The sequence below is a fragment of the Dermacentor andersoni genome, chromosome 5 (assembly GCF_023375885.2).
Source record: "Dermacentor andersoni chromosome 5, qqDerAnde1_hic_scaffold, whole genome shotgun sequence".
Classification (NCBI taxonomy): domain Eukaryota; kingdom Metazoa; phylum Arthropoda; class Arachnida; order Ixodida; family Ixodidae; genus Dermacentor; species Dermacentor andersoni.
This window is the reverse complement of record NC_092818.1, coordinates 552165-1066133: the sequence shown is the minus strand read 5'-3', so window position 1 is coordinate 1066133 and position 513969 is coordinate 552165. Positions and strand designations below refer to the sequence as shown.

Below are 513969 nucleotides of genomic sequence, written 5' to 3'. Positions count from 1 at the left end.
AGGGGTGAGTGGGTGGAGAATTGAGTGTGCGCAGATTCAGTGTGCGCAGAGGGGGGGGGGGGATAAGAGAGACGCAAGCGAGCGTGCCTCTGCTCACCTGGTGAGGCTGTGGCTGCCTTTGCGGGACTGAACCCATATACTGTCTGGGGCCTTACTTTGGAGTTGTGGTTGGAGCGTATTGCAACAATACTGCGAGGGTGTGCAGGTTGGGCGAGCCGACACGGCTGGTGACTTAATGTGTGCTCTTGGATCGCGGCTGCCAGTGTTGGAAATCGCGTTTTCTCAAGCGGGTTTAAAAGCGGTCATGAATTACCGCTTTCTTCCTAAGAGAAAGTACATCGACGAGCTCACCCACACAACGAACACCATCACTATCCAGTGCGGCACTGCCAACCGGTCGGGCAAATGAGAGCAGCTAACTTCCTTAGTTTGGTGGCGACCTCGGGCCCAAGGCTCGGCCCTTTCCCGACGAAGGCAGCAAGGCGAACCTCGCACGACGTCCTGACGGCTTGCCGCGACGATTGCTGTGTGGCGGGCACGGCGGCTCGCAGTATTGAAAGCATGCTATACCACATAAATTCTCTTGCCGTTCTCCAAGAAACAAAAAAATTCCCGGACAGCATTATTGGCCTCCGTTTTCCATTGTGTGGACAGATGCATGCGTCGGTACATGAGGCTCCTGTAGCTCTGTATCGAGCGTTGCCACTCCGATTTTAGGATCTTGCAAATCGTTATGCCATGGCCAAAAGAAGCAATAAAGCCGCGTGGTGATAACCGCGAGCGCAGCCACGAAAGGAGAAAGAAAGGGTTGTACCGTACATGCATGGAATATCACGTGCTTTAGAGAAGCTGGCCCAAAAAGTTTATGTGGACGTCGTACCTTCAGCTACCCAAAAGCTATCAAGCAAATGTCAGGCCACCGATCCGGTGAGAAAGACTCGCCGAGGCTGCGCGAAGAAGCATCGGCCGCCGTTTGTGCACAGGCTAAGAAAAAAAAAATCGTATATAGCTTCCCTTTCTCGTACGGCTAAGTGTACTTGTGTACTTAGGGCGGACAGACAGGTGCCTCAATCACAGGCTAAGGAAACAAAAGGAAAAATTGACCTGCAACGTGTTGTATATCGCTTCGTTTTCGCCTGCGGCAAAAGGTACATAGGGCAGAGGCAGACGCTTCAATGACAGGTTAAGGGAACACCAGGAAAAATTGAACTTCATGGTGATGTATATCGCTGCCCTTTCTCTTACGGAAAAGTGTACATAGGGCAGACAGGCAAATGCCTCAATTGCATGCTATGTATCAAAAGCAAAAATTGAACTTCAAGGTGTCATATAAGGCTTCCCTTTCTCGTGCGGCAAAGTGTACATAGGACACCCAGGCTGATGCCTGAATGACAGGCTGAGGGTACACAAAAAAAATTTAACGGCAAGGTGTCGTATATCGGTTCCCTTTCTTTATTGCGATGTGTACATAGGGCAGACAGGCAAGTGCCTCAATCACAGGCTAAGGAAATAAGGAAAAATTGATTTGCAACGTTTCGTACATCGCTTCCCTTTCACCTGCGGCAAAGTGTACATAGGGCAGAGAGGCAGATGCCTGAATGACAGGCTAAGGGAACACAAGGAAAAATTGAACTGCAAGATATATACATAGACCAGACAGGCAGATGCCTGAATGCCAGGCTAACGAAACAAGGAAAAATTGAACTGGATGGTGTCGTATATCTCCTTTCTCGTGCGGCGAAGTGTAAACAGTGCCGGCATCTGGAATGTGCCTTATATCGCTTCCCTTTCTCCCGTGGCAAAATGTACATAGGGCTGACAGGCAAATGCGTCAATGACAGGCTAAGGGAACACAAGGAAAAATTCAACTGCAAGATCGCATATACCAGCTTTTCTTTCTCTTGCGGGAAAGTGTACATGGGGCAGACAAGCAGTTGCCTCAATGAAGCTTAGAACGACAGAGAGCTGAGCTAGTTGGTAAGGATTCAGGAGCTCAGCTCTATGTCGTTCTGCTCTTGGCAGCACGCGCACGTATTTTTCTGGCAAACCACAATATAAGCACGCCCATGCAGCTTTTGGCTGCGCACGTGGTTTTCCACCAAGCCCAAGTGCTAAGCACGCGCATGCAGCTTTTCGCAGCGCACTCACGTGGTTTTCTGCCAAACCACTTTTTAAGCATGCACATGCAGCTTTCGGTAGAGCGCGAATGTTGTTTTCTGCCAAACCACGTGCTAAGCATGCACATGCAGCGTTTCGCAGCGCGTGCACGTTGCCTTTCTTCTAAAAGCGTGTGCTAAGTACGCCCCTGCTGCTTTTGGCTGCGCACGTGGTTTTCTACCAAGCCCAAGTGCTCAGCGCGTGCATGCTGCTTTTGGCAGCGCGCGCTCGTGCATTTCTGCCAAACCACGTGCTAAGCACGCCCATGTTGCTCTTCTCAGCATGAGCGCGTGGTTTTCTGCCAAACCAGTTGGTAAGCATGCACAAACAGCTAAGCGCGCGCACGTTGTTTTTTGCCAAACCACGTGCTAAGCAAGCACATGCAGCTTTGGCAGAACGCACACGCAAACTTTAAAAAAAAAACCATGTGCTAAGCAGGCGCATGCTGATTTTGGCGGTGCACGCGCGAAGTTTTCTGCCAAACCAGTTGGTAAGCATGCACAAACAGCTAAGCGCGCGCACGTTGTTTTTTGCCAAACCACGTGCTAAGCAAGCACATGCAGCTTTGGCAGAACGCACACGCAAACTTTAAAAAAAAAACCATGTGCTAAGCAGGCGCATGCTGATTTTGGCGGTGCACGCGCGTGGTTTTCTGCCAAACCACTTGGTAAGCATGCACAAACAGCTAAGCGCGCGCACGTTGTTTTTTGCCAAACCACGTGCTAAGCAAGCACATGCAGCTTTGGCAGAACGCACACGCAAACTTTAAAAAAAAACCATGTGCTAAGCAGGCGCATGCTGATTTTGGCGGTGCACGCGCGTGGTTTTCTGCCAAACCACTTGGTAAGCATGCACAAACAGCTAAGCGCGCGCACGTTGTTTTTTGCCAAACCACGTGCTAAGCAAGCACATGCAGCTTTGGCAGAACGCACACGCAAACTTTAAAAAAAAAACCATGTGCTAAGCAGGCGCATGCTGATTTTGGCGGTGCACGCGCGTGGTTTTCTGCCAAACCAGTTGGTAAGCATGCACAAACAGCTAAGCGCGCGCACGTTGTTTTTTGCCAAACCACGTGCTAAGCAAGCACATGCAGCTTTGGCAGAACGCACACGCAAACTTTAAAAAAAAAAACCATGTGCTAAGCAGGCGCATGCTGATTTTGGCGGTGCACGCGCGAAGTTTTCTGCCAAACCAGTTGGTAAGCATGCGCAAGCAGCTAAGCGCGCGCACGTTGTTTTTTGCCAAACCACGTGCTAAGCAAGCACATGCAGCTTTGGCAGAACGCACACGCAAACTTTAAAAAAAAACAATGTGCTAAGCAGGCGCATGCTGATTTTGGCGGTGCACGCGCGTGGTTTTCTGCCAAACCAGATGGTAAGCATGCACAAACAGCTAAGCGCGCGCACGTTGTTTTTTGCCAAACCACGTGCTAAGCAAGCACATGCAGCTTTGGCAGAACGCACACGCAAACTTTAAAGAAAAGACCATGTGCTAAGCAGGCGCATGCTGATTTTGGCGTTGCACGCGCGTGGTTTTCTGCCAAACCAGTTGGTAAGCATGCACAAACAGCTAAGCGCGCGCACGTTGTTTTTTGCCAAACCACGTGCTAAGCAAGCACATGCAGCTTTGGCAGAACGCACACGCAAACTTTAAAAAAAAACCATGTGCTAAGCAGGCGCATGCTGATTTTGGCGGTGCACGCGCGTGGTTTTCTGCCAAACCAGTTGGTAAGCATGCGCAAGCAGCTAAGCGCGCGCACGTTGTTTTTTGCCAAACCACGTGCTAAGCAAGCACATGCAGCTTTGGCAGAACGCACACGCAAACTTTAAAAAAAAGACCATGTGCTAAGCAGGCGCATGCTGATTTTGGCGGTGCACGCGCGTGGTTTTCTGCCAAACCAGTTGGTAAGCATGCACAAACAGCTAAGCGCGCGCACGTTGTTTTTTGCCAAACCACGTGCTAAGCAAGCACATGCAGCTTTGGCAGAACGCACACGCAAACTTTAAAAAAAAACCATGTGCTAAGCAGGCGCATGCTGATTTTGGCGGTGCACGCGCGTGGTTTTCTGCCAAACCAGTTGGTAAGCATGCGCAAGCAGCTAAGCGCGCGCACGTTGTTTTTTGCCAAACCACGTGCTAAGCAAGCACATGCAGCTTTGGCAGAACGCACACGCAAACTTTAAAAAAAAACCATGTGCTAAGCAGGCGCATGCTGATTTTGGCGGTGCACGCGCGTGGTTTTCTGCCAAACCAGTTGGTAAGCATGCACAAACAGCTAAGCGCGCGCACGTTTTTTGCCAAACCACGTGCTAAGCAAGCACATGCAGCTTTGGCAGAACGCACACGCAAACTTTAAAAAAAAAACCATGTGCTAAGCAGGCGCATGCTGATTTTGGCGGTGCACGCGCGAAGTTTTCTGCCAAACCAGTTGGTAAGCATGCGCAAGCAGCTAAGCGCGCGCACGTTGTTTTTTGCTAAACCACGTGCTAAGCAAGCACATGCAGCTTTGGCAGAACGCACACGCAAACTTAAAAAAAACGACCATGTGCTAAGCAGGCGCATGCTGATTTTGGCGGTGCACGCGCGTGGTTTTCTGCCAAACCAGTTGGTAAGCATGCACAAACAGCTAAGCGCGCGCACGTTGTTTTTTGCCAAACCACGTGCTAAGCAAGCACATGCAGCTTTGGCAGAACGCACACGCAAACTTAAAAAAAAAAACATGTGCTAAGCAGGCGCATGCTGATTTTGGCGGTGCACGCGCGTGGTTTTCTGCCAAACCAGTTGGTAAGCATGCGCAAGCAGCTAAGCGCGCGCACGTTGTTTTTTGCCAAACCACGTGCTAAGCAAGCACATGCAGCTTTGGCAGAACGCACACGCAAACTTTAAAAAAAAACAATGTGCTAAGCAGGCGCATGCTGATTTTGGCGGTGCACGCGCGTGGTTTTCTACCAAACCAGTTGGTAAGCATGCACAAACAGCTAAGCGCGCGCACGTTGTTTTTTGCCAAACCACGTGCTAAGCAAGCACATGCAGCTTTGGCAGAACGCACACGCAAACTTTAAAAAAAGACCATGTGCTAAGCAGGCGCATGCTGATTTTGGCGGTGCACGCGCGTGGTTTTCTGCCAAACCAGTTGATAAGCATGCGCAAGCAGCTAAGCGCGCGCACGTTGTTTTTTGCCAAACCACGTGCTAAGCAAGCACATGCAGCTTTGGCAGAACGCACACGCAAACTTTAAAAAAAAGACCATGTGCTAAGCAGGCGCATGCTGATTTTGGCGGTGCACGCGCGTGGTTTTCTGCCAAACCAGTTGGTAAGCATGCACAAACAGCTAAGCGCGCGCACGTTTTTTGCCAAACCACGTGCTAAGCAAGCACATGCAGCTTTGGCAGAATGCACACGCAAACTTTAAAAAAAAAAAAAAAAAACATGTGCTAAGCAGGCGCATGCTGATTTTGGCGGTGCACGCGCGAAGTTTTCTGCCAAACCACTTGGTAAGCATGCGCAAGCAGCTTAGCGCGCGCATGTTGTTTTCTGCCAAACCACGTGAAAAGTATGCAGATGCCGGTTGCGGCAGCGCGCTCACGTGGATTTATGCCACACCACGTGCTAAGCACGCCAATGCTGCTTTTTTCAGCTCGCGCACCTGGTTTTCTCCCAAACCACTTGCAGCTTTTTGTTGCGCGCACAAGTTGTTATCTGCCATACCACGTGCTAAGCATGCACATGCTGCTCATGGCAGCGCGCAGACGTGGGTTTTCGCCAAACCACGCTTTAAGCAAGCGCATGCTGTTTTGGTTGCGCACGTAGTTTTCTACCAAGCCCAAGTACTAAGCGCGCGCATGCTGCTTTTGGTTGCGCGCGCACGTGGTTTTCTGCCAAACCACGTGCTAAGCATCCAGATGCTGGTCTTGGCAGCATGCGCGCGTATCGTTTTGCCCAACCACGCTATAAGCACGCGCATGCTGTTTTTGGCTGCGCACGTGGTTTTCTACCAAGCCCAAGTGCTAAGCTCGCGCATGCTGCTCTTGGCAGCGCGCACGCGTAGTTTTCTGCCAGATTACTTGGAAAGCATGCGCATGCAGCTTTCGGTAGTACGCGCACGTTTTTTCCCAAACCACGTGCTAAACACACCCATGCTGCTCTTCTCAACGTGCGCGCATGGTTTTCTGCCAAACCAATTGGTAAGCATGCACATGTAGCTTTTGGTAGTACAAGCGCGCCTCACGACTTGGTAAGCAAGTAAAAGCAGCTTTTGTTAGCGCGTGCACGTTGTTTTCTGCCAAACCACGTGCTAAGCATGCCCGTGCTGCTCTTCTGAACGTGCGCGCGTGGTTTTCTGCCAAAAGCTTGGTAAGCACGCGCATGCTGCTTTTCGCAACGCGCGCACGTGGATTTCTGCCAAATCACGTGCTAAGCATGCACATGCTGCGCTTTTCAGCGCGCGCTCGTGCTTTTCTGCCTAACGAAGTGCAAGATGTCGTATATCGGCCTCCCTTTCACTTGCGGCAAAGTGTACATAGGGCAGGCAGGCAGATACATCAATGACAGGCAAAGGGAACACAAGGAATAATTGACCTGCAACGTGTCATAGATCGCTTCGCTTTCTGTAATGGCAAAATGTACATAGGGCTGACAGGCAGATGTCTCAGTGACAGGCTAAGCGTCCACATGCAAAAATTTAACTGCAGGATGTCGTATATCGGCCCCCCTTTCACTTGCGGCAAAGTACATAGGGCAGGCAGGCAGATACATCAATGACAGGCAAAGGAAGGAATAATTGACCTGCAACGTGTCGTATATCGTTTCCCATTTTCTTGCGTCAAAGAGTACATAGGAAGATAGGCAGATGCCTCAATGACAGGGAAAGAGAACACAAGGAAAGCTTGAGCTGCAAGATGTCGTATATCGGCTTCCCTTACTCCTGCGGTACAGTGTACATAGGTCTCACAGTTAAGGGAACACAAGTAAAAAGTGAATTGCAAGGGTTCGTATATACCTTTCTTTCTCTTGTGGCAGAATGTACATAGGGCTGATAGGCAGCTTCAATTTTTGCTTGTGTTCATTAGCCTGTCATTGAGGCATCTTCGTGCCTGCCCTATGTAACACTTTGCCGCAAGAGAAATGGACGCGACATACGACACCTTGCAGTTCAATTTTAACGCGACAGCGTTAAGGAGCTCGTGTCGCAGAAAAGCCGGCGTCGTCGGCGTCGGTGTTGGCGTCGGCGGCGTTGGCCGTGAGCGATAAATCCCGGCAGGCACTTCATGAATAAAAAACAACTTGCAAGATGGCCTGGGTTGGCATCGAACCAGGGTCTCCAGAGTGTGAGACGGAGACGTTACCACTCAGCCACGAGTTTTTTTTTTCTTTATTGCCGGCTTTGACATACACAAACAATACAGAAAAAAGAAAAACATGTCAACAAGGATTTTATTGGCACGACATATCAAAATTTTTTCAATGCTGCAAGTTTATCTAGCATGTCAATCCATGTTGGTTGCTCAGGGAGTTCCCGATGGACATCCCTGAACCGTACTACAGATTCAATGAAGTGATCACGTGTAGGTCGCGAATTGACATCAGCATTGTTGAACTGCGTTCTAGCTTTCCACAAACTGTGGAGGCCCAGGAGCATTACAGCGTCATACGCAAAAGCCTCCGTTTCTACTGGTAAGAATCTTATTCCATGTGGATCTAAAGGTAACACTTTCTTTAAAGTCCTTTGTAGCACATCCCAGAAAAAGATGGGATCCCAGCAATCTAGAAACGCATGCTCTATCGTTTCAGGTTTCTTGCATAAGAAGCAGTTAATGGACCACGGGATAAAAATACCCCTGTTATGCATCCATGTTTTAACTGATAATGTGTTAGTGTGTAGTTTAAAGAAAAAAGTTTTTACCGAAGGGTGTACTGGCATTCTTTTAACCCTTTTGAGGACATCTCCTGGGCCTCCACGGTTTGACATACGGTAAATCGGTACAGGGAGCGTAGTGTCAATTAGATCCTTATACAGTTTTTTCCTAGCAATATTGGCGAGATACTGCACAGAAAACCGCACATGCAACATTCTGTACGCAAGCACGACTTCTCGCAGGTAACCTTTAACGGAACCATGCATTGCTTCATACGAACATACAACAAATCCTGGAAGGTGACGACATAAAAGCACTTGCATGACTGTGCGAAGGAACACATCATTCTGATCGCGAAGGTACATAAAGCGCGACACAACTTGTCGCACAAATAAATGTGCCAACCCAAGGCCCCCTTTCTTTACTGGCAAGAACAAGTTTGTGCGGCTGGTCCTTTCCCAAGTCGACGTCCATATGAAAACGGCGAAGATACGGTGGATTTTTTAGATGTTGATCCGCGAAGCACACAGCACATTCATGACATACCATATCTTGGACGTAAGAAATAGGTTACAGACCGTGTCGCGCGAGAACATTGACAGCTGTCGCCCCTGCCACGCGTTAGTCTTTTCCTTTGCTCTCGCCACTTGTTCATTCCAGTACGGCTCAGGGTCGCGATAAGAGTCGAGAGGCACGCCTAGGTAGGTTGTTGCAGTGGTTGACCACCGAAGTCGAGCGAAGCAGTCTGGCGTTTCTTCCCATTCACCATGCCAAAACCCATAACTCTTCTCCCAGTTTATTTGCGCCCCGGTGCACTTGCAGAAGGATTCAACTACCGCCACGGCCTCACAAATACTATTTCTATTTGAACAGAATATGGCGATGTCATCGGCATACGCCAATATTTTCACCTGTGTGGACTGTAACCTGAAGCCAGTTATCCGTTCATTGTTTTGGATGGCCTTGCACAAAGGCTCAAGGTAAGCCGCGAATAGCAGGGGTGACAGCGGACATCCCTGCCTCACAGAAGACAGCACTTGCACGCTGTCTGTCAGGTCCCCGTTTACAATGACCCGAGTCGAGCAGTTAGCATACGGCATCCTGACACCGTCTGTTATTACGCTTCCCACGTTGGAATGCTCTAATATGGCGAAGAACCCGCCGTGGTTGCTCAGTGGCTATGGTGTTGGGCTGCTGAGCACGAGGTCGCGGGATCGAATCCCGGCCACGGCGGCCGCATTTCGATGTGGGCGAAATGCGAAAACACCCGTGTGCTTAGATTTAGGTGCACGTTAAAGAACCCCAGGTGGTCAAAATTTCCGGAGTCCTCCACTACGGCGTGCCTCATAATCAGAAAGTGGTTTTGGCACGTAAAACCCCAAATATTATTAATATGGCGAAGAGAACATCGTGGGAAACACGGTCGAAGGCTTTAGCGAGATCTAGTTGCATCTTAGCCACTCGATCGCCAAATACATCGCAACATTCTAGCACACTTCGAGCTACGTGTATGTTCGTGGCGATGCTTCTACCCTTCATACCACAGGTCTGATGCGTGCCAACCAGCCTCGTTATCACAGCCTGCAATCGTTTGGCCAATACCTTCATAAATATCTTGTAGTCGACGTTCGTAAGGCTTATCGGGCGATAAGACCCCACCAACTGACGTTTTTCAGGTGTCTCAGTTTTTGGGATGAGAACGATGTGCGAAGTTGTGAAGGACAGTGGTATATGTTGTTGCTGATACGATTCGGCGATAACTTTGAGTAGAATCTGGGCTATAATTGTTTTGAATGTTTTATAAAATGCTACTCCTAGGCCATCATGGCCGGGTGCCTTGTCGACAGGTAGTGTATCTATTGCATCCTCTATTTCTTTCATGGAAATTGGCTGTTGCAAACGCGTTCTTTCTTCTTCTTCCAGCTTTGGCAGTAACGACAGAAATTCCGCTTTAAAGCCCCCTATAATGGTGCGCGGTTGACCGAGCAATTCTTTGAAATGATCAGCGACGACGCGTTTGATTACATTCATCATCATCATCAGCCTAGTTACGCCCACTGCAGGGCAAAGGCCTCTCCCATACTTCTCCAACTACCCCGGTCATGTACTAATTGTGGCCATGTTGTCCCTGCAAACGTCTTAATGTCATCCGCCCACCTAACTTTCTGCCGCCCCCTGCTACGCTTCCCTTCCCTTGGAATCCAGTCCGTAACTCTTAGTGACCATCGGTTATCTTCCCTCCTCATTACATGTCCGGCCCATGCCCATTTCTTTTTCTTGATTTCAACTAAGATGTCGTTTACCCGCGTTTGTTGCCGAATCCAATCTGCTCTTTTCTTATCCCTTAACGTTACACCCATCATTCTTCTTTCCATAGCTCGTTGCGTCGTCCTCAATTTCAGCAGAACCCTTTTCGTAAGCCTCCAGGTTTCTGCCCCATATGTGAGTACTGGTAACACACAGCTGTTGTACACTTTCCTTTTGAGGGATAGTGGCAACCTGCTGTTCATGATTTGAGAATGCCTGCCAAACGCACCCCAACCCATTCTTATTCTTCTAGTTATTTCAGTCTCATGATCCGGATCCGTGGTCACTACCTGCCCTAAGTAGATGTATTCCCTTACCACTTCCAGTGCTTCGCTACCTATCGTAAACTGCTGTTCTCTTCCGAGACTGTTAAACAATACTTTAGTTTTCTGCAGGTTAATTTTCAGACCCACCCTTCTGCTTTGCCTCTCCAGGTCAGTGAGCATGCATTGCAATTGGTCTCCTGAGTTACTAAGCAAGGCAATATCATCAGCGAATCGCAAGTTGCTAAGGTATTCTCCATCAACTTTTATCCCCAATTCTTCCCACTCCAGGCCTCTGAATACCTCCTGTAAACATGCTGTGAATAGCATTGGAGATATCGTATCTCCCTGTCTGACGCGTTTCTTTATAGGGATTTTGTTGCTTTCTTTGTGGAGGACTACGGTGGCTGTGGAGCCGCTATAGATATGTTCCAGTATTTTTACATATGGCTCATCTACACCCTGATTCCGTAATGCCTCCATGACTGCTGAGGTTTCGACTGAATCAAACGCTTTCTCGTAATCAATGAAAGCTATATATAAGGGTTGGTTATATTCTGCACATTTCTCTATCACTTGATTGATAGTGTGAATATGGTCTATTGTTGAGTAGCCTTTACGGAATCCTGCCTGGTCCTTTGGTTGACAGAAGTCTAAGGTGTTCCTGATTCTATTTGCGATTACCTTAGTAAATACTTTGTAGGCAACGGACAGTAAGCTGATCGGTCTATAATTTTTCAAGTCTTTGGCGTCCCCTTTCTTATGGATTAGGATTATGTTAGCGTTCTTCCAAGATTCTGGTACGCTCGATGTTATGAGGCATCGCGTATACAGGGTGGCCAGTTTCTCTAGAACAATCTGACCACCATCCTTCAACAAATCTGCTGTTACCTGATCCTCCCCAGCTGCCTTTCCCCTTTGCATAGCTACTAAGGCTTTCTTTACTTCTTCTGGCGTTACCTGTGAGATTTCGAATTCCTCTAGGCTATTCTCTCTTCCACTATCGTCGTGGGTGCCACTGGTACTGTATAAATCTCTATAGAACTCCTCAGCCACTTGAACTATCTCATCCATATTAGTAACGATATTGCCGGCTTTGTCTCTTAACGCACACATCTGATTCTTGCCTGTTCCTAGTTTCTTCTTCACTGTTTTTAGGCTTCCTCCGTTCCTGAGAGCCTGTTCAATTCTATCCATATTATAGTTCCTGATGTCCGCTGTCTTACGCTTGTTGATTAACTTAGAAAGTTCTGCCAGTTCTATTCTAGCTGTAGGATTAGAGGCTTTCATACATTGGCGTTTCTTGATCAGATCTTTCGTCTCCTGCGATAGCTTACTGGTTTCCTGTCTAACGGCGTTACCACCGACTTCTATTGCGCACTCCTTAATGATGCCCATGAGACTGCCGTTCATTGCTTCAACGCTAAGGTCCTCTTCCTGAGTTAAAGCCGAATACCTGTTCTGTAGCTTGATTCGGAATTCCTCTAGTTTCCCTCTTACCGCTAACTCATTGATTGGCTTCTTGTGTATCAGTTTCTTTCGTTCCCTCCTCAAGTCTAGGCTAATTCGAGTTCTTACCATCCTGTGGTCACTGCAGCGTACCTTGCCGAGCACGTCTACATCTTGAATGATGCCAGGGTTCGCGCAGAGTATGAAGTGGATTTCATTTCTAGTCTCACCATTCGGGCTCCTCCACGTCCACTTTCGACTAACCCGCTTGCGGAAAAAGGTATTCATTATCCGCATATTATTCTGTTCTGCAAACTCTACTAATAATTCTCCTCTGCTATTCCTAGAGCCTATGCCATATTCCCCCACTGACTTGTCTCCAGCCTGCTTCTTGCCTACCCTGGCATTGAAGTCGCCCATCAGTATGGTGTATTTTGTTTTGACTTTACCCACCGCCGATTCTACGTCTTCATAAAAGCTTTCGACTTCCTGGTCATCATGACTAGATGTAGGAGCGTAGACCTGTACAACCTTCATTTTGTACCTCTTATTAAGTTTCACAACAAGACATGCCACCCTCTCGTTAATGCTATAGAATTCCTGTATGTTACCAGCTATTTCCTTATTAATCAGGAATCCGACTCCTAGTTCTCGTCTCTCCGCTAAGCCCCGGTAACACAGTACATGCCCGTTTTTTAGCACTGTATATGCTTCTTTTGTCCTCCTAAGCTCACTGAGCCCTATTACATCCCATTTACTACCCTCTAATTCCTCCAATAACACTGCTAGACTCGCCTCACTAGATAGCGTTCTAACGTTAAACGTTGCCAGGTTCAGATTCCAATGGCGGCCTGTCCGGAGCCAGGTATTCTTAGCACCCTCTGCAGCGTCACAGATCTGACCGCCGCCGTGGTCAGTTGCTTCGCGGCTGCTGGGGACTGAGGGCCGGGGTTCGATTGTTGTATTCATATAGGAGGTTGTGGCCAAGTACTGCACCAGGGTGGCCAATCCTGCTCTGGTGAGAGAGTGCGTTACCGGTTCTGGACACGGGGATCAGGCCGCACTCCAGGCCTGTCTGTGCAATTTTCTCAACACACGGTTTTTTTTTCTGGTATTTTCCGGTGGAGAATTGTGCGGCCCGGGATTTGAATCACGTTCCTCTTGCACGGGAGGCGGATACTGTACCGTCCCCGCAGGAGTTAAATTAAAAATTAATTTATGGGGTTGTACGTGACAAAACCACTTTCTGATTATGCACGCCGTAGTGGAGGACTCCGAAAATTTCGACCACCTGGGGTTCTTTAACGTGCACCTAATTCTAAGTACACGGGTGTTTTCGCATTTCGCCCCCATCGAAATGCGGCCGCCGTGGTCGGGGTCCGATCCCGCGACCTCGTGCTCAGCAGTCTAACACCACAACCACTGAGCAACCACGGCGGGTCCCGCAGGAGTTGTACGCCTCATTTAACCTACAGTGGTGCCCTACTTGGTCAGTCAAGGTGGACCAATCTGAGCTCGGTTATACCGCATGGATGGCACTCGGCTAGAGAACCTGGTATTTATGACCTGCACATGTGAGGCCATACATATTTGAAGATATATATCTTTCTTTTTTTTTTTTTAGGAGGGTTCCCGTACAGTGATAAAATAAAGGAAAAGACATTAAAAGAAAGAAAAAAAAAGAAAGAAAAAGGGGCGGAAAAATAAAGGAACATAACAGGTGATTTGAACTCGTGACCCTTCGATGTTGCCCGGAAAGATAGCTCAGTCGGTTGGTTCGTCAGGCCCCAGGCTACTTTCAAGCGCCACAGCTCCTGCTCCGAGCCTCACACTTACGTGGAAAGAGACTCATGTTGTCCGCGATAGTCGGTTGGAAGGCATACTTTCTTGGAAAAATGGCTGCCCGAGGAGAAGAGCGAACTCGAGCGGCTTTAGAGACAAGGAAAACTGCCTTAAAATATTTAGACTTGAGGGAAGGCTTCGTAAACAAACTATAACACGGCAATCAGCACTCGAATACGACGAGAGAAATTACTGAGACGTGGAAAATTCCCTTGAAAAAAAATCTGGTTTGCGAGACAAATGCTTGTATGTATTGAACCTCTTAAAAGATGAGGGGGGAAATATGCGCTCACCGAGAGGGCATCTTCAGCACGGGACCACCCCAAGGCACCTTACAGAGATGTGGAGAGCTTCGCGGCCGGAACGAAGCATCCCCTCTCCGCCGGCCAAGAGGGGAAAACGCGCTTTCCGATCGCTCAAGGTTGCGCGGACAAAGCATAACTCTAGCGTCTAGGAAAAGCTTAACCAGGTGCGATGGCGGCACGCATAGCGTGGGAAGCTAGCCGCCAGAATAACTATACCAAGGACTGCTGCTGACGACGGCGAAATACCTTCGTGTAATTATAATAACCCTAATAGGACTACTTTCGAAAGAAAAAAAAAGGAAACGGCCCAGAGGGCTATACTACGAGAGCTATGACTGATAGTTTTCTATATATATATATATATATATATATATATATATATATATATATATATATATATATATATATGGGATCGCATGCGCGCGCTGTTGCTTTGTCTCTGCGTGTAGTAGTTAAGAGAGCCAGTTTAAGGGCGGAGAAGAAGAAAGGAAAGAAAATCAAAAACTGCAGCGCCGTGGTTTTAAAGCGCACCCGTGGTAGAGAAACGGATTTCGATATAAGCGTGCGTAGCCATGATACGCACACGACAAACTGCCTTAAAATATTTAGACTTGAGGGAAAGCTTCGGTAACAAACGATAGCACAGCAATCAGCACTCGAATATAATTATAACCCTAATACTAATTGTAAATATGCATCTCATCTATGGGATCTAATGCGCGCGCTGTTGCTTTGTTCTTTGTGTGTGTACATTGCGGTCCTCCAAAACGTCATTACCGTTTCTTATTTGCCGTATTTCCTTATTGCAAGCGTATTGTTTTTCGTCCGATAACGGACGTTTTGTGGGCGTTTCACCGGCCCACAGCTTCTCGGCGCGTGCACGGATAACCGCCGCTCTGTACTTTTCTGCATCAATTCTCTCTAACTGAATTTTTATCTTTCTTAATTCGTTGGTGTAAGTACCTGGTTGGGAGCATTTTATACCCGTAAGAAATTCAAGTTGCTCACGAAGCAGTGTTTCGTTTCGTTTGTCTTCATAATGCAATGTGCTACTTCTTTCGATGGCTTTCATTTTTACTAATTGCTTAAACTCCTCCCACTCTACACCAATACTTAAAGATTGCACCGCGAGTAGCTTCTTTAGCTTCTCATCTACATCCTTAACGAAACCCTGATCCTCCATCAGTTTCGCATTAAGTTTCCAAAGTTCCCACTTGAAGTACTTTTTGTTTTCTTTTTTACCAAAGGTTGCAATAAATAGACAATGGTCACTGAAAGACACTGGCTTAACCTCGTGCGATGTGCATAGTGGCACAAGTTCAAGCGACACATGCAGCCTGTCCAATCGTGCAGGGCTATCGCCTTGAAAATGTGAGAATTGCGGACGCGCACCATTTGTGACAACACTTCCGATATCTTCTAAGAGTTTGTCGTGAACTACAACATTCAAGACCTCCGCACTCTTATCTCGCACTGGCAAACCTTTTACACGGTCTACCGAACGACAAACAGAATTGAAGTCACCCAACAAAACTAGCACTTTTTTACAATCGAGATACGTCTGAAAACGCTCAAAAAACTCTGTTCTCTCCGCCTCTACATTTGGAGCGTAAGCACAAATGACACGGAAATTCAGACCACATTGGAAAAAATCGACAACCAGGAGGCGTCCACTTTGGCACGAAAAGAGCGATTGCACAGTTATACCGACACTATTGCGGATGAAAAGGGCACAACCACCAGAGGCAACGACAGAATGGCACACACAAACATCGTAATGCTGACGGAAAGTGGACACCATTCGATCAGTCGCTTCCTGGCTATCAATTTTGGTTTCTTGGATTGCCACCACGTGTAGATTGTTTTCCAAGAGAAGGCGACTAAGTTGACACTGTCACCTTCTTGCTCCAAGACCTCGTACATTCAGAGTCGCTACACGTAGTGCTTCAGGAAGGTGGATCGCCATATCGAAAGAAAAGAAACCCTATCTTATGGTGTCTACCCTCACGACAACATCGCATGCCCCCATACCCCATTTCGGGATCTACAGCGCGAAACTACGGAGGCGGTTTCCCCGCCTGCCGTGATTCGGCCGGAATGTTTGGCCGCAGTTTCCAGGACGCTCGCCTCATACCTGCTGCTTTAAAAGGAGGCTCATCACCGCCTATTTCATCCGGTTGCGACGCCTTGCTCACGGCCTCCTCGTGCGACCGCTTTCCGGCCATGTGGCTGGACCCTTCAGGGGAAAAGCCCATGGGCTGCGCCACCGGTTGGGTGGCGTTCTCCGAAGACGCGTCAGGCGTTTCCGCTGCGTTCTTTGACGCCGCCACGGCGTCCTGTGCCGGAGGTAGAGGCGTCTGTCCAGGAGATGCGCGAGCCGTGGGTTGCGCATCCAACTGATGCGCCCTAGGAGCAGCCGTGTGTGTGTGAAGTGATTTTAGGAAAGGAAACGGAAGAGATGAGTGCAGCGCCGTAACTGTCTCTCACAGGAGGACACCTCAACAGCACTGCACGGGGAAGGGGGAATGGGAAGAAAAAGATGAAGGAGAGAAAGACAGGTCGAACGTGGCAAGGGAAAAAAAAAAAATGTGAGTGCGGGGCTCAGAGCCGCGCTCTCAAGTGCGTCGCATTGCAGTAGTCTAGCAGTGCCGAAAGAGCGTGCTTCACGATGGACGAGTGGGCTGCAGGGAATAGCAGCGCGGTCGCCGTATCGTAAGTCAGTCCTAGTCGCCGATAGACTGTACACAAGTCCGTGCGCTCCACATCGAAGGCAGGGCAGCGAAGTAGCAGGTGGTCGAGCGTCTCCAAATCGGCGCAGTTGCTGCAGGCGGGGTCGCCAATTCCCTGCAGCCTGTGCGTTCTAGCAGCCGTCCTGTAGCAGCCGACGCGCAGGCGAAGCAGGAAAGAGCGGTCCGCCCGGGAGAAGCCCACGCGGGGGAGGAGTCGAAGTGACGCACCCGCGGCGACGCGCTGGTCCGGATGCTGCGCACGGAGCGTTCGCAGAATGGTTGCTTTGGCCACGTCGAAGCCGCTGACCGAGGTAGCGAGGGGGAAGCGCAGGGAGTGAGCCTGCTTTGCGAGAGCGTCCGCGGCTTCGTTCCCTAGCAGGCCGATGTGCGCTGGAACCCATTGCAACGCCAAATCGCAGCCCTGGCTGACGAGATGGCGGAGCTTTGAGCCGACGCGCTGCACCAACGGAGGTCCAAGGTAATCCTTCGCCAGCATACACAGTGCCGCGCGCGAGTCCGAAAGGATCGCGGCAGAAACAACACTGCGCTGTTGAAGCAGGAGATCAGCGGCTAGGTCGATCGCCGCAAGCTCGGCCACCGTCGACGACCACACAACACGAAGGCGGCACTGCCGTGTAGCGCAAATATCCGGCGCCGTGCACGCTGCAGCACCAGAACCATCACTCGCCACGGAGCCGTCGGTGTAAACGAGCAGCCGGCCCCCTAGGCGCTCGTGTAGCAGTGCGGCCGTTTCCTGCTGCATAGCACAAACAGCTGTTAGACGCTTGGACTTGACGCCTGGCACCGTGGTGTTTACATCGAGTAGCGCGGAGGCGTGCGGCGATACCGGCAGAGGTAGGAGTTGCGGCGTCGACGCGACGAGTGCGCTGAACTCGGTGGCACGCTGGCCCATGCCCGAGCCCTCGAGGGTGTGGAGGCGACAAACGAGGCGTTGTCCCTGTGGCGAACGTTGAAGGCGCTCGATGTGGTTCATCGCTTGCTTCCGTGCGCGAAGTGAGGGCGGCCAGTCTCCCGCTTCGGCGAGAGTTGCTCCTACTTGCGAGTTGCGAGGAAGCCCGTAAAGTTGACGAATTACGGTGCGGTGCTCCATGTCGATGGCGTTCCAGTTGGTGGCTCTGGCGTTCGTGAGGGGAAGCGCATAGAGTGCTCGCGTTGTTGCGACGGAGTTGTAAACTCGAAGCGCAAGTTGCGGTGTACAACCACGACCACGGGCGAGCAGGGAGCGTGCGGCGCCAGCCACCTTCTTAGAATTCTTGCAGAGCTGGGAGACGGCGGCGTTAAAGTTGACCCGGCAGTCGATGTCAAGTCCGAGATAGCGCACTTTTCTCTGCCACGGGAGGGGGCTTCCGCGCAGCGTGAGACAAGGCAGTTCGAAGCGCGCACGAGCACGGGGGTGTACTAACAACGCCTCAGTTTTTGACGCCGAGAGCTGGAGCCCTATGCTGGCGAGATATTCATCGACGGCGTTGATCGCCGACTGCAGGGATTCTCGCACTTGGAAGCCGAGGGCCGTGGGCCCGCACGCGAACAGTGCAATGTCATAGGCGTAGATCGCCACGCGGACTTCGTGGGCTGTCATCTTGGGGATGTAGTCAGGTAGTCTTGCCAGAGCCAAGTTAAAAAGAAATGGGCTGATCACGCTGCCCTGGGGAACCCCGGAGGTCACGCTGCGAGGGGCACTGAGCGTGTCGCGAACTCGCACTCTGAGCGTGCGGTCACTGAGAAAGGCCGCGATGTAGTCAAAGAGGCGGCCGGTGACACGTAGCTCACGGAGGGCTTGAATGATGGTGGTGTGAGGGAGACCATCAAATGCGCGTTGGACATCGAGCAGCACGAGATATCCGGCTTCTTGGCGACTTGCTGCGTGCTCTAGCGTAGCCACGACGTCCGCGAGCGAGTCAGCTGCTGAGCGCAGTCGCCGGAAACCACTCTGTTCAGGGGCGAAAGCGTCGAGGGCGGAGGCAATCCACTCAAGGCGGCGCAAAGCCATGGCCTCCAGAGTTTTGCCGGCTACCGAAGTAAGCGACACTGGGCGATAGGAGCTGATGCTCGTGGCAGCTTTGCCGCGCTTGAGAATAGGGACGACGATCGCCTCTTTCCAGTCAGCAGGAATAATGCCACTGCGCCAGACGCCATTGAAGGCCTCGAGTAGGGAAGGGAGCTGCGCTGCATCGACGTTCCTGAGGACCTGATGAGTTAGTCCGTCGGCACCAGGCGCTGAGCGTCGTTTACGCGTGTTCAAAACAATACGCAACTCACTGAGGGTAAACTCGGCCGAGCAAAGCACCTCTACGTGCTCCAAGATTGCCCTCGTAGGAAAGTAGCGCAGGGGAGCGAGGAGTTCAGCCTTGTTGTGCGGCGGTAGTTCGCAGGGTGCACTGACGGGGCGCACAGACGGTGGCGGTGGAGCGAAGGCATCGGCGAAGAGTTCGGCCAGTTGCTCTGTGCTCAAGCCCGTAGCCACCGCGATGGAGAGTGCAGGATGGCGAGGGACCTTGGGACGGAGGAGGGAAGCGAGAATGCGCCAAGGGCGCGACTTGTCGCGAGTATCCTCCAATGACACGCAGAGACTTTGCCAGCTCTGATTGCGGCGCTGCCTGGCGTGACGGCGACACGCAGCGTCCAGGCGGTTGTATAAAGTCCAATGCTCCACCTTGTCGCTCTTGATGGCACGGCGTTCGGCGCGACGACGGACAGCGCGCAGATTGAGAAGCTTGATATCGGGGACCGGCGTTCCAGCAGGCACCGCGCACGATTTTGTAGCGGCATCCAAACACCTCGTAAGGTGCGTAAAAAAGTTTGTATTCGCCGTAGGGGGTATGGCACAGAGGGACCGAAAATGGGACCAGTCCGTGACGCGGTACGTACATGTCCGCGTGCGGTTCAGGCCGAGCGGGTCGAGAGAGATCGGATTGTGATCCGACCCCTGCGTGTCAGGGCTGCGAACCCACTCGTAGTGGCATCGCTCACTCGCGAGCGACAAGTCTATCGCACTCCCGTGTACCCTCCGACGCACAAAAGTGGGACTTCCGGTGTTGATGATTAGCAGGCCCGAAGCATGGATGGAACTCAGCAGGTCCCTGCCGTTCGGATCACTGTGGGCGCTGCCCCACGCCGTGTGGTGGGAGTTGAAGTCACCGCACACGACACAGTCACCACCGATGCGCGCGGTGAGGCTCTCGATGAAGGTCGTATCCCACCGTCGTACGGGTTGCACGTACACGCTGGCGACACAAGTGTCGGCCCCCCCAACGCGCACAGTCACAGCCACACACTCTACGGAGGTGGGTACAATGTCGGCCACACGAACGACGGCTTGGGCAAGACGCGCACGGACGTAAATAGACGCGCGGGAGCGACCGGGTGGATGGATCGGATCACAGCACTGCACGTTGGCGCAAGTCCGTAACTCGCAGGTGGTCGCACTGTGGTATCCCACAAATCCCGGAAAGTTGCACTCCCCGTCGCGCGTGTATGTCTCTTGCAACGCCAGCACGTCGTACTCGTGCAGAAGTAGGTGTTCGGAAAGTTCGGCGTGTCGTCGGCGCAGCGAGCGCACGTTCCACTGCAGGATGCGCGGCCGACGCTTTGCTGTGCGACTAGCCATGGTGATTGTGTTGCTGTTGATATGCCACTGCCTGCAGGCAGATGGCCCGGAGCGGATGGTCAGCTGGCAGCAAGGTGCTGACTGCTTGCATGGTGAGCAGCAGGTTTTCTACCAGCTGATCCATAGTAGTTTGGGCGGGTGGAGCAGCAGTATCCTGTGTCTGCTGGCGTTGAGAGGCACGAGGGGCTGGTACCGGATGCCTAGGTGCAGGACTGGGGCCCTTCAGCACGCTCGCATAGGACCGCGCCGAAGATGAGGACTTCTGTGGCTGCTTCTCCTCCCGGACTGCTGCCCTGACAGCACGCCTCGACAATGCCGAGGTGGAGGAAGCCATGATGGTGGCCACCTCCCGTTCTTCCTGCCATTTGGGGCAGGCGGGAGTGTCGGCCCTATGGGGGCCCCCGCAGTTCCTGCAGCGGACTTTCTCGCAGGAGGCGCCCTCCGCGTGGCTTTTGCCGCAGGAGATGCAGTCGGCCGGCCATCTGCAGGACTCCAGCACGTGCCCGAAGCGGCCGCACTGCCGACATTGCACTGGACGGGGCCTGGCAGGTCTCACCCTGAACCCGAGCTTGAAAAGGCGCACGTGTTCAGGGGGGACCGGTCCCGCGAACCGGATGGTGATGGTGCTCTCCTCCCTCGTTGCCGACAGCACGGGAACGCTCGACTCGATGGCTCCCAGCAGGTCTGTGTCCGCGGGTAACCCGACCACCCCGTGCAGGAAGCCGGTGCTCTTGCCGCGCTCGGCTGGCAGTCGGGCAGTCACTGGAATTCCGTGCAGCTCAGTGACTGCCAGCAGCTCCTCCAGGCACTCCCGGGTGGTAGTATCGGCGGCCACGATGTTGCGCTTATGGTTAACGCGAACCACTGCAACACCGGGCCGCGAAGAGAGGGTTGCAGCGAGTGAGAGGCGCGGTGCTCCTCGGAAGGTTCCGCCGGGCGCCGAGGGACGGAAGAGCACCGTACCGACGACCGCGGGGTCAACCGGGAGTGCAGCAGTCTCCAGGGCTCGTGCACGGCGCCGGTCCCTCTTTGATTGCACCAGCGTGAAGTCGTACGAGGTGGACTCGCGGGCGGATGGTGTCACTCTCTGTACTGCGGCTGTAGGCACACTGGGGGTGACCAGGGTAGCGGGTGGGCGCCGCGAGTCGTCCGTTGCCCCGGGAGACGAGCGGGAAACATGGGCAGCCTCCATCCTCTTCTGCTTCTTCTTCTGCCCCTTTGGCTTCGGCCGCGAAGCAGGCTGGCATGGTGGGTCCTTCAGGAACCGCGCCGCGGGGTGATCAGGGCCCTGATGTGACGAAACAGTGGGTGTTGCGTCCGTCAGCTCCATCTCGTCGGCAGCGCTTTCGTTTGTAGCTGGTTCGCTAGCAGACGCTGCAGTGGACGCGCCGCCATCAGGAGCAGACGGCGCGTTGAGGATGGTTCCGGGCGCGCCCTTGCTCTGAGGGGCCGCGGAGGCGGCGGCTGTAGACTCGGCGGGATGTCGAGAGGTGGTGCTCGCCCTTCCTGGAGGGCCTCCGTCTTGGGCGGCAGGCGGAGAGGAGGTGGCGGCTGTTTCGCCCGATTGTGGGGAAATGGAGCTGCCGTGGTCCAGTTGCTGCACGTGGCAGCTGGCTGCCGTGTGCTGCTCCGGGCTGGGGGGAGAGCTCGACGGCTGCTTACGTCGCCCGGTTAGCTCCTCGTCCTCGCTCTCCGTCTCGCGGGCGCGTTTCCGGGAGCTGGACATATCCATGTCCTCGTCATCGGAGGGGGGGAGCGGGACCGAAGCATGGGGCTCTTGTACTGGGTGCCCGTCCTGGAGAGGCTTCGAAGCGGTAGTAGGCAGGGCGGGATCCACAGGGAGATCGAGCGTGGCGGCCCGTTGACTGAGCCACTGGCCCAGCATACGAGTGGCACGAAGTTCCAGGTCCTCCCTTGCCCGGAGTTCGTCGAGGGATGCAGGACCGAGTGTCACCAGGCTCAAACTGGCATGGCGACGGTGGCGAACGCGTGGCGGACGCTCTCCGGGCGAAGCGAAAACCATCTTTGCCCGAGACTTCAGAGCGACACGCAGCCTATCATATCTTCCGCGAAACGACCCTCGGGTGTCGGATGCGTCGGCTTCAGCTCACAGTGCACGAGCAACGCTTGTTGCTCGTGCGGCATCGAGCGCTGTCGGACTCCTTCCACGCGCCGTGTGCCTGCTGCACGTGCGACAGGTGTTCTCCCCGACGGACCGCCGTCGTCTCGAGGGGCGTTAGGCGTAGCAAGGCGCGGGGCGGTCGGCGAAGATGAAGCTCGAAATCTTGACCAAAACGCACTCACATTTAATGTAGGTGGTATCCGCTGGTTCCTTGAATCTTGCCGATTCTAACGGTGCAAAATGAAAGGGGTGAGCGGCCTTTCTGTAGAGATGAGCGCAGGACGCAGGAGCCCATGTGAGGCACGTCAGTACTCCACGGCCCCCTGGCGGCGAATTAGGAGCAGCCGACGTGGTCTCCTGCACCGCTGATCCGCTAGCTTCTTTCGATGTCTCCTCCGCGTCGGCCTCATCCATGAGAAGTGCTGACGTCTCATCACTGCTCACTGGCCCGGCGACGCTGGCGTACGTCCGTGCGCAGTGGCCCTCGTCGTGTCCAAAGCGACGGCATGAACCACACCGTGGAATTTGACAGTCACGCCGAATATGACCTGTGCCACGGCAGCGAAGGCACAGGGGTGGCCTGCCCGATACGAAAACAAGCGCCAGCACTCCAGCGACGTTCACCTGGTGCGGCAGGTCGTCGAGCTTCACGCCAGCGTTCAACTTCAAGGTCACCATCCTCGTAGTTGACCCCTTATCAGACACGCCGTGAGCGCGCCACAGCTCTCTTGAGACGTCCGTCACCTTTCCAAATGGCGAGAAGGCAAGACGCACGTCCTCGTCTGGTACGCTGTGAAGGAGCCAGTGCAGCTTCATTTCAACATCCCGGTTTGCAGGGTCGATCACGAGACATCTCGCATTCTTCACTTTCAACTCGCCGATGTTGAGAATCTCCTTCGCGGCGTCGGCATCCTTGAATGTAACCGCCCACACATGACTCATGCGGTACGCGCCTAAGGCGATGACTTCCGGCAGGAGCGAAAGTGGAGCGAGCGCGTCACGAAAATCTTCCACCCGGTATGGGCGGGCACTGATGTCCCCATGCAGGAAAACGGTGTTTAAGACAAGACGACCTGTAGGCAAAGTAGGCAGTACGACCTGGTATTCGTTGTCCGATGCAATAGCCCTGTTTCCGCGACCAGGCATGGCCGCTGTAGCCGCTCCGACGGAGCCCGTCATCGCACGTCCGTCACGCTCGGTGGCCGGAAGATGCTTCAAAGCGGTGCAAAAGCGCCTCTAGTGAATGTGGTGTTGCCTTAGAAACGAGCCGTAGAAAGTTATACTGCGGTGTATATCGGTAATTATGAACATGTAACTTACAGAAGTCGCAGTTACACGAGTAGCGAAGTGCGTTTCCGCTACATTTCTTCAGCGCTTTCCGCACACGCAGAGCCATCTTGCGGCAAACACAGAAGACCCCCTCCTCTCAATGTACGGCGCTGCCCCGACAGGTGGCGCGCCACGCGCGCATTGGGGTTGTGCGGGGACAGGTGCGAGGCGCGTCGCGTCCCGGACTCCCTCTCCCCTGACGACGTTTTTCCTTGCTCCCTCACGGGTTGCAGAATCAAGCGTCCTTCCATTCTTTAGATCACTATCTGTCTATCTCTCTGCCCGTGCCGATCACGACGTTTGGCTGGCGTGCATCGTTTCCCCGGGGCTCCGAGACACCGAGTTCTTTGGTTCGTTCCGCTTGCTCAGGCGCACGTTTCGTTGCCGCGCCGAACGCTCCGTTGCTCGACGCTCACCGCGTCCGATGCGGGGCGCCTCGTAAGTGATCGCTGCGCCGTAGGCCATTGTCTTACACCCCTTGGCGGGTCGACGGGAACGCTGTCGCGTTCCACTCTTGAAGGCGAAGCTTAAGGATGGATGGATGGATAAAACTTTATTGGTTCTATTTGAATGTGGTTGGGCTCCTAGACGTCCGGGAGCCCCCTGGCCGACATCTCTAGGCAAGCACGGTCCACCAGCCAAAGCTGGTCATCCGAGCAAGTGGCCCGAAGAGCGGCCTCCCACGAGGAAAAGGAAGGGTTGGGAATAGGCTCTACCGCCATGGGCGTGGGGCAGCTCCACAGACAGTGAAAAAGATCTGCCCGGGGCGCTCGGCAGGTGGTACATTGTGGATTATGGAGACCAGGGTGAAATAAATGTGCCAGATATGGAGAAATAAATGCTTTTGTCTGGATCTGGCGCCAGATTGAACTCTGATTGGCGGTAAGGGAATGGTGAGGGGGAGGTAAATCTCGTCTGCCATCCCTGTAATACGTGATAATCTGGTGGTAGGTGCAGATCCCCTCTCCTGGCTTTTCCATGGGGTTGGGTGAGTGGTCGTCCAGGGTCCGGAGGGAAAGACCTCGGACATGCGCATTAACGCGCACGTTCCCGGGGACACACTCATGCCCAGGTACCCACGTGATAGTCACCTGGTCAGGAAGCGAAGGAATGTTTTGCAAAATGTGTGTGACCGTCTTAGGTGCTACGCCTTGAAGGAAGTAACGGTATGCAGTTTGGGAATCGGTGCAGATTTCTGTAATGGTAGAATCCGCAGCCGCATGCGCCACTGCTAGGGCTAATGCGACCCCCTCAGCCACATCGGTGCGCGCTGTTTTAATCGACGCAGAGATGTTAATGCGTCCGTCCTCCGTCATGGCAGCGGCCGTGACCGTTCCTTTGAGTGGACCGACCGCGGCGTCGACATAAAGGACGTCTTCGGGATATTGGTAACGTCGGGTGTAGTAATCAGCCCGCGCCTTACGTCGACCCGGATAGCGGTGCGAATTCATGTTTCGTGGCAACGGCTTGAGTTGCATGTTAGCTGCGAGTCTTACAGGAATGGGGAACCACGGCTCTTCCATCGGCATCGTGCCGCTTGGCTCACATCCTAGAGTTCGGAGTAGGTTTCGCCCAGTGGGTGTTCGGGTGAGGCGTAGAAGCTGATTACTCCTCTGTGCCTCTATGATTTCCTGGACGGTATTATAGAGACCAGTCTGTAGGAGGCGGGTAGTGCTAGCGCGCTTCGGCAGCCTCAGTGCGGTCTTAACCGCCCGCCTGATTAGACGATTATCCTGATCCATTTGTTTTTGAGTGAGGTGGTAGGCAAGGCGACTGACCACTAAAGCTTCAATCATTTGCATGGTGTCCTTTTCAGACAGGCCGTGATTGCGTGACGCAATCCGGCGAACCAGTCCTGATATTTGTTTTAATTGTTTATCGAGGAGGTTCAGTGTAAAACCCGCATCTAGGTTAGATTGCATGTGCAGACCAAGGATCCTGATTCTATGTACCTTAGGCACTTGTTGACCGTGTATGAACAGGTGTATGCCTGGGTCGCCTTTGTGGGGTTTAATAGTGAGCAATTCGGACTTTTCTGACGAGCAGAAGAGCCCCATTATGCGAACATGCCGTTCGATAACGTTGATAGCTGTTTGTAGGATATCTTGGGCCTCCCCAATAGAGCCTTGTGACACCCATAGAGTCATATCATCAGCATAGAAAGCGTGGTGCAATTTAGTGATACCTGCGAGCTCTCTGGCGAGTGGAGCCATGGCTACGTTAATAATACGTTAAATAATAGTGGTGATAGGACTGCTCCCTGGGGGGTGCCCCTGTTTGGGAGGGCAAAGGCGGCAGATGTGAGTGGACCTAATCTAATCTCAGCGGTACGATTTTCCAAAAAAGCTTTGACATAATGCCAGATCCTACGGCCGCAACTTGTGGTGGCAAAGGTACTGAGGATATGGTCGTGTCCTACATTATCAAAGGCCTTTTGTATGTCTAATGCTAGGATGGCTCTGGTGTGGGCTGTCCGTCGTTTGGGATTTAGTAAGGTCTCTTTAATATGCAAGAGGAGATCCTGCGCCGATAGGTTGGGGCGGAAGCCAAACTGAGTGTTGGGGAAGAAATGCTTAGCTTATAAGTGCGGTTGTAGTCGCCAGACAATCACGTGCTCAAAAAGTTTGCCTACACAACTCGTGAGCGAGATAGGTCGTAAATTCTGAAGCAGTAAGGATTTATTCTGTTTCGGAATAAGATTAATCTGGGCGTGTTTCCAATCGCCAGGCAGCGTGCCCTTTAGCCAGTGTTCGTTAAAGAGATCCGTGAGCTCCTGCAAAGATATGTCATCTAAATTTCGGAGGACCTTGTACGTTATCCGGTCGGGCCTGTGTTCCTGGTAATATAGCCAAGGGCCTGTTTCACCTCCGGCAGTGTGACATCTGCATCCAGGTTTTCGTCTGGATCAGGGGGTGTTAAAGGGGCTGCGTTCGGATGTGTAGGTATGGGCTGTGGAATATACAGATTTTTGATGTGTGCCATAATATCCGTGCCCTTTTGCTCCTCTAAGTAAATCAGCTTTTGTGTAGTAGTGTCCGCGTGGGTTTTGGTGGAAGTGGGATCGAGAAGAGCCCTCGGGAGGTTCCAAGTGCGTTTTGTGCCCAGCGTTCCTTTCAGTGTGCCGCAAAAGTTGGCCCAGTTTGTTTGAGCAAGCTGGGTGGCATATTGTGCAGCCTCCTCCGTGACTGCAGCGATAGGAAGGCGAAGTTTGCGGTTTAATCTCTGGCGCTTCCATCGTTTGGAGAGGCTTCGACGAGCCTCCCACAGATGGAGGAGGTGGGGGTCTACTTGGGGGCATTCTTGGTGTTCTTAATCTTTCTTCCAGCTCTGTCGAGGGCATGTTGTATCTTTTGAGTCCAAGACTCCAAGGTCTGCGGTGTGGTATCCTCCACGGTGCACGACGAGCGGAGTTTATCCCAGTCAACAAGGGTCTGAATTTTGGGCCGAAAAATTTTGGAATTTTGCGTTAGGATTGTTTGCATCACGTGGTGATCGCTGCCTAATGTGTCCGGCAGGACCTCGTGTGCTTTCCCTATCACATGTGTGCTTGTCATCGTGAGGTCTGGCGTGGTGTCTCTTGCCGTACTGGTGCGAAGCTTAAGCGTCCTACAATTTTTTGCTTGTGTTCCCTGAGCCGGTGATTAGGCATCTGCCTGCCTGCCCTATTTAATATTTCCGGCACGAGAAGGGGAAGCGATATACGACAGCTTGCAGTTCAATTATTCCTTGAGTTCGCTTAGCCTGTCATTCAGGCATCTGCCTGTCTGCCCTATGTACACTTTCCCGCAAGAGAAATGGAAGCGATATACGACACCATGAAGTTCAATTTTTCCTGGTGTTCCCATAACCTGTCACTGAAACATATGCCTATCGGCCCTATGTAAACTTTGCCGTAGGAGAAAGGGAAGCGATATACGACACGTTGCAGATCAATCTTTCCTTGTGTTTTCTGAGCCTGTGATTTAGGCACCTGCCTGTCTGCCCTATGTACACTTTGCCGTAAAAGAAAGGGAACCGATAAACGACACCTTGCCGTTTAAATTTTTTTTTGTGTTCCCTTAGCCTGTCATTGAGGCATCTGCCTGTGTGTCCTATGTACAATTGGCCGCAAGAGAAAGGGAAGAGATATACGACACCAAGAAGTTATATTTTTCCTTGTGTTCCCTTAGGCTGTCATTGAGGCATCTGCCTGTCTGCACTATGTGAACTTTGCCGCAAGAGAAAGGGAAGCGATATACAACACCTTGCCGGGAAATTTTAGATTTCGTTTCCTTAAGTTGTCAGTGAGGCACCTGCCTGTCTGTGCTATGTAAACTTTTCCGAACTAGAAAGGGAAGCCATATATGACACCTTGCAGTTCATTTTTTGCTTTTCTTATTTAGCCTATAATTGTGGCATCTGCCTGTTTTCCCTATGTACACTTAGCCACACGAGAAAGGGAAACCGATATGACACCTTGCAGTTCCATTTTTGCTGGTGTTCCTTAGCCTGTCACTGAGCCATCTGCCTATCAGAGGGTTGGAATGTGGGCTTGTTGCTAATGCATCTTCAAGGGGAGTACGGTAGCGCGATTCGAAGACGGGACAAAAGAAGACACAAAGGGACACACACAGCGCTTACTTCCAACACTGTTTATTATGGAAAACCAGGTCGTACTTATACACTCAGACAACATGAGTCACAGCCACGTGAACAGATTAACAATCAGAGCGGTACATTTTGTGATATGTTAAGCCATGCGCAAAAATTTCAGTTCTTTTTCAGAGAGAGCCAATGATGGTTTGCTGATACATGACTCCCCTAGGGAATCAATCTGCTCGTCTTCTATTATAAGTCTAGTGAGTTCGCACTTATTTCTACCGGTAATGATTGTTGATTCGAAGAGAGGGGAGCACCTTTGTTGCTTACAATGGAGGGAGAGAAACCCATCTGATACAAGTTTGTCGACTTTATTTTTGTGTTCGCGCAGTCTATCATTAATGCATCTGCCCGAGTGTCCGATGTAATACTTCCCACAGGATAAGGGTATACGATATATAATTGAAGTCTTACATTCTCTAAACTTCTTCCTGTGTTTAACTTGGCAGCTAGGGGCACTTTCTTTCTTTTCTGGTCTTGTTTTCCTGCACAGGCTGATTAGTTTGTTGGGTGCTGAAAAAACCAAATCAGTGTTACCTCGGCGGGCAATTTTCTTTAGGTTGTGCGACAACCGGTGGATATAAGGTATGACTGTTGGCCTTTTTTTCTCTCGGTTACTATTTCCTTCCGCTCGTTCAGCAGTCCCTGATTGCTGCACTTGCCTAAGTATTCCCTCTGCTACTGATGCCAGTACATGATTTGGATAACCTGCTTGATGTAGCCGCATGACCTGTTGTGTGAATGCTTCGTCAGTGCAATGATGGCATGGTTTAGTAAGTGCGTTAGTAAAACACATTTTCGCAATTCCTCTTTTTACCAGTTTAGAATGGGCTGAATGATATGACAAGTGCGCTGCGCTTACGAGCCTAGTGTGACGAATAACCAAATTCACAAGTACTCTGCTCTGACACAACAGGTCACGGAATACCTTTGGCAACATCAACTGAGGCAGCTCCGGGCAGAAGCTTCCAAGGAGCGGCACGTCCCATCGAACAACACAAGTAGCAAGGTCCACATTCCCGAATGCCTTGCCCTGCCAGAAAAGGTGCGTCAAGTCCTAGAACGAGGTCCTAAGTTCGCCATGGAAGCTAAGAGCACGAAACCGGAGCTACTTTCTCTCGTGCGGCAGAGCTCCAGACGTGCACCAGAAGACGCAGGCATGAGAATAAACTCTGAAGGCGTGGACGTCCTGAACAAATTTAAGCTTCAAAGTTCCAAGTTACCAGTGAAACACGTTGTTACGTATTTATTTATTTACAATGACCTTACAGGCCCCCCCCCCCCCCCCCCCCCCGTAGGAGCATGATGTAAGGGGGGGTATAAACAGAAACAGTACTATATGAGCTAGTGAACATATTATGTAGCAAGTGGCACTTATACATTTCTGCTATAAAGCATTCAAACACAAGAGATACAGCACTTTAAAAAATGTAACTGATGCGCAGTACAAACCACGATGCAGGTGAGAAATAGCAATGAAAAGCAATAAGTTGGTGAACAGATTAAAAGGGTGTTATTGAAAGATGACTGCTGACTTGGCTGCGGAAGGAATCATGGTTTATTAAGGAAGCGATAGTGTCGGGCAAATCGTTCCACAGAGAAATGGCACGTGGAAGCGCAGAGCTGTTGAAGGTGCGCGAGTAACTGAAATTGTTATGGAGGCGTTTTGACATGCGCAAAGGCCTTTCGAGAGGTAGCGGAGACAGCCTATTACCATGGACGTACTTGTGGAACAAACAGAGAAGTGCGATGCAACGGCGAGTTTCAAGTGAAATGATGTCATCATCATCATCATCATCAGCCTGGTTACGCCCACTGCAGGGCAAAGGCCTCTCCCATACTTCTCCAACAACCCCGGTCATGTACTAATTGCGGCCATGCCATCCTTGCAAACTTCTTAATCTCATCCGCCCACCTAACTTTCTGCGGCCCCCTGCTACGCTTCCCTTCCCTTGGGATCCAGTCCGTAACCCTTAATGACCATCGGTTATCTTCCCTCCTCATTACATGTCCTGCCCATGCCCATTTCTTTTTCTTGATTTCAACTAAGATGTCATTAACTCGCGTTTGTTCCCTCACCCAATCTGCTCTTTTCTTATCCCTTAACGTTACACCTATCATTCTTCTTTCCATAGCTCGTTGCGTCGTCCTCAATTTGAGTAGAACCCTTTTCGTAAGCCTCCAGGTTTCTGCCCCGTAGGTGAGTACTGGTAAGACACAGCTATTATACACTTTTCTCTTGAGGGATAATGGCAACCTGCTGTTCATGATCTGAGAATGCCTGCCAAACGCACCCCAGCCCATTCTTATTCTTCTGATTATTTCCGTCTCATGATCCGGATCCGCCGTCACTACCTGCCTTAAGTAGATGTATTCCCTTACGACTTCCAGTGCCTCGCTGCCTATTGTAAATTGCTGTTCTCTTCCGAGACTGTTAAACATTACTTTAGTTTTCTGCAGATTAATTTTTTAGACCCACTCTTCTGCTTTGCCTCTCCAGGTCAGTGAGCATGCATTGCAATTGGTCCCCTGAGTTACTAAGCAAGGCAATGTCATCAGCGAATCGCAAGTTACTAAGGTATTCTCCATTAATTTTTATCCCCAATTCTTCCCAATCCAGGTCTCTGAATACCTCCTGTAAACACGCTGTGAATAGCATTGGAGAGATCGTTTCTCCCTGCCTGACGCCTTTCTTTATTGGGATTTTGTTGCTTTCTTTATGGAGGACTACGGTGGCTGTGGAGCCGCTATAGATATTTTTCAGTATTTTTACATACGGCTCGTCTACACCCTGATTCCGTAATGCCTCCATGACTGCTGAGGTTTCGACAGAATCAAACGCTTTCTCATAATCAATGAAAGCTATATATAAGGGTTGGTTATATTCCACACATTTCTCTATCACCTGATTGATAGTGTGAATATGATCTATTGTTGAGTAGCCTTTACGGAATCCTGCCTGGTCCTTTGCTTGACAGAAGTGTAAGGTGTTCCTGATTCTATTTGCGATTACCTTAGTAAATATTTTGTAGGCAACGGACAGTAAGCTGATCGGTCTATAATTTTTCAAGTCTTTGGCGTCCCCTTTCTTGTGGATTAGGATTATGTTAGCGTTCTTCCAAGATTCCGGTACGCTCGACGTCATGAGGCATTGCGTATACAGGGTGGCCAGTTTCTCTAGAACAATCTGCCCACCATCCTTCAACAAATGTGCCGTTACCTGATCCTCCCCAGCTGCCTTCCCCCTTTGCATATCTCCCAAGGCTTTCTTTACTTCTTCCGGCGTTACCTTTGGGACTTCGAATTCCTCTAGACTATTTTCTCTTCCATTATCGTCGTGGGTGCCACTGGTACTGTATAAATCTCTATAGAACTCCTCAGCAACTTGAACTATCTCATCCATATTAGTAATGATATTGCCGGCTTTGTCTCTTAACGCATACATCTGATTCTTGCCAATTCCTAGTTTCTTCTTCACTGTTTTTAGGCTTCCGCCGTTCCTGAGAGCATGTTCAATTCTATCCATATTATTCTTCCGTATGTCAGCTGTCTTACGCTTGTTGATTAACTTCGAAAGTTCTGCCAGTTCTATTCTAGCTGTAGGGTTAGAGGCTTTCATATGTTGGCGTTTCTTGATCAGATCTTTCGTCTCCTGCGATAGTTTACTGGTATCCTGCCTAACCGAGTTACCACCGACTTCCATTGCACACTTCTTAATGATGCCCACAAGATTGTCGTTCATTGCTTCAACACTAAGGTCCTCTTCCTGAGTTAAAGCCGAATACCTGTTCTGTAGCTTGATCTGGAATTCCTCTATTTTCCCTCTTACCGCTAACTCATTGGTCGGCTTCTTATGTACCAGTTTCTTCCGTTCCCTCCTCAGGTCTAGGTTAATTCGAGTTCTTACCATCCTGTGGTCACTGCAGCGCACCTTGCCGAGCACGTCCACATCTTGTATGATGCCAGGGTTAGCGCAGAGTATGAAGTCTATTTCATTTCTAGTCTCGCCGTTCGGGCTCCTCCACGTCCACTTTCGGCTATCCCGCTTGCGGAAGAAAGTATTCATTATCCTCATATTATTCTGTTCCGCAAACTCGACTAATAACTCCTCCCTGCTATTCCTAGAGCCTATGCCATATTCCCCCACTGCCTTGTCTCCAGCCTGCTTCTTGCCTACCTTGGCATTAAAGTCGCCCATTAGTATAGTGTATTTAGTTTTCACTCTACCCATCGCCGATTCCACGTCTTCATAGAAGCTTTCGACTTCCTGGTCACCATGACTGGATGTAGGGGCGTAGACCTGTACAATCTTCATTTTGTACCTCTTATTAAGTTTAACAACAAGACCTGCCACCCTCTCGTTAATGCTATAGAATTCCTGTATGTTACCAGCTATATTCTTATTAATCAGGAATCCGACTCCTAGTTCTCTTCTTTCCGCTAGGCCCCGGTAGCACAGGACGTGCCCGCTCCTTAACACTGTATATGCTTCTTTTGGCCTCCTAAGTTCACTGAGCCCTATTATATCCCATTTACTGCCCTCTAATTCCTCCAATAGCACTGCTAGACTCGCCTCACTAGATAACGTTCTAGCGTTAAACGTTGCCAGGTTCATATTCCAATGGCGGCCTGTCCGGAGCCAGTGATTCTTAGCACCCTCTGCAATCATGATGTCATGATTCTGTTTAATTTCACTTACGCTATGAGAATAGTTATAATCGCAAGAAATAAAACGTGCTGCTCTGTTCTGTACGGCTTCTGGCATATTGATTAGATATTTTTGATGAGGCGACCACACAGGGCTTGCAAATTCTAGTTGAGGCCGGACAAATGTTGCATATGCAAGCTTCCGGATGCTGGTTGGGGCTTTTTTTAAGTTTCTTCGTAAATACCCCAAAGTTCGTGAGGCTTTGGCGCAAATGGTGGTGACGCGGGATGCCCAGGACAGGTTAGGAGTGAGGTGAACTCCGAGATATTTATATGAAGATGCTTCCGAGACCTGAGAGTAGTTAAGAAAGTAGGTGAACTGAGAATTGACATGCTTACGGCTAAAAGTGATAACGTTACATTTAGATTCGTTAAGAGGCATTTGCCAGGTACTACACCAATCAGAAACATTCTTGAGGTCATTTTGAAGTGCGATGTGTTCGTCGATAGAATTAATGGTTCGGTAAATTATGCAATCGTCAGCAAAAAGACGGATGGAAGAAGATATGTTAGTAGGCAGGTCGTTGATGTATATTAGAAATAGTAAGGGTCCTAAAGCACTGCCTTGTGGAACACCGGAAGTCACATAGCAAGGGGGTGAATACGAACTGTTAACAACAGTGAACTGCTGGCGAAGTGACAAAAAATTCCGTAGCCAAGAAAGAGTTACCGAATCTAGCCGGAGTGAAGATAATTTCGAGATTAGACGACAATGAGCGACACGGTCAAAGGCTTTTGAGTAATCAAGGAAAATGCAATCGGTTTGTTTGTTGTTATTCATGCTAAAATGTAGGTCGGTTGTAAGTTCAAATAGCTGTGAGTCGCATGAAAACCCTTTCCTGAAGCCATGTTGGTTGGTAAAAAGAAATTATTTGACTCAAGGTGGCTGTAGACATGAGAAGCGATGATATGCTCAAGTAATTTACAAGAAATGCAAGTTAAGGAGATAGGACGGTAGTTACCAGGCGAGTTTCTATCTCCCGCCTTAAATACAGGCACTACCTTAGCAATTTTCCAGTCAGAAGGGAGGCAACCGGATGATAATGATTGTCGGAATATGTGAAGTAATATTTGGCTGGAAACGGAGACAGTGTTTTTCAGTATTTTGGAGCTAATGTTATCAATACCGGCAGATGTAGAAAACTTGAGGTTTGTAATTAGACGCGATATACCTTCGACGGTGATGTTAATAGGTTCCATGTAAGGGTAGTCGGGTTCAGGGATAAGGGGTACAGTGGACTGATCCTCCGTCGTAAATACTGATGAAAAAAAATTGTTAAAAGCGATAGGGCACTCGTGGTCAGCTAGAGGTATGTCGTTGGCTCCGTGCAGGGAAATGCGAGTTGAGCCATTGTCCGGTGCAATTGTTTTCCAAAACCTTTTTGGGTCCGATTTGAGGAGTGAGGGTAGATCACGGTTGAACTATTTATCTTTGGCAGCAGATATAGCAGAGCAGTAAGTTTCTAAAAAGTTCTTGTACTGAACCTAAGCTGTCGGGTTTTGCTTGGCTTTCTGGTATAAGCGTTTTTTCCTATTTTTTAACCTACGAAGGTACTTGTTGAACCATTGTTTAGTCCTGTTATTAGATATGGTAATCAATGGGACATACTTGTCAATTAGCGAAGATATTTTATCTTTGAAAAGAGTCCAGTTTTCATCAACGGGACGTACAGAGAAAGAGGGCATAAATTCTTGACGAAAGAACATTTCAAGACCGGAATTCATATCTTTATAGTTACCTTTATTGTAGTTTCTTATTTTCTTGGATGTAAAGCTGACATCTTCAAGTGGTATGTAAAGAGGTATTTGTAGTAATTTATGATCACTGAATCCATCGAAGGTGAGTATTTGTCCGACTGTATCAGGAGCAGAGGTAAGCAATAAGTCTAACAAATTTTGACCACGAGTGGGTTCGTGAATGACCTGAAATAAATTAAAATCTAAAGCTAAGTTAATGAAGTCCACAGATTTACGGCAGGGAGAAAACAAGGAAGACCAATCAATTAGGGGATAATTAAAATCTCCAAAAATGTACAAGTAATCAGAAGGAAATAGCTCCACAGCTGTGGCTATACTATTGCGAAATTCATCCACAAAGGAATGGCGAAAGTCAGGTGGTCGATAACACACACCAATAAGTACCTTAGTCGATGATGATGAGCATGCGCACCAAACAATTTCAAGATCAGATTTCGAATCAATTAGAAAGGAAGAAAACTTTTTCTTTATGCCTAGCAGGACACCTCCTCCCCTTTTAGTTCCACGATCATGGCGGTAAACATTGTAAGAGTTGCTATCAGGAAATATTTCCGTATCATTAATTTCAGGGGTAAGCCAAGTTTCTGTTAGGACAACGATATCAGAGTTACTATTGTCAAGGAAAGAACAAAGTTGGTCACGTTTCGGAAGCAAGAAACAGATAAAGTAAGAGGTAACTGAGACTGCTTGGTGTAAGTTTGACAGGAGTTGTGAGTAGTGCGTGAAGTCGGCCTACGGTTTAGCTATCTTGGTGATTTCATGACCGTGTCTGACACAGGGTCATACACATAATATATGCCGCCCACGCGCAGTCTATCAACATTAAGCTTGAAAGGAACATTTAAAGCCTTGCCGTACTCACGCAACTTTTTCCTGGCGATACGCGTCTGGAACGAAAAGTCCTCCCGAACAGCATAATCAGTGCCCTTAATTTTTTTACCTAATCCTATAACGTTATCTTTGTCTTTAAAGTGCATGAACTTTACAATGATAGGCCTAATTTTATCTGGCTGATGTCGTCCAAGGCGGTGGGCACGTTCAATCTGGGATGACACAATGGTAACACCCAGAATTTCCGAACACAAGTGGATAACATTTTTCTCGGAAGTCGACCATGTCTCTGCAGGGTCATCAGGGATGCCGAAAAAAAGTAAATTGGATCGGCGTTGCCTGTTTTCAGCGTCGACGTACTACACTACGTACTTAGTTAAATATGCACTGTCTGTCCTACCTGCTGACAAAGAAGGAGGCTTTGTATTATTTTCACATGGTAGCTACAACGAAAAAGCTAGTGAAGCAATAGCAGCCGTGTTCAATGAACACAAGGAAATTTCACTGGCGAAAGTTAAAAGCAGAGCTGCAGTGTTGCGATGTGCCGGGACATGAACCTAGATAAGGTGTTGAAATCAAGAGGAAAAAGCGAGAATGACAGTCTGGATGCATTGCTTAGCGCGAAAACTCACAAAGAAGGTGTCCCGTCCAGGGTATCGGAGAAAGCTGCGCATGGCACAAATCTATTGCAGTCTATTTATTAGACAAACTTAACCTACTCGAGATCAAAGATCCATTCATCACGAAAAATTCCGAGGAAGTTTTAGCCTTTGTAGAGGCCAACTGTAACGCGCGACAAAAGGCCATCTCAGCAGATGTTAAGGACCTCTATTATTCTTTGCCGCAGAATGAATTGTAAGTTGTGTTCAATCATGTATAGATGAATTTGGGGCAGTAAGATTTAGTACGAAGGCGGGCAGAACCGTTGAATATATTTTAGAACTTTTAGACTTGTACATGAAGTCAACATTTGTGCTAAAAAATCACATTGCGTAGCTTCAAAAACAAGGGGTCTGTATAGGATCCCGCTTAGCGCTTGTTTTAAGCAACCTGTACTTAGCCAAGCTGGACAGAGACCTGTGCTCACGCATCAATGACACAAAAGTTGTTAAAATATTTTATTTGTTGATGATGTTTTTGTCAATGTTAAGCTTGACAACATTGACATAGAGTGTTCAGCTATTAGTAATATTATACGCGAGTGCCTTTGTCCACTAGAAGTTACGTTCGAAGTGCCTGTAGAACAAAAGATCAAATTTCTGGATGTTAAATTTACCTTTGGTGATGATCTAACTTGCTGGTGTTATAGTCCAAGGACAAATAAACTGTTGTCATATCATTCAACCCATTCTAAACTGGTAAAAAGAGGAATTCTGAAAATGTGCTTTACATACGCACTTACTAAATCATGACTCACAAGGGTTTGGGTGCGAGCTAGTTGGTACGGATCATTCATATTTAAAACAGCGCCAAAAAACACGGACAAGGGAGGACACAGGACGAGCGCTGACTACCAACAAGACCTTTATTGGAGCCTGCGCGAATATATACAGTTTGCAACAGGCATGAAGAGAGTGAAAGAAGGGGAGGGGAAGGCGAGTCATCGTCGGTCAACTACTGCTGCGCATGCGTCAATGACATTAAACAAAATAAAAGGCACCATAACATGGAGGACACAGGCCAAACTGCTTAACTTCTAAGGAACTTAAGTTCTTTATCGCAAAGTGCAATAGAAGGGGAACTAACACAGGTGGCTCCTAACTGACACATTGAAAATGCCTCAAAGATTTCTCTGGCCATCTGATTGCTGTACCTTTTCAACACACGTGTGTGGTCAAGGAGTGGCGTACAGCCACACTTGGCACAATGAACAGCCAGATTGCTGCCAGTCTTAATCTTGACACAGTGAGCATGCTCACGCAAACGTTCATTGATACAGCGTCCTGTTTGCCCTATGTAAGTGCAGCCGCAAGAGGTGGAAATGGAATACACTACATTGGTACTGCAATGTACAGGCTTGGCGACATGTTGCTTATTGCACGGTCCAGGTGTTCTCCGGCTTTCGTTTATTTTTTTGCACATCCTTCCCAACTTGTTAGGCGCAGTGAACACGACCTCTACATCAGCCCGGCCTGCGGCTTTCTTGATGCGATGGGACACACCATGTATATACGGGATCGCAACAATCTTGGTTAAGGCATCACCCACCTCGCGCAGTTTCTTGGAGGAACGAGCCTCTCGCAATAAAACTTCCGCCAAGGATGACAGCATTTGTTCAGGATAGCCACTTGTTTTAAGCCGCTGGACTTGATTGGAGAGGCTGGTGGACATCGAGTGGTGGCAAGAGCGAACGACCGCATTTCTAAGGGCCCCTAGGGCGATGGAGCGCTTCACCACTTTAGAATGGTTGGATGTGTATGGGAGAAGGTGTCTTTTGGAACGCGGGGCATACATCCAACACGTGTGCCCTTCTTGGAGGTGTAGTGCAAGGTCTAGGAAGCGGATTTGGCCTTTTTCCGGCAATTCTCTTGTGAACGTCAAACCTCGATAGATGCTCTTGAATTTTTCAAACACTTGGTCGACCAGGGTTGTGGCTTCATTAGGGTGGGCAGAAAGGGTCACCAGAAAATCGTCGACGTAGCGAAACACCTTCTTAACAGGAATTGTGCTGAGTTGCTCCTGGAGGAGACTATCATAGTGCGCCAACAATAGATCACTCATTATGGGCGCAATACGAGAGCCTATGCAAATCCCGTTCTTTTGCACATAGAACTCTTCATTATGCTGGATGACGGTAGATCTTAGGTAGACCTGCAGCAGGTCCAAGAAATTCGCGACGCTGGTGCCAACCGCATTCTGGAACCGGACTTCACCTATCGTTTCTATGCCTTCCTGCACGACGGCGAAGAGGTCATCTTGAGGTAGGGAATAATACAGGTCCTTGATGTCTACCGAGAATGCCTCTGCTCTTTTGATGCTTGATTCCTTTAGGAACTGGTCTACCTCTGTCGAGTTGTGTACTAAAAACGGGTCATTTATTGGAAGCTGCCTGAGACCTTCCAGAAGGTAGGACCCTAGGCACTTTTGCCAAGTACCCACTTCCGAAACAATGACTCTGAAAGGGTGGCCCATCTTGTGAGTTTTAACAGTAAAAAAGGCGGAAAGGCACATTCCCTTGGAGCACTTCATCGCCTTAGACAACTTTTCTAGACCGGCTTCCTCACATCTGGCTACGGCAAACTTCTTGGTCTTGGAAGGGTTGAACCCGTCGGCAACTTTTAAATTTTCTTTGAGTGCGCATTCTGCGGAAAGGTTAAATTGCAGGGAGTGGCATACAACAAAGCCGCCTTGCTTATCTGACACTAACAACCTTAAGTCACTACTCCGCAGCGATTCGATGATGCTTGATACCTCTTCGGTCGACTAGGAACGAAGGAACCCAAAGAAAGGGCATCAACACACTCCAGAATCACCCTTTCGAAGTCGGGGGAGGCGGCTCTACTCGCAGTCTCTACTCCAATAAAGGTCTTGTTGGCAGTCAGCGCTCGTCCTGTGTCCTCCCTTGTCCGTGTTTTTTGGCGCTGTTTTAAATATGAATGATCCGTACCAACTAGCTCGCACCCAAACCTTTCTGAGTCATGATTTATCGTCTGCGAGCAGTGTTCCTTTCTGTGTTCTATCTGAGCCATCCGTTTGTTCAGCTCTTCTTGTGCGCGCCTTCTGCAACGCCCACCTTTTTACGTTCGCCATCAAACGCTCATTCGTGCCTCCGCAAGTAGCCTTGTTGGCAGGCCCTTTCCTGCCTGCTGAGGACCGAGCGCTCAGGTTGTGCCGCCTCCTGAGGTCGGAGACCTGGAGGCAGATTCGTATCCTGAAGGAGCTACTTCTACTGGGGTGTTCAAGGAATTCGTCCCCGAGCAGGCTCGCTCAAGACTTCCGCCTACAGCTGAAGGTGGTGTCTCTTCTCACAGAAGCTCTTTGGCGTGCCATTCGTCCCAGAGTTACTGGTAAGCCTCCTGGGCCTCCGCCAGGCCAGCCAGTTGCCAAACTGGGAGAGGTAGTTATTCCGCACCAAGTGGAGAAAGTTTTGAGCTTGGGACCTAAGTTCTGCGTTCTGCCTAAGGTCGACAAAGTCGAAGCATTGTCACTTGTTAGAACGACTGCGAGTAGAGCCGCCTCCCCCGACGGCGAAAGGGTGATTCTGGAGTGTGTTGATGCCCTTTCTTTGGGTTCCTCCGGTCCCAGTCGACCGAAGGTATCAAGCATCATCGAATCGCTGCGGAGTAGTGACTTAAGGTTGTTAGTGTCAGATAACGAAGGCGGCTTTGTTGTATGCCACTCCCTGCAATTTAACCTTTCCGCAGAATGCGCACTCAAAGAAAATTTCAAAGTTGCCGATGGGTTCAACCCTTCCAAGACCAAGAAGTTCGCCGTAGGCAGATGTGAGGAAGCTGGTCTAGAAAAGTTGTCTAAGACGATGAAGTGCTCCAAGGGAATGTGCCTTTCCGCCTTTTTTACTGTTAAAACTCACAAGATGGGCCACCCCTTCAGAGTCATTGTTTCGGAAGTGGGTACTTGGCAAAAGTGCCTAGGGTCCTACCTTCTGGAAGGTCTCAGGCAGCTTCCAATGAATGACCCGTTTTTAGTACACAACTCGACAGAGGTAGACCAGTTCCTAAAGGAATCAAGCATCAAAAGAGCACAGGCATTCTCGGTAGACATCAAGGACCTGTATTATTCCCTACCTCAAGATGACCTCTTCGCCGTCGTGCAGGAAGGCATAGACACGATAGGTGAAGTCCGGTTCCAGAATGCGGTTGGCACCAGCGTCGCGAATTTCTTGGACCTGCTGCAGGTCTACCTAAGATCTACCGTCATCCAGCATAATGAAGAGTTCTATGTGCAAAAGAACGGGATTTGCATAGGCTCTCGTATTGCGCCCATAATGAGTGATCTATTGTTGGCGCACTATGATAGTCTCCTCCAGGAGCAACTCAGCACAATTCCTGTTAAGAAGGTGTTTCGCTACGTCGACGATTTTCTGGTGACCCTTTCTGCCCACCCTAATGAAGCCACAACCCTGGTCGACCAAGTGTTTGAAAAATTCAAGAGCATCTATCGAGGTTTGACGTTCACAAGAGAATTGCCGGAAAAAGGCCAAATCCGCTTCCTAGACCTTGCACTACACCTCCAAGAAGGGCACACGTGTTGGATGTATGCCCCGCGTTCCAAAAAACACCTTCTCCCATACACATCCAACCACTCTAAAGTGGTGAAGCGCTCCATCGCCCTAGGGGCCCTTAGAAATGCGGTCGTTCGCTCTTGCCACCACTCGATGTCCACCAGCCTCTCCAATCAAGTCCAGCGGCTTAAAACAAGTGGCTATCCTGAACAACTGCTGTCATCCTTGGCGGAAGTTTTATTGCAAGAGGCTCGTTCCCCCAAGAAACTGCGCGAGGCGGGTGATGTCTTAACCAAGATTGTTGCGATCCCGTATATACATGGTGTGTCCCATCGCATCAAGAAAGCCGCAGGCCGGGCTGGTATAAAGGTCGTGTTCACTGCGCCTAACAAGTTGGGAAGGATGTGCAAAAAAATAAACGAAAGCCGGAGAACACCTGCACCGTGCAATAAGCAACATGTCGCCAAGCCTGTACATTGCAGTACCAATGTAGTGTATTCCATTCCCACCTCTTCCAGCTGCACTTACATAGGGCAAACAGGACGCGGTATCAATGAACGTTTGCGTGAGCGTGCTCACTGTGTCAAGATTAAGACTGGCAGCAATCTGGCTGTTCATTGTGCCAAGTGTGGCTGTACGCCACTCCTTGACCACACACGTGTGTTGAAAAGGTACAGCAATCAGATGGCCAGAGAAATCTTTGAGGCATTTTCAATGTGTCAGTTAGGAGCCACCTGTGTTAGTTCCCCTTCTATTGCACTTTGCGATGAAGAACTTAAGTTCCTTAGAAGTTAAGCAGTTTGACCTGTGTCCTCCATGTTATGGTGCCTTTTATTTTGTTTAATGTCTTTGACGCATGCGCAGCAGTAGTTGACCGACGATGACTCGCCTTCCCCTCCCCTTCTTTCACTCTCTTCATGCCTGTTGCAAACTGTATATATTCGCGCAGGCTCCAATAAAGGTCTTGTTGGTAGTCAGCGCTCGTCCTGTGTCCTCCCTTGTCCGTGTTTTTTGGCGCTGTTTTAAATATGAATTACTAAATCATGCCATCATTGCACTGACGAAGCATTCACACAACAGGCCATGCGGCTATATGAATCAGGTTATCCCAATCATGTACTGGCATCAGTTGCAGAGGGAATACTTAGGCAAGTGCAGCAATCAGGGACTGCTGAACGAGCGGAAGGAAATAGTAACCGAGAGAAAAAAAGGCCAGCAGTGATACCTTATATCCACTGGTTGTCGCCGGGGGTCATATATCTACCGGGTGTCATATATGGCTTCCCTTTCTCGTGCTGCAAAGTGTACATAGGACAGACAGGCAGGTTCCTCACAGACAGGCTAAGAAAACAAAAGGAAAAATTTACCTGGAAGATGTTGTAAATCGGCTTCCCTTTCTCTTGCGGCAAAGTGTAAATAGGTGAGACAGGTAGATGCCTCAATGATGGGTTAAAGGAACACAAGCAAAAATCGTACTGCAAGGTGTCCTATATCGTGTCCATTTCTCTTGCGGCAAAGTGCACACGTACAAAGTGTACAAAGCTTACAGGGCAGGCAGGAAGATGCCTCAATGACAGGCTAAGGAACACCAGCAAAAATGGAACTGCAAGGTGTCATATCGGTTTCCCTTTCTCGTGTGGCTATGTTTACATAGGGCAGACAGGCAGATGCCACAATCACAGGCTAAATAAGAAAAGGAAAAGATGAACTGCAAGGTGTCATATATGGCTTCCCTTTCTCGTTCGGCAAAGTGTACATAGGACAGACAGGCAGGTGCCTCACTGACAACTTAAGGAAACGAAATAAAAAATTTACCGGCATGGTGTTGTATATCGCTTCCCTTTCTCTTGCGGCAAAGTTCACATAGTGCAGAGAGGCAGATGCCTCAATGACAGCCTAAGGGAACACAAGGAAAAATATAACTGCTTGGTGTCGTATATCTCTGCCCTTTCTCTTGCGGCAAATTGTACATAGAACACACAGGCAGATGCCTCAATGACAGGTTAAGGGAACACAAAAAAAAAATTTTAACGGCAAGGTGTCGTTTTTCGGTTCCCTTTCTTTTACGGCAAAGTGTACATAGGGCAGATAGGCAGGTGCCTGAATCACAGGCTCAGAAAACACAAGGAAAGATTGACCTGCAACGTGTCGTATATCGTTTCCCTTTCTCCTACGGCAAAGTGCACATAGGGCAGACAGACATATGCTTCAGTGACAGGTTATGGGAGCACAAGCAAAAATTGAACTGCAAGGTGTCGTATGTCGCGTCCATTTCTCTTGCTGCAACGTGTACATAGGGCAGGCACGAAGTTGTCTCAATGACAGGCTAATGAACACAAGAAAAAATTGAACTGCAAGGTGTGGTATATTGGTTTCCCTTTCTCGTTTGGCTAAGTGTATATAGGGCAGACAGGCAGATGCCACAATTACAGGCTAAATAGCAAAAGCAAGAAAAATGAACTGCAAGGTATCATATATGGCTTCTCTTTCTCGTGCGGCAAGGTGTAAATAGGACAGACAGGCAGGTGCCTCACTGACAGCCTAAGGAAACAAAAGAAAAGAATTGTCGAACAAGGTGTTGTATATCGCTTCCTTTTCTCTTGCGGCAAAGTTGACATAGTGCAGACAGGCAGATGCCTCAGTGATAGCCTACGGGAACGCAAGGAAAAAATATAACTGCTTGGTGTCGTATATCTCTTCCCTTTCTCTTGCGGCCAATTGTACATAGGACACACAGGCGGATGCCTCAATGACAGGCTAAGGGAACACAAAAAAAAAACAAAAAAACGGCAAGGTGTCGTTTATCGGTTCCCTTTCTTTTACGGCAAAGTGTACATAGGGCAGACAGGCAGGTGCCTGAATCACTGGCTCAGGAAACACAAGGAAATATTGACCTGCAACGTGTCATATATCGCTTCCCTTTCTCCTACGGCAAAGTGTACATAGGGCAGACAGGCATATGTTTCAGTGACAGGTTATGGGAACACCAGGAAAAATTGAACTTCATGGTGTCGCATATCGCTTCCATTTCTCTTGTGGCAAAGTGTACATAGGGCAGAAAGGCAGATGCCTAAATGACAGGCTAAGGGAACACAAGGAAAAATGGAACTGCAAGATGTCGTATATCGCATCCATGTCACTTGCGGCAGTGTATATAAGACAGACAGGTAGATGCCTACACGACAAGGTAAGAGAACATCAGGAAAAATTGAACTGCATGGTGTCGTATTTCTCTTCCCTTTCTGCTGCGGCAAAGTGTACATAGGGCAACCTAAGGAAGGTGGCAGGCAGGTTTGGAGTCCCCCCTTGTCTTTTCAGCCACTTTTAAGCTGGCCCGGCTCTACTCCCGTACCTCCACCTCCCGTGATCCTAAAGGAAGCCAAGGCTGTGGCAAGAACCACACCAAGCGGTATGCAAACTGCAATGCAGGAGTTATGTATGACATCCCCCTGGCGTGTGGCAAGTCCTACATAGGGCAGATAGGACGGTGCCTGAATGATCGAGCCAGGGAATATGAATAAAAGTTAACGAATGATGAATTAGCGCACTTGCCAGCGCACTGCAATGCCTGTCACTGTGCACGTCTTTTTAAGGAGATAAAGATTCTGGGGAGAAGTCAAGACCAGACTGCACGCGAACTGATGGAGGCTCATCACATAAAAAAGAAAGACGAAGACTGTGTTAGTAACACCTCCATCAGGTTGTTTCAATCGCAAATAGCTTTCTTTAAACTGGTTGCCACGCTAGGCTGATGAGTGTTCTTGTTTTCTGCGTTCTGCGCATGTTCAAGATGTCTATATATGCTCACGGGCTGCCGTGAATAACACACTTGAAAGTTGCCGCCCGTGTTGTTTATTTGTTTTATCCCGCTGTTCTCTTCTTTATTTGCGGTCAATATAATATGCAGTAAACACCAACTGGGCCAAACTGAAGTTCTTCTGAAATAAGACTGGTGACAAGCTCCAGATGAACCGCTCTGACGACTGCACATGTCAAGATGGGTATATAACATTTCTTCGTTGGTCCCCCGTTCTCTTTGTGTAGAAGCGGTCCGGCAAAATCGATAGCACTGACTTCGAAAGGTGGAGAGGGCTGAACTCGTTCAGCTGTCACAGGCGCGAAGGACTCCTAGTATTCCTTGCAGGAATATTGCCGGCAGACTCTGCATTCGTGAATGACTTTCTTTACAACCTTCCTGGCTCTCAGTATCCAAATGTTTTCTCTCAGTTCAGTAGAAAAAAAAACAGTGTCCACTGTGTAAAAGTCGTTTGTGTTCCTTCTTGACCAACAACTTTGTGAATGTGTCTGACGCAGAAAGCAGAATGGGGTGCTTCGAAATTTCCCGGAGGTTGCTGAAATGAAGCGGACCTCCCAAGCGAAGAAGTTCTAATTCGTCGGGATATGGTTTGAACCGCTGGAGTGTAATGTCCATTCTGTTGACATCCGCTCCGAATACTTTATCTTGTGTTTGACGTATTTAATAAATTTCAGCCTCTTTTCAGTTGCGTCTAAAGGTCCCTTCTTTCTGTTTTCTGTGTACCTGCTATTTCTAGCAAATCGTTGTATCCACGCAGTTATACGCATCCGTCGGTTATAAGAGCTGTAGTCGTTGATGTTTACAATTGTAAGGACTGGTCGAGCAGCTGCTTTCAAAAAAGTTGTTTCCTCTTCCAGGCCGACTGTATCCTGAATTGCTGCTGCTGTACAGGTAGTTTCTTCTATTTCGACTGTACCCTCGGTGTAGCAGGGCTCGTCCATTGTCGTCTCAGTGTAGAGAAAGTTTGGTCCGTTCCACCAAATTGAACTTTGTAAGAGTCGCTCCGCAGTGGATCCTCTTGACAGTAAATGGGCTGGATTTTGATCACTCGGGCAGTGTCTCCACGTGTTCACATCAGTTAGGGCGAGTATCTCTGTAACTCGGTTTGCTACGAACTGTTCCCAGCGTTTCGCTGAACTGCGTATCCAAGGAATCACGATCATGGAATCTGTCCACAAAACTGTTTCAATGCCCTCTAGATTTAAGGCACGTTTCACTGTTGCAGTTAGTCGAGCTGCAACGAGGGCTCCCATCAGTTCTAATCGTGGCACAGTTATCTTTTGCATAGGTGCGACTCTCGACTTGGCTAGCAGTAGCTGAACTGTTGCGGCTCCCTTGAAGTCTCGTATCTGAAGGTAAAGCACGGCGCCGTACGCAACTGGGCTAGTGTCACTAAAAGCGTGGATTGTAGCCTGCACATTCTTTCCCAGCAGGGTTTGACCAAATGTGTCTTAACTTTTAGCTGATTAACAGTTCTGAGGCCTTTAGTCCACGCTGTCCACTCTATAAGAAGAGACTCAGAAAGTGGCGCATCCCAGGCGTATTTCTCTAACCACAGCCTTCGTATAAATAACTTGACTACCAGCACGAACGGCGCTAAAAATCCAAAGAGATCGCACATGAGTGAGGCGAAGCTTAAGATCTATCTCTTCGTAACCCTTTGTTCCCTCAATGATTCAAGCATCTTCGTTAGTGATGGCGTTAAGGTGTCTTTGTCGGTATCACAAACGAGACAAAGAATATTCTTTTCTTTTTCTACATCGAACTGTACCTTTAAGTTTCTACTATTATAAAAGTTTCGTAAGTGTCCATCATTTGTCGTCCACTTCGTTAGATGCGTTCCTGCCTCTTTCAAGATGCTGAAACAATCGCTAACGACTTGCTGCGCTTCTTCTTTGTTCTGTGCCCCGATAACCAAGTCATGTACGTAGAAATAATATTTCAGTAGTTTGGTCGTAGACGGGTATTTGTCTTCTTCCAGTTGGAAGTGGTGTCGCAGAGTTACAGCAAGGAGAAAGAGAGTGCCGCTGGCGCCAAAAGGAACCCTTGTTGCTGTAGCATGCATACATACTCTACTCAGATAGCAGGAATAGGAATGACCTTATTCCCAAAACGCTCCCTGTTTATCTAGGTACGAACAGGGGGTGTGGCCTTGACGTCATTCTGTCACAACACTTCTGCCAGCTTTAATTGTCTCTTTAATTGTATCCCCATCTATCTAGTAGCTTGCGTGTTCGTGTACTACGCCTTAAGGTCTCAGGAGTAGACTGCACTGGAACCTGCTCCGAGTTCTCGGGGCCGGATATCGCCTGGTGATCTTCAAGGCACCCCGATGCTGGGGGCTCATGTGAACATTGCTCTTGCAGTGTCTGATCGTCGCCCTGTTGACGGTCTGGAAGGGCTGCCATTTCTCGGGCCGCCGTCGGGTCTTCTTGATCGAGCCGTCCTGGAAGTTGTAGGACTGAATGCGAACTTCTGGCTGGCTGGTAATCCAGGCGCTTAGCTGAAACGATATGGCCGGCATGCACAAAACGGTCTTCGGTATTCACCCGCACAGTAGACATGACAGCACTAATACGGTGCGTCATGGTGCCTGCTAACCAAAGAGGGTAGCCCGGACGAGTTCATTTTAACTCTGTTCAATGACAGTGGCAAAGGTTTAACTTTCACACATGAGCTATCTAGGGACCGTAAACTGCAGTTTTTAGATTTGCAGCTATCTTTACAAACAGACCACGCTTGTTGAATGTACTCGCCACGTGCACGTAAGGAACTTTTACCTTACGCGTCTGCGCACTCAAAGACTGAAACGCGTCATTGCATTGATGTGTCTAGAATCTTCGGTAATGAACTCTTGTCATGACTCTGCGAACCTGAGTTTCATTGCACAGTTAAATAGGCTGCAGGCTGCTGGTTACTCAAGTGTGGTGGTGGCGTCAGTCTCGGAGGTATTGCTTCAGAAACTGAAAGGGAAGCGCCACAAAAGTAACTTTATTACACAAAAGAAGAGGCCTGAAGTTGTGCCGTATTGCCACAGAGTGACTCACAATCTAAAGAATGTCGCCACTAGATACCAAATTCCGGTAGTCTTTTCCGGCCCTCAGAAACTGCCAATGTTGTGCAGCCATATTTCTAAAACAAGTAAAAAACCAGATTGTGAAACAAAAACACGCGAAATTTGTAGATTGCAGCGTCGGTGTGGTATATAAGATTCCCTTGTCATATGGCAAAGGGTATGTAGGGCAGTCAGGCCGCTGTGTTAATGAGCGCCTTAGAGAACATGAGCGATCCATACCAACAAGCACATGTTCCCATTTGGCTCAGCATTGTAAAATATGCAAGTGCAAACCCATATTTCCTGATACCACGATATTGAAAAAGAGCCGTGACACCACCGCCCGAGAGTTATCGGAAGCATTCTTCATTCAGTCGTTGGGATCACCGTGCATTAGCGTGCCTTCCTTAACCTTTTACACCGCTGAATATGGTTTTTTGGATTTTGTCGCATGAGTGCGCTCTTGTGATCTGATGTTGGTGGCTCCACCACATAGTGCTCACTGCGCATGTTCCTCTAGTATCAGTTGTCTATAAAGGAGTGATGCAATAAAATGATGTCAGTTGAGAGTAGCGCCTTGTCCTGGTCGTCTTTCTTGTGTCTGTTGCTTTTCGCTAAACAAAGTATTCATGAGTTCCATTCACTCGCACATCGTCACCTGCTGCTTGCTTGCTTGCTGGCTTGCTCGCTCGCTTGCTTGCTCGCTTGCTTGCTTGCTTGCTTTGCTTTGCTTTGCTTTGCTTTGCTTTGTTTTGTTTTCTTGCTTGCTTGCTTGCTTGCTTGCTTGCTCGCTTGCTCGCTTGCTTGTGACGATGATGGGATCGAGGCCGCCCGAATTTGACGAGACACCAAGCAGTTGGGATGCCTACTTTATTCGCCTCGAGACTTACTTCGAAGGAAACGTTATTAAGGACTCATCGAAGCGCCGGAAGCTTTTGGTAGCATCGCTCGTGACAGTGTAGTTCGAGTTCAGGTACGATACGCCCGTGGACAGCTTAGAGTACGGCGAAGTTGTGAAGGTGTTAGAAGGGCGGCACTACAGCCAGCAAGTGAACGAGACAGCAGCAAGCCACGCATTTTTCATACGGACGCAAGAAGATGGCGAGACAGTTAAAGACTTTGTGGCCTACTTATGACGTCTTGCGAAAGACTGCAACTTCGGCAGTTTTCTGGACAGAATGTTAAGAGACAGGATAGTCTGTTGTATCCGGGACGACGACGCCAGGCGGTTCCTGCTGACGCAAAGGAAGCTGACTCTGCAGGAATCTGAGGAATTCGCAGTGTCTTCAGAAATGGCTGACCGTAACGTCCGTTCCATGAGGAATGCAGATGGCGAGAAAGACACTAGCAATGTGCTCATGGCGTCATGGCGTTGAATGGCGTCATGGCAGCGGACGAAATACTCGCAGCGGGCACGATAGACGAGACCCACGCCCTTCGTGCTGGAGATACGGCTCAAGTCACTGGGCACAGGAATGCCAACACGTCGGGAAGGTGTGCCGGAAATGCGGCACTAGAGGACACTTTATTTGCCAGCGCCGGTGCACCAAGCAACAGGGATCATGCGCGCTAAATGATCTGTCCGATAGGGAAAACAGCGGGGAAGAAATGATTTTCGCCCTATTCAGCCAGAACAATGCTGACCAGGCGAGGACGCGACCAATGGAACGAAACTTTGTCTGCGGCGGCAGAACACTACAGATGCTGATCGACACAGGGTCATCCGTCAGTGTTATACCAAAAAACATATTTAAGAGGCACCGTAAGTGGTGGCCTGGGCTAGAAAAAATGCCACTTCGATTGGCCTGCTTCTTGGGGCTTCTTCCAGTGGTCGGCCGAGTCGCCGTGAGAACGAAGCACGCCAAGACACAAGTGTACAGTTCGCTCGTGGTAGTCGACTGTGACGGACCATTACTGTGCGGTAGAAACACAATTCAAGCTTTTCGTGAAGCCGGTTTGTCACTCTTCGAAGAACAGGCTCTACCAGGCATTCATGCGCTGCAGTCTGAAGATGGCATAGTAGAGCTGCTTGATGAGTTCGACTTGTTTGAAGACCGGCTAGGCTGAATAAACCATGCAGTTGTTAGTCTGCGCTCGTATGGTGTACTTCCTCTCGTCCTTCGTCCGGGTTGCGCTGCCTACCCATAGGAACCTGCTGCAAAAGTCCGCCCGTGAAGATGTACAAGAAAGAAGGTGCGGCGCTACGGTTTTTGAGGGCTCGTTCGGTGCCGTTCGCGCTTCGCAAAGCCGTGTCCGTTGAAATTGACCACCTCGTTCAGCAATACGTTCTGTCACCGCTGAGTCTTTCCAAGTGGGCCGTGCCTGTTGTACCAGTGGTGAACAACGGGGACATCAGGCTGTGCGGCAATCTTAAACTCGCCGTGAATGCCACCACTCACCTGGAGCAGTAGCCTTTGGCGAAGTGGATGACAGTTCTGCTGCGCTCTACGGTGGAGAAATATTCACTACACTGCATTTGGGGAATGGTTATAAGCAGCTCCCCCTTGACAATGAGGCTAAGAAGATAACCGTCATGAATACGCACCAGCGCTTATACTCGTACAACCGATTAGGCTTCGGCATCTCGTCTGCTCCCGCACTGTTCCAGCGGCGCATTGAGTCGTTATTGCGGGGCTTACGAAGGGTGTGCGTATGCTTGGACGACATCTGCACGTGGACGCTTCGACAACTGTTGCAGAGACTGCGAGACAGTGGCCTCCAGCTGAACAAAGCCAAATGTCGGTTCCGAGAGAAAGAAGTGCAGTTTCTGGGTCACAAGATTGGTGCAAACGGCCTTCACCGGCTGCGTGACAACCTCGAAGCCGTAAAAGCTGCACCAAAACCAGAGTCGGTAAGCCAACTCAGCTCGTTTCTGGGCCTAATAACGTATTACTCAAAGTTATTGCATTATTTGGCTATGATCCTGGCGCCGCTCTATCGGTTGCTGGCGAAAGGCCAACGCTGGAACTGGAAAGAAGAGCAGGAAATAGCTTTTGAGGAAGCAAGGCGTGGCTTGTTAAAGACAAAATTTCTGCTTCACTACGATCTGCAGAAGGATTTGCGACTTGAGTGTGACGCTTCATCAGACGGTTTAGGCGCTGTATTATCTCGCCGCATTGAGGGCGTGAACCGTCCGATAGCATTTCGTTCAAGAACGCTGACGTCAGCAGAACGCAATTATTCGCAAATAGAGAAAGAAGCGCTGGCCTTGATGGTTGGTATTCCTCAGTATCGCGATTTCCTGTTCTGCAACCGTTTCACGTTAGTAACAGATCACAAACCACTCACCGGGCTCTTCCACCCAGAAAAACCAATTCCGCAGATGGCGGCCGCTCGAATACAGCATTGGGCCCACCTTCTATCAGCATACCAATACAATCTGGAATACCACAAGGGACAGCACAATGGTAACGTGGACGCTCTTAGTCGCATGCCTATGCCAGGGGATCGTGCACACAGAAGTCAGGTTGTAATGGAATGTGTGCTCTACGCACAGGGTTTTGATGCAAGTGCCCTTCCATCTGAACAAATAATTACTCTGACGCAGGAGGACGGCACACTTCGGCAAGTTCGGGAAATGATCGAGCGTGGCTGGCCATCACATCTTGCCAAGTAGCAGCAGCATCTGCTTTCGTACTTCACCCGCCGACGCGAGCTCATCGTGAGCTATTGCCTCATTTACTGTGGTCGCCGTGGCGGAGACAGCCCGACAGTTTTCATTGAATGAGCTGCACGATATGCACACAGGAACTGGGGTCATGAAGAGGCTTGGGCGTACGTTATTTCGGTACCAAGGATCGGACAATGACATTGGAAGGTTGGTGAAATGCTGCTACCAGTGCGTGCAGTGTTGGTCGATGCCTGCAGCGCAATTTCCTTCCCCGTGGCCCAAGACACGAAAGCGGTGGTAACGATAGCATATGGATTTTGCAAGTCCTGTTGATGGTTGCCTAATGTTCATCCTAGTTGACGCGGAAATCAAGTGGCTAGAAGCAAGGCCTGTGAAAGCAGCAACGAAAGACAACTGTTCACCTGCTCAGAGAAAGTTTCGCCCATTTTGGTATACCGCAGTGTGCGGTGTCGGACAACGCCCTCCATTTCTCGAGCGCGGCAATGACTAAGTTCATGCAGAAAATTGCATACGCCACGTCAGGACGGCACCGTACCATCCACAATCAAATGGATTAGCGGAGCGGGCTGTGCGAACAATAAAAGAGGGCCTAGAAAAAGACAAACGCGGCACATTACAGGAAAAGTTGTTCCGTTTTCTGTTCCCTTATAGATCGAGGCCACTAGAGAGTGGTAAACCACCTGCATAACTGCTCATTGGATTCCAGCCCCAGAGAAGGCTGTCTGCCCACTTCCCAGAAGGCGAGGTACCTGCAGATGCTGACGCGATCCAGGAACAGTTTCCGTCGGCCAATACACAACCACTGTTCCCACCTGGAAAGCGCATCTCCTCCCGCCAATTTTAACGAGGGCGAATATGGCTACCAGGGACTGGATATATCCATGGGAATACAGCGCCGTCATGTAGAACACTTGCGGACACGGCTATCGGAAGCGACAACGCAGCTCAGTGCAAACACAGCCGGCCGCGGAGACTCGAGAAACAAGTGCAACGGCGCACTACAGTCCAGTGACTACAAACGAGTGCATCGAAAGTGGGCCCAATGCAACTTCGCCACCCAACACGACCAAGACGCCGCCCGGAGCGACTGGGCTTTTGAAGGGGGAAGAGATGCAGCGTCGTCGATGAAGCACACTCGTGCGCCGAGTTCCTTATGAGCTACCAGCAAGAAACTATATGCTCGGCCGCAGCGGTGTCGCTACTCATGTGGTTTTCAGTAACTTAAAGCGCAAGTGCAGAGCAATAAACAGTTCAGTATTCTGCTGCTGCTGTGTTGCGCGACTTCACTAACTGTGTGTAGATGTAATGTGTGTTAAATGTGCGCTATTAAATGTATGTTAGCACCTGTCCAAGGAGGAGCTGTTGCTTTTTATAGTGAACACAGGCGCCGTGCTCATTGCAAGTATCTATCATGTCATGAAGCAAAAATGCCATTTCATTGTACCGCTTTTTATCTCTTGAAAGGCAAGACAAAAAGCAGTCACTTCTCACAAAACTAATCAGCTTCTTTAAAACACATTTTTAACTTTTCAATGACACTTGCTCCTATTTATTTGTCTCCAGAGAGCATTATGACTTTTCCCATCAGAGACATTACATAAATATAACATGCTAAGATGACTGCCTAGAGCACGTGAGAGTTTTCATCGTGGTGTGGCATACTCTATTTTGAAAGTTTTGTTGACATTTATTCAAATGGTACACCCAATATACCCACATTCTGGGTTTCTTGTCCAAATTGCATGGCAATGTATTTTGATTCTTTGGCGTGCGCTCCTCCACACTACGTGGAGTCGCACTGGGCTGGATCTTTGACATCCTTGTGCTTGCAGCTGCCTGCTTACGTTATATGAAGCGGGTGCGTGAAAAATATCGTGTGCAAAAGCCAACACGAGGACATGGTGTAAAACAACATCAAAACAGTCAAGAAGTAAGGTCACGGCACTAAAAGAAAGTCTTAGCTCCTAGTCTTCCTACTGAAATGCATGCGAAACACCTAAATGACTGCAACACTCAACTGCTAAACTAACTTCAATGTTTAGATTGAAACAAAAAAGAAATAACCGATAGTTCATCCTCGTTCAGGACCAATGTTAAGATACCCCTACTAATAATCAGAATATTGGTCATTGTCACATGTCATAAGTCTGTCATTAGTCTGGTGTGTCGCAAACGCCACTCGCGGCACATCCTAAGCACGTGCCCAATGTGGCCTCCGAACCTTCTCTGGTTGTGACACTGCTCAAGCCAACTTTGAGTATCATATCTGCAAGCATGATGCTGAGTAGGGATGAAAATATGGTCCTCCAGTTCAATGGATATGACTGGATGTGCCTATAAGAACTGGCAACAAGGCTTGTTATGGCAAGCATACCCACATTTCAATACTAACAAGGAAGTTCGCTGCGCCCGGCATCTAAGCTTACTAAAAGGCATGTAGTTATTTTCATTTATGAAGTGCGCAATGGAGTTTATTTCTGACAGACTCGACTACTGCTGCAGTCTGAAATCTAGCATTTTACATTCTTGAAGGCATGTGAAAGTTGCAGTTAAACCGCAGTTATTAGTTTTTTAGACCAAGTTTTTTGTTTTGTGCACGACAGACGACTGGTAACACGGAATTAAAGCAACGTTTTATTTTGGAACTTTATTTCTCCACCAAAAATATTAAAGCAATAAACACATTTTGATCTGCCATGCACTAGCTAGATTTTTTTTATTTATTTATTATTTTTATTTAGAAATACTGCAGGCCTTAGAAGGCCCAGGCAGGAGGGGCACGGTACATAGAAAAAAAGAAAACACAATAGATTGACGAAGGAGTAGGAAAAGCTCCGAAAAATATGTAATAGAAAGTACAAATGCATGATGAGTAAAGCACCGAAATAATGCATAGAGACTGCCAAATACAAATTGAAACACTGTTTCACAAGCACAATTTCGAAGCACTGGAAATATAGTAGAAATAAAGAGGAGTGCATAACTCAATATTATTACAACGCGTAAATCAATAAATATTGCACAGCGGTACAAATTGAAACAAAATTTCGTAACAACAAGCGCTAATTTTAGATAGTGATAGACGCCATTGAGTCAGTGCTGAGAAGCTTGTTATAAGGTAAGCAGTTCCATTCCAATACTGTGCGAGGGAAAAAGGAATACATAAAGACGTTGGTTCTACCATTAAAAGGCGTTAATGAGGCAGCGTGGTGATGTATTCTTCGGTGTGCAGTAAGGGGTGTTACATAAGGTTAGGGAGAAAGAGATAGTTTATTGCTACTGTGTAAAAAGAGAAATTTAGGCCTGTGATTTTTTTCGTCTTAGTTGCAAAGACTGAATACTGTGTTAAGCCATTAACTGACTTGGGGAATCATTTGAGTGACATTTAGAGAAGGTGAACGTTACTACTTTACGTTGTATCATTTCTAGCGCATAGATGTTAGTTTTAGCATAGGGATACAATAGCGGCATATCCGAGTTTAGGACGGACAAAAGAGGTGTAGGTGATAAGACGGGTTTCAGAAGGAGCGTGTTTTAGTTTATGCCTGAGGTAGAAAAGCTTTTAAAAAGCCGAGTCGCAATGATGAAAGGTGTACGAGTTCCACCTAAGGTTACTGGCTATTGTAACACCGAGATACTTATATTCATTCATCTCCGTATGAGGTTTGGATGCTAGGCTATAGGTAAACGACAATTTATTAATTTTTCTAGTGATCTTCGTAAATACTGTTTTATCAATGTTAAGCTGCATATCCCAGCGTGCGCACCAGGCTAGTATGTCTTGAAGATTAGAGTATAGAGTAACTTGATCTTGTAGGCAGGTGATCTCATTAAAAAAGAGACAGTCATCAGCAAATAGTTTTATTTGTACTGGCTGAGTAAGTGTGTCTACAATGTCATTAATATATATGTTGAATAATAATGGTCCAAGAACACTACCCTGGGGAACACCAGGGTAGTGTTCAGAAAGGATACTGGAAGGACAATTATCAACTACTACGAATTGCGTATGGTTAGCAAGATAAGCGCGAATCCAAATGACGACATGTGAAGTAACGTTAAGATGGTGAAGTTTTTCTATTAGCTTTGCGTGCGATACAAGATCAAATGCTTTCCTGAAGTCCAAAAAAATATGATGTCTCTTTGCCCTCATTTGTCGACAGGGCTAGCGAGACTGAATTACTGTGGTTAATTGGGTCACAGTGGAGAGGCCCTTTCGAAAAACATGCTGCATACGAGATAGAATGGCTCTATCATAGAGAAATTTATTGATTTCAGAAGCAATAATGTGTTCTAAAAGCTTGCAACAAGATGAGGTTAGTGAAATGGGACGGTAGTTTCCCTCTAGTGATGGATCACCTGTCTTTAGTATCGGAACAATACGAGCAGAAAGCCAGTCGTTAGGAAGCACCACCGATGAAAGGGATGCACGAGAGATAATTACTAGAAAGCGAGATAGCTTTTCAGCGTACCTATAAAGAAACACGTTTGGTAGGTTATCAGGCCCCGCAGATACCCTTTCAGGTTAGCACCGTGATCGAAAACCGCAACAGGAGAGAATAATCAAACATATAATTACACCATTTCAATACATGAGCAAAGACCGTTCACGCTTAAGGCTAAACCCCATAAGAGCAATTTAGTGCGCGACGACGACCAGCGATGACTTCGACCGACAAAACGGGCCGTCGCTTGAAGAGATCGCTCGATTCTGGAAATCTAGAATTCGTCGATCGTCGCCCGGAAGTGCTATGAGCGACTTGCCAATAGCGCGAAGCCGGAACTGGATGTACTATCGCGCTCAGCTGCAACCTCCGAGCACCGGCCGGAGCTCGCTCCTAGGCTTGCATTGCTACAACACTCGCTAGGAATTGTGGGAGAAAGTGTCGTTCCGGGAAGCGAAAGAAACAAGAAAAAAAAGCTTGAAATCTGTAACTCCAGGATTTATATACGGCAATGACACTCTACGGCACCGATTTTACAAAGTGGATTTCACCCCGGCTTTTACAGGAGGCCTCTTTCAGTAGCTTAAAAATTTTCTGCTCAAGCTCTAATTCTTCTGCTTCACTTTATTGCAAAATTGAACTCAATCTGATGCAAACGGATTAAATATGCAGTGAAACGCAATTCAAGCATCATGCACGTATAGGAAACGGTTTTTGAAGCCCAGTTTCGTTAAGACTATTATGATCTCACATGGACCCACTGGTGATTCCTGTCACGAGACCACATTCACGTAGTGTATTTTTTTTCTCCCAAGGCATGACACATATTAAACGATTGGAGTCGCAAAGCCCTGCTTGGCTCTGAGCATGACGACTTGACGTGACCTAGTTGCGAGAGATTCTGGTGAGGTGACACTCACATGCTGCCCTATTTTCTACCCTGGCTTGATGCATATCAAACGAAATGGTTTTCGTAGCCTAGTCTGGCTATCACTAAATGAGTTCACATGGGATGATCACTAGTGGTTATGGTCCCGTGACCAAAGTTCACTAGAGTGCACTACTCTTCTAGCCAGGGATGATGCATATCAAATGAAATGGTTTTTCAAGCCCGGCTCTGCTATCACCACGATTAGGTCACACGACCACGACACTAGTGAATAGTGACGCACGACCATCGTAAAGAGCACTGGAAAATTTATTTATATGGACGAGACTCATATTGACACATGTACTTACCTTTATCTGGCAACCACGTTTCGCCGCCTAAACAAATCTTATCGCACAGCGCGGGACGCACCTGCATGTATCCGAAGTTTCTGGAAAGTTATCGATGCTTCTGTCCACTGTCTGTTGTCGCCGAACCTTGTGTTATCTCATTTCATCGCGTGACGGGAATGGTGTAGGACTTTGTGGAAGGCACGCGGGTCTGAACGATTAGTCTGGAACATTCGACGACTGCTCTATAAAAGCCGACGCGCTTGACCCGCTGATCAGATTTTCGACGATCGCCGAGCGTGTTCGCCGCTATCGTTTTGCTATAAGTGTAGCCTGTTTTGTGTGCACAGGTTCGCCCAATAAAAGTTAGTTTTGTCGTTCACAGTATTGCTACTGTGTTATTCAACGTCACCACCACGTGACATCTGGTGGAGGTGCTTTACGTTCATGTACCGGACGCCCCCGACAAGCCGTAATTCAAGCCCGGACCGCAAAGACAACACCAGCGCCGTCCCGGAACATCGAGCAAGCCGCCGGCTACAGCAGCTGCCCCCGGAGCACGGACTTCTACTTGAGACCAAGAAGATTGTGTCCAAGGCAACTCCAATGGCAGCCCCAGCGTCCCCCATCGTGCTGCAGCAGCCCAGGGAACCACCGACGTTCCGCGGTTCCACATTTGAGGACCCGGAAAGCTGGCTGGAAACGTATGAGAGGGTCGCTACGTTTAACAGCTGGGCAAGCGACGACAAGCTGCGACATGTTTATTTCGCATTGGAGGACGCCGCCAGGACGTGGTTCGAGAATCGAGAAGCCACCTTGACGACGTGGGACCTGTTCTGAAGCGGCTTTCTGCAAACATTTACAACCGTCGTGCGAAAAGAGCTAGCCCAAGCTCTACTGGAGACCAGAGCACAGCTGCCAAATTAGACGATCGCGATCTTCACTGAGGAAATGAACCGTCTGTTCCGCCACGCCGACCCGGAAATGTCCGAGGAGAAGAAAGTCCGCCTCCTGATGCGTGGTGTAAAGGAGGAACTTTTCGGCGCAATGATACGAAGCCCACCGACGACCGTACAAGAGTTCCTTCGCGAGGCCACCAGCATTGAGAAGAGACTCGAAATTCGGAACCGGCAATTCATCCGCCGCACGAGCTCGACAAACTACGCCGGAGTTCAGTCACTGGCCACCGACGACCTGCGCGAGACCATCAGGGCAGTCGTACGAGAGGAGCTTCAAAGGATCTTCCCTTCATCGCAACCTCAAGTGGCCACAGTCGCCGAAATTGTCAAAGAAGTTCAGCGATCGCTCGGAGTTCCCGAGTTACAACCACAATCATCGCAGCCCCAGCCAGAAGCGATGACCTAGGCCGCCGTCGCCCGCCGTCAAGGTCCCCCTCCACGACCGCGCCCGACGAGAGAAGTCGACGAGAGAGATCGCGAAAAGACCGCCTTCATCACGCCAGACGGCCTCTACGAGTTCAAGGTCATGCCATTCGTACTCTGCTCGGCGCCTGCAACATTCCAACCCGTCATGGACACGGTGTTAGCAGCATTGAAGTGGCAGACCTGTCTTGTTTACTTGGAAAACGTCGTCGTCTTCGCCGAAAATTTAGACGATCACCTTAGGCGGCTTGCGACGGTACTAGAGGCCATCAAGTCATCAGGGCTCACTCTGAAGCCAGAAAAGTTCCGCTTCGCTTACGATGAGCTTCTGATCCTAGGCCACGTCATCAGCAAGTCTGGAGTCCGCCCCGACCCGCAGAAGACAGCTGCCATTGCAAAGTTCCCGCAGCCCATCGACAAGAAGGCAGTGCGTAGATTTCTTGGAATGTGTGCCTACTACAGGCGATTTGTCAAGGACTTTTCACGTATCGCTGAGCCGCTGACACAGCTAACTAAATGTGACGTCGAGTTCAAGTTGGAAACGCCGCAGGCCGACGCATTTCAAGAACTCAAACGATGCATGCAGTCGCCGCCCGTACTTGCGCACTTCGACGAGCAAGCCGATACCGAAATCCACACTGACGCCAGTAGCCTAGGCCTCGGTGCCGTGCTAGTCCAGAGAAAAGATGGTCATGAACACGTGATAGCTTACGCTAGCCGGTCGTTGTCAAAAGCGGAAGGCAATTATTCTACAACCGAAAAGGAATGCCTCGCTATCGTTTGGGCTACAGCGAAATTTCGCCCGTACCTATATGGCAGACCATTCAAAGTCGTCAGCGACCATCACGCTTTGTGTTGGCTAGCGAATTTAAAGGATCCTTCAGGACGGCTGGCGCGGTGGAGCTTAAGACTGCAAGAATATGATATCGCTGTAACCTATAAGTCCGGACGAAAACACTCTGATGCCGATTGCCTATCACGCGCCCCCATTGACTCGCCGCCGCAAGATGACGAAGATGACGACGCCTTCCTCGGCATTTTAAGCGCAGAAGACTTCGCTGAACAGCAGCGAGCAGACCCGGAGCTGAAAAACCTCATCGAGTATTTGGAAGGGCACACCGACGTTGTCCCTAGGGCATTTAAGCGAGGGTTATCTTCGTTCTCGCTTCAAGACAAGCTACTCGTAAAGAAGAACTTCTCACCAGTGCGCGCCAACTACCTTCTTGTTGTCCCGTCAGGACTGCGTCCAGAAGTATTGCACGCCCTACACGACGATCCAACCGCTGTGCACCTTGGATTCTCCCGGACCCTGTCGAGGGTACAGGAAAGGTATTATTGGCCGCGCCTGACCGCCGACGTCGCCCGTTATGTCAGAACATGTCGAGACTGTCAGCGACGCAAGACACCACCGACAAGACCAGCCGGATTACTACAGCCAATCGAGCCTCCTTGCCAACCATTCCAGCAGATCGGGATGGACTTGTTGGGACCCTTGCCGACGTCAACAACCAGAAATAAGTGGATCGTCGTGGCGACGGACTACCTCACCCGCTTCGCTGAAACTAAAGCACTGCCGAAAGGTAGTGCCGCCGAAGTAGCGAAATTCTTTGTCGAAAACATCCTGCTGCGACATGGCGCCCCAGAAGTCCTCTTCACCGACAGAGGAACGGCCTTTACAGCGGAGCTCACCCAGGCCATTCTGCAATACAGTCAGACAAGGCACAGGAGGACAACTGCCTACCACACACAGGCGAATGGTCTTACGGAGCGGCTGAATAAGACCCTCGCCGACATGCTAGCAATGTACGTCGGTGTCGAACACAAGACCTGGGATGCCGTCCTGCCGTACGTAACATTCGCTTACAACACGGCGGTGCAAGAAACAACACAGATCACGCAGTTCAAGTTGGTTTACGGGAGGAAACCGACGACGACGCTCGACGCCATGCTGCCGCACGCAACTGACGAAGGGAATCTTGACGTCGCTACCTATCTCCAGCGCGCCGATGAAGCCCGACATCTCGCCCGCCTACGGATCAAAAACCAGCAGCGTACCGACAGCCGACACTACAACCTCCGACGACGCTTCGTCGAGTACCAGACCGGCGACCGTGTTTGGGTATGGACCCCGATACTCCGACGAGGACTGAGTGAGAAACTATTGCGTCGCTATTTCGGACCGTACAAGTTCATGCGACGTATTGGCGCACTCGAGTATGAGGTCGTGCCAGACGGCATTTCGCTATCACAGCGGCGCCGCTCACGACCTGAAATAGTCCACGTTGTGCGACTCAAGCCGTACTACCAGCGTTAATGAACTTTGGGGCTTCGCGTAACTGACCTTTGGACTTTGTTTCTTTTCGTAGTTTTGTTACTTATGTTTAATAAGTGTCCTTTTGTGTTATCTCTCTTATATTTGTAGCATCGGGACGATGCTTTTTGAGAGCGGGGTATTGACACGTGTACTTATCTTTATCGGGCAACCACGTTTCGCCGCCTAAACAAATCTTATCGCACAGCGCGGGACGCACCTGCATGTATCAGAAGTTTCTGGAAAGTTATCGATGCTTCTATCCGCTGTCTGTTGTCGCCGAACCTTGTGTTATCTGATTTCATCACGTCACGCGAATGGTGTAGAACTTTGTGGGAGGTACGCGGGTCCGGACAATTAGTCCGGAACATTCGACGACTGCTCTATAAAAGCCGACACGCTTGACCCGCTGATCGGATTTTCGACGATCGCCGAGCGTGTTCGCCGCTATCGTTGTGCTATAAGTGTAGCCTGTTTTGTGGGCACAGGTTCGCCCAATAAAAGTTAGTTTTGTCGTTCACAGTATTGCTACTGTGTTATTCAACGTCACCACCACGTGACAATATCAAGCGAGGCGGATTTAGAAGCTCTGTTCGAATACGAAAGTGACAAGTTGACGCAGCCAAATCAGTTGTGATTCAGATTACGTGACTACTTTGGGGCATGCTGCCCTATTTTGTACCCAGGCTTGATGGATATCAAACGAAATGGTTTTCGTAGCCTAGTCTGGCTATCACTAAATGAGTTCCCATGGGATAATCACAAGTGATATGGTCACGTCAGAAACGATCATTAGAGTGGATTGCTGTTCTACCCAGGGTTGATGCATATCAAACGAAATCATTTTTGAAGCCAGGCTCTGCTACGAACATGTTGAGGTCACATTACCAAGTCACTAGTGAATAGTGACGCACGACCGTAACACAGAGCGCTGGAAACTTTGTCTACATAGGCATGACACATATCAAACGAGACCGATTTAGAAGCTCCGTTCTAATATCAGCGTAAAGAGTTCACACGGCGTAGCCACTAGTGGTTCAGGGACCCTCATTATGTAATAAACGAGCAGAAAAAGGGTTAACCAAGGGGCCCGATTACTACGTAACGAGGGTCTCGAATCCGGCAACATTGATGCCTTAAGGTATCATGTGTGGGTTTATATACAAGTTGTCCTCACCGAAAAAGATCACGTTCTTGTGATGCCTGCTGCAGAAAGGACGTTCCACGTCCGCCGCCAAGGCCTTTGAGTGGTGCCACTGGCTCACACTCCCAGAGTTCTGCTAGGAAACATATATACCCAAGAGAGTGGATGGGGAAATGGCACCGCGGTAGCTGAATTCGTAGAGCATCGCATGCGAAATGCGAAGGTTGTGGGATCGTTTCCCACCTGCGGCAGGTTGCCAGTCACCCACTTTCGTTTCCATCAATTTATCGTTTCTTTACTTCATTTATTAAGCACAAGTAATTTCCCCTATGATGTCCATGGTGTCAGTGTTTGTTGGCTTCTTATGATATGACTAATAAAAATAAGGCCCCTTGGTTAACACCCTTTCTGCTCGTTTATTACGTAACGAGGGTCTTGAACCCGGCTACATCGATGCCTTCAGGTAGCATGTGTGGGTTTATTGACCAGCTGCCTGCACCCAAGGAGATCACGTTCTCGTGACGCTTGCGGCAGAAAGGACGCTCCACGTCCACCGCGAAGGTCTATGAGTGTTGCTGCTCCCAGGGTTCTGCTAGGAAACATAAATACCCAAGAAAATGGATGGGGAAACGGCACCGCGGTAGTTTAATTGGTAGAGCATCGCATGCGTAATTCGAAGGTTGTCGGATCGTTCCCCACCTGCGGCAAGTTCTTTTTTCATCCACTTTCACTTCCATTAATTTATCGTTTCTTTATTTGATTCATTAACCACAATTTCTCTTTCTTATCTGGTCCTTGGTGTCAGTGTTTGTTGTCTTCTTATGATATGACTAATGAAAATGGGGCCCCTCGGTTAAGCCCGAGGGGCCCCATTTCGTGTATATTAATGATATAACCACTAGCATTGACTGTAAAATAAAGTTATTCGCGGATGACTGTATCATTTACAGAGAAAAAATAAAAATGATCAAGGTCACTACTCTTTTAACAAATCACTTAGTACTATTACAGAATGGTGCTCACACTGGCAGATGATAATCAATGTAAGAAAATCGTAATATATGACTATAACGAGGAAAAAAGAACCTTCAGACTTTTGCTGCACCATATATGGTACAGCTTTGACTAAAGTACAGAAATATAAATATCTAGGCTTTACAATAACGTCAAACCTAAGGTGGGACGAGCATAATCAAAACATTACTACATCTTGAATTAGGAAAGAACAGCGCCAACTAAGACAATCACAACTGTGGAGAACGACGCAGGACAAGCGCCAACTTCATCTATCTTTATTCACCGAAAAATCAGCAAATATAAGGAAAAACACAGACATGCGCACAATGACCATCATGCGTCATCTGCCAAACCGTTCCAGATAGGACATTTCGCTTTTGAAGAGGGTCACGGAAGTATCACTAACACAGTTTTTTCCTCTTTTTTACATGGAATGCTTCCAAAACATCACGTGCCTTTGTTTCCCTGCTTCTGCCAAGAATCTTTATCTCTCTGAACCGTGGTTCACACTTCATGCAGTACTGGCATTGTTTTTTATGGCGAATGTTTTGCCGCTTGGTCACACGCAGTGCAAGTTGCGCAATGTTGCGAAAGATGCGCACCTCCTTCTTTCAGCGACCTCACATGTTCAGCTGCACCGTCGTTCACGCATCTGCCCGTTTGGCCCACATAGGTTTTCCCGCAGGTCAAAGGTATTTCATATACCACACCGGTGCAGGACTTTACGAACTGCTTTCCATGTTTTTTGGTGCAGTTGCTCCTCGTACCCTGGCTCGCGACGCCGGCGCAGAGCTGAGCTTGTTTTCGAGGAGCCGAAAACACGACTAGGACGCTTTGTCTGTTTGCCACCTTTTTCATATTGTGGGCTATCCTATTTACATACGGAACTCCTTCCGGCTTCGCAGCTAGTTTGTCTTGTGCGCATGGTTTCTTGACCATGGCACCCTTGATTTTTTGCAAGATCGCTTCAGCCACTGCTGTGATAACCGTGCTTGGGAACCCCGCCGTAACCAACCTATCAACTTGCTTGTCAAAGCTCGCACGCATTGCATGGTGACACGACTTCACGAGAGCAGACTCAAGACAACGTTTAGCAATCGAACGTTTTACGGTTTTTGAATGAGCCGACGCATAACGAAGAAGCTCCTTTTGTGCTCGAGGTGCGTACTGCCAACATACATGATCTTCACCCAAGGTAATGTTAATGTCTAAAAACGGTAATCGCCCCTCCAAGGGTAGCTCATGCGTGAAAACCAACCCCCGTCCCTCCTCTTTAAAGCTGTCTAGGACAGTGCTTACACCATCTGTGTAAGTCAACACGTTCAGCTTGTTAAAAACTATTAAAAAATCATCAACATACCTGACCACTTTTAGTACACCCTTTCCTGTTAAAATTGGCTCCAAGGCGCTGCCAATACAGGTTAAGAAAATGTTAGTAAGCACCGGGGCTACGCAGGATCCAATACAAATTCCTTGTCTTTGTCGATAAAACTTGTTCTCGAAAGAGAGAAACGTCACATCAAGGTACAAGGTACATCATGCGCCATCTAGCCCAAATCAATGTTGTCCTGAATTACTACATCTGCTATGCAAAAGTTATTTTTTCTTCGCAGATCACTTCAACTCGCACCCTTCTCAATAAAACTCCTAGCATACAAAACATTCATTAGGCCGATCCTCCAATACGCAAACACTGTATGGTTTCCTCATACCCAGACTATCATAAAAAAATAGAACCAGTACAAAGGAAGGCGATTCGGTTTATCCATAACAAATTTAGGCGGGAAGACTCTACCTCTAACCTTCAAGCAATTTCTGGGCTCCTTACGCTCGAAGCACGAGTGAAACAGGCCCGTTTGAAATTTCCTTATCAACTCCTGCATAATTATTTCAAAATTGACATTTCAAATTGCATTTCTTATTCACAAACATGACCTACCAGGCACAAACACACAAGAACCTTAGTAGATTATAAATGTAACAATGATGTGTTTAAATATTCCTTTTTTCCGGTTGCCATCCGTGAATGGAATATGTTAACGCCTCTCTCCACTAACACCGAGTCAGTCTCAGTTTGAATTAAAAATTGAAAAAATTTCCTAGCAGGGTAAAATTGCTAGCGCTATTATTAGATGATACAAACAACCATGTACTTGTACCCTATCTACAAGTATATGGTGACGTGTATGTCGTGCACAAGTACAAGTAGAAGTCGTGTATGCAGCATAGAATACCTAAATTGCCATTGTAACGTATCTTGAAAATTAGCATGTACTTGTGTTTGGTGCATACATTATGTAGTGTAAATTGTTTATATGTAAAGGGCAAAACTGACGTTATACATTTATTGATCCTTAACATGATGAGTGTTCTTTGTATATGTACATATATATAGTGCTCACCTGCTATGGTCTCAGTAGAGACTGGCAGTATTGTAAATAAATAAATACCCCAAGAAGTGGATGGGGAAACGGCGCCGCGGTAGCTCAATTGGTAGAGCATCGCTTGCGAAATGCGAAGGTTGTGGGATCGTTCCTCACCTGCAGCAAGTTGTTTTTTTCATCCACTTTCATTTCCATTATTTATCGTTTCTTTATTTGATTCATTAGGCACAAGTAATCTCCCCTATGTTGTCCTTTGCGCCAGTGATTGTTGGCTTCATATGATATGACTAATGAAAATCGGGCCCCCTGGTTAACCCCTTCTCCGCTCGTTCATTACATAACGAGGGTCTTTAATCCGGCAACATTGATGCCTTCAGGTAGCATGTGTGGGTTTATTGTCCAGCTGCCGTCACCCAAAAAGATGACGTTCTCGTGACGCCTGCGGCAGAAAGGAGGTTCCACGTTCGCCGCCAAGATCTGTGAGTGGTGCGGCTGGCTAACACTCCCAGGGTTCTACTAAGAAACATAAATACAAAAAAAGTGGATGGGGAAACGCCGCCGCGGTAGCTCAGTTGTTAGAGCATCGCATGCGAAATGCGAAGGTTGTGGGATCGTTCCCCACTTGCGGCAAGTTGTTTTTTGATCCACTTTCATTTCCATTATTTATTGTTTCTTTATTTGATTCAGTAAGCACAAGTAATCTCCGCTGTGTTGTCCTTGGTGTCAGTGTTTGTTGACTTCTTATGATATTTATTTTATATATTTATTTATCAATACTGCAATCGCCACTGGGGATTTTAGCAGGGTTAGAAACAGTACATATTTAAAGAACACTATAGCATAGGCAATGAACACAATACAAATCAGGTCAACATAGCTTGAGTAGCAGTGGCACAGCAAGACAACAAATGTTTACTCAATACTTGAAACAAATGATGAAAGTGATGGCTTTAAAACTTGGTCGTTGGTTAGATGATTCCATTCAAGCACTGTTTGTGGAAAGAAGGAATACTTAAAACAATTATTACGCGTACTAAATGGGGTTGTTGCTCGGCTAAGTCGTTGCCTAGTAGCATAACCAGATCAAAAAGTAATTATTCCCGTGAGATCTGTCTTATAATGACCATTAATAAATTGGGAAAGAAATTTTAGTCGGGATGCACGGCTTCTTTGCATTAATGGTGGCAGTTTTGCTTTTGTTAAGAGGCAAGGTTTGGGTACGGGCTAGTTGGTATTCCATGGTATCAATCGTCACTTACAGCGCATACATAGACGAGGGACAAAAAACGACGACGAAGACGAGCGCTAACGTCCAACTGATTTTTATTACGAGAAACACACACACACACACACAGATATATATATATATATATATATATATATATATATATATATATATATATATATACTGGGACACCAAGGCCACAAAGCAACAACCCGACATGAGTATGCATTCAAAATTCATGACCTAAGATGAACGAGAGCGCATGCGCGACCTCAGAAAAAACAGTTCTTTGTCTGTTAATGCAATTGATGGCTTGCTAACTGAGTCACCATCGGCAATCGCTGCTGCTTCGATGATAAGTCTGGTGCATTCATAGAATGCACCAGACTCTATGCACTAGCGTCATAGAATGCATTCATAGAATGCACCAGCAAGCCATCAATTGCATTAACGAAGAACTGGTTCTTGTGATCCAGAGTCCGAGATACTTATACTGTGTTACTTCGGAAATAGTTATGTCATGAATACCGTACGGAAATGTTAGTTTATGGTACTTATATGAAATAGACATAAAAACAGTTTTCTCCAAATTAATCGACATTTGCCAGGCATCGCACCAGTCGACAATTTGTCGAAAAGCATCGTTCAGCAACTCCTGGTCAGTAATATTGTCTATTTGTGAGTACAATGCACAGTCATCAGCATAAAGCTTAATCATAACTGGAATAGCATGCAACGTATCATTAATGAATACAAGGAACAAGCGAGGTCCTAGGACCGAGCCCTGGGGAACACCAGTGTCTACCGGAAGGCGTTGAGAAGAATGATTATTAAAAACAACAAATTGTTCTCTGCCATCAAGGTATGCTCTGAGCCAATAAATTAGTGTGGAGTTTTTCAGAATCTTGCTCAATTTGTAAAGTAGTCTCTTATGACAGACCCTGTCGAAAGCCGTTGAAAAGTCCGTAAAAATATCATCTATTTGTTTCCTATTGTTGATTGCTTTCGCAAAGTCGTGCAGTGTTAAAGCTTATTGGGTAATTGTAGAGTAGCCTTTCCTGAATCCGTGTTGATGCTTTGTTAGTATATCATTGTTTTCCAAAAATTCTGAGATATGATTATGGATTATGTGTTCCAAAAGTTTACATACCGTAGATGTTAAAGAAATTGAACGGTAGTTTTGAATGCAGTGCTTTTTTCTTGTTTTATGTAGTGGCGCCAGTCACTCGGTACTCGTTCCTCCCACAATGACCTTGTGAACAGAACGTGCAAGTACTTTAATGTCCATTCTGCATACCTCTTCAAAAATGTGTTTGGAATGTTCTCCGGGCCAGAATATTTTTTAGTGTTCAGTTGTAAAAGCATGTTTAGTATACCTGGTTCGCTTATTTGAACATCGGGTATAGGCGGCACAGACATTTCGAAAGGTGGCATTACATCATTATCATTTGTTAGACGGCCTTAAAGTGTTTGTTAAATGCATTTGCTATTTCTTTGCTTTCGCGAACTGCCTTACCATCAACATGAAATACATCACATTCCTTGGATGTCGGAGAAATAGAACGCGCAAATTTCTCTGGAGCCGTGGTTATGAATCTTGGTAACGATTCACCATAGTAGCGTTGTTTATCGGCATGTACATGATTTATAAGCTGAGAGGAAATGTCGTCGATCGTTTGTTTTACCGACTGCACGTTTTCGATTTTAAAATTTTCTGTACACGTTTCAGTCTCCTTTGGAGCCGCAATGTCTCGCGGGAGATCCAGGAATTATTGCGATTTTTCTTTTTAATCGACAACGGGACAAAGCGATCAATGCACTTGAGCACGGAGGCAGAGTGCTGAAGGTTTTTAAGTATGTTGATGGTTTTTTAATTTTACTGACGGAACGATCTCCCATGACTTACTCGCACACTGTGCAGCGCATTTTATCTGCTTTTAAACAGCAAGGCAAAGGCTTAGATTTTACTTTTGAACTAGCCACGTTTAACAGCTTACAGTTTTTAGATCTTGACATAACGCTTACTGACGAAGGTGCCTGCTGGATGTACCGACCCCGTGCCCGCAAGGAATTGTTGCCATATGAGTCTACGCACTCCAAGACTGTAAAACATGCGATTGCCACTATGTGCCTCGAATCCGCCCTTAAAAAATTGTGCTGTCATAAGGCGCAAGCAAGCTTTGAAGAACAGATCTTGCAGTTGAGGAAGGCTGGCTTTCCTTGTTTGGTTCTAAGCGCAGTTTCGGAGGCGCTCTTGAAAAAGGTGAAAAAAGAAAGACACAGAAGCAGTGATGAAAGAAAACTAAACCAGTGGTGATACCGTATTCTCTTAAAGTGGCGCATAATCTAAAACACGTTGCCGTGAAATACAAAGTCCCTGTGGTTTTTTCCGCGCCCCGAAAGCTTGCTACTTTGTGTCGCCTGATTGGTTCTGATGAGTCGAAGAAAGTAGGATGTTCTATTAAACATAAGAAACCTTTTGTTAAGTGTGAAGAAGGGGTCGTATACCGCATACCACTTAAGTGTGGGAAGAGTATATCGGCCAAACTGGCCGATGTATCAATGAACGCCTGCGGGAGCAAAGGCTGTCATTAAAGAACGCAGGCCTTGCCCCTTCATTGCAAGGCCTGCGGGAATGAGAAAAAACAAGTATGTGAAGCAAGGCTTCATGACACAACAATCATGTTCACAAGTAAAGATTCCGTTGCGCGCGAATTGTTGGAGGCCAACCAGATTAAGAAAAGAGGGGACACCTGTGTGAGCACCCCGTCTCTGAACATTTATAACAATGAAAGCATGTTTTTAGATAAGCTTTAGATTTTGATTAATCGCGATTCCCTTCGAATATATCTTCAGTGTTCTCGCACGTGCGCATTGACGTAAACAGTGTCCCTCTTTTTTCGTCGCCCTCTCCCCATGGCTATATAATCAGCCACCTTTGACTTCAATAAACAGTTGCAAGTAGCGCCTTGTCCTGTCTTTTGTTCCTTGTTTGTGTGCCGTTACTGCTGGCGCTTCATTTTTTTGAAAGCTGTGGCATCTTTCGACGCCTTCCACCGCTAAACAAATTTTTTTTCTGGAAAACATCATCGGTTAATTTAATTTCAAGTTCCTGACCAGACTCCACGCTATCTTCTTCTATACCATAAATGATCAGGTTATTTCTCCTGCCTCTGTTTTCTAAGTCGTCCATCCTGTTCCTAACTGAAATAAGCTGCCCCTGAAGTTCTGATATTGCGGCTTTCATATTGTCACGTGGGGGTGACGTTAAAGAGCACAGTAGCAATACTGTGAAAGGCAAAACTAACTTTTGTTGGGCGAACCTGTGCCCACAAAAACAGGCTACACTTATAGCGCAACGATAGCGGCGAATACAGTCGGCAATCGTCGAAAATCTGATCTACTGGTCAAGCGCGTCGGCTTTTATACATCAATCTTCGAAAGTTCCAGACTAATCGCTGGTACCCGTGCGTCTACCACAAAGTTCTACACTATTCGCGTCGCGCATACATGCAATGATTACACAAGGTTCGGTGACAGACAGCGGATGGAATCATCGATAGCATTCTAGAAACTTCCTATACATGCAGGCGCGTCCTGCGCTGCGTTATAACATATGTTAAGCGGTGAAACGTGGTCACCCGAGAAAGATAAACATGTACACGTGTCAATACCCCCTTCTTAAAGAGCATCGACCCGATGCTGCAAACAAACGAAAGTAATAAACAAAAGCACCCGTTGCAAAGAAACAACAATCTAAGGAAGTTTGTGAGCATGCGTAAAAGGGCTTAAGACGCACCACGTGTATCACTTCCGATCGTGCGCGGCGCCGCTGTGAATGCGGAATGCCGTCTGGCATGACCTCATAGTCTAGAGCGCCAATACGTTGGATGACCTTGTGGGGTCCGAAATAGCGTCACAATAGTTTCTCACTGAGTCCTCGTCGGCGTATCGGGGTCCAAACCCAAACACGGTCACCGGGCTGGTACTCGACGTAGCGTCCTCGGAGGCTGTAGTGTCGGCTGTCGGTAAGCTGCTGGTTCTTGATCCGTAGGCGGGCGAGCTGCCGGGTTGCTTCGGCGTGCTGGAGATACGTAGCGACGTCAGCATTCTCTTCGTCATTGACGTGCGGCAGCGTGGCGTCGAGCGTCGTCGTCGGGTTCCTGCCGTCAACCAACTTGAACGGCGTGATCTGTGTTGTTTCTTGCACCGCCGTGTTGTAAGCGAAGGTTACAAATGGCAGGACCACATCCCGCGTATTGTGCTCGACGTCGCCGTATATTGTTAGCATGTCGGCGAGGGTCTTGTTCAGGCACTCCCTGAGACCATTCGTTTGCGGATGATTGGCAATTGTCCTCCTGTGGCTTGTCTGGCTGTATTGCAGAATGGCTTCCGTGAGCTCTCCTGTAAAAGCCGTTCCTCTGTAGGTGATGAGGACTTCTGGAGCACCATGTCGCAGCAGGATGTTCTCGACTAAAAAATCGACTAAGTTTGCGTTTGGTGTGTCGTCTTCTCTCAGGTCCATGTCGTTTTTTTTTGTCGCGCAATATCATTTAAGCAATGGATTACCAACTTGTCCGGAATGCTGCTTCCATCCCAATCTGCTGGAATGGTCGGCGAGGAGGTTCGATCGGCTATAGTAATCCTGCGGGCCTTGTCGGTGCTGTCTTGCGTCGCTGACAATCTCGGCATGTCTTGACGTAACGGGCGACGTCGGCGGTCAGACGTGGTCAGTAATACATTTCCTGTATCCTGGACAGCGTCCGGGAGAATCCGAGGAGAAACAGCACCGCGGTAGCTCAATTGGTAGAGCATCGCATGCGAAATGCGCAGGCTGTGGGATCGTTCTCCACCTGCGGCAAGTTGTTTTTTCATCCACTTTCATTTCCATTATTTATCGTTTCTTAATTTCATTTATTAAGCACAAGTAATTTCTCATATGTTGTCCATGGTGTCAGTGTTTGTTGGCTACTTATGATATTGTCACAGACAAAGCCACAAGAGACTTCGGTCGACCCTATAGATCTTTTATAAAGCTGTCCTGGCACCTTCGTCGTTGTCTTCTTGAAGCAACCGAGAATGCCTAGCATGTTGCACCGAATTGCACCGAATGGCTGTCAGTTGTGTCGAGGTCGTGGCATTACTCCCCCACCCTAAAGGCATGGTCTCGATACGGAACATTGATGCACTGGAGATTGCCACGGTGATACTGTTAAGGAACACGTAGATGGTGAGAGAGGCGTAGAGCTTTGCTGTTAGCGGGAGCACTATAGCTTCAACCTACAGACATGAATGACATCTGACAGACGTGGTCGTGGTGACGGCGAGTTGCACCTTCTCCTTGAGGAACCACTTCGTATGTGACGTCTCTGAGTCGTTGAATGATCCTATAAGGTTCAACGTAGCGGCGCAAAAGTTTCTACTACCGACCACGCTGTCGGATTGGTGCCCACACCCATACTTTGTCACCTGCTTGATAAGTGACGCCTCGGGGACGAAGATTGTATCGGTCGGCGTCGTTGTGTTGTTGGTAGCGGATACGCATTCGTGCAAGCTAGCGCGCCTCTTCGGCGCATCGAGCGAATTCGGCAGCATCAGTGACAACGTTAGAACAGAGGGGGGGTAAAGCCATTGCGTCCAGCGTTCTGACAACTTCTCGGCCATGCACCAAGCGAAAAGGGGTGAAGTCGGTAGTTCCTTGAACGGCAGTATTATAAGCAAACGTAAGATATGGGAGAACGTCGTCCCAGGTTTTGTGAGCGACGTTAACATACATGGAAATGATATCAGCGATAGTTTTGTTCAGCCTTTCTGTGAGCCCATTCGTCCGGGGGCTCGGTGAACTGTAGCACTGAGAAACATGATATCTTCTTTGAGCGGCGCTGTAAATGCTGTGCCCCGGTCGGTTAGAAACTATTGGCCTCAAATCTTCGTTCAGAATGTTCGCGGATGACTGTGTAGTTTACAGGATTATAGAGAATGAACGTGATTCCGAATACCTGCAGCATGATTTGAATGTAATATCATTCTGGTGTGCCCATTCAGAAATGTCGTTGAATGTTAAAAAGTGTGTTCACGTCACCTTTACGAGGAAACGTTCATGCCAGTTGATTACGTATACCATAAATAGCGTTACTTTAGGCACGGCCAGGGAATATAAATATCTAGGAGTTTATTTAACGAGTGATTTGAGGTGGTCTAAGCACGTTCACCACATCAAAGTCAAGGCTGCACGTGTTTTGGGTTTCTTAAGGCGAAATTTCAGCGAACTTCCATTTAATTTAAAAGAACAACTGTATTTCACTCACGTGCGCTCATTGCTGGAGTACGCATGCGTTTGCTGGGATCCGTATACCAAAGAGCTGATCGATACGCTCGAAAAAATGCAGAATAGGGCAGTGCGATTCGTTCTAGGTAATTGGGGTCGTCAACTTAGCATGAGAGAATGCAAACGTAAACTTAAATGGGAAGAATTGAAAGATCGTAAACGAAACCTCAGGTTGAAATTTTTCCTTAATATCTACCATTCTAAAACTGGAATCAATAAGGAGAAGTACATTCAAGAGCCATCCTATATATCCCAAAGAAGAGACCACAGTCTCAAAGTGAATGAATTTTCCTTTAAAGGTGACGTCTTCCGCTATTCATTTTTTGTTAGATGTATAAGAGAGTGGAATGATCTTCCGCCTATGATTGTATCCAATGTGTCGAATGATGCTTTTTACCGCGCTCTGTGTAATTAGTTTCTTTATTGGTGTCAAATATGATGCTTATTTTTATGTACCCCCCTGCTGTAATGCCTGCAAAGGCGAAGCAGGTATCAAATAAATAAATAAATAAATAAATAAATAAATAAATAAATAAATAAATAATTGAAGTAGTAACTTGCTTTAACTCAGGAAGAGGGCCCTAGTGTTGAAACAATGAACGACAATGTTATGGGCATCGTTAAGGAGTGTGCAATAGACGTCGGTGGTAACTGCGTTAGACAGGATACCAGTAAGCTATCGCAGGATACGAAAGATCTCATCAAGAAACGCCAATGTATGAAAGCCTCTAACCCTACAGCTAGAATAGAACTGGCAGAACTTCCAAGTTAATCAACAAGCGTGAGGCAGCTGACATAAGGAAGTATAATATGGATAGAATTGAACATGCTCCCAGGAACGGAGGAAAGCTAAAAGCAGTGAAGAAGAAAGTAGGAATTGGCGAGAATCAGATGTATGCGTTAAGAGACAAAACCGGCGATATCATTACTAATATGGATGAGATAGTTCAAGTGGGAGGAGTTCTGTAGAGATTTATACAGTACCAGTGGCACCCACGACGATAATGGAAGAGAGAATAGTCTAGAGGAACTTGAAATCCCACAAGTAACGTCGGAAGAAGTAAAGAAAGCCTTGGGAGCTATCCAAAGGGGGAAGGCAGCTGGGGAGGATCAGGTAACAGCAGATTTTTGGTAACAGGTAACAGGTTTGAGGTAACAGCAGATTTGTTGTAAAGAATAAAAGTCATACCTAAATAAAACTCAAGAAATGTTAAGTCGACCACGTCGTTGCACTCAATACATTCCCTTTAGGAAACAGGAAGCTTATCCTGAGGAATTGAGCAGAATAGATCTACGTCAACAGAAAAACCATACTTAATGCATAGAGTGGGCATGGAAGTGCAAGGACAATGCAGACCATGCCAACACCTTCCCGTTTTTTGATGCTGATGCTGATTGTTGGATTCATTTGGGATCTATCGTCCGGCTTCGTCAGTGCGCAGCTGTGCCAGCCGCAATGCGCAATCCAGGGCGCTGAAAACTGCCACCGGCTACCGACGGTGAACTCGCCTCGCTGTCAAGCGCCAGCACCGTTTTTCTTCGCGGTACATCAGCTGGAACTCGACGCCTTGCTGTCCGCCGCATCGAAAGCTACATCAGCAACGCGCTTTTCAAGCGACCGCTTTCACGTGGATTTCTTCAGTGGGCATGGAAGTGCAAGGACAATGCAGAACATGCCAACACCTTTCCGTTTTTTGATGCAGATGCTGATTGTTGGATCCATTTGGGATCTATCGCCCGGCTTCGTCAGTGCGCAGCTGTGCCAGCCGCAATGCGCAATCCAGGGCGCTGAAAACTGCCACCGGCTACCGACGGTGAACTCGCCTCGCTGTCAAGCGCCAGCAACGTTTTTCTTTGCGGTACATCAGCCGGAACTCGATGCCTTGTTGTCCGCCGCATCGAAAGCTACATCAGCAACGCGCTTTTTAAGCGACCGCTTTCCCGTGGATTTCTTCAATGGGCATGGAAGGGCGAGGACAATGCAGACCATGCCAACACCTTCCCGTTTTTTGATGCAGATGCTGATTGTTGGATCCATTTGGGATCTATCGTCCGGCTCCGTCAGTTCGCAGCTGTGCCAGCCGCAATGCTCAATCCAGGGCGCTGAAAACTGCCACCGGCTACCGACGGTGAACTCGCCTCGCTGTGAAGCGCCAGCACCGTTTTTCTTTGCGGTACATCAGCCGGAACTCGATGCCTTGTTGTCCGCCGCATCGAAAGCTACATCAGCAACGCGCTTTTTAAGCGACCGCTTTCCCGTGGATTTCTTCAATGGGCATGGAAGGGCGAGGACAATGCAGACCATGCCAACACCTTCCCGTTTTTTGATGCAGATGCTGATTGTTGGATCCATTTGGGATCTATCGTCCGGCTCCGTCAGTTCGCAGCTGTGCCAGCCGCAATGCTCAATCCAGGGCGCTGAAAACTGCCACCGGCTACCGACGGTGAACTCGCCTCGCTGTGAAGCGCCAGCACCGTTTTTCTTTGCGGTACATCAGCCGGAACTCGATGCCTTGTTGTCCGCCGCATCGAAAGCTACATCAGCAACGCGCTTTTTAAGCGACCGCTTTCCCGTGGATTTCTTCAATGGGCATGGAAGTGCAAGGACAATGCAGACCATGCCAACACCTTTCCGTTTTTTGATGCAGGTTGGTCGCCCCCTTTCACTGTACTGTAGAAAGTCAAACGACCTTTGCTTACTTGTACTTCCATTCCCAAATGTTTTGTTCGCTTTATTCTGCGAGTGCGTTCACGTTGCTAAGCTGTTGTTTATGTCTGGTGATATTGAGTTAAATCCAGGGCCACCTAAGGAAGATCCCTCTGGTCAGCAATACAGCCAGCTTGTTGCTCTGATGAAATCGCTGCATGAAAAAATGTATAAAAAAACATGAACTTATGAGTACCCTTAACGAGCTAAAAGAGGCTCAGCAATCACTTGAGGGGCGTGTTTCCAACATAGACAGCAGGCTTCTCGCAGTTGAAACTAGATTATCATCGGCCGAAACCACAGTCGGACAAAGCTCAGCAGCCGAAATAGTCGCTGTTAACCAACGACTTGATGATTTTGAGGACCGTTTCCGCAGGGTTAACCTTATATTTCACGGCATTACTGACACCGGCGTGGAAACACGAGCTCAGTCAGAGGGCAAGATTGTTTCCCTTCTCAATTCCACAATGAATCTAAACCTAAATTGCAGTGACGACCGCCTGTCTTCTGCGCACCGACTCGGCAAATACGTCCCTGGGAAATGCCGACCTATTATTGTTAAATTTATTTCACTGAAACTTCGGGACAGTATCCTGGCGGCAAAGCGTAATCTCAAGAAATCAGGAGTGGATGTGACCGAAGACTTTTGCAGAGCGACAAGAGCTATGAGGAAAAAATTGTTTGATTATGGCAAATCTTCTGGAAAGCAATTTTCAATCCGGCATAATAAGCTCTATATCGGCATAAAGTGCTATGTTTACTGTTCAGCTACCGACCGTGTTTGCGTCCTTGAATCTCGTAATGGTGCTTTCGTTTTGACAGATGCATCACCTGCATTGACGTCGGCTTCTGACAATCAGTTGTTATCCTAACTAAAAGCCCCGCTACTCACCGTGATGTATCTTTTTTATTCACGAATATTAGAAGCATTGTCAATAAACGTAAGGCGCTGTCATCAGTCTTGGACGCATGCTCCGCCGATGTAGTTCTACTTACTGAAGCCTGGTTATAGTCAAAAATTGACAGCTCTGAGCTATTTGAGTATGAAAAAAAGTACGCGATTTATCGCTGTGATCGCTCCGACAAGCACGGTGGTGGCGTGCTCATTGCTGTGGCCGATAATCTTGTATCGCATATGATTCTAATTAACTCAGACTTTGAGTTTATTTGTGTTTGCGTTTCCTTAAAACACAAATTTTTTTTTGCGCATGCTACCGCCCGCAAAATGCTGCTTCAAATTTCTGTGAAAAATTACATGATGTGCTTAATTACCTGGTTCTACAATTCCCACGCTCTCCATTTTTTCTCTTGGGTGACTTCAATATGCCTAAAATTAACTGGTCTGGACCTGTCCCGGTTGTATCTGAAACATTACCTGGTGTTTCATCTTTTGCTACCTTGTGCTTCACTCAGATCGTTTCCCAGCCTACTAGAATTGGTCCTACATCGGCTAACATTCTTGATATCATCTTAACAACAGCATCCGGACTTGTACACTCGATTTCATACATGCCTGGCATAAGTGACCACAGCCTTATTCATTTCGTTATAACAACTTGCAACACGCGCCAGACTTCGACAACAGAAACGTTTAGAAATTACAAAAAGGGAGATTATGTCTCAATTAATAAGGAGCTTGAACTATTCTTGGATGGCTGCATTCCAACATTTTTCGATTGTACACTGGACGAAAACTGGAGTTCCTTTAAAAATAATGTTACAAGTCTCATTAACAAATACATACCGGTACAAAAAATTTCAGGTAAACAACGGGCACCTTGGTTTAACACAACCTTGTAGAGGCTACTGTAGAAAAAAAAGCGTCTTTTTCGTTTACCGAGGTCTACAAACAGTCTTGCTCGCTGGCGTGTATATCGTGATAGTCTGTGCTCCTATCGCATTGCTATCAAACAGGCAAAATATTTTTTTCTGGAGTACACACTTCCTTCTCTTCTTTCCACCAACCCTTCCAAGTTCTGGAGCTTTGTTAAATCTGCACAAAGCCGTGCCATTTCTCTTGTTGACTCTGCTGGGCACGTGCTGCGCAATGAGGAATGTTGTACTGTCCTGAATAATGTCTTCGCGGGTGTGTTTACAAAGTCACCTGCCGTTGTCACGCCGCAGCTGCATAATCTCGATTTCTTTCCCATAGATGCTATTGTAGTGAACTTTGAGGGAATAGCTAAATTAATTGAGAAACTAAAGCTTTCGTCTTCATGTGGTGACGATGAAATTAATGCAAAGTTTCTGAAGAACACGAAAGTTTACTCTTCAGTTTTCCTGTAAAACTTCTTCACACAGTCCATTGAATCTAGTATGCTGCCATCAGATTGGAACCTCGGGAAAGTGGTGACACTTTTTAAACCCGGGAACACGCGTTCTCCTCTCAATTATCGACCAATTTCTTTAACTAGTATCCCGTGCAAACTTTTAGAACATGTAATTTACTCTAATCTAGTCTCATATATTGAATCTAATGACTTCTTTAGCTCCTGCCAACATGCATTCCGGAAAAACTATTCCTGTGAAACACAGCTTCTCTTATTTACTAATCACACCGCAGCAGCTCTAGACCGAGGCTCGTTCCTTCATAGTGTTTTTTTTTTACTTTTCTAAGGCTTTCGACAAAGTACCTCATCAACTACTTCTACTAAAGACCAGCACTTTGAAAATTGACCCAAACATCCTCAAATGGATCGAATGCTTTCTATTTAACCGAACCCAATATGTTATCGCTAACAATCACGCTTCCTCTCCTTGTCCTATTGAATCTGGCGGCCCTCAAGGTTCCGTTTTAGGTCCACTACTATTCCTCATCTACATAAATGATCTTCCAGATAACATTAACTCTAGTATAAAACTATTTGCTGACGACTGCGTTATCTATCGCGAAATAAAAAACCCTAATGATACACTTGTCCTTCAATCTGACCGAAATAAAGTATCTGAATGGTGCAATAAATGGTTAATGACCCTTAACATCAGTAAATGCAAGCACATGACATTTTCGCGAAGCACTAATGCCTCAATGTCTTCAGAATACAGAATTAATTACATCGGACTAGAGCGCGTGTCTGCCTACAAGTATCTCGGTGTCTACATATCTGATTACTTGTCATGGCCTGCTCACATTGACTACATCATAGGTAATGCAAATCGCACTCGGTTATTTCCGACGCAATTTTTTCCAAGCTCCACAGCGCCTAAAATTAATGCTTTATCAAACTTTCGTTTGTCCGAAACTCGAATACGCGTGTGCAGTTTGGGATCCGGCACACCGCACTCTTTCAATCCATAGAATCCCTTCAAAATCGATCAGCTGGTTTTATTATGTCGAACTCTTCACGTACCGCTAGTCTATCGCAGATTAAATCGTCACTTACCCTTCCTGGCCTTCAAACTCGGCGCAACATCTCGCGCCTTTGTTTATTCCACAAAGTGGTCCATCACCATTCATTGAATCAGCAACTCATTTCGCAGCCAGTGTACTGATCCTCTCGTATCGATCACAGCTATAAGGTAGCTGTTCCTCTTTGTCGCACTGACATGTTCCTGCATTCTTTTATGCCGAAAACCTTTGCCGATCTGCGTGAGAGCATGACCACCAGCTGTACGGAGCTTAGGTCCTGGCCATGGTGTCGTCCCCTTGCGAAGTGAAGGCTGTTGTCCGCTCATGACAGAATAATCGGAACCAGTATCGACTATAGCGGTTCATCATCATCATCATCAGCCTGGTTACGCCTACTGCAGGGCAAAGGCCTCTCCCATACTTCTTCAACTACCCCGGTCATTTGTGGACTAATTGTGGCCATGTTGTCCCTGCAAACTTCTTAATCTCATCCACCCACCTAACTTTCTGCCGTCCCCTGCTACGCTTCCCTTTCCTTGGAATTCAGTTCGTAACCCTTAATGACCATCGGTTATCTTCACTCCTCAATACATGTCCTGCCCATGCCCTTTCTTTTTCTTGATTTCAACTAAGATGTCATTAACTCGCGTTTGTTCCCTCACCAAATCTGCTCTTTTCTTATCCCTTAACTTTACATCTACCATTCTTTCCATAGCTCGTTGCGTCGTCCTCAATTTGAGTAGAACCCTTTTCGTATGCCTCCAGGTTTCTGCCCCGTACGTGAGTACAGGTAAGACACAGCTGTTATACATTTTTCTCTTGAGGGATAATGGCAACCTGCTGTTCATGATCTGAGAACGCCTGCCAAACGCATTCCAGTTCATTCTTATTCTTCCGATTACTACAGTCTCATGATCCGGATCTGCGGTCACTACCTGTCCTAAGTAGATGCATTCACTTCCCACTTCCAGTGCCTCGCTACCTATCGTAAACTGCTGTTCTCTTCCGAGACTGTCGTCGGTGGTTCAGTGGTAGAATACTCGCCTGCAAAGAGCGGTTACCGGGTGCTAATCTACAGAAACGAGTATGTCGGCTGAAACAGGTTCACGGTTTTCGAAGGAAGGTGCCGAAGGTACGCAGTCGTCGTCGTCGTCGTCTACGTCGTGTCGGGGTGTCGCAGCGGAGGATCTTTCGAAGTGCGTTGCACAGCGGCCCCACTCCCGGAAGTCGCTGTTCTTAGTTTCTCCGGCTTGGGATTGTGGGCCGGTTACCCACGGAAGCGGAGTACGTAATGTAGCGGTTAGGTAACGCCGATCGTTGAGGAGGTCGTGATCGCGACTGGCGCCTCTGCGGAGATGGAGATCGGGTCGTTGGCAGGGACTGCTCAACCGGTGGGAACTGCGCGTACGGCGAAGAATATTGACTGGCCAGATATTGCTGGATTTCTCTCGGGCGTTCTTCTTCTTGTGGGCGACGAGTGCCGGGGTGATAACGCTGGAGTCCTATTCTTCGTAGAGCAGGCACGGTACAAGTGGCCCGCTTCGCCACAGTGGAAGCAGATTGGCTGATAGGTGTGCGCCACACGTCTGAGTTTCACGTATTGATTCGGGGATTCGTGGACTCATACACATTTGTATGTGAAGCTTGGCCCTGGAAGTGGCACGGTGGTTCTTCAGAAGAAGGCGGGTTCGGGTGGTTCACGGGCTGCGCAGTTAGCCTCACTGCTTGCGCATAAGTCAGTACGGGGGCGGCTTCAGGTCTGGTTTGCACGAACGGCTGTGCCACCTGGCAGACTTCTTCGCGGACGATATCTGTTAAGGATGTTACGGTCGGTTGAAATCGCACTCCCTGTAGTCGATCGAGCTCCTCACGCACGACACTACGCACAAGCTCTCGTAGCGCATCGGTGTCACAGGGCAATGAGAGAGCAGATGCTGATCCCAGGCTGATTTGGCGATCGTAGACCGAAGAGCGTTGCTGAAGGGCTTGCTCCAATCTTGTCGCCTCACTGACGGACTCAGCTACTGCAGCTGGAGGCCTTCGCATCTGTCCAGCAAACAGCTACTGTTTCACTGCGTGCATCAGCAGGCGGACATATTCGCTTTTGTCATGCCAGGGTCAGCACGCTTGAAATACCGCGACATGTCCTCTACGGACATGGCTACGCTTTCATTCGGCTTTTGAACCCGACTCTGAGGGGCTTGCTCTGCTCGCTCTTGCAGGACTGCTGTACGTATCCCGTATCTGCCGTTGAAATTCTCTCCAGATGGTGATGGATGGCTCGTGGTTACCGAACAATGTTCGGGCGGAAACCTCTAGGGCGAAGTACACGTTCCTTAACTTTTTCTGTTCATCCCAATAATTGACGTCAGCCACACCATCGAAGTCATCGAGCCAGCCTTCCACGTCCTCAAAAGGCTCACCATGGAATTGACGCGGCCAGCGTGGCGTGTGGAGAACGAGCGACGCAGGAGGCTGTCCCGTACCATATGTCTCATGTGTCTGGCTTGGGGTTGTGGTGGACATCGTCGGCAGATCTTGCAGGCCGTATTCCGGAGGCAGTCTTTTGAGTCGTCGGCTTTTGCGTAGGTTGTCCGCTTACAGTTCCTGGGGGTCAGAGTACGTAGACGCGTACCCAGCAACTCCACCAGCTTGTCACAAATCCACAAAAGACTTCCGTCAAAGCTATACATCTTTCGTAAAGCTGTTGTTGTTGTTGTAGCCTGTGGCACGTGTGGCTCCTACCTACGATGGGGGATTGGCCAAGAAATGGGTGGATTATTCCAAAATTATATAGAGCATAAATTTCCTAATATCTATGGGAATAGCATTGAATAGGGTTGAATTACCGGCTAAAATAAAATCAGGAAGGTGCTGTTGAATGAGTAATAATTAATTTAAAAGTAATAAAAAAATTGAATTTAGCAGGGCATTCGTTTAGATTCTGTAAGGAATGTTTGGACAGCGAAGCATGCATCCCTGTGGCTGAATCCCAAAGTGGACGCCCCGAACGAAAGAATTGCAGGTTCTGTCAAGTCCAGGCCAATTCTCCGAAAAGGTATCTCCAACAATCTTTTTCTTAACGCAGCAAAGCGGCGACAAGATAGAAGAAAGTGCTGTATCGTCTCCTCCTCTTCACAAAAAGAACAGAGGGGAGAGGGAACCAAACCCGACCTGTGTAAATAGAAATTTAGGGAGGGAATGCGGCAGCGTAATTTGGTGAGGCAGACCTCAAGCAGCTTTGTGTAACAAGATTCGCTATGCCAGGGAAATGCCAGGTGTTTATACTCTGGAGAAGCTGTCAAATGTGGGTTTGATAAGGCTAATCCTGGCCCCTTCGTCGTTGTCTTCTGGGAACAACCCAACATGCCTAGCATGTTGCACCGAATTGCACCGAGTGGCTGTCAGTTGTGTTGAGATCGTGGCAATATGACTAATAAAAATATGGCCCCTCGATTAACCCCCTTTCTGCTTGTTTATTAGGGAAAATATACTAGCACGTTGCAGAATTTCCATGCGTGTATATTGTCGTACAACTTCGACGCTTTCGAGAATGTACAATCATACAATCTTGCGGTACGTACGTCCACGTCCTGTCCTTGACTTAAAGTCGTCAGTGCAATATAAGCGCAATATAATCGCAATATAGTCATGAACGTCCACCAACTAGCCCCCTTCATTGCTCTGCTATATACATTCTCAGATGTATTTAAATGGTACGTTTCTGTATGCAAATCGTTTTCAAGTTTCAATAAAGTTGTATCGCAACCTACGCGATGCTCTCTAACCTTATTAAATCCTGGTATTGTAGCCCTTGCTTTGATCGCCCCCCAATGAAAAATAAGTCTCAGTGCACTTGTATATTTCCATAGCAGACAAACAGAGTATGAATGCAGACAAATTATTTGCGATGCCGTTCGTTATTAATGTTAGCGACCATCGGAAAGCAAAACAGTTGATGTCACCTCCGGACACATAGCACGGTAATAATCATTTTTGTGTGTGGGGGGGGGGGGGGGGGGCTATTGCAGCTGAGATTACTGGAAAGAAGAGGAAGGAAAAAGCTCGGAAGGGCCGAGGTCGGCAGTTTCCGCTTTTTCATATGAAACGCGCTTTGACTCATAGTCATGACTCAAGTCATCACTCAAAGTCAAGGGTGAGTTCGTTTTATGCGTCTACATTGGCAACTAAGCAGTGATAAAAATATGTGCTAGTTATGTGATACTGCCACAGGAAACAGCACAACTGTGTGTTCGGCCCTTTGCCGCTGCTGGGAACATGGGATCGGTGTTATCACGGCTCCTATTCAGCACAGCTATGATGTGCCTGCCAAGCCCGAGTAACACGTGTTATATGCAGACACATTGCAATCTGCATCACCGAGAGAAGCCTTAGGGAAGTGAAGAACCGCCTTCAGCGGGCCGCTTCCATAGCCGAGGTGTAGGCTATTGACTGCGGGCTGAAATGTGCTCCGCCAAGTCAGAGCTTTGATGGTCAGAGTGAACACAAGGGACAAGTCAGCAATACACATCTCTCAGGAGGTCCTACCAGAGAGGTGGAGGAACTCCAGATTTTTGGCGTGTTTAGTCACCACATACTCAGACCAGACTCCATATTGCGAAACCCAGAAGATTAGGCGAACAGCTAGGGCAAATGATCCACCACATTTCCAACAAGCGGGGTGATCTGTGGGGCAGGGACGCGCTTCGGCTCGCCCATGCCTTCGTGACTAACCTGATCCTCTACGCCGTGCCGTACCTTCGCACTACAAAGCACGAAGACGAGCGAATAGACGCCATCAACCGCAAAGAAACTAAGCGAGCCCTGTATCTCCTGCTGGCTACCTTCAACGCCAAACTCAAGGCTTCGGGGGTGCTCGACACCTACCAGGAGTTGCGGGGGCCCTTATCATGAACCAATACACGCGGTTCGTGCTGGCGGTCCCCGGGCACCTCCTGCTCAACCGCTTATACATCCAATATGCTTCAACTCCAGAGAAGGCGAAGCGTATTCGGGAACTGTGGCGCCATACGCTCTAAGTCTCTCCGCTCCCCCCTAACATGGACACGGACGCGCACGAAAGCAGACAAATACAGGCTTGGGCGCCTGAAAGATAAGATGGCTGCCGACCCGATGTATATTATACAAATGTAGCAGAGCTTTTACACGACCGCGGTCGTTCACATGGAAAAGCACGTTGATGGGCTCTCCTTCCGAACCCAAAATTCAGCGTGACCATAGGAACTCGCGATAGGGATTGCTACTGGGGGCCCCAATTTGTGAATCATCATAATGGCCTCGACTCCCGTAACGCATGTAATCATTGCCTGGGAGGGAAGATCTCCCCTTTAGCCAGTCAAATTTTACAACGGGCTGCCACTGATCCAACACCGAAACGTATCACTCGGGCCTCTGGTCACCAGAGCTTACAAGGTTATGAGGCCATTGACGCGGCTGCCCTAGCACTTACACACCAGGCTCCTCCGCACTCCGGCTCTTCTGGCTCAGAGGCAAACCAACCGCTGCTGCAGTTCAGGGAAATCATAACGCATTATAGACACAACCATCACTTTTTCCCGGCTCCTACAAACGGGCTGATTAAGGCAGATTAGCGAAAGTGATGGCGCCTGGAGACAGGTACTCTACTCTTTTTTTGCAAACAACAAACATTTCCATCCTAACACGCAAAGGTGGTGCGCACCTGTTGGCAGACTTGTGATATCTTGCACATGGTGTGGGCATGTACTCAAAATCCCCACTTCTCCCCTTCTCCTAATCTTTCCCGAGAAGCATGAGCGATTGCCCTCCTCAGCTGGTTCTCGCTGGAGTCCCAAATGACTGTGTTGAAAGGGAGCGAGACGGGGCCTCGTTATGCGGTGTCCCGGAGTAGGTACGCCGACCATGTAGCGGGCCACTCCATGTTCTCCGAACTCTCTCGATTAACCGATAAAAGTTTTCGCGACCACCACCGCACCTGCGCTGATTTCTGCTCCAGGAGACTACGCCGGCGCCACACCGCGAAGACCACTTTCTGAGCCTCACGGGGAGAGCGCCACTTTGGCCAATACCGAGGGTTCTGCAATACTTTAAAGGAGCCCCGCGTCACCGCAACTTCACTCACGGCCTGCGAGCGAGAGATGGCGGGACGAGCGGCAGCCGAGGCGGCCAAGGAACACTGTAGCCAGGGTATGTTGCGCATTGATACCACCCTTAGGGATCTATCCCTAGCATTGGCGTAGCTAGGTAGTCTGGCACCCGGGGCCCATAGATCTTGTGTAAACCCCCCCCCCCCCGTTCCCGTCGTAGTCAGGAAGAGCAGGATATCGAAAATTTCCTGGGAGGGGGACTGGGTCTGGGTGATGTTTCAGCACCAGCACAGCCGCCTTGGTTACGCCCCCCCCCCTCGCTTTCGTTCCTTGAGATCGCCAATGAAGCAGGTATACATGCTGTTTTATTTTCTGCACCAAATAACGCAGGGCACTGAGCTGACAACTTGAAATAAGCGCATTTGCTCATGAGCTGTCAGAATCTAAGGCATTGTGGAAAATATGGATTATAAGTCACAAAAATATTTTAATAAAGTTTTCATTGGCAATTTTAGAGGCAATATCGCATTTGCAAAATTGAGGCCCAGCAGTCATATGCTGCCCAACAACTCCCCAAAAATCATCGTAGGCACTACGGCATGCAGTATTTTGGCCGTGGGCAGCCGTTCACCCAAACGAAAATCAAATAACATGTCAGCGACGCTCATCTCCTCACCCTATTAGAAAATGGCTCCTGCTTCTCTGTTGCACGGGCGACGATGCTACGACACTGCCGAATTCTGTCATTCTGATCCATAAAACGTTTCGTTATTTGCTGCTATTAGCAAACGTCATTATCCTAGCTGCGGTAGCGCCACAATGTTGGGAACGAAATAGAGCCCGCTCAGCGTCGATTCCTGGCGTCACCAAGCAATAAACGAGAAGGGCACAATTAAGCCCGCGTCAGCGAAGGCATCAGCTACTGTTGGGCTGCAGTCGCAATCTAGAGGATCGAGACATCGATGTCACTGGTGCATTATTTCATATTAATTTCGGCACTGTCATACGGGCCGCCCGCAGTGCCAAAGTACTGCACTCTAACACCCTAGACGATATTGTTTACAGAAGTTTTTTGAGTTAATAATATGGCTTTAGGGCCTCAATTCCCGAAATGCAATGTTTCCTTTATAATTGCTAATTAAGCAGTTATTTAATATATACTATTTTAACGCACTGAATCGAAGAGGGACCCAAAAGCCACATCGCCATACTGTGCGTTTGGCGATGCCTGCTCCGTGCATGGGTACACCGCACGAACGCACCGCACATGATGCGTTCTGCTAAGGCGAGTAGCTTGGCTACCACATAGCAAAATAATTATTTCATCCCGCCCATTCGTGCAATTATTACGTAGGATGTTGATGAAGCTGTAACCGACAATTGTGCGGCACTACACATCCGGTACATCGGCTACATGAGCTCGCGCTGCTGGTTACCGGAGCATTCTTTACCATTAACGTCCAGTCAAGCTGGCGGAAAGAGGGGAGTCTTCAGGCATGTATGACACTCCCCCAACTGGCAACCGTAGCCCACCTCCACCCCCACCCCCGTTACGACGCCACTGATCCCTAGATCTAGGCATTTTCATCTCGTTCAGGGAGTCACAGTTTTTCTTTTTTCTTTTTTGTAGAGTCTAGAGATTTTTGAGAGGCTCGACAATTGTTACGTTAAGTGGGTTAATGGCAGGTGTAACTGATTATTCTCACGTTTCCAAAAAAAGACAGTAAAGTACTCAAATTGCTGCATCTTTCTGTTTCTTTTTATTTAAAGCAGCGTTAGTGTTGTGGCATGCCGACAAAGTACCAGAGGAGTTCTGGAACACTATATTACCGGCTGCTGCCCACCGAGAGCAAACCGAAACATTATTTTTATTATTGTTCAATTGCGACGCACTTTCATTTTTAGCGCCGCGAGTGACTGCTGCTCTGCGAAACAAACACTGCAATTTCGACTTGTAGTGCCCGGGAAAACAAGCTAGGTTAGTGCTCACCGCGTACCTTCATATTACAAAAATGTTGCAAGTCTAGAACGGAAAGTTCAGGAACAGAACACTTTGAGCAATATCAGGCAAGCAGAAAGAAAGCGAAAGTATATTGTTACGTGTAGCTGAAGCTGAATGCTATTTACAATTTATTTACAGGGAAGCTAACGGAGGCGAAAACGGCGACGCTATATCAGGCTGGCACACACGTCGTCTTCTTCCTCCTCAGTGCAGCCACACTGTGGCGGCTGTTCCGTAGCAATATGACGAGAAATATCTGCTCAAATAGGAGGCTGATTCCAAGCACAAAGAATGGCTACGAGACAGTAAAAAAGGCTCATTTTATTTCTACTAAATGCAGAAAAAAGCTACAGTTGCGGCTAATAATCTTTTTGCCTCTAACAGACGCAGAGCCAACGAACGAAAGAGCTAACTGCGTTGAGACTTTGTTAAAGGTTAAGGGGTCACAATAACTACATAATATATTTATCCTGGGGATATTAGTTATTTATTTATTTATTTATTTCATACTGCAGACCTAGATCGGCTCCAAACTGGGTGGTTGAACACAACAATAATACAATGCATTATTCAATGAAGTAGTGTGGTAAGACACAACAGTAGTACAATGAATCAATCAATTGAAACAGGCAACAACGAGTTATTCCAGTCTGTTATAGTTCGGGGAAAAAAAGAATACTTGAATACATCCGTCCGTGCAAAATAAGGTGTCAGTGAATTCGGATGATGGTGTCGAGTAAGCCTAGACGTTGTACAGGACAGATACAATGCAGGATTAATTGATCAGTCTCCATTAAAAAGCCTGGAAAGAAATCAAATTCTTAAGTGTTGCCTTCGCTGCTCAAGGACTTCGATGCCATTATCACGCATTATTTGTGAGCGGGAATCATATAGAGAGAATTTTGAATATATGAATTGCAGGGATTTTTTCTGTACCCTTTCGAGACATTTAATATTTTGTTTAGTAAACGGGTCCCAAAAAACACATGCATATTCAAGTTTCGGTATAATTAATGAATAATAAGCAAGCAGTTTTACGTTAGGTGGGGAATTTCTAAGATTATGTCGCAAACAATATCATTTGCGCGAGGCTGAAGAACAGATATTATCAATGTGTAAATTCCATGATAAATTCTCAGTAATTGTGACGCCCAAAGACTTATATTTTGTTTCTTCCTGCAAAGGCAACGAACCTAACGTGTAACTAAAGGTTAGTGGAGCTTTCTGACGAGTTAACGCTGAAAAGACGGTCTTTATTCGCTTAAGCCGCATTCCCCACGTTTGGCACCAATCAATAATGCCAGCTAGAGAAGCATTTAAATCAGTTTGATCATTGGTTTAAGTGATTTCTCTAAGAAGCATACAGCCGTCCGCAAACAACCTAATTTGCACGCTGGGATGGATTGAAGTATTACTATCATTTATATGGAGTAAAAAGAGCAGTGGGCCCTAGGGCACTTCCTTGAGGAAATCCCGAGGTGACCGGAAGACAGCCAGACTGTTGCTTATTAATGTCCACGAACTGGCGGCGATTTGTTAGATAGCTTGTTATCCATGCGATTAATATTTCAGGGAGCTCAAGATGTCTAAGTTTTAGTATTAATTTGTCATGCGGAACTGTATCAGAGGTTTTGCTAAAATAAAAAAATAACGTATCCATTTGACCATTTTTATCGAGGCATGAGGCGAGTGAATGAATTACGGTGACAAGCTGTGTAACTGTTGATTTTTCCTTAATCTAGACATTTTTGGAGGGCGAATCTAGAGATAAAACATTCACTTCAGCTGGCATCCCTGCGGTACAGTATGCGACGGTGCCGATGTGCGGGAAGGCACTACCGGCCTCGAGGGGAGTGGGTACTCTTTGCGCGCACTCTTGAGATCAGCTGTGGGACAGGGAGGAAACTGCCACGCGCATTCATCAGGTGGTGCGATATTCTCTCTGGGTAATGTCACAGCAAAGTATAGCGGTGGTAAGCAATGTTAAAACGCCTACTTCGCATTTGACTGACTACGCAAATCAGCTGTATATTTTTTAGCAAGGCATAATACACATTTGAAGCCAAGCACTCTGCAAGGCATCCCCACTATCACTACAAAAGTTGGGAAGGCCAGTTCAGTAGAGCCATTCGTTACATCCCAGTGTTCTAACATAACGCGCTCTTTCTTGATAGCACTGATAGCCTCAACCTCCCGCTCCCCAGCGCCTCCACCCCTTCGCCGAGAGGCCTGGTAACTAGATTACATGACTTGCACACGAGCGTGCGCCGCAGGCCATAATGGATGTATGGTGCTGCCTACAAGCGACGCGCGTGAGAATAGTGTGGAATGGATTCGGCTGTCCAAGCAGCCAGCTGCATGCCCGTGTAGTCTGCTCAAAGCAACATGAGATCGACACTGCTCGCCGGTGACGGTACGTTTAGTTTTCCATAGACATAGGGTATGCCGATGACATAACTACGAGTTACCAAAGTGCATCACGGGAGCAAGCAGATAACAGGAAAAATTCCAATTCATTTAGCAACACAAAACACCATCGCATCGGCATTTTTATTTGCCCTGAGGAAAACATAAGCAAGACAGGCTTAACGAAGGCCCTCATTTTGCAGAAATCAACCTACAGGGGTGACACTGGAGTCGTCCAGTAGCGTGTCATCCCTCCACGAGCCCTGATCACCTCACGTATCTTCGAAGGAAGGGACTCGTACCATGCCTCAACGTAGCTCGTGTCCGCTCGAATGGCATTCCAAGCTTCTTGGACGGCGATTCACAAGTCGTCATGGCATCCACTATGGAGGCATTGCTTGGACAGGGTGCTCTTCATTTGGCCGCAGACTTGTTCAATAATATTCTTGTCCGCACCCTTTGGGATCTATTGAAGTTGGGGACACCACGATCTTCTAACAATGCCTTGACCCGGTTTACTGTGTGGATAGGGGATCGGTCTTGCTGAAAATAAATGTTTCTATCGGGAAACGGTACACTCAAGACATATATAATCATTGTGAAGTCCAAGATGTCGCAGTACTTCTCACATGTCAGGGCACTGTTGCGACGCCCGTTTCTCGAAGCTCGACCGGCGTTACTCTTGGGTAGCGCGGCGTTGTCGTCGGGCTGCAGGCGTCCGGTAGACCATGGCGATCAGGCAGAGATGAGACGATTTCTACTGCGAAACTTGCACTGTTTATTAAATTGTAGGTGAAGGATAAGAAGAAGAGAATGAAGTGAAAAAGTACATTGGGGGCCTTTAAATAGGCCCACAAAATCGTAGGCGGGAACTTGCTCACATCAGCATCACGTGACAGGCACCGAGTCTGGTTGTGGATGGGCGGCGGATCCCTTATACCCGGTGAAGTTGCATGGGCCCGCCTCTGCAGGTGGCAACCTGCAGGTCCGGGGTCGTAGGTGGTTGACTCCTTCTCCATGGTGATCTTTCACGATCCCACCCCCGCAGGTGGCAGGCCACGGAGTCCTGATCGGGGATAGGCGGCGGAGCCCTTCTCTTTCGCGAGTCATTGGTTCGCGGTAAGAGCGTCTGGTTGTACATGGGTGACTGATTCTCTCTCCCAGGGGACTTTTCACAAGCTTGCCTCCGCTGGTGGCAACCAGCGGGTCCTGGGGATCGTAAGCGCTTATACTTTTTTCCAGAAGAGGGTTGTAGCGCCGAAAAACACAACACACAGCAAGTGAGACAGGACAGGCGCAACTTCCAACTGTTTATTCACTGCATATGCGAATGAATATAAGGACAAATCAAGATGGGTAGCAAGAACCACACATGCGTGCGAGGGTTTTTACAAAAAAGTGGATAAAGATACGTGAGGCACACACGTATCTCACGCCCGTGTATCTAAAAAAGCAGTTTCATTCTTATAAATGGAGATAGATGGGGCGCTAACACAATCGCTACAGTTTCTTTCAATCTAGAAGGCCTCCAACAGTTCACGGGCTGTCTGGTCCTTACTTCTGTTTAAAACCTTTGCTTCTTTCAGCCTTGCCACACACTTAATCTTCCTTTCTTCTCCGCATGCTTTACAATGATGCGGCAGATGTGGACCAGTGCCATTTTGTAAATCCCGATTATGTTCCGCTAATACAACGGCCGGTTTGTCCGATGTACTTCTTTCCGCATGTGAGAGGTATCTCTTGTACGACTCCCACGGCACATTTGACAAGCGGAGCTGCATGTCTCTTTTTACAATCAGTTTTGTTTACCTTGTTGGGATCAGTTTTAGCGCACAAGCCAGCCAGTTTCTTTGGGGCGGAAAAAATCACAGGAACCTTATATTTTGTCGCTACATGCTTCAAATTGTGCGCTAGCTTATGGGTGTACCGGGGCATGACCGGCATTTCATGACCGGGGCAGTTGGAGGAGTATGGGAGAGGCCTTTGCCCTGCAGTGGGCGTAACGAGGCTGATGATGATGATGATGAATCGGGATTTACAAAATGGCACTGGTTCACATCTGCCGCATCATTGTAAAGCCTGCGGAGAAGAAAGCAAGATTAAGTGTGTGGCAAGGCTGAAAGAAGCAAAGGTTTTAAACAGAAGTAAGGACCAGACAGCCCGTGAACTGTTGGAGGCCTTCTAGATTGAAAGAAACTGTAGCGATTGTGTTAGCGCCCCATCTATCTCCATTTATAAGAATGAAACGGCTTTTTTAGATACACGGGCGTGAGATACGTGTGTGCCTCACCTATCTTAATCCGCTTTTTTGTAAAAACCCTCGCGCGCATGTGTGGTTCATGCTATCCATCTTGATTTGTCCTTATACTCATTCGCATTCGCTTCTTTCTTTTCTTTTTTGTACCTATTACAACCAATGTGCACATTATTATGCAACTTTCTTACGAAGCTGTTCGACTTTGCTGCATGCCCCCCCCTTATGTAATGCCTTCGGGCCCTTAAGGTTGAATAAATGAAATGAAATACACAGTGAATAAACAGTTGGAAGTTGCGCCTGTCTTGTTGCTGTGTGTTGTGTTTTTCGGCGCTACAACCATCTTCTGGAAGCATGCACCAACTATCCCCCCAACAAGTATTACTCGCTTATCCTTTCTTCTAGGCGACGTTAGTTCGCGGAAAGCGTTCTACCCTATAATTTGGAGAGTTCGTTGAAAGGGTTCTTCTAAAGTCGCACACACAAAGGGGCCTGTAAGCACTGCGGGACGCCAGTCAGACCGGCAATCCCTTGAGACAACCACAGCGAATTAGGAATTCATTCTTCGTTTCGCTTAGGCCTGCACACACACGAAGGGGCCTGGAAGTACTGCGGAGCACCTGTCAGGCCATTAACCACTCGAGACAACCACATCAAATTAGGAATCCACCCTTTGTTTTGATGAGGCATGGTGGTTGAGCATCCTTTTTGCCCGGGGTGTTAAACGCCGACCGTAACAGCACCCTCGATTCGGGGCAGTGGACCTCATACAATTATAGCAGTCCTGCCACTTGTAGCCACATCCTTAATCTATTCAGGGTTGCAGCGAGCGTTGTCCAGACGCCAAACACGCCGTGTCTGGTCCCAGACAGTGGTGAATGTCGACTCATCCGAAAACAGGGCAGTTTTCCTCTGGTCAACGCTCCATCCACTGTAATCAATTGCGAACTGGGGATGGGCCGCTTTGTTTCCCCGAGTCAATCTTGGCTTCTGCGCGGCAACCCGACTCTTTAGACCGGCTGCTGCTAGTCATCTTCTCACTGTTGCAAATGATGCAGAAAAACCTGCAGTATCGGCAAACTCTTTAGCATTACCGAAAGGGTTAGCGCTCGCTGCAGCGATCAAGACTTCGTCTTCTGCCAGGGTGGTTGCCCGTGGGCGTGGGCCGTGTGTAGCATCTGAAATGCGGCCTTCTTCGCGGTGTGCTTGTACAATGCGGTTGACCCTGTGTGTAGACCGCCCCGTCATCTTTGTGATCTTTCGCTGAGAATAAGGTCTCAAAGAAAGGTCTACAATCCTCACGCGTTCCCTTTCTGGAACCCTAGAGATATTCGCAGGAGCACTGCACTCGGACTATCTGACACCGGCACAAATCGTTAGGACCACTAGTTATGCAGTGATCGAAGTGCGATTTTAGCGCCACTGGCGCCAGTGCGCCGCTTCACCGCGTAGTTCAGTTCAGTATCGCCTGCTTGCGACGCGGTAGCAGACGACATTCTGTGCAGTAAGCCTAGGAGACAGTCCGTGTGCGTCGTCATTAGATACTGCGCGTTTGAAATATTGCATATTTTTAAAGCGAAAGCTTTACTGGCCTAGTGGAACGAGTAATACAGTGAGCCTTTGAAGTGAAGTATTGATACCACGTGACTCGCTGCCACTGCACCGACCACCGCCTCGCCAGATGTGTCCAAGTGTTCCAACCCGATCCCAACCACGCGACTCGCCGATCGCTTGAAAGGCCGACGGCGCCGCAGGCTCTATCGCCTCGCAGTTTCTCGCTTTAGCCGGGTCAGTGCTTCAGTTCAGCCGTTGTGCGATGGAAGAAAGGAGCGAGGACGCTGGTCCATCTTGGCGAAGTTGTCTGCGCGGTCCCAGTGGCCAAAGTGGAAAGCTGCGTCGGACCATCCTGCAGATGTCACTCGACTTGCTAATGAGTTAAAGCGGACACTTCAGTACGAGCGCGCAAAGCGGCAGGTTGAAACGAGGGAAGAACGGGAACTTCGGCGAGTTAAGCGCAGGGTGAAGGCGGCAGAAGGACGACAGCGACGAGCTTTACAGGTGGCTATGGACGCCTCGCCTTCGACTTCGATGAAGGCTTAGAAAACTGAGGAAATGACGGTAATGAGTGCTCCCAGTACGGCACGTTCGACTAGCCATATCATTCAGTTGGCAAACTGTGCTTGGGCTACAAGTATCCAACTCCTATTAGAGAGTTAACTCACCTTCAGGGGGCGCTGTGAGGGTCTGGCCACATTCTGTCAAATGGAGGTCCACCTGCAGCTCTTTGCAGGCGAATATAATGTGGAATATAATGCTTGTGGAGATATTCGCGGTGTTTTGTGGAGAACGATCGTGTTCTTGACGTCAAGCAGTTAGTTTAGACGTGTTTAGAGTCACCGTAAGCAATCACACCGAAGTTTCGGCAGTTTCGGCGTGTCAGATCCGCTCGAAATCGCGGTCTGACTGACGAACATTTTTACGGAGTCTACATAGAGGAATTGAAGGGCTTCTGTGCCACAGGTGGCGCCGAAGGAACAGAGCACGTTAGCACCGTGTTCATCCATTATCCTAAGTAAGGGACTCGGCGATTTTTCCATCAGTTAGTTTGAAACCAATGGAGCCACGCTCACCGTGGGTGCCTCCGGTTGTCAACTTTTCTAATAATGCGCCGCGTTTGTTTCACTAACTTTATCGTAGCAATAGCAATATATTAGGTCTTCGAGTCGGCGGCTACTTTTCTTCTCAGTAGGGAATGTATAGTTGTCTGTAGCGAGAAGGGGAAGCAAAATAAATATGCATTCGAATATATGCAACGTGCTCACGTAAAAATGGATGTGCTTTCGCTGAGATTCGTCCCTGTGCATGGACAGAGCGTTTTAATTCACAGTGAATTTTCGCCAAACAAGCATGACAAAATTTTTTGCGTGGTCGGCAGCCTCTCTTGGCATCGAAAGTTTGCACGTGCTACCGCTATTGCCGATGGGCCAGAGGGAAACCTAGAAAACGACCAGTTGTCTCGGCCCGTCAAGACGATATTTACCTTCCGACGACGTGCGTCCATATACATGTTAAAAAAGTTGCATAAGGAGAAGCCGATCGTCGTCATGGGAGGCTTGCGCGGGTACCGTCCATTGTTTACACACACTTTCCAGCTTGCGTCTGCTTACCCGCCGCTATGTGTGTGTGGACTTCCCTCCCAGGCGCGCGCCTTTCGCGGACCTTATCCGGAATAAAGGCACGTCTGTTACAGTTGCAATGTTCGCCGGTCGTTCCTTCCTCGCCTTCTATGCGAGATAGATACGGGATTCATGCCTGGAGTACATGAAGTTACTGCCCGACGATCTTTTTTGTAGGCAAGCCATCGCGCAACAGTCCCTTGTTGCAGTAACGCGCGCTGTCCGAGATTGAGACCGGTGCTGCTGACCCGTTAAGACAAGATGTGGCGAAAAAAAAAACATAGTCATAGATTGCTGCTTTAGTCATCAGCAAGTGTGTGTAGTTAAGTAGCACGTTTGAAATGCGTTATGATCACAGTTGGGACAGTTGTTTGTGCGAGTCAACGTTGTGATGACAAAAGCGAATACGAGCTTAGAACGACAGACAGCTGAGCTAGTTGGTAAGGATTCATTACGCAAAAAAGAAGTGGGGCGTGCAGACAGGAAACAAGAGTAGAAAAGTGGACAACACGAACGCCGACTATCAACTGAAGGGAGCACTGAGGCGAAAAAAGAAAGGAAGACACAAACTCATCTGCCAAACCTCAGGAATGGTAACACCACGTGTCAGTCGGATACACGTGCCGGTCTACGTGAAAGATAACTGTTAAGGAGCCTAATCTCTTCCTTATGTAAAGTAATCGAAGGCTGATTCACGCACGCACTTCCACCATTATAGATATGCCATGCCTCTACCATAAGACGCGTATCTTCATTCGTATGCCTGTACAATATCGTGCATTCATCCAACTCTGGCGTGCAGTTACAATGTTGGCAATGTATGGAAAGATTAGAAGGCGATCCACCGGTTAACGACCTTTAATGTTCCATTAGCCTCTGATTGATACACCGTCCCGTTTGCCCTACGTAGAACTGGCCACAGCTAAGGGGAATCTTATAAACCACACCCATACGACAGTCAGTAAAACTGTTGTTCTTATTGTGCTTCAATGGACAAATATCTGTTCGTTTTTTGCCTTTTACCTGCTCCTTCTTCCTCTGTACGGCGGCGCATATCTTACCTACCTTATTGGGAGCAGTGAAAGAAACGTTAGCAACATATCTACTTGCAACGTTTTTAAGCCTGTGCGACACTGAATGAATATACGGAATAGCCACTACTCCATTTTTGCTATTACTGCTTTCTGTAATCACGTCGGTCCCTCTCGAAACCGACTACTTTAGGCGCGCAGCCACAGTGGTCACTGCTACACCAGGATAACCTGCTTCTAATAGGCAGCACAATGCGTTGGCGGGCTAGTTGGTGCGAATCCATGAATACTTTGTTTAGCGCAAAACGACAGAGACAAGAAAGACGACAGGACAAGGCGCCGGTCCTGCGCATTGAAACTGGCGCTCATTTTGTACATGCAGGATCTGGTGAGAGAGTACTTAGGGCACGACATGTCAATTCCGTTCTTTACTACTTTGGAATGCTTGAATTAAGAGTTTAGCAACGGCTTCGAAGATCTTGGGGAGTACTGCCAACAAACATGATTTTGTTCGAATACCAAGGAAATGTGAAGAAACTGAATTACGCGCCGCTGAGGAAATTCCTTGGTAAACTTTAATCCTCCTCCATATAATTTAGATTGCTCACCTACTGAGGTAGCAGCGGAATCGAATTCTTCCCGATTGCAGAAAATCAGGTAATCATCAACGTAACGAAATATCTTGATAACGCTATCACCTAAGGCTTTCTCTAAGCAGTTGTCAACCTTACTGAGGTAAATATTGCTAAGAATAGGGGCAACCTTTGAGCCAATACAAATGCCTGATTTCAGCAGAAAAACGCCATCTCTCCACCCAATCAGCGTCGACTTCAAGTACATTGAAATAATTTCTAGAACAGCTCCCGTCGAAACACCGCATCTGTCAATAAAAGCCGACTCTTGCACTTGTTCTTTAATGCACTCATTTACGGAATTTAGCAACCCGTCATGCGGCAAGGAATAATACAGGTCTTCGATATCCATACTAAAAGCTGTACAATCACCAGGATTTTCCTCTCTCAAATACTGAACTAGTGCCTGAGAATTACGCGAGCAAAAGGGGTCTGAAAAAACTAGTGAAACTAAGCAGTTCTGTAGGTAACTAGCGACACAGACGTGCTGCGTCCCTTTCTCTGGCACTATAGCTCGAAAATAAATTTATTGCTTATGGGTCTTGGGCGAAAAAAACAGTTCTAAGGTGAGAAATTTTGCTTTCTTGGCATTACAGACAAACTTATCAAGATTATGTCTTGACAAGAGGTCAACCACACGTTGCTTTACTGCCGATGGCTTGAGTTTTACTGGCTGTAAATTCTTTTCTATGGCTGAAATCGCTTTTTCTGAAAACATGTCATCTGGCATAATTACGAAATAACCTTCCTTGTCAGATAATACCGGTCTAAGTTTATGCTCTACAAGGTAATTAGCTAACGGTCGCACAGTTTCAGACGTTTTAACATGGGAATTTGATTGTTTATTGCTAGCAATGCAATCTGAAATACAGCGCGAGCGTTCTTCTTCCGGGACGAACCTGGTTATGCAGCGCGTATGCTTAAAACAAAGGATGTCATTGACCTCCCATGAGGCATAACCCGATACCCGGCCTCAGTTCACGTGCAAAGACATACGAATTAATTCACTGAAATTTGAGGTCACCTACAGCTCGATTCTTACTTTTTGAGTTGCTTTTGTTTATGCCTTCTTTTTAATTGTTAGGATTACGACTACATAGGATCACTTCTCTATTAAATTTCTACAATTTGGTGACTCGCGGTATCAAAAAGGGCATAGCGTCTTATAATATAATGGCAGGAAACTGCTTTCAATGTAAAAATAGCGCTAAGCCTACTAGAGCATGATCACGCAATGCAGATCCCTTCTGAACTAGTCTTGCCAGTTCATTGGAGTGATAGCTTAGCAGGGGTTCATATGTTCATTCCTTTAATATGTGTCATTCCTAGATGCAAAAAGGGCGCACTGTGATCGAACGTGATCATGCTACACAAACGATTAGCGAATTTCAAAAGTGAGCTTTACCTATTGATAGCCCAAGAGAGACTGATGCCACATTGTTAGCTATCTATAAGGGGTAAATAGAAGCGTGCACTATGCTAAGATGCCCAGTCATGTAACACCAGTCATTAAGTTTCCGTATGTTAGCTCATTCAGTGATAGCTGAACAGGGCTTTAAAAACCATTGAGATAAGTCTGCATCAAGACTGAGCAGAAAAGAGTGCATCATGTCTGGACGTGGTCATGTAACTAATCACTTGTGATTGCATCAAGTGAGCTTATCATAGTGATAGCTGACCAGCGCTTTAAAGGCCATTTCGTTTTATATACATCATGCCTGGGTAGCAAACTATTGCATTAGACCCGAAGCGGTCATGTGACAAAAAAAAAACACTAGTCACTCGGTCATTACCATTGATCGATTTGATAGTGGAATAGGGTTTCAAAAACGATTTTGCTTGACATGCATCATGCCCTGGTATAGAAGAACGGTGCACCCTGGTGATATCTGGCACTTTTATCACAGGCACTAGTTTTTACCTAGTGTGAGCTCAATCATAGCCGAACCAGGCTCCCAACACAATTTCGTTGGTTATGCATCAGGCCAAGATAGAAACGAATGCAATGCTTCCAAAGACGGCCACGTGATAAGAGTCACTAGTGACAAGATGAAGCCACATTGTAGCGACAGCCAGACTGAGGTACAAAAACCATTTCGTTTGATATGCATCAAGCCAGGGTACAAAATAGGGCAGCGTGTCAGAAGACGGTCACGTGACCAGAATCACTAGAGACTTGGTCAAGTGAAGTCATGCTGATGGTTAAGCCGCGCTTGAAGACCCCAGTCGTTTGATATGCATCATGCTTATATAGAGAACGTTTGCAGCCTTCTTTATGACGGTCGTGCGTCACTATTCACTAGCGACTTGGTAATGTGACCTCAGTGTGGTGGTAGCAAAGCGGGGCTTCAAAAACCATTTCGTTTGATTTGCATCATCCCTGGGTAGAAGATCAGTACACTCGACACTCGAACAAAGTTCTGTCTACTGTCATGATGATGATGATGACCCTCGACAGAACTTTGTTCACGTGACTGTAATCACTAGTGATCATCCCATGTGAGCTCATTTAGTGATAGCCAGACTGAGCTACGAAAACCATTTCGTTTGATATGCATCAAGCGAGTGTGCAAAATAAGACAGCATGTCAGAAAGCGGCCACGGCAGCTGAATCACTAGTGATTTGGTAATGTGAACTCGTCATGCTCACAGTGAAGCAGGGCTTTGAAACCTCAGTCGTTTGATTTGCATCAAGCCTGTATCGAGAAAGTTTCCAGGGCTCTTTATGATGGGGGTTCGCCAGAACTCCCTAGTGACTTGGTCATGTGACCTCATCATGGTGGTAGAAGAACCGGGCTTCAAAAACCATTTCGTTTGATACGCATCATCCCTTGGTAGAAGAGCTGTGCACACGAGTGACCTTTGGTCACGTGACCATATCACTAGTGTTTATTCCATGAGAACTCATTTCGTGATAGCCAGACTAGGCTACGAAGACCAGTTTATTTGATAGGCATGAAGCCAAGGTACAAAATAGGGCAGCACGCCCGAAAGCAGTCACGTGACTTGAACCGCTAGTGACTTGGCCGTGTCATCTTGCCAATATCGGATTCGAAGAGAGCTTCTACATCCGGATCGTTTATTAGCCTCATGCCTGTATAGAGAAAGCTTCCAGTGCCATTTACGATAGCCATGCGTCATTATTCACTAGTGACTTGCTCATGTGACCTGGTCTTGGTGGTAGCAGAGCCGAGCTTCAAAAACCATTTAGTTTCATATGCATCATCCCTGGGTAGAAGAGCAGTGCACTCGACTGAACTTTGGTCACGTGACCGTAATCACTAGTGATCATCCCTTGTTAATTCATTTAGTGACAGCCCGACTGAGCTACGAAAACTATTTTCTTGGATATGCCTCAAGCCAGGGTAATAATTCGGGCAGCATGTCACAAGGTGGTCACATCACCTGAATCACTAGTGGCTGTGCCGTGTGAACTCGTCACTTTCATATTCGAAGAGAGCTTCTCCACCCGTGTCGTTTGATATGCGTCATGCGTATATAGAGAAAGGTTCCAGCGCCCTTTACGATGGGCACGTGTCACTATTCATTAGTGACTTATTTATGTGACCTCATCATGGTGGTAGCAGAGCCAATCTTCAAAAACTTCACAAACCATTTCGTTTGATATACATCATCCATGGGTACATGAGTAGTGCACTCGACTGAACTTTCCCCGCAGGGGCATCTGCGTCAGCAGGCGTTTGGTGTGTTGCGACATCACGTACCCGAGCACACGAGGGTTGGACCCTCCCGCTTGTAGCCGTGCGCGGCTTAGCCGTGTCTGGGGAAAGGGGGACCCTGGGGGTTGAGCTGATGCTGGGTGTTTGTACCTTTAAGGCCCCCCGTGGAGGCAACACACCCCTTTGGCCTCTGCTTCACATAAACGGCACCCCCGGACTGACCCACCCGGGGGAAATCGGTAGTTGCCTTTTCCTGCCTCTCTCTTCCTCCAGCCTTCGTCTTTCTCTGACTTTTCATAGTTCCTGTCTTCTCCTAGCTTCCGCTTACTTCCAATTTTTCCAGGCAGCAAGGGTTAACCTTGTGTGAATAGCCAACCTAGGTTATTTCATATTCGGTTGTAGTAATTACGTACTACCCCTTGTAGGGCTCCACGGTGTGCGGCTGGCGTTACTGCCGAAAACTACACATTCCTCTATGGATAATTCCTTCCCTCAACTGCCTGATCGCCCTCAGAAAAGAGGGCGCACGGATGAAAATTTACAGTTTTTTGGCCGGCAAAAAGAATGCTTCCCGCGTTTCCATGTCATTCATTCTGCAAAACCAGATAAACCAGTACGAACAATCTCACCCTTCCTTGTTTCCAAGTCATTGACTGAAGTCTTTGGTCCAGGTTACAAGGCGTCGAAGATGGCAAGCGGTGATCTCCTCTTGGAGCCCCGCGATCAGAAACAATATGAAAAATTGTCAAAACTAGTGTCATTTGGGGAAACCCAAATAATTATAACCCCGCACCGCACGACGAACACCACCCGCGGTGTTGTCTCCGACAATGGGTTGATAGAACTCACTGAGGCTGAACTTTGGAGGGCTTCAGTGACGAGAATGTTATCAATGTTAAACGAATTAAGATGAGGCGAGATGGCAAAGAGATCAAGACGAAACACCTGATACTCACCTTCAGTTCAAGTGTCCTTCCCGTGTCCATCGAGGCCGGTTATATCAAACTTCGTGTTCGGCCATACGTGCCCAATCCTCTCAGGTGCTTTAAGTGCCAACGTTACGGCCACAGTTCACAGAACTGTCGAGGCAGGCTGACTTGTACCAAGTGCAGTGGCAATGAACATTCCTCCGAAACGTGCCAGAACACTCCACATTGTGCCAACTGTGATGGCGAGCATGCCGCATACTCGCGGTCGTGCCCGTCTTGGAAAAGACAAAAAGAAATTGTGACAATCAAAGTGAAGCAAAAGATAAGTTTCAAGGAGGCACGCAGGTGGAGCGTGCCCAAGAAAAGTTTTGCCGATGTGACGCGTCAGGGGACAGCGACACAACGGCCTCCGGCGGCTGTCCGACCCACAAGCAGTGAGTCGACAGCTACGCCATCTGCCCCGCGGTGGTTGCAGCTAGCGCTGCTCCATCAACCCAGAATGAGGGACCATCGACCCCGAAGGTGGCCGCAGCCGAGGCTGCCCCAACCTCCCCGGCCCCTTCCAGCGCTGGCAACAGCCGGCGCAGCCAAATCCTCAGGGAGCCCCATCGACCGACGGGCTGGTGGGCGCAGGGGTCTTGCCCTCCGAGGCGGGACCCTCTCTGGTAACTTCTCGCTCGCAAGAGCACGTGTCCGGCGCCTCACAAGAGGCAATGGACACTACACCTATCCTCAATGCGCACCAAGCGCCTAAGGGGCGGTGAGGTTCTCTCGAACGCTCCAAAAAGGGTCACATCCCCGTTACAGGACCTGGAAAGAGCTCTGTAAACTAACGCATCACTTCCGTTTCCGTACACACAGGACCAGCTTACTTTAAATATGGATACACAACTTATTCAATGGAACGTCAGAGGTCTGCTTAGAAACCTTGATGACGTACAAGAACTCATCCACAAACACAATCCAAAAATGCTGTGTTTACAGGAAACATATCTAAAATCAAAACACACAAACTTTCTCGACAGTATATAACTTTTCGCAAAGATCGCGATGATGCTGTCACATCATCGGGCGGTGTAGCCATTGTTATCCACAAAAGCATTGCGTGTCAACTTTTACAGCTACAAACGCCTCTTGAAGCAATGGCAGTTTGAGCTGTTCTCCTAAACAAACTCATCACCATTAGCTCGATTTACATACCTCCACATTACAAATTAAACAAACATGATTTTCAGTCCTATATAGATCAATTGCCAGAACCTTATGTTGTTCTTGGCGATTTAAATGCGCACAGCTCCCTGTGGGGCGACTCTCGTACAGATGCGCGAGTTCGTCTTGTTCAACATTTTTTTTCTTCTGGTGCGTGCCTTATGAATAAGAAGAAACCCACATATTACTGTCTTGCAAACAAAACCTTTTCTTCAATTGATCTCAGCATAGTTTCCCCGTCTATAGGGGAAGAAGAAGAGGCTGCGCACGGTTGCACCGCACATGGATTCCGCCTTTACATCGCTAAACCCTGGATAATTGACGTCAGCGCCGCCACAACCAGCCTCACTCGACTCCTTACGTCGAGCGGAACACGTGGACACCCAAAGCTATACTGTGAGTCGCTTGCTCCAGGAATTACCGGACTCTGAACTTCGCAAGAGGCGCCCGCCCAGCTAAGCCTAACGACGAGTATGGTCTAGCCGAAGACCTTGGCCCAGTTCAGTGCTCCAATGGCCACCAATGATGGCACCGAGATGAATCTCGAGCACGCACAAATCCCACTTCCTGATGAACCTGCCGGCGGAGACTGGCTCACTGTTAAGTACGGTCGGAAGAAAACATCGACTCCCAGCAATCCACCCTTCCAACCCCGACACCCATCGGTTCCCCGACAAGCCCGACTCCCACCGCTACCCCGAAATGACCTCAAGGTAATCATCCGCCCCCGAGAAGGACTCAACCTTGCCATCTGGACCACGCCACAGGTTGCTGAAGGCATCAAGCTGGCATGTCAGCACCCCACTACTGAACACGTACGGACCCTTACTGTAAGAATTGACCCAGTTCAAAACATCGCTATTGCTAGCACACCAAACGAAGAGCTAGGTATGAGCATCCGTCGCATCACTACAATTCACCTGGGCGCTCGAGAATTTGCAGTCACGGCATACGTGGCGGCACCCGACAGCTCCGTCAAAGGGGTCATTCACGGCATTCCCGCAGGAACTCCCACAGAAATCCTTCTTAACGGACTCTATGCACCTGGCCGAGAAATCTTACATGCCCGTATGCTCGGACAAACCGCTGCGGCAGTGATAACATTCACTGGCAAGGCTGTACCTTGCTACGTGCGATACTACAGCGGTGAAGTGCGATGCAAATATTACCGACCAACCACGCATTTCTGCCGCATCTGCCACCAAGTCGGCCACCGGACCGATGTATGCCCAACTCCAGAAGCAAACGTATGCCCCCAGAGTGGTACACGAAACCCCGCTCAGGACCACCCCTGTCACCCCCGGTGCGCCTTATGCCAGGGGCCTCATCCTACGGCTTTCAAGGAGTGCCCTGATCGATTGAAGAAGGCATCTTCAGCGTCCCAAAGGACCAGCCGCCGGGACTACTCACGGTCGAAGTTTCGGTCACTTACAGACCAGCAACGGAGGCGTTCCCGCTCCAGGTCTAGCTCCTGCTCGCGGAACCAACAAGGAGGGACCCGGAACCTCAGCGGACCTGCTGTACCGGGATCACAAGCGGTGAGCTGGTCAGCACGGCTTTTCCCCTCTCACACAGCCCACCAAGACAACACCCTGTCATCGCGTCTACACACAGCACCCACCCCACACAATTCTTCACCCATAAACAATACTGATGTTCAACTGCAAATTCTAGCTGAGCTAAAGGCCATCAGAGAAGAAAACAAACGCCTTCATGAAGAAAACAACAAACTTCGCACGCAGATTGCAGAACTATACGCCACTCGTACTGCCGCTCAGCATCCCACACCAATAACCCCACCCTCAATGCCATCATCTTCGGAACGTTCTGAACCGATGATTCTCGCGGAATCAGCAAAACCAACAGAAATCGCACAAGTCGAGGAGAAAGTTGATGTACTGCAACGGCAGCTCCTAGCAATGCAACAAAGCATCCAGAAACTGGCAAGTGTTATCGAAGAAACACGGCTCGCAAAAGATCAGCGACGCAAGAAAGTTAGAACACTAGTACAACAGGAAGTAGAGCAGGGACACCCTGCCGATGCGCCCGTCAGCCAGGACGAATAGCAAAAACAACCACAGGAACGAAAACCCACTCATAATCTGTCAATGGAATTGTCGGAGCTACAAACGCAAGCAAGGGTCACTGAGACAGTACATAAGTAACGCCAAAACGACACCAAGCGTAATCGCACTACAGGAAACAGGTACACACCCAACTCAATCTGGCGACAACACACATACCACCACGCCTGAAAGCCGCGTGGCCACACTTACATTTAAAACGCTCACAACCACACAACACACAATAGACGGCAGTGATGTCGATCATAACCTAATTGAGATCCTGCCACTCCAACGAGGCCGAAAGAGCCTTTTCATACTGAATGTATACAGTCCACCCAAGCAGAAGCAGGCCAAGTTCGACTACTTGATGACTAAAGCGATTGGCATAGCCAAAAATAATAGTCTGCTGATTGTAGGCGACTTCAACGCGGCTCACCAGGCATGGGGCTACACGACAGCCACATCAAAAGGCACTGCACTCCAGTACACGATACAGCAGCACCATCTCACCATCCTCACAGACCCCGCATACCCCACACGTCTAGGAAACAGCGTCTCCCGAGATACATGCTATGACCTCACCCTCATTAAAGGGATACAGCAAGCTGCCTGGCACAACACGGAGGAAACTCTGGGCAGTGACCACTGCATACTTGCCACCACATTGAACGTTACGCATGCACGCCACCCGATAAAAAAGACAACACTCACAGATTGGACAGCTTTTCGCAAAGAGCGAGCGGATGACTCCTCAACCGGTATTACGGATCTTGAGCAGTGGGTACGAGAGCTCCAACAAGACGTAGCCAGACATTCAAAGGAGATCACACTCACCACAGACATACCGGCCGTAGACCCGCACCTTCTTCACCTCTGGGAAGCACGTCGAGGCCTTGTTAGGAGATGGAAGCGCCAAAAACATAATCGTAAATTGAAACTACGTATGGCGAAACTCACGGCAACCGCGGAATGTTATGCTGGAGAGCTCACCCGTCACAACTGGCGACAACTATGCAACAAGTTGAAGGTTAACCTTAGCACGGCCAAAACATGGTCGCTGCTACGCCATCTTCTTGACCCCACACAAAGCAAGGCAATTAGCCAGCAAACACTTCAACGTATCCTCCACAACCATCCGGGTTCTGATGACGAAATGCTGGAGGAGTTGCGGGCGCGGTACATAGGCGATTTCGAACCCACACAAGGACAACCTCCAACCTACAGCGGGAGTGACAATTACGACCTCGACAAGCCGATCACTATCACTGAGGCGCAACAAGCACTCCATGCACTCACACGAAACACCACTCCAGGCAAGGACAAAATAAATAACAAGCTCCTGCGCAATCTGGATGATGGCACCATTCAAGCTCTTACTGACCTCTTTAATCATCACTGGGAAGCGGGTACGCTACCAGCAGACTGGAAGCACGCGGACATAATACTCATTCCGAAGCCAGGCAAACTCTCCAGCTTGGAAAATATGAGACCAATCTCACTGACTTCATGCCTAGGCAAGCTTCTGGAACATGTCATTCTGAACCGGCTTCAACCTTACCTAGAATCCAGCGACCTCTTTCCCGAAACAATGTTCGGATTCCGGCCCCACCTTTCTACCCACGACATCCTTCTTCAGCTGAAGGAACAAGTCCTTGAACACATCTCACCACACAACACCGGAGCGATTTTAGCACTCGATCTCAAAGGCGCTTTCGACAATGTGGCTCACCATACCACCCTTACAAACCTAAGCCTCACGAACTGTGGTCGTAATACTTACAATTATATACGCGCCTTTCTAAGCAACCGCACGGCCACAATAGGCATTGGCTCACTCAGAACCCCGACGTTACCTACTCGCAACAAAGGAACCCCACAAGGTGCTGTTCTATCACCCACCCTTTTCAATATTGCTATGATGAAATTACCTGACAAACTCAACGCAATACCAGGAATCAGGCATGCAATATACGCCGATGACATCACTATCTGGACCACCACTGGTTCCGAAGGAGAGAAACAAGACGCCCTTCAACAAGCGACCGACGTCGTCCAGCAATATGCAAAAGCAAGTGGTCTCCGGTGCTCCCCCGAGAAGTCAGTACTATTAGTCGTTCGACAGAAATCACGAAGAAAACTCAATGAACTACCCCACATCACAGTCACCCTCGACGACAAAGAAATACCCACAGTAAACCGTGTCCGCATTCTCGGACTCTACATACAACAGGACGGCGGAGGCGCATACACCATCCAACGTCTCAAGCAGACCACCTTCCAAATCATGCGAATTGTCAGCCGTATCACCACCAAACAATACGGACTGAAAGAAGACGACATAATACAGCTCGTCCAGGCCCTGATAATCAGCCGCATTGCCTACGCTACCCCGTACTTGCCCCTCACTCCCAAGGAGCTAGATCAATTAGACGTACTTCTTCGGAAAGCCTACAAGCAAGCGCTCGGCCTACCACCGGGGAACAGCGACAGTCAAGCTTGAAGCCCTAGGAGTCCATAATACTATAAGAGAAATTATAGACGCCCACCTCACAAGCCAACGAGAACGAGTAGCCCTCACACCAACAGGAATAACAGTCCTAGCGCACCTAGGCTACCCCACACACGGCAAAGGCCACGAACAAACAATCTATCTGGCCCCCAACTTCCGGGAACACATCAAGGTAGCCCCTATCCCCAGAAGCATGCACCCGGAACATCATGCCGATCGTCGCCAAGCTCGCGCAAAAACTCTACAGACAAAATATGGCAGTCTCCCCACCACACTGTTCACAGATGCCGCGCAGTACCCCCAAAAAGCAGCCATGACGGCCAGCGTTGTCGACTATAACCTACAAGAGGTGGTCTCGATGACGGTCCGCACTGCCAGCGCCCTCGTAGCGGAGGAGACAGCTATCGCCTTGGCCATCACCTCTAGTCTGACCAACGAGTACGTCACATTATTACTGACTCCCAGGCAGCTTGCCGTAGCTACGCGAGAGGCAGAATATCTTCAATCGCCCACCGACTCCTCAAACAAGCCTCCCAATTCCCGGACGTTGAAATAGTGTGGACTCCAGGACACGAGTCCCTCCGTGGAAATCAGCGTGCGCACGCTGTAGCCCGAGCTCATGCCTCCCGGGCGCCACAAGAGAGGGATACGGCCGCATCCATGGAGCCCGTACCTTTACAATACAACGCCATACTACAACACCACAGATTGAACAGACGACAATACCCGCCTCCACACAAGACCCTCTCACGTGAAGACGCCGTAACATGGCGACAACTACAAACCAACACATACCCCCATTTAAGCAGACTAGACGCAATACACCTTACACTATATTCATACAAATGTCCCCTTTGTAATGATTACGCCTCCCTATATCACACCACATGGGCGTGCCCCAAGGTGAAGGCGGCCCCGCAAATACCCAACCCCACACCCGAACAGTGGGAGGCCGTACTGACTAGTTCGGACCCTCGTAACCAGCAGCAACTGGTGCGGCGGGCCCGGGAGACAGCAAGAGCCGCAGCAGCCCTGGACTAAGGGCACCTCCCGCACAAGCAGAAAGACACCTGCTTGTCCTTTCTTTTTAATAAATGTTTCTCCTCCTCCTCCTCCTCCTCCTCCGTCTATACTGCCTGAACTCGAATGGGAAGTTACGAACAATCCTTACGGACGCGACCACTTCCACCATACTATTAAGAACACTTAAAGAAAACGAATATCCACCACGGGCGCCTAGGTGGAAGATTGAAACACCTGACTGGGAGAAATTCCGAACCCTAACTAGTATATCATGGGATGACATGGCCTTGTTAGGAATTGATGCTGCTGTGGAGTATTTTACAGCCTTCATAATAGATGCCGCATATAAATGCATACGTGAAGTAAGTGGCTCGGCATGCAAACGGCGTGTCCCGTGGTGGAACGATAAATGTAGAATCGCACGTGGGCATCAGAACAAAGCGTGGGGGTTGCTACGCCCTTCGCCCACTGCAGAGAATCTTGTCAACGTTAAAAAAGTAAAGTCCCAAGGCAGGAGAACCCGGAGACAGGCCAGAAGAGAAAGTTGGCAGAAGTTTTTCTCGACTATTAACTCGTTTACAGATGAGGCGAAATTCTGGAACAGGGTAAATAGAATTAGAGGGCGACAAACATATTCACTCCCTATGGTAAATACACAGGGCGATACACTGCAAGACCAGGCAAACTCACTTGGGGAGCACTTTGAGAGCGTGTCAAGTCCCAGCCATTACTCGGAATCCTTTATATAATATAAACAAGTAGAAGAATGTAAGCCACTCAAGAAAATGTCAACAGAATGAACCATACAACTCTCCCTCTAGTATTGCCGAGATGAGAGCTGCCTTGAGCGCATGCAAGAGCTCTGCACCGGGATCTGACAGAATCATGTATGAAATGATGAAAAACTTACACATAGACACCGAAATTACACTACTCACAATTTTCAACACCATTTGGGCTGCAGGATACCTTCCAACTGCATGGAAAGAAGCCATTGTGGTCCCTGTTTTGAAACAAGGCAAAGATCCTTCCTCAGTGGCTAGTTACCGCCCCATAGCCCTGACAAGTTGCCGTTGTAAGGTATTTGAAAAAATGATTATTCGGCGACTCATTCATTTCCTTGAACTGAGCAAAATGCTTGATCCCTATCAGTGCGGCTTCAGAGAAGGGCGCTCCACAACTGACCATCTTGTATGTATAGAAGCAAATATCCGGGACGCATTTGTACACAAACAGTTTTTCTTATCCATATTCCTCGATATGGGGAAGGCGTACGATACAACGTGGCGTTACGGAATTTTAAGACACTTGTCAGAAATGGGCATCCATGGTAATATGCTGAACCTAATAGAAAGCTATCTGCCCAATCGTACCTTCCGGGTAAAAGTCGGCAGTGTACTTTCACGTCCTTTTACGCAAGAAACGGGTGTACCCCAAGGAGACGTGCTCAGCTGCACGCTCTTTATCGTGAAGATGAACACGCTTCGCGCTTCATTACCACCGGAAATCTTTTATCCTCTTTACGTGGACGACATTCAAATAGCTTTCGAATCCTGTAACCTCGCAGTGTGCAAGAGACAGGTACAGCATGGCCTGAACAAAGTGTCAAGGTGGGCAGAGAAGAATGGATTTAAGATCAATCCTAACAAAACCTCTTGTGTTCTTTTTACAAGAAAGAGAGGCCTGATCCCAGATCCTTCCTTAGAACTGTGTGGACAACAGATACCTGTAAACAAAGAGCCCAAATTTCTAGGTGTTATACTTGACTATAGACTCACTTTCGTCCCCCACAGTAAACATTTTAAAGAAAAATCTCTAAAGACTATGAACATAATGAAACTTCTATCCCAGACTTTATGGGGCAGCGACAGGAAGTGTTTAATGAACCACTACAAGAGCCTAATTCGGTCAAGATTGGATTATGGTGCCGTAGTGTATAACTTTGCCGCCCCGAGCGCGCTAAGAATGCTGGATCCTGTCCACCATCTAGGTAACCGATTAGCCACTGGCGCTTTCAGAACAAGCCGAATTGAAAGCTTGGCAGCAGCGAGGGCAGCGAAAGTTCGTTCCTCACACGCCTGTTTTCGTTTATTGCAGTTGACGGCGCGCTGGCAAAATCGACGCATCTACACGTGGTCTACTGACTGTATTGCCACGCACTGCTGACTGCACCACACGTATCGAGAGGCAAATCGACGCATCGACACGTGCCGAGGCACGAACACTGCCTGACGAAGCAGGGACACTACCGACGCAGGGCACCGCCAGGGGAACCTTCCTATAAAACCTGCTGCATTGGAGCCCTGCACCTCACTTGGCAGCAGCGAGGGCAGCGAAAGTTCGTTCCTCACACGCCTGTTTTCGTTTATTGCAGGTTAGCAATCATTTTCTTACTACACAAGTATCATTCAAATTGCTGCCTCTCTGCTGCCAAAGTGATAATTTGGTGTTGTGAATATGAGCGAATTAGCAAAGTTTCGAGAAGAGATGAGAAAAGAAATGCTTGAATTCAAATCTGCAATTGAGAGAGAACTACGGAAGGAAATAAGAGACCTAAAATACGGTGTGAGCTTTTTGAATGAGGATGTCGAAAAATTAAAGCGAGGAAACGTTGATCTTGAGAGGGACAAGAAGTCTCTAAGGAGCATCAATGAAAAGCTAACAACTGAGTGCGAAGCTTTAAGGAAACAAATGTCTCAACAGGATCAGTGGATCACTGCCTCAGAACAATATTTTCGCAAATGTAACCTTGAAATTAAGGGAATACCCAAACTTGCTGATGAGGATCTTCATAGTACCCTTCATGAGATTGGCACAGTGTTAAATGTTCCCATCTCGAAAGATGATGTTGAAAAGTGTCACCGTGTACCTGCAAAAAATTTCACTTCAAACCCGAACATAGTAGTCCAATTCAAGAGCCGCTCCAAACGCGATTCGGTGCTTCAAAAAGCAAAGAAAACGCGCATTTCGACAAAGGATCTTGGCCACTCCTCTAACACGCCTGTGTTCATCAATGAACACTTATGCCCAGTTTTAAAGCAACTTCTTGGCATGGCAATAGCTAAAAAGAAAACGGCAAACTGGAAGTTTGTGTGGATGAATGATGGGCGTATTCTTGCACAGAAAGATGAAAACTCGCGTGTTCTGCACATTCGTGAAGCATGTGACATTGAAAAGATTGCTTAGAATCGCTGTGCGCTGTTGTGGTGCATCTTTTCTTTCGCCATGGCGATATCATCTCGTGACGTCAATAACCTTGTAGCGAGTCGCTTTCGCGACAAACTGTGCTGCTTTCATCTAAACATTCGTTCAGCACGACACAAGGAAGATAAACTATCTGCTTTTCTTAACACCTTTTCTTTTACTTTTGACATCATAATGATTACGGAAACTTGGTATACTCTAGAAGACCAGGTTTACAGGCAAGATAGCTATAACACTTACTTCCTCAACCGTACGAATAAAAAAGGGGGTGGGCTTGCTGTTTCAGCAAAGAACGACATAGACTCTCGGATAGTATCAGAATTTTCTTTTATTAAATCCGACATATAATGCTTAACTCTAACGTCACGAAATTACGTTTATTCTGTCATATACAGACCACCTAATTCATCTGTAAATACTTTCACCAGTGTTCTTGAAAAATTATTCAATTACGTAAACGACAACAATTTAAGACTAATTCTTGGTGGCGACATCAACATCAACATATTAGAGTCTTCTCCCCTCGTAATTGAGTTTGTGGCTATGGTTGTGTCAAATGGTTACGAAATAGTAACAGAGACCCCCACACGTATCACACCAAATTCAGCAAATTTAATTGATGTTTTTATTACCAACATAAACAAAGATAACGTGGAGTCAGGTGTATTGTATTGAGATATGAGCGACCACCTAGCACTTTATTTTATTACAGACAGCACTACCACAAAGCCGACGGAGTTACCGACTAGAACAGTTCAAGACATCACGCCTCTTACCTTGGCTGCTTTTAGCACGAGTCTTTTCCAAACAGATTGGAGTACAGTCTAACTTTCATTAACTGCAGATTCTGCCTACGAGACATTCATAGCTCTTCTTAAACAAATTTATTTGAAGCATTTTAAAGAAAAGGTTGTAAAAGAATGCCGTAAAAATCGAAAACCATGGATAAATTATGAATGTTTAAAAATGAACAAAAAGAAAACGAAACTCCTTAGTAGGTTTTTAAGAACTAGAGACATATCAGACCTTAAAACATTTAAAGAATTCTGAAATAAAGTAAATGCGTTTATTAGAAAAGAAAAAAGAAATTATTTAAGTCAACAATTCGATCGAGACTTCTGCAATGGGAGTGCAAACATCTGGAGGAAGCTTAATACGTTACTTCACAGGACCCCTATTTGCCCAGGAATTACGGAAATAGAAATAGATGGCGGCATTGTTAAAGATCTAGAGCTTGCTGAAAAATTTAACCACTTTCTCATAAACGTTGTACAGCCAACGCAACAATTACAGCCAACGGTAACTCATGCACAGACTACAGAAACGAACAGCATCTATTTCGCACCAACCGACGATCAAGAAACAGTCTTAACGTTCTCTACGCTAAAGAACACCAGCGCACGTGACATAGACGGTTTTCAGATATCTCCGATCAAGCCTGTAATCCATATTAAAGCTCCTGCGCTCACTCACATTTATAACCTGTCTTTATCGACAGGCTGTTTTCCAAAACTAATGCAAACGTCTGTTGTCACTGTGCTACATAAAAAAGGAGACAAAAATGACCGTATGAACTACCGACCCATCTCTATATTACCGATATTTTCAAAAGGCTTTGAAAAAATTATTTTAAAAAGAATTATAAAATTTTGCACCAAATTTCACATAATAACAAAATCGCAATACGGTTTCATGAAGGGCAGGTCGACTGAGACTGCTTTACTAGCCCAAAAAGAAATAATTCTAAAATATTTTGAAGATAGGAAGCTCTGCATTGGAATCTTTATAGATTTTTCCAGGGCCTTTGATCGTCTCTATGGTATTCGTGGCATCCCACTTTCACTCTGGAAATCATACCTTAAGTGCCGATCGCAATGTGTAAAAATTAACAATTACTGCTCTTCTCTTCAGCCGATAATCACTGGGGTACCACAAGGTAGCATTTTACGGCCGCTGCTTTTAAACTTATACATCAACGACATTGTAAAGATTAATGATAAACTTAAATACATAATCTATGCCGATGACACTAGCATTTTCTTCACTGGTAACGATATGGGTGCATTGACTACACTTATCAACACTACATTAGAGAACCTATATGCATGGAGTGAGCAAAATTCATTAGTCATTAACGCATCAAAAACAAAAGCTGTTATTTTTCACTCGCGGATGCAGCTTACTTCTCCACGCGATGTCTTACGCTTAGGTAGCGCGACGATTGAAATTGTAGAGACGGTTAAAACTTTAGGAGTGTTTTTTAATTGTATAATGTCATGGGAACCACAACTTAATAAGCTAATAACTAATATTTCCAAATGCGTAGGTATACTTGCACGACTGCGTTCCCTGCTTCCAGTTTCCGTTAAGATAACACTTTATAACAGCTTGTTTTTATCGCATGTCAATTATTGTTTTTTTGGTATGGGGAAGTACAACAACAACGAACATTGATAGACTATACAAACTACAGAAAAAAGCGATTAGGCACATTGCTAATGTTGACTACTACGCACACATGGGTGAATTATTTAAGCGGTTTAACATTATCCCAATTCATCAGCTTTACGAGTATTACCTAGTAATAAGATATAAAAAGTCCCTGCTCAATAGCAATCTAACTTTTTTGGATATTTTTCAACTTGAACCATACACTATCCCATACCCTACTCGTCACCAACAACACCGGATCATTCCATTGTGCAGAACACACTTTGGCCGACAAATGCTTCGCTTCACTGTTCCTGTGTTATTAAACAAATTAATTAAAAAAAGATAATGATTGACGAATGTGGCATACCTGTTATTAGGGAAGCCCTTTTATCATGAAATCAACGCAATATTATTTATCACTAACTAAACTTTCAGTGTATATTGGAATTTGTCTTCATGTATTATACTGTATAATTTCGCCGTAAAGGAATCTGTATATCTATATTTTCAGTTCATGATGAATCTATGTGTATTACGACTTGTAAAATATTAACCCCTTCTTGCTATGGACGAATTTTGTTCGTCTGTCCTCAATGCATTCCATGTATCAGGGAGGCTCTGGTTCCCCTCAAGTGACTGATGTCCCTTTTATCCCGAGCCTGCCCTCATCGTTGAGATGAAAATAAACTGACTTGATTTGATTTGATTGTATGCCGAATCGAATGAGTGGTCGCTCCACCTGCAGATATCATACATCTGCGTTATCTATTTTCTTAAAGTGACCTCTAATCGCGAACATCCATGTTTTAATACCGTAACCGCTATGACGTCTGCTACACTTTTCCGCAATCGTCCCTCTAAAGACAGCCTTTCTTGCTGCGTGTGAAGAAGCTTAGCGATGAAATGCATGTCCCACTCCTGGAGCATCGCTTAATGCGCCCAACCAATCTATTACCTCCTTGGGACTGGCAGGTCACAGAATGTGACGTATCCTTTCGAAAAGTTTCAAAGCATGCTCCCGAGGTAGAAATTTGAATGCATTTCCTAGAACTTCAGTACAAGCACTCATGCACAGAGTTCTACACAGACGTTTCCAAGTTACATGCCGGAGTATCCTATGCAGCCGTCGGTCCATCTTTTTCGGAATCCGATGTACTACATCCAGAAACAAGTATCTTTACGGCAGAGGCCTACGCTATATGGTCGGCTGTAAAAAATGTAAAGAACTCCAAAAAGCCGTTATATATACAGACTCCCGAAGTGTGGTGAAGGCCTTAATGTCACCCTACAAACATAAAAATGCTGTACTTTTCAGGTCTATTCCGACCTGTGCAAAGCTTATCTATCTAACCAGCACATCATCATATGCGGCGTACCTGGCCACAGGGAAATCGAAGGTAACGTTCTGGCAGACCAGACGGCTACGTCAATTGTACCCCCTGCTCTTAATAATACTGCTTTGGTGCCTCTCACAGATCTGAAACCTTACATACGAAAGAAACTGCGAAACCACAGGCAACGCATGTGGGACGCAGAAAGAAATAATAAACTGCACGTTATAAAGCCACAGTTAGGTTTTTGGCTCTCCCCAACAAAATCTCGGCGAACAGATGTCCTATTCTGTCGCTTCAGGATAGGACACACATTTGGGACCCATCACTTTCTACTTACCGGAAGTGAACCTCCAACCTGTGGTAGATGCGGTGAGAGGCTGACCGTCCTCCATGGGCTCCTGGAGTGTCGGGAAGCCGAAACGGAGATAAACATTTTCCGCATGCATACCGTTATTACATCCCTCTACACCCGGCTATGTTTCTTGGTAAGGAACCGCTTTTTAACACCAAGGCAGTCCTAAACTTCTTAAATGATGTCGTTCTACATGTTATAAGCCCAATAAATTCGTAGCACATCATCTTTCTAGAGGATGCCGCTGCGATAATTGTTTTGCATAGCACATGCATTCAGGCGCTAGTGTTTCAAGGGCTCTAAGGAGGCAGTAGTGCTCTAGCATATCTTGTAACCTGATATATTTTTACAGATCGTGTCATTCTTTTTAAATGCATCTTAATGTTCATAGTACACGTCATACGTCATCGCCATTACACAGATTTTACGCACCTTAGCGCGACTATTTTTAAGGCCCCTTTACAGCCACGTCACACGAATTTACCAATTTCATAGAACTCATAATTACACTGCAAACTCATCACCAAGGACATGGCGCTCTTTGGCCATACATGGCCCTTGCGCCATTAAACATCAAACATTCATTCATTCATTCGACTGAACTTTGGTCACGCGACCGTAATCATTGCATGTGATCATCGCATGTGAACTCATTTAGTGACAGCCAGAATAGGCTACGAAAACCATTTCGTTGGATATGCATGAAGCCAGGGTATAAAATCGGGCAGCATGTCAGAAGGTGGTCGCGTGACCAGAATCTCTATTGACTTGGTCATGTGAACTCTTCTTGCTCAGAGCCAAGCAGGGCTTTGAGACACTAGTCGTTTGATATGTGTCATATCTTGGGAGAAAAAAAAACACTGCGTGAATGTGGTCCCGTGACAAGAATCACTAGTGACCCCATGTGAGAAAATTATAGTCATAGTGAAAGTGGGCTTCAAAAACCGTTTCCTGTTATGTGCATGATGCTTGAATTGCGTTTCACTGCATATTTAATTCGTTTGCATGAAATTCAGTTAAATTTTGCAATGCAGTAAGGCAGAAAAATTTGGGCTCTGAGCAGAAAATTTTTAAGCTGCTGAAAGAGGCCGCCTGTAAAAGCCGGGGTGAAATGCACTTTGTAAAATCGGTGCGGTAGAGTGTCATTGCCATATATAATACCCTGGAGTTACATATTGCAAGCTTTCTTTCCTGGTAGGGAGTACGGCCGCTTCCCGGAACAGCATTTTCTTCCAGAGGGGTGTACGGTAGCGCGATTAAAAGAAGGGACAAAAGACGACACACGGGGACACACACAGCGCTTTCCTAGTGGGTGTTGTCGCAATACAAGCTCCGGTCTTGCTCGAACGTTGCAACTCATATTGAGCGCGATGGTACATCGCTCAAATACTACCGATCGTCGCACGGAACAAGCAAATGATTGAATTTATACGTGCAAGGATATCAATCTGCTGAAACACTTTCAAAATTTCATGCTACTTTTCACAGTAAAATACATCAACTTAAATTACTAAAGCACGCGTCACGCAAGGTTTGACGCCTATTTGCAGCCCTCATACCAGCAACACTGGGGAGCCGTCGCTCAAAATCGTCGCTCGCACGGAATACGACTTGTAGGCGACGAGCGAACGCGACAGCCATCTCCATTGCTTCGCTTTTAGCTGTCGCGCGCAAGATCACTTATGTGGGGTATATACTTTATTTAGCAAAACACATGAATTCCTCGTGCGTTTTCAGTAAGTACGACATAAAGCGCCCAACTTACCTCTGGCAGCATGCAGCAGAATCCCTGCAGCACAGTGTCTACTAACACTGGCGCTGCACGTAACTTGAGTGGTCGCAGATTGCCCATGGGCGAGACACCGTCAAGCGCGGCTTATTTGTAACAAAAGCATGCCGCCAGCAAAATGACGCCTTCTGTTATGCGGCTTTTTAATTCAACAGCGTTCCGTAGATAGTAGACTGCCAAAGTGAATAAATTGAAACACACAAAACGAACGCTAAGCACGCTCCGCGTAGGCTCGGAATCATGGGCCGGTGAACAAACCATTTTAAGCGTCCTCTCGCCTCACGTCTTATGGTTCTCGCAGCCTTTGCAATTTTCAAAGCTCTTACGGATAGCGGCAAGTGATAAAATCGCATGCAGTTAGCGCGACGACTGGCTTTTTCGATTGATATCAAGAGATACTGCGCGCTTGCCTAGTCTGTTGCCAATCGCGTCGGCTAAGCACCGCGACGACTTCCTGGCGATAGCATGTAATATACGGAGAATGTGCACCTAAGTTATAATTCACTTACCGTGCAGGATTTGTTACTGTATCCAACGAATGACGAACCACTCTCGTGTTTTCACAGCTACGCGAGAGGGCTGACACACGATCTCCCTTGAATGGCTTCGTTGATGCTCGCTGCACGGATTACCAGTATTGCCAGGTCGGACAAGGTGGCATAGCCCAAAGACAGAGAAATTGTAGCCCAGATGTAGCTAAACAGAAAAATGAGTGAAACAAACTGATAGCCAAATGTAGCCATCTTTATTTTCACTTTTATTTGTATATATATATTCACCTTCAACTACGGTAATACCTTTTTGTACAGCCCGTCGCAAAAAAAAAAAAAAAAAAAAAAGATGTCTGTGACGCCGTGGCAGTCAACCCTTGAGATGCACAACAGCGACATCATGCTTGCACACACAACACTTTTTGGTCGCCCCTGGAAACTAAAGCTCAAGAATCGCTGCAGAGGGAAACCTATCTCGAATGGAAGCACGAACAAAAACCTTATATGACGCTTAAAGGGACTGACAACTGGCCAGAATGTGTTGCGAGACGTTGATGGAAATCAAATCATCACGATTTATAGTGGTAGAATCAAGCACGCTGCTCGCGATTGAAGCAAGGATTATAATTTTAAATTAGGAAAGAAAGTCTCAAAAGCTAGTAAGTGGCGAGACCTGGCAGTGAACTCTTGGTACTTGGGGCGTAATCTATGAGATTACTATACCTAGGTCGGCTGTTATGATGTACAACATAATTATTCCTTGAACTTGCAGTTGCTGTTTTATTAGACACTTGCGCTTTATATTATGCTTCGGAAATCCGAAGTGCACGCACGGCTACGGTAACACGGTGAGCTGCGTATCGCGTGTAAAATCGTTGTTTCGTTTACGATCCGATTGTTTTCGTTTTGACTGGTGTAATTTCAAAGCAGTTGGACAGGAAACAATGGAAACAGGCAAATATTATCGCAGAAATACTTTAACACTCCGGAAAACCTTAATGGCAGGAACGTCGACTTAATAGACAGAAAAGTATGTTCTCGCAGTTGCGGCTGCACTTGTCGCCTGCCTCCCGCTAATACCTGCATATAATCGCTATCGCGCTCACCTATCACCTAGCATGCTTCCAGTGAACGACTAAATCATCACAAAAACCACCCGTGTCAGGATTCACAAGCAGCAGGAACTGATAAAAAGGGCACGACTTTTTATCACACAATAGGACACATAAAAAAGTGCTCTACGCCTAGCCTGTGAAGTCCCGTATCGCTACCACAGTGCAGAATTGTTTAAGAAGCACCACATCATTCAGGTTCCATCAATATATGAATACAAGCTATGCCATTTATATAAACTCGGTTTGCTGAAAAATAATGATGCCATGACAAACCTAGCAAGGCTAGAGAAAAACTTCCTCGCTTATAATGTGCGCCATCCTGAAGTGTGGTACGTCGCCAAATGTAGAACCAATTACGGAAATCAAATGTTAAAATTTCAATTGCTTACACTTCTAAACCACATATTAAAAGAAAATAAGATTGACATATCTAGTACATCGCCAAAACAACTGCGTTTAATGTTTCTATATTGATGTGATACGATGATTTTCTATTTCTTTGAGTACTGTGTAATTCACTTTTCAAGTGACGTTTTATAACTCCTGTAAGTGTTTTCCTTTTAGTAGGTTGTACTCCCTTAGGCGCACGCTTTTATGCTTCCCCGTGTGATAGGGGGTCAGGGCTCCTCAAGCTGTTTTTACAGCTTTTACCTGTTCTCCTCGTAACTCTTTCTTGTTGTGGAATAAAATTCAATTCAATTAAATTCAATTGCAGGCATACTGAAAACGATCGCGCAGGGACCTCTTTTTCTTCCGCAATGCGCGAGAGCTTCGTCCTCCTCTACGTGCCGCTTACTGGATGTGGCAATATGCATGTTGCTTGCTTTCGAAAAATAAACAGTTGGCAGTGTTCGATCATGGTATGGTGTGAGTTTCTCTCTTGTTTCCTTGTTTCTTTCGCGCAGTTAAAAGAGACGTCTAAAGCTATAAACCAACTAGCCCGCAACAACGTCCTACTAAAGGTTTGCGCTAGAACGCTTGTCGCCGTCACCCATTTATCGGCGCATTGATTCAAGTGTGCTGCCGTTGACTTGTACGCGAAACATTGGCGGTAGAGTGGACGAAAGTTTGCGCGTGAGTTGGGGTGGATGTGGATTGATAATGTACGAGAAATTCGCTATATGCCAAGAAGCGACGCCACTCCCTTTGTCAATGTGTAACGAGCAGTACTCACTCGTGGAGACGTTGAAGTGCTTTCCTTGGAGGTTAGCGCTATACAACGCTGGTAGATGAGAATTCTTTTTTATCCTCGATGGAAGCCGTGCACCGCGAAGAGCCGGAAACACGGGCAGTCTTTGTGTAGCAGCGGTCCATGAACCCACTGATTCCATTCCTTAATATGCCATCTACAATTTTTGCAGCCAACTGCTGCACCCGTCTTCGCTGCACCGCTCTATATTTTGCAGCTCGACTGCAGCACACGTGTTAGCGAAAACACACTTGCATTTCTGTTGGCTGATCGCACAGAAGCAGGGAAGGTGATGGTTTCGTATTCGTGCGCTTTCGCTGATGCAACGTATGGCGCGCTGCCGAAAGCGCAATCTCGTTTCTCTAGAGCAAATGGCTTCGCGACAAGGGTCAATAGCTGTCGTGTGATGGCGCATTTACGCTCTCTCCGTGCGAGCCGGAGTAAAACGAGCCGGCGCGCGCACATCCAGTGAAGTGCCGCTTATCTCGCAGTGAAGAGGCCCACACTTCGGATACGCCACCTGTGGTGTGGTGCAGTGCGGCGAGTGGTGAAAGCTTCGCGTGCTGTGTGTTCTCGCCGCGTAGCTCACGTTGAAGGCAGCACGAAGGTGAATTCGCTCGCCGGTGCGGCCGCCATCTTGAAAGCGGTCGTCTTACAGGACGGACGGACAGTTTTCTCCTTGGGTATGTGTAGAAATCCTTATGCATTTCTCAAATACAGAAAATTTATTGGTCGCCAGGCTACTTGGGTGAGATTGTTTGCTTCCACCAAATGTTATGCTTAACACGCCGGTTGAGTCCATGTAAACGCGATGCCTTGGCTTGGGAATAAAGTAGTCTGACAAGGAAATATCTATCTGTAGTTCAGCTTCAGCCTCTGTGTTCTCAACTAAACCATTTTTTTTGTGTATGTCTGCAGAAACCACATAAGAAGCTTTAAGCGCCGATATGACGCGTCGAAAGTGTAGTATATACGATGTCACCGAAGGCTGCCAGCCGCACTCACCGATGCTTCTCTGACAGTGAGATGTGATTGAACATACGTGTAGATAGTAAAGCATTGCTGAACTAAGATGTTGCTGCATTTCCCTGGCGCGAATGACTAGACATGGCTATCATAATCGAAAATAATAGCCCGTACAGCGTCCCGTGTTGGCGTTTGATCAAATATTTTTTTTTCCATGTTAACATACCTATCGTAAAGGAAATTCAGTGTTTTTCAAAATTAACGGCACACTGTTATATACAAACAAGACCATTTTTCTGTCTGCTAGAGGCCTAGATGCTCGTTGCGGGGAGGAAGCACCTCTACAATGCCTGTGGGCGACATGTGAGCACCAATTGAAACTGCATCTGGATGTTCACATGGTGAATTACTCGGTTACAAATGTGTGTCGGCGTGGCGTAGCTTAGTCGTAGCTTAGTCGTAGCTTAGTGGCGTAGAAAGACTCGTTTTAGTAAGGATTATATTTTCACTGCCTCCCGCAAAGGAATATTGCTGCACTAATAGACACATTGTTTTCTGTTCCCTTATCGCGTGTCTTATTCGTAATGCGATTACCTAGTTCTACTTAAGCGTGCCCGCCGAATATTAATTCTTCCAGGGATCAATAATTTTTTTCTTTGAGTTACCTTGTGCAACACTTCCTGTCGAAACCTTGTTAGAGAAAAGGGTCTTGCCGTGGCCGAGAAAGTGGCGTTTGTGTCCACATGCTGAAACGATCGATCACTGTTGTTTTGCAAACTGTAGGGACGCCATGTTCTTCTTAGACATTCTCCAACGAAGACATAAAAAGATTTAGTAATCACATCATGTAAAACTCTTTCCGCGAATTTTTAAATTATATGCGCGCTCACTGCGATATCCAGTACCGGACTGTGAAACAAAGGATGTCCTTGCAACGGGCTTATTCTTGCTTTTAACATTTCCGGAGGAGCAGTCAGGGAACAGTGCATTGTGTAGCGTGGGAAAGTGAACACGGGGTAACTAGAAGCATAGAGAGACAACACTGAAGCGAATGGGCTTTATTTCAACATGCTACTTTAGTGAAATATTGACAACAATTTCAGGGCACATGAGTGTAAGTCACACTTCAGGGCACATTGAAGTGAGATATGATTGTCTAATGCACCTTGCATGGCAAAAATGCATGCTGCGTCTTCCCATCCGCACCACATGAAATGCTGAGAGATTGTACGCCGCAAGAAAAACTTGTACGATGCGGGAGTTTTATTGTGGCACTAGGAAGTGTGGCCGAGACGAAGCGCTTTGCCTCCAGATCGTGATTGCCTCTTGAAAGCACTACAGGAATATGGAGGGACCTACAGCAATGATTTCAATGTAAATCAAAAAGTGATATTTGGCCTTTTAAGGCGAAAAGTGCTAAGCGTAAGCGGAAATTGCTTTCTATAGTGTTAAGTGACTACGACGTGACAAAATTTAGCCACGAATTCTTTCGTTACTTAGAGGATAACCATGATGACAACTATTTGCAATACTTATCTTGACGCATTACTGTTCATTTTGCTATCCACTAGAAGTTGACATCAGAACGAAAATAAATGCCAAAGTCTAACCGATTGCACAATTTTCAACAGGTTCCTTAAAGATTGCTCTCAATAAAAAAGGCATTCGAACAGCCATAAAATTAAGCGATATCTATATGAAGCAAAGGTGCTGCATGAAGAGCCAAATAATTGTAGTAGCTGGCTAAAGCGCCTCATCGTATGCGCTAATACGAGCTGCAACAACGAGGCTACTTTTGCCGCTTCTCAAGGTTTTCGTCAGCCAGGCGTGCGCGGCCACTCTCATAGCTGTTCTTCTGCCAGATTTAGTCCTAGATGAAGCACAACTCGCTGTACTAAGAATGAAAGCAGGCGCACATGTATTTATAGAGCACGCGAGGAGAGCCAATGTTTAGCCGAAACACAACCATTGTCCTTGAGTGCTTCAGCACAACAAAGGCAATGCTTTAGTTACTCTATTTAGGCCTGACTTATGAGAGTTAACATCGTTCAAAAGGACCGTTTCCAAATACTGACAACAGCAATCAAGCGCTTATAGCACTAATGGCGGGCCCAGCCTCTGCTCGCCTTAGCGATGCGAGTTTGCCACGCAGCGGCTGTATTAAATATGATTGTTCACTTCTTCACAGAGAGACATCGAGAAGCACTAATATTTGTTGATTACTACTCAACAACCTAACTGCTGCCCAGTGATAGCACTAACATTGCGCACTGTGTCGCTTGTTAGCTCTCAAACGTAGTCGATTTCATGTAAGCGGATCATTAATCTACGCATGCTCGGCTGACGCGCAAGGTTGGCTCATCATTCTGTTATTAACACCACACATATTACCGACATATTTCTACCCGGTATTCCTTATTCGCACAACGTAGAATGTTTCTGACATTATTTAGGAACTATAATAGCGACTCGTGCGTTACTCCCGCCTTCCCTACTCTTGTTAGCTGTTTGCAATGAAGAAAACAAGCCCAAATGCGAGAAACCATATTTGTAGGCACCTTAGGCCTGCTCGTATTAGTTATTGCTCATAAGCTATGACGAGCTCACTCATCATTGTATGCAATTTCCTTTACTGAGAAACGAACCTATTAAATAGTTACTTTCTGTGCTGGAAACCACCGGCCACAAATATCTTTGCAAGGGGAACAAAAATATGTTTACCGCCGCATCAACGTCATTCTTAGTAAAGAAAGATACGTGCGAGTAGATTTCTCTCACGAAACATAATTTGTTCAATGACGTAGGAAGCTGATGATATCCTTAGTAGGCGGAAATCAAAACAAACACTGGCATAAGTAAATGAAGGGCCTACTGTGAGCGTCGCTTATGCCAAAATGATCGTAGCAGCCCCATGGCTTTCGGCAGTCCGGACACGGACTGAGTGGGTGGGTTGCCTACGCTAGGGTTACGGCTGCGAGAAGACATCGGCACCAGCCTGGTCTAGCCCATCCGAGCCTTGAACAACGGGTTGTGGAAGAAACTCATGGACTTGTAAGGCCTGTAGCTCGGTGAGTAGAAGTCCATCATAGGCGCTGCGGCTACACTGCCAATGCAGCTCTTGGGGTCCGTGAAGTAATAGCACACCTGAGGAAAAGAAGATGCAAGTTGCAAAGAAACTATCATAGAGTCTATAAGCGCGACTGAACGAGGACGTAGAAAGAAACAGACACACAGAGACAGCGCTTCACTTTCAACTATAAATTTTATTTTCGCCCGCATCGATGTGTATATACCGTGCGAGCAAAAACAAGCGTACCAGAAAAAAAAGAACATTCAGTGTTGCATATCGATGAACCATACACGTGTGCAAGGCATGGTGAAAACACATACTGCAATTGTTACAAAAATAAACCGAAGAACTGTATCTCCTTTTCAGACAGCGACACTGAAGACTTGCTCACGGACCTTTCCTGTAATTTTGGAATTTCGCAGGCTTCCACAATCTCCCTTGTCATCCTGCTTTGAGCCCTATACAGAATGGTAGTACTTTCAAACATGGGTTAGCAGGAACAATCTCGGCAATGAGTACCCAAATGACCCGAGATTACTCTAGTGATGTTATATCAATGCTCTTTTAATCTCTCAATGATGCAGCTGCCGGTTTGATCAACATACGTTCTTTAGCACGAAAGTGGAATGGCATCGACAACGTTATGAGTGCAGGTTACAAATTGTTTGCGATGTTGAGTAGAACATGCGTGCCTTTTGTCAGCCTCTGTGTTAACCTGTTTGCATAGCTTCTGTAGACACTCAGGTGCAGAGAAAACCATGTCCACCCCCGATTTTGTCGCTATTCTTCTCAGATTATGTGAAATGCAATGAATGTATGGTACCACAGCAACTTTCCTAGCTCCAGCAGTGGCACTGCTTCCATTCGATGAGTTTTTTACACTTCCTGCTTAAGCCTTCCGCGACTGAGGTGAGCATACGCATCGGGTAACCAGAATCTGCCAGGCGCTTGGCCCGATCTCTGAAACTGGCTTCCACTTTGTGGTCACGTGACTCCGTCACAGAATTATTGAAGCACAATGCGCGTTTTACAAGTTTGAATGAGCGGAATGAAATGGTAGGACTGGAGCCTACGGTTGCCGCCATCGCTTCAGTGAAGGAAAGAAAAAGCTTTTTACGCTGAAGGCAATGAATTGTTTTCTCAATGCACACGAAAAAACCTGTCACCACGCTATTAAAAGTAGCTTCGAAATACAATTCCAATCTTCGCAAGCCACAGGGTTCAGACAGCCCCTCTTGAAAATGGTGGCTGAATCGTTGCTTCAGAAGCTTAAGAAAGAACGTGCGAAGCCGGCACCTGGCAACGGAACGTAGGAAACTCGAAGTCATGCCGTATGTGCATAAAGTGAGCCACAACACCAAAAATGTTGCAGCCAAGCAGGGAGTAAGTTTAGTGTTTTCTGCTCCTTGCAAGCTTTCGGGTCGCGCATTTATCGAGGCAGGGCAGGGAACCACGCTTGCACAATGCAGCGCGAAAACCGTTTCACGGCATGTGTCACACGGGTGATGTTCCCTCTCACATGCGAGAAAGTTTCATCATCATCATCATCAGCCTGGTTACGCCCACTGCAGGGCAAAGGCCTCTCCCATACTTCTTAAACTACCCCAGTCATGTACTAACTGTGGCCGTGTTGTCCCTGCAAACTTCTTAATCTCATCCGCCCACCTAACTTTCTGCCGCCCCCTGCTACGCTTCACTTCCCTTGGAATCCAGTCCGTAACCCTTAATGACCATCGGTTACCTTCCCTCTTCATTATATGCCCTGCCCATGCCCATTTCTTTTTCTTGATTTCAACTAAGATGTCACTAACTCGCGTTTGTTCCCTCCCCCATTCTGTTATTCTCTTATCCCTTACCGTTACACCCATCATTCTTTTTTCCATAGCTCGTTGCGTCGTCCTCAATTTAAGTAAAACCCTTTTCGTAAGCCTCCAGGTGTCTTCCCCGTACGGGAGTACTGGTAAGACACAGCTGTTATACACTTTTCTCTTGAGGGATAATGGCAACCTGCTGTTCATCATCTGAGAATGCCTGCCAAACGCGCCCCAGCCTATTCTTATTCTTCTGATCATTTCAGCCTCATGATCCGGATCCGCAGTCACTACCTGTCCTAAGTAGATGTATTCCCTTACCACTTCCAGTGCCTCGCTACCAATCGTAAACTGCTGTTCTCTTCCGAGACTGTTAAACATTGTTTTAGTTTTCTGCAGATTAATTTTTAGCCCCACCCTCCGGATTTGCCTCTCCAGGTCAGTGAGCATGCATTGCAATTGGTCGCCTGAGTTACTAAGCAAGGCAATATCATCAGCGAATTGCAAGTTACTAAGGTATACTCCATTAACTCTTATCCCCAATTCCTCCCAATCCAGGTCTCTGAATACCTCCCGTAAACACGCTGTGAATAGCATTGGAGAGATCGTATGTCCCTGCCTGTTGCCTTTCTTTATTGTAATTGTTGTATTCATATAGGGTGTTGTGGCCAAGTCATGCACCAGGATGGCCAATCCTGCTCTGGTGAGGGAGTACGTTACCGGTTCTGGTCACCGGGATCAGGCCACACTCCAGGCCTGTTTATGCAATTTTACCAACATGCGAATTTTCTTTTCATTCGGTGGAAAATTGCGCGGCATCGGGATCCGAACCACGGTCCTCTTGCACGCGAGGCGAATGCTCTACCTCTACGCCACCGCTGCACCTCACGCGTTTTAACAACCACTAATTGAAGCTCTTGGTGCTGACCTTTGTGTTCCACTAGAACGATGAGCTTTCTCGTAAATGCGAGCTGAGGACTGCTCTACTTTGACGACTTCAAATGGCAGGGCTCTAAAGGTAAGCTGGGCGAGTGACTCTTTTGCAGCCTTTCTGGCATAATTGAAACAGACACTCTTGTGTCTACCTGCATGAGAACGTCCCTCTGTACCATTCGAAGACATATTTCGTAATGTCCTGAGCGTTCAGCGCACAAACATTGGTAACACCAGTTAATTACCACTGTCTTCATTCACTGCATTCATAGTGCCCTTAGACCTAGCCTTCCACATTTTCGCTAAGTGTCGGTAGCTTGCAAAGAGGGCAGGGGTACTTGCCGAACTTGCAGACTTACTGGTCATGGGCAAGCCCAAACCAGACGCATCCTGACAAGTGTCGCGCCTTCACTACTTGTCGTGGCGTACAAGCATGTCGGTTTTTCGCTTCTGCACATTTCCCACTATGCGGTTTTCGGCCAACTTCGTTGACTGATTGACCATAGCTGGCTTCAAACTCTGGGCTTCTTTTGCGTGCCATGCTTTTTGCAATGTCGCATTCACTTGTGAACGTTAAAGTTCCCTTCCTTAGCAACTCCGCTCACTTTGCTCTGTCACGCAGCCCGGCTGCGAAACCGTCCCGAAGTGCGTCGTCAAGGTAAGTTTCAAAGTCGCATGAAGCCGCTTAATGCCTCAGCTCTATGGAAAATGCTGGAAACTGGTATTAAACTTAAATTTATCGATAACTCATTGGTTTGGAGCGCAATGCGCCCTCAGTACTTTAGCTCGTCTTGCTTTTGAGGCTTTTCTGACCCCCCGAGCCTTTTCAATGTCCGATAGGTTTTCACCGCTATTGCCGTGATAAACATAGTGTAACACAAGGTGTAGGCGGCCAACCTCTTCTTTATTCTCCCGAGTGAGAGCCCCACCACCAGGCCCCGAAACGGTGATGATGAGTATGTACAGATGAAAATATGAATGAATGAATAAAGTCTTTATTTTAAGGAAGGGGACGGCTCTAGGCCGCCGATGGGGATAAGGAGGGAAGGAAATGTGGGTTCCCAGACTGTTGGCTGAAGCACATCTTCATCTCAGTCTTGGATCTTCCGCTTTATGCAGGCTCAGGTGCAGGTTCAGTTCCGCCGCTCTCACATGGGCTGATCGACCCCTTCTACACTACTCGAAACAGGCCACTTTGTCTGCCATATGTCGCAATAGCTTTCTGAGTTTCAGGGTTAGCTTGTATTGCAATTCCTAGTGTTCTAATGTCTCCGTGTAGTAAATGCTGAATGTTGGATCTCCCTTGTGAAAAAGCTGCACAGCTCCAAATGAGGTGTTGCAAGTCTGCTCTGCATGACTCCTGGCAATGTGTGCATCGGGTATGTCTTCGCAATATGTAGAGCATGAATAATGCTCACACTAATCTTGCCGCGCGCGCAAGCGGCCGGCCAGGTCGCGCGTTAGCGATGAGGGAAACGCCGAACGAATCGTTTGAGCCGCGAAACGTGCACGATCTCCAAACCACAACAACGATGTTCCGAAGAAATGTCTACGGGAGTAACGCGATAGTTCACCGGGCATGTTTGTTCATTAATAATGTAGGGCCTAAGGAAGCGGGATTGCTTAAATGATATTGCGCGACAAAAAAAAAAAAACGACACGGACGTGAGAGAAGACGACACACCAAGCGCATTTAAGTAATGGATTACCAACTTGCCCGGAATGCTGCTCTCATTAAGCGGGATTGAAACTTGTCACACAAATCGGGTGTACGAGTGGGCGTCCAAAGGAGCACTTCCTCTCCAGGACGAAAAGAGACGTCACGATGAGAACGATGTCATAACGTCGCTTGCGATCTAGCTGATTGACTTCTGTGTTGAAGGGAGCACGTTGACGGCATTCCTCAAGTCTCGAGACGAACTGTTCGGGTATACTGGCAGACGTGTTAGCTGGGGCATTGAAGAAAACGGCGTCGATGGTGAATGTCGGTGAACGGCCGTAAATTAGGTAGAAAGGTGAGTACCCGGCAGTTCATTGGATAGAGGTGTTGTGAGCAAACGTCACAAATGTAAAAGTTTGTCCCAGTTGCCCTGGTTTGGCCCGATATACATTGATAACATACCTGTTAGTGTGCGATGAAATCGATCTGTTAAGCCATTCGTTTGAGGGTGATATGCGGATGTCGTCTTATGAACTGTGCCATAAGCTCCGAGTACTTCTTCAATCATTGTTGACATGAAAGTCTTGTCGCGGTCAGTTAACAGCACACGAGGTGCACTATGAGGCAGCACAATGGCATCCAGAAAGAAGGTGGCAACGTCTGAGGCCGAGCTAGAGTGCAGAGGAGCGGTATCTGCGTAACGTGTAAGCTGGTCAACAGCTGTCAGGATCCATCGGTGACATGCCGGCGTTATGTGAGGGCCAACTAGGTCTATCCCAACGATGGCAAAGGGTATCTCGGGACATGGGATGGGCTTAAAAGCCCAGCAGAAGGGGAAGTCGGTCGTTTCCGCCGTTGACACTGGACTCAAGAAGCGACGTACTTGGCCACAAAGGTAGACACGCCTGGCCAAACGAAACTGCTCCTAACGCGTTGGTATGTTTTGTGGAAACCCAAATGGCCAGCAGATGGGTCCTTGTGAAATAGTTGAAGTACTAAGCTTCTGTGGGCAGCGAATGTGGAAGAACAGGTACCCAGCAGTGTCCGTCAGAATTGTAAATGTGGCGGTGCAGCACATCGTTTTCGAGCTTAAATAGTCGCAGCTGGCGACGCAATCTTGCTTGGTGCAGAAGTAGTTCCGCACAGGCGTTGGATAAAGCTCTTGTAGTAGGGATCAAAACGTTGACGCGAGGCGAGCTGAGGGACGCGATTGGAAGATAATGTGCCAGTAACCACTAGAGGTAATAACGGGAGTGGCGACTTAGTATCATTATCAAGTGTCGAGCAATGAGGAGATGTACTCGAAGATAGTAGTGGCAGGGGGCTGCGAGGGAGAGCGTCAGCATCATGATGCTTTTTCCCCTGACTTGTAGACAACGTCGAAATCGTACTCTTCTAAGCAGACCACCAAGCGACCAAGGCGTCCAGACAAATTTTTGATTGACGACAACCAGCATAAGGCGTGGTGGTCGGTTATGACCGTGAAGTGGCGTCCATAAAGATATGGTCGAGCTTTTTGTATGGCCCAAACTACTGCGAGGCATTCCTGCTCTGTGATCGAGTAGTTTTCCACAGCCGGTAATGCGCGACTGGCATAGGCAACAGCTCTCTCTCGTGAGGTGGTATCACGCTGTAGAAGGACAGCACCGATCCCATGGCCACGAGCGTCGGTGTGCAAACAAGTTGGTACGTTCTCATTGAAGTGACAGAGGACAGGGTCGGTGGTTAATGCTTAACTGACGGTTGGAAAGAAAGTTCACAGTCGTCTGTCCAAGGGAAAGCAGTGCCCGATGTGAGCAACTTGTGCAGCGGCGACGCCATGGCAGCAGTGACGGATGAACCGGCGAAAGTAGGATGCCAGGCCCAATAAACTTAGTTGTTTTTGATTTTCAGGGCGAGGGAAGCGAAGCATGGCAGCAACCTTGTCGGGATGTGGTCGAACGCCATCTTTACTGATGGTGACCCAATACTATCATGTTCTTTGTCAAAATGGCATTTCTTTGTGTTGAGTTGGAGTCTAGCGTTGGAAATGCATGTGAAAACTTCGTCCAAACGCTCAAGGTGCTGACAAAAAGTCGTAGAAAAAATAATCCAAATAACAGAGACAGGTCATGTAAAAACTCATCTAAATACGACAGACAGGTCTTCCACTTAAAGCCGCGTCAAACTGGGTCGATCATGCGCTCAAATGTTTTAGGAGCATTACATGAACTCAAGGGCTTGACGTTTAACTCGTAAAGTCCGTCTGGTGTTGCAAAGGCTGTCTTGTCCTTGTCCGCTTCGTGCATGGCGATTTTCGAGTACCCGGATCTGAGGTCTAGACTAGAGAAATATTCTGCACCCTGGAGGGAGTCAATGGCATCGTCGATTCTTGGCATCGGATGTACGTCTTTGCGCGTGATCTTATTCAGAGCTCGATAATCAACGCAAAATCGTACAAGGGCGTCTTTCTTGCGAACCAACACAACAGGAGACGACCAAGGGCTGGCTGATGGCCAAATGATGTCTCTTTTGAGCATGTCATCAATGCTATCCGCAATGATTTTCCATTCTGCAGAAGACACGCGATACGGGCGGCGTAAAATCGAACTGCCTTCTGTTTCGACGTGATGTACTGCGATGTAAGTGCGGCCCAGAAGCTTGGAGTGAACGTCAAATAAGGCGCTGTGTTAGTGGAGTAGTGCATGAATAATGCTCACAATAGGCACATTTAGGTTGTCGCTCACCTCGGAGGCCTTTAGGAAGTGCTCGAACTTTTCCACGTAGGATACAAAGTCCTCGTCGCCGTCCTCGGCAAACTGGCCGAACGTTCCAAGCGCTGCCATTTCCAGGCAACCCGCGACGCACGCTGGATTCTGCATTTAACCGTGTTCTGAAAACTGACACGATCATTCAAACTGTTTATTTGGCAAGCTAGGCCGTAACGAGAAGAATGAACCACGAGCACAGCAGTGCTGGGGGCAGGAGGGGCGGGGGTCATATATAAGCACGCAAGCATGCGTACCGCCAGCAGACACGAGCGCACACAAGTGCGCAGAACGCGTCTGTCATAAGAACTCGCCTGTCATAACACAACAGTGCATTCTTGTGTGTCTCGGCATTGTCCTTGTCAGTGCACTGCTTGATCTACACAGCATGGCGTTTAGGATTCTTCGTCATGCTGTGTAGCACGCACTGGCGTGCCACGCTTCTCGTCTCGGAAACCACGTGCGAATTTTTTGGTAGCGCTACTAGATGGCGCAGCCTGTTCGGGAAGAATCGCAAAAAGGAAGCCCGGCTGCGGCACGACGCGTTTCGAAGCGTTCGCGCGCACCGGCGCGCCATGCATTTCGGACGTCATGCTCAGGCTTCTCGTCGGCGTCTTCAGGGATGCGCAAAACATGAGGCCCGATGCAGCACATGCCTCATACATGACATTTCGACAGTAGCAATACGTTGTGTCGCCATATTGATAAAATGCTAAACACAGTACCGTCGACAGTCATGGTGAGATGGGTTCTGCTTATATTTCTTTTGTAGTGCATTAGCATTCTTATGCTATTCTGGCCCTTTCCAGCGGCCAACTATGTTTCTATGTTTGTTCGGTGTACCTACGTACGTTTATCTAGGTCAGTTATTTGTAGGGGACTCTAATCATGTGAAGATAATTAACAGAATAAAAATGCGTTCGACTGCATAAGGCAGGTATTACGAAATTTTGACTAGGAGCTTATCACTGTCGTTGAAAAGTCTGCAATCATTGCATTCTGCCGGTCCTAACATACGGGCCAGGAACTTGTAGGTTGACAAAGAAGCTTGAGAACAAGGACCGCGCAGCGAGCGATGCAACAAAAAATGTTAGTTGCAACGTTGAGAGACAGGAAGAGATCGGGACACCCGCCGTGGTTGCTCAGTGGCTATGGTGTTAGGCTGCTGAGCACGAGGTCGCGGGATCGAATCCCGGCCACGGCGGCCGCATTTCAATGGGGGCGAAATGCGAAAACACCCGTGTACTTAGATTTAGGTGCACGTTAAAGATCCCCAGGTGGTCCAAATTTCCGGAGTCCCCCACTACGGCGTGCCTCATAATCAGAAAGTGGTTTTGGCACGTAAAAACCCATAACTTTTTTTAAGGAAGAGATCGCTGTGGATCAGAGAGCAAACGGATATAGCCGATATTCTAGTTGACATTAGGAGAAAAAATTTAGCTGGGTAGGCCATGTATTCAGTAGGCAAAATAGCCGATGGACGATTAGAGTTACAGAATGGGCGCCCAGGGAAGTGAAGTGCAGTCGAGGAGGGCATAAAACTATGTAACGTGGTGAAATTTGAAAAGTTGTAGGCACTGCTCGCGCAAGACGGGGGTAATTGGAGATTGCAAGGAGACGCTTTGCCCTGCAAGAAATACCCTGAAGGTGTACGTATGTGTGTATATATGTATGCTTGTATCTAACCATCTTTGGGTTTACCTGGGTGACTGGGTAGCACCTAGTAGAAGGGTCAAGTCTGCTGTACTGAGGTAACAGGGCTCGAAACCAACCATCACAAAGTATGTACCAATTTCTACATGCCGCTCGTCAACAAACTTCTTTCACGCCGACATGGGTTATGCGGGACTGAGTGCCATGCTCGAAGAAACTGTTTGACGCCGACTTATAGTATTAGGTATGTGCGACTCGCTACTCGCTTGTCTCCAATAAAGCTCTCTGATGCCAATTTGGGTCACTGGTTGAGTACCAGTAGGTGTCTGCCGCTCTTCAATGAAGGCCGCTGACGCCAACTTAGGCAACTAAGTTTCTGCTGCAGGGAAAGTGCCGCTCTGCAATGATGAAAAATATCGCTTAACTTTCTCCGAAGCTGAGCGGAACCAAAGCCACGGCACAAAGATTCCTCAAGGACAGCAACCCTGTGCCACAAATCAACCGAGTATCGAAGTTGAAAAACACAACAGGAAATTTCAATCTGTCGTATTTTGGGACATTCTGTTGCCCGTAGTCTGACGTTCAGTAGTTCGTGATCAATATTAATTTCAAAATTGACACACACCTCTTTAGGGCTATGTAAATTTGTTAGTGCAAAAAAGTAAAAGGTTAGCAACAATAAATAGTTTGCAGCCGGGGATAAGAACTCCCGACCTGACATCGAGAACCCAGTATCTTACCACTGCACCACGCCGAACGGGGTGGTTCTTGTACGTGTTGGCCATGTCAACGGTAAGAATCTCGACCTGTGCTGATGTTTACATTTGTATGTTGAGAGGCTTTTACTTTGCCACCTTAAGGGGCACCTTTCTAGAAGAGCAAAAGTGTTGTTACCATCGACAAGTGCTCCGTGATGTGCTAGTACATCGATTTTGTTTTACAATATCTATATCAGTTAAGAAATTGAGAAATGACAACAGTGACTGGGGGCACTGTTAAAGTTGTTACTGCTAATTTCGGCAGCTGCGTCTCGCTCTTTACACTTTTGAGCACGCCTATAATTCGTGTTCAGCGCTAAATAGCTAGCTGCATAAATATTCGTGAAGAGATGCTTTTTTTTAGGCAGCGTACTGGTTTATCATGGCAGAGCTTGTGCCAGAATACTAACTCCCGAGTGATATAGGTGCCCACGCAACTTTGTGGAACAATCCAAAACTTCTTTGCCACTTGGCAAAAGCTTATGCAATATTTCTGGAAAATTAACTAATGTACCAGCTTAACAGTACGTGCAGGTCCACAGGCCTTTGTGTCACATCTTACAAAATAAAACAGAATGGATACGCAGTGGTTGTTGCAAATGCCATAATTTCGAAAAGCGGCCGATCTTTAGGAAGACTATAAGGCGTTTGACTGTGCCTCGCCGTGACGAAAAAATACGGAAATTGGCCGCATCGACATTAATACCGGTGTTAGTGCTATCAACATTGCCGGACTCAGAGAACGCACCTTTGAATATCGCCCAAAAGAAAATTACAGTGCACACCACAGATGTGGAACTCACATACAATTTTACAGCGTCGTGACGGAAAGTGATTCTATTGCGACGTCAGAGCTTATGTCGTTGCGATAGAAAGTGGCGTACTTCTAACGCCACGACAGAAAGTGTCTGTTGTCGCGACAGACAATTCCTTTTTTAACGCCAGAAGCGCTATCGCGATAAAAGTTGTTGTTGTGACTTTATATCTTTGTTGTCCCGACAGAACGTTTGTGTTGCGACTTCCGAACTCTTGGTCGTCGCGACAGAATATGTTGCGACGTCAGAATTTCTGTCGTAACGTCAGAATCGCTGTCGCGATAGGAAGTTGTTGCGACTACAGAACTCCTGTTGCTGCGACAGAACGTTTCTGTTGAGACTTCCGAACTCTTGGTCGTCAAGAGAGAATGTTTAGAATAAAAAGAGAAACCGCGTGACACAGGACGAGCGAGTAAACAGCACAGGACAGAGCGCTTACTAGCAACCAAATGCTTTACTAGTAGAATCTGCATATAAAGACATCATTGAAGGCATCATAAGCACAGAAAAAGAGGCGTAAGCATTAGCCGCGGAGATAATCCACTGCTTTTGTTAATAGCGTGAGGAACGCAGAACTGACGCATGCGTCGCCACTCGTCAATGTGCAAAAGGCCTCAAAGATTTCTCGAGCGCACTTTTCACTATATCTGCCGATTATTTCGCACTTCTTAAAGATCGGGTTGCAATTGACCACACGTGTTGCAGTGGGTAGCCAGATGTCTGTACGGGTTTCCTTTTACTGAAGCGTCATGCTCACGCAGGCGATCATTATAGCACCTCCCCGTTTGCCCCATATAACAACGTTTACAATCAAGCGGGATATTATAGACGAGCTGCGTTGTATAATCAATGAAGCCGCGAACATGACTCTTATAGCAACTTTTACGTGCGACAGTATCCGCCCTGTTGACTATTTTGCACAACCCGCTCAGTCTTATTAAGACATTGCGCACACCCTCACTCCTGCCTGAGAAGCAATTTTCATAATGTTGGCGTCATAATACGGCGTCCACGGTTCGCGTGCCGATGCCGTAGTAGACGCCACGGTTGTCTCCACATAGTACGGAGCGGCGGGCGAGAGGACATCGAGGCGCCGTACGCGCATTTACATTCGCTCGCCTGTGCAGCCGGTCGACTGCAGCGCCGCCCCCGCGGCACCAATGGGAACTATATATATAGGTAACTTTTCGCCCTAGGGGAGCATAGGTCCCTAGGTGTAGTGTAAAAAACACACCTAGCTCCTGAAACGCCCTAGTCCCCATGCGCGCGCGCGCGGGGCCCATAGAAATATACCATAGCGCAGATAGTATGTGGTAGTATTGTTTGTGCCAACTCGCCGGAGTAGCAGGGTAGGCAGTTCATTGTGCGTGCACGCAAGCAGCACGACCACGAACGAAGCGATACAAGGTGGAACAGCGCGTTTTACGGCAGTTGAAGTTGTGTTTGTGTGACGCGCTTGGTGTGTGCAAAGAGCAATTTAGTTGCGCGTGTGACGAATGTGTATGCGCAAATAGCACGACCACGAACGAAGGTGGAACATCACGTTTTGGCGTGCCCAAGCAGCACGACCACGAACGAAGCGATGCAAGGTGGAACAGCGCGTTTTGCGCAATCTAGTTGTGTGTGTGTGCGTGGCGCGTTTGTGGTGTGCAAAGAGCACGACGACGATCGTCTTCTAACTGCGCCAGAGCAAACCGATTGTTGGATTCTACATAGGTATTGAACGGGCGTTAAACCTAGAGAAACACGCGATTGCGACGCGACTAGCCGCGGTGTATAGCACTGTACGTACGTAAGTTTACAGCACCGACTTTTAATTCGGAGTGAATAAGGGACACGCCACGAGTGATTTGTATGTGGAGGTTAACTCATACGTGCATTAATTAGCGGCGGAATAGAAAACAAAAAGGGGGGGGGGGGGGCGGAGGGCGGCGGGGATTGCTGAGACAGGTGCTCAAAAGCGTTTCCACGCATGTTTTGTCGGTGTACTCGATGAACTAAATGCCGCTTTGAAGAAATTGTGACGAAATGTTGGCATGTGCGTAGTGGCACAGTTTGAAATGTGTCGCAGAGTAAATCCGAAAAGAACCGAAGCGTACCATGTGTAAAAAATGTGTGAAAACTACAGCTGCAAGCTTATGCTATGCAGCATTGACCGATGTCGAGATATTGTTCTCATGAATGTAGCATCCATCGCCTTTGTACGCATGTGCTGGCTTCGGCGCACTATCATCGAGGCATTGATCAACGTTATTAAAATTGTACCCGCAACGAGCGCGTCGCCCTGGTTTCGGTTTCGGTTCTCGCTGCTATTCGTGATAATAAACAGTTTGTAAATTGTGATTTTTGTTGGCGATTTTCTGGACAAGGGACGAAAACGAAAACTGGCAATGAAAATAAGCATCACGTAGAATATTTTAAACGAAAAACTGTTTCAACATTCTTTAATGCAACTCTAATTCTAAGGCTCTAAGCGCCACCTATTTCCGGTAGTCAATATGTGCCTTGGCGGCTTCCTGTCAATTGGATGTGTGCGTAGCATGGGAGCTTCAATGGTACATCTCAGCTTTTTTGGTTATCCCCAGCTGTTCCTTATATTTCCGCGTAATAACTCTTTCTTGTACCCAATACAATACCGAATAGGGATCGTATAGAAGCTCAGAGGCTGCACCTGTCATTCACATAGACAGGTAAGGTTGCTGTTCGCGACCACATTCAACTCATCTGGGACGTACATAATTTTTTTGTGTAATTTATGCATGCTTAGGCATCATTTTTTCACGCCGCCTGAAGTTCTCGCTGAAAGTACGCTTTAAATGCACTGCACGCTTTAAATTAACACCCATCTGTAACGTGTTTGAGCCGTTATTTATAGCCCATATTTTGCGGACTACGATTTTAAACTCATGCGCACTACATCACATTTGTTCTGTTGCGCTCGCGATATCAATGTTTTTAGATCCAGAAGGCTGCTTCCGCATGAAAAAAGAGACTCGCCGTGTTAGATTGTACACATGGAAAGCGAACGCTGCGACACGTTCTTTAAATTGGCCGACTGTTGCAAGCGGTGGCATCATTGCCGTCGTCGAAGTGTATATACAGGCACACTATAATAGAGATATACGTATTTACAGTGCCAAATGAACAATTTGGTGTTTCGTCCCTTGGCGCTCTCCTGCTCGGCCTGACAGGCAGGTGTCACGCAGTGCGTTGCACTGAAAGCGCATGAGCATACCGCGAAATCTACGCGAGCGTTTTTATAGACAAATGCTCGAAGATTTCTATCACCAGCTGCCACTTGAAAGTGCGTTTAGCTAGCAAGCCAGCAGTAGTGTCTGCGCTTTCAAGCATACACTTGATCATACGAAGATAATGAGACAAAGTGTAAACACATGAATGACAGATTCAATATTTCTTGACACTCGTAAATCTGCAAACCTGCCAGTTGTTCGTTAGTGCGTGAAAAAGCGGAATTTTGTGATGTTTAAAAGCAGACATTGGTTCATCCAAACGTGACTTTGCCTAGGCCGTCGCATTGTATGAATGAATTATCAAATGCATGGGCATTGGAGCAATGAGGTGATGTAGCTGAAAAATGCACCTTTGTTCTCTTTTCACTTTGCCTCATGGTATTCTGTCTCAAGTTTAGCTATTGTCAAAGCAGCAATTTCGACTGACACGCCAACGCTCATCTGAATGGCATCTGTCAATGTCGTAAGTTGTCATTGCTCCTTTCAGCGCATATGTTACATGGTCTTTGACATCTTCAGTACGACCTAAATGTGTTTCACAGCTGTGATTGCCTCAGTGCATATAGAAGCAACGAAGTGATCCCAAATACTTTTGCAGAATAACTGAAATGTGGGCAAGTTCATTCGGATTCATGATTATGGCAGATTTGAACCCAACACTGTGTAACACTACTACACAGACTGGCGTTTCAGGTAGTCGAGACAAGATTCTTATTAAAACCTCGTTGAGATTTGACAAACTGTTAGCTAGGTGGGATAAAGTAATTGTGATTCAGAATGGTAGCCTCAACATTGAGCACAAGGCAAGAGGTGACTTTTTTATTGTGATCATTTTCTACAAGCATGCACATTAGCGTTACAGTAGTACGAGCATCTTTGTAGCACCTCCTTCCCTGTATAAAAAGGGTCATGTTGCTTACTGCTTAGCTGATGTTATGCATTGTCCACTTCTATGGTGTTGATGCCCAGGATCTCTACAAAACGGAACCTCTTTGCTACAGTCGTGTGGCTGCTTGTGTTCTTCTCCCCTAGCCAGAGGTATGAAGGGGGGTTCACGGTCACTGACCAAGTGTCATGTATAACCCGACGTTTCGGAACTACACACGGGTTCCTCGTTCACTGAGTTGGACAGGAAATCGTCGTGACCTATGTAGCCAGCATGTGACGTAATGAACATGCGTAAATGGCAGGCATAATCCCTGGTGTCTGGTTCATCGTAGCTGACGTCAATTGAACGATTAGCGATTCTAGCAGCCGCCGGGATGACATGGTCTTTTCTTTGGCAACAACAGTGGCATTGTCCCAGTCAATCTTGTGACTATGTTCCTGCGCATGCTCGGCAAATAATAGTCGTGTGACTATTATTTCTTAGATCACGTTTTTTTTTTCGTTTCCATGCCTAACCAGCCGAACTTTCATCGAATCCTTGATTATGCAGCCAGAGGCAGTGGCACTCGTTGTGTCCTGTTTGAGATGACTGGTCTTTTTGTCCGTGTCTATCCACTATCACCTGGGCTTATCTCCTGGCTGCTGAAGTGTGCCTGCATTTTCCAGGTCAACTACTCGGACATTAATGTCTGGATACAAATTGGGTAGATCTTGTATGCCATGCCCAACATCAGAGTAAGTTTTCTGTTTCTGCCAGCACTTTTGCTCATGCACTTTCATTTTCCTCCGGTCCGGGAGTTGTGGAAAGAAGCTGTCTGCAGTAGCTGGAAGTGTAGTCCTAAGCCTTTGGCTCGTAAGCATTTGCACTACCGAGGAGCAATTTTTCAGAAGGCTCAGTCTATAATCGTGTGTCTTGTACGCATCACCTGACGTCTCAAGGGAGTTCTTGGATAAGTTTACGGTGGCTTCTGTGAGATCATTGCGCTGTTGATAGCGTGGACTGCACGCCATTTGTTGGAATTCTTATGAATTCTGCAAACAGCGAGCTGCGCCCTTTTGCAAGCTACAGTTTGTTGCGGTTCACGACCACTACACTATTGCACGCCTTGTGAAAACAAAGAGGCATTGAGTCGCAACCACAGGTCCTGTCAAACTAGCCAGTACTAGCTCAGGTTACCCTTACTAGTATTTTGTGACGATGAGCCACCACACCCCTCCAATAGAAAATATGTCCATAGTGAACTTCTGTAACAGCTTTTCTCAGAATCCCAATTGCAGGAGTGTCACCCTTCTTTAGCCCTGTGGTGCTAGCATGTACGACATGACTTGAAGACATTTGCTGTTTGTATGTATTGATGATGCAGTACTTTGTCGTCTTGCTAGGCATTTATTGATTCCAAAGTGGCCTTCAAGTGAGAAGTGCTGGGTAGGTAAGCTCCTGTAGCTTCTTGGGCGCGATGGTTTTATTGCCAAAATATCAACATGTCTTGGACTACATTGTCCTTGTAAAGCCAGAATTCTTTCGGAGTTTGCAACACCTTGTTCAGCTCTTTCGAGTGAACATGCAAAGTTGGCAGCAGCATTAATCTAGCACTTGTTCTTTCTTCAGTTCTTGTAAAGAAAGTGGGGAGAGGCAGCATGCATAGCCTTCAATCTTGGTAGGCCCTTGTGGTGCCTGTTATTCTCCTTCACATGAGAACTTCACAGTGTATCAGCTGCGGGAAAGTCTTTGCCTAAGATGTACATTATGCCTCATAATGCATCAATCATGTGCACACTTTATAAATTGGGAAACAGATTGTTGCCCCATTTATAGAATTTATCTCGAGCTTGCAAGAAAGAAAGCACTTCTTTCTATATCTGGGCATAGCCAGGCATTCTGCCTCTGCTAAATATCTTGAGGCGTATCTAGTAACATGTTGCCCATCGTCTTGCTTTTGGCTGAGCACTGCAACTAGACCACAGTACAAAGCATCAGCTGTGATTAGCAGCTGGTCTCTCATTTTGAGGAGCACCAGCCAAGCACTGGATCTGAAGAAAGTATTTCTTTCCATTTTGAGAATTCTGGAACCTGTGTGGGTTCCTGACAAACCATGCTTTGAAAACAGCATGCTGGACAATGGGTGTAGTGTTTGTCATGTTAGGAGCGAATAAACCTAGATAGGTGGCCATGCCCATTAGCAGCAGTAGTTCTGGAGGATGGTCTTGGCATGTCTGTGACAGCTTTGAGCTTGTTTTCGTTCATGTGCCCCAAGTAGGATATTATTGCGATGCCAAACTTACATTTCTCTTTGTGGATGGCAGCTCTTGCACAGTGGGTGCCCTCAAATGTACTGCAGAGTTCGTTGTGTTGCTGTTTAGTTGAGCACCAACTGATAACCTCGACCATATGGCAAGCAACACATATAAGTTCTGGATGAATATCATTCATATACCATTGTGTTTGATCTGGGGCACACCAGATACCAAATCGCTTGAGCAGTTAAAGCGAAACCAACGGAACGGTGCTGTAAAGGTGGTCAAGAACTTTCTGTAATTTCTCAGGGATTTGCCAAAACCTGAATTTGGGCATCAATTTTTCATACACCAAGCTGTGACTCATAGTGTCTGAAGGGTATGCTCTACTGCAGGAATTGGATATGATGCTCATAGGGCTTGCTTGTTCAGTTTTTGTGTAATCCATAAAAGTGTGGAGTGCTCCTGATGGCTTCGTCACCACTACCATAAGCGTGCACCAAGGAGTTGGCTCTGCCATAGCTGTCGTAAAACCAGTCTTAAACCTGGAGAAGTTTGGCTTTCGTCTTCTATAAAGGTAGCCATACAAAACAGTGAAATATTAGTGCACAGGACACAGGCTCCAGTTTCAACATTGTCATGCAAGCTGCGCAAAGTATTTGAGGATGCGGCTTTGAATCTGCACCACCATTAACATTCTCAATCTGTCTAAGCACTCGACTTCAGCTTCACAATCACTTCTGTGACCTATTTAGCAAATTTATTGGGAAATAGCAGCATTCTGCCTGATGCACGAGATGGAACTTTATGTTGTGCTAGTCGCCTTACACACTGACCACAGTAACTTGGAGGTCACCACCTTCTCGAAATGTCACGAACCACATTGTTTTCAGGGTGAGACAAGAAATCGTGTCTAATTATCATCTGTGACAAAAAGAAATAACTGATGCCTGTGGCAAGGTCCCATTCAAGTGGTTGAGTTCCTCGAGGAGGTAGGGGATGATACGAGTGAGAACCCTCAAAAGCCAATTATGGCCTTAGCCAAGCAGCCCCAGGTGACATAGTAAAGCTTCTTGGGCACAATGTCATTAGGCACCACCCTATATAATTTATTTGCTTCCACAACATCTGCATGGCTCACGAGTGTCCGGTGGTAAATTTCTGAAGCCACATCAACCTCGATGTAGCATCCCTAATTCCAAATACTTCAATCTGCATGCCACTATGTATGGTGGGGGTTACTGGGAAGGAGACTAACGAACAGCTACACATAGATAAAAACTCCCTAAAGGCTGTTATTGTGGAAGCACTGCCCAACATCAACACACGCTATATGATACAAGAATGTTGCTGCTATCAAAGATGAATTCAGTCAGTAAATGAGGATGAAGATGGTTTTACTCAATAGCCTTATAAAAAATGGTAAATGAAAGCTAATAAATTTGGAGCTCATGTTTCGAATCATGTCTGAAAAAAATCGTTAGTATGTCTTCAAATATCTCACGCAGCCGGTAATCCTGTTCTACTTCTTCATGACCTTCAGGTATGCTAGAGAAGTCTTTCTCATCATTGGGCTAAAAAATGTAGTTGAGCAAAAGGAGTAGACCTAGGTGGCTGACAGGATGGCTCTTCTTTAAGTGCTTTGCGTAGAAGAAAAAAGCATGCAAACATGTTCAACACTGTAATGGGCACTAACTGTTAGGGATGAAACATGAAAAACCCTAAGGAAAACATTTAGGTTTGGTGGATATGTAGAAAATACACAGAGACTAAAGACAGTGATTGTTGTGTTCATATAGGAGGTTGTGGGCATCATTAAGAAGTGTGCAATGGAAGTCGGTGGTAACTCGATTAGGCAGGATACCAGTAAACTATCGCAGGCGACGAAAGATCTGATCAAGAAACGCCAATGTATGAAAGCCTCTAACCCTACAGCTAGAATAGAACTGGCAGAACTTTCGAAGTTAATCAACAAGCGTAAGACAGCTGACATAAGGAAGTATAATATGGATAGAATTGAACATGCTCTCAGGAATGGCGGAAGCCTAAAAACAGTGAAGAAACTAGGAATTGGCAAGAATCAGATGTATGCGTTAAGAGACAAAGCCGGCAATATCATTACTAATATGGATGAGATAGTTCAAGTGGCTGAGGAGTTCTATAGAGATTTATACAGTACCAGTGGCACCCACGACGATAATGGAAGAGAAAATAGTGTAGAGGAATTCGAAGTCCCAAAGGTAACGCCGGAAGAAGTAAAGAAAGCCTTGGGAGAAATGCAAAGGGGGAAGGCAGCTGGGGAGGATCAGGTAACAGCAGATTTGTTGAAGGATGGTGGGCAGATTGTTCTAGAGAAACTGGCCACCCTGTATACGCAATGCCTCATGACGTCGAGCGTACCGGAATCTTGGAAGAACGCTAACATAATCCTAATCCATAAGAAAGGGGACGCCAAAGACTTGAAAAATTATAGACCGATCAGCTTACTGTCCGTTGCCTACAAAATATTTACTAAGGTAATCGCAAATAGAATCAGGAACACCTTAGACTTCTGTCAAGCAAAGGACCAGGCAGGATTCCGTAAAGGCTACTCAACAATAGATCATATTCACACTATCAATCAGGTGATAGAGAAATGTGCGGAATATAACGAACCCTTATATATAGCTTTCATTGATTATGAGAAAGCGTTTGATTCTGTCGAAACCTCAGCAGTCATGGAGGCATTAAGGAATCAGGGTGTAGACGAGCCGTATGTAAAAATACTGAAAAATATCTATAGCGGCTCCACAGCCACCGTAGTCCTCCATAAAGAAAGCAACAAAATCCCAATAAAGAAAGGCGTCAGGCAGGGAGATACGATCTCTCCAATGCTATTCACAGCGTGTTTACAGGAGGTATTCAGAGACCTGGATTGGGAAGAATTGGGGATAAAAATTAATGGAGAATACCTTAGTAACTTGCGATTCGCTGATGATATTGCCTTGCTTAGTAACTCAGGGGACCAATTGCAATGCATGCTCACTGACCTGGAGAGGCAAAGCAGAAGAGTGGGTCTAAAAATTAATCTGCAGAAAACTAAAGTAATGTTTAACAGTCTCGGAAGAGAACAGCAATTTACAATAGGCAGCGAGGCACTGGAAGTCGTAAGGGAATACATCTACTTAGGGTAGGTAGTGACGGCGGATCCGGATCATGAGACGGAAATAATCAGAAGAATAAGAATGGGCTGGGGTGCGTTTGGCAGGCATTCGCAGATCATGAACAGCAGGTTGCCATTATCCCTCAAGAGAAAAGTGTATAATAGCTGTGTCTTACCAGTACTCACGTACGGGGCAGAAACCTGGAGGCTTACGAAAAGGGTTCTACTCAAATTGAGGACGACGCAACGAGCTATGGAAAGAAGAATGATAGGTGTAACGTTAAGGGATAAGAAAAGAGCAGATTGGGTGAGGGAACAAACGCGAGTTAATGACATCTTAGTTGAAATCAAGAAAAAGAAATGGGCATGGGCAGGACATGTAATGAGGAGGGAAGATAACCGATGGTCATTAAGGGTTACGGACTGGATCCCAAGGGAAGGGAAGCGTAGCAGGGGGCGGCAGAAAGTTAGGTGGGCGGATGAGATTAAGAAGTTTGCAGGGACGGCATGGCCGCAATTAGTACATGACCGGGGTTGTTGGAGAAGTATGGGAGAGGCCTTTGCCCTGCAGTGGGCGTAACCAAGCTGATGATGATGATGATGATGAAAGACAGTGAAGGACAACGAAAAATGTTTGTGTAAGCTTCTTCACCAATGCGTTTGTTGCCTGTAGACAACACCAGGCAGAACTCGGAAAGCGACCTTCACCCCAAGTCGACGTCAATACTGCGTGCAATTTGTGCATATTGACACAAAGGTGTGGGGCTCCTGCATTGCAGAACAGCGCGCGCAAAGGTTGGCGCCACGAAAGATGATGAAGTGTGTAAGCTGCACGCTCTTGTTTTGCCCCGCCATTAAAGAGAAGCATACATTTTGCAAGACTCCGTCTCCAATCTACGTTACATTTTTCTGGCGGAGGTGTGGGGTACGTGCTACCACTCCCAGATCGAACACCGTCTACAAGCCCAGTACGAAGTCCGGTAGAGCTGACTCCTGTGCAGGTACGGAAAGCTGCCAACTTCAAGGACTGCCGCCTGAGCACGAGCCTCTACGCAATCAAGTCAGATGCATGAATACGTTGGTTCCACCTTCTTTGTCGACTGCCCCGACTGAGGTCGTCCTGAACCAGCCGCGAATCCCCACGTCCTTCCATGGAGACACCTTTGAGGATGTAGAGGACTGGCTCGATCACTTTGAGCGTGTCGCAGAATTCAACGGCTGGACTACAGAGCGCAAGCTACGCAACGCCTACTTTGCCCTCAAGGACTAAGCACGGACCTAGTTTGAGAACCGTGAGGCAGGGCCCTATCGACATGGGACGAATTCCGACGGCAGCTAATCGGCACATACGCCAGCCTCGATCGCAAGGAGCGAGCTCAATCTGCAATTCAGGCGAGAGTACAGAGGCCGAACGAAAGCGTCGCAATGTTTCTCAAAGATATGTGCCGACTTTTCCGACGCGCGGATCCGTCCATGCCGGAAGAAAAGAAGCTAAGGAATTTGATGCGCAGTGTCGAGCAAGAGTTATTCGGTGCCCTAATACGCAACCCACCAAATATTGTTGCACAGTTTCTCGCGGAAGCCGTATCGATGGAAAAGGCACTGCAGCAGCGAACAAGGCAGAACCGCGACGTGTCGACCCTATCGCGTGACTCTCTCGCTATATCCCTGGACAATATCAATGCCTTGTGGGAGCTCATTAGGCTTATCGTTCGGGAAGAGCTTCAAAAGCTTCAGGTGGCTCCAGCATCAGTACAGCGACCTGCTCTGGCTGAGGTCGTCCGGGAGGAAATCAGGCAGGCAGTCCAAGTCCCAGAGCGAAGTGAGACACCACAGCACAAGGTACGGAAGCCACAACCTCGCATGTCGTATACGGAAGCTGCACGAAGTTCCTTGTCCCCGATTTTTCGCGATGTGAGCGACGTCCTGGACCTTCTTGGTGTGCGCGCCGTTGAACAAGCCACTCGCCTCGTTGCACGCCATTCATGGCTGAAACACACCCACCTCGCAAGAGCGACGTATGGCGCTCCGCACACCGGAGGCCCTTCTCTTTTCATTGCGGTGAAGCCGATCACCTCTACAGGGCGTGTCCCTACCAACGAGCTGGGCTCCGTGAATTTTCACTGAATGCGCCGTGCCCGCGCAATGGTGAATGCGCCCTGGAGATTGAAGCATACCTCGCGGATGCCTGGACCTCGTTTGCCCCACGATTCCGTGAACCCCGGTCACCGTCACCCGCCCGAAACAGGTCTTCCAGCCCCTATTCAAGCTGAGAGCAACAAGACGTCGCTGACTCAGCCCAGCCTCCCGGGAAAACTGAGTCCAGCGACCTGCGGAGGTGAGGTCGCTGACGTTGCGAACGCTGAAGACCCTTCACTGCAACGACCGCTATATGACGTAACTTAGACGCAGAGAAAGCAGTGTAGTTCCGTGTCAGTATCCTGCGACGTACGAGTTACCACAGATGACCGCGAGGTCATGGCGTTAATCGACACGGGTGCGGACACGTCTGTTATGAGCCAGAATCTCGCGCGTATACTGAACAAAGTTTCAACGCAATGGACCGAAACTCAGATTCGTACTGCAGGAGGGCATCTCATAACTCCAATGGGCCGGTGCACGGCACGAGTCAACATTCGGGGCTTCACGTACATCGGCGACTTTGTCAATCTTCCTGAATGTTCAAAGGACCTTATACTCGGCATGGATTTCCTTCAGGCAGACGGTGCCATTATCGACCTGCAAGAGTCTAGAGGCAGCTTCACTACTACGCAAGCCATAGTGAACAGTAATGACAACGACCGTGACATCGCGCTTCGCGTAACTGACGATCACATCATGTTGCCACCCAAGAGCAGCATGCTTACCCTTGTCCAATGCGACATGGAGGACGCCGCCGAAGGAATTGCTGAGGCAAACATGCCCCTGCTTCTTGAGCACCACATTTGTATAGCCGGAGGGCTTCTTCAGGTGCAAAACAAATGTTCAGTTGTTTTGCTAACAAACTTTAGCAACGAGTATCGGCATGTACCGCGAAGAACGACATGGCTGAACTGAGCTCATTTCTTCACGAAATCACTAACGTTACTGACATTGCCACATTGGAAACCGCATCCTCTCAGCAATCTGGGTTCCCCAGCCTAAAAGAACGGATTCACGTTAACGCCGCTTTGCCAGACCATCAGAGAGACCGTCTACTGAGTCTCGCGAATGAATTTGTGGAGTGTTTTTCAACGTCATCCAAAGTGCGGCGCAAGTCCATCAGAAAGCACCGCATTATTACGGACGAGTCTGCACGTCCTGTCCGTCAGCATCCTTACAAAAGGTCTCCAGTGGAAAGGGAAGCGATCAAGCATCAGGTGAAAGAGGTGCTCCAAGACGACGTGATCCAGCCATCCACCAGCCCGTGGGCCTCCCCTGTAGTGTTAGAAAGAAAGACAACACACTATGCTTCTGTGGAGATTACAGAAAGTTGAACCGTGTCACCAAGCGTGATGTTTATTCATTGCCACGCATCGACGACGCATTGGATCGTCTCCAACATGCCAAGTTTTTTTCTTCGTTGGATCTTAAATCAGGATATTGGCAAATCGAAGTTGATGAACAGGGTCGTGAAAAAACAGCATTTGTGACACCTGATGAGCTTTATGAGTTCAAAGTTCTCCCTTTCGGTCTCTGTTCCGCACCTGCCACCTTTCAGCGGACGATGGATACCGTGCTTGCTGAACTCAAATGGCAAACCTGCCTCGTATACTTGGACGATGTCATTGTGTTCTCGAGCACGTTTGACGAACATTTCGCATTACTCGAGGGTGTCCTCACTGCGATCCATACTGCCGGCCTCACCATCAAGCCTGAAAAATGCTACTTCGGGTTCCAAGAGCTCAAATTTTTTGGCCGTGTCGTTGGTCCTCAAGGCGTCCGACCAGACCCCAACAAGTTAGCTGCCGTCGCTGAGTTTTCACTACCCACAGACAAGAAGGCTGTCCAACGCTTCCTTAGTTTGTGCGCATATTATGGGCGCTTCGTCAAGGGCTTCTCGAGAATTGCTGAGCCTCTGACAGGACTTACATGCGATGATGCGCCTTTCATTTGGGCGGACGAGCAGCAGCAGTCGTTCAATGAATTGCGCAAGCGTTTGCAAGAGGCCCCGATACTTGCTCATTTCAACGAAGACGCTGACACTGAAATCCATACTGATGCCAGCAATGCGAGTCTCGGCGCTTGTGCAGTGGCAAGCTGGTGCGGAACGCCCCGTTGCTTATGCAAACCGCAGTTTCACCAAGGCTGAGAAAAACTACTCAACCACATGAAAAAGAATGCTTAGCGGTTGTGTGGGCAATTGGTAAATTCCGACCCTACTTGTACGGTAGACCCTTTAACGCTGTCAGCGATCAACCACGCCCTCTGCTGGCTTGCCAACCTCAAAGATCCTTCAGGGAAACTAGCCCATTGGAGCCTTCGCTTACAAGAGTATGATATTACAGTTGTCTACCGATCTGGCAGGAAGCTCAGTGACGCTGACTGTTTGTCCTGTGCACCACTCCCTACGACCTCATTGGACCCTGACCATGACTTGCCATTTGTCGCCGCATTAGTTATCGATGCCATAAAGATGGCTGAGCACCAGCGCACTGACGCTGAGCTGCTGCCGCGGATCGAACACCTCCAAGGAGTTGAACGTGTTTTACCCTGCTTGCTCATGCGCGGCTTATCATCATACTACTTGCACAACAACGTCCTTTACAGGAAAAATGGCGGAAGCGGCCCCAATACGTACTTCCTTGTCGTGCCATCGGCGCTACGCCACGACAATTTTCGAGCCTGCCATCATGAGCCATGCGCGGGACACCTGGGATTCGCCAAGACTTTAGTCAAGGATACGACAGAAGTATTACTGGCCCCGGCTTTATTCTTCTGTGCAACGGTACATGAAGACCTGCCATGATTGTCAGCGCCGCAAGAAAGCACCAGTTAAACCGACTGGCTTTCTCCATCCTGTGGACTTTCCTCAAGCGCCGTTCCAACAAATAGGAATGGATCTATTTGGGCCATCCCCAGTGACCTCTTCGCGCAACACATGAATAGTCGTCGCTACCGACCACTTAACCTGGTACGCCGAAACCGAAGCTATTTCGCAAGTAAATTTATATGAAGTGGCCAAGTTCTTTGCACGCCACATCGTCCTACAACATGGTGCACCGTCTGTTCTCATCACTGACCGCGGTACAGCATTTACAGTGGAACTTATGCAGGATGTTCTCCAGCTGATGCATAGCTCTCACCGCAAGAACACTGCATATCACCCTCAAACCAATGGATTAATGGAACGTCTGAACAGAACACTGGCTGATATGCTCTCCACGTATGTCGACGTAGAGCACAAGACGTGGGACGCGATCTTACCCTATGTGAATTTCGGGTATAACGCTGCTGTACAGGAGACTACACAGTTTACGCTGTTCGAACTTGTATATGGGCGCCACGTCAGGTCAACACTTGACGCCATGCTACCTATGGCTGATAATAGCCCGACCAGCGAACACGTAGAAGAGTTCGTACAAAGAGCCGAAGAGGCACGCCAGCTTGCTTGGCATCGTATCCGGAGCCAACAGCATACCGCCACCCTTCGATACAACCAGGGTCGACGCGACATCCATTACAATGGATGTCGGTCTCGACGCCCGTCCGCCACTGTGGACTCTCAGAAAAGTTGATCCGCCGGTATTTTGGTCCCTACAAGGTTACACGCCGCCTCAGTGACGTGACCTACGAAGTGGTCCCCTGCAGTTCTGACCCCAGTTCACTCCATCGTCGTCCTCCCGCTGAAGCTGTTCGTGTAGTGCGCATGAAACCATACTATGCGCATGCCTGAATGCTGAGATGCACCTGAGGAGCTCCATTTCTTATGTAGCTGAAAGAACTTTTTGACGTCACCGAGATGGTCGCTCTTCTCATGGGAGGCAATTGACACAAAGATGTGGGGCTCCCGCACCGCAGGACGGCGCGCGCAAAGGGCGGTGCCACTAAAGACGACGAAGTGCGTAAGCTGCACGGTCTTGTTCTGGCCCGCCATTAAAGAGAAGCGTGTATTTTGCAAGACTCTGTCTCCAACCTACGTTACAATGTAGTCGTTGTCGGGCGTACAATTAAGCTTTATATTGCATGTTTTACACATTACTCATCTGATGCCTTAGCAGCGAAGGTTTTTCCTCTGCCTTTATTGTAAAAAAATGTTTGGGAAGTGCCCACGTGCATCTGCTTTTTTTTGTGCATGGCACATGTGCTGTTGGCCTGGAACTGATTCACAATAGTATTACCAGCCATAGCTTTCAGGGTCCCGTGTCGCTGAAAATCCAGCAGTGGTGTTGGCGACCTTTTCCATATGAGAAAATTAATCCCGAACCATGCATCCCGATTCATGCAGGCCCTCCACGTGGCATATAGGCGTTACTGAACTAATTAAAATTCTCAAAGTAGGATGTGTAAAAAATTCATAAAGTGTGACTTGCACACAACTTTGAGACATGATAGCGTTGGATTGTAATTTGAATATGCGAGAAAACATAATTCTGTTGCGCGGAAACTCAAACACAAACCCCTTTACCAGCTGCCATTTCAGGTCTGTCTTAGGAGTGGCACGCCCCAGAAAGCTCGCCTTCGTGCATAGCGTTTGCCACCAGCATTTCCAGGGAAACATTACAGAAGCATAAGCTGCAGCTGCCCGGAAGCGTGAGAAGCAGCCAGGGCTGTTTTAATGCTATCGTGTTCCACTCTTAAAGGCGCAGCTTAAGTGTCCTCCAACCTTTTTTTTTTTCGCTGTTTGGGGACTGCCTTCTTGAAGGTGTTGCTTCGTTTCCTTTCTACTGTAGGGCGAATGCAATATCTGCTTTGAACAACAGCAAAGCCACGTTTTGATTGCACTTGATGCTGGCCGCACTGGCGCGGCATCTCTCCTGAACACTATCCAACAGTTCACTATGATGTTATCACTGAAATAGAATACACAGGACACCTTCGTGTACCACTTCATCTACCTCGAAGTAATATGCCATAGCTCTATGATCATATCCTTAACATCCACTACTTTCTTGGATTAATTTCAGATAGCTGGAATGTCATCATCATCATCATCAGCCTGGTTACGCCCACTGCAGGGCAAAGGCCTCTCCCATACTTCTCCAACAACCCCGGTCATGTACTAATTGCGGCCATGCCGTCCCAGCAAACTTCTTAATCTCATCCGCCCACCTAACTTTCTGCCGCCCCCTGCTACGCTTCCCTTCCCTTGGGATCCAGTCCGTAACCCTTAATGACCATCGGTTATCTTCCCTCCTCATTACATGTCCTGCCCATGCCCATTTCTTTTTCTTGATTTCAACTAAGATGTCATTAACTCGCGTTTGTTCCCTCACCCAATCTGCTCTTTTCTTATCCCTTAACGTTACACCTATCATTCTTTCCATAGCTCGTTGCGTCGTCCTCAATTTGAGTAGAACCCTTTTCGTAAGCCTCCGGGTTTCTGCCTCGTAGGTGAGTACTGGTAAGACACGTACAGACTAAAAAAGCTCGGAAGCGCTTGCACTCTTTGGAGAATTTCGTATGAGCATTTTCAGGCTGTTCTGGTGACACTAAAAATACTGGCTCTCCTGCAATCGAGAGTAGATGTAAGCATGAAATGGCTGCCGACAAAGCAGATTGATTGTAGATGGTACTAGCCACAATCTTAAAATGGGTGTAGCGCACATTCGCAACGGCACACCCCACCCCACTGCATCACGCAACTGTACACTGGTCCATATGAAAGCAAGTTTCCTGTCAAAGACAGAACCCCATTGCAAGTCTCGTCTCGGTCCACCATATGTGCCGTGGACCTCGCGGACTGCTGGCATTGAAAAGAGCACAAGCAACTGTGTCTCAGTGCCGAAAAATGACAATCAAGTGTACAGTGCCTTGTATCTGCCTCTGAACGTCGCTATTAGAAGTGACAAATAAAACTTCAGCGTACTAGAAGTTACAGCTTGAGTGATATTGTGAGCAAATATTTAGAACTCAGAAGCAATATTTTTTGTAGCATGTTTGGGAAGTAACTAGCATATGTATTGCAGTCTTGACTGTGTCCAGATGAGCTGGTTTGAGTGCCAGGATAATGGTTCTGGCTTTTGGTTCATTGAAGGTGGCTGACAACAGGAGCTAAAAGCATTTCATGCTTAATATGTCTGCAGCAGCGGCACTGTTCGGTTAGTCAAGGACCTCATTTCATGGCCCTCATTCCGACACCTTCGAACACTGTTTCTGCCTTTGTAACGCTTCCTAGAATTTATCCTTCAAATTCTTATGTGAAAGAACCATGCATCAATTTTGGCGTATTTCTCAAACTGTACGAGCAGAATTGCTGCTGATTTCATAAATACAACCTGCAAATCAATACAGCAGAATTGTTAGTCGAAATATGTAATCCAAATCAAGGAGCCATTCTCAAGACGATGTTTCCGCTGGCACTGATGCGTGGCATTCCTGGCGTTGGTGAAATCTTTATTCTACATTATAAAGCATGAAACATTCACAGGTGCTCTTCTTTCCTTCTTTTTTGAGCTTTGCTGTTTCAAGGAGCTTTGCCCTTTGAGTGGCAGCAGCCTGATTGACATAACTTCTGACTCACGTATTTAACATTTTTGCACAGATTGGTCAAGGAGTAGCCAGATTTTGAGAAGTACATCTTTAGCAGAGTCTATAGGTGCTGGCTTTTGGTGTGGAGAGACAAGCAGCTTCATAGCTTCCCTCCTGTCTCTTGTTATTGTGTCAGCAAACTGAAATGAAAACTCTTGAAACAGTATATTTGTTAATAAGGAATCTTTGCAAGGCACATGGCGAAGCACGTGCCGATGAATTGCGTCAACCTTTTACATTAAACAAATTATGCCATGTGCTGTCGAGAGACAAATAAAGCTGTTCGCATTAAAAATTAACAATAATCTCCACAGTTTGTGAAGCGATTGAGATATTGTTACCCAATACCTTCAACAAAGATGTTATGGGAAACAGTGCAAGGAACTAGCATACTTACACTAATTGCAGGTATTTGGCAGAGTTGTATGGGAGACAAGATAGCCAACCAATTTTCCTTTAATGCATGTGAGCTTTGTCATCTTCATGGTGTAATGTAATCTTTTCAGGTAGCGGATAAAGAATGTGTGGCAACATGAAATGGCCTTTGACGACACAGGCGAGTGGTGGATGCCACACTTCAGTTCTAATTAAAGTTACATCAGCACAGAGCATGTATGCTACGACCAAGTTGGGTCCATACTTTGGATTACCATGTACAGTGTCACTCTCTTCTGCATTCCAGAAGATGGAAGCCAGTGTTTCTTTGCTGTTGCCATTTCAATTTAGTATATTTTCATGTTTTCATGCTCTGCAAAATACAGCCAGAGGTTGCACGGTCTTGAAATGAAGACTACTTTCTGTGTTCTCAAGAAAAAACTTTAGCTATAATAAACGGAATTTCCAAAAAACAAATTTTATGTTTGGCCTGCCTTCTTTTGGGTGATCAGACATGGGAGCCATTGAGGCATCATGGCTCATACGTGCTGCCTTTATGCTTGAGAGGTGTGTGCACAATGCTCCTTGCATGTTGAAAAAAAAAAGGAGACCATCCATAATTGGTCTTGGTTTGCTTTCTTAGCCACAGGTGTTATCTGAAAATATAGCTGCTTTTTGTTACTCTTTCTGGCGGTGCGTTTTAGATACATAAAAATTATGATGGACGTGCATGTTCAGTGTGATTGCAGGAACGAGAAACTTTACTGGAAGATCCTTTGCAAGAGAGGCAAGTGCTTGCCCATTTCATGAAAAAAAGGCTTTGTTTTCATTGTATACAGTAATCTAAGGGTCAGGCGGACTTGATCATAAAAGCAAAGAGAGAAATTGGTTGACAGAGAAATCCAAAGCCTGCTGACCACATCGTAACTGTCTAGCGCATAGATGACACCTGCACGTTGGCCAACAGCATGGGAAAGGAGAAGGGATGGAAAGATGAAAGAGATTGCCATGAAGCACATGTGGTGAAAAGGAGAATGAAGCAAAAATTGGTAGCATTCAGAAAAAGCTAGATATTCTTGATGCGAAAACTGAAACATTGGACAAATAATTAATAGCAACCTTTATCAAGTCTTATCGCCGTATTCAGCAATACATCTTGAAGCTTATGCTTGACTTGATATAAATGACGCATGGTGTGAACGCGCCCAAGATGCTCATTGCGTTTCTTTTGGTGTGTTCACGACAGGCGTCATTTAAATCGAGTGAAGCATGGGCTTCAAGTTAAGATGCATTTATGAATACGGGGGTTCGTGTTACGGCATGGTGAGGCTCTCTCGAATGAAGACTTCATGAACTAGAGAATAGATGGGCCCGTGAGATCCTACTTTTACGTCTTATCGCAGACATCTGAATCACAGGAGCAGTCTGAAGCATGCGGTAGGTTTGTGAAGACTTTCCGAGAAACCTGCATGGGTTTTCTCTGTAACAGTTTGCTACAGTCGGGTGTATGACTCATTTTACATTTCCTGATCACCTTGCATATTTCCGCACAATGCTTTCGTCATTACTGTTCAGATTCATTAATGTACAGTGGCCAGTATTGCCTTTTTAGTGGCACTGAAAAGGCAATACAGGCATGAATGTCAAAAGAGGCACTTGTAGGCAGGATAAATGCAAGATTACCTTGTTGACATGTCCATAGTTAGTGCTTACAAAGAAGGCAGAAGAAGGATGCCAGGAAAAAATAAGCACTTCGTCTGAGGTTCCTCTCATTATGAAGCTGTTTACAATGATGAGAGCTAAATACAAAAAGTGTGGTCCTAATGAATGGACACGTTCTCCCAGTTGCAATTCATAGTTTAAGATATTGAGGGACTTCAATCGCACCTCAAATAGAAGTCCATGATCAATAAACAGTGCAGGAAGCCAGTATCACAGTTTTCATTGACAGTGAGTTGGCCCTAGGAAATGATCCAGTTTGCATCTTCAATAAAATGGCTATTGATTGGCTACTATTGATCTGTAGCACGCATACAGAACAGCACGCAGTCCCATTTATGCCTTGGGCCTCACTTAGACCATGTTAAAATTGTGGAAATACAACAGATTCATAAAACCAGCTCTCTTTATCACCTTATCTTAGGGCGGGACTTGTCAATGTTACAGTGCAGAGCACGAACATTTCCTTAGGAGAAGCCTTCCAGTTATTTATGAATTATATGGTAGAGGTTCATTACCTCTTGAAAACTGTTCTGCATAGCACTCGTGCTTCATCATACATCTATCATGATCGGTCAAATACGGGATAAGTTGGGTGCTGCAGATAAATGGTTCCTGCAGAGCCTAAAGCTACAGCATCAATAGGTAGCTAAATTTTCATTCTTGATGTTTGGTCCAGTTCTCTGAAACATACACATAGAACTGAAACTGTTCAATCTGAGTACCAATATTAAATGTGTTGTTTTGGGGCTTCAATGATTTGCTGAACTTGATGGAAAGTGAAGGACTGTATAGAAAAAAATGGCTGTGAGGTCAACTATCATCTTCTGCGCATAACCTTTCAGATACTGCACTAAATATAATCTAAAACACATGAAAAGTTTTTACGGAACAAAGTACAGCCACACTGGATCACACTAGCATCATTATCATATGTCACTGGTGTGGCACTTCAACACAATGTGGGAACTACCATGGCTTGTACAATGTTCCGAAGGATACATTGCAATAGCGCAACTATGCTCAATGGCATTTGAACTGTTTCTTGCAATTTACAACTTCTAGCCATGCACTTATTCATTTATGACTTGGATGGTCGTGAAGCCTAAGTGCTTTTCTACCTAGCAATACTGCAAGCTTGTCTGCTGACACTAGCTGCAGAAAAGAGCAACAGTAGCTTGTGGTCCAGCAGAACTTGAGGGCGGATTACAAGTTCTTGCCACGCTATAGATGAGAAATATGAACATACTCCCAAGCTTCAATATCTTAGCCGGTGTAAAGCTGCAATACAGGTACCGCACTTCCTTAATTGCACTGCTTACAGCTGTCAAACTATACCTCTGGTGCTATGCACATTTTCGGGGTGGCAGGAAGTTCCACTAGACAAGGTATCAACCACACAGGCATTTAAAACATTGAGTTAAGGGTGTTTAAGACTGGCTAAACACAATTTGCCCCGTGGCTTGGATCTCGATTCCTTTCCCCTCTAGTGTCATTGACTGAAAAGCCACAACAGGAGTAGAGTAGCAATGCTTTGTTGTCTTGCCTGTTTACTAATAGCAAGAAACTACGCTCTAGCACTGTAGCATATTCAAAGAACAAAAGGTCATGTTTATTTAGCAAGCTTGATCAACCAGCTCTCCAGTAGTCTGGGCCCCACGTCAGAGGGTATCGCCGTATGGTGTCATGATTACAATAGTGCATGAAGACTACTAGAGGCTGCAGTTTCAGTAGAAGGTAGGGGATAACCTTTAATTAAGGGTAAGCCTTTGCTTTTGATAATGATCGGCCAATTTTAATCACGATTTCCCACTTCTCCGCCGGTGCAGAAATGCCATCGTCCTTTTAAGATTGACCACATTACAAAAACGTACGTACGTGCGTACAGTCCTATACACTGCGGCTGGTCGCGTCGCAATCCCGTGTTTCTCTAGTTTTAACGCCTGCGCAATACGTATGTAGTACTCAACAATCGGTTTGCTCTGGCGCAGTTTTAGAAGACGATCGTCGTCGTGCTGTTCGCGCATCACAAACGCGTCACACACACGCACACACACAACTCGATTGTGCAACACGCGCTGTTCCACCTTGCATCGCTTCGTTCGTGGTCGTGCTGTTTGCGCGAACAAACGCGTCACACACGCAACTCGATTGCTCTGCGCACACCAAACGCCAAAACGTGATGTTCCACCTTCGTTCGTGGTCGTGCTATTTTGCGCATACACATTCGTGACACACGCAACTTAATTGCTCTTTGCACACACCAAGCGCGTCACACACACACACACAGCTTTGATTGCCGTAAAACCCGCTGTTCCACCTTGTATTGCTTCGTTCGTGGTCGTGCTGCTTGCGTGCACGCGCAATGAACCTCCCACCCTGTTGATTGTCTGCTCCGGCGAGTTGGCACAAACCCTGCGCTAGCGCATATTTCTATGGGCCCCACGCGCGCGCGCATGGGGACTAGCGCATTTAAGGAGCTAGGCGCGTTTTTTACACGACGACTAGGGACCTACGCTCCCCTAGGGCGAAAAGTTACCTAGATATATAGTTCCCGTTGGTGCCGCGGGGGCGGCGCTGCAGTCGACCGGCTGCTAAAGCCCCTCAATTTTTCAAAAGTAGCGCCATTCTTAGATCTTTCCGCCACCCCGCTCACCCTGGCGTGTCCTCCTCCACGCCTCCTGTCGCCCCAGCCACCTCCGCTTCCCCATTGGCCAACCTGTGTCACGTGGAAGCAGGCGCCGCGCTTTTGTATATTTTTTCTTTCCAGCGCGGAGCTTGCGCCGCGCTTTTGTATATTTTTTTCTTTCTAGCGCGCGCCGACCTCCATTGTTGGGCCTGCGCGACGAAAGTACGGCAGGCGGACTGACGGAGTGCGTTAGCGTAATAGAATGTGTAGGGCCGAGAACTTAATTGCGACGCCATGCTGCTGCACCTTCGGTTGCCGCAACAGACACAGCGAGGGCAAAAAGCTTTTTGCTTTGCCGTCCGGCGGGCGCAACGCAAAAAGAAGTGTGGATTCGCAGGATCGGCGGGCTGACTTCGAGGAAGTGGCAAAGAACGCACGGCTTAGTGAAGTAAGGGCCAAGGTTACACACAACCTCTTATTTCGAGCCTAGTTCACGCCTTCCGCTTCGAAAAAGTGTTTGTTCATGCTCTGCATGGTTTTTAGCGCGTTGTTTGACTTTCTTTTCGAATGTGCTCTCTTTATTTCATGTAGTTCCGTCTTGCGGTGAAATGCACGCATCTGCAGCTGGCCTGTGACATAAAAGCGACTTTATTCAGGGTGTGTTTTGAGCTCCACCAGAAGTTAGCACATTCTCGACGCTTTTGCAAGGCTCAATATGACTTACGATGCAGTCTTTTAGCTTCGAATGTACGCCCGCATGTATTGATTTGGTTTGTGGTGATTAACGTTTTTAACATTCCGAAGCGACTAAAGCTAGGATGCAGGTCGTAGTGGATGGCTCCGGATAACTTTATCTAGCTCGCCTGGGGATGTTTAACGTGAACTTTGATCGTAGAGTCGTACGTGGGCCGGTAAATTCCTCGTTGGCGTTTTATAATACTCGCGCGGGCGCGCTAGCGCTGCTTTAGAAGGTGGCGCCTCGGCGCGATTGTATTTCTTCAATAAATTTTATTTACTAGTTGTAACACCTTGTCATTATTTCGTATTACTGACGGCGCCTCCAGGGCACCAAAGCGGCAACGGGAACACCAAAGCTAGAACCAGGGCTGGATGGGGCTCGACGAAGCCTGCGCATGGCAAGGGGGTATAAGATCGTGGACAGCCAATTTTGTATGCGAACACTCCCTGCGACGCCTGCATTATTGTAATGTCACGTGCTCTTCAGAGGCCTCCGTTGGCCATTACATGTGCCCTCCTGGAGCAGTACTTGTGAAAAAAAAAACAATATATCGTCACGATTACCAAAGCACCGCGCAATGAAAAAAACGGCCCTGTTGCCAGGCATTGCTGACCGCACACAGCCATTCCAGCTGTGTGCGGTCAGCAATCTCTCACGCGCCGACCGAACAAAAGTATCCTGCAGGTACGTAAATGAACATACGAAACCACGTACACATACTTTCACGCTGTCAACACCTGAAACTTTGGTAATTACGCGCGTGTTTGAGTACACCGCGTGCTTGCGTCGTGTTTCAGCAACATACGCCTTGAATAATGGTCCTTTTCTCTATTTCTTCCGCAATTCCAACACGAAATTCTAAAGGCCAGTTACCGACTGACGAAGAAAGATCTCCATTGAAAACACTGCTCCGCAGGGCTCGAACGAACTTTTCTGCGGATTTCCTCCCGTAGCGTGTTAGCCGTCGTCTGCTACGGCAGGCCCACCACCGGCGGCGCCAAAGTCGAGGCCGCGCCGAGCGGAGAAGGAGGGAAGTGAATGGCGCTACTTTGGGAGATTGAGGGGCTTTCCCGGCTGCACCGGCGAGCGAATGTAAATGCGCGTACCCGCCGCCGGAGAAGCACGCCCCTCCTCCTCGCCTCACCCCCTTGCCTCGCGCGCCACATGAATGGCATGCATCCGGGCCGCGTGCAGGGGCGCCCACTGCGCCAACTCCCGCAGACCGGATTCACTAGGCGCGAGCGCGCCTTCCTCCTCGCCCTTCGGACCGGTTCTGTGTGGCCCGCCGAGCGGCGGCATCGACTGCCTGGAGCCCCCTCTCCCCTTTGCGGCGACTGCGGCGCGATCGAGACACTCCAGCATCTGCTATGTGAGTGCCCCAACGTATCGCTCGCGCGCGCGTCTCTTGCCCGTGTTTACCGTGGGCATGGCCTGCCGTGTGACACCGTGACTGAACTCCTGCACCCCTCGGGCTGCCCTACAGGACACTACTACGTGCGCTCCTGACATTCGCCGAGGCTGTCGGCCTCGCCGACCGCCTTTAGCTCCATGGCATTTCCGCGGCGTGCTGCTGTTTCTGGTGCACTTTCTCTCCCTCTACTTTCATTCCCTACCCCCTGTGCAGCGCGGTTTAGGTGTCCTCTGCTGAGAGACAGTTACTGCGCTGCACTTTACCCCAACCCTTCCTTCCAATCAACAAGAATCTCCTTCTCTCTCTCTCTCCGGGCCGCGTTCTTCTTTCGCGCACGCGAGATTGAAACGCGTTCGCCGGCTCACCCTCACAAGCTTTCACTCGTACGGAGCGGCGACAGCGACGGCATAAATGCTCCTGGAGTGTCCACATAATTGCTATCGCAGTAAAAGGCCCCTCTACCACCACCCGACAACCTTAACTAATGATGAAAAGGGCCCGCGTCGAACGCTACCGTGAGAACGTCTTCGACCTCGGATTCACAAATTGCTACGCGCTTGCTACTTATGCGGGGGCATACTTCGCAACATTGCAGGCGGAGTTCGGCCGAACAGTACGATATCATGGGCCGGACATTTCGACCGATTCGACGACTGTGATTGGTCGCGATACACTCATCAGATTCCCTAGTTATATAGTCACCTCGTCGTCGTGTCGTCTTTTCATCGTGTGTCCGTCCTTATTAGCGCTACCATCAGTTTTAAAGGATATAGTCACCTAGGAAAGACGAAGATATTAAAGGCGGGGACCTTTGGCGCAGAGAGAGAGAGAGAGCTGCTAACGTGTCCTGATCTGAACTCTGACGTTTAATATGCTTCTGCATGGAGCGGGCTTCCGCATCTGGAGGTAGCGTACGTAAAGCAAAAGGCCCCTTTTTCCTTTATTCCTACTACCGGACGTACTCGCTGATGGGCTTGGTGGATTCCTGTCCCAAAGGCCGCCTCAAGCAGCAACAAAACCAAGAGTGGCACGACCTATGCGTTCACTAATATTACTGGCTCAAGTATATCATAATGAGCTCCCCTGATTTTGTTTGCTACAGTGAACCGCCAACGCGTTTGGCATGCAAGCATACCTTTCTCGGTGCCATGCGGTGCCTTCGTTGCATCTGGCAGCAGAGACCCCTGGACGCGTCACACTCGTCCGAAGACTGGCATTCGTCATCTGCGGGCACATTATTGGCACGTCAATTCAACGTGACGCGTCGGGACACAGCATAAAATATGCGAAGCAAGTAAGGGAAAGCACTCTGTCGCATTAATAAATTCATCCAGGGGTAAAAAGCGCCACGTAATCTCTTCAAATGTCCTAGGGAGAAAGACTTGGTTTGTATATGTCGGTGGAAGAATAAAAGAGAGTACATTAAACCATGAAAGCTTGTTGCAGATGGTGATTTTGGGCTTGACAAGACGTTATTGTGTTGGATTAGGGACTGATTGAAACGTCACGCGGAAGCTATAAAGACAACAGAGCGTTTTAAGACACTACCATGTTACAAACCAACGCAAACGTTGAAAGGAGCCAAAATTAAAAATTTCTAAATTTAGAATAAACGTAAAATGAGAAGCGTCTTTGCGACATGGCTGACTAGGGAAATTGTGCAACGGCTTTAAAGTTTGTATTCCACAGCAGATATTTCCAAGTGTTTTATAAGTTAGCTTTCTAGCTATGAATGTACTGCAGTTTTATTTAAAACTTAGCCATGGGACTGGTAGAGCCAGCGGAGCCATGGCGGTGCAGCAAACCACACAGCAAGGTGGGCGAAAAGTTGCTGAATTGGCAGAGCCACCGCGCGATTTGTGGATGGCCACTAACATCCATTGCACAAGTTTTTCGTTACGGTGTATGCTACGAAGCCGATGAGAATGGCGCAGCTGTCACAGAGCAATATGGCCAGGTCTATATCGGCCACGTTTTCCTCACTAATCTTAATCTATTGTTACGGAGATGTTGCGAGTATAGAAAGAATATATTTACAATATATATACAGGCTCAGTCAGAGTAGTTGAAATGGCTGACCACCATCAACAAGAAGCAGCCAGAGTCTCGGATCTTCTTACTCTCTCTTCTTTCATCCTTCCGTAACAGGACCCCCGGGTGGCGAAGCGCCGTCTCGGCGCATAGTAGGCGAAGAATTGCGAGCGAAGTATGGCTTCCGCCGCAAAACGTGCACGACGTCAACAGGCGCCTGACTTGAGGATGCATCAAAGTGTAGCGGCGAAATGTCGTAATTTACGTCGTTATAGCTTGGCGTAGGGATTCATAAGGCCCTGTGTAGCGAGAGAGAAACTTCTGGGAGAGGCCAACCCGACGACATGGTGACCAGAGGAGCACCCAAGCACCTGGCGCGAACTTAACATCGGGATGGCAGCGGTTGTAACGCTCTTTTTGTATATGCTGCGAGGCTAATAAATGAGATCGGGCAACTTGACGTGCCATGTGAGTGCAATCGATGACTTCACGAGCGCATTCAGTTGCAACACGCGGCACAGAAGGGATGATAGTGTCAAAGGGCAATGTAGAGTCGCGAGAATATCCGGCGATGTCTTGTCGGGATGACTTGTACGCGAACGTCACGTAAGCTAGCGTGGTATCCCTGTCGCGGTGATCGTTGGAGACGTATACATCAACAGCATCTCTGTGATTGTTCGGTTGAGACGTTCCGTAAGACCATTCGTTTGTGGGTGGTAGGCGGTGGACAGCTTGTGCTCAGTAGCACAAGAGCGGAGGAGGTCGTCGACAACTCGAGATAAGAACGAGCGGCCGCCGTCTGTAAGTAACTGTCGAGGTGCACTGCGGTTGAGGAGAAAATCGGCGACGTATGTTGCGCAACCAGTCGGCATCGTCTTTGTTATCGCGTAGTGTGTCGTGTAATCAGTAGCGACGGGCATCCACTTATTCCCTCTAGTCGTCGTAGGAAAAGTGCCAAGCAGGTCAAGGCCTACGCGAAAGAACGGTTCAGAGGGAACATCAATTGGATGGAGTCGTCCGACAGGATCCAGGGGAGTGTGAGTGATTGAGTGAAAAACTTTATCAGCTCTAGATTCGCTGGTCTTCTGCGGTCTTCAGATGGAATCGTCCATCTTCTAGCACAACGGTCGGTTGCCCTTAGTCCAGGGCTCCACTGGATGCTGCTGCCAGTTGTGCTCGCCGAATCATACCTTCTTGGTCGACCTGGCGATCGCTGGAGAGCACTCCCACCCATTGCTCCGCACTCGGGTTTGGTATAACGGGCACCACGTCTATCTTCTGGCATGCCCACGTTATGTGATACAGCGTGGGTGTTTCGTGGCATAAGGGGCATTTGTCATTGTATTGTGTGGGATAAATTTTGCTGAGTACGTTTAGGTTCGGCTACGAGCCCGTTTGTAGCTGCCTCCACGCGACAGAGTCCTCTCTGCTAAGGGAGTAGGATCCAGGGGAACATCTTTCCGGCGCTGTCACAATTCGCAAGTTGCGACATCACGACGTACAGAGCGGTAGAGACCCGGCCAGAAGAACCGGCGTCGTACGCGGTACGCAAAACACCCAGGTGTCCTGCCGTCGGTGCATCGTGAAATTATTCGAGAATGACGGATTGCAGGTAACGAGGAAGGACAAGGATTAACTCAGGGCCGTCAGGGTTGATATTACGGCGGTAGAGAATGCCGCCATGTAGCACGAGCATGCGGCACGTGCCGTCGGTGTGGCCAGATTGCACTGCGGCGATGATGGACTGTAAGGATGCGTCGCGTTGTTGTTCAGCGCGCATGTCGGTCCATGTCAGTCAAATGCATCACTCAGGTCACCGGATTATGCGCAACAGGATCGGGAGGATCCACGGGGTGACGCGAGAGGCAGTCAGTGTTCGTGTGAAGGCGTGCAGTCTTGTAATGGACGCTAAATGAAAATTCCTGGAGTCGCAAAGCCCAGCGACCAAGCCATCCAGTCGGATCTCGAAGGGAAGACAGCCAGCAGAGTGCGTGAGAGTCTGTGACGACCGAAAATGTGCGGCCGTACAAATATGGCTGGAACTTGGTCACAGCCCAAACTAAAGCCAAGCAATCCCGCTCGGTGATGGAGTAATTTATCTCGGCAAGTGACAGCAGGCGGCTGGCGTAAGCTACTACGCACTCGGTACTATTCTGTTGTTGGGCGAGAACAGCGCCGATGCCATGAGCGCTTGCGTCAGTGTGGACTTCAGTCGGTGCAGAGGGATCAATCAAAGTGGGCAAGGATGTGAGGGGTGGTCAGAAACCTGACGAGAGCGGCGAACGCGTGAGCCTGCTCTGGGCCCCATGAGAATGGCGTGTTCTTCTTTAGAAGATCTGTCAAAGACCGAGGAACGTCGGCGAAGTGTGACGAAACGGCGAAAGTAGAAACATAGGCCGACGAAGCAGCGCACGTCAGAAGTAGAACGTGGCACAGGGAAACTGCGTACGGCACGAGCTTTTTCCAGATCTAGTTGGACACCGGATGCGTCAACGGGGTGTCCCAACACGGGAATCTTGAATATTTCACGGCAATCCACAATACAATTATCTGCAATTTACAATGCATATACAGGCTGAGTCAGAGTAGTTAAGATGGCTGACCACCAACAACACGCAGCAGCTAGCGTCTCCGATCCTCTTCTTCCTCTCTCTTCTTTCATCCTTCCGTAACACTATTTAAACGCTGTTTATACAATATCCCCCTCGTTCAGCTTGTTTTATTATCTCATTCTGTTCGATGTCCACCGCATCCTTCAGCGTCAGCAAAGAGCAAGAAAGAGAGCCGGGTGCACGAAGCGCAATGAAAACACCAGCTGGCCCTTCGCCGGAAAAGCTCTGTGGGTGCTGTCGACCAGCTGGTTGCGGTCTCGCGCAGCGTGTCTCTCCTGTGTTGTCTGCTCGCGGAGACCGCATTGAACACCACCAACTTGCACAGCGACAAATGCTTTTAGAACACTCATCGCTGTTTGTTTAATCAACCACTAGTGTCGCGGTCCTTCGTTTCTTCTCAATTTTTCTGAATCTTCACGTTTATGCTCGAAACATTTAGCGTTACTATGCAAGAACGATATATATATATATATATATATATATATATATATATATATATATATATATATATGCACACGAGCCCATAGGTATCGCGCCCGACTCGAAGTTATAACATTCAAAAATGAAAAAGACTAACGTTATGGTATCTGTTTTTTCTGACTTTTCGGCCGAAGGACCGACCTTCATCGGAGTCACGAAGGCCGGTCGTCCGTCAGTCCTCCTACCGAAGCATCAGTGAACACATGTGCGATAATGTTCGTCTTCGTTCTTTTTTCAGTAATATATATATATATATATATATATTGCAGCGGTGGCGTAAAGGTAGAACACCCGCCTCGCGTGCAAGCGGTCCGTGGTTCGAATCCCGGTGCCGCGCAATCTTCCACCGGATTAAAAAAAAAAAATCCGCGTGTTCATAAAATTGCATAAACAGGCCTGGAGTGTGGCCTGATCCCGGTGACCAGAACCGGTAACGCACTTCCTCACCAGAGCAGGATTGGCCACCCTGGTGCAGTACTTGGCCACAACCTCCTATATGAACACAACAATCAAACCCCGGCCCTCAGTCCCCAGCAGCTGCGAAGCAACTGACCACGGCGGCGGTCAGACCTGCGACGCTGCAGAGGGTGCTAAGAATGTCTGGCTCCGGACAGGCCGCCATTGGAATATGAACCTGGCAACGTTTAACGCTAGAACGTTATCTAGTGAGGCGAGTCTAGCAGTGCTATTGGAGGAATTAGAGGGCAGCAAATGGGATATAATAGGGCTCAGTGAAGTTAGGAGGCCAAAAGAAGCATATACAGTGCTAAACTTTCATTTCATTTATTTCAGCATTCTTGTTTTATTACACCAGAAAAAGAACACTAGGGCAAGAACAAAAAGCTGCAAAGCAGCAGCTTGACTGCGTACAGCGTACAGTCAAGTTGGCGCTGAGTACAGCGCCAAGACCGATGTTGCTTGCGTCGGTATGTACCTCGATGTCAGCGTCCTCGTCAAAGTGAGCGAGGACGGGTGATTTCTGCGGGCGCTGCCGTAACTTGGTGAAAGCTGCATTCTGCTCATCCGTCCAAACGAAGGGTGTATCGTCTCGCGTGAGACGTATGAGTGGTTCGGCGATTCGGGAGAAGTTAGCGATGAAGCGACGGTAGTACGCACACAGACCGAGAAAGCGGCGTACTGCTTTCTTGTCACGAGGAGTCGGAAAAGCAGCAACAGCAGGTGTTTTGTCTGGGTCAGGCTGGATGCCGTCGGCGTTGACCACATGTCCGAGAAACTTCAACTATTCGTAACCGAAGTGACACTTTTCTGGCCTTAGTGTGAGATTAGCGGAGTGGAGCGCCTCAAGTACCGCCTCTAAACGCTTCAGATGTTCTCCGAAGGTCGCCGCAAACACGACGACGTCATCTAAGTATACTAAACAACTGTGCCACTTCAGACCCGTCAGAACAGTGTCCATCATTCTCTGGAATGTGGCCGGTGCAGAACACAGGCCGAATGGAAGTACTTTAAATTCATACAGTCCATCCGGGGTAACAAAGGCACTTTTTTCGCGATCTCGCTCGTCAACTTCGATTTGCCAATATCCGCTCTTCAAATCTATGGATGAAAAATACCTAGTTCGCCGCAGTCGATCTAACGAATCATCGATCCACGGAAGCGCATAAACGTATTTTTTGTGACGTTATTCAACTTTCTATAGTAAACACAGACCCGAAGCGTTCCGTCTTTCTTTTTGACAAGGACCACCGGCGACGACCAAGGGCTTTAGGATGGTTGCATGACGTCATCGCCAAGCATTTATTTCATCATCATCATCATCATCAGCCTGGTTACGCCCACTGCAGGGCAAAGGCCTCTCCCATACTTCTCCAACAACCCCGGTCATGTACTAATTGTGGCCATGTTGTCCCTGCAAACTTCTTAATCTCATCCGCCCACCTAACTTTCTGCCGCCCTCTGCTACGCTTTCCTTCCCTTGGAATCCATTCCGTAACTCTTAATGACCATCGGTTATCTTCCCGCCTCATTACGTGTCCTGCCCATGCCCATTTCTTTTTCTTGATTTCAACTAAGATATCATTAACTCGCGTTTGTTCCCTCACCCAATCTGCTCTTTTCTTATCCCTTAACGTTACACCTATCATTTTTCTCTCCATAGCTCGTTGCGTCGTCCTCAATTTAAGTAGAACCCTTTTCGTAAGCCTCCAGGTTTCTGCCCCGTACGTGAGTGCTGCTAAGACACAGCTGTTATAAACTTTCCTCTTGAGGGATAATGGCAACCTGCTGTTCATGATCTGAGAATGCCTGCCAAACGCACCCCAGCTCATTCTTATTCTTCTGATTACTTCAGTCTCATGATCCGGATCCGCAGTCACTACCTGTCCTAAGTAGATGTACTCCCTTACCACTTCCAGTGCCTCACTACCTATTGGAAACTGCTGTTCCCTTCCGAGACTGTTAAACATTACTTTAGTTTTCTGCAGATTAATTTTTAGACCCACCCTTCGGCTTTGCTTCTCCAGGTCAGTGAGCATGCATTGCAGTTGGTCCCCTGAGTTACTAAGCAAGACAATATCATCAGCGAATCGCAAGTTACTAAGGTATTCTCCATTAACTCTTATCCCCAATTCTTCCCAATCCAGGTCTCTGAATACCTCCTGTAAACACGCTGTGAATAGCATGGGAGAGATCGTATCTCCCTGCCTGACGCCTTTCTTTATTGGGATTTTGTTGCTTTCTTTCTGGAGGACTACGGTGGCTGTGGAGCCGCTATAGATATCTTTCAGTATTTTTACATACGGCTCGTCTACACCATGATTCCGCAATGCCTCCATGACTGCTGAGGTTTCGACTGAATCAAACGCTTTCTCGTAATCAATGAAAGCTATATATAAAGGTTTGTTATATTCCGCACATTTTTCTATCACCTGATTGATAGTGTGAATATGGTCTATTGTTGAGTAGCCTTTACCGAATCCTGCCTGGTCCTTTGGTTGACGGAAGTCTATGGTGTTCCTGATTCTATTTGCAATTACCTTAGTAAATACTTTGTAGGCAACGGACAGTAAACTGATCGGTCTATCATTTTTCAAGTCTTTGGCGTCCCCTTTCTTATGGATTAGGATTATGTTAGCGTTTTTCCAAGATTCCGGTACGCTCGAAGTCCTGAGGCATTGCGTATACAGGGTGGCCAGTTTCTCTAGAACAATCTGCCCACCATCCTTCAACAAATCTGCTGTTACCTGATCCTCCCCAGCTGCCTTCCCCCTTTACATAGCCCCGAAGGCTTTCTTTACTTCTTCCGGTGTTACCTGTGGGATTTCGAATTCCTCTAGACTATTCTCTCTTCCATTATCGTCGTGGTTGCCACTGGCACTGTATAAATCTCTATAGAACTCCCCAGTCACTTGAACTATCTCATCCATATTAGTAATGATATTGCCGGCTTTGTCTCTTAACGCATACATCTGATTCTTGCCAATTCCTAGTTTCTTCTTCACTGCTTTTAGGCTTCCTCCGTTCCTGAGAGCATGTTCAATTCTATCCATATTATACTTCCTTAAGTCAGCTGTCTTACGCTTGTTGATTAACTTCGAAAGTTCTGCCAGTTCTATTCTAGCAGTAGGGTTAGAGGCTTTCATACATTGGCGTTTCTTGATCAGATCTTTCGTCTCCTGCGATAGCTTAATGGTATCCTGTCTAACGGAGTTACCACCCACTTCTATTGCACACTCCTTAATGATGCCCACAAGATTGTCGTTCATTGCTTGAACACTAAGGTCCTCTTCCTGAGTTAAAGCCGAATACCTGTTCTGTAACTTGATCTGGAATTCCTCTATTTTTCCTTTTACCGCTAACTCATTGACCGCCTTCTTATGCACCAGTTTCTTCCGTTCCCTCCTCAGGTCTAGGCTAATTCGAGTTCTTACCATCCTATGGTCACTGCAGCGCACCTTGCTGAGCGCGTCCACATCTTGGATGACGCCAGGGTTAGCGCAGAGTATGAAGTCTATTTCATTTCTAGTCTCGCCGTTCGGGCTCCTCCACGTCCACTTCCGGCTATCTCGCTTGCGGAAGAAGGTATTCATTATCCGCATATTATTCTCTTCTGCAAAGTCCACTAATAACTCTCCCCTGCTATTCCTAGTGCCTATGCCATATTCCCCCATGCCTTGTCTCCAGGCTGCTTCTTGCCTACCTTGGCATTGAAGTCGCCCATCAGTATACTGTATTTTGTTTTGACTTTACCCATCGCCGATTCCACGTCTTCATAGAAGCTTTCGACTTCCTGGCCATCATGACTGGATGTAGGGGCGTAGACCTGTATAACCTTCATTTTGTACCTCTTATTAAGTTTCACAACACGACCTGCCACCCTCTCGTTAATGCTATAGAATTCGTGTATGTTACCAGCTATGTTCTTATTAATCAGGAATCCGACTCCTAGTTCTCGTCTCTCCGGTAAGCCCCGGTAGCACAGGACGTGCCCGCTTTTTAGCACTCTATATGCTTCTTTTGGCCTCCTAGCTTCACTGAGCCCTATTATATCCCATTTACTGCCCTCTATGTCAGCTGTCTTACAGCTGACATAAGGACAGCTGACATAAGGAAGTATAATATGGATAGAATTGAACATGCTCTCAGGAACGGCGGAAGCCTAAAAACAGTGAAGAAGAAACTAGGAATTGGCAAGAATCAGATGTATGCGTTAAGAGACAAAGCCGGCAATATCATTACTAATATGGATCAGATAGTTCAAGTGGCTGAGGAGTTCTATAGAGATTTATACAGTACCAGTGGCACCCACGACGATAATGGAAGAGAAAATAGTCTAGAGGAATTCGAAGTCCCAAAGGTAACGCCGGAAGAAGTAAAGAAAGCCTTGGGAGAAATGCAAAGGGGGAAGGCAGCTGGGGAGGATCAGGTAACAGCAGATTTGTTGAAGGATGGTGGGCAGATTGTTCTAGAGAAACTGGCCACCCTGCATACGCAATGCCTCATGACGTCGAGCGTACCTACCGGAATCTTGGAAGAACGCTAACATAATCCTAATCCATAAGAAAGGGGACGCCAAAGACTTGAAAAATTATAGACCGATCAGCTTACTGTCCGTTGCCTACAAAATATTTACTAAGGTAATCGCAAATAGAATCAGGAACACCTTAGACTTCTGTCAAGCAAAGGACCAGGCAGGATTCCGTAAAGGCTACTCAACAATAGATCATATTCACACTATCAATCAGGTGATAGAGAAATGTGCGGAATATAACCAACCCTTATATATAGCTTTCATTGATTATGAGAAAGCGTTTGATTCTGTCGAAACCTCAGCAGTCATGGAGGCATTAAGGAATCAGGGTGTAGACGAGCCGTATGTAAAAATACTGAAAAATATCTATAGCGGCTCCACAGCCACCGTAGTCCTCCATAAAGAAAGCAACAAAATCCCAATAAAGAAAGGCGTCAGGCAGGGAGATACGATCTCTCCAATGCTATTCACAGCGTGTTTACAGGAGGTATTCAGAGACCTGGATTGGGAAGAATTGGGGATAAAAATTAATGGAGAATACCTTAGTAACTTGCGATTCGCTGATGATATTGCCTTGCTTAGTAACTCAGGGGACCAATTGCAATGCATGCTCACTGACCTGGAGAGGCAAAGCAGAAGAGTGGGTCTAAAAATTAATCTGCAGAAAACTAAAGTAATGTTTAACAGTCTCGGAAGAGAACAGCAATTTACAATAGGCAGCGAGGCACTGGAAGTCGTAAGGGAATACATCTACTTAGGGCAGGTAGTGACGGCGGATCCGGATCATGAGACGGAAATAATCAGAAGAATAAGAATGGGCTGGGGTGCGTTTGGCAGGCATTCTCAGATCATGAACAGCAGGTTGCCATTATCCCTCAAGAGAAAAGTGTATAATAGCTGTGTCTTACCAGTACTCACCTACGGGGCAGAAACCTGGAGGCTTACGAAAAGGGTTCTACTCAAATTGAGGACGACGCAACGAGCTATGGAAAGAAGAATGATAGGTGTAACGTTAAGGGATAAGAAAAGAGCAGATTGGGTGAGGGAACAAACGCGAGTTAATGACATCTTAGTTGAAATCAAGAAAAAGAAATGGGCATGGGCAGGACATGTAATGAGGAGGGAAGATAACCGATGGTCATTAAGGGTTACGGACTGGATCCCAAGGGAAGGGAAGCGTAGCAGAGGGCGGCAGAAAGTTAGGTGGGCGGATGAGATTAAGAAGTTTGCAGGGACGGCATGGCCGCAATTAGTACATGACCGGGGTTGTTGGAGAAGTATGGGAGAGGCCTTTGCCCTGCAGTGGGCGTAACCAGGCTGATGATGATGATGATGACTGCCCTCTAATTCCTCCAATAGCACTGCTAGACTCGCCTCACTAGATAACGTTCTAGCGTTAAACGTTACCAGGTTCATATTCCAATGGCGGCCTGTCCGGAGCCAGGGATTCTTAGCACCCTCTGCAGCGTCGCAGGTCTGACCGCCGCCGTGGTCAGTTGCTTCGCAGCTGCTGGGGACTGAAGGCCGGGGTTTGATTGTTGCGTTCATATAGGAGGTTGTGGCCAAGTACTGCACCAGGGTGGCCAATCGTGCTCTGGTGAGGGAGTGTGTTACCGGTTCTGGTCACCAGGATCAGGCCACACTCCAGGCCTGTTTATGCAATTTTATCAACACGCGGATTTTTTTTTAATCCGGTGGAAAATTGCGCGGCACCGGGATTCGAACCACGGACCTCTTGCACGCGAGGCGGGTGTTCTACCTCTACGCACCGCTGCACCTGTTTCACTTGTGCATTAATCACGTTGCGCTTTTTCGCCGATACGCGATAAGGCAGTTGTCGTATGGGACGAGAATCGTCATACGTGATTATTCGGTGTCTCGTGATGGGCGTCTGGCGTACCTTAGAAGAAGATGCGAAGCACTCCTTGAACCGAAGTAGCAACTCGCGCAGCGCTTTCTGCTCTTCATCCGAAAGGTCTGAATTGATGTCGATATTGCTGAGTGTCTGAGCTGGGTTGTCTTTTGTCATAGACGGAAAGCATTCAGCAACGTCTGCTATGGGATCAGCAAAAGCGATAGTAGTACGACGAAACAGGTGCCGACGTTCCTGGCTGAAGTCCGTCAAGAGGAGCGCAGAATGTCCACCTCGAAGCCTAATGAGACTGCGGCTGGCCATACACCATGAGTTAGCATAAGGGAGGAATTGCCTTCTGCAACAGCTTCGTCGTCGCGCAGATCGTCGCATACGACCGCTACCAGGACACTTGCGCGTGGTGGTAAAGTTACACTGTCAGCGTAAAACCGAAGCGCGTTACGTCGGCAGTTGTCGCGGATGTTTGCTTCTCTCTCTGTCGAAAAAGTCACTGTGCGCTCCTGGAGGTCTATAATGGCACCATACTCTCCCAGAAAGCCGACGCCCAAGATGAGGTCCCGAGAACAATCGCGGAGTATAAGGCAGCTAGCTGGAAACGTACACCCACGAATTTGTACTCTGAGCGTGCACATGCCCAACGCTCTTACGATACGCCCGCCAGCAGTACGAACTTGCGTTCCAGACTAAGGCGTGATAACTTTTCTAAGTTCCGTCGCTAGTTTTCCGCACAAGATTGAGTAGTCGGCACCCGTGTCCAATAACGCACTAACGTGGCGGCCATCGAGCACAACAGGTATGTCTAGCGAGTGTCTGTCACTGAGTTCTGCTGCTGTCATCGTTGAATCGTTCTGAATAGACCGTGCTCGCGTCGATGGGAGGTCTTCGGAAGGCGATTATCAGCGGTCTCGCCCCCGAAGGTCGCTGTTATTAGTTTTCCCGGTGAGGGTTTGGCGATCGTCCCTGCGCAGCCATTGGAGGGCTTCTAGGAGCTGGGGAAGATCGCCTGGGGGACGGCGAGCGCGACTGCCGCCGCGGGAACAGTGACATACCCTGCTGGTTCACGTAGCCTTCAATCGCCTTAGGCCTTTCGCCATATCTGGGCCTTGGTGAATCCACGGCAAAACCTTGCAGTCCGAGGCGGCGGTATGGGCAGTCGCGGTATACGTGACTGGCTTCTCCACAGTGATAACACAGAGGCCTTCTGTCCGCGGTACGCCAGACGTCAGATTTCCTTTCGAGCGGGCGCCGATCCTCCATACGTGTGATCGGTTGCGCTGATGGGAGCGGCGGGACATATGACGCGGCGTAGGACGTGGCGGGGATAAAATGGGTCGGAGCGCGGACAAGGACTCGCCCCAATACTTCCGCATACGACGGCCGCTGCAACTGTGTTGTCACAGGCGGCACATTGCTGCTTGAAACGGGACATTGGATCGCTTGCTGCACTTCACTTCTTACGAGGGCAGAAATGGAACCCAGCGTGGGCTGAGGTGGGCAGCTGAGGTGTTGAAGCTCATCACGCACCACCGAGCGGATAACGTCTCGGAGAACGTCCAGGTTCGCAAAGGCAACCGCGTCTGTCAGTGAAGCAGCATTCGCGTACCTGTCATACGTAGCGGAGCGCTGGTCTGAAGGTGAAGTAGCATTCATTTGCCTGTCATAGAAAGCTGAGCGCTGATGCAGCATCTTTCCCATCTGGTGGCTTCGGTTAAGAATTGAGCCAGGGTCTTCGGCGGGCTTCGAACCAGGCCAGCAAATAGCTATTCTTTAACTCCCCGCATTAGATGGCGCAGCTTCTTTTCCTCTGACATGGTAGGGTCCACCCGACGGAAGAGGCGCGTCATATCCTCTACGTACGACGTCACGCTTTCATTCGGAAAACGTGAAGCTATAAGAGAACAAGTCGACGAGATGCTGCGCGACGACATCATTCAGCCGTCGAAATGCCCGTGGGCATCCCCTGTTGTCCTGGTGAAGAAAAAGGACGGAACCCTACGTTTCTGCGTCGATTATCGTCGTCCGAACAAGATCACGAAGAAAGACGTATGCCCCCTCCCACGGATAGACGACGTATTAGATCGGCTCTGCAACGCTAAATACTTCTAGTCGATGGACCTTAAGTCTGGCTATTGGCAAATAGAAGTCTACGAAAGAGATCGCGAAAAGACCGCCTTCATCACCCCAGACGGCCTCTACGAGTTCAAGGTTATGCCAGTGGGACTGTGCTCGGCGCCTGCAACGTTCCAGCGCGTGATGGACACGGTTTTAGCAGGATTGAAGTGGCAGACCTGTCTCGTTTACTTGAATGACGCCGTTGTCTTCGCTGGAAATTTCGACGATCACCTTAGGCGGCTTGCAACAGTACTAGAGGCTATCGAGTCATCAGGGCTCACCCTGAAGCCAGAAAAATGCCGCTTCGCTTACTATACGCTTCTGTTCCTAGGCCACGTCATCAGCAAGTTTGGAGTCCGCCCCGACCCGCAGAAGACAGCTGCCATCGCAAAGTTCCCGCAGCCCATCGACAAGGAGGCAGTGCATACATTTCTTGGCATGTGTGCCTACTACAGGCGATTTGTCAAGGACTTTTCACGCATCACTGAGCCTCTGACACAGCTAACTAAATGTGGCGTCGAGTTCAAGTGGGAAACGCCGCAGGCCGACGTATTTCAAGAACTCAAACGACGCATGCAGTCGCCGCCCGTACTTGCGCACTTCGACGAGCACGCCGATACCAAAATCCACACTGACGCCAGTAGCCTAGGCCTGGGTACCGTCCTAGTCCAGAGAAAAGATGGACATGAACACGTGATAGCTTAAGCTAGCCGGTCGTTGTCAAAAGCGGAAAGCAATTATTTTACAACCGAAAAGGAATGCTTCGCCATCGTTTGGGCTACAGCGAAAATTAGCCCTTACCTATATGGCAGGCCATTCAAAGTGGTCAGCGACCATCACGTGTTGTGTTGGCTAGCTAACTTAAGGGACCCTTCAGGACGGCTAGCACGGTGGAGCCTCAGACTACAAGAATACGACATCACTGTAACATACAAGTCCGGACGAAAACAGTCAGATGCCGGTTGCCTATCACGCTGCCCTATTGACCCACCGCCGCAAAATGACGAGGATGACGACGCCTTCCTTGGAATAATAAGCGCCGAAGACTTCGCCGAACAGGAACGAGGATACCTGGAGCTGAAAGCCCTAGTCGAGTATTTGGAAGGGCACACCGACGTTGTCCCTAGGGCATTTAAGCGTGGATTGTCTTTGTCCACGCTTCAAAACAACCTACTCGTGAAGAAGAACTTCTCACCAGTCCGCGCCCACTACCTTCTTGTTGTTCCGTCGGCGCTGCGTCCAGAAGTACTGCATGCCCTACATGACGATCCGACCGCTGGGCACCTCGGTTTCTCCCGGACGCTATCGAGGGTACAAGAAAGGTATTACTGGCCGCACCTAACCGCCGATGTCGCCTGTTACGTCAAGACATGCCGAGACTGTCAGCGACGTAAGACACCACCGACAAGGCCAGCGGGATTACTACAGCCGATCAAGCCTCCTTACCGACCTTTTCAGCAGATCGGGATGGACTTGTTGGGACCGTTTCCGACATCAACTTCCGGAAATAAGTGGGTCGTCGTGGCGACGGACTATCTCACGCGCTTCGCTGAAACTAAAGCTCTACCGAAAGGCAGCGCAGCCGAAGTGGCGAAATTTTTCGTCGAGAACATCCTGCTGCGACATGGTGCTCCAGAAGTCCTCATCACATACAGAGGAACGGCGTTTACCGCAGAGCTCACGGAAGCCATTCTGCAATACAGCCAGACAAGTCACAGGAGGACAACTGCCTACCATCCGCAGACGAATGGTCTCACGGAGCGCCTGAATAAGACCCTCGCCGACATGCTAGCAATGTACGTCGACGTCGAGCACAAGACGTGGGATGCGGTCCTGCCGTACGTAACATTCGCTTACAACACGGCGGTGCAAGCAACAACACAGATCACGCCATTTAAGCTGGTTTACGTCAGGAACCCCACGACGACGCTCGACGCCATGCTGCCGCACGTCACTGACGAAGTCTTGACGTCGCCACCTATCTCTAGCGCGCCTAAGAAGCCCGCCAGCTCGCCCGCCTACGGTTGAAGAACCAGCAGCGTACCGACAGCCGACACTACAACCTGCGACGACGCTTCGTCGAGTACCAGCCCGGCGACCGTGTTTGGGTATGGACCCCGATACGCCGACGAGGACTGAGTGAGAAGCTATTGCGGCGCTATTTCGGACCCTACAAGGTAATCCGACGTATTGGTGCGCTGGGCTATGAGGTCGTGCCAGACGGCATTTCGCATTCAAAGCGGCGCCGCGCACGATTTGAAGTGGTCCACGTGGTGCGCCTTAAACCCTTTTACGGACGCTGACGAACTTCATTATTTTGTTGTTTTCTTTGCTACGAGTGCTTTTCCCTTAGTTTGTTTGCGGCATCGGGTCGATGCTTTTTTAAGAGGGGGTAATGAGACGTGTACTTATCTTTCTCGGGCGACCACGTTTCACCGCCTAACAAATGTTATCGCACAGCGCGGGACGCGCCTGCATGTATCCGAAGTTTCTGGAAAGTTATCGATGCGTCTATCCGCTGTCTGTTGTCGCGGAACCTTACGTTAACTGATTTCATCGCCTGACGCGAATGGTGTAGAACTTTGTGGAAGGCACGCGGGTCCCAACGATTAGTCTGGAACATTCGACGACTGCTGTATAAAAGCCGACGCGCTTGATCCGCTGATCAGATTTTCGACGATCGCCGACCGTGTTCGCCGCTATCGTTGAGCTATAAGTGTAGCCTGTTTTGTGGGCACAGGTTCGCCCAATAAAAGTTATTTTTGTCGTTCACAGTATTGCTACTGTGTTCTTCAACGTCACCACCACGTGACACTATAGTCACTGCAGCGCACCTTGCTGAGCATGTCCACATATTGTATGTTGCCAGGGTTAGCGCAGAGTATGAAGTCTATTTCATTTCTAGGCTCGCCGTTCGGGCTCCTCCACGTCCACCTTCGGCTATCCCGCTTGCGGAAGAAGGTGTTCATTATCCGCATATTATTCTGTTCCTCAAACTTTACTGATAACTCTCCCCTGCTATTTCTAGTGCCTATGCCATATTTCCCCACTGCCTTGTCTCCAGCCTGCTTCTTGCCTACCTTGGCATTGAAGTCGTCCATCAGTATAGTGTATTTTTTTTCACTCTACCCATCGCCGATGCGACGTCTTCATAGAAGCTTTCGACTTCCTGGTCATCATGACCGGATGTAGGGGCGTAGACCTGTACAACCTTCATTTTGTACCTCTTATTAAGTTTCACAACAAGACCTGCCACCCCCTCGTTAAAGCTATAGAATTCCTGTGTGTTACCAGCTATATTCTTATTAATAAGGAATCCGACTCCTAGTTCTCGTCTCTCCGCTAAGCCCTGGTAGCACAGGACGCGCCCGCTTGTTAGCACTGTATATGCTTCTTTTGGCCTCCTAACTTCACTCAGCCCTATTATATCCCATTTACTGCGCTCTAATTCCTCCAATAGCACTGAATATACAATATGCTTCAAAGATTTCCCGCGCACACTTTTCACTATATCTGCGGATTATTTCGCACTTGTTAAAGATCGGGGTGCAACCACAAGTCTTACAGTGCGCAGCTAGATGACTGTACGGGTTTGCTTTTAGTGAAGTTGCATGCCCGCGCAGGCGATTATTAATGTACCTCCCCGTTTGCCAGATATGGCAACGTTTACAATCAAGCGGGATTTTATAGACGACCTGCGTGATACAGTTAACAAAGCCCTGAACATGATTCTTATAGCAGCTTTTGCGCGCGACAGTATCCTCCCTATTGACTATTTTGCACAACCCGCTCAGTTTATTAGGGGAATTGCACACCACCCTCACTCCTACCTTGGCCGCAATTTTCATAATGTTATGGGAAACACGGTGTACATAAGGAATGACGGCAAGCCTAGATCTGGAAGGCGGTGGCTGCAAAGTTTGTTTTCCGGCGTTTTTTAACTCTTTTACAAGGTCACCAGCAACACTACACAAAACGCTGGTCGGGTTGCCTGCTGATGTTAGTCTGTTGATTTGCACTGAAAAGCTCTGTTCAACAGAGTGCTCGCACGAGCGCTTCAAAGCAGCTGGCAAACATGCCTTAGCGATGCCTCATTTTACGAGTTTGGAGGGAGGAGACGAAAACGGGAGAAGCCCTTTCTTTGAGCGAGGTGAGTAGCTCCAGCACACGTGATGCGGTTTAAAAACAATCTCAATGTCTAAAAACATTAAACGGTCATTAGTGGGCTCTTACGTTGTTAATGTAGAATCCTTCATAATCGCACTGAAGGCGTCACTAATTGTCTTGGAGGTTAACTCCGTGTCACAAGGGTCAACTGGATAAAATACTAAAAAGTCGCCTACAAAGCGAAATATTCTTAAGGTTGTCAGCTGTAGGCGAGCGAGCAAGCTCCTGTCATAGCGTGCCAACAAAAGGTTGCTAAGTATGGGTGCCAAACACTAACTTATACACACTCCCTGCTTTTGAATGAAAACCTTATTGTCATGACAAATGAGTCTGGATTTTAGGTAGTAAGTGAGCATTTCCATGAAGCTGTCGACACTCGTTCCACAGGCATTTTGAGACTTAACTACGCCGTACTTATCGATGCAATCACCGACTTCCTCTAAGATCAGGTTACTTGGTAACAAATAGTACAAGTCTTTGACATCAACGGAAAAGGCGTGGCAGTCTGGTGGGCACTCACTATGCAAGAAAGTAGAGACTTTATGCGGCTTCCGGATGAGGAAAGGGTCGTCCACTTCCAGATTTCCCAGGGATTTTTGCAGGAAAGCATCTAGGAGTCGCTGCCAGGATCCCCGCTCCAACAAAATCACACGAAAAGGGGCTTCCACCTTATGTGTTTTTGCCGAGAAGAACACAGTCAAAGTTACGCCCTTTGAAGTCCTCACAGAGGATGCTAGCTTGGTCGGACCCGACGATTCGCACAGTTTGGCTGCTTCGGCCTTTACATTTGCTGGCTTGACTTCACTTGCGTCCTTGAAGTGGCTGCTCAGGGCTTGCTCAGCCCTGACATGGTAGGTCGCTGCAGAGGCGACAACAAAGCCACCTTTCTTGTCCCAAAGGAGCAGTTTCAGGCCCTCGTCCCGAAGTGAAGAAACAACAGAGGCTGCCTTATCGCGTTCCTTGCGTACACTGGGTCGCCCTCGAGGAAGGCAATCAACACAGTCCTTGATAACACGATCCGCTTCCTCATCCTTAGCCCTAGAAGCTGCGTTTCTAACCAGGCAGAGCGTTTCAAACTTGTCTATTTTCGGGTGTGGGCAGTACTTCGGCCTCAATTTGATGTACTGCTGTACGTCTTCAGGGACGCAGGCGTCGTCCAAAAGTACGACATCTTGCCCGCGTGCCTTGGTGGTGGGTTCTTTCTTGGGTAACCCGAGCAGCTGCTGACGCCATACGAATTCGGCTGCCTGGGAGGCGAGGCCCAGATCTTGGTGAAAACCATTCTTCGCAGTCTCGCTAGAGCTGCGCTGTGCATGGGAAACTTGCAGGCATTAAGTGAAAAAGCGTATCTGGTGCCAGGTCTCTGATCTGATGATCCGACAAACCCTCTGAGCAGGTCTATCAGAAGGCGCAAACCCTCCGAAACGGGCAGCAAGACCCGGTAGTGGCATACGGTTCTTGAGCTAGTACGCATAGATGCGAGCCATGCAGGATGCGTGGGCGAGGAGGGACACGTACGATGCGGTTCGGAGTAAAGCACATAAATTACAGCCCGATGTATGAGAAATAAACGTTAGCAGTGTGTTCAGTGGGGGCTGGTTTATTTATTTATTTATTTATTATTTATTATACAGTCCCACATTCGGTCAGAGAGCATTACAGTGGGGGGGGGGGAAGTAATACATATGTTAGACAGTTGTAATTATGGTTACATAACAAAAAGAAACACGGTGACGAATAATGCAGTGCAGGCAGCATAACTATCCCAAAACAAGAAGGAGAAAAGAAAGAAGAAATGGGCTATATGTACATATATACACACATACATGGGCATACATAAGCATATGAACACATATACACTGAGAAATACGTATAGTAGGCAAGCAAACGCGAAAAATAAAAAAAAAAATAAAAAAAAGAAAGAAAAACATCGAAACACGCAAAATGATCACTTGTCAAGCAGTTCATTGAAAAAGGCTGAATTTGATGTTTTAGAAACGGTATCCTGAGGCAGATCATTCCATTCATTGATGGTTTTAGGAAAAAAAGAATACTTTAACAAGTTCGTTCTTGACTTCATTGGCCTTACCTTTAATGGGTGTTCACGGCGATGGGATATGTAATGGGGGTTAAGCATGTATTTTGATTTATTAATGCCAGTATTGTTGTAAAAGATCTTATGAAAAAATTTGAGACGCAAGCAGCGCCGGCGTTCGGCTAACGTCGTAAGCGCTAAGCGTATTTTCATTTGTGTGACGCTACTAGATCTGCGATAGTTCCCAGTGATGAAGCGTACCGCTCGGTTTTGCACGCGCTCTAAGATGTACTTAAGGCTGTCCTGATAAGGGTCCCATATCATGCACACGTTTTCAAGAATAGGCCTTACGTATGTCGTGTATAATAACTTTTTGGTTGCCAGAGGACAGGGATGAAAATTTCGAGCCAAGAACATTAGTATGTTATTCCCTTTCGCGGCAATCTCTGCAATGTGATCCTGCCAAGTAAGGTCGCTTGAGAAGTGAACGCCGAGGTACTTGGCCCCTGTTACGTTCGAAATGGTCGAATTATTTAGCCTGTAAGATTGGGAAACGTCAGTTTTCTTTCTAGAAAAGCACACGTAGTTGCATTTTGATTCATTTAGTGACATGCACCAAGTGGTACACCAGTTCGAAATTTTATTAAGGTCCTCTTGAAGGATTTTGCTGTCATTTGAATTGTTTATCGAGCGGTAAACAACGCAGTCATCTGCGTACAATCGTAGGTTCGACTGGATGTTCTTAGCTATATCGTTAATAAAAAGAAGAAATAATAAAGGCCCCAGAACAGACCCCTGCGGTACTCCGGACGTGACTGAAACAGCTGATGAGCAACATCCATTTACCACTGTTATCTGTCTGCGATTTATGAAGTAGGTAATTAACCAGTTCATTAGGTCAGCGGGAATTTTTAAATGCTGAAGCTTGTGAATTATACAATCATGCCGTACCCAATCGAATGGTTTCTTGAAATCTAAAAACAAACAGTCAACGCTAGTACCTTGGTCTAATGCAGTTGTTATGTCAAAAGAAAATTCCGTTAACTGTGTGTCACAAGAAAATTCGGCGCGAAAGCCATGTTGTTCTGTGAAAAAAAAGTTTTGCGAATTCAAGTGCCTTATTAGGTTGCTGTATACGACGTGTTCCATAATTTTCGAAGCGCCGCATAGGAGAGAAATCGGGCGATATTGTTCTAAATTATTTTTCGGTCCTTTCTTATGGACAGGAACCACATGAGCAAACTTCCATTCGTCCGGCACGATTCCTTCGGATAATGACGTCATATACATTGTATGAAGAAGATTGCTAAGAGAACTAGCACATTCTTTCAGCACGCGATTGGGTATGCCATCAGGACCTGTCGCTTTATTTGTGTCTAGGCTGGTAAGGATTTGAAACATACCATGAATTGATAAAGTGATATCGGGCATTTCCTGGAGAACTGAGGCGCAAGACGGTAAAGGGATATTGCTCATCGCTGAATTAGCGGGAAAGGCGGACCTGAAATAATCGCTGGAAGCAGTGGCTTTCAATTCATCGTTTGTTATCGTGCCATTGTCAGACGTGATACATTGTATACCAATTTTCTCTTTCCTGGTTTTTTTTTGGCAAGCTTCCATATAATGTTGGCATTGTTTCGAATCTTTGCGTCTAAAGTACTGAAGAAATGACGCTTCGCTTCACTAATTTTCGATTTACAAATTTGCTGGACAGAAAATAATTTTTCAGAAGTAACTGGCATTTTGCTTTTTCTGAGGTTTTGAAAAAGACGGCGTGTTCTTCTAAGGAGTTGACGGATTTCGGGGGTGATCCATGGTTTATCTTTCCGACGTTTGGCAGTTAGAAATTTTGATGGTATGTGCTTCGAAATTAGTGCAACTATTTTATCTTTCAGTACGCTCCAAGCAATGTTAACATCTTTTTCTGAGCAAACCTGTGAAAAAGTTGGTAAAAAATCAGTTAATTCACTGTTCATTGCCTGGTAGTTTCCCTGATCATAAAAGTATATAAGTTTTGGCGTAAGCCGAGCTCTATTTTGGTGTGGATAAGAAACGTTGGTTAAGACGACAGCGTGGTCGCTGATACCGGGAACACAGATAGGTGGAGACACCAGATCAACTTCATTTGTGAAGAGGAGATCGAGGGTGTTGGATGACAGAGCAGTAACTCTGGTTGGGGACTCGACGTACTGAGTCAGGTTGAAGCTACTTGTGAGGTCAAGCAATGCAGAATGCAACGATGAGTTTGATAAATTGGTCGGCAGACCGCCGCCCCAGGACACGTCTGGTAGGTTGAAGTCACCCCCCAGTAGAACAACGTCACAAGAAACTGACGCCAGTGCTTCAGACAGGCTAGATATAGCTCTACTTTCATTTCCAGGTGGCCTGTAGAACGAAGCTATTGTAATTGTCCTACCAGTTTGTGAAGCAACTTTACACAGGACAAGCTCACAGTCTATGTTGCAAAGATCGACAGGCCAGCTTTGCAAGTTACCTGAAACACGTATAAATACGCCCCCTCCGTGTCTGTTCCTGTCCGAGCGATAAACCGTGTAGCCTGTTGGGAACACTTCAGCATTTAAAACTGCGTCATCCAGCCAAGATTCAGTGCCAATGATAAATGATGGTTGGTTCATCTTTAGAATAAAAACAGGAACAGCGCAACACAGGACGGGCGAGTAAACAGGACAGAGCGATGACTAGCAACCAAATGCTTAATTTGCAGAAGCAGCATATAAATACATCATGAAGGTGACATAAAGAATAGAAAAAGAAGGATAAGTGTCAGCCACGAAGATAATCAATTTCTTTTGTTGAGAGCGAGAGGGACGCAGAACTGACACACCCGTCGCCACTTCTGAATATGCAATATGTTTCAAAGATTTCCCGCGCACGCTTTTCACTATATCTGCCAATTATTTCGCACTTGTTAAAGATCGGGGTACAACCACACGTCTTACAGTGCGCAGCTAGATGACTGTACGGGCCCTTTTAGTGAAGCGGCATGCTCGCGCAGGAGATCATTAATGCACCACCCCGTTTGCCCGATATAGCAACGCTTACTATCAAGCGGGATTTTATAGACGACCTGCGTTGTACAGTTAACAAAGCTGGACCATCCAGCGTCGATGCAGTCGATAACTTGACAATCTTGGAGAAACTTAGCAGTTTGCGATACGTTGGGCGGTGCATGATTCAGCGGCACATGCTTCGTGATAGTTAGAAACTCCGCACTAGAGACCATGCGAAGAAAAAGCACCTGTAACACAAGCCACGCATGGTTAGGCATGCTCTCAGAAAAGCTTCCTGCCCTCTTCTAAGAACACTAGCGGATTTAAAAATCAACATTACAGCATGTACGACAAGGTCCAGAGAGTTTTGGAAAGTAGAAACCGTCAGAAAGACATACGGACAACAAACTATTCGTAACCACCTGCCAAGGTTACTGAATAAATTACAGAACGAAACCACTGGATTGGAAAATACCTCTTTTAAAGCTCTGTGTAGTTATTTCTGCCTGCACTAGATGGTTTCCCTGGCGTTCGCAAATTGTTCCTTATGGAAAACAACTAGTCCCATTGTATAGCTTATATTCTTGGTTTTTCATTTGTTTAGTTTGTATGAGAAATGTTATTGTTACAGCTTGTGTTATGATTATATCTTTCTCACCCTCGTGTTTTTTTTTTTTTTTTGAACAGTTGCGATACCGTTGTGCCTATCATTCTTTTTATCCTTATTGGTTAGATGTTTTTTACTATGACCTGTTAGAGCACATCTTTTTTTCTTCATTTGCTTCGCATGGTTCGCGATGCTCAATATTGTGTAACGGATATATGTAAACAATGATGTACTACCTTTGTGCTCGCTAACGCCGCGCAAACGCTAATTCGGGGGCCTGCGGCTTCGTCAAGCTGTCCATGTGGCAGCTTTTTCTGCATGCGCCTCGCGTCATGTACTGATGCAAAAATAAACATCACTGTTATTGTCATCATTGTCAAAGGCCTCGGGTGAAGCAGCTGCCTTTATAGCTGAAGGCTGTGACGTCACAGATCCACTAGACCATCTAGCGTTGACTTCGTCGATGCAGTCGATAACTTGACAATCTTGCACAAACTTGGCAGTTTGCGATGCGTTGGGCGGTGCAAGATGTAGCAGCTCTTAGGTACAGAAGTTCTACAGCTACCTTAATTCTACACAAGCAGGAAGATACCTATAAAGAAAGGGGTCAGACAGGGAGATACAATCTCTCCAATGCTACTCACTGCGTGCTTAGAAGTATTCAAGCTACTAAACTGGGAAGGGGCTTAAAAGTAACGATCGACGGCGAATACCTCAGCATTCTTCGGTTTGCCGATGACATTGTTCTACCCAGCAACAATGAAGACGAGTTACAACAAACGATTGAGAACCTTAACAGAGAGAGTGTAATAGTGGGGTTAAAGATTATTATGCAGAAGACAAAGATAATGATAAATAGCCGGGGAAAGGAACAAGAGTTCAGGATGGCCAGTCGGCCTCTAGAGTGCGTTTACCAAGGTCAAATAATCCCAAGGACGAGAAGCAAAATACAGAAAAATAAAATAGGTTGGATCGCACACGGCAGACATTGTCAGCTCCTGACTGGAAGCTTACCATTAACATTGAAAAGGAACGTGTCCAATCAGTGCATTTTACCATTGCTGACATATGGGGCAGGGACTTGGAGACTGACAAAGAAGCTGGAAAAAACGTTAAGCACCGCGCAAAGAACGATGGAACGAAGATTGCTAGGCATAACGTTAAGAGACAGAAAGAGAGCGGTTTGGATCAGAGAGCAAACGGGTATAGACGACATTGTAATTGACACCAAGAGGAAAAATTGGAGCTGGGAAGGTCATGTTGTGCGCCGCTTAGATAACCGTTGGACCATTAAGGTTACAGAATGGGTGCCAAGAGAGGCAAAACGCAATCGAGGACGACAGAAGAGTAGGTGAAGCGATGAAATTAGGAAATTCGCGGCCGCTAGTTGGAATGTGTTGGCGCAGACAGGGGTAATTGGAGATCGCAGGGAGAGGCCTTCGTCCTGCAGTGGACATAAAACAGGCTGGTGCTGATGCTGCTGCTGCTGCTGCTGCTGCTGCTGCTGCTGCTGATGATGAATAAGTTTGTCACTTTGGCAGGAACACAGGCACAATACATTTCTGAATTTTCTCTACAATGTTTTGAGTGTTTGCTGCTCTACATGAAATTGGTCGAATGCATTTCATTCTCTGATTACTTGAGGGAAAAAATTAAAACAAAACATATTTTCAATACAGAAGTATTCTTCGTACATTGAGTCGTACTTTTGGCGCACTTTCCCTTGTTCCTTAATGTTAACAAATGCTACGGTGTTAGTTTTGAAATGACCATTGAGCAATTCATAAAAAAGCTTCAGGCGATTAATCTTTGCTTCATCGTGCAGTGTAGCTTGACCCACGCGTTGTAGAAGCTCAGTAGGTGAATTGGTTCGCTTGCAGCGGTTATCTTACCGCCTTGCGCTGTACGCTCTTGCAGAAACTATGCTATGTTCACATATTCTAGGATTCCTCTGATAAACGTGACGTGTGACAAGTGCTCGGTTTCTCGAGTTGCATTGCGGAGGGTTCATTTAATAAAAAACAACTTATACACTGCTTTTTTTTGAACGTGTTGCACTTGGACTGTCTAGCTAATGTCACTTGTTATGGGAATGCGTAAGTGTTTGTGCTCAGTTACCGGCCGAAGGGCTACGCCGTTAATTCAGTATGGGAATAAAAGTTTACATTTCTTCTTTCTTGTAGTTATTGTGACCGTCTTTCCAGTATTAGCTACCATCTGGCAGTCTCGACACTACTGGGCTGCTTTGTTCAGATAATTATTGAGGGCCACTTGATCTTTGCGGTCTTTAATTTCATTGTAGATTATGGAGTCTTCCGCGAACAGCCTCATTTTAACTTAAACGGTTTCTACAATGTCGTCTACGAATAACAGAAACAAAAGTGTAGCAAAAAAAGATCCCCGCGGGACACCCGAAAGAACCTTAACAGTGTCGGAAGAATGTCCACTGTATTCCACGAACTGGCCGCGATCTGAAAGGTAACTTCTAATTCAGTCCACTATTGGGCCATTTCCAAGTTTATCTGTAAGTTTAGAGATGGGAGTTTAGCATGTGACATACGGTTAAAGGCTTTTGAGATGTGGAAAAATATTATGTCAATTTGGGAGTGCAATTTGGGAATGGCCAGCGCAGAGTAATGCGTTTGCCTCTACAAGCTGGATGACTGTAGACAACCCGCTTCTGAAACCATGCTGAGAAAGGGAGGTCAGGCTGTTTTTTTCCACATATTTTGTAATTATTTTTAAGATGATGTGCTCAAGAATATTGCACCAAGTACAAGTGAAAGAAATTGGTCTGTAGTTAGACGGGGCTGAAATCTCAGCGGACTTGTGCACCGGGATTACCTTGGCAATTTTCCAGTCTTCAGAACGACGGCAATGGCGAATTGATTTCATGAATATGAGATGGAGGTATGTACTAACCGGTTGAACATAGCATTTTAAGAAACTGTTTGGTATTTAGAGCGGGCAACTACTTTTTTTTTCATCAAGATTTAGGAGCAGTAAAAGAATGCCAGATGCTGTGACTTCTAAAGGCGATAGTGCTTTATTTTGGGGCCCTATAACGTAAAACTACTTCAATATGTTTTATTCCTATCTGTTGACGTCAAATTTGCGTAACCGCCGACGTAAGCATCGGGCGGAGACCCGCAGGGTTATCTGAACAGGCCAATCGAACGCTCTCCTGGTTTATAGGAGGTCACTTTTGTTTGCTTTAAAATCCAATAACATTACCTACACTGAGGGGCTTGTCTTATCTTATTGGCTGACTACAGGAGAGGAACACGCTCAAGTGGAGAGGGATTCGATGGGACCGAGCCAGTGCACAGAAAGTGCATTGGTGCATGAAGAGGGTGGTGCCGGCGTCTGCCATTGGTCCGCTTTCCCTTACTTAGCTTGAAGTGGCTGGTCGAAAATTGCGGCGGCATGCAACGGAAGGTTAAGAATGCCGCTAAAACGCATCCTGAGGAAAGAAGAGCTGGCAGAGCGAGGTCATAAACGTGCCGAAAGTGCTCGATAACGTTACATGGCTACGCAAAAATTTTATTGTGCGCAAACTAAACCATGCTCTCCGACAGTTGGGAGTAGCGATTGGCGCAGCCATTTTTATTCCTTTCGGAACGGGGCAGCCCGCGGCTATTCAGAAAGAATTTCACTTTTGTTCGGCATATTAATGCATCTTTAACGTGTACACGTCACTTTGACGCGGTCAGTTCGCGCGGTTTTGTGACGTCGCGCACAGGCAGGTGAAGCGGGTGCAGCCCAAAAACTTTTGACCAATAGCCGAGCGCTAACGCCGAAAAACGTCGAATCTGAAATAGCTATTTTCTTTTGTTCTGTCCAGTCATCCTTAATCAGTGTGTACGCGTCATATCACATGGGGAGCTATCGCGGTTTTCATGACGTCGTGCGACAGAACGGAGAGGTGGGGATGGTTCAAAAAATTTTTGACCAATTGTGGAGAGCTGATTGCAGAATTGGAATAGAAAAGTCTGGAATAGCTTTACGTTATAGCGCCCTTGGTGTCTGTAATCAGGGCGCGCCTGAATCATCACGCTATTATCAGTGCTAAAACTGAGTGAAAGTAAGAATTCAAAAGATTTGCCTTTATGTTCCCTTCCGCGGGCAGCAAAGTGGTTTGGGTTCGGCGTTTAGTGCGCATGTAGCGCCAAAATTTACCAAGCAAGCTTTTATGAAGCTATCTGTGTCTGAAAAAGTGATGTTTTGCATTTGCCATCTTGGCTTTTAATACCGATCTGAGAGCTACCTGAGAAGTAGTGCTTCCTTGCATTTTTCTGGATATTCTTACTCGTTTGATTTTGCGCTTTAGGAGAATTATTTCGTGCCTAATCCACGGATTGTGCTTTCTTGCAGTCTTCCGAGTGGGGATAAAGAGATCTATACAATACATGACATGCTTTTTTTTTAAATGTGCCAGCACTTCATCTATGCTTGTGCTACTATATCAACAAATGCCTGAGAAGTCAGAATATGCATGTGAAAGGTAGGTCATTATTGGGGCATCATCTGCTTTATTGAAAGAGTACGGACTTTACCGAGCCTCGTTGACGAAGGGGAGCTGATAAAGGCAAGGTGCACAAAATAATTTTGTGGTCGGATATTCCATCTGCTGTTTCAACAGGTGCGCTGTAATCTGAAAATTGCTCACTCACAAATACTAAGTCTAACACAGAACAAGACTCTCCTTGCACTCGTGTCTGTTGAAGAAGTTGGGTGATGTTAAATGTAAACATGAAGGCTATTGCAATGTCGCTGTACAGGCAACCCAGAACCAGCGAGAGCCAGTTTAGATCGGGTAGGTTAAAGTTGCCCGGAATAATTATCCTGCCACCGACAATGTGCCTATTCAGGTAGTCAAAAGAAAAGGGTGCAGATGCCTAACTACAGCATTCGAGGGCCTGTAAACGGCGCCAAGGTGTCGTTAAGATAAAGCTTACACCAGATTGCTTCAACACCATGCGTGTCCGGCATGATTAAATAACCAATTTCCTGCCGCAAGAGTATTGCAATGCTTCCCCCTCTGGTATATCTCTCTTTGCGAACGAGTGCGTAGCTCCGCGGCACGACTTAATGGTCGTATATGGCTGCATTTAACCACATTTCGGTCACAGTGAAAACATCAGGTTTTCAAGCCAACAAAATAGCTTCCAGCTGGGCCGTCTTATTCGTAAGTCTTCGCGCGTTAACACTGAGGAGCATTAAGGACGTAACCGCCGGCAAGGCTGGGCTCCTGGCAGTTATCTCGGAATTTAAGAATATTCTTACGGCCATGAACCCAAACATAAAGATAACCATTTACTGAACTTTGTCATAAAGCAGTCTTTTACCCCTCTATTACGATTTTCTTTCTTTATAATTCACATTTTTTTCTTATTTCACGAACACCGAACGCGCAATCCTCGCCTATGGTGAAACTGTAGCCTTTCGGTTTCGAGCAACGTTGAAATATTTTAACCTTGTCGCGGTAATCTTCAGGCTAATTGGCCTGATTCTGGGTGCGCCTTCTTTTATTCTACCAAGGCGGTGAATGAGCTCAATTCCAGATATTTCTACCTCCAAAGTATCCTAAAGAATTGTCTTCGACGCTATGTCATAAAGTCTCTCAAACAACTCATTCCCCTGTTCCTGGACTCCAAAAACGATAAGGTTCATCTCCGACGTCTATTTTCAAGATTGTAAATGTTTAGTTTATGTCTTTGACATTCTTCTCTAGTTCTACAATTCGCTTGAGACAATCGGAAACCCGATTTTCTAGTCCACTAAGTTTTTCAAGTTTCTTATGGATTGCAGATTCTTTTTCGTGGTCACAGATTTTTCCTTCTAAGTTTCCCTGAAGTCATCTGCGAGTGATCTTAATTGCTTTCTTAGGTCATCGTCTGTCAGGCCCGGATTAGTTTAAGTGTCCCCAATAAGCAGCGACAGGAATTCAAGGGAAGTAACAATGTTCCGATGATCAGATCGAGCTGAATAACAACCTGAATAACATACTGAAGTGGTGCAAATTGGGGTATGGTTGTTAACACCGACAAAACTGTTTTCCTCCCTATAACACGTAAGAAACACCTCTGTTTTTTACTTGCAGACTTGGCCCGTCGTCATTGAAAAAAGTCGACAATTACAAATACTTTGGTGTTACATAAACAACTAATTTATCCTGGTGTATACATGTTAGCAATATTTTTTCATGTGCCTTTCGAAAACTCTGCTTCCTGAAACATAAACTTCAAACCACCCCAAGCAATGTTAAACTACTATGTTATTATTCCTTAACCAGACCCAAATTAGAATACGCCAGTGCAGTATGGGACCCGTATACTCAAATAAACATTAAGTGTCTTGAAAGAATACAGAGCAAAGCAGTCCGGTTTATTTATAACAAATTCTCACCAACTGACTCTCCATCCGAAATAATGATAGCCAATTACATTCCCCTTCTTAAAACGCGTCGAAAATAGTTCCGAATCGACTTCCTTTCACTACTTCTTAACCACAAACTTGCGATAGATCCATCACTGTATCTATCACCCTTACTAACCAGGCCCACAAGGCACCATCAGTCTAACTCTTTAACACGTTACTTTGCTAGAACTCACACTTATAAGTATTCCTATTTTACATGCACGGTCTTAGACTGGAATGAAACAACCCACACATCTTCTTAGTCTCTCCTACCACACCAAAGTAACACTGTTGCACCATTTCACATTTGTTATTGTGGCACTATTATTGCACTAATCTAGAAACAGATGCCGTCGTTCTTTCGTACTCAGTTATATTATGTCTTATTACACTAATCATTAAACAGATTCCATTGGTGACATTTTGTGTTTTATTATCTATGTTATTTCTTCAAATAGATTGTACTGTCTTTCTTTGTATTATGACTGTATTTTAAATCTACCCATCTGCTTGGACCCAAGGGTCTGCAGTATGTAATAAATAAATAAATAAATAAATAAATAAATAAATAAATATCAGAAAGCACTTCCCACAACGACCGTGGGCATGGCAGCAAAGTGGTGTTGGTGTTGATGCGGGCGAGGTGTAGCAGCAGTGGACGATGCGGCAATCAAATTGTTACGAAAAAGACGTTGCCGATGGGACAGGAGCCGAGAAGAAAATTCATCAAGGACGAAAGTTGGTGAGCGGCCGTACACATGGAAGAATGGGGAAAAGCTGGTGGTACGTGGAGGTGCAGTGGTATAGGCAATAGTCACAAACGGTAGGACTGCATCCGAGTTTGGGTGGTGGAGGCCGATGTACATTGAGATCATGCCTGAGAGTGTGTGATGGAAACGCTGGGTCAATCAATTGGTATGCGGATGGTAGCTGTAAGTTCTCTTATGAACAGTGCTAGTAGCTCGTAGAACATCGGAAAGAATGGAAGAGCGGAACACCTTGCCGCGGTCGCTGTGGAGAACGCGTGGTGCTCCATGGCAAAAAAGATGCTTCGCAAGAAAAAGTCCCAAACTTCAGAAGCTGTACCAGAATGCAGAGAAGCTGTCTCAGCATAGCGAGTAAGATGATAAACAGCTGTCACAGTCCAGCGATTACCGTTGGTCATTGGAAGTGGTCAGTGGGAGAGCTTGATACAAATCTATTGCGACGACCTAAAAGGGAGAGGCAGGACAACAGAGGGGCTGCAGGAGACAAGTGAGATCAGATCTAGGGCGTTGGCGGTGTTGACAAGGCAAGCAAGAGGCGATATACTTGGACACGCTGGAGGAGAGGCCAGGCCAAGAGAACCGGCTTCAGATCTTGCCTTACGTTTTTTTTATATTCAATGTGCCCTGCCGTCGATTGTCGTGAAAGCTTGTATAATAACGCTTTGCAGAGAACGGGCAATGACGGGGACCCATTTGTTGCCATTGGGGGGATAAATACAGCGGCATGGGGCGCGGTGGTGCAACATGAATTGGTCAAGTTGTCGACGCAGACGAAAGTTTGGGGGCGAGCAGCTGGTGCGCAACAAGGACGTGATGACAGTAAGCGCCTGGCCAGTCCACTGTTGCTATTTGTAAAGCGGATGAACATGCTCGCAAGACGGGTTTTCTTGGAGAGGCGTGGGTGGATGATGTGAGACCGAAAGCGAGCAACGGGAGAGAGCGTCGGCGTCTTGGTGCTTCTTTCCAGACCTGCACATTATGTCGAAGTCATACTCCTGTAAGAGAATGACCCAGCGACCAAGACAGCCCGATAAGTTCTTTGGCGAGGGGAGCCAGCACAACGCGTGGTGGTCTGTAACGACTGTGAAGCGGCGACCGTGTAAATACGGGCTGAACTTTTGCGCAGCCCTAGCAACAGCAAGGCATTCCTGCTCCGTAATGGTACAATTTTTTTCTGCTGTGGGGCGGCAACGACTGGCACAGGTCACTCACGAGAGGTATGGTCACGCTGCAATAGAACAGCGCCTAAGCCACGACCGCTAGCGTCGGCGTGCACGGTGGTAGGTGCAGCCGTGTGAAAATGGCATAGTACCAGCTCAGACATGAGGGCTAGGTTTAGAGCCTGAAAAGCTGCTTCGCAGGCCTCTGTTCAAGCGACGGATACGACAGCTCCAAGAAGCTGGTGAAGCGGAGACGCAAGCGTTGCGAAGTTCGGTATCAAACTGCGGAAGTAGGACGTGAGGCCGGGAAAGCTGCGCAAGTCTGTTTGACGTTCTGTCCAATGAACGTTGACGATTGTAGCACTCTTCTCCAGGTCCGGTCGAATCCGCTTTTTACTGTGTCCTAGAACCTTCGTGGTCTTGGTCGCGAAGTGGCATTCCTTTTTATGTTTTCAGCTGCACTCCAGCCTTGGCAAGACAGGTTAAAACTTCGTCAAGGCGCTCGAGATGTTGCAAGGATGTTGCGGAAAATACTATATCGTCAAGATAGCATAGGCAGGTCTTCAGTTTGAGCCCTCGTAAGACACGGTCTATCATGCGCTCGAATGAGGCATGCGCGTTGTAGAGTGTGAAAGGCATCACGTGGAATTCCTAGAGCCCGTGCGGGGTGGCGAATGCTCCTTCAACTCGTACATTGGTATTTCCGAGTAGTCAGATTGAAGATCAAGACTCGATATGTACTCAGCGCCCTGAAATGAGTCCTACGCGTTATCATTTCGTGGCAGGGGATGAACGTATTTGCTTACGAGTTTGCTGAGGGCGCGGTAGTCGACGCAAAAGCGTACTGAGCCGCCACTTTTCAGTGCAAGGACCACTAGAGAAGATCAGGAACTTGAGGAAGGGCCTATTATAGGCCGTTGAAGTACGTCAACCACATTTTTTTCCATAACCTTGCGCTGGGTAAGAGGCACTCTGTATGGAAGGCGGTGAACGATGCGGGAGCCATCGGTCTCAATGCGATTAGTGCCGGCAGATGTTTTACCGAGGAGGGCGGAATGGACGTAGAACAAGGCCCTTTGTTTTTTGTTTAACAAATCGGGTGGCTCTCGAGTCCGAGTAGGTGAAAGGCTTGGGTTGATGGAAATTGTCAGAAGAGAGCAAGAAGAGTCCACAGGAGGCAAGGTTGACTTCGTCGGTGCAACAGTCACAGAAATGAGGACAACGGGTTGAGTATCAACAGCGCATGGGATGTTTCACCCAAGAGGCAACAATTGGGGCTCGGGAGTAGTATTCAATGCAGTAACCATTGCGTACCCATCAGTGAAACCAAGAAGGCTGAGAGCGATCACAATTCCTCTTGATGAAACGTGGCCATAAGGGTAATTGAGCACGTCGCCATGTACGATCTCGGCGGAATGAACGGCAGTGATTTGTTCTCTAGACGGCCAAAGCACATAATCTGTGGCTGTTACGAGAACGCTATGCGTATCATCTGTAAAATGGCATTGCTTGCTGGTGTTAGTCAGGGAAATCAGGTGCTGGCGACAACTGATAAAGGCGAAGGCGGGCGACAAGAAACAGCGACAAGCACGTAGCACCGCAAATACTACGTGATTACGGACGCCATCGATAGAGACACGTACTGTACATTGCGCGATCCTGTGAATTCTCGCATTGTTTGCTCCACCCAAAAGAGCGCCGCAGTATGGCGTGGTCACGTTCGTAGATGGGAACATAAATCAGCATGGATGATAGTACTAGCTGCACCAGCGTCAAAAAGAGCTTCTGCACGAACACCTTCCCAAAACACAAATAATAGATTCGGCAGTTGCTCTGGAGGCATAATAGGCAGTCCGATCGATGCAGTTCCCCCTCCTGAAACTGCAGCGTGGAGTTTTCCGAGCGGAGGTCAGGGGCCTGTGAGACGGGCCGGAGTGGGGATACTGAGCGACGGCATGGGGAAGATGAGCGGCGCCTTGGTGAACGGTAGGTGGAAGGCGTATCGGCTGCGTATGAGGGAGACGGTGAACGGTGCAAAAAGGTGCTTATGTCATCTGCTGGTAAGTGATAGGTAGACGGGTATCGGAGCATTCTTGAGGAGCATAGCCGCGCCTTGCATGCTGTTGGCGCCGAAGGCAGAACCAGCAAATGTGCCCTCGGTAACCGCAATAATGCGGGTACCTAGGGCACATGAGGGTACTGAGGGCGCCATGCTCGACGTCCTACCCGTCGTAGCACGCCGAGCAGGGCAGGAAGGTTGAGCGTGACCCTCCGCCGATATTGAAGCCACGGGTGTGTGTGCAGATGGTCTGGTCCTAAGCGTGGCCGTAAGTGGAGACATCGCGGCGATGTCGGCATATTAAGTTACAGTAGTAGACCCAGTAACGTCAGAACGCATGGCACGGGGAATAGATTCGAGCGCTTTATTGACTGAGCGCTAGCTGGTTGCAGGAGAGGTGACGGTGCCAGAAGCATAATAAGCGCATGGAGCGTGGAGTTCTTCATGTATGATGGTGCGGATCAAAGTGCGCAGGTCCGTAGCCCCAGGGAGGCGACTGTGATACATATACGTGATACTGTGATACACATACGTGATACTGGAGAAAAGACGGGGAATGCGGGAGATGGAAATTGAAGACGGCGAGCAAAACGTGAACAAGGTGAATGCAGGAGCCAACGTTTCGACAAGTGGACTTGTCTTCTTCAAGGCGACGTACGCTTTCCTCGCCACAGTATATATAGGTGGGGTTCTTCTAAAGGGGAGAGGGTGTAAGGCGGGAGGATGCGGAAACGAGGGAAAATGTGTTAGCGTGTCGAATTGAGAGTAACGGAAACCTATGCACAAGGTCAAAGCCAGGGCAGACCCCCCCGCCCGGTCTGTCAACGCACGTGCGTTAGCCGGCGTGTCAAGGGCGTCTGAAACGCCAGTCGAAAAAAAAAAAGGAAAGGAAAGGGGAGAAAAGAAAGAAGGGGGGGGATACGCCAAGAAATCAAACTAAGTGTTGTTGCCTATAGCTTGAAGTTTAGCATAGCGAATAGATTCTAAAGCTCCCTTTGAAACTTTTATGCCTATTGGTTGCAATGTCTTGAACTTATGGATAAGGTGTGATTCTCTGTATTTTCTTTCTCGTTCAGAACGGAAATTTGACTGTAAGATGTATAGTTTAACTTCATCAAAGTTATGACCTGGTAGGTTGAAATGCTCGGCGACGGCTTTGGGAAGCTTTCTAGCGGTGTCCGCGCGATGTCCGTTTAATCTGACGTTCATTGATTGTCCTGTTTCACCGATATATTGTTTCTTACAGGAGAAACATTCAAGCATACAAATCACATCCGAACTTGCACAAGTGAAGCTAGATTTGACTTCATGTGTATAACTATTTGCGGTGCTTTTAATGTTAATGTCATTTTGAAGGTGCGTGCAGGTTTTGTACCTAGGGCGACAACATGCTTTTATTACGGGGGAACGCTGTTGGCTGACTTTTGCGTGCACTAACATGTCTTTAATGTTCCTGTTTTGGCGATAGGTAACCCTAGGTACATCCGGAAACGCTTTTCGCAGACGCTCGTTACTTGATAATATTGGGTGGTATTTTCTTAGGATGTTGTTTATGTTTGGGAGTGCATTAGAATGTTTTGTTATAAAGGCCGGCGGTCTGTCAGATTCTAATGTGCGCTGTCTCTTCGCCAATTCCGACTGTCTCTCCAATCTTGACGCGGTATCATAAGCTCTATCGAGAGCAACTTGGGGATAGTTCATTTCTGCTAGCGTTGATTTAGGGTCATTTAGTTGGTGGATATAATCGTGGTCTTCGCTGTAGATTCTTCTTATACGCTTCGGTTGTCCGACAAAAATTCCTTGCTTGCAATGTCGCGGGTGATGACTGTTGTAGTCTAAATATTGCTGGCTATCTGTAGGCTTCCGGTAAAGTGTCGTTCTCAGTTTTCCGTTTTCTATGTAGACCATCGTGTCCAGGAAGTCGATCTGACTAGGAGAGTGGCGAGCAGTAAATTTAATACTCGGGTGAAAGCGATTGAAATGGCTAATTAAGTCGGTTAAGGCGCTTGTGCCGTGTTCCCATATTATAAATATGTCGTCAATGTAACAAAGATAGGTGTGGGGTTTTAAAGGGTAGGATTTCAGCAGGTCTGCTTCAAGGTGTCCCATGAAAATGTTCGCATACGTGGGAGTGAATGGCGTACCCATGCTAGTGCCCGAAAATTTGCAGGTAGTGTATAGACTCGAATTCGAAATAGTTGAGCGTGATAACTAACCTAAGGAGCGATAAGTCAACTTCAGAAGCGTGCGCTTGGGGATTGATTGCGAGGGATCAAGAAACGGCTTCAATTCCTTCACTCATGGGAATGTTTGTGTAAAGGGCAGAAACATCCAAATTGACTAGAATAGCGCGGTCGGAAATGATTTGGTTGGCGTTGATGCCATCGATAATTCCCCCGCAGGGGCGTCTGCGTCAGCAGGCGTTTGGTGCGTTGCGACACCACGGACCCGAGCACACGAGGGTTGGACCCTCCCGCGTGTAGCCGTGCGCGGCTTAGCCGTGTCTGGGGAAAAGGGGATCCTGGAGGTTGAGCTGATGCTGGGTGTTTGGACCTTTAAGGCCCCCCGGCGGAGGCAACACACCTCTTCGGCCTCGGCTTCACATAGACGGCACCTCCAGGCTGACCCACCTGGAGGAAATCGGCAGTCACCTTTTCCTGTCCTTCTCTTCAATCTTCGTCTTTCTCTCTCACTTTCAATCTTTCCTGTCTTCTCTTCGCTTCTTATTACTTCCAGACTTCCAGGTGGCGAGGGTTAACCTGGTGTAGTTATCCAACCTTGGGTATCGTATATTAGGTTATAGCGGCGATGCATGGCTGGCGTCTGCAGGTATTTTCCCGACCTTGTAGCGTCCCCTTGTTGGGCTCGGTGGTGGGTGGCCACCATCGCCGCCGAATTTTCCAATTTTTTATGGCTGAAGCTTTTCCCCTATTGCCTGATCGCTCCCTGAAGAGGGGGCGCACCGATGAACCTTTCAGCTTTTTTATGCAACCAAAAGAGTCCTTTCCGAAATACCACGTCGTTCACAGCCAACACGAAACTAAGACAGTTCGAATGATATCACCTTTTCTTGTAGCGAAATCCCTGACTGAAGCAATAGGCCCAGGGTATAAAGTAACAAAGATGGGAAGCGGTGATCTTCTTCTCGAAGTCCGCGACAAGCCACAGTACGACAGACTCTCAAAACTTGTAGCCTTTGGGGACATTCCCGTCTCAGTAGGCCCACACAGGACGATGAATACAGTGCGCGGGGTCATCTCGGAAGATGACCTTCTGGAACTTAGTGAAAGTGAATTACTAGAAGGATGGCAAGAACAGAACGTTGTCAAGGTGCAAAGGATTAAAATAAGACGAGATGACAAAGAAATACCAACTAGGCACATTATCATAACTTTTGGAACGAGCATTCTTCCTGAATCAATTGAGACCGGTTACTGCAAGCTACGTGTCAGGCCATACATTCCAAACCCACGTCGATGTTTCAAGTGTCAACGTTTTGGGCACGGGTCCCAAACCTGCAGAGGGCGTGCTACTTGTGCCAAGTGTAGCTCTATCGAACACTCTTCTGACGTTTGCAGTTCAGCAACCCACTGTGCCAACTGTGAAGGAGACCACCCTGCTTACTCGCGATCCTGCCCTTCGTGGAAAAAAGAAAAACAAATAATAGAACTCAAGGTGAAACTAAACCTAACTTTCCCAGAGGCACGCAAGCGTTTCCATTCCAACAATCAGACCAGTCCTTCTTACACCGATGTGGCACGCCGGGGGGCAGCGCCACATCGTTCGGCGGCCGCCCAAGTCACTCGGAGAGTGACGGCGGTCACGCCATCCGCCCCCCTGACTGGAACAGCCAGCGCTGTTCCGTCTCCCGCAAATGAGGGCCAGCAGACCTCCGGGCCTGTTGAACCCAGGGCCACTGCCGATGCAGATCGGCCCACCACTCCCGCGAAAGTGCCCGCTCCGCGGGCAGTATCCACCGCCTCAGAAGAGGTGATGGATACGAGCACAAACCTGGCGTCTCAGACGCCCAAGGAGCGGCGCAGCTCCCTCGAGCGCGCCCACAAGATAGAGAGATCTCGTTTCACGGGGCCTGGAAAGGTCTCGTGAGATAATCTAATCTATTATTCTTAGACACACAGCACAAAACACATACATTATGGATACACAGATAATACAATGGAATGTCAGGGGTTTACTCCACAACCTAGACGACATTAAGGAACTCTTAAATAAGTATAATCCAAAGGTGCTGTGTGTCCAAGAAACACATCTCAATCCTTCACACACGAACTTTCTCCGGCAGTATGCCATATACCGAAAAGACCGCAACGACGCCCTTGCCTCGTCTGGCGGTGTGGCAATAATTGTAGAGAAGGGTGTTGCTTGCCGGCAATTACAGCTTAAAACACCCCTAGAGGCAGTTGCCGTCCGTGCGATACTCTTTAATAAGCTAGTAACAATTTCCTCACTATACATCCCCCCGAACTGCCATCTTTCAAAAACAGAATTCCAAAGCTTTTTTAATGAACTGCCCGAACCTTATATTGTCGTCGGAGATTTCAATGCACACAACACTCTTTGGGGAGGCTGTCGTTGTGATGCCAGGGGACGCTTAGTAGAAAGCTTCCTCTTCACTACAGGTGCCTGCTTACTAAATAATAAAGAGCCTACATTCTATAGCGTGGCAACCAAAACATTTTCATCGATCGATTTAAGTATTGCATCTGGTACACTCGTACCGTATCTTGAGTGGAACGTGCTCAAAAATCCATATGGCAGCGACCATTTTCCCATTGTCATAAAATCAACAAAACGTGATGAATGCTCTTCATGCGTCCCCCACTGGAAAGTCGAGTCAGCCGACTGGAAACGCTATAAAGAACTCACCCGCATGACTTGGGAAGACATCTCTACACTTTCTATTGATGACGCAGTGGCATATCTGACAGCATTTATTGTTGATGCGGCGTCACTATGTATCCCTGAATCAAATAGATCGCCCTTCAAACGACGTGTTCCCTGGTGGAATGCGGAGTGCAAAGAAGCTCGTAAAAATCAAAATAAGGCGTGGAGTCTCCTTCGCGAATTTCCAACTGCCGAAAATCTGATAAATTTCAAGAAAGTAAAGTCACTAGGCAGAAGAACACGCCGCCGGGCCAAGCGGGAAAGTTGGCAAAAATACATCAGTAGCATCAACTCATATACAGACGAACAGAAAGCCTGGAATAGGGTCAACAAAATAAAAGGCCGCGAAACTCACCCTCTACCTTTAGTAAACACACAAGGGGACACTATTGAGGACCAAGCTGATTCGCTAGGGGCACATTTCCAGTACATCTCGAGTTCATCCCATTACTCAGATACATTTCTCAGATATCAGCGACAAGCGGAACGACAGCCTCTGAACCGGAAAGGAAATAAAAACGAACCTTACAACCGGCCATTTAACATGGTAGAATTTCAGGCTGCACTGCACTGTTGCAATAAATCAGCTCCTGGAGGCGATCGAATAGTTTATGAGATGATTGAACACCTACACGCCGAAACACACAAAACACTGCTATTACTGTTTAATTCCATATTCTCTGCCAGTTACATTCCATCTGCCTGGAAGCAAGCAGTCGTAATTCCTATTCTCAAAGAGGGCAAGGATCCAACTTCGGTCTGCAGCTACAGGCCTATAGCCCTCACAAGCTGCCTATGCAAACTCTTTGAGAAAATGGTAAACAGACGCCTAATTCATTATCTTGAGAGCAACAAAATACTAGACCCCTTGCAGTGTGGTTTTAGGGAGGGTAGATGTACAACAGATCACCTTGTCCGCATGGAGGCGAATATCCGAGATGCCTTCGTGCACAAGCAGTTTTTATTGGCGGTATTTTTAGACATGGAAAAGGCATACGACACAGCCTGGCGTTTTGGAATTCTTCATGATCTGGCTGGTATGGGCGTCAGAGGCAATCTGTTGAACCTGATTCAAAGCTACCTCTCCAACCGTACGTTCCGTGTGAGGGTTGGCCAAGTGCTGTCTCGTCAGTTTACGCAGGAAACAGGTGTGCCACAAGGTGGTGTGCTGAGCTGCACGCTATTCATCGTAAAAATGAATTCCCTCCATAGGGTCATACCACGAACAATGTTTTATTCAGTGTATGTGGATGATGTACAGATAGGATTTAAATCATGCAATATTTCTATCTGTGAGCGACATGTACAGCTTGGCCTAAACAAAATATCTAAGTGGGCTGACGAGAATGGATTTAAGTTAAACCCGCAAAAAAGCACGTGCGTTCTATTCTCTAGAAAGAGAGGTATATTACCTGACCCTGTTGTCCATCTTAATGGACAGCCGCTATCTGTCAGCCACGAACATAAATTTTTAGGAATCATCTTAGACTCTAAACTAACATTTGTCCCTCACCTTAAATATCTGAGAGCGAGATGTCTGAAGACAATGAATTTACTAAAGCTCCTGTCCCGTACATCTTGGGGAAGTGACAGGAGATGCCTTTTGAGCCTCTACAAAAGCCTTATACGGTCCCGCCTCGACTATGGAGCAATAGTATACAGCTCGGCTGCGCCTAGTGCTTTAAAGATGCTAGATCCCATTCACCACTTGGGTATACGCCTGGCTACAGGCGCTTTTAGGACAAGTCCCGTAGAAAGCCTGTATGTGGAGTGTAATGAATGGTCATTACATCTCCAAAGGACATATTTAACTTTTTCCTATGCTCTCAAAGCTAAATCAGACGTGCAACATCCATGCCACTCATCTATTCGTGAAGTGTCTACAGCCAGGTTATTTCGTAACCGCCCAACTATTAGAGCTCCGTTGAATCTTCGTTTGATAACACTGGCAGAAGAAACAGGTGTCTTAGTCCCAGAGAATTTCCTAATGGCACCCACTCGCCTGCTCCCACCATGGGAATGGCAGACCATTGAATGCGACGTCTCTTTTGTAGAAATATCTAAGAGGGCACCAGAAGCACACATACAATTCCATTTTCGTGAACTTCAGGAGAAGTACTCCTGTACAGAATATTATACTGACGCTTCCAAGTCCTCTAAAGGAGTTTCCTACGCAGCTCTGGGACCTTCATTTTCAGTATCCGGAGCACTAAATCCACACACAAGTATATTTACAGCTGAAGCCTACGCTATACTGTCGGCAGTTCAAAACATAAGGCTCACAAAACTTCCTAGGGCTATTGTATTTACAGATTCACTAAGTGTAGTCCGAGCCCTACTTAGTCCAAGAAAATATAAGAACTCAGTTTTTAGTGAGCTGTTCAGTCTGTTGTGCTCCCTCTATATGTGCAATCAAGTGATTGTCATATGCTGGGTACCTGGTCACAAAGGTATAAAAGGCAACGAAGCTGCTGACGAAAGCGCTGGGTCAGTAACTTTTAGCGATGCAGATTCAAATATCCCCATCCCTGCCACAGACCTAAAGCTCTTTCTACGCAGTAAATTGAGGAATCATTGGCAAGGCGAATGGGATAAACAAGCAATGAATAAGCTTCACATAATAAAACCAAAACTGGGGAACTGGATAAATGGGAAAATAGCAAGGTACAAGGAAGTACTTCTTTGCCGATTAAGGATAGGCCACACGTACGGCACCCACTCTCATCTCTTGACCGGGGGCGATCCTCCAACTTGTGTTAAGTGCGGCAATAATCTCACAGTCTTCCATGTTCTTATTCAGTGCCCTGCAATAGAAACAGAGAGGAAAAAGTATTTCCCTGCTGCATATCGCGAGAATTTACCCCTTCACCCTGCATTTTTTCTTAGCGATCAACCGCTTTTTAATCTCCAAACAGTCTTAGAGTTTTTAGCCGAAACGGACACCCTGAAAATCATCTGGCCAGGCAACTTTTAAGCCCACGACTAACCGCCCTGCATTCAAGGGCTCTCCTGAAACTCTGGTGTCAGTATTATGTTTTATTGCATCATCGTTTAACGAAGGCCCATTGCCATAGCCCACATCACATCGTAGTCACCGTCATGATTTTAGCACTTATATATCCCACTCCACTTACAGCGTCAGTTTTTTTAGGCCCTTTTACAGCCATATCACAGCTACCATGACTTCATTGTGCATGTCATCCAGAATACATCGTCAACATTACCACATGTCATGGCGCTCTTTGGCCAAACCTGGCCCTTGCGCCATAAAACACCACACATCATCGATAATTCGAAGGAAGTACGGCGTGTCTTGAACGAAAGATGGGAGGGTGGTGGGTAAGTTTGACAGGTGGTGATTTAAGAACTTAGATAGTGGCTGAGTAGGTGTGTTGTTATTAGACACAATAGGCCGACCTGGGATTTCTGCTGTAAATATTTCTTCGACCGGAACTTTATGTATTTTAGGAAGAAGATAAAAGTGGCCTGCTGTTTTGTTCTTGGGCATCATGAAGCGATATTCAGATTGCGTGATTAGTTTATTAGAGCTGCAGATCCACCCAAAGAAACTAATGTAACTCCTGCAGCACGTAGCTCCACCGACAGTCCTACAGGCGAGCATCCAGAGCACTGCAGCAATGTAGTAGATATATCCCAGAGTCTAAGCCCCGAAGAAGTTGATCTTCTGAAACGTGGTCTAACGTTTTGTCCGACGAGCAACGCAGTAAACGAATGCGAACTGCACAAAGATATAACAGAGTTTTCACGATGCATGCGCATCAAGGAGTTCTTTTTCGGTAGACCAAATGTAGGAAAAGAAGATAGAGACTCTCTTAGACCACCTAGCACGTGGACACCGGAAACCGAACAGTGCCCAGACCTCGATTTATACTTAAAACTGATATCAAAGGAAATTCTAGAGTCAAGGCGGCATTGCCGGAAACGGAAAAATTTGACCCCCGCTCAACACCAAATCCTTATAGAACTTGCGAAAAGGAATGATATTGTAATAAAACCAGCAGAGAAAGGCGGCAGTATCGTAACGTGGACTACAGAAAAGTACAAGAATAGGCCTCTAAACAACTGAACAACCACACCCATTACAGAAAACTCGACTCTAAGCCAACTTCAGATTACAGCAATATAGTTATAAGCACAATAGCGGAGCTCCTGTCCAGGGAACAAATCACGCAATCTGAATAGCGCTTCATGATGCCCAAGAACAAAACAGCAGGCCACTTTTATCTTCTTCCTAAAATACATAAAGTTCCGGTCGAAGAAATCTTTACAGCAGAAATCCCAGGTCGGCCTATTGTGTCTACTAACAATACACCTACTCAGCCACTATCTAAATTCTTAAATCACCACCTGTCAAACATACCCACCACCCTCCCATCTTTCGTTCAAGACACGCCGCACTTCCTTCGAATTATCGACGGCATCAACGCCAACCATATCCTTTCCTACCGCGCTATTCTAGTCACTTTGGATGTTTCTGCCCTTTACACCAACATTCACATGAGTGAAAGAAATGAAGCCGTTTCTTGATCCCTCGCAATCAATCCCCAAGCGCACGCTCCTGAAGTTTACTTATCGCTCCTTAGGTTAGTTCTCACGCTCAACTATTTCGAATTCGATTCTATACACTACCTGCAAATTTTCGGCACTAGGATGGGTACGCCATTCGCTCCCACGTATGCGAACATTTTCATGGGAGAGCTGGAAGCAGACCTGCTGAAATCCTACCCTTTAAAACCCCACACCTATCTTCGTTACATTGACGACTTATTTATAATATGGGAACACGGCACAAGCGCCTTAACCGACTTAATTAGCCATTTCAATCGCTTTCACCCGAGTATTAAATTTACTGCTCACCACTCTCCTAGTGTAGTATTCAGGTATTCCAGGTATTCAGGTATTCCCAATCCCAATCCCAATCCCAGGTATTCAGAGACCTGGAATGGGAAGAATTAGGGATAAGAGTTAATGGAGAATACCTTAGTAACTTGCGATTCGCTGATGATGTTGCCTTGCTTAGTAACTCAGGGGACCAACTGCAATGCATGCTCACTGACCTCGAGAGGCAAAGCCGAAGGGTGGGTCTAAAAATTAATCCGCAGAAAACTAAAGTAATGTTTAACAGCATCGGAAGAGAACAACAGTTTACGATAGGTAGCGAGGCCCTGGAAGTGGTCAGGGAATACATCTACTTAGGACAGGTAAGGACTGCGGATCCAAATCATGAAACTGAAATAATCAGAAGAATAAGAATGGGCTGGGGTGCGTTTGGCAGGCATTCTCATATCATGAACAACAGGTTGCCATTATCCCTCAAGAGAAAGGTTTATAACAGCTGTGTCTTACCAGTACTCACGTATGGTGCAGAAACTTGGAGGCTTACGAAAAGGGTTCTACTTAAATTGAGGACGACGCAACGAGCTACATGAATTTAAGTTTTTTCATTAATCATATTTTACCCACTCGATAGGTAAGCACCTTCCTTGTTTGTTAAACACAAAGACGTATCACTGACACAAATTTTTTTCTCATGTCCAATGTGAAAAGCTTCTAAGATTTCGCGTTCGTATCTGGTCTTGCCCTTCCCTAAAAGGGTCACACGACCAAACAATGGCGCACTTTTTTTGCAGTTATTGCAGCCGTGGTAATGAATCGTGAAATTGCTTGCCTGGTCCACGCTTAAGGATATGTTATGTTCCTGCAAGCACTTTTAACACACCTACCTGTCTGGCCTATATAGACTTTACCACAAGCCAACGGAATGCGGTAAACAACCCTAGTGTTGCACTTGATGAAGGGTGTCACGTGTTTAACTTTACAGGCCCCTCTCTTCGTCCCCTCATTTTCAATCCTCCCCCGCAAGCCAGCCAATTTGCAAGGTGCAGAAAACACAACACTTACACCTTGCCTTTCTGCCACCTTCTTAATGCCGTAGGAGATGTTGTGAATGTATGGTATTACTTCGACCATTTTAGGGAAGGACAAGACCAGATACGAACGCGAAATCTTAGTAGCTTTTCACATTGGAAATGAGAAAGAAATTTGTGTCAGTGATACGTCTTTGTGTTTAACAAACCAGGAACGTGCTTACCTATCGAGTAGGTAAAATATGATTAATTAAAAACTGAAATTAATGCACAGGTCTTGGGAGGAGTAGAAGTTGCGCATGCGTCGGCTGTTTCCACATGGTAATGTATCTTAGAGGTGTTATCTGTGCACATGCCTTGGGAGGAGTTGATTATGCGCATGCGTTGGAGGTTATGTGCGGCAATGTAACTTTCAATAAAGTATTGTTGAAAGTCCAGCGTCCGCCCGTGTCTAACACCTTTTCCTTGTGTGCGCGTCCTTTGTGTTTCGCTGGTACACCCCCCCCCCCCCTTTTCAAGTTTTAAAGAAAGAGAGTTGAGATGCGACGACGATTAGCGAATGTCACCAAACCGGATTCTTTTTTCAATGGCGACACGCTGACATCATAGGAATACGTTGAATGCATGAACCTTATAACACGGTTTTGCACCGATTCAAGTGCGTTGATTAGATATGCTTGATGAGGCCTCCATACGGCACATCAAGAGACTCATGAATCTTAAAAGTAGAAATAAAAAGAGCCCGTGGATTGATAACTAAATAATGGAGCTTTGCTGTGTTAAAAGCAAACTCCTTATAAAATGTCCAGATAAACCTGGGGATGTTCTTGTAAGAAGAGAATTTAGGCGAATGAGAAACAAAGTAAACGCTAAAATAAGACTAGCTAGGAAGCGCTACCACAAGGCAAGGTTTCAGCTTGCCTTGTGGTAGCGCCCAGATAGTAAATGATTTTAACAACCACTTTATCGAGTCAGTAAACATCACAAATGGGTGCATACCAGCAACTCTCCGAAACAATGTCGTTGTCTATCGTTCATGTTGCTGTTCTGTATACTGTTGATGAGGCCGGATTGTGGGATATAATACGATCCATCAGCTTAACAAGATTTCCAGGTGTTGATAAAATTAGGATAAGAGATATAGCTGCAAATTTCTATGTGCTCAAATCAACACTGCTTTACATCTTAAATAAAACATTAAAAACCTGCCAGATACATGAATACATGAAACTGTATTGTGAGACCTCTTTATAAGAAAGGACCTCAAAAGCTTTGCGAGAATTACCCACCAATTTCAATTCTTTCGTATTTGACAAGCATATTGGAAAAAATAGACTATGTTAATGTGGCCTCATTCTGTGAGAAGTTTAGCCTTATTAACCCAGCGCAGTTTGGCTTTCGCTCAGGACAGAGTACTGTGCGCCTGTTGGAAGATTATAATGACTTTATCTGTAACGAAATCGATCAAAACAATGTTGTTTTGACTCTTTTCATTGATTTACAAAGAGAATTTGACACATTAAATTATGAACGGTAACTGTAAAAACAAAGGAGATGTGGTTTGAGAGGGCCGTATTACTCATTTTTAAAACTCATTTAACAGGCGGACAGCAATGTGTCCGTGCGGCGGAGTCCTATATTGATTTGTTGTGTCTTAAACCAGGGGTACCCTCAAAGTATCGTATTGAGAACGCTTTTGTTTAACATATACATGAATGATCTTGCTTGCTTACCACTAAAATCAAAAATTTATTTATAAGCTGATGACATGGCTTTGGTTGTATCGAACAAATTTTTGGACGAAGCCGCTAGAGTTTCAAGTCCCTAAATTATTTCATTGGTTCATTGACAACGAAATGTATATTAATAAATCGTACACTAACATATGTTTTCACAGCCCTTATAAAGTAGTCGCGGATATTTCCCCTGTTTATTTCCACACCAGTGACTGCTTTGCAGACTCATGTCCTCCGGTAACTCTGGTAAAAAACACAAAATAGATGGCGCTACACTTCGACGGCACGTTGTCATCGAATGTCCAAATTGAAGAGCTCGCAAGGAGCTTACGTGCTGTGTGAGAACATTTGTATGCCCCAAAATCTTTGTGATGTAAATATTCGTAAAATGGTTTGCAAAGCACTTGGTGAATCGATCATAAGGTACGGAATAACAATTTCTGGCCTTGCTTCTTCTAGTATACTTAAAGTGATTAACTGCATCCGAAAAAAAAAAAAAATTGCCTATAGCCTCTCATATGGCACACTTGGTCATGGGGAAGATATCTTCCTGAGCATGTACCAGTCAGACATGGTGTTTGTCGAGCAACAACTTTTGTTGGCGCTATGTATAAGAGTTGTTTTTATACTAATTTGAAAAATTTGAACGTAAAATTTCGCAGCTTATGTCAGATAGAAAAATATGTGGTACCTCGTGTGTACACAAACTACCGCAAGAAGACTCGTGCTTTCTACGTGCCGGCTAAGTTCACTAATTTGAATGAGAATGATATTGCAGGAACATTGAAACAAATAAAATCGCAGTTAAGGTCATGGGTGATACGTAATGCCCATATTTTTGAAACATTTTCTTCAGGATTTTGAAGCAGATATACAAGGACTGAGCAATTCAGAAGGCTTCACACAATATAGAATTTTCTTGCCCATTTTGTTACCTCTCCGAACCTGTTTTGTGCGAACCTGGTTGTTAAGTTATCTTTAATGTCAATGGCTTTTTTGTTAAGTTTTTTTTATTTCCGTTTGTACACATACCAGTACTACCCGCGGACTGCTCAGCCTCGCACACAAACAATGTTGCTTATGCGGGCTGGATTTTAACCGCGATATGATGGGTTGTAATAGCATTATTAATATTATTTTTATTATTATTATTATATATGAGGCTGGTGACTTGGCGAAGCACTCGGTATGGCCCGACGTATCGCGGCAGCAGTTATTCGCAAGGGCCAACGCCACGGGAGGGTAACCAACACAGGACAAGTGACCCAGGGCTGAAATAAACGCCCCGTCGACGACTCTCGTAATGGTGTCTTGGATACTCTGAGACACCAGAAGACGGTTAAGGGCGATGCGACGTGCTGTGGCCGCGCCAACAATGGCGTCGTGAACATAGAATGCGGTAGTGTTGGCATGGGAAGGGAGCAGCGAGCCTAGGGGGCATGAGTGGGTCAGAGCCATATAGTAGACAGAACGGAGCATAACCAGTAATATCGCGACGCAACGAATTGTATGCAAACGTCACGAAAGGTAAGGTGCAGTCCCAATCCCGGTGATCATCAGACGCGTACATGGAGAGCATGGCCGTGAGTGTACGGTTGAGACGCTCGGCAAGTCCGTTTGTCTGTGGGCGGTAAGCCGTCGTGAACTTGTGGGACGTGGTGCAAGAGCGAAGAAGGTCGTCGACAACCTTAGAAAGAAAACAGCGGCCTCTATTAGTGAGTAGCTGACGTGGGGCACCATGATGTAGGATCACTTCATGAAGGAGAAAATCAGCCGCATCAGCTCGTGGGGAGGGCCCGCGTTATGGCATAACGCGTGGTATAGTCCGCCGCAACGGCCACCCACTTGTTGCCCGAGAATGAAGTTGGAAATGGGCCAAGGATGTCGAGGCCGACGCGGTAAAATGGCTCAGTGGGGATATCTATAGGCTAAAGGTGCCCAACGGGAGACAATGGAGGCTTCTTGCGGCGTTGGCAAAGTTCCTAGGCAGCGACGTAGCTTCGAACAGCGCGATATAGCCCAGGCCAGAAAAATCGCCTGCGCACACGGTCGTACGTACGGGAGACACCCAAATGACCAGCAGAGGGCACATTGTGTAACTGCCAGAGAATTGTCGAGCGTAGATGCTGGGGAACGACAAGAATCAATTGAGCACTATGTGAATTCATATTGCGCTGGTGTAAGGTCCCGTCCTGGAGAACAAAGATACGGTGGGAAACGTCCTGTTGCTCCGAGGTAAGGCGTTCGATGATGGATCGCGAATATGGGTCACGACGCTGCTCGTCGGTGATGTGTGTGAAGTCGGAGATCGACAAAACGCAGGTATCTGTGTCGGTTTCGGTGCCGTCGCGAGGGTCGACACGTTAGCGGGAGAGGCAGTGGGCGTCCTTATGTAGCCGCCCAAATCAGTAGGACATAGAAAATGCGTACTCTTGCAGGCGTAAAGCCAAGAGGCCAAAACCGCCTGTCGGGTCTCTGAGTGAGGATAGCCAACACAAGGCATGATGATCTGTCACGACGGCGAAATGCCGACCGAACAGGTAAGGGCGGAACTTAGCAATGGTGTTGAAAGAAGATGGCTAGCATACGCGATCACGCGATTGGTGTCTCGCTGTCGTTGGGACAAGATAGCGCCAATGCCATGGCCGCTGGAATCAGTGCGAATTCTGTGTAGGCATGCGGATGAAAATGACCCAACACGGGTGGATTCATAAGGCGCCTAATAAGCATTGAAAATGCTGCAGCCTGGTCGGGCCCCCAACGAAATGCGCTGTCCTTTTTGAGGAGGTCTGTGAGAGGACGAGCAATTTCGGCAAAGTTCTGGATAAATGGCCGAAAATAGGAACAACGCCCTAGGAAACTTCGGGCATCGGTAGAAGAACGCGGAAGTGGAAACTCACGAACGGCACGAACATTATCAGGATCAGGCTGGACGCCAGCAGCGTCAACCACGTGACCAACTACTCGTATTTGGCGGTGGCCGAAATGGCATTTTGCAGGATTGAGTTGTAGGCCAGCTCGTCGAAAAACAGCAAGGATAGCTGACAGTCGGTGGAGGTTGCTCTCAAACGTCGGTGAAAGAACAATGACTCATCCAAGTAGCAGAGGCATGTGGTCCATTTGAATCCACGCAGAAGAAAGTCAATCATGCACTAGAAGGTAGCAGGGGCATGGCACAGTCCGAAAGGCATCACTTTAAATTGGTAGAGACCATCTGTGGTGACGAAGGCGGTCCTTTCGCGATCTCGTTCGTCTACTGCGATTCGCCACTAGCCAGAGCGCAAATCGACGAAAAATAACTGGTACGGTGTACGTAGTCCTACGCGTCATCAGTAAGCGGAGGCGGATACACGTCCTTTTTGGTAATCTTATTGAGGTGAAGGTAATCGATAGAAAATCTCCAGGTATTGTCCTTCTTTTTAACCAAAACGACAGGTGACGCCCACGGACTCCAGGAATGTAGGGCCGCCGGTGTATAGGAGGAGCGTCACCAGTGTGGATTGGATGGGTGACGGATAGATAATTGTCGGATGGATAGATAGATAGATAGATAGATAGATAGATAAACTTTATTAAAAGAATAATCAGAAAAACCTCTAATGGTCGGGGCCCCTAGTCCAGGGCTCCGCTGGCTCTTGCCATCTTCTCAGCTTTCTTTATGAGCTTGAGCTGGTCGTTGAGGGTCTAGCTGGACAGCATTTCCTCCCGTTGCTCCTTCGTGGTGTTCGTGTCTGGGTGTTCTACGTTGTGTAGTGTGCACTGCCACGTAATGTGGTATAGGGTTGGTGTGGCGCCACACCACGGGCATTCGTCCCTGTAGGCTGTGGGGTGTATCCGATGTAATATGTGTAGGTTCGTGTAAGTGCCTGTCTGGAGCCTACGCCAGGCTGCGGCATCCTCTGTCTTCAGATTTCTATTCGGTGGTGCATATCGAAAGCGGCGCCCTCTGTGGTAGTTCACGATGGCTGCATACTCGAGGTGGACAGGGTCCGGGTCTTCTGCAGCCGGCGTGATGAGCGCTCGGTTATGTACGAATTCTCGAGCGGCTCTGTCGGCCTGCAGGTTGCCCGGGATGCCAGTGTGGCCCGGTATCCATATGATGGTTTGGGTGGTGAAGTCCTCAGGGTCCTCCTTGAGTATTCGGGATAGGACTTGTGCAGCAGGTCTTCCAATTCTTCCCTGCAGGAAGCTGCGGTAGGCCTGCTGGAAATTCGTGAGGATCGTCAGTGGCTGGTTTGCGCGTAGACCCTCGCGGATGGCTAACGCGATGGGCACATCTTCGGCTACCGTAATCGTGCAAGGGCGTGTCGATGCAGCGGAGCTAACGTGGCCTTGGTGGTCGCATGCCACTGCCACTGCGCCCTCGTTGTTCGTCCCATAGATGGCGGCATCCGTAAAACGGGCCGTGGTATTGAACCTGAACGCTTTCTCTATGTACTGGGCCCTTGCTCTCCTCCTGCCGGAGTGTAGCTTAGGGTCCATGCTGCGTGGTATCGGGGCAACGTGAAACCTGTCCTGGACGTGACGAGGTATCAAGCAGGTTTCTTGGGTTCGTGTTGTTATAACTGGGAACCCCAAGGTTTGTAGGACCTGCCGGCCCGTGCGAGTCCGCGCAAGTCTCTGTTGTTGCGAGACGTAAAGGGCTTCTGTCAGTTCGCTGAGGGTGTTGCGCACTCCTAGCGCCAATAATTTTTCAGTCGATGTACTCATCGGCAGGCGGAGAACGGTCTTGAAAGCCATCCTGAAAAGTGTGTGGGCCTGCTTCGTCTCGGACTGTGTGAGGTGATGGTATGAAAGGCTGTATGTCATTCTGCTCACCACCTGGCTTCTGAGCCGTCGGACGGTGTCCCTTTCCTTCATGCCACTGTTCTTGGATGTTCCGCGGGAGATCATGCGTGATATCGCCTTGCCACTGGTATTGTGGAGTGTAAGGGTGTGTATGACCCGCTGGTTGGACTGCAGCCACATGCCCGGCACCCTCAGCAATGGCTTCTCTGGTATGAGGCCCCCGTTGAGGCCTACCTCGGGTCTGCTTGTAGGGTCTGTGGGGACTGTGTGGTTACCCCGGCCTCGCCAGACTCGTAGGAGCTCGGATTTCTCGGGGAGCAGTGTAGTGCCCATTGGCTGACGTATTCTTGGATGAGATTTGCTGCAGTCTGCAGCCGTTCTTCTTTTTCAACGAGGGACCCTGTTGTGGTCCAGAGTGTTATGTCTTCTGCGTAGATTGCGTGCCGAAGACCTGCTACGTACTGCAGTTTGCTTGCGAGGCCGATCATGGCGACGTTGAACAGCGTGGGAGAGATGACAGCACCTTGTGGTGTGCCCTTGTTGGGAGGGTGGTACACTGGAGTCTGGATCACTCCCATCTTCAGCTCCGCCGTGCGGTGGCTCAGGAAGCTCTGAACATACTCGTACGTTTGCTCCCCGCAGTTGGTGTTGGCCAGCCCTTCTATGATTCCTTGGTGGCTGAGGTTGTCGAAAGCCCCTTTGATGTCGATTGCTAGTAGGACGTGTTCGCCGCTGCGGGAAACGTTGCTGAGGACTTCTTCCTTAATTTGGAGTAACACATCTTGTGTGGACAGGCCTGCGCGGAAACCGAACATGGTGGAATGGATTTGTTGTTTTATGGCGCAAGGGCCAATTATGGCCAAAGAGCGCCAGGTCAGTGTTGATGAGTTTGCAGTGGGTAGATGAGTTCCGTGAGTTATTGTGACGTAGCTGTAACGGGGCCTAAAAGCGATCTCTGTAATGTGCATAAAAGCTATCTGTAATAAAATGATGGCAATGACTAGTGAGTACTACTAAAAACACAAGGGATACATTGTGATAGATTGATAATATGTTAAAAAACATGTAGGCAAACGTTTGCAAGGAGCACTACTGCCTTAGAGAGCCCTTGAAACGGAAGGGCTTGAAGGCATGTGCTGTACAAGAATAAATTATCGCAGCGGCATCCTCTGGAGAGAGGATGTGCTACAAATTCGTAGGGCTAACAACATGTAAGGCAACATCGTTTAAGAAGCTTAGGACTGCTCTGGTGTCAAACAAAGGTTTTGTACCAAGAAACATTCCAGGATGAAAGGGGATGTGATGCCGGTATGCTAGCGGAAAGTGTTTTTTCCTCTCTGTTTCGGCTTCCCGACACTCCAGGAGGGCGTGGAGGACGGTGAGCCTTTCACCGCATCTACCGCAGGATGGTGGCTCATTTCCAGTTAGCAGGAAACTGTGTGCGGCATATGTGTGTCCTATTCTGAGACGACAGAATAGGACTTCTGTTCGTCGTGTTTTTGTTGCAGGGGGCCAATAACCCAGTTTTGGCTTAATCAAGTGAAGCTTATTATTTGTTTCAGCATCCCATAAGCGCTGCCAGTGGCTTCTGAGTTTCTTTCGGATGAAAGGCTTTAGGTCTAAGGCAGGTAGTGCAGTGGTAGAATGTATATCTTGTGAAGCTATTGATGTGGCAATTTGGTCAGCCAGCATATTACCCTCAATGCCCCTGTGTCCAGGTACCCAGCATATTATGACTTGCTGCTGAGACATGTACGATGTGCAAATAACGGAATAAAGCTCAGTAAGTACAGGGTTTCGATGATTGCGGAGGGACATTAGGGCTTTTACGACGCTTAGAGAGTCGGTGTATATAATGGCTTTGCGCAACTTTCTTTTCTAGATTTCTTTAACAGCAGATAGAATTGCATAAGCTTCTGCGGTGAATATGCTTGTTTCCGGATGCATTCCATCGGACTCAGAGAAGGATGCTCTGATTTCAGCATAAAACACTCCGGCATGTGACTTAGAAGCGTCAGTGTAAAACTCTATGCACGAGTACTTCGATTGAAGTTCCAAGAAGTGCATTCGAATATGTGCCTGTGGGGCGTGTTTCGTCACCTCTACGAATGATATATCGCATTCTATGGGCTTCCACTGCCATGGCGGCAATGGCTTAGCTAGGACCACTAGGTTTTGCTGAAGAACTGGAACTTGCATTTCCTCAGCAAGCTTTCTAATGCGCAGAGTAAATGGTTCTCTTGCTGCAGGTCGATTATTAAAGAGCAGTGCAGATGCCACGTCATTTATGCTTACATAAGAAGGATGGTCGCGGTTTGCGTTCACTTTTAGAAAGTACATGAAAATAGAGTATGACCTCTGAAGATGAAGCGACCACTCATTAGCTTCAACGTAGAGACTCTCTACAGGACTTGTCCTGAAGGCACCGGTCGCCAAGCGGATACCTAAATGGTGAACAGGGTCAAGCATCTTCAAGGCGCTTGGACTGGCAGATTGATATACTATGGCCCCATAGTCTAAGCGCGTGCGTATAAGACTTTTGTAAACGTTCATCAGACATTTCCTGTCGCTGCCCCATGTTTTATGTGATAAATGTTTAAGAAGGTTCATTGTTTTTAGACATTTCTCTTTTACGTGCTTTAACTGTGGAATGAAGGTCAGTTTTGAATCTAATATGATTCCTAAACATTTGTGTTGTGTGACAACTGGTATGTGCTGTCCATGTAGTTCTAGGCTGGGCTCTGCAAATAAGCCTCGTTTTCGCGTGAAAAGTACACATGAGCTTTTAACAGGATTCAGTTTAAAGTCATTTTCCTCTGCCCATTTACACACTTTGTTCAAGCAAAGCTGGACATGTCGCTCACATATAGAAAGGTTGCATGACTTGAAACCCAATTGCACGTCATCTACGTACACCGAATAAAACATGCCCTGTGGTATATATAAGCGTAAGGAATTCATTTTGATTATAAAAAGGGTACAGCTTAATACCCCTCCTTGCGGCACCCCAGTTTCTTGTGTAAATGGCTCGGATAGAGCATTGCACACCCTAACTCGAAATGTACGGTTGGATAGGTAACTTTCAATTACATTAAGCATATTCCCTCGAATACCCATTTCTGAGAGGCCTCGCAATATCCCATATCTCCAAGTCGTGTCATATGCCTTTTCCATGTCTAGGAAAACAGAAAGAAAGAACTGCTTATGGATAAAGGCGTCGCGAATGCCTGCCTCAATGCGCACGAGCTGGTCAGTAGTCGACCTACCCTCTGTGAAGCCGCACTGATAAGGGTCGAGCATTTTATTCGATTCAAGGAAATGTAAAAGACGACGATTTATCATTTTCTCGAACAGTTTGCATAAGCAACTTGTCAGTGCTATTGGACGGTAACTTGAAACGTCGGATGGGTCCTTGCCTTGTTTCAAGACCGGCACTACTAAAGCTTCTTTCCATGAGGATGGGAGGTATCCAGCAGCCCAAACAGAGTTAAAAAGTTCCAGAAGTGTCATCTGTGTATCAGTGTGTAGGTCTTTAATCATATCATACATGATTTTGTCAACTCCAGGTGCAGAGCTCATGCACGAGCTCAACGCAGCTCTAAGCTCGGCAATATTAAAAGGACAGTTGTACGGTAGATTTGGTCTGCATTTACGGTTTATTGACTGAAGTTCTGCTATTTGCTTATATTGAACGAATGTTTGTGAATAGCTCATGGAACTTGATTGATACACGTGCAAAATGCAATCCAAGGGCATCGGCCTGATTTTCCAAGGTATTCCCTCGCTCATCAATCAAAGGTAATGGGTTGATATGCTGCCATTTTAGCCTTCTCAGCCCATCCCATACTTTAGCCTCCTGGGTATAGGAATTGATGCCTGAGAGAAACCTCTCCCAGCTTGCTCTTCTAGCCTGCCGTCCTGTGCGCCGTCCTTGTGACTTGATGTGTTTAAATTCGATGTAATTTTCCGCCGTAGGATATTGGCGTAATCTGCCCCACGCCTTATTTTGTCTTTTTCGTGCATCCCTGCAGTCTTCATTCCACCAAGGAACACGTTTCTTAGATGAGTGACCATTTGTTTGTGGAATGAACTTTTCAGCTGCATCGATAATAAAAGCGGTAAAATATGCTACAGCGTTATCCATGCTAAAATCGCGTATGAAATCTTGTGGTAAGTAAGTAGATTCCTTAAAACGCTTCCAATCAGCGGAGTCAAGTTTCCAGCGACGTACCTGTGGACGAGTGTCGTGTCGTGTCGTGTTAGTAAGCTTAAAGTTATCGGAAAGTGGTCACTCCCAAATGGATTTTCTATAACATTCCATTCCAAGTAAGAGAAAAGTATGGAAGATCCAAGTGCTAAATCTATGGAGGAGTATGAATTATGCGCAACATTATAGTAGGTGGGTTTTTTCCTATTAAAGAGGCACACACCGGACGTAACAAGAAAGGATTCGATCAGTCGACCCCTCGAATCAGTCCTGGAATCTCCCCAGAGACTGTTGTGCGCATTAAAGTCCCCGACAATAAGAAATGGCTCTGGAAGTTGATCAATAAGTTCGTGGAATTCAATTTTACTCATGTGATAGTTTGGAGGTATGTAGATAGAGCAGACGGCTACTAACTCATTAAAAAGAATTGTGCGAACCGCAACTGCCTCGAGGGACGTCCGAAGCGGCAAGTGTTGGCAAGCAACAGTTTTATGGACAATTATCGCTACACCGCCGGATGAGGTGTTGACCTCCGCCACGATCTTTACGAAAAATAATGTGTGACCGGAGAAAATGTGTCTGTGTAGCTTTTAAGTGCGTTTCCTGAACACACAGTACCTTTGGATTAAGTTTGTGTAGGAGTTCTGTTACGTCGTCAAGATTGTGGATGAGACCTCTCAGATTCCATTGCATAATTTGTGTATCCATGTTGATAGAGTTGGATACTGTGTGTTTTGGAAAGGAAAGGAAAGGTTAGTTCACCGGCGCTTTGCAGGCGCCCTGACGGGAGTTTTATCTCTTTTGGAGCGATCGAGAGATCCTCGCCGTTCCTTAGGCGCTGGGGCGCCGTCTTGCTGGTGGTTGTGTCCATCGCCTCTAGCGAGGCGCTGGACACGCGCTCTTCCGAGCGCTTTCGTTGACGTGAAGGCCTCGGCACGTTGGAAGAGACCTTCGAGGTCACCTGCCCAGAGGTAGATGGCCCCGTCTGCTGGGGTGACGGAGCAGCGCTAGCTGCAACCGCCGCGGGGGCAGGTGGCGTAACTGCCGACTCACTGCTTATGGGTCGGACAGCCGCCGGAAACCGTTGTGTCTTTGCCCCCTGACGCGTCACATCGGCAAAGCTGCTCTTAGGCAGGTATGACACCCGCCTACGTGCCTCCTTGAAAGATATGTTTTCTTTGACTTTGATTGTCACAATTTCTTTTTCTCTTTTCCAAGACGGGCAGGACCGTGAGTATGCGGCATGCTCGCCATCACAGTTGACACAATGTGGAGTGTTCTGGCACGTTTAGGAGGAATGTTCATTGTCACTGCACTTGGCACATGTCAGCCGGCCTCGACAGTTCTGTGAACTGTGGCCAAACCTTTGGCACTTAAAGCATCTAAGAGGATTGGGCACGTACGGCCTGACACGGAGCTTGGTGTACCCGGCCTCAATTGACTCGGGCAGGACACTCGAACCGAAGGTGATTATCAAGTGTTTCGTTTGGATTTCTTTGCCATCTCGTCTCATTTTAATTCTTTTGACACTAATAACATTCTGTTCGCTGAAACCCTCCAAGAGCTCAGCCTGAGTGAGCTCCAGCAAATCATCGTCCGAGACAACGCCGCGGGAGGTATTCATCGTGCGGTGCGGGGTTACTACTACTTGGGTCTCTCCAAATGATACTAGTTTAGGCAGTTTTTCAAATTGCTTCTGATCGCGGAGCTCCAAGAGGAGGTCAACGCTAGCCATCCTCGACGCCTTATATCCTGGACCAAACACTTCGGTTAGAGTCTTCGATACAAGGAACGGTGAGATTGTTCGCACTTGTTTAGCTGGCTTTTCTGAGTGGATCACGTGAAAACGAGGAAAATTATGGACTTGCCGTCCGAAAAACTGAAAGACTTCTTCGGTGCGCCCTCGTTTCTGAGGGCGATCAGGGAGTTTAGGAAACGCGTTTTCCATAGGTACAGTTGGGTTTTCGGCCGCGATGCCGACCACCCACCATGGAGCCCAACAGGGGGACGTGACAGAAGTTGCTGCTAGCGAAACCCTGCCAACGCCAGCCGTACATCGCTGCTATAACCAAATACAGCATAACCAAGGCTGGCTAGCCACACAAGGTTAACCCTTGCCGCCGGGAAACAAGGAAGTGAGGAGAAGTGATGAGAAGACAGGATAGAAGAAAAAGGCTAGAGAGAAAGACGAAGATTGGAGAGGAGGACAGGAAAAGGCGACTGCCGATTTCCCCCGGGTGGGTCAGTCCGGGGGTGCCGTCTACGTGAAGCAGAGGCCAAAGAGGTGTGTTGCCTCCGCCGGGGGGCCTTAAAGGTCCGAACACTCGGCATCGGCTCAACCTCCAGGATCCCCCTTTCCCCGGACACGGCTAAGCCGCGCACGACTACACGCGGGAGGGTCCAACCCTCGTGTGCTCGGGTACGTGGTGTCGCAACACACCAAACGCCTGCTGACGCAGACGCCCCTGCGGGGCCGAACATGGTGTCTGGCAGGCGTTTGTTATCTTCTAATTGCCTCTGCAGTCTCGTGTTTATAATTTTTTCGTACACCTTGCCGATGCAGGAGGTGAGTGAGATTGGTCTGGGGTTTTCAATTGCCAATTTCTTGCCTGGTTTGGGGATCATGATTATTCTTGCGTGTTTCCACATCGCCGGCGCCGTACCTTGTTCCCAGTGTTGGTTGAGGAAGGCTGTGAGCGCGGAGATAGACTGGTCGCTCAGGTTTCTGATCATGGAGTTCGTGATCTGGTCCGTGCCCGCCGCAGTGTTACGAGTGGTGGCTTCGATGGCCGATCTTATTTCGTTTTCTGTGATAGGTTCGTCAATTAGTGGGTTGGGTTGTCCTGTGTTGGGTGTTCTACATGGTTGTGTGGGAGCGGGATCTGCATAGCACTTGGTGTCGATTGCATCGACGAGGTCTTGTTGGCTGCCTGCATAGGTGTGTAGTAATCGCTCTAGAGCCCTGTGTCCTCCTTTGGTTTTTGTGGGGTCCAGGATGGCTTTGACGACGTGCCACGTCTTGGCCGTGTCCAGCGTGCCGCCGAAGGAGTCGCAGAATCTATACCAGTTCGCGGAGGCGTGTTGCATGGTATATTCTTCTGCTTCCGCTGTTATTCGTGCTATGCATGACTTCAGTTTCGTGTTATACTTCTGTATTTTGCAGCGGCGGGTAAGGCCCCGTTTGGCATCCCACAGGTGTACTAAGTGGGGATCCACCTCTGGGGTCTCTTCCGTTCTGGTGATTTCCTTTGTGTGGCGTTGTTTACTCGCGGCGGAGGTTGTCGCACCAATCTTCCTGTTTCGTGATTGTGTCGGCGTCCTATTCTTGGGCTTACCTGATTTTTCGCCAGTCAATGAGTTTAGCTGTGCCGATCTACCTGCGTAGGTGTCCAGTCTGTAGTGTTATGTTTAATATGCTCGTGAACGCTGCCTAGGTTTCTGAGTGTGTTGAGCCATTCGGCTCGCGTAGATTCAGTGATGACGGCGAGGTCGGGAGTGGTGTCGCGTGTGATGCTGTTCCGTTCACTCGTCGGTATGTTCGGGTCTGTGATGAGTGTGAGATGACACTATTCAATTAGTGTTTGTAGCTGGAGGCCCATCCAATCCTGCCACAACGTGTTCTGAGCATTGAAGTCACCTATGATTACCAGGGGACTGTCTTTAGCGAGGCGAAGGGTGTCCCCAAAGAGTGTTCCTATCTTTGCCTGCGTTTGACGGGGGGGGGGGGGGGGGGGCAGTAAATGTTGAGGACGAAGGCGCTGTTTCTGGTTGCCTTTGTATACTATTTCGAGAAGTAGATGTAGTACGTCCGCGTCGTCTATGGGTTTGTGTTGTATGGTTGTGATGTTTCTGTCTACTAGTGTGGCTATCTTCCACTTGTCTTGACTTGTGTGGTATTCTTCGTAGCCATTTAGTGTTGGTCGATTACCGGGCTCTTGTAGGGCTTTGACCCCCGGTGGCTTTGAGGAATGAGCGATCAATTGTATCAGCAACCCTTTCTTCCTCCGGTACCCACGGCAGTTCCATTGCCAAATTTCTAAGTTTTCTTTGACTTGCCTGTATGGTATAGGCATTGTTGGACGTTGTGGGTGATGTTACGATTTGGTTCGGTGCTGCTACAGGTGTGGCCTTGTAAACGTTCCGTCGTAGTGTCTTTCGTAGTTTTATGGAGTGAAGCTGGTTCTTAAGCTTGCTGTCTATATTGGCTTCCATGTGTTTTATTGCTGCATCTGTGCATTGTATTGCAGTCTGTATTATTTTTTCCAACTGGGCGCGCGTAGCGTCCACGAAGGCTTGCATCTGGGTGTGGATGGCAGCGACATTGGTTTGTAGGTCAATGATGGCCTTGTTTGGAGCCATCTCTTGTGGTATTTGTGTGAGCTGTAGCACTTTTTGTTAGAGTTGTCTGTTTTCTTGTGTGAGTGGTTGTATCTGTGCGCGCATGGTCGCGAGTTCCTGTTCAAATTTCATAGATGGTGGCGTCTGTGGTTTTTATACGAGGGGGAGGCTACTGCGGACCAGCTTACCTCGTGTTCTGTGGTGGTAGTCCTCTTTAGTGAGGCTTCCTTTGTCTTTCGTTGGTGTTGCTGGGGCCCCTTGTCTTTGAGTGCCGCGGTGGTTGGTGCTGCCTGCTGTTCTTGCTTGGGGGTCGACCGAGATCGCCGTCTGGGCGACGAAAGTGAGACCGGGGGAGAGAGCAGGAGCGGGACCTGGACCTGGGGTAGGAAGCGGACTGGGATCCATAGATGCTCGAAGTCTCCGAGTAGTCGAAGTCGGAGTCTTCCCACTAGAAGCTGAACCATCGCGGGCGAAGGTCAGCCGCCTTGGTCGACTGAGTGACGGGCGAGGCTGTCGTTGGGTTTTGAGTGTGGTGATGTAGGCAGGCTTCTATCTGGGGGGAATGCACTTGAGCTTGTTGTTGCGCTATGTTGCAGCCATTTATTTATGAATACTGCGATCTTGTACACAAGATCATAGCAGGTGGGAAACATTGTGTTAAGATACAGAATTACAGACACAAAGAAAACAAAATTGCACATAGAATTTCAACAAGAGAATACAGCGACAAGGTCAATTAACAACAATCAATTCAAATGCTCTTGAAATGAATGTAATGATGTCTGTCTGACAACATCATCCGTGAGGTTATTCCAATCACTGATGGTCCTTGGAAAAAAGGAATATTTAAAACAATTAACTCGCGGATTTAATGGTGTTATAGAAAGAGAATGGCGATTTCTAGTTTGGTACCCCGAGGAATAGGTAAGGATATTGGAGGTGTCAACTTTGAGATTATTATTAATTAATTGATAGAAAAACTTTAAGCGACATATGCGATTTCTGTTAGGAATAGAGGGTAAACCGCTTTTTTTGAGGAGGTCACTGACTGATGCTCGCCCGTAAGTGTTATATATAAACCTTACTCCTTTCTTTTGGATTCTTTCAAGTTTATTTATGTTTACCTTTGTAAAAGGGTCCCAGATAATTACTGCATATTCTAAGATTGGTCTAATAATAGTGTTGTAGGCAAGGAGGCGTGTAGCAGGGGTCGCTAGCTTAATCGAGCGTCGTAAGAAAAAAAGCTTTCGGAGAGCGGTTGCTGAAACATAGTCGACATGCCTGGTCCAAGAAAGGTTATCAGAGATCCATAGACCTAGATACTTATATTCTGTGACTTCATGAAGAAAATTATTATTAGCAGTGTAGTAATATAGAAGAGGGATATTTTTAAGTGTTATCCTCATAAATACGGTTTTTTCAAAGTTAATTGACATTTGCCACTTCTCACACCAAGAAACTATTTTTGCAAAATCATTATTCAGCCTAATTTGATCATCAGTCGAACTTATTTTCTCATACAGCACGCAGTCGTCCGCATATAACTTAACACGTACTGACAGGTTTTTAACAATATCATTAATAAACATTAAAAACAGTAGGGGGCCGAGGACGGATCCCTGGGGAACACCAGAATCGACAGGAACGTAATTGGAGCAAGTTCTATGCAGTTCGACAAACTGACGGCGATCAGATAGGTACGATTGTATCCATGTTAATATCTGTTTATTATTTATAATAAAACTGAGTTTGTGAAGTAGTTTCTTGTGCGAAACCTTATCGAAAGCTTTTCGAAAGTCCATAAAGATAACATCAGTTTGTTTTCCTTCGTTGATTGCTGTCGCAAAATCATGGATTGTTTCGACCAGTTGAGTGCATGTGGAATACCCTCGCCTGAACCCGTGTTGAACAGCTGCCAGTACATTATGCTCGTCGAGGAAATTAGTTAGATGCTTATGAATGATGTGTTCCAATAATTTGCACGTTGTCGAAGTTAATGAAATAGGGCGATAATTTTCAATACACGTCTCTCCACTTTTATGCAAAGGCTTAATTCTAGCAGTTTTCCAATCACACGGTAGAACACCTCCTTTTAATGATCGAGTGAATAGGACGCACAAATACTTTGAACACCACTCTGCATACTGTTTAAGGAAGGCATTCGGTATATCATCTGGTCCAGGTGATTTCTTAATATCCAGTTTTAATAATAGATTAAAAACACCCTCTTCAGAAATTATAACATCAGGCATGGAAGGAAGGGACATGCTAAAGGGTGGGAGACGCCCGTCATCTTTCGTGAAAACTTTCTTAAAGGTGTTATTAAATGCTGCTGAAACCTGGACATTGTCACTTACATGTTGTCCATTTATAATGAATGCATCGGTAGAACGAGAAACTGGTGCAATTGACCGCCAAAACTTTTCAGGTGCAGTTTTTATAAAATCCGGAAGTTGTTTATTGTAGTATTTTTCTTTATCTTTCAGAATGCACTGTTTTAATTTCTCTGAAACTTCATGAATTTTTGCCTCTAAAAAGGCTGAGCTTGATGTTTTTATTCTTTTCTTTAATCGCTTTAGCTTGCGCTGCAATTGCAAAGTTTCTCGCGTAATCCAAGGATTGTGATTGTCTGACTTCTTGCATATCACTGGTACAAAACGCTGAATGCAGTCACGAACAATGTTTTTGAAAACAAGCCACAGGTCATCCACGCTACAAGTGCTACAAGATGGGCCCTTCCGCACAGGGCGCAGTTCGGGACATAAGTGTGTCTGGCGTCTGGGTTAATGTGGTTGCAAACGTTGCACGCACGAACCGTTGGGTTGGGGCAGGCGTGTGGTCGGTATCCGGTGGTTCTACAGATGGAGCAGAACTGCCTTGTCGGCTGGTAGACCCGCCGTGGTTGCTCAGTGGCTATGGTGTTAGGCTGCTGAGCACGAGGTCGCGGGATCGAATCCCGGCCTCGGCGGCCGCATTTCGATGGGGGCGAAATGCGAAAACACCCGTGTACTTAGATTTAGGTGCACGTTAAAGAACCCCAGGTGGTCGAAATTTCCGGAGTCCCCCACTACGGCGTGCCTCATAATCAGAAAGTGGTTTTGGCACGTAAAACCCCATAATTTAATTTAATTTTTTTCGGCTGGTAGTCTCGGCAAGGCATCTTTCCTCCGTATAAGTACACAAATCTAGGCACCTCGGGTCCCTCGAAGTGGAGTAGGGCTGCCTGGGATTGTCCGAGCATACGGGCCCGCACGATGCGGACTCCATGTGTGCGGACCCGAAGATTCTCCATAATATCTTCTTCGCCGGTGCCTGCGTCGATGCCGTTTACAAAACCTTTAAGCAGGCCCTCGGGTGTTGATGGCTTCATGATCACACCTTCACAGGGTGTGATTGTCCGTGAAGGATGAGGCTCATAATTTTCATGAGGGGGGCCGCCTTTTCGACTTCCACTCATGATGACCAGGAAGTCGAAAGCTTCTATGAAGACGTGGAATCAGCGATGGGTAAAGTCAAAAGAAAATACACTATACTGATGGGCGACTTCAATGGCAACGTAGGCAAGAAGCAGGCTGGCGACAAGTCAGTGGGGTATTAGATTTGGCAGACGTAGCTGTAGAGATGAACTTGGGATGACAGGGCTAGGTGAGCAGGATTTAATTGCAGGATTTACATTTAAAAACAGGACATACATTGGCAGTCTAGCGCGGCTCCCATATGGAGCCCGCAAGACTAACATACAGCAAACAGCTTACGAGCACACAGCTCACTAGTACATTTCTAGTATGACAGAGCACTCAGCTCCCGACAACGAGCACGACACGAGCACGCTCTAGCTGCCGGCAACCGCTGCTTATAGGCTCTCCGCTTGACGTCATAGTTCGACGTCATCGTTCGACGTCACTCTTCGAGGTCCCCGTGGACGGAGTCCCAGTGGACGGAAATGTTCGTGTTGCACACACACACAGCTGAAAAGGCCGGACAGTTCTCGGTACCGCCCAGCTTTCAGTGCCGACGTCAGAGGGCTTCGTAGAACTCTGCTTTGTCCCGAATGGCTCGGCCAAGTACCAATTTCCTGTGTTGATCGCGCGCCACGTGGCTGCCGGCCCTTCGCAGTTCTCCGAAGGGCGCCCCGTCTGGTGGGCTTGGAACACGTGCAGCGGGCTGAAAGCTGGCACGTTGCCACCCCGTACGGCCATTCTTAACAGCTCCTCCATGGCCCGTAAAATCTCGCCTGACCAGTGCTGGCAACCGCTGGGCAGGAAGAGAATGGCTGGCGAGCAAGACGATGGCTTTGCTCTCTGCAACCCCTGCGTACTTGGAATGCCTTCAACCATCTTACAACAACTGGCACAGAAGAGCCGACCCGGCAACACAATACCGCTCAGCGTTCAAACGCCCGGAATCAGCTGCTAACCCACCAGGCCTCCTATCACAATTTCAATGCAAGTCACTCAACTGGGAATCCCAAATTTTGCCCCAAAATTTCGTGCCGGCAAAGCGAGCGTTCACGTTCCCCTTTCAGTTCGACCAAACCTGACTGTCGTGCTGCACAAGAGTAAAGGTTTACGCAGAATTAAACCGAAGGCTCTCAAACACCAATACCCAAACATAACATAAGCAGCCTAACTTCACGAACAGCCTGTTCTTACCCTATCGCAGTGGCGTACTTATCTCACGTACTGTTGCCACTGAACAGTCTGGCCAACTCCACAGGTACGCAATCACAATCGCGCTAGCTTTGTGGTCCCTATTCCGAACACGTGCTGGCATCCAACAAAGTTTTCATCACGCTGACTCACATTTGTTCCTTTAGTCCACACAGGACACGTTCCTTAAACAAGCAACCAAATTTGCGTAACTTACGCATCACAGAGGAACCTTCGAACAAATGTGTCTTCTAGTAACTAGCTCTACGCACGCGTACTAGAGAAGTCAGAATACGGCTGCCCTCAACACACACGAGCAACCCAGACATAAATCTGCTTCTTTCCGTCCACACAGGACACGCGCTAATGGACTTAAGAGCTCTTCTCAGTGCAAATCGTGCACTTACTGAAAATCTACGCGCTTAACCTTAGAAAATTCAAAAAACACTTAAAAAAAGAAGGTTAAATAACAAACACGCGCGTTACGATAGGCCTCTCAACGATAACCTTGACCTTCAGGTTACTCACACACACAAAAAAGCAAGCCTATATACTTATTAATGAACACCTCGCGAAACTACATGTTTACTTAAAACGCGTCTTTCAAATCTCCAGCTTCTCAAACAAAACATAAACAAAGCTCATACTTTTACATATTGAAAGAAACTTAAATCGCGAAAATTATCCGAGTGCTCAAAAATAAAACAAAACAACATGCTTTACTTCCACGGAAGCTCCCTTGGCCTCCCGTTCCAAGCATTTACAACTGACTCATAGTTTTGAGCCGTACTCGAGGTGGTCGCGGTCCGAAAGCTACTCTGGCTACGGGGGAACAACAAAAGGGCTGACTCACTATCAGCTCCCCCAAGACGTTAGAGTCCCCTGCCATTTTGCGCCCTGGCGCCCCGCTTTCATCATGACCTCGATTGACCGCGTCGCTACTCCCCACCTGGTCTCGTCTTGCCACCTTGCGCTTCTTTGTACTGCACGGTGAGCTTCGAAGAGAACGACGGAACGACGAGGAATTTAACTGCCCCGTGCCCTTTGTCCGCGTCCGTGCAGAACATGCTTCTCGGTCCCCCTTTGACCGGTGGCTCGAACGTGTTTGATGCGTCAACATCGTCCGAGACGACCGCACCTGTCTTTTCTCGCCTGTCGCCGTCTTTGGCTTCGTTACATTAGCCACCGCATTCCGATCCTTTCGGCGCTTCTTTCTGCGACGCTTTCTCCTCGAACTCTCTTTCATGCCGTCATCTCGCGCCTCGTGCTGGCCGTTACACATCTCGTCGGCCCGGATCGGTCTCTTACCCGCACAGTCCGAGTGATTTACATTAAAATCTACTCTCACTTTGTCTCGACTGGCGGACAGCTCAACCGACTCTGGCACAATGCAGCAGGCTTTACTCGAGTTATGCAACTCGCACTCTTGCGAACTGCCCTCTACTGCATTGCCCAGCTCACGCTGAGCATCTGCACACAGCCCGTCGGTATCGATCGCTGTCTCACGCGCACAGTCCGAATGATTAACAACTGAATCATCCCTATCTAGGCTATCTAGACTGGCGGAGAGCCGCACCGATCCCTGAACAATGCAGTCGTTCTCTCGTGAGCTACGGAGCTCGCCACCCCGAGAACTATTCTCAACTGCATCGTCCAGTTCGCACTTCACTTCTGCACGCAGATCTGACTCGACATGGGTGCTCGCGTCTGTCAAGTCCGCAGTATTCTGTACCTCGCTAACGACCTCGCTACCATGAGATGCGACGCACACGCGCGGTAACTGTGCCAATTTGTTCGCAGCTGGCCTAGCTGTCTCTACAGTCATCTGTTGGCACAGCACCTCGTCACTCTCACTCTGGCTTTTAACGGCCTCTGTTGCCACTAAGGCTTCGTTAGCTGCTAGCACTTCGAGTTCACTTGTGAACGTGCTGCTACTCTCACAGGTACTACTACTTTTGTCGGCTTTCGACTGAAATCTGCTGTCTACTTCCTCCCACTTTCGCTGCGTCCAGCCTACAGATTTCTTAAGCCGCTGTTGACTTCGCTCGATTAACTGCTCAAAACCTTGAATCTCATTGTTCAATGTATCAATGTACTGCCTCGTTACTTCTGTTAGGCCTTCTTCCTGTGTAATGCTTTTCAGTTTCTGCCTTGCTTTTTCCTGTTCTTGCTTAAGGTCTTCCAGTTCTTGCCTAATTGCTTCCTGTTCCCGCTTTTTGCTTAGAATTCGTTTGCCCATTTGTTCTATGAATTTCAAATCATTCTCACTTTCGAGAATTGTCTTACGAATTTCTGTTTCCGTCAAGTCCTCCTCTATGTCCACCTCGATCTCCTCACACAACCACAACAGGTCAGCTCTCGTCAAACACATTAGGACCATGGTCGCTACTTTAAGCTTTGGCTCTGCTGTCACACAATACTTGTTGCGATACCCACACAAATCAAAATACAAGTAAAAGATCCCAGCGAATCAAATCCAAAAACACAGTGAAATTGAAGCCTGGTAAATTTTACAGCCAAAACCAAACGCTTACCCACCAAAGCGGCACCATATCACCAGTCCTTCCCCGCCGTATCCAGTCAGTTGCAAGAGGTGGTCAATCTGAAGTCGCCTCCAACTTGATCAGGATGCCGGTCGGTCACCATGTGCCAACGTCCGTCAGCTGCCGTTGCTGTTTCCGAGTCGTAGGCCGATCTAGGAGCCGTAGGCCGATCTCACCGCTGCCACCAGATGTCGGGGTTGAAGGACGGACTTCGGGATGAAAACAAACTTGGGAGTATTTATTTTACATTATATACAGAGAGGTGAGAGTCAAGTAACAGTCGTACAGTCATTACGGGCCGGCAGCAACTCGGACGCTGCGGCCCGCGGCAAGAAGTTCGAGAGAGGTGAATCCGGGAATGCTCTGGTATCTCTGGAATGCTTCTTTTAAACCCTTCGAGCACTGGAAGTCGCGTCATATTCGGCCAATGGGAGAGCCCGCTCAGATGAAGCCACCTTCGGCCAATGGTAGGCACCCGTGCGGTGATGTCACACCCGGCGGCTCCCCGCGGTCTTGCCTTGCTGTGGTGCAATGCTCTCTTCAAAGGCGGAGAAGGGGGACGATTGGGCTCCATTGTCCGAGGGCTCATCTGCTCCCGGTGGTACGGCCCCGCTGTGGTGGCAAATGCCTTCTTCAAAGGCGAAGAAGGGGGACGCTTGGGCCTTCCCGGTACATCACAGCCGTCCGGTTGTCACGGCGCATTACCGCCGTCAGGCCGTCCCGGCACAATACCGCCGTCTTGGTTTGGCATCCACTTTACTTTCAACAGTGCCGGGCTATCCCCTCGTTTTCTGGAAGAGTCAAACAGAGAATAGCTACCGCGGAGCACACGAAGTGGGGGCCGCCAACTTGTTTGCATGTGTCTTGCCTCAGGAATGTGTCATCCATGCTTCTGCATTCCTTACGTAGCAGTGGCGCGATTCGAGGTGGTCCGGGGGAACTCGAAGTAGGCGCAGGAAACAGCTCCATATCTAACAGGGGGAATATGGCACAGACACTAGGAATAGCAGGGGAGAGCTATTAGTAGACTTTGCAGAACAGAATAATATGCGGATAATGAATACCTGCTTCGGCAAGCGGGATAGCCGAAAGTGGACGTGGAGGAGCCCGAATAGCGAGACTAGAAATTAAATAGACTTTATACTCTGCGCTAACGCTGGCATCATACAAGATGTGGACGTGCTGGGCAAGGTGCGCTGCAGTGACCATAGGATGGTAAGAACTCGAATTAGCCTAGACATGAGGGGGGAACGCAAGAAACTGGTACATTTCAATTTTCAATTTCAATTTTATTTTCCCATCTTACAATACAGATGGAGGGGTTGCAGAAAAAAGCTACACCAGGGCAGCTTGACAAGTCTACAAACCTAAAGTTTAGCAGGGAGGCAGTACTTGAACTTGTACAAAAAAACAAACAGATAACTATATCAAGTAATCACTAATGTATACACGAAACAGCAATACGTGCACATAAGTAAACTCAAGCCATGTTATTTAAACACATAGTATGAAGCTCCTCGCGCGAACAAGAAAACAAATCAAAATTAATGAGGCCATAACCATTAAGAAAAGATGGAAGAATATAGTGAAGGCGTTCTTGTCCAAGTTTAAGTCTAGGTGTCGGTGCTATCTATTCCTCGCCAGGTCTTGTTGGATAGCTTAACGTTTTTTTTTCTTTAGTTCTGCTAATTTCCTGAGATTGGTTATATTATTCCTAATTTCCGATTCAAAGATGACACTGAGACGATATTTATAGAGATTATGTACTTTAATTACTCTAGAATGACTAAATAAAGCTGCACTTCGATGTCGGTATGACGTATTATACACATGTCGGAGATACCTTTTTTGGATTAGGTGAATGCGTTCAAGGTTAGTGAAGGTTGTGGTACCCCAAACTAAGTGGCAATAATTCAAATGCGAGTTGAAGATTGAGTTGTAAATCAGCATTTTAGTTTGTGTAGGTAGGATGTTTTTTAAACGACCTATAGCGCCAGTGATTTGAGCTTTATTGTTTGAGACGTAATTAACGTGTTGATCCCATGACACATTGGAGGAAAATATAACCCCTAGGCATTTGAACTGCTCTATTATTTCTACAGGACGTGAATTCAACATATCTTCATGCGGTGGGATAAGTTTATTTTTTGGTTTGAAAATGACTGCCTTAGTCTTACCCTCGTTTATCTTCATTGAATTAGCAATGGACCAATCCTCGAGGGCTTTCATTGCAACGTTGCATTGATGAATAAGTTCCGAAATGTTATTACCGGCAAAGAACCGACTTGTATCATCCGCATAGATGACAAACTTTGCATCATGGTTAATATTTATTATATCATTTATATAAATGTTGAAGAGTAAAGGTCCTAGCGTACTTCCTTGAGGGACACCGCACATGAGAGGTTTCGGTTCAGACTGCATATCATTAATTAATACCACTTGTTGCCTAAATGATAGATAAGAGTTCCATAATGATAGTGCTTTCCCTCGGATACCATGGTGCTGTAATTTATTAAGCAGTATTTTATGGTCCACGAGCTCAAAAGCCCTTGAAAAGTCCACAAACACACCAATGACACTAGCTTTGTTTTCTAGCTGTGTCATTATATATTCTTTTTGTTCGAGCAATGCAGCCTCAGTTGATTTGCCTTTACAGAAGCTAAACTGAAATGGTGTTAGCAGGTTAATTTATGAATGAAGTTAGACAGCCTTAGATGAAGCACTCTTTCAAAGGCTTTCGAGAACACTGCCAGAATTGAAATTGGTCTGTAATTACCAAGAACATTTCGATCTCTCTTTTTAAAAAGGACAACGACTTTCGCTAATTGCATTTTTTGGGAAAAACTGCAGTTATTAAACAGATGTTAAAGATGTGAGCAAGTATAGGAGCGATAACTTCAGCTACATGCTTGACTGGCCGAATTTGAACGTCATCAATATCACAGCTATTGCTGTTGTTAAGATTTATTATTGACGCTACTTCACCTTCCGTAACAGGATGCAGGAAGGCTGAGTCATCATTTAGAATGTGCATGCATTTGCTAGCATCAGATTGAGCAGCGCTAGTAGTCAGGTTTGTTAAACACGTATTGAATACTCTAGCCAGTTCCAAACCACAAACTTCCTTTCCATCAATATTTAGTTTGGTTAATGCAGTGTGTGCACTATTACGCGGTAAGAGAGTATTTAATGTTGCCCATAGTGCACTATGTCGAGCAGTCTTGGCGTCTAGTAGTGATAGGTGATAGAAAGTTCTTGCAGATCGCAGTTTTTTAGTCAATTTATTCCTCTATTTCTTAAAGACCGCAAGGTCCTCAGCCTGAAGAGTGCATAAAACATTTCTGTATAACTTTTGTTTGGTTTGTATTTCTCTGCGGAGCTCTAACGTTATCCAGGGCTTGCTGGTTTTGCGACTTCTTATGCGGGCCACAGGAGGAAAGCAGTCATGATAAATTTGTTTAAATGTATCAATAAACGTATTATAGGCTAAATCTGCGTCATCTAGTTTAGCTATCTTGTTCCAATCTATTTTCACCAGCTGCTCCCCAAAGAATGTCAGTGATGTCTCTGTAATTGCTTGCTATATGACTGATGTAGATTTGCTCCCCATTGCACCAGGCTTCTCTATGCAAACAAACACGGGAACGTGATCACTAATGGAACACAATAAAACGCCCGATATAACATTCGTCTGCATAGGGTTAGTGATAATTAAATCAAGCACAGAATGGCTCTCACTCGTGACTCTCGTTGGTATATCAATCAGGTTAACAAAATCATTAGACACAATGGATGTATTAAAATCTCTAGCAGACGGACTGGGAATATTCATATCAATATTAAAATCACCGCAAGCTATTAACGTTTTCTGATTATGACGTTCAACAACAGAAGCCATAAAGCGGTCATAGACCTCCAGAAATGACGAAATATTAAGAAGCCGATCAATGAGTTAGCGGTAAGAGGGGAAAATAGAGGAATTCCAGATGAAGCTACAGAACAGGTTTTAACTAAGTAAGAAGACCTTAGTGTTGAAGCAATGAACAACAATCTTATGGGCATCATCAACGAGTGTGCAATGGAAGAAGGTGGAAACTTCGTTAGACAGCATATCAGTAAGCTATTGCAGGAGACGAAAGATCTGATCAACAAACGCCAATGTATGAAAGCCTCTAACCCTACAGCTAGAATACCAACTCGCCCAGCTTGCTGTCTTAATTCAACTAGAATAGAACTGGCAGAATTTTCGAAGTTAATGAAAAAGCGTAAGACAGCTGATATAAGGAAATATAATATGGATGGAAATGAGCATGCTCTCAGGAACGGAGGAAGCCTAAGAGCAGTGAAGAAGAATCTAGGAATAGGCAAGAATCAGATGTATGCGTTAAGATACAAAGCCGGCAATATCATTACTAATATGGATGAGATAGTTCAAGTGGCTGAGGAGTTCTATAGAGATGTGTACAGTACCAGTGGCACCCACGACGACAATGGAAGAGAGAATAGCCTAGAGGAATTGGAAACCCCACAAGTAACGCCAAAAGAGGGAAAGAAAGCCTTAGGAGCTATGCAAAGGGGGAAGGCAACTGGGCAGGATCAGGTAACAGCAGATTTGTTAAAGGATGGTGGGCAGATTGTTCTGGAAAAACTGGGCACCCTCTATACGCAATGCCTCATGACTTCGAGCGTACCGGAATCTTGGAAGATTACTAACAAAATCCTAATCCATAAGAAAGGGGACGCCAAAGACTTGAATAATTTTAGACCGATCAGCTTACTGTCCCTCGTCTACAAAGTATTTACTAACGTAATCGCAAATAGAATCAGGAACACCTTAGACTTCTGTCATCCAAAGGAACAGGCAGGATTCCGTAAAGGCTACTCAACAATAGACCATATTCACACTATCAATCAGGTGATAGAGGAATGTGTGAAATATAACCAACCCTTATATATAGCTTTCATTGATAACGAGAAAGCGTTTGATTCAGTCGAAACCTCAGCAGTCATGGAGGCATTACGGAATCAGGGTGTAGACGAGCCGTATGTAAAAATACTGAAAGATATCTATAGCGCCTCCACAGCCACCGTAGTCCTCCATAAAGAAAGCAATAAAATCCCAATAACGAAAGGCGTCAGGCAGGGAGATACAATCTCTCCAATGCTATTCACAGCGTGTTTACAGGAGGTATTCAGAGACCTGGATTGGGAAGAATTGAGGATAAAAGGTAATGGAGAATACCTTAGTAACTTGCGATTCGCTGATGATATTGCCTTAATTAATAGCTCAGGGGACCAACTGCAATGCATGCTCACTGACCCGAAGAGGCAAAGCAGAAGGGTGGGTCTAAAAATTATTCTGCAGAAAACTAATGTTTAACTGTCTCGGAAGAGAACAGCAGTTTACGATAGGTAGCGAGGCACTGGAAGTGGTAAAGGAATACATCTACTTAGGTAGTGACCGCAGATCCGGATTATGAGACTGAAATAATCAGAAAAACAAGAATGGGCTGGGGTGCGTTTGGCAGGCATTCTCATATCATGAATAACAGGTTGCCATTATCCCTCAAGAGAAAAGTGTATAACAGCTGTGTCTTACCAGTACTCACGTACGGTGCAGAAACTTGGAGGCTTACGAAAAAGGTTGTACTTAAATTGAGGACGACGTAACAAGCTATGGAAAGAAGAATGATAGGTGTAACGTTAAGGGATAACAAAAAAGCAGATTAGGTGAGAGAACAAACGCGAGTTAATGACATCTTAGTTGAAATCAAGAAAAAGAAATGGACATGGGCAGGACATGTAATGAGGAGGGAAGATAACCGATAGTCATTAAGGGTTACAGACTGGATTCCAACGGAAGGGAAGCGTAGCAGGGGACGGAAGAAAGTTAGGTGGGCGGATGAGATTAAGAAGTTTGCAGGGACGTGGCCACAATTAGCACATGACCGGGGTAGTTGGAGAAGTATGAGAGAGGCCTTTGCCCTGCAGTGGGCGTAACCGGGCTGATGATGATGATGATGATGATGATGATGGGCGCCGTGGTCCTGTGAGGGGTGCTCACGATGATTATGTTTGAGCCGTGTCGCAGGCGGACGATGATGCCGTCGCCCTTGTAGGTCGGCGCGTCTCCGTTGGCTTGGATGATCGCCCTGGCCACTTGGTAGGCCTGTAGTTTTCGAACGATGAGGCCCGGGGTCGGGCGGATAATGATTTTCATGTCAGTGCGCGGAAGTGGAGGCGCGCGTCGATGAGGCCTTCTCCTTGCAGCCGCGTCTTCAGAAATAGGTGTTCCGGATCCGAGCTCTTCGCAGGTAGCTGCGACGTGGCTTTCACCGCGGCGGCGGGCGAGTGGATTAGAGCAGCCTTAACGGTCTAGTTTCGACGCCGGGGTTTGGCCGACTGGGTCTTGCTCCCCAGTGGGTTATTTTTGCAGGGGGCGTTTCCGATGAAGAGAAACGACCGTTTGCCACTGGGATTCTTGATTGTGGAGCTGCTCCGAGATGACGGTAGAGGGCCTGGGCAAGGCCTCGTCAGGTAGGCGTCTCGGGTGACTCTCAGATACAATTTACATGTTTTCGGTGTCGGTGGGTTGGTGGGCAATGGTGCCTGGGTTTCCCGCGATCGTAGCGTTCCGGGCTGGGTCGCGCCCACAGCTCACCGTAGACACGCTGGCTGCTTGTGGGTCTCCGAGCTCCTGCGCGCCAGCGTTCGGCGTTAGGGCTAACCCTACCGTCGGCGTGGTCAGGTGACATAGCTCAGTTAGCACTACTTCCGTTGGTGTATGTGCGGCGGAGGCGGCGTCAGTAGCCATGACAGCGGAACCAATGTGACGCCCGCTGCGATGATCCAGGGCCGGCTTGTGGCGAGAGTACCCTGCACGTCCAGCAAAATGTTACGGGGAGAAACCTAACTATTTACAATATATACAGTTAAAATTTTGTAGCTCAGTAGCCAGGGTAACACCAGCTACCGACCGTCGAGACACTTCAACCTCCTCTTCACCTCCCAAAGTCCTTTTTTCCGCAGCAGCAGAAACATGTACGTGACAAAATCACGGATAACGAACTCTCTGATGCTGCTGATTCCTCGTGGCCCCACCTTGTCACAGCGGCACCTTTGGTCCTTCTACCCCATGGACGTATTCGCACCGTTCGATCAAGAGACAATATAGACGGCGACGCAGTCGTTTCCCCTTATCAACGCTGCATTTTCGGTGAATCGCCATCGCCTCTTGTTTAGTGCGTTTGTCACGCGGCTGCGCCTGTCTGACTGCCTACAGCGCGACACCAGAGCCACGTCTGCTGCCGGAGGGCTCTACTGTGGTCATCCCTATCGACGCCGCACCAGTATGTGTCATCACTGCTCCACCTATTCATCGCCCGCACAGTTTACGCCCAGTGAAGCTTCACCCAGTGTTCTCAGGGCGACTTTTAGCTCAGATCTCAGATCAACGCAGACTGATGCCTTGCGGACCATCTTAAGGAAACACCAAACTTGCCTTGACGTTTCTTGGCATTGCTTGGGTCAAACAATGGTGGTCTCCCATCGCATCGAAACAGACCAAACCCTCGGCATTCGCCGCAGTCCTTACCGTGTATCGGATTCTGAAGGCAAGGTTATCGAAGACTAAGTCAACGACATGCTCGTGCGGAATGGTATATGGCCTTCCGCAAGCCCTAGTCTTCTCCTGTCGTCTTAGTTAAAAAAAACACGGCTCAGTACGCATTTGCGTCGATTATAGAGCACCAAACAAAATTACCCGTAGGGATGTCTATCCTATGCTTCGTATTGACGAGGCACAGACAAGGCTTTGGATGCCTTACCAGCTGCCGAATATTTTCGAGCCTCGACTTTCGCTCTGACTATTACCTAATCTCCATGCATGAGCCTGACAAAGAGAAGACGACGTTTGCAACACCTGATCGACTCTGCGAGTTCAATATGATGCCTTTTGGACTGTGCAATGCGCGAGCCCCGTTTGAACGAATGATCGATACCGTACTGCGCGGCCTCAAATGGAAAACCTGCCTTTGTTACCTGGACAACATTGTAATCTTTTTGTTCAGATTGTCCCAGCACTTGGAACACTTAGGCGACGTTCTAACGTGTCTATGCAAGGCCAGTCTCCAGCTCAATGCTAAGAGTCGATTTGCGAGCGGCAACCTCAAAGCATTAGGTCACGTCGTCAGCAAGCACGGCACTAAGTCGCTCCTGTACTGCGTTTCCCAAAAAAACAACTACACCTAAATACCTTGGCAGCTTTCTCGGATTAACGTCGTACTTCCGTCGCTTTATCCGTGACTTAGCTAGTATCGCAGCTCCTCTTCAAAAACTTCTGACCACGACCACACCCTGAACGGCATGATTCTGAAGCCGCCTTTCAGACTCTCCAACGATGTCTCACATCAGACCAGCGCTTCGTCACTTTGATCCCACAGCCTCTACACACACAGATCCAAATGGGCATGGCATCGGCGCTGTCCTCCTGCAGCGGAACCACGCGTCTGAAAAGCAAGTCGTGGCCTGCGCGAGCCGTGCTCTTTCTCCTGCAGAGTGAAATTCTACCATCACTGATCAATAATGCCTTGCCATCATATCATCCATACAAAAGTCTCGCCCCTATATATATGGCCGCCATTTCAGAAGAATGACTGACCATCGTGATCTGTATTGGTTATCCTCCCTGAAGAATTTGTCCGGACGCTTCGGCCTTCGGATGCTGCGTCTGCAGGAGCACGACTACACTGTGACATATAGGTTTGGCATGGAACACCCAGACCCTCACGCATTGTCTCGCTGCCTGCTGTCGCCAACTGCCCACGTTTCACCTTTCTGTTAGGCACCGCCCAGCCAACCGACCAAGACGATGGCTATTAGCCCAATACGGTTCGTGACCTCGGTAGATATTCTTTCATCAGGGGAACTCGCCTCCCTCCAACGTGCAGATACATACTGCCGCACCAATTTTTTCCGGCTCACTGGCTTATCCCATCCTCCCAATAGCCGCTTAAGACAATTTAGACTTTCCTAGGTATACTTTGTGGCGCAAAATACATTACTTGAAAAGGGACAGAAGAAAGGGAGACAGTGAAGCGCCAAACCTTCTGGAACAATTTAGACGTTTTCAACTACATGACGGATATTTTGTCACGTTTACTACCCTACGGGAAACCGGCGAGACCCGGTCGTCCCTCGCTCACTTCGACTACAAATTTTACAAACGTTTCATGACGACCCCCTGGCTTGCCACTTCGGATTTCGCAAAACCTACGACCGCCTTAAGACTCGCTGTTTTCGACCTGGCATGTCCAATAGTGTTGCCAAGTACGTCGGTTCGTTATCGTCATGGCAACACCGAAAACGTTCCACATCTTTTCCAACCGGCCCATTACAACCAATGCCGTGCCCGTTCGGTCCCTTCGAATTCCAGGGGATAGACTTATGCGGACCCCTTCCGGTTACACCCGCGGGTCATCGCTCGATTGTCCCCGCCATGGAACATCTAACTCGCTACGCTGAGACTGCAGCTCTTCATTTCATTTCATTTCATTTTTATTCCTTAAAGACCCCGTAACGGGGTGTTACATAAGGGGTGAGTTACACAGAAATAGGCAGAAACCATCTGAAACCAGAGTGGGCATAGGAGCAGCGATACAATGTGGTTCACCAACGTCTTTCGTTTTTCCATCCTTCAGTGTCCGGTCCACTTCACTGGCAGCGTCGCTTCAGATCCAGTTCTGTGCTACGACGGAATCCTATCGGCGCTTTTCGACGGGAGTGCGCCGGCGTCAAGTGACAAATGCTCCGGCGGCCTATGGAATGCTTTCATGACGCAGCTGGCGACCGCTTCGCAAGATTTTTATCTCGGATCGGCATCGACGTCAACCATCGCAGAAGATATAAATTCTCTGCACCATCGCCACCCCTTCAGTGGGCATGGGAGCAGCGATACGATGTGGTTCACCAATGTCTTTCGTTTTTTCATCCATCAGGTTAGTCCAATCTCATCCAAGCGTTCAAATGATGTCTGCCTCGTTATGCTCCCTTGCCCACAAGTGCTGTTAGAAAATGTATGCCAGTGTTATGTGCTAAAATTGCTGTTGTCCGGAGATGTTGAATTAAACCCACGTCCTGGCCATAGCACTCGTACCGACCCTCCAAACCCGACGCCCGGATCTGACAGTAGTGCCATACTCGCCCTTCTAGAGGATCTAAGAACTCGCTCAACAAACATTGAACAAGGGCAGGTCGAAATATTGAACTCAGTTAACTTTATTACATGCAATCAGGAGGACCTAGACGCGAAGGTTACTGATATTTCAAGCCGGCTTATAAATGTTGAGACCAAACTTGCGGGTTTGGAATCCGTCCGTCAGGACCTTTATGCTCTCAAGTCAACCGCTGCACGACTAGCCAAAGAAAATTATTCACTAAGGGCCCGCATGAACGACCTTGAAGATAAATCCTGTAGAGATAACCTCTTATTTTTCGGTATATCTGAACGCACCGAAAGCACTGAAACATGATCTTGGATTGTAGCGCGAAGTGAACACGGACACAGAAAGGAGCAGACAGGACGAGCGCTAACTCTCAACTAAACTTTTTTTAAACCGAATATATATATATATATATATATATATATATATATATATATATTTATATATATCATATTACCGAACCAACTCGCCCAACTTTCTATCATTTTGCACTGAAGCATTGTTTCAGTCAGAGCAAAAAATTGTGAATATAATACAGCACGAAATCAATTACCCTTTCTGGTACCGACATCGCTCGGTCCCACCGAATTGGCATTGCAGTCTACGATAACGCGGCCAATAATGGTGAAATTTTCCGACTACAGAAAAAAAGGAAATGCTAATAAATGCTCCGTCTAAACACAAAGATTCAGATATTTCTATGTCTGAAGAATTTAGTCCATCTACGTTACATGCTAGAAAACACTCGTGGAATTTGCGAAGGAAACGGCGCCTAACACCCGCTTCAAACTGAGGCACGTAAGGTTATTCTTAAGCAAGAAATGCTACACCTATTGTTCTCAAAGTGATAGCGTTTGTGAAGAAACTAGCGTGTGTGCTACTACTTCACGTGTTGATTCCAGTGCCGCAGGTGGTTCTGATGATTCGAGATAGCAGGCTGGGCGCCTTCGTCCGCGTGCGCAGCCGATCTCTGGAATATCAGTGCTGTTCAGAAATTACGCAGCGTTGTTCCCAATCGCGATGACCTTTCCTGTACCGCCGACACCACGTCGGCCGACATTATTGCTCTAACGGAAAGATGGCGGAATGATTCTGTTAGAAGCACGGAAATCCTCGCTACCCAAAAGCGGTATTCCATATTTCGCTGTGATCGCGCAGTCGCACGTGGTGGCGGTGTTCTGGTTGCTGTCTCCGTTCATCTCGATAGCCTTCACATTGATATTCCTACGACACTAGAGTTTTTATGCGTGCAGATCATGACTGAATATCAAAAACTTCTATTGTGTGCATGCTGCCGTTCGCCCTCTACTGTGATTGGTTTTTCCAGCGACCTTCATGACGCGCTGAGCGCTATGTGTGCCAAATTTGCGAATCTTCCTGTTTCTTTATTTATGATTTTAATCTCCCCAATGTTACCTGTTCTAGCATTTCGTATACCACTATCAACTCTTCGTCAGAATCATCTAATTTTGTAAATATTTATTCCGACTTTTGTTTAACTCAGGTAATAACGCAGCCTACGAGGGTCACTTCTTCAACATCCAATATATTAGACTTGTTGCTAACAACGGCCCCTGATGCTGTTTCCAATATTACCTATTTATCAGGTATACGCGATCATTCTTTATTACATGTCATGTTGAACTTCCCTGCTCGAACGTCGCATAACAATATAAACGTAATATACGATTATGCTAAAGGAAATTACACTGCAATCAATAAAACATTTGAAGACTTCCTTGACGAATTTCTCGCAAGTTTGAACGAAAGATCCGTAAATACCAATTGGCAACTTTTCAGAAATAAGCTTTGCGAATCGGTCGACTTGTATACCTCGAAAAAAGCTTTTAATTGCCACTATCCATGGTACAACCGCTCACTAAACCGTCTGGCAAACAAAAACGGAGGCATTTCTGCAAAGCTAAGTCTTCTGGAAAGCGTGAGCACTGGTCAGCAGTCCAAAAAACTCTCAACAGTTACAAGAAGTCTTTGAAGGAATCGAAGCACTACTACTTTAATGTGATGTTGCCAACGTTTCTAACGAGCAATCCAAAAAAAGAAATTTGGAGTAGTGTCAATAAACGAGAGCAGTCACTTATATCACTCGTCGACCCTCAGTAAAACCCTATTTCAAGCACTGACGTCACTGAGATCTTTAACGAAACGTTTAGTGCAGCTTTTTCAAGTACCGTAACTGACATTACTGATGTTAGAGACTATGCATGCAACATAAGCTTTCCAATGGACCTTGTCAGGTTTAGTTATGATGGAATTATGAACATAATTAACAATTTGAAAATATCCTCTTCTTGCGGGCCTGATAACATTAACACCAAAGCCCTGAAGAATACTAAACTGTACTCCGCAATTTGTTTACTGAAGATATGTGAGCAATCGCTTGAAACAAGATATACCGCACGAATGGAAACTGGCTGAAGTGATTCCACTCCACAAATCTGGCGAGAGGCATTCACCCTTCAATTATCGTCCCATATCATTAACTTCCATTCCATGTAAAATCATGGAGCATATAATATTGTTTGAATTATCTGGTTTTCTTGAACCATTTTCGTTGTTCACGCCTACACAACATGGTTTCAGGAAACGATTTCCCTGTGAAACAAAGTTATTATCTTTCAGCAATGAAATTTATTCCATTCTAGATGAAGGTTCAGAGGGCGACGTCATCTTCTTAGATTTTTGGATGGATTTCGGTAAAGTGTCCCATAGTCTGGTGTTGTATAAGCTTGCTCATCTTCATATCGACCCAAATGTTTTAGCATGGCGTCATTCTTTCTTATCTAATCGTTCGCAGTTTGTTCACGTTAACGGTCTTGAATCATCTTCAATGCCGGTTGTGTCTGGGGTACCACAAGGATCGGTACTCGCACCCTTGTTATTCCTTCGGTACGTTAATGATCTGCCTAACAATATAAAATTTCCTATCAAACTTCCTGCAGATGATTACATACTACACCACGAAATTAAAAACACTAATGATGTCCACTTATTGCAAGCAGATCTTAACTGCGTTACTGACTGGTGTACTAAATGGAAGATGGTTTTGAACGCATCAAAATGCAAATCCATGCGCTTTTCACGTGAAGGCGTCTCGCCACCAGCCTCTTATAGCATCAACAATGTTTTGTTAGCCCCGGTTACCTCGTATATTTACCTCGGTGTACATCTGACATCAAATTTATACGGGAATGAGCATATCACCTACATTACTGGAAACGACAACCGCATGCTCGGTTACATAAAAAAGAAACTTTTCTAATGCACGCATTTCAATCGAACGTACTCCTTTATAAAACACTGGTTCGTTCAAAGCTTGAATACGCTGAGTCGATATGGGACCCTCAAGCTAAGTCACTTATATGTGCTTTGGAAGCTGTTGAGAACCGCGTCGCTTGTTCTATCCTTCACAACTATGACCGCACATCAAGTGTCACGCTAATGAAAAACATTTTGTCACTACCATTACTTTCATTGCGCAGAAAAATTTCACGACTCTGTCTTTTCTTAAGATCTACAATCTGAATCCTGTTTTGAAAAACGCTTTGCTCCTTCCACCCACCTATGTTTCGTCGCGCATTGACCATCCATACAAAGTGGGTGTTCGACCTTGTCAGACTACCGCTCGCTTAAGTTGTTTCATTCCAACTACGTCATCCGAGTGGAATCACTTGCCAGCAGATGTGGCACTCGCCGACGATCTCGAGCATTTTAAGAATAATTGAAACAGAACAGCGCGGTATTCACGGGGACAAGCAGGGAGAAACGACAGAGACGAGCGCTGTCCGTGTCGTTTCTCCCTACTTGTTCCCATGAATACCGCGCTGTTCTGTTTCAAATATGTCTTACCAACTTGCCCAAACGCCTGTTTTAAGAATAAGTTAAGCGTCTGCGTTTCTAGTTCATGACATGTGTGCCCTTCGTTTCTTGGTCCCTCATGAGCTCTGTGTTGCTGATTTCTAGTTTACCTTGTTCGTTCTTGTTTTCTTTTCTCCTTCTTTTAAGCTTTCCATCATCATCATCATCATCATCATCATCAGCCTAGTTATGCCCACTGCAGGGCAAAGGCCTCTCCTATACTTCTACAACTACCCCGGTCATGTACTAATTGTGGCCATGTCCCTGCAAACTTCTTAATCTCATCCGCCCACCTCTTTCCGCCGCCCTCTGCTACGCTTTCCTTCCCTTGGAATCCATTCCGTAACTCTTAATGACCATCGGTTATCTTCCCTCCTCATTACGTGTCCTGCCCATGCCCATTTCTTTTTCTTGATTTCAACTAAGATATCATTAACACGCGTTTGTTCCCTCACCCAATCTGCTCTTTTCTTATCCCTTAACGTTACACCTATCATTCTTCTTTCCATGGATGTGCACAATTGCTGAAATCTGTAAATCTGTGCAATCTGTAAAACTCATTGCAGTGAGCTATGTAATGCATAGCAGGACCATGCGGGTATTTGAAATAAATAAATAATCTATGGTGAAAGGTGATTGGTGACGCTTTCTATAAAGGACAAGGGATGGTAGCGGTGTCGCCCAGATAGCCATTCCAGTCAGCAGCTGTAGGAGGAAAAAATGATGTAGAAAAGGTAACGGTGCGTGCGCGTGGGCGCGCGACTTGAAGAGGATGACCAGTGCGATTAGATATGCGTGTTGGGGGAACAATGTATGGCGGGATACCCATCGAGCGATGAAAAAGTTTATAGAATGAAGAAAGACTGGCGATACAGCGGCGACATGAGAGAAAGGGTAAATTAGATTCTAATTTTAGCGATGCCACACACACATCATAAGAATACTAACGATGAATTAATCTAGTAGCACGGTTTTGAAGTGACTCAAGGGCGTCTTGAATATAAGTTTGTCGCAGGTTCCAATTTGGTGAAGCATATTCAAATTTTGTTCGCACGAGAGTTTTGTAAGCTAACAATTTGACGTTCTTAGTTGCGTTATGTAGATGACGTCGCAAAAATTCAAGTGTTTTATTTGCAGATGATATGACGTTAGTGACGTGTAAAGCCCAAGAAAGGTCATGGCAAAAAGTGACGCCCAGATACTTGAACGATTGAACTGCTTCGACAGGAACGCTGCTAATCGCAGATAAGGTTCTGCATTTGTGAGGGTCAAGTTCCATTAGCCAATCGTCGCACCATTGCTTTACATTGTTAAGATCACTTTGAATGGTTAATTGATGAGAAGCATTGGCCACAGTGCGATAAATAACACTGTCATCGGCAAACATTCGGATATTACAAGATACATGAGTTGGTAGGTCGTTAATGTATATAAAGAATAAAAGTGGGCCAAGGACGGACCCTTGTGGAACACCTGATGTTACTGGAAGGGAAGCAGAGTTAGCATTGTTAACAAAAACAGCCTTGGAGCGGTTTTTTAGAAATTCACGGATTCAATTTATGATGTCGGGGTGAAGATTTAACAGTGAAAGTTTGAGTAGAAGGCCCTTATGGGGTACGTTATCAAACGCTTTCGCAAAGTCCACAAAATGGCGTAAGTCTGAAAATTCCAATGTAAGTTTGCATGTAAGTCGTGCGCAAACATGGCCAATTGAGTTTCGCACGAAATCCATGCTGAGCGGGATTGAACAAATTATTCGAATCAAGAAAGTCCATGATATATGTGTAAATGACATGCTCCATGATTTTGCACATAATACTGGTTAAAAAAATGGGTCGGTGACTCTGCGGTGATTCTCTGATACCTGATTGGAAGACTGGAATGACCTTTCCATATTTCCAATCGGCAGGAAGCTGGCCCGTGGAAAGTGACTGTGAGTACAGTAAGCACAAAAATGATGCACAAATGTCTTGAGTGTTCCTTAGAAATTTTGAGTTAATGTTATCGATCCCGGCTGATGAAGATAGTTTAAGTTTGTCAATTATGGCAGAAATTCCAGATGCGACAAAGAAAATTGGCGGCATGACAGTTCCGAAGACACTGGATAGTACAGGAGGTGGCATGTCGGTTTCTTTACTAAATACGGATGAAAAGGCGGTGTTAAAAATATTAGCACATTCAAAGTCGGTGGCCACTTCACCTGATTCTTTTGTAAGAGCGACAGTGCATGCGTGGTTTGCGTTTATAACCTGCCAGAATTTTCTAGGGTTGGTAGTCTGCATTTTCGGCAAGTCAGCGTGGAAAGAAAGAATGCTTAGCGTTGCGAATTGCCGTTAGGTATGTTTTTTTCAGCTATATAATATTTCAGCCACGCGTTTTCATTATCCCGCAGCTTGGCAGAGTGGAAGAGGCGTTTTTTCTTGTTTTCTAGTCTTTTAAGTGTTTCAGTAAATCATAGTTTTTGAGAGCAGGCACGGAAACTAAACTTAGGGATGAATTTCTCAACTAATATTTCTATTTTATCCCTAAATAACGTCCTGTTTTCATGCACTGAGCGACAATTAAATTTTTTTTTGAATTTTGGAACGAAACGATTTAGTTCGTTATTTATAGCAGCGTAATTTCCCTTATCGTAGAGTCGTATGGTGTTTTCGGTGGCTTGTCGTTTTAGTCGAGTAATTATAAAGTCCGTTTGAACTACTTTGTGGTCACTTATTTCTGCCAAGTAAGAGATGGATTTTATGGTTTCAGGGATACTGGTTAGTATTAAGCCTAAATTCCTTTCAGAATCTTGGGTTACGCGGGTTGGTTTAAATATGATTTGGGTAAGGTTAAAATTCAGGCAAGCACGTATAAACTCGATTGCCTCGTTGTGGCATCCTCAGTCAACATTTAGGTTAGGCCAATTAATGTTAGGCAAATAAAGTCACCAAAGAAGATAATATGTGTATTAGGGTGCTTGGTTGAAAGTTCACTTAGTACGGAATTAAGTTTGCCAGGAAAATCAGGGTTTATTGGCGGGGGTCTGTAGCGCACGCCAAGTAAAACGGATTGTGGTGTAGTTTGACATTTTATCCATAGTATCTCCAGATCGGATGAAAGAGTAACCAAAGTGGATGGTAGTTCCTGGCTAACCGCTACAAGCACTCCTCCTTCCGTTCTGCCATCGCGGTCCTTGCGGAATACTTGAAAATTCGGCAAGTCAGCCAGGATCTCCTGATCAGCGACGTCACTATTAAGCCATGTTTCTGTTAATACGAGTAAGTTGCCGCTGGAGGATGAAACAAGATTAGAGACGAGTTCACGTTTTCAAATAAAGCTGCGAATGTTCGTAAAAATTACGGAAAGATATAGGGTAGGATTCATTATGCAAAAAAAGCGGTGTTCGTGTTGTCCCCTTCTCTACTCTTGTGTCCTCTCTGCACGCCTCAGCTCTTTTTTGAACGGGTAGTTTGCGCTGCTGATTGGGGTGTGTTTGAGGATAATTGACATGGTGGTGATTGCTACGTCCGTTTGTTTACTGTCTGGGAGGATTCATCAAATACGTAACGTTTTCAACCAATGAACAATGTTTTGAAGCTCAACTTAAATGCTGTAGATTTCGTTTTGGCGAAGGGTACTATATGCTTTCGGGCATGCCGGACTGAGGGTGAGAAATCTTCGCCAATGCTGTAATTTGTGTCTTTGAATTTCTTGCCTTCCGATAAAATCGACTGCTTGATTTTAAGTGAGTTAAATTTTACGATCAATGGCCGTACGTGATCAGGCGAATGTCGTCCAAGGCGGCGTGCGTGTTCTATATGTGAAGGATAGGTTGTTGAAGGTTTTCGCTGATGTGAAGAGTGACTATTGCTACAGAATCAGCGATGGATTCTTTAGGATTGGGATTATGAATGCCATAAAATATCAGACTGTTTCGCCGCGAGAGGTTTTCACTGTCGTCTATACGGGATTTGAGGTCATGATACAGGCGGGTTATTTCAGCGCTTAAAGTTTTGAGGTCATCTAATTCAGTGCGCATGCTTGAGAGCCGACTGTAATGTGCTTCAAAGTCAGTCAAACGCTTGCATATGTCAGTCAATGTTTCGTCCGTAGATACAAGGTCATCTTTAACAGTCTGAAGTTCGGAGATTAGTTTGGTGTGCGGACACAATTCCTGGTTCAGCGAGCACAGAATCTAGCGTGGGTCCCGCGTTAGTTTCAATATCCCCTGCCAAAAGTAGTAAAAAACGGATTACTTGCGCACACTCGGCAATAATAACAACGCATCACTGCGGACTCGGCAGCTGTACTAAGAAGTAATTGCTAGATTTTTTACACTACAGAACCTGCGAGTTACCAACCGCAGAAGATGCCTCTGAAGTCGCCGAGTTTCTCCTGCAAGCAATTATCTTGCGCTACGGTGCGCCTCGTGTTCTTCTGAGTAACCATGGCAAGGCGCTTATTTTCCTTGCTGAAAGGCCTCTAACACCATCCGTAAGGCTACATAAGCGTATCATCCCCAAAACAATGCTCTTACTGAGTGTTTCCATTGAACTCTGTCCGACATGATCTTTATGTATGTTAAACCCGACCACAAGAACAGGGACACTATCTACTTACTTAATATATTTATTGATACTGCAATCCCAATATCGGGATTATCGCAAAAAGGGAAAAAGAACTAAGCAGTTTCCCTATACCTAATGCTTCCTTTGGTCACGCTTGCTTATAACACTGCTCTTCAATGAACAAACTGCATCCCCTTTTTCCTCGTGTAGGGCCATGCACCATCTTTTCTTTTAGACACCACCTTTCCCTCCTACGCCTTCTGCCCATCCACATCTGTTCTCGAAGAGTTAGCCGCCCGCATCGCCCACTGCGGTGAAATTGCATGTGCCAACACCGCGCTCACTTAGGAAAAGAGCAAAGTCCGTTATGACACGACGCGTCATGTCATTTCGTTCCACCCAGGCGACCAAGTCCTCCTGTGGACACTTGTTCGAGTACGGGTGCTCTGTGAAAAATTTCTTCACACGTATCTCATCGCGTACACCGTGCTTGAAAGAACATCGGCCGTAAACTACCGTGTCACTCCTGTTAGCTCGGCTACTGACTGGTGTTGCCGCAGCACCGAAATCATTCGCGTGTCTTACCTGAAGCTGTGTCTTCGGCGTTCGTAGCGTTCGTGCCTTGCGCCCTGGTTTGGTTTGGTGCCTGCGGATTTGGCCCAGCCCACTACGGGCGATAATGAATCGAGCGGCAGTCAGTAAGAAGGTAACAACACTTAAATGGAGTATTGTAATTGAAGAATGACATTGCCGACCGCTTTCATGAAGAGTTAAGGTTAGTGTAGTTCATCTTCATCTGTATATACCCATCCTCATAGTGCTCATTCATCGTTTTCTCTGGTTGGTCCTGGTTGACTGGCTCGCACGGTTGCGTTGAAATACAAGGGCTCTACGTTTGCACCGGGTATCATCTCAGTATATATATATATAGGCGGGTTTCTTCAAAGTTCAGCACGCAGGACCCGATGTAACATACGCGGAACAGAGCCGACGTACTTTTTGGAAGAGATGGCGCTGCGGCGCTCGGAGTGAACGGATGCATTTCATATGCTCTCCGTGTTTTTCGGGCAACTTTATCTTTTTACCGGCCACTTACTTGCACTTTTGTTGCCGTGGACTTGTTACCACCGCTTCGGACCCGGTGTTGCGCTTTCCATACCAAGGCAAGCAAGTTTTCATGTTTTTTTTTACCTTTTTCTTTCGGCCAAACCTGCTGCGGCAGCTAAGCCTAAGAGCTGCCACGACCTCGACGCGTTCGCGCGCACCCTGCCGCGCCCAACGGCGCATGGAATATGCCTTACACCGTAGAAGGCTCTGAAATCACCACCGAGGAGTTATCCGACGGCACATGGACGGCGTTCGAGATGAAACGCCGCTACCGACACCCATCTCCACCTGAACAACAACCTGCCGGAGTCCAGACGCCAGCCACGACGCTGTCTGCCCCGAATGCACGGCAACGCGGCCGCCCTCCACCGCCGATCAGGAAGCGCCCGCTTCCCCGCCTGCGCTCGGACGACCTCAAGATAGTCCTTCGCTCGCAGGGTACACTCAACCTCCACACCGTCGGCCCCGACCGATTTGCTGTTGCCATTTACACAGCCGCCAACGTTGACCAACGCCTGGCAGTTACTACCGACCAGGTTAAAATCCACCCTACTAACAACACAGTGACAGTGAGCACGCCTGACAGTGCTCGTGCAGTGTCTTACGGCAAGGTCCGCGCCATCACCATCGACACCACAGAAGTCACGGTCGCCGCCAACGCCCCAGCCCCAGACAACTCTGTGCGGGGGATTCTGTACCAGGCTTACAGCTATGAAAGCGACGCCGAAATGCAAAATTCGAAACCTTTGACGCCCGCTTATCTAAAATAGAGGACGTCCTAAAGCAGCTGACTCCCACTACCGACCAGTTCATTGAAGGCTGCACCAAAATGGCAGCTAATATTCACACCCTAACCGCACGCCTCGACCGCATCACGGGCCCTCCGCAAACTGACGCCCTCACTACACCAAAGCCCACTCAGTCGCCTGGTGCACCTACCTCTACCGAGAGTGCAGCCGCGCGCGCGTCTGCTGGCGGTATTATCAAAACTGACGTAGCGTTTCCGCAGCGTCCCGAACCCTACAGGAAACGCCATATGGCGCGCCCATCACAGTATGGCAGTGGAACTTCAGGGGCTTCAAGGTAAAGCGGAGAGCCTTGGAGTATACCCTGCAGGCCCAGCCATTTACACCCCACATTATAGCGCTCCAGGTAACATACACCGACACCAAACTCACCAGCTTTACCACTTACAACCAATCGGTGGCACCGGATCTCCACGCGAGCACCGCCATCCTTGTACACCGCAACCTCACCGCCAATCAACTCGATCTTGACTACTCCGAAGTCCCACACACTTTCGTGCAGGCCCTTCCAAACAGCCGAACCGAATCCCCACTCAACATCCTAAACGTGTACAGCCCCCCAAGTGACAAGAGCACTTTTGCAGCCACTCTCCTCCGCAAGGCATGTGCGACCGCGCGGAACGAGATGCTACTTATACACTCTAAAAACTAGGAAGGGTATCGCAGGAGTGAAACTGCCGGTTCACTCTTCAAAGCGTCGTTTTAATCTCGCAAAATGTCGAGGAGAGTGAAATGCATTGTTCACTCTGTCACCAAGGAGAGAGTGAAATGCGCTTTTCACTCTCCCCTTCAGAGAGAGGGAGTGAAAAGACTCTTGCGACAATAGAAAAGAGAGATTCTTGCGGCAATAGAAAACAAAACGTAGCGTAATCTTCTGCTTCAACCTTAGGTGGCTGGCCCCGAACATGGCAATGTATCATTCATGCACGCTGAGCAAAGAACACATCGTTTTGCTTCTAAGAGAACAGGCCGCCGCAGTTCAAAGGAACGCGTAGCGAGCGCTCTACTTTTTCACTCGGAGTGGCTCCACCGCGCGCGCGCGCGCTCAAGATCGCGGAACAACACAGCCCTGGAGAAAGCTGATCCGTCCAGCGAGCAAAGGCCAGCCGAGGGAGATCGTGTGTCGGCCATCTCGCGTCGCCACGAAAACACGACAGTCGTTCGTCATGCCTTGGATATAACAACAAATCCTCCACGGTAAGTGAATTCTAACTGAGGTGCACATTCTCCGTATGTCATGCTATCGCCAGGAAGTCGTCGCTGCGCTTAGCCGACGCGATTGACAAAGGACTAGGCGTACGCGCTGTCTCTCGATGTCAATCTAAAAAGCCAGTCGTCGCGATAACTGCCTGTGATTTTATCACTTTGCCGTTGTCTGTAAGAGCTTTAAAAATCGCAAACGCTGCCAGAACTATGGTATGTTCAATAAGACGCCAGGCGAGAGGACGCTTAAAATGGTTAGTTCACCAGCCCGTGATTCCGAGCCTATGCGGAGCGTGATTAGCGTGCGTTTTGTGTGTTTGAATTTATTCAGTTTGGCAGTCTACTGTGTACGGAACGCTGTTGAACTAAGGAATCACATAACAGAAGGCGTCATTTTGCTGGCAGCATGCTTTTTTTTATAAATAAACCGCGCGCTTGACGGTGTCTCGCGCAGAGGGAATCTGCGACCACTGAAGTTACGTGCAGCACCAGTGCTAGTTAGAAACTTTGCCGCAGGCATTCAGCTGCATGCTGCAAGAGGTCAGTTGGGCGCGTTATCTTGAACTTACTGAAAACGCATGAGGAATCCATGTTTTATGCTGAAAAAAGTATAAACCCCATATAAGCGATCTTGCGCGCGGCAGCTACAAGCGACGCGACGGAGATGGCTGTCGCGTGCGCTCGTCGCCTACAAGTCGTACTCCGTGCGAGCGACGATTTTGAGCGACGCCTCCCCGGTGTTGCCGGCATGAGGGTTGCAGTCACGCGTGACGCGTGCTTTAGTAATTTACGTTGATGTATTTTACTATAAAAAGTAGCATAAAATATTTCCGGAGGTCTTGCAGTACGTTCTTATCCTTGCACGTATAAAAATTGAATCATTTGCTCGTTCCGCGCGACAATCGGTAGTATTTGAGCATCCAGTTCCGACTTCGCGCTATTGGCTAGTCGCTCATAGCACTTCTGGGCGACGAGCGACGATTTCTAGATTTCCAGAACCGAGTCATCTGTTCAAGCGACGGCCCGTTTTGTCGCTCGAAGCCGTCGCTCGTCGCCGTCGCGCACTAAATCGCTCTCACAGTGTTTATCCCTAAGACTGAACTGTTTTTGCTCATGTTGAAATGGTGTGATTATTGGTCTGGTTTTGTCTCCTGTTGCGGTTTTCGTGCACGGTGCGAAACTGAAAGGATGCTTATGGTCTACGAACTCGGTGAATTGTCGAGCAGCTAGTTACGCATCGGCATCGAATATAACGGCTGCTGTGTGGAATTACAATTGCAGGGGCGCTTTGCATACGCTTATTGTTTTGGACATGCCTGTGCATTTGCTAATATGAGTTGGCGTGTCAGAGTTATGTCATATGAACAGCTAAATCAGCCTTCCTCTGGGGGTTACAAGCGTAATGTGTGCATTTTGCTATAGCATGGCAGATCAAGATGTGTTTATCGCTTGAATATTTTTAGTAGAGAAATAAAATATCAAAATAAAATGTTGCTTTAATTCCGTGTTACCAGTCTGTCGTACACAGAACAATAGGTTGGTGTAATAAACTAATAACTGCGGTTTAACTGCAACTTTTACATGCCTACAAGAATCTAAAATGCTAGATTTCAAACTGCAGCAGTAGTCGGGTCTGTCAAAAATGAACTCCACTGAGCACTTCATGCATGAAAATAAGTTCATGCCTTTTAGTAAGCTTAGATGCAGGCCGCAGTGAACTTGTTAGTATTGAAATGTGGGTAAGCTTGCCATAACAAGCCTTGTTGCCCTTTTTTATAGGCACATCCATATATCCATTGAGCTGAAGGACAATATTTTCATCCCTACTGAGCATCATGTTTGCAGCTATATTCCTCAAATTATGGCTTCAGCAGTGGCACAACCAGGGATGGTGCGGGGGGGGGGGGAGGGGGGGGGCACACTGGGCACGTGCTTAGGATGTGTCACAAGTGGTGTTTGCGATACACCAGACTCATGACAGACCTATGACGTCCGAAAATGACCAATATTCTATTCATTAGCAGGAGTATTCTAACATTCATGAAAAACAAGGATGAACTGTGGTTTATTTGTTTTTTTGCTTAAATCTAAAAATTGAAGTTAGTTTAGCAGTTGACTGTTGCAGTCATTTGGATGTTTTGCATGCATTTCACTAGGAAGACTGAGAGCTAAGACTTTTTTATTGCCATGGCCTTGACTGTCTTGATGTTGTTTTGCACCATGCCCTTGTGTTGACTTTTGCATACGATATTTTTCAGGCACCCGCTTTATATAACGCAAGAAGGCAGCTGCAAGGACACGAGGATGTGAAAGAGCCAGTGCAGCGCGACTTCACGTAGTGCAGAGGAGCCAATGCCAAAAAATCAAAATACATTGGCATGTTATTTGGACAAGAAAACTAGTATGTGGGTATATTGGGTGTACCATTTGACCAAATGTCAACAAAATCAAGATACAGTATGTTACACGAAGATGAAAATTCTCACGTGCTCCAGGCAGTCATCTTAACATGGTATATTTATGTAATGTCTCTGATTGGAAAGTCAAATCAAGTATGCTCTCTGGAGACAAACACATTGCAGCAAGTGTCATTGAAAAGTTAAAAATGTGTTTTAAGAAAGCTGATTAGTTCTGAGAAGTGACTGCTTTTTGTCTTGCCTCTCAACAGATATATCCATGTGATAAAAAAATAGTGGTACAATGAAAATGCATATTTGCTTAGCGACATGATACATACTTGCAATGAGCACGGTGCCTGTGTTTACTATAAAAAGCAACAGCCCATGCTTGGTTAGGTTAGGCCAACTACAACATGCAGGCATGGGTGATTGGCGCTTTTTTTATTTCTGTGTCGTGAGGTTTATTGACGTGCGTATAGGTGCAGTGGCACGCAGTATGGCTAGTACAAAAAAGGGGGGGGGGCAGATATATGTAGCTCACTGTACACGACACAGGGCAAAGGAAATCCGTGTTCAGTAACTATGTTAAATGCCATGTACGTAAATTTTACAACGCTACTCGTTCGAAGCGCGCACAGGTGCATATTGAAGAAAAGTTTCCAGGGTAGATAATTTAGTTCGTAATTTACACTAATTTTGCTCTAACCACGAGACATAATAATTTGAATATACTGCACGGAAAAACCTAGAGCGAATTAAATTGTGTGTCAGCTTCGTGTGTATACATATAGTCTTTCCTATGCATTAGGTTTTTTGCGTAATGCATTAGCAGTTGACAGCCTATCTTATGATGTGTACTCTGTTTACAGTTGTTTATTAGTTTACTCGTTTGTTTTGCGACTGATGAAATGCCGGCATATATATATTTTCCACATTTGACATAACCCTGTATGTTTTGCAGGGACAACCCAGGACGTGCATTTCTCAGCACCCACTCAACTGCCAAAAGTGACTCAAACACAGGCCACCAGTAAGTGGACAACAGTTGCAATTTCACATTATGCAGTTGGCGGCTGCCTTGTACGGAGGCTTTTTTTTTTAATGAGATGGTGATGTCGTTCTAATCTACATTTTGACCACAAAGGTGCGATCATGTCTCACAGAGGCATATATGGTTGCTATTCTCTGCTAGGGACGTGTTCTCGTGTTCGTGAAGCATTTGTGTTTGGCAGTATTGTCGCCCAATGAGTTGGATATAAACACTAACTCGCCACTGCCGGCAAGTAGTTGCGAGAAACGCATTATGACGCTGTAAAGTTATTTCATTAATTTGAAGGAAAGTTTCGCAGCAGGAAAAAAGGTTGCTATTCCAGGTAAACATGTCTTTTTCTCACAGGTTATTTAGCCAAACTGTGGATGCATGAAATTCGTGACTTATGAATAGATTTTAATTTATTCTTTAGTAATGCTTCTAAAAGAGACTAGAAATAGCATGTGACTACCTCTGCAATCAGCAGACCATACATTTACAGTCATAAGTGGCAGTTCCATGCAGTCTGGCACTTTATATAATCTTTCCTTTCAGCAACATTCGAACTGGTGGCTGCGTTTTCAGAAGGAGAAGTGCACTTGACACTTTATATGAATGTGTGAATTCGGTTTTCTTTGTATGTGTCGGCTCACTGACAAACAGTGCAAAATCTGTTGTACCATGAGCCTGACGACGCCTTCTGGTGCTAGAAATGCGGCACTGCGTATTTTATAGTACTGCATGACATTTAAATCAAAGCTACCACATAAAATGATCAAGAAAACTAACCGCTGTTATAGCTGTTTTCCTCAAAGAACGCTTGTCCTTTATGGGCTGTGTTAATCTGAGCTCTCCACCGATGTTTCAGTAGTATTATCCCTTAGTGAGTGAGAGATTGGGGGCAATTAATCGTGTTAGTGTTTAAGTGGTGTCCTAATTATGTGCATTTGTTCCAACAAAGTTGTCTAGATTACTTTATTGTGTAGCGTAAAGCTTATGAAACCATCAGCAACTACTGAGTTGCTAACGCGCATATGGATTTGTCACTATACAGGTGGAACTCGGCTGTACCACTGCAGTGCTGCGGAAATTGCCTTCACCAGCGGCTTTGCAACAGCTGTTTCGCAGCATGTCGGTATGTGTTAATTTATAATTATGTTGGGATGGGCTAGTATTATGGACCACTGCTACTCTGTATTGTGACAGATCCATATGATAAGGGATGTAATGGGCACAGTGAAAATCTTTGAATTTTTTACTATGGTACATAAACAGGCTCTCCTTTTCGTCACTGGAGCAGGAGAGAAGGGCATGCAGGCACTCCTGAATGTACATATATTTCAAAACATGAGAGACACACACACACACACACACACACACATACACACAATTAAACTAAAGGCAGGGACGTTCCATCTTTCATCTTGAATTGAATTGTGCCGCGCAAAAATACAACACAGACCACAGAGAAGCACACATGTTAACAGGTTTGATACACACATTAGTTCAACAGATTTGATACTTCAAGTGTGCTATTTTACACAAGGGGGAAGGGAAAGGGGAGAAAATCTGAAAAAAAAGTGGAGTGGAAAAAAAGGAATCGTGCCAAAAAGCATGAGAAGCATCGCGCAGCCAGGATCACCAGCAGGACATCTAAAAAGCACTCTGATAAAATTACATCAGGACAACCTTACGTATAGTTTGTTTCAATCAACTCAGATCACATGCAGCCATTACTGCAATCAAGTTGTTTCCTTATGTCATATGAGGGAATGATGTGGGCCCAAAAAACTGTTTAGAGCTGAAGGATTATGTTCCATTCTAGCCTCATTGCCTGCTTTTTTATCATATTGTTATCAGCTGCTTATGTTAGGGACAAAAAGTAAGAGTACGAACTGTTTCCCGATTCGCCATTCCACACAACATGTATTTGTGACTATATGTACATGCAGATGATCCATAGTTGAAAAATATTCAGTACAGTAGAATCTCATTACAAGATGCACTTGGTTGTAAGAGACATCTGAAAATGGTTTGGTTGGTTTTCCGATGTTTGCCATGTTAACAATACTGTATACAAGAGACACCTTTGTTACTAAGGGTGACTTTTTAAGTATTCACTACTTCGAAGGGACACAACCCAGACACATTCACTTTGTGCACCTTGTGTGCTCCGAAGGGCGTAAAGATCACGCAATCCTTACACAAGTCAATCGCGCATGTCTCTTTTAGCATGAACCAGAAAAGGAGGGTAACGAGGACAGTGCAGGGCAGAAAGTGTCGGCAGTTGAAGCTGACGAGCGTCTAAGAGCACCTCAAAGGTACAGCGAGCAACAAGGCTTGCAAAGTGAAGTGTTTAAATTCCAGAAGTTGGGAAGGAAGCTAACACAATCTATAGTCACTAAAAAGCTGTGAATGTCTTCTATAAAGGGCCCCTAAACCACAGAGGTTGAAATTTAGTTGCGGTGTTGCAGTTCTACACAATAAGGCAATGAACAGGTAGCCACGAGAATTTTTCGAAACGGTGCAGTAATAGTGGAGCTACGTGTGTTTGATTATTGAAAAGTAGTCCCCACTCATTTGACTCTTTCATCTGGTACACGCCATATGGACAGTATCGTCTTTTCCTTGCCTAGTACACCTCCAAATGTTACGGGACAGGCCAACACCAACGAGCTCTGTTGCTGCCGCGCTGGCCCGTCGTCCTGCGAGGGGTGGCGCTAATACAACGGAACTGTATGGTGACTCGTGTTGAAGAGCCTCATAGGGAGACCCTTCTGTTGGCGTTTCTGTTCTTTGCCCCCATTGGCTGCCCACAATGGCATCGCGCGCAACGCGACGAGGAAGAAGGAGTGTGTGTATTTGCTTGCAGGCCTTGCCGGCAGTCGTATACTTTCGTTCGACCAATCGACAGCACCGGAAACTGGTGACATCATCAGAGACAGCCTGGTGACGTGAGGACAAACTGGGGGGTGCAGGATAGGTCCAGAGAGGCGCACGGGGTCATTTTCTTCATATTGTGGTGCTCCGGCAGTGCTACGCACTCTGACATTTGGCTTCGTCGATCGTGACGGCATTCTGATTTTGATACGTGTGTTTACTTGAAATGTTCAAAAAATGTCGAGAAGTGGTTTAGGGGCCCTTTAAGCCACCCTGAGCATTTATTCCTTCAGATATATCAAAACATACTTTACTGATGATGCATAATAAAGTGATCTAGTCGGGCTCCTCAGTGTCTCAAAATTTTTGGTTTCGAGAGACATGTTTCCCGTGCCTCTTGAATATCTTCTGATGAGGCTTTACTGTAATATACACAAATAATTGTGTAACTCCTCCTGCAAGTATTATTCATTAAGCCCGGTCACTTATGTGCAAAGCTTGTGGTTAAGTCTTGATGTCCGTACTTTTTAGAGCTATGTTTATTAATTCATGCTGTTCTTATTGGTTCTTCGATGCAGGAGACAATGCCTACGAAATTATTGGCCCTGATCATGAGAGCCCTCAAGGGGCAAACAACATCTCTGTTGCAGAAGTGAGCCCGATACCACTTGGAAGTTACCATGACAGATGACACGGCAGCAATAGATACAGAGACTGCCATGTCTACTGCAGCTGCAACAGTGTACGAGGCAAGCAGCAGCGCGTCAGCATCAGCAGCAGTGTCAGAAGGAACCACACCAGGCCTGGTAGAGCAACATGTGTGCTATCACTGACTTTTTTTGTAGTGGATACAACTCATTTGCTCAACATACAAAAGCTTTTCACCACGACAGTGAGCCAGTGTTATTGTGCAGCAAGTGCAAGACTAAGTTAGGTGTTATAACACAGTACAAGCATCACTTTAATATATGCAAATGCAAACATATTACAGTTGTTGCCTCCCCAGCCAGCCCACATAGTGACAACAATGTTGAACACATGGTGGGACACACCTCTCCCCCATTACAAGATAGTAGAGACTGTCAGTGTTGTTGCTAGATTGACTGGTCTTTGTAGGCAACTAGAAGGACAACACAGGTGTCATAAGATCGTTGTTGATGTTGTGTTTGAAGAGGTAAAAAAGAAGTTTGATGCAGCTGAAGTGCCAACTGATATTGAGCAAATCAGAAGCAACCACCTGAGAAAGCAACACTATCGAAATTTGGGTATCTATGTGCCGCCAACTCTGGTAAGAATGGCATAGGACAGAAGTGTGATGAAAATCACACAGACACTGCTGTTGCATCACTGGCCACAGTGAGGAGCGACTTGTAGGGCAAGAGAGTCAACTGAAACTAACATTATCATATAGTGTCATGCTCCCATGTGACCACTTTTCAAGTTATTTTGCAAGATACAGCTCAACCTCCAGAAACGAGACTGCAACTTGTCTGTAAAAAAGCTTTCACAAAAAATTATTCATAACACTATTAACAGTATGAACAGCAGTATCTTTTTTTTTGTGTCGGTTCGAGGTTCCCGGCTGTCCATTAATGCAAAAATTGAGGAAGAAAAGAACATCTGTCGTACTTACACCTTTTTAACAAGTACGAGGGGGACAGAACTTTTCTAGTCATGCATCTTCATCATACTATCAAGTTTTTAAATGCCTTTTATAATTATTATTACCAGTTGTATCTGAGTGCATTTTTTGCATGTAGCAGGTGTAAAATCAAGTCAGTTGGATCAGATGCCTTATCTGCAAGTGAGCCCTATATTCAAGAAATTTGAATTAAGATAGTTACGTTAGAGACGCAGTCTTTCAGCACTTTATTGCCTGTGGTTTAAGCATTGCTCAATACTTTTGTGGGTGGCGATTTCAACCGGCACAGCACTGCGCTTTGCCACAGTCACATTTGTCTTCAAAGCGGTGTTTACCATTTGTGTTGATCTGTTTGTGTATGCATAGAGCAAGTTTTTATTTATATTTTTCTGCATTCTTGTGCTTGCACCAAGCTTGTATAAGGCAGTTACAAAATGTGGGTCACTATAACGAACTGTTCTGTTGAGCTTACACTTGCAAATAATCGTGTTCAGATGGCCGCACTTCTATGCGGGTGCACCGCTAGCTTTGTGTATGTTCTCATGTTTGTATAAAGCTTATATAAGCTAGTTAGAAAATGTATGTCACTAAGCATTGTGATATTCTTTAAAGAACTGCTTGGTTGGTTTTAAACTTGTGAATTAGTATTGAGGCGGTGGTATTCCCATGTATGCCCACTGCTAGCTTTCTCTGTCCTCACGTGTTTGTATTAAGTTTCTACAAGGGAGTTACAGCATGTACATCACTAAGCACTGTGATATTTTTTAAAGAACTGCTTTGTTGGTTTTACACCTGTGAGTAATAGTACTCGGGTGGCACTAGTCATGTGTAGGTACACAGGGACCATTTGTATACATTATGCTCATGTAAAGCAGTTACAAAGTGTATGTCACTAATTACTGTGATATTTGTTGAATTGCTGTGATGGTTTTACACATGTGAATAATAGTGGTCAGGACACAGTACTTGCGGTGTATAGTTGAATTTATACACTGGCAAGACATGGGCTGTATACGTACCAAAGAAATGTATGTCATTATATTGTTGTGATTATTACTGTTTGGATTTTATTAAACTGTAATAAAATTGTTTCTTGTATCTATTGAGGTATGGCAATTTGTCATGCCACCAAACTGAGGACCTGAACTTGTGCATACAAATAAACAGCTAATTTAAGAGTATACTGCTCATGTTGTGCTAAACCAGTTTAACAAATCTTGTACTACAATGCTGGAAAAATGACAGAGCTGACTCGGATGTACAGAAAAAGTTCTGCACTCGCTGAAGGACTGCCCCACACTGGAGTTCGTAATGTTGCGTTTATTGGAGTAGAACAGAAAGTGCACTTCTATTAAAAATGCGACAGTCGGTGCAGAAACATAAGGCAGACGAGCGTATGTGGCACATTTTTTTCAGGGCCCTCCATGCCTACTACTGCATTTCTAGTCTTCCTGTGCTCTGCGTATAAGCCCCTGTTCAGCCAAGGTTTTTACTCCATGACAGTTGTTCTACTGGGTTCGTAGCAATATTGAAGAAAAAAATTCGATGGTTTTCAAGGACTTTCGAGGCCCCGACACAGTAACTTCAAGGACCTCGTGCAATGTGTGTAGTAGTTTGGACAGGCAATAACTTGTTCAAGAACACCGTTAACTTTAATGCAAACAAAAGAAAACAAAACAAATCGCATTTCAGTGATTTCAAACATTTGAAAGACTGCTAATTTGCCTTTCACCGCCCACCACTAAACGCACACAAGGAAGCATTTCAAGAAAGCGCTCAAAGTTTTTCTGCAATAGCACAATTAACTACTTGGACCTGCAACATTTGCAGTTTTTGAATACTGTTTGGTTTGACAGTGTATGTGATGTCATCTGTTGCCTCAGCTTTTTTCACCATCAAATAAGCAATAGTCATTTCTAATTTCTTTTTATTGTGTCTGTCGCTCTCAATTTACTCTTCACGGCTTCTCTTCGAATGCCTCAACTGTTGAGTTTCCTGCTTCTGCTCCTCCAAGCACATTTGTCGCCGGTTCCATGTGCATAAAACTGGTATCTGCAGCTCCTTTGTAATTTCAACTTTAAGGATGTCGCTTTCCTTCTATTACCCCTAGAGACGATTTTCTGTGACATGCGAAAGAGTGTCACAGAAGGGAAAAAAAGCGCTTGGCAATGTCTGCTAAGTCTAGCCAAGTTTAAAAGTTTAAGGACTTTCCAGTACTTCTAAAAATTCAAGGGTTTTCAATGCCTTGAAAATGGCATTTTAGAAATAAAGGATTTTCAAGGATCGCTACAAACCCTGGATTCTAGCACCTAAATAATTTTACAAGCTTATTTTGGCATGGAGTTAGGAAATTCATGCTTTCTAGCTAACGCTGCACTATCTCTGTACAGTGAAGCCACGAGAGCGCAACTATTTTGGAGTAAAGAAAAATACTGAAAGCTTTTAAAACCACTCTTCTTTTTTTCTATGGAGCTTCGTATTGCCTAGTTAAGTTTACGAATGTGCCTGGTTTTGGCGGGCGTTTCTTCGACATTTTCTGGAAGAAGCAGATGTCTAGCCCCCGTATTCAGAAATGTACCTTAATGCAAAGCTCATGCTTGACTTGATATAAACGACGCCTGGTGCGAACGTCCCCCAAGACGCTCACTGCCTTTCTTTTGGTGCGTTCACGACTTGCGTAGTTTAGATCAAGTCAAGCATGGGCTTCAAGTTATGATGCATTTCTGCATATGGGGGTAAGCGTGCACAATTCCGGGCAACGCGCTGTGCCATTGACACTGAGAGAAAACGGGGAAAACAGAGTTAACCACTTATGCTCCTAAACTTTCGCGTACCTGTGGTGTGCGTGTATCGTGGAAGAAGAAACAGCGCAAACACAAGGACGAAAAAAAGCATCAACCACACCAGCGCTTCGTGGTGTGGCATGTTTTTGCGTCGTCCTTGTGTTGCGCTGTTTCTTCTAAAATGCTCAACCAACTAGCCGGCAAGTCCATCCTGTGCATATATAAATTGAACACAGGCATGAGTGTAGATGGTCTTCGAAGCTTTTAGAACGAGCACTGCCACAGGATACGAGCAGTGCACGCGTAACAAGTGGACACATTAGTCATTTAAACATGCGTGCCAATGCATTTGACGCGGCTATCGGCATAAGCAGTCTCCAAATGCTGGAATGCACGCGCTTCAAAACGCTAACGATCCGCTGCTAATGCTGGACAACAGCTCACAGCGGACTGAACCAAACTCTAAACTAATGCACTTGAAAAGAACGCCTACACGGCAGCGTGAGGCACGTCGAAATGCCTGGTACTGGCGTCGCAGTTGCTCACCAGTATACGCGCGAATTAAATTCACATACGTGGATGGTTGGCGCAATACTTTGTATCCGCGTATTTTGGAGAACATGGACTGGAGAAGCACTCGATCATGAGCTGAACGGCACATTTGTTATTTTCCTGCGGTGACGACAAGCCGTGAATAGTTCGCACGTTGTCGTCTACGTTGTCTTCCTTCGTTAGTCGTAGCAAGGAATGGAAATGATGCAAACGCACACGTATTCCAGTACACAACAGCACAGCACACTGCAGAGAAACCCCACCCACCACAGCCGATTCATCAAATACGTTTGGTATATATATAACCTCTAAAAGAACACGACTGGGCGTGGCGGCGCTGTGGTGTAATGGTTATGATGTGTGTTTTGAATTGTACAAATGCGAGTGTACGCGGGTTCGAATTCACGTGATGTATAGAGCATTGTGATTTTTGATAAGTATGTGATTTCCTTGACAATTTTATTCTAATTAGATTGTGTGACTCCTGATTGTGAAATTTGCGGATATATTTGCAGATTAGGTGTTAATTCGCTTTTTTTTTCTCCTCAGTGGCGTTCGTGACGCATACGCATAGGCCACTTCAGAGCAGTCACGCCTCACGGTAGGCAGCAAATAGCCAGGAAAAAATGACTTTAAAATCCTGCATAACTTTGCTCACGCCTATTCTGAAGGCCGCTTGGAATCGGGCCAGTGTCTCTGAGGAGCCGCCTAGGGAACAGTATATCAGCGGCCCTAATTTGATCTGATTTCCTGCCTGCATGCGTGACCAGGACTTGGCTAAGAGGGTATTGGGAAGAGTACTAGCACTCTGTTCTGAAGGAGTACAAGCACTCTGTTTGGGGGAGTGGAAGTACTCGGTCTGGCGGTGTACTATTAACCCTGCGGGGAGAGTATCAGCACTCTGCGGAAGAGTACTAGCACTCCCTGTGGGAAGAGTATTATCACTCTGCGGAAGAGTACTAGCAATCCCTTGCGGTGGAGTAACAAAACTCTGTCAGGAGGAGTTGACCTACTCTCTCTCAAAGAGGGTTGATCTACTCTCGAAAAGAGAGTGAAATATGGGACAAGCAGCTACTCCCTCAAAGAGAGTGCCCGGCACTCCCTTAGTTTTTAGAGTGTAGTGGGTGACTTTAACGCACCACACGCCGAGTGGGGCTGCCCCAGCAAAGCCTGCGGTCGTAAAGGAGCCAAGGGTTGGGACACTGGCCAGATATAGGCTCTGACGCTCCTCCTTGACCCCGAACGGCCCACCCGTTTCGGTAATAGCATCACGAAAGACAGCTGCCCCGACCTCACTTTCACGCGCAACGTCCCAGATGCGCGCTGGGAAAATCTCGGTATGAACACAGGTAGCGATCACTATGTTCTCAGCACTACCTTCACGGCCACACACAGCAAGGGCCCCTACCGCAAATTCAAACACACCAACTGGGACGCTTTCCGGTACGTACGAGCTCAGTCAGCGTCGGCAAAGCCCCATAGACGACCTCGACACATGCACAGGTACTCTGTTCCGCGACGCAGCCAACGCCACCTCCGAAGTCACCCAGGAGGAGGGTGGCCCCACCCCAGATGCTAAACTCATGCATATGTGGGAGGCCCAGCGCAGCCTCCGCGCTTGCTGGCTCAGACGCAAACACAACCGTCCTCTCAAGCTTCGCCTCGCTCGCCTCGAACGAGAGATCGAAGTCTACTCCACCAAACTTAGTCAGGAACAATGGCATCAGACTTGCGACCGACTCGATGGGCAGTTGGGATGCAAGAATACATGGATTCTGCTCAAGCACTTGCTTGATCCGACCCACACCAAGTCTGCATCACACAAGAATCTCAACCGCGTTATACACGCGTTTCCAGGCATGAACCAGGAACTCCTCGCTACCTTGAAAGACAAATACATAAACACCTCCACCGACATTCCCACCCCCTTCAATTACAAAGGCTCCCAGAACCCAGACATGGACAGAGACATCATGGCGTCGGAAGTCCACGCCGCTCTCAACCGCATCAAGACTACCGCGGCCGCCGGCGATGACCATATCACCAACAAAATGCTCCGCAACCTCGACGACCAGTCGGTCGCAGCACTTGCGGACATTTTCAACCACCACTGGCATGAAGGTCGCCTTCCAGGCTCCTGGAAGCATGCCAAGGTAATCTTCATACCCAAACCAGGCAAACGACTCGATCTGGGGAACCTCCGGCCCATCTCGCTCACGTCTTGCCTGGGGAAGGTTATGGAGCACGTAGTTCTGAACAGACTCCACACTCACGCAGACAAGGGGGATCTCCTCCCCCCCAACATGTTTGGGTTCGGGGCTGGACTCTCTACCCAAGACATCATGTGGCAGATACAACACGACATACTCGACCCGGGTCCCATGCGGGCGACACGCACCATTCACGGCCTCGACGTCAGTAAAGCGTTCGACAACGTGTCGCACGCTTCTATACTGGCCAACCTCTCGCAGATGAATGTAGGCACTCGCACCTACAACTATATTGCCAACTTCCTTCACAACCGCACTGCTGAACTCCACATTGGAGACCTCTGCAGTGACAAAGTCACCATGGGCACCCGGGGAACACCACAAGGAGCTGTTTTGTCCCCGTTCCTATTTAGCATTACTATGCGAGGCCCTCCCACACTTCTCGACACCATACCCCACATTAAGCACTCAATATACGCCGACGATATTACCCTCTGCACAAACTCTGGCTCGGACGGGGAGATACAAGATTCACTTCGACAGGCAATCGACACCGTCCACACTTACGTGCAGGCAAACGGTCTCGTTTGTTCGCCCACTAAGTCTTAACTGTTAGTTGTACGAGACAGACGTGTTCGCCGACCCGTCCCCGACGCTCAAGAGCCGATCACGCTCCACATTGCCACCCACCCCATAGCCCCCGTACAGACCATCCGCGTGTTAGGCATGCTGGTGCAGAACAACACGCAGAAGTCGGAAGCCATCGAACGCCTCCGAACCACAGCCCACCAAATCAACGGCCTAATCCGCCGCATTGCCACTCGCCGCAGGGGAATGCGGGAGACCGACCTCTGCCGCCTCACACAAGCCTACCTCATTAGTAGGATTGTCTACACATACCCTTATTACCACCTCCGCCGCAAAGACGAAGAGGCGGTAAATAGCATCATCCGCTCAGCGTACAAGGCGGCAATGGGACTGCCCCAGTCCGCCAGCACACAGCGTCTCCTCCAGCTTGGAGTATGTAACACCCTCACAGAGATGATAGAGGCACACAAGACTGCACAGATACACCGTCTTTCTCGCACCAAACACGGTCGTTACATTCTTAATCGTCTTAACATCAACCCTACAGGTGACATCCACCCCACTGCTCCCCTCCCGACTGCAGTCTTCAGTCGGCTGGTCATCAAACCCATGGCCAAGAATATGCTACCCGGCCCCCACGATAGGCACCGCCAAATGAAGGCACAAGCCTTAGACGTCACCTACTCCGCCGACGAACATGCCATGTACGTGGACGCGGCGAAATGCGACTCTAACACATACGTAGCCTGCGTAGTGACGCCAACCACCACTCTCATCAGTGCCGCTACAGTGCGCACGCACTCCTCCACCGCTGCCGAAGAGGTCGCTATCGCGCGAGCCATCGGGGATCCCCGCACAAGCACGGTTCTCAGTGTCTCTAAACAAGCCATCCAAAATTTCTCAAAAAACTCACTCTGTCTCCCCGCCGCACACATCATCCGCGGTTGCGCTCTCGACAGAACTGTAAGCTTAGTGCGGGTACCTGCTCATGCGGGGAACTGTGGGAACGAAGGGGTCAACCGTTTAGCCCGAGGCCTAACTAACCGGGAGGCCGGCCCCTCGAACCCAGATGCGCTCGCAGAGGCCCCCAAATCCTATGCTGAAATTGCAAACTTTTACAAGGAGACCAGACGCGTGTACCCGCCTCCCCACCCCGACCTCGAACGAGCGCAAGCCACCATGCTTCGCAGACTGCAGACCGATTCAATTCTCAGTAATTCTTGGCTTTATTTAATCACTGTAGGGGATTACGACCCCATATGTACTAAGCGCGACCATGGAGTGTTCGCCACTCGGGCACACATTCTCTGGGGATGCGAGGGTAACCCTCCCCCACAATCATTACTGCCAGCTCCCTCCAAGGAGGGTTGGAACCAGCTGCTGTCAAGAGCAGACAAGAAAGCGCAACTGGCACTCGTCTCGTGGGCCCAAGACGTCGGTCGCCCCCACCTGCAAGCCACACTAGGCCTACCTGCCCTAGCTTCCTACCCTGCAGTGGCAGATAGAGCTGTTTCTCTCTCTCTCTCTTTTTGGAAGAGTTATTTACTAAACGTTTTCGGCTGGCGGACCAGCCTTCGTCAGAGTACAGTATATATATATATATATATATATATATATACTGTACTCTGACGACGAAACGAAGCACGCTTACGAAAGTTGCATTTTTAATGGTTTAACGTTTCGGCCGTGCCCCAGCCGAAACCTTAAACCATTAAAAATGCAATTTTCGTAAGTGTGCGCCGTTTCTTCAACTGCCTATGCACCGGACCTACAGAACATTTCCTTGTATTATATATATATATATATATATATATATATATATATATATATATATATATATATATATATATATATATATATATATATATATATATAATCAGGAAATATCACCGGCTGTCAGGAACGACTTCATAGTTGACGTCGCTAAGGCGTCGTAGAACCTTCACCCTAAAAGCAGTGAAGAAACTTGGCATAGGCAAGAATCAGTTGTATGCGTTGAGAGAGAAAGCCGGCAATGTCATTACGAATATGGATAAGATAGTTCAAGCGCCTGAGGAATTTCATAGAGATTTATACCGCACCAGTACCAGCCTAGACTTGAGGAGGGAACGGAAGAAACTGGTACATCAAAAGCCGATCAATTAGTTAGCGGTAAGAGGGAAACTATAGGAATTCCGGATCAAGCTACAGAACAGGTCTTCGGCTTTAACTCAGGAAGAGGATCGTAGTTTTGAAGCCATCAACGCCAATCATAGGCATCACTAAGGAGTGTGCAATAGAAGTTGGTGGTAACTCCGTTAGACAGGATAACAGTAAGCTATCGCAGGAGACGAAAGAGCTGATCAAGAAACGCCAATGTATGAAAAGCTCTAACCCTTCAGCTAGAATAGAACAGGTAGAACTTTCCAAGTTAATCAACAAGCGTAAGACAGGTGACAGAAGGAAGTAAAATACGGACAGAATTGAACATGCTCTCAGGAACTGAGGAAGCCTAAAAGCAGTGAAGAAGAAACTAGGTATAGGCAAGGATCAGATGTATGCTTTAAGAGACAAAGCTGGCAATATCATTACTAATATTGATGAGATAGTTCAAGTGTCTGAGGAGTTCTATAGAGGTTTATACAGTGCCAGTGGTACCTACGACGAGAATGGAAGAGAGAATAGTCTAGAGGAATTTGAAATCTTAGAAGTAACGCCGGAAGAAGTAAAGAAAGCCTTAGGAGCTATGCAAAGGGGGAAGGCAGCTGCGGAGGATCAGGTAACAGCAGATTTATTGAAGGATGGTGGGCCGATTGTTCTACAAAAGCTAGCCACCCTGTATACGCAATACCTGATGACCTCGAGCGTCTTGGAAGAACGCTAACATAATCCTAATCCAAAAGAAAGGGGACGCCAATGACTTGAAAAATTATAGACCGATCAGTCCGTTGTCCGTTGCCTGCAAATTATTTACTAAGGTAATCGCAAATAGAATCAGGAACACATTAGACTTCCGTCAATCAAAGGACCAGGCAGGATCCCGTAAAGGCTACTCAACAACAGACCACATTCATACTATCAATCAGGTGATCAAGAAATGTGCGGAATATAACCAACCCTTATATATACATCTTTCATTGATTACGAGAAAGCGTTTGATTCAGTCGAAACCTCAGCAGTCATGGAGGCATTGCGCAATCAGGGTGTAGACGAGACGTATCTAAATATACTGAATTATATCTATAGCAGCTCCACGGCCACCGTGGTCCTTCATAAAGAAAGCAACAAAATCCCAATAAAGAAAAGCATCAGGCAGGGAGCTACAATCTCTCCAATGCTATTCATAGCGTGTTTACAGGTGGTATTCAGAGACCTGGAATGGGAAGAATTAGGGATAGGAGTTAATAGTGAATACCTTAGTAACTTGCGAATCGCTGGTAATATTGCCTTGCTTAGTAACTCAGGGGACCAATTGTAATGTATGCTCACTGACCTCGAGAGGCAAAGCAGAAGGGTGGGTCTAAAAATTAATCTCTAACAAACTAAAGTAATGTTTAACAGTCACGGAAGAGCACAGCAGTTTACGATAGGTAGCAGGGCACTGGAAGTGGTGAGGGAATACCACTTACCAATACCACCGCGGATCCGGATCATGAGACTGAAATAATCAGAAGAATAAGAATAGGCTGGGGTGCGTTTGGCAGGCATTCTCAGATGATAAACAGGAGGTTGCCATTATCCCTCAAGAGAAAAGTGTATAACGGTTGTGTCTTACCTGTACTCACGTACGGGGCAGAAACCTGGAGGCTTACGAAAAGGGTTCTACTTAATTGGAGGACGACGCAACGAGCTATGAAAAGAAGAATGGTGGCTGTAACGTTAAGAGATAAGAAAAGAGCAGAGTGGGTGAGGGAACAGACGCGAGTTTATGATATCTTAGTTGAAATCAAGAAAAAGAAATGGGCATGAGCAGGACACGTAATGAGGAGGGAAGATAACCGATGGTCATTAAGAGTTACGGAATGGATTTCAAGAGAAGGGAAGCGTAAGAGAGGGCGGCAGAAAGTTAGGTGGGCGGATGAGATTAAGAAGTTTGCAGGGAGAACATGTCCACAATTAGCACATGACCGAGTATGGGAGAGGCCTTTGCCCTGCAGTAATCGTAGCCAGGCCGATGCTGATGCTGATAATTTATATATATATATATATATATATATATATATGTATATATATATATATTATATACATATATATTTATAAAAATAAGGACATATAGAGTGCGACGTACGTTGAATTGGCTGGTGGACCAGCATTTGTCAAATTCACTTTGACAAAGGCTGACAAATACAAGTGCATATATATATATATATATATATATATATATATATATATATATATATATATATATATATATATTGTCGCGGCTCACTAGAGACAGGAGCGGAGGGCGGTATTGAGAGAATTAGAGCAAGCGCTCAGTCCAGGCTTCTTCTGTTGCGCCTCGCGTGCACACACGAGGTCTTCGTCTTCATCGTCAACGTGGTTGAGCACAGATGGCGTCGCAGAATTTGCCCCCTTCCAGAAGGAGCATCGTCCCGATGCTCGTCGGGTAGCATCCGGTGTCCAGCAAACCAGAGTGTGTCTATGTCACTCAGAAAAGTAAGGTTTCATGCGCAGCATGTGCACAGTCTCAGGCAGGTCCTGATGGCGCCTCGAGCAGGATGGGCTGTCAGGAACGACTTCATAGTTGACGTCGCTAAGGCGTCGTAGAACCTGTACGTTCCGAAGTATCGGCGCATAAGATTCTCCGCGAGGCCTCCGTGGCGTACTGGAGCCATCGATGAGAATTCCATCGATGAGAAGTACCGTGCATGCCGTGACCTGTCGAGGGAATCGTCAATGCATGGTAATGGATACACATCTTTTTTTTTTTTTGTAACCTGATTGAGCTTGCGATAATCGATACAAAACCGCAAGGTGTCATCGTTCTTCTTAACGAGTACCACGGGCGATGCCCAAGGGCTTTTTGACGGCTGGATGACATCATCTTCTAGCATTTTCTTGACTTGCTGCTGTATTGCTTCACGCTCTTTCTCAGCCACGCGATACGGATGCTGTCGGATGGGTATCCCTGTTTCCTCCGTAATGATGCGGTGTTTCGTCAGTGGTGTTTGATGCACTCGGGACGTTGTAGAGAAGCAGTCCTTAAAATCGTCAAGCAGTTCCCTGAGACTTTGTTTCTGTTGCGGCGCTAAACCTGGGTCAACGTCGACGACAGGAGCATGTGGCATCCTATCGGTGATCGATTCCTCTTTTACAGCAAAGCAGTGTTGAACGTGGTCAATTTCATCAAAGTATGCGACAGTGGTGCCTTTACTGATGTGCTGGCGTTCATTGGTGAAATTTGTCAGAAGTACCTCTGTGCGACCATCGATTAGGCTGACCATACCGCGAGCGATGGCAACACCTTGATGGAACAGAAGTGCAGTTAGTTGTTCGGCTACACCGTCCTTGTTAAACTGCTTTCCGCATCTGACGGAGACAAGACTGCATGATAGTGGTGGTATGCAGACGTCGTCGTCGGCGACACGTAACGATGTACGTTGGCGCTCTTCGTCGTGGCTCGTCTCTGTACTAGTTGGCAAGGTTATTTCGCCGTCCCGTATGTTAATTACGGCGCCGTACTCCTCCAAGGATGAGTGTTCTCCAGCACTCTTTTAAAATCATAAAAGTGGCGACAAAAGCTGTATTCCCTATCTGGGGCGACAAAAGCTGCATTTCCTATCTGGAGTCGTGCAGTACATTTTCCTGTAGGTGTCATTATCTGGCCCCCGGCATTTCGAATATAAGGGCCCGTCCATTGTATTTTGACTTTCTTAAGCCGGTTCGCCAACTGCTAACTCATTATCGAAAAGTCTGCGCCAGTATCAACTAAAGCTGTCACGTCGTGCCCATCAATCGTTAAGAGTAGGTCGGCACTCACAAATTCGTCGGCATTCCGTTTCTCCGGCTTGCTCTGCTCGCTTCTCTGTAACGTTGGGTGACTTTCGGCGGTTCGACGACTTGCAAACTTCCCGCGGAGGTCGCTGATTTCAGTTTTCCCGCCGTGGGCTTCGAGAGCGGCCTCTCACCACGTCGGCGAAACTGCGACGGTTCGGTCAAGAATAACACAACGGAGACGGCGAGCGCGACCGTAGATTAGCTGAGCTGCATTGTTCCCGAGTGACACTGTCGTCGAAGCGTCGATGTCTCTCTGGAAACTGTCGCGGAGTGGCAGGTGGCATTTCCTGGATGCCACCCAGGCGATGAGGGCAAAAACGATAAATGTGCCCTGGTTCGCCACATTGAAAACAGAATGGTCGGCGATCAGCAGTGCGCCATACGTCGGTCCTGCGCAGCTGGGGTCGCCTGAAATGCTCCCTCTGTATCCAGGCAGCAATAGGTGGGCGCTGGTGGTACTGCTGTACTGGCCCGATAGAAACCGGGCGACGAATAGCGTCGGCGTAGCTGAATGCTCGCGGCTCGAAGCGTGGCTCGGGACACTGTTCAGGAAGTGGCGCAGGTGATGCAAATGCTTGCCGGATTTCTTAGCGGACAACTTCAGTGACCGAAGCGACAGTGAACTCCTTCGTTTCCGCAGTTTCCTTCGCAATCTCCTCGCGCAGAATGTCTCTTATTAGTTCACGCAGCGAGGTCTCGTCTGTCACTGTCAGTACTGCGGCTCCTGCAGGCGCATCATTAGTCAGGCGTTCGTACTGCCGGCAACGCCGCTGTAGCGCCCGCTCGATTGCTGTGGCTTCCTTATTGAAATCTTCCACCGTTGTAGGCGGGTTACGCACGAGACCAGCGAATAGCTGTTCTTTGACGCCGCGCATGAGATGGCTCAGCTTCTTGGAATCAGGCATGTTAGGATCCGCGTGGCGAAACCAACGAGACATGTCCTCGGCAAACATCAAAACACTTTCGTTGGGCTTCTGAATGCGCAACTCGAGAAGGCGTTGTGCATTATCTCGGCGATCAGTGCTTCCGAAGGTGTCAAGTAGCCGACGGCAAAATTCGTCCCATGTTGTCAAATGTGCCTCGCGATTTTGGAACCACGTCCTTGCGCTACCTTTAACAGCGAAGTACACATCGGAAAGCTTCTGGTCCGTACGCCACTGATTGACCTTAGCTACGCGTTCGTACTGGTCCAGCCAGTCTTCAGCGTCTTCATACGTGTCACCGTGGAAGCTAGTGGGGACTAGATTGTTTTGAACAGTCACCTGTGTTGGACTTGCAAGCGCCATTTCCTGAACCGGTGAGGTCGCTGACAAAGTTCCTTGGAAGAGGCCGAATTCCGGGCACAGACCTTGCAGGCGGCGGCTTGCGCGGTGCACAGGTGCCTCGACGCGTGGTCTTGAAGGGCTGGATGTAGGGCTACTTGCAGGAATCGTCCCTATCATTACGTGACGATGCGATACCTAGCACCTCCACCAATGTCACGACTCACTGGAGACACGAGCGGAGAGCGGTATTTAATTGAGAGAATTAGGACAAGCGCTCAGTCCAGGCTTCTTCTGTTGCGCCTCGCTTGCACACACGAGGTCGTCGTCTTCATCGTCAACGTGGTTGAGCGCAGATGGCGTCGCGGCAATATATATATATATATGTATAAACGAGAAGAAAGGGGGTTAACTGAGGGGCCCGATTTTTATTAGTCATATCATAAGAAACCAGCAAACACTGACACCAAGGACAACATAGGGGAAATTACTTGTGCTTAATAAATGAAATAAAGGAAGGAACGATAAATTAATGGAAATTAAAGTGGATGAAAAAGCAACTTGCCGCAGGTGAGAACCGAACCCACAACCTTCGCATTTCGCGTGCGATGCTCTACCAAATGAGCTACCACGGCGCCGTTTCCCCATCCACTTTCTTGGGTATTTATGTGTCCTAGTAGAAACCTGGGAGTGTCATCCAGCGCCATAACTCAGAGACCTTGGCGGCGGACGTGGAACGTCCTTTTTGCCGCAGGCGTCACGAGAACCTGAGCTTTTTGGGTGAAGGCAACTGGTCAATAAACCCACATATGCTACCTGAAGGCATCAATGTTGCCGGATTCGTGACTCTCGCTTTGTAATAAACGAGGAGAAAGGGGGCTAACCGAGGGACCTTATTTTTTTTAGTCATATCATAAGAAGCCAACAAACACTGACACCAAGGACAACATAGGGGAAATTACTTGTGCTTAATAAATGAAATAAAGAAACGATAAATTAAAGGAAATTAAAGTGGATGAAAAGGTTCGTTCCCACCTTCGGCAAGTTGTTTTTTCATCCACTTTAAGTTCTATTAATTTATCGTGTCTTTATTTCATTTAATAAGCACAAGTAATTTCCCCAATGTTGGCCTTGGTGTCAGTGTTTGTTGGCTTCTTATGATATGACTATATATATATATATATATATATATATATATTAGTTCTCGGTATTTGTTGGCGCAATTTATTAAATTTTTTATTGCAATACGTTATCTGAGGAAGCAGTGACATCCGCCTTGTTGGAATCATTTTTGCACTGTATTAGTAATATAAATTTTTGTTGAAATACGAGTCCAAGTGGAGTACACTCTGAGTTGATAATATTCCCTTGTTCGAGTATACATTTATGTCATCTCTGTCCAGTGCATTGCCATGTTTTTTTTTTCACTTTTGTACGTATTATATGTTTGCAATTATGTCAAGTAATTTGCTTATATTTACTTCTCGTATTCGTATTCTTAGTATCCACTCCTGCATGGGCCCGAGAAGGGCCTCCAGTATCTGTAAACGTATCCAGACCCGTGGGATACAAAGGTGGCAAGAGCAGTAACCGTTAGATGCAGAACACATATGGGATTGATGAAAACCATTCCATCCAAACCCAGGATGTTTCGCATTACGCAATTATGTAAATGTCAATTGGTTTAGAGTCTGCTTAAGATTTATTAGCTCTGCACACAATGCGCGAACACCAAATTTAGAGGTGCTGTGAGGCAGTTACCTGCTGTTAGAAACTCACGGCGATTGCCACTTTTGCCATGGAGTGCGATATCTTGTGGGCGTGAGAAAGATGGCATCATTAAGATCTCATTGTATTTTTATCTTTATGCATGCGTTTACTGTGCCATGCCCCTTACAGAATGCCCCACGGGGGTTCTGTAAGGTGCTTATATATAAAATAAAGGCATACTGCGTTACATGCAGCGTTTTTCTTGTCCATTTGTGTCCTTTCCACAAGATATCGTTTGCGAACAGCCAGCACGGTGGAAATGCGAAGGTGCCTCACTGAATTGCTTCTTGCGCATCTCCCTGTTGCGCTGCTGGCAGACACGCCGAATGCCCCCTGATGCGGTCTGCAGGCAGCTCAGCCCTCGCTCACAGTCTGCGTCCTGCTGGCACGTCTCACCTTCGCGCTGGCCGTACACCGGCAGGCAGGTTCCCACTGCAAAGCCCGAAGAATAACACAACGTTTGAAATAAATTTAGTTGACTGATGGTGCTTTGCCGCAACAACCACCAAGCTACAATTACAAATGTGCAGAATGCCCACCAAAATAACGCTCCAGGCAATCAGTGCATCTTTTTTTCAATTTCCGTTATTAGTGGAGGAATAGCATATCACGCACATCTACGTATGTCAAAGGCGATGGTACATCTTGTTCATTTTTCTCATGACGTTATTTAAGGACAACACACTGCTCAAACGGAAACCGGACCTTTATATAACATGCTATCCCGATAGCGCAAGACAAACTGGAGTAAGTGTCTTCTGCCCCGCTATAACAGTGATATTCTGGTATAAATGGTCACCGGCCAAAAGGGAAACAGTGTGCACGTGATAATTATCACCAATCAATGCAGACTGCGCATAATTACAACGACCAAAAGTGTGATAAAACAAGACAGAAAACAGCACAACGCGCTAGCTTAGAAGATGATTAGGCTGAGGTAAACCTCTCTGCCTTTCGTATCTCTCTGTTAATGTAGAGTTTATTTCCACATGATTAGACAATTTCTGAGAAAAATCTTGGCATTTGACTTCACATAGTGCTCCGACTACACTGTAAAACATGTCCGTAATTTTATGGTCAAACCTTACGTAAAAATTACGTAGGCCGTTCTGTTTCATGAAAAACAGCGACATTCTAAGTAAAAGAAAACGGACGCGAGCTGTGCCTTTGAAATACGGAGAGCCGCCCGTAATTTCATGTGGAGGGCAACTGAACATGTTAATAGCGCAAAATGAACACGCAGAGAATATAATGAAAAGAGACTGCCTACTCTCACCGGCAGTTACAGAATATCATCATAGGTAAAGCTGTTTGAACATTATTCATAGGGGAATCGCAAGAATACACACAAACACGCATACACAGAAGTTTTAGTGGTGGTGCTGCTTACCACCTTTCATCACTCCTACACGACGGGTTTCATTTCTCCGGCACAACAGTACGAAGTGGCGAGCGGCCGCAAAGGGCGGTGTGCGGATGCGGTTCCCAGTTGAAAAAAACAACAGGAAATTTCACTCTGTCGTATTTTGGGACGTTGTTTCTGTAGTTCTGTTGTCTGTAGTACTGTTGTCTGTAGTGTGACGTCCTGTAGTAGAGAGTTCTGTAGTTCTTGATCAATATTTAATTAAAAATTGACAGAGACCTCCTTAAGGCTATGTAAATTTGTTAGTACGAAAAAGAAAAATATAAAAATAAAAAAAACTAAGAAAGAACGTCCCCGTCGAGGATTCGAGCTTGCGACCTCACGATTCCGAACCCGGCATCTTAACACTGCACCACTCCTAATTTTTTTTTCTTTCTTTCATGGTTTTTATTATAGAAGCATTCAACCAGGCGTTCACCAGTTCTGCATAGTCAGAGAATGGTGGGCACAATGAAAGTCATACACAGAAAAGGCAGCGTTCATACTGTGAGTAGAAACGTTCGTTTCACTTTAGAAGGGTGGCAAGGATAAGCACTTCACCAAAATAGGGTACCAGTCCGGTTGTACACCGAGTCCATCATAAACATGTTTTAGGTGTAGGGTCATTTGGATAAAATGTACCCTTGTAGGTACCACCGTTTTGGCGTTGCGGTCCATCATTCGCGTTTTTCATAAACTGTGCATTCCCATGACAAAAAACATATCGAAAGGTGCACTATTATCAGAGGTTGGCAGCATGTATCGCACAGTATGAGCGTTAATCTCAAAGTCTTTCTTTAAAGTACGTTGGAGTACATCCCAAAATAGGATGGCGTCGGTGCAGCTAATAAAACAATGTTCAATTGTCTCTGGTACATCACAAAGGCGACAGTTAACAGAAGAGACAAAGATACCCATTTTTGTAGCCATGTTTTAACCGGTATGGTTTCACTATGAACTTTATAAAAGAATGTTTTGCAGCAAGGGGATAAATACATTTTGCGAACTCGCTTTAGTACATCGTGGGCTGGCCATTTAAAGTATATTGATCGGTATAGTGGAGGCGAAAATAGCATGGACAGTAAGTCATTGTACAACGTTTTGCGCGACACAGAATACAAGTATTCAGTGGAAAACCGAACTGTCCGGAAAGGAACCGCCAAGTAAACTTCTTGCATGAACCCCCACTAGCATAAGCGCGAAGAAAAATTTGAAGAGACAACTAAATCAGGTAACGCATTATCAAGTGTGACTTGCATGCATGACCGAATTATAGGATGCGAAGTATCGCGAAAAAAGAAGAAACGAGACACTATTTGCCGCACATAAAGATGTACTAAGCCCAGCCCACCTTCACTAACAGGCCTAAAAATATTGTCTCGCCTCATGGGCTCAAAAGTTGAAGACCATACGAAGGTTGCAAAGATACGGTGAAAGCTTTGGATGTATAGCCTAGCACAATGAATAACTTGCAATACATAGACAATTTTTGTTGCCAAGAACTTATTGCAGGCTTAGGCTTTCCCAAAAATAGAAAGTCGTTGTGGAACGAATGTCTGGGCGTAACTTTGCAGGGCCGAAACCCGTTCTTTCCATTAGTGTGCGCTTAATTTATATGCGTCTAGCGGCACGCCAAGATACTTTGGCGGGACATCAGTCCACTTAACGCCTGCAAACTGTTCTGGTGTATAGCACCATGAGCCAAACCATAAGCCTAAACGTTTTGAGGAGTTCATTCGCGCTCCTGATACGCTGCCAAATTCTTCTATTATCGATACTACCTTTTCAATACTAGGCTTATCCGTGCAGAAGAACGCTAGATCGTCTGCATAAGCTAAGACTTTTACTTCATTAACCAGTATATTGAAGCCATGGATGTGACTCGACTGAATTACGCTTAAGCATAGCGGTTCCAGGTAAAGGGCGAATAGAAGCGGGGACATCGGGCATCTTTGTTTTACTGATGAGCAAATAGAAATGGGTTCGAAGAGTTGGCCATTAATAACTAAACGAGTAGTACAACAGGTGTAGCAAAGCCTAATGCCTTTAAGCACAATGGAGCCAACATTGACATGCTCCAGAAGAGAAAATAAATAGGAGTGACTGACACGATCAAAAGCTTTAGCAAAGTCTACCTGGAGCATTGCAAGCTGCTCAGTGGAACCATAACAGTATTGAAGAAGTGCACGGGCGATATGTATGTTGGTTTGAATTGATGGGCCCCTGATTCCACACGTCTGATGGGAACCAATTGGAATTGACATCGCAAATTGCAATCTATTAGATAGAACTTTCGCAAAAATTTTGTAAGCCACGTTTCACATTGTGATTGCCTTCAACAGAACGCAGTTTATCTGAACTTTTGGGAATTAAAACTGTGTGGGTTTTCCAAGAAGACTGCGGAAGGGCGCCAGCCTCTAAACTTGTAATAAAAATATCCAATAATATGGGGCTGATAATTGACTTGAAAGCTGTGTGAACTTCACTTGAAAGTCCATCGGGGCCGGGTGTTTTCGACAAAGGCAGCTGATCAATAGCTAGCTGAATTTCTTGGATCGTAAGGCTACCACTCATGACTGCAGTCATCATCCTGTAACGGTTTTACAAGAGGTACAAAACTCTCTAAAATTTTTGCATCGTGATCGTCCGGAGGGGCACTAAACAACATAGTGTAGAAAGTTTTCAACTGAGAAATTATGTCATTAGTATTTGTTAGAAGACTACCTTCGGAGTATATTTCCGCAATTACTTTGGAAATACCGTGACGTCGCTCATCAAGTAAAGCTTGATGTGTTGGTTGCTCAGACTGAAGAGCACGCCTATTTCGAGATTAAATTAAATTATGGGGTTTTACGTGCCAAAACCACTTTCTGATTATGAGGCACGCCGTAGTGGGGGACTCCGGAAATTTCGACCACCTGGGGTTCTTTAACGTGCACCTAAATCTAAGTACACGGGTGTTTTCGTATTTCGCCCCCATCGAAATGCGGCCGCCGTGGCCGGGATTCGATCCCGCGACCTCGTGCTCAGCAGCCTAACACCATAGCCACTGAGCAACCACGGCGGGTGCTATTTCGAGATCGAATTCGCGCACCTCTGTAACGTAGTGCGTCATACCTTTGTAACTCGCATTACTCACATTTAATGTTTTCTATGTCAACAATGTAAGCGCCTGGCATTTCGCATTCAATCTCATAAAGGCTACATAGGCTCTCAAGAAGCATTTTTTCTTCATTCTTTCTATAGAATGATTTCACCGAGCCAATTTCTATAGCCACCGTACGAACCTCTTGTTTAAAGAGTTCCCAAGCAGCAAATAATGGCAAGTCAGTAGAAAGAGAATTGGTTAGGGCCATGCGCACGCCATTAATAAATTCCTGATCATTTAGGAGCTCAGAGTTAAGCTTCCAGAGTGCCCACTGTGGTCGGAAATTAGTTACAAATTTTTCACCAATGTTTGCGATAACCATACCGTGATCAGAGAATGAAACTGGGATAGTAATACAGAATAGTCTTCGAGAGAGGAGTGATGAAGAAACATAAATCCGATCAAGGCGAGCGTAGGAATGACCTTGAATTCTTGTATAAGAGCGAGCTCCCTGTCCCGACACTCCTATATCAACGAGCCCTGCATTTTCTATTATGTTAGACAAAACTTCACCACTGCTGTCCCGCTGAGTGTTAATGCCGCTTCGATCTTTCGGATCACGTACACAATTGAAAGCTCCCATTAAAACAATGCAGCGATCAGAGTCCAATAGACTAGACACAGTATCGAATAAAAGAGTTCGTTTTGCAGCGTCATTAAATGCATAGACGCTGACTATTCGCCATGACACACCCTGCAACACAAAATCACAACATATATATCGACCTTCAGTGTCGACATGGTAACTAAATGCTGAACAAAGTAGGCTCTTTTTCAGAAACAGGAAAGAGCCCGCGGATAAACCAAGAGCGTGTGAAACGCAAACATTATACTCAGACAGAAAAGGTCGCAAAGCCTTTTCTGTCTCGTCATCACTCTCAATCTTCGTCTCCTGCACGGCGACGAAGTCGAGGCGCTTCCTAGACAAAAGCAGGCGAAGCTGTGTCTGTTTCAGCAAAGACCTAAGGCCTCGTACGTTCAAGGTTGCGAAAAGAAGTTGCTGGGACAGGGCCATGGTGACTACCAACTATTTGGACCTAATGATCTATGTGATCGGTCCTAGAGGGCAACGGTGAGGCTCCCTCCGAACCCCCACCAGGCCTTCCGGACCATGATCGCCGGCACTTTCCTGAGTGTGTCGATGTTTTGCGGCGACGTGCTTTTCTTGTGGTACTGGTCGTCTCGCTGTCCGTGCTTGATTCCGATCTGTTAGTCGCAAGGCGCTTTGGAACTGAAGCATCCGCGTTACTTCGTCTGTCCTCTGCCGGCTCAGCGCACGTGTCGAGATGCTTGGGTGCTTCAGATGAGTCATCTCCGGCTCCCTCATTCGCTTGCTGGGCAGCAACTCGCTCCGTGGTAGCGGGTGCTCCTTTGGGTTGTTGCTTCGGTTGGTCATATTGTCACCCAGCTGTGACAACTAAAACAGTTTAGCACCGACAGATTGAGAAAAAACGTCTGCCTTTAGCGATGGCTGGTCCTCGGAGAGCACGCGCGCAACCACGAACTTCGTCGTTCTCGCCTTAAGGGTCCCGTGTCAACACGTGCAAACCTATTTCGCGTCATTGCTCCCCTCTCAAAAGCGACCGGCCCGGTCGCTTCAAGGGCAGCGGGCGCGCACTATGGGCAAGAGTGCCAACATGAAAAGACAAAAAAAACATACAGGAATGTACACAATGCTGAAGCGGTTTGTGAGGGTTGCTTAGCCCTGGCGTGCGTAGTACGGCTTCATCCGTACTACGTGGACGACTTCAGCACGGGGACGGCGTCGGTTGGAGCCAGGATCAGAGGTTTGAGGCACCACCTCGTAGTTCACATCACTGAGGCGGCGTACAACTTCGTAGGGGCCGAAGTAGCGGCGCAACAATTTCTCTGAGAGCCCGGGGTGTCGGATAGGTGTCCACACCCACACGCGGTCGCCTGGTAAGTACTGGACATTCCGTCGGGTCCGGTTGTAACTGTAGGCGTCGGTATTCTGCTGGGTGCGGATGCGATTCCGAGCAAGCTGGCGAGCTTCCTCGGCTTTCTCAACGAAATCTTCAGTGTTGTCATTCCTTGTGGTTCCGTGGTCTACCGGGAGCATGGCGTCTAAGGGGGTTGTAACGCGACGTCCGTAAACAAGCTCGAATGGTGTAAACTCGGTGGTCTCCTGCACAGCGGTATTGTAAGCAAACGTGACGTATGGTAAAATTTCATCCCATGTTTTGTGTTCCACATCAATGTGCATGGAGAGCATGTCGGCTAATGTTCTGTTTAGGCGCTCTGTTAAGCCGTTAGTTTGGGGATGATAGGCTGTGGTCTTTCGGTGGTCGGTGTGCGTCAGTGTGACGACTTGTTGCAATAACTCCGCTGTGAACGCCGCACCGCGGTCAGTAATGAGTACAGCGGGTGCACCGTGGCGAAGCACGATGTTGTGGACGAAGAAGCTGGCGACTTCAGCAGCAGTTCCCCGCGGCACAGCTTTCGTCTCCGCATAGCGAGTTAAATAGTCAGTTGCCACGATTATCCACTTATTTTGCAAGGAGGACGTGGGGAACAGCCCAAGAAGGTCCATTCCCACTTGCTGGAACGGCGCCGGAGGCGGATCCAAAGGCTGAAGGAGGCCGACAGGCTTGACGGGTGGAACTTTACGCCTCTGACAGTCACGGCATGTTCGCACATAGCGCTGAACCGACGAAAATAGGTGTGGCCAATAGTATTTTTGCCGTATGCGCGCTAACGTCCTCGCGAAGCCTAAGTGGCCGGCACAGGGATCGTCGTGACACGCCTGTAAAACTTCCTCGCGCAGTGCCGCCGGAATGACGAGAAGGAACGTTTCCTGGCTGTTCTCGAAATTTTTCTTGCACAAGACATCGTTTCGCAGGCAGTACGACGTCAATCCTCGTGAAAGTGGGCGTGGGACAACAACGTCAGCTCCCTCGAGATATTGGATGACTGGAAGCAGCTCAGAGTCTGCACGTTGATAGTCAGCCATTCGCACCACGTCGACGACACCAAGAAACGGCAAATCTAGCTCCAAGTCGGAGGATGTCAAAGGAATAGGAGAACGTGACAAGTATTCAGCGTCGCTATGGTTATGGCCGGATCTGTAGACAACAGTTATGTCGTATTCCTGGAGGCGGAGGCTCCAACGAGCGAGGCGACCTGACGGGTCTCGTAGATTGGCAAGCCAGCAGAGCGAGTGGTGATCACTGATCGCTCGAAATGGCCGGCCGTATAAGTAGGGTCGGAAGTTCCTGATGGCCCACACGACTGCTAAGCATTCTTTTTCGGTCGTTGAATAATTAGCTTCTGCTTTTGTCAGACTACGACTGGCATACGCAATTACACGTTCTGCGCCATCTTGCCATTGAACCAGAATGGCCCCGAGTCCTACGTTGCTGGCGTCGGTGTGTATTTCAGTTGCCGCGGTGTCATCAAAATGCGCCAGCACTGGAGCGGATTGAAGGCGTTTACGCAGTTCGGTGAAGGCCTGCTCTTGTTCTTTCGTCCACGCAAAGGGCACATCTTGTCGCGTCAGTCTCGTGAGCGGTTCAGCCATCCTTGAGAAGCCTTCAACGAAACGACGGTAGTAAGCGCAGAGGCCCAGGAACCGCTGAACAGACTTTTTGTCTTTAGGACGAGGAAACTCGGCAACGGCAGCGAGTTTTTCTGGGTCTGGTCGTACTCCTTGGGAGCTGACCACGTGGCGTAGAAACTTGAGTTCCTGGAAGCCAAAGTAACATTTTTCAGGCTTGACGGTGAGGTTGGCCTTGCGTATTGCGGTAAGAACACTTCGTAGCCGGGTGAGATGTTCATCGAGCGTGCTGGAAAACACAACAACGTCGTTTAGGTACACTAGACACGTCTGCCACTTTAGTCCAACGAGTACAGTGTCCATCATTCGTTGGAACGTAGCAGGAGCAGAACAGAGACCGAAAGGCAGCACTTCAAATTCGTACAGCCCATCGGGAGTCACGAAGGCGGTTTTTTCACGGTCACGCTTGTCCACTTCGATTTGCCAGTAGCCTGACTTTAGGTCTAACGAAGTAAAGAACTGAGCATGACGCAGACGGTCCAAAGCATCATCGATCCGTGGCAGGGGATAAACGTCGCGTTTGGTGACTCGGTTAAGCCGTCTGTAGTCAACGCAGAAGCGGAGTGTGTTGTCTTTCTTTTTTACTAGTACGACAGGCGATGCCCACGGACTTGTCGACGGCTGGATGACGTCATCCTTTAGCATTTCTTGAACTTGACGCTTAATCGCCTCCCACTCCATAGGTGACACGCGATACGGATGCTGACGAACAGGCCGCGCCGACTCCTCTGTAACTATCCGGTGTTGCGTAACGGAAGTGCGCTGGACTTTGGATTCCGTGGAAAAACAGCCGGAGAATTCTGTCAGTAGGCCCAGCAGCTGATCCTTCTGGACATCTGCTAAGTCAGCATTAATATGGACGCGGGTATTCAGGCTGGCGTGAGTTGTTGCGTCCGGTGAAGTCACTTGTAACGTGCCGATATCGGAGAAGTCAGCAATTTCGTTCAGGAATGCCACAGCTGTACCTTGAGGGACGTGCTGATACTCATGGCTGAAGTTTGTCAACAAAACTTGCGAGCACTTATGCTGTATTCGAACAAGGCCCCGGGCGATGCAGATGTGTTTTTCAAGCAGCAGCGGGATATTTGCCTCGGCAATACCCTCATAGCCGTCGAATGCGTCGCAGGTGACGAGGGTCAATACGCTGCTCCTTGGCGGCACCGTGATGTTCTCGTCAACAATCCTCAAGGCGTTGACATACGTGTCGTCAGTGCTGCTCCCTGCTAAGGCCTGCGCCGTCGAAAACGTTACCCGCGACTTTTGTAAGTTGATCACAGCTCCATTAGCCTGCAGAAAGTCCATTCCCAGAATTAGGTCCCTCGAGCAGCTTGGGAGGATAACAAAATCTCCGAGGTACGTAAACCCACGAATGCTCACTCGCGCTGTGCATCTCCCTACCGGGGTTAGCAGATAGCCTCCTGCAGTTCGAATCTGCGACCCTGTCCACTCGGCAGAAACTTTCTTCAGCTTGCAGGCAAGGTCCATGCTCATAACTGAGGTGTCCGCTCCAGTGTCGATTAACGCCGTTATTTCTTCGTCGTCTATGGTGACGGGAATGTTCGACGTTACAACCTCTCGTAAGGTGTTCGACTCCGTCTGTACGTCTGCGTCGTTCTGTTTTCTTCGTTGTCGTCGTAGTGGAGGATATTGCGTACGGTCGTCGTCAGGGGCCTCACCTCCGGAGGTCGCTGAACTCAGTTTTCCCGACCCGCCGGGCTAGGCGAGCGGCGTCTCAGAGCGCCGCGAGTAAAACCTTGGCTTGGTGATGGTGACCTGTAACGAGCAGGAGACGACGAACGGGGCTCCGGCCATCGCTGATCATCATTGCGACGATTTGTGACGAAACTCTCTATTTCCGGCGGCCGCTCACCAGGTCGTGGACGAGGTGCATTCGGCGAGAATCCACGAAGCCCCAGATGACGATAAGGACACATTCTGTAGATGTGCCCGGCTTCGCCACAATGAAAACAAAGGGGTTTGTAGTCTGTGGTGCGCCAGACGTCGCTCTTCCTAGTCATTGCTTCGGCGATGTGCGGCGGGCTGCGAGGCGGCCTGAAGCTTACGTCCATTTGTTGAGTGGGGTGTACCATGCTGCACGCACTTGAGGGTGGCGGACGGCGTACTGCTTCAGCGTAACTCATTTCGGCGTGCGATACCTGCTGTGGTGCCTCGTACTGTCCAGGAACATGGACGGCCTGTCGGACCTCGGCGCGCACCATTTCTGCAATGGAAAGTTGTCCCACAGGGGCAGTGGTCGTCTGCATCTTCTGTAGTTCCTCCTTGACGACAGCCCTGATGAGTTCTCGCAAGGCGCCAACGTCGTTACCGAGGGTAACGGCAGAGAGCTCCCTTGAAATCAAGGCGTCGCGGTTGTTTTGCCTGGCCCGCTGTTGAAGGGCCTTTTCCATAGTACTGGCTTCGTCATGGAACTCTGCAAGTGTCGTCGGCGGATTTCGAATTAGGCCAGCAAAGATTTCCTCTTTGACGCCGCGCATGAGATGGCGCACCTTCTTTGTTTCAGTCATCAAAGGGTCCGCACGTCTGAAAAGCCGATTCATGTCTTCTACGTACGCAGTCACTCGCTCATTCGGGCCTTGAATTCTTGCCTCCAACGCTCCTTCCTTCCTTCCTTCCTGTCCGCCCTGGCGAAGGCATTGAGGAACTGCCTAAGAAATCCTTCCCATGACGTCAGTGTCGCCTCGTGGTTCTCAAACCATGTTTTCGCGGAATCTTCAAGAGCGAAGTACACGTAACGTAGCTTACGCTCGTGGTTCCTGTCGTTGAGGTTGGCAACCCGGTCAAAATGGTCAAGCCAGTCATCGGCGTCCTCTGAAGCACTTCCGTGGAACAGATTCGGCGTCCGGATGTGATTGACGACAACGTGCGATGCTGCAGGAGTGGCAGGAGGTGGTTGGGTCGTCATTCTAGTTCGTTCAGGTAGCAGACCGTGCTGTGGCTGGAGTCCCTGGAGGCGTCGGATGGCACGTACGTGCACAGGGGTAAGCTCGCTTGAACTACTCGCCGGTCTTAGGTCTGCGGTATGCTCCGGAGATCTTAACATCGACCGTACCCCCAGCACGTCCACCAGAAATGTCACGCAGCTATGACAACTAAAACAGTTTAGCACCGACATATTGAGAAAAAACGTCTGCCTTTAGCGATGGCTGGTCCTCGGAGAGCACGCGCGCAACCACGAACTTCGTCGTTCTCGCCTTAAGGGTCCCGTGTCAACACGTGCAAACCTATTTCGCGTGAATATTTCTCTTCGCTACTTGCATTATTCACGGGCAGTTCTGCGATGCCATTGTCTTTAACAGGTAGAGGGGCCTTATTGGCACAGCTGGTCTCCGCAGAAGAGGGAACGTCTCCAGTGGCGTTGAGAACCTCCGTAATATCCATTATGTGTTCTTGCAAGCTTTCATCCGGAGGCTTTGTTTTGTGCCGTAACTTATCGGCGTATGTTACGACACATTCTTCAGCTGTGTGGCCAAAGCGCCGGCAGGTTTCACAACGTGGGGTTCTGCAGTTTCGACGAATGTGCCCCACTTTGTTACAGCGCAGACAAAGTGGCGGCCGGCCTGGAATTATTACGAGACTCTGCACTCCACAAACAGGTAGTAGATGTGGAACGTCTCCCACGCTGACTCCATCGACAAGAGTCAACACCACGTCACGATTTAGCGTACGCATTTGTTCCATCTCCGATACTCTCCGGCTTTCTGCTGATATAGACTTGACTTTCCCGTAAGCCTGGAGCGCATCTCGAATGTAGTCATCTTCCAAGCGCTCAGCAAGCCACAAAAGCTTCATTTAACTTCCGTGGGCTCAGGATCAATAGCGACGCAGCGTCTACCTTTTACGGATAATTCCCCGCATGCGACTAGCTTTGATTTTGTCATCCGTGATTTGCACGTCACCATCCACACGTGCGACATCTGCAATTGACCGATGGAACTTATTTCCTTCAGGTCAATAACGTTCCGAAGGGCGTCCCTGAAGTCTTGGGCTCTGTATAGTCGACCACTTAAGTCAGCATGCAAGAAAACGGAGTCCACAACCAGCTTACCGGTAGGAAGACAGGGTAGCACAACACGGTAGTCATTGCTGCTGGCTGAAGCCTGAGCAGCACCTCGGCCCGGGGCCGATAAATCCTTTGAAGCGAAGAACATGAAAAAAGCGACCGTTCGGAACGCCGTCTTCTTCTTCCTAACATGTCTTTCGAGTGTACATTTCGAGTGTCAATAGTACGATGCGCTGATGTTTACATTTGCATTTTAAGAACCAAGTTCCGCTATCACTCCACCGCGTCAACTGCCGCATCTCTAGAAGAGAAAAAGTGTTGCTGCCATCGACAGGTACATCGTGGTGTGCTAGAGCATCAATTTTGATGTACGATATCCATATTAAATAAGAAATTCAGAAATGGAAAACGGTGACTGTTAGGGTTGTTACTGCTAATTTCGACAGTTGTCTCTCGTTCTTTACACTTTCGAGCACGCATATAATTCGCGTGTTCAATGCAAAATAGCTACATGAACATTCGTGGATGAGTGTTCTTTCTGACAGCATACTGGCTTCTCATGGCAGCGCTGTACCAGAATAATGAGACCAGAGCGAGACAGCTTTTCACGCAACTTTAAGGAACAACCCAATACTTCCTTTTCGCTTCGCAAAAGCTTATGCAATATTTCTGGGAAATTAACTAATGTGTCAGTGTAACGGCACATGTAAGTATACAGGCCTGTGTGCCACATCTTACCAAATAAAGTAAAACGGATACGCATCCATTCCCGCAGATGGTATGATTTTGATGAGGCCGGTATGGCGTTTCTAGTGCCTTGTCATAAGGCACAATTATAACAATTGGCCACGTCGCCTTTAATACCGGTGTCGGTGCTATCAGCATTGCCGGCTTCAGAGAAGCACGATTGAATACAGTGCAAGAGAAAAGTACAGTGTACACCACCTATGCGAAACTGACATACAATTTTAAAGCGTCGCGACGGAAAGCGCTTTTGTCGAGGCGTCAGAACTTATGTCGCTGCGACAGAAAGTAGCACATTTTTGTGTAGTCCCGACAGAGAGTTCCTGTTGCGACGTCAGAATCGCTGTTGCGATTCTGGCCGTCGCGACGCCGGAATTGCTGTCGTAACGTCAAAGTCGCTGTCACGATAGAAAGCTGTTGTGACTACAGAATTCTTGTCACAACAGAACGTTTCTGTTGCGACTTCAGAACTCTTCGTCGTCGTGACAGAATCTTTCTGTTGCGACGACAGAATTTCTGTCGTACCGTCCGAATCGCTGTCACGATAGAAAGCTGTTGTGACTACAGAACTCTTGTTGACGCGACAGAACGTTTCTGTTGCGACTTCAGAACTCTTGGTCTTCGCGACAGAATGTTTCTGTTGCGACATCCGAATTTCTGTCGTAACGTCAGAAATGTCTGTCGCAACTACAGAAAGATCAGGAACTTCTGTCGTACAACAGAAATTTGTGTAGTTGCGACAAGCATTCCTGTTGTCTTTTTCAACTGGCTTTCTGTTGCATTTGGGATTTCACTCGGAGAATAGGAAAGAATAGACGATAGATTGCTGTACAGGTAAGTGATTCAAGTGGCTATTTTTATTGTTGGTACACGTAGGGCGTGTGAAAGGCACCGCGATGGCCGGTGACGGGCTCAGTTGAGTTGCTTTAGCACGTCTTGTAACGACGTTCCTGCTTGGCCATGAGGATTGATAAAGCCGCGACATTGCGAGTCGGTTATAATGGGTGTAGCACTTGTGCTTATTGCATGTAGAGCACATTGAGGCGCGTAGGCAACATCAGCGTCGATGACGTCTCTTGCAGCTCCGTTGTCGGCTGCATGTGACAGCTGTTTATTGACGTTGGCATTCCAGTTTGCACTGTTGTGCTGTGTTCTTGGCGTCCCAAAATAAAGTGAAGTCAGTGTTCCCCTTAGCAATCTCTCTCGACGGGGTGTAACGCTATGTTAGCCGTATTTGGTGGTGCATTGCATCACAGTGAGCTTTTTAACCATTATATAATTTTTTATTTGAATATACTGCAGGCCCTTCACGGCCCGTGCAGGAGTGGTACTGAAATGTAATGAAAAAGAAAAAAGCATGGTGAAAAGTCAATACACTGAATGCGCTTAAACAGCAGGCGTTTGGTGTGTTGCGACACCACGGATCCGAGCACACGAGGGTTGGACCCTCCCGCCTGTAGCCGTGCACGGCTTAGCCGTGTCTGGGGAAAAGGGGATCCTGGGCGTTGAGGCGAAGCTGGGTGTTTGGACCTTTAAGGCCCCCCGGCGGAGACAACACACCTCTTCGGCCTCGGCTTCACACAGACGGCACCCCCGGACTGACCCACCCGGGGGAAATCGGTAGTTGCCGTTTCCTGTCTCTCTCTCCCTCCAACCTTCGTCTTTCTCTCACTTTTAATCTTTCCTGTCCTCTGTTTATTTTCGTGTTACTTCCGACTTCGTAGGCAGCGAGGGTTAACCTTGTGCACTATATCCACTCTTGGGTATATGTATTCGGTTATAGCGGGGTTGTACCGCTGGCGTGCGCAGAACTGAATATTTCCGTCCTGTGTCGTCCCCTGGTTGGGCTCCATGGTGGGCGGCGGCCATCCCTGCCGAAAACACCATACTCCTAATGGCCACTTCTTTTCCTCGACTACCTGATCGCCCTTAGGAACGAGGGCGCACCGAAGATATTTTCCAATTTCTTGGAAACAAATCGCAAAACTTCCCCCGATTCCATGTAATTCATTCAAGCAAACCTGAAAAGACAATGAGAATGATTTCTCCTTTCCTGGTATCTAAGTATCTCACTGAAACTATTGGTACCGGCTATAAAGCATCCAAAATGGTTAGCGGCGATCTCCTTTTGGAACTCCGCGATCCAAAACAGTTTGAAAATCTTCCTAAAGTTGAGTCATTTGGGGAAATCCCAGTAAGAGTAACCCCACACCGAACTATGAACACCAGCCGTGGTGTTGTTTCTGACGATGATCTGATGGAGCTCACAGAAGCCGAACTGTTGGAAGGCTGGAATGAGCAAAACGTGATCAATGTTAAAAGAATCATGCTAAGGCGCGACGGGAAGGAGATAAAAACCAAGCACCTTGTACTGACTTTCTCCTCAAGCATTCTGCCTGAGACACTCGAGGCCGGCTATGTAATGTTACGGGTCAGGCCGTATGTTCCAAATGCTCTCCGCTGCTTCAAATGCCAGCGTTTCGGTCACAGTTCCCAGAACTGCAGAGGCCGGCAGACATGTGCAAAATGTAGTTCCCGTGATCATGCCTCTGAAACATGCGAAAACGCTCCGCACTGCGTGAACTGTGATGGCGAGCATGCCGCATACTCGCAGTCATGCCCGTCTTGGAAGAAAGAAAAAGAAATAGTCACAATCAAAGTAAAGGAAAACATATCATACAAAGAGGCACGCAGGCGGGTTTCATACCTTCCTAAGACCACCTTTGCCGAAGTGGCGCGTCAGGGGGCAGCGTCACAACGGCCTCCGGCGGCTGTTCGACCCACAAGCAGTAAGTCGGCAGTTACGCCATCTGCCCCCGCGACGGTTGCAGCTAGCGCTGCTCCGTCAACCCAGCAGAAGGGACCATCGAGCCCGAAGGTGGGCGCAGCCGAGGCTGCTCCAACATCCCCGGCCCCTTCCAGCGCTGGCAACAGCCGGCGCAGCCAAATCCCTCAGGGAGCCCCATCGACCTCCGGGCTGGTGGGCGCAAGGGTCTTGCCTTCCGAGGCAGGACTCACTCGGAAAACTTCTCGCTCTCAAGAGCACGTGTCCGGCGCCTCGCTAGAGGCAATGGACACTACACCTGTCCTGAAGGCGCACCAAACGCCTAAGGAGCGGCGGGGCTCCCTCGAACGCTTCAAAAAGGGCAAAACCCCGATTACAGGGCCTCGAAAGAGCTCTGTAATCTAAGGCATAACTTCCGTTTCCATACACACAGCACCAAATTAGCTTCATTATGGACACGCTAATTATGCAGTGGAACGTCAGAGGTCTCCTTAGAAACCTTGATGATGTTCAAGGACTTCTCTACGAACTCACTCCAAAAGTGCTGTGTGTACAGGAAACCCATCTTAAATCTAAACACACTAACTTTCTTCGTCATTATGTTATTTTTCGTAAAGATCATGATGATGCCATCGCATCATCTGGCGGCGTAGCCATTATATTCGATAAAGGTATAGCGTGTCAATATCTACAACTACAAACGCCCCTAGAGGCAGTGGCCGTTCGAGCCATACTTCTAAACAAACTTATTACCGTCTGCTCTCTGTATATACCCCCGCACTATCATCTCCATAAACATGAATTCCATGCATTAATAAACCAATTACCCCAACCCTATTTGGTTCTAGGAGATTTTAATGCACACAGCAACCTATGGGGTGACGTTCATTGCGATGTGCGAGGTCGACTGATTGAACAGTTTCTCTTTTCATCTGGTGCATGCCTTTTGAATAGTAAGGCACCTACTAATTATAATACTGCACATAAGACCTATTCCTCTATAGACCTCAGTATTGCATCTCCCACCCTTTTACCTGATCTTAAATGGAACGTTATTAAATATCCATACGGGAGCGACCATTTCCCGATAGTACTGTCTACACCGAAGACGAATGAATGTCCCCCACAGTTTCCTCGGTGGAAAACTGATTCAGCCGACTGGGAACAGTTCCGAAAAATTACTCGCATATCGTGGGCTGACGTTTCTGCTCTAAGCCTGGAAGCTGCGGTTGAATACTTCACCTTTTTTCTGATTGATGCCGCGACCAATTGTATCCCAGAAACAAAGGGGTCACCTAACATGCGCCGTGTTCCATGGTGGAACGAGGAATGTCGTAACACGCGTAAAAAGCAGAACAAAGCATGGGGGCTCCTCCGTGATTCTCCGACTGCAGAAAACCTTGTTAATTTCAAGCATGTCAAATCACAGGGAAGGAGAACGCGCCGACAAGCTAGAAGAGAGAGCTGGCAAAAATATATATCAGGAATTAACTCTTACACGGATGAGACGAAGGTCTGGAATAGAGTGCACAGAATAAACGGCCGACAACCTTACTCGCTACCCTTAGTAAATACACAGGGAGATAGTATGGAAGACCAGGCGAACAATCTAGGCGCACATTTTGAACGCATATCCAGTTCGTCACACTATTCTGACACATTTCAAAGACATAAAATGCGAATAGAACGGCAGCCATTGGTACGAAAAAGTGCAAAATGTGAGGCATACAATAGACCATTTGGTATAGCAGAGCTTCAAGCAGCACTAAACGGCTGCAACAAATCTGCCCCGGGCTCTGACCGCATAATATATGAAATGTTAAAGCACCTGCCATCTGAAACACAAAGAACCCTTCTTTTTCTTTACAATGGTATATGGTCTTCCGGCCAGATTCCCTCTGTCTGGAAAGAGGCCATTATAATTCCCATTTTGAAACAGGGTAAGGATCCTTCCTTGGCAAACAGTTATAGACCGATAGCGTTGACAAGCTGCCTACGCAAACTTTTTGAAAAGATGGTGAACAAACGCTTGCTCCACTATCTTGAAACCAACAAAATATTAGACCCACACCAATGCGGTTTCAGGGAAGGCAGGTCGACGACAGACCAGCTGGTCCGAATGGAAATGTACATTCGTGAAGCCTTTATCCACAAACAGTTTGTCGTATCTGTATTCCTAGATATGGAAAAGGCATATGACACTACGTGGCGCTTCGGTATCCTTCGGGATCTTTCTGGAATGGGTATACGCGGCAACTTGCTGACCATTATTGAGAGCTACTTGTCTGACAGAACATTTCGCGTTAGAATTGGCAATGTGCAGTCTCGATCATTCTCACAGGAGACAGGTGTACCGCAGGGTGGAGTGCTGAGCTGTACACTCTTTATTGTGAAAATGAACTCCTTGCATACCATCATACCTCGCACACTCTTTCACTCGGTTTATGTGGACGATGTACAGATAGCTTTTAGGTCGTGCAATCTCAGCATCTGTGAGAGACAGCTACAGCTTGGCCTGAACAAACTCTCAAAGTGGTCAGAAGAAAATGGTTTTAAATTTAACCCTCAAAAAAGCACATGTGTTCTCTTCACAAACAAGAGAGGCATGCCACCGGAACCCGCCATTGACCTTAACGGAGAACGACTATCGGTCAGTCTTGAACATAAATTTTTAGGTATTATTTTGGACACAAAACTTAATATCATTCCCCACTTGAAATATCTTAAAGCTAAGTGCCTGAAGACTATGAACCTGCTGAAGCTGCTTTCTCGAACAATCTGGGGCAGTGACAGGAGGTGTCTGCTTAGCCTGTATAAAAGCCTTGTACGATCACGCCTCGTCTACGGAGCCGTGGTGTACCAATCCGCATCGGACAGTGCTCTGAAAACTCTCGACCCGGTCCACAATCTAGGTATACGGCTGGCAACAGGCGCGTTTAGGACAAGCCCTGTGGAAAGTCTGTATGTTGAAGCGAACGAATGGTCCCTACACCTACGCAGAACATATCTAAACTTTTGCTACTTTTTAAAATGCAAATCGAATGACGAACATCCGTGTTACTCAACCGTACTTGACTTATCTTCTGCAAGACTTTACCGTAACCGCCCATCCGTTCGAGCTCCTCTGTCTGTGCGCTTAGAACAGCTGGCTAATGAAACCGGTATTCAACATCAAGAAACAGTCCTAATGACTCCCACTAACCTTGCACCACCTTGGGAATGGCAGTCTATCCAGTGTGATATGTCTTTCGTCGCAATAACAAAACATGCGCCTGAGGTGCATATACATTCACACTTCCTCGAACTCCAGGCGAAGTACTCCTGCGCAGAGTTTTATACAGACGCTTCAAAGTCTGCTCATGGTGTAGCTTATGCAGCGCTCGGACCTTCATTTTCAACGTCCGGTGCATTAAATCCAAACACCAGCATTTTCACAGCGGAGGCATACGCGATCCTCTCTGCTGTGAAACATAAAACAAACAGGTATAACAAAGGCTGTCATATTCACAGACTCATTAAGCGTTGTTAGTTGCATATCAAGTCTACGAAAACACAAAAACCCCATCCTTAATGAAGTGTATAACCTTCTATGTTCAGCATACATGTCTAACCAAATGATTGTTCTTTGTTGGGTGCCTGGCCATAGAGGCCTAGAGGGCAACGTAGCTGCTGACGAAAGGGCTACATCCGTACCTTTTTCTGATGAAAACATTAATATACCTGTACCCTACACAGACCTGAAGTCATTTTTACAGCATAAACTACGGAAATATTGGCAACGGCAATGGGACACTCAGGTATTAAACAAACTGCACCTAATCAAACCGAAAATAGGAAACTGGATCTCTGAGAAAACAACGCGACAACAGGAAGTACTGCTCTGTAGGTTAAGAATTGGGCACACCTATAGCACTCACTCGTATATTCTAACTGGAACTAACCCTCCGACATGCACTAGGTGTGGAAGTAGACTTACAGTCCTTCATGTTCTCGTTCAGTGCCCATTATTAGAAATAGAGAGAAAAAAGTTCTTCCCTTCCTTATACAGTCATAATATACCTCTGCACCCAGTCTTCTTTTTAGGCAATGACCCTCTATTTAATTTTAAATCAGTGCTCAAGTTCTTAGAAGAAACTAATACCATAGAAATCATTTGGCCAGGCTATTTGTAGCACAGCCTCTGCTTAGAGGCTGTAGCTGCAATGAAATCACTTACACAGCACATGCCTCGCAGCCTTTGCACTGAAGGGCTCTGCAGAGGCACTGGTGCTGCTATAAATTAACATGTTTTAGTATCTTATCGTTCTCAACGTAGTTTAACAACCATAGGACTCACTTTTCATTGACCTTATTTTAATAGATACAGATTTTACGCCATTTACAGCGAATATTTTAGGCCAATATACAGGCATATTCATCGATACTCATTGCCATTCATCACCAAATGTCATGGCGCTCTTTGGCCATTTCTGGCCCTTGCGCCAAGAAACGATATCCATCAATCAATGAATGCGCTTAAAAAATAGTCGATATTATTATTTATACAATACTGCAGGCCCAAGTGGGGACCCAAGCAAGAGGGCAGAATACATAAATATTTACACATACACGTATATACAGGGTGTCCCAGTTAACTTGGACCAAGATTTAAAAAAGAAACACCAAGAACTCTAGAGAAATCGTACCGACTGCATAGTAGCGGCAGTCGTATGTACTTACAGCCAGTATATTTTCATCACGAAGAATTAATTGGTTGATTGGTTTTACTTAGTGAACTTTTTAATTATTCCTTGAATCGCAAACATATTAATTACAGTGTTGTAGGGCACCTTAAATAACCTCCGAATCACGCATTTATTTCGTGCTTAAGTGCTCCTGGTTGTTTTTTACAAGAAAAAACGAAAACCCTCGAAATACGCGAAATACGAAATAGATGCGCACTCGCACGCTGCTACTCAAGCACCTACAAGCAACCATTGAAAGATATACGGCTGCATTCTCTTATCGCCGCATTGCACAAGGCTCTGCGACGCTTATCAATGCGTCAGCGGTGTGTTCTCTTGATGCCACGACCATTACATAGCGTGAAGCCCGGTATCAAGCTGTCACCGCTAGTTAAACCATGTATCCGTGGCTATTCGCTTGGGAGCGCTTGAGTAGTGGCGCGCGTACACATATCCATTTCGTATTGTGGATGTTTCACGCGCTTTTGTTTTTTCTCGGAAAAACCAACGAGACAAAGCTCAGCACTAAATGGCGGTTCGGAGGTTATTTGAAGTGCCCTACAACATTGTAATTGATACGTTTGCGATTCGAGCAATAATTAAAAAGTTCACTAATTAAAAGTAATTAAATAAGGAATACTTCATGATGAAAAAAATGCTGATCATGGGTGCATGCGACTACGGCTACTATGCAGTTGGTACAATTTCACTAGAGCTCTTGGGTATATTTAAACTCTTGGTCCAAGTTAACGGAGTCACCTTGCATATATACATACACACATGAAAAAGAAATACAAAAGTAATGCAATATATGTAATGATAAAAAAAAAAGAAAGCGACGACTACATAAGTTTAATAGAAGGTACACTAAAGGAATACAACTTGACAAATATTAGAACAATATCACAAGCATATATGAGCACTTGCAACCATTATCGCGAAACTGAAGTGATAATACTGAAAATAATAGAATAAGGAAGATGTGGAATGCATCGAACAAAATTCACGTGTAAAAAAAAAGAAAAAGAAAACCGTAACAAAGCTTGCCGACACAGCAATACCGTTAACGTTAAAGACACATGCGTTCAATAGAATGGGTGTTTATCAGTTGTAATAATGGCAGAGTGTTCCAATCTTTACAGTGCGCGGGAAGAAGGAAAACTTATAAAGGTTAGTTCGGGTGTTATAAGGAGTTGAAGAATCAGCGTTACGAGGCCGTGTTCAATGCGCTGTAAGTGGTTTAACATAAGCCTGTGGGTGGAGGAACGAACAGTTGTTTTTAAGCCAGAAATGAAATTTCAGTCGTTGTATATCCCTACGTAGCTGTAGCGTTTGAATATTATGTTGATTCATTAGGCTAGTAAGAGAGTCACTCAGTCTATATTCAGAAAAAAATTAACTTGACAGCTTTACGTTGGACCATCTCTAAAGCGTTAAGGTTAATTTTCTTAAAGGGATCCCACAAAATGCATGCATATTCTAGTTTCGGTCGGATGAGTGAAGTGTAAGCCAGTAATCTAGTACCAGAGGGAGCGTGCTTTAATTTGTGCCTGAGGAGACAAAGCTTCCTGAAAGACGAGTTAGATGCGTTAGAAATGTGGCTATTCCAGCTGAAATCATTGGTTATCGTGATTCCAAGATATTTATATTGGCTGACTTTGGTCAGCGGTTCAGAACCGAGGTGATAGACAAACGACATTTTTTGTTAGCGACATGTAAACAGTTTTTTCTCGGTTCAATTCCATGCCCCACCGACTGCACCAGGACAGAATGTTTTGAAGGTCAGAGTTAAGCATTAATTGATCTTCATGGCAAGTAACCTCGTTCAGAGAATCGTCAGCGAATAGCCTATTTTGAACAGGATGGCAAATTTAGTTTGTGATGTCGTACATGTATATTAGAAATAGTAAAGGTTCTAGCACGCTACCTTGAGGTACTCTACAGGTTACTGAAAGTTCGTTAGAAGAGTAATTATCGATTGAAACAAACTGCTTGCGATTAGACAGATAAGCCGCCACCCAGTTAATAATATAGGCTGGAAGGTCTCCAGACTGTAGTTTTTGTATAAGTTTATTGTGAGGAACAAGGTATTGTGAAAACAATTCGCTGCAATCACTTGCCCGACATCGTTTTTCGAAAATGTATCTTTTTTGGCTAATCAATAACCGGCTTTTTCACGCGTTATTCTTTCTGTTTTTATGCACTTGCGAAAATGTAGCTTTCTTGTACAAATTTTTCTGTATACCTGTGTTTATGATTGCATTATCAACTGTACCCACCCCTTATGTAACACCCCTAGCAAAGGGGTCTTCAAGGAAATAAAACTGAACTGAACTGAACTCAACCGCTTTCTTAAAGTCTAAAAATATAACGTCACGTTGGCTTGATTTGTAACGAGCACCTGCAAAGCTGTGAATAATCGTGGGTTATTGTGTTACAGTAGAAAAAGCCTTCCGGAAACCATGCTTATGAGGAGACAGTACGTTGTTGTCACTTCTTAATTAGGTTATTTCGTCAGCTATAATATGTGCGATTAACTTGCAACATGATGAAATTAGTGATATCGGACGATAACTAGTTACTAGTGTTTTGTCGCCTTTTTTAGGTATGAGAACAAGACGTGCAGTTACCAAGTCTGTAGGAAGATTAGCTGAAAATAACGAAGAACGAAAGATAACAACAAGAAAAGGGGCTAATGCTTCAGCACACCTGTGCAGAAAAGCGTTGGGTATGTTTTCTGGTCCTGGAGATGACTTAGCTTTGAGGTTCAGCAACATCAACCCTACACCCGGTTGCGAAACAATATTGAAGCTCGAGTTACATGACATGCGATTAACGTTTATGATGATGATGATTTGTGGAGTTTATTGGCGCAAGGGCCAGATATGGCCAAAGAGCGCCAAGTCGATGATTAGTGCTTGTCAATGACATGTGAGTGTCGATAGTGGGGAGTATATGATACACGGCTGTATAGTGGCCTAAAACGATTCGCTAAAATGTGTAAAATATACATATGGTGCAATGTGGCTTTAAAAGGGCCTAAAATTTATTCGCTCTGAGGTGCGTAAATTTCAAGTATAAAAAATGAGAGTGATTGATCGTTTCTGTGATGACAATAGATGTTTCTCGGGATGAGGGACGATCAGTAAAATATGTAGTGTTTCTAGCACTAGTGCCTCAGCAAGGCCTTGAAGGCAAGGGCTGGGAGGCACGTGCTCTAATAGGTGTTTTCATTGCAGCTACGACCTCCAGGCGGAGGCCGTGCTACAAGTAGCCAGGCCAAATGACATTTAGGGTGTCAGTTTCAAATAAAAAGTTTAACACTGATTGAAAAGTAAAAAGGGGGTCATTGCTGAGAAAGAATGCTGGGTGTAACGGTATATGTTCGAGATAAGCGGAGGGAAAGTACTTTTTCTTTCTGCCTCTATTTCAGCGCATTGGATAAGGACATGGATAACTGTAAGCCTCTTGCCACATTTGGTACATGTCGGAGGTTCACTTCCTGTCAAAAGGTAGGAGTGAGTGCCGTAAGTATGTCCTATTCTTAATGTGCAAAGAAGCACTTCCTTATGCCTTGCTGTTCTTTCGGATATCCAGTTGCCTAATTTGGGTTTGATAACGTGTAGCTTATTCCCTTCTGCTTTATTCCATTGATCCTGCCAGTACTTCCTCAGTTTATGGCGTAAGAAGGGCTTAAGTTCTGTTGCTGGTAGGGGCTTATTTACATTCGTTTCATTTAAGGCGACTGACGTTGCACTTTCGTCAGCAGCTACATTACCTTTTATGCCCCTATGGCCAGGTACCCAGCATAGGACGATGTTTTGGTTGTATATTAATGCTAAGCATAGTTCTGTGTATAGTTCATTAAAAACAGGGTTCTTATGTTTTCGAAAACTCATTAAGGCTCTTACTACGCTTAATGAATCTGTGAAGATGATGGTCTTATTGAGATTTCTTTGTCTGATGTGTTTTACAGCTGAGAGTATCGCGTACGCTTCAGCCGTGAAAATACTTGCGTTAGGATTTAGAGTACCGGAGGTGGAAAAAAATGGTCCAAGTGCTGCATACGCAACACCAGCAGATGATTTGGAAGCATCTGTATAAAACTCGGCACAGCAGTACTTCGCTTGGAGTTCGAGGAAGTGTGATCGTATGTGTGCCTCAGGTGCATGTTTCGTTATTTCGACAAAAGAGATATCGCACTCCATGGTCTGCCATTCCCAAGGCGGTGGAAGGCGAGTGGGAGGCATTAGAATATTTTCTGGGATATAAATATCTGTTTCTTCTGCCATTGCTTCCAAGCGCAGGCTCAAAGGAGTTCTAATAAGTGGGCGGTTACGGTAAAGCGTGGCAGCAGACAGGTCGCTAACGATGGAATGGCATGGATGTTCGGTGTCAGATTTTGCCTTAGTGTAGTATGAAAAAGTTAAGAATATTCTACGTAGATGTAAGGAACATTCGTTGGACTCAACGTAGAGACTTTCAACAGGGCTCGTTCTAAAGGCGCCTGTTGCCAGTCGTATACCAAGGTTGTGAACTGGGTCTAGAATCTTTAGCTCACTCTCAGTTGCGGAGTGGTACACTACGGCTCCGTAGTCGAGGCGTGATTGTACGAGACTCTTGTATAAGTTAAGCAGACACTTCCTTTCACTGCCCCAAGTTGTTCGAGAAAGCAGCTTGAGGAGGCTCATGGTCTTCAGGCACTTTTCTTTAAGATATTTTAAGTGGGGAATGAAGTTGAGTTTTGTGTCCAGGATAACACCTAAGAATTTGTGTTCAAGGCTGACGGTTAGTCTTTCTCCCTTAAGGTTAATGTCTGGTTCTGGTAGTACACCTCTCTTGTTTGAGAACAGGACACATGTGCTTTTTTGGGTGTTCAGTCTAAAACCATTCTCATCCGCCCACTTTGACAATCTATTCAAGCCAAGCTGTAGCTGCCTCTCGCAAATGCTAAGGTTACACGACCTGAACCCTATCTGTACATCATCCACATAGACGGAGTAGAAGAGTGGGCGAGGCAATACGGTGTGGAGGGAGTTCATTTTAACAATAAATAACGTACAGCTCAGTACTCCACCCTGCGGTACACCTGTCTCCTGTAAAAATGGTCGAGAGTGCACGTTGCCAACTCTAACACGAAATGTCCTGTCAGAGAGATAGCTTTCAGTTATTCTCAGCAAGTTGCCGCGAATACCCATTGCAGAGAGATCACGAAGGATCCCGAAGCGCCACGTAGTATCATACGCCTTCTCCATGTCAAGAAACACTGATAACACAAGCTGTTTGTGGGCAAACGCTTCCCTGATGTACATTTCCATGCGTACAAGCTGATCTGTCGTCGATCTGCCTTCTCTAAAGCCACATTGATATGGGTCTAATTTCTTGTTAATTTCTAGATAATGTACAAGGCGACTGTTTACTATCTTCTCAAAAACTTTGCATAAGCAGCTCGTCAATGCTATAGGCCTATAACTAGTTGCCAAAGAAGGGTCCTTACCCGATTTCAATATAGGAATTATGATGGCCTCTTTCCAAGCAGAGGGAATGTGGCCGGACGACCATATAGAATTGTAAAGACAAAGAAGCGTTTTTTGTGTTTCAGGCGGCAGGTGTTTTAGCATTTCATATAGGATGCGGTCAGAACCGGGGGCAGATTTGTTGCAGCTATTTAGTGCTGCCTGAAGTTCCGCCATGGAAAAAGGTCTATTGTATGCCTCGCATTTTGTGCTTTTCCGTTCTAATGGTTGTCTTTCTATTTGCCTTTTGTATCTTTGGAATGTTTCAGAGTAGTGCGACGAGCTGGAAATCTGTTCGAAATGTGCGCCAAGAAAGTTCGCCTGGTCTTCCATGCTGTCGCCTTGAGTATTCACCAAAGGCAGCGAGTAAGGCTGTCGACCCTTTATTCTATTCACTCTATTCCAAACCTTTGTTTCATCAGTGTATGAGTTAATACCCGATATATACTTTCTCCAACTCTCTCTTCTAGCTTGTCGCCGTGTTCTCCGACCCTGGGATTTGACCTGCTTGAAATTGACTAGATTTTCTACTGTCGGAGAATCCCGAAGTAAACCCCATGCCTTGTTTTGCTTCTTTCGCGCTTTCCGACACTCGTCGTTCCACCACAGAAGACGGCGTTTTATGGACAATCCACTTGTTACAGGGATACATTTGGAGGAGGTGTCAAGGAGAAAAACCGTAAAATATTCAACCGCAGCGTCTATGCTTAAAGCACACATGTCGTCCCAGGATAAAGAAGCAAGATTTTTGAACTTTTCCCAGTCAGCTGAGTCAGTTCTCCAGCGAGGTAGTTGTGGAAGGCATTCATTAGAGGTTGGTGTGGTTAGAACCACAGGGAAGTGGTCACTCCCGTAAGGGTTTTTAATAACTTTCCATTTAAAGTAAGGTAGAAGAGTTGGAGATGCAATGCTAAGATCTATTGAGGAGTATGTTTTGTTTGCCAGATTGTAATACGTGGGCTCCTTCCCATTCAAAAGACATGCACCTGAAGAAAAAAGGAACTGTTCAATCAGGCGACCTCTCGCGTCGCCGCGCGAGTCGCCCCATAGGTTGCTGTGTGCATTTAAATCTCCAAGCACAAGATATGGTTCGGGTAACTGATCTATTAATGTTTGGAATTCTTGTTTTTGAAGCTGAAAATGCGGCGGTATGTATAAAGAGCAAATGGTTATCAGTTTATTTAAAAGTACACCACGAACGGCTACTGCCTCAAGGGGTGTTTGTAGCGGTAAGTGTTGACAGGCTATAGATTTGTCAGCTATGATGGCTACGCCGCCGGATGATGGGAGGGCATCATCGCGATCCTTCCGAAAAATAACATACTGACGTAGGAAGTGTTTATGATTAGATTTCAAATGAGTCTCTTGGACACACAGCACTTTTGGAGTTAGTTCTTTAAGGATTTCTTGGACATCATCGAGGTTGCAAAGCAGGCCTCTGACATTCCACTGAATAATTAGTGTATCCATATTAAAATAAATATTGTGCTATGTGTCAAAGAGAATGAACTTGATTTAGCTTACAGCGCCCTTTTGAGGCCCTGTAATTGGAGTTTTGTCTTTTCGGGAGCGGTCGACAAAGTCGCGCCGCTCCTTAGGCGTCAACTGCGCCTTCTGACAGGGTGTTGTGTCCATGGCCTCTTGAGAGGCACTGGACACGCGCTCTTGCGAGCGCTGTGTTTTCCGCGAAGGCCTTGTCTCTAAAGACAAGGCCTTGGAGCCCACCGTCCTGGTGGTTGGTGGGCTTGTCTTGACCTCGGAGCTGGGCTGACTGGTGCCAGCACCAGTAGAGGCCTCCGCTGTGGACAAATTCGGGAGAGGTAGGGCAGCCTTCGCTGCTCCCACCGTGGGGGCGGGTGGCGTTGCAGCACGCTCGCTATGCGTGGCGCTGGCGTCCGCCAAGTGCCGTTGTGGTACTGCCCCCCGACGTACCACTTCGGCGAAAGATGTGCTCTGTGCAAATGTTGGTGAGATGCGTTGTCTTGCTTCTCTGAAAGTTATGTTTTCTTTTACCTTTATTGAAATTATTTCTTTTTCTTTCTTCCAGACTGCGCATGATCGGGAATATGCTGGGTGACCACCATTACAATTGCTACAACGGGGCTCAGCCTTGCAGTCATCTGCAGAGTGGTCATTGGTGCCACATTTCGCGCATGTTAGCCGCCCTCGGCAGCTCTGGGAAGCATGACCAAACCTCTGGCATTTAAAACAACGTCGAGGGTTTGGGATGTACGGTCGTACTCTGATTTTGGTATATCCAGTCTCTAATGTCTCTGGTAACGTGCTAGAGCCAAAGGTAATAATCAGGTGCTTATTTGGCAGTTCCTTGTTGTCACGTCTAATCTTTATTCTTTGTACACTTATTACGCTTTCATCCTTCCATCCTTCCAGGAGTTCTTCTTCGGTCAAGTCCATCAAGTCTATGTCAGAGATTACGCCTTTGGCCGTATTCATGGTTCGGTGTGCTGTCACACTGACAGGGATATCTCCAAGTTGTACAAGGTTTATTAGCTTGTCGTGTTGTGCTTTGTCTTTTAGTTCTAGTAATAGGTCCCCACTGGCCAGCTTGGTGATTTTATAGCCGCCTCCAATGGTCTCTGCGAGATGCTTCGCGACAACGAATGGTGAAATTGTTCTTGCTTTCTTGTCAGGTTTCTCACTGTGGACAACATGAAATTTCGGGAAAGTCTGAGTGCCTTTTAAAAAAAAACTGAAACGTAGCATCGGTGCGCCCCCTTTTAGAGGGACGATCGGTACAGAAGGGGTTGGAAGTGCCCATGAAATGTGTTGAGTATTCAGCGACGATGCCAGTCACCCACCACCGAGCCCAACAAGGGGACACGGCAGGGTATGCGGTGAAGCAAACCCTACCATGCCAACTGTACATCGTCGCTATAACCACATATGTTATAACCAAGGTAGGTCATAGCACACCAGGTTAACCCTCGCCGCCAGGAATGTTGGAAGTTATCAGAAGAAAAAGAAGACAGGAAAGACTAAAAGTGAGAGATAAAGACGAAGATTCGAGGAGGGAAAGACAGGAAAAGGCGACTGCCGATTTCCTCCAGGTGGGTCAGCCTGGAGGTGCCGTCTGTGTGAAGCCGAGGCCGAAGAGGTGTGTTGCCTCCGCCGGGGGGCCTTAAAGGTCCAAACACCCAGCATCGACTCAACCCCCAGGATCCCCTTTTCCCCAGACACGGCTAAGCCGCGCACGGCTACACGCGGGAGGGTCCAACCCTCGTGTGCTCGGGTCCGTGGTGTCGCAACACACCAAACGCCTGCTTGCGCAGACGCCCCTGCGGGGCGATTAACGTTTATACCATCATCTAAATTTGAGAAAAGACTCTGAAAATAATTATGAAATGCTCCACGATGCGTTGTTTTTCGACAATCACATGGCCCTCGTTAACAATTCGGTCAATTGACTTGGCTTTTGCGGTTAGAAAAGTCCAAAATTTTGGGGGCGACGTTTGGGTGAAATTTGGCAATGTATGGTGAAAATAGCAGCGCTTAGCTTTCCGTACTTCTTGGTTTTGTTTATTTTGGATTTCGTAATCTGCAACACGTGAGACACATTGTCGTCTTAAGTATTTGACTTCTCTATTAAGGTGCAAGATCTCTCGTTATCCAGGGAGTAGTCTTGGAAGTTTTTTTAGTTTTATTGGGAATAAAGGTGCTAAGGCAGTGAGTGATAATTCCTTTAAATTTATCTCAAAACACAGTAGCATTGTTACCGTGAAAGTTATCAAGGCATTGTTGAAGATAATTCAAGACACTTTCGTCTCTGGCACGAGAAAAATTTTTAACAGTGGTTGTTTTACATTTTTCGGTGCTAAGCACTTCCAAAGAACAATAAAAATAGACCTGACTATGATCAGAAATTCCAGGTTCAAACGAAACAAAATAGTTTTTTAACCAACGACTTACGAAAACGAGGTCAGGTATGGTTGCTGACGTGCCATAGGTGCGCGTTGGCTGTTTTACAACCTGGTGTAGATTGTGAGAGAGAATGATGTCATGCGACACAAAAGTAACTGAGCACGTGCTGGTGGGCGAATTGGTTAGCAATGATTACAACGAAAGCGCCAAATAAAACATGGACGAAAGAAGGAGACACGAGACAACCAGTGTAGCGCCTACGTAGTTGTCTCGTGTCTCCTTCCTTCGTTCGTTGTTTTATTTGGTGCCTTCATTGTAATCAAGACCGAAAGACTGCGACAATCACTTCTAATCGTGCTATAGCAGCTAGTATCCTGCGCGAGGTAGCAGACTGGTTTAAGCCACATACTCATCGATGGTCCGCCATGCCCACTGAAAGTGTAGGTCTGGAGCTGTTCCCTTATAAACTGATTCGTCGATGTCACATGAATAGGTGGCGCCTCAAGTGGCGCGTCCCAAAACAGCGAAGGATTGGCGTCATGCAAGCAGTGACATGGCCGCAGTGTCGTAGTTGGGGTCCAAGTGCACATGGCGAAGTTTGGCAGATAGGGATGGTCGATTGCTTTTCTTGAAGACTGATCAGGCTGTGGCAGTTGTGGTATCGTTGATCCGGCCGGGCCATGAGCAAGCACCTGCACTAGGTGGCAGAACGGTTTAAGCCACATACTCGTCGATGGTCCGCCGAGCCCACTGAAAGTGTAGGTCTGGAGCTGTTCCCTTCGAAACTGATGCGTCGACGTCACGTGAAGAATAGGTGGCGCCTCAAGCTCAAGTGACGCGTCCCAAAACAGCGAGGTACTGGTGTCTTGAAAGCAGTGACGTCGCATCGTTGTCGTAGTTGTGATTACAACGAAGGCACAAAATAAAACAACGGACGAAGGAAGGAGACACGAGACAACCACGTAGGCGCACTAACAACTGAGCGTTTTATTTCTTGACACAGGAATAAATAGCTGCTGCCAAGGATCGTTGTTTTATTTGGCGCCTTCGTTGCAATAATGTATAACCAGCTCGCCCACCAGCACGTGCTCGTAGTTGTGGTCCAAATGCACGTGACGAAGTTTGGTAGATAGGGATGGTCGATTGCATTTCTTGAAGACTGGTAAGGCTGCGGCATTTGTGGTATCGTTGATCCGGCCAGGCCATGAGCAAGCACCTGCACGAGGTAGCAGAACGGTTTAAGCCACATACTCGTCGATGGTACGTCGTGCCCACTGAAAGTGTAGGTCTGGAGCTGTTCCCCTATAAACTGAGGCGTCGACGTCACATGAATAGGTGGCGCCTCAAATGACGCGTCCCGAAACAGCGAAGTATTGGCGTCTTGAAAGCAGTGACGTGGCATTGGTGTCGTAGTTGCGGTTCAAGTGCACGTGGCGAAGTTGGGTAGATGGGGCGGTCGATTGCATTTCTTGAAGACTGGTGAGGCTGTGGCAGTTGTGGTATCGTTGATCCGGCCAGGCCATGAAGAAGCACTTGCACGAGGTAGTAGAAATGTTTAAGCCACATACTCGTCGATGGTCCGCCGGGCCCACTGAAAATTTTTTCTGTAAGCTTTGGACGCACTGTTCATACCCGGATTTGGATCACTGCTTGTCCGGAATTGAAAGATTGCTTGCGTATGATGACCTCATAGAGCATGTTGGATGCGCATGCGCCTACATTACAATGAAAGGACGCTGTACCGTGCTTGCTGCCGTAACTTCGTGCCCTCTGCAGTCTTAGGTAACTATCATAGAAGTTTACACTATTTGAATTGCTCGGCCGAATGCGCGTGACTGCTGTGGGGCGGCGACAAACAAAGAGGAAGAGAAAGGCCGATTTCTGGGCTTAGGGCGCAGCCATGCGGACTACCTAAGTTGCCTGGCCTCGCCTTTCGTGCCGAAGGAGCGGGGCAGTCTGTCTACCCAACGCTGGAGTTCCTGGGTGTGCAGGCAGAACAGGGCGGGCTGTTTTTGGGCTGAACCGGACTGCTCCTGTGCTATGCAAGTATCCGACGTCGGCGAGTTCCGGTAAAGCCAAGCCTTCTGAACGGACTACCCTGTTGTGTGCAGACGTCCCGACCCAGCTGTCACGCGAGTGGCTCGTCGTATGCCGGGCCTCCGCCCTGGCCTCCAGCTCTGCGCCACCCGCTGCTCGAGATTCATCGTTGCGGCTCTTCGTACCATGAGTGTGTGATACCAACAAGCGATCAGACGTCTTCCTACATTGACGCTGTGCAGGACTACCTAAGCGACAGACACACCTGAAGTGAATCGTGCGTGTGTACGCTATTCTAGTCCCGTCCCCGAGTCATTAAATACTCTCTGCGTTTATTGTGCCCTCCCGGTGTGTTCGAGGCCTGCGCCCACATACTCCTATCGCAATTTTGACCAGCCTGCCAGGATTTTCAAACCCACAGGAGGGGCCATGGAGATTGAGCGGTTGTATGTTATAGGAGAGAGGAATGGCAGGAGCGCAGTTAAAGCGCTGGGTTGATACACATATCGTGAGGGAACGCGATCAGCGCGCCCAACATCGGAAATACGTGAAAGCGCAGGTAGAACAAGAGCGCCTATGATTGGAAGTGGAAGAACAAGTGCGAAAGCTTGAGATCGAGCTCCAGGAAAAGACTGCTAAAAAGACGGGTACGAGGGCGGCTCCTGAGCTATTCAATCGGCATAAGTTGACCCCCCCCCCCGTTTAAGAAAGCCCGGGATAATTTAGACGCCTACTTGCAACGTTTTGAGCGAGTGGCAACAAGTCAAGAATGGCCCCGTGAAAAATCGTCACTCTCCCTCTGCATCTGCCTGACAGGAGAATCATTGACGGTCATAGGACGGCTTGATTCGAATGCAGCCCTAGACGACGACCAGCTGCAGGCTACTCTCCTTAAGCAGGTTTCGGTGCATTGCCGAGGGATACCGAGAGCAGTTTCAAAACGCAAGGCCCGGGGACAATGTGACTGGCCTGCAATATGCACGTGGAATATTGGGTTAAAGGGAAGCTGAAAGGTTTTCCAGAAAAAATGAGTGAACATCTGTACATAATGCTTTTCAACCCTCCGAATTCGAATATCGTATCGAAATTGAGCGAAAGAAAGCGTAAATATATTTTATTTCGACGAAAAGTGCAGCAGCGGACACGCCCAGCTCGCGCGTCTCGTTTCCGCCTGTGATTGGTCGGGCGCCTCGTGACGTCAACACTAGTAACCGACCGCTGCCGCTACACATGAAGCGCGGTGCCAGGTAGTTTGGTGCTGCTTTTCTGAGACGGTAATGGAAACTTTAGAGAGACTGCGTTTTTCTGAGGAGTTCGGCGTTACTCCCTACATGTACGAGCCGATTGCGAAGAGCCGGCCTCTCGAAGAAGCAAACGATGCTGGTGCGAGCAGTGCTTTCGACGCGAACGAAAGCAAAGTCTTGGGATCTCCTCGTGTTGGAAATGCTCTTTGGTGAGTATGTTTTTTGCAAAGCGATCTAGTGATCTCGGCGATCTTTCGAGGATCTAGTGAGCTCGTTTCCGGTCAAAGAACTGTAGTGTTGTCATGCCTCCTCGTGGAACGTAAGCGGGGATGCGATCGTCGGACTTTGTGCGCTGTCCAAAGCTGTCGGCAATCTACAAAGACGGTTTAAACGCGTGAAAAGCTTCCCGGTTCATGCAGTACGTGTAGTGACCTTCATCTGTTGACTACCACGTTGACTATCACTGACGTTGATTACCACTCACGTTGACCACCACGCACGTTGACTACCACTCTGCATACACGCAGACGCACCAACAAAGGAATGCAGGGTCGATCGAAGCAGATTACGATGGCAGGCACGCAGAAACAAGCGCGGTCAGGCATGGTCGCGGAAGCTGCGAAGGAACCAAACACTAGAGTTGACGTCACAACACCGCGGTTTCCGGTCTCCGCTCGCATCGTCAGCCTCAGCAGCAGCGCGCGGCATTCGATGGGGGCGGAGCTACAGCGCAATTTCAACCGACGATTACGTCGCTCCTAATTGAAAAAAAAACCCCAAAATTTTACCTACATGGTTTATAAGGTTCCCGCATCCGTATATGAGCGTCTTATTGAATTCGACAGACTCTTCAGCTTCCCTTTAATTTGACCGCTGGCTTGAAATGTTCCATATTGAGAGGACCTTCGACTCTCTCAGGGACACCACGATTGCTGAACAGTTTTTGAGATGTTCTGCGTCGCTGCGAATGTTCCTGAAAGAAAGGAACTGTAAGACCCTCGCTACGTTATCGAAAAATGCCGATTGTTTGATAGAGGCACAACACCTGACTAATCTAGGTATAGCGCGTTCTCGAAGGAGTTCGTGTTAGACTCTGCTCGCAAAGCTGAACCTTCAACGACGATGCCGCGCACAACTAATCGCTATTTGTGATAAATCGAGCTTCGGAGTGCTATTCCTGGACTAAAGAGAAGTCTGCAGGGCGCGGATGGTCCGGCAGAAAGGGTCATGAAGGGGGAGCGTCAAGAAGGAAAAATCAAGCACAAGCTTCGTGTATTCTGGCTCCGTCGCAAGTCGGAAAACTGACAGAAGAGGGTGGCGGATAGGTAGTGTTTCAAGGTGGCGAAATGGTCCGAAATGTGAGTGAGAATCTGCCAGTGGGAAGAGGCTTCCTCGAATCATAACCGATATCTGTCCTACGAGACACTGGCTGCAACTCCCATCACTTGTCCATACGCAGCCATCAAAAGACGTCGCCATTTCGAACCAACTGACAATGGATCAGCGACTCCAGGTTGAAGCTGTCCTTCTAACCTACGACGATATAGTCTCTGATCTACCTGGAAAGACTGATGATGTCTTGCAGTGTCATTTGAAACTGGCTACTACTGCGTTTATACAAGTCCGGCAATACCCCATGCTATTTGCTGTCAATAATACCGTAGAGCAAGAAATCCAGGACACGCTTGTTGCGGTTTGCGCCAGAAGTGCCGAAAATGATCACACAAGTTCGGGGTCAACGACGTTTATCAACCCATGCTTGTGGGTTAAGGCTCGGGCAAGCAAAGGGCACCGCTAGCAAACGACACTCTGCTTCTAACATTTAACGGCGCAGCGCACTTCGCAGAGTATTTCAAGAAATGAAGCGCCAACGGTAACTTCAGTAACACTTCATTTGGGCTTAGATGGTACATAATTCTGAACTTAACGTTACAGCGCAAACACCTAAGACGATCCACAAAAAAAAGACACGACACACACTGGCGCCAGTGTGTGTCGTGTCTTTCTTTTTGTGGATCCTCTTAGGTGTTTGCGCTGTAACGTTAAGCCAACGGTAACGGCACACAAAAGAGGAACAACAGACAGGACAGTCTGTTGTTCTGTCCTGTCTTTTGTTCCTTCTTTGTGTGCCGTTACCGTTGGCACTTCATTTTTTGAAGGCTATGCACCAACTAGCCCCACAACGCGTTTTACTTCGCAGAGTACTCTTAACATGAGCGCCAGCCGGCACAACACCACCTCCCTTTTTAATAACGCACACAGTCATTCAGATTCCTGCTTGGAATCTATCTGGTGGTTGACGATTTCGCATGGGGTAGCGTCTGGACTCGGCGGGTGCTGGTGTTGTCTGTCGCGTAACCGGAATTACCCTGGTCGGTTGTGGACTGGAAGGAACTAGTGCGCCGCCTGTCCCAGGATAAACCAGGAACTCGCTGGTCGTAACTTCGCCAGCTGTTCCATGCCTAGGAGTAACGTCCTCTGCAGGCCTCTGTAGCAGCTGATCCTGGTGGCGACGCCAGGTGAAGGTGCACCTCCGGGTAGTTGCACGTACTTGGAATGAGACAGGTCCTATTTGAGCAACAATCACATCGGGAGCCCACTTTGGTTTTACACAATAATTAGGTGCGAACACGCTGCAGCCTACGAAGAAATGACGTTCGCGACACGGACGACTTAGTGCCTGAGTGCACTGTCTGTGTGCTACTCTTTCCCCCATGAAAGACTTTACGGCACCTAGCCGATTGCGTAAGCGTCGTCCCAGGGGCAAGGCCGCTGGTGATTCACGAGTCGTCACATGCGGCGTGTTGCCATACGATAGCAAAAATTTATGCAGCTTTACCTGTAGTGTTTCTTCTGTGGCCTCTTTGCGGAGCGCACTCTTTAAGGTCTTAATGAAACGCTCTGCTGGTGGAGCTGGTGTGGTAGGGAGCCGTGAAGACGTGCCGCGCCCCAATTGCCTGCACGAAGCGCTTGAACTCCTGCGAAACTAACTGAGGTCCATTATCAGAAACAATTGTTTCAGGGAAACCAAAACGTGCGAAGAGCTCAAACAATGAATCGTGCTTTCTGCAGTTGTCGATTGCAGTTCGAAAACCTCTGGCCATTTAGAATGTGCAGCGACCACCACTAAACGCATGGTATTCTGAAAAGGTCCCGCAAAGTCTACGGGAACACGCTACCACGGTGAAGTCGATCATGACCACGGGTGAAGAGGTTCAGTTGATAGGAACGTTACGTTACTTTTGACAACTAGCATAGCTTCTAGTGTGAAGTTCGAGGTCCGCCTCAAGTGTTGACCGCCACACGTAGCTGCGTGCTAGTTCCTTGCGGCGCACGATGCGGGGATGGCCGTATGGAGTTCGTCCAGAACGAATCCTTGCAGCTTTGCAGGGACGACTACTCTTGCGCCCAGCATGACGCGTCCCCGATGCACCATCAGTTCGTTGCACCTGCGAAAAAAAGGCTTCAGCTGCTCAACCGTGATCGACGTGGGCCATCCCACACTTGTGAATTCCTTCACTTCACAAAGAATTCGGTCTTTACTCGTGGCAGCCGCGATATCTCCACTAGAAACAGGCAACTAGTCCAATGGCAAGGAATAAAATGCTTCCTCTGGTTCTTTGGTTTCCGCTTCAAGATCTAGCAGCGGCAGACGCGAGCAGAAATCGGCTTCCACGATCTCGCTCGATTTCTTGAAAATAAGATTCTACGAATACGCTGTCAACAGGCGTTGCAAACAAGCAGCCGCGATGGCGGGAATCCCGGTTGTCGGGCCCAATATTGTTTGAAGCAGCTTATGGTGTGTGACCAAGGTGAATGAGCGCCCATACAGATAGAAGTGCAACTTCTTTACACCAAAAATGATGGCTAACACTTCCTTCTCCAGTTGACTGTATTTCTTTTCCCCTTCAGATAGAGTTCTTGAAGCGTAAGCAGTGGGCTGTGCCCTTCTGTCATCATAGACATGAAATACGAGTGCTCCTACACTATACTGCTACGCGTCGCGTCGTCTTTCAGGGTCATAGTGAGCGAGCGTAGGTGGTTGTGCCAATACACCTTTAACTTGGTTAAACACCTTTCTAGCATGCTCGTCCCAGTGCTACGCTACCTTTTCTTGCAGAAGTCTGAAAAATGGTTGAGCTATTGTTGCTAACTGGGGCACGAACTTGCTGTAATAGTTGAGAACGCCAAACAAATATTGAAGCTGCTTCTTTGAATTCGGCTCTGGTGCCTGAAGAAGTGCGTCAGCCTTATCTGACAATGGGGAAATGCCCTCAGCGCTGATTTTGTGGCCAAGGTAGTGAAGTTCGCTTTAAAAAAACGAGGACTTCTCTTTCTTTACCCTGAAGCCTCGGCCTTGAAGATGCTCCAGCAGCGCTTCGACATTAGTTAAGTGGTCTTCTATTGTTCTTCCAGTTACCAAAATATCATCTACGTAGCAGCAAACATCCTTGAGGTGCTTGAACATTGTGTCCTTTATCTTTCGGAAAATTCCCGGCGCGGAGTCGATTCCAAAAGGTAATCTGTTCAGAACAAATAATTCCTTGTGTGTATTCAAGGTTATGTATTGCGTTGAGGCATAAGCCATGACCACTTGCTGATAAGCGCGGTTCAGGTCGATCTTTGAAAAAGCGTGCCTCCAAGAGAGCCGCGAACAAGTCACCGACCATGGGCAACGGGTAGCCTGCGAGGTCAAGGCACGAATTCACTGTCACCTTATAATCGCCACAGGGGCGTATGCCACCGTCTTTCTTGATAGCAGGTACTACTGGCGTTGCGTAATCTGATGTGCCAACGGCCGTTATGATGCCGATTTTTTCCATCTTCAAAAGCTCTGCCTTAACCGCCTGTTGCACTGCGAACGGCACGTTTCTTGCTTTGGGAAACTTCGGTGCCTAATTAGGCTTGAAATGCAGCTCGGGCCTTTCTTCTGTAATCATGCCTAACTCATCTTTCAAAAGAGAGTCGTACTTTGTGAACAAAGCGTGCAGCCTTTCTTCTAAACGACAAGAAAAGGGCAGCTTTGACCAAGGCAGATGGTGGACGTTGCAGATTTTGCTCCACTGCAGCCTAATTGCATGAAGCCATTCCCGGCCGGTGGTGTACACGTAGAACACCCGCCTCGCGTGCAGGAGGTCTGTGGTTCGAATCCCAGTGCCACGCAATTTTCCACCGGATTAGAAAAATTAAAAATCCGCGTGTTGATAAAATTGTTTAAACAGGCCTGGAGTGTGTCCTGATCCCGGTGACCAGAACCGGTAACGCACTCCCCCACCAGAGCAGGATTGGCCGCCCTGGTGCAGTACTTGGCCACTACCTCCTATATGAACACAATAATCAAACCCCGGCCCTCAGTCCCCAGCAGCTGCGAAGCAACTGACCATGGCGGCTGTCAGACCTCCGACGCAACAGAGGGTGCTAAGAATCCCTGGCTCCGGACAGGCCACCATTGGAACATGAACCTGGCAACGTTTAACGCTAGAACGTTATCTAGTGAGGAGAGTCTAGCAGACATATTTGGGGAATCAGCGGGCAATAAATGGGTTATAATGAGGTTAGGAGGACAAGTGATGCATATACGGTGCTAAAAAGCGGGCACGTCCTGGGCTACCGGAGCCTAGCGGAGAGACGAGAACTAGGATTCGGATTCCTAATTAATAAGGATATAGCTGGTAACATCCAGGAATTCTATAGCATTAACGAGAGGGCTACAGGTCTTGTTGTGAAACATAAGAGGTACAAAATCAAGGTCGCACAGGCCTCCATCCAGTCATGATGACCAGGAAGTCGAAAGCTTCTATGAAGAAGTGGAATCGGCGATGGGTAAAGTCAAAACAAAATACAGTATACTGATGGGCGACTTCAATGCCAAGGTAGGCAAGAAGCATGCTGGAGACAAGGCAGTGGGGGAATATGGCATAGGCACAAGGAATAGCAGGGGATAGTTCTTAGTAGATTTTGCGGAACAGAATGATATGCGGATAATGAATATCTTCTTCCGCAAGCGGGATAGCCGAAAGTGGACGTAGAGGAGCCCGAACGGCGAGACTAGAAATGAAATAAACCTCATACTCTGCGCTAACCCCGGCATCATACAAGATGTGGACGTGCTCGGCAATGTGCGCTGCAGTGACCATAGGATGGTAAGACCTCGAATAAGCCTAGACTTCAGGAGGGAACGGAAGAAACTGGTACATAAGAAGCTGATCAATGAGTTAGCGGTAAGAGGGCAAATAGAGGAATTCCAGATCAAGCTACAGAAGAGGTATTCGGCTTTAACTCAGGCAGAGGACCTTAGTGTTGAAGCAATGAACGACAATCTTGTGGGCATCATTAAGGAGTGTGCGATGGAAGTCGGTGGTAACTCCATTAGGCAGGATACCAGTAAGCTATCGCAGGAGACGAAAGATCTGATCAAGAAACGCCAATGTTTGAAAGCGTCTAACCCTACAGCTAGATAAGAACTGGCAGAACTTTCAAAGTTAATCAACAAGCGCAAGACAGCTGACATAAGGAAGAATAATATGGATAGAATTGAACATGCTCTCAGGAACGGAGGAAGCCTAAAAGCAGTGAAGAAGAAACTAGCAATTGGCAAGAATCAGATGTATGCGTTAAGAGACAAAGCCGGCAATATCATTACTAATATGGATGAGATAGTTCAAGTGGCTGAGGAGTTCTGTAGAGATTTATACAGTACCAGTGGCACCCACGACGATAATGGAAGAGAAAATAGTCGAGAGGAATTCTAAATCCCACAGGTAACGCCGGAAGTAGTAAAGAAAGCCTTGGGAGCTATGCAAAGCGGGAAGGCAGTTGGGGAGGATCAGGTAACAGCAGATTTGTTGAAGGATGGTGGGCAGATTGCTCTAGAGAAACTGGCCACCCTGTATACACAATGCCTCGTGACCTCGAGCGTACCGGAATCTTGGAAGAACGCTAACATATTCCTAATACATAATAAAGGGGACGCCAAAGACTTGAAAAATTATAGACCGATCAGCTTACTGTCCGTTGCCTACAAAGTATTTACTAAGGTAATTGCAAATAGAATCAGGAACACCTTAGACTTCCGTCAACCAAAGGACCAGGCAGGATTCGGTAAAGGCTACCCAACAAAAGACCATATTGTCACGTGGTCGTGACGTTGAATAACACAGTAGCAGTACTGTGAACGACAAAACTAACTTTTATTGGGCGAACCTGTGCCCACAAAACAGGCTACACTTATAGCACAACGATAGCGGCGAACACGCTCGGCGATCGTCGAAAATCTGCTCAGCGGGTCAAGCGCGTCGGCTTTTATACAGCAGTCGTCGAATGTTCCAGACTAATTGCTGGGACCCGCGCGTATTCCACAATGTTCTACGCCATTCGCGTCAGGCGATGAAATCAGATAACATAAGGTTCGGCGACAACAGACAGCCGGGTAGAATCATCGATAACTTTCCAGAAACGTCGGATACATGCAGGCGCGTCCGTCGCTGTGCGATTACAGTTGTTAAGCGGCGAAACGTGGTCGCCCGATAAAGATAAGTACACGTGTCATTACCCCCCTCTTAAAAAGCATCGCCCCGATGCTGCTAACAAACGAAAGTAACAAAGAAAAGCACTCGTAGCAAAGAAAACAACAAACTAAGGAAGTTCATCAGCGTCCGTAAAATGGTTTAAGGCGCACCACGTGGACCACTTCAGATCGTGCGCGGCGCCGTTGTGAGTGCGAAATGCCGTCTGGCACGACCTCATAGTCTAGTGCACCAATACGTCGGATGACCTTGTAGGGTCCGAAATAGCGTCGCAGCAGCTTCTCACTGAGTCCTCGCCGGCGTATCGGGGTCCATACCCAAACACGGTCGCCGGGCTGGTACTCGACGAAGCGTCGTCGGAGGTTGTAGTGTCGGCTGTCGGTACGCTGCTGGGTCTTGATCCGTAGGCGGGCGAGCTGTCGGGCTTCTTCGGCGCGCTGGAGATAGGTAGCGACGTCAAGATTCTCCTCGTCAGTGACGTGCGGCAGCATGGCGTCGAGCGTCGTCGTGGGGTTCCTGCCGTAAACCAACTTGAATGGCGTGATCTGTGTTGTTTCTTGCACCGCCGTGTTGTAGGCGAAGGTGACATACGGCAGGACCGCGTCCCACGTCTTGTGCTCGACGTCGACGTACATCGCTAGCATGTCGGCGAGGGTCTTATTCAGCCGCTCCGTAAGACCATTCGTCTGCGGATGGTAGGCCGTTGTCCTCCTGTGCCTTGTCTGACTGTAGTTCAGAATGGCTTGAGTGAGCTCCGCTGTAAAGGCCGTTCCTCTGTCGGTGATGAGGACTTCTGGAGCACCATGTCGCAACAGGATGTTCTCGACGAAAAATTTAGCCACTTCGGCTGCGCTGCCTTTCGGTAGAGCTTTAGTTTCAGCGAAGCGGGTGAGATAGTCCGTCGCCACGACAATCCACCTATTTCCGGAAGCTGATGTCGGAAACGGTCCCAACAAGTCCATCCCGATCTGCTGAAAAGGTCGGTAAGGAGGCTGGATCGGCTGTAGTAATCCCGCTGGTCTTGTCGGTGGTGTCTTGCGTCGCTGACAGTCGCGGCATGTCTTGACGTAACGGGCGACATCGGTGGTTAGGCGCGGCCAGTAATACCTTTCTTGTATCCTCGATAGCGTCCGGGAGAAACCGAGGTGCCCAGCGGTCGGATCGTCATGTAGGGCGTGCAGTACTTCTGGACGTAGCGCCGACGGAACAACAAGAAGGTAGTTGGCGCGGACTGGTGAGAAGTTCTTCTTCACGAGTAGGTTGTCTTGAAGCGTGAACGAAGATAATCCACGCTTAAATGCCCTTGGGACAACGTCGGTGTGCCCTTCCAAATACTTGATTAGGGCTTTTAGCTCCGAGTCTCCTCGTTGCTGTTCGGCGAAGTCTTCCGCGCTTATTATTCGAAGGAAGGCGTCGTCATCCTCGTCATCTTGCGGCGGCGGGTCAATGGGGGCGCGGGATAGGCAATCGGCATCTGAGTGTTTTCGTCCGGACTTGTAGGTTACAGTGATGTATTCTTGTAGCCTGAGGCTCCACCGTGCCAGCCGTCCTGAGGGGTCTTTTAGGTTAGCTAGCCAACACAACGCGTGATGATCGCTGACCACCTTGAATGGCCTGCCATATAGGTAAGGGCGAAATTTCGTTGTGGCCCAAACGATGGCGAGGCATTCCTTTTCGGTTGTAGAATAATTGCCTTCTGCTTTTGACAATGATCGGCTAGCGTAAGCTATCACGTGTTCATGTCCATCTTTTCTCTGGACTAGGACGGCACCGAGGCCTAGGCTACTGGCGTCAGTGTGTATTTCGGTATCGGCGTGCTCGTCGAAGTGCGCAAGTACGGGCGGCGACTGCATGCGTCGTTTGAGTTCTTGAAATGCGTCGCCCTGTGGCGTTTCCCACTTGAACTCGACGTCACATTTAGTTAGCTGTGTCAGCGGCTCAGCGATGCGTGAAAAGTTCTTGACAAATCGCCTGTAGTAGGCACACATGCCAAGAAATCTACGCACTGCCTTCTTGTCGGTGGGCTGCGGGAACTTTGCAATGGCAGCTGTTTTCTGCGGGTCGGGGCGTACTCCGGATTTGCTGATGACGTGGCCTAGGAATAGAAGCTCATCGTAAGCGAAGCGGCACTTTTCTGGCTTCAGAGTGAGCCCTGATGACTTGATGGCCTCTAGTACTGTGGCAAGCCGCCCAAGGTGATCGTCAAAATTTTCGGCGAATACAACGACGTCATCCAAGTAAACGAGACAGGTCTGCCACTTCAATACTGCTAAAACCGTGTCCATCACGCGCTGGAACGTTGCAGGCGCCGAGCACAGTCCAAATGGCATAACCTTGAACTCGTAGAGGCCGTCTGGGGTGATGAAGGCGGTCTTTTCACGATCTCTTTCGTCGACTTCTATTTGCCAATAGCCAGACTTGAGGTCCATCGAGGAGAAGTATTTAGCGTTGCAGAGCCGATCCAATGCGTCGTCTATCCGTGGGAGAGGGTATACGTCCTTCTTCGTGATCTTGTTCAGACGACGATAATCGACGCAGAAACGAAGGGTTCCGTCCTTTTTCTTCACCAGCACAACAGGAGATGCCCACGGGCTTTTCGACGGCTGGATGATGTCGTCGCGCAGCATTTCGTCGACTTGTTCTCTTATAGCTTCACGTTCTCGCGGCGAAACTCGGTAAGGGCTCTGGCGAAGTGGTCGAGCGTACTCCTCGGTGATTATGCGATGCTTGGCGACTGGTGTTTGTCGAATCCTCGATGACGTCGAAAAGCAGCCTTTGTATCGCTTGAGCAGACTTCTGAGCTGCTGTTGCTTAATCATGGGGAGACTTGGATTAATGTCGTAGTCTGGTTCGGCAACCATGGTCGTCGGGGTAGATGCGGCGGAATCCGAGAGGACAAACGCATTGCTGTTTTCCAGAATTTCCTCGATGTATGCGATCGTCGTGCCCTTGTTGATGTGCTTGTACTCCTGGCTGAAGTTTGTCAGCAACACTTTCGTGTTTCCTCCGTGCAGTCGAGCGATCCCTCTTGCGACGCAAATTTCACGGTCTAGCAGTAGACGTTGGTCGCCTTCGATGACACCTTCTAAGTCAGCGGGTGTTTCGGTGCCGACCGAAATAACAATGCTGGAGCGAGGCGGGATGCTCACCTGATCTTCGAGCACACTCAAGGCGTGGTGACTACGAGGGTTCTCCGACGGTATCGCATGGTCTTCCGACAGAGTTATTGACTTCGACTTCAGGTCGATGACTGCGCCGTGTTGGTTGAGGAAGTCCATGCCGAGAATGACGTCTCGTGAACACTGTTGGAGGATAACGAAGGTGACAGGGTAAGTCCGGTCGTGAACGGTAATTCTTGCCGTGCACATTCCAGTCGGCGTTATGAGGTGTCCTCCGGCGGTACGAATTTGAGGGCCTTCCCACGTAGTGTTAACTTTCTTCAACTGGGCGGCGATGTGTCCACTCATGACGGAGTAATCAGCCCCTGTGTCGACTAAGGCGGTGACTGCGTGGCCGTCGAGAAGCACGTCGAGGTCGGTGGCTCTTTGTCTTGCATTACAGTTCGGTCTTGGCGTCGGATCACGACTGCGTCGCGTTGACTTGTGGCTGGTGTGTGACGTCGTCAGGTCGTCTTTCGTCGTCGGATTCTTTCCTTCCAGACTTCGTCGGGACGGCGGCGTGTCGTTATGTCGTCGAGGTAGTTTCTTCGGCGTCTTCGTCGGCGGCGGAGGATCTTCGACAGTTCGACGGACAGCAACCGCACCTCCATCGGTTGCTGCTTTTAGTTTTCCGGATATGGGCTCGCTGACCGGCCCCGAGCTGGGCCAGTGTATGGTCGGCGCTGCGGCGACAGGTAGCGGCCTGGTGATGGTGAACGCGACGGTCGTCGAGAACTCCACTGAGTAGCCGCGAGGTAGCCAGCGATATCGCGAGGGCGTTCACCTTGCTGCGGGCGCGGAGCGTTGACGGCGAAACCTCGCAGTCCCATTTCCCGGTATGGACATCGTCGGTAGACGTGACCAGCTTCCCCGCAGTGGTAGCAGAGCGGGCGGTGGTCAGGAGCGCGCCAAACGTCGGTCTTCCTCGGGTAGCTCCGCTGGGCGACGGGTGGGCGCGCTGTCGGCGGCGGCGGCGCTGGTCGACGGAATTGCGGCGTTACAGGGCCCTGGCGCGGTCGCTGAGGAGGGCCTTGACGGCGTACGACGGCGGCGTAGGTCATCGCTTCGGTTTGGGGTAATTGAGGTTGCACCTCCGGAACTCCAAGCGACCGCTGAACCTCGTCTTTGACGATGTCAGCGATCGAGGGCACTTGAGGCTGCGATGACGGGAAGATCTTCTGAAGCTCCTCTCGTACGACTGCCCTGATAGCCTCGCGCAGGTCTTCGGAGGCCAGTGATTGAACTCCGGCATAGTTTGTAGCGTTGGTGCGGCGGTCGAATTGCCGGTTTCGCATCTCGAGTGTCTTCTCGATGCTAGTGGCCTCGCGAAGAAACTCGTCGACAGTCTTCGGTGGGTTTCGCACCATACCGGCGAAAAGTTCCTCCTTAACACCACGCATTAGTAGCCGGACTTTCTTTTCCTCGGACATTTCCGGGTCGGCGTGGCGGAATAGGCGGCTCATTTCTTTTGTAAAAATCGCGGTGGTCTCGTTGGGCAGCTGCACTCGGGTTTCCAGTAGTGCTTGGGCTCGTTCTCGGCGTACGACGCTTGTGAATGTCTGCAGGAAGCCACTTCGGAAAAGGTCCCAGGTCGTTAACGTGGCTTCTCTGTTCTCGAACCACGTCCTGGCAGCGTCTTCCAATGCGAAGAAGACATGTCGCAGTTTGTCGTCGCTGTTCCAGCTGTTAAATGCAGCGACCCTCTCGTACGTCTCGAGCCAGGTTACCGGGTCCTCGAATGTTGAACCGCGGAACGTGGGGGGCTCCCTGGGCTGCTGCAGCACGACGGGGGATGCTGGGGCTGCCATTGGGGAGGACTTGGTGGCAATCTTCCTGCACGTCTCAGGTAGGAGTCCGAGCTCTGGGGGCAGTCCTTGCAGCCGGCGGCTAGCTCGCTGGTCTTGGGCGACGTTGGTTTTGTCCTCGGGCTTCGGGCTTGGATCGCGGCTTTGCGGGGGCGTTCGGTACATGAACGCACACGCACCTCCACCAGATGTCACGTGGTCGTGACGTTGAATAACACAGTAGCAGTACTGTGAACGACAAAACTAACTTTTATTGGGCGAACCTGTGCCCACAAAACAGGCTACACTTATAGCACAACGATAGCGGCGAACACGCTCGGCGATCGTCGAAAATCTGCTCAGCGGGTCAAGCGCGTCGGCTTTTATACAGCAGTCGTCGAATGTTCCAGGCTAATCGCTGGGACCCGCGCGTATTCCACAATGTTCTACGCCATTCGCGTCAGGCGATGAAATCAGATAACATAAGGTTCGGCGACAACAGACAGCCGGGTAGAATCATCGATAACTTTCCAGAAACGTCGGATACATGCAGGCGCGTCCGTCGCTGTGCGATTACAGTTGTTAAGCGGCGAAACCTGGTCGCCCGATAAAGATAAGTACACGTGTCAATATTCACACTATCAATCAGGTGATAGAAAAATGTGCGGAATATAACCAACACTTATATATAGCTTTCATTCATTAGGAGAAAGCATTTGATTCAGTCGAAAGCTCAGCAGTCATGGAGGCATTGCCAAATCAGGGTGTAGACGAGCCGTATGTAAAAATACTGAAAGATATCTATAGCGGCTCGAAAGCCACCGTAGTCCTCCATAAAGAAAGCAACAATATCCCAATAAAGAAAGGTGTCAGGCAGGGAGATGCGATCTCTCCAATGCTATTCACAGCGTGTTTACATGAGGTATTCAGAGACCTGGATTGGGAAGAATTGGGGATAAGAGTTAATGGAGAATACCTTAGTAATTTGCGATTCGCTGATGATATTGCCTTGCTTAGTAACTCAGGGGACCAACTGCAATGCATGCTCACTGACCAGGAGAGGCAAAGCCGAAGGGTGGGTCTAAAGATTAATTTGCAGAAAACTAAAGTAATGTTTAACAGTCTGGGAAGAGAACAGCAGTTTGCGATAGGTAGTCAGGCACTGGAAGTGTCAAGGGAATACATCTACTTAGGACAGGTAGTGACTGCGGATCCGGATCATGAGACTGAAATAATCAGAAGAATAAGAATGGGCTGGGGTGCGTTTGGCAGGCATTCTCAGATCATGAACAGCAGGTTCCCATTATCCCTCAAGAGAAAAGCTTATAACAGCTGTCTCTTACCAGTACTCACGTACGGGGCAGAAACCTGGAGGCTTACGAAAAGGGTTCTACTTAAATTGAGGACGACGCAACGAGCTATGGAAAGAAGAATGATAGGTGTCACGTTAAGGGATAAGAAAAGAGCTGATTATGTGAGGGAACAAACGCGAGTTTATGATATCTTAGTTGAAATCAAGAAAAAGAAATGGGCATGAGCAGGACACGTAATGAGGAGGGAAGATAACCGATGGTCATTAAGAGTTACGGAATGGATTTCAAGAGAAGGGAAGCGTAAGAGAGGGCGGCAGAAAGTTAGGTGGGCGGATGAGATTAAGAAGTTTGCAGGGAAAGCATGGCCACAATTAGTACATGACCGGGGTATTTGTAGAAGTATGGGAGAGGCGTTTGCCCTGCAGTGGGCGTAACCAGGCTGATGATGATGATGATTCCCGGCCCAGCAATGGCGGCCCCTCCTGGTCGATGACGTATAAGGAAGGCTGATCGCGTTGCCGCAGTGCTGCAACTTGACCTCTAGGACGCATTTTGGTATCCCTAGGGCTCCTGTATAGGTGCGGAGCTCGACTTCGGCTTGAGCCTGGTTGATGAAAAAAATTGGGGGCATTGTTTGAAAGCCATGACTGTGACGGCGCCCCCTATATGAAAGCAGCATTCCGGGCAAGTTGGTAATCCATTACTTAAATGATATTGCGCGACAAAAAACGACACGGACGTGAGAGACGACACACCAAGCGCTTGGTGTGTCGTCTCTCATGTCCGTGTCGTGTTTTGTCGCGCAATATCATTTAAGTCCCCTATATCTAGCTCTATAGAGACTGTCACATCATTTACTTTCACTGGTACCATAATAGGCTCAATACTGAAAGCATATACGCCCTTTACGGCTACCACTTCCGAGAGGGACACCACCGATAACGTCTTTAGAGTGTCTTTGATGGAGTGTTTCCCACGCGACGTGCCGGAGGCGCTATGGCAAACTCGTTACAAGTGCCCCCTTTTGTTGGACTTATGACATTTGTCATTTACGTGGGGACACGCTTTGCCGGAATGTTTCGGCAACCCGCAGAGAAAATACGCCTGCGACTGGACACTCAAAGTCGCCTGTACCTTAGGCATGGGGTTGGCTGCAGACACACCCGTGCGGGCTTCAGCAGTGCTTTTCGTTGCCACCTCCATCACCACAGCGCCCTCTACCGCTCTCTGAAACGTGAGTTTGCGCTTCTCAGTGAACAGCACTGCCTGCATATCCTCTCTTAACAAACCGTACATGAAGCGATCCCGGAGGGATTCGTCTAACGCGCTTCCAAAATCACGGGCTCGTGCTAGCTTACGTAGCACGGCATCATAGTCAGCACCATCATCATCATCATCAGCCTGGTTACGCCCACTGCAAGGCAAAGACCTCTCCCATGCTTCTCCAAGTGCTTTTAAAACTTAGCGCCACGATTACCCGCCGTGGTTGCTCAGTGGCTATGGTGTTGGGCTGCTGAGCACGAGGTCGCGGGATCGAATCCCGGCCACGGCGGCCGCATTACGATGGTCATGTACTATTTGTTGCCATGTTGTCCCTGCAAACTTCTTAATCTCATCCGCCTACCTAAATTTCTGCCGCCCCCTGCTACGCTTCCCTTCCCTTGGAATCCAGTCCGTAACGCTAAATGACCATCGGTAATCTTCACGCCTCATTAGGTGTCCTGCCCATGCCCATTTCTCTTTCTTGATTTCACTAACTCGCACTTTTTCCCTCACCCAATCTGCTCTTGTGTTATCCCTTAACATTACACCTATCATTCTTCTTTCCATAGCTCGTTGCGTCGTCCTCAATTTAAGTAGAACCCTTTTCGTAAGCCTCCAGGTTTCTGCCCCGCACGTGAGTACTGGTAAGACACAGCTGTTACACACTTTTCTCTTCAGGGATAATGGCAACCTGCTGTTCTTGATCTGATCTGTAGCTCGGCAACGTAATCATAAATGGACTTGACTTCGACTTGCTGCCTCCTGTCGAACTTTGCTAGCTCGCCAATGACCGACGGTTTCGGCGACAGATGGTCCCCCAGGGTCTTCTTCAGTACCTCGAAGCTCTTAGCTGAAAGCGGCTCCGGGGCAACCAGCGATTTCAGAAGACTGTAGGTACTGGGGCCGATGATGCTCGGGAATGCATGTACTCTTTCACCTTCGGGAACTCAGTTGATGATTAGAAACGAAGTTAGTCATTCTTCGTAAGACGCCCAGTCATTCGTAAAAACGTCGAATGGTTTCATCTGGCCCAGTTGAACAGCAAACTGCGTCGAACCGGCACTGGCTTTTTTGTTCATAGTATTAGTCAGCGAAGAAAAGAAAAAAAGACAGCACTCTTCAATCGTTGATAATGAACCAAGACTGAATGCCGATAACACTTGCCTTCCTTGACGGTGCGCAACTCTTCAGAATCCCATCTTCGACGACACGTGTTACGTTTTTCGCCAGACGTGCCGAAAAGGATCAGACACGTTCCGGGTCAACGACGTTTATGAACCCATGCTTGTGGGTTCAAGCTCGGGCAAAAAAAGGGCACCGCTAGCGAGCGGCACTGTGCTTTTAACACTTAGCGCCACGATTACCCGCCGTGGTTGCTCAGTGGCTATGGTGTTGGGCTGCTGAGCACGAGGTCGCGGGATCGAATCCCGGCCACGGCGGCCGCATTTCGATGGAAGCGAAATGCGAAAACGCCCGTGTACTTAGATTTAGGTGCACGTTAAAGAACCCCAGGTAGTCAAAATTTCTGGAGTCCTCCACTACGGCGTGCCTCATAATCAGAAAGTGGTCTTGGCACGTAAAACCCCATAATTTAGCACTTAGCGCCGCATGCGCACTACGCAGAGTGCTCTTATTAACATGAGCGCATCATAGAAAAGTCAAATTCAGCATATCAGGCACCCTTTCTCGTGGTCAAAAAGACAGACGGCACAGTGCGCCTCGGCATAGACTTTCCACTACTTAATCAAACTGTAGTTCCCGACTGCGAGCCCATTCCGAGAACAGAGATGATGTTTGCCAAGCTCACTGGAAGTCAATGTTTTTCTAAATTTGACTTCAAAAAAGGATACTGGCAAGTACTCATGGCCCCTGAGTCCAAAGAAGCCACTGCATTTCCATGCGACTCTACATTATACCAATTTAAGTACTTGCCTTTTGGCATTAAGACAGCACCTGCGGTCTTCAACCGATTGATGAGGAAGGTTGTAGGAGACATACCCTATGTTACTTCGAAGTAATACCCTACTATTACTTCGAAGGCGTTCTTGTGGCCACAGAAAGATTGGAGGAGCATTTGAACACTTTAAGTTGCTTGTTTCACAGAGTGCGCACAGCCAAACTAACAAATAAAACTCAAGAACAGTGAAATCGGCTCCTCAACAGCATGCTTCTTGGGCCATGTGGTAGGGCAAGGCGTTTTACAGTCCTTGCAAGACACAGCTGGCAAGATCAACGCTGCTAAACGACCTGAAACGAAGGAGCTTAGGGCCTTCTTAGAACTCACGGGATATTACCGGAACATTGTTTCAAACTACGCTTGCGCTGAGCTTGCCCATCCACTTACCGAGCTTACGTAGGGCTCTCCGAACCGGCTGAATTGGCAGACACCGCACGAAGAGGCAGGTATACGACTAAAAGAGCTGTTGTCACAGCAGCCCGTTCTAAATGCTCCAGACTTCAGCAAACACTTTATGCTACACACGTTCTAAAACTGGTACAGCGCAACACACAAAGGAAGAATCAAGCCAAGCCGGCCTCTTTTTCAAATCAAATGAAAGCAAATGAAATCAAAAGGGAATTTTGTGACACAATAATATGAAAAGTGCGTACAAAGATATTTGGTCCCATAGCCTAAAGCGGCTAGTGATGCCCCCCCCCCCCCCCCCAATACAAAAGATGTATTGCAGTAATTAGCAGTCTTATACAAAACGAAATAGCGAAAGTATCATACATCAGCGGTAAATACTATTTATAATCACAGAACTGCGCTAAAAACAAACAAAACAAAAAGAACGCTCAAGAACGTGCTTGGTAAGATAAGAAGTGACATTTGCATGTAATGTCGAAATTTCATGAGAGTTTTCTTTCAAGAGGCAAATTGTTCTACAGCTTAACACCAAAGAATTTAATTTATCTTTCGCCGTACACATTCGAACATAAAGGAAGATTGAGATTAGTGTTGCGTGCATGCCGTGTGTTTAATGACGGATACGTGAAAATGGCACGCGGCAGAGGTGTGTTTGTGTTTATTATTTTATTTACTAAGCACGAAATCTTGTAGTCTCATATATCAGTAAACGGCAGTATACGCAGCCTCTGAAATAGAGGATTAGAGGGATTAGGCACCGAGGATGAAGTAATCGCACGAACAGCTCGTTTTTGTAATTGGAATAACAGTGTAAGGTATGCTATGTAAGTTTCGCCCCACGACTCGCAACAATAGCTAAGGTGGCAGTAAAATAGGCTAAAATATAATATCCGTAGCCGTGTCAAATCAAAGTATTGACGTGCTTGTATGAGATTGTAACAGTTGAATGACAACTTTTTGCAAACGGCATTGATTTGGTCTCTCCAGTTAAGGTTACTGTCAAATATAATGCCTGGATACTTAATAGTCGGAACACATTCAATGGTTCGATTGTTTAATGATATGCTAATTGAAACGTAGATAAGTTTTCATTAGTGAATGGAAAATAACGTATTTTGTTTTATCGGCATTTAGTAATCATTAATTTTCAGAAAACCACATTGAAATAGCTAGTAGTTCATTGGATACAGTATATTGTAAGGTGTCAAGTGAACTACTTGTGAATAAAATTACAGTATCATCCGCATACATTATCGCTTTAGATGATTGTAGAATTCGCGGGAAATCATTAACGTATAGAGCGGAGAAAATGGGACCCAATACGGATCCTAGCAGCACACCACATGTGACATTCCTAGATTGGGATAAAAAACCAATTAGTACTTTCTGCTTTTGCGATGTGAGATAACGGGGAAAAAGTTATGAGCGCCATTGATACTACCATAGCACTTCAGTTTTTTCAGTAGTGCCGAGTGACAAATGATATCAACGCATTTTTTATGTCGATAAAAGTTCCAATAACAATCTTTTAATGGTTGAGGGTAGAGTTCAGTATTTGAGATAAAGGAAGCACCACTGTTGATGTGGATTTCCCTGGGACGAAACCATGCTGTTCCGGGCAAATAATGTTATTCTTGTTAAGGAAGTCCTTCATCTGTTGAGCGATTAATTTTTCAAAGATATTGTTTACTATACTCAATACGGATATCGGTCTGTAGCTGCTTGGAATATTATGGTTGCCCGTTTTGTATATTGGTACAATTTTGGCCATTCTGAATGCATCTGGATAGGAATTCGCATTTAATGAATGGTTTAAGAGATGAAAAAGTGGAGCACTCAAGATATCTGGATTGTCTTTTAGTACCCTAGCTTGTATACCATCTATTCTTGTGGCTTTGTTTAACTGTAGATTTTTACAGCAGACTTCACCAGCTCTTCTGTTAGGGCCTGAAAGCTAAATCTGTTTTCTCTTTTTTCAACATAAGTGGTGGGCCGTGCAGTACTAAATTTTTTCTTAGTGTTTTCGCCAATCGTACCAAAGTAATCATTAAAATCATTTGTAAGGCTATTTGTGACGATCTCAGGGAGAATTTTCTCTTTGTTATCGAGCCCTGTCATTTCTGTGACTATTTGCCATGTTTGTATTGTGTCGGAACGGGCAACGAGACGTGCAAAATATGCCCTTTTAGATTTACGCATTAGCCCAACTGACTGATTTCTGAAGTACTTAAATTGAGCCTTGTAATATTCATTTGTTTTGTTTAACTTCCGCTTATTGTAATAGTAATCTTTTTTCTTCAGTAGTGCTAGAATAGGTAGTGTTGTCCGAGGACATATAGCGTGATGATACCTACGTTGTGTGCACATACACGATGACTGCTTTCTTGCATTCGTGATTCTGCAAATAATGTTATCACATTCCACTTGTACGTCATCGTTATACAGCGTTTCGAACATAATGTGTTGCAAGAGGGTGCGTACTTGCGAATAATTAACGCGCGCGCGCGTGTGTGTGTGTGTGTGTGTGTGTGTGTGTGTGATGGAAGTACGATTGTGGCATGAAAAGAAAAGTCGGGTGATGATCAGCAATTGCAATATCACAAACACCAGCTTCTACGTTAGTATCAAGACTGCACAGCATGTGATCAATAAGTGTGGCAGAATTTTCAGAGAATCGTGTTTGTTCAGTTATAACATTTCTAAGAATAGATGATTGTAGGAGGAACAAGTAGTCATGGCACGGATGCGAATCATTCACGAACTGGGAATGCAAGGTTACACATTGAATCAGCACACTTACCATGATGCATATGAAGTCATCTACGCTTGAGATTGGGGGGCAATATACTACACCAGCTATGGCCACACACTATTTGTCGCAAATAGCGTTTCCGCAGATTATTGTGTGCTCGAGATATTACTTAGACGCTGGAAACTCAGCTCGTTCCTGATAAACATGGCTACTCCCCCGCCACGTGTCACATGCGCTCTCGGCTGTGACAACATCACATATCCAGGTATATTTACGTTCTCATCTTCCTTTAGCCACGTTTCTTTTATTGCGATTATATCGTATTGAATTGAATGTTGTGACAAATAGATGAGTAGCTGGTCGAAATGTTTGTTTATGCTGCGGATATTGCAATGGAACATTGATATGTTTTTATGTTTGTGCCAATGTTCCTCTGTTACTTTACCTTGCCGGCTCGGGTTGTTTCGTGCTTTGTATGTTGCGCTCTACCAATTTTAGAATGCAGTACCAACTCGCCCAATCCTCAACCCTTGTGCTACACACGGACGCCTCTTCGAGAAGTGTCAGAGCAGTTCTTTTGCAAGAACACGATGGGCGTTTGCATCCCGTGTCTTACGCTAGCCGCAAACTTTTACTGCGTGAAGTTGCCTACTCCACCATTGAGAGGGAGTGCCTCGCCATAGTGTGGGCGGTACAAAAATTTTATGTGTACCTTTATGGTCAATCATTCATCCTGCAGTCCGACCATCAACCACTGCGATACCTCATTTCCGCGAAGCACGTGAACAGTCGTTTACTACGTTGGGGTTTACTCCTTAGGGATTGTGACTTCCACGTAGAGTATATTCGTGGCTGTGATAACGTTGGTGCAGACTATTTAAGCAGAATAGCTACGCACCCGGAATAATATGACATGAAAGGAATAACGTGAACTGCGTGTCTATGGATACTCCGTAGTGCTGCTACCCTCCTAGACTTCTTAAACTTGGGGGGGGGGGAAATGTGATAAGAGTTTAGACTATTTGAATTGAGCGGGCGAATGCCCGTGACAGCTGTGGGGCAGCGATGGACAAAGAGGAAAAAAGAAGGCTGGTGTCTGGGCTGAGGGGGCAGCTATGCGAACTGGCTGAGCTGCCTGGTCTGGCCTTTCGTGCCTAACGAGCTGGGCAGTCCGTCTACCCAACGCCGGTGTTCCTGGGTGTTCTGACAGAACAGGCTTGGCTGTCCTTGGGCTTGAACCGGCCTGCTCCACTGCTCTGCGAGCATCCGACGCCGGCGAGTTCCGGTGCAGCCAAGGCTTCCGGATGGACTACCCTGTGGTGGGCAGACCCAGCGTCACGCGAGTGGCTCGTCGTGTGCCGGGCCTTCGCCCCGGCCTCCAGCCCTCCCACTCCTCCAGATTCATCGTTGCGGCTCTTCGTGTCGTGAGTGCGTGATACCGACACACGATCAGACGTCTTTGTACATTGACGCTGTGCATGACTACCTAAGCGATAGGCAACCCCGAAGTGACTCGTGTGTGTTACAGCGTACGTTACCCTAGTCCCGCCCCCGTGTCATTAAAGCCTCTCTGCGTTCATTGTGCATTCCCGGTGTGTTTGAGGCCTGGGCCCCCATCACCTTATCGCAGTAACACTGTGTCACACGATTCCCATTGCATAGGGATCGAGCCCGAGCAACCGTGCTCTATCGCAATCGGAAATGTCCGCATGATGCCCATTAAGGGTCGCTGTAGAAGAAATTCATTATTTTGCTAGCTGAAGATCTCCATCGGATGCTTCTCGTATTGATTCATTTCTTGTTTTTTTTACGTATGACAGCTGCCAGGCTGACGCGCAACGTTCTGACGCAATACGTCAGCATTTCACGCATTGTGGAAGTGTATTGCCACGTAAATTCCACCCATATGCGGCCCTTATTGTAAAGCAAATGGATGGGATAAGTAATATTGTTACGGGGATGTTGGGAGTATAAGGCTGTACTTACAATGCATATGCAAGCAGAGTCAATGGGGTGAAAAATGGCTGACTAATAACAACACGCAGCAGCCAGCTTCTCGCAATCTTCTTCCTCTTGCTCTTCTTTCTTCCTTCCGTAACAGGACCCCCGGGTGGTGAAGCGCCGGCTCGGCGCATGGTAGGCGAAGAACTGCGAGCGGAGTATGGCTTCAGCCGCGAAACGTGCGCGACGTCAACAGGCGTCGGACTTGGGGATGGATGAGACTGTAACGGCGCGATCTCGTAATTGACGTCGTTATAACTTGACGTAGGACTTCATAAGGCCCTGTGTAGCGGGAGAGAAGCTTCTGGGAGAGGCTAACCCGATGACATGATGACCAGAGGAGCACCCAAGCACCTGGCGGGAACTTAACATGGCAATGGCAGCGGTCGTAACGCTCTTTTTGTATATGCTGCGAGGCTAATAAATGAGTTCGGGCGACTTGCCATGTCAGGTGAGCGCGATTGATGACTACACGAGCATACTCAGCTGCAACTCACGGCACAGAAGGGAGGATGGTGTCAAAGGGCAACGTAGGGCCGCGACCACACAAGAAATAAAAGGGCTAATATTCTGCTGTGTCATGTCGGGACGAGTTATACGCGAACATCTCGTAAGCTAGCATAGCGTCCCAGTCGAGGTGATCGTTGGAGACGTACATCGACAGCATCTCTGTGATTGTTCGGTTGAGACGTTCCGTAAGACCGTTCGTTTGTGGGTGGAAGGCGGTGGACAGCTTGTGCTCAGTGGCACAAGAGCGGAGGACATCGTCGACAACTCGAGATAAGGACGAGCGGCCGCGGTCTGTAAGTAACTGTCGAGGTGCACCGTGGTGGAGGAGAAAATCCGAGGCGTCTGTTGCGCAACTAGTCGGCAACGTCTTTGTTATCGCGTAGCATGTCGCGTAATCCGTAGCGGCAGCGATCCACTCATTCCCTCTAGTCGTCGTCGGAAAAGGGCCAAGCAGGTGAAGGCCTACGCGAATGAATGGTTCAGGGGGAACTTCAATTGGATGGAGCCGGCCAACAGGGGGCAGGGGATGCTTCTTCCGGCGCTGACACAATTCGTAAGCTGCGACATAACGACGCACAGAGCGGTAGAGACCCGGCGAGAACCGGCGTCGCACGCGGTCCTATGTACGCAAAACTCCAAGGTGTCCCGCAGTCGGTGCATCATGAAGTTGTTCGAAAACGACTGATTGCAGATGACGAGGAAGGACAAGGAGCAACTCAGGGCCGTCAGGGTCGACATTGCGGCGGTAGAGGACGCCGTCATACAGCACGAACATGCAGCACGTGCTGTCGGTCATGCCAGATTGCACTCCGGCGATGATGGCCTGTAAGGATGCGTCGCCTTGTTGTCCAGCGTGCATCTCGGTCATGTCAGTCAAAGCCATGTCAAAACCAAGTCAAAGCGAAAACCGGATCATGCGCAACAGGATCGGGAGGGTCCACGGGGTGACGTGTGATGCAGTCGGCGTCCTAGTGCAGATGCCCAGACTGATAGTTTACAACAAATGAAAATTGGCGGAACATGGCGACAGCCCAAACTAAAGCCAAGCACTCCCGCTCGGTGATGAAGTCATTTCTCTCAGTAGCTGACAGCCGGCGGCTAGCGATAGCTATCACACACTCGGTACCATTCTGATGTTGGGCGAGAACGGCGCCGTTGCCGTGGCCGCTTGCGTCAGTGTGGACTTCGGTCGGTGCAGATGGATCAAAGTGGGCAAGTATGGGAGGGGTGGTCACAAACCCGACGAGAGCGGCGAACGCGCGAGCTTGCTCAGGACCCCATGATAACGGCGTGTTCTTCTTTAGCAGATCTGTCAAAGGCCAAGCAATGTCGGTGAAGTTTGTGACGACACGACGAAGTAAGAACAGAGGCTGACGAAGCAGCGCACGTCAGAAGCAGAACCTGGCACAGGGAAACTGCGTACGGTGCGAAATTTTTCCGGATCTGGTGGGACACCGGATGCGTCAACGAGGTGTCCCAACACGTTAATCTACCGGTGCCCGAATTGACATTTCATGGAGCTCAGATGGAGGCCGGCTTTTCGGAAGACCGGAAGAATGGCAACCAGTTGGGTGAGGTGGCTGCCGAACGTGGGAGAAGAAAAAATAACGTCGTCAAGGTAAGAGACACAGGTCGTTCATTTGTAGCCTCGCAGAAGAGAGTCCATCACACGTTAAAATTTCGCAGAAGCAATGCGTAGGCCAAAGGGCACGACTTTGAACTGATATCAGCCATCCGGCGTGATGAAGGCTGTCTTCTCGCTCTCCATTTCATCAACTGAAATCTACCAGTAGCCAGATTGACGATCGCTGGACGAGAAGTATTTTTATTGTTAATTTATTTTTATTTATTTGCGGAATACTGCAGGTGCGAAAGAGGGCCCTAGCAGGAGGGGCAAAAATACATAAATATGTATGCACACAACGCGTAGAAATAATAGCATATAACACGATCATGCACCTAGCAACAAAGACGAGTAGTAATTGTAAAAGCGCAAAAATGAAAAGAAAAAGGCACGTACCGTACATACATTAGCAAGTAGCAACATCAAGTGCAGGGCAATGAAGCGTAGCAACACAATGATATAAAGTTTTTTTACGCACTTGCAACGCAACCTAATTGTCAAAAGCACGTCACACACGCAGACACACACCAAAGAAAAGAAAAGAAACCAACATTTTACGGGGCCGTTACTGCAGCCAACGAGACACAGGATAACCGAGCACAAGAAAACAGATAAGTGTAGATAATTTGCAGTACATTAACGCCAGTGATGTTAAAGACTTGTATGTTCTAAAAAAATCAGCATTAGATAACTGTGAAAAAGATAGGTTGTTCCAATCTGTTATGGTGCGTGGAAAGAAAGAATATTTGAAAAGGTTAGCTCCATGCAAGCAGTCCAAGGCGTCATCGAGGCGTGGTAATGGGTACACGTCTTTTCAGGTGATCTTGTTTAAATGGCGATAATCGACGCAAAACACCAGGCACCATCTTTTTTTTTTCACATGGACGACAGGCGAAGCCCAAAGGCTCCCACCTAAAAATTAAATTATGGGCTTTTTACGTGCCAAAACCACTTTCTTATTTTGAGGCACGCCGTAGTGGAGGACTCCAGGAATTTCGAGCACCTGGGGTTCTTTAACTTGCACCTGAATCTAAGTACACTGGTGTTTTCGCCCCCATTGAAATGCGGCCGCCGTGGCCGGGATTCGATCCCGCGACCTCGTGCTCAGCAGCCTAACACCATGGCCACTGAACAACCACGGCAGGTGGGCTCCCACTTAAAAACACAGCAGGAAATTTCAGTCTGCCGTATTTTGGGACGACGTATCTGTCGTTCTGTTGTCTGACGTTCTGTTTTCTGTAGTGTGACATCCTGTAGTGGAAAGTTCTGTAGTTGTTGATCAATATTTAAATAAAAATTTACAGAGACCTCTTTAAGGCTGTGTAAAATTGTTAGTACAAGAAAGACAAATATCAGTAACCAAAAAAAAGAACTTCCCCGTCGGGGATTTCAGAGCCACGCTATTTATCACTGCACTACACCTTTTATGTTTCTTTATTGCCTGACTTTCACAAAGAAAAGCAATACACAAAACAATATTTACAGGATACAATGACCACGTCGTATAGACATAATCAGCCTGGTGGGGGCTGGCTTCGTCAAATTAAAATTCACTTAGAGGCATCAATGGCTCCACCCTTGACAGCCACTCGGGAGTATCGCCACCGGCCTTCAATATTTCAACAAACCGATGCACAATTTGAAGGAAATAAATTCGCGTAGGTCGTGCGTCGGGATCGCAGTAGTATCCCGCCATTCGAGAGCGCCAAATACTGTGGAGGCCCATTAACATTATTAAATCAAACGCAACTCCATCCTAGTTAGTAATGGGTAGATATCGAATTCCATAAGGGTCAATGGGAAATTGTTTCCTTATCGTTCTTTGGAGTACGTCCCAAAAAGATACCCTCGCCAACAATGAAGAAAAACGTGATCTATCGTTTCTGGCTGTTTGCAGATAAGGCAGTGAGATCCGCATGGAAGAAATAAGCCCTATCCCTGTACAAACATTTTTACTGGCAACGCTCCAATGTGGAACTTTAAAAAGACAGGCTTTAGCCACTGCACTACCCCTAGCATGTGTCTAACTGTACATTTGGGCTATGTCAACCGTAAGAATCTCTGTCTGCGTTGATGTTTACATTTGCATTTTAAGAGCCAAGATGCGCTTTCACTCCACCGCGTCAACTGCCGTATCTCTAGAAGAGCAAAAGTCTTGTTACCATCGACAGGTGCATCGTGGAGTGCTAGAACATCGATTTTGCTGTACGATATACTTCTGTACGAGTAATTCTGGACGCAGCGCTGACGGAACAACAACAAGGTAGTTGGCACGGACTGGTGAGAAGTGATGAGAAGACTGGTGAGAAGCACAGTAATAAAAGTAGAGTTAGTGCACTCGAACCCGCGACCTTTGTTGTGAGTTGAACCCGCGACTTTTGGGGGTGTCGAACCAATGACATTTGGTGTTAACTAAAGAGGTGTTAATTAAGACACAGTTAATTAATGTGGATTTAATTAAGGCACTGGAACTAACGACGCTTAATGGGAGTCGAACCCATGACCTTGCGTTGTGCGCAGCTTGTGACGAACACCATTCGTCACGTGACGTCCCGGCGCTTCGCTGAAGTCACGGACTTCGCCAATAGCACCACCGGACGTCGCCACGCTTGTGCTGACGGTGGTCGCAGTGCTTCGCATTCATCTATATAAGCATGACTAACTCCATTGATTTTTTTTTTGCTGTTTGTCAAACTGCTAATTTTACAAAGAAGCTGTATATGGCTAGCCGATTCATCTGTCCGTCCACCTGTCGGTAGTCTGTACGCCGAAAGCTTCTCCGGCGCAACCTCACGCGCATGCGCTAAAACAAAAAGAGAGAAACAGGCGCGCGATCAGCCAAAACCAAGGATAGCACAAGGCCTGTTTACTGCAATCAATGACGTCATGCTACCTCGGCCGAAACGTCCATTGACAAGACTGACGTGTTGAAAGTGGTGCCGTCGAAATCACTGTTGCCTACACGAAAGCATCCCCATTAGATTCTACGGCAGTCAGGCCAGGTAACATGGCGTCATGGATCGGAGCTGCGCCAGTAGTGACGTCGTTGCTCTCCGTCGCAGCCGAGCGCAGGCGCAGCAGTTTCTCTCCGGCTCCAAAATGGGTGGGCCACGTGTCACACGTACTCCTGAGAAGTAGGCAGCTTTTGATCAGCAGTGCTGCGCGCAGAACCGGGAACGAGCCGTGGCGATGCTGCATCCCGTGCAAAAGAACAGGCCCGTGCAAAAGAACAGGCTCGACCAGCCGTGCGCAAGCAGCAACTGCGTACCGACGATCCTGGAGCCTACCAAGCCATCGTTTAATCAACCGTCGGGGTTAACCCAGTGATAAACACTGGGGCCACGCGCCTCAGCTGAGCAGACCACAAATATGATTGCTATGGGGCAAAAAAGGAAGAACGGAAGGGAACAATGGGAGCGCCAACTTTCGACTGTGTATATTCTATTGTATCACATGCAATATATACACGCAGACGAATGCGCAACATACAAAAGAGCTTCAACCGCGCCACACCCTAATCACAGCCAGCTATCAACAAGGCTTCTTTCTGCACAATGCAAAAGTAAAACTACACCACGAACCTCGCTCTGTATTATGGAACGCCTCTAACAATTCACGCGCCATGGTGTCGCTGCTTCCAAGAATCTGTATCTTCCCCAGTAGTAGCTCACACTTATGGGAATTGCAGTGCTTAGGCAAATGTTCTCCGTCTTTAGCTTGCAGTGACAGCTCATGTTCCCGCGCACGCTCATTTATGTATCACTCAGTCTGGCCGAAATATGTCCTACCGCAAGACAGCGGAAACTCATACACGACTCCGTTAGCACATTTCACGTACGGCTTGACATGTGCATTAACACAGCCCCGTTTATTGCTCCCATCAGAAAGAATGCGAGGACACAGCTGGGCGAGCTTGCGTAGCGCAGAGGATACGAGTGACACCCCATGTCTGTCTGCAACCTTCTTTAAGTTGTGGGTTACATATTTTATATAAGGTAAGACCTCCGGCCTCATCTGCACTTGCTCAGCCCTTCTCCTGTATTCGTCGCTCTTGAATTTCTGGAGGAGTGATCCGGCAACGGCAGTAATGAGCGCGCGGGGAAACCAAGCGGGAGCCCTGTTGATTCTTAAAGCTTGCCTGCATTGCGTGAGGGCACGACAGTTCAAGAGCGGATTCAAGGCAAAGTTTAGCAATGGCTCTCCTAACTGTCTTTGAATGTGCCGACTCATGTGGCAGTAATTCTTTTGTTGTCCGAGGCGAATAAAGCCAGCAGGTGTGATCCGCCTGCAAGGTGATATTAATATGGAAAAATTGCAAAGAATTGCAAGACGGTACCTCGTGAGTAAAACTCATTCGCTTTCCGAGAAGGCAAAACGCCGCTAAAACCGTCAACAATGGGCTGATATGACGTAATGGATTGTTGCTTAAAAACAATAAAAAATCGTCAACACACCTAAACACCTTCAAAACCTCCTCCAGCTCCCCTTAAAGTGCTAGTGCAAGGCACGGTCAATAGCTGATAAAAACAACTTACTAAGTACAGGAACAACACACGGGCCAATATAAATGCCTTGTCTTTGTACAATCATAAGAAGCCAACAAATACTGACACCAAGGACAACACAGGGAAAATTACTTGTGCTTAATAAATTAAGAAACGATAACTTATTGGAAATTAAAGTGGATGAAAAAACAACTTGCCGCAGGGAACCAAACCCACAACCTTCGCATTTCGCGTGCGATGCTCTATTAATTGAACTACCGCGGCGCGGTTTCCCCATCCACTTTCTTGGATATTTATGTGTCCTAATAGAACCCTGGGAGTGTTAGCCAGCGCCACCACTCACAGACCTTGGCGGTGGACGTGGAACGTCCTTGTTGCCGCAGGCGTCGCGAGAACTTGATCTTTTCTGGTGAAGACAACTGGTCAATAAACCCACATATGGTACCTGAAGGCATCAATGTTGCCGGATTGGAGACCCTCGTTATGTAATAAACGAGGAGAAAGGGGGCTAACCGAGGGGCCCGATTTTTATTAGTCATATCATAAGAAGCCAACACTGACACCAAGGACAACATAGGGGAAATTACTTGTGCTTAATAAATGAAATTAAGAAACGATAACTTAATGGAAATTAAAGTGGATGAAAAAACAACTCGCCGCAGGTGGGAGCCGAACCCACAACCTTCGCATTTCGCGTTCTCATGACGCCTGCGGCAAGAAGAACGTTCCACGTCCGCCGCCAAGAACTGTGAGTGGTGACGCTGGCTAACACGCCCAGGGTTCTACTAGGACACATAAATACCCAAGAAAGTGGATGGGGAAACCGCGCCACGGTAGCTCAATTGGTAGAACATCGCACGCGCAATGCGAAGGTTGTGGGTTCGGTTCCCACCTGCAGCAAGTTGTTTTTTTCATCCACTTTAATTTCCTTTCATTTATCGTTTCTCTATTTCATTTTAGTTACTAAGCACAAGTAATTGTGCTATGTTGTCCTTGGTGTCAGTGTTTGTTTGCTTCATATGATATGACTAATAAAAATCGGGCCCCACGGTTGAGCCCCTTTCTTCTCGTTTGTCTTTGCACAAGAAATACTTCATGAAATTTGATGAAGGTGACTGTGAGATAAAGCTCGAGAAGAGAAAAAAAGAGCAGCAGACACACCTGCAGAATTTTTAAAGGCAATAGCCCCCCTCTCGTCGATGGAACTTTTGACACATAAAAACAATTCATTATGAGGGACAGAATAAAACAAATCCCTCAGCGTCCACAGAAAACAAGTACCCAATTGATTCGTCTCCAGAAACTGCGTGACAGATGAAGGATTCTCCGTCGCAAACCGTTCATCAACAAGTGAATTAAGGTGCCTAATCAAAAGCTGGCTAATCATATTCTGCCAAGTGCCGCATTCACTGACAATTGTCCTCAACGGAATTCCTGGCTTGTGTGCTTTAGCCGTGAAGAAAACGGAAAAGGCGTTGTTCTTGCAAGTTGCAATGTAGCGTGCAAGTCTCGTCAGTTCCAAATCATCACTTGGAGCTAAAGCCTTGCTTTTGACTCTTGTTTTGCTGGCTTTTTTCTGGACGAAGTTCTTCTCGACCGCTTGTCTTGCCTTCAAGCTTTACATATCCGCGTGCATTGCAACGAAACCACCGCTTTTATCGGCCTAAACTAGGCGCAAGTTGTTGCGCTTGAAGAAGGCGACTATAGCTGCAGTAGGTTCCTTGGGGCGAACAGAAAAACGGCCTGTCGGCGGTTCTGGAAAGCGCCTGCACGCCCTCCTGTAAGAAGCGGTCTCTCTGCTCCACATCTGTTTTCCCGGCAACTCGTCGGTTCATGGCTAACATCTCGTGAGCTAGCAGAGAAGGTTCGTGGCTAAATCGCGGCCCGGGATTTCCGGAATGTTCTCCGGGATGCTAACATCTCCCATCACAACGAAGCTATCTTTAACCGCGCGTGCAGGCCTCTTGGGGATGAGGCGGCGGGCGTTCCTGAGCACTTGGTTCCACTTTGCCTCAGTAATGTGGGCTGCTGAGCGTTTAGCGGCACTAAACTTTTGTACAGGCAGTCACACTGGGTGCAAGATAAAACAGAGTGCACGAAGCAGGTCATACAATAATCCCACTTGCCCCCACAGCTCCGATTTTAAAATCTTGCACACTCGGTTGGCGTGTCCGAGCGAAGGTATGAAATCCCCGAAGAGAGCACTTATTTCTTCTGGTACTTGTCATTTTCGCAAACAGAAGGTGATGACTCTTGCTTGGAAAGTGGAGTCACCAATGAGGCTCACTAGGGTGTCGATATTTGAAGCGTAGCTACTGTAGTTAACAAAAGGGCCCACTGTAGAAGAAATGTAATCCTGAAGTACAGGTTGTTCGGCTAGTTGGTTCATTGTTCTGAGTAGATCATAAATATGATCGCTTTGGCGCAAACAAGAAGGGACGGAAGGGATCACGGGAGGGCCAACTTTGGACTGTTTATCGTCTATTGTATCACATGCAATATATGCACGCAGAGGAATGCGCAACACAGCTTCGCTGGATAACCATCTGTAGGGAGTGCTTGAGCGGTGATTTTTTTTTCATTGTTGCTGCTTTTCTATTGCTTACTGTATTTTGTAGGCTGCTTACAAGCATGCTGCGCCTGCGATAGCTCAATTAGGGTTGCACTATTTAAAGATAATATATGTGCACTCACGTGTGATCATCATCATCATCATCAGCCTAGTTACGCCCACTGCAGGGCAAAGGCATCTCCCATACTTCTCCAGCTACCCCCGTCATGTACTAATTGTGGCCATGTTGTCCCTGCAAACGTCTTAATGTCATCCGCCCACCTAACTTTCTGCCGCCCCCTACTACGCTTTCCTTCCCTTGGAATCCAGTCCGTAACCCTTAATGACCATCGGTTATCTTCCCTCCTCATTACATGTCCTGCCCATGCCCATTTCTTTTTCTTGATTTCAACTAAGATGTCATTTACCCGCGTTTGTTCCCTCACCCAATCTGCTCTTTTCTTATCCCTTAACGTTACACCTATCATTCTTCTTTCCATGGCTCGTTGCGTCGTCCTCAATTTCAGCAGAACCCTTTTCGTAAGCCTCCAGGTTTCTGCCCCGTAGGTGAGTACTGGTAAGACACAGCTGTTATACACTTTCCTCATGAGGGATAGTGGCAACCTGCTGTTCATCATTTGAGAATGCCTGCCAAACGTACCCCAGCCCATTCTTATTCTTCTGGTTATTTCAGTCTCATGATCCGGATCCGTGGTCACTACCTGCCCTAAGTAGATGTATTCCCTTACCACTTCCAGTGCCTCGCTACCTATCGTAAACTGCTGTTCTCTTCCGAGACTGTTAAACATTACTTTAGTTTTCTGTAGATTGATTTTCAGACCCACCCTTCTGCTTTGCCTCTCGAGGTCGGTGAGCATGCATTGCGAATGGTCTTCTGAGTTACTAAGCAAGGCGATATCATCAGCGAATCGCAAGTTGCTAAGGTATTCTCCATCAACTTTTATCCCCAATTCTTCCCACTCCAGGTCTCTGAATACCTCCTGTAAACACGCTGTGAATAGCATTGGAGATATCGTATCTCCCTGCCTGACGCCTTTCTTCATTCGGATTTTGTTGCTTTCTTTGTGGAGGATTACGGTGGCTGTGGAACCGCTATAGATAGCTTCCAGTATTTTTACATATGGCTCATCTACCCCCTGATTCCTTAGTGCCTCCATGACTGCTGAGGATTCGACTGAATCAAATGCTTTTTCGTAATCAATGAAGGCTATATATAAGGGTTGGTTATATTCCGCACATTTCTCTATCACCTGATTGATAGTGTGAATATGGTCTATTGTTGAGTAGCCTTTACGGAATCCTGCCTGGTCCTTTGGTTGACTGAAGTCTAAGGTATTCCGGATTCTATTTGCGATTACCTTAGTAAATACTTTGTAGGCAACGGACAGTAAGCTGATCGGTCTATAATTTTTCAAGTCTTTGGCGTCCCCTTTCTTATGGATTAGGATTATGTTAGCATTCTTCCAAGATTCCGGTACGTTCGAGGTCATGAGGCATTGTGTATATAGGGCGGCCAATCTGTCTAGGACAGTGTTCCCACCATCCTTCAACAAATCTGCTGTTACCTGATCCTCCCCAGCTGCCTTCCCCCTTTGCATAGCTCCCAAGGCGTTTTTTACCTGTTCCGGTGTTACTTGTGGGATTTCAAATTCCTCTAGACTATTCTCTCTCACCTTATCGTCGTGGGTGTTGATGGTACTGTATAAATCTCTATAAAACTCTTCAGCCACTTCAACTATCTCATCCATATTAGTAACGATATTGCCGGCTTTGTCTCTCAACGCACACATCTGATTCTTGCCTATTCCTAGTTTCTTCTTTACTTCTTTTCGGCTTCCTCCGTTCCTGAGAGCCTGTCAATTCTATCCATACTATAGTTCCTTATGTCCGCTGTCTTACGCCTGTTGATTAACTTAGAAAGTTCTGCCAGTTCTATTCTAGCTGTAGGGTTAGAGGCTTTCATACATTGGCGTTTCTTGATCAGATCTTTCGTCGCCTGCGATAGCTTACTGGTTTCCTGTTTAAAGGCGTTACCACCGACTTCTATTGCGCACTCCTTAATGATGCCCATAAGATTGTCGTTCATTGCTTCAACACTATGGTCCTCTTCCTGGGTTAAAGCCGAATACCTGTTCTGTAGCTTGATCCGGAATTCCTCTAGTTTCCCTCTTACCGCTAACTCATTGATTGGTTTCTTATGTGCCAGTTTCTTCCGTTCCCTCCTCAAGTCAAGGCTAATTCGAGTTCTTACCATCCTATGGTCACTGCAGCGCACCTTGCCGAGCACGTCTACATCTTGTATGATGCCAGGGTTCGCGCAGAGTATAAAGTCGATTTCATTTATAGTCTCACCATTCGGGCTCCTCCACGTCCACTTTCGGCTAACCCGCTTGCGGAAAAAGGTATTCATTATCCGCATATTATTCTGTTCTGCAAACTCTACTAATAACTCTCCTTTGCTATTCCTAGAGCCTATGCCATATTCCCCCACTGACTTGTCTCCGGCCTGCTTCTTGCCTACCCTGGCATTGAAATCGCCCATCAGTATACTGTATATTGTTTTGACTTTACCCATCGCCGATTCCACGTCTTCATAGAAGCTTTCGACTTCCTGGTCATCCTGACTAGATGTAGGGGCGTAGACCTGTACAACCTTCATTTTCTACCTCTTATTAAGTTTCACAACAAGACATGCCACCCTCTCGTTAATGCTATAGAATTCCTGTATGTTACCAGCTATGTTCTTATTAATCAGGAATCCGACTCCTAGTTCTCGTCTCTCTGCTAAGCCCCGGTAGCACAAGACGTGCCCGCTTTTTAGCACTGTATATGCTTCTTTTGGCCTCCTAATTTCACTGAGCCCTATTATATCCCATTTACTGCCCTCTAATTCCTCCAATAGCACTGCTAGACTCGCCTCACTAGATAACGTGCTAGCGTTAAACGTTGCCAGGTTCATATTCCAATGGCGGCCTGTCCGGAGCCAGGCATTCTTAGCACCCTCTGCCGCGTCGCAGGTCTGACCGCCGCCGTGGCCAGTTGCTTCGCAGCTGCTGGGGACTGAGGGCCGGGGTTTGATTGTTGTGTTCATATAGGAGGTTGTGGCCAAGTACTGCACCAGGGTGGCCAATCCTGCTCTGGTGAGAGAGTGCGTTACCGGTTCTGGTCACGGGGATCAGGCCGCACTCCAGGCCTGTCTGTGCAATTTTCTCAACACACGGTTTTTTTTTCTGGTATTTTCCGGTGGAGAATTGTGCGGCCCGGGATTTGAATCACGTTCCTCTTGCACGGGAGGCGGATACTGTACCGTCCCCGCAGGAGTTAAATTTAAAAATAAATTGTGGGATTTTACGTGACAAAACCACTTTCTGATTATGAGGCACGCCGTAGTGGAGGACTCCGGAAATTTCGACCACCTGGGGTTCTTTAACGTGCACCTAAATCTAAGTACACGGGTGTTTTCGCATTTCGCCCCCATCGAAATGCGGCCGCCGTGGCCGGGATCCGATCCCGCGACCTCGTGCTCAGCAGTCTAACACCATAGCCACTGAGTAACCACGGCGGGTCCCGCAGGAGTTGTACGCCTCATTTAATATACAGTGGTGCCCTATTTGATCAGTCAAGGTGGACCAATCTGAGCTCGGTTATGCCGCACGGATGGCACTCGGCTAGAGAACCTGGTATTTATGACCTGCACATGTGAGGCCATACATATTTGAAGATATATATCTTTCTTTTATTATATATATTCTTTTATTATATATATATATTTTATTATATATATTCTATTATTTTAGGAGGGTTCCCGTACAGTGATAAAATAAAGCAAAAGACATTAAAAGAAAGAAAAAAAAGAAAGAAAAGGGGCGAAAAAAAGGAACATAACAGGTGATTTGAACTCGTGACCCTTCGATGTTGCCCGGAAAGATAGCTCAGTCGGTTGGTTCGTCAGGTCACAGGCTACTTTCAAGCGCCACAGCTCCTGCTCCGAGCCTCACACTTACGTGGAAAGAGACTCATGTTGTCCGCGATAGTCGGTTCCGAGTGGTTGGAAGGCATACTTTCTTGGAAAAATGGGTGCCCGAGGAGAAGAGCGAACTCGAGCGGCTTTAGAGACTAGGAAAACTGCCTTAAAATATTTAGACTTGAGGGAAAGCTTCGTTAACAAACTATAACACGGCAACCAGAACTCGAATACGACGAGAGAAATTATTGAGACGTTATTGAGAGAAATTATTAACTTGCCCTAAATTTATTACTGCTCTGTACTGGTAAACTGGCAGCAGCTTGCAGTGCTTGTGGAAAAACAATTGTAACTGCCATATTATATGTAACTGCTAGTGCACCGGCATCGGCAGCAGCAATGGTTAGGGTACACTTGTTTCTTTTGTTCTGGGGTATGCATCCTCCACGAGAAAGTAGTTTTTTTCGTCTTCCTCTTCTACCACATTGGAATGTGAAATGGGGTGTAATTTGTAGGGTATACTCTTGCATAAACTTCATGAGCATTTGTTCTTGTCTGTGCCACAGATCATTGTTGCTACCACTATAAAAGCAGTTTACAGCCCCAGTAGGGAACAATCTATGAATCTTTAACCAACAGTAAGGATAATGAATAATCGAATAATTTTTTGTAATTTTCAACAAATTTAGCACTCTTTGCTTTCCACTGTGGTGTTTTTCAAACTGTAATGTTGGCACAAGGTTTGTCTGCAGGATGTCATTTTGTGTGAATGAATGCACTTGTGCACATAACACCTCATCGTCAACATTGTGCTGCACAGAATGTCATTAGCTTTCGTATGCATTGGTCACTATCGGCTGCTCCTTTGTTAGTTGGAATGTAGCATTTATGTAAAGCACATTTGATGTTCTAACAAAAAGCATTGTGCCCTCTTATCTTCTAATTCTCCTACTTGATGCCTAGTGCTATAATAGCATGGTTGACACCATGAGAGTCAGTGTGGCGTATAATTGTGTCTGGTGGGGTGGGGGGTGTACATTAACTTAAGCAACTTTTCCAGACGACTTGAATCAATATTGTGGAATGCTGGTTTTTCTTTTCAATCACTGTTACCAAGTTTCACTTTGGTTGTGGCAACAAGTTTAATGTAGTTCGCTAGCACTCCTGCCAACACATATAATGTGCAGGCATCTGTGTTGAAAAAAAGGCCAGCTAATGGTTTGCGAGGAGCTAAGGTCCATTTAGACCATTAAATTTTGAGCTTACACCGGTGGAAATAACTGGTGAATGAAAGCACACCCAGGAGAACTGACCATAATATTTTCTTTCAATATAATAATGCTGAAGCTTTGAACTGCATATGAACTGACTTGTTTAAAAAATGACCCATTTCCTTGTTTAAGTAAGACAAAGGTTCTACAGGAAGACAGAAACTTGAAGCCGTCAACAGCAGCATGAATATAAACAGCGCTCGACGTATTGTAATCTTGCACCTGGTTATCATATTGTCCACCCCATTTTTTTCCACAGGCTGTTCTTTACTGTTTCATGGTCATACCCAGTTTAATTTTAATGTCCCTATTTTTTAATATTTCGTTAATATATCTTTTCCTCATCGGCTTTTAACAAAATATATATTCGTAATGTGCCTTCATTTACCATTTACAGTGATCTTAACCAGGTGCATCTTGATACAAAATTTATTTTCCTTAATTCTTCGTTTTCCTTTTCCAAAAGTGCAAACTGTTTATCTTGATACCTATTTTGTCTTCTCGGAAGATTAGGTCTACTGGATTAATGGCTGCTTACATGTGTACATCATTTTCTGTTTTGGTCACCCCTACTCTTTGCAAGAACTGACAGTAGTGCTCATACCCGCTCCATCACAATCACCACTGCTAAGCACACCCTTCCTTCCTTTATTTTAACACTTTGGCTTCTCTTGACCTATTATATGCACCAGTTTCTTCTCCCCCAATGAGGCTAGGGGCCACTGAGTTATGCACAATCCAAAACAACACAGCCAAGGAAAACATTTGCTACCCTAATGACAAGCACCTATGTCGAAATGTTGGCTATAGCAACATCCCTTGTTCCAACAACGTTGGTCTACTTACATGTTTTTCTAACACAGAAGTTACTGCTTTGTCATGTTCTGTGATTATACTTTTTTGCCGCTTTCTTTAGGATGGATATTCACGAATACTATTTGTTTCTCCTAACAGCAGCAAGTTTATCCTTGCACGCATTTTGGGTCAAGAACAACTTTCACCAGGAAGAAGTGCAAGACGAGTGATTGAAGAAAATAAAGTTGCTTCTGTGACCTAAGAACTTGAGGACTGAAATGTTGCACCTTTGTGCATATATGCTATGCAGTGCATTCATATCACAAAGTGCAAAGTGTTTTATCTTTGCAGCCATGTCAGTGTGTTGGCAAGACAATTTTCTCAATGGTGACCTGCTGCTTTGTCTATGAGCTGCTTTCATGACATTTGCATTAAAGGCGATGTACTCTCGTGGACGAAAGTACCCTGGAAGTGCGAGCGTTGACCAAATTGCATTTCTGTTCAAGACCGCTGAAAACAGTGGGTCACGTATGCACATTCCGAACGCAGATGGTAGCACGGCTGATCCCAGCAAATAGTGCACCATAAAATTCGGTCGACTCTCGCACGTCCTGGGCAATTTTGTCCCCGATGGCACATTCTTCGAACAATGGATATGCTCTGCAAGATGAAATACGGGAAGCACCTGTACTTTAACGGATATAGTACAGATTTAGCATACGGAGTCTTTCGTTTTCTGAATACGGCAAGCACCTGTATTTTAACGGTTATAGTACAAATTCAGCATACAGTGTGTTCCGTTTTCTGAATACGAGAAGCACCGTACTTTAACGGTCATAGTACAGATTCAGAATACAGAGTCTTCCGTTTTCTAGATACAGAAGCACTCGTATCTTGTATTACGGTCTCTCTTTTACAGTTGTCCGTTCTACGGAAATGACCGTTCTTAATTTACGGAAGAGTGTTCGGTCACAAATTACCAGCACATTTTCTGTAAAGTAAGGAATTTTTTTTTTACAGTGTAGCATTACCGACAGGAAAGCAGCGGGTGCGGCGTTTTTAAGACAGGAAACGCAAGCAAAGTAGATGACAATTATTGTTGTGTGGCAGATATCCTCCCCAAAGGGTGTATACTTTTTTAGAGTGTGCACTACACTCTTAGGCAAAGTTACCCTTTGGCTTGCCCCTTCTGCCACTCAACAATAATCGTTATCTGCCTTGGTGCGTTTCCATTCTTTAACGCTGCGAGCCCGGAACTTTCGATTAACGAACGGCACGCGCTTTATCAGAAGGGGCACTCCAAAGGGTGTAAACTGTTCTATGCTGATAACGCGCGTGCCGTTCGTTACTGGAAAGTTCCGGGCTCGCAGCGTTAAAGAAAGGAAACGCATCAAGGCAGATAACAATTGTTGTTGTGTGGCAGAAGGGGCAAGCCAGAGGGTGTAACTTTGCCTAAGAGTCATCATCATCATCATCATCATCATCAGCCTGATTACGCCCACTGCAGGGCAAAGGCCTCTCCCATACTTCTCCAACTACCCCGGTCATGTACTAATTGTGGCCATGTTGACCCTCCAAACTTCCTAATCTCATCTGCCCACCTAACTTTCTGTCGCCCCCTGCTACGCTTCCCTTCCCTCGGAATCCAGTCCGTAACCCTTAATGACCATCGGTTATCTTCCCTCCTCATTACATGTCCTCCCATGCCCATTTCTTTTTCTTGATTTCAACTAAGATGTCATTAACGCGCGTTTGTTCCCTCACCCAATCTGCTCTTTTCTTATCCCTTAACGTTACACCTATCATTTTTCTTTCCATAGCTCGTTGCGTCGTCCTCAATTTAAGTAGAACCCTTTTCGTAAGCCTCCAGGTTTCTGCCCCGTACGTGAGTACTGGTAAGACACAGCTGTTATACACTTTTCTCTTGAGGGATAATGGCAACCTGCTGTTCATGATCTGCGAATGCCTGCCAAACGCACCCCAGCCCATTCTTATTCTTCTGATTATTTCACTCTCATGATCTGGATCAGCAGTCACTACCTGTCCTAAGTAGATGTATTCTCTTACCACTTCCAGTGCCTCGCTACCTATCGTAAACTGCTGTTCCCTTCCGAGACTGTTAAACATTACTTTAGTTTTCTGGAGATTCATTTTTAGTCCCACCCTTCTGCTCTGCCTCTCCAGATCAGTGAGCATGCATTGCAGTTGGTCTCCTGAGTTACTAAGCAAGGCAATATCATCAGCGAAGCGCAAGTTACTAAGGTATTCTCCATTTACTCTTATCCCCAATTCTTCCCAATCCAGGTCTCTGAATACCTCCTGTAAACACGCTGTGAATAGCATTGGAGAGATCGTATCTCCCTGCCTGACGCCTTTCTTTATTGGGATTTTGTTGCTTTCTTTATGGAGGAGTACAGTGGCTGTGGAGCCGCTATAGATATCTTTCAATATTTTTACATACGGCTCGTCTACACCCTGATTCCGCAATGCCTCCATGACTGCTGAGGTTTCGACTGAATCAAACGCTTTCTCGTAATCAATGAAAGCTATATATAATGGTTGGTTATATTCCGCACATTTCTCTATCACCTGATTGATAGTGTGAATATGATCTATTGTTGAGTAGCCTTTACGGAATCCTGCCTGGTCCTTTGGTTGACGGAAGTCTAAGGTGTTCCGGATTCTATTTGCAATTACCTTAGTAAATACTTTGTAGGCAACGGACAGTAAGCTGATCGGTCTATAATTTTTCAAGTCTTTGGCGTCGCCTTTCTTATGGATTAGGATTATGTTAGCGTTCTTCCAAGATTCCGGTACGCTCGAGGTCTTGAGGCATTGCGTATAGAGGCTGGCCAGTTTTTCTAGAACAATCTGCCCACCATCCTTCAGCAAATCTGCTGTTACCTGATCCTCCCCAGCTGCCTTCCCCCTTTGCATAGCTCCCAAGGCTTTCTTTACTTCTTCCGGCGTTACTTCTGGGATATCGAATTCCTCTAGATTATTCTCTCTTCCATTATCATCGTGGGTGCCACTCGTACTGTATAAATCTCTATAGAACTCCTCAGCCACTTGAACTATCTCATCCATATTAGTAATGATATTGCCGGCTTTGTCTCTTAGCGCATACATCTGATTCTTGCCAATTCCTAGTTTCTTCTTCACTGCTTTTAGGCTTCCTCCGTTCCTGAGAGCTTGTTCAGTTCTATCCATGTTATGCTTCCTTATGTCAGCTGTCTTACGCTTGTTGATTAACTTCGAAAGTTCTGCCAGTTCTATTCTAGCTGTAGGGTTAGAGGCTTTCATACATTGGCGTTTCTTGATCAGATCTTTCGTCTCCTGCGATAGCTTACTGGTATCCTGTCTAACGGAGTTACCACCGACTTCTATTGCACACTCCTTAATGATGCCCACAAGATTGTCGTTCATTGCTTCAACACTAAGATCCTCTTCGTGGCTTAAAGCCGAGTACCTGTTCTGTAGCTTGATCTGGAATTCCTCTATTTTCCCTCTTAGCGCTAACTCATTGATCGGCTTCTTATGTACCAGTTTCCTCCGTTCCCTCCTCAGGTCTAGGCTAATTCGAGTTCTTACCATCCTGTGGTCACTGCAGCGCACCTTACCGAGCACGTCCACATCTTGTATGATGCCAGGGTTAGCGCAGAGTATGAAATCTATTTCATTTCTAGTCTCGCCGTTCGGGCTCCTCCATGTCCACTTTCGGTTATTCCGCTTGCGGAAGAAGGTATTCATTATCCTCATATTATTCTGTGCTATATTATTCATATTATTCTGTGCCTAAGAGTGTACTGAGCAAATGTACAGCCTTTGGAGTGTATGTTTGCCACACAACAATAATCGTCATCTGCCTTGCTTGCATTTCCTTCTTTGAAAACGTTGCGCTCGCTACTTTCCTGTCGAGAATGCTCTGTCATGTTGATAAGGGGAATGCCGTTCGTGACTTGGAAGTACCGGGCTCGCCGCGTTAAAGAAAGGAAATGCGCACAAGACAGATGATGATTATTTTTGTGTGGCAAAAGGGTGTAATTTTGCTTACGAGTCTACTCCGCGAAAAACATCGGTATGACATCACTCTTAAAAACTACACCGTTTCCGTAGTATCTTGCCACAGAACAATAATCGTGAGCTCTCTTGCTTGCATTTTCTTTTTTGAAAACGTTGCGGTCGCTACTATGCTCTGTCATGCTGATAACGTGACTTGGACTTCGTGACTAGGAAGTGCCGGGCTCGCAGCGTTAAAAAAGGAAATGCGGATTAGACAGATGACGATTATTTTGTCTGGCAAGATACGACCCAATGGGTGTAATTTTTTGGCACGTGACACCTATGAAGCGTTTGCCAACATAAAAAATGTCAAATTCGCCAATTGTACGTCTCAAAGCACTTGAAAAAGAAAAAAGAAAGACGCCGAATATCAGAAAGAAATTTCGCGCCATGTTGCCTTTCTCCATTGTTTTTAATGCCCAGTAGCTAGCGATAAGCTGCTAGTCGGCCCTTTGTGTTATCCGTCTTTGTTCTTAATGTCGTGTTCCAGCACTACCTTGTCGAAATAACTAGGCAAAGGAGCACCTTTACACACACTGGTGCCGCTACAAAAATCAGAAATGAAAGTTTAAAGTGAACCTTTTGATCCATCAACGTCGACGCAAACGGAGCCGCGGCAGCACTGGTTGTTTGCCACGCACTTTCGGCCGAAGCAGCCCAGCTCGTCCTCCTCCGACAGGCCTGTGTCCAGTAAAACCTCGCCGCCTCCATTCTTGTGTTCAGCCTGCGACCATACGCTATTTTGTTGTTGAATGTCAAACAAGACTCAAGTAGGGCTGACAAGCGAATGCATTGCAATGCACAAAAAGATGGCCACCATCAAATTATTCAAGCAAAGCTTGTATTGCCTCACTCGTGTCAGCGTTGGTGTTGGTGCTGCCGTACGAAAAAGCCCAAGCCGCGCGAAAACAAAAACTGCTTGTCAGGCTACGGATTTGACCCACTGACCTCCGTGTTGTGAGACCACCACGTTAACCGGTTACGCAACTGTCGGTTCATGATACGTGCCCTTTGAAGCGGGGTTTTATATACATGAAGAAGTAGAAGCAGCGCAAGAGGCGAGCCAATTTCAGGCTTACAATACACGAAAGACCCGGTCTTTTTTGTCTTCTTTATGTCTATGTGTATTGCTTGCGCTGTATTTGGAATTCACAATGTTAGACCAACTAGCCCAACTGACGGTCCTTCTGAACCAGTTGCGTGTTTAAGCAAAAGATGAATGGAGAGTTCATGGCCTGCATATGATCGAAAGGCTACACCCCCAGTGCTCAATAGAAAAGCAAGAAAAGAAGGTTAATTTCAGCCCTATGTTTATCAGAGCTAAAGACCTCCTTACTCATCCTGTAATTGACAGATGTGTCAGTAAAGCAGTACACGGCGATTCCATTGAATTCACGAGGTACTTAGTTCTGTAAACAACCAGCTGAAATGAGAATTGATTTTAGGAGCTAGATTTAGCAAAAGAAAGCAAGGAGACAGAAAGCGCCTACTGCCAACTGTTTTAATGCTGCAAGGAACATAGCATAGCGCATTTTTGTACATGCGCAACACAATAACGATGGCATGAAACTGATGGCTGCCTACTTAGAAGGGTGGCAGTTTGGGCTAGTTGGCATGCCATAATCTTATAAGTTTCCGTCTTCGTTCGCGCTTTAAACATATTAGACTATGGCTGTCCACACTGCTACATTTCCTAGGTATACTTTGTGGCGCAACATACATTTCTTGAATAGAGACAGAAGAAGACAGTGAAGCGTCAATGTCTTCACTATCTGTCTTCACTATCTTCAATGTCTTCACTGTCTGTCTTCACTGGCGCTTCACTGTCTTCTGTTCCTTTTCAAGAAATGCATCTTGCACCACAAAGTATACCTAGGAAATCTAAGCACCAACTTGCCCAAGTAGACGTTCTTTTGGAACACTGCTACATCTTTGCTTTAATAACCTCATCGAAGCGTCACTGTCACAGGTAGGACGGCCCTAAACCTCAATTTGGCTCGCACCTTGGGCTACATCACTTCATGTATATAAAACCCCGCTGCAAAAGCCGCGTGTGATGAACTGACAGTGGCTTATCGCCCGATAAGCCTTACCAACGTCGACTATAAGATATCTGTGAAGGTGTTGGCCAAACGATAGAAGGGTATGATAACGAGGCTGGTTGGCACGCATCAGACCTGTGGTATAAATGGTAGAAGCATCGCCACGAACATACACGTAGCTCGAAGTGGGCTAGAATGTTGTGATGTATTTGGCGAACGAGTGGCTATGATGCAACTAGATCTCTCTTAAGCCTTGGACCGTGTTTCCCGCGATGCTCTCTTCGCCATATTAGAGCATTCCAATATAGGAAGCGTAATAACAGACGCGGTCAGAATGGCGTATGTTAACTGCTCAACTCGGTTCTTTGTAAATGGGGACCTAACAAACAGCGTGCAAAGGCTGTCTTCTGTGAGGCAGGGATGTCCGATGTCGCTCCTGCTATTCGCGGCTTACCTTGAGCCTTTGTGCAAGGCCATCCAAAACAATTAACGGATAACTGGCTTCAGGTTACAGTCAACAAAGGTAAAAATATTGACGTATGTAGATGACATCACCACATTCCGTTCAAATAGAAACATTATTTGCGAGGCCGTGGCGGTAGTTGAAACCTTCTGCAAGTGCACCGGGGCGGAAATAAACTGGGAGAAGAGTTATGGATTTTCGCATTGCGCATGGGAAGAAACGCCAGACTACTTCGCTCGACTTCGGTGGTCAACAACCTACCTAGGCGTGCCTCTTGACTCTTATCGCGACCCTGAGCCGTACTGGAGTGAACAAGTGGCGAGAGCAAAGCAAAAGACTAACGCGTGGCAAGGGCGACAGCTGTCAATGTTCTCGCGCGCCACAGTCTATAACCTATTATTTACGCCCTAGATGTGGTATGCCATGAATGTGCTGTGTGCTTCGCAGATCAACATCCAAAGAATGCACCGTGTCTTCGCCGTTTTCATATCGGCATCTACTTGGGAAAGAACCAGCCGCACAAACTTGTTTTTGCCAGTAAAAAAAGAGGGGTTGGCACATTTATTGGTGCGACGAGTTGTGTCGCGCTTTAGTACATTCGCAATCAGAATGATGTCTTCCTTCGCACAGTCATGCAAGTGCTTTTACGTCGTCACCTTTCAGGATTTGTTGTATGCTCGTGTGAAGCTATACATGGTACCGTTAAAGGTTACCTGCGAGAAGTCGTGCTTGAGTACAGAATGTTGCATGTGCCATTTTCAGTGCAGTATCTCGCCAATATTACTAGCAAAAAACTGTATAAGGTCCTAATTTACACTATGCTCCCTGTACCGATTTACCGTATGTCAAACCGAGGAGGCCCAGGAGATGACCTCAACAGGGTTAAAAGAATGCCAGTACACCCTTCGGTAAAAACGTTTTTCTACATTGACACATTGACACATTATCTACATTGACACATTGAAACTACATTGGCACATTATCAGTTAAAACATGGATGCATAACAAAGTTATTTTTGTCCCGTGGTTCATTAACTGCTTCTTATGCAAGAAACTTGAAACGATAGAGCATACGTTTCTAGATTGCTGGGATAAAATCTTTTTATGTGATGTGCTACAAAGCACTTTATATAGAGTTACCTTTAGATCCACATGGAATACGATTCTTACCGTTAGAAACGGAGGCTTTTCCGTATGACGCTGTAATGCTACTGGGCCCCCACAGTTTGTGGAAAGTTGGAACACAGTTCAACAATGCTGATGTCAATTCGCGACCTACGCCTGATCGTTCTTTAAAACTGATGGTAGCGCTAAAAAGGACGAACACACGGTGAAAAAATGACACAACGACGTTACCGAGTGTCGACACAACGTCTTTTCACCATGTGTTCGTCCTTTCTAACGCTACCATCAGTTTTAAAGAATGCATCAACAACTAGCCCAGCACCAAGTTTTATTGACACGTGATCACTTCATTGAGTCTGTAGTGCGGTTCACGAATATCCATCGGGCACTGCCTGGACAGCCAACATGGATTGACATGCTAGGTCAACTCGCAGCATTGTAACAATTTTAATATGTCGTGCCAGCAAAATCCTTGTTGACATGTTTTATCTTTTATGTATTGTTTGTGTATGTGAAAGCAGGCAGTAAAGGAAGAAAAGACAGTGGCTGAATCGATTCTGCTTCCGGCAGCCGAGCTGAGCGGACGCAGGATGGCAGGCAGGGGGGGGGGGGGGGCTCCGTATGGCTCCCATTGGCCGTTTTCGAGCAGACGCTCTTTCGACGCTAGCGTCAAGGTCCCCTTCAGTTACGGCCCTAGCCAATGGGCGACACAGGAGCAAAATGGCGGCGCACATAATTGTTTACGTTGTCATGGCAACAGCAACAGCAGCCGCGCGGCACCTCCTGTCCTAAACGTTTTTCTTTCCTTTTTGTTTTTATTATGCCACTCCCTAACGGTCACTGACATAACTGCAGGCACGATACCTCTTTTGGCGACGGTCATTAATCGGCTGGTTTCGGCAGCCAAAATGCGCTAAGTGTCCACCTTACGTGTGTGAAGTTTTAAACACTCTTTAAAACATTTCTTGCTTTCTGGCCATGATAAGACAACTTCATATGCATGATGAAAATCATTGCACCGCTGTTTGTGGCAACGTACTGCGCATTTGCGAGCGAACTTTGGAGCTGTTCGAGCCACGGGAGTATATTATTTTGGGGAATCGAAGGCGGTCCCACCCCATATTTGTATGTTCATGTGTGTGTTTGTATATGCGTGTTTACATAGGTACATACAAAGTTTCGGTTGGTTGGAAGCCCACCCCCTCCGGCTGCACGAATGACTCGTTCGAGCGTAGCCTGTATTAACAAGTGCCCTTTGCTAAGCGCCTGCGAACAATTGGCCCTTGTAGCTCGCGACCACTAGAGAAAAAGGCGGAACACCGCGCGGCATTTGGCTCCTGCGCGCGCGAGGAGTGGCTTCGCTGCAGAGCTGGATCACGGCGGCGGAACTATGCGCAACTCTGCTCCCTGCGGGAGCATATACAGGAACACTAGTGCCACCGAAACCGGGTAGTGTCCCCCCCCCCCCCTTTGGCAGGCCCTTCAGGGGTGGCTACAGCGGCACGTTTCGGCCGCGGTAACAGGTCTTTTGACGTTGAAGGTGACTACGAAGTTGTATTGCCAAACCTGCCTACAGGACGAGTTGTTTTTTTACATGCTGACGTCCGTTGCCGGCCATAATGAGTGGAAGACTTCCGCGACACATTGGCTCGTCTAACGCTGCTCCCCGAGGTTGTTGCCATGGGGGCGTATCGTATGAGCCATGTGTGGGCTGTGACGTTCAAGAATACGGATGCAGTGAAGAGGACCCTTGGCGTCGGAGACCTCAAGGTAAAAAATTCTCGCTGCCTCGTCATCGACCCATCAAACCAAGATGTGCGGATGAAGGTACACTGGCTGCTCCACAATGTACTTGAGGAAGACGTGAAACGTGCGTTAGCGCCATACGGCCAGGTGACGGAAGTCAGCAGGGAGCGGTGGCGGGTACCCGGAGTGGCCGACAAAGGCTCAACGACCCGTCTGGTAACGCTAAGGTTGAAGGTGGGCCTTAAAATTGGTGACCTGCCTCATCAAGTGAACGTGAGCGGCGAGCAAGCCCTTGTTGTTGTACCGGGAAGAGCACCCGTTTGCCTACGCTGCCAAGGAAAAGGGCACATTCATCGGGACTGCCGAGTGCCGCGTTGTGGCGGCTGCCGGAGGTTAGGTCATGAGGAGAACGACTGCACGCTTTCCTAGGCCAGCGTCACTGGGCCCGTGGATGGTGGCGACGCGTCCGTACTACTCATGAACGAGGGTGATGCTTAAGACGCAGCAAGTTCGGCCGACAAAGCGCGCGACAGAGTACCGGCGACGCCAGAGCAGGCCACAGTGAAAGGGCCGAACACGACAACGGGGCAGGAGCCCGCAGACCAGACGTCGGAGTTACAACCAGGGAGTGCAACGGCCTCAGAGAGGCCTCAGTCCTGTGAAACTTCAGCGAAGGAAAGAGAGACTACACCTGGACATGACAACATGGACGACAGCGAGAGCGCAGCCAGCGGCCGGGCCGGTAATCGCCCCTGGGATGAAAGCAGAGACGAGTCAAGTACTTCCGATGGCGTCGAGGGTGGAGAACCACCGACGAAGACAACGGGGATTAGGCGTCCGACTTTTAAACCGCGGCCAAAAATTCTGGTCGACCCACGGGCAGAGACCAAAGCCACATCTGCCGTCTACATCACCAGGGTAGGTGAGACTGTAGTGATTTTTGGAGGGAGAGTAATCTGTAAGAGAGAAATTTGAAAGTGTTGTGTGGGAGCCGCGACGGAAAAACATGAAAAACGCCGAGACGCCTGTAAGTAGTGCGATTTGCTTGTTTTCTGATGAGCATTCACTTCATGTAGTAACCGTGCGGTATGCCTGCTCATAGCGATAACAACATGCTCTTTAAATTCGAAACAGCCTTACGCGTAGGAACGCCCAACATTAGAGAACTTGGGTCAAGGAGGCGGCAGCATCAGTCGCGTCGTTTGTTTCTTGAGAACGACGTTGATATTGCCGCCGTGCAGGAAACGAAAATCGAATCCCAAGAGCAGACAGACCGCATGGATTTGCCTTTCCGCTCCCGATACAATGTATGTGTCAACCTATCTCATGGCACATCCGGTGGCTGCTTGCTTTTTATGAAGAATAGCATTGACATTGCAGTAGATTGTTTACATATTATTACGATCAGTTTGGAATATTGATCAGTTTGGACGATTAATTGTGCGTGATTTTTCCTTTTCTGGCGCGAGTTAGCGGATTGTTTGTGTATATGTGCCAAATAGGAAGAGCGAAAAATATTTTCCGGAAATCTTCGTGTGATAGGACAGCTATTTTTCTAGGAGATTTCAACTGTATTTGCACTCCCGAAGATAGGGCAAGCAAAACGCCGGTCCGTGATTATAGCGCCTTGTTGAATGCAATGGTTCGCGAGCGAGAGTTGGACGATGTAGGAGGTGTGCTGTCTCAGAGCCCCCAATACACACATTACCAGCTTGGCAGTTAGGCGAGGCTTCAAAGAGCCTACGTGTCTGCATAATTACTTCCCTGGTGCCGAGATTATACTGTGAAGCACGTTTCTTTCAGCGACCATAGCCTAGTCATGGTCACCATCGATAAAAAAGAAAAGCAGAGATTTAGCTGGGACCTGTGAAAATTGAACGACAAGCTACTCGATGATGACACGTTTTTAGAGAACATTAAAACTAAATTAGACGAAGTGCGCGAGTGTAACACGGGAAATTTGATGTATACATGGGAGTGTTTTAAAGAAAAACTAAAAATGGACGCGATTGAAAGAGCATACTGTACAAAATACCGTGAAACGAAGGAATAGAAGCACTTGCAGTGTCAGTTAGATTTTTTACTCTGTCAAGAAAGCGTGCAACCGGGCATGCGCAGTAAAGAGCTTAAAGACGTGGAAAGAAAGTTGGAGACTATACACGTGGAGAGATACAAGGGATCTGTGGTGCGCGCACGTGCCGAGAGGCTTTGGTGTGGCGAGACGCCGACGAAACGTGCGCTGGCAGGCGAGAGGAGCTACGAGACTAAAAACGAAATCAAGGCTACAGAATATGAAAACGCCGTCACAAGCGATAAAGCAATAAGTGAACAAGCGTTCGTGGAACATTATCGCGAATTATTAGGAAGCATAAAACAGTACAGTAGCACATTCAAGGATGAATTCCTATCAGACGATGTAAAAGCAAGCTTAGAGGCACCTACTACCGTCAAAGAAATTGAAACATCAATTGAAAAAATTACCTCTGGAAAGACACCTGGTCCGGATGGCCTAAGCGCAGTATTCTATAAGAAATTTAGAAGCCCTGTGGCAGAAGCCTTATGTGACATTTTGCATGAGGCATATGAAAAGAAAGAATTACCAACGTCCTTCCGCAGATCACAGATTGTGTTGATTCCCAAAACAGAACATCCCACAAAACAGCAGTTTATGGGATCATATCGGCCGATAACCTTAGCCAATGTTGATTATGAACTTTTTATGGGTGTGTTGGCCAGGCGACTTCAAACTGTTATTAAAGAAATCGTAGGGCCCCATCAGACCTGCAGCATCAAAGGCAGATCTATAATGACGAATATTCACATTGCAAGAATATTGTCACGTGGTGGTGACGTTCAAGAACACAGTAGCAAGACTGTGAAAGGCAAAACTACCTTTTATTGGGCGAACCTGTGCCCACAATAACAGGCTACACTTATAGCGCAACGATAGCGGCGAACACGGTCGGCGATCGTCCAAAAATGTGATCAGCGGGTCAAGCGCGTCGGCTTTTATAGATCAGTCGTCGAATGTCCCAGAGTAACCGCTGGGACCCGCGTTTCTTCCACGAAGTTCTACACTATTCGCGTCGCGCATACATGCAATCAGATTACACAAGTTGCGGTGAAAGACACTGGACAGAACCATCGATAACATTCCAGAAACTTCTTTTAGATGCAGGCGCGTCCTGCGCTGTGCGATAACATTTGTTAAGGCTGTTTCACATGCTGCGACTGCAACGACGAAAATCGGTGCTGTCGCACGCGTCGCAATGCGATTTTTGGAGGGCTCATTTCACATGATTGCGATTTCAACAATGCGACTGGTGCGACGCCCAGGGTTGCTGACTGCCAGGTTTCGTGGCACACGCTGCATAATTCCTTTATTGTAGTGAATAAAACTTTGACACTATAATATTATTGACTTCTCTTGATAAGAAGCAAATAATATGTACGTTTACTAATTTAAAAACGTTAGTTAAGATTTGTCTTGGAATGCGCGACGGCGGTTTCTGTAGTTCAGTGCGACATCGCGCACGTAAACAGCTGTTCGCAGGTGGTTCAGCGCTGTGTGTTGTCTTATCTACCTTCTATGACCGTTTCGTTCTGCCTGCGCTACAACAGTCTACAAGATGACCTATCGACAAGTTCATATAGCTACCCTCACCGCTTATGCAGTATTCGGAATTCGGCTGCCACGAAGTTCTCGTGTCAGCCCAACAAGATCCTCGCGCTACCCGTGCTCGGCGTCAGCTCCTGGAGAAATGATGCGTGTATATTTCCCGTAATTGCGCTTATGTGGTGCCTGCTCCTAGCCATATTCTTGCGCCAAAAGCAACAAGAAGCACCAACCCGAAAGCCCGCGTGTGCCCCTGAACGAAGCCTCAAATGATCTGTGTGATTACTGGACGTGGAATGAAAATTGTGTTGTGAAATTCAACCTTAGCGCTAGCCTGGTTCATCCATCGCCGTGCTTGCGCTGCGAATATATATATGGGAGCCCTCTCTAAACATTTCTAAAGGCGCAAAAGCCGACGCATCAAATGTTTCGAGCAGTTACCGTCACTTTTGTAGAAACCTGTACGTTGTAACACAGCATTATAAAAGACACGCTTCTCGTCCACTTTGTGTCTCGCGCTGGTAGTATACTCGGAACTTCTAAGAAGAAGACCATATCAATACGCGCTATTCATAATGCAGGATCCTAGGCCGACGGTAGGCGCACTTGCCGTAGAATTTTTCGGCTTTCTGCTCAGCCTCGCACGCCGCTCACGGTTAGCCTGTCTTGTTGAAATAAATATTATTATTATATTATTAATGTTATAAAACATTATAGTTCCTTCGCAGTAATTTATAGCAATCATCCAGATTTCTTAAGCTAGTCATACATTTAACATGTATTAGATCAACATTGTTACGACATACTTATGGGAGTCATTTGAAACTAGGTTGCTCAGCCAGAGAAAGTACAAATGCAAGTCTCAATGTTTATTCCAATTTAATATTCCTAAACAGATTATAGTGGCAGAATTTTATGCCTGCTTGCACTTCCTGCAATTCAATGTTCAGAGCTGGAAAAACTGATTCCTTTTCTTGCTGTAGAAAGGCTGATTCAATGTCGATAGCAAGCTATAATTATTCATTTCGAGAGTGTTAAGCAATTACTATATCTCTAAGCTTATCAATGCGTTTTTGTTCCACGAACACAATTAAGTTTTCTCTCTCCCTGTCATTGACAGCCATGGAATGAAACCGTTCACTTTCATAAGTATCAGGATGCAAGCATTCTAGAGTTTGTCCTGAGCATTTGTCGGCATCCTATAGTGTGCATGTTTGTATCAAGTTCTGGTGTTACAATCGCAGTGATCTACACATATTGTTATATTGCAACAAACAAATTTATTTAACTTTGTTTTCAAATCTGCAATGTGGCCATGCAGTAACGACCACATTAATAAGCAAAAAAAAAAACTGCAGATGCAGTGTACGTGTTGGAACCTATGCGAAGTGAAGTTTTTGTCAAGTGGTCAATTAAATGCTGTTAAAGTAACTGCAATATATACAATTTGTCTTATTTTCAACATCCAACATGTCATCTTTTGCAAGGTTTGCTTATGCACCGCATAGGTCACAACCTTAATGTCATGTAATCTTTATGCATTACACTGTTCACAAACCATACCGAAATGCAAACGGCAGTTAAAGTACATGCACGCTGCGAGACATCAACACAGTGACGTTTGTTGAGCAAGGAATAGTGTGAGGTGCATGCAGATGAATGAATGACGTGCTTATGTACTTATTTATTTATATACCTCGCAGGATGCAAGGTTGGAGTATTATGCAAGGGGGAATAAAAAAGTTGTTACAAAAGGAAGAAGGGCACAACATTAAGACAAAAAACAGCAATAAGAGCAGTACCAATACATTGCACCAACTAGCCCAATGTGTTTTACTGGCACAACATTATACAATACTTAACAATCAATAACAGAAAAAGTTACTGCCCATGCACCCTGTACAGACGGTAAACCAGCGAAGCTGAAATGTGCGGCCCCGGTGTTTATCACTGGGTTAATTCCAATGGTTTATTCAGGTCTTTCTATATTATTGGTTATGTCTGTGTTTCTTAATGAGGTTATGCACATGTTTGGCTTGGATTTATCACATTGTTTATTTGGAATGCCACACATTGCACTTTGCAAGATCACCATCATGGAAAGTGCAATGAGTGGTTCATTGTGTTAATCCAGCGGGCCCATCAAAGTCTTTCTGAATTATGTTACGCACTTGCGTTTTGTAATGCGTTAATCATAATGTTTATGACTCAGTTATACACTGTAGTTACCAAGTGACACACCGGGGCTGCACATTTCATTTAATTAAATACAGGGACACATTTTCGAACCTATTGGGAAGTCGGAGAGAGACTGCTGCACGCGTGCTCTGCTGCTAGAGAGAAACGACGTCACTATCGGTCTAGCCAATGGCCCACCACACCTTTGCTGCGAGATAATAATGACATCATGATCTTGTCTTAACCCCATCCCCCTCTGTGTCCCTTCCCTGCAATAATACGCAGATAAATGTATGTTTGAAATGCATAAGCATTTCTATGTCTACCCAACATGAAATTTCTCTGTCCATCATGCAAGGCGAATGCAATGGCTCACACCCCCTTAAACAATGGCTCATACCCCTACAGTAGGGTTTTTGGGATCGGACCACGAGTGTATCGCCTAGGCATATACAGCTTCACTGTAAAAAGAATGAACACCTTTCTGCTAGAGACCAAGACAATCATGAGGTATATAAACAAATGAAAGTTTATTGAACATGCCGAGTAAATGGTGGTTGACAAGCAATAAATCGAATTTACACAAAAAGCAGAAGCAAGATCTGATGTGTGTCCATACTGATCCCAACAGGAAACGCATCCATCTCTGAAAGTGTAACAGCGGCCATGCTGACACAAGATTCTCCCAGTGTCATTGCATCTACAGCTTCCATGATTTCTCTGGGCAGCCGATCTCCACAGAATGCTAGCTTCTTCCTTTACGATGCACTCTCCACATCTGAGCGTGCATTGTAGAGGAAGAAGCTAGCATTCTGTGCAGATCGGCTGCCTAGAGAAATTACGGAAGCTGTAGATCTAAAAATGCTGGGTTAATCTTGTCAGCACGGCCTCCGTTAGAAATGGATGCATTTCCTGTCAGGAAACGCACATGAATTTTTTCTTCTCCTTTTCGTGTATGTTCAGTCTATTGCTTGTCAGCGAGCATTTACTCGGTGTGTACATTAAACTTTTGGTTGTTAGATCACCTCGGTTTTCTTGTTCGTCCTGTGTTCTCTGGTGCCATTTGCAGCAAGGCTATTCATATTTTTTTTAGACTGCAACAAGTCACTTTAATGGCCCTCATGATACCTTATAAAATCTTTTATTTGGCCAATGTAGCAAGACTGCACAGTGCGAAGCAGTAAGAACAGAGTACGTTAACTTCTAATTAAAAGATTTATTATGAAAATGCAGTGATCTATAAAGGTTACCACAAAGTAGTACAGCAATAAAACCTGATAAAGACTAGTGCTTGATGAAACCAAACATAAAAGCAGGAAAGAGAGAAAATACATATAGATATACAAGTCCAGGGAAAAAAAAACATTGTGATCACCAAGTGTGCATGTGGCTACCTTCCAGGAAACTCATTTTTTTCCCAATGGCATGGAACTGGAAGAATGTGCTTGCATCAGCAGGCTGTCAGTCTGTCTATTGGAATAACAACAGTGTTTCTTGAAAGGTGCTGGCATGCAGGATTGGCAATTGTAATGATTTTTTCCTGCACTTGGAATTTTTCTCTATTTTCTTTCTGTAGCATTTTTATTTATGTTTGGCTGCATCAAGCACCAATCTTTATCTATCCTTCAAAGATGTATTTCTTTTTCTGGGGAAATCTGTTGCGCTTTAGTTAATAATGAATACACACAAACTCATCTAGTTTTCAGTTATTATGTCGGGCTTATAAGCCCGCTTGTGTCCTGGAATATCTGCATGGCTATGTATCCTGTAATTTAATTTCTGGCCATGTGCTTGCAAGTCGCGTGTCAATCTCCTGATTTTCCTGACAATCTTGTATGATGTGCAGGCCCAGACAGTTTCTGGTGAATCCATGCAGGGTGTTGTACAGGGTGTAATCTGCACTACAAGTGCTGCTTTGAATGCTTTCATTTCAGTTTTTATAGGTGTAGGATGACCTGGAGTGGTACTCACTTATATGGGGTTTAGTTTTATGTAGTGTCATACTACTGTTACACTGCTATTGCCAGATCAGTGTACTATATGTGCCTTATGTTTGCTTGCATCTTCATGATTAGCAACCTCCTCTGTGTGTTTGGCAGTTGCATATAGTCTCCTGGCCTAATTTGTTGCCCCCATATTTCACGATATGGGCCTGTTGTGTTTCAAGTTCAGGTACTCCCGAGGTTGTGTTTCTGAAGGGAGGGGTCGTCATCTTTGCATCTCATATGCTAGTTGGCATAGTATGTTGGGACGAGGTTCTGAGCTCTTGAGACAAAGAATTTTGCTGCAGGCTGCAACTCTACTCTGTCTAGGTGCTTGTTCGTTAGCTCTTTCTCATAGAGGTCTTCAAGCATGGTAAAGTTGGAAAGACCTGTTATTACTACCTGATGCCTGTATTCGATCAGTTGTCTTTTTTGTGTGCTGCTGGTAATTCATACCGTACTATACTTTGGACACAAGCACAGCATCTGTGATTTTCCATAGTATCCACTCGTACACCCCCATTATTTCGAGATTATTCTTTTCACCAGGTGTGGAAGTTGCGTCCAGGCATTGCATAATTGTTTCACCCACGTGCTGGCTCTGCCGTCATAGGCTTACACTAGCTGAGGATTTGTAGATGTTGACTTGCAGGCATATTTGTCCAGCTATGTGGATCACAATGTGTAATCTGGGGCAGTTCTTGATTCTAGTCTTTTTTTTTTCCGCCGTCGATATGAGCTGACTTATCAGAAAGCGAGAGGCCAGACTGGCCAAGAAAGTCTGCAGTGTTGTTGAGGGCTTGTTGCATCATTCTTGATTTCTGTATAAGATAGCTTTCCCACAGACTGTAATACACCATAGGCTGTAGTGTTTCTTGTAGTATGCCCGCGTTGTTGGTGTGTGTGGGCCAAATGTACCTCCAACTCTCACCTGGAATTTTCTGTCTTTCAGAAATTTACTGTTTAAGTGCTCTACCAGAAATGTTTTTGCTCATCGTTCTTCTTATTAGAGTAGCATGGGGTACTGCTGTTAAAAGCCTCTTCACTCTCTTCATTCCTTCATAAGCGGTATTACACAATGTCCTGCAATAAAGTTTCTGCTGCTTATGGCCCACTCATATCTACCAGAAGGGACAACTCTTGAAAAAGGTTTTCTTTGTGCTATGTGTGCGACGTAGCATGAGCATTCCTGCCTTGATATTTATACATCTGTAGAACCAGCTTCCTACTTGCTATACCTGATCATGCTTATTTGTGCAGTGCTGTTGAACAATACATATTGATCCAATGAATATTTACACACTCGAATTATCACGAAAGATGGTTGTTTTACAATTCTGCCCTTTGCTTTCTATTGGTGCATAAGCATGTCCCCCTATGCAATAGTATTTTGAAGTGTAAGGGTTCAGTGAAAGGTGATGAACTAAATCTAAGTGCAAGAGCTTTTTTTTTTCACCTATGACTCCCATCAAAATGCGACTTCCATGGCTGGCAAATCAACCCCTCGCCTTGTGCTAGCAGCAGAATGCTATAGCCACAGTGGCAGGTGAACAAATTGAAGAACGATATGTCTGTCTATAATTTTTTTTCTTGCCTGTATGTAAGTAAAGTTTGCAATAAGTTTGTCACTGCAAACAAGCCCAGTTTGTGGCCTTTTATTGAATAAACCACATGTTGTGTATAGTTGAAATGCAGAAATTTGTTCTAAAATCCTCGGGTGATATATGTTCTTGCAAGTAGCATGGTATTTCATTACTTATAAAGATAGTAATCGCAGCGGATATGGTTACATGGGTTTACACACTAATATATGTGATCACAAACTTATTAGAAACTTACTAGAAACATGTAAGGCATGAATGTTTCTGCACACTTGATCAGCTGTGAACGTGCAAAAACTGCTTCTACTGGCTGACTTCACTGAAGAGTTTTGATTTACTTTTCTTCAGCGTGTCGTTTTATACTGTTTTATCCCCACAAGAACAGGCCGTTTGCCTGGTTTTCGCATTGTTGCACGAGTTCTACATGATTGTGCAGGAGGGTACGTTGTCACTGTGCCACTATGGCAAGCAATTTACTTAATCTACTAGCTGTACAGTTAATTACGTTGCTGAGCAAGTGTTCATACAGATGCAGTAAGGATACAAAGTCCGCAACATAGTCAATGTTTATTGGTTTCTGGCAAGGAAAAAAAAATTCTCCAGAGAAGAGGTGCAACTTAACGCGCATGTAATATTTTATTCAAGCCACGGATTTAATGCTATCGTAGCAAATTCATTACGAGAGCTTACACTTTTGCTTTGTCAAATTTAATAAGAGGCAAGATAAGCTTTCAAGATGCATCGGGAAATTCATGCTTGAAAACCGACAAGAAAATGCAACTGAAGGGTACCGCGTTCAGCGCAACGTTGAAACTTCGGGCACTTTGCTGTCTTGTCATTTGCCCTTGCCGAGGTTGAAATAATTCAAGCTGCTCCTTAAGCGCGATTTTTGCATGCTACTCAACAAAAGAAAATTGTGACGGCCTCGTCGTCTGCTGGGGATCGAACACCTCCTTGCACTGACAACTCACAAAGGCGTACGAAGCAAACGTGAAAATGCACTTTATTTGCTGCGTACCGTGTCGACAAATGTACATAAATGGGAGAATCGAATATGCGGTACAAGTTTTTTTATTCTCCCTTCGCGTACGTACCGAATTCGACAATCCACGTCTCCGCGCATTGCACTTGTCGTGCCAGACGCCATTTTCCAAAACAAACCGGCGAAATAGCTCCGTTGACAGCTCTCCGCGCAATTTCAACGGAAAATCGCAGCGATTGGTGCGACGGTGCGACTGTGCGACCAACCAGTTGGTCGCAGCCGAAAATCGGGGGGTCGGCACTGCGACTGCGATTTTCATCGCAAACGACGGAAATCGCACTTCCGGTGCGACGAAAATCGCATCATGTGAAACAGGCTTTAGGCGGTGAGAAGTGGTCGCCCGATAAAGATAAAGAAGTACACGTGTCATTACCTCCGTCTTAAAAAAGCATCGTCCCGATGCTAAAAATATAAGAGAGCGAAACACAAAAGGACATTTATTAAACAAAAGTAGCAAAACAACGAAAAGAAACAAAGTCCAAAGGTCAGTTACGCGAAGTCCCAAAGTTCATTAACGCTGGTAGTACGGCTTGAGTCGCACAACGTGGACTATTTCAGGTCGTGAGCGGCGCCGCTGTGGTAGCGAAATGCCGTCTGGCACAACCTCATAGTCCAGTCCGCCAATACGTCGGATGATCTTGTACGGTCCGAAATAGCGACACAAAAACTTCTCGCTCAGTCCTCGTCGGCGTATAGGGGTCCAAACCCAAACATGGTCACCGGGCTGGTACTCGACGAAGCGTCGTCGGAGGTTGTAGTGTTGGCGGTCGGTACGCTGCTGGTTCTTGATCCGTAGGCGGGCGAGTTGTCGGGCTTCTTCGGCGCGCTGGAGAAAGGTCGCGACGTCAAGATTCTCTTCGTCGGTCACTTGCGGCTGCATGGCGTCGAGCGTCGTCATCGGGTTTTTGCCGTAAACCAGCTTAAACGGCGTGATCTGTGTTGTTTCTTGCACCGCCGTGTTGTAAGCAAAGGTTACGTACGGCAGCACCGCGTCCGACGTCTTGTGCTCGACATCGACTTACATTGCTAGCATGTCGGCGAGGGTCTTGTTCAGGCGCTCCGTGAGATTATTCGTCTGCGGATGGTAGGCAGTTGTCCTCCTGTGGCTTGTATGGCTGTACTGCAGAATGGCTTGGGTGAGCTCTGCAGTAAACGCTGTTCCTCTGTCGGTGATGAGGACTTCTGGGGCACCATGTCGCAGCAGAATGTTCTCGACGAAAAATATCGCCACTTCGGCTGCGCTGCCTTTCGGTAGAGCTTTAGTTTCAGCGAAGCGGGTGAGATAGTCCGTCGCCACGACGATCCACTTATTTCCGGATGTTGACGCCGGAAACGGTCCTAACAAATCCATCCCGATCTGCTGAAATGGTCGGCAAGGAGGTTTATTCGGCTGTAGTAATCCTGCTGGCCTTGTCGGTGGTGTCTTGCGTCGCTGAGTCTCGGCATGTCTTGACGTAACGGGCGACGTCGGCGGTCAGACGCTGCCAGTAAAATCTTTCTTGTATCCTCGACAGCGTTCGGGAGAATCCAAGGTGCCCAGCGGTTGGATCGTCATGTAGGGCGTACAGTACTTCTGGACGCAGCGCTGACGGAACAACAAGAAGGTTGCTGGCGCGGACTGGTGAGAAGTTCTTCTTCACGAGTAGATTGTTTTGAAGCGTGAAGGAAGATAGTCCGCGCTTAAATGCCCTAGGTACTACGTCGGTGTTCCCTCCCAAATACTCGACGAGGCCTTTTAGCTCCTGGTCTGCTCGCTGCTGTTTAGTGAAGTCTTCTACGCTTAATATTCCGAGGAAGGCGTCGTCATCCTCGTCGTCTTCCGGTGGGGGATCGATAGGGGCACGTGATAGGCAGTCGGCGTCTGAGTGTTTTCGTCCGTACTTGTAAATTACCGTGACGTTATATTCTGCAGTCTGAGTCTCCACCTCGCCAGCCGTCCTGAAGGGTCCTTTAAGTTAGCTAGCCAACACAATGCGTGATGGTTGCTGACGATTTTGAATGGCCTTTCGCCCTTACCTATATAGGTAAGGGCGAAATTTTGCTGTAGCCCAAATGATGGCGAGGCATTCCTTTTCAGTCGTAGAATAATTGCCTTCCGCTTTTGACAGCAACCGGCTAGCATAAGATATCACCCGTTGATGTCCGTCTTTCTTCTGGACTAGGACGGCACCGAGGCGTACGCTACTGGAGTCAGTGTGGATTTCGGTATCGGCGCCTTCGTCGAAATGTGCAAGTTCTGGAAATGCGTCGGCCTGCGGCGTTTGCCACTTGAACTCGACATCGGATTTGGTTAGATGCGTTAGCGGCTCAGCAATGCGTGAAAAGTCCTTGACAAAGCGCCTGTAGAAGGCACACATGCCAAGGAATCTAAGCACTGCCTTCTTGTCGATAGTAACAATCAAATTCAAACAGCGCTAGAGGACAGGACCAGAAAGAGGAGGAGACAAACACGGCGCCGTGTTTGTCTCCACCTCTTTCTGGTCCTGTCGTCTAGCGCTGTTTGAATTTTATTGTTACCATGGAACACCAACTCGCCCAATCCGCTGCCCTTCTGCAGTTCTTGTCAATGGGCTGCGGGAACTTTGCGATGGCAGCTGTTTTCTGCGGGTCGGGACGTACTCCGGATTTGCTGATGACGTGCCCTAGGAACAGAAGGTCATCGTAAGCGAAGCGGCACTTTTCTGGCTTCAGAGTGAGCCCTGATGATTTGATGGCCTCTAGTACTGTCGCAAGCCGCCTATGGTGATCGTCGGAATTTCTGGCGAAGACAACGACGTCATCCAAATAAACAAAAAAATGGATACGAATGTTTCATACGCCTCATTTGCAGTGTCACAGTGGAATACACCATCCCAGTTTTCATTCACAAGACTCGAGTAGAAAGATTCCAATGTTATAGGGGTGATGTTCTGGATAATTGCTGTCATCGAAGTTCGCGCATGCGTTCTTTTATCTTCACGCTCAACAAAAAGGTATATCAGAAAGTGGTCGCTTATGTCATTACATACAACTTCTGATATTAAATTTTTGCATCAATGTTGGTGATAAAAAGGTCTATCAAAGTATCTGTGTACATTGTAACACGTGTTACAGTTTTAGTAATGATAGCATGACCGTTTGCTTCTACTGTCAAAATAAAGGTCTCCTGCGCAGGGCAAGATTTCAGTACATCAATGTTGAAATCACCCGCAAGTAATAATTCCAATTTACATTCACGTAGTTGAATAACAATTCAGTGTGGGATAATAATTTATTGAATTGACCGATTGGCGGTCGGTAGATCACGCAGTAGATGTATTCTCTCAAATTCAAGCATAGGCATTCAAAATTATCAGTCAACATAGAGAGTTCAGGAATTTTCACATTCTAGATTATTTTTGATGAGGATTTCAATCCCACCACGTTGTTTATTAGGCATGTTTAGGAAGCAACTATTATATCCATCACGCCTGTAAATCTCTGTATCCGATTAATAAAACGTTTCTGACAACATTCATCATCATCATCATCAGCCTGGTTACGCCCACTGCAGGGCCAAGGCCTCTCCCATACTTCTCCAACTACCCCGGTCATGTACTATTTGTGGCCACGTTGTCCCTGCAAACTCCTTAACCTCATCCGCCCACCTAACTTTCTGCCGCTCCCTGCTACGCTTCCCTTCCCTTGGAATCCAATCCGTAACCCTTAATGGCCATCGGTTATCTTCCCTCCTCATTACATGTCCTGCCCATGCCCATTTCTTTTTCTTGATTTCAACTAATCCGTCATTAACTCGCGTTTGTTCCCTCTCCCAATCTGCATTTTTCTTATCCCTCAAGGTTACACCTATCATTCTTCTTTCCTCTTTCCATAACTCGTTGCGTCGTCCTCAATTTATGTAGAACCCTTTACGTATGCCTCAAGGTTTTTGCCCCGTACGTGAGTACTGGAAAGACACAGCTGTCATACACTTTTCTCTTGAGGGATAATGGCAACTTGCTGTTCATGATCTGAGAACGCCTGCCAAACGCACCCCAGCCCATTCTTATTCTTCAGATTATTTCAATCTCATGATCCGGATCCGCGGTCACTATCTGCCCTAAGTAGATGTATTTCCTTACTACTTCCAGTGCCTCGCTACCTATCGTAAACTGCTGTTCTCTTCCGAGACTGTTAAACATTACTTTAGTTTTCTGCAGGTTAATTTTTAGACCCGCCCTTCTGCTTTGCCTCTCCAAGTCAGTGAGCATGCATTGCAGTTGGTCCCCTGAGTTACTAAGCAAGGGAATATCATCAGCGAATCGCAAGTTACTAAGGTATTCTCAATTAACTCTTATCCCCAATTCTTCCCAATCCAGGGCTCTGAATACCTCCTGTAAACACGCTGTGAATAGCATTGGAGAGATCGTATCTCCCTGCCTGACGCCTTTCTTTATTGGAATTTTGTTGCTTTCTTTATGGAGGACTGCGGTGGCTGTGGAGCCGCAAAAGATATTTTTCAGTATTTTTACATACGGCTCGTCTACACCCTGATTCCGCAATGCCTCCATGACTGCTGAGGTTTCGACTGAATCAAACACTTTCTCGTAATCGATGAAAGCTATATATAAAGGTTGGTTATATTCCGCACATTTCTCTATCCCCTGATGGATAGTTTGAATATGGTCTATTGTTGAGTAGCCTTTACGGAATCCTGCTTGGTCCTTTGGTTAACAGAAGTCTAAGGTATTCTTGATTCTATTTGCGATTGCCTTAGTAAATACTTTGTATTCAACAGACAGTAAGCTGATCGGTCTATAATTTTTCAAGTCATTGGCGTCCCCTTTCTCATGGATTAGGATTATGTTAGCGTTCTTCCAAGATTCCGGTACGCTCGAAGTCATGAGGGATTGCGCATACAGGGTGGCCAGTTTTTCTAGAACAATCTGCCCACCATCCATCAACAAATCTGCTGTTACCTGATCCTCCCCAGCTGCCTTCCCCCTTTGCATAGCTCCCAAGGCTTTCTTTACTTCTGCCGGCGTTACTTGTGGGATTTCAAATTCCTCTAGACCAGTCTCTCCTGCGTTATCGTCGTGGGTTCCACTCTCTATAGAACTCCTCAGCCACTTGAACTATCTCATCCATATTAGAAATGGTATTGCCGGCTTTGTCTCTTAACGCATATACATCTGATTTTTGCCTAGTCCTAGTTTCTTATTCACTGCTTTTAGGTCTCCTCCGTTCCTGAGAGCATGTTCAATTCTATCCATATTATACTTCCTTATGTCAGCTGTCTTACGCTTGTCAATTAACTTCGAAAGTTCTGCCAGTTCTATTCTAGCTGTAGGGTTAGAGGCTTTCATACATTGGCGTTTCTTGATCGGATCTTTCGTCTCCTTCGATAGCTTACTGGCATCCTGTCTAACGGAGTTACCACCGACTTCTATTGCACACTCCTTCATGATGCCCTTAAGATTGTCGTTCATATCTTCAACACTAAGGCCCTCTTGCTGAGTTAAGGCCGAATCTGTAGGCTGGAGGCTGGAATCTGGAGGCTATAGCTTGATCTGGAATTCCTCTGTTTTCCCTCTTACCGCCAACTCATTGATCGGCTTCTTATGTACCAGTTTCTTCCGTTCCCTCCTTAAGTCTAGGCCAATTTGAGTTCTTGCCATCCTATGGTCACTGCAGCGCACCTTGCCGAGCCCGTCTACATCTTGTATGATGCCACAGTATAAGGTCTATTTCATTTCTAGTCTTGCCATTCGGGCCTCCTCCACGTCCACTTTCGGCCATCCCTCTTGCCGAAGCAGGTATTCATTATCCGCATATTATTCTGTTCTGCAAAGTCTACTAATAGCTCTCCCCTGCTATTCCAAGTGCCTGTGCCATATTCCCCCACTGACTTGTCGCCAGCCTGCTTCTTGCCTACCTTGGCATTGAAGTCGCCCATCAGTATAGTGTATTTTGTTTTGACTTTACATATCGCCGATTCCACGTCTTCGTAGAAGCTTTCGACTTCCTGGTCATCATGACTGGATGTCGGGGCGTAGACCTGTACGACGTACTTTCAATTTGTATGTGCCAAAACCACTCTGTGATTGAGGCACGCCGTAGTGGACTCCGGAAATTTCGACCACCTGGGGTTCTTTAACGTGCACCTAAATCTAAGTACACAGGTGTTTTCGCATTTCGCCCCCATCGAAATGCGGCCGCCGTGGCCGGGATTCGATCCAGCGACCTCGTGCTCAGCAGCCCAACACCATACCCACTGAGCAATCACGGCGGGTGTTTGGTCAAACTATTAACCCTCACTTGTGGGTCGTTACAGGGAGAGTCAGTAATTGAATTGTACATAGAACAAACATTGAAAATCATGGGTAGGAGAACATTTGTAACACATCGAACATTTGTAGAAAAAAAAAACACACAGCTATATGCAAGGAACAAATAATTAGCTATACAGCTTGAGGTAAATAATTAAGATCAACTTCAGAATCACTCATAGCATTGTTTTTGTACCACATTGTTCGGTAATTCATTCCATATTTTAATAGCGTCAGGAAAGAAAGAAAAGCGGAATAAGTCTGTTCGAGCTATTATTGGTTGCACGAATGCACTGCGTGTTGTTCGTGGTGACCTTTTGTGAAAGAGCGTTAGATAATGATCCTTGTTTATTTTCACATCTGTGTGTAGTATTTGAAAAAGCAATTTCAATCGCTGCTTCTGCCTTCTTGATTCCAGTGGTTCCAAGTCACATATTTTTAACATTTCAGTTACCGAGTCACGTCGTCGATATTAGAGCAGATAAGGCGATCTGACATTCTTTGAATTCCTTCTAGTTTATGTTTTAAAACCTTCTGATGGGGGCTCCACACAGCACCAGTGTATTCTAGGCTCCGACCGATATATGTCTTGTATGCAATCAACTTGTATGCAATCATGATGCATGCGACGAATGTCGTATGCATCTGGGCTGTCGTTCGGCGATTCGCCTGTCGCTAGGCAACGGCAGTAAGCCGCAAAGTTTCATTTAATTGATACGCAGATAGTCTTACTTTTTCGGGGAAAGAATAAAAAAAACAATTTCTGTGTTAATCTCATTTCAGATTCTCTTTTTTTTCGATGCTTGTGGCAGCAAATGGTCGGTGTTAATACTATAGCGTGACGTATTTCCTGTTGCCACTTTTCGCCGAGTGTCCCCTCTTGTTACATTTGTTTCTCTATGCTTTTAGCATGAAACGGCGCAGGATCCGCTATCTGAACAGCCGGCAGCCAGGCAGGGCGGCAGCGCAGGCACGAGGTGGCGGTCCGAAATGACGCATGCCCGCAAATCCGCAAAATAGGTAGCAATGAACCTTTGCTGCCTTAGACGTGCTCATAATTTAGCGAACGCAGGAGTTTGTATATTACAGATGTCTATATTTTGGTACGACGTATAAGCGTACTAGCGAAAACGCCGAACAGTAAATTAATAAATAATACGCACCCACTTTATATGGAGAACTGTCACTTCGTGATGCCGATTTTATGTCGCGTTGGAGGCCGCTAATTCGTAACAACTCAGCATACCTGTTGCTATGTGGTCGTACGAAATTTAGTGTAAAGCATGGATTTGATAAAACTTCGTGTGGCTGACGCTTGCATGTAAGCTACTGTAATTGGTACTACTAGTTCCGACGTAGTACCTCAGTATTGGTTTTCCAAGCGAGCTTAAATATAAATGTTTTCATATTAAACCTAAAGTTTGATTTGGTGAGGTGATGAAATTAGGAAATTTGCAGGCGCATGTTGGAATCGGCTAGTGCCACATGGGGGTAATTGGAGATCGCTGGGAGAGGCCTTTGCCCTGCAGTGGACATGAGAATAGGCTGATGTTTTGTTAGTAACGGGCTTGCCGAGTTATCTGACGACCTGAATTGCGCGACGTGGAATGCGCCAGTACACCTAAAAAGATGTCCGTGTAAGAGACGTACTGGGCTTTTTAACTGCCAGGGATATGCCATGACAACACACCATCTCTCACATGCTATACACTGACGAAGAGCGCATAAAGGCGTTGCTGGGTCCCTGCTTTGTCCCTGCACCCATCTGAATTTGAATTCCTACGTTTGCGTATGTGACAATTTGGCAGATTTAAGAAATGTAATCTGTGCGCCTGCGCGGTTGAGAGGCGTAGGGGTTATATATGGATCGACGACGAAGAAATACAGAAGTTGTTAGTCAGCGCCAGTGTGTGTCGTATCTTCCTGTTGTGGTTCGTTTTAGGTGTTTGCGCTGTAAGTTTAAGATCAGTTTAGTTAAAGCGTGGTGCGAGTTGATAGCACCATTTTTTTCCAATGTGACTCGTGAGCTTCGCCAAATGCCACCGTTAGTTAAAGCACTTCGCACTAAAGAAAAAAAACATGAAACAATCAAACATGAAGCATGAAACAACAAAAAAACGTGCTCTTACCTACCAAAAAGTATTCTGGCAGAAAATGATGTGAGCGAGCTCAAAAGCGTGGCAGTTTGGGCGAGTTCGTATGTCATGACTTTTTTTTTAGGCTAGCAGTGCAACTCAGAAAGAGCAAACAGGAAGGTTGAAGGGGTAATAAAAAGGAACGGAGAACAGAGTGAGCGCTAACTTCCAACTGATGGGTTCTTTCGTGACACAGGAGGCTACTTATACACTCAACGAAGCATGGAACATGAAGAGATTACAAAAAACCAAGCAACCAAACCGAAAGTAACCATGTGAAAACACATATTCAGACAGCTTGTGGCGGCAGTCTGAGATACGACAATTGATTGCTTGATAACGATAATGAAGGGGAGCTTACACATACATGGCCCAGACCTATGATATCCTTTGCTTCGACGACTTCTCTTGTGGCCTGATTACGACTACGGCCTAGAATGATGCATTCATCTGAAAAGGTTCGCAACCACATGTTTTGCAGTGCTGCGCGAGAAATCCCCCAGCTGTAATAAAATTCTTAGCATTGTAACCATGTTCGCGCGGCCTATCATTCAGACATAGGCCAGTTTGACCGACGTAACGTTTTCCGCACTTCAGTGGAATCAATCGTCACTTACAGAGCATACATAGACGAGGGACAAAAAGGTCCGTGAAGACAATCACTTGTCTTCGTCGTCCTTTTTGTCCCTCGTCTATGTATGCGCTGTAAGTGACGATTGATACCATGGAATACGAACTAGTCGTACCGTACCCAAACGTTGCTTGAGTGGAAAACAATAAACAACACAATGTGTGCAAATAACGAACTTCTTTTTATAACTCTTACCACAGCTAGGAACAGCCTCCTTATTCAGATTAGTGAGCTTGCTCACTAATCTGAATTCTGCAAGAGTTTGACAGAATAGCAATAGCGTTTGTAGTAATTGCTACGAACGGGTGGATGTCTGATTTTTCCTTCATTAATTACTTCTGTCCGCCTTCAGGTTTCTGCAGAACTATTCTGTCAAACTCTTGCCTTTGCTTCGAGTTGGCAAATTCATCTTCGCCCTACCATCTGCTAGCCGCCTGGTCAGCTCAGATGGCAGAGCGGCTGCCCCGGAAAGGCGATGGTCCGGGACCAGGACAGATTTTTCTTCACCTTCGAGGCTTTTTTTTTTTCGAGGAACCCGTATAGGTTTCCTTTGTAGCAATTGCTAGAAACGGGTGTATGTCTGATTTTCACTTTATTAAGATCTGTGGAATGTATTCCCAATAAGCTTCAGTTATAATTATATTCAATAAACTTCAGTGCAGCGTTGTCCTGTCCGTTTCTTCTTACTTGTGCTCGCGTCCGTACTTACGGAACCCCTCGTAAGTTCGTCATGCACCAACTGGCCCAGCAAACCACACTGCTAAACTGTTCTCCGTTCCTTTTCATTACCCCGTACACCTTCCTTTTTTCTCTTTCTGAGCTGGGCTACAAGCCTAAAAAAGTCGTGAGCAAGCATACAACTATCATCGCCGTTATCAGCTTGGCTATCCGCAATGTCTTGGCCCATACACCTCGCTCTGGCATTTGGGAAGCGATGGAATGACACCTCAGGACTCTTCCATATCGTGTATATGCAGAGCGACATTGAACAATACTGCCTCGCGATTTCTTTTTTGCAGTGTTCCTCTGTTGGCGTCGAAGCTGCTTTCTGCGGCCTCTGTGCACCGCAGCGAAGCGGCGTACGCGAGATCGCAGTGTCGGACATTGGTACGGACTTCCCTCCCGTTCAAGCTTGACAGAGGTCATCGCATGTCGCGACAATTCAGATGTCACTGTATTGCAGTGGCAGCCATTATTTAGTGTGGCAAGGGAAATTTAGGGAACGTTTCTGTCGGCTGCATTGGCACTGCGTCCACACAGCCGGTAAAGCTATGCCACTTTTCACTTTGAAGCCATAGCCTTCTCCTAATTATAATTTTACACTTAAAGCGGTAAATGCGGGTTGATGTCAGCGGCTTCTAGAGAGAGGGATACCTGAATACGGTGTTGTCTCGTTGTGTAAGGGCACGCTCGCTGCGAGTTGTCGTATCGGTAAGGCGTGATTTCCGCAGCACTGAATTAGGGAAAGACAAAGAACGAAGCGTTTTCTTCTTTTTTCGTCATGCAGGAACCTGCTAGTATTTTTTCACTAGTACTGGCTTGTGACGAAAGGCATAATTTAGACCTGCCACTATCTTCTGTCGAGAAAAAGCTGTAGCCGACGTTCTGGTTGCAGGCGCAGTTGACGCACCTGATGCGTACGCAAGGGACTCCCCTCTACTTTCGATTGCCGCAGTAGCCCACGGCATGAGAAGTAAGGGTAATTCGGATGCAAAGAATGGCATCAAAACAGACCACGGAGATTTAGAAGAATGGCACGGAAGAAATTAATGGGAATAATTTATACAATACCGCAAAGCAGAGTGCCCTTTTATTTGAACTTGATAAAAGGAAACGAACCAGAGAGACACAAAGAACGCGTAACAAGGAAAAGGCGTTAGAGATGGGCAGACGCTGGACCTTCCGCTGTACTTTATTGGAATTCACATTGCCGCACACCTCCGAAGCTTGCGCATCATCAACTCCTCCCAAGACCCTGCATCAATGTTAGCTTTTTATCACTTTTTACCTTAAATGCAACGCTTACACATTAGGGCCGTTCAGCCACCTTCTTCATGTTGTGGGAGATCTTGTAAATGCGTGTCATTACTTCTTGTTCCTCCTTTCGCGCTGATGTCGCCGACTTCTGGCCTGCAAACCCCTTCACTTTCCGCAATCCGTCTTCAGCAGCAGCCCTAATGACCGAGTGAGGTAAACCTGCTGCAAGCAATCTCCCCTTTCAGGCTAGACGCCGCGCGGTGGCAGAACCATAGGCGTAGACTGCGGGGGTGGCTCCGTGGCCCGAGCCCCTTCCAGAATTTTTGGGTTGGGGGGCAGAGCCCTCCCCTCTAAAGAAATGGAAGCTTCCTCCCCCAACCTTAAGTGTCATTACCAGAGTTTTGTAACCCACGCCATTTTAGGTTTCGTTTGACTTGCCTCTCGATTTTAACCTCAAGTTTTATTGGAACTAATATTAGCTTAGTGCATCATTGTTGCATGGCACGGGTGTGCACAGCTTTTAATTCACAATTTTGCTTTATTTAATCAAATCATGACGATAGGAGGACACGCACATTAGAAGCACTAGCCGACGGCGGCCTCATCCGTATATACTCCCTTCAACATTTTTTTTATACTTTAGCACCATAGACCTATAGAATATTTTAGATATATACACAGGACAAAGTTTATTATATTTTCGAAAGAGGAAGATGTAGGCAATTAACAGTTATTTCTAAAGGTATGGATAGCCTATGGCTAGAGAACTAATACGTTCCTGTAGGTTCACCTCGCTTCCAATTGCTTTGCGTGCTTTTCTGACCCCGAAAAAGAAAAACCTGCAGAGTTCAGCGACTCTTTCGCGAGAGTCTTCAACATTGTTTTAAATTTTAGACACCATGTACATATACAATATATTTAAAAATATACACAGGAAATAGTTTATTATATTTTCGAAAGAGGAAGAGGTAGCCAATTAACAGTCATTTCTAAAGGTATGGATAGCCTATGGCTAGAGAATGAATATGTTCTTGTAGGTTCACCTCGCTTCAAATGGCTTTGCGTGCTTTTACGACCCTGGAAAAGAAAGCCTGCAGAGTTCAGTGACCCTTTCTCCAGTCTTTTATCAACGGCGTGTGAAATGCACGTGAATAATGTATTTCAGGATGGCTTCTCCTTTCAGTAAGCAATGCTAACGACTCATGAAAAAAATAGAGAACTGCTTCCAATACGTTACGACCTTTATTAGGGATACAAACAGCATCACTTGCATGCAGAGGTCCTAAATATATACAGGGTGTCCCAATTAACAATAATGCACCGAAATGAAAAAAGTGCAATTGTATTACTCCAAGTAAACGTAGTGGATATCGTTTCCAGCACAATGCAGTAGCCGCTAGTAATTTTTTCGTTACTGAGATTTATTTAGTAAATTGTAGTGAATTGTATAACTTAAGAAGTACTATCCTAAATATCAAAGTGTCAATAAGGCATTCGTATAGGCACAGCCAAGGGACATCTAACTGCGGTATATTCAGCGACGTACTAAATGCGTACTAATGTTGTCTGACTGTTAAGTAAGTCCTGCGAAATATGAAAAATATCACTTGACTGTGCTCCCACCCGCATCATAAAGCAGCGCCCTCGAACAGGGTCCCTCTGAGCTAGAAAGAAATAAAGGAAATAAAAAAGCATCGGCGTTTCAGCTGGTGCCTTATCTGCCGCGCCCCGGCTGAATTAACCCGTCGCGTTTAGTGTTAGTTGGAAACAAGCTTTTAGAGCTGTTGTCTTAGCGCAGATAAAGTACACGGATGGTTCTTTTTTTTTTGCCACAGAACCTATCATCACAAAAGCGAATTGACAACGTCGCTGCAAATGTTTAAAGACGCGTTTTGTGTCGTCCGAGTCGCCGTGTCTTTCTCTTATGAGTGGAAGGAAAACATGATCCTTGCCTTGCGAGGTGCAAATGGCAACAAGAGGAAGGCCACAAATATATATCAGTCAGAGAAGTGTTGCGGTAGACCAACAGCATTGACTATAACCAGAAATTATGAAAACCTGAGACAAACCGGCAGCTTTCTTAAACAGCGGCGGAGGGCTCCATCTTTGAGTCCTAGCCTACGCATGGATGTTGTAGCATTTATGGCCTCAAACTCTGATGCTAGCGTGCTGGCCGTAGCCGCCCAGGTGCCAATTTCCGAGATATCAACTACTTCCAGGGCTAGTTCGCCGTGCGGTTAATTACGCGCTCCACGCAGAGACACCAAGTACAGCTGCACGTAATCACGGTTTCACCGGTAGTGGGTTCTCAATACACACCGCAAGGTGTTTGAACCCGCCAGCTCCCATATTCGAAGGAAGAAGCGTTCATCGCATCTCGTCACGAAGCTGGTTCCGAGATATCAATTTGGAGGATTCTAAATCACTCTGCCTTTCACTCGTACCACCATAATAGCACCAATGCTGGAATGATGGGGACGTGCAGAATCGTCTAGATTTCTTTAATTGGGTCCTCACAAAAGCCGATGAGTCACCGGAATTTTTGAGCAACATTATGTGCACAGATGAATGCAATCTTTGTTGATACGCCTGTGTAAATTTGCATAATACACACTATTGGAGTGACTCCGATCCCCACTGGGTAAATGGCAATCGGCACCAGTACCAGTGGTTGTTCAATATGAGGTGCGGAATTTACGCCGGTGCTATAATCATTCCCATCCTCTTCGATCACACACTGACCGGAGAATGGACGAAATCCTCAGCGAAGTCCCGCGGTCCCGTCTTTCAATTCTGTGGTATCAGCAAGATGGAGCACAAGCACACAGCAGCAGCCGAGCACGAAAATGGCTGGATGCGACTTTTCACGCCGAATAGCTTGGAAGGCACGGGTCATTAAATTGGCTGTCTAGGTCATCTCGCCTCTCTCCATTCGATTTCCTTCTTTGAGGTTATGCGAAAGAGCGCGCTTACATTATCGAGACGACAACGTCAGATGAGCTCAAGGCAAGGATAACGGATGTCTGCCGTAGAATGTCAGCGTCGGTCATCAAGAAAACCACTGAAAATGTGGTAAATCAGACTCAGTACAGCCTAGCAGCAGAAGGATAAGTATACGAACTAGGCAGCAGCTGGTGTTAAACCACGCTAACAAATTTACAGGTAATAAGGGCACTCTAAAATCTCATGTTTTTTTTTTCTGTTTTTCTGTGCAGACGTACCGATTGCCAATTCGGCTCATTTAGAAGTGGAACATTTAGTCCCTTCAACGCATCGGTTTTGCCTTTTCTTCACACGTGGGTCACTTCCCAGTCTGTTTATTTCGCTTTTATTTTTTTTTATTTTGTGCCCCGAGCTTGTTTTTGCAGAAGGTATACACCCTCTTGAAAAATAAAACTGTAACTCTAATTTCGCCTTCGGCTGCAGCAAGTTTCGGGCGCGAAATATAGCTGTGCCCACTCTTTAGATGTGGTGCGAGCAGAGCCGGGATTTTCAAACATTCTGTGCCTGTTACATTTCTTTTCGCATTGCGTGCGTAGTCAGAACGGCGCATTGGCCGTGTTATCAAAGGAATTTTCGCTATCAATGTGATCAATCGGCCTTGATCAATTGGCCTGGTAATAAGTGTGACGTAGAAAGGATCGAGTAGCTGAGAGGCCGCGAAACCTTCTGTTGGTGCTCCTTGCGTGCCGTTATCAAGCTGATGCGCTATCTCCTCGGGTTTGAGACAGGGAAAGCAGTTGCTTTCAATCAGCCTATCTGAGGGCGCTGCTTTATGATGCGGGCGGGAGCGCAGTCGCGTGGTATTTTTTCATATTTCATGGGGTTTCTTTACCATTCGGGAAAATGTCATCATCATCATCACCACCACAATCATCACCATCAGCCTATTTTATGTCCACTGCAGGACAAAGACCTCTCCCTGCGATCTCCAATTACCCCTGTCCTGCGCCAGCTGATACCAACTAGCGCCCGCGAATTTACTAATTTCATTGCTTCACCTTGTCCTGCCGTTCTTGACGAATGTTTCCTTCTCTTGATACCTATTCTGTAACCCTAATGGTCGAACGGTTATCGAACCGGCGCATTACATGACATGCCCAGTTCCATCTTTTCCTCTTGATGTCAATTAGGATATCGTCTATGCCCGTTTCCTCTCTGATCCAAACCACTCTTTTTCTGTCTCTTAACGTTATGCCTAGCAATCTTTCCATCGCTCTTTGCGCGGTCCTTAGGTTGTTCTCAAGCTCCTTTGTCAGTTTCCAAGTCTCTGCGCCATATGTTACCACCGGTAAAATGCACTGATTGTATACTCTCCTTTTCAATGATAATGGTGAGCTCCCAGTCAGGAGCTCACAATCTCTGCAGTATGCGATCCAACCCATTTTCCTTTTTCTGTTAATTTCCTTCTCATGGTCAGGGTTCCCTGTAATTAGTTGACCTTGATAAACATACTCCTTCATAGACTCTAGAGGCTGACTTGCGATCTTGAAGTCTTGTTCCCTTGCCCAGTTATTTATCATTATCTTTGTCTTCGGCATATTAATCTTCAGCCCCACTCTTACACTCTCCCTGTTAAGGTCCTCAATCATTTGTTGCAACTCGCCCACAGTGTTGCTGAATATAACAATGTCATAGGTAAACCGAAGCTTGCTGAGGTATTCGCCGTCGATCCTTACTCCTAAACCTTCCCAGTTTAATAGCTTCAATAATTCTTCCAAGCAGGCATTGGAGAGATTGTGTCTGCTTGTCTGACCCCTTTCTTTATAGGTAGCTTCGGACTTTTCTTGTGTAGAATTAAGGTGGCTGTGGAATCTTTGTAGATATCTTCCACGGCATTTAAGTAAGCGGTCTGTACTCCTTCATTACGTAATGCCTATATGACTGCTGGTATCTCTACTGAATCAAATGCTTATTCATAATCTATGAAAGCCATATAGCGAGGCTTATTGTATTCTGCGGATTTCTCGATGACCTGGTTAATGAAATGAATGTGATCCATTGTAGAGTGCCCCTTCCTGAAACCAGCCTGTTCCCTTGGTTGACTAAAGTCCAGTGTAGCGCTTATTCTATTCGATATTATTTTGGTAAACATTTTATATAATGCTTGTGTAGGCGTCTTCCCGATATGCACTGTGTGTGCCTGAGCCACAGACACGCGCTGAGATAAGCGCTATGATTTCATTTTCTTTAACCAGTTCTCACACAAGCCATGTGACCGTTCTGGCTCTCTATATTTCACGGCGGTACATTTAAAGGTATCACTCTTGGTCATGAGACGGCGAGCGTCTCTCTCTCTGACATGGTGTCAGGAGTGGCTATGTCAAAGCTGACTACGATGTAGCGCTGCAACAGCCCATCAACAAGCGAACGAGCACCTCCTTCCACAAGAGCAAGTCCTCCCGGTGACAATCGTCAAGTAATGCTTCAGCATGGAGGGAATCAAGCCTCCCAGGCCCTTCGACTTCCAGAACGCTGCAGACTGGCCCGCCTGGATGGACGAATTCGACGACTACAAATTCGCATCCGGACTACATGAGAAACCAGACGAAGTACAAATAAGGACTCTTCTCTATACAATGGGCAGGAAGTCACGGGAGATTCTTCGGTCGCTAAACGTCAAAGACGAAGAAATGGAGGACTTCACCCTCCTAAAGTCAAAATTTAAGGGCTAGTTCGTCCATACCAAGAACACTGTCTAGGAGAGTGCTCGCTTTAATCTACGCCACCAGCAACTGGGAGAAACAATAGACCTGTTTGCAACCGAGCTTAACAGACTAGCAGACAGTAGCGAGTTCAAAGAATTGAAGGAACGCCTAATAAGAGACCGCTTCGTAGTGAGACTACGAGACCAGCTTCTCTCGGAAGAACTACAGATCGATCCTAATCTCACGCTGAGCAGTGCATTGGCAAAAGCGCGTACAAGCGAAACGGTAAATAAACAGCAAGCCGAGCTAAAAGAGCATGAAGGCACTATCCCAGAAGCTTGCGTCGCCGCAGTAAAGCCCGAAAACACCCATGGAAAGAGCAAAAAGTTTACACGCGGTCAGCCAGCTGATCGTGAAAAGTTCTGCAGTTTCTGCGCCGGACCATTTCATCTGAGAAGCAGTTGTCCAGCGAAACAAGAAAGATGCAGGTTTTGCCAAAAGTTGGGCCACTTCGAAAAGGCGCGCCGAAAAAAGCGGCAAGCAAACGGGAATCTTGACGACATTGCCGACCCTGATAAATTTCTTGGCACGGTCGAGCAATCGGCGAACACACCATCTGAGTGCTTGGTCACGGTACTGATAAACGACCATAAGCTCCGCATGAAAGTATATACGGGAGCCGAAGTGACAGTCGTTGGAGAAAATTTTCCTTTACTTCCGCGTTCTTTGGACGACGCAGGTGATCTTAAAAGACCGAACAATGCAAGCATTCGTACGATTGGAAAGTTTGACGCTGAAGTAGCTTGGAAAAACAACTGTTCGAAGCAGACCATTTACGTCGTGCCCAACTTGCGCACACCCTTGTTGGTACTGCCAGCTACCAAAGCCATAGGAATCGTTCGCTTCCTAGATGACTTAGAAACTGCTAACGACATCGTAAGCAAGTATCCTAAAATATTCCAAGGCACGAGTTTCTTGTCTGGAGAACATACCATACGTCTTGTTCCGAATGCAACACCCAGACTGATTCCTGTTCCCACGAAGGAAAAAGTCAAGCAAGAACTGGAGAGGCTAGAACGAGAAGGAATGATACAAAAGGTCGAAAAACCGACAGAATGATGCGCTCCTATTGTACCCGTAATGAAGCCGTCTGGAGCAGTAAGGATATGTGCCGACTTAACTCATTGGAACCAATTTGTCAGACGAGAGCGGCATCAGCTACTGATGGTAGAGCAAGTTGTGGGAAGCTTCCAGGAAGCCAAGGTCTTTTCTAAACTGGACGCGAATTATGAATTTTAGCAGATAAAGCTTTCCGAGGAGTGTCAAAAGCTCACCACTTTTATAACGCCGTATGGGCGGTACTGCTACCGCAGGTTGCCGTTCGGGACCACATCCGCACCAGAAATTTTTCAAAGAAAGTTCTCGCAGGTCGTCGAAGGCCTAGATGGCGTACTGAACTACATGGACGATATTCTGGTGTACGGCAAGAACAAAGTGGAACATGACAACCGCCTTCGTAACGTGCTCGACCGACTGGAACAAACAGGAGTAACCCTTAACAAGGAGACATGTTTCGCTGTTGAGCAAGTAGCATTTATGGGCATGATCTTTGACGCCAATGGTGTGCGCCCAGATCCTGAGAAGATCAGAGCAATCAAGGAGTTGCCTCGACCCCAAAACGTCGCTGAGGTTGGTTCCTTATTAAGCATGATGAACCACCTCGCAAGGTTTCTTCCTGATGCTGCGTATATATCTGCGCCTTTACGCAGCCTCCTCAATAACGACAGCTAGTGGTGTTGGGGAACTCAACAAGAAGAAGCTTTTGAGAAGATCACGACTACTCTCAGCTCGAACAGATGCCTGGCAAGGTACAACCTCATGCACTCTACAATCGTTTCACCGGACGCGTCATCGCAAGGACTTGGCGTCGTACTACTCCAGGATCAGCCATCTGGCGAAAGACGTCCAGTAGCATATGCCTCCAGATCGCTCACGAAAACAGCAGAGGTATTCATAAATCGAAAAGGAAGCGTTTGCTTTGACCTGAGCAGCAGAACGCTTCGACGAATTTCTGAGAGGCCTCACGTTTTTGAGACCGACCACAAGCCCCTCCTTCCGCTACTGGGTCGCGATCCTCTCGATTATCTTCCACCAAGAATCCAAAGGTCTAGAATGCGTCTTATGCGGTACTCGTTCACGTTCACAAACGTCCCCGGTAAAACCATCGCTATAGCGGACACTCTTTCTCGCGCCAGAGTGATGAACAAGGGACCGTCTATCGGGAAATCGTCTGAAGCTGACGTCTCGGCTCATGTGGATGGAGTCGTCCGATATGCACTCTCATATGACATGCTCGACTGCATACGCTCAGAGCAGGCAACGTACCCCGAGTGCGAATCGTTGCTGGCAGCTTACATGCAACGATGGCCCGCAAAGGACGGTTGCCGCAAGTTCTCAAACCGTTCTGGGCGCATCGTGGCAACATCACGGTTAGCAAGCAGTTGCTTCTAAAGGACGCCAGACAAGTCAAGCCATGATCTCTGCGGAAAGAAATGCTTCAGAGAATCGAAGTATTCAGGCATCAAGGTATTGCCCACTGCCGCGCAAACGCTAAGGAATCAGTCTGGTGGCCAGGAATTAGCCAGGAAATAGCAACAACCGCAGCCAACTGCCAAGCTTGTGCTGCAGAGCGCACCCAATTTTCCGAACCGATGATCCCATCTGAAACGACGCAGCTTCCTTGGGAGAAAATCGGAATTGATTTATTTGAGATGAAAGGAGCTGTCTATCTTGTTGTCGACTACCATTCCAGGTATCCTGAGCTGGCCCTACTGGATCAAGGAACATCGTCACAGGTGGTCACCAAGCATCTGAAAAGCATCTTCGCCAGGCACGGGATACCGAAAACGGTAATATCAGACAACGGACCACAGTTAACCTCATTTGCTTTCATTGATTTTGAAAGAAAATATGGCATGTGACATGCATGAGCATGTTACAACGAGCCCTCGTTACCCGCAAGCTAACGGGGAAGCTGAGCGCATGGTAGCGACTGTCAAAAAACTACCGAAGAAAGCGCCGGACCCTTACATTGCCTTGCTGAATTATAGAAACACACCGGGCCCAACCAGCTATAGTCCAGCGCAACTGCTAATGAGCCGCCGCTTACGCTCACGAGTGTCATGCACGCCATCCGCGTTAAAACCGCGAGTGGTAACCGTTTCTTGGAAAACGCAGGACGTAAAATACAGACAGAAACAAAAGATCTATTTTGACAGACGTCATGCTGCGACACCTCTTCCCAGTCAGTTTATCCGCAGGCAACGAAGTATGGCTGAGAGACAGATGCGCCGAGGGCACAGTCCTTCGTCCTTCCTCAACCCCAAGATCCTACTGGATCCATACTGCAGGGAGGGCCGTACGCAGAAACAGACGTCATCTGTTCCTGCTTCCAAACGGAGGAGAAACCAGTCCCGAACAGCCTCAACAGAGCAGCCTGCCAACAGACACAACCGACAACGAGGACATCGTGGTTAAGCAATCGTCCGACACCTAAAGGACCCTTCCACCGAACGAAACTTTGAGACCAGAGCAAAGAATGACGCGATATGGGCGCGTCGTACGAGCGCCGAAAAGACTCGGCATTGATGACTGATTTGTAAAGCGCTTTCCTTTCTTAATAGGCACACACTGCTTGTAAAACGGGGAAGATGTGACGCCATCCCGATAGGCACTGTGTGTGCTTGAGCCACAGGCACGCGCTGAGATAAGCGCTATGCTTTCATTTCCTTTAACCAGTTCTCACACAAGTCATGTGACCGTTCTGGATGTATATATTTCCCGACGGTACATTAAAAGGGATCATTCTTGGTCATGAGACGACGAGCGTCTGTGTCCATATGACAGCTAGGAGGAAGCTAATGAGCTTATAATTTTTCAATTCTTCAACGTCTCCCTTTTTGTGGATTAGTATAATGATTGCATTCTTCCAGTTTTCTGGGACCCTTGCTGTCGATAGAAACTTCGTATAAACAGCCTCCAGTTTTCCAAGCAATATGTCTCCTTTACGTTTGGTTAAATCGACTCTTATTCCATCTTCTCCTGCCGCTCTTCGTTTCATGTCTAGTAAGGCCCTTCTGACCTCATCGCTAGTTATTAGGAGGAGTTTCTCTACCCTGTTCATTGCTGTTTATCATTGAGGTATCCTGACTCCTCTGGGTACTGTACATGCCAGTATATAATTCTTCTGCTGCTTTGACTATATGTTTGAGATTGCTGAAGATATTAGCTTGCTTATCTTTCAGTGCATACATCTTTGTTTCTCCTATGCCAAGTTTCCTTCTCACCGATATTAGGCTGCGTCTATTTTTTACGGATTCTTTAGTCTTTCTTACGTTATAGTTTCTAACATCACTTATTCTCGCCTTGTTGATCAGTTTTAACAATTCCGCGAATTCTATTTTATCTCATGAGTTGGACACTTTCATTCTTTGTCGTTTCTTTATTAGGTCCTTAGTTACTTGGGAGTGTTCGCGTACTGGTGGCCTTGGTGCCTTGCCTCCCACTTCAAATAACTCTCACTAAAGAAATAATGACGGCTACTTCACTGTACTGGAAGCAATATACACTAGGTTTTCTTCTAGTAACGTAATTACTCCTTTTTAAGGTCTTGGTGTATGATAGTTGGGACACCGTGTATAATTCACTCAATAACTGAAATGAGACCAACCCGACTTCACTCGAAATCGAAGTCAACGGCTGTCATGCGCAGCAGCGTTTATACTCGTACTCACAGAAAAAAGAGAGAGAGAGAAAGAAAGATGCTCCAGTTTTTTCGGGAAGACAAGTGAGTATTACCGATAGCGAAGTTTTTGACAATTACGCTAAGTCTCGCGCCACCGAGAGACGCCAGATTCTTGGTGGTGCAAAAAGGGTCAGGCTGTGAAATTGAGCTGTCTACTACGAAGAGGTCTTAAAAATTAAATTATGGGGTTTTACGTGCCAAAACAACTATAAGGCACGACGTAGTGAGGTACTCTGGAAATTCGGACCACTTGGTGTTCTTTAATGTGCCCCTAAATTTAAGCTCACGGGTGTTTTCGAATTTCGCCCCCATCGAAATGCGGCCGCCGTGGGCGGGATTCGATCCAGCATTCACGGCGGTGACTATGAGCTCTTGGAAATGTTCATATAAGGCCGTCACTTCAGTGAACAACTGTTCGAGGTTACATGAAGTTTCTTCAAGTGCAACTGTTATTAAAGTTATCATCATCAGCCTATCTTATGTCCACTGTAGGACGAAGGCCTCTCCCTGCTATTTCCAATTACCCGTGTCCTGCGCCTATCCATTCCAACTAACGCCTGCAAATGTCTGAATTTCATCACCTAACCAAGTCTTCTGCCGTCCTCGACAGCACTTCCCTTCTATTGGCACTCATTCTGTAACCCTATTGGTCCACCGGTTATCTAACCTGCCTCTCAATGTCAATTAGAAGATCAGCTATCCCTGTTTGCTCTCTGATCTACACCACTCTCTTCCTGTCTCTTAACGTTATGCCTAACATTCTTCGTTCCTTCGCTCTTTGCGCACTTCTTAACTAGTTTTCGACCTTCTTTGTCAGTCTCCAAGTTTCTGCCCCATATGACAGCACTGGTAGAATGCACTGACTGTGCACCTTTATTTTTAATGATAATCGTAAGCTTCCAGTCAGGATCTGAGAATATCTGCCAAGTGTCGTCCAACCCATTGTTATTCTTCTGTAGATTTACTTCTCATGGTCAGGCTCCACTGTGCGTAATTGACCTAGGTAAGCCTACTCCGTCACAGACTTAGAGGCTGACTGGCAATCTTGACATCTTGTTCCCTTACTCGACTATTGATCATTAGCTTTGTCTTCTGCATATGAATCGTCAAGTCCACTCTAATAGTCTTTCTATGAAGGTCCTTAGTCATTTCTCGTAACCTCCCCAGTGTTGGTGAACAAGACAATGTCCCCCGCAATTCGAAGGTTGCTGAGTATTCGCCGTTGATCCTTACAGCTAAGCCGTTCCAGCTTAATAGCTTGAATATATATATATATATATATATATATATATATATATATATATATATATATATATACCAGAGAAAAGCAGTTCTGGGTCCGGGTAAATATGCACAGTGAAGCAGACGCGCGTATGAAGCGGTTTATTGACGTTTCGGCCGGGGTCCGGCCTTCATCAGAATACATTGCATGGCGTCAGTACAGTTAATATACATGTGCCTATCAACCAAATGAAGATACGCTTACATGAAAAACGAATAAAATGGGCGAACAAAATGCATCCGAATCGTTCAAAGGATAGCTGACACGTGTATAGACCGATGGCGATTGCAAACATGTCATCTAAAATACAAAGCATTAAAACGCATCGAAATGAATTGTAAAAACAAATCGCCACGTGACAACAAAACTTGCTCAATGTGGTCAATATGTGCTATGTTATCAAGCAAACACAGACACAGAAAAAGGGAAATAGCGACGCACTAGTAGAAGGGACAAGTGACGGGCTACAAAGACAGGCAACTCAATTTTCCTACACATTCATTCATACCACACGCGACGGTATCACCAACCATATCATATTGATATCATAATTTGATATCAATATGAACGATTCGGATGCATTTTGTTCGCCCATTTTATTCGTTTTTCATGTAAGCGTATCTTCATTTGGTTGATATCATAATTTGAACGAAATCGAGATTCAAGCAACGGGACTCTCGGTTTATCAAATGATGGTCAGGAAGATGCACGTGTCTTGAGATGGGCAGGTTGGGCAACGTGTTAGCGTGGGATTTATGAATGGTAAAGCGGAATCTTAAAGGCCCTTCTGTTTGTCCGATGTACCGTTTTTTGCAGTGTACATTCAAGCATGTATATTACGTTTGTTGTGTGACAGTCGAAATCGCCTTTGATTTTGAAACAACATATATATATATATATATATATATATATATATATATATATATATTGTGAGCAATATTCATACGCTTCATATTCTCACCTGTACATACTCATCATCACCGTTTTGGGGCCTGGTGGTGGGGCTCTCTCTCAAGAGAATAAAGAAGAGACTGGCCTGGGCTCTCGTTCGAACGTTCCGGGCTTTGCTCTGCGCTTAGGATTCGCGTTCCTCGGTTCTGGCTTCTCCTGCTTTGGGGGCTTAGGACAAGTATCGGGTGGTATTTTCTTTGGTCAGCTTGTAACTTCACATAACCTTTATATATATATTTTTTTTTCTGATGTGTTTTGTGTTAGCCTTGCTTGATGTCTGTAGCATCACCTGGCTACGGGGCTTCCCCGTGGTCAGCCTCGGTAGCTCCTCAGGAGCTGCCGCTTGAGTTTTTTCTTCGCAGTGGAGCCGGCACTGTTCCTGTGGCCATGGTGCTGACCGACGGAGGGACGATCAATATGAAAAACCCAAAAACGATTCAGGGCGAATTGCAGAAGGCCTCACCGCACTTCCGTCAAATCACAGAGGTCCGTCAATTCGGCAGAGGTGGCATACTATGCTGCTCGCCAGACCACACCTGTGTCAAAGAACTACTCAGTTGTACCACCTTTGCTTCCCATCCGGTGAGCTGTTTCGTACCACCACATCTCGCATGCTCCAGAGGCATTGTACGAGGGGTGGACGTCACTTTAACCCCTGAGGAGATTTTAGAAATGTTCTCGGTAGCTGGCGTCATCTCCGTTTACCGGTGCAGTCGAGTGATTGATAATAAGAAGATACCAACAGAGTCAGTCATAGTTACATGTGCTGGAACGATGCGGCCAACAGAAATTAAGGTCTGGCCCCTAATTTACAAGGTAGACGCTCTAGCTCCACGCATTCTGCAATGTAACAAGTGTTGGCGATTTGGCCACAGCGTCAGAGGCTGTAGATCTGCACCCCGCTGCCGTGCGTGTGGAGACAGCCACAGTTTTAGTGATTGTTCCTCCAAAGAAGAGAAATGTCTCTGTGGTGGTGGTCATTCCGCCAACTACTCGAACTGCCCTGCAAGATCACAGGAAATGCAAATTGTAAATTTAATTGAAAGGAGACGTTGCTCACGCCGTGATGCTGTTGTTGAGGTCCAAGGGAGGTCTAAGGGATATGCAGGAGGGACAGCCCGTCAGCAAATGGTTGCAGACTCAGCCCTTTCCGATTCTATTGCGACAGCGGTCGAAAAGGCGTTGTCAAAAGCTATGGAACGACTAACATCAAACCTGTCGGAAACTCTAGCTCAAGTGTTGACATCACAAATGATTCAGCTTTTCACTCCTTTAGCGAGTTCTAATGCTAGCTCGCAGATTGTTACACAGACTCTGACATCGAATGCTGAACAACTAATGAATCCCTCTTCAGTTATTGTACAAGACGCAGACAATGCGAGGCCATCAACTTCAACTCAGCAGACCGACAACGGATACTTCTCTGGATCAGTGTCGGAAAACAACCAGGATGTAGAAATGGACCTCCCGACTCTTAAACGCACAAGATCACCTAACGATAGCTCATCGATCTCTGTCCCGCACTCAAAAACCAAAACGTTTGTGAAAGATGGTCTTTCCAAGTCTGATTCTAATCCTAACTCTTCCAGCTATGATCCTCAATCAAAACCAACAAAGTTCGGTAAAGACAGTCTTTCGAAGAAAGATTTCTTAAAAGACAGTATTTTAGAGCAAGCGGTTTCTAAAGCAGGCATTAATTCATCATAGGTGATTTAAAGGTATTACAGTGGAACTGCCGTTCCATTATTTCTGCAGCTACTGATTTAATATATTTTTGCTCACAACTTTCTCCCGACATTATCTTTTTGCAGGAAACTTGGCTCTCCAATGGGCAAGATTTTCATATACAAAATTATCGTTTATTTCGATTGGACCGTCCATCTAGAGGCGGAGGACTTGTTTTCTTGATAGCAACTAAAATATGCCACAAAGTAAAAATTTCCTACCAGTATATGTCTACGGAGTGTGAGATACTAGCAATAGATGTAACTATTCCTGGTTGTTCCCCATTTTCTTTAGTTAATACATATTTTCCTACAGGCGTGCGTGATACTCGTTTCCTCGATACCGTTGTCAACTCCTGTAGGAAAGAAATTGTGATAGCCGGAGATTTTAATTCGCATCATGTATCTTGGGGTTTCAAAACGGACTCATGTGGAAAGCGATTATCCGACTGGGCAATTAATCAAAATTTTTGTTGCTTAAACACGAAGTCAGCTACCTTTATTCAGGGTCTTTCTAAATCGGCATTGGATCTAACATTTGCCAGTTCAGGAATGTCCGTAACTTCCTGGTCTACTGTCGACTCAGCTTCAAATAGTGACCACCTACCCATTAGGTTTGACATTGTCTGCCCTGTTATTCCCCTGGAGTCTCCGACGCGTACTTTTGTCAATTACCAGAAATTTCAGAGTATCTTGAAAACGGCACTCAGTTCCCAGAAAACGCTAACGAATGACATCAAAGCCATGAGGCTTTGCGCAGTAGTCAAAAGTTCCTTTAATAAGTCCCAATTTAATGTTAAGATAAACAAAAATACTACCTCTCCGTGGTGGAATTCGGATTGCACGCGGGAATATAGAAGACGAAAAGCCGCGTGGAAGAAACTACTTTATAATCAGTGCCCGAGTAACTGGAGTGATTATAAATTCGCAGCTGCTGCGTTCAAGAGAACAGTTTCGAATGCCAAACACGAGTATGACGTAAAACATCATGAATTCCTCTCTAAGCCCAGCAACAAAAAAGCTCTGTTCAGATTCCTTCGATATAGAAAATTCATGCCAACACCAGCGAATTCTGAATGGATAATACTTTCACCAAGCGAGTTATCTGCTTCTTTAGAATTCATAGGAAATTGCTTAGCGCAACGCTTAACATCACGTTTGCCGATTGGGCCACTAAGACCTCCCATCGCTGATGACTTCGTGGAAGTCACAGTGTCAGAGCTCTCTGATGTCCTTAGATCTCTGCCTGCCTCGGCTCCAGGTCCTGACGGCATTTCCAATGCCATGCTAAAAATGTTGTTTGAAATGTCATCTGATGACATTCTCAACGCAGTTAATTATTCTCTAAAATATGCTTGGATTCCACCAGAATGAAGGACTGCCAAAGTAATTCCGCTGCTTAAAAAACAAGGAGCTGGCTACAACCTTGACAACATTAGGCCTATCTCTCTTACGTCAAATATGGTAAAACTAATTGAAAGAGTTTTATATGATCGTATGATGGATCATATATCTGAAAATTCGTTGCTGAGCCCAAGTCAAATAGGTTTCCGGCCCGGTCTCTCTATTTGGTGTGCGCATGTAGATTTGGAAAGCCGCATCCAACTTGCTCAGCATAGAAAAGAAGTTAGCGCTTTAGTGACACTTGACATAGAAAAAGCTTATGACAGCGTTGAGTACTCTCTACTGCTGGACACATTACAGTCCTACAATTTTCCTAAATATATAACAGCATGGATTTTTGAATTTCTAAGAAACAGAAAATTTCATTGTTTTCAAAACGGATTTTCTTCAAGAATGTTCGATCAGACAAGAGGGGTGCCCCAGGGGGCTGTTCTGTCTCCTATACTATTTAACCTGTTGACGAGTTCAGTACCACTGCACCAGGATGTGAATCTGTATGTCTATGCAGATGACATTGCATTTTTCGCCACAGCTAGAGACATCAATTCCCTTCACCTGTCTTTGCAAACGTACCTCTGTACTCTACAGACGTGGCTTCACAACCTGCACCTGTCACTAAACGTAAACAAAAGCGCGGTCCTTGTTTTTCCGCTTTCCAGGCCGTTCCACTTATCATTAGTATATGAACAGAGAATCATTCCTCAGGTAGAGTCGCTTAAATACTTGGGTATCACATATGACGGAAAACTGAACTGGCGTTCTCACATAGAAAATATTGGAACGAAGGCGACACGAGCCGTAGGTTTACTACGTAGAATCAGTAACCGACGCTCTGGTATGCGAAGTGACACATTAATTATGATTTATCGTATGTATGTACGACCGATTCTAGAATTTGGTTGTGTTTTGTTCTCCGGAAGTGCAAAATATAAATTAAGGCCCCTTGTTCTGTTAGAAAGAGAAGCTCTTCGATTATGTTTAGGTCTTCCTAAATTCGTTGCTAATAATGTATTATACCAGGAAGCGCGCCTACCTACTCTTCACACACGATTCCGCATGCTTACGGTTCAAACCTACTTAAGAGCCTATGATTCTTTGCTACGACGTGGACAATATGCATTTATTAGTGAACCAGGTCCATTTTTCGAGACCACGTGGTCACGATTCCATACCCCGCAAGTTGTATTTGTGCAAGCGCAATTAGCACCTTTAAATGTTCGCCTTAGAGAAATAATTCCGCTCCATAGGTCTCCGGGGTCACTGAAAATTGAATTCGCAGACATTTTTCCACACAATGCGAAATTTCTGCCCACGACATATTTGAATGACCGTTTACAAGATTATTTGGCCGTTTCAAAATAAACGTAATTGCGACCGATGCTTCTTCGTGTGAAGAGAAGGCAGGTGTGGGTATCTATTCACCATCCCTCAATTGGTCTTTTTCACTTCGCCTACCAGATTACACATCAGTTTTTCATGCCGAACTTCTGGCAATAGTTCTTGCCTTGCGGAAATTACCCATTCATATTACAAGAGTCATTATCGTCACAGATTCGCTATCCGTATGCAGCGCACTTACTGCGTCTACAAAGTCGCCAACTGGAAACACGTTTTATTCTTTAGCTCCACCTCACTTAAGTTTAGTGCATATAGTATGGGTCCCTGGCCACCGAGACATTCATATTAATGAAAAAGCCGATTCCTTAGCAAGAACTTCTTTAGTAGGTCCTGTGCTATTTGTGCTGCCGGCAACTGCGCACATTACTGCAGCCAGATATCGGAAATTTTCTTTGAGCGAGGACAAAAAAGCTCTGTCATTAGCAAAATCTTCAGATTTCTTACACTTAAATTATTCTTGGAACCGGCAATGGTGTCCTAACCGGAAATTTGAAGTTTCATTAACTAGGCTGCGTTGCCGTATTCCAACACTTAATTTTTACTTGCACAGATGTGGTCTGGCGGTATCCCCTCTATGCTACCTCTGTAATGAACCAGAAACTATAGATCATTTTTTATTATCATGCCGGCGGTTTTCTAATCATCGAAAACTATGTCTAGAAATTCCACTTCAAAATTTAGGATTACCTTTAAGCGGCACTGTTATACTCTCCCTTGGAGCAACAGTTTTGGGATATAGCCACAGGAACGTTTGCCTAGCCATTTATAATTTCCTATGTGGCACAAAAAGAATGCCTTGTTAATAGTGTTTAGTTTGAAGAATTGATTTATTTCTACTTCAGTTTAGAAAATTCGAAAAGTAAAAGCACAAATTCACATTTCAAAGCTTACTATTACTATTCATAATTTAACTTACTCAAGTTTAAGTATATCTTTTTCTTTTTTTTTTAACATTCCTATCAACGCAAGGCTTACCATAGTATTGATCAATACTTCATCTCATGTATTCATAGTTCATTTTATATCTTGGAATACTTGTTTTCCTTTTTTTTTCGAGTTATTTATTTATTAACCAATTTATTTTATTTTATGTATTGAGTCATATTACCACCCGATTCGTGGCCTATCCCCCTCAGTGGGTTTGTGCCATTACCTGAGGCTTCATCATCATCATCATCATCATCAGTGGTGGAGTGTGCTGTCCGGTTCCTTCGCCCTCTCGCTCCCGGTCTCTCTCCAGCTTCACCTACGCTACATCCCTGTAGCTCCGCTCGGGTGGCCGCCTCTACCAACTGCACTCAACCATGTCGCAAGACCAGCAGACCAGTACCACGACATCCACCTTGCCTACTCCTGCGGGAACCCCTTCTTGGACAGTCACCACCCCTCAGAAGGATCCACCGGTATTTGCTGGGCTTCCAGGTGACGACGTTGAAGACTGGTTGGAGCTATACGAGCGCGTGAGTGACTTTAACCACTGGAACGAATCAGCAAAACTTGCTCACGTCGCCTTCTACCTAACCGGAGTTGCGAAAACTTGGTTTTACAATCATGAGCTCGATTTGGCCAACTGGAGCATCTTTAAACACCATCTACGCCAGATTTTCGCGAACTCCTCTGTCCGCTCCGATATCGCTAAGAAGAAGCTTGCAAAACGTGTTCAGCACTCAGGCGAGTCCTACACTTCGTACATAGAGGACGTCCTCGCCCTCTGCCGCCGCGTGAACACCTCGATGGCAGAGAGTGACCGTGTACGCCACCTGCTCAAGGGTATTGGGACTGCGCCATTCAATGCTCTTGTAGTGCTGAATCCCACTACCGTCGCCGACATCATCAGTACGTGTCAGCGTCTCGATGAGCTTCATATGCTCCGCGTACACCCTGACACTTCTGATTTCAAGGCGTCCAACGACAGCGAGCTACGTGCCTTGATTCGCTCCATCATCCGTGAGGAACTAACTGCACGCCCAAGCTTCGTCAAACCCTCCTGAGGTCCATCTGACGCCTCCTGGTGGCGGCCTACGCCATATCGTGAGGGAAGAGATAGCTGCCGTGACCTGCCCGCAAATCACGAGCCCGCACCCTATCCATACGCCAACGTACGCTCAGGTTGCCTCTATAGTGCCACCCTCCCAGCAGCCACCACAACAGGCACCTGCACCGCACATGTCCCTGAATCCTATCACTGCAAGACCATCGCCTGTTCCGTCTTATAACGCATGGAGCCCACCTCGACCGGTTTGTTACTACTGCGGCATCCGTGGCCACATTTCCAGGTTTTGCCGACGCCGTCAGCAAGATGAAAGACGTGGCTATGACGGCTTTGAAAGGGATCAGTTTTCTGGCCCTGTACCACGACGTCGGCATTCTGACTACGATTATTATTCACGACGTTCCCCATCTCCACAGGACTTCCACACTGCCGGTTCCTTGCGTTTCCCGCGCCGTCGCTCTCCATCACCGATACGGCGCTCTTCTTCCCCTCTACGACCGGCTACTTCGTCCTCCGATCACCGCCCGGAAAACTAAGTGGTGCAGCTTCAGGAGGGAAAGCTGCATCTGTTGGACAACGTGAAACTCCTCCGGAACGCCCGTCAAATGTACTTTTGGTGTCTGTTGAAGGTGTCCGAATCGAAGCCTTGGTTGATACAGGTGCATCGCTTTCCGTTATTAGTGCTGACTTGTGTTCTCGATTGCGAAAAGTGAAGACACCGTACAATGGCCCTCCCCTTCGTTGCGCAAATGCAGTTCTTGTTCAGCCCTCCGGTGTTTGCACTGCACGCGTTTTCATTGATGGCATCCTCCACCACATTCAGTTCGTCGTGCTGTCTTCGTGCACTTACGCGATGATTTTGGGATGGGACTTCCTGTCCTCCGCCTCAGCTTTCATCTCTTGCCGTAAGCGAACTATTCATATGACGGACACTGAATCTTCGTCCGCTGTCAATGCTCATAGCCTTCGTTTTGTCACGTCTACCGACTGTTTCATTCCCGCGGGCAATGAGCATGTTCTGACTCTGACTTCCGACACTATTATTAATGGTGATGTGTTCCTTGCACCGAGCGGTTACTGCATTCCTGGTGGGCTTAGCCTTACTCCTAGCCTAGTACGGTTTCAGGACGGTAGAGCGTTAGTCGCTGTTCATAACCCTACTTCTTCGCCAGTTGTGCTCTCCCAGGGCTCTACTGTGACATGCTTTACGGACACCGAACCTCTTTCGCTGGTACCGCTTCACACCGAATCACCACCTTTGTCTACCACAACTGATTATCACACTGCTGCCGCTGCTTTAACGGCCGCGATAAATCCCGATTTGACCACTGCGCAGAAAGAAGACCTTCTGGCACTCCTGCACAAACACAGAGCCTTATTTGACGTCCACTCCAAGCTTCTGGGGCGCACTTCCGTCGCAGTACATCGCATCGAAACCGAAGGCAGTTCGGTTGTACGCCGCCGCCCGTATCGCGTGTCTTCCGCAGAACGGAATATCATTGCGGATAACGTAGATGACATGCTCAAAAGAGACATCATTCGGCCATCCTCTAGTTCTTGGTCGTCTCCTGTCGTGCTGGTTCGCAAGAAAGACGGCTCTGTACGATTCTGCGTCGATTATCGAGCCCTTAATAAGATCACGCGCAAAGACGTATATCCGATGCCAAGAATTGACGATGCCATTGACTCCCTCCAGGGTGCAGAATATTTCTCCAGTCTAGACCTCCGATCCGGATTCTGGCAAATCCCCATGCACGAAGCGGACAAGGACAAGACAGCGTTTGCAACACCAGACGGACTTTACGAGTTCAACGTCATGCCATTCGGTTTATGTAATGCCCCTGCAACATTTGAACGCATGATCGACACAGTTTTACGTGGCCTTAAGTGGAAGACCTGTCTGTGCTATTTAGATGACATCGTTATTTTTTCTACAACTTTTCGTCAGCACCTTGAGCGCTTGGACGAAGTTTTCACGTGCATTTCCAACGCTGGACTCCAACTCAACACAAAGAAATGCCATTTTGCCAGAAAGAACATCAAAGTGTTGGGCCATATTATCAGCAAAGATGGCGTTCGACCAGATCCCGAAAAGGTTGCTGCCGTGCTTCGCTCCCTCGCCCTGAAAATCAAAAGCAATTAAGAAGTTTCTTGGGCCTGGCATCCTACTTCCGCCGCTTCATCAGTCATTTTGCGGCCGTGGCGTCCCCGCTACACAAGTTGCTCACGTCGGGCACTGCTTTCCCTTGGACAGATGACTGCGAACTTTCTTTTCAAGCCCTCAAGCAGGCATTAACCACCGACCCTGTCCTCTGTCACTTCGATGAGAACGCACCAACTTGCTTGCACACCGACGCTAGTGGCCACGGGATCGGCGCTGTACTATCACAGCGTGATACTACCTCACGAGAGAGAGTTGTTGCCTATGCCAGTCGCTCACTAACAGCTGCCGAAACGAATTACTCGATCACAGAACAGGAATGTCTCGCAGTAGTTTGGGCGATCCAAAAATTTCGACCATATCTTCACGGACGCCATTTCACGGTCATAACCGACCACCACGCCTTATGCTGGTTGTCGTCAATCAAAAATTTGTCCGGGCGACTTGGTCGCTGGGTGGTACGCTTACAAGAGTACGATTTTGACGTTGTCTACAAGTCTGGGAAAAAGCATCAAGATGCCGACGCTCTCTCTCGCTGCCCGCTGCCACTATCAGCTTCGAGTACATCTATCCATTGCTCGCCACTTGATGATGAGACTAAGTCGTCACTCCCGTTATTACCGTTATTACCTCTATCTGTTACTGACACGTTATCTTCCAATCGCGTCACTCACCTCGCCTCGTGTCAACGTTCTGACCCCTACTGCAACAGCATTATCCAACGCCTGTGCGGAACTACATCTGCACCAAATGCCAGATTACGTCGACAACTGCGACTATTTAAGCTTGACAATAATGTGCTGTACCGCTACCTATACAACTCCGACGGACACCGCTGGGTACCTATTCTTCCACGTTCGATGCGCACACAAGTCCTTGAAGCCTTGCACGAAGACCCATCTGCTGGGCATTTGGGATTCCACAAAACATACCACCGCGTTAGGAGCCGTTTCTTTTGGCCAGGCATGTCTACCTTTGTGGCCAAGTACGTCGCTTCTTGCGTTCAGTGTCAACGGCGGAAACGACCGACTTCGCCTCCTGCTGGGCTTTTACAGCCCATCCCATGTCCCGAGACACCGTTTGCCATCGTTGGGATAGACCTAGTCGGCCCTCTGCCCATTACGCCAGCGGGTCATCGATGGGTCGTGACAGCTGTTGACCAGCTCACACGTTACGCAGAGACCGCTTCTCTACGCTCTAGTTCGGCCTCCGACGTTGCCACCTTCTTTCTAGATGCCATTGTGCTGCGCCATGGTGCACCTCGTGTACTGTTAAGCGACCGCGGCAAGACTTTCATGTCAACAATGCTCACAGAAGTACTCGGAGCTTGTGGCACAGTTCATAAGACGACATCCACATATCACCCGCAAACAAATGGCTTAATCAAGCGATTTCATCGCACACTAATAGAAATGATATCAATGTATATCGGGCCAAACCACGACAATTGGGACAAACTTTTACCTTTCGTGACTTTTGCTCACAACACCGCTATCCAACGAACTACGGGATACTCACCTTTCTACCTAGTTTACGGCCGTTCACCGACATTGACCATCGACGCCGCTTTCTTCAATGCCCCAACTAACACCTCGGCCAGCATACCCGAACAGTTCGTCTCGAGACTTGAGGAATGCCGTCAACGTGCTCGCTTCAACACAGAAGTCAGTCAGCTAGATCGCTAGCAACGTTACGACATCTCTCGTCGCGACGTCTCCTTTCGTCCTGGAGAGGAAGTGCTCCTTTGGACGCCTATTCGTACACCCGGTTTGTGCGAGAAGTTTGAATCCCGCTTCCTTGGACCCTATATTATTAACGAACAAACATCCCCCGTGAACTATCGCGTTACTCCCGTAGACGTTTCTTCCGACCATCGTTGTCGTGGTTCGGAGATCGTTCCCGTTTCGCGCCTAAAACGATTCGTTCGGCGTTCCCCTCCTGGCTAAATCGCGGCCTGGCTGGCCGCTTGCGCGTGCGGGGAAGTTAGTGTGAGCAATATTCATACGCTTCATATTCTCACCTGTACATACTCATCATCACCGTTTTGGGGCCTGGTGGTGGGGCTCTCTCTCAAGAGAATAGAGAAGAGACTGGCTGCCTAAACCTCGTCTCACAATATATATATCCACATGAACAGAAGAAAGGGGGTTAAGGGGCCCGATTTTTATTAGTCATATCAGAAGAAGCCAACAAACACTGACACCAAGGACAACATAGGGGAAATTACTTGTGCTTAATAAATGAAATAAAGAAACGATAAATTAATGGAAACTAAAGTGGATGAAAAAACAACTTGCCGCAGGTGGGAACCGAACCCACAACCTTCGCATATCGAAATGCGAAGGTTGTGTGTGTGTGCGTGTGTGTGTGTGTGTGTGTGTGTGTGTGTGTGTGTGCGTGCGTGTGTGTGTGTGTGTGTGGGTGTGTGGGTGTGTGGTTCGTAGCGACGGCCGGTTCTAGGATGCACCGAGCACAGTCCCCTGTCTCGAGCCTCTGCTGCACGCTTGATGCTGCTGACTGTGCGCTTGCGTTCGTTATCTTCTTTACAATGGCCCCGCGGAAATAAACGAGCCATCCTGGCGACTTAGTTTTCTGGAAAGACGGTAGAATGGTGATATGGCTTGAGACGCTGAACGTGAAAGACTTCACGGGTATGACGTCACATGTCGGACGGCGGCGTTAGCGGCTCAACCAGGTAATTAACGGGTGATGTTCTCTCGAGAACGCGGTATTGCCCGTCGTACTTCGGAAGGAGTTTTGAAGCATTCGAGCCCAGGCGCGCGGTGTGGCGCTAACAACCACACGAGGGCGCCCGGGAGAAAAGTGGGAGTGGAGCTCTGGACGTCGTGAACGGCTTTTTGATGGTTCTGGTCGTCCGAAGTGAATCGGCTGGCCAGCTGGCGACATTCTTCGGCGTGTCTGGCGACTTCCGATATCGGAAGGCATTCGGATGGGTCGACCAGGTAGGGCAGAATAGTGTCGATTGCGTGCGAGGGATCACGGCCCTAAGAAGGTAAAAGGGTGAGAATCCGGTAGTGACCTGCGTCGCGGTGTTGCAGGCGTAGGTGACAAACTGAAGATCTAGGTCCCAATTACAGCAATCAGGTGAGAACTACATGAAGAGCATGTTACCAAAAGTTCGATTGAAGCGTTCCGTGGAACCGTTAGTCTGTGGGTGATAAGCAGTGCTTTTACGATGAACAATAGGGCATTCACCAAGCAGTTGTTCGATGACTTCAGATAAGAAGGCGCGGGCCTCTGCCGCTTAAAAGTTTACGTGGACCTCTATGACGCAAGAGAAACGGCGGGGCATGAAATTGGCGACCTCATGCGCTGTAGCATTTCGCAGAGCAGCAGTCTCCGCATAACGTGTTAAGTGGTCTACCGCAACGATTGTTCACCTGTTGCCGGTAGGAGTCAACTGAAGTGGCCCGTAGAGATCAATGCCCATGCGATCAGAAGGTCAAGATGGGCATTGTAAAGGCTGGAGTTCGCTGGCGGAGTTGTGCGATGGCACTTTGCGGCGTTGGCACTGATGTCAAGAGCGGACGAAGTTTCGAATGAAATTGTACATTCCCCGCCAGTAATAGCGGTGTCGAAGTCTTTTATGGTCAGTCAAAGGACAGGCTCTGCGGCTTTTCTTTCGAGGAACCCGTATGGGTTTCCTCTGTAGCAATTCCTACGAACGGGTGGATGTCTGATTTTCCCTTTATCAATTACTTCTCTCCACCTTGCGGGTTTCCGCAGAACTACTACGTCAAACACTTTCCTTTGCTTCGTGTGTTGTCGACAAATTCGACTTCGCCCTGCCATCTGCTGGCCGCCTGGTTAGCTCAGATGGTAGAGCGGCTGCCCCGGAAAGGCGGTGGTCCCGGGTTCGAGTCGCGGACCAGGACGAATTTTTTTTCAACTCTGAGGCTTTTCTTTCGAGGAACCCGTACGGGTTTCCTCTGTAGCAATTGCTACGAACGGGTGGATGTCTGATTTTCCCTTTATCAAGTCTTTTATAGGTGTTGAAAACTCCCGCGGGGCCACACTGAGGGTCGACGTGGAACGAGGAGCAAAGCTCTGATCGCAAGGCTCTCGAAATGACGAGTGGGTCCCTCTGGGGCATAGTTGCGTCGATACAGTAGCTGGTCTGGAATCGCAAAATGAGGAACTTGGCGCCGAAGTGTTCGGGACGCTGAAACTTTCGACGTATCCGAGAGAAGGTCGAACAGCAATGCAGTTCGGGAATCATTACGCTGTGCAGCGGCGATAGTGTGAAAGTCCAGAGAGGACAATGTGCACTCGCTGGAGGAGTCGTGACTGGCCTTCGGGGGAAGCGGTGATCGGGAAAGCGCGTCAGTGCCGGAGTGCTTTCGCCCGGAACGGTAAACCACGCAGATATCATACTCTTGAATTAGCAATGCCCAGCAGGCAAGGCGGCCCGATGGGTCTTTTAACGTCGACAGCCAACATAGTGCGTAGTGATCGGTCACTACGTCATTAGATCGGGCGTATAAATATGGGCGAAACATGCCAAGCGCCCACACAATGGCCAAACACTCCTTTTCTTTTACTTAAATGATATTGCGCGACCAAAAAACGACATGGACGTGAGAGGAGACGACACACCAAGCGCAAACTTTCAACTAAGTTTATTGTGCCACTGCGTCGATTTTATACATTTCCGTGCGCAAATCTACCGCTCAAAAAGTAGAAAATGACGAAGACTAAAGGAAAGCAGAAAGAGACTGCGACGTTATTTCAATGGAACTGTAGGAGTATTAGAAACAAGATAGGGGAGTTACAACTATTCGTTGATAAATTGGACCAAAAACCGGATATCATAGCGTTACAAGAGACCAACGGCCGGGCCAAGCTCGCGGGATACATTACGTATACGGACCCTAGCGAAAAGGGTACTGCGATCTTGGTCCGCAGCAACGTGGCGGCCACACAGCACGTGACCGCTCAGCGAGGCTGCGAACATACGCTCATCGAAATTCACAGCAGAAGAGTGGGGGGGGACAAGAACTTTTTCGTCCTGAATGCTTATTGCCGACCGTCCAGCAGGGTCATTGACTTTGAAGGCACCATATTGGACTGCATTAAAGAAGCAAAAACAAGACCGATTTTAGTGCTAGGAGATTTCAACGCCGCCCACACGATGTGGGGTTATAAATATTCGTCCAAAAGAGGAAACCAATTGGTTAAAGCTATAGAGGATCACGACATGGAGGTGGTTAACGAACCGGGCGTACCAACCAGGACAGGCACTAGCACGGTCAGAGACACCACACCTGATCTGACGCTAGTTCGAGGGAACCTCGACGTAACTTGGCGTAACACGGGGGAAAATCTTGGCTCGGATCACGATATAATTTGTGTAACCCTCGGGGGGACTGACATCAAGGCGAAACTGGGTCAAGCCAACATTACAGACTGGGACCGGTTACGTAGAAGCGCAGACAGTGAAGGCGAGGACGAAAACCAAGACACCAAGACGTATGAGGCGTGGGCCAAAAAGCAACGCGAACTTGTAAAGAAATTTACGCAGAAGATTACTACGACCACGCAAATTCCCTTCGTAGACAGCAGGCTTAGTCACATGTGGGCGGCCAGGCACGGTCTTACTCGAAGGTGGAAGAGGCAAAGACATAACAAGAAGCTTCGCAGACGTATACACGCGCTCAACAAGCAAGTGACCGAGTATGCGGAACAACTATGCAGGGAAAACTGGATGAAGATGTGTGATGACCTGCAAGGCACACTGTCTACGAAGAAGACTTGGAAGCTGTTGCGACACCTCATAGATCCGTTAAAAAGCAAGAGCGCGTGCGCTCGAGACCTCACAAGAACGATCAACAGTTACGACGGGGACGGGGAGAAGCTCATTCGTGAACTCACAAGTAAATACCTCAAGACCGAGAAGAGCGGTAACCCGACTCACGAGTATGAAGGCGATAGCAACGTCGAGATGGACGAAGCCTTCACCGAACTGGAGCTGGTCGCGGCCATCGATGAAAGTAATCAAGACAGCGCACCGGGAATTGACGGCGTTACATACAAGATGCTAAAAAATATGCGCGACAAAAGCCGAGCTGAACTACTAAACCTCGTCAACGCGTCCTGGGAGAAGGGTTCGTTACCAAAAGAATGGAAAGAAGCCGAGGTGCATTTCATTCCCAAGCCGGGGAAACCACCCCACGTCGACAATCTACGCCCCATCTCCCTCACGTCATGTGTAGGGAAGGTGGTCGAGCGTATGGTGTTCAAGAGACTACAGAGACATTTGGATGTCACTGAACAGATGCCACCGACCATGTACGGATTCCGGAGGCACCTGAGCACACAAGACGTCTTGGTGCAAATACACGAGCTGGTTATCAAGCAAGCGAAGACCCCTACGCCAAGAGCTATCCTGGCACTCGATCTCAAGGGGGCCTTCGATAACGTCACACACGAAAGTATTCTCCGTAACCTACACCAAACGGGATGCGGAAAGCGAACATTCAAATATGTACAAGATTTCTTAAGCAATAGAACGGCAACCATCAAAATTGGAGAGGAGAAGTCGACACCGATAGCCCTGGGAGACAGAGGCACCCCGCAAGGATCGGTTCTTTCGCCGCTTCTCTTCAACCTGGCACTCCTCCCTCTCCCGACTTTGCTTCAAGACATAGAGGGCATAGATCACGCTCTCTATGCAGACGATATCACTGTGTGGACGTCGAGGGCAGGGTCGGAGAGTTGGATGGAGGAGACCCTTCAGACAGTGGCAAAGACCGTGCACGAGTTCGCTAAATCGTGCGGCCTCAGTTGCTCGCCACAGAAGTCCGAGTTACTCGTCATCAAGCCAAGAAGAAAGAAAGGAGACCAAGAGAACGTACGCATCACCATCGACGGGACGACCATAACACCAACCACGCAAGCACGTATCCTGGGTGTCATCTTCCAGAACAATGGCAAGGCGGGGGCGTCGATCAACAAAATCAAAGTTTCAACGGAACAAATTTCGAATATGATCAGAAGAGTCACAAACAGACAAAGGGGATTGAAGGAGGACGATGTACTGACGCTCGTCCAGGCCTTCTTGACGTCGCGCATCGTTTACGCGGCGCCGTACCTCAAACTACTGAAAAAAGACAGGGACCACTTGAACGTCATTATACGAAAGGCAACCAAGATGGCGCTGGGCATTCCGTAGCATTCTTCGACCGACAAGCTTCTCGGCATGGCCAAGCACAACGTCGTCGAAGAGTTAATAGAAGCTCATCTGTCTAATCAAAGAGTTCGGCTCAGTCAGACGCCGGCGGGACGTCGCGTTCTTGCCAAGTTGGGCTGGCAAGAGGCAGAGCGGAAGGAAACGGGGCCGTTACCCAGGTTGTGGGCGCATAAAATCCACAGTAAGCCGCTGCCTAGAAACATGAGGTCGGGTCGTAACGACGGCCGTAGAGCGGCTCGTATAGCGGCCTTGACGGAGACTTTGGGTCAAATAGTAGAAGAGGAAGAGGGGGTCACTCTCTTCACAGACGCTTCGTTACCCAAGTTTTCATCAAAAGCAACGCTGGCAGTTACGACGCGGGATGTGCTCGTAACCTGCGCCTCCATCAAGACGTCTTTTCCAGAGGTGGCAGAAGAGGCCGCGATAGCGCTAGCACTCGCGCAGCCCAAGGTGGGAAGAATTGTCACCGACTCGCAAAAGGCGTATAACAACTACAGGAAGGGGTGGGTGTCTCTTGCGGCACTAGATATTCTCCAAAGTAAACGCGACGTACCTGAAAGGAAAGTTGAGTTAATATGGACACCGGCTCACTCTGGGCTGGAGGGCAACGAACTTGCCCACCAGTTCGCCCGAGAGATGGAACACCGGGTTGAGGAAGGTGAGCCACAGTCCATATTTAGTTACAGAGACATTACGAGCCATTATAAGACGGAGAGGCGCCGTTACCCCGATCCTCACAAATCGCTTAGCAGAGAACAGCAAGCGATCTACAGGCAAATACAGGCAGGATCATTCCCGCACCCTTACCTTCAAAACAAGATGTACCCGGAAAGGTACGACAAGGATTGTAACTTCTGCAAAACTCAGTTAGGCACGCTCCAACACGTCATTGGAGTATGCGATTTCATCAAGGCGATCCCCCCACCTCTTAACTGCCCCGCTACCTTACCCCACCCCTCATCCACCCTTACCGAGCGATGGGAGACCTTGCTAACCAGCACCGCCCTGGAAGACCAGCTCGTCCTGATCTCCAGGGGCCAGGCGGCTAGGGAAGCATATGGGTCCCGTGAAGAGGGAACCACTTCCATCGACGGCGTCTAAGAAGATGTCGAGCTCGGCTCAATGAAGTTGTTTCTCTCTCTCTCTTAAGAGCTCAGATACTGTGATTGATTTCTTGAAATCACATTCTGACCGTGGTCTTCAGGCGTTTTCTATTGATGTAAAGGATCTTTATTATTCCTTGCCGCATAGAAGTGTACTGTCCTGTGTTGAGCAATGTATTGATAAGTATGGTGCTGTTTCCTTCCTTGCAGTCTTGCAGTCAATTTTTAGAACTTTTACAGCTTTATCTTAATTCCACCTTCATCACCTGGGATAATCAATGTTTTTTGCGGAAGAGCAGAGTTTGTATTAGCTCTTGCATTGCTCCAATTTTTAGTTACTTGTTTTTATCCTGTTTAGACCGTGACATTTCATCACAAGTGCAAGGCACTGCACTTTTTAAAATATTTACTCTTTAGTTTTCATTGACTGCTCTTCTGATGCCTTCATTCTGGAAGCTAAGAAAGCGTTAGAAACGTTTGAGAAGTGCTTAGTCCCCCTTCAAACTACTCATGAGATGCCGGTAGGTAGTTCTCTTCGTTTCCTTGATCTTCGCCTGACATTTCAGGACAGCCACAACTGTTGGTCGTATGAGCCGCGAGCCAACAAACCACTTCTGCCGTATACGTCCGCACATTCTAAGCTTGTTAAGCGGGCCATTATCAGTTTGTGCTTCAAGAATGCCCTTGGCAAGTCTTGCTGTCATGTAGTGGACGTAAGCTTTGAAAAGCAAACTCTACGTTTGTCCTTGGCTGGATATCCTAGGGTGGTGCCAGTGTCTGTCGCAGAACGCATTTTAAGAGAAGCGCGATCCAGCACGCAGAAGTCAGTTGCCGATGCTCCTCCCGGCATACGCCCTAAAGTAAGTGTCCTACCTTACATGCACGGGATATCCCATAACTTGAAATAGATGGCCCAAAGGGCGAATGTAAGAGTTGTTTCTTCTGCTCCCTAGCAAGCTCGGCAGGCTTTGCAGGCTGACGGATCCAAATGCCGTCCCTTCCGACAAGTGCAGAAAGCATCACCGCAAAACGTTTGTCGAGTGTGTCCACCGGGTAGTGTACAACCTCCTGCTTTCATGTGGGAAGAAATATATCGGACAAACTGGGCGTTGCCTCAATGATCGGCTCTGCGAGCAAAGCAACAATGTAAAAAACGGCCCTGGTGGTGTCTTGGCGATCCACTGTCGCGATCATGGATGCGAACCTCTTGAGGATCAATGCATGATTGTTTCCCGTGGCAGCACGCAGCTCATCCGTGAAATACCTGAAGCGCAGATAATCACGACCTTGGCTGATAAATGTGTTAGCTTCCCGTCTCTGGCTCTCACAGAAAAAGAACTAAGCTTCTCGGAGGCGGCATCACATGACTCGTAACTATGTTACATGAATTCGCACTTCTTTTTCTTGTAAGCGCATGGGCGGTCTACACTGCTTCCCATGTATAAAATCGACGCAGTGGCACAATAAACTTAGTTGAAAGTTTGCGCTTGGTGTGTTGTCTTCTCTCACGTCTATGTCAGTATTTTGTCACGCAATATTATTTTTCTAATGAATTACCAACTTGCTCGGATGCTGCTCTCATTAAACTCCTTTTCTGTTACGCTGTAATTGGTCTCCGCCTTGGTCAACGTGCGACTCGCGTATGCGACGACGTATTCTTTGTGGCCAGCTTAACGCCGTGCCAACACAGCGCCAAGGCCTACACCGCTTGCATCGGTATAGATTTCGGTTGGCGCTTGAGGGTCAAAACGGCGAAGAATGGGTGGCGTCGTGAGAAGACTGCTCAAGGTTGTGAAAACGCCGTCACACTCTGGAGACCATGATGAGAGATCTCTAGCACAACCAAGGAGCTGCGTTACAGGCGATATAATTGACGCAAGGATTCGAACGAATCGCCGGAACTAAGAGCAGAGGCCGGTGAAACTATAGCTCTTTCATAGTGGTAGGTCGTGGGAACGCAGTAACAGCACGTAGCTTCTCGGTATCCGGTCGAATGCCCTACTTTGACACGACATGTCCTAAAATTGTGAGCTGAGGAACAGCAAATCGACACTTCAGGTTAAGTTGTAACCCGACGTTCGGCAAGCGAGTGAGTACGTGGTGGAGGTGGAGCGGAGGCGTTGCGAAATCAGGGGCGAGCACCACAATGTCGTCAAGATAGCAAAGACAGATTTTACATTTCAGGCCACGCAGAACAGTATCCATCATTCTTTCGAACGTAGCAGGAGCGTCGCAATGTACGAAAGACATGACGGTTAATTCATACAAGCCGTCTGGCGTAACGAAGGCAGTTTTCGGGCGATGGGCCTCTGCCATCGGAACCTGCAAGTAGCCTTCCCGCAAATCCAGCGAAGAAAAAAAACTCGGCTTCCTGCAAACAGTCCAGAGCATCATCGATGCGTGGTGATGGGTAGACGTCCTTCAGCGTGACCTTGTTCCACCGTCGAAAATCAAAACCGAAGCGGATGGAACCGTCTTTCTTTGTGACTAGTACCACGGGAGAGGCCCATGGGCTCTGTGAAGGTTGAATGACGCCTCGACGGAGCATGTCTTCGACCTGGTCTGCAATGACGCGACGTTCCGTAGCAGACATGTGATATGGTCTTTGTCGCAGCGGTGAGTGAGAGCCAGTGTCGATGTGATGCTCGACTGTCGATGCACGGCCAAGAGATGTTTGGGCAACGTCGAAAGAAGGGCGGACGTGCTGAAGGATTGGGAGAACTTAAAACCGTTGCGAATGAGTCACACCTTCAGCGATGAATGGACTGATGATGAGTCGGGTACTGAGAGGGCATGAATAATTTGTTTAGCGCAAAACGACAGAGACAAGAAAGACGACAGGACAAGGCGCTACTCTCAACTGACATCATTTTATTGCGTCACTCCTTTATAGACCGCTCAAACCAGAGGAACATGCGCAGTGAGCACCATGCGGTGGAGCCACCAACATCCGATTCCAAGAGCGCACTCATGCGACAGAATCCAAAAAACCAAATTCAGCGCTGTACAAGGTTAAGGAAGGCACACTAATGCACTGTGACCCCAATGACTGAATGAAAAAAGCTTCCGATAACTCTCGGGCGGTGGTGTCACGGCTCTTTTTCAAAATCGTGGTATCACGAAACATGGGTTTGCACTTGCATGTTTTACAATGCTGAGCCAAATGGGAACCTGTGCCTGTTGGTATGGATCGCTCATGTTCTCTAAGGCGCTCGTTAACACAGCGGCCTGACTGCCCTACATACACTTTGCCACATGACAAGGGAATCTTATAAACCACACCGACTCTGCAATCTACAAACTTCACGTGGTTCTTTTCACAATCAGGTTTTTTACTTGTTTTAGAAATACGGCTGCACAACATTGACAGTTTCTGAGGAGCGGAAAACACTACCGGAATTTGATATCTAGTGGCGACATTCTTTAGATTGTGAGCCACTCTGTGGCAATACGGCACAACTTCAGGCCTCTTCTTTTGTATGATGCGGTTACTTTTGTGCCGCTTCCCTTTCAGTTTCTGAAGCAATACCTCCGAGACTGACGTCACCACCACACTTGGGTAACCAGCAGCCTGCAGCCTATTTAACTGAGCAATGAAACTCATTTTCGCAGAGTGATGACAAGATTTCATTAAGGAAGATTCTAAACACATCAAAGCAATGGCGCGTTTCACAGTCTTTGAGTGCGCAGACGCGTAAGGTAAAAGTTCCTTACGTGCACGTGGCGAATACATCCAACAGGCGTGGCCTGTTTGTAAGGAAAGCTGCAAATCTAAAAACTGGAGTTTTCCGTCCCTAGATAGCTCATGTGTGAAAGTTAATCCTTTGCCATTGTCATTGAACAGAGTTAAAATATCAGCTACCGTCACGGAGCAGTCATTGTTAGTCTGTTTCATCACAACAAGAAAATCGTCAACATATCTAAAAATTTGAACTGAGTCATTGTTTAAGGCACTCTTAAGAGCGCGGTCGACAAACGATAAAAAGATATTACAAAGAGCAGGCGCCACACATGAACCAATACACACACCATTTTTCTGGATAAAAAGGTTGTTTTCGAACCGGATAAAAGTTGCACTTAAATAAAATTCAAGAAGGGACATGAAACTTTCCGAAGACAACCCGGTCACATTGCGAAAATCTACCTCGCCACTTTCTTCGATGCACGTCATCACACTGCGAAATAGCTCATCATGCGGTATTGAATAGTAAAGATCTTCGACATCAACAGAAAAAATGTCAGCTACTGAATGGTTGCCTTCCAGAAAGGAAACAACATCGAAAGAATCCTTTATGGCATAAGGATCGTCAATAGTTAAATGCTTCAATTGTTTTTGCAAAAAGCGGCTAACCAAAACCTGCCAACAATTGTTTTCACTGACTATTGTACGGAAGGGCACATCCTGTTTGTGCGTTTTTGCAGTGAAAAAAACCTCTAGAGCAAGTACCTTACATTGTTTTACATTTTTCACAATCTTGGTGAGGCCCATATTTTCCAACAAAGAAATGGCTTTGCGTTTTACCTTCTGAGCTTTCTCATTTGCCAGAATGAAGTTCTTGTTGACAGCCTCAATGGCTTTTTTGTTGAAGACAGCAGACGGAGCTATCACAAAACCGCCCTCTTTGTCACTGAGTAACAGCCGAAGTTCATTGTCTCTAACATTGTCTCTAAACCCCGTCGTTTCTGTTGACGTCGAAGATCTTTACTATTCAATACCGCATGATGAGCTATTTCGCAGTGTGATGACGTGCATCGAAGAAAGTGGCGAGGTAGATTTTCGCAATGTGACCGGGTTGTCTTCGGAAAGTTTCATGTCCCTTCTTGAATTTTATTTAAGTGCAACTTTTATCCGGTTCGAAAACAACCTTTTTATCCAGAAAAATGGTGTGTGTATTGGTTCATGTGTGGCGCCTGCTCTTTGTAATATCTTTTTATCGTTTGTCGACCGCGCTCTTAAGAGTGCCTTAAACAATGACTCAGTTCAAATTTTTAGATATGTTGACGATTTTCTTGTTGTGATGAAACAGACTAACAATGACTGCTCCGTGACGGTAGCTGATATTTTAACTCTGTTCAATGACAATGGCAAAGGATTAACTTTCACACATGAGCTATCTAGGGACGGAAAACTCCAGTTTTTAGATTTGCAGCTTTCCTTACAAACAGGCCACGCCTGTTGGATGTATTCGCCACGTGCACGTAAGGAACTTTTACCTTACGCGTCTGCGCACTCAAAGACTGTGAAACGCGCCATTGCTTTGATGTGTTTAGAATCTTCCTTAATGAAATCTTGTCATCACTCTGCGAAAATGAGTTTCATTGCTCAGTTAAATAGGCTGCAGGCTGCTGGTTACCCAAGTGTGGTGGTGACGTCAGTCTCGGAGGTATTGCTTCAGAAACTGAAAGGGAAGCGGCACAAAAGTAACCGCATCATACAAAAGAAGAGGCCTGAAGTTGTGCCGTATTGCCACAGAGTGGCTCACAATCTAAAGAATGTCGCCACTAGATATCAAATTCCGGTAGTGTTTTCCGCTCCTCAGAAACTGTCAATGTTGTGCAGCCGTATTTCTAAAACAAGTAAAAAACCTGATTGTGAAAAGAACCACGTGAAGTTTGTAGATTGCAGAGTCGGTGTGGTTTATAAGATTCCCTTGTCATGTGGCAAAGTGTATGTAGGGCAGTCAGGCCGCTGTGTTAACGAGCGCCTTAGAGAACATGAGCGATCCATACCAACAGGCACAGGTTCCCATTTGGCTCAGCATTGTAAAACATGCAAGTGCAAACCCATGTTTCGTGATACCACGATTTTGAAAAAGAGCCGTGACACCACCGCCCGAGAGTTATCGGAAGCTTTTTTCATTCAGTCATTGGGGTCACAGTGCATTAGTGTGCCTTCCTTAACCTTGTACAGCGCTGAATTTGGTTTTTTGGATTCTGTCGCATGAGTGCGCTCTTGGAATCGGATGTTGGTGGCTCCACCGCATGGTGCTCACTGCGCATGTTCCTCTGGTTTGAGCGGTCTATAAAGGAGTGACGCAATAAAATGATGTCAGTTGAGAGTAGCGCCTTGTCCTGTCGTCTTTCTTGTCTCTGTCGTTTTGCGCTAAACAAATTATTCATGGATTCGCACCAACTAGCCCGCCAACGCATTGTGCTGTACTGAGAGGGCACTCAGTTCATGGAGGTTAATAGAAGGCAGTTCGTCGAGGACGGAGACAATTTGGTTAGAATCGACCAACTCGACGTAACCAAGGCATTCGCGGCGAAGCAGGGATAGCGGCAACGAACGATGATTGTAAATGGGCATCGTGCTGACACCGGTGGCAAAGTCAAGAGCTCCAAAGGGCAAAGGAAGCGCTTTTCGCGTAACACAGTGATGACAGGGCATGAAGAAGACCGTCCCGTTGGATATACCACTACACAAGACTGGTACGAATGCTGAAGAGCACGGGGGAATACAGGAGCCTTCTTTCACGACAATTTTAGCGGCAGGGGGAGCATCGACTGAGGCCAAGTCACCAAGTTGGGAAAGTTTCATTTCATGTCATCATATTTCCTTCAAAACCCCGTCGTAGGAGCAGACTCTCCCTCACCCCGCGGTCGTCCCTCAGGCGGCACCCGTCAGCTCAGCGGCGGTCCTCCATCCTTCCCGCCTGGACTTGGCCGTCCACACACTTCCCAACAATCAACATGGCTGTAACAACCAATAGCACCTATAACGTTTGGCAGTGGAACTGCCATGGACTAAAAAAAAAAGGCCGACCTTCACCAGCATGTTATTAACACCGCACAGCAAGAATCCTCAAACCTGCAAAAGGATAGACAGTTGGGCGAGTTGGTACGGTAACATGATCTTAGCTTCTAGGGCGAAGTGAACACGGACACAGTGTCCGTGTTCACTTCGCGCTAGAAGCTACGATCATCCTACAAACCTGATCTCATAGCGCTACAAGAAGTCAACATGGAAGCCGGCCTCTCCTTGTACCGGGCTTTCAACTGCCGTAACAACTCCAAGAAAGTCACTACGCTCGTTCGCCGAGAACAGGTGACGGCGATCCACGACATCGAAACTTCTCCCCCCTGGGGCTCCCCCCCCCCGTTTTCTCAGAGATCATCCCGACGCTCACGTCAGATCCCAGCCTATTCGTACTCAACGTATACGTTGCTTCGCACGCAGACCCGAAGCTCGATGCGCTTTTTCAGGCGGCCTTCAAAGTCAGCCGCGACTGCCTCCTGCTCATCGTTGGGGACTTTAACGCCGGTCATACTCTGTGGGGATACCTGGGCGACCCCCGCAAGCGAAGACATCTACCAGAAGCCGCGCAAGAGTTGGGCCTCACGCTAATGAACGATACTACCACCCGCACCAGAATCGGCAGCCGAGGTCAGGTAGACACTAACCCGGACCTGACGTTCGTCGTCCACTCGCAAGACTACGCCTGGACGAACGCCGGCGAAACTCTGGGAAGCGACCACTGCATCCTTCACACGGAAATCCATGCACACGGCAAGCGTCGCCGGAAGCATCGCTTCTCGGCTACAAACTGGGACAAATTCTGCGAGTCCAGAAGAGTGCCAGCCAGTGAGGGATCCATCGCCAATATCTCATCCTGTACGAGCCAACTCCTAGGCGACGTGGAAGAGCATACGGAGAATCTTGGCCCGGAAGACGCCTCGGAAACCTCCAATGTCGACAGCAGGCTGCTACACATGTCGCAGGCAAGACCGACCATGCTCCGGCGTTGGCAACAGCAGGGGAAAGATAACCAAGCCCTAAAGGAAATAATCACTCGATTCGACGCAGAGATCTCCGATCACGCGACCGAGGTCACCCGGCAGCAATGGTACGAAATATGTGATCGCATGAAGGGACGCCTCAGCGCAGCCCGGACGTGGCACCTCCTACGCCACCTCCTAAACCCGGACACCGCCAGGGCCGAAAGCAGAAGAAACGTGGCCAAATTAATCCACAGACATGCTCAGGACCCGGGGGCGTTCCTGGCCGAGATGCGAGACAAGTACATCGGCCCGCAACTCAAGACACCGTTACCTGCGGCCTACCACGGCCGGCCGAACGCGCATATAGACGCAGACTACATTCGCTGAGGTGTCGGCCGCCGCCTTTAAGCTGCGGATGAAGTTGGCGTCGGGTTCGGACTGGTGGTGGTGGTGAAAAACTTTTATTGCTCTCAGACGAGAAGCACATGGAGGCACGCACACGGGCCGGACCTTAAGGGCCCGGCACTTAATATACTGGGTGGAATCCCTAGTACGGGACCCCAGTGGCGTCGGCCGCTGCCCGGGCGCGCTCGACCAAGGCCCTTTGGGCCTGCAGGTCATAGCAGCCGAGCAGGGTCGCCTCCCAGTCCTCCCGAGTGGGGTGGGGTGAGGGGCAATAGCTGGGTTAGATGGGCAGGCCCACAAAACAGTCTGACAATGCAGGACAATGTCTTTAAAAGAATACGCGGGATTGAATTCAAGATCCTGATCTAGGGGGTCGAGAAAGGAAGGCCGGAGAGAGAGCGCACGGGCGGCGGCATCAGCTGCCTCATTCCCCTCGAGACCCATATGAGCAGGAGCCCATACTATGTTCCGGTGAGCGGGGTCCCCGGTGTAGGTGCAACTTTGAAGTAGTCGGTAGGCTAAGTATGGAGTATGGAGCCTTGCTCGACGTTCCGACAGGCCCTTCGCGAGTCGGAGATAATTGTTTTGGAATCAGAGTGGGTAGCAGCCAGTGAAATGGCGACCTCCTCCGCATGAGTTATGTCGCGGGCGCGAAATGTAAGCCCGTTAATTGTTTTGGACTGGTGGACGACTGCGGCCGTGTACCATCCTCCATGGTGGGGGCCGGAGGCGTCCACGTAACAAGTGCCGGGTTTCGGCCCATAATGGCGGCCCAGGGCTTCCGCCCGCGCCAGGCGCCGACCATTATGGTCCTCACGTGTCATGTTGTTAGGAAGAGGGCGTACGTGGAGGGCGCATCTCCACTCGAAAGGGAGTCGTACTCGCTCTTCCATAAGGGTGGTGTGTTGGATGTGTAGTCGGGCAAGGAGGCGGCGGCCCGTCAGTGTCTTAGAGAGGCGTGTGTATTGGTTAGTTAAGTGAGCCTCTCGGAGCTCCCGGAACGTGTTCACCATGCCTAGACCCAGGAGTCACTGGTTGGAGGTGTTCACGGGGAGATTGAGGGCTCTCTTAATAATTTGGGGAGGATGACTTCGAGTGCATCCTCGTCTTGTTTCCGAAGGTGGAGGTAAGGAGCCGAATATAAGATTCGGCTGGTCACGAATGCATGCGCCAGCCGCAAGGCGTCTTTGCACCGCAACCCCCCGCGTTTGTTGGAAACTCGGCGGACCATGCGTCCCACCTGGTCCCCCACCTTGCGGAGCTAGGCCAGGGTAGTGTTCGACCGTCTATGTTGATCAATGAAAAGCCCCAGTACCCGGACTTCAGTGTGGTCAGGAATTGGTCCTGTCTCCAGAAAGAGCTCAATTTTGGCTGTACACATTGGTGAGGGGCGTATGTGTACAAATTCAGACTTTTGAGGGGAGCATTGCAGGCCACAGTGGCGAGCATAACGGTCCACTATGGTCGCCGCTTGTTGCAGGTTGGCCTCAATGTCTCCGAGTGAGCCCTGCGTGGCCCACAGGGTGATGTCATCGGCATACAGCGCATGCTGCGCACCAGCGACAGCACCCGATTGGGCCGGCAGGTGCATCATAGCCAGATTGAATAGGAGAGGAGACAGCACCGCACCCTGTGGTGTTCCTCTGGTTCCAAGTCGGAAGGGACCGTGTTCAGTGTCCTGAATTTTAATGTAGGAGTCACGATCTGTCAAAAATTGCCGAATGTATCTGAACGCGTTGCGTCCGCAGCCGGTTTGTGAAAGATGGGTGAGTATTACCTCGTGAGTAACGTTGTCGAAGGCCCCCTTCAAGTCTAAGGCGAGTACGACCTTATCGTTGTGGGGGCATTCGACCGTGTCAAGGATGTCCCGATTGAGTTGTAGCAGAACATCCTGTGCGGACCTGTGCGGGCGAAATCCGAACATGGAGTCTGCGAAGATGTGTTGATTTTCCATGAACTCGGACAACCTGTCACGCACCATCGTCTCCATTAGTTTGCCCACACACGAGGTGAGAGAGATGGGGCGAAGGTTGTCTGTGTTGATGGCCTTGCCAGGTTTGGGAATGAAAGTGACCAGAGCGGTTTTCCAATCGTTGGGGAGTGGCGCGTCCCCGAGCCAGATTGAATTGATTTAATCCAATAAGGACTGGTAGGCCGGGTCGGGTAAGTTAGCGAGTAATTTGACTGTAATTTTGTCCCGACCCGGGGCTGTGCCACGTTTCATTTTCGCCAGGGCTGCCCGCAAATCGTGGAGCTGGAACGGCTGATCCAGCTCAGCGTTCTCCGAACCTGCATAAGAGTACGCCGATCCGCAGGGGTCCTGGGTAGTGCACAAGTATTGGTCCCGTAACTTGTGCGCTAGCTGAGTTGTGTTGCCGTGAAAACTGTGTATGGCACGTTGCAGATGTTTATGAGTTTCTGTGCGTGTCTGCGTTGGGTCGATAAGGGCGCGGAAGGGCCGCCAGGTATTCCTGCTGGACATCTGGCGCGCCGCCGTGTTGCAACGATCCACCCAGTTGGCGTCTGCGAGCTGGGCCGCATACTCGGCCGCCCGCTGGGTGAGCTTGCCGAGCCTTAAGTTTGCGGTTATGCTTTTGTCGGCGCCACCGGCGGACGAGGCAATGCCGCGCTTCCCAGAGGTGGAGGAGGTGGTTATCCACGTCCGATACCGCCTCGGAAAGGTGAATTTTGGTTTCGGTGGAGCGAAGGCTAGAAACCAATTGTGGGGACCATGACTGGTAGCCTTGCTCGAGTATAGATGTCGCTGTGTTGTAACTTTGCCTAAACTTGGACCAATCTGGGAGTCGGGCTTGTGTTGTGGGTTTTGCTAATGGCTTGGTCCGAATTGTAGTGTTTAGAATGCAGTGGTCGCTACCGAGGGTTTCCTCTGTGTTGACCCAGTCTGCATACTGAATGTTGCGGGTAAAGGTCAAATCCGGACATGTATCCCGTGTCACGGAATTGCCTATACGGGTTGGGTGGACGGGGTCCGTGTGAAGAGTGAGGCCCAACGTTGACGCAAGCTCCGCCAACTTGCGTCCCCGTTTCTCTTCACGCTGGTACCCCCAGACTCGAGGGGGGGCGTTGAAATCGCCAACAATCAAGAGGGGATCCCGACCCGCAACTCTTAGCGCACGGCTAAAGAGGTCGGAGAATGATACATTCGGCAATTTGGGTGTGCAGTAGACATTTAGAATGTGGAATGGTGAGTCCTGTTTGCAGAGGGGGAGGAGAGTCACCATTACATGGGAAAACTCAAGGTGGAGGTCTAAGTCGACCATATTTGCGGTATAATTTTTATGAACGCATATACAAGACGAGGGGTCCTGCTGAAACGTCGTATAGTTTGTTAAGGTGGCGGCCCTTCCTGGCTCTTGAAGGGCCACCACGGCGGGCATATGCTCAAAAGTTGAAAGGAAAAGCCGAAGGTTGGCCCGCTTAGTACGAGACCGTAGTCCTCGGCAGTTCCATTGAGTTACAGTGACAGGATATGCCAATTTAGATAAGAGGGAACGCCTACACCGAGGTTGTCCCGCCATGTTCGGATTTAGGGGTTAGAGGAGGGAAGGTAGGTGTCCCGGAGCCAGCAACCAGGGGCTGAAATTCAGCTCCTGATAGGGGGCAGCTGTACTCATCATCTTCCAGATCAATTGCTCGACGCGACGATTTGGCGGGCCGACCGGATACATCTTTAAGAGGACCGGCCCTGCGAGACGTGCGGGGGAGATTCGCGACATGTTGGGCAATCATGGTAGGAAGGGCCTCCATGACCTTGGCAATGATGCGTTCCATTGCCGTCCCGATAAGGGTCTCGCATTTGGCGTTAAGACGGGCTTCAACATTGGCCACAAAGGCGTCCGACGTCACCGGCGCCGCCGCGTCGCTCTCCATGGCTTCTGCTAGGGGTGCAGATTGGGGGGGAGCAGCGGTTTTAGCTTCTAAGGCTTCAATTTTGGCAAGTACCATCTCGTTTTGGACCCGGAGAGATGCTACCAAGTTGTGAAGCTCGGCGTCAGTCGTCGAGCTAAGGGAAGGAGAACGTGGTTGGGAGGAGGAGGCAACCCTGCCCGAGCCGCTCACCTGTTTTCCTTTTTTGACTGCAGTTGCCCAGGCACCGGTCTCGCCTTGGTAGTGGGCTTGCTTCCCTGATCCGCCGTGTGGTGGCGCTTGGTCGCCCTTAGCGTCACGCCCGCTTGGGGGCGCTTGCTTCTTGGAGTTGGTGACGTCACCGCGGGGAGCTGAGTCACCGCCGGTGGCGCGATGCTGCTGACCTGGCTTCTTCCTCGTCGCGCCAGGTTTTCCGCCCTTTTGGGCGGCCATCTTGGTGTCGAGGCGGTACTTGGCAGTACAGTCTCTGGAGTTTGTGGGATGGCCGCCACCACAAACAGCACATTTAGGATTGCACTCATGAGGGGCCCGCAACCCTTCCACGAAAGGAGCCTGCAGTCCACACAGGCCGCACTTGTCTTGCATTGGATTTGGACATGAGTCTGCTCTATGGCCCACGGTGCCACACACACCACAGGCAGGGATAGTGCGTAGGTAGGGCTGCACTTGGACAATCTCCGAGTTGTAGTTCACTGTCCGGGGCCTCACTTTTCCGGCAAAAGTCAGGCGAGCCTTATTGGAGGTTCCAAATTTACGAATTTCTAAGATGGTGCCATGCCTCCACTGGATACCGTCTTTCAGAGTTTCCCCTGTTTCTTGATTTGCCACAGTGATGACGCCGTAGCAAATTTCTTCGCCATTTTGCTTGAGATGGCCCCGCAGTGGCACGTCTCCCTGAGCCGCTTTGATCACGAAATCACCAAGCAGGCGGTCCGCCACGTAGGCGTTCTTGGTGCTCGCAATGAGTAGATTTTGCTCGCGGGAAAAGACGAAGCTGAGTTCCGCCGCCATTTGCGGTCCGAGGTAGGCACGCATGGCCAGGCCCAGCTCACCATATTGGAAGGCACTCCCGATGGCCACAGTGGCTCGGGGCTTGATGATCACGACGAAATCGTCGGATTGGAACTTGGGGAGAGCTTTGGGCCTCCATGTTGATTTAAGTTGGCGGTCCTTGGCCACACGCGAGACGGGACCGTGCTGAGGTGAGGTCGACTTGCCGGTTGTCGTTGTGGCGTCTGCCGTCAATTTGACGTTCCGGCGCTGAGAGCGGCTCTCAACGAGACGCAGGAGATTTTCGTTCCGGAGCTGGTCCGACGTTGCCGAATTGGGTTCCTTGGCTTGAGGAATCGTCGACCAGGCCATGGCCTCCGGGTCGTAGCCGCGTTGAGGTGGGGAGTTCGCCATGTTGGTGCGGAGAGCGGCTTCTTCGACGCCGGGCGCCGGTGCAGCTGTTAGGCTTAGCGGCGGCGCCGCCAAGCACGAGTGAAAGTCCGCTCTAAATTGGCGAAAAATTTGGCCCACCTTGATGAAAGTGATGTCCCTGTGTGCCGGGCAACTTGCTGCGTCCGATGGATGCAAAATTGGCAGGGTTCGACGAATTGGTCCGTGGCTCCTGTCGAAAAATGACGGAGCCGAGGTGACATGCGTCCGATCGCTTCACTCGCCGGACCGGAAAGCCGGGTTCGGACTGCGTTACCAACAAGATCCTACGCAACCTGGACGAGGCCGCAATGAACCAGCGCACCGAGTTCTGTACGAATGCTGGAAGACGGGCGCCATCCCGGAAGAGTGGAAGACGTCCACGATCGTCTTGATACCAAAACCAGGCAAACCACTCAATGCAGACAACCTCAGGCCGATTTCACTCACATCATGCGTCGGCAAACTGATGGAGCACGTGGTTCTAGACAGTCTGAATCAACACGTAGAAGATGGGGACGAGTTCCCCCACTTTATGTTTGATTTCAGGCCACACCTGTCCTCCCAAGATGTACTACTTCAATTAAAAAGGCAGGTGACGCAACCCAAAAGTCCGGCGGACGCCCGCCAATTCCGGTGCCTCCTGGGCCTCGACATGAAGAAGGCCTTCGACAATGTCGCCCATGCAGCGGTGCTCGAGGGCCTGACCCAACTGGGTATCGGAAGCCAAGCATACCAATACGTCCGAAACTTTCTCACCGACCGGAAGTGCCGGATCAAAGTCGGCGAACATGAAACTGACATTATAGAGCTGGGGAGCCGAGGCACGCCGTAGGGATCATTCATCTCCCCTTTTCTCTTTAAGGCGGTGATGCGCGGGCTCCCAGACCTGCTGTGCTCTATCCCCGGGCTTCACCACAGCCTCTACGCTGACGACGCGACGTTATGGGACGCGGCGGATGATCCACATACTCTTCAAGAGATCATGCAACGCGGAATCGACGTCGTACAAGCTTCTGCGGAGTCGAGCGGCCTGACGTGCTCATCGGAAAAGTCCGAATACATCCTGATCAAACCCGGCAGAAGTAGCGGTCCCAGGGGATTACCGCGGAGAAGGCGCTTCCTTGAACTTAAGGTCCGAGAGCCATCCCGGAGCGCCCCAGTATCAAAATATTGGGGCCAGACTTTGAGAACACGGTGCGCTGCGGGCTCATGTTAAAGAAACTCCAGAGGGCGACCAACTACATACTACAGCTCATTCGCCGGGTGGCTAATCGGCACCACGGCATGGGCGAGGGCGATCTTCTTCGACTTGTGCAGGCATACATAACCAGCAGAAGCATGTACTCAACACCATATGTCAAACTCGCAGCCAAGGACTTAGCCTGAATTAAACACAATGATCTGACGAAGCACAAAGGCAGCCCTGGGTCTTCCGGACCACGCGGCCACCGTAAGGCTAGAGGCCTTAGGCATGCGCAGCACGATCGAGGAGCTCTTAGACGCTCACCACACAGCCCAAGTCCATCGGCTCTTGCCAACCCCGGCTAGACGCACTGTCCTCCGGAAGCTCAGTCTCGAGGCTATCCCCGAGGTTACAGAGTACATGACGATTCCGCGAAAGGTCAGGGGGCATATTTATGCCCCACCTCTACCCCGCAACATGGACCCTGAGTTCCATCAGGGCCGTCGGCAGGCCCGTAGTGAAGCCATTTAGCGACGCTACGGCTCGCAAGACGGAGTGGTCTACACAGACGCAGCCATACACCCTCACGGCGGCCTCATGACCGCGGTGGTAGCCGCGGTCATTAGGCCTCCACCACGTGCGTCTCTCCGACCGCATCGATAAACGTCGCAGTTGGGAAGGTCGGCCAGGACTTCTGCGTCACAATTTTTCTTTGTAAGCCACGTTTCCATGAGTATCAGTAAGTTACTGGCGCATGATGACATGAGGCTTGATAAGTATTCACGCTTTGGTAGAAAGCTGCGTATGTTCGTGAAAATTACTGAATAGGACAGATTATTCTGCTGGATGGCAGGGCGAGTTCTTAGATTCGTAGGATAATGCGGTTCCCTATTGCGAAACCCAGTGCGCCGCATTATGGGCCCAGTGCCGCGCGCTGGGCATGTGCGGCGTACTGGGAGGCGCTGGCTACCGGTGCGAAAAACAGCTCTAGCGCGTTAAATGCGTGGGGCCTGGATGCCGCATATATTTTTTTGAATACAGAAAGCTACAGACAGCGTTCGAGTGCAATAAAAAAAAAAAAAAAAACGTAACAATACAGGTGCTACAACCAGGATTCGAACATCCAACCTACAGATCCCAAGCCCGCTACATTACTCCTACGCCACGGCAACTTTTTTTTTCTTTATTACCTTGATTTCAACACCACTCAAACGCGTACAAAGTAGGTCATTTGGTGCAGAAAAATATTACATCACTTCGAGAGACTACATATTTAAAAGGCACTCAAAGAGGATATCACAGACGCCAAAGTGTCAAGCTCCTCAAACCACTCTGGAGGTTCATTCATGTGCTTGAGGGCATCACGTGTGTACCTAAGACTTTCACTTAGGTGTTCCCTCGCAGACCTTTCATCTACGCGGGCATTCCTGATATCCATGCGCGTTTTCCACACGCTGCTGATACACAAAAGCATTACCAAGTCAGCCGGCACTCCCCCTGTGTCTGCACACGGTAAGAACCGAATACCGAAAGGACTTAACGGCAGTTCTTTCTTCAGAGTTCGTTTTAGAACATCCTACAAGAAAACTGAGTCATGACAATCCAAAAAGATGTGCTCAATAGTGTCAGGTTTCTTACATATGATGCAGTTAACAGACCATGGAACAAAGAAGCCCTTGCTTTGCAGCCATGGCTTCACAAGGAGAGTGCCCGAATGCAATTGAAAAAAGAAGGTTTTCGCTGAAGATCTAACCGGCATTTTTCTAACGCGTTTCAGCACATTCCGTTCAGGTCCTAAGTTATACATCATGCGGTAAACAGGATGCGGCAAGAAAACATCAACCAGATCACTATAAAGTTTCTTACGCGTCACTGAAGTCAAAAATTCATTCGAGAAATGCGCTTTCAGTAAAGAAAAGGACATAACAACTTCCCTCAGAAAGCCAATTGGTGTTCGAGTACGTTCATTTGCTGATGAGACGACCCACTCAGGCAAGGAAGAACTCAACCTCACCTGAATAACAGTACGCAGAAATATATCACTTTGGTCCCTTAAGAAAAGGAACCTACTAACAATCTGTTTTAAAAGCAAATGTGTTAATCCTAGTCCTCCATTCTTCACCGAATGAAACAAGTTACACCGGCTAGTTCTCTCCCAAGTGGATCCCCATAAATATACCGCAAACACTCTGTGAAGTTTCTGCACCGAAATCCTTGCCATGCATAACACTTGTAGTACATAATACACCTTTGTAACTAAAAACAAATTGCAAACACTAGCTCTTGAAAACATCGAAAAATTATGCCCGCCCCACTTTTCTGTCTGATCTTTAACTCTTTTTACTTCTTCGATCCAATGCGCGGCACTGTCACGATAATGTTGTAATGGCACCCCAAGATATTTTTCAGGGGTAACGCTCCAGTTCATATTGCAAAAAAACTCGGGTACCTGTGGCCAGCTTCCGTGCCATAAACCTAGGCACTTAGTCCAGCTGACAACACTTCCAGTTACGGCGCAAAAGGAAACAACCTCTTTCATAGTGTTATTCACGCTTTCTGTATCACGGCAAAAAATTGCCACGTCATCTGCATAAGCCAGAACTCGAGTCTCAATTCCCGCGTAGATAAACCCACGAATAGATTGGCTCTGAATTATTTTCAAACAGAAAGGCTCTAAATACAAGGCAAATAAAAGAGGCGACAAACAGCATCCTTGTTTTACTGATGATTCCACTTTTATACTGGCGCCTAATTTTCTATTAATTACTAACGGCGCAGTGCAATCTTTGTATACCATTCTTACTCCATCTGTTATCACTGCACCGGCTTTGACATGTTCTAAGATCAAAAATATGACATCCTGGACGACTCTGTCAAAACCTTTTCAAGGTCAATTTGTATCATAGCGACTCTGTCCTCTATCTCATCGCAGCATTTCAGTATGGTCCTTGCAGTATGTATATTCGAAAAGATCGATCTGCCTTTGATACCGCATGTCTGATGGGGGCCCACAAGTTCTTTTATAACGGTCTGCAATCGTTGCACCAGTACTTTAGTGTAAACTTTATAGTCCGTATTTGTCAAGCTTATTGGTCTGTAGGCTTCAACCGCCAAAAGTCGCGCACGATCTTTTACTTTAGGAATTAAAATAACGTGTGATGTCCGAAAAGAAGGAGGTGCTTCCTTATTCTCGTACATCTCCCTTATCACGCGATGTAGTGCTACAGCTATTCCACTTTTAAAGCTCTTATAGAAAGCCCTTCCCAGACCATCAGGCCCCGGCGACTTGCCGGGAGTAAGTTCGTCAATCGCATCCTCAACTTCTGAAAGGCTTATTGGTCTGTCGAGCGTTTCACAGACCTCGTCTGATAATGTTGGCACTAATGGCAAGAAGTCAGTTCTAAACCTTTCGATATCACATGTCTTTTTCCCCATCAAACTTTCATAATAAGACTCAAATGCGTGCTCGATCATTCCAACATCACTAGTGACTTCCCCTTGATAAGTTATTTCTGTTATTTCATTGGAAACCGCGTGTTTCTTCTCGTCACTTATTGCTCGCTTGGTAGGCGTCTCCCCCATCCATAAACTCTCCGCCCTTGCCCTTAATACCGCACCCCTGTACTTTTCTTCATCCATGACTGCAAGTTCAGACTTAACTTCTTTAATTTCTTTCAAAATAAGCCAGGCGAAGAGCTTTCTGCGCTGAACATATATTTTAGCCTAAGGTGTAATTCCTTCTCACGCTCTTTTTCTTTGTGACAGACTACGCATGCTCTTTCTATCGCGGTGAATTTAACGTCTCTTTTGAAGAGTTCCCGTTCTGCAATGAAGAACGCTGACGTAGTTATGCTGAGCAAATTTTCGAGCTTTTCTTGAACTGCCTTTTGAAAAACGTCGTCTTACGAAAGCTTATCATTTAGCTTCTATAAGTCCCAGCTGAATTTAGATGGTTTTTGTTTCTTTCCTATGGTTGACATAACGAGGCAATGATCGCTTGATAACTTGAAAAAACTTGACTCGATAACTTGAAAATAACGGTACAAAGGTTAACGGAGCATAAATTCTGTCTAGCCTGCCATGACACTGACCTTGATAGTGCGTATACATGGTATGGTTTTCACTTGACAACACGTAACCAATGTCTTCAAGCTCTTGTTGCCTTACAATAGAACTTAATAGCAACGCACTTTTATCACAAACACTAGTCAACTTAGATTTATCTTCTGGAAAGCAAACACAATTAAAATCACCCAGTAATATGACATGTCTTTCACAATTCAAGTACTGCTGAATATCACCAAAAAACACTTCCCACTCCCGTGCTACGTTCGGAGCATAAACACATATAGCCCTCCAAGGCATCTCTGAAAAAGTAAAATCGCAGAGGACCATTCTGCCATCCTCGGATGATGTGACGGCTTCAACTACAGCAATACTGCTACGCAAAAGAATAAGGCACTCCCCAGACCTACCCGCCGCATGACATACACTTACGGTATATCGAGGACGGAAAACGTTAACCATTTGCTCCGTGCATTCATCAGTTGCAATTTTTGTTTCTTGAATGGCCAATAAGTCAATATTATTTTCAATAAGAATACGGTTAACTTGGCATTGCCTTCTACGCCCGCTAAGTCCACGCACGTTCAACGTCGCGACACAAAGACCAGTCGAAAAATTAGCTGCCATTTAACGGGAGGAGAATCCAGACCAATTACCGCACATCGTCCGTCTCACATCTGCTACGATAACTCGACGGTCTAGGGACGCGGACCATGGTTTTCTAGACATCAAAGCCCAATGACGACGGCCGACGCACATCTTGCCCACAAACCCCAGTCCCCACACCCCAACAACAATTTTTCCTAACCCAGGAACGCCTCCGCTAACGCGGAGGCGTCTGGGTTGTAGAACGGCGTTTGGCAGGAACGCCGGGCTTGGGCTTGAACGCCGGTCGGCGTCCCGGGGTAGCTTTCGGAGGAGGCTCGTCATTCCCAGTCTCTTGATCCTTTTCCTCTTGCTCATCCGCCTCTTCGTGAAGCCTCTTAGCAGGTGCACTACTTGACGTTGGCATCACGGTGTCGTCAGTTTCGTGCTGTTCACCGGTCGTCACTTCTGCAGATGTGCACGTTTCTTTGGCCTCTTTTACCTCGACCTCTATTGAGTTAGTTGGTTCCACCGTGTCATTCCATGGGTCTTTCCAGCCGTCCGATGACTTTTCGTCATTAACAGTCATTGCCTTCTTCAGGGGCGTTAACACCGAGGGCTGGGTCTCTTTCCCTTCACCTGCGGCTTCCACTGCGTCGACCACGTCCATCAAGTGATCTGTGACATCTTCCCTCAATGCCGGGCCTGTCACTGTGGCGTAGGTTCGGACGCACTGGATCTCGTCGTGGCCGAAACGACGACAAAGCCCACAGCGTGGTACACGGCACTCGCGTCGGATGTGCCCGATGCCGCGGGATCGGAGGCAGAGGGGAGCTCTGCCAGGGACGTGCACGAGCGCAGCATCTTCCGCCACTCGCAGCTGGTGGGGCAAGTCTTCAGCGGTGACGCCTACCTTCAGCTTGATAGTGACAGTACGGGTGGTTGACCCTTTGTCAACGCATCCTTGTACCCGCCACCTGTCCCTGGTGATCTCAGTCACCTTTCCAAAAGGCGACAAGGCAGTGCGAACGTCGTCGTCAGGTACACCGTGAAGGAGCCAGTAGAGCTTAATACGGACGCCTCTGTCACACGGGTCGACGACCACACAGCGGTGGTCTTTGACATCAAACGCGTCTGCAGCGATAATCCTCTTTTTCCCTTCTTCGTCCTTGAAAGTCACCGCCCACAGATGGTTCATTTGATATGAACCCAGTGCAACCACTTCCGGCATGAGAGACAGCCGTGTAAGAGCGTCTCGAAAATGTTCCACTCTGTAAGGCCTCGCCTTAACGTCACCATGTAAAAAAACCGTATGAAGAACGGACGCACCTGTTGGCAGCGTTGGCATAATCATTTGGTAGTCCTGACCTGGTTTTTCAGTTGACCTGATACCGCGGCCCAAAAGGGTCGCTGAAGCCGCTCGTGAAGAGCCCGACATTCCGCGTCCGCTCACCTCGGTGGCTGAAGAGGAAGTGTACGCCACGGCAACAGATGTAAATAGAACTGATAATTTGCAATGTCAAAATCGAGAAGCAGTTTTAGTTTCACAGAGATACGTCTCACACAGACATGATAGATGCGCTATCGCCCAGGAACTAAACCTCACGCCTGTATATAAAGAAAAATTTGCTGTCCGTATTCAGTTGCATGCTCGGAAGTGCCACAACATCGATTTTAACTTGGGCTTTGGTATTTCAACTTCGAAAAAAGTCCTAAATGAACAACCGACCCGGGACTCTGTATGGGCTGTTACTGCCGATGTCGATAGCCGTTTCTGGTTCTTCAGGCGAGGAATACGCAATGTTTTCTTAGTTCAGTGATGCCTTTCTGTCAACACGTTTGTCTAGTCATATATTTTTGTCAGAGAAGCGCACGCTGGTACTGGGTGCCTTCGGCGACAGCACATATACCTGGTTTATGACCCGTCACATCGGCGGTCATCGCTTCTTGTGCTGCCACTGTAGACATGAAAAAAAAAAATGGTGTTTTTAAGAACACCGATGTGAAAGCTGAAATATAGAATAGAGTAATTTACCCTTGTTAGACTACTTGATTCCTGAGCCTAGACGCGCCGATAGCGTTCAGACGGATTCGGCGGATACGCTAGGCCTAAGCTTCGGTGGGGACCGATCTCGGCGCGGGTAGCTGGCGAAAGCTGAAATGTGTGTATTTGAGCCTCAGAACTTTTTAGTATAATAGGGAAAGTGGAAGCGTACGAAACACCTCACCTGTGTTATTGGTGCAATAATAGAGAGTTTTAGAATAGGGGCCCCAAACGTTTTGGGGCCCCAAAGAAATAGCGTCGAAGCCACTGCGCATGCGAAAGACGCAAACTGCCTTAGGGTTTTGCGTTGGGAACGCTATTTCACCGATTTAGCGGGAGCCCAAATAGCGGCCCCAAAAGTTTTGCGTCGGCAAACATGGCGGCACCCATCGAAGCGACGGCTCTAACCTAGCACCAAACTGGGTTCGATTCGGGGTTACGCGTGAAGTTCGCAAGCTAGGAGAAGTGACTGCGGTTATCGCTTTCTCTCAACTAGCGTGTGTTACGAAGATTGACTCATTAGACGCCGCTGATTTTGAATTCGATTGTGCATTTTATGGCTCGTAGGCCTAACACGGCTAAGCTTTGCTGGTGAAGGCTAGTAAAGTTGGTTTGCTCGAAACTAAGCGCAACTAATTGTTTGCTGCTTACAGAATAACCTCTAAATTGCAATTAAATGCGAATACACGAAAGTCAAAATTATTATTCCTATCATAAAATGGTATATTTTATTTAATTATTTCTAATAGCTTTTCTTTAACGCCGTAGTGGCGCTGTCAGCGCAAGACGCTATCCGCAAATGTAAAACCCTATTCTAAAACTCTTCACTCCTACGTGCCCCAACGCTAACAACCGCAAAGCTCTTTGGGGCCCCAAACTATTGGGGCCCCTATTTTAAAACTCTCTAATATTATTACGATAGCATGGAGCGATGCTCAAGAGACGAGCCGCCGCGAGAACGACGAAGCAGTTGGTCGGTGCCCTTGGTACGAGCGGGTGTCAGCCTGGCTGCCTGGCTCCAGTGTAAATAGGGTGTAAATAGCATCTTTCGTCTGTGTCTTTCCACACGTAACACTTCTGGTGGAGGTCAACGATCCCCGTCCTCACCACGGAACTCCGAAGTGGTCGACACACCGTACTTGTCACCATGCCTCGCGGTGACGAGCCCGCCTCTGCAACGGCTTCGGCTTGTCCGACGGCTCCAATCGTCACGGTTGCCCCACACCGTGACCCAGGTGTGTTCTCTGGCCTGGAGGGACAAGATGTCGACGACTGGATCAAGCTGTATGAATACGCCAGTGCTAACAACAGGTGGGACCCAACGATTATGCTCGCCAATGTCACTTTTATCTCGGCGGCACCCCACGCATGTGGCACCAAACGCATGATGACGAAATAACCAGTTGGGACAGTTTCAAAGAAAAGCTACGGGAACTGTTCGGCGACCCCATTGGGCGCAAGGCTGCCGCGAGAAAGGCTCTTGCATCTCGTCTTCCGTCATCTACAGAGCCATACGTTTCATACATCCTCGACGTCTTGTCTCTATGCCGTGATGCTGACGATAATATGTCCGAAGCAAACGAAGTGGCACATGTGCTAAAAGGCATCGCGGACGACGCTTTCACTTTGTTTTCGGCAACGTCTCGACTATAGACGCCATTATAAAAGAATGCCGTCGCCTTGAACAGGCTAAGAGCCGCCGTATCTCACACCACATTGCGCGGCTACCCAACATTGCTGTTACGACGACATGTGAGGCTCGACGGCGTCAGACCACCACCTGCGACGACGTCACCCGTATTGTTCGCCGCGAACTCGAGGCCGCCTGTTCGACAGCCTTCTTCACGACGCCTCCCGATCCGCCAGCAACCACCATTGCGGTGATTCAGGCTGTCGTCAGACAGGAATTTTAAAACATGGGTCTGAACACCGTGTGTTCCACGTCTCGACCCAGCGTTCCCCAGTTATCTAGCGTCCCCCTCGTCCCCGGCAGTCCTTTTCTGCCACATCTCGCCGCAACCCGTCCGAATGGCGTACCGACGATGACAAGCCGGTCAGCTTCCACTGCTGTCGCATCGGCCACGTCGCCCGTCACTGCCGAAACCGATGGCCACCACCTCCTCGGACTTACGCCGCCACTTATTCCCGCACCTTTGGACCTCCTGTACCCTATGCCACTCGCCATGAACCCACTACCGCTGATGTCCCTGCTCCGAACCTTCACTACAGCCGCTCGCCCTCACCTCGACGCCACCAGTCTCGTTCGCCCCAATCCCGCCGCTTCTCTTCGCCGCCTATCGCCTCCCGGACCCAGCCGGAAAACTAGGCACTGCAGCTTCTGGAGGTGAAGCTGCGTTGTCGACCCTGCCCTCAAATCCTCTGCTCACGTTACCCACGAACCGAAACCTTCTTGACGTTGGCGTTGACGGCTATCCTGTCACGGCACTCATCGATACAGGAGCACATCTTTCTATTATGAGTGCCGCCTTCCGACGATGACTGAACAAGCTCCTCACCCCAGCGTCGGCACGCGTCGTCCGCGTTGCGGATGGCGGTACTGTGCCTATCATCGGCATGTGTACGGCACGTGTCAGCATCGCCGGCCGCCACACTCCTGTCCTCTTCACCGTAATAGCTCATTGCCCCCACGACCTCATTATCGGCCTCGATTTTCTCTCCGCCTATTCTGCCCTTATTGACTGCTCTTCCAGTACCCTTCGCCTTGTGTTGCCAATGCTCGCAGAACCTTCTGACGCACCCCACTGCCGCTTACGCTCCACCGCCTTTCTTCGCCTGCCGCCAAGGTCCATAGCCTACATTGAACTGTTGTCTTTCCCACCAGTTCCTGATGGCGACTACCTCGTCATTCCTCTGCCCGACATCCCAATACTGTATGACGTCACCGTGCCTCACAGTATACTTACAATTACTGCGAACCACACTCGCATGCCTGCCTGTAACTTTGGATTAGCAAAGCAAATTCTACCACAAGGTATTTGCCTTGCCACCATTGACTGTCTCAGCGACCAATACGTGGCAGCGTTATAGCCCGATGGTTCTCGCGAGCTTAGCATGCCCCTCGCGCCAGCCTCGGGCGTTGATCCCAACATAAAGGAAATGGTTGCGACGGACCTGTCCTCTATGCAGGCTGAAGACCTTTGCGAAGTATTATCGTCCTACCACGATATATTTGACTTCGACGATCGCCCTTTAGGCCAGACGCTAGCGGTCAAGCATCGGATTCTTACTGGCGATGCTGCGCCTATTCACCGACGACCGTACCGAGTTTCTGCGTCGGAACGCCGAGTAATTTAAGATGAAGGGAACAAAATGCTCGATTAAAACATCATTGAGCCTTCATCGAGTCCCTGGACGTCACCTGTGGTGTTGGTTAAGAAGAAAGACGGCACGTGGCGCTCCTGTGTAGACTACCGTCATCTGAACAGCATTACAAATAAGGACGTCTACCCGCCCCCACGTATAGACGACGCCCTTGACTGCCTGCACGGTTCCAGCTATTTCTCGTCTATTGATCTTCGTTCGTGATATTGGCAGATTGCTGTTGACGATATGGACAGAGAAAAAACCGCGTTCATCACACCTGATGGCCTATACCAATTTAAAGTAATGCTGTTTGGATTATGCAACGCCCCTGCCACCTTTGAGCGCATGATGGACTCCTTGCTCCAAGGTTTCAAATGGTCCACATGCCTCTGCTACCTCGACGACGTCATCGTCTTCTCACCAACGTTCGACACTCGCCTTGAGCGTCTCACAACTATACTTGATGTATTTAGAAAGGTGAAGCTGCAACTTAACTCGTCCAAATGTCGTTTTGGCCACCGACAAATTACCCTTCTGGGCCATCTCGTTGACGCTTCCGGAGTACAGCCTGATCCCGGCAAAACTCGCGCTGTCCGAGAGTTTCCGGTCCCGAAGACAGCCGCAGACGTTCGAAGTTTTGTAGCGCGGTGCTCGTACTTTCGTCGTTTTGTTCGAAACTTTGCGACAATTACTAGGCCCCTCACTAATCTTTTGAAGAAATGCGTACAATTCTCGTGGGGTACTGCAGAAGCCGCCGCCGTCTCTCGTTTCGTCACTCTTCTAACCTCACCACCCATTCTCGCCCACTTCGACCCTGATGCCCCTACAGAATTACGTACAGATGCCAGCGGTCATGGCGTAGGTGCCGTCTTAGCCCAGCGTCAGCCTGGCAAGGATCGCGTTATTGCTTATGCGAGCCGCCTCCTAGCACCATCGGAGCGCAACTATTCCATTCCGGAACGCGAATGCCTTGCTGTTGTCTGGGCGGTTGCGAAGTTCCGCCCTTACCTTTACGGTCGCCCTTTTTCCGTAGTCACTTACCATCATGCGCTCTGCTGGCTCTCATCGCTAAAAGATCCTACAGGCCGGCTTGGTAGATGGGCTTTGAGGCTACAGGAATTTTCATATTCCGTGGTGTACAAGTCTGGCCGCCTGCACCAAGACGCTCACAGTTTGTCGCATTACCCGGTTGACGACTCTGACTCCTCCAATACTGCCAGTGCTTCTTGCGTGTTCTTTGTATCCCAGCTGCTTGATTTCGCCAACGAGCAACGCCGTTACGCCTACATCAGAGCACTCATCGACCGTTATGAACACTCTCCGGCCGATGCTGTTGTACGCCTCTTCGTCCTCCGAGATGGTACTCCAAACATCCGGACGGATGAGCTTCAAGCTTCATCCGGACGGCTCTGAGTTTCTGCTTGTAATATCTAAACACCTCCGCTCCACCGTTCTAGAAGAGCTTCACGACGCACCAACAGCAGGACACCTCGGCGTACCTCGAACCTATGACCGTGTACGTCGCCGGTTTTTCTAGCCGGGCCTTGCCCGTTCCGTACGACGTTACGTCGCCGCTTGTGAACTTTGCCAACGACGCAAGAAGCCTTCCTAGCTTCCGCTGGTTACCTGCAGCCGCTCGACATCCCTGCCGAGCGCTTCCATCGTGTCGGCTTGGACCTTCTCGGCCCATTTCCGGAATCCACATCAGGAAACGTCGCGGCGGACTACGCCACCCGCTACGCCGTAACCCGTGTTCTTCCGACCAGTTGCGCAACTGATGTTGCGGGCTTCCTCCTACATGATATCATTTTGATGCACGGTGCTCCACGTCAATTGCTTACAGACCGCAGCCGCACCTTTTTGGCCAAAGTCATTGACGACATCATGCGTGCCTGCTCAATACAGCATAAATTTACTACCTCCTACCCCCCTCAAACAAACGGCCTCACTGGGCATTTGAACCGCACCCTTACAGACATGCTATCGAAATACGTTTCAGACGACCCTGTGACTGGGACCTGGCTCTACCTTACATTACCTTTGCATACAACTCTTCCCGTCTCGAAACTGCTGGCTTTTCCCCGTTTTACCTATAGTATGGCCGCGAACCGACGCTACCACTGGACACTATGCATCCATCCGCCACAGCTTCAACTAGCGATTATGCCCGTGATGCAATCGCCCATGCTGGCAATGCTCGCCAACTTGCGCGTGCTCGTCTACAAGTGTCTCAAGACAAGCAGAAACAACGCTACGACCTCCGTCACCGTGATGTTCATTTTGTGCCCGGCGCCCTTGTGTTGCTTAGGTCACCATCGCGTAAAGTCGGCCTTTGTGAAAAAGTGCTTTCCTGTTACACAGGCCCATATAGCGTGATACGCGATGTCACCTATGAAATCTCTCTAGCCACGCCCACCATGTCCTCCGCTGTGACAACCAGTGACGTTGTCCACGTTGCCCGACTCAAGCCCTACAACTCTCCATGCACCTTGGATATTTAACAGCACCGTGACGGTGCTTTTGCCGCCGGGGGGTAATATTACGATATCATGGAGCGATGCTCAAGAGACGAGCCGCCGCGAGAACGACGAAGAAGTTGGTCGATGCCCTTGGTACGAGCGAGTGTCAGCCTGGCTGCCTGGCTCCAGTGTAAATAGCGTGTAAATAGCATCTTTCGTCTGTGTCTTTCCACACGTAACAATATCAATCAACGGTAGGCTTCGAACTCGGGGTCCGTACACGCACGTCTGAACGACTTCTGCATTTCATGTCCACTCCACAACACTGCGACAACGGCGAATCCCAGTCATATGTCACGTGCGAACAACTAAATAACGCGGAGTCCTCTTCGTTGGCGTGGTTTCGTTCAAGAATTTAGCTATCCGCCCAGTTAAAAGGGAAAATGCAAAAAACGAAAGTGATCTTCAGTGTCAAATGTGTATGAATAAACAGGGCAGCTCACGCACCTCTATTCCAAGCTGCGACGCGAAATAGTTTTCTGACCCCAAGATGTAGCGTTATTTAGGACAAGAGACTAGTATCAAGAGATGAAATTGTATAAAGCATTTAATATTGAGCAGCGCTCGTCCTTGCGTACTGGAACCAGCGTGGCACAAACACAACCAGCGCAGTTTCCAGTGCGAACCAGCGAACTGCAGCGAGAACCAGCGCCTGCACACACAAACCAGTGCGCCCCAGCGTCATGGCAGTGAAACCAGCGTCCCTTTCAGTGTGACTCAGCTCTTATCCAGCGTTCTCACTCGTGTCCCAGTGAGTCGGAGCGAGCGCCAGCGTACCCAGTGCGATCCAGGGCCAAAAAACCCGCTGGTTTCAAACTGGAAGGCACTAGAAGACGCTGGTTTTGCACAAGGGTTGCTATGCTGTATCTTTGCCGGTCTGTGATGTCTCGTCAAATATGCAGCGTTTAGTACCTATGTGCAATGTTTTGTAACGCAATGAAAAGCGAGCCGATTTAGCTTTCGCAAAAGCAACAAGGTGCTTGCGGGCGTTCTGCACAGCCTCAGAAAAATCTTCGCCGACACTGTGTTCAGTGCCTTTTAACTTACGGCCATCTGATGGGTCAGTCTCTTCTGTCTCAAAGTATGTAAATTTAACAATTATAGGGCGACGGAACCCAGCGGTACCACTCCCGAGACGATGTGACCGTTCGATTTCATTTGTATCTACGTTAATGTTAAGGTGCTGGGAGTTTCCGAGGGATTAGTATCAGGAACACCATAAAAAATTTGGTTATTTCTACGTGATTGGTTTTCAGCGTCATCCATACGCCGTTCCAAGCAAGTGGCTAGGTCAGTAACTTTAGTAGTTTTTACTTTTATGGCCTCAATTTCATTTCGTAACGGGATGATGCTTTGGCAATGTTTTTCGACTACTGTCACTCGGGAATTCAAATCGGACACCATCTCATTCGTCGTCAGTAGTTGATTTTTAATGTCTTTCATTCCTGTTATTATTTCTTTTTGTCCAGCTGATAGTTTTTGCAGCTTTTTTAGTACAAAGTCAGCTCTATCGGGACCCCGGTTAGATTCGATGTCTCCTGACAAGAAAAGTAAGGACCAAATGGCACATACACTCTCAACAGCAATAGCGACACAGCACCGGGAGCTCCAGCTGCACCAGCAGATACTTGCTAGACTTCTTTGCAAAAAGACAATACTTGCTACGAACCTGCGTGGTGAAGAGCAACGGGTTAGTTGTATGCATTGTGGGATAGCATCCGAGCCCACAAAGCGGTGTCGACAATTGCGGCTGCTTTATACTTGGGTGGAGCACGGGTGTCATTGCCGATGGGACTTTCCACAGGGAATCTAGCATCCAGATGTCGCATGGTGGCGCTGACACAGATGAAGTTGCGCAGTCGATTCCTGTGATGCAGACGCCAAATGGCATACAAGGTGACCACGTGCAAGCTTCATTGATGAGGGGCAGAAGTGCACAATCCACTGGCGTGTTGATAGCCGGAGTTATCCGTTATGACAGCTGCTCTTGGGTGACGATAGCTATGAACACCTGCGTGGCGAAGAGTAACGGGTTATTTGTCGGCATTGTGGTACAGAAACCGAGCCCAACAAGTTCAATCTCAGCCCGAGCGCAATTGATGATGGCATTGTGGCGTGAGAGAAAATCCCATCCTAGAATAATGGCGTGGGAGCAAGATAAAAAAAAAAGAAACATGAACTCAATCGTGTATAAAACGTCCTATATGGTTACACGGACTGTACAAGCAGCGGTAGGGCGAATGGGTTGAGCACTCGCTGTTCGAAGCGACAATCCAGACATCCGCTCGCTTCGTAAAGTGACGACGTCTCGTCGTCACTTTACGAAGCGAGCGGCAAAACCTGGCATTCATAACTGATATAGCGGCACCGGTATCGACGAGAGCGGTTGTAGCGACATCTTCGATAAACACATCAATGACCTTGGCAGGTAAAGGAGGAGGACATCGGCATGTCGACACTTGCGCAGCTCTTGCCTCGAGAACTGCGTTGTCTAGTTTCCCTCTTCGTTAGAGACGGGTCGTTGATGCAACGGGGAAAGCGATTGACGACGTGGGAAGGGTGACCGGAAGCGTTCGAAGCGAGGATAGCGATCAAGCTGGGAGCGAGCTGGTGATGGGTCGGATGGTCCGTAAGGTGCATTTGAATCAGGCAGCACATAGGGTGCTCGTCGATCGTCATCGAACGCCTGCGTTCGGCGGCGGCAGAATCTTGCGACATGACCAGGATACCTCCATGCATAGAGGGCGATTATCAGGCGTACGCCACGGTTTAGCGACGGCAGTTGTGGCCCAGGGGACCGGAGGGGGAGGGCAGTGCACAGGCTGCTGGAAACGACATACGGGCACACTGCGAGGGGTCATTCCAGCAACCGTAGCATAGCTGAGCGGCATAGCCACGGCATCTTGCTCTTGAACAGCCGGCAGCGCTACCGCGACCACTTCATGGATCACGTTACAGAGATGAGGCGGCGACGTCCTGGCAGACTCCTGAGTAAAGGACGCCAGAGATAGCTGTCGTGTGACTTCTTCGCGGACGAAACCCTTGATTTGGGTTATCAGGGAGGCTTGTTCGGGGCCGGTGGACAGGTTGCTCAGTGACGCCGCATTTAGTGTGGGACGTCGCCTTGTCAGAGCTCACTGCCCACGTAATTCATCAAAGTTCTGACACAAGCTGATAACGCCGCCAACAGTGCGCTGGTCCTTGGCCTGAAGCATTTAGAACGCGTCATCATCGATTCCCTTCATGACGTGCATGATCTTTTTCTTTTCCGCCATGGCAGCGTTCGCGCACCTGCACAAATCGAGACCGTTTCTATATAGCTGGTGAATGTCTCACCCGTGTCCTGTCCGCGTGTAGGCAAACGCTACTCAACTTGGAGTTTCCTGACGGTGGGTTGGTCAAATACTTCCGTAATCGACGTCTTCAACGCCAACCATGTTCGGATATCCCTCTCATGATTTCTGAACCAGAGACTGGCCACACCCGCGCGAGGTAGAATGATACGTAATCCAACTTCTCCGAGTAATTACATTTATTGTGAACGCTCACCCGTTCGTAGGACGACAGCCACTCTTCAACGTCGTTGCCGTCGGTTACGCTGAAGATAGGATGCTCACGCTGGCTAACGGTACCAGCACCAGGGACGGGTTGCGATGGGAGAGGATGCTGGCTGGCATCCAGCGTGGCAGAGGGTAGCGTCCGAGAACGGAGTTCCAGGATGGTAGAGTGGAACGTTACCTCGCACGGTTCCACCACATATAAAGGAGATTTATTGAGGTTCGTAGCGACCGCCGGCTCTAGGATGCACCGAGCACAGCCCCCTAGCTCAAGCCTCCGCTGCGCGCTTCATGCTGCCGATGCTGCTGTCTCTGCGCTCGTGATCACTGTCTTCCTTAAATAATAATAATAATATTAATAATAATAATAATAATAATAATAATAATAATAATAATAATAATAATAATAATAATAATAAGCAGCAGCAGCGGCGGCGGCGGCGGCGGCAGCAGCAGCTCAGGCAGCGGCAGCGGCAGCGGCGGCGGCAGCAGCAGCAGCACACTGCAAGGCAAATGCCTCTCCTTCTCCACTTCTCCAACTACCCCGGTCATGCACTTACTGTGTGGCCATGTCTTCCCTGCAAACTTCTTAATCTCATCCGCCCACCTAACTTTCTGCCGCCCCCTGCTACGCTTCTCTTCCTTTGGAATCAAGTCCGAAACCCTTAATGACCATCGGTTATCTTCCCTCCTCATTACATGTCCTGCCAATGCCCTTTTCTTTTTCTTGATTTCAACTAAGATGTCATTAACTCGCGTTTGCTCCCTCACGCAATCTGCTCTTGTCTTATCCCTTAACGTTACACCCATGATTCTTCTTTCCATAGCTCGTTGCGTCGTCCTCAATTAAAGTAGAACCCTTTTCGTAAGCCTCCAGGTTTGTGCCCCGTACGTGAGTACTGGTAAGATACAGCTATTATTCACTTTTCTCTTCAGGGATAATGGCAACGTGCTGTTCATGATCTGAGAATGCCTGCCAAACGCACCCCAGCCCATTCTTATTAATCTCATTATTTCAGTCTCATGATCTGGATCCGCGGTCACTATCTGCCCTAAGTAGATGTATTCCCTTACCACTTCCAGTGTCTCGCTATCTATCGTAAACGGCTGTTCTCTTCCGAGACTGTTAAACATTGCTTTAGTTTTCTGCAGATTAATTTTTAGACCCACCCTTCTGCTTTGGCTGTCCAGGTCAGTGAGCATGCATCGCAATTGGTCCTCTGAGCAAGGCAATATCATCAGCGAATCGCAAGTTACTAAGGTATTCTCCATTAACTCCCCAATTCTTCCCAATCCAACTTTCTGAATACCTCCTGTGAACACGCTGTGGCTAGCATTGAAGAGATCGTATCTCCCTGCCTGACGCCTTTCTTTATTTGGATTTTGTTGCTTTCTTTTCAGAGGACTACGGTGGCTGTGGAGCTGCTATATATACCTTTCAGTATTTTTACATACGGCTGGCTTGTCTACACCCCGATTCCGTGATGCCTCCATGAGTGGAGGCATCACGAGGAATGAGGAAGAGGAAGAGAACGAGGAAGAAGAAACGAGAGCGTGCGTCAATATCTGCTTCTCCTGCTTCTCTACATGATTAAGGTTGAGAACTTGCTTCAATCTTGAAGATGTCGGCACCAATCGACGGCTAAAGTTGCATGGATTCCGCCGATACCAAGTTTTCAACGGTGGGTGGACATTTTCCCAATCGCTCGAGGACTTTTATGTGCGACCTCTGCCCGCCAGAGGCTCGGCGGGCGAGCTCAGCGCGGTTCCGCACGCTCAAGCCACGATGTCTACGGCTATGCAAATCACCGTTGAGGGTGAGGATATCTCTCCCGACGAAGTCAATGAAAGCGCTGGGTGGACCACGGCATTACACAAGCGAAAGCCCATCATCCAGGACCCGCTCGGGCAGGGCAGCCGAGTCACCGACATGCGACGTGGCGGGAATAAAAGCCAGGCTACGGCGAGTGTCAAGACTCGGCTAACGACTGCTTCGAGATTTCCTCGCCTACCGAAAGAGCATGTTCGAATCATAATCCATCCCCGTGGAGGAGTGGACATCAAGAAGATGGGCCACTTCACAGTTGCCCAAGCCCTCACTACCGCTGCTAGACTTACGGAGGCGGATACGGCGGAGGATATTAAATGTCCGAATATGGTTCAAAACATATTGGTGGCAAGCACACCATCGAAACGCAACGCCATGGCCTACGGCAATGTGAAAGTTATACTTATTGGACAAGCAAGCTACGAAGTTAGTGCATATATCGCAGCCCCCGAAAACTCGTGCAAGGGGGTTATTCGTGACATTGATCCCACCATCGATCGAGAGGAGCTCAAACGCCTCATCATTCAACCCAAGAATCCAAGTGCCCTCGAGGCGAGACGAATCAAGAACACAGGCACGGTAGTCATCCTGTTTGATGGACTCAAAGTCCCGGACTACGTAAAATGCGGTCCCAGTTTGATCAAATGCTCACTCTATCGCAGACAAACTGACGTTTGCTATGCATGTGGAAAGCTTGGCCATAGAGCTGACGTTTGCCCAGTCCCTGAAAATGCCATCTGCCGCGGCTGTGGTGTGAGCAACCCGGACGATAAGCACGAATGTACACCGAAGTGCACCCTCTGCGGAGGCCCTCATCCCACGGCTGACAGAACCTGCAAGCAAAGGTTCCAAATTCCGTTTGTAGTTAGACAACGGAGAAGAGAACGGCGTAACCGCGACCAATCCAAACAACCAACTGGGTCGCCAACCCCTCTCAAGCCGGCCCTCAGCAGCTCGCACAGATCCAGGAGCCGATCCCGAGACCCTGGCAGCGAAGATTGCGGCTACCAGGACCGTGCCCCTTCTAGAGGTCGCTCGACGGAACGCTCGTCTTCCAGGGGCCGCAAGGCACCTGGGACCCGCTCTCGCTCCAGAGGCCACTCTCGTTCCCGGGGGCCTGCAGTTCAGATCCAGGAGCCTGCTCACCGTGGTACCACATGGGCTGACCGGGTGAAGGAATCACCGAAAAAGGTAACGGGGGGTCAATCGCCAGAGCATAACAGGATTGCACAATTGAAAAGAGAAAACGCTTCGTTAAAATACGCAATGGAGCAGCTCACAGCAGAAATTGCAGAACTAAAAAAAGCCAGCAAGCGAGAGACAGTTCAACCCAGTCAGACCCCTGCAGTAGAAACGCCCATGGAGATCCCCGTAGCGGAACCGACTGCCAATGGTCTACCCAAAAAGAAGGCGCTGGCAGTTCATGCCTCAGACAAGAGCGCCAGTGTTCGAAAATTGGAAAAAACGATCGATAAAATTGTTATCGATAAAATTGTTCAAATTGTTATTGACAAACTTGCGGAGGCGGTCAGAGCACTAGGAATCAGATGCGACAATCTGCAACGCCACGTTTCTACAATGGCTTCAGTTACACCGTTGGAAAAAGTGAATAACACCGACACTGAAAGGTCGGCAGCGGCTGCGCTCCGCAGCATTTTATAATACAAGCTATCTGCTACGTCCCACCATGGTGGCACATCACAGGGTAATTAATATCTGGCAGTGGAACTGTAGGGGATTCCATCGTAAAAGGAATGTCCTCCAACAGTGCATTCGGACCCACCCGGAAAAGCCACATGTAATCCTATTACAAGAAACGCTCACAGATACGGTCACCCTACCAGGCTATAAGTCGCATACCCAATATGGTGATGGGAAGAGGGGAATCAGCACATTGGTGCTGATTCCAATAAGGTTGAACACTCCCTTGTTGAAATCATCCCCAGCCGACCATTCAAGACAAGTATATTTATACTTAACATGTACAGTACACCCAAAGACCTCAGGCAAAGATTTGCGGCAATTATCAACAGGGCTACAAGCAAGGCCAAGAGATTTCCACTCCTGGTGGCCGGAGACTTCAACGCTCTGCATCAAGCATGGGGGTACCAACAAGCTAACCGCAAGGGCGTTGACCTATGGCAAACTACAGTCAATAATAACCTCACGCTTATAACAGATCCGGCTTTTCCGACCAGGATCGGCAACTCCTGCTCTAGGGATACCACACCCGATCTCTTTTTCATACGGAATGTGGAATCGGCATCTTGGTCCAACCTCCAAGTGGACCTTGGCAGTGACCACAACACCCTGGCCACCTCCGCCAACGTGAGAAGCGGGGACCTCAAAGAGTTCACTATTACAGATTGGGATTACTTTCGCAAGATTAGGGAAGAGCGAGCACAAACACATGACTCAGCACTTAGCCTAGAGCAGTGGGCTGAACAGTTAAAGGAAGATATCAGCGCGGCGACAAAGAAAATCCAGACTGAACTGGAGGTAGACAGGATGGATAGCCGCCTCGCTCATCTTCTAGAAGCTAAGACGTCACTGTTGAACAGATGGAAAGGGCAGAAACTCAACCGAAGGCTCCGAAAAAAGATCGCGGACCTCAACAAAACTATAGAAGATCACTGCCAAACCTTGAGCAGACAACAGTGGGATGAGGTCTGCAATTCCGTGGATGGCCAGATAAGAGTTGGAGCTAAATGGAACCTCCTCAAGCATCTGCTCGATGATACCAACACCAAGTCAAACCAAAGACAAGTAATAGCGAAGGTTCTACACCAGGCATCACAATCAGAGACATTGCAGACCGTACTCGACAGACTCGCTCGCAAGTATCTGCCACTGGGCAACTCGAGTGACGAAGACTATCCCCCCTACAAAGGCTCATCTTGCCCCGAGCTAGATAACCCCTTCAAGGCATGCGAAGTAAGGGAAGCCCTCCAGAAAATAAATGGCAGGTCTGCCCCTGGTCCTGATGGCATCCCCAACTGCGCCCTCAGAAACCTGGGCGACTGCTCTATAGAATGGTTGACAGAGGAGATTAATGGAATATGGGAACGAGGGGTTGTCCCGGAGTCCTGGAAAATGGCCTCGGTCATCCTCATTCCAAAGCCTGGAAGGCCCCCGAGTCTATCAAACCTCAGAGCCATTTCCCTCACGTCCTGCGTGGGGAAAGTAGCGGAACATGTCATACACAATCGAATTTCTAAGCACATCGAGAAACAAGGATTGTTTCCGTACAACATGATCGGCTTTCGTCCGGCCCTGTCAACGCAAGACGTGATGAAACTCATCAAATGTCAAATCATTGACAACACCACAAGAGATATCAGAGGTATCCTAGGCTTGGACCTGCAGAAAGCCTTTGACAATGTATCCCATGCTAACATTCTGAACTCCATCTCAGAGCTCAATTTGGGAGACGCCTTCCACAGGTACATAAGCTCGTTCCTACGAGATCGCAAGGCCACGCTCACAATCGGTGACCTCAGGTCCGACAAGTTCAATTTGGGCCCCAGAGGCACGCCACAAGGAGCGGTAGTCTCTCCACTGCTTTTTAACATCGCCATGAACAAATTATCGCAAAGGCTCTCCAACATAGAAGGGATCAATCATACGCTCTACGCTGATGACATCACAATCTGGTGCACCGGAGGAAGCGAAGGAGCTGTTGAATTAGGCTTACAGGAGGCTGTAGATGAAACAGAGATGTACCTGGAAAATACGGGGCTTAGATGCTCCCCTAGCAAGTCTGAGCTCCTGCTCTACAGGCCAGTCAGGAGAGGTCCCAAACCTAGAGGCTGGAAACCGTTATCTGAAATAAACATCAAACTCCACTCTAAAAGCGGCTGTACCATCCCCAGAGTAGACACCATTCGGGTCTTTGGCATGTTCATCGAATCCAATGGCAGTAACAATACGACGCTCAACAAGCTCACAGCCAAGACTGAGAACATGATAAGACTCATCAACAGAGTCTCGAATAGGCGTGGAGGCTTAAAGGAAGACAACCTCCTCAGGTTGTTCCACGCCTTCCTCATGAGTCATATAGTTTATGTGGCAGCCATGCACAATTGGTATAACTACGAGAAGAAACGATTAAATACCCTGATCAGAAAAAGTATTAAAAAAGTACTAGGCATTCCGTTACGGGCGAGCACGGACCTCTTATGCAACTAGGAGTGCACAACACATTGGACGAGATAATCGAGGCCCAGGAGTCAGCCCAACTGGCCCGTCTATCCTGTACCCCGGCTGGAAAGAAGATACTGGCAGTTCTTGGGATCAACCCTATCCTCATGGAAGAGCGGAAACATGAAATTTCAGAAAATCAAAGGAACAACATACGAGTTGCACCGTTTCCCCGTAATGTTCATCCTCAACACAACGTAGGCAGACGCAAGGCAAGAGCCCTCGCCCTCCTCAAGCGTACCAAGGACGATCCCTACTCGGCATGTTTTGTCGACGCCGCCCAATATGGACAGTCGTCTAACTTCACCATTGGCCTCGTTGATCACAACGGACAGATAGTGAACGCGGCTTCCCTGAAGTGCTCTACACCAACCAGAGCGGAGCAGGCCGCAGTTGCTATAGCACTCCTAGACAACAGCAGAACGCAAATCTTCACTGATTCGAGATCGGCGGTGAGGGCTTTCCCTTCAGGATCCATCGCTGAGGAGGCTCACAAGATTCCCAAGAACAAGACAATCTCTCCGCACACCATCACGTGGTTTCCAGCTCACCTCGACCCCCAGCTTGACTCGTTCCCCAATCTGAATGACATCGCCCACTCCCAAGCGCGCGCACTAACCCACCGCGCGGGAGCAGGATCGAGTTCAGACTCCGGGGTTCTCGAGTTTCGGGACATTCTCACTACTTTCAGCGAAATTACTACGCACTATCACCTCGGTAGGAGGACTTATCCTCCCTCTCACATCAAACTGGCTAGACCTCTGGCGTCCACTTTACGCATGCTTCAGACGATGTGCTATCCAAACCTGGCCCTTTTCCACACGATCACTCCAGAGGCTTTCAGCTCTACTTGCCCCGACTGTGGGGCTGTTAGCAATCTCGCACACATGCTCTGGCGATGCCCCTCGTTACAGGGACCCAATCGCATCACAGAACAAGAATGGAGCTCTGCCATCCGGAGCTCAGAATATGCACGTCAAACTTGGGCTGTCCAGAGAGCCCACGATGCGGCGGTTAGGCTCGGCCTACCAGTCCCCACGTGGGAGCGGCCCGCAGCTCTGCCCTAGGGCAAAGCTTCTCAGGACCTTTTCATTAAAGTTCTTTGTCTGTCTGTCTGTCTGTCCATGAGTGCTGACGTTTCGACTGAATCAAACGCTTTCTCGTAATCAATGAAAGCTATATATAAGAGATATCCTACTACAATATATATATATATATATATATATATATATATATATATATATATATATATATATATATATATTGACAGCATTTGACACAGTATTCCTCAGCCATAACTCAGCGACGCACTTTTCCAGCGGAATAAAAAAAACGCGTGTTGATGAAATTGCACAAACAGGCCTCGAGTGTGGCCTGATCCCGGTGACCAAAACCGGTAACACACTCCCTCACCAGCGAAGGATTGGCCACCCTGGTGCAGTACTTCACCACAACCTCCCATATGAACACAACAATCAAACCTCCGCCCTCAGTCCCCAGCAGCTGCGAAGCAACTGACCACGGCAGCGGTCAGACCTGCAACGCAGCAGAGGGTGCTAAGGATCCCTGGATACGGACAGGCCGCCATTGGATTCTGAACCTGGCAACGTTTAACGCTAGAACGTTATCTAGTAAGGCGAGTCTAACAGTGCTATTGGAGGAATTACAGGGCAGTAAATGGGATATTATATATTAGGGCTCAGTGAAGTTAGGAGGACAAATGAAGCATATACAGTGCTAAAAAGCGGGCATGTCCTGTGCTACCGGGGCTTAGCGAAAAGGCGAGAACTAGGAGTCGGATTCCTGATTAATAAGAATATAGCTGGTAACGTACAGGAATTCTATAGCATTAACGAGAGGGTGGCAGGTTTTGTTGTGAACTTTAATAAGAAGTACAAATTGATGGTCGTACAGATGTACGCCCCTGCATCCAGTCATGATGACGAGGAAGACGAAAGCTTCTATGAAGTCGTGGAATCGGCGATGGGTAAGGTCAAAACAAAATACCCTGTACTGATGGGCGACTTCGATGCCAAGGTAGGCAAGAAGCAGGATGGAGACAAGGCAGTGGGGGAATATGGCATAGGCACTAGGAATAGCAGGGGAGAGTTATTAGTGGACTTTGCAGAAGAGAATAAGATGCGAATAATGAATACCTTCTTCCGCAAGCGGGATAGTCGAAAGTGGACGTGGAGGAGCGCGAATGACGAGACTAGACATGAAATAGACTTTATACTCTGCGCTAACCCTGCATCATACAAGATGTGGACGTGCTCGTCAAGGTGCGCTGCAGTGACTATAGGATAGTAAGAACTCGAATTAGCCTAGACTTGAGGAGGGAGCGGAAGAATCTGGTAGATAAGAAGCCGATCAATGAGTTAGCGGTAAGAGGGAAAATAGAAGAATTCCGGATCAAGCTACAGGACAGGTATTCGGCTTTAACACAGGGAGAGGACCTTAGTATTGAAGCAATGAACGACAATCTTATGGACATGATTAAGGAGTCTGCAATAGAAGTCGGTGGCAACTCCGTTAGACAGGATATCAGTAAGCTATCGCAGGAAACGAAAGAACTGATCAAGAAACGCCAATGTATGAAAGCCTCTAACCCTACAGCTAGAATAGAACTGGCAGAACATTCCAAGTTAATCAACACGCGTAAGACAGCTGACATAAGGGAGTATAATATGGATAGAATTGAACATAGTGTTAGGAACGGAGGAAGCCTAAAAGCACTGAAGAAGAAACTAGGAATAGGCAAGAATCAGATGTATGCGTTAAGAGACAAAGCCGGCAATATCATTGCTAATATGGATGAGATCGTTCAAGTGGTTGAAGAGTTCTATAAAGATTTATACAGTACCAGTGGCCCCCACGACGATAATGGAAGAGAGAATAGTCCAGAGGAATTTGAAATCCGACAACTAACGCCTTAAGAAGTAAAGAAAGCCTTGGGAGCTATGGAAAGGGGGAAGGCAGCTGGGGAGGATCAGGTAACAGCAGATTTGTTGAAGGTTGGTCGGCAGATTGTTCTAGAAAAACTGGCCACCCTCTATACACAATGCCTCATGACTTCGAGGGCACCGGAATCTTGGAAAAACGCTAACATAATCCTAATCCATAAGAAAGGGGACGCCAAAGACTTGAAAAATTAAAGACCGATCAGCTTACTGTTCGTTGTCTACAAAGTATTTACTAAGATAATCGCAAATAGAATCAGGAACACCTTCGACCAGGCAGGATTGCCTGGTCCTTACAATAGACTATATTCACAACCAACAATAGACCAACAATAGACCATATTCACACTATCAGTCAGGTGATAGAGAAATGTGCGGAATATAACCAACCTTTATATATAGCTTTCATTGATTACGAGAATGCGTTTTATTAGGTCGAAACCTCAGCAGTCATGGAGGCATTGCGGAATCAGGGTGAAGACGAGCCGTATGTAAAAATACTGAAAGATATCTATAGCGGCTCCTCAGCCACCGTAGTCCTCCATAACGAAAGCAACAAAATTCCAATAAAGAAAGGCGCCAGGCAGGGAGATACGATCTCGCCAATGCTATTCACAGCGTGTTTATAGGAGGTATTCAGAGACCTGGATTGGGAAGAATGGGGATAAGAGTTAATGGAGAATACTTTAGTAATTTGAGGTTCGCTGATGATATTGCTTTGCTTAGTAACTCAGGGGACCAAATGCAATCCGTGCTCACTGACCGGGATGGGCAAAGCTGAAGGGTGGGTCTAGAAATTTATCTGCCGAAAACTAAAGTAATGTTAACCAGCATCGGAAGAGAACAACAGTTTACGATAGGTAGCGAGGCCCTGGAAGTGGTCAGGGAATACATCTACTTAGGACAGGTAGGGACTGCGGATCCAGATCATGAGACTGAAATAATCAGAAGAATAAGAATGGGCTGGGGTGCGTTTGGCAGGCATTCCCAGATCATGAACAGCACGTTGCCATTATCCCTCAAGAGAAAAGTATATAACAGCTGTGTCTTACCAGTACTCACGTGCGGGGCACAACCTGGAGGCTTACGAAAAGGGTTCTACTTAAATTGAGGACGATACAACGAGCTTTGGAAAGAAGAATGATAGGTGTAACGTTAAGGGATAAGAAATGAGCAGATTGGGTGTGGGAACAAACGCGAGTTAATGATATCTTAGTTGAAATCAAGAAAAAGAAATGGGCATGGGCAGGACATGTAATGAGGGAAGATAACCGATGGTCATTAAGGGTTATGGACTGGATTCCAAGGCAAGTGAAGCTTAGAAGGGGGCGGCAGAAAGTTAGGTGGGCGGATGAGATTAAGAAGTTTGCAGGGTCAACATGACCGCAATTTGTACATGACTAGGGTAGTTGGAGAAGTATGGGAGAGGCCTTTGCCGCAAACTGCAGTGGGCGTAAACAGGCTGATGATATATATATATATATATATATATATATATATATATATATATATATATATATATATATATATATATATTGATGTCGTAGTGACGCTGAAGAAAGCAGCGATACTGTGAGTGATGATACTAGCGTTGTATTGGGCGAACGTGTGCCCTCAAATAGAGGCTTGGTTCAAGGAACAACGACAGCGGCGAAGGCAGTCATCGAAGGTTGAAGAGTAATCGATGTTCCCCGCGAAGAATTTTGGCACTTCGGCTGCGCTACCTTTTGGCAGAGCTTCTTTTTCAGCGAACAGGGTGAGATATCTGTCACCACGACGATCCGTTTATTTCCAGATGTTGACGTCGGGAAGGGTCCCAACAAATCCATCCCTATCTGCTGAAATGGTCGGCAAGGAGACTTGATCGGCTGTAGTAATCCCGCTGGTCTTGTCGGTGGTGTTTTGCGTCGCTGACAGTCTCGGCATGTCTTGACGTTACGGGCGACGTCGGTGGTCAGGCGTGGCCAGTAATAGCTTTCCTCTTTCCTGTATTCGATAGCGTACGGGAGAATCCGAGGTGCCCAGCGGTGGGATCGTCATGTAAGGCGCGCAGTATTTCTGGACGTATTGTTTACTTATTTATTTATTTAACATACTTTCAAGGCCCGAAGGCATTACAGAAAGGAGTGGGTGAACATAACTTAAAATTGTGCAATGTACAAAGACATATTCAGGTGGCGTTTAATGAATGCTGGTTTTGAAGGTGACGGTATCCAGGATGGCTGCAACGGTGGCGTGAAGGTGGTTCCAATCTTTGCCTGCGCTAGGGAAGAATGCATTACTGCAAAGTTTAGTACGTGAAGATGGCACACCAACTTTGAAACTGTGGTCAGAGCGAGATGATATGTATGACGGTTGGGTGATAAGCTGTTCGTTCAACAAAGGGTTGTGGTGGTAGATATTATGGAATAACGAAAGGCGGAAGCATCTACGATGGAAAGAAAGTTCTGGCAAGTTAAGTGTTGTCTTCATTGAGGTAACGCTAGCATGTCGGGAGTAGTTTGATAAGATGAAACGCGCTGCACGATTTTGAATGGCTTCTATGCTGTTTATGAGCGTAATGTTAGCTGGGTCCCATATGGCGCATGCGTATTCTAGTTTGGAGCGAACTAATGTTAGTTCGCTTCAAACTCGCTCCAAAGTTAGTTTCAGTGACGATGGCGCGGATGAGAAGTTTCGGCGCAAATAGCCCAACATGCGATTGGCATTGCTACATATTGTCACCCAGCTATGACAACTAAAACAGTTTAGCACCGACAGATTGAGAAAAAACGTCTGCCTTTAGCGATGGCTGGTCCTCGGAGAGCACGCGCGCAACCACGAACTTCGTCGTTCTCGCCTTAAGGGTCCCGTGTCAACACGTGCAAACCTATTTCGCCTCAATATATGTCGACATGCATATGCCAGGAAAGGTTGCTGGTGGTGTTTAGCCCAACGATGAGACAACTGAGAGAGGGCTATCATTTAGGAAATATGTATGCAGATTAGTAGTATTGGTACGCTGTGATACGCGCATGCATTTACATTTGCTTAAGTTAAGCTTCATAGACCACTTGTTACACCATAACAGAACGTTATTAATGTTTTGAAGTTTACGAGAATCATTGAGGTCAGTAATATTGTGATATATAGCGCAGTCATCAGCAAAAAGCCTAATAGTTGAAAATTTCACACAGGAAGCCAGATCATTAATACAGATGAGAAAAAGTAGAGGACCGAGAACCAACCCTTGCGGCACGCCTGACGTTACCGCGAGGGCCGCACACGACGAATTGTTCGCGATTACGTATTGTGTTCTATAAGCAAGTTGAGGGTATTTGGCGCGGACTGGCGAGAAGTTCTTCTTTAGGAGTAGTTTGTTTTGATGCGAGAACGAAGACAACCCTCGCTTAAATGCACTAGGGACAACGTCGCTGTTCCGTCACAAATACTCGACGAGGCCTTTTAGCTCCGGGTCTGCTTGTTGCTGTTCAGCGAAGTCGCCCACGCTTAATATTTGGGCCACTGGAGGCGCATGATAGGCAATCGGCATCAGTGTATTCGTCGGGGTTCGTTGATTACGACTTGTCGGGCGCGTCCGGTACATGAATGAAAAGGACCTCAACCAGATGTCGCGTGGTAGTGACGGTGAAGAAAGTTGCGAAACTGTGAGTGATGAAACTAGCGTTTTATTGGGCGAACCTGTGCCCTCCAAAATAAGCTACACACGACAGCGGCGAAGAGAGTCGGGGATCGTCGAAAATATCATGTGCTGGTCAAGCGCGTCGGTTTTTATACACGAGTCATCGAAGGTTCCAGAGTAATCGGTGTTGCCCGCGTGTCTTCCAGAAATTTCTACAGAATTCACGTCACACATACAATCAGATTATGCAAGCTTCGGTACGAACCATCGGTAACATTCGAAAAACTTCTGCTGAGATGTTTTAGACGGTGAAAAGCTCTCAGCCGAAAAATATAAACAAGTCCACGTGTCGGTATATATATATATATATATATATATATATATATATATATATATATATATATATATATATATATATATATATATATATATATATATATATATACACACACATCGGTTCGGCAAGCTGGTCGCACTTCCCCGCCCTCCCGGCAAAATGCAAACTTTCCGCCTATGGCAGCAGCTCTTCTGCGCTGTGTCCAGAAGGCTTCCAACCGCTACACCGCTCTTGAACAGTTTAGACTGATTACGGCTTGTGCTGGCGTTCTCAGGGCAAAAGCACACGAGAGAAAATATACTAAGGTGGTTTACGCTATATACGCTACAGGATGAGGCATCTGTCTGCAGCAGCGAATCTCCGGAGACAACACTCAGTTCATACTAATGGGATGCGATGGTCTGTCTACCCAGCGAGAATTAACCTGCACGTTCCACAAGCGCTGGGATATAAAGTGAACTGAAGCATTAACCAGTCAGCGGTGGAGTTAAGCAGGAGACGTTTAGGGCATTGGTGGAAAAAAAGCAAAGAGACTTATAGGTCCTGATTTGTTGCAAGCCTAGGTAACAGTACAAGGTAAATATACAAGTTTTAAGGAACAGATAAGAGATTAGGAATGTTGGGCTAGTTGGTCTTGCATTATATTTAAGGTTACAAAGATGTAGCCAGATTCTAGACTGAAAAGCATGCACAGCGTATCCGATTAGCTGAAACATACCATGTGACTATTTGTCGCCGACCCGTTTCAAAGGGGATGCCAATAAATCATGATTATGTCAAAAACTTTCTCGTCTGAAGGAGGAAAACGGATGCTTTCACTTTTCTCGGCGGTCCCTTTTATCTTAGAGTTTAGAAGAAAATGCTTGAAATCACGTACTTTTTACCGATATGGTCATGCACAAATTTTTAAACGATGCACAATGTTCCGTAAAACTATGAAAGGCAAAATACTTGTTGGTACATTAAAAATGGCTTCCAGATTTGTAACGCACTTGAGGAAACAATGAACCCAGTAAACTGGTTTGCCACTAAGAATATTCGATGCAGCGTTCAGGCGTTGTAAGTTTTTAACCGTGTCCCTAATGTCGTTAAGAAAAGCATCGGAGAAGCAGCTCCTGGTTTTGAGTCCTCCAGAGTGCCTCTGTAACTGATGTTGTCTAGAATTTGCTCAAAACTAAAGATATTCGGAGAAATCCAAGATCTGTTCTCGCTTTTCACATTTTATGGCATTATTATTATATGATCGTTGTTTCTTGATCTATTATTTTCACCAGGCATTTGCCGAAGGTACAGGCAACCAAAGGCATTTTTCCAAGTTCTGATTTGCACTGATAATATGGTGGCTCCTGTAGACAAAATAAGCGGTATCGTGTAATGTTAAAAAATGAATGTTAATACGAAACAATCTTTACAATGTAGAATATTGTATAGCGCTGCAGTTCTACATAGAGAAAGACAAGGAGAATTTAAAACCACAATTCGGCCCCAATCGTGCTCTTTTATTTTATTAAGCCTAGACTGTGCGAGTGAACGTTTGTCTTGGTTGCAAGTTTAATGCGCTGGCACATCAGTCATTCTTACCAGCCTTTTATAGCGTGCATTGCATCCCGCGCGATTCAAGTTAAATAAATTGTCACACGTTATCCCAGTTTTGTTTAACCTCAGAATCCGTTTCGTACGTTTATTTGCATAATTACTTGTAATTTATTGCAATTTGCCGTGGAATGAGCCGTATCGATACTACTTATACGACCTGTGGCCTATCTCACGTTCGCTAGAAAGAAGTTTATGCCAATCATATCTTGTTTTAGGAGAGTTAACCCGAGCATTGTGAGCACACTGACCTGTGAGGAGGCAACCCAGCCGCGCGAATTGGTCACGGCCGCTGAGATGACCAGCAAGAGCGCCGTGAAGAGGGTCGCCTGCATGGTGCACCCCCAGCGATGCGTACTACTACGTCGACGCAGAGGCGCGCCGCTCAGTTTGAAAAATCGAAGCGCGCTGGAGCTCGAGTGCGCACGCGCTAGAAAGCGGCCAATGGCGTCTCTCTGTTCGCACCCGCAGCGGACGACAAGAAGGCGCATTCCGGCGAGCGCGGAGGAGCGGCGCTCGGGGCTGCTTGGGGGCCACCTATCGCTTCAGATTTTACCATCGGGCCCTTCCAGCGAGGCGGCAGAGAGCTCGGCTCTACACCGAAGTGTCAGCAGGCACGAGTGATGCTGGAAGAAGGGAAATTATCCGAGCATTCGAGACGACACGCTGCTACATAACAAGTTATATTTTGTACTTATCGGTAGCAGAAATAATTCAAGTTTATAAAATTGGAACGTGGTAGTCACATAGGCGAAATCAAATCTTTATCCCTTTTTTTACGGTTACGAAAGGTTGCAACAGAGCCGCACATAGCAGTTTGAAGAGCCCCATTATACCCGTGAGCGAGAAACAGCTCGTTCCTTTCTAGCTTATCAAGCATTTCAAACACTGTGTGATATTGTGAATAAACAGCTCTGCCATACGTACCTACACTTTTTTAATCACTGCACTAGATGAGCACCACAAATAAACAAGAATTGACAAAAACGCGAGAATAAAAGCAGAATTTATAAATGAATGTGTAAGGGCCCTCGAAGTAAATTTTATACACAATTCACTGAATGTGTCAATATTTAGTACAGTTACATGAAGGATAAAACACTATAAATCATATATTTTTTTATTGCGATCGCAATTAAATGACACTGCAAGCGCATTTCCGCCGTCGCCGCGAGGTTCCGTATGGTGTCCAAGGGCGATAAAAGCGCGGCCGCGCGAGTGTGCGAGGGGCGCCGACGATCGCGGCTCAGTCTCGCCCGTGCGAAAAAAACGTCGTGCGCGATGCACCCAACGTTGCCAGGCACCGGGGCAGAAGGCGGCGGCGATCTACGGACTCCTGGGGTGCCATTTTGTAGGAATTCTATTACTTTTTCTATGCCTTTTGCCGCCATCACCGAGCAGCCATTGGTCGAAAATGACCGGGCCGCGCCCATTTTGTCTGTCAATCACGCGACGTCAGGGGTGCGATTTTGTAGAAATGACTTTTTTCATGCCAATGCCTTTTCGCGTGACGTCATCGATTTTGGAAATTGTGTATACGTAGGCACGACGTTTTCTTGGATCGTCCAATCAAAAGCTCCCTTCATTGGCCGGATGTTTCTTTCGTATCCTCTTCTCTTTTTCCGGGACTATATAGCAAATTTGTTTTGTAAAACGACACTTAATAAAAGCAGACTTCCGTGCTGCGTAAAGCAAATTCATTTTGTTACATTACAACGCAAAAGCTGCCGCAGTCCAAAGAAATGCAAATGAAGTGCTCTATTTTTGAAGTCGCAGCCACATAGTAGTCAGATGTGGATCCAATCCATGCCGTTGAGCGCACGCAAAATGGCAGCCTTTGTTTACCTGTGAACAGCTGACAGCCCCTTGCGTGCCCGTAATTGCGGCCCCGCCCCCGTCAGATACTGATTGAGGTGAGTAACTATTGCACGTGTAGTGCTTGCATTGTCGTGTGGTTTTCGCTGCATGTCTGACGTGTGATAATTTCTTCTTTAGGAAGGGCCAAGAAGAATTATCCGTAGCCCCCGAGGTCAAACTTTGCAACATAGTGGATCGAGAACTGTCAAGGCATTTTCCATAGGGCACCGCCATGACATAACGATAGCTTCGTCAAAGTTATCGCTGCATCGGTAATACTTCCTGCACTGATACGCTCAGAGTAAGAAGCTGTTATAACATTAAATGTGAGTAGTGACTTCACCTTTTTTTACATTAGTGGTATAAAAAGGCAGAAAAAAGTCGTAGTGAGCACTTTATGCAGGCGCTTAGCTTAGACAGAATGTTTGCCTCTAAAAATTTCTTACTGTGCTGCGGGCCGGCTGAAATTCCCATGTTCACAAAGAGGAAATGGCAGCAAAAGGGCCGCGGGTGTCGAAACAGCAGGCGGCTATTCTCGTGCAGTTCATCGAGCAGCACCCATACCTGGCGAGAGCTTCTACAGAGTTCTCGCCACGTATGACTGCTGCTCGAAAAAACGAACTGTGGGAGGAGGTGGCGGCGGTCCTTAACGCACAGGGGCCAGCCGTAAAGACCACCAGCCGTTGGCGCAACCATTGGGCCAAGATGGCGCATAAAGCGAAAAAAGAAGCGGCCAGGGCAGCGAGCGAGAAGAGGTGAGCTTCTAATGATGCTGACAGTAACGTCGTTTCACGTTGTCGTTGTTGCCGTGTTTGCAGGGCTACTGGAGGTGGCAAAGTGGGTGGCGTCGACGGCCGCGTCCTCGACGTCCTTATGAGGACAGGAGGGGTCCTTGTTTCCCCCCCTGAGTACTTCGCCGATAGCGAGGTGCGTACATTGGATTTTAAAAAGTGTTGTTTGTGTGACCTGCTGTGACCTCACAAATTTTCAGCATTACATTGTAACACAATATTGCAAAATTTTTAAGTCCTTTTTTGTGCAAGTGACAATATAAGTTATGTACTCTGAGCAGCAACTTGTGTACATGATGCGCATTGCACACACTGCTCGCAATGTCTGAAAACTACTCTGATTGCAGGACGACGCAAGTTCAGAGGAAGCTGCAGGGCCCAGCGGTTCCCGCAGACATCCACCAGCGACAACTGCTTTCGTGGTGTCGGGCCCTGCAGCTGTTGCTGGGCCAAGTGGCCTTACACGTAAGGCAGTGACCTAGCTTTTGTAGTAGCATTGTTGTTTGCAGTTGCTGTATCATCTTGCTATGAAGTAAAGTACGTCACTGTGCTGTTATTACCTATGTGTCCAACATCCAGCTCTTATTCATGGAGGAGAAATGCAAGACTACAAATGACATGATGTTGTAAAAGAGATTCCTTGTGCTTCTTATGGGTTACTGCTACCAGCAACTTTCTGTGGCATCTTTTGCTCTAGCTACCTGTTTTGTGTAGCTATGTAGCGATAATGACATTTCAAAGTGACTGGTTAGGACAATCAATCTGTGTAGGTCGGATAAGAGTGAATGAGCGGTCTTTGCTTTTGCCTTGCATGAAGAGCCACCGGCTACCCCCCAGGTGCTGCGGCCTACCACCCAGGTGCCTCAGCCAACCCCGCAGGTGCCGCAGCCAACCCCGCAGGTGCCGCAGCCTACCCCTCGAGAGCCACGGGCACCCCGTAGACAGCCCAGGCAGCAGGAACTCGATGGTGCTGTGGTGACGGCTACTGCCGCATACGTTCGCCAGAGCCAGTTGGAGGAAGCCAGAGTTCAAGAGGACACCCGCTTCCGCCAACAACTGCTGGAGCAAAACCGGCAGGTATGTGTAAGGCCACAGATGTGTATTTTTCTGCGCATGAAATTGATGAGCATATGGCCTCTCTAAAAATTATATTAATCAGTGAACAAGCATAACGGAAACGTGTAGTCCTGTGGTGATATCTTGTACACATTCGCGTGATATAACATGCGTAAATATCTACGCAATTATGTGGCAAAAAGAAAAAAGTGGCGTTGAGTTCAAGGAAGCAGGTATAGCAATGTAACACATCTTAATGGCATGCGACGGCACAAGTTTGATGGGCCAGAAAGATAATAATAATAATAATAATAATAATAATAATAATCTTTATTACATCCAGTCATGTCATGGTTACAGATCCAGCCCGCATAAGCAACATTGCTTGTGTGCGAGGCTGGGCAGTCAGCTGGTAGTACTGATATGTGTACAAATAAATAAATTAATAAAAAGAATATAGGAAAAAAATGATGTTGCAAAAGTGAACAAAAGATATTATTTGAACAAAAGAAATTATTGCATCAACATGGGAAAAAAGTACACATTGACATTAGAGATGACTTCGGAATCAGGTTCGCATGCTTCAAATCCCGAAGAAAACATCAAAGAATATGGACATTACGTATCACCCATGACCTTAAATGTGACTTTATTTATTTAAATGTTCCCGCGATATCATTCTCATTCAATTTATTGAAATTAGCCGGCACGTAGAAAGCACGAGTTCTCATGCCGTAGTTTGTGTACACACGAGGTACGAGGTATTTCCAGTGTTTGAATATACAATGACAAGACATCATCATCATCATCAGCCTAGTTACGCCCACTGCAGGGCAAAGGCCTCTCCCATACTTCTCCAACTACCCCGGTCATGTATTAATTGTGGCCATGTTGTCCCTGCAAACGTCTTAATGTCATCCGCCCACCTAACTTTCTGCCGCCCCCTGCTACGCTTCCCTTCCCTTGGAATCCAGTCCGTAACTCTTAGTGACCATCGGTTATCTTCCCTCCTCATTACATGTCCGGCCCATGCCCATTTCTTTTTCTTGATTTCAACTAAGATGTCGTTTACCCGCGTTTGTTGCCTCACCCAATCTGCTCTTTTCTTATCCCTTAACGTTACACCCATCATTCTTCTTTCCATAGCTCGTTGCGTCGTCCTCAGTTTCAGCAGAACCCTTTTCGTAAGCCTCCAGGTTTCTGCCCCATATGTGAGTACTGGTAACACACAGCTGTTGTACACTTTCCTTTTGAGGGATAGTGGCAACCTGCTGTTCATGATTTGAGAATGCCTGCCAGACGCACCCCAACCCATTCTTATTCTTCTGGTTATTTCAGTCTCATGATCCGGATCCGTGGTCACTACCTGCCCTAAGTAGATGTATTCCCTTACCACTTCCAGTGCTTCGCTACCTATCGTAAACTGCTGCTCTCTTCCGAGACTGTTAAACAATACTTTAGTTTTCTGCAGATTAATTTTCAGACCCACCCTTCTGCTTTGCTTCTCCAGGTCAGTGAGCATGCATTGCAATTGGTCTCCTGAGTTACTAAGCAAGGCAATATCATCAGCGAATCGGAAGTTGCTAAGGTATTCTCCATCAACTTTTATCCCCAATTCTTCCCACTCCAGGCCTCTGAATACCTCCTGTAAACATGCTGTGAATAGCATTGGAGATATCGTATCTCCCTGTCTGACGCCTTTCTTTATAGGGATTTTGTTGCTTTCTTTGTGGAGGACTACGGTGGCTGTGGAGCCGCTATAGATATCTTCCGGTATTTTTACATATGGCTCATCTACACCCTGATTCCGTAATGCCTCCATGACTGCTGAGGTTTCGACTGAATCAAACGCTTTCTCGTAATCAATGAAAGCTATATATAAGGGTTGGTTATATTCTGCACATTTCTCTATCACTTGATTGATAGTGTGAATATGGTCTATTGTTGAGTAGCCTTTACGGAATCCTGCCTGGTCCTTTGGTTGACAGAAGTCTAAGGTGTTCCTGATTCTATTTGCGATATTCTATTGGTCTATAATTTTTCAAGTCTTTGGCGTCCCCTTTCTTATGGATTAGGATTATGTTAGCGTTCTTCCAAGATTCCGGTACGCTCGAGGTTATGAGGCATCGCGTATACAGGGTGGCCAGCTTCTCTAGAACAATCTGACCACCATCCTTCAACAAATCTGCTGTTACCTGATCCTCCCCAGCTGCCTTCCCCCTTTGCATAGCTCCTAAGGCTTTCTTTACTTCTTCTGGCGTTACCTGTGGGATTTCGAATTCCTCTAGGCTATTCTCTCTTCCACTATCGTCGTGGCTGCCACTGGTACTGTATAAATCTCTATAGAACTCCTCAGCCACTTGAACTATCTCATCCATATTAGTAACGATATTGCCGGCTTTGTCTCTTAACGCACACATCTGATTCTTGCCTATTCCTAGTTTCTTCTTCACTGTTTTTAGGCTTCCTCCGTTTCTGAGAGCCTGTTCAATTCTATCCATATTATAGTTCCTGATGTCCGCTGTCTTACGCTTGTTGATTAACTTAGAAAGTTCTGCCAGTTCTATTCTAGCTGTAGGATTAGAGGCTTTCATACATTGGCGTTTCTTGATCAGATCTTTCGTCTCCTGCGATAGCTTACTGGTTTCCTGTCTAACGGCGTTACCACCGACTTCTATTGCGCCCTCCTTAATGATGCCCATGAGATTGTCGTTCATTGCTTCAACGCTAAGGTCCTCTTCCTGAGTTAAAGCCGAATACCTGTTCTGTAGTTTGATCCGGAATTCCTCTAGTTTCCCTCTTACCGCTAACTCATTGATTGGCTTCTTGTGTATCAGTTTCTTTCGTTCCCTCCTCAAGTCTAGGCTAATTCGAGTTCTTACCATCCTGTGGTCACTGCACCGTACCCCTCCGAGCACGTCTACATCTTGAATGACGCCAGGGTTCGCGCAGAGTATGAAGTCGATTTCATTTCTAGTCTCACCATTCGGGCTCCTCCACGTCCACTTTCGACTAACCCGCTTGCGGAAAAAGGTATTCATTATCCGCATATTATTCTGTTCTGCAAACTCTACTAATAATTCTCCTCTGCTATTCCTAGAGCCTATGCCATATTCCCCCACTGACTTGTCTCCAGCCTGCTTCTTGCCTACCCTGGCATTGAAGTCGCCCATCAGTATAGTGTATTTTGTTTTGACTTTACCCATCGCCGATTCTACGTCTTCATAAAAGCTTTCGACTTCCTGGTCATCATGACTAGATGTAGGAGCGTAGACCTGTACAACCTTCATTTTGTACCTCTTATTAAGTTTCACAACAAGACATGCCACCCTCTCGTTAATGCTATAGAATTCCTGCGTGTTAGCAGCTATTTCCTTATTAATCAGGAATCCGACTCCTAGTTCTCGTCTCTCCGCTAAGCCCCGGTAACACAGTACATGCCCGCTTTTTCGCACTGTATATGCTTCTTTTGTCCTCCTAACCTCACTGAGCCCTATTATATCCCATTTACTACCCTCTAATTCCTCCAATAACACTGCTAGACTCGCCTCACTAGATAGCGTTCTAACGTTAAACGTTGCCAGGTTCAGATTCCAATGGCGGCCTGTCCGGAGCCAGGTATTCTTAGCACCCTCTGCAGCGTCACAGATCTGACCGCCGCCGTGGTCAGTTGCTTCGCGGCTGCTGGGGTCTGAGGGCCGGGGTTCGATTGTTGTATTCATATAGGAGGTTGTGGCCAAGTACTGCACCAGGGTGGCCAATCCTGCTCTGGTGAGAGAGTGCGTTACCGGTTCTGGTCACCGGGATCACGCCGCACTCCAGGCCTGTTTGTGCAATTTTCTCAACACACGGTTTTTTTTTGTATTTTCCGGTGGAGAATTGCGCGGCACCGGGATTTGGATCACGGTCCTCTTGCACTGGAGAAGGATACTCTACCGTCCCCGTAGAAGTTAAATTAAAAATTAAGTTATGGGGTTTTACGTGACAAAACCACTTTCTGATTTCGAAAGAAAAAAAAAAGGAAACCGCCCAGAGGGCTATGCTACGAGAGCTATGACTGATAGTTTTCTATATATATACATATATATATATATATATATATATATATATATATATATATATATATATATGGGATCGCATGCTTTGTCTCTGCGTGTAGTAGTTAAGAGAGCCAGTTTAAGGGCGGAGAAGAAGAAAGGAAAGAAAATCAAAAACTGCAGCGCCGTGGTTTTAAAGCGCACCCGTGGTAGGGCAATGGAAGGCGATATAAGCGTGCGTGGCCATGATACGCACACGATAAACTGCCTTAAAATATTTAGACTTGAGGGAAAGCTTCGTAAACAAACTATAACACGGCAATCAGCACTCGAATACGACGAGAGAAATTACTGAGACGTGGAAAATTCCCTTGAAAAAAAATCTGGTTTGCGAGACAAATGCTTGTATGTATTGAACCTCTTAAAAGATGAGGGGGGAAATATGCGCTCACCGAGAGGGCATCTTCAGCACGGGACCACCCCAAGGCACCTTACAGAGATGTGGAGAGCTTCGCGGCCGGAACGAAGCATCCCCTCTCCGCCGGCCAAGAGGGGAAAACGCGGTTTCCGATCGCTCAAGGTTGCGCGGACAAAGCATAACTCTAGCGTCTAGGAAAAGCTTAACCAGGTGCGATGGCGGCACGCATAGCGTGGGAAGCTAGCCGCCAGAATAACTATACCAAGGACTGCTGCTGACGACGGCGAAATACCTTCGTGTAATTATAATAACCCTAATAGGACTACTTTCGAAAGAAAGAAAAAAAAATGAAACGGCCCAGAGGGCTATGCTACGAGAGCTATGACTGATAGTTTTCTCTCTCTCTCTCTCTCTCTCTCTCTCTCTCTCTATATATATATATATATATATATATATATATATATATATATATATATGGGATCGCATGCGCGCGCTGTTGCTTTGACTCTGCGTGTAGTAGTTAAGAGAGCCAGTTTAAGGGCGGAGAAGAAGAAAGGAAAGAAAATCAAAAACTGCAGCGCCGTGGTTTTAAAGCGCACCCTTGGTAGAGAAACGGAATGCGATATAAGCGTGCGTAGACATGATACGCGCACGACAAACTGCCTTAAAATATTTAGACTTGAGGGAAAGCTTCGGTAACAAACGATAGCACAGCAATCAGCACTCGAATATAATTATAACCCTAATACTAATTGTAAATATGCATCTCATCTATGGGAACTAATGCGCGCGCTGTTGCTTTGTTCTTTGTGTAGTAGTTAAGAGAGCCAGTTTAAGGGCGGAGAAGAAGGAAGAAAAGGAAAGTCTCTGAAGCAAAATTACAGCGCCGTGGTTTTAAAGCGCACCCGTGGTAGGGAAATGGAAGGCGATATAAGCGTGCGTGGCCATTATACGCACACGACAAACTGCCTTAAAATATTTAGACTTGAGGGAAAGCTTCGTAAACAAACTATAACACGGCAATCAGCACTCGAATACGACGAGAGAAATTACTGAGACGTGGAAAATTCCCTTGAAAAAAAATCTGGTTTGCGAGACAAATGCTTGTATGTATTGAACCTCTTAAAAGATGAGGGGGGAAATATGCGCTCACCGAGAGGGCATCTTCAGCACGGGACCACCCCAAGGCACCTTACAGAGATGTGGAGAGCTTCGCGGCCGGAACGAAGCATCCCCTCTCCGCCCGCCAAGAGGGGAAAACGCGCTTTCCGATCGCTCAAGGTTGCGCGGACAAAGCATAACTCTAGCGTCTAGGAAAAGCTTAACCAGGTGCGATGGCGGCACGCATAGCGTGGGAAGCTAGCCGCCAGAATAACTATACCAAGGACTGCTGCTGACGACGGCGAAATACCTTCGTGTAATTATAATAACCCTAATAGCACTACTTTCGAAAGAAAGAAAAATAAAGGAAACGGCCCAGAGGGCTATGCTACGAGAGCTATGACTGATATTTTTCTCTCTCTCTCTCTCTCTATATATATATATATATATATATATATATATATATATATATATATATATATATATGGGATCGCATGCGCGCGCTGTTGCTTTGTCTCTGCGTGTAGTAGTTAAGAGAGCCAGTTTAAGGGCGGAGAAGAAGAAAGGAAAGAAAATAAAAAACTGCAGCGCCGTGGTTTTAAAGTGCACCCTTGGTAGAGAAACGGAATGCGATATAAGCGTGCGTAGCCATGATACGCGCACGACAAACTGCCTTAAAATATTTAGACTTGAGGGAAAGCTTCGGTAAGAAACAATAGCACAACATTAGCACTCGAATATAATTATAACCCTAATACTAATTGTAAATATGCATCTCATCTATGGGATCTAATGCGCGCGCTGTTGCTTTGTTCTTTGTGTAGTAGTTAAGAGAGCCAGTTTAAGGGCGGAGAAGAAGGAAGAAAAGGAAAGTCTCTGAAGCAAAATTACAGCGCCGTGGTTTTAAAGCGCACCCGTGGTAGGGAAATGGAAGGCGATATAAGCGTGCGTGGCCATGATACGCACACGACAAACTGCCTTAAAATACTTAGACTTGAGGGAAAGCTTCGTAAACAAACTTAAACACGGCAATCAGCACTCGAATACGACGAGAGAAATTACTGAGACGTGGAAAATTCCCTTGAAAAAAAATCTGGTTTGCGAGACAAATGCTTGTATGTATTGAACTTCTTAAAAGATGAGGGGGGAAATATGCGCTCACCGAGAGGGCATCTTCAGCACGGGACCACCCCAAGGCACCTTACAGAGAGGTGGAGAGCTTCGCGGCCGGAACGAAGCATCCCCTCTCCGCCGGCCAAGAGGGGAAAACGCGCTTTCCGATCGCTCAATGTTGCGCGGACAAAGCATAACTCTAGCGTCTAGGAAAAGCTTAACCAGGTGCGATGGCGCCACGCATAGCGTGGGAAGCTAGCCGCCAGAATAACTATACCTAGGCTTGCTGCTGACGACTGCGAAATACCTTCGTGTAATTATAATAACCCTAATAGGACTACTTTCGAAAGAAAAAAAAAAAGGAAACGGCCCAGAGGGCTATGCTACGAGAGCTATGACTGATAGTTTTCTATATATATATATGGGATCGCATGCGCGCGCTGTTGCTTTGTCTCTGCGTGTAGTAGTTAAGAGAGCCAGTTTAAGGGCGGAGAAGAAGAAAGGAAAGAAAATAAAAAACTGCAGCGCCGTGGTTTTAAAGTGCACCCTTGGTAGAGAAACGGAATGCGATATAAGCGTGCGTAGCCATGATACGCGCACGACAAACTGCCTTAAAATATTTAGACTTGAGGGAAAGCTTCGGTAAGAAACAATAGCACAACATTAGCACTCGAATATAATTATAACCCTAATACTAATTGTAAATATGCATCTCATCTATGGGATCTAATGCGCGCGCTGTTGCTTTGTTCTTTGTGTAGTAGTTAAGAGAGCCAGTTTAAGGGCGGAGAAGAAGGAAGAAAAGGAAAGTCTCTGAAGCAAAATTACCGCGCCGTGGTTTTAAAGCGCACCCGTGGTAGGGAAATGGAAGGCGATATAAGCGTGCGTGGCCATGATACGCACACGACAAACTGCCTTCAAATATTTAGACTTGAGGGAAAGCTTCGTAAACAAACTATAACACGGCAATCAGCACTCGAATACGACGAGAGAAATTACTGAGACGTGGAAAATTCCCTTGAAAAAAAAATCTGGTTTGCGAGACAAATGCTTGTATGTATTGAACCTCTTAAAAGATGAGGGGGGAAATATGCGCTCACCGAGAGGGCATCTTCAGCACGGGACCACCCCAAGGCACCTTACAGAGATGTCATGACTAGACAATAGCCTGCAAATGCGGATGAATGCAACACACGAAGGCCTTATTACTGAGCTTCTGTAATTAAACTAATTACACATCTTTGCTAACAGCACCACGAGGCCCACATGCAGAGCCTGCGGCAGCACCACGAGGCCCACATGGAGAGCCTGCGGCACCTCGGGGAGGAGGTGGCGGGAATGCGGGAAGTGCAGTCGCAGCGCCTCGAAGTGCAGCGGCAGCGCCTCGAAGTGGCGCGTCGGTCGCACGAGACCAACGAGCGCCTGCTTCAGCTGCTGCTGGCTGCACTGGGGCATGGTGGCACCCAAGCCCCTCCCCCCTCTCAGGCCCCACATAATTAAAGGATGCAAAGGTAGCATAGGCAAAGAATTTGTAACTTATCTTAAAATTTGCTGATGTATTAATGATATGAAGGGCAAATATTGCTAGTTTGCAAATAAATAATTGCTGAAGTCACCCTTTAATGCAATCATAAGTAGCATAGCCATTGCAGCATGAATTGTTTCGGTTGGCGGTTGTTTTAAGCACCGGCTCATTTCTGTTTCTGGTGCATTTTAAGCCAGTTGTTATTACTGTGTACTTGTGCAGTGTACAACAGTTTTCTTAAACGAAGCATGCCGTTACCTGTGATATATTATGATGCAAGAACAATCTGATCCAATATTTATTCCAACGTGTCTCTGATATGTTGCATAATGTCTCTACTACTGAGTACTCATGATTCTCACACTTCTTCAATGTAGAGACTGTCGCATGTGATGTGTACATAAACAAGTGTATGTTGAAGGCTGAAATACAGAAAGGGGCAGTTTTCCTTTAGTGCTTTTATTTACACATCGCAACCGCATTTCTAGTGCTAGCTTGCACTGTACAAATATTACTGTATAACATTGCTGAGTTCTGCTATATACAAGTGAGGTCACTTTGTGTAAATCTATCAACTGCTCGTGCGTGCACACACTTCGCGGGAGCCACAGCGTTTGACATGTCGGATGACCAGTTGGACGGCAATGTCGTCACTCGAAAGGAACTTTGCCGTTGTTGCGAGACAAAATGGTGGAGGACCTAGAAGCTGCGCGTGCAACAGCACGTTCCATGAAGCCGAAGGTGTGACGTGCACTGTACATCTTGGCTTCCGTGAGCTTCTCTGTGCTAGTAGAAAGTGAGGAGACAGGCGCTTATGCCCATCAATGCGTAAGGGGATACGAGTAAGAATCCGGCTACATGCATCTAGATGAGGACAGCAGCAACAAGCAAATTGTGGCAGACACTTTGAATATGCACTTATTTTTAGCTTGCTTTCAATCTTATAAGTCACCACTTATGATACTGTTTTACTTACTATAAATGCAGGCTTTACATAACCCTTCACTACACAACTTTTATGTACCCACCGTGGCTGCTCAGTGGCTATGGTGTTAGGCTGCTGAGCACGAGGGATCGAATCCCGGCCACGGCGGCCGCATTTCGATGGGGGCGAAATGCGAAAACACCCGTGTACTTAGATTTAGGTGCACGTCAAAAAAGCCCAGGTGGTCGAAATTTCCGGAGCCCTCCACTACGGCGTGCCTCATAATCAGAAAGTGGTTTTGCCACGTAAAACCCCATAATTTAATTTTTTTAACAACTTTTACATTTCTCAACAAATCATGAATGCTTTGCATTACGCAGACATCAACTACAACTTAGCACGGGAAATGTATCTGCAATTTCACAGCATGAAATGCACAATGCAATTACTTAAAACTGCGTGCATGCACGTAGCGATGCTGACGCTGCTGTTGACGTCGCAGCTGCCGTCGCACACTCCTCAGATAACGCATGTGCTGCGCACGGGTTGTGCCAAAGATGCCAATGACATTGTCGCGAACAGCCCGCCCTCTCAAGTAGTGCATTCTAGAGCCCGTGTTTCGGGGCAGACTGTGTGGCATGGGGTCGCCGTTATTGTCAAGCTCACTACTACTGCCGCTGCTGCTGTCGTCACAGCTGTCATCGCCTGATTCGTCGCCTTCAGAAAGGCGAAGGTTGTGCAACACAGCACATACCGCGACAATGCTGGCTGCAAGTTCCGGCTCGTAGAGGAGGGTGCGATATCGCTGAAGACAGCGGAAACGGCTCTTTAAGAGCCCAATGCACCTCTCCACTACGGAACGCATGGCGGCATGTGCTGTGTTGTACTGCCCCTCGGCTGTGTGCACTGGAGGACGGCCAGGAACCGGGGTCAGGAACCACGGCTCCAAGGGGTAGCCACTGTCACCTGCACAAAGATGGAAATAGTACATTGAGTACTCCGCTGACGAGAGGCAAGTTGTCAACTGAGGAAAGCTACAGCATCATTCAACAAAGGTATACTTCAGGGTTGCAAGTCCCAAGTAAAAGCATGAGTTGAACATGTCCATACCCGACACAAACTCTTAACCAATTTACAAGTGCACTACTCGGTGCCTGCCACTAACAAGAAATCAACACTTGTTGGTGCAATCAATGACAGTAGTAGCAGTAATGTGTGTTCATTTCTTCTGCTTCTGGCAGTCACTGGGTGCAGTAAGCACTAATACGTGTTGCTTTCGTCAGCTCCTCGCAAAAACTGTAATCGTCATCGTGACGTTGACGCACTCATTATGCGGAGCAAAAGGCACGAATTTTTGGCACGGCCAGAGGCAGGGTCGTTTCCGAAGGCATCTCTGATCGCTATGGCCGTGGCTCTTCGCCGTCGCCGACGTGAACAGGGAGAGCCAGACGACGCGTCTGACATGCCGGATGACCATTTTCGGCTGCGTTTTCGCCTCTCGAAGGCAATGGTGCGGTTGTTGTGCGAGGAACTGGCGGGGGAACTAGAAGCTGAGCGAGCGACGGGACTGTCGGCGGAGCGGAAAGTGTTGTGTGCGCTGCGCTTCTTTGCTACCGGGAGCTTGCAAGCGTTCTTTGGGAGCGAGGAGACGATCCGTGTGTCGCAGTCGACTGTGAGCGAGTGCGTGCGACGTGTGGCAGAGGCTGTCGTGAACGCAGGGGCCCGCAACAAGTGGGTCCATTTTCCAAAGACAGCCGAGGAAAAGGCAGCCGTGAAGGAGGGTTTCCTTCGGCGCGGCGTTATCCCCGGCGTCATCGGATGCGTAGACGGCAGCCTCAAAGCCATTATCGCACCCAAGGGTGAGCGCAAGGCTGTGTTCATATGCCGCAAGGGATACTACGCCCTCAACTGCATGTTCGTAAGTAAAACTCACGTTTTCTGCGATCCTTTTTGAAAGTTACGTTGCTCTCGCCAACGGGCACTTTCTCTGGTTTACGTTTTACCTCAGATCTGCGACGCGAACATGAAAATCTTGGCCTTGGACCCTCTGCGACCGGGGTCGGACCACGACATTGTTGCGCCGGCGGTTCCAAGTGGGGCGCATCGTGAATGCCGGGGAATACCTCCTCGGTGAGAAAAAAACATTTTTTTTGGCGCAGTCACACTTCAGCAGCGCAGAACGCCATGTCCGCTTCAACCCAAACTTTTAACCAAACCACAAGAACATGAGTAAGTCCGGAGTAAAAAAAGAAAATTAAGACATTGACTGCCACCATTGACAATGTCCGAAGTGTTAAGTTACAAGCACATTATGTGTCTGCGAGGAGCTGACGAAAGCAACACGTATTAGTGCTTCATGCACCCAGTGACGGCCAGAAGCAGAAGAAATGAACACACATTACTGCTACTACTGTCATTGATAGCACCAACAAGTGTTGATTTCTTGTTTGTGGCAGGCACCGAGTAGTGCACTTGTAAATTGGTTAAGAGTTTGTGTCGGGTATGGACATGCTCAACTCATGCTTTTACTTGGGACTTGCAACCCTGAAGTCTACCTTTGTTGAATGATGCTGTAGCTTTCCTCAGTTGACAACTTGCCTCTCGTCAGCGGAGTACTCAATGTACTATTTCCATCTTTGTGCAGGTGACAGTGGCTACCCCTTGGAGCCGTGGTTCCTGACCTCGGTTCCTGGCCATCCTCCAGTGAACACAGCCGAGGGGCAGTACAACACAGCACATGCCGCCATGCGTTCCGTAGTGGAGAGGTGCATTGGGCTCTTAAAGAGCCGTTTCCGCTGTCTTCAGCGATATCGCACCCTCCTCTACGAGCCGGAACGTGCAGCCAGAATTGTCGCGGCATGTGCTGTGTCGCACAACCTTCGCCTTTTTCAAGGCGACGAATCAGGCGATGACAGCGATGACGACAGCAGCAGCGGCAGTAGTAGTGAGCTTGACAATAACGGCGACCCCATGCCACACAGTCTGCCCCGAAACACGGGCTCTAGAATGCACTACTTGAGAGGGCGGGCTGTTCGCGAGAATGTCATTGGCATGTTTGGCACAACCCGTACGCAGCACATGCGTTATCTGAGGAGTGTGCGACGGCAGCTGCAACGTCAACAGCAGCGTCAGCATCGCTAGGTGCATGCACACAGTTTTAAGTAATTGCATTGTGCATTTCATGCTGTGAAATTGCAGATACATTTCCCGTGCTAAGTTGTAGTTGATGTCTGCGTAATGCAAAGCATTCATGATTTGTTGAGAAATGTAAAAGTTGTTGAAAAAATTAAATTACGAGGTTTTACGTGCCAAAACCACTTTCTGATTATGCGGCACGCCGTAGTGGAGGGCTCCGGAAATTTCGACCACCTGGGGTTCTTTGACGTGCACCTAAATCTAAGTACACGCGCGTTTTCGCATTTCACCCCCCATCGAAATGCGGCCGCCGCGGCCGGGATTCGATCCCTCGTGCTCAGCAGCCTAACACCATAGCCACTGAGCAACCACGGTGGGTACATAAAAGTTGTGTAGTGAAGCGTTATGTAAAGCCTGCATTTATAGTAAGTAAAACAGTATCATTAGTGGTGACATATGAGATTGAAAGCAAGCTAAAAATAAGTGCATATTCAAAGTGTCTGCCACAATTTGCTTGTTGCTACTGTCGTCATCTAGATGCATGTAGCCTGATTCTTACTCGTATCCCCTTACGCATTGATGGACATAAGCGCCTGTCTCCTCACTTTCTACTAGCACAGAGAAGCTCACAGAAGCCAATATGTACAGTGCACGTCACACCTTCCGCTCCATGGAACGTGCTGTTGCACGCGCAGCTTCTATGTCCTCCACCATTTTGTCTCGCAACAACGGCAAAGTTCCTTTCGAGTGACGAAAATGCCGTCCAACTGGTCATCCGACATGTCAAACGCTGTGGCTCCCGCGAAGTGTGTGCACGCACGAGCAGTTGATAGATTTACACAAAGTGACCTCACTTGTATATAGCAGAACTCAGCAATGTTATACAGTAATATTTGTACAGTGCAAGCTAGCACTAGAAATGTGGTTGCGATATGTAAATAAAAGCACTAGAGGAAAACTGCACCTTTCTGTATTTCAGCCTGCAACATACACTTGTTTATGTACAAATCACATGCGACAGTCTCTACATTGAAGAAGTGTGAGAATCATGAGTACTCAATAGTAGAGACACTATGCAACATATCAGAGACACGTTGGAATAAATATTGGATCACATTGTTCTTGCATCATAATATATCACAGGTAACGGCATGCATCGTTTAAGAAAACTGTTCTACACTGCACAAGTACACAGTAATAACAACTGGCTTAAACTGCACCAGAAACAGAAATGAGCAGGTGCTTAAATCACACGCCAACTGAATATTTGTCGCAGCGAAATGTATAGGTACATCACTACATGTGAAAGGCACATGCTGTTGTGGCGCTCTGAAACTGAAAGAGCCATAGCACCATACTTTGATATTCAGTAAGACAAACTGCATAAATATTACACACAATTTGCACCACAAGGGCTAAAATACAATGTATCACAACCTGAAAGATTACTGAATGACAACAAGATGTTTCATAATGAGACAGATGTGCAAGAAAAGACATTCCAGCTCAGTAGGTAGTGACACAAACAAATGTGCAACAAACAAAAATTAAACATTAGAAATGAAAAGAAGGAGCATAGGCAAAGAATTTTCATAACTTTTTTGTCTTTTTTGCTGTGTATGTTGACAGGTTGCTTCCGACATTATAGTAAGGACTGAAACTTTCACCATTCGATGACAAGGATTAAATTGTAGAACACTTGCAGTGTGGCGTCGTGCTTAAATTGAGATGAGAATAACTAGGCACCTCAAAATTGCAGTGCCACTGTCGGAATGCCCGCACACACCACGCCTACAGGCACTTTTGCAGGTGAGCCTGATGGTGTGCACGCTCTTATCGCTGAAGTAAACCTTGAAGAAAAAATTCATTCTGCAATAGCTATGCTACTTATGGTTGCATTAAAGGGTGACTTCAGCAATTATTTATTTGCAAACTAGCAATATTTGCCCTTCATATCATTAATACATCAGCAAATTTTAAGATAAGTTACAAATTCCTTGCCTATGCTACCTTTGCATCCTTTAATTATGTGAGGCCTGAGAGGGGGGAGGGCTTGGCTGCCACCATGCCCCAGTGCAGCCAGCAGCAGCTGAAGCAGGCGCTCGTTGGTCTCGTGCGACCGACGCGCCACTTCGAGGCGCTGCCGCTGCACTTCGAGGCGCTGTGACTGCACTTCCCGCATTCCCGCCACCTCCTCCCCGAGGTGCCGCAGGCTCTCCATGTGGGCCTCGTGGTGCTGCCGCAGGCTCTGCATGTGGGCCTCGTGGTGCTGTTAGCAAAGATGTGTAATAGTTTAATTACAGCAGCTCAGTAACAAGGCCTTCGTGTGTTGCATTCATCCGCATTTGCAGGCTATTGTCTAGTCATTGTATATTCAAACACTGGAAATATCTTTCTGGCCCATCAAACTTGTGCCGTCGCATTCCATTAAGATGTGTTACATTGCTATACCTGCTTCCTTGAACTCAACGCCACTTTTTCTTTTTGCCACATAATTGCGTAGATATTTACGCATGTTATATGACGCGAATGTGTAAAGATATCACCACAGGACTACACGTATACGTTATGCTTGTTCACTGATTAATATAATTTTTATTATTTATTTATTTATTTATTTATTGAGTACCTGCATCGCCATAGAAGGCATTACAGCAGGGGGGTAGATACATATCTACATCAGTTGACACTCATTTCAACACACAAAGCGCGGTAAAACGTTTCATTACATTGTATACCAACAATATTTGAATATAATTTTTAGAGAGGCCATATGCTCATCAATTTCATGCGCAGAATAATATACATCTGTGGCCTTACACATACCTGCTGGTTTTGCTCCAGCAATTGTTGGCGGAAGCGAGTGTCCTCTTGAACTCTGGCTTCCTCCAACTGGCTCTGGCGAACGTATGCGGCAGTAGCCGTCACCACAGTGCCATCGAGTTCCTGCTGCCTGGGCTGTCTACGGGGTGCCCGTGGTTCTCGAGGGGTAGGCTGCGGCACCTGCGGGGTAGGCTGCGGCACCTGCGGGGTTGGCTACGGCACCTGCGGTGTTGGTTACGGCACCTGCGGGGTTGGCTGCTGCACCTGCGGGGTTGGCTGAGGCACCTGGGTGGTAGGCCGAGGCACCTGGGGGGTAGGCCGTAGCACCTGGGGGGTAGCTAGCCGGTGGCTCTTCATGCAAGGAAAAAGCAAAGACTGCGCATTCACTGTTATCCGACCTGCACAGATTGATTGTCCTAACCAGTCACTTTGAAATGTCATTATACCTGCATAGCTACAATAATGATACACAAAACAGGTAGTTAGAGCAAAAGATGCCACGGAAAATTGCTGGTAGCAGTAACCCATAAGAAGCACAAGGAATCTCTATTACAACATCATGTCATTTGTAGCCTTGCATTTCTCCTCGATGAATAAGAGCTGGATGTTGGACACAAAGGTAATAACAGCACAGTGATGTACTTTCCTTCATAGCAAGATCACACAGCTACTGCAAACAACAATGCTACTACAAAAGCTAGGTCACTGCCTTACGTGTAAGGCCACTTGGCCCAGCAACAGCTGCAGGGCCCGACACCACGAAAGCAGTTGTCGCTGGTGGATGTCTGCGGGAACCGCTGGGCCCTGCAGCTTCCTCTGAACTTGCGTCGTCCTGCAATCAGAGTAGTGTTCAGACATTGCGAGCAGTGTGTGCAATGCGGATCATGTACACAAGTTGCTGCTCAGAGTACATAACCTATATTGTCACTTCCACAAAAAAAGGGCTTAAAAATTTTGCAATATTGTGTTACAATGTAATGCTGAAAATTTGTGAGGTCACAGCAGGTCACACAAACAACACTTTTTTAAATCCAATGTACGCTCCTCGCTATCGGCGAAGTACTCAGAGGGGAAACAAGGACCCCTCCTGTCCTCATAAGGACGTCGAGGACGCGGCCGTCGACGCCATCCACTTTGCCACCTCCAGTAGCCCTGCAAACACGGCAACAACGACAACGTGAAACGACGTTACTGTCAGCATCATTAGAAGCTCACCTCTTCTCGCTCGCTGCCCTGGCCGCTTCTTTTTTCGCTTTATGCGCCATCTTGGCCCAATGGTTGCGCCAACGGCTGGTGGTCTTTACGGCTGGCCCCTGTGCGTTAAGGACCGCCGCCACCTCCTCCCACAGTTCGTTTTTTCGAGCAGCAGTCATACGTGGCGAGAACTCTGTAGAAGCTCTCGCCAGGTATGGGTGCTGCTCGATGAGCTGCACGAGAATAGCCGCCTGCTCTTTCGACACCCGCGGCCCTTCTGCTGCCATTTTCTCTTTGTCAACTTGGGAATTTCAGCCGGCCCGCAGAACAGTAAGAAATTTAGAGGCAAACATTCTGTCTAAGCTAAGCGCCTGCATAAAGTGCTCACTACGTCTTATTTCTGCCTTTTATACCACTAATGTAAAAAAAGGTGAATTCACTACTCACATTTAATGTTGTAGCAGCTTCTTTATCGGAGCGTATCAGTGCAGGAAGTATTACCGATGCAGCGATAACTTTGACGAAGCTATCGTTATGTCATGGCGGTGCCCTATGGAAAATGCCTTGACAGTTCTCGATCCACTATGTTGCAAAGTTTGACCTCGGGGGCTACGGATAATTCTTCTTGGCCCTTCCTAAAGAAGAAATTATCACACGTGAGACATGCAGCGAAAACCACACGACAATGCAAGCACTACGCGAGCAATAGTTACTCACCTCAATCAGTATCTGACGGGGGCGGGGCCGCAATTACGGGCACGCAAGGGGCTGTCAGCTGTTCACAGGTAAACAAAGGCTGCCATTTTGCGTGCGCTCAACGGCATGGATTGGATCTACATCCGACTACTATGTGGCTGCGACTTCAAAAATAGAGCACTTCGTTTGTATTTCTTTGGACTGCGGCAGCATTTGCGTTGTAATGTAACAAAATGAATTTGCTTTACGCATCATGGAAGTCTGCTTTTATTAAGTGCCGTTTTACAAAACAAATTTTCTATACAGTACCGGAAAAAGAAGAGAATGCGAAAGAAACACCCGGCCAATGAAAGGAGCTTCTGATTGGACGATCCAAGAAAACGTCGTGCCTACGTATAGACAATTTCCAAAATCGATGACGTCACGCGAAAAGGCATTGGCATGAAAAAAGTCATTTCTACAAAATCGCACCCCTGCTGACAATGCGCATGTCGCGGCTGCAGACCTTACCGCGTCTTGAGAGCGATTTGCGCTGGGGTCAGAGTCTAGGGTCGTCGGTGGCTCGTAGCTTTTGTGCGTTCTGTCTGTTCTCGGCGCTCACTTTTCCTTGAAGCGATAGACAACACAATAGCTAGATAGATAGAAAATTTATTCGTGCCAGTCTGAATACACTAACAATCAGGATTACCAATGCCTCGAAGTGCTTGCGTGGCAGCGCCTGGCAGACAGCGAATAATGACAGTAATGTACAAAAAAGAAGATGCAGGCGTTGAAAAGAACCTGACAAAAAGTCAATTAAATAGCACAGAAAATCAACTACAAAATTAGTATAGGGACGAAACAGCTACACAATCGAAAGGAATGAGCATTTTGTAATGAAGTCCATAACAGCAGATAAACACAGTTATGGTGGAGTAAGCGATGAAGAGATGGATCACAAGATTTTGTTTTTTTCACTTCGTCACTCTAATGCCGTGCTCTAATGTCACTTCACTCGCTGCTGCTGCTGCCACGTTTTCTCACTCCATCGTTTTGGCACGGAACTTACGCGGTCGTCGAGCCAGATGTTTGCTTGTACGCGCGTGACACCATGGGCGTTAATTTAGTTGTGGTTGGCTATGTTTACAAGCCGATAAAGCTACTATCCTTACTTCGTCCACGAATTTCCTACTGCAATCGATGTATCGCCTTCCCGCCAAATGGGAGATTTTTTTCAATTTTTCTTCTGACGAAATGTTATTCCGTTCAACTATGTAAAGTAACATTAAGTTAAGAGGTGCAATATTGCAATCGTTACCAAATCCTATCAAACGTTATATAGAAAGAGGTGCTTTGACGCACATTATGCATCGGTACTAGACTTTGGAGGTGGGATAGTGACACGTGTACTTGTTTATATTTATCGGCCGACCACATTTCACCACCTAACAAATGTTTTCACACAGCGCAGGACGCACCTGAATGTATCGGATGTCTCTGCAATGTTATAGATGGTTCTATCCGCTGTCTGTGACCGAACCTTGTGTAATCTGATTGCATGTATGCGCAACGCGAATAATGTGCAACTTTGTGGAAGACACGCGGGTTTCACCGATTACTCTGGAACATTCGACGACTGATGTATAAAAGGCGACCGCCGATCGTGTTCGCCGCTATTCCTCTTCTTTGAACGTAACTTGCTTTTGTGGGCACAAGTTTGCCCAATAAAACCTAGTTTCGCCATTCACCGTCACTACGATGTGACATCTGGTGAAAGTGCTTGCGCGTTCCTGTGCTGGACGCCCCCGCAAAGGCGCGATCCAAGCCCAAAGCCCGAAGACAGCCCCACCGTGGCTAAGGACCAGCGAGCGGGCCGCAGGCTGCAAGGACTGACCCCGGAGCACGGACGACCACGAAGATCGTTACCAAGTCAACGACCACAATGGCCGCACCAGCGTCCTCCATCGTCCTTCAAGAACCTAGAGAGCCACCCACCTTCCGTGGCGCTTCGGTGGAGGATCCAGAAACCTGGCTGGAGACATTGGAAAGGATCTCGGTCTTCAACAACCGGACCGACGTGGTTGCTCAGTGGCTATGGTGTTGGGCTGCTGAGCACGAGGTCGCGGGATCGAATCCCGGCCGCGGCGGCCGCATTTCGATGGGGGCGAAATGCGAAAACACCCGTGTACTTATATTTAGGTGCACGTTAAAGAACTCCAGGTGGTCCAAATTTCCGGAGTCCTCCACTACGGCGTGCCTCATAATCAGAACGTGGTTTTGGCACGTTAAACCTCATAATTTAGGACAATCTGTGGCACGTGTACTTCTCCTTGGAAGATGCCGGGAGGACCTGGTTCGAGAGCCGGTAGTCGACCCTTACAACGTGGAGCTGTTCCGTTAACTTCTTACGGACCTTCACGGGCATCGTCCAGGAAGAAAGGGCCGAGGTTCTATTGGAAGCCCGAGTGAAGCTACCAAACGGGAATGTTGCAATATTTACAGAAGAAATGAGCCGCCTATTCCACCACGCCGACCCGGAAATGTCCGAGGAGTATAAATTCCGCCTATAGATGCCTGGTGTAAATGAGGAATTTTTCGCAGGAATGGTACGAAGCCCACCGAAGACCGTAGACGCGTTTCTTCACGAGGCCACCAGCATCGAAAAGACATTGGAAATACGGAACCGGCAATTCAACCACCGCACGAACTCGACAAACTACGTCGGAATTCAGTCACTCGTCACCGACGACCTGCGCGAGACTATCCCAGCGGTCTTGCGGGAGGAGTTAGAGAAGCTGTTCCCTTCATCACAGCCTCAAGTGGCTTCGATTGCCGAAGTCGTACACGAAGAGCTCCAACGACAACTCGGAGTAGCCCTTGAATTGCCGCAGGATCAGCCGCAAGCTATGACATACGCCACTGCAGCCCGCCGTCACGCTCCCCCTCCGCGCTCACGGCAGGGCCCAATGACCGCACAGTTGCGTCGTCCACCCCCACCCACGCCGGCGGCATGCCAAGTCGTCGCCGCACGCAGCATTCCAAGAAAGACTGAGGTTTGGCGCGCCCCCGACCACCTGCCACTTTGCTATCACTATGGCGGAGCCGGGCACATCTAATAGCCGATTTCCTTACCGCGAAATGGGACTGTGAGGCTTCGCCATCAACGATCCACGACCACAGCTATGTGAAAGCCCACGTGACATCGCTGACTAGCTCGCTGTCACACAGTGGAGCCCCCAACGACCGTCCCGTTCGCCGTCGCCATGCCGCTACCTGGCGCCGCAGCGAAAACCATACACTGGCCCAGCCCGGGGCAGGTCCGTCAGCCCATATCTGGAAAACTAAAGTCAGCAACTGATGGAGGTGCGACTGCTGTTTGTCGATCTGACAGATATCCTCCGCCGGTGACGAAGACGCCGAAAAGACGATCTCGACCATACATCAACGAGACGCCGCAGTCTTGGCGAAGCCATGAAGTCTACAACACACCGACGAAAGGCGACGTCACGTTCAAGCTTCAGTTCAACACTACGCAGCCGTGATGCGACGCCAAGACCTAACTGCAACGGAAGACAAAGAACAAGGGACCTCGACGTGCTTCTCGACGGCCACGCAGTCACCGCCTTAGTTGATACAGGAGCCGACTGCTCCGTCATAAGTGGACCCATCGCCGCCCACTTGAAGAAGGTTAAGACTGCAAGGGAAGGCCCTCAAATTCGCACCGCTGGAGGACACCTAATAACGCCGACTTTGGATCGCAAGAATTACAGTTCAAGACCGGACCTACCCTGCCGTCATTCTCGGCTTAGACTTCCTGAACCAACACGACGCAATCATCGACCTGACGTCGCTGTCGGAAGATCAAGCGATACCACCGGAGGGCTGTCGTAGCCACCATGCCTTGAGTGTGCTCGAACATCAAGTTAGCATCCCGCCCCGCTCCAGCATTGTCATTCTCGTCGGCACGAAAACACCTGCACTCATAGAAGGCATCATCGAGGGTGACCAAAGTCTACTACGCGACCATGAAATTTGTGTCGCAAGAGGGATCACTCGACTGCACGGAGGAAAAACGAAAGTGTTGCTGACAAGCTTCAGCCAAGAGTTCAATCACAGCAACAAGGGCACGACGATCGCATACATCGAGGAAATTTCGGAAACAACAATGCGTCTGTCCTCTCGGAGTCTGCCGCATCTACCCCGGCGACCGCAGTTCCTTAATCAGACTTCGACATAAATCCAAGTCTCCCCATGATTAAGCAGCAACAGCTCAGAAGTCTGCTTCGACAATACAAAACCTGCTTTTCGTGGTCATCGAGGATTCGACAAACAGCCGTCGCAACGCAAAGCTGATAACTGAAGAGTGCAGTCGACCACTCCGCCAGAGCCCTTACCGAGTTTCGACGCCAGAACGTGAAGCTGTAAGACAACAAGTTGACGAAAAGCTGCGCGACGACATCATCCAGCCGTCTGAAAGCCCGTGGGAATCACCTGTTGTCTTAGTGAAGAACGGACGGAAGCCTACGTTTTTGCGTAGATTATCGTCGACTGAACAACATCACTAAGAAGGACGTGTACCCTCTCCCACGGAAAGACGACGCATTGGATCCACTCTGCATCTAAATATTTGTGGTCGATGGATCTCAAGTCTGGCTATAGGCAAATTGAAGTCGACGAGAGAGGTCGCGAAGAGACAGCCTTTACCACGCCAGACGGCTTCTACGAGTTGAAGGCCGTGCCATTCGGACTGCGCTCGGTGCCTGCAACGTTCCAGCGCGTCATGGACATGGTGTTAGCAGGGTTCAAGTGGCAGACCTGTCTTGTTTACTTGGATGACGTCGTCGTCTTCGCCGGTAATTTCGACGATCACCTTAGGCGGCTTGCGACATTACTAGAGACCATCAAATCATCAGGGCTCACTCTGAAGCCGGGAAAGTGCCGCTTCGCTTACGATGAGCTTCTGTTCCTGGGCGACGTCATCAGCAAACCTGGAGTCCGCCCGGACCCACCAAGACAGCCGCCATCGCAAAGTTGCAGCCGCCTATCGACAAGAAGGCAGTGCGTAGATTCCTTTGCATGTGTGCCTACTACAGGCGCTTTGCCAAGGACTTTTCACGCATCGCTTAGCCGTTGACACATCTAACTAAATGTGATGTCGAAGTCAAATGGGAAACGCCGCCGATGCATTTGAAGAACTCAAACGACGCATGCAGTCGCCACCGGTACTTGCGCACTACGACGAGTACGGCGATACAGAAATCCGTACTGACGCCAGTATCCTAGGCATCAGTGCCGTTCTAGTCCTGAGGAAAAACGGAGTTGAACAGGTGATAGCTTACGCTAGCCGGTCGCTGTCAAAAGCGGAAGGCAATTATCCTACGACCGAAAAGGAATGCCTCGCCATCGCTTGGGCTACAGCAAAATTTCGCCCTTAACCGCATGGCCGGTCATTCAAAGTTGTCAGCCACCATCACGCCTTGTGCTGGCTAGTGAATTTAAAGGATCCTTCAGGACGATTGGCACGGTGCAGCCTCAGACTACAAGAATACGGTATCGCTGTGACCTACAAGTCCAGACCAAAACATTTTAATACCGATTGCCTATCACGTGGCCCCATTGACCCGCCGCCGCAAGATGACGAGGATGGCGACACCTTCCTTGGACTAATAAGCACGGAACGCTTCGCGGAACAGCAACAAGAAGTCCCGGCGCTCAAAGGCCTCGTGAAGTGTTTGGTAGGGCACACCGACGTTAGGTCATTCAGGCGATAATTGCCTTCATTCTTGCTTCAAAACACCCTACTAGTAAAACAACTTCTCACCAGTCCGCGCCAACAACCTTCTTGTTGTTCCCTCAGCGCTGCGTCCAGAAGTACTGCACGCCCTGCATGACGTTCCAACCACTGGCCACCTAGAATTCTACCGGACGCTATAGAGAATACAGGAAAGGTATTACTGGCCGCGCCTGATCGCCGACGTTACCCGTTACGTCAAGACATGCCGAGACTGTCAGCGACGCAAGACACCTCCGACAAGGCCAGCAGGATTATTAAAGCCGATCGAGCCTCCTTGCCCGCCATTTCAGCAGAGCCGCATGGACTTGTTGAGAACCTTTGCGACGTCAGCAACCGGAAATAAGTGGATCGTTGTTGCGACGGACTACCTCACGCGCTTCGCTGAAACGAAACCTGTGCCGAAAGGTAGCGCAGCGGAAGTGGCGAAATTCTTCGTCGATAACATCCTGGAGTACATGGCGCCCCAGAAGTCCTCATCGCCGACAGAGGAACGGCCTTTACAGCCGAGCTCACCCAAAGAATTCTGAAATAGATCCAGAGAAGCCACACGAGAACCACTACCTACATGCCACAGACGGATGGTCTTACGAAGCGAGGGTCTTACCCTCGCCGACATGCTAGCCATGTACGTCGACGTCGAACACAACAGACCTGGGATGAGGTCCTGCCATACGTAACTTTCGCTCACACCACGGTGGTGCAAGAAACACCACAGATCACGCCGTTCAAGCTGGTTTACGGCAGGAACCCGATGACTACTCTCGACGCCATGCTCCTGCACGTCACCGACGAAGAGAGTCTTGACGTCACCACCTATCTACAGCGCGCCTAAGAAGCCCGACAGCTCGCCCGCCTACGAATGAAGAACCAGCAATGTACTGACAGCCGACACTACAACCTCCGATGTCGCTGCGTCGAATAGCAGCCTGGCGACCGTGTTTGGGTTTGGACCCCGATGCGCCAAAGTGGACTCAGTAAGAAACAATTGCGACGCTTTTTCGGGCCCTACAAGATAGATCATCCGACGTATTGGCGATCTGGACGTCGTGCCAGACGGCATTTCGCATTTAGAACGGCGCCGTGTACGATCTGAAGTGGTTCAGGTGGTGCGTCTTGAAGGGCCACTGAAACGGTTGGGACAAATTTTGTAGGCGCGCGTAGGGTACAGCTTAAGTAGAACATTCGCACCACAATTTAAGCGAAGCATTACATATTAAAGGAGCTACAAGCGATTACAAGTTACCCTCCTCCCTAGCTATGGTTTTTCTCCTCAACTTGTTCGCCGAGCGATCGGGACTCAGCTCCGCCTTCACTGGTTCTGCGTCACGATGCGATGTCACATCACATCGTCCACATCGTCCATCACATCCAAGTCACATTGTCCACTTCCGGTTGTTTTAGAGCCCGCCCCCGCACGGGCGAAACTTCTCCGCTAGCCGCTTGGCCGTCGATCACTAGCGAGAGCTATCCAAGCAGCGTGCGCTGCAATCTGTCTGTCGATGGTCATTCGCGTCATGGACCCGGAGCTTGAAGAGCGGTTGCGCCGGGTGAGCGAAGAGATGGGTTTCAACCCATATAGCGACACACCTTTTCGCAATCTGCTCCACGCTAACGACGGCAGCAACAATTCGCCACCACCAGCCTCACCGAATTCCCCTGACGCCCTCAACGAGGACAACGATCCCAGGTAAGCGTGAATACGGAAATTGACTTTCTCTTTTCGATACGTGTCTGTCTTCTCGGAGCTGTCTAGCCTGTAACAGGAAAAACAAGAACATTCAAGATGTATGGTGTACTCTTTTTGCTGTTCAAAAGGCGCCGCACGACTGAGACAATCAAAAGGAAACACAAAAGCACATTTTTTTACCATTTCTGCTTTCACGTTCGATCGTGCTTTAACCGGTTTTGTTGGGACGCTTTCTAGTTTATTTCGCGATGAATGTGTGGTATATAATGACCACCTCCGATGATTCGTTATGATGCAGATGCGATTGCCGGCTTTGCGAGCACATGCCAACGGCTCTTGAGCAAGTGCGTTGCCATGACATGCCACAAGTGGTTGCAGAAAGTCCGGAGGATTGCCTCACGCAACATGAAGAGTTCAGGAGCGTCTGCCTTAGCCCCGCGGTACTGAGAGCATTGTATTGGGAGCTGCATGAGAAGGGCGTCACGGTAGACGGAGAAGTGCACAAATAAAGTTACGGTCAGAGTACTTCTGGAAGTTGCCAGCAGACTCCGACTGCAACGTTGACCGCACCACTCTTTCCTATGAAGTATCGCTTTTTAGTGTACCGCCTCTTTACACGGTGGATTTGGAAGAGGCTGGGGAGACGCAACAGGGTCGTGCTACCCGCATGCGTCGTATCTGCCATCCGGAGACAGTTCCCGTCGGCCGAATACGTTAGCTTCAGATATCCACCTCTGAAGACACGTTCATGTATGACCTAGTTTATCCGATAATTGGTAGAAACATAATCAATAGACGATTGTCTGTGCCATAAGTGGTGCATTCATAAATGGGATCTTTGTTTCACGTCCCGTTATCTTATTTGAGTAAGGATTCCTTTTGGTAGCATCTAGATATACTACATTGCCATCAGAACCTGCTTGACGAACGCTCATGTCAAAAGTAGTTCGGTTTTCATCGAATCTTTCTTATCATCGCTACAGGATCCTGTGGATGTGCCAAACCTCTCCCTCATATTTACATGTAGCTACACAATCTTACAAGCCAACTGAGAAATTGATACCGCATGCAAACATTCACTAGCGAAATCGCAACAAATATGGTGTGTGCACAGTTGGCAAGTCATGCGATTGCAGTCGCTAGGCCTGCGCTCGTTCAATCATTTTTTTTTCTGCTTGGATTTGCCCATACATGTTATCCGGAGCACCACCAAGTGATGGGCGTTCCAGGCTTGGTCAAGTTTTTGATGCTGCCCCAAGGAAAGGTGGCTGCCCGAGTGCATTAGCCAAGTAGTTCTTTTCGCTTGTGTGCTCGGAAATAGTGGGGCACATTTGACCAGAGAGGTGTTAGTGCATTGCGGGAGGGAACACATATTATTGTACATGGGTACCCTGCGGCAGAAATACATGAGAGTAATAAGGCCTCTGTCATGGGTAAAATGCAGGAGTGGCTTGAATAAAAGACCATGTGTCCATTGGCAAAATTCAGGCGGGCGGCCGAGTTGGCCTAGGCTGCGTAGATGGCACGCATGGGCCGCCTGAAGGCCTGGATAGCCTCTGAGAGATGTGGTCCAGTGCTACATCCGAAGCAGATGTGCGACAGAAAGGGCAGGATTCAGGGGATGCCCGAGCGGGACCTCTCCACGTGGCCTGAACAGCCGGAGTCAATGCGACACCCTCGTGTATGCTCATAAGGCCGTCATGGGGTTGTAAAGGAATGACGCGACACACTTCATAAAATGGATCAAAAAAGGCAATTTATTTTGTGAGAAAAGCCACAAGCAGACAAGTCACAAGCAGAAACCCTAAGACAGGCTGCGCCAAGTACCCCAGCAGACGCAATTCAAGCCCCACTTCGAAGAAGTGAACTGGTACGCCAAGAGCCGCAACGTTATCCACTACCAGAACGTAAATAGCACATTAATCCTTGTTTGCGAATGAAAATGATCATCAATTTTTCTTCTTTTTTTCCAAAGAAGGAATGATGTACTGGAGCGAAATATCGAGCCTGGAAGCCAACCAGTGCGCACGTGCAACACGCCTACTACTTATCGCAGTGCTCTTTATATACTCGGCTGCGTTTCGGAATAAAGTGATCTTTATTACCTGCTACTCGTCTGGCTTACAAGCAAAAAGTTGAGTTCAGACCACCTTGCCAGAGTTTGCAGCCTTCCTGCTCAAATTCCTCATTAAATGTTAGCCTGTTATATGCGCGCTACAATGCACAGTGGAGCTTAAATCTTCTGGCATTTCTGTGGCGCACAGAAAGTTAGTTTCGACACCCACAACGCTCGATCGGTTAATCGCCTGCCGATGACTCCTTCTCCACATGAGCAAGTGTGCCGTAATCCCCGGCCGTCACCTCCGCTGAAGTTCTGCAGTTGGGATGTCTCTGCTATCTTCAAAATGTGTTGGCGGTTCAGACTGACACGCTTCCCACTCCCCAGTTCTAGTATGTAAGAATGCGTAACCACCTGCTGAAAGACCAGGACGTTCCTGGGCCATGCCCGATCCTCCAAAAACTGCACTGTGGCTCCTTCATTCAGCACTGGCAATTCATGATATAGCTACGGGCTTTGGGTGCGCCTGGTGACTATAGATTCTGTTGGTGCTCCAAAGTCCGATACGCGGCCGCCTTCCCATGAGAAGTGCTGACGGGCAAGCCCATCTTCCAGGGGAGAGACTAGTTTAGGAGACCAAACCACAGAGGTTCATGAGTATACTTGGTTTTCTTCAGCAGCCACTTCAACCCTTGAATGCAATTTCCGGCTTGCCCGTTGGCTAGCAGGAACCTTGGACTGGAAGTGACATAGTAAAAATCGCATAATTGATGCTTCAATGCATAATTGTTTCAACTCCTTCAATGCGAACAGGGGTAACCCATCCGTGCGAAGTTACAGATGTATGGCACACATGGAACGTTATATTCTGGTGTAGTCGCACACATTTGAACTATGCGGGTGTTGTTCACGGTTGCCCTAGCTGAAGACGGCCATCTACGCGCCAATATATGCCAGGAAGATGGAGATGTTGCCATACACCTTGCAGAAAAGGTGAGCACACAGGAGTTCCTGACATTCCTAGCTCACAAGGCTTACAGCACCCTTGAAGAAATTGGCCCCAAGCGTTTAGTCAGAGTCGCACGCGTTAGGCGCGGCAGCTAGTCACACAAAAGGCGAGGTCAGCGTTGCAGTGACTGAAGCTGACTGAAGTCCAAATCTGCACGCCGCGCTAACAAGGGCAACAGCATGGCAACAGGTTTGGAGAGGCGCTAGAGGAGCTATCGAGCTTTGGATATGGATTTGTGACCCCCTAGTAGATGACAGAAGTTATTACATTCCTTGCAGCTGCTGATGATGATACCACGCATAAGTATTGCCCTTTCGTGGCGGCGCAAGGTACCAGGGTGTAGTTGTACTAGATTTTCACGTTTTTTAGCCGATGCGGTGGTCTGTATACCTCCCTTGACATGCCAGGTCTTTCATGCAGCCCCGAGGAAAGGCAGCTTCCTGACTTCATTTAGCCGAGTGCTTCTCTTCGTGTGAGTGCTCGGAGCAGATCAGAGCATACTTGACCATGCAGGTATTGGTTTCGACGAAATAAATCATTGCGACTGCATTTCAGATGTGTGTGTACACGTTATTAGAGCTGTCATGTGGTCTCCAAATCTCTCTTGACAGGCCAAGTTTTTATGGCTGCCTGAGAGCATTGGGATTAGCCCAGTTCACGAAAACAGTGGTGGCTGTCTAGGTGCCATTGCTTCGTGTTGACGCCATGGGGAAGCGGGTGCGCCTTCGTTTGGTGAGCTCCTGCTTTGAAGGTCTTTCAAAACAGTGCCAGATTTGGCATGGTGGAGACTGCTCACAGCTCAGAATGCTCGCCTTATACGATGAATGTTCACAGTGCTCCAGGACTTCTTGATCTATAAAAGCCGACGTGCTTGACCCGCTGATCATATTTTGACGATCGCCGACTGTGTTCGCCGTTGTCGCCGTTCTTAAAGTGTAGCCTGTTTTTGTGGGCACAGGCTTGCGACAGTACTAGAAGCCATCAAGTTATCAGGGCTTACTCTGAAGCCGGAAAAGTCCCGCTGTGCTTACGATGAGCGTCTGTTTCTAAGCCACGTCATCAGCAAATCTGGAGTCCGCCCCGACCCGCAGAAGACAGCTGCCATCGCAATGTTCCAGCAGCCCATCGGCAAGAAGGCAGTGCGTAGATTCTTTGGCATGTGTGCCTACTATAGACGCTTTGTCGAGGACTTTTCAAGCATAGCGGAGCCGCTAACACATCTAACCAAATGTGATGTCGAGTTCAAGTGGGAAACGCTGCAGGCCGACGCATTTCAAGAACTCAAACGACGCATGCAGTGGCCGCCGGTACTTGCACGCTTCGACGAGGACGCCAATGCCAAATTCCACACTGACGCTAATAGCCTAGGTCTTGGTGCTGTCCTAGTCCAGAGGAAAGACGGACTTGAACGGGTCATATCTTATGCTACCCGGTCGCTGTCAAAAGCGGAAAGCAATTATTCTACGACTGAAAAGGAATGCCTCGCCATCATTTGGGCTACAGCAAAATTCCGCCCTTACCTATATGGCAGGCCATTCAAAGTGGTCAGGGACCATCACGCGTTATGTTGGCTAGCTAACTTAAAGGACCCTTCAGGACGGCTGGCGCGGTGGAGCCTCAGACAGCAGGAATATGACGTCACGATAATCTACATGTCCCGACGAAAACATTCTGATGCCGATTGCCTATCACGCGCCCCAATCGGTTTCCCGCCGCAAGACGACGAGGACGATGACGCCTTTCTTGGAATAATAAGCGCGGAAGATTTCACTAAACAGCAACGAGCAGACCCCGAGCTAAAAGGCCTCGTCAAGTACTTGGAAGGGAACACCGACGTTGTCCCTAGGGCATTTAAGCGCGGATTGTCTTCGTTCACGCTACAAAACGACCTGCTCGTCAAGAAGAACTTCTCACTAGTCCGCGCCAACTACCTTCTTGTTGTTCCGTTAGCGCTGCGTCCAGAAGTACTGCATGCCCTACATATGACGATCCAACAGCTGGGAACCTCGGATTCTCCCGGACGCTGTCGAGGGTACAGGAAAGGAAAGGGTACTGGCCGCGTTTGACCGCCGACGTCGCCCGTTACGTCAAGACATGCCGAGACTGTTAGCGACGCAAGACACCACCGACAAGGCAAGCAGGATTACTACAGCCGATCGAACCTCCTTGCCGACCACTTCAGCAGATCGGGATGGACTTGTTGGGACCATTTCCGACGTCAACATCCGGAAATAAGTGGATCATCGTGGCGACGGTCTAGCTCACCTGCTTCGCTGAAACTAAAGCTCTACCGAAAGGAAGCGCAGCCGAAGTGGCGAAATTTTTCGTCGAGAACATCCTGCTGCGACATGGTGCCCCAGAAGTCCTCATCAAACAACAGAGTAACGGCCTTTACAGCAGAGCTCACCCAAGCCATTCTGCAATACAGCCAGACAAGCCACAGAAGGACAACTGCCTACAACCCGCAGACGAATGGTCTCACGCAGCGCCTGAACAAAACCCTCGCCGACATGCTAGCAATGTACGTCGACGTCGGGCACAAGACGTGGGAAACGGTCCTGCCATACGCAGCGTTTGCTTACGACATGGCGGTGCAAGAAACAACGCAGATCACGCCGTTCAAACTGGTTTACGGCAGGAATCCGACGACTACTCTAGACACCATGCTGCCGCACGTCTGCGACGAAGAGAATCTTGACGTCGCCACCTGTCTCCAGTGCGCCGAAGAAGCCCGACAGCTCGCCTGCCTGCGGATCAAGAACCAACAGAGGACCGACAGCCGACACTACTTCCTTCGACGACGCTACGTCGAGTACCAGCCCGGCGACCGTGTTTGGGTTTAGGCCCCTATACGCCGACGAGGACTGAGCGAGAAGCTTTTACGCCGCTATTTCGCACCATACAAGATCATCTGACGCATTGGCGCACTCGACTATGAGGTCGTGCCAGCCGGTATTTCGCTATCACAACAGTGCCGCTCACGACTTGGAGTAGTCCATGTTGTGCGACTTAAGCCGTTCCACCAGCGCTAATGAACTTTGGGGACGTCGCATAGCTGAACTTTGCACTTTTTTGGATTGTCACCTTGGGCTTTGTTTTTGGTTGTGTTGTTACTTTGTTTAACAAGTGACCTGTTGTGTTTGACTCTCCTGTTATGCTTATAGCATCGAGACGATGGCTTTTGAGAGGAAGGAATTGACACGTGAACTCGTTTATCTTGTATGGGTGAGCGCTTTTAACGTCTAGGAAATGTCATCGCTCAGCGCGGGATGCATCTACATGTATCGAAAGTTTCTAGAATGTTATCGATGATTCTATCCGCTGTCGTCGCCGAACGTTGTGTAATCTGATGGCATGTGTGCGCGACGCGAATGGTTTAGAACTTTGTGGAAGGCACGCGTGTCCCAGCGGTTACTCTGGTACATTCGACGACTGATGTATAAAAGCCGACGCGCTTGACCCGCTGATAAGATTTCGACGACCGCCGATCGTGTTTGCCGTTGTCGCCGTTCTTTAAGTGTAGCCTGTTTTTGTGGGCTCAGTAAAATTCCCAATAAATGTTAGTTTCGTCTTTCACAGTATTGCTACTGTGTTCTTCATACGTCACTCCATGTGACATACTATAGCTTGGATCATCTTTCAGTGTGTTCAGAGTGAAGTGGCCTCGCCTCGCCTTGGAGGATGTAATTTTCCAACGCTGGTCTCCATTCCGAGTGAGTGTTTGGGATCGTGCATTATTCTCGTTGAAATGGAACGCAGCGAACCTCGTCCTAATGAATGAGAGGTTCGGATTATACCCTCGTCTTATTTCTTAGATGCCGAAAAAATCACCTCTCTTGCGTTCCGTCCGCTGAGAAGGCATTGGATTTTGGAGCAAACCAATTCAGCACGGTGTGGAAGGACCCCAATGAGAATGTTTGCACCTCGGGCGAGAGCCGGCGGATATCTCGCACTAATCTCATGTTGTCCACAATGCTCTTAACGCGAATAAATGCGGGTGATGCTGAAACAGATGTAAGAAATTAAAAAAAAGAGTTTCAGCTTTTCATCTGATGATGTGATGTCCACACTTTAAGAAATAATCTGTAGGGTACGAATAAATTTACTGTGGTGCTTACGTGGCCTCAACCATTCCCTATGGTCAAGAGAGTCATGGAGGCATTATTGTAGGGCCCATCGTGGCCATCGTGTTTGTTGCACACATGGTTGAGGAGGCTTCTCCAAATGCTAAAAACAAGCTCTTCATCGCCTTGGCCATGGCAGCCACCCAGTAGGCGGTTTAGGATAGCTTGGATCCATGGCCTGATAACTTTATGTTGACTCAGAAGTGTTTGGGTGCGAACTAGTTGGTACGGATCATTCATATTTAAAACAGCGCCAAAAACACGGACAAGGCAGGACACAGGAGGAGCGCTGACTGCCAACAGCACCTTTATTGGAGCCTGCGCAAACATATACAATTTCCAACAGGCATAAAGAGAGTGAAAGAAGGGGAGGGGAAGGCGAGCATCGTCGGTCAACTCCTGCTGTGCATGCGTCAATAACAATAAACAATATAAAAGAAACCATAACATGGTGGACACAGGACAAACTGTTTAACTTCCAAGGGAATTAAGTTCTTTATCACAAAGTGCTATGGAAGGGGAACTAACGCAGGTGGCACCTAACTGACACATTGAAAATGTCTCAAGGATTTATCTGGCCATCTGATTGCTGTACCCTTTCAACACACGTGTGTCGTCAAGGAGTGGAGAACAGCCACACTTTGCACAATAAACAGCCAGATTACTGCCAGTCTTAATCTTGACACAGTGGGCATGCTCACGCAAATGTTCATTGATACAGCGTCCTGTTTGCCCTATGTAAGTGTAGCCGCAAGAGGTGGGAATGCAATACACTACATTGGTACAGCAATCTACAGGCTTGCGACATCTTGCACGGTCCAGGTGTTCTCCGGCTATCGTTGATTTTTTTGCACATCCTTCCCAACTTGTTAGGCGCAGTGAAAACGACCTTTATTTTGGGTGCAATACGAGAGCCTATGCATATCCCGTTTTTTGCACATAGAACTTTTCAGTACACTGGACGACGGTAGATATTAGGTAAACCTGCAGCAGGTCCAGGAAACTGGCGACGCTGGTGCCAACCGCATTCCGGAACCGGACATCACCTATCGTTTCTATGCCTTCCTGCACGAAGGCGAAGAGGTAATCTTCACAGGCATTTTCGGTAGACATCAAGGACCTATATTATTCCCTACCTCAAGATGACCTCTTCGCCGTCGTGCAGGAAGGCTCTCGTATTGCGCCCATATTGAGTGATCTATTGTTGGCGCACTATGATAGTCTCCTCCAGGAGACTATCATATTGCGCGTCAACGATTTTCTGGTGATGCTTTCTGCCCACCCTAATGAAGCCACAACGCTGGTCGACCAAGTGTTTGAAAAATTCAAGAGCATCTATCGAGGTTTGACGTTCACAAAAGAATTGCCGGAAAAAGGCCAAATCCGCTTCCTAGACATTGCACTACACCTCCAAGAAGGGCACACGTGTTGGATGTATGCAACGGGCTCGAAAAGACACCTTCTCCACTACACATGCAACCATTCTAAAGTGGTGAAGCGCTCCATCGCCCTAGGGGCCCTTAGAAATGCGGTCCTTCGCTCTTGCCACCACTCGATGTCCAGCAGCCTCTCCAATCAAGTCCAGCGGCATAAGACAAGTGGCTACCCTGAACAACTGCTGTAATCCTTGGCGGAAGTTTTATTGCAAGAGGCTCATTCCCGCAAGAAACAGCGCGAAGCGGGTGATGTCTTAACCAAGACTGTTGCGATCCCGTATATATATGGTGTGTCCCATCGCATCAAGAAAGCCGCAGGTCGGGCTGGTATAAAGGTCGTGTTCACTGCTCCTAACAAGTTGGGAAGGATGTGCAAAAAAAAACCAACGAAAGCCGGAGAACACCTGGACCATGCAGTAAGCAACATGTCGCCAAGCCTGTAGATTGCAGTAGCAATGTAGTGTATTTCATTCACACCTCTTGCGGCTGCACTTACATAGGGGAAACAGGACGCTGTATCAATGAACGTTTGTGTGAGCATGCGCATTGTGTCAAGATTAAGACTGGCAGTAATCTGGCTGTTCATTGTGCAAAGTGTGGCTGTTCTCCACTCCTTGACGACACACGTGTGTTGAAAAGGTACAGCAATCAGATGGCCAGAGAAATCTTTGAGGCATTTTCAATGTGTCAGTTAGGAGCCAGCTGTGTTAGTTCCCGTTCCATATCACTTTGAGATAAATAACTTATGTTCCTTAGAAGTTAAGCAGTTTGACCTGTATCCGCCATGTTATGGTTACTTTTATATTGTTTAATGTTATTGACGCATGCGCAGCAAGAGTTGACCGACAATGACTCGCCTTCCCCTGCCCTTGTTCTTTCGCTATCTTAATGCCTGTTGCAAATTGTATATATTTGCTCAGGCTTCAATAAAGGTGTTGTTGGCAGTCAGCCCTCGTCCTGTGTCCTGCCTTGTCCGTGTTTGCAGCTGGCAGCCAGGAGCTTCTTTTCGGACCTAGAATATATGACAGGGGGTTGTGATGAGATATTTTATTTACTGACACTGTTGTCAAAACGCAAGGGTTGTTGCGTAAGCAAGATGGTTGTTACTAATCAAGCTGCAGTGTAAGGTGCTGTATTGACTGATCTGGACATATAATACAATCTTTATGCAAATTTATTTTATTTTCAGAAGCTAACAGACATTCCTGTATCTCACCTGTCCTTTGAATTGCACATATTTACAAAGATTGCTTGTGATAGACAGTGTTCCACCTTCTGAGATGTATGTGTGCAATAGACAGGCATAATCTGCACGATAAAGCGCAATGTCCACGTAGGCAATAAAAAAGACTCACTGTTTTTAATAACTCACTTCACATCACTTTTTGCAATTAGGGAATTGAAGCAGAGCAATAGTGAAGTCATGGTTGCTAAATCGAAATTTTGAGACGACACTCCCTCTCAATATATGCAGCCTCAAAATGTGCCAAGAAATACATTAGTGTTCATGCTAGCACTTTCTTCAAAGTGTGTGTCACACAGTTCGGGATTACCTTAGCCACAACACCAATGCCTATTTTAGAATATTATGTGTACAATGTCACGGAAATGGCATTGCTCTTAGTATGTAAGTTAGGCGATCAAACATGCAAAAAATTCGTGCCTCGTCAGGAGGATTCCTGAATATGCCGAATTGTGGCACATGCACTTCTTGTGGATAAAATTACTTTAAAAATTTGCCTAAAATTTTATGTATGCTTACCTTTAGCAATATGCCAAACATCAAACAAGTGCTTTTTGTCTGGCCTGTCCACACCACAGCTGGTGACACCAGGATGTTGGTCTGTGAAAAGATTGAGGCTTAGTGAGCAAGGAGATTACATAAGACTTCTAGAGTAGCAGTCCCTCACGGAAGCGAGTGAAGTCGCAGCGGTAATATTGCTAGAGGCAAAAGAGTGCGCATTCCCAGCATAGGCGGCCGCGAAATATGTGCGAGAGTCAGTTTCATTTGCAGTACCACAGTAGAATCATGAGAAGAAACATCTTTCAGACGTAAGCCACTTCACAATTAGGTGTTGTGAAAAAAAAGTTTCTGCATCCAGCTCTTGCCGGAGGCTTCGAGAGAAGGAACCAGCAAGGCGCTTCTCTGTGTTGAATTACAAACAGCCTTTAATGTGATGTGAGTGCTCAATATTCACCCCAAAATACCTGCTGCGTGGCAAGGAATATTCTCGGCCACCTTTTTTAAAGACCTAATACATGTTCCACCAGCAACTACTGACTATACGATATGTGAAAACAAAACATTTTGGCACTAACGTTTTTATAGCGCCAAACTGCGATCAGTCGTACGTTTTTCAAGCGCTAGATGGTATGTAAGCAAGGAAAGGTGTGAGGCACTTGTGATAGAGATCAATTGACACGCACAACAGCAGCTTCTTTGCAGTAGTCACCCGCCCGTGTCACTAACAAATGCTGTCATGCACATGGTTTCCTATTTCAGTACCAGCAAATCTGCTCTTAGATCATTGCATGTCGCCATTCACAGCTACCGCCACCAGCCCTTGCGATAAGCCTCTTATCTCGTCACAGCGAGTGTGCTTTAGCTTTATCAAAAATTCATGTTTTTTATCATTCCTAGCAGGGTTACAAATACCTTGACCTTGTAATAAGAAAGATATCAAGACCTAGGGGCAGGGGAGGTTGCTATTTTGCACCTTCCCAATATACCCAGCTGGGAATCTATTCGCAAGTTGATTCATCATCATCGTCATCACCAGCCTGGTTACGCCCAATGCAGGGCGAAGGCCTCTTCTATACTACTCCAACTACCCAGGTCATGTACGAATTGTGGTCATGCTGTCCCTGCAAACTTGTTCCCTGCAACAATCACGACAATACAACAATCAAGTTGATTACAACAATGGAAATAAGATGCTCTAGTACACACCGCAGCCCTGCTTACTGTTTCATATTGCATGACAAAAATGAACAAAAGCTCTCGATGGTACCTGTTGGCAGCGAACGTATCCTGGTGCTAAAATTTCCTAGGTATACTTTGTGGCGCAAAATACATTTCTTGAAAAGGGACAGCAGAAAGGAATACAGTGAAGCGTCAAGGTGCCCAGCTTCTCGACACCCACCAAGCACTTGGAAAGTCCTTGTTTTTCCATGGAAACACTGTTAGGGACTTCGGGTGACTGCACAAATACAGCAGATAGTTTCATAAGAATTCACACAATATTGTTGCAGGAAGGAAGCCTGCCCACGAGCATAAAATAGCGTATATTTACAACTGGCGTATATGGAGTTCAGGCAACTGCCGGACTTCGTCTTCATCTAGTCCAATTCAACTTCTTCGTTCCCTTCACTGTAACATCACCCTCCCGGCGGAGTAGCTCCGTCCCGGTGCAAGTTATAGAGCCTCACCTAATGGGGGGACATAGGGCTTAAGCCTGGCGACGTGAACAACATCGCTGGTGACGTTGGGATGCACTGAAGGCTGAACGACTGGGGCGATCTCGTATGTCACGTCGGACAGTTGGCGTAAGATCTGGTACGGACCAGAATAACGGGAAAGTAGTTTTTCCGACAAGCCGACGCGACGTGAAGGCGTCCAGAGAAGGAGAAAGGAACCAGGTGAAAAATGGTAGTCTAGGTGCCGAAGGTCGTAGCGTCGCTTTTGAGAAGGTTGCGAGACTGTGAGGCGATGACGGTCGACGTCTCGGGCCTGGGCGGGTAAGTCAATAGCATCGCGAGCGTAACCCGTGCTGGGTGATTGTACTGCGGACTGTAGCAACGTGTCAAAGGGCAAGGTGGGGTCGCGGCCATACAAAAGGTAAAATGGTGAAAATCCGGCAGTGTCGTGACGGGACGAGTTGTATGCGAAAGGGATGTATGGTAAAGCGAAGTCCCAGTCACGGTGACCGTCCGAAACGTACATGGCCAGCATTTCAGTAAGCGTGCGGTTGAGTCGCTCGGTGAGGCCGTTCGTTTGAGGGTGGTACGCGGTAGCAATCTGGTGTTCTGTAGAGCAGGAGCGGAGCAGATCATCGACGAATTTCGATATAAAGTAGCGACCGCGATCCGTCAGCAACTGGCGAGGGGCGCCGTGGTGCAGGATGACGTCATATAGTAAAAAGTCGGCGACATCTGTAGCGCAGCTGGTTGGTAGCGCTCGTGCGATGGCATATCTCGTGGCATAATCGGTTGCTACAGCAATCCATTAGTTTCCTTTGATAGAAATTGGAAAGGGGCCAAGGAGGTCTAGGCCCACACGGAAGAAAGGCTCTGTAGGGATGTCAACTGGTTGAAGCAAACCAGCGGGAGGCGTAGCAGGCGTCTTCCGGCGCTGACACAGGTCGCAAGAAGCGACATAAAGGCGCACAGGGCGATAAATGCCGGGCCAGAAGCGGCGCCGCAGGCGGTTGTATGTACGAGTGATGCCCAGATGTCCAGCAGTAGGAGCGTCGTGAAGTTGCTGGAGTACGGCTAGTCGAAGGTGCTTGGGAACGACTAGGAGGAGCTCCGGGCCGTCAGGACGAACGCCACGTCGGTATAAAGTTCAATCGCGCAAGGTGAACATTCGGAGGGACGGGTCATTGGGCGAGGAGCTTAGGCGTTCCACAAGTGTTCGAATAACAGGATCTTTGCGCTGCTCGTCGCCGAAGCCGGAGATGGATAGAACACTGATGTCCGAGTCTGCATCGGTATCGTCCGGTTGATCTACGGGATTGCGGGACAGGCAGTCAGCGTCTTTATGCAGGCGCCCTGACTTATACATAATAGAAAATGTATATTCCTGTAGACGGAATGCCCAACGTGCAAGTCGTCCAGTTGGGTCCTTCAAAGAGAAGAGTCAGCAGAGGGCGTGATGATCGGTTACGACGCAGAAGCTCCGACCGAAAAGGTACGGCCGGAATTTCGCGACCGTCCATACGAGCGCGAGACATTCTCTCTCACTAATGGAGTACTTTCGTTCGGGCGTGGAAAGAAGGCGGCTAGCGTAAGCGATGACACGGTCTTGGAATTGTTGACGCTGAGCGAGGACAGCGCCGATGCCATGACCACTCGCGTCAGTTCGTACTTCAGTGGGCGCAGAAGCGTCAAAGTGTGACAGAATTGGAGAAGTTGTTAGCCGCTCAATCAGGGTACAAATGCTTTCTCCTGCAGTGGTCCCTAAGAGAAAGAGGCGTGTTTCTTAAAAAGGTCAGTGAGAGGGTGAGCGATGTCAGCAAAATTTTTCACAAATCGCCGGAAATAAGAGCATAAGGCCAGAAAACTACGGACATCGTTTGTTGAACAAGGTACAGGAAAATTTCGCATGGCGTGAACTTTCTGTGGATCAGGTTGGATTCCGGCGGCGTTTACGAGATGCCCGAAGATGTTAATTTCACGGCGACCGAAATAGCACTTGGAGGAGTTTAGCTGAAGGCCAGCCCTGCAAACGTGGAGAGTATGGTTGTGAGGCACCGCAGGTGGCTCTCAAATTTCGGCGAAAACACAATCACATCGTCGAGGTAACAGAGGCATGTAGACCACTTCAAGCCGCGCAAGAGAGAGTTCATCATGCGCTCGAATGTAGCTGGCGCATTGCATAATGCAAAGGACATGACTTTAATTTGGTACAGACCGTCCGGTGTGACGAAAAAGGGTTTCTCGCGGTCCATCTCATCGACGCTAATCTGCCAATAGCTGGAGCGGAGGTCAATTGATGACAAGTATTGGGATCCGTGACGGCAGTCAAGAGCATCATCAATGCGCGGCAGGCGATAAACATCCTTCTTTGTTATCCTGTTGAGGTGACGGTAGTCAACTCAGAGGCGCCACTAGTTGTATTTTTCTTTACTAAGACAACCGCTGATTCCCACGGGCTACTGGAAGGTTCAATGATGTCCTTGTTCATCATCCTGTCTACTTCTTTCTGTATGATGGCCCTTTCTGTTTCGAAGACACGATATGGCCGCCTGTGAATGGGGCTGGCGTCACTGCTGTTGATGCGATGCGTGACAACAAATGCCTGGCCAAGTGGACGGTCGACCAAATCAAAGATGTCCCGAAAAGATGACGGGAGGTGATGAAGAGCTGTTGTTTGCTCGGAATAAAAGTCAGGGGCGATCATCTTAGAAACATCGTCCGCAGGCGTCGAGTACGGAGGAGTTTATGACAAAGGTCCGTTGCTACTGAGGAAGGATTTAGAGGTCAAAGAAGAAATCTCAAATTCTTTCAAAGAAGTGATATACGCTATGGCGATACCGTGTGGCAGCACATGCGACGAAAATCCAAAATTGAGGATGGGCACGCGAGCGCAGTTTTCGCGGATCCGGATTAAGGTGCTCGGTAGGGCAATATTGCGCGACAAAACCACGCGGCGACAATTGCGCGGCGACACGACGCACTCGCCATCAGGTACAGGAGGACTGGGCGTCAGGAAAACATTTGTAGCCGCCTGTGGAGACAGCCTTGCAAACTCAGCAGAACATAAGCGGTGTGAAGCACAATTTGCGTCGGCAGGAAGCGGCAGACCCAACTGTACAACACCTGCGGAGCAGTCAATTTGGGCAGAGTGTTTCGAAAGGAAGTCAAGGCCGAGAATTAGGTCGTGTGGACATATAAATAGAACAAAGGTATAATGGCCCCCGATGGTCACACGTGGAGTGCATATTCCAAGGACAGGTGAAGTACTCCCATCGGCGACTCGCACAGTGCACGGTACGGCGGGTGTCAGAACCTTTTTGAGCCTTCGGCGGAGAGCAGCACTCATAACTGAAAGCTGCGCTCCTGTATCAACGAGAGATCTAACAGGAACGCCATCAACTTCAATGTCCAGTAGGTTTCCACATGTAGGCAGTGTCAACAGAGGATTTGTGGGCCGAGTCGGAATTGCAGCTCCACCTCCGGGAGCTACACTGCCTAGTTTGCCGAAGCGAAGCCACCGGTTGCAGAAGGGGACGAACAGCGGTGAACGAGAGGCGAACGGGACCTACGACCTTGCGGAGACGGGGAGTGGCTCGATCTTGGTGGAGCACTGTCGGCGTTAATGTTCCTAGTCTGCGTATAGGTCGAGAAGGTACGATTGTCGGGTACTTGGCGGTAGTGACTCGGAGACGACCACTGAGGAGGCGATGACCAATGGTTGCGACAATCACGGGCGATGTGTCCAATACCGGAACAATTAAAACAGATAGGTTTATCATCCGCTGTGCGCCAGTCAGCTCGGTTGCGACGGAGGGGCGGAAAGCTTTGCGTCTGGAAGCGAGCGGCCGGAGAAATCTGCTAGGTGTTTGTATGGCAGACCGAGCAGGGAGATGGAATGCCCAAACTTGCTATTTCCTCCCGAACGATCCCTTGTACACGGGAGATAGCGGGCACGCTTTCCCGACAGTCACAACGAACTGGAGCCGGAACCTTGGCTTCAAGCTCACGGTGAATGATGTGCGTGATATCTTCCGGTCCTGTGGGCTGAACGAAGTGCGGCGGGTCTTCGCAAGAAGATGTGGCGGCGGTATTGGGCAATCGGTCGAAAGTTTGAGCAACGATGCGGCCCTTCGTTTGTTCGAAGTGCCGACACTCCTTTATAATTGCATCCACAGTCGCACAATCCTTACACATCAGGAGTATGAAGGCATCGTCTGCAATACCTTTCAGTATGTGACCAATCTTGTCTGCCTCGGTCGTGTTGTTATCCGCCTTGCGACAGAGGGCCAGCACATCCTGTATGTAGACTACAAATGATTCTGTGGACGTTTGAGCGCGACACGAAAGTTCTTTTTTTGCTGCCAGCTGACGACCGACAGGTCTGCCAATCAGGTCTCTCATTTTTTCTTTGCAGACATCCCAGCTTGTTATAGGTAAGCTTCGTGTGTGTCGTACCATTGCCTCGCAGTTCCTCTTAGATAAAATATCACGTGTGCTAGCATCATTGCTGGATCCCACCTGTTGTCGCACACTCGTTCGTACATCGTAAGCCAGTCCTCGACGTCGGCGTTGTCCGTGCCACAAGATGTCCCTGGGTTCCGCGCATGAGTGAGGATGACCGTTGGCAAGGGCTGCTGAGGCGTTGTCGCTTGTGTCGGTTGATTTGCCATTGTGGCGGCAGGTAGATGACGTCCGCTGCGAAGTTCCATGATTTTACCCCGCACCTTCCACCAAAATGTTGCAGGAAGGAAGCAGGCCCACGAGGGTAAAATAACGTATATTTACAACTGGCGTATATGGCATTCAGGCAACTGCCAGACTTCGTCTTCGTCTAGTCCAATTAAACTTCTTCGTTCCCTTCACCGTAACAATATGTTTACTAAAAGCAGTACTATGGGTTTACCTATCCCGCGTGTACTCGTTCTGTGTGCAAAATGCAGCCATTCTGCATACAAAGCACACTGTATGTCATGTACTTGGCACTGTAGCCTGGAGAGTCACATCGCCCGTCACCTGCCAGTTGACTTGCAAGCCAGTAAGCTCAGTGGCCACTTCAACTTGCTTACGGTGGAAAAGCTGGAAAACCAAGTGCATAATACACAATTACTTCTACTGCTCCACAATATAACAGGTAGTACATTTCCTAACTGGAAGTGCTAAATGCATCGCAACAAAACTTCTAGAGTTTTGCTACCCTAACAGCTTCCTAATGTACTCGTACTCTACTCAGTTGTGGCAATGTGCGCGACACTAGGAGCTAGATGATACAGAATGACAAAACTGTTCCATGTCAATTAAATGAAACACACAAATGATTTCGAAAATTCAACACCATGTACCAAAGTTAGATGTTAGATTAGATGTTAGAATGAGTTAGATGGGCCAGGTGTTTACAAAAATTATACAGCATGATGTTTTGGTGCTACTTTGTATGGCCAGTTAAAATACAAAGGTCTAACGCCAGTATTTATCCTCAGTATCTGTGTTGTGCCATCTAAATTTACACACCAAGATCATGTTCTATAACATCAGACTTGCTAGTCATGCAACCGCTCTTGATTGTGCATTACCTTGCTGGAACATTATTCTACAAGCATGCATAAATTATGCCCTGATTCTTTGTGAATGTGGCCACGTAAGTGAACCCCATTTATAGAAGGCAGCAAGTAGGCCCTCTGGTAGTTGTACAAGGTCGGTTCTGTGATGGTCTGCACGCCAATAGAATTTAGGCACCGCATTGTCGCAGCCGCTGCACATCCAGGAAATAGCACTATTGCTGCTAGAAGAATGTTTCCAGCTCCAGCTCCACTCCCGCGCACAAGTGGCTGGCTCCTCCACTGGAGCAAGTGTTCTTCGTCACACCTGCCCTCCACTGTGAGCAAAGTGCCCACAACTCTGGAACTGTTGTCGCCTACAGCGTGGCCACAGATTTTGCAGGTGTCGGGCAATTCTTTTGGGCAGCTCTCAAAGACAATGGACTTCCGTTCAGTATGGAAGGGTTATTTACCTGTGTGGGGACTTCTGAACTCTCGTGGTGAGCACTGCAGGCGAGAGGCATCACAAAACATGTCAATACTTGTGTGTTCATATGTCTAATTGTTATTGTACAATGCACGGCGGTACCAGTTATTTTGCTGCAATTTTGCTCATTGCAAGATATGCAAGCTAAAACCTGTCAGTATTACGCCTCCTATTTATGAAATAGAGCATAGTTGCAGGCTTCTCGAGAGAACTCTGTTGCCTTTTTACATGTAGAGTTATTTTCTCTTCTATAGCTATCTAAGTTGTGCTCACTCTAGCCGAATATATCAGAGCCTGAGTGTCGGGCCTCTTTGAGAGCTATGAAGCCTTGGGTATGTTGGTAGTTCATGTTGAGTGTGTTGGTAGTTCACGCACCTGCAAGAAATACTTGCTCAATAATCTATCTGAAGGCTATCATAAAATTATAATTCTGATGTTTGCTTTCCATTTAACGTTTTTTCTTGCTTGTGTTATTTTTTGAGTTAGTATGTTTGTAAAGTTTCTGACCTTTACCGACATGCTCTCGCACTAGCCCGCTTGTTTTGATATTGTTTCTAGAATAATTGCACTTGTGCAGTGCATATCTACAGCGTTTTCTGTAGTTTTTTCCTGCATTTATTTAACGCAGTTAGCATTCTGGGCAAACTTCATGCACTGTTATGTAAAATTGTGAGAGATTAATTTATTTTTGTCATGAGTCTGCGGCAGTTTAATGCGCATCGTACATGTAGAAGCTCTCACTTAATGATAGCAGATAGCTCGTGTCAACATTAGTGGCTTGCTTTTCTTCATCACCTGCACAAGAGTCATCCACTTCCATTGGCAGAGGTGTTGAAACACGCAGAGGCCTGAAATCAGCTGGGATCAATGGTAGTGGGGCAACTTGTATTGCAGTGTCTCTTTGGGATTCAGGGGATGCAGCTTCACGCTCATTCTGCACTACAGTTCGTGTGGTGGAGGGGCGCTCGGTCTGTGTCGCTGCGGAAACCATAAGTTTCGTGGTCATGTGCACCTGCGTGGCTTGAATAAAACCGGTTGGGTAATCAAAACATGCTTAGTGACAACGTGCCTAATTTCTTATCCACAATGAACATTATTTGCTGTTACTCTGCTGACATGCAAATTCTGTCAATAAAGTACAACCTTGTACTTGTGCACACAATGTGCATTGTTTCTTATTTAGTCAGCTTACCAAAAGACTGGCATTCTGGTGTTGTCTGAATTTCGAATGTTCTTGTGGCTTTTCTTGTGGCTGCCTGGCACACAAATCTCTGCACGAGCTCCTAATATGTGGCGGATAAGAATAAAGACGTACAAGGAACTCAGTATGTTCTTACATACGTATTGCAAACATCACACTGCATTTCATGCATCATACAGTGGATGCGACAAATACATCACAATGCATTTCATCACCACACTGGTATTCTTTTATTTTTTTGCCATTAAAATTTGTTCATGCAAGGCGAGTTGCCTTCGAATTGCGAGCCATTCAGTTTCGGTATGTTAAAGATGCCCGTAGTGTTCATGAATATGACTTTGGGATATGTAGTTAGCTGCTGTACAGTTATCTTCTGGAGTAGCCAAAATGAATTTTCGCCTCTGTGGTGCGAGCCGCAGCAGTTGAACTGCCCTCTCCTAGGCCGTCCTGTTGCACAGTGAGCAGCTGCATATGAGTAGCGCCCGCATGCGGTACATTTACGTGCTATTGTTCACTTGTTTGAATACTATCTTGTACAAGTTGAGAGTACTTACCTGGCCCCGCAGGGGCGTCTGCGTCAGCAGGCGTTTGGTGTGTTGCGACACCACGTACCCGAGCACACGAGGGTTGGATCCTCCCGCGTGTAGCCGTGCGCGGCTTAGCCGTGTCTGGGGAAAAGGGGATCCTGGGGGTTGAGCCGATCCTGGGTGTTTGGACCTTTAAGGGCCTCCGGCGGAGGCAACACACCTCTTCGGCGTCGGCTCCACATAAACGGCACCTCCAGACTGACCCACCTGGCATTCGCCTTTTCCTGTCTCTCTCTTCCTACAACCTTCGTGTCTTCCTTACTTTCCACCTTTCCGGTCTCCTTTTCTCTTCTATTTACTTCATTCTCCTTGGTGGCAAGGGTTAACCTTGTGTGGCTATAGCATACGACTGGCGTCGTGCAGACTTGTAAGCAAGCTCTGCCGCGTCCCCTCGTTGGGCTCCGCGGTGGGCGGTCAGCGCTGTTGCCGAATTTTTTGCATTTTTATGGAAACTACTTTCCCCCAGCTTCCTGATCGCCCTCAGAAACGAGGACGCACCGAAGATTTATTTAAGTTTTTCGGACACCAAATCCAGAATTTTCCCCGCTTCCATGTTAATTACTCTGAAAAGCCAAACAAAGCAGTGCGAACCGTTTCACCATTCCTTGTGTCAAAGTCCCTGACTGATGTTTTCGGTCCAGGTTACAAGGTGTCGAGGATGGCAAGCGGTGACCTCCTCTTGGAGCTCCGCGATTTGAAACAATATGAAAAACTACCAAAACTAGTGGCATTTGGGGAGACCCACATAACAGTAACCCCGCACCGTACAATGAACACCACCTGCGGTGTTGTGTCGGATGATGATTTGTTTGAGCTGACTGAAGCGGAACTCCTGGAGGGCTTCAGCGAACAAAATGTCATCAATGTCAGAGGAATTAAAATGAGGCGAGATGGTAAACAGATTCAGACGAAGCACTTAATAATCACCTTTGGTTCAAGTGTCCTGCCCGAGTCAATCGAGGCCGGGTACATCAAGCTGCGTGTTAGGCCGTACGTGCCAAATCCGCTTCGATGTTTCAAATGCCAGCGTTTTAGCCACAGTTCGCAGAGCTGTCGGGGCCGCCAAACATGTGCTAAATGCAGTGCCCATGAACACACCACTGAAACTTGTGAGAACGCTCTCCACTGTGTAAACTGTGATGGGGAGCACGCCGCGTTCTCGCGGTCGTGCCCCTCCTGGAATAAGGAAAAAGAAATAGTAACCATCAAAGTAAAAGAGAATATATCGTTCAAACAAGCACACCGGTGGGTAGCATACCTGCCAAAGAAAAGCTTTGCCGAAGTGGCGCGTCAGGGGGCAGCGTCAGAACGGCCTCCGGCGGCTGTCCGACCCACAAGCACTGAGTCGGCAGTTACGCCATCTGCCCCCATGGTGGTTGCAGCTAGCGCTGCTCCGTCAACCGAGCAGAAGAGACCATCGACCCCGAAGGTGGGTGCAGCCGAGGCTGCCCCAACCTCCCCGGCCCCTTCCAGCGCTGGCAACAGCCGGCGCACCCAAATCCCCCAGGGAGCTCCATCGACCTCCGGGCTGGTGGGCGCAGTGGTCTTGCCCTCCAAGGCGGGACTCTCTCTGGTAACTTCTCGCTCGCAAGAGCACGTGTCCGGAGCCTCACTAGAGGCAATGGACACTACACCTGTCCTCAAGGCGCACCAAACGCCTAAGGAGCGGCGAGGCTCCCTCGAACGCTTCAGAAAGGGCAAACCCCGATTACAGGGCCTCGAAAGAGCTCTGTAATCTGAGGCATCACTTACGTTTCCGTACACACAGCACCAATTTTCTTTCGATATGGATACACAAATTATTCAATGGAATGTCAGAGGTCTTCTTAGAAACCTTGATGATGTTCAAGAGTTCTTTGCGAACTCACTCCAAATGTGCTGTGTGTACAAGAAACCCATCCTAAGTCTAAACACACTAACTTTCTTCGTCATTATGTCATTTTTCGTAAAGATCGTGATGATTCCATCGCGTCATCTGGCGGTGTAGCCATTATACTCGACAAAGGTATAGCGTGTCAGCATCTACAACTACAAACGCCCTTAGAGGCAGTGGCTGCTCGAGCCATACTTCTAAACAAACTTATTACTCTCTGCTCTCTGTTCATACCCCCGCATTATCAGCTCCATAAACATGAATTCCATACATTAATAGATCAATTACCCCAGCCCTAGGAGATTTAAATGCGCACAGCAACCTATGGGGTGACTCTCATTGCGATGTGCGAGGTCGACTGATGGAACAGTTTCTCTTTTCTTCTGGTGCAAGTCTTTTGAATAGTAAAGCACCTACATATTATAATGCTGCGCTGCACATAAATCCTATTCCTGTATAGACCTCAGTATTGCATCTCCCACCCTTTTACCTGATCTTAAATGGAACATTATTAGATATCCATACGGGAGCGACCATTTCCCGATAGTTCTGTTACACCAAAGATGAATGAAATTGCCCTACAGTTTCCTCGGTCGAACACTGATTCAGACGACTGGGAACAGTTCCGAAAAATTACTCACATATCGTGGGCTGACATTTCTGCTCTAAGTCTGGACGCTGCGGTTGAATACTTCCCTTTTTTTCTGATTGATGCCGCGACCAAATGTATCCCAGAAACAAAGGGATCATCTAAAAAGCGCCGTGTTCCGTGGTGGAACAAGGAATCTCGTAACGCTCGTAAAAAGCAGAACAAAGCATGGGGGTTGCTCCACGATTCTCCGACTGCAGAAAACCTTGTTAATTTCAAGCATACCAAATCTCAGGAAAGGAGAACGCGCCGAAAAGCTAGAAGAGAGAGTTGGCAAAAATACATATGGGGAATTAATTCTTTCACGGATGAGACAAAGGTCTGGAATAGAGTGCACAGAATAAAAGGTCGACAACCTTACTCGCTACCCTTAGTAAATACACAGGGAGATAGTATGGAAGACCAGGCGAACTTTCTAGGCGCACATTTTGAACGCATATCCAGTTCGTCGCACTACTCTGACACATTTCAAAGACAAAAAACACGAATAGAACGGCAGCCATTAGTACGAAAAAGTGCAAGATATGAGGTATACAATAGACCATTTGGCATAGCAGAGCTTCAAGCAGCACTGAACGGCTGCAACGAATCTGCCCCAGGCTCTGACCGCATAATATATGAAATGTTAAAGCACTTGCCATCTGAAACAAAAAAAAAACATTTCTTATTTTTTACAATGGTATATGGTCTTCCGGCCAGATTCCCTCTGTCTGGGAAGAGGCCATTATAATTCCCATTTTGAAACAAGGTAAGGACCTTTCCTTGGCAAGCAGTTATAGACCGACATCGTTGACAAGCTGCCTATGCAAACTCTTTGAAAAGATGGTGAATAAACGCTTGCTGCACTATCTTGAAACCAACAAAATATTAGACCCATACCAATGCGGTTTCAGGAAAGGTAGGTCGACGACAGACCAGCTTGCCCGCCTGGAAATGCACATCCGTGAAGCCTTTATCCACAAACAGCTTGTCGTATCTGTATTCCTTGGTATGGAAAAGGCGTATGACACTACGTGGCGCTTTGGGATCCTTCAGGATCTTTCTGGAATAGGTATACGTGGCAACTTGCTGACCATTATTGAGAGCTACTTGTCTGACAGAACGCTTCGGGTTAGAGTTGGCAATGTGTAGTCACGATCATTCGTACAGGAGACAGGTGTACCGCAGGGTGGAGTGCTGAGTTCTGCGCTCTTTATTGTGAAAATGAACTCCTTACATACCATCATACCTCGCACACTCTTCTACTTGGTTTATGTAGACGATGTACAGATAGCTTTTAGATCATGCAATCTTAGCATCTGCGAGAGACAGCTACAGCTTGGCCTAAACAAACTCTCAACGTGGTCAGAAGAAAATGGTTTTAAATTCAACCCTCAAAAAAGCACATGTGTTCTCTTCTCAAACAAGAAAGACATATCACCAGGACCCACTATTCACCTTAACGGAGAACGACTGTCGGTCAGCCTTGAACGGAAATTTTTAGGTATTATCTTGGACACAAAATTTAATTTTATTCCGCACTTGAAATATCTCAAAGCGAAGTGCCTGAAGACAATGAACCTGCTGAAGCTACTTTCTCGAACAAACTGGGGCAGTGACAGGAGGTGTTTGATTAGCCTCTATAGCAGCCTTGTACGATCACACCTCGACTATGGAGCCATGGTGTACCAATTCGCCTCGTATAGTGCTCTCAGAATTCTCGGCTCAGTCCAGAATCTAGGCATACGGCTGGCAACAGGCGCATTTAGGACAAGTCCTGTGGAAAGTCTGTATGTGGAGGCGAACGAATGGTCGTTACATCTGCGCAGAACGTATCTAAGCTTATCCTATTTTTTAAAACGTAAATCGTATAACGAACATCCGGGTTACTCAACTGTACTTGACTTGTCTTCTGCAAGACATCACCGTAGCCGCCCATCTGTTCGAGGTCCTCTGTCTGTGCGCTGAGAACAACTGGCTCATGAAACTGGTATTCAACATCGAGAAACATTATGAGAACAAAGAAAAACTGCGCAAAAAAGAACAAGACAAGAAAAGAACCACACAACACGGGCGCGTGTGGTTCTTTCCTTGTCTTGTTCTTTTTTGCGCAGTTTTTCTTTGTTCTCATAATGTCATACCAACTAGCGCCTCACCGTACGCTTCTAGACATCGAGAAACAGTCCTAATGACTCCCACTAACATTGCACCACCTTGAGAATGGCAGAATATTCAGTGTGATATGTCTTTCGTCGCATTAACAAAACATGTGCCTGAGGTACAGATACATTCACACTTCCTCGAACTCCAGGCGAAGTACTCCTGCGCGGAGTTTTATACAGACGCTTCAAAGTCTAGTTATGGTGTAGCTTATGCAGCTCTCGGACCGTCATTCTCAACGTCCGGTGCATTAAAGCCGAACACCAGCATTCTCACAGCGTTGGCATACGCAATTCTCTCTGCTGTGAAACTTATAAAACAAACAGGTATAATAAAGGCTGTCATATTCACAGATTCATTAAGCGTTGGTAGTGGCATATCAAGTCTACGAAAACACAAAAACCCTATCTTTAATGAAGTCTACAACCTTCTATGCTCAGCATACATGTCGAACCAGATAAGTGTTCTTTGTTGGGTGCCTGGCCATAGAGGCCTAGAGGGCAACGTAGCTGCTCATGAAAGGGCTACATCTGTAGCTTTTTGTGATATCAAACTGCAATATACCTACACCCTACACAGATCTTAAGCCTTTTTTACAATATAAACTACGGAAATATTGGCAAAAGCAATGGGACACTCAGGTATCCAACAAACTGCACCTAATCAAACCAAAGATAGGGAACTGGACCTCTGAGAAAACAACAAGATAGCAGGAAGTACTGCTCTGTAGATTAAGAATTGGGCATACCTATAGCACTCACTCGTATATTCTAACTGGAACTAACCCTCCAACATGCACTAGGTGTGGCAGTAGACTTACAGTCCTTCATGTTCTCGTTCAGTGCACAATATTAGAAAGGGAGAGAAAAAAGTTCTTCCCTTTCTTATACCGTCATAATGTACCTTTACACCCAGTCTTCTTTTTAGGCAATGACCCTCTAATTCTAAATTAGTACTCAAGTTCTTAGAAGAACCAAATATCATAGGCATTATTGGGCCAAGCTATTTGTAGCACAGCCTCCGCCTAGAGGCTGTAGCTGCAATGAAATCACTTACAGAGCACACGCCTCGCAGCCCTTGCCTCGAAGGGCTCCGCAGAGGCACTGGTGCTGCTATACATTAACACGTTTTAGTATCTACTGATTCACAACGTACTTTTAGAACCATAGGGCTCACTTCTCATTGACAATATCTTAATGGATACATATTTTACACCATTAAAAACGAATATTTTAGGCCAATATACAGTCACTCGATTTCCACCACATTCAACTGTCCTCGTTGTCATTCATCACCAATTGTCATGGCGCACTTTGGCCATTTCTGGCCCTTGCGCCAAAAACAATAATCATCAATCAAGTACTTACCTGGCTAGGGGAGGTTTTTAAGACACTTACACTCTCTGTCACGCTTTCCCGAGGTGGTGTACGATGCCGCATGAAATGCATGAAATTAAATCAGCAAGTTGTCTCGCAGCGCACCACATGAAGGGCTTTCATTCATATCGGCGCATTCGCAGTATAGTTCCGTTTTCTTCGCGTGCTTTGCGCTTCATCAAAACGCGTGAAAGCCCATAACAGCTGCATTACATGCTTGACCACCCTCTGAACCATGAAGTTTACGATTATTTAAAGAACGCCGAGCTCTTGCCGGTCGACATGCTAGAACCTAGCATTCTGGTCGCTGTATACCAGGAGGACGCGAGCTCAATTATTTGCTAGGGTAGGTCCATTTGCGCTCAATGTACAGGAAACATGCCATTTGCTATACGCTGCGGACTTCTCCAACATTTTCCGCTGGTCCGAAGATGTAGATAGCAGTGTGGTAGTGTCCAAAGAGCATAGTTCTGATATCGGGCCCGACAAGCAGCACACGACCTGTATTGCTCGTGAACTTAGCTTTGCAACGGGAAGGAACAAAGACGGCATTGCCTCGTCTCTGAGATGAAATCTGTGCGCGCTGACTCCCACTCGCAGCATGAGCACCGTTTGTAGTTGTAATCCTCCGGCGTAAAATGACGGCCGCCAACGCGCAAATCCTGGCGCTAACCGAATACCGATAGTCCGATGCGCTGCAGCCACTCCGCTCGTTTGCGGCCTTGCCGAGGGACACGACGTCGCAACTTCACATATTTCCAGTCGTTACGTCCGCAGCCCACAAGGCAACAATGGTGATTCATCGTGCTCACGAAATGAGAGACGGACACTGACGGCGGAGCTCTCGTCGAAGACGGAGCACGTTGTAATACAAACAGACGACGATTGCTGTGTACCGTAGGTGCTTTAGTGCACTGAAATATAGTTCTTGTGCATTCTCTTGGTAGTGATTTTTTTTATAAAAAGAAATCAGCTAATATTCAAACTATTACGAACATAATTTGCTCACCAGAAAGTTGGAAAAATCATTGATCACACACCCTGGTCAGGCAATGGATAGCTCGCCCCACTGACGTTCATTGGGAGATTTACGTCGTATCGGTAGGCATGGCTTAAAATTCCCCCGAGCAGTGTGCTGCGATCGACAGCGATGTGCATTTTTAAAACCTTATAATAAACTACACGCTTTACGCCGAAAACTTAGATGCATCAATTATTATCAGAAGAACATGCTCTAACGACTCAGTACGTATCTACATACGTACTGAGTCGTTAGAGCATGGTCAAAATCGTTTCAGGGTCCCCTTAAGACCATTGACGCACGCTGACCTTACTTTGTTGTTTCTTTGCTACGGGTGTTTTAGTTTATTATTTTCGTTTATTTGCCGCATCGGGTCAATGCTTTTTAAGAGGGGGATATTGACACGTGCACTTGCTTATCTTTATCGGGTGACCACGTTTCACCGCCTAACAAATGTTGTACAGCGCAGGACGCGCCTGCATCTATCGGAAGTCTTTGGAATGTTTTCGATGGTTCCATCCACTGTTTGTGACCAAACCTTGTGTAATTTGATTGCATGCATGTGCGACGCGAATAATGTAGAACTTTTTTGAACACACGCGGGTCCTAGCGAGTACTCTGGAACATTCGACGACTGATGTATAAAAGCCTACGCGCTTCACCCGCTGGTCAGATTTAGATGACCGCCGATCGTGTTCGCCACTATTCCTTTCCTTTGAGTGTACCTTGCTTTTGTGGGCACAAGTTCGCCCAATAAAACGCTAGTTTCGCCATTCACCATTTTGCTTTCTTCATTGTCATACCACGTGACAATAGGGCCAACTTGTCGCGTTTCTAGTCCTAAAAGCGTTCCACTACACATAAAGGAAACCTGAACTCATTATTATACGAAACACTGATGAATTTAAACTGTGAAAAGCATTTTTATGTGCGGTCATGCCTACTCCGTTTCGCAAATGAAACCTGACAGCGCTTTTCTGAGGTAAAAAAATCTCCGATATTTTAGCGTTGTTCTTCTGCCCCAAACAGTATGAGAATGACACTTGAAGTAAAAACAATTTGTAAATGATTGAGCCTGTTGATAGAACAAATATCTGACGACAGAGCACACCCTTCACTTTATTCATTTGGATTCATACAGTGTTAATTTGCGCGTACCATTTAGGCGATCCTGATCCTCAGAGGCATCTTATACTAGGTACAATTACATTACTGGCGCTCCCGTATTAAAGCATAATGTCTTCTGGTAAAGCCTTATTGTCTGCTGAAAAATTACAGGTATAGTTTTGTTTCCGCTAACCTTAAACAATTACACCGGAACCATTTAGACATGCATTAAAGCTCATTGCCTGTTCTCATCATTCCGTTGCACTTCTGCCAGGCATGGAAACAGTAATGTCATCATATAGTAAGTATAGTAGTTACAACGCGTGCGCTGTAAAGCGCAGCATGGGCATGCTTGGCACGTCGTTTGGCAGAAATCCACGTGCGCGCTCTGTCAAAAGCAGCATGTGCATGCTCAACTTGTGGTTTGGCAGAAAACAACGTGCGCGTCTACCAAAAGATGCATGTGCATGCTTAACAAGTGGTTTGGCACAAATGCATGCACGTACGCTCTAAAGCGCAGCATGGGCGTGCTTAGAACGTCGTTTGGCAGAAATCCGCGTGCGCGTTCTGGCAAAAGCAGCATGTGCATGCTTAACTCGTAGTTTGGCAGAAAACAACGTGCGCGTCTACCAAAAGATGCATGTGCATGCTTAACAAGTGGTTTGGCACAAATGCCTGCACGTGCGCTGAAAAGCGCAGCATGGGCGTGCATAGCACGTGGTTCTGCAGAAGTCCACGTGCACGCTCTGGCAAAAGCAGCATGTGCATGCTTAACTTGTGGTTTGGCAGAATACAACGTGCGCGTCTAACAAAAGATGCATGTGCATGCATAACAAGTGGTTTGGCACAAATGCATACGCGTGCGCTGTAAAGCGCACTTGGGCGTGCTTAGCACGTCGTTTCGCAGAAATCCACGTGCATGCTCTGGAAAAGGCAGCATGTGCATGCTTAACTTGTGGTTTGGCAGAAAACAACGTGCGCGTCTACCCGAAGATTCACATGCATGCTTAATAAGTGGTTTGACACAAATGCATGTGCGTGCGCTGAAAAGCGCACCATGGGCGTGCTTAGGACGTGGTTTGGCAGAAATCCACGTGCACGCTCTGGCAAAAGCAGCATGTGCATGCTTAACTCGTAGTTTGGCAGAAAACAACGTGCGCGTCTACCAAAAGATGCATGTGCATGCTTAACAAGTGGTTTGGCACAAATGCCTGCACGTGCGCTGAAAAGCGCAGCATGGGCGTGCTTAGCACGTGGTTCTGCAGAAGTCCACGTGCACGCTCTGGCAAAAGCAGCATGTGCATGGGTAACTTGTGGTTTGGCAGAAAACAACGTGCGCGTCTACCAAAAGTTGCATGTGCATTCTCAACAAGCGGTTTGACACGAATGCATGCGCGTGTGCTGAAAATCGCAGCATGGGCGTGCTTAGCACGTGGTTTTGCAGAAGTCCACGTGCACGCTCTGGCAAAGCAGCATGTGCATGCTTAACTTGTGGTTTGGCAGAAAACAACGTGCGCGTCTACCAATAGATGCATGTGCATTCTTAACAAGTGGTCTGGCACAAATGCATGCGCGTGCGCTGTAAAGCGCAGCATGGGCGTGCTTAGCACGTGGTTCTGCAGAAGTCCACGTGCATGCTCTGGCAAAAGCAGCATGTGCATGGGTAACTTGTGGTTTGGCAGAAAACAACGTGCGCGTCTACCAAAAGTTGCATGTGCATTCTCAACAAGCGGTTTGACACGAATGCATGCGCGTGTGCTGAAAATCGCAGCATGGGCGTGCTTAGCACGTGGTTTTGCAGACGTCCACGTGCACGCTCTGGCAAAAGCAGCATGTGCATGGGTAACTTGTGGTTTGGCAGAAAACAACGTGCGCGTCTACCAAAAGTTACATGTGCATTCTCAACAAGCGGTTTGACACGGATGCATGCGCGTGTGCTGAAAATCGCAGCATGGGCGTGCTTAGCACGTGGTTTTGCAGAAATCCACGTGCACGCTCTGGCAAAAGCAGCATGTGCATGCTTAACTTGTGGTTTGGCAGAAAACAACGTGCGCGCCTACCAATAGATACATGTGCATTCTTAACAAGTGGTCTGGCACAAATGCCTGCACGTGCGCTGAAAAGCGCAGCATGGGCGTGCTTAGCACGTGGTTCTGGAGAAGTCCACGTGCACGCTCTGGCAAAAGGAGCATGTGCATGCTTAACTTGGTCTTTGGCAGAAAACAACGTGCGCGTCTACCAAAAGGTGCATGTGCATGCTTAACAAGTGGTTTGGCACAAATGCTTGCGCGTGCGCTGTAAAGCGCAGCATGGGCGTGCTGGGCACGCCGTTTGGCAGAAATCCACGTGCACGCTCTGGCAAAAGCAGCATGTGCATGCTCAAGTTGTGGTTTGGCAGAAAACAACGTGCGCGTCTACCCAAAGGTACATGTGCATGCTTAACAAGTTTTTGGCACAAATGCATGCGCGTGCGCTGAGAAGCGCAGCATGGGCGTGCTTGGCACGTCATTTGGCAGAAATCCACGTGCGTGCTCTGGCAAAAGAAGCATGTGCACTCTAAAACTAAGGGAGTGCGGGGCACTCTCTTTGAGGGAGTAGCTGCTTGTCCCATATTTCACTCTCTTTTCGAGAGTAGATCGACCCTCTTTGAGAGAGAGTAGGTCAACTCCTCCTGACAGAGTTTTGTTACTCCACCGCAAGGGATTGCTAGTACTCTTCCGCAGAGTGATAATACTCTTCCCACAGGGAGTGCTAGTACTCTTCCGCAGAGTGGTAATACTCTCCCCGCAGGGTTAATAGTACACCGCCAGACCGAGTACTTCTACTCCCCCAAACAGAGTGCTTGTAGTCCTTCAGAACAGAGTGCTAGTACTCTTCCCAATACCCTCATAGCCAAGTCCTGGTCACGCATGCAGGCAGGAAATCAGATCAAATTAGGGCCGCTGATATACTGTTCCCTACCCGGCTCCTCAGAGACACTGGCCCGATTCCAAGCGGCCTTCAGAATAGGCGTGAGCAAAGTTATGCAGGATTTCAAAGTCATTTTTTCCTGGCTATTTGCTGCCTACCGTGAGGCGTGACTGCTCTGAAGCGGCCTATGCGTATGCGTCACGAACGCCACTGAGGAGAAAAAAAGCGAATTAACACCTAATCTGCAAATATCTTCGCAAATTTCACAATCACGAGTCACACAATCTAATTAGAATACAATTGTCAAGGGAATCGCATACTTATCAAGAATCACAATGCTCTATACATCATGTGAATTCGAACCCGCGTACACTCGCATTTGAACAATTCAAAACACACATCATAACCATTACACCACAGCGCCGCCACGCCCAGTCGTGTTCTTTTAGAGGTTATATATATACCAAACGTATTTGATGAATCGGCTGTGGTGGGTGGGGTTTCTCTGCAGTGTGCTGTGCTGTTGTGTACTGGAATACGTGTGCGTTTGCATCATTTCCATTCCTTGCTACGACTAACGAAGGAAGACAACGTAGACGACAACGTGAGAACTATTCACGGCTTGTCGTCACCGCAGGAAAATAGCAAATGTGCCGTTCAGCTCATGATCGAGTGCTTCTCCAGTCCATGTTCTCCAAAATACGCGGATACAAAGTATTGCGCCAACCATCCACGTATGTGAATTTAATTCGCGCGTATACTGGTGAGCAACTGCGACGTCAGTACCAGGCATTTCGACGTGCCTCACGCTGCCGTGTAGGCGTTCTTTTCAAGTGCATTAGTTTAGAGTTTGGTTCAGTCCGCTGTGAGCTGTTGTGCTGCATTAGCAGCGCATCGTTAGCGTTTTGAAGCGCATGCATTCCAGCATTTGGAGACTGCTTATGCCGATAGCCGCGTCAAATGCATTGGCACGCATGTTTAAATGACTAATGTGTCCACTTGTTACGCGTGCACTGCTCGTATCCTGTGGCAGTGCTCGTTCTAAAAGCTTCGAAGACCATCTACACTCATGCGTGTGTTCAATTTATATATGCACAGGATGGACTTGCCGGCTAGTTGGTTGAGCATTTTAGAAGAAACAGCGCAACACAAGGACGACGCAAAAACATGCCACACCACGAAGCGCTGGTGTGGTTGATGCTTTTTTTCGTCCTTGTGTTAGCGCTGTTTCTTCTTCCACGATACACACACACCACAGGTACGCGAAAGTTTAGGAGCATAAGTGGTTAACTCTGTTTTCCCCGTTTTCTCTCAGTGTCAATGGCACAGTGCGTTGCCCGGAATTGTGCACGCTTACCCCCATATGCAGAAATGCATCATAACTTGAAGCCCATGCTTGACTTGATCTAAACGACGCAACTCGTGAACGCACCAAAAGAAAGGCAGTGAGCGTCTTGGGGGACGTTCGCACCAGGCGTCGTTTATATCAAGTCAAGCATGAGCTTTGTATTAAGATACATTTCTGAATACGGGGGCTAGACATCTGCTTCTTCCAGAAAATGTCGAAGAAACGCCCGCCAAAACCAGGCACATTCGTAAACTTAACTAGGCAATACGAAGCTCCATAGAAAAAAAGAAGAGTGGTATTAAAAGCTTTCAGTATTTTTCTTTACTCCAAAATAGTTGCGCTCTCGTGGCTTCACTGTACAGAGATAGTGCAGCGTTAGCTAGAAAGCATGAATTTCCTAACTCCATGCCAAAATAAGCTTGTAAAATTATTTAGGTGCTAGAATCCAGGGTTTGTAGCGATCCTTGAAAATCCTTTATTTCTAAAATGCCATTTTCAAGGCATTGAAAACCCTTGAATTTTTATAAGTACTGGAAAGTCCTTAAACTTGTACAGTTGGCTAGACTTAGCAGACATTGCGAAGCGCTTTTTTTTCCCTTCTGTGACACTCTTTCGCATGTCACAGAAAATTGTCTCTGGAGGTAATAGAAGGAAAGCGACATCCTTAAAGTTGAAATTACAAAGGAGCTGCAGATACCAGTTTTATGCACATGGAACCGGCGACAAATGTGCTTGGAGGAGCAGAAGCAGGAAGCTCAACAGTTGAGGCATTTGAAGAGAAGCCGTGAAGAGTAAATTGAGAGCGACAGACACAATAAAAAGAAATTAGAAATGACTATTGCTTATTCGATGGTGAAAAAAGCTGAGGCAACAGATCACATCACATACACTGTCAAACCAAACAGTATTCAAAAACTGCAAATGTTGCAGGTCCAAGTAGTTAATTGTGCTATTGCAGAAAAACTTTGAGCGCTTTCTTGAAATGCTTCCTTGTGTGCGTTTAGTGGTGGGCGGTGAAAGGCAAATTAGCAGTCTTTCAAATGTTTGAAATAACTGAAATGCGATTTGTTTTGTTTTCTTTTGTTTGCATTAAAGTTAACGGTGTTCTTGAACAAGTTATTGCCTGTCCAAACTACTACACACATTGCACGAGGTCCTTGAAGTTACTGTGTCGGGGCCTCGAAAGTCCTTGAAAACCATTGAATTCTTTTCTTCAATATTGCTACGAACCCAGTAGAACAACTGTCATGGAGTAAAAACCTTGGCTGAACAGGGGCTTATACGCAGAGCACAGGAAGACTAGAAATGCAGTAGTAGGCATGGAGGGCCCTGAAAAAAATGTGCCACATACGCTCGTCTGCCTTATGTTTCTGCACCGACTGTCGCATTTTTAATAGAAGTGCACTTTCTGTTCTACTCCAATAAACGCAACATTACGAACTCCAGTGTGGGGCAGTCCTTCAGCGAGTGCAGAACTTTTTCTGTACATCCGAGTCAGCTCTGTCATTTTTCCAGCATTGTAGTACAAGATTTGTTAAACTGGTTTAGCACAACATGAGCAGTATACTCTTAAATTAGCTGTTTATTTGTATGCACAAGTGCAGGTCCTCAGTTTGGTTGCATGACAAATTGCCATACCTCAATAGATACAAGAAACAATTTTATTAGTTTAATAAAATCCAAACAGTAATAATCACAACAATATAATGACATACATTTCTTTTGGTACGTATACAGCCCTTATCTTGGCAGTGTATAAATTCAACTATACACCGCAAGTACTGTGTCCTGACCACCATTATTCACATGTGTAAAACCATCACAGCAATTCAACAAATATCAGAGTAATTAGTGACATACACTTTGTAACTGCTTTACATGAGCATAATGTATACAAATGGTCCCTGTGTACCTACACATGACTAGTGCCACCCGAGTACTATTACTCACAGGTGTAAAACCAACAAAGCAGTTCTTTAAAAAATATCACAGCGCTTAGTGACGTACATGCTGTAACTCCCTTGTAGAAACTTAATACAAACACGTGAGGACACAAAGCTAGCAGTGGGCATACATGGGAATACCACCGCCTCAATACTAATTCACAAGTGTAAAACCAACCAAGCAGTTCTTTAAAGAATATCACAATGCTTAGTGACATACATTTTCTAACTAGCTTATATAAGCTTTATACAAACATGAGAACATACACAAAGCTAGCGGTGCACCCGCATAGAAGTGCGGCCATCTGAACACGATTATTTGCAAGTGTAAGCTCAACAGAACAGTTCGTTATAGTGACGCACATTTTGCAACTGCCACATACAAGCTTAGTGCAAGCACAAGAATGCAGAAAAATATAAATTAAGAAGTTGCTCTATGCATACACAAACAGATCAACACAAATGGTAAACACCGCTTTGAAGACAAATGTGACTGTGGCAAAGTGCAGTGCTGTGCCGGTTGAAATTGCCACCTACAAAAGTATTGAGCAATGCTTAAGCCACAGGCAATAAAGTGCTGAAAGACTGCGTCTCTAACGTAACTATTTTAACTCAAATTTCTTGAATATAGGGCTCGCTTGCAGATAAGGCATCTGATCCAACTGACCTGATTTTACACCTGCTACATGCATACAATGCACTCAGATATAACTGGTAATAATAATTATAAAAGGCATTTAAAAACTTGATAGTATGATGAAGATGCATGACTAGAATAGTTCTGTCCCCCTCGTACTTGTTAAAAAGGTGTAAGTACGACACATGTTCTTTTTTTCCTCAATTTTTGCAATAATGGACAGCCGGGAACCTCGAACCGACACAAAAAAAAGATACTGCTATGTTAGTAGTGTTATGAATAATTTTTTGTGAAAGCTTTTTTACAGACAAGTTGCAGTCTCGTTTCTGGAGGTTGAGCTGTATCTTGCAAAATAACTTGAAAAGTGGTCACATGGGAGCATGACACTATATCATAATGTTAGTTTCAGTTGACTCTCTTGCCCTACAAGTCGCTGCTCACTGTGGCCAGTGATGCAACAGCAATGTCTGTGTGATTTTCATCACACTTCTGTCCTATGCCATTCTTACCAGAGTTGGCGGCACATAGATACCCAAATTTCGATAGTGTTGCTTCCTCAGGTGGTTGCTTTTGATTTGCTCAATATCAGTTGGCACTTCAGCTGCATCAAAGTTCTTTTTTACCTCTTCAACAACAACATCAACAACAATCTTATGACACCTGTGTTGTCCTTCTAGTTGCCTACAAAGACCAGTCAATCTAGCAACAACACTGACAGTCTCTGCTATCTTGTAATGGGGGAGAGGTGTGTCCCACCATGTGTTCCACATTGTTGTCACTATGTGGGCTGGCTGGGGAGGCAACAACTGTAATATGTTTGCATTTGCATATATTAAAGTGATGCTTGTACTGTGTTATAACACCTAACTTAGTCTTGCACTTGGTACACAATAACACTGGCTCACAGTCGTGGTGAAAAGCTTTTGTATGTTGAGCAAATGAGTTGTATCCACTACAAAAAAAGTCAGTGATAGCACACATGTTGCTCTATCAGGCCTGGTGTGGTTCCTTCTAACACTGCTGCTGATGCTGACGCGCTGCTGCTTGCCTCGTACACGGTTGCAGCTGCAGTAGACATGGCAGTCTCTGTATCTATTGCTGCCGTGTCATCTGTCATGGTAACTTCCAAGTGGTATCGGGCTCACTTCTGCAACAGAGATGTTGTTTGCCCCTTGAGGGCTCTCGTCATCAGGGCCAATAATTTCGTAGGCATTGTCTCCTGCATCGAAGAACCAATAAGAACAGCATGAATTAATAAACATAGCTCTAAGAAGTACGGACATCAAGACTTAACCACAAGCTTTGCACATAAGTCACCGGGCTTAATGAATAATACTTGCAGGAGAAGTTACAGAATTGTTTGTGTATATTACAGTAAAGCCTCATCAGAAGATATCCAAGTGGCACGGGAAACATGTCTCTCGAAACCAAAAATTTTGAGACACTGAGGAGCCAGACTAGATCACTTTATTATGCATCATCACTAAAGTATGTTTTGATATATCTGAAGGAATAAATGCTCAGGGTGGCTTAAAAGGCCCCTAAACCACTTCTCGACATTTTTTGAATATTTCAAGTAAACACACGTATCGAAATCAGAATGCCGTCACGATCGACGAAGCCAAATGCCAGAGTGCGTAGCACTGCCAGAGCACCACAATATGAAGAAAATGACCCCGTGCGCCTCTCTGGACCTATCCTGCACCCCCCAGTTTGTCCTGACGTCACCAGGCTGTCTCTGATGATGTCACCAGTTTCCGGTGCTGTCGATTGGTCGAACGAAAGTGTACAACTGCCGGCAAGGCCTGCAAGCAAATACACACTCCTTCTTCCTCGTCGCGTTGTGCGCGATGCCATTGTGGGCAGCCAATGGGGGCAAAGAACAGAAACGCCAACAGAAGGGTCTCCCTATGAGGCTCTTCAACACGAGTCACCATACAGTTCCGTTGTATTAGCGCCACCCCTCGCAGGACGACGGGCCAGCGCGGCAGCAACAGAGCTCGTTGGTGTTGGCCTGTCCCGTAACATCTGGAGGTGTACTAGGCAAGGAAAAGGCGATACTGTCCCTATGGCGTGTACCAGATGAAAGAGTAAAATGAGTGGGGACTACTTTTCGATAATCAAACACACGTAACTCCACTATTACTGCACCGTTTCGAAAAATTCTCGTGGCTACCTGTTCATTGCCTTATTGTGTAGAACTACAACACCGCAACAAAATTTCAACCTCGGTGGTTTAGGGGCCCTTTAAAGAAGACATTCACAGCTTTTTAGTGGCTGTAGATTGTGTTAGCTTCCTTCCTAACTTCTGGAATTTAAACACTTCACTTTGCAAGCCTTGTTGCTCGCAGTACCTTTGAGGTGCTCTTAGACGCTCGTCAGCTTCAACTGCCGACACTTTCTGCCCTGCACTGTCTTCGTTGCCCTCCTTTTCTGGTTCATGCTAAAAGACACATGCGCGATTGACTTGTGTAAGGATTGCGTGATCTTTACGCCCTTCGGAGCACACAAGGTGCACAAAGTGAATGTGTCTGGGTTGTGTCCCTTCGAAGTAGTGAATACTTAAAAAGTCATCCTTAGTAACAAAGGTGTCTCTTGTATACAGTATTGTTAACGTGGCAAACATCGGAAAACCAACCAAACCATTTTCAGATGTCTCTTACAACCAAGTGCATCTTGTAATGAGATTCTACTGTACTGAATATTTTTCAACTATGGATCATCTGCATGTACATATAGTCACAAAGACATGTTGTGTGGAATGGCGAATCGGGAAACAGCTCGTACTCTTACTTTTTGTCCCTAACATAAGCAGCTGATAACAATATGATAAAAAAGCAGGCAATGAGGCTAGAATGGAACATAATCCTTCAGCTCTAAACAGTTTTTTGGGCCACATCATTCCCTCATATGACATAAGGAAACAACTTGATTGCAGTAATGGCTGCATG

General features: G+C 47.4%; 4 protein-coding genes and 2 long non-coding RNA genes across 7 annotated transcripts; 3 read left to right on the top strand and 3 right to left on the bottom strand.

The window, feature by feature from the left end:
* Window positions 1–122033: 122033 nt before the first annotated feature.
* Window positions 122034–448397, bottom strand: spab (space blanket). The gene is made up of 5 exons (XM_050177348.2): window positions 448282–448397; window positions 346856–347000; window positions 272011–272166; window positions 160632–160720; window positions 122034–124134 (listed from the first exon to the last, which is right to left on the bottom strand). The coding sequence occupies exons 1-5, from the start codon at window positions 448363–448365 to the stop codon at window positions 123991–123993; spliced, it is 618 nt and encodes a 205-aa protein (XP_050033305.1). The 5' UTR covers window positions 448366–448397; the 3' UTR covers window positions 122034–123990.
* On the top strand, window positions 248118–257696 carry LOC129384570 (uncharacterized). Its single transcript, XR_008612272.2, has 4 exons — window positions 248118–248633; window positions 250898–252068; window positions 253123–253203; window positions 255527–257696. It is a non-coding gene; the product is annotated as an uncharacterized lncRNA (long non-coding RNA).
* LOC140218656 (uncharacterized) lies at window positions 422285–423484 on the bottom strand. Its single transcript, XM_072288503.1, has one exon. The coding sequence runs from the start codon at window positions 423482–423484 to the stop codon at window positions 422285–422287; it is 1200 nt and encodes a 399-aa protein (XP_072144604.1).
* Window positions 448398–449860: 1463 nt separating the features above from the next.
* Window positions 449861–451890, top strand: LOC126529881 (uncharacterized). 2 transcript variants are annotated; one of them, XM_055070045.1, is made up of 5 exons: window positions 449861–449943; window positions 450026–450642; window positions 450706–450814; window positions 451026–451143; window positions 451496–451890. In XM_055070045.1, the coding sequence occupies exons 2-5, from the start codon at window positions 450377–450379 to the stop codon at window positions 451819–451821; spliced, it is 819 nt and encodes a 272-aa protein (XP_054926020.1). In that variant the 5' UTR covers window positions 449861–449943; window positions 450026–450376; the 3' UTR covers window positions 451822–451890. The 2 variants fall into 2 exon arrangements, with proteins under 2 accessions (XP_054926020.1, XP_072144168.1); XM_072288067.1 differs by having other exon boundaries at window positions 449900–450642; window positions 451516–451890.
* A 9878-nt stretch (window positions 451891–461768) lies between these two features.
* LOC129384568 (putative nuclease HARBI1) lies at window positions 461769–463588 on the top strand. The gene is made up of 3 exons (XM_055070077.2): window positions 461769–462771; window positions 462862–462983; window positions 463498–463588. Exons 1-3 carry the CDS (start codon window positions 462184–462186, stop codon window positions 463499–463501), a joined length of 714 nt encoding a protein of 237 aa, XP_054926052.1. The 5' UTR covers window positions 461769–462183; the 3' UTR covers window positions 463502–463588.
* Window positions 463589–466179: 2591 nt separating this feature from the next.
* On the bottom strand, window positions 466180–468913 carry LOC129384569 (uncharacterized). Its single transcript, XR_008612271.2, has 3 exons — window positions 468723–468913; window positions 466815–468640; window positions 466180–466257 (listed from the first exon to the last, which is right to left on the bottom strand). It is a non-coding gene; the product is annotated as an uncharacterized lncRNA (long non-coding RNA).
* Between the last annotated feature and the right edge of the window lie 45056 nt (window positions 468914–513969).

What these genes read in the sequence shown, in the direction of transcription:
- LOC126529881 (XM_055070045.1), top strand. Translation starts at nt 450,377, where the DNA reads ATGGCAGCAAAAGGGCCGCGGGTGTCGAAACAGCAGGCGGCTATTCTC. An exon ending in AGTACTTCGCCGATAGCGAG is followed by an intron (nt 450,815 to 451,025) that starts GTGCGTACATTG and finishes CTCTGATTGCAG; the next exon opens with GACGACGCAAGTTCAGAGGA. An exon ending in TGGGCCAAGTGGCCTTACAC is followed by an intron (nt 451,144 to 451,495) that starts GTAAGGCAGTGA and finishes CCTTGCATGAAG; the next exon opens with AGCCACCGGCTACCCCCCAG.
- spab (XM_050177348.2), bottom strand. Translation starts at nt 448,365, where the DNA reads ATGCAGGCGACCCTCTTCACGGCGCTCTTGCTGGTCATCTCAGCGGCC. An exon ending in CGACGTTGATGGATCAAAAG is followed by an intron (nt 272,167 to 346,855) that starts GTTCACTTTAAA and finishes CGGGCTTTGCAG; the next exon opens with TGGGAACCTGCCTGCCGGTG. An exon ending in ACCGCATGGCACCGAGAAAG is followed by an intron (nt 124,135 to 160,631) that starts GTATGCTTGCAT and finishes TCTTTTCCTCAG; the next exon opens with GTGTGCTATTACTTCACGGA.
- LOC129384568 (XM_055070077.2), top strand. Translation starts at nt 462,184, where the DNA reads ATGCGGAGCAAAAGGCACGAATTTTTGGCACGGCCAGAGGCAGGGTCG. An exon ending in ACGCCCTCAACTGCATGTTC is followed by an intron (nt 462,772 to 462,861) that starts GTAAGTAAAACT and finishes GTTTTACCTCAG; the next exon opens with ATCTGCGACGCGAACATGAA.
- LOC140218656 (XM_072288503.1), bottom strand. Translation starts at nt 423,484, where the DNA reads ATGTCGGGCTCTTCACGAGCGGCTTCAGCGACCCTTTTGGGCCGCGGT.